Here is a 574,227-nt window from a genome sequence, read left to right on the forward strand (position 1 = left end):
AGTGATTCTCCTGCCTCAGCCTCCCAAGCAACTAAGACTACAGGCACGCGCCACCGTGCCCAGTTCATTTTTTTGTATTTTTGGTAGAGACGGGGTTTCACCATGTTGGCCAGGATGGTCTTGAACTCCTGACCTCATGATCTGCCCGCCTCAGCCTCCCAAAGTGCTGGGATTACAGGCGCGAGCCACGGCGCCTGGCTTGTCTGCTGATTTTATTCTATTTAGCTCTTCAATCCAGCTGAGAAGTGCCTTGGTCTGGAAAGAGCAGAAGGCCTCCCCCGCCCTCCTTTTTCACTTGGTCCTGCAGTGGATCCATTTCAGTTCCATACCTGTCCGCCTCAGGCCCAGCATTTTTCTCAGAGGTTTTTCATCCCTGCTCAATGTATCCTCTTTGATTCAATTCAGTTAGCAGGTCTTGGGCTCCTACAACATCTTTTGTTTGCTCTTGTTCCCCTCTTCATAGTTTACAGAGCATTTGTGTGGGTCCTCAAAAATACTACTGGAGGCTGGGTACAGTGGCTGACACCTGTAATCCCAGTACTTTGGGAGGCGGAGGTAGGCGGATCACTTGAGGTCAGGAGTTCGAGACCAGCCTGGCCAACATGGTGAAACCCCATTTCTACTAAAAATACAAAAATTAGCCAGGCATGGTGGTGAGCGTCTGTAATCCCAGCTACTAGGGAGGCTGAGGCACGAGAATTGCTTGAACCCGGGAGGCGGAGGTTGCAGTGAGCCAACAGGTGAAAAGAGAGAAAGCTGGACTTACTGCTACCAGCAGTGTTCTTTTGAAAATGAGGCCAGCTAGGCACGGTGGCTCATGCCTGTAATCCCAGCACTTTGGGAGGTCAAGGGGGGCACATCACTTGGGCTCGGGAGTTTGAGACCAGCCTGGGGAAAATGGTGAAATCCTGTCTCCACAAAAACAAAAATTAGCTGGGCATGGTGCTGTGGTCTCAACTACTCGGGAGGCTGAGGTAGGAGGATCACTTAAGCCCAGGAGGTAGAGGTTGCAGTGAGCCATGATTGCACCACTGCACTCCAGCCTGGGCGACAGAGCGAGACCCTGTCTCAAAAAAAAAAAAAAAAAAAAGAAAAAGAAAAAGAAAAAAGAAAAGAGAAGAAAAAGAACATGATGCCAAGGCCAGGCACAGTGGCTCACGCCTGTAATCCCAGCACTTTGGGAGGCCAAGGTGGGAGGATTACTTGGGACCAGGAGTTTGAGACTAGCCTGGGCAACACAGTGAGACCCTCATCTCTACAAAAAAAAAAAAAAAATTAAAAAGGAAAAAAGATAGAAAGAAAATGAGGCCATGCCCTCTCTGGCAGTAGTAGAGATGTTCTATGGTAGATACAGCAGGGGAATAAGAAACAGAAGGTGCGGGCAGGGCAGATGCTCTGCTAAGATTAGTTAACTGTTACTTCTCAGAAAAGGTGGTCTAAGGGTAAGGAAGTACTTTATAGAACATTCTGACATTTGGGGTTTAATCTGGAGGCTTGCAACATTTTATTATGTAAGGATTGCAGAAATCTTAACCCTTTATAGCACCCTCATCTGATTCCCTTAAGACCTCAGTGGGGCAGGAAGTGGGGTTAGTAATTCAAGTACATAACGTTGGGAACAGGTGTGATTTGCCCTGGGTCACACAGAACTCCCTGGAGAGCTGAAGCTGGTACCCAGAGCTTTCCTTCCTTCTTTCCATAATTTATTGAATACCCTCTATCTGGAGTGGGGTTACTGTACTGAGCATGAAAGGTAGAGTCCTTCCTTTCTGCCCTGGTGTTTCATTTTAAAGGGGTTACAGGCATACACACACAAAAAGATAGACACACAAAAAATGAATTGTGAATTGCAGTAGGTGCTATGAAATTCATCAACATAGTCCCAGACAGAAGATAACAGAGATGGGGGATGCTCTAGATAGGGCAGTCAGGGGAGCCTCCTCTTAAGAGATGCCATTTAAGCCAATCAAATGAATCCTGGGGAGGGTGCAGGTAGAGGAATCTCGCAGGACATGGAAACAGCAGGATCTCAGATCCCAAAGCAGCAGCTGGCGTTGAGACTGATTTTAGAGGTAGAACTAAGCAAGAGTGAGGGAAAGAGAAGACCCAGGGTGAGTCTCAGGTTCTGGGAGGAGCAGCTGGTTGGATGGTGGTGCGATCACACAGGTGGGAACCCTGGAAGAACAGGGAAACAGCTGAGAATCTGGAGTTGCGTGTTGACCTTGTTAAGTTGGAGAAACCTATTGGATATCCAAGGGGAGGTGTCACTGGGCAGTTGAAACTATAAGTCTGGCTCTTTGGGGAGAGGCCCAGGATGGAAATACCAATTTGGGAATTATTAGCTTGTAGTAAGTATATAAAATTGTGGGATCACCCAGGAAGAGAAGGGACACAGGACTGATTCCTGGGATGCTCCAACATTTAGAAGTCAAGGTCAAAGAGGAGGAGTCAGAAAAGGAGACTGAGAGAGAACATCCAGTGTAACAGAAGGAAAACCAAGAGAGTGTAGCATCAGTGGAACCAAACAAAGTGTGTTTCAGAAAAGGATAAGTGTGGCTGGGCGCGGTGGCTCATGCCTGTAATTCCAGCACTTTGGGAGTCCGAGGCAGGTGGATCACGAGGTCAGGAGATCGAGACCATCCTGGCTAACACGGTGAAACCCCGTCTCTACTAAAAATACAAAAAATTAGCCGGGTATGGTGGTGGGCACCTGTAGTCCCAGCTACTCGGGAGGCTGAGGCAAGAGAATGGCGTGAACCCAGGAGGCGGAGGTTGCAGTGAGCGGAGATCACGCCACTGCACTCCAGCCTGGGAGACAGAGCGAGATTCCGTCTCAGAAAAAAAAAAAAGAAAAAAAAGAAAAGGATAAGTGTTCACCCATGTCAAATGCTGCTAGGAGATCATGTGAAATAAGGACATAGACATGACCACCACATTTTTCTTTTCTTTCTTTTTTTTTTTTTTTTTTTTTTTTTTTGAGACGGAGTCTTGCTCCGTTGCCCTGGCTGGAGTGCAGTGGCACGATCTTGGCTCACTGCAACCTCCGCCTCCTGGGTTCAGGCAATTCTCCAGCCTCAGCCTCCTGAGTAGCTGGGATTACAGGCAGGCGCCACCACGCCTGGCTAATTTTTCTATTTTTAGTAGAGACAAGGTTTTACCAGCTGGCCAGGCTGGTCTCGAACACCTGACCTCGTGATCCATTGGCCTCGGCCTCCCAAAGTGCTGGGATTACAGATGTGAGCCACCGCACCTGGCCAACCACCACATTTTTCAATATGGAGGTAGTTCAAGACCTTGACAACAGGAGTTTCAATGGGCTGGTTTGGACAGAAGCCCAGGTGGAGGGAGTTGAAGAATAAATGTTGACTTCTGGATAAATGGCAGGTGGAGTGAGACCCCATCTCTAAAAACAAAAACAAAAAAAAGGGCAGATGGACCACAAATGAAAAACCAAGACGACCACTAACTCCAAGGAATACAAAAAGTTGTTCACAGATAGAAAGATCATCATAATATACTACGTGGCTTAGCTCAGAGGGCATAATTGCAATCTAACTTGTAATACTGATCTATCATGACGTCATCATATCTAGAAAATGGTGGATGAAGGGTATACGTCAGGGGAGGGGGGAGGAACTAGTGAAGGAGCTGACTCCTTTCTTTTGAAAGGATGAATGAATCAGGATCAAGAGCTGAGATGTAGGAGATAAAAGGACCAAGAAGATGTAAAAAGTAGGTTGGGAAAGGAAACCTGTAAGGGATGTGTAGAAGGGTGTGCAGTGTCTAGGGGGTCCATGTGACATATGGGGTGATGTGTTGCAAATGCAGCCAGTCAGCACAGGATAGAGACTTTTCCCAGTCAGTCGAGGTTCTGAGAAGGTAGGTCCTGGGAGAAAGGGGCCTTGGTGTGGGAGGCCAGTCTTAGAATGAAGATCCTGGTAGACAGATCTGGTCAGCACAGAGGTCCTGGCTGTCCCATGGCTTGGGCCCTTCAGTCAGTCTGGCCTCGTCCGTTTTCAGTTGTTGACTCAACCCCCTGCAGTGAAGAAGGGGTAAGGTGCTGGGCCAAGGCACCTTAGCCAGGCCTCCAGCCTCCCTCCTCAGCTAGCCTCACAACCCACGGAGTCTCAACGGGGCAATGGCCTCAGACCAAGCTTGTTTCCAGGCCATGAGTAGAATGAAAATGTCCCTCCTAGACTAATCCAGGAAGCTGCTCTCTCTGGAAAAATCTCCTAGCTCTTAACAAGAATAATGGCATTGGCCAGGCATGGTGGTTCATGCCTGTAATCCAGCACTTTGGGAGGCTGAGTGGGGTGGATCACCTGAGGCCAGCAGTTTGAGACCAGCCTGGCCAACATGGTGAAACCCCATCTCTATTAAAAATACAAAAATTAGCTGGATGGGGAGATGGGCGCCTTTAATCCCAGCTTCTCAGGAGGCTGAGGCAGAAGAATCACTTGAACCTGGGAAGCAGAGGTTGCAGTGAGCCAAGATTGCGTCACTGCACTCCAGCCTGGGCAACAAGAGCAAAACTCCATCTCAAACAAAACAAAGAATAATGGCATTACTAATGCAATACTACTGTTCATCAACTTTACAATGGTGCAGCCCTCCCTTTTTTTTTTTTTTTTTTTTTGAGACGGAGTCTCACTCTGTCGCCCAGGCTGGAGTGCAGTGGTACGATCTTGGCTCACTGCAAGCTCGGCCTCCTGGGTCCACGCCATTCTCCTGCCTCAGCTTCCCAAGTAGCTGGGACTACAGGCGCCCGCCACCACACCCGGCTATTTTTTTTTTGTATTTTTAGTAGAGACGGGGTTTCACCATGTTAGCCAGGATGGTCTCGATCTCCTGCCCTCGTGATCCGCCTGCCTCAGCCTCCCAAAGTGCTGGGATTACAGGCGTGAGCCACCGCGCCTGGCCACGTGCAGGCACTTTTCTAAAGCTACTTTTTCTTTTGAAACAGGGTCTCACTCTCACCCAAGCTGGAGTGCAGTGGCTCAGGTATGGCTCACTGCAGCCTGGGCTCAAGCAGTTCTCCCACCTCAGCCTCCTGAGTAGCTGGGACCACAGGCATGCACCACCACACCTGCCCAATTTTTAAATTATCTGTAGTGATAAGGTCTCTCTATGTTGCCCAGGCTGGTCTCCAACTCCTGGGCTCAAGTGATCCTTCTGCCTTTGCCTCTCAAAATGCTGGGATTACAGGCGTAAGCCACTGTGCCCAGCCTTAAAGGTATTTTTTTTTTTAATTTAAAATGTATTTATAGGCCGGGCGCGGCAGCTCACACCTGTAATCCCAGCACTTTGGGAGGCCAAGGCAGGAGGATCACAAGGTCAGGTTCGAGACCAGCCTGGCCAACATGGCAAAACCCCATCTTTAGTAAAAATACAAAAAAATTAGCCAGGCGCGGTGGTGGGCACCTGTAATCCCAGCTACTTGGGAGGCCAAGGCAAGAGAATCACTTGAACCCGGGAGTTGGAAGTTGCAGTGAGCTGAGATCACGCCACTGCACTCCAGTCTGAGGGACAGAATGGGACTCTGTCTCAAAAAAAAAAAAAAAAAAAATTTATTTATTTATTTAAAATTAGAGATGGGGCCGAGCACAGTGGCTCATGCCTGTAATCCCAGCACTTTGGGAGGCTGAGGCAGGCGGATCACTTGAAGCCAGGAGTTCAAGACCAGACTGGCCAATATGGTGAAACCCAGTTTCTACTAAAAATACAAAAATTAACCTGGCGTGGTGACGCGTGCCTGTAATCCCAGCTACTTGGGAGGCTAAGGCAGGAGGATCGTTTGAACCCGGGAGGTGGAGGTTGTACTGAGCCGAGATTGTGCCACTGCACTCCAGCCTGGGTTGACAGAGTGAGACTTTATCTCAAAAAAAAAAAAAAAAAAAAAAATTAGAGATGGGGTCTTACTATGTTGCCGAGACTGGTCTCGACCTCCTGTCTGGGTCTCCCAAGTAGCTGGGATTACAGGCATAAGCTGCCATGCCTGGCTCTAAAGGTTTTGTATAATAAATTATTTATTTCAGTCCTCACATTGACCCTAGGAGGTGGGTACCATGATTTTCCTTACTTCACACTGGCAGAAAGTAAGGCATAGAGAAGTCCAATGAGCGGCCCAAGCCATGAAAGCCATGAAGTTTCAAGCAACAGAGGCCAGACCCTGAGCCAGGCTATTGGGAGCCAGTGTTCCTGCAATAACAACTGCCCAGTGTTGCCTCTCAAAGGGTCCTTGCAGTCCCTGAGGGGTCGTTCCTGAAAAGGCTGATGCCATGGCCTGAGTATAAGAGGCCCCTCCTGGGTTGCTGGCCCCCTCACTGCCCTTGGTGGAGATGGGGCTGCTGTGTCCCCTGGAATTTCCTCGCAGCACCCGTGTGTACCCTGGAGAGGAGGCCAAGAGCCTGTGGGAACTGCAAGAGCTGGGGACTGCACACAGCTTGAGAAGCAGGGGGTACCCGGCCTGAGCCCCAGACCAGCGGGGCACTCTGGTGGCCCAGGGAGAGAGGCCATGTCCTCTTGAGACCTGCCACCTTGGGATTAGGAACCAAAAGTGGCTTTCTCAGGCTGGGTCCATTTAGGTATGGCTCCTCCTGCACCTTCCCCCAGGCCCAGAACCCCCGCCGCTCTCCCACCCCAGGCCTGAGAGGTACCTGCCCTGGTTGCCACATACTAAGGTCCTGGTGGGCGTAGGAATTGGGACAAACAGTTGTCAGGTTTCCTGGGGCTCCCCTCACCTTTGAACCTTACTTGGCATGCAGTTCTTTTTCCCCATAGTAGCTCCCCACACTCATGTTTCTACTCGGGAGGGGGTGACGGGTCATGTGCCAAATGTGTCCCCAAGGCCCCCAATTTCAGGGCCTGAGTCCCCATTCTCTGCTCTATGGAGGTGTGGGGGTGTCATGTCTTGCACTTTCCCCAGCAGCCTGCCACCCTCCTACCCTGTGAGAACAAGCCCCTCTCATTCTGTGTCCCTTGACTCCACGACCGCGGCTGCCTTGTTCACGAGGCAGGGATTCCCGTCTCTGGTGCAGCCCCTGTCCTCACCACTCTGGGCTTGTGCTGTTGTTGGTCCCTTATCTTGTTGTCACAGGGCTAACCCTCCCCACACACCTGGCTGTCCCCTGCCCCACAGCTCCTAGGCCAGGGCCTGTCCCTGCCCCTAACACCCAGCCCCTCGGTTCCTCTTACCCTCTTCTTGGACCCTAAGCCATTTCTGGGTAATCAGAAAGCTCAGAGACAGTCTCCAGGTGACCCCCCAGTCTGTCCCTCTCCCTGAATCCAGAGCGCTGCAGTCACAGTAGAGGCAATTGCTATCATTCTGCGGCCCATGACAACCTGGCGGCCCGTACCCCTCCCCCATGATCCCCTGCACAGACAGGCCCACGTGTGTCCCCAGATGCCTGAATCACTGCTGACGGCTGGGGACCTGGAGGCCGTGGGCTCCTGGGGAGCCACTGGGGAGGGGGTGGCGGCCGTGTCTCGCCTCCAAGGGAACACCTGCGGACATAAATAGGCAGCCAGCAGAGGCAGCAGCACAGAGCCACCAAGCAGCGCTGCATACGGGGTCCACCTGTGTGCACCAGGATGCCTGACACCATGCTGCCCGCCTGCTTCCTTGGCCTACTGGCCTTCTCCTCCGCGTGCTACTTCCAGAACTGCCCGAGGGGCGGCAAAAGGGCCATGTCCGACCTGGAGCTGAGACAGGTACTTCCCACTGTGGGCCATCTCAGGGCTGCCATAGCGGGCAGTGCTGACACCCTGGGTCAGGGGCTAGGAAAGACGGAAGTCACCGGTGGTGGTAGCCTTTAGGGGAAGTGCGGGGGAGGAAGAGGGAGGCATGGCATGGCTGGGCAGAGGAGCCAATGGGGTGGGCCAGAGGGGACCAGGTTTTGGAGGAGGCTGGGAGAGGCTGAAGGGGCTCCTGGTCACTGTCGCCATCCAGACAGGGATGCAGGGAAATGAGGGATGCTTACCCGGTGACTGGGCTTGGGGCTGGATAGGGAGAACAGGGCATCATGGCCTCCCCTGTGCCCATGGAGTTCTTGCATCTGGACTGGCTGGGGCAGCAGAGGCTCCATCCTACCTAGCATTGGAGGCTTTCCTCATCCAGCCCCAGCCTCCCAGCCACAGGCGCCCAGGCCCCCACACAGAAGATGGCCACTGGTCTGAGCGCACTTGAGTGAGGCATCCTGTGGGGAAGTTCTGCTGGGAACCTGGCCTAATTCTGTAGTGCTGGACGTTTCCTCCACTTCCAGCAGAGCTGAAGGAAATTGTGCATGCAATTCTGTCCCGGCTCAATGATGAGCCGTTGAGCAAATTAGACCACACCAGGCTCAGCTAGAAGTCTAATGCGCTATCCATTGCGCCAGAGAGCCGGCTGTTGAGCAGATGAGAGTGGCCGGGTTGGCAACCCCCGCAGCCTCTCTTCCTCCTGCTAGGCTTCTTTAGGGTCCTGAGGCACCTGGGTGTCCGTGCTCTCCTCTAAGGCTCAGGCCCCTGCCACCCACCTGATAGGTCCTAGGTGGCTGAGCAGGGGTCAGGGCTCCAGCTGAGGCCGACAAGCTTGGCGGGGGCCAGGGGCAAGGCAAGAGAGGAGGTAGGAAATGGGAGGAAGGGCCGGGGTTCCGGATGGGCAGGGCCTCTCTGCATGGTGTAGTGGGGAACCGGGTGGGCCCGGGCTCAAGCCGCAGCAGTGCGAGGAGGAAGGAGGAAGGGTCTGGAGTGGGGGAGGGTGGGGCAGCTGCAAGAGTGGCGCCCACCAGCGATGGCCCCGAGGCTAGAGGAAGGGCTCCCCATGCTGTAGTCCACGGGAGACCCGTCCCTAGCTGATGGTGAGGACGCTGAGGGCTACCACTGAGAGATCATCCAAGAAACCAAGGTGCTGAGCAGATGTGGGCGCCCCGCCCGTGACCGCGGTCGAGGCCCAGATGGCGCCCGAGCGCGCCTACAGCTGCAGCCCCGGTCTCCCGCCCGCACTCCGAGCCCCGGACCCCAGCATCCCTGCCTCGCTGGGTTCCCTTCCAACCCCCCGACTCCCGGCTCCCCTCGTCCCGCTCACCCCACTCGTCCCCGCAGTGCCTCCCCTGCGGCCCCGGGGGCAAAGGCCGCTGCTTCGGGCCCAGCATCTGCTGCGCGGACGAGCTGGGCTGCTTTGTGGGCACGGCTGAGGCGCTGCGCTGCCAGGAGGAGAACTACCTGCCGTCGCCCTGCCAGTCCGGCCAGAAGGCGTGCGGGAGCGACGGCCGCTGCGCCGCCTTCGGCGTCTGCTGCGACGACGGTGCGCGGCGGGGGCGGGCCTGGGGCTGGGGCGGGCGCAGACCGCTTGGGTGGGGGGACGCGGGCCTGCGGCGGGGTGGGGGGCGGGGGTGGGGGCGGGGGCGGGCCCGGTAGGGAGAGTGTGGGCCCCCACATCCCGAGCTGCGCCCACCCCAGGGCGCCGGTGCTCACACGTCCTCCCCGTAGAGAGCTGCATGACCGAGCCCGAGTGCCGCGAGGGCTTTCACCGCCGCGCCCGCGCCAGCGACCGGAGCAACGCCACGCAGCTGGACGGGCCGGCCGGGGCCTTGCTGCTGCGGCTGGTGCAGCTGGCCGGGGCGCCCGAGCCCTTCGAGCCCGCCCAGCCCGACGTCTACTGAGCCCCCCGCTCGCCCCACCGGCGCGCTCTTTGCGCCCGCCCCTGCAGCACGGACAATAAATCTCTGCCAATGCACGGCCTCGCGTCTGTCTCAGTCTCTGGCGGGAAGAGGGAAGGGGAGAGAGGTGGGAGCGCGGACCCCCGCCACCACGCCGACCGGCCAGTCCCCGGACCTGAGGTCGTGGGCAGATCCACCCCAGAGAAGCAGCAGGTCCCGTAGAGGAAGCGATCTGGGACCCGCAGAGGTGTCGCTAGACCGAGGGACAGGGCGAATTGGGAGGCAGGGGAGGGGGAGAGCAGGGGCCGAGAGTGGCCTTGGAGGGTGTGGGTTGGGGATCCTCCGGCAGAGGGAAAGAAGTAAAGTCAGAGAGGGGAAAGGCCTGGAGGACAAGACAGCAAGAGACCCAGAGACAGAGACAGCAGAATGTTGGAGAGAGATGCAGAGACATTGACAGTGACAGAGAGAAGAGTGAGAGAGGCAGAGGGGACAGGCCAAGGGGTGACCATTCTGTCCCCATTTTCATCCCAGGAGACTGAAACACAAACCACTCAGGGACCCACCCTGGTCCCAGGATTCCCAGTGCAATGTCTGATTCACCCAAGGCAGTGCTCGTGTGTAGTGGCAGTGGGGACATCACTGTCTGTCCAGTGCACCCACCATTAGGGCCCCTCAGCCAGAGTGGGGGACCCCTAACAGATACAGCCCACACAACCCCAAGCACACTTGGACAGAAACACAGACAAGAAAATAACTGCTAAGAACGTGTCCGCAACCCTTGACCACAACCACAGAGACCCTGAGCCCCACATTCAGAGCCACAGACACACCCAGAGAAACACAGACACAGCCGACACGAGGATGGGCAGGAGCATGTAGGTACAGGCTCAGGCAAGCAGGACTGCACTCACATTAGCTCCCGGACATGAAGACCTTCCGCCCTTTGACATGAGCCCCTTTGGCGAAAAGACGTCCAGCAGCGCTCAGCCTCTTCCTTTACATCCCGTGGGTTCTCTCACTGCCTTCTTGAACCCAAGGCCTTTCTGGTCCCATCTGCCCCTTTCTCTCCTTTGTCTCTCACTCTGCTCTCGCCTCCCTGTTCTGCCAGCTCCCGGGCCCCTCTTGCCTCTCTCCTTGGCCCCTCCACCCCTCCCCTTCTGTCCCCTCACCCCCTCTGCCACCTCCCATCCTTCTCTCTCGGCCTCCTCTTTTCTCTGCATCCTGTCCTCGGGCTTCCTTGCTCCAGGTCTTGGAGCCACAAGAGGCTGCATCTCCTTCGGGATCCTCCGCAAACTCTGAGGCCAGGAGGGAGTGCAGGAGGGGGGATGTCCACCTGGGCCCTGACCCCAATGCCCAGGCTTACAGCCAAGCCTGGTGACTCAAGCAGCCTAGCCTCAGCAGCCCTGGGCAGAGTCCAGGCACATGCCAAGGTTAGGCTCTCTTCCACACTCCCAGGGCTCCCCTTGGCTCTCACCCCTGACCTGGTTCTGGGCTCCTCTGCCAGGCAGTGCCCGGCACGACTGGGTCTAGCCAGCGGGGACAGGGACTATGCAGGCTTGGGTCACTGCCATGACCTCCTGCTCCTGTTTCATGTGGTCCACTCAGGGCCAGCCCTCATCTGGCTGGGGCTAGAGCAGGACCAAACCTAATAGGAATTTATTAACTCTTCCAGACTGGGAAGTAGGAAGAGGCAGGTGGCTTGGCTGCACTGAATCCAATCCAAAGTCTTAGTGTCTGGACTTGGGGACAGTTTCAGAATGAGGTCCAGGAACTTCCTCTTCCCAAATACAGATTCAGAGACTCCTTTCCCTCCACTCGTCTTCAAAACAATCAGGCTACTACTTCTGGGAAGGGGTAAGGAATGTCTGCTCACCCACAATTTGCCCAAATGTCCACCTCCCTGAACAGTCTTTCACTCTTTCTCCCTCTCCTTGAGTCCCCTAACCCAGCTACAGAGCCATTTAGCAGGGAGAGGTCTGCCCTTGTCTGCTCAGTCTCTACAGGGCAAACAGGCTGCGGCAAACCCACCACAAGGGTCAAAGCAGCGTCCAAGCCTCCACATCTGCTGTTTCATAAAAAATGGTAACATCGGCAGTGTCTCTTTTTATTTTTATTTATTTATTTTTTAGCATCTACATTAAGGACACAGCAGTGTCTCTTGTTAAAGAACTTCTTGGCCGGGCGCGGTGGCTCACGCCTATAATCCCTGCTCTTTGGGAGGCCGAGGCGGGCGGATCACGAGGTCAGGAGATCGAGACCATCCTGGCTAACACGGTGAAACCCCATCTCTACTAAAAATACAAAAAATTAGCCAGGCGCGGTGGCAGCCGCCTGTAGTCCCAGCTACTTGGGAGGCTGAGGCAGGAGAATGGCGTGAACCCAGGAGGCGGAGCTTGCAGTGAGCCGAGATCGTGCCACTGCACTCCAGCCTAGGCGACAGAGCGAGACTCCATCTCAAAAAAAAAAAAAAAGAACTTCTTGGCCAGGTGTGGTGGTTCACACCTGTAATTCCAGCACTTTGGGAGGCTGAGGCAGGTAGATCGGCTGAGGTCAGGAGTTCGAAACCCCGTCTCTACTAAAAATACAAAAATTAGCTGGGCATGGTGGCATGCACCTGTAGTCCCAGCTACTCGGGAGGCCGAGACGGGAGAATTGCTTTAACCTGAGAGGCAGAGGTTGCAGTGAGCTGAGATAGTGCCATATATATGTGAGTCTATTTCTGGACTCTCCAGTCTGTTCCACTGATCTATTTTTTTTTTTTTTAGACAGAGTCTCACTCTGTTGCACAGTCTGGAGTGCAGTGGCGTGATCCCAACAGCCGTGTTGTCCAGGCTGGTTTCGAACTCCTGATCTCAGGTGATCTGCCTGCCTCGGCCTCCCAAAGTGCTGGGATTACAGGCGTGAGCCACCGCACCCGGCCTAGATCTATCCTTTCTATAATATTATACTGTTTTGAATATGATAACTTTATCAGGTTGTGTGGCTTTTCCAACTTTGTTCTTTTTCAAAATTGTTTTGGCTATTCTAGTTCCTTTGTCATTCTGTATAAATTTTAGAATCAACTTAATGATTTCTACAAAAAAATCCTATTGGGAGTTTAATTAGAATTGTGTTGGATCTTTCAATCAATTTGGGGAGAACTGACATCTTTACTCTGATGAGTCTTCCAAATCAATAAACAAAATATATCTCTCCAGTTATTCAGGTCTTCTATTTCTTCCATCAGCATTTTATTAGTTCAGCATATAGAATTTGTATATATTATGTAAGATTTCTACCCAAAAGATTTCATATTTTTCACACTATTTTAAATAGTACTGTGTTTTAAAATTTAATTTCCAAGTAGTTATTGTTAGTATATAGAATTATGAATTATTATTGTTGACTTTGTATCCTGTGATCTTGCTAAATGTACTTATTAGATGTAATAACTTTTTTGAAGATTCTTTGAGATTTTCTACATAGATAGTAATTTCTTTCTTTTTTTCACTGAGGATTTTTCAACTTCTTTCCATGCCTCCCCAGTCAGTGTGATAGCCATGCTCTGCTCAGACTCCGACTTGTTGCATCATGGTCAGGACATTGTTCCCAGCAGAATCCTGGCATAATCATGGGGTTCACCTACTGAATTTCCTTCTGTATATCGTGCCTGAAAATAGTTGCTTTATATATTTTATCCAGTTTTGCAACTGCTTATGGTGGGAGGCCTAGTCAGTTACCAGTTACTCTGTGGACAGAAGCAAAAGTCCTACCTTAATATTAAAGGAGAAATGATTGACCCTTCTGCTTTCATCTTGCCTGGGTCAGACATAATGCTCAAAGAACAAGTAATAGGAGGCTGGGCGCCGTGGCTCACGCCTGTAATCCCAGCACTTTGGGAGGCCGACGCAGGTGGATCATGAGGTCAGGAGATCAAGACCATCCTGGCTAACACAGTAAAACCCTGTCTCTACTAAAAGTACAAAAAAAATTAGCCGGGCGTGGTGGCGGGCGCCTGTAGTCCCAGCTACTCGGGAGGCTGAGGCAAGAGAATGGCGTGAACCCAGGAGGCGGAGCATGCAGTGAGCCGAGATAGCGCCACTGCCCTCCAACCTGGGTGACAGAGCGAGACTCCGCCTCAACAACAACAACAACAACAAAAGAACAAGTAATAGTTTTGTGACATGAGGACAAAAGGTATACACTAAGGCTGACACAGCACGAAGGCAGAACGGGTTGGGTTGTGAAAGCACTGTGGAATGGTTATACTACTAGTCCTAAAATGCTGCTTTCTAGCCTGCAAGTTGCATGAACAAACTATTCATTCAAGGTGCTATCTGCTGGGTTTTCTGTTACTTACTATAGGTAGGTGCAAAAGTAATGGCAAAAACCTATTATGTTGCACCAACCTAACAATAAATTCAGTCCTAACTGATATAAAATTATAGCCCAGAGAAAAGTTATATAACAGTCTAATTTATGACTTAGATTCAAACATCCAAAAAATAATAATAGTAAATCAACTGCAAAAGACTAAATTGAAGAGTACATCATAAGCAAATAGGATTTCTTAATGAATGGAAAGATGGCTCAACAATGGGAAATTTGTTCATATAATTCTCAAAAGAAGATAAACACTGTCATTGCTAGGAGTTCAAAGAGTATCCAGTTACCTAATACTCTGGCTGAGAATGCTAGCTGTTCATCAAAATCTCTTCTCCCTCCCTATCATGTATCTATTGCCACAGTTACGCTGGGTAACAAACTGCTCCAAAGATGAGGTGGCTTAAACACACCAATTATTATTTCCCATCACTCTATGGGTTGTCTGAATGGTTCTGGGGAAGCCGGCTGGGTTTGGCTGGTCTTGACTGAACTTAGTCATACATCCGTTAGCAGCTGATAGCTCAGCTGAGGACTGACTCTGCTCCACGTGGTCTCTTATCCTCCTGTAGAGTAGCTAGCCTGAGCTTGTTCTTGTGGTGAGACAGAGGAGCAAGAGAACGAACAAGGCATACAAGACTTCTTGGGGTCTAGGCTCAGCTTAGATCTGCCATTCATTACTTCTGCCGTATTCCATTGGCCACAATGTGACAAACCACCACGGAGACATTTCAAAGTAGGTGGATGAGAACTGATTCAAGGAGAAGAGAAATAGACTTCTCTTGATGGGAGAAATTGCAAAGTCATATTGTGGATGTGGCTACAGGGAGAGGTGGAGAATTGCGGCAATTTTTTTACTATCTACCACAGCTTCTTTCATAGTCATGAAATTGTTGCTGGGCGCAGTAGCTTACGCCTGTAATCCCAGCATTTTGGGAGGCCGAGGTGGGAGGATCACCTGAAGTCAGAAATTCAAGACCAGCCTGGCCAACATGGAGAAACCCTGTCTCTACTAAAAATACAAAAAAATTAGCCGGGCGTGGTGTCGCGTGCCTGTCGTCCCAGCTACGTGCCTGTAGTCCCAGTTACTCGGGAGGCTGAGGCACCAGAATCGCTTGAACCCCGGAGGCAGAGGTTGCAGTGAGCCAAGATCGCGCCATTGCACTCCAGCCTGGGTGACAGAGTGAGACTCCGTCTCAAAAAAAAAAAAAAAAGAAATCGTAGCTATATTTCCCCTCCTCCTTTGCAGTAAAGTAGGCCACATGACCATGCTTTTATCACTAAAACCTGAGTAAAAGGAAAAGTGGCACTTGAAATTTTTTTTTTTCTTTGAGACAGAGTCTCACTCTTGTCGCCCAGGCTGGAGTGTAATGGCACGATCTAGTCTCACTGCAACCTCCACCTCCAGGGTTCCAGTGATTCTCCTGCCTCAGCCTCCCAAGTATCTGGGATTACAGGTGTGAGCCACTGCGCCTGGCCAGCACTTGAAATCTTAAGACAGTGGGTGCACCTCTTCCCTTCCACACTCTTTCCCTTTCCACCAGGTGGCAGCCACAGCCCTCCAGCCTGAAGCATGCAGGCAGTGACAAGGCCTAGGGGATGACATAACTATATGATGGAAGAAAACTGGGTCCTAAATGGCAGGGTGGAACAGAACCAGGAATGTTCGTGTCAGGCTGATAGAAAAGAGAGGGAAATAAATATCTATCTTCCTTAAGCCCACAATGTCTCTTTGCCATTTGAGTGTTTTCATTACAGCAGCCTCACCTTACCTTAACTAACTATAACCCTCAAATTCTGAAACAATTGAAAAATAAAACAAAAGAATATGGCTTATGGAGGCCAGAATACTACCTTTATTATTATTATTTTAGAGATGGGATCTTCTTCTGTTGCCCAGACTGGAATGCAGTGGTGTGATCTTGGCTCATTGCAATCTCTGCCTCCTGGGTTCACGCAATTCAAGCAATAATCCTCCTGAGTAGCTGGGACTACAGGTGCACACCACCACGCCCAGCTAATTTTTGTATTTTTTTAGTAGAGACAGGGTTTTGCCATGATGGCCAGGTTGGTCTTGAACTCCTGACCTTATGCGATCCATCCCCCCCCTCAGCCTCCCAAAGTGCTGGGATTACAGGCACGAACCACCTTGCCCAGCCAGCCCTCTGTGTTTTAAGGCTGCAGAAGAAAACACTGCGGGTGTTGGATCCCAGGGAAAGAATGGCCCAGTGGGTGGGTGCCTAAGGGGGTGAGGGGACCCTGAAGTCTCTCCCAAGGTGGAGAAAGCTGGGCTGACACCCCTCTGCTCTGTGTCAGAGCCAGTGGGGCGGGAGGGAATTCGAGGCACTCAGAGGAAGGAGTGGGGTCCCAGTGGGAGGCCCAGACTTCCCGAGAATGTGGCAGGTGGACAGGCAGCTTGGAAAGCACAAATCCGCAGGCTCGTGCCCATACGAGTGGAGGTGGGGGGTCCCTCAGGTGCTCCGTGGGCAGATGCTCCCCTCTCCCTCTGGGTGGTTTCTGAGGGGCCACAGAACTTTGTCCACTTTCCTCAACTACCCCTTTCTGTGTATCAAATTGTTCTGAACAATTTGAAAAGAAGTCCACGTTCTCCTCTTTGAGTCAATCTCTTGTTCCTTTGCATGACAAATCCCCCCTCCTCCTCACCCCGAGTTGTAAAGTCAAAAGAGGGGCGTCGCCTCACAGCCCCAGCAAAAACCATTCCACTGTGCCGTAGGCCACTGGGGCTTTCAAAAGCCTCACTGCGGCTGGGTGCAGTGGCTCATGTCTGTAATCCCAGCACTTTGGGAGGCCGAGGTGCCGGACCATCCACTCTAGTTGGGAGTTCGAGACCAGCCTGACCAACATGGTGAAACCCTATCTTTACTAAAAATACAAAAAAAAAAATAGCCGGTTGTGGTGGGGGGCACCTGTAATCCCAGCTACTTGGGAGGCTGAGGCAGGAGAATTGCTTGAATCTAGGAGGCAGAGATTGCAGTGAGCTGAGATTGCACCATTGCACTCCAGCACGGATGACAGAATGAGACTCCATCTCAAAAATAAACAAACAAAACTAATACAATGTAAATGTCATGTCAATTGTTGTTATACTGCATTGTTGAGGGAATAATGAGAAGACAAAAATGCTCAGTACAGAGACTATTTTTTTTCATAAATTTACAATCCCAGATTGGTTGATTCCACTGGTGTACATCTCACAGACAGAAAGGACCAACTGTTTAATTACAAACAAAAGTGAACCAATCCCATGTATACAGTTTAATGCATTTTCATAAACTGAGCACACCTGTTTCACCAGCTCCCAGGTGAAGAAACAGAATCTGGGCAGCACCCAGGAAGCCCCTGACACCCTTTCCAGCCACTGCCCACCCAAACCTCGAGGCCCATATAGCTTTTTGGCCGGTTTTGTACCACCTGTGAAGGAAATCTTAAGGTGCTCTTCAGTATATTTTTTCAGTCCTACACCTGTGGGTTCATTCTCCCTGCCCCGCCCTGTTGCTCCTGACTGTGGGGAAGCCACAGGAATGGCCTGCTCCTGTTTTCTTTGGAGTGAGAGAGTGGGCGTGGGCTTTCTGAAGTGCACTGCCCAGTGACATGGGCAGGGGGATGGGGGCGTGTTCTGGGGACTAGGCTTTTATCTGATTCCCAGGGTCTAGATGTAGGGATAGATGTGGGAAAGGAAAATTAATAAATTTCAAATCGCAAGACCCCAAAATCACTAAGTCAAAGGGGAAAGTCAAATTGGGAACTGAGTCAGGCAAAGCTGCCTCCTATTTTATTCCTTTATTAAGAAACTACAAAGAGCTACATACTTCCTTCACAATTTACCCACAGGGAAATTGCTTGTGAGCCTCATTTCACCCTGGCAATGTAAATTGATAGCTTATCTTCACAGGTGCGGGACAAAGGCCAGAACTCAAAGTCATCCCTCTGCTCACCTGAGACAAATGCATACCTGATTTCTCCTTCTGCCGTATTGTTTATGTAAAAACGCAGATTCACTGAGCCAGACTAAGGCATAAGTGACTATTCCTCTACCCCACTCTCACATGTAAATTGTGTACTCAGTGAAAGGCTGAACAAAGATTCAAAAGAAGGCAACCTTTTGTCTCTTATCTACCTAAGGCCTGGGACCCCCACAACCCCCCTTCGAGTTGTCCTGCCTTTCCAGAGCAAACCAATGTTCATCTTGCCTGTATTAATCAATGTCTCATGTCTCCCTAAAATGTATAAAACCAGGCTGGGCGCGGTGGCTCATGCCTGTAATCCCAGCACTTTGGGAGGCTGAAGCAGGCGGATCATGAAGTCAGGAGTTCGAGACCAGCCTGACCAACATGGTGAAACCCTGTCTCTACTAAAAATACAAAAATTAGCTGAGTGTGGTGGTGCGCACCTGTAATCCCAGCTACTCAGGAGGCTAAGGCAGGAGAATCACTTGAACCCGGGAGGCAGAGGTTGCAGTGAGCCAAGATCGTGCTATTGCACTCCAGCCTGGGCAACAGAGCCAGAGAGCGAGACTCCATCTCAAAAACAAAACAAAACAAAACAGAACAACAACAACAAAAAACCAGGCTTGGACACATGTCCTCAGGGGACCTCCTGAGGTGTGTCCTTAATCAGCTTTCTTTCTTTCTTTCTTTTTTTTTTTTTTTTTGAGATGGAGTTTCGCTCTTTTGCCCAGGACGGAGTGAAGTGGCATGATCTTGGTTCACTGCAACCTCTGCCCCCGCCAGGTTCAAACGATTTTTCTGCCTCAGCCTCCCAAGTAGCTGGGATTATAGGCACCTGCCACCACCCCCGGCTAATTTTTGTATTTTCAGTAGAGTCGGGGTTTCGCCATGTTGGCCAGGCTGGTCTCGAACTCCTGACCTCAGGTCATCAACCTGCCTAGGCCTCCCAAAGTGCTAGGATTACAGGCATGAGCCACTGTGCCCGGCCCTTAATCAGCTTTCTAAATTGATTGAAACCTTGGCTGGGCACAGTGGCTCACACCTATCATCCCAGCACTTTGGGAGGCTGAGGTGGGTGGATCACCTGACGTCAGGAGTTTGAGACCAGCCTGGTCTACATGGTGAAATCCCATCTCTACTGAAAATACAAAAAATTAGCAAGATGTGGTGTTGGGTGACTGTAGTCCCAGCCACTCAGGAGGCTGAGGCAGGTGAATCGCTTGAACCCGGGAGGCAGAGGTTACAGTGAGGCGAGATTGCATCATTGTACTCTAGCTTGGGCAACAAGAGCGAAACTCGGTCTCAAAAAAAAATAAATTAATTAAGTTGATTGAGACCTGTCTCAGATACTTTTGCTTCACTGATAGGAGATAGAGGTTAAGTGATTCTCCTTGTTCATGTCATTTCTGTGGCCCTGGACTCTCAAGATCCCCTGTCCGCTTGTGGGGTCCCCAGCCCTGACATGTTTTATTGCATAGGCAGGAGTAGGGCTGCTGGGTCAGACCCAGCCCTGGGGACACCAGGAACTGTCATGCTGGCATTCAAGCCCAGTCCCCGCAGCTTGGGCTCCTCTTCTGAGCGTGCCAGTGGCCTCCTGGGGGCCAGCTCCTTGGAAACATGGTGGCCCTTCAGCTGCTCCCCAGGGCCCCCTCCCCCCAGGCCCACTCTGCTCCCTCAACTTCTAAGTGTGGCTCAAACCTCCTTTCAGGGGTCAGGAAGCCATTCAGTGTGCACTGACCGCTTCCTGTGGTCATCCCGCTCAGACCCTTGTGTGTATTTGCTCCCTCATCCTCGTCTTTTTCGATTTTGAAAGATCCCCTGAAGTGCAGCCTGCTGCAGGCCTCAGCCCAGGCTGGGAGCGGGAAGCTGGGGCTGTTTCCGCGTCCTCAGAGCCTTTGTGCCCCTCCCTCTTCCAGCCCCTCCAGGATGGTGGCAGCCAGAACAGCACCCGCTCTGTCCCCTCGGGCAGCCAGGACACATCTTCCTGGGCCAGCTTTGAGCGCAACAAGCCACAGGTCCAAAGGGCGCGATCTTCCAGTCCCGCAAAGCCCCCCTCCCCGTTCCATTTCTGGCACTTAGACACGAGTCGAGGTAGAGGAGAAAAATCTGCTTTATTTTATTTTCACCATTTCTGGGGTGGCTATGGGGGAAGTGAGTGGCGCTCTTCGAAGGCGTTCGGAGCCATCAGGTTTCAGTGCTGGGAGAAGGTAGCTTCCATGTCGCAGGCAGGGTCTGCGTGGCAGCCCTCTGGAGGAAGAGGTGGGGTCAGAGGAACCCCGGCCGCGCCCCCGCCCGCCTCCCCCCGGCCCCAGCGCGCCTTGCCCTGCTCACCCGGGCTGCAGCAGAGGCCGAAGACTGCGCAGCGGCCCCCGCTCCCGCACGCCTTCTGGCCGGACTGGCAGGGCGACGGCAGGTAGTTCTCCTCCTGGCAGCGCAGCGCCTCGGCGGTGCCCACGAAGCAGCCCAGCTCTTCCACGCAGCAGATATTGGGCCCGAAGCAGCGGCCTTTGCCCCCGGGGCCGCAGGGGAGGCACTGCGGGGACGAGAGGGGTGAGCGGGGTGAGCGGGAGGAGCGGGAGCTGGGGTGGTGCGGGGGACTCACTCGGAGGACCCTGCGAGGCCGGGCGGGGTGCGCCGGGCAAGGATGCTGGGGTCCGGGGTTCGGAGTTCGGGCGGGACAGCAGGGCTGCAGGCGCGCTGGGGCGCCGTCTGGGCCTCGACCGCGGTCAAGGGCGGGGCGTCAAAATCCGCTCAGCTCCTGGGGTTCTCAGGTGAGGCAGGAGCGGGGCGCACCCCTGTGGCTGCGGGTCCCTCCCGCCCCGGAGCGCCGCGGGACCAGGGCTGGGGACTCACCTTGCGCACGTCGAGGTCCGGCGCGGCCCTCTTGCCTCCCAGGGGGCAGTTCTGGATGTAGCAGGCGGAGGTCAGCGCCAGGAGGCCGAGCAGACAGCAGGCGAGGCTGGGGCTCGCCATGGTGCGGGTGCGCTGGGTCCAGGGTCCGTGACTGGTGCGGTCTCTCCGGCCTGGCCTTTTTATGCCTGGGCATTGCGTCGGTGGAGCTCTGTTTAAGAGGTTGGTAGTATGATTGGTCACAGAGGGTCGCCGTGGGTCAGGCCGAGTGCGTACGGGCTTTCCTTTTCATTAGCAGGGCCTGGGCCGGGGTCACGGTCATCGTGTTGGCTAATGGTCTGGGCGCAGAAGGTGAGGTGCCTTGCGGAAGGGAGCAGGCCGGGGTGGCCTGGGCCACTACGGTGGGACAGGGAGAATTTGGGGTGGGGTGTGGCCCAGCCGAGGACTTTATCCAGCCTCTCAGGACCTCGAGGAGGGGGCTGGGGCAGGGAAGGTGGACACTGGGACCCCTCCAGGTGGGAGGAGGCTCTGGCAGGATCCGCCCACCCTCTTGGCCCACCACGCATATGGATCCTTGTCCCCTCTTTTAGGAACGTTTCCTCTTCCTAAACCCAAATTTCCAGAAAACCTCTTCACCCTCACCCCACAGCAACACCCACTTCCCTGCACCTGGAACTTAGATAGGAAGAGATCACATCTGTCTCTAATCTGTAACTGATATTCCACCTTTCCTTTCACTATAAATTAGGCAACAAACCCCAGCAGAATTAGCAATACCTGTGGCTTTGTCACAAATCAAAATAACAGATAACTTCCCATCACAGCTGTCACAAATGCCTCTATATACTGTTTAGATTCATTATCTCTTCAAAATTATCACAGTTATTGGGCCACCACCAGATCTTGCTATCTAATGGTTAAAGAAGCACGTTTATGACACCACCAAAATGTGTTTTGGCTGGGCGCCGTGGTTCACGCCTGCAATCCCAATACTTTGGGAGTCTGAGGTGGGCAGATCACTTGAGATCAGAAGTTCAAGACCAGCCTAGGCAACAGAGTGAGAACCCCCAACTCTACAAAAAATACAAAAATTAGCTGGGCATGTCGGTGTGCTCCTGTAGTTGCAGCTGCTTGGGAGGCTGAGGCAGGAGTACTGCTTAAGCCTGGGAATTCAAGACTGCAGTGAGCTGTGATCGTACCACTGCACTCCAGCCAGAGTGACAGAGCGAGAGCGAGACCCTGTCTCAAAAAAAAAAAAAAAGTGTTTTAACATTTTGATATCTGAATATAAATATAATTTTTTTTTTCTTGAGACGGAGTCTCACTCTGTCGCCCAGGCTGGAGTGCAATGGCAGGCGCCATCTTGGCTCACTGCAACATCCGCCTCTTGGTTTCAAGCGATTCTCCTGCCTCAGCCTCCCAAGTAGCTGGGATTACAGACATGTACCACCACGCCTGGCTAATTTGTGTATTTTTAGTAGAGACGGGGGTTTCACCATGTTGACCAGGCTGGTCTCGAACTCCTGACCTCAGGTGATCCAACCGCCTCAGCCTCCCAAAGTGCTAGGATTACAGGCTTGAGCTGCCATGCCTGGCCCTGTAATTGGTTTATTTTGTAATTCTATTTCTCTCATTTTCGACATTAAAATTTTTTTTTGGCTGGGCGTGGTGGTTGACCAACCTGGCCAACATGGTGAAACCCCATCTCTACTAAAAATACAAAAATACAAAAATTAGCTGGGTGTGAGGCAGGCACCTGTAATCACAGCTATTCAAGAGGCTGAGGCAGGAGAATCAATTGAACCCAGGAGGCGGGTTCAATTGAACCCAGGAGTTTGCAGTGAGCCAAGATCATGCCACTGCACTCCAGCCTAGGCGATAGAGTGAGACTCTGTCTCAAAAAAATAAAAAAATTTTTTTTTGCATTTTTAATATATCTCAAAAGGAAAATAATTAAAAGATGGATTACCCCAGTGGGAGAGGTATTGGTAGATATCATGAACAAGATAGGAAAGGCGCTGCTCAACTCTCCCTTTGTGAAAGCACCTGCCACCCATCTGCTGGGAGTGCCCTCTGCAGGTGGTCCTCAGGGGTAGCTCCTCTAGGGCCTGCTTCAGCTGCAGAGAGCTGCCTGGCCCAGGGTCACACCCTTCCCAGGTGGCCCGCATCCAATGACTGCTCCATTTTGGCCCAAATGCAGGATAACTCTGAAGGAGCATTTTGGCTCCAGAGCTCCCTATGGGGTCAGCTGTGGTCTGCATAGCAGTTCTCCCTCTGCCCACTCCTATTTTTGACCCCTCCCTCCCAAAGGTGTGGGTCCCCAGGGCCTTCTGTAATAAAAACCCTCATTGTGAAACCATCTCTGTCTGCTCTCTAGGGAACCCAACCGGTAGGGAACCCAACCTGAGGCAGAATGGAAGAAATGAGAAGCACTGTGAGAGGCCAGCCTCAATGGTGGCCCAGTCCCCGACCCCTGGGAGAGGAGAACGGGACAGCTCCAGACTCTCCTGCCCTCTTGTTGAGGAAGGTGAAGAGGCTGATGGGGCCAAGCAGGTCACAGAGCCCATCTGACCCTAGTCACTGGCATGAGTCACTGGCATGAGCTGTCCAGCACCCAGGAGCCGGTCAGGCTGACCTGCATTACAAATCAGCAGCCAGTCCTCTCTCACTCAGATTAGCTTATTGGCATTCTGGGCCTAGAAGGCCAATGGCCTGACCCAGCAGTGGCCCAGAGAGGTCTCTCACCTGCTCTGTGGGCACGATGACCTCACTTAAGCTAACACATGTGCATAAATTACCATAGTGTTATGTCCCCCAGATGGGCCACATCCCTTCACCTGTTCAACAACCCCTCTTCTGAAGATGCTCCGGGTCCCATTACAAATGCCTGGAAACAGCAGCAACAAAACACAAAAACCTCTGCCCTCATGGAGCTTATATTCTAGTGGAGGAAGAGAGATGTTAAACAATAAACACATTTCAGTTAGTTAGGAAACAAGTATAAACAATAAACATACTTCAGTAACAACATACATATTGCAGTAGATTAGTAAGTGCTACAGAGATAAAAGGGAGGTCTGTTGCAATTTCACCGAGGGTAGTCAGTGTAGACTTCTTTGTGAAGAAGAGAAAATAAGCCATGCAGATATCCGAGGGGACATTAGTTTTCTGTTGCTGCGTAACAAATTACCACAGGCCAGGCATGGTGGCTTATGCCTGTAATCCCAGCACTTTGGGAGGCTGAAGCGAGAGGATCACTTAAGCCCAGGAATTAAAGACCAGCCTGAGGAACATAGGGAGACCCAGGCTCTATAAAATGTTTTTAAAAAATTAGCTGGGTTTGTTGGCATGCACCTGCAGTCCCAGCTACTTGGGAGACTGAGAAAGGAAGATCCCTTGAGCCCGGGAGTTCAAGGCTGCAGTGAACTAGGATGGTGCCACTGCACTCCAGCCTGGGCGACGGAGCGTGACTCTGTCTCAAAACGAAAACAAAAACACAAAAGCTACCACAAATTTGGCAGCTTAAAACAACACTTGCTTATTACATTGGGCCAGGCATGGCTTAGCTGGGTCTTTTGCTCTGGGGCTACTATCAGGGTGTCAGCCAGGCTGCATTCCTTTCCAGAGCCCAGGCGATTGTTAGCAGAATTCATTTCCTTGCAGCTGTCAAACTCGTGGTGGCCTGCTTTTTCAAGGTCAGAAACAGAGAGAGTCTCTGTTGCTTCAAGTCTAAGCACACAGGGAGTCCTTTTCTAAGGGGCACCTGACCTGATTAGGTCAGACCCACCTGGATCACCACCCTTTTAACTCAAATTGATTAGGTGTCTTCATTACATCTGCAAAATCCCCTCACCTTTGCCATATAACGTAATATAGTCATGGTTATCACCTTTGTCATATTTTTCTAATGTTTAGAAGAAAGTTGGCTGGGCACAGTGGCTCACGCCTGTTTTTGTTTTTGTTTTGAGACTGAGTCACGCTCTGTTGCCCAGGCTGGAGTGCAGTTGGCTAGGCGTGGTGGCTCCCAGCACTTTGGGAGGCCAAGGTGGGTGGATCACTTGAGGTCAGGAGTTCGAGACCAGTCTGGCCAAAGGGTGAAACCCTGTCTCTATTTTAAAAAATGCAAACAAATTTAGCTGGGCACAGTGGTAGAAGCCTTTAGTCCCATCTACTCGGGAGGTGGAGGAACCCAGGAGGTGGAGGTTGCAGTGAGCCGAGATCACACCACTGCACTTGAGCCGAGATCACACCACTGCACTTCAGCCTGGGTGACAGAGTGAGACTCTGTCCATCTCAAAAACAAACAAAAAAAAAGTTATGGGTTCTACCCATATGAAGCCAGAAAAGATTACACAAAGGTAATCATTGTGTAATCCACAGAAAGATACCAGGGGGTGAGAATTTCAGTGATCCACTTTAGCATTCTGCCTACAATGGAGGGGCGGAAATGACAAGTGCCGAGGTCCTGAGGCAGGAATGTGCCTGGTATGTTCAAGGAGCAAGGAGGCCAGTAGTCCTGGAGCAGAGTGACTGAACTCCTGAGATCGGAAAGGTAACGTGGGACTGCACCTCACAGGGCTTGGGCTTTTCCTCCAAATGAAATGGGGGAATGAGAGGGAGTTCTGAGCCAGCTTACGATAACTTTGGATATAGTGCTGTGAAAAGACTGTGGGGAACCAGGCACAGTGGCTCACGCCTGTTATCCCCGTACTTTGGGAGGCTGAGGTGGGCAGATCATGACGTCAGGAGATCAAGGCCATCCTGGCTAACACGGTGAAACTCCGTCTCTACTAAAAATCCAAAAAAATTAGCTGGGCGTGGTGGTGGGCGCCTATAGTCCCAGCTACTCGGGAGGCTGAGGCAGGAGAATCGCTTGAACCCTGGAGGTGGAGGTTGCAGTGAGCCAAGATTGTACCACTGCACTCCAGCCTGGGCGACAGAGCGAGACTCCTTCTAAAAAAAAAAAAGACTGTGGGGAAACTAGGGAGGAGGCTATGCAGCAATCCCTGTGAGTAATGGGAGTGCAATGTGTTTGTCGAGAAGTGACCTGATTCTTGGTGCATTTTAAAGGAGATACCAACTGCCGTTTGCTGATGGATTGGATGTGAGTGGGAGAGAAAAAGAGGAGTCGAAGATGACTTCAATATTTCTGGTCCGGGCCGGGTGGGATGGCTCATGCCTGTATTCCCAGCTACTCGGGAGGCTGAGACAGGAGAATCACTTGAACCTGGGAGGTGGAGGTTGCAGTGAACTGAGATAGCACTGTTGCACTCCAGCCTGGGTGAAACAGTGACTCTGTCTCAAAAAAAAAAAAAAAAAAAAAGATTTCTGAGCCGGGAGTGGTGGCTCATGCCTGTAATCCCAGCACTTTGGGAGGCCAAGGTTGGGGGGTCACCTGAGGTCAGGAGTTTGAGACCAGCCTGGCCAACATGGCGAAACCTCGTCTCCACTAAAAAATACAAAAATTTGCCAGGCATGATGGCATATGCGTGTAGTCCCAGCTGCTAAGGAGGCTGAGGCAGGAGAATCACTTGAACCCGGGAGGCAGAGGTTGCAGTGAGCCGAGATGGTGCCACTGCACTCCAGCCTGGGTGACAGAGCGAGACTCTGTCTCGAAAACAAAAACAAAAACAAAACAAGATTTCTGGCTTGAGCAATGGGAAGGATGAAGGTGCCATCAGCTGGCATGGGAACCTGACGGTGGCACTGATTTGAGCTGGGAAGAGCAGGGGCTCAGTGCGGACCTGTCATGTTTGGGATGCCCGCTACACATCCAAGAAGAACCTGAGCAGGCATTTGGAGGTGTGTCTGGAGTTCAGGAGAGAGGTCTAGGCTGAAGCAATAGTCAGTACCAATATTTATTTATTTTATTTATTTATTGAGACAGAGTTTCGCTCTTGTTGCCCAGGCGGGAGTGCAATAGCACAATCTCGGCTCACTGCAGCCTCCGCCTCCCAGGTTCAAGCGATTCTCCTGCCTCAGCCTCCCGAGTAGCTGGGATTACAGGCATGCGCCACCATGCCCAGCTAATTTTGTATTTATAGTAGAGACAGGGTTTCTCCATGTTGGTCAGGCTGGTCTCAAACTCCCGACCTCAGGTGGTCTGCCTGCTTTGGCCTCCCAAAGTGCTGGGGTTATAGGTGTGAGCCACCGCGCCCAGCCAGTACCAATATTTAAAGGCCCCACCAGAGTGACATCACCCTGGGGCAGGACAGATGGAGAAGAGGACCAAGGATCCCACTCTAAGCAAGGTAGGGGGAAACAAGCAAGGGTCTGAGGACAGGGTTTCACGGAGGAGGAAGTGTGCGAGATGCCAAAGGACATGTAAGGGAGGGACTGAAACTTGAACTTCTTTATTGAAAAAACTCCAGTGAAGTGCAATTTACAGATCGTAATTTGTACCCACTCTAACCGTACTGTTTGGTGATTTTTGGTAAATTCAAACAGTTGTCCAGCCACTCCCACAATCCAGTTTTAGAATACTCTATCCCCATGTAAAGCTCCCCCATGCCCATTTGCCTTACTGCTGGCTCCCACCCCAGCCCCAGGAAACCACTGATAAGAGATTTGCCTTTTCTAGAAATGTCACCTAAATGGAACAATACATTACTTGATCATTTATGTCTGGCGTTCTGAGGTTCATCCAAGTTATTTTGTGTATCAGTAGTGAAACTACCAATGCAAAATTATAACTGAGACAGTGAAAGAGATCTGACCTAGCCAGTTCCATCTTGCTTTAACCTCCAAGCTGTCCTTGTTCATTCCTGGGCGTAGGCCGAACTTACTTGGGGATGAACTTAGTATATAGTTTATAGTTTAAAACAAAGGCAATAACAGCCCTTTCCCAAACCAAACCTCCTTCTTGCCTGGGGACTAGACTGCCTTGGTAGAACTAACATATTAGCCACAAGATTAGAAATTATGGTTTAGGGGTCATGCAGCTGGAGGCTACAAGATTCTGACCCTCTCCAAATTGCTCCTGGGAATAGCATCACTATTGTAAAACCTAAGATCAGTGCTTGAGATATTTTGCAGACCCTGCACTCTATGGATCAGTTAGCACCACCCAGATCAGTAAACTGGCTCATCTGATATTGCGGCCCCCACCCAGGAACTCACTCAACGCAAGAGGACAGCTGCTTCTCCACCCCAGCCAATAAACACTCCTGACTCAATGGCTGCCCCGCCACCCAGCACATTATTCTTAAAAACTCTGATTCCTGAATGCTCAGGGAGACTGCTTTGAGTAATAATGAAACTTCTGTCTCCTGCCCAGCTGGCTCTGCGTGAATTACTCTTTCTCTCTCTTTTTTTTTATTAAGTATTTATTGATGATTCTTGGGTGTTTCTCGGAGAGGGGGATATGGCAGGGTCATAGGATAATAATGGAGAGAAGGTCAGCAGATAAACACATGAACAAAGGTCTCTGGTTTTCCTAGGCAGAGGTCCTTGCGGCCTTCTGCAGTGTTTGTGTCCCTGGGTACTTGAGATTAGGGAGTGGTGATGACTCTTAAAGAGCATGCTGCCTTCAAGCATCTGTTTAACAAAGCACATCTTGCACCACCCTTAATCCATTTAACCCTGAGTTGACACAGCACATGTTTCAGAGAGCACGGGGCTGGGGGCAAGGCCATAGATTAACAGCATCCCAAGGCAGAATTTCTCCTAGTCAGAACAAAATGGAGTCTCCTATGCCCACCTCTTTCTACACAGACACAGTAACAATCTGATCTCTGTTTCTTTTCCCCACATTTCCCCCTTTTCTTTTCAACAAAACCGCCATCGTCATCATGGCCCGTTCTCGATGGTCGTTGTCTCTTCGGAGCTGTTGGGTACACCTCCCAGACAGGGCAGCCGGGCAGAGGCGCTCCTCACTTCCCAGACGGGGTGGCCAGGTAGAGGCGCTCCTCACATCCCAGACGATGGGCGGCCGGGCAGAGGCGCTCCTCACTTCCCAGACGGGGCGGCCGGGCAGAGGTGCTCCTCACTTCCTCCCAGACGGGGTGGTGGCCGGGCAGAGGCGCTCCTCACCTCCCAGACGGGACGGCCGGGCAGAGGTGCTCCTCACTTCCCAGACGGGGCGGCCGGGCAGAGGTGCTCTTCACCTCCCAGGCGATGGGCGGCCAGGCAGAGACGCTCCTCAGTTCCTAGATGGGGTGGCGGCCGGGCAGAGGCTGTGATCTTAAAACTTTGGGAGGCCAAGGCAGGCGGCTGGGAGGTGGAGGTTGTAGCGAGCCGAGATCACGCCACTGCACTCCAGCCTGGGCAACATTGAGCATTGAGTGAGCCAGACTCCGTCTGCAATCCCAGCACCTCGGGAGGCCGAGGCGGGCAGATCACTCCAGGCCAGGAGCTGGAGACCAGCCCAGCCAACACGGTGAAACCCCTTCTCCACCAAAAATACAAAAACCAGCCAGGTGTGGCGGCGCGCGCCTGCAATCCCAGGCACCCGGCAGGCCGAGGCAGGAGAATCACAGGAGCCCGAGGCAGGGAGGTTGCAGCGAGCTGAGATCACGGCAGTACAGTCCAGCTTCGGCAACAGAGGGAGACCGAAGAAAGAAGGAGAGGGAGACGGAAGAAGGAAGAAAGAAGAAAGAAGGGAGAGGGAGGGGGAGGGGGAGAGGGATTACTCTTTATTGCAATTCCCCCGTCCTGATAAATTGGCTGTCTAGGCAGTGGGTAAGGTGAACCTGTTGGGCGGTTACAGTAGTTCATTCCTGTTTGTTGTTTTTCTTTTTTTTCTTTTCACTTTGTTGCCCAGGCTGGAGTGCAGTGGTGCAATCTCAGCTCACTGCAGCCTTGACCACCCAGGCTCAAGTGATCCTCCCCTTTCAGCCTCCAGAGTAGCTGGGACTACATGTGCACACCACCACGCCTGGCTAATTTTTGTATTTTTTGTAGAGTGTCTCACTTTGTCACCCAGGCTGTAGTGCAGTGGCATGATCTCAGCTCACTGCAACCTCTGCCTCCTGGGTTCAAGTGATTCTCGTGCCTCAGCCCCCCAAAGTAGCTGTGATTACAGGTGTGAGCCACCATGCCTGGCTAATTTTTGCATTTTTTGTAGAGATGGGGGTTTCACTGTGTTGCCCAGGCCGGTCTTGAACTCCTGAGCTCAAGCAATCCACTTGCCTTGGGTTCCCAACGTGCTAGGATTACAGGCATGAGCCACTGTGCCTGGCCTCATTGTCATTTTGATTTGCATTTTTCTGATGATTAGTAATGTTGAGCAATTTTTTCATACACCTGTTGGCCATTTATATGTCTTTTTTTTTCTTATTTTATTTTATTTTTTAGAGACAGAGTCTCACTTTGTTGCCCAGGCTGGAGTACAGTGGCACGATCATAGCTCACTATAACCTCCAACTTCTAGGCTCAAGCATGCGTGTCTTCTTTTGAGATATCTATTCAGATCCTTTGCCCACTTTTTTTTTTTTTTTGAGACGGAGTCTCGCTCTGTCACTCAGGCTGGAGTGCAATGGCATGATCTTGGCTCACTGCAGCCTCTGCCTCCCAGGTTCAAGCAATTCTCCTGCCTCAGCCTCCCGAGTAGCTGGGATTACAAGTGCACACCACCACGCCTGGCTAATTTTTTGCATTTTTAGTAGAGACGGGGTTTCACCCTATTGGCCAGGCTGGTCTCAAATTCCTGACCTTATGATCCGCCCACCTCGGCCTCCCAAAGTGCTGGGATTACAGGCATGAGCCACCGCGCCCAGCCCTTTGCCCACTTTTTACTGGGATTGTTTATGTTTTTGCTGCTGAGTTGTTTGAATTCCTTGTATATTCTGAATATTAGCCCCTTGTCAGATGAATGGTTTGTAAAGATTTTCTCCTACTATACAGGTTGTTTCTGTTGATTGCTTCCTTTGCTGTGCAGAAGCTTTTTAGTTTACTGTATTCCCATTTGTCTATTTTTTTGTTGTTGTTGACTGTGCTTTTGAAGTCTTAGCCATAAAATCTTTATCTGGACCAATGTCCTAAAGTGTTTTCCCTATGTTTTCTTCTAGTAGATTTATAGTTTCAGGTCTTATGTTTGTCTTTAAGCCATTTTGAGTTGAGTTTTGTACATTGTGAGAGATAGGGGTCTAGTTTTATTCTTCTACCTATGGATATCCTGTTTTCCCAGCATCGTTTATTAAAGAGGATGTTCTTTCCCCAATGTTTGTTCATGATGCCTTTGTCAAAAATCAGTTGACTGTAAACACATGGATTTATTTCTGGATTCTCCAGTCTGTTCTACTGGTCTGTGTCTATTTTTATACCAATAACCTGCTGTTTTGATTACTATACCTTTGTAGTAAATTTTGAAGTCAGGTGGTGTGATGCCTCTAAGCTTTGTTCTTTTTGCTCATTATTGCTTTGGCTGTTAAGTATCTTTTGTGGTTCCATGCAAATTTTCAGATTGTTTTTTCTATTTCTGTGAAGAATGTCATTGGTATTTTGATAGGGATTGCACTGAATCTGTGGATTGCTTTGAGTAGTACAGTCATTTAACAGTATTCTTCCAATCCATGAGCATGGGATGCCTTTCCATTTGTTTGTATCCTTTTCAATTTTTTTTTATCAGTGTCTTATAGTTTTCATTGTAAAGGCCTTTCACTTAACTATTAGTAATTAAGTTTTGGGGGAGGGGTCAAACGTTATATGTGAATTTTCCAGTGTGCAGGGTTTTGGCATCCATAGCCTCCACATTCTTCAAGGATCAACTGTATTTTGTTGAGGATTTTTGCATCTATGTTTATCAGGTATATTGGTCTGTAGTTTTCTTTTTTTGTTGTGTGTGTCATAGTCTGGTTTTGGTGTCTGGGTAATGCTGGCCTCCTAGAATGAGTTAGAAAAAAATTCTCTTCAATTTTTAGGAATAGTTTGAGAAGAATGGGTGTTAGTTCTTTATAAATTGGTAGAATTCCGCAGTAAAGCCATCTGGTCCTGAGCTTTTCTCTGTTGAGAGACTTTTAATTATTGATTCAATGTGGTTACTCATCATTGATCTCTTCAGGTTTTCTATTTTTTTCCTGGTTCAATCTTGGTAGGTTGTTTGTGTCCAGGAATTCATAGATATCCTCTAGGGTTTCCAATTTGTTAGCATATAGTTGTTCATAATAGTTTCTAATGATCCCTTGTATTTCTGTGATATCAGTTGTATGTCTCCTTTCTCATTTCTAATTTTATTTGGGTCTTCTCTCTTTTTTTCTTGGTTAGTCCTGGTAGTGGCTTATTGATTTTTTTTTTCTTACACACCAAGCACAGGTTTATGGATTTTGTTTATATTTTTTAAAAAACAACTTTTTATTTCATTGACCCTTTCTTTCCCTTTTTTAGTCTCTATTCTATTTAGTTCTGCTCTGATCTTTATATTTCTTTCCTTTGGGTTTGGTTTATTCTTGCTTTTCTAGCTCCTTGAGGGGCATCACGAGGTTGTTTACTTGAAGTCTTCCTACTTTTTTTGATGTAGGCATTTGTTGTTATATAGTAGGCTATAAATGACTGTTCCAATAATTTTGGCTTCCAAATGATTGGACACTGAAAGCATGCAAGGCCGGTGTGGTGGCTCACACCTGTAATCCCAGCACTTTGGGAGGCGGAGGCAGGCGGATCACCTGAGGTCAGGAGTTCAAGTACAGCCTGGCCAACGTGGCGAAACCCCGTCTCTACTAAAAATACAAAAATTAGCTGGGCGTGGTGGCGGGTGCCTGTAATCCCGGAAGGCAGAGGTTGCAGTAAGACAAGATCGCACCATTGCACTCCAGCTTGGGCAACAAGAACGAAACTCCGTCTCAAAAAAAAAATAAATAAATAAATAAAAGCATGCAGGATATGAGTCACTTATAACAGTCATTTTTTCCCCAATTTTATGGAATTGCGTGGAATATTTTTTTCCATCTATTCACTTTCAGTCTACGTGTGTCTTTACAGGTGAAGTGAATTTCTGATAGGCAGCATACAATTGGGTCTTTTTTTTTTTTTGGACAGGGTGGTGGTGACAGCAATCTGTTTGGGCCAGTCCCCAGGCCCCTGGGTGGCGTGTGGTACTGGCAGCAGCAGGCTGGGTGGGCCAGTGCCTGGGCCTCTGGGAGATGCACACAGGAAGCAGTGGTAGGCAGGGTGGACCTGTCCTTGGGCTCCTGGACAGTGTGTATGTGTGGCATGCACACCAGTGGCAGTGAAGCAGGTGGATCAATCCCTAGGTCTCTGGACAGTGCACATGGACGGCAGCAGTAGGTGGGGTGAGCCCGTCCTCAGGTCCCTGGAAGGGGTGCATGTGTGCTGACAGTGCAGGTCAACCCCCAGACCCCTGGATGACATGCATGGGTACTAGCATTGACATCAGTAGGTAGGGTGGGACCCTTAGGCCCCTGGATGGTGCACATGGGTGGTGATGGTGGTGGGCTGGGCAGATTGAATCTCAGGCCCCTGGATGATGTGCACATGTGCTGGCAGCAATGGTGGTGGTGAAGGGCAGGGCAGGCCTGTTTTCAGCCCCCTAGATGGTGTGCATGGGCACTGGCAGTGGCAGACATGATGAATTGATCCCCAGGCCCTGGAAGGCAGGCTCGGGCACCAGTGGCAATGGTGGTGGGCAGGGCGAGCCTGTCCTCAGATGTCCTCTGCACCTGCAACCGATGTGTGGGCTATTTCCACACAGCCAGTGGAGTGGGAGAGAATGGTAGCCCCAACAAAGAAAAATAATTCATGACCAGTATTTTTTCAGTTTTTTTCCCCAGCTTTATTGAGGTATAATTGACAAATAAAAACAGAGTATACTCAGCCGGGCATGGTGGCCCAAGCCTGTAATCCCAGCACTTTGGGAGGCCAAGGTGGGCGGATCACTTGAGGTCAGGAGTTCAAGACTAGCCTGGCCAACATGTTGAAACCCTGTCTCCACTAAAAATATAAAAACTAGCTGGGCATGGTGGTGGGCGCCTGTAATCCCAGCTACTTGGGAGGCTGAGGCAGGAGAATCGCTTGAACCTAGGAGATGGAGGTTGCAGTGAGCCGAGATCATGTCACTGAACTCCAGCCTGGGTGACAAGAGCAAAACTCTGTCTCAAATAAACAAACAAACAAAAATCTGTATATTTTCTCACACTTGTAATCCCAGCACTTTGGGAGGCCGAGGTGGGAGGATCACGTGAGGTCAGGAGTTCGAGACTAGCCTGGCCAACATGGTGAAACCCCATCTCTACTAAAAATACAAAAATTAGCCAGGTGTGGTGGTGCACACCTGTAGTCCTAGCTACTCAGGAGGCTGAGGCAGGAGAATCGCTTGAGCCTGGGAGGTGGAGGTTGCAGTGAGCCGAGATCACCCCACTGCACTCCAGCCTGGGTGACAGAATGAGACTCCATCTCAACATAAAAAAGGAAAACAAACAAACAACAAAAAACAAAAAACAAACCCAAGGGACTTCTGATGTGAGTATCCACCGAAGCTTACCACAGGTCCACATAGCATTCTGGTTAACTGTGGACATCTTGAGTACCAGTTCTACTGGATCTACTGGATCATAAGGCCCAAAGTACAGAGTTGCCTGCCTTGCAATTGGATCTCCTAAGCTGTCCTCTCTTGCCCTAAATACCCCCAAAGCTGGCAGCACTTCTAGTCCTGATGAGCAGAACATTCAAAATGTGGCCAATGTTGACTCCAAAATTCAGAGGTTCACCATGCAACATGTCTCCTTTTTAGAGATAAAGAATGCAAGGTACAGCAACTTGTCCATCATTTTTTGTCCATCAGTGGCTCATGCCTATAATCCCAGCACTTTGGGAGGCCAAGGTGGGCAGATCACTTGAGCCCAGGAGTTTGAGACCTGCCTGGGCAACATGGTGAAACCCCGTCTCTACAAAAAAATATAAAATTAGCCAGGAGTGGTGGCGTGCACCTGTGGTCCCAGCTACTCAGGAGGCTGAGGTGGGAGGATTGCTTGAGCCTGGGAGGTCTACGCTGCAGTAAGCTGAGATTGCACCACTGTACTCCAGCCTGGGTGACAGAGCAAGACTCAGTCTCAAAAAAAAAGAAAAAGAAAAAGAAAGACAAACTGTTTTGGTATTACTATAAGAACAACACACATATTTACATAAGACCGGGCATTCATATGATAACCTTTCTACCTTCGTGGGCAAAAAATTTATGGCGTCACACTTAACTGTGTCATCTTCTCCTGGGGAAATATTTCTCCTTCACTTTTCTTGAGTAAAATTTTCATAAAGTGTACAAATCTTTTTTTTTTTCTTTCCCCAAGACAGAGTCTTGCTTGTTGCCCAGGCTGGAGTGCAGTGGTGTGATCTCGGCTCACTGCAACCGCTGCCTCCTGGGTTCCAGTGATTCTCCTGCTTCAGCCTCCCAAGTAGCTGGGATTACAGGCACGCACCGCCACACCCAGCTTTATTTTTTTTTTTGTATTTTGTTATTATTATTATAATTTTTTTGAGAAGTCTCATTCTGTCACCAGGCTGGAGTGCAGTGGCTCAATCTTGGCTCACTGCAACCTCTGCCTCCAGGGTTCAAGCGATTCTCCTGCCTCAGCCACCCCAGTAACTGGGATTACAGGTGTGTGCCACCATGCTTGGCTTATTTTTTTTTTTTTTCCTACTTTTGAGACAGAGTTTCTCCGTTGTTGCCCAGGCTGGAGTGCAATGGTGCGATCTTAGCTCACTGCAACCGCCACCTCCTGGGTTCCAGCGATTCTCTTGCTTCAGCCTCCCGAGTAGCTGGGATTACAGGCGCCTGCCACCACGCCCAGCTAATTTTTGTAGTAGAGATGGGGTTTCCCCATGTTGGCCAGGCTGGTCTTGAACTCCTGACCTCGGGTGATCTGCCTGCCTCAGCCTCCCAAAGTGCTAAGATTACATGTGTGAGCCACCGACCTTGCCTGGCCAATTTTTTTGTATTTTTAGTAGAGATGGGGTTTTGCCATGTTGGCCAGGCTGGTCTCGAACTCCTGAGCTCTAGCATTCCGCCTGCCTTGGCCTCTCAAAGTGCTGGGATTATAGGCGTGATCCACCACAACAGGCCATAAGATAGTCTATTTGAAAATAACATAATGAGTGGAGAAAAAGGAATGAAAAAGAATGAGGATCACCTACAAGATGTAGAAAACTACCTCAATAGACCAAATCTAAGAATTATTGGTGTTCAAGAGGGAGCTGAGCAAGAGCAAGGGGTAGAAGAAAACTTATTTAAAGAAGTAATAACAGGCTAGTATGGTAGCTCATGCGAGTAGTTCCAATGTTTTGGGAGGCCGAGGCAGGAGGATTGCTCAAGGCCAGGAGTTCATGACCAGCCTGGGCAACATAGTGAGACTTTGTCTCTACAAAAAATAAGATAAAAAATTTGGCAGGCATTACAGGTGGTGCACACCTGTAATCCCAGCTACTTGGGGGCTGAGGCAGGGAGGATCACTTGAGTTCAAGAGTTTACAGCTACAGTGAGCTGTTACTGTGCTACTGCACTACAGCATGGGCAAAAGAGTGAGACCTTGTCTCCATGTCTCCAAAAAAAGAATAATAACTGGAAACTTTCCCAAACTTGAGAAAGATATAAATATCCAGTTACAGGAAGGCCAAAGAACAGATTTGACCCTCTCCTCTTCCCAAAAAATACTTGAAAGTATAAAACCTATTGGTAAAATTAAGTACACAAACCTATTTAATATCCTAATATTGTAGATGTGGAATGCAATCCACTCATAACTCTAGTATGAAGCCCAAAAGACAAATCTATCAAAACAATAATAGCCATAGCAATTTGTTAAGAGATACATAATAAAAAAATATGTAAATTGGTCAGGTGCGGTGGCTCACGCCTGTAATCCCATCACTTTGGGAGGCCAAGGCGGGTGGATCAACTGAGATCAGGAGTTCGAGACTATTCTGGCCAACACGGTGAAACCCCATCTCTACTAAAAATACAAAAATTACCCAGGCCTGGTGGCGGGTGCCTGTAACCCCAGCTGCTCGGGAGGCTGAGGCGGGAGAATCGCTTGAACCCGGAAGGCAGAGGCTGCAGTGAGCCGAGATCGCGCCACTGCACTCCAGCCTGGGCAACAAGAGCGAAACTCTGTCTCAAAAAAACAAAAAACAAAAACAAACAAAAGACACACATTCTTTTCAAAAGCACATGGAGGAGAAAAAAGCACATGGAACACATTCACTAAGACACTATATTGTGGGTCGTAAAACAACATCTAATTGATAAAACAATTTCACATTCCTAATCAAAATTCCAGCAGAAATTTTTATAGATATAAACAAACTGATTCTAAAATTTATATGGAAAGATGGCTGGGCCTGGTGGCTCACACTTGGAATCCCAGCACTTTGGGAGGCTGAAGCAGGTGGATCACTTGAGGTCTTCAGTTTGAGACCAGATCAGCCTGGCTAACATGGCGAAACCCCGTCTCTACTAAAAAAAAAATACAAAAACTAGTTGGGTGTGGTGGTGGGTGCCCATAATCCCAGCTACTCCAGAGGTTGAGGCAGGAGAATCGCTTGAACCCGGGAGACAGAGGTTGCAGTGAGCTGAGATCGTGCCACTGCACTCCAGCCTGGGTGACAGAGCAAGAATCTGTCAAAAAAAAAAAAAAAACCCAAAAAATAAAAACCCAGAAAATAGCAAGTGTTGACAAGGATGTGAAGATACTGGAACCCCCCTGTGCACTGTTGGTAAGAATTTGAAATGTTGCCGCTGCCTTGGAAAAACAGTATGGTTATTCCTTAAAAATTTAAAATAAAATTATATGATCCAGAAATTCCATTTCTGTGTATATGTCCAAAAGAATTGAAAGCAGGGGCTCGAGGAGGTATTTGCACACCCATGTTTGTAGCAGCACTATTCACAGTAAGCAACAGGCAGAAGCAATAGGCAGAAGAAACCCAACTTTCATGAATGGATGAATGGATAAATGTGGCATGTACATACTATGAAATATTACTCAGCCTTAAAAAGGAAGGAGGCTGGGCGTGGTGGGTCACGCCTGTAATCTCAACACTTTGGGAGGCCACAGTGGGAGGATCATTTGAGCCTGCGAGTTTGAGACCAGCCTGGGCAACAGGGCAAGACCCAATCCCTATTTCTAAAAAAAAAAAAAAGAAGAAGAAGAGTGGTAGCTGCCAAGGACTGGGGAGGGGGGAGCAACGGAGAGTTTTTGTTTGATTTCTTGGGTAGATAATAGCACTATGCTTATGTTGAAAATGACTTTGTTCTGAAGAAATATATGCTTAAGTATTTAGAGATGAAGTGTCTTGATGTCTGCAACTTACTTTTTTTTTTTGAGACGGAGTCTCACTCTGTTGCCCAGGCTGGAGAGCAATGGTGCGATCTCGGCTCACCACAACCTCCGCCTCCCAGGTTCAAGCAATTCTCCTGCTTCAGCCTCCCAAGTGGCTGGGATTACGGGTGCGTGCCACCACACCCGGCTAATTTTTTTGTATTTTTAGTTGAGATGTGATTTTGCCATTTGGCCAGGCTGGTCTCGAACTCCTGACCTCAGGTGATCTGCCCACCTCGGCCTCCCAAAGTGCTGGGATTACAGGCATGAGCCATTGCACCTGGCCTGTTTAGTTTATTTCTTAAATAATCGAATCGGGCTGGGAACGGTGGCTCATGCCTGTAATTCCAGCACTTCGGGAGGCCGAGGCGGGTGGATCACCTGAGGTCAGGAGTTCGAGACCAGCCTGACCAAAATGGAGGAACCCCATTTCTACTAAAAATACAAAATTAGCCAGGCGTGGTGGTGCGTGCCTGTAATCCCAGCTACTGGGGAGGCTGAGGCAGGAGAATTGCTTGAACCTGGGAGGCAGAGGTTGGGGTGAGCCGAGATCGAGCCATTGCACTCCAGCCTGGGCAACAATAGCAAGACTCTGTCTCAAAAAAAAAAAAAAAAGTCAAATTCACCAATCTTATCCTTTCCATTTTTGAGGGCCCTGTCACTATCTTGATGCGTCTGCCCTCTGCTGGAAATAAGGGGAGCTGCAGGGCAGGTCTTGGTCTCCTCCACCAATTCATTCCCTGCGTGAGTGTTATTTGGCAGTTAATTCTTCTCAGTCTATGATGTGAGTTTAAGACTATTCTCTGGTTTCCCTAAAATACTAGTAATAATAATAATAGCGTGGCTGGGCGTGGTGGCTCACGCCTGTAATCCCAGCACTTTGGGAAGCCAAGGTGGGCGGATCACCTGAGGGGAGTTTGAGATCAGCTTGACCAACATGGTGAAACCCTGTCTCTACTAAAAATACAAAAATATTAGCTGGCGCATGCCTGTAATCCCAGCTACTTGGGAGGCTGAGGCAGGAGAATTGCTTGAACCCGGGAGCGGAGGTTGCAGTGAGCCGAGATTGAGCCATTGCTCTCCAGCCTGGGCAACAAGAGCGAAACTCCATCTCAAAATAAATAAATAAATAAATAAAATAATAATAATAATAACATGTAACATCTATTAAGCACAAACTGTGTTGCAGTCAGTGAGCTTAGCTTTACATCAGTTTCTCATTTAATTGCCACAATACCCTTATAGGTAGATACTAGTATTGTTTAATCCCTTTTACTTTTGAGGAAACTGAGGCACAGAGGGACTAAGAAATGTTCTCAAAGATAGGCAAATAGTAAGAGGGAGAAGCTGGGATTCAAATTCAAACCCAAGCAGGTTGCACCAGGCTTGTTACCATAAATCTATTTTTTTGATTTATTTATATGGATTTCTGGGCACAAGCAGTAAATGGGGCAACAATTTAAATACTCTCCCATCTCTCTTGGGGATTTTTTTTATAAGGTCTTATTTTATTTCTATTATAAACTCACAAAAGGGCCCAGAGAGCCCAGAAGTGTGACTCAATCAGCTCAAGTCGCCGAAGCAGCTTTTCCCCTTAACAGTAGTTAATATATTTGCAAAGATCATCCAAAAACAAACACACCCTTAAATATCACCAGGTCAGGAAGTAACTGAAATACTGAACATTTGTTAACTTTTTTTCTTTTCCTCTTTTTTTTGAAGATAGGGTCTCGCTCTGTTGCCTAGGCTGGAGTCCAGTGGTGTGATCATGGCTCACTGCAGTCTCAACCTACCAGGCACAAGCCATCCTCCCACCTCAGCCTCCCAAGTAGCTAGGACCACAGGTGTACACCACCATGCCCAGCTAATTTTTAATTTTTTTTTTTTTTTAAATACAGATGGGTTTCCCTGTGTTTCCCAGACTGGTCTCAAACTTCTGGGTTCAAGCGATTCTCCCACCTCAGCCTCCCAAATTGTTGGGATTACAGGTGTGAGCCACTGCACCTGGCCTAACATTTTTTTCTAAGGGCTAAATGTCACAGTAGTAACATATTCAGAGGGAAAAAACCCAAATGTCTCACACAAGAAAATGACAGTCCTGATAAACAATGCTAAGAGGGATGTAGAATACCTGTTTATAAACTGCTGTTTTCTTTCTTTTTTTGGGGGTGATGGAGTCTCTCTCCATTGCCCAGGCTGCAGTGCACCTCCGCCTCCCGGGTTGGAGTGATTCTCCTGCCTCAGCCTCCCGAGTAGCTGGGATTACAGGTGTGCACCACCACGCTCAGCTAATTTTTATATTTTTAGTAGAGACAGAATTTCACTATGTTGGCCAGGTTGGTCTCGAACTCCTGACCTCAAGTGATCCACCTGCTTCAGCCTCCCAAATTGCTAGGATTACAGGTGTGAGCCACTGCGCCTGGCCTGGGGAAAGATTTTTTTTTGAGACAGAGTTTTGCTCTGTCGCCCAGGCTGGCATGCAATGGCATGATCTCGGCTCACTGCAACCTCAGCCTCTTGGGTTCAAGCGATTCTCCTGCCTCAGACTCCCGAGTAGCTGGGATTACAGGCACCTGCCATCATGCCTGGCTAATTCTTGTATTTTTGTAGAGACGGGGTTTCACCATGTTGGCCAGGCCAATCTTGAACTCTTGACCTCAGGTGCTCCACCCACCTCCGCCTCCCTAAGTTCTGGGATTACAGGCATGAGCCACCGTGCCTGGCCCGGGGAAAGATTTTTAAGGCCAGATGAAGGGCAAATTCACTTTTCTCGCTTCTGGGGCATTTCTGGCAGCTGTAGTGGGCACCTGCATTCCTGCAGTTCCAACAGCAGCAGCAGCAGCAGCAGGGTGCCAGCAATAGCACCTGGGGGCACTGACTGGTAGTGCCAGAAGGCTGTGTAGTGGGCATGGTTGACGTCTGTATCTGTTTCAGATTTCCCAGCCACACAACCTCACTCCCAGACCATTTATCTCCCTCAGTAGCCAGCATTAAAAAAAAAAAAAAAAAAAGTGACCTGTAACACAACTTCCCAGAGAACTTCAACCTCACACCTGTGTTTTTACTCTCAGTGAGGGGAAATGCATTTGGGGAGGATTATTGTGACCCACAGAGCCACTGTGGAGTACTGTGTAAGACTGGAGCTTATGCAGCTCTGACTTTTTTTTTTTTTGTACTGTCGCCTGGCCTGGAGTGCAGTGGTGTGATCTGGGCTCACTGCAATGTCCACCTCCCGGGTTTAAGTGATTCTCTTGCCTCAGCCTTCCAGCTGGGATTCCAGGCGCCTGCCACCATGCCCAGCTAATTTTTTATATTTTTAGTAGAGACGCGGTTTCCCCGTGTTGGCCAGGCTGGTCTCGAACTCCTGACATGATTCACCTGCCTCCGCCTCCCAAAGTGCTGAGATTACAGGCGTGAGCCACCGCGCCTGGCCACAGCTGTGACCTTTTAATGTCACTTTCCTGAGCCCTTTTGTGGCACTATGGTGGGATTCTTCAAGTTCTTGACTTTGAGGTCCTGTAAACTGAACCATGAGGCTGACTCTGGCAGTGTTCCCTTTATAAAAACATCACATATGTTGTTTATGCACCTACCTGCGCTAAGGAAATATTCACTAAAGCACCTGACAGGGAAAATGACAGCATCATGGCTAGGCCTGCCTGTCTTAGGTTTTTGGGATTGCAATATTGCTCTTGACTTCCTATTTGGGAAAGAAAAATAATTCCAAACTTAACCCTTTCTGCCAAAGTTGCTCTTATTTCAGCAGTCAACTGGCCTTCCTTCCTAGTTGTCCATTTCAACTCCGTACTTGTCAGAGTTGGGGAAGTAACCACAGGGTAAGTGCAGGAGGTAACATTTCCCAAAGATTTCAGGGAATACTGGATAACTGTGATTGTTCCATGCGGAAAATTTGGAGTATGCTGGAAAAATATGAGGAATGACTTTAGGTGTAATGACGTCTACGGTGGTCTCCTTGATGGAACAGATTAATTGGGCAAATGCATTCTTCTCTTGTCCTACCCACCTGGACCACTATAAGCAGCTTGCCTTCACCTGGTAGCAGCACACCTTCACAATTCAGCCTGAGAGATTAACAATTCTACAGTTTTGCATAACCAGATCCTCAAGACCTACACCATCCATCCCCAGGACAGCATGCGGGGGCCACTCATTGACATCATGCTTATTCTAGACAACTGGAAGGGGCAAGAATCCCGTTTCGTGGTAAAACATCTATACTTGATTGGGTCCTTCGGGAAAAACTTGCCACTCACAAATTGCTGGTCCATCCTGTCTATCCCACAAAGCCTGGTGGACCTCCTCCCATCTTAGTGAAAGCACTTACATTTGGGTGTTCTTCTCCAAATGCATTTACCAGGTAGACCCCAAATCTACCACCCACAAGTGGAGCCTTGAACAAGACATTCTCTTGGTGGTCCAGGCTGTAGCATGATTCTGGCAACTCTGCCCCTTAAAACCCTGCAGAGCTCATTGTCTGTAGCAGATCCAAGCCCTACTAGGAACTTGAGGTAAGGATCTGAAGAGACCCTGCTGTTTTGAGCAAGGCCATGCCCATCAGGTTAACTAACGAGGGTTCTGCGGAGATCAGGCATTCTACCCTTGGGCATCATGTGACTCTGCAACCTGGACTGGTTGGGATCTGAGAGGCCACCTGTGCACCTGGCTGCACTCTATGTTCCATTAGAAGCAGGTACAGATGGCACTGGGTTTGAGTTAACTCTGAAGGTACCAGTAAGCTGCCTAGTGGTGCCTACACCAGCAAGGTGGCTGTGGGTAGAGATAAAAACGTGACACTTGGTTTCCAGGTGGTTCTGCATGACATAACAGCATCAGCAGTGAATGCTGAGTTCCAGCCCCATGCTGGACAACAGTGGAATCAGCCCAAAGACAGAGCTTCAAGGTCAGTGTGTCCTCTGTCTGAACAGACAGATGGCTTACGTCTGGATCCTGGTACAGAGGCCTTGGAAAGAATAAAACTGGAAGATGGAGACAAGGAGGTCCAGGGAGGAGTATGTTACATAAAACTGGACTTCCTAACACAGGCCTATGTGCCACATCACCAAAGGCTTCCAATGCAGGGGGCCAGATGGCCCACTCTTCACCATGATGAAGCCCGAGGCCATGGAAGACATCATCAAACCACTGCCCATGTGTGCCCATCAGGTCTCACTCCAGATGCCTCGCACCTAAAAAGCAGGGATGCCACTGTGCTCTGGCTAGAGTTGGTGCTGGGGGAGAAGAGCTATTACCGGCCTGAGGAGGGAGGCCAAGGTTCTCAGGAGTGCAGTGCTCTGAGGAGGGCTGGGTGCCAGGCACCACCTCTGCTTGCACCTTATTACCTGCTTTCTCAACTGCAATAAGAGTGGCCCATACACCCTAAAAGGTTTTCATTTCTTGGGGGTCCCTAGGCCTTCCCTGCAAGGTGGGAGTCATGGAGAGAAGCTGGAGTTCATGTGCATGGCAGCAAACGGAAGCTGCTCTGGTTGAGAAACATTCCTCCAGCGCATCCCAGACACTGCTTGAGGGCCTGCATCTGAACAGGGACTATGGATCTATATACTCTCTTCATCATCACAGGTAGTCCCGGTACCCATAGTGTTTGGTCCAAGTGCTTGCTAAGCCACACTAACCTCATAAAATCTTGGTCAACCAGGTCTCCCCTGCCAGCAGCCATCTGCTGGGTGGCCCAAGGGCAATGGCAATGCCAGGGCAAATGTAGGTCACTGAGGCCATGGGTGGAGAGACCCACTCCTAATGGTCTCCCTGCTTTTAAGTTGCACACCTGCTAATCCTAGCCTGGAATATTTAATTCTTCATGGCTTCGTTACCTGCAAGGCAAAATACAACCTCTTTGTGGAACCCAGAAGAAATGGGGTCTCCTCTTTGCCTTCTGGGTCTTGGATACACCAGACTCTGGCCAGCAAAGCACAGTATAGAGCAGAGGCAGGCCCCTGGCCAATGGTTAGCTTGTGGCTCAGGTCCTGGGTGACATCTGCTCCAGGCTAGAGTCCTAAAGCTCCAGATGAGAGATCACTACACTTTTCCTGTAAAAAGTTAAATATTTTAGGCTTTGCAATTCATATGGTCTCTGTTGCAACTACTCATCTTTGCCACTGTAGTAAAAAGAGTCAATGAATGGGTGTGGCTGTGTTCCAACAAAACTTTATTTACAAAAACAGGAAGCAGGCACGTTTGGCCCTCAGACTGTAATTTTCCCATCACTATTCTTAATGATACTCAGATGACCTGGCTGCCTGAGGGGGCTGTGGCCCTGTCTGATTCTCTGTGAGATGGAAACCACTCTAGGGTCTCCTGGTGCGCTGAGGCTGTACACACGGGCAGAACAGGGCACTGCATTTGGAAGTTTCTGACCAAGTGGTGACAGCAGAGGGCAAAACGTGAAGGCTGTGCTGGATTAAGGCTGAACCTTCCTCATAAGCAGCACCAACTGCTTTACTCCAGGTCAGGGCCAACTCTTCCGCCATGATACATACATGGTCCCTGGGCGGGCACTGTCCTTACTGGGTCCCTAGGAGTCCCTGCGTTGTGGCCTGACCACCAGCCCCTCTCTGGTGATGGCCCAGTTGTAGTTCTTCTGGGAGTCCAATGCTGCTTCCACCCGCGCCTCCAGGTTCTCTCGGGTGATGAAGTTTTTCACCTCTTCCTATCGGGAGAGAAAAGCCCAGCTGAACAGAAGCCCTGGGCACATGCCAGCCAGCCAGCCCACCCAGCCTGCTGGCCTCTCACCCCACTGAGAAAGCAGCTCCTGCTCTCCCTGGGGAAGCATGCCTGGAGCCCAGGTCCTATTTGAGAGCCCCTCTGGCCTCCCAGTGGAGTGATATCAGGTTGCTTTGCCACGTTCCTCTTTTCTCAGACACTTCAGCCATAGCCCCGAGTGCCAGCTATGAAAATCTCACGTCCTGGTAGGTGAAATCCGTCCCTCAGTGGTCCCCTCTGAATCACTCTAACTCATCCTTCCCCCCATTACTTTATTTATTTATTTATTTATTTATTTATTTTTGAGACGGAATCTCACTGTCGCCCAGGATGGAGTGCAGTGGCTCCATCTCGGCTCACTGCAACCTCTGCCTCCTGGGTTCAAGCGATTCTCATGCCTCAGCCTTCCGAGTAGCTGGGATTACTGGCGCACACCACGCCCGGCTAATTTTTGTATTTTTAGGAGAGACGGGGCTTCACCATGTTGGCCAGGCTGGACTCGAACTCCTGACCTCAAGTGATACGCCCGCTTCGGCCTCCCATAGTACTGGGATTACAGGCGTGAACCACCGCTCCCAGCCACCCTTCTATTACTTTAAATCAAGCCTCATCCATTCTCACTGCATTACTCCTAAGTGGTCTCCCTGCTTTTAAGTCGCACACCAGCTAATCCTAGCCTGAAATACTTAACCCTTCATGGCTTCATCACCTGTTATGCAAAATACAACCTCTTTGTGGAACGCAGGGTCCCTCCCACAGACCTGCTAGGTACCTGAACACTGTCCAATTACTCCGCTCACCTCCGGGTCTTTGCGCCTGACTGGCACTCTCCTCTCCAAATCCGGACCTGCCAACTCTAAGTCTCTGCACATAGCTAGAGCCCGCGTCGCGGTGCCCAGAATTCCCAGTGCCCCGCAAGCCGCGTCCCTGACTGGAGTCCCACCCTCCGGAGACGTTGCCCACCTGCAGCTGCAGCACTTCCCGCTCCTTGCGCTGCGCCCAGGCCTGCACCTCTTCGGCCTTGCGGGCCTGCTCCAACGCCTGCTGCTGCTCCTGCTCCCGCTCCTCCTGCCGCAGCCTCTCTATCCTGTGAGGGTCAAGGGGCCGAGGCTGAGCGGGGCCCGGGCTTCTCCCAGGCCGGCCAGGCCGCCCCGCCCCGCCTCCCGTCCCACGCCCCACGCACCGCAGCTCGTGCAGCCGCCTGTTCTCCGCCTGGTTCCAGGCCATCATCTCGCGGTGCTCGGTGGCGTCCTTCAGGGCCTTGCGCTCCGCCAGAACCCCAGCTCGGGCCTCGTGCACCTTCCTCCGCACCTCGGACGCGAACTCCATCCTGGGTGCAGACGCGCCAGGAATCAGCACCCTCTCCGCCCGCTCCCACCGTCACCAGCGCGCGCGGACGGCCACCTACCCCCGGCCTCACACCTGAGGGCGCGCACGGTCTGGCGGTAGTGCTGGTAACGCTCCATCAGCACGAAGAACTCCGCAGGGTCCACCGCGGGCGGCATGTTCACTCGCTCGATCTTGGATTTGGCCAGCGGGTCGTGGCGGGTCTTGCGGCCGCGCGCTGGCAGCACCAGAGGGGCCCGGGGCCTGCACGGGGTCCCCGCGCCCAGGCGGCTCAGCGCGCGTAGCATGGCCGAGTCTCCTCACTGCGGCCGCGGTGCCGGGACGCCACCGTGCCCCGGAAGCGGCGCGGGGAACTTTGGGACCTGTAGTCCTCGGGCTGTCCCTCACGCCCCGCCCGGCCGTGTGGCCTCTGGAACCGAAGCGGCGACCCTGCGGACGTCCTCACCCCGCCCCCAGGCTCTGGCCCGGCCCTCCTGCCAGGGCCCGGGGCCATCCCTTAGTTCCTCCCGCCCGCGGGGCCGGACCCGCGTCCCTCCAGCCCCCACGCAGGGAAGGGTCTCAGCGGGGAAGACAGGGAGGGGACGAAGGACAGAACTCGAGGCAACAGCTTCGGAGAACCTCACACTTTATTGGAGGACGGCGGGGCGGGGCGGGGCTCTCGGGCTGCGGTCTGCGGAGGGAGAGGTGGCGGTCATGCCTCAGGACACTGGTCTCGTGACCGCCGAGCTGCCACCTTCCTGGTCCTCTCCCCTCTCGTCCCCCCCAGTACCCACGTGGCCTCTCACAGCAGGACGCGCCCCCGGCTTCCCTAGAAGCCTGAGGATCCAGCTAGTGTGGGGATCTCCAGCTCCCTTGGGCATGCCCTCTTGTTCACCCTAAATAAGCCTGACTCAGAAACCTGAGAGCATACACACAAATCAGGCGGTAAGATTTTGCCTCATAGGAACTAACCACTTTCTTCTTCAGTTACCGTGCTCTCCTGATGCACTTTGTTTGATTTGCAAAACAGTAGCAAACCATTTCCCCACGCCTGTCTTCTGCTATGGTCTCAGGGAGCTCTGCAGTCCCTGAGATGTTCCTAGTGCACATGTCAGTCACCACCTGGTCCTCTTGGCCCTGTCGTCTGTTTGCGTGAGGTTGCATCCCTCACCTCTTTCCACTGGCCCGGGGTCTGTCCACCTCAAGACAGTCATTGGCTTGTCAGGATGCCTGTGGGACCCCATGGCCACCACTGTCTTATAGAACAATTATCTCCTTCTAGTCTACTAGTGACTTTAGTCTTTAACCTAAGTGTTTTGTAAATTGTCTAGAATCCTCCTGGGAAATAGGAAGGATAGCAGACAGCACCCTGCTGTGTGCAGTAGGGGCACTGAGAAATGGCTGGGGGTGCTGTGGCAGGGGGCATCTTAGTGGTGTTTCATTCTCCCCACCCTCCCAGCACCCAACCCTAAGCCACAATGGCCTCTGATGACCAGTGGCTGGTCTTGATGCTGGGGACCTCTCACCCCACTCACCAGCAGTGTCTGTGCCAGGTGTCGCTTCCTGTGAAGGGACCACCAGGGTGTGGTCCTGCCCTCCCAGGGCATGCTGTCTTCCAGGGGAGCCAGGGCATCACTTGGGAAGCCATGGGCAGTCTGGACTGGGCTGCCTGCTGCAGTGTCCAGGGCCCTTCCTTAGAAGGGAACTGATGCTGTCCTCTAACCTACCCCAACCTCAGGCTCCAGGAGGGTAGGGGAGCCCCCGGCCATCACTTTCTTCCTCCCGATCAGGCTGGGAGACACCCACCTGGGGGCCTAAGGGCATTCTGGGGATCCTGGGCTGAGCTGAAGGCTCGCTTTCCTCCAGGGTACTAGCCATGGGACCAGTGCTGAGCCTCTGAGGGTCCAGGGTGGGCAGTCAGCAGCAGCAGGAGCAGGAGGCCTCGCCTGGAACTGGCCATGGCTGCTCTAATGGACAGGGTACAGCATTCAAGGAGCCTTACCTCACCCCCACATCCCCCCACTTCCTCCAGGGCCACCTTGGAAAACTGGCATCTCAGGGGCAGCTTTGGTATCTCCTTATGCCTTTCCCTCTCTGCCACCGTTCCTCATCCCAAGCATACAGGGGTCCAGATCCTGGGGGATCCTGGCCCAGCAGGAGATGAGCCTTCTCCCTGAGCCTGGGGCACAGAGGCTACCTGCCTTGCCAGCTCTGAGGGCCGTCCCACTTGTCCAGGCCCATCCATCTTTCCTTCAAGGAGTTTCCAGAAGTGGAAGAAAGTTGGAGGGGAACAGAGACCTGAATTCAGGCCAATGGATGGGAGGATAGATGGATGGTCAGGGGAGTTCTCAATGTAGGGGCGTTTGGAGCACCAGTGCTAGGGAACCAGAGTGGCAGGCCTTCCGCCCTTTTCTCTGTGGCCTGCTGTATCTTTTCCATAGTAGTTGGGGATGTGGAATGGATGTGTGGTGTTGATGGGGGCAAGTGCTTCTACCCCTTATCCCTCCCATGCCAGGGGCAACAAGCACAAGACTAGATGGTAGAGCTGCTGGGGAGAGGAGAGGAAAAGGGGACTTCTCTGGCATGGTTCAGGGGTGGAGGCGCTTGGGAATGGGGAAGAGGAGCAGCACACCATACACCCAGGATGAAGCTTGGTCCAGGTGTCCTAGCCCTTAGGGAAGGCTCCCCACTCACCGAGGAAGAGCTGCGGATGAGATGCCTCCTTCAGGCAGCTGCAGGACCCTAGCCTGATGGCCCCAGGATTTATAGACCAGGCAGCTCCACCCCTAGACTCCAGTGATGTCCTCAGAGGGGAGGGGAGAAGCTCACCACCCAACCCCCTTCCCAGAGCATCCACTCCATGAACATTCACCAGGCAGCTGCTGCCCTGAGGCCACCGACACATGCTCCCTCCCCACCACCTTCCCAGGAGCCTCCAGGCCCAGGACTCTTGCTTTAGGCTGGCCTATGTCCTGGTCTCACCTTCCCACTTCCCAGGCTGCATCTTCAAGCTCCTGATCTTGAGACGTCGAAAGCCCTCACAGGCCTCCCTGACCCCCAAAAAGAATTGTGTCCTGGGCAGGGGCAATGCCTGGGGGTTCCCCAACTCCCAGCTCAGGGCTTTCCCTGGTGGACAGTGGAGGCCTAAGAGTAGGGGGCCTGGCAGGCTGTTCAGAGGTACAGGAGAGGCTGTGACCTCTCTCCCAGAGGGCTTCCGTTTCCTCACTGTGGAGTGGGCTGGGTGGGACAACTCACATTCACACACCTGGGAACCAGGGCTGGGTCACTCCAGATGGCTGGGTTTGGGTGGGGCAGTACCTACCCAGGAGTGGCTTCTCTCCTGGTGAAGAAGCGGGCCCATGAGACGGGGCCCAGCTGTTGGGCCAGTGCAGTCTCCCTAGGGCCATCAGCAGCAGGTAGAATAATTTTGTCCCTCAAGGCTCTAACCCTTCCCCAGTCATGGATTTGGACAGCTAGCCTGGGCTGCTGGAAGTGGGCTCTTGCTTCCCAGTCTGCGTCAGCAGCTCGGCTTTCCTTGGCCAGCCATCAGCCTCTGGGGGTCAGAGGCCTGTTTACAGGGTTAATAGCCAATCTCCGCACTTGGGCTGAACAGCAAATGGGAGGGCCAGGGTCAGGCTTGGCATTGTGGCGGCCAGAGTCATTTGGAGAGCTGGTGCGTCAAATCCTGTGACAAAGATGGGGGGGGGAGGCATAATGGGCATCAGTCAGCCCTAGACACCTGGACTTCAGCAGCCAAGGCAGGATGGGCACACCTGTGAATTTCCAGACTGACTTATTAGCAGGGACCTGAAATGAATGTGTGGCCCGTATGTTCAGTTAAATTGTTTTGGCTTAAATACACAGACTTTGTTAACTGGGTGATTTTTAGGAAAACATTTGCTTGTGGTTTAGTGAAAATGAATGTAAGTTCAATGTACTGGTTTAGTTCTGGTTGGGGTTTACAGAATGCTTTATTCAAAGCTGCACCAAAGCTGGTGTTCATTTAAAAGGGGGATGGGTGCCTTTATTTATTCTGTAATTTGATTCTGGTTTTTCCTGAAAAATCTAAACCAGAGCTAAGCTTCCTAGGGAAAGCTCTGCTCCCTTTTTTTTCTGGCAACATACTTAGCTTTTAAGAAACGTTTGGTCCTTTCCAGACTAGAACTCTGGAACTCTTGTATCCCTCTCATTAGAACATAGAAAGCCATCTGTTCACCACGGAGCTCCAGTCCTCAGGATATGAAGTCACTGCAGCCACGAGCTGTGCGTACTCAGGTGGGAAAGCAGAGGTTCAGAGGTGAATAAACACTCAGGTGCTGCAGGAGCACAGAGGGGCACAAACCCTGAGCAGGCGGCCTGGGGGAAGGACAGAGACGAGTGAGCTGGAGTCACGGATGCAGGGAGTGGCAGCAGAGGGGTGCAGCATAAGGAACAAAATGGAGAAGGGCCAGCAGGAACTGCTGCAGATCCATGGGGCCAGAGAACGTGGGAGGGTTAGAGGAAAGGAGGGTGGGCCCCTGGGTGTGGGCAGTTGGAGGCAGGCATCTCTGGACCACCCTGACATGCGACCAGGATGTGGGGGACTTGGGACTGGAGGAGAGCTGAGGGTCCACAGAGACAGACCCAGAATCCTGACCTCTGAGAGAGAAGACAGTGGAGGAGCAGCTAAAGGGTGAGGATAAGAGGCAGAGGACAGCCTGTGACACAAAGGGGAAGAGACCATGGTTCCCTGGCGTTTAGCACCAAGGTGACCTTGGTGCGCAGGGATGAAAAATAAATGTGTGGGAATGAAGTAAGGAAGAAGGAAAAGTGAGAGTACAGGTGTTTTCAAGTAGTCTCTCATAGAGGGAAGAACTTAGACCTGGGGTGGGAGACATGCTCTTTAATTAATTCTTTTTTTTTTTTTTTTTTTGAGATGGAGTCTCGTTGTCATCCAGGCTGGAGTGCAGTGGCGCGATCTCGGTTCACTGCAGTTTCTGCCTCCCAGGTTCCAGCGATTCTCTTGCCTCAGCCTCCCCGGTAGCTGGGATTACAGGCACATGCCACCACGCCCAGCTAATTTTTGTATTTTTAGTAGAGATGGTTTCACCATGTTGGCCAGGCTGGTCTTGAACTCCTGACCTCAGGTGATCCGTCCGCCTTGGCCTCCCAAAGTGCTAGGATTATAGGCATTAGCCACTGTGCCCAGACTATTTATTTATTTTGAGACAGGGTCTCACTCTTTGACCCAGGCTGGAGTGCAGTGGCATGATCACGGATCACTGTAGCCTCCACCTCATGGGCTCAGGTGATCCTTCCACCTCAGCCTCCCAAGTAGCTGGGACTACAGGCGTGTGCCACCATGCCCAGCTGATTTTTGTTATTTTTTGTAGAGACAGGGTCTTGTCATGTTGCCCAGGTTGGTCTCGAATCCTGGGCTCAAGTGATCCACCCGCCTTGGCCTCCCAAAGTGTGGGATTACAGGTGTGAGCCACTGCACCTGGCCTGCTCTTTATTTTTAATGAAAGAGACTTGAGTATTTGGGACAGGGAAGCAATGAAGGAAACCGCAACCCAGGAGGGACCTGCCCAAATGAAGTGACGTCTCAGTGTGGCAGGATGTAGGGCTTTGGGTATGTGGTGAGTGCAGGCTGTTACTCTTCCCCTATGGAGAAACACTCCTACCCTAAGCCCCTTGGATCACAACTGACTGGCTGTGGGAAGGGCACTGGATGAAGCAGTCACCCCTGCCTTTTCCACACGACTGTGCTGTGTGAGCTTCAGCACATTTTCCTTTTGGCCTATACTAGTTTCTGTTGGGTTTACCTCTCTTGTAGACATGCAAGCCCCGAGTAGAAAGTAAAAGAGGAGTGAAGAGGGAGGCATGAAGGGATGAGGGACACATCTACAGGCTGAACGAGACAGGGAGCAAACAGCTGAGGTCATTCCTACCTGGAGAGACTGGTTTTGCACCCAGGTGATGCCTATCCACTGGCCAAATCAGCACGACTTCAGCAGAAAACCACTCAGGCCATGGTGGCGCACCCTGCTGAAGGCCAGCCTTGGCAATGGCAGGCAGCCTGCTGGGTGGCACACAAGCGCCTGTGAACGGCCTCATCTGCACATTCACTGAGTGCTGACCAGTGCCTGCCCTCCTGCATCGACTTGGACTTGGTCACACAGAGCACTGAAGGGTAGCTTGCAAGGAGCCAGGGGCTGCTCCCCAAACTTGGCACCCCTCACCAGAAATTCCTCAGAATCTGTCTTTGCCTAATTTATCCATACTTATCGAGACTACTGAGTTTTAAGTTTACTGCCTCTTGGGAGTTCGTTAGTTCCTACAGAACTGAATGTCTCTAATGACTCACACTCACCTCCTATAAACTTACAGAGGAGGTCTGTTGCAGCCCTTGCCTCCTGCAGGCCTCCTGGGTCCCTTCTGCACATCTCCTTCCTTCCCACAAACATCCTGGATATGTGGTGCACAGACAGCTTCCCTCCTGGAGCCACTACATGTTAACTGCTTTATCTGGACTCTGAGGCCCTCTGTAATGTGGCTCCACTTCGCCTTTCCTCCTTTTCACTCATCTAAATTTCTAGCCTCCTGTGGGTCCAGTTCAAGTCCCACCTCCTCCAAGAAGCACAGTAGTGCTGATCCCTGAACATGCCTCCGTGGACCAGGCTGAGGTGCCATCTCTCACTCCAGAAGCCTCTGAGGAGCCCAGGCCTGTACTGGCTCTTCAAGAAAGGTCCTGCCTGACAGCCACAGCCACCAGTTCACTCTCCTGCTCCTGTGGTGAGCTGCTAGCTGCTCATGAGGCTGGGAGGCAGTGGACAGACCCACTCTCCCAGTGTGCCCCCAACAAAAGATCACGCTTCCCCAGCACCCCCTGTAGTTAGGCATAACTATGACCAGGTGAAAACCTACTTGTGAAGCTGATGAGTGGAATATGGGGTGGGGTATGAGTGGAAATGAAAAGTGCAGATTTGGCTTCCTGTCCTTAGAAATGAAGCTGCTGGCTCTCCATGCTCTTTCCTCAGGGTGGAATATGGACATGGCAGTGACCCAGCTTCAACCATGAGGATGAGAATAATATCCTAAGGATACTGGGTCTCTGGACAGGACAGACTGTTACGGGAGACATAAATGAACATCCAGCTTCTTTAAGAAACAAAAGTTCAACACTTTTGTCTAACATGTTACTCAAAACCAAGTTCGGATCTAAGACTCCCACCATCCTGACTTCTAGATCTGAGAAACATTCACACTGTCCCAGAAATGAGGACATGTATGAAAGAAAATGGAAGCAATTCAACACAATACATGTGGACATAAAGACTTATCCTAGATAGGGTAACACAATCCAGACAGCTTTGTAGCAAAGCACCACAGACCGGAGAGGTCTGACTGGCCTCAGCCCAAAGCTGAGCCAGCTCCAGTCTCCCCTGTGCCCCTGTCCTTAAGGAGACTCAGTGAGGACCTGGCCACCTTCCATAGGGAGGGAGGCTGGCCAGGACCACTAAACCAAAGATGTGCTGGCAATGAAAGGAGGGTCCTGGAGATCACCTAAGAACTGGAAGGGCTGTGTTTGGTGGATAGGAGGAGCTGGGGGACTGTGGCCTCTCTCAGATAACTCAGAGAGAACAGCAACAGGAGAACAGCAACATGAACAGCCGAGGAGAGCCCCAGCCTGTATGGCTGCCCCACCCCCAGACAAAGGGAGAGACATTTCCTCAGGGAGTCAAAGCTTTTATTACCTGATAGTCCCTAGTGTGGTGCCAGAGATACCGCTCTGGTCCTATTACTCCCCATGATATAGGTGGTGGGGACGGGGGAGGGGACCAGGGAGAGAGGGGAGGGATATTTACAGTGCATGGTGGTATGGGGACAACCACTTTCCTCGAGAGCTCTGAGAACTTTGTGCTTTTTTTCTTAGTTGGTGCCGAGCTACCTGGAATGGATTTTGTGTTTATCTTCTTTAGGGAAAGATGTATTAACCAAAGCACAATCCAGCCCAATTTCCCGGCTGAGGATTTCACGATATCAATCCAAACATCACACTATTTAATTCCCCAATAAAACATTGGAAAAAGGACTATCAGTGCTAACACATTTACATATAAAATTTCCACCTAATAGGTAATAGAAGCCTATGTACCAATTTCTAAAACAGTTATAAGATATATACACAATTTGGGGTATATTAACAAAACAGAATATTACAAAATATTAAAGGCAATCCTCCTGGTCCACGGACCCTTGTTACCGCTTACTTGAAGTTGGCATAATCTGAGAATGCATCAATATATTCCTGCACCACCTTGTAGCAGAACTCATACTGTTCCTGGAGAGTGAAAGGTAGGGAAAAAGCCAGGGTTACTGAAGAACACACAGTAACTGTAATTCCTAACAGACTCATTTTTTTTTGAAGATGGAAAATCAAGAGGAACTGAATGTTTTTGAACTTTCACCTGAGCTCTGATCTGCCTGCTAGAGTTCTGACAGCATTCCCCTTCCGGGCTGAATGCAGCAGACCTTCTATAAGCAGAGCTGACCAGAGCTGACCCAGGCCCCACAGAGGTCAGACAGCATGTGCTGGGCTGGGAGACAGTGCAGCTGAGCATGGCCCACGCTTACCATGGCTGCCAGGCTAGCATGCACCCTGGCTCTCAGAACCTTGTCTCCCAAACCTCCTAACATTCACTTTTCTTTACCCCCCAAACATTTCTAGCTCCATGCGATTCAGGAAAACCTCTGTGGATGTGCGGCTTATTAAAAGTCAGACCTCTTGACAGGGAGCCCAAGCCCAAAGGCAGGTACTCCTCATGGATCTTCCTTACCCAAGACCCACAGAGAAGGGCAGATGAGCCCTGTGGGGCACCCAGACACCCCTTCTAACCTGGCCCAACCTCTGGCAACAGGGGCTATGCTCCCATTGCTGCCATCCTGCCTCCCAATGTTTCCTGTGTATTTGGGGCACCTTGGGAGGGGTAGGGCAGGTCTGTGTTTAGACAGTCTTCTGACTTCCGGGTGGGCCCCTCTGAAGAGCCTCCTCCCTGAGAGAAGGGCTGCAGGTGGTGTGGTGGCAGGGACAAATATGTGGGCAGCATACCAGTGTCTGGACCATGTGTGGCCTCTGTAGCCGCAGGCTCTTGACAGTCTGGAAGACATCCAAAATCCCCTCTGCTTTCACACGCTCCAGGACGGTGCTCAGGGCACAGAAGGTCCCCGTCCTTCCTGCCCCAGCGCTGCAACAGAGCAGACACATTTACCACACCTGTGATGGCCCTCTGTGCAAGGGGGTGAGTGACAGTGGTGAGTGGCAGAAGAAAGAGGTGGGGGCAGGCAGCCGGTGCTCGCCTTTGCCCTGTGGACCCCCCAGCCTGGAGGGGTTCTGGGTCGGGAGGCAGTGTACCCTGTGCCCTTCCTGCATGGCCCCATGTGCTGTGGAGGGACTCACCTGTTGGACTGTGGGGGATGACCTTCACTCATACCCCACCAGCACGGAGCCATTGCTGTCCACCTGCACATGCTGGCCTAGGTTGTTCTGACCTGCTGTTCGCTCAGTTAGAACTAGCTCTAGTCCTGTCTTGCCCTTTTTCTGACAAACCCCACTCCCTACACTGGTGTGTATCTGCTGATTCCTTTCCGTGTCTCTCACTTTCTTCCCAAATCCAAGGAATCCAGACTCTGACCTTGACAATATCCCCCTATTCAATGTCATCAGCTGATTCACTCACCAGACACTGAGTGCCTACTCTGAGGCAGGGACTGTGGGGTTTAGCAATGTCCCCAGACAAGAAGATGTGTGGTAAGGGAAGGGAAAAGAGGAGTGGGAGTTCTAGGCAGGGTACTCAGGGAAGGCTTGGGCAAAGCCCTGTGGTTGCCTGGGAAACTGGCATCTCAGGCCCATGGCAGGAGTGTGCCCAGGGTGCTGAAGGCCATGCAGTTCATGAAGGAAGAAAGGAGAGTGGTGGGGGTGGGGCCAGAGCCAGCCCGTGGTGCACACCATCCTCTTCTGGCCCTGGCCAGGGAGCCCTCAGAACATATTGGGCCTTGTAAGCCGTTGTTAGGATTCTAAGTAAAGGAGTGCATTTTTTCTAAAATGTAATCTCCAGCAACATGCCCCATACAAAATTCAACTTTTCCCCTCAAACGAGCCTCTTTACTATCTTTCTTCTGCTGGTCACACCAACCCAGGCTCAAACCTGGGAGACACCCTTGACTCCTCTTTCACCCTCTGTTCCATAGCACAACCAGGGTCTCCACTGCCAGTCTCCCCTGCTGCTCTCCTGCCTACTATCTGAACATTAGTCCCCTAGCACTTATTGTGCCAAGTTCAAACTCCAAGGTCCTCTCTCTTAGCATCCAATCCTGTCTTGGCATCAGTCTCAACTACTATGTGCTCACCAATATCTTGCTCTTGTATGGCTTTCTTTAGTCTGACCCATGGTCATCAGCTTCCCCTGTTTGCCCCTCCTCGCCTTCTCTCTCCCACTGAGGGCAAGGGTGAGCCATACCTGCAGTGCACGGTGATGGGGTGGTTCCCTGACTGCTGCTGCTGCTTCTGCACGGCGGCGATGATGCTGATCATGCCCTTTCCGTCACTGGGGATGCCCACTTCAGGCCAGCCATGGAAGTGGAACTGCCGGATCTGCCGGCTCTTATTCTCCTTTGGAAAAAAGGGGATCAGCGAGGCAGGGGTAACCCTGCTTTTCCTATGGGCAGAGTCCACCCACCACCCATCTTACCCTGGTGTTGGTGACCAGGAGGTCTCGGACGGTGTAGCTCTCACATTCCTCCTCCTTCTTCAGTTCCACTGTAATATCTCCATAGGACACAAGTCCATCAGATGGCCAGTACTGGGCACACTTCTCCTGGAGAGACAAGTTGGAGAGGTGAGGAGCTCAGAGTACCACATGTGTAGAAGCAGCACTGCCCACGAGCAGCCTGACCCCTCTCAGTACAGCCACCTCTTACGCTGATACACTTCGTCCCCAAGGTATTGAAAACTTGCAGGATCATTATATCACATCATTCCAATTAACCTCCGATCCTCACCAGAGACCATCTAAACACGGACGGGGTCTGTAAAGAACTCTGACTACAGGCTCACAGGGTATCCAATACTTGGTGGCTGGAGGGAGAGGAGGAGGAGTGAAAATCTTTGTTCCAATTCCTTTCTTTTTCTCCCATGGGGTGTTTTCATAGTTAATGCTGCTTACATCCTCCAGACTGCTAATTCAGAAAATCAGAACCAATTCACATTCCCACACAGCCATGGGCTTCACTACCGCCCAGGCCACAGTATCCTTTCTCCCTTTTACCTTTATCTCTTTGATCTGCAAGGTACCTTCAAGTTGCTAGCACTCGCCTTTCTGTCCTTGCTAGTGAGCAGGAGGTGGTCTACTGTCTGTCTTTGCTTGCACCTGGCTCACTTCCCTCTACAGCTCCTTGTGGGAGTGGCTGCGTCTCTTTTCATCTCTGTATTCCCCACACCTTGCACAATGCCTGGCACATGGTAGGCTCTCAGTATCTGGTAAATGAATTTGTTCAATGTCTGCAGAACAAGCCAAGGCATAAATACATAAATATAACATCACACAGTTATGCTGCCCATTTCTTTAGAGAATTTGGGGGTAAGATCTGAGTTTCTTCACTACTGGCAATTGAAAAATTCTCAACCATACATATAATGTCATTGAAAGATTTGGAAAAAAATTAAGTAGAAAAAGAAATTGTGAATAGTCTCACAGTCCAAATAAAATCATGATTATTAAAGTGGTGAATCAAGAACATGCCACGGACTAGTGCTTTTCCACCCATGTTCTCTAGGAGCCCTGGGGACGCCTCAGGGATCGGTGCCCTGGGCCTCTCTTCAACCAGAACAGCCAAAAAAAAAAAAAAAAAAAAAAATTCTCATTAAGGCTCACCTCCATCAGGCATTATATTAGTTTTTATGGCACTGGTGGGTGGAATGGATTTTGCTACCACAGTGCCTTCTCAACACTGCTTTACACAGTGTCTCAGCTGGGATGAAGACTGGGCCTTTAAAACCATCAGAACCATGAGGTCCCCATGGGTGTGAGAGCCACAGTGTGTGTGTGCTGGAGGAATTGAGCATGATCTCTAAGATAGAAATACATATCACGTCTAGGGACTAGGTATCAACACTAAAAGTCTCATTTTTTTTTTCTTTTTTGAGAGAGTCTTGTTCTGTCGCCCAGGCTGGAGTGCAGTGGCATGATCTTGACTTACTGCAACCTCCGCCTCCCAGTTTCAAGTGATTCTCCCACCCCAGACTCCCAAGTAGCTGGGACTACAAGTGTGCGCCACCATGCCTAGCTAATTTTTGTATTTTTAGTAGAGACAGGGTTTCACCATGTTGGCCAGGCTGGTCTCAAACTCTTGACCTCAGGTGATCCACCTGCCTCAGCCTCCCAAAGTGGTAGGATTATACAGGCGTGAGCCACCACATCTGATCAAAAGTCTCTAAATTTTGTATACATGGGTGGATTTTCTCTCAAGATCTCTGGAAGACCAGAGGATTTTTTTTTTTTTTTGAAATGGAGTTTCGCTCTTATTGCTCACGCTGGAGTGCAATGGCGTGATCTTGGCTCACTGCAACCTCCGCCTCCCGGGTTCAAGCAATTCTCCTGCCTCAGCCTCCCCAGTAGCTGGGATTACAGGCATGCACCACCATGCCCGCTAATTTTGTATTTTTAGTAGAGACAGGGTTTCTCCATGTTGGTCAGGCTGGTCTCGAACTCCCGACCTCAGGTGATCCACCCGCCTCGGCCTCCCAAAATGCTGGGATTACAGGCGTGAGCTGCTGCACCCGGCCTCAAAGAGGATTTTTAAGACAAAGAGTGACAACGATTTATATTTTCAAAAGGACCAGCAGCTGCCATTTGAAAAACTAAAAGTGGGTTAGGATGAGAGCAGGAGGACCAGTCGCCAGGCCACTGCAGACGAGGCCGCGCATATGAGTCATGCCCACAGTCCCATGGGCAAGCAGTGAGACGAGGGCTTGTTCAGATGACAGCAGTTATGCTGGAGAAAAGTGGGGAGGCTCTGCCCGTATCAGGACTCAGTGGCAGACTGGATGTGAGGGGTGAGGAGAGGGGAGTAAGGAAGGTAACTCCCGGATTTTAGACATGAGCAACTGGGCAGAAGGTGGTACTATTTATTTAGATGGCTAAGAGTGGGGTGGACTGGTGTCGGGGGAAGGAGGAAATCAGGAGCCCACATTGGGAAGGGGGACAGGTGATTGGGCTAGAGATGCAGATTGAGGATCCCTGGCATATGGGTTGTACTTAAAGCCATAGGACTGGCTGAGATCCTGAAGGGCTAGTGTGTCAAAAGAAAACAGAGTGGGCTAGTGCCTGAGTCTAGTATACTCCAATGTTTTAGAGGAGGAGGTCACAAAGAAATAACAAAGGAGCTGCCAGGTTAGTGAGTGGGGTGATGCTATGGAAGTAAGTGTTCTGAGGAAGAGGAGGGAGGCACTGACTCTTTCAAATGCTGCTGTAAAGACAAAAAAAAAAAAAAAAAAAATCAGAAAAGAGAAATGACCTTTGGATTTGGCAAGAGGACAGTCACTGGTGATCTTGACTAAAGCAGTCCCAGTGGGGCCAAGACTGGAAGGAACAGAGCGAAGAACTTGCAGGGAGAAAGCCAACTCTTTTTTTTTTTTTGAGACGGAGTCTCACTCCATCACCAGGCTGGAATGCAATGGCGCGATCTCGGCTCACTGCAACCTCCAACTCCCTGGTTCAAACGATTCTCTTGCCTCAGCCTCCCGAGTAGCTGGGATCACAGGCATGCGCCATCACGCCCAGCTAATTTTTGTATTTTTAGTAGAGATGGGGTTTTGCCATGTTGGCCAGCATGGTCTCGATCTCCTGACCTTGTGATCCACCCACCTTGGCCTCCCAAAGTGCTGGGATTACAGGTGTGAGCCACCGCACCTGGCCAAAAGCCAACTCTTTAAAGGAGTTTTGCTGGGAAGGAGTGCAGAGAAATAGGATAGTAGGTGGAAGGGAAAGTGAGATTAGCAGATTTTTTGTTTTTAAAAGATAGGAAATGTAACATGTATAGGCTGATGAGAGTAGTGGTTAGAGAGGGGAACTGCTGATGGAGGTGGGAGAGAAGATGGTTGTAACAGCAACATCCCTGAGCAGGCAGGAGGGAATGGGGCCAAGAGCACAGCGGACAGGTGGATTGAGAGATGCAGAAACCTTTTTCCACTGTAACAAGAGAGAAGAGAGTTGGTACAGATTTGAAGAGGCTGGTTGTTTGGGGGTGGGAGGATGACAGTGTTCTTGTCTGATTTCTTGAAGAAGAATGAGGCCAGGTCACAAGCTAAGGTGTGAGTATGATGGGACAGGCAAGAGCAGATGCTGGAGGTTTCAGGAAGAAAAGAAAGAGCAATAGCATTGCTAGATGGCACCAATTACCTCTATGAGATTTGTGGTCATGAGTTCAATGTGAGAGCATTTGGCACTGTTTTGTGTTTTTGCCCAGTGGTGTTTGCTATATCAGATAGAGGCATATAACTGGGTTTTACTAGAGAGCTTGCCATGAAAGTAAGAAAGCATGAGGGAATAAGGAAAGGTAATAATGACATACCACAAAAACTCAAATCAGAAAACTCAAACGCTCAAAAACACAAAAACAGGGTAAGGAGGAAGGTGAGGACATGTTCAGGGTGACTGATGTTGAGAAAGTGGAGGCATCAATGGCTCTAAGGACTTGATGAAGACAAAAATGACTGGAATAAAAGAATATTGAGGTGGGAGGAAGGAGGCAGTAAACAGGGCGGATGCCTTGTTGAGATTCCAACGGCGGTGCAGATACAGGGCAGATCGTGACTTGACCATCGATCGGATCAGGTGGCTGAGGAAGCTGAGAAATAGAAAGATTGAGGATAGATGGATCATCCACATGGTGACTGATGCCTCCAAAAGCAGAGTCAGGAACAGGGGCTCAAGAGGACCAGTAAGCCAGGTGTTAAAGTCATCAGTGGGTGAGGGACAGAAGATGGGGAATGGGGGTTCAAGACCAGTAGAAGAAAAGCTGGGGACTGGAGTTTCATCTCAGATTTGTGTGTTCAGGTTACGGCGTCTAGATAATAGCATCTTAAAGAAGTGAAACAAGGAAGGTTTTCTGTCTTTTCTCCTACTTTGTCTTTCCACCAGACAGCATGAAGTCTCATGTCTTATTTCTCTTATGAGGTCTAAGGCTGACATGGTGATGGGGACACACAGCTTTGTGGACACTAATGCTATCATGTTTCACTATGCTTTAAAGAAGCAGGATGAGGCCTAGGGTTGGGCTGACCCAGCATGGGAGTTCCTGGCACTGCTCTGTCTGCCCAGGCTGATGATGGTCCAAGCTGCAGCTGCTGACGGAACCCAGACATCCTGGTAGACCCTTTTGATTAAAATAGAGCAGGAGGAGGCCAGGCGCAATGGCTCATGCCTGTAATCTTAGCACTCTGGGAGGCTAAAGCGGGCTGATCACTTGGGGTCAGGAGTTTGAGACCAGCATGGCCAACATGATGAAACCCTGTCTCTACTATGAAAATTAGCTGGGCATGGTAGCGCATGCCTGTAATCCCAGCTACTCGGGAGGCTGAGGTGGGAGAATCACTTGAACCCTGGAGGCGGAGGTTGCAGCGAGCTGAGATTGTGCCACTGTACTCCAGTCTGGTGGACAGAGTGAGACTCCATCTCTAAAAAAAAAAAAAAAGCAGAAGGAGATAATTAAAAATTTTTAATTCCTTCGAGATTTTAATTTATAAGTACAGAATTTATATTTTGGGATTGGATTTTTTTTCTCTGGGAACTTAATATTGTAGGTGAGGATGGTAGTGTCACTGTATAAATGTAGGCACCTTTCATTGCATCATTTAGGCTTATTGCGTTAATTACCTCTGGGAGCTACACTTGACAACATGAATGGAACAGAAAGTGAACTTGGGGGACAGTGAGGCCTTGTAAAGAACATCACTAACATCCTGTTCCAATCCACTCAGAAGCTTCTGAGGGCAAGCACTACTGTCTGCTTCACTGGCCCTAGGAAGACAGAGCATAAGCTACAGTGGAAGTTAGAGGGAGAGGCCTCACTCAACAGGTAGGAGAATTTGTGTGCGCATGACTCTTCTCCCCACTGCCACACACATGAAATGCTTCCTGCCCCACTGCCCTTTACTCTCACTAGGTCCTTTTCAAGGATGGAAGAGCCTGCATCTGACTGGACAGAGGCAGAGATGTTCACTGGGCCACATTTTATCACAGGGCAGTGGGCCAAGATGGTCCTTGTGCTCGTGGTTCCAGCTCTTCGGCCTGCTCTTTGGTCCTGCCCATCACAGATCTGGAGGGTAGGGGTGCAGAAGGGACCACAGGTAGGGCCCTGGTCTGATCTGCAGGTTCCATCACGACTGATCAGAGAGGGCAGGGAACAGGCACCTAGCTCCTGAGAACACGGTGGCTCATTTCCTAAATGGCTTTTGTTACTCAGGTGTGTGCTTCCTTGAGTGCAAAGCCAAGCACCTTAACCAAACCTCCCACCTCATCAGTATTGTTATTAATGATGACGAAGACGCTGGGCGCAGTGGCTCACGCCTGTAATCCCAGCACTTTGGGAGGCTGCATCAGGCAGATAACCTGAGGTCAGGAGTTTGAGACAAGCCTGGCCAACATGGTGAAACCCCGTGCCTACAAAAATTAGCCAGGCATGATGGTGGGTGTCTTTAATCCCAGCTACTAGGGAGGCTGTGGCAGGAGAATTGCCAGAACCTGGGAGGCAGAGGTTGCAATGAGGCCATATTGTGCCACTGCACTCCAGCCTGGGCGATAGAGTGAGACTCCGTCTCAAAAAAAAAAAAAAAAAAAAAAAAAAGACGATGAAGACCTACAAAGTATGTCTGTTGATTAGGTACATGATACAAGTCTAGGAAGAATAGCTAATGAGTTAAATGACTGATTAAAATTGAAAAAAATGCCGGGCACGGTGGTTCAAACCTGTAATCCTAGCACTTTGGGTCAACTAGGTGGGTGGATTAATTGAGCCCAGGAGTTCAATAGCAGCCTGGGTAACATGGTGAAACCCCATCTCTACAAAAAAATACAAAAACTAGCCGGGCGTGGTGGCACGTGTCTTTAGTCCTAGCTACTTGGAGGGCTATGTGGGAGGATCACTTGAACCTGGGAGGTTGAGGCTGCAGTGAGCCAAGATCGTGCCACTGCACTCCAGCCTGGGTGACAAAGTGAGACCCTCTCTCAAACAAACAAACAAAACCAAAAAAAAAAAAACCCTGATGTAATGAAACATCAGGGTGAGCAAATATGTGTAAAGCCTTGTACCAAAGTTAACACAAGTACAGATGGGGAACAACTAGTGACTTGGGACAACTAATGTAAAACATACTTTGTATTTTAAATGTTTGACTATAAATTCAATGAGTCATGAGTGGGTGCCATCCTTAATTCCTCCTCACTTCACCCTTTCTGGGACAGCACCCTCTCACCACCCGAGTCCAGGCCACCAGCATTACTGCCACAGCTTCCCCATTTCTAATGAGTCCTTCTCACTGCTGCCAGAGGGATTTTTTAAAAAACACAATGGGATGTTGTCAACGGCTCTTCAATTGCTTTAGGAAGACCAAACTCTTCACTGTGGCTTAGAAGGAATTTTCTCACCAGGCCTTGCTAGCTTCTCTCCAGGCCCATTCTCTAGATTCTCATCCCTGCTAAGTGACACTCCAGACATAATGAACCGCTCATTTGCTGCAATGTGCAACCTCAACAGAAATAATTTTTAAAAGAATAAGCATTGTCAGAACACAGACTGGGTCCCCCCATAATGTGGGGGGTGAGGGAGATATCCCTGAAATTGAATGTGCTTAGTAGAGGCTGTATGATTCTGACTCAGGAACAATATTAGGAGGTTTCCTATACTGAGAGGAAGTTGACCTAGGGGACTGCTAGGGTCCCTTTTTAGTATGAGTTTCCGGACAACTCTGCTTTTTAATAGACCTGAGGGCTTTTTTCTTTAAAAGATTTCCTTATTACTGAATATTAGACTATAAGTTTCTCGTTTGTATAATTTCTCAAATTCTACTGCTTTATTTTATGTAGTCAGCAATGAGGCAATCCCTTCTTAGGGACACTCATATTGGGTCCACCTCAGAACCTTGACCTAGTTGCCCTGCCTGGGGCATTGGGAAGGAGAGGGTGCCCCGCCTGGGGCACTGTGCAAAGGCTAGGCTATGGGGACTGTATTCAGGAGAAAGTGAAAGGATGTGAGCTGTCTGGGAATAACCTGGAGGCTCAGATCACATTGCTTTTCCAGTCTTGGGAGAAGCTAATGACTGCTTAGACACCAACTGGCTGGGCAATCCTGGAAATGCATATGTATTTATATACCTTTAAGTATGTACTTATACTACGCAAACATACTGTTTGGACCGTATAAGTCAAAGACAAGGTCCAAACACCTTCTTGCCTTCCCAATGTCCCCATTTACACACACACCTTTTCATGCTGTCTCTGTCTCTCACCACCCAGGACCTTTTGAGCTCACCTGGCCTCTCTCCTCCAGTTCTGTTAGCATCACGATAGAGCAGGATTTCCACTCCCAGATCATTCGCCAGAAGTCCTCAATTGTGTGGAGAAGAGGGCCCTGGCTGGCGATATAGGAGTCCTTCTGCCGGTAGCCCTGCACAGGCCAGGTTAATTGCAAGGGTGGGATGGTTTAATCAGAGAGGGACTAGTGGAGAAGACAGGCCACTAGAAGGGAATGGGGACTGCTTGGAGGCAAACTCAACCCATACAGAGCTCCCCTGTGGCCAAGGACGAAACCCTATCCAACAAGCTGGTTGCTTTCTATAAGAGACAGGGAAGTGGAACAGGGATTAGAGCTAGGATGAAGAGGGCAGGAATGGGAAAGATCAGAGGGAAGCCAGGTTCCTCTTGGTTGTGGTCTGCTCTGTGAACTTTTTCTTCCAGGTATTATACTGCTGCATGCCATCTGTTTTCCCCCACCTTCTGCTCTATGGAGCTGGACAGACCTAATGCACAGGGTGAGTATCAATTCACTATTTGTTGACTGATTCAAACATGATCCTCCCCAGCAGGTATGGGAGGGAGGCACTGCAAGTGCTGGCTGAATCTCCATAGGGTGTTGGGGGCTCAAGGGTCACACCCACCACTTACATCAATAAAGGATGCGTTCACATAGTCTGTATTCTCTTCGCCCCGCTTAACTGGAATGATCACTCTGTTGAATTCATCTGTAAGAAGGATAGCGGCTTATGGCTAGCCAATATCATTTGTCTTCTCCCTCTCCTTACATTGCTCCCACCTCAGGCCCTGGGCAGACAGAATCCCAGCTGGGCAAGGACATGTCTGTTCCTAGCTCATTAGGGAGAAAGCCTTTGGCTTTTACGTTCTTTTATATCCAGAAGCCACTAAGGTGCAACAAAAGGCAATGCCATGTTGTTAACTGGGTGCAACAAGAGGCAACGCCATGGTTCTTGTCTACACGCCAATCATTAACTAGTACCTGAGAAGTGGAAGGGGTGGAGGGAATTGAGGGATGGGGCAATAAGGCTTTGGAGTGGAGGGAGAGCTCTTACATGGAATGATCTGTAAAACACGGTTCTTCTTCATGTTGGCTGGAAGGTTTCCAGTTCGCATCTTGTCATTCTGGATTTTGATTGATGTTAACTTCTGAATTGGGAAGGGCAGGGGAAACATTACTGATCCCAGTAACTGAACTTGACAAGATTATGCCTGTCACTTGGCCTGCACCTCCAGGCCACTCTGGCTCCATACTGCTCTTCTCACCAGGGCCCTGACCTCTGTTCCCATATGTTCTTGTTGGAACCCCGAAGCCAAGAGACTGTTTGGGAAATGCTACCTTCCAGGCTCCTGTGGACTCTCCTGAGATTCTCCTGGCTTGGAATTTTGTGATCCTGGAGCAAGGGATTCCAGCATCGTAGGAGGGAGTGTGTCCACTCTGCAGTTCCACCCCCAGAGGCTGCCTAAGGCTCTTCAAAAAAACTTATTCAGAATTGCATCCTCCCTTCTCCTGATCGAGGCTCCTTCTTGACATTTGCTACTCTAAGTGTAGCCCATACACCAGCAGTGTTGGCTTATCTTATTAGAAATGCAGAATCTCAAGCTGGGCATGGTGGCTCATGCCTGTAATCCCAGCACTTTGGGAGACCAAGGTGGGCAATCAACTGAGGTTAGGAGTTTGAGACCCGCCTGGCCAACATGGTGAAACTCTGTCTTTACTAAAAATTAGCTGGGGGTAGTGGCACGTGCCTGTAGACCCAGCTACTTAGGAGGCTGAGACAGAAGAATCCCTTGAACCCGGGAGGCAGAGGTTGCAGTGAGCTGAGATTGCGCCATTGCACCCCAGCCCGGGTGACAAGAGTGAAACTCCATCTCAAAAAAAAAAAAAAAGACATGCAGAATCTCAAGCTTTAACTCATACCTGCTGAATCAGAACCTATATCTTTTTTTTTTTTTTTTTTTTTTGAGACAGAGTCTTGCTCTGTCACCCAGGCTGGAGTGCAGTGGCACAATCTCAGCTCACTGCAATCTCTGCCTCCTGGGTTCAAGTGATTCTCCTGCCTCAGCCTCCCAAGTAGCTGGGATTACAGGCATGTGCCACCATGCCTGGCTAATTTTTGTACTTTTAGTAGTGATGGGGTTCCACCATGTTGGCCAGGCTGGTCTTGAACTCCTGACCTCAGGTGATCTGCCTGACTTGGCCTCCCAAAGTGCTGGGATTACAGGCATGAGCCACCGTGCCTGGCAGAACCCACATCTTGACAGGATCCCAAAGAAATCTGTGCACATGCTATATCTGAGAAGAACTTCTCTAAGTGGTCCTCCCCACCCCAACCCAGAATCTCCTGCTTCTCAGAAAGCACTTTTTTTTTTTTTTGAGATGGAGTCTCGCTCTGTCGCCCAGGCTGGAGTGTAGTGGCACGATTTCGGCTCACTGCAACCTCTGCCTTCCGGGTTCAAGCAATTCTCTCACCTCAGCCTCCTGAGTAGCTGGGACTACAGGCGTGTGCCATCATGCCCGGCTACTTTTTGTATTTTTAGTAGAGACGGGGTTTCACCATATTGGCCAGGCTGGTCTCGAACTCCTGACCTCATGATCCACCTGTCTCAGCCTCCCGAAGTGCTGGGATTACAGGCGTGAGCCACTGTGCCCAGCCTGGGAAAGCACTTTTACTGATGACAGTGTGACATATGCCTTAGGTGGTGTTGAGAACCATTGTCTAGTGGCATATAGAAGCCATCAGTGATCTAAGGTCCAGAAGCCAAATCTGGCCTGCTGCCTGCTGCCTGCAAATAAAGTTTTATAAAACAGCCACACTCATTATATTTACCTATTGGTTACGGCTGCCTTTGTGTTACAAAGACAGCACTAAGTAGCTGGATAGAAACCATGTGGCCTGCAAAGCCTAAAATATTTATTATCTGGCTCTTACACAAAAAACTGCTCTTGCTGTGTATCATAATCACCTCGGAGGGCTAGGGGCCTTAAAATACTGTTGCCTGCTTCTCCCTACTCAAACACAACCAAAGTGATTCCAACGTGCAGGATGAGTCGAGAATTACTAGAGTACGAGTAAAGGACCATCTCCTTAACCACTGGCATGCCTCACAAGGGGATTCACTGTTGGCAAATGCACAGTCAGGCGTCCCATGTTCCCCAGATTACAAGGATCCTTCAGTCTGAAGGAGGTTATCCAGCTCCAACTCACCTTAAACTCCTCCTCTAATCCATTGTTGCTGGTCCCTGGGATTTTGTTGTAAATTTTCTGCAGGTGGGTTTCTAGAGAGGTCACTTCCAGTTCTGTATCTCCATAGAGATAATGCTCCAGAAGGGCTTGGTATATGAAGACATACTGCATCTGAAACATGAATGACACACAAGTTCTTGGTTACATACAACATAGCTCTCATGCCAGATCACCCGCTCCTACCCCCACTTCACTCCAGTCCATTCCTCCTTTGATCCTAGCAGGAATAAAAGGACTCCCTCTTATTATCCCAATTTAGTGAAGTGGGACTTGAAATGCAGGAGTCCCTGTGGGGGTGCTTTACTTGGGAAGAAGGGTCCAGGTCTATCTTGGGGGTGGTGGACGCCTGGAGAGAAGGACAAACTCAATTCCTGCTCATTCTGAGAGTGCAGATTTAATAGTCTGAAGGGGCTGTCAGAAACTGGAGACACCCAAAGCCCGTGATAGTCTGGTCCCTGCCTCCCTCCTGGTGCTATGCCCCAACTGCAGAGCCAACCTCACTGCTGCTCCCAGATGTGGCCGAGCTTCATCATGTCTCTGGGCACTGGCTCTTTCAGCTGCCTGTTCCCTAATCCTTGAAGTCCAGTAACCTGTCATCTGCCTTCCTGACTCTCCCAGGCATGAAACCACAACCTCCTCTGTGCTCAATTTCTTTGAATACATAATTTATAAGAGCCCTTCATCACATGAAAGGGGCTAGCCCCTCCACACCTGTGGGCGTTTCTCGTCAGATGGGACGAGAGACTGAGCAAAGAAAGAAGACACAGAGACAAAGTATAGAGAAAGAACAGCGGGCCAGGGGACCGGTGCTCAGCATACGGAGGACATGCACCAGCACTGGTCTCTGAGCTCCCTCAGTATTTATTGATCACTATCTCTACCATCTCGGTGAAGAGGATGTGGCAGGACTATAGGGTAATGGTGGGCAGAGGGTCAGCAGAAAAACATGTGAGCAAAGGACTGTGTGTCATAAATAAGTTTAAGGAAAGGTGTGCTGTGCCTTGATGTGCACGTAGGCCAGATTTATGTCTGACTTTACACAAACATCTCAGTGCAGTAAACAGCAGTATTGCCACCAGCATACCTCACCTCCAGCCATAAGGCGGTTTTCTCCTATCTCAGTAAATAGAATGTATGATCGGGTTTTACACCAAGACATTCCATTCCCAGGGACGAGCAGGAGACAGATGCCTTCCTCTTATCTTAACTGCAAAGAGGCCTTCCTCTTTCACTAATCCTCCTCAGCACAGACCCTTTATGGGTGTCGGGCTGGGGGACGGTCAGGTCTTTCCCTTCCCACGAGGCCGTATCTCAGGCTGTCTCAGTGGGGAGAAACCTTGGATGACACTCAGGCTTTCTTGGGCAGAGGTCCCTGAGGCCTTCCGCAGTGCATTGTGTCCCTGGGTGCTCGAGACTGGAGAATGGCGATGACTTTTACCAAGCATACTGCCTGCAAACACATTTTTAACAAAGCACATCCTGCACAGCCCTAAATCCATTAAACCTTGAGCCAATACAGCATATGTTTCTGCGAGCACAGGGTTGGGGCTAGGGTTACAGATTAACAGCATCTCAAGGCAGAAGAATTTTTCTTAGTACAGAACAAAATGGAGTTTCTTGTGTCTTCCTTTTTCTACATAGACACAGTAACAGTGTGATCTATCTTTCTTTCCCCCACAATCACACTCTATAGTAATCATTTACAATAACCTGTGAGACTGAGTGAATCCTCAATGTAGGCAGATGTTTTAGCCCTGGAACCCCCCACCCTCACCTGACCCACAGATCACTCACATCCGTTTGCACCATCTGGCAGCGCTGTGCCCGGATCCGGCTCACAAAGCCATACACGTCCACCTTCCGTTCTGTATGCATCATGTCCAGCATGGCATCAATGACGACAAAGGTACCTGTACGCCCTACACCTGCACTGTAGCCAGAGAGCAAGGGGTTATAGGGATGGCCGGCCTGCCTTGTGGGAGCAGATAGGGAGGGGCAACACAGGCGAGGGCTCTTCCTTCAGGGTCTAAATCCTAATTCTGAATGGGGTAGAGCTGGGACTCTCCAGGAGCCAAGAACTCCAGTACGTCCTGAATCCTGACCTCCAGCTAGAAGGGTCCAAAGGCTGCAAAAATACATGGCCAGCACTTGACCCAGTCTTTTGGCTTCATAGCAGGGTCTCCCAACTCCTAATCTTGGAGGACTGCCCTACCCTACTTCCTCGTCATATTCTCCACCCTGCACTAGAACTTGGAGTCTCTGGCTGTTGCGCTGGTGCCCCAGTAGGTCATCTACTCTGTACCAGCCTCCTCAGCCAGGGCCCTTGTGCTGTTCCCCTGCTCTGGCCATGGGGGCAAAATGTGGGGGTGGGGGGACAAGGGTCAGGCCACACTGACCTGCAGTGGACCACGATGGCCCCTGCGTACTGAGGGTTACAGGCCTTCACCTTCTTGAGGAACTTGAGCATGCCGATCGGGGTAAAAGGCACCCCAAAGTCTGGCCAGCTGGTAAAGTGGAACTGAGTGATGAGGCGCTGTGGCTTTCTGTTGCTCATGTCGCCCACCTGTGAAGTGAGGAGATCCTGTGTGTTGGCCCTGATACCCAAGGGTGGGCAGTACCAGGGGAGGGAAGGTGACAGCTGTGGTTGTCAGTGACAATGGAAAAGTAAGTGTACCCAGGGGAGTTAGTTAACCACAGACACAAGGTCTCACAACTAGTCAGTGGCAGGGTCAGAACTACAATGCAGTGCTCCCAGCTAAGTCCTCTTTTCGCAGTACCACACTGCCCCTTGGCTGAAGGTGACCTTTGCTCAGGTCTCCAGGGTTGCCTGGAGGGCCAGGGGCAGGCCCATCACATCCTTGACGTCAGGAGTCTTTGGAGTAGGAAAGGAGGAGAAAGGTGAGTCAAGCACCTAGGAGACTGCACTGCCTTCTCACGCTCCCTTTCCACAGTGCTTGGTCATATCTAAATGATCAGACTTCATCTCAACAGGTAATTTTTCACCAGTCATGAAAATACTGCTCCTTTAGCTTTGACAGACAAGTTCCCCTGAGCCCAGATCTCTGGTTTCAGAATTCATATACTGCATACTGAGCAACTTCTGACCACCCTGAGTACAGGGGGATGATCCAGCCTGTTCCCTCTTAGTGGTCAGCAGATCCAACATAAGAACTGAGAAAGGACAGAGGAGATAGTACCTGCTGGATGCAGAACTTCCGTACTGTGTAGTCCACCAGGACAGTCACATCCTCTACAGACACCCGAATATTCCCATAGGTCCAGCAGCCTTGGTCTGGCCAGTACTGGGCGCACTTGCACTGGAAAGAAAAAGACATACATTCCCTGACCTTAGACCTCCTGCCCAGGGCAGATGCAAAGGGTCTGGAAGGAAGAGCCCACAAAGCCCAGATTAAAGTCCCCCAGAGGGCCCTTTGACCTCTTCTCTATCTCAGGCAGTTGCACACTTACTTATTCAAATTTGCCCTTTTCTCAAGTTCCTTAGCCGCCATCCTATTGAGCACAGTCTCCTAAGTTATACACAGCCCTAGCCCCATACTTCTCAATGTTTCCCACCCACACTCCCTTGGTTCAGGGCGAATCTGAAGCCATCTTACCTACAAAATCTGCACTTTCACAACATTTCAGGTCATGCTCTAGGAGAAAGCCTGTTTGAACCCCTCGAACCAGCAGCCTGCTATGAGGGGGCCACCAGAGTGGACTGATGCAGACTGTAAACCTGCCATGAGAGGCCTAGAGCTTTTTCTGTTGCCTGAGCTTTGGATAGCTTCCAAGAGCAAGAGGTTTGGTTGGAGGAAACTAACCTAAAGCCCAGCCCTAGCACTGTCTTCCCATACCACTGTGGAGTTGTTGATCACGACACCCGATACCCTAGGATCAAGGTGACTCAAGGGCCATCCTTGAGAAAGACGGTAACAAATAGGTATTCCTCTCTGGGGCTCGACCCCAGGACCCAGAATTGGCTCTGGCTGTGGCCCAGTGATGGAGCTGGTTAGGCCAGGCATGCACTTGGTAGCCACAAAAGGAAAAGGCCCAGTTAGGAGGCTGCCTCCAGGATCAGGCCAAGGCCTCAAATTCCCTTTGGCTTGCAGGGTCTCAGTTCATAAAGCTCCCTCTGCTGATCCAGGATATACCAAAGGCCTCAGCAGGTGGGGCAGAAAACCAGGGAAATAAGGGACTAGAGAAACCAGGGGAAAAAAGCCCCTCTGTGGGCCGGGCGCGGTGGCTCACACCTATAATCCCAGCATTTTGGGAGGCCGAGGCGGGTGGATCACGAGGTCAGGAGATCGAGACCATCCTGCCTAACACAGTGAAACCCCGTCTCTACTAAAAAAATACAAAAAATTAGCTGGACGTGGTGACGGGCGGTACTCGGGAGGCTGAGGCAGGAGAATGGCGTGAACCCGGGAGGCGGAGCTTGCAGTGACCCGGGATGGCACCACTGCCCTTCAGCTTGGGCGACAGAGCAAGACTCCGTCTCAAAAAACAAAACAACAACAAAAAAACCCCTCTGAGGCTTTTCCTTAGCTGATGGCCCAAGTCAGTCTCTTTCAGGCTGCTCTGGAACCAGGGTGAGTTGTTTGACTACCAAATACAGGGAATGTGCTCTAGGCACACACCTGAGGTTCATATCTGGGGCTTCCAGGCCATAGCAAAGTCTGATAGACTTCAGCCTGTGTCTTTCTGGATGAACTACTGGTACAGCACCCACAAAGGGTAGACAGCCAGGCTTGAACTCAGAGCTTATATGCAGAGTGATCCCTCTGCTGTTCACACCCAATTTCTCCACTTACCTCCTTTCTCTCCTTCAGGTTGGTAACCATGACGATGGTGGCTGTGTTTTGTTCCCAGATCATCCGCCAGAAATCATTCACCGTTTCTTCTTTTGGTCCTAAAGTAGCCAACAGCAAAAATGAAGAGAATATACACCAAGAAAAAAGATGCTGGGAGGCTGGGAACATCCATTCCTGACTTTTGGAAGCTTGTGCCCAAATGTCCCCAGCTAAATATCTAACCCATGTATCCATCCACCCCGTTACTAATTGAGTATTTTCCATGTTTCTACCATGTATGTGCCAGGCACTGCACTAGGATGGGGCTGGGTGGAAGGCTGTCAAAATATAAACAGAACACGAATGATGTCTCCCAAGGATATTACAGTTGGGAATTAGAAATCATGACTGCTCACAGAATACCTACATTATGGACCTGACAGTGAGCTAAGTGCTTCATATGGCATTTACTCCTTCCTATTATGCTCTGAGGTGGGTGTCATCAGCCCCAGAAAGGTTGGATGACTTGTTCAGGCTAGAATTCAAAATTTACCTCCCATATAACCTTTTTCGGAAAGTCACTAGAAAATTCTAAACAAAAATGAGAGGCAAACAGATGAAAATAAATGAGATCCAACACAGCAGAGAGGCTAATGGAATTCCCAGGGTACTGGTCTTAGAATGATAACTCTGCCAGAGGATAGAGAGCAACCAATCCACAGTGCAACCGAAGAAAGAAGATTCTAGAAGGATCCCAAGATAAAAAAATTAAACCTCATGTATCTAAAGGTACTGACAGAAGATATATACTTCTGGTAAAGAGTTTGGGAGGAAAATCAGTGGTAGGTATATAAAAAACACAATGACTAAAAAAAAAGGGGGAAAAAACTATACAAAAAATAACATAATACTGTGTGTTTCGGCTGTGAATATTTGTAAACTCATAATAATAATAAATATTACCTTAACCCCAAATTGTGATTTGACTCTTCTGGGAGAGTAGGGAGGATACGTGGGTACACGTCTGTCTGACTGAGGGGGAGGTGCTCTGTAAGGGGATCAGATGATGTCATCTACCATAAGAAGCCAACAGATAAAAATGGTTGCCCCAGGGGCATTAGACTAAAAAAGTGAAAAGAAAAGGGAGGAGAACTGTTTTTATAAATCTTGTAGTCCCTAAAGACTCTTTTTCTTGAGACAAAGTCTCACTCTGTCACCCAGGCTGGAGTACAGCAGTGTGATCTCAGCTCACTGCAACCTCCAGCTCCCGGGTTCAAGTGATTCTTGTGCCTCAGCCTCCCAAGTAGCTGGGATCACAGGTGCGTGCCACCACTCCTGGCTAATTTTTAGTAGAAGTGGGGTTTCACTATGTTGCCCAGGCTCATCTTGAACTCCTGGGCTCAAACGATCCACCTGTCTTGGCCTCCCAAAGTGTTAGGATTACAGGCATGAGCCACCCTGCCCAGCCTCAATTACTTTTTAATGCTGCAAACATCCAGATATTTTTGCTAGGGTTCAGAGTGAAGACAGTTGTTAGAACAGCAGGCCTGGAGATGTGTGTAGAATACATAAAGGACATGGTGCTGGGTCCCTGATCTGAGAGTTCCTAGACCAACTATCTGTGAATAATGGTGAGGCTCAGGCCCATGAGCTGGGGGAGAACCAGCCTGGACCCTGTGAGGTGGCTGATCCTCTCTGGAAACTGATTCCTAATTCGAACTCTGAGCAGCCTGGCTGGAACCTAAGGTTAACTAGGCCCAAGGACAGACGGCCTCATTATGACTGTGTTTTGTGTATACAGCCTTTTCCAGTCTTTTTAATATACATATACAAAAAGACTTCTTTTAATGGATCCCTGGATACTAAGTCATCAAGATGAAGGCTGGATTACAATTCTTTACAAGATGGATTACAATTCTTTTAGGTGGTAAAAATTACAGAAAAGCTACAGCATTCTGGTTAATCCACTCAGCATTTGGGAGAAAAAACCCAAACCCATTATGTGATCATGGTTAAATCTAAAAGTAAAAAGCTGTCATTACTTTACCTTGTGCAGCAATGAATTTGTTCTTTTCTTGGTAGCCCTGGGGTGTGGGGAAGGAAAGAAAAAGAAAGAGAAAACCAAAAATGAATAGAAATGAAATTCTCCAGTCTGACTCCAACCAGTTAACAAAACCTGAAAAGGTGCAGGTACTTAACAAGGATTTCCAGTCTAGATATTCACAAGGGATTAGCTTTAGAGCTACGAATGAGAGATTACAAAACTCAAACAGTCTAGGTAGTCTTCTCAAATTGAATTATTAATAAATTCTAGAATAAGAAATCTAGGCCAGGTGTGGTAGCTCACACCTGTAATCCCAGAACTTTGGGAGGCTGAGGTGGGCAGATCATCTGAGGTTAAGAGTGCGAGAGCATGGGGCCAACATGGTGAAACCCCATCTCTACTAAAATACAAAAATTAGCTGGGCGTGGTGGTGCACTCCTGTAATTCCAGCTACTAGGGTGGCTGAGGCAAGAGAATTGCTTGAACCTGGGAGGTGGAGGTTGCACTGAGCCAAGATTGCGTCACTGCACTCCAGCCTTGGTGACAGAGCAAGACTCCATCTCCAAAAAAAAAAAAAAAAAAAAAGAAAGAAAAAAGAAAAAAGAAATCCAAATACTGACTCCTAGATTAGACCATGTTTCTGATGCTTTATCAGCAGCTAACAATGTAGATTTCAGTGTTAACAGGTTAAGAACCCACCAGGGGAAAAGCATATGTGGTAGTTCCAGGGATGAAGCTGGGTTCACTCTGGGAAAGACAACAGGTTATTTTCTCAAAGATGCTTTACCCAGGTGCAAAATCTTTCTGGGAATAGCCTGTGAGTGTGGTGAAGTAGCTCCCAGTGTTCAGCAAGAGGTTTCTCCATCACAGGCAGTAGGAGACAAGAGCAAGGGAGCCTGGGGTGCCACTTAACAGATAAGGAGCCTCAGAAAAACTAACAACTGGCCGCAGCTTTCTTTTTCAGTCTTTATTGCTCTAGTTATACATCTTTTCAACGTCATTGTTTAAATGTATGTTCAATTCAGAAGTTCTAGGTAAGAGAAAGCCACTTGATTTAAGGATTGTGAATCACCCATTTCCTTTCTCAGACAGCAACAAGGTGAGTAACAAGGGAGGCAGCTTCAGGGATGGGATACCATGTCACACCAACACCAGGGTGGCAATGTGAAGTACAAGGCTGCAAGGCAATGGCCAAATATAAGAAGGGGCCTAAATCTGAGGAGCCACTTTCTTTTTTTTTTTTTTTTTGAGACGGAGTCTTGCTCTGTCACCCAGGCTGGAGTGCAGTGGTGCGATCTTGGCTCACGGCAACCTCTCACTCCCGGGTTCAAGTGATTCTCCTGCCTCAGCTTCCCAAGGAGCTGGGATCACAAGCATGAGCCATCATGGCCGGCTAATTTTTGTATGTTTACAACAATTAGAGACAGGGTTTCACCATGTTGGCCAGGCTGCTCTCAAATTCCTGACCTCAGATGATCCGCCCACCTTGGCCTCCCAAAGTACTGGGATTACAGGTGTGAGCCACCGTGCCTGGTCTGAGGAGCCACTTTCAATTTCAGTTCAAACAAGGGCAGGGCAGGGTTGCTGCCCAACACAGAAGGAGAAAGCTTTAGGCCTCAGAGATGGATATGTTTAGCCAGCAACAAAAGACTTGTTAAAGTTTTCACTGAGAAGAGCAATTTAAGTTTCAACAAATGTTTTTATTTATTAGAGAATGGAAATGGAAATAGCCTTAATTCTGGATGTTAAATTCTGCTTATATTACTAAACTTATAACTAAAACTGAGAAGTCCTTATGAATATGTTAAGCGCATCATATTCCTGCTCCATGAGGAGGCACTGCTAAATTCTCATTGCAGCACGTGGGCCCTGAACAGCCTGAACACCTGGTTGGAAGGCCCAGCCCCAAAATGCTTCCTGCCCCATCTTACCAGGAGTGCGCCATATGCCTTCCTGAAAACATGCCTGTACAGTGATGTGGCGGCACTGCTTAACTAATACAGAGTAATGAGAATGAGGCAAAGCCATTGATCTTGTGTTCTGTTCAAGGGAAAGATGAAATGTGGCTCCCTGGCTCCTGAGATGTCTCTAGATTCTGAAAGCTGAATCTCAGTGGGCTCTAGGTGGTAGCTACATTCCTACCAGTAAAAAGAAACACGTCTAAAGATCCTATATATTCTAGGCTGGGCGCGGTGGCTCATGCCTCTAATCCCAACACTTTGGGAGGCCGAGGTGGGCAGATCACCTGAGGTAGGGAGTTTGAGGCCAGCATGACCAACATGGAGAAACCCCATCTCTACTAAAAATACAAAATTAGCAGGTGTGGTGGTGCATGCCTGTAATCTCAGCTACTCGGGAGGCTGAGGCAGGAGAATTGCTTGAACCCCAGATGCAGACGTTGCAGTGAGATCACGCCATTGCACTTCAGCCTGGGCAACAAGAGTGAAATTCCGTCTCAAAAAAAAAATAAAAAATCCTATATATTCTTAGACATCTAAAAATGAGTAAGGAAACTGGTTTCTCCTAAGGTTCTAGGCTGGAAGCCCACCTGCCAACTGTGCCACTGCCTCTGTTTCATCTCCTCCTGTGAACAGTGTTAGGTTAGCTGACCTATGTGTTTCCCAAACTACAGACCCCACTTTCCTAGGCCTTTCACCACTACTCCATGGTGCCTAGTTCCCTTCAAGATCCATGTGTGTGGTCTTAGTTCTCTATGAAAAAAGTTAAGTGATGGCCAGGGGGGTGAGAATGGAGATTAATTGTATTTAGACACTGAAGTTCTTTTTGAGGTCAGCAATGTGTTCTAAAACTAAGGGGGCAACAGCTAGAGTGTAAGGTTCTTCTTTTGAGGGGATGACAATGTTCTAAAACTGGTGATGGGCTGCATTTATCTGTGAATATACTTAAAAAAACACTGAATTATAAACTCTGGGTGAAATACATGGTATTTGAATTACACCTCAATAAAGTTGTTAGAAAATGTTCTAAGACATTTACGGTGATGGCTGCATAACTTGGTAAACTTACCAAAAAATCCCTGAATTCTCACTTAAAATGGGTGAATTTTATATATATATTATACCTCAATAATGTTAGGGGAAAAAAGGGTTTGATAAGTGTTAACTAGCAGCCCACAAAAAGGATGCAACAAACGGCCTCTGAATTTGCTTCAGCAAAGGATGCTGCCCTACACACTAAGTCCAAAGAAAATCTGTTCCTTTTTCCCACTGATCTCTAATCTGCACATAACCCTCTTCACTGCCAAACGCTTCCTGAGCCATGCTTTACTCTTCGCCTTCTCAGATACTCTCTTCTCTTGGTGTCTCCTTCCATCTCACCCATGGGCACCTGTTCAATGTGCCTGGCAGGGGCTGTGGGTCCAAGGGCTCTGTTCTTTGCCCACTCTTTTATTACTTCCAAGTCCACAGCTCTAGATATGACCAACTTGTATGCTGGATACACCTACATGGATATATCACCCTCTACTGTCTCATATATAAATCAACCACCAATTCCTGCTAAATTCTACCTCTACGTAGTTTTCACTTTGTTGCCGCTTCCTTGTCAACCCTCATCATTTGTGACCTACCTGCTATTGCAATAGCCCCCAACTGGCCCCTCCTAAATCCATGTTGTACATGATAGCCCCAGTGATCAATATGTAAATGTGGCCACACTACTCCTTGCCTTGAACACTTTTCAATGGTACCCCACGGCCTAGATAAATTCATCAAAACCCCTCAGCTGTACTGAAAACTGGCAGACACTATAAGGTGGTTCACTTAGTACCCACTCCTGCTCCCTTCTAGCTTGACTATTTACAGCTAAATTTCCCAGACTCCCTAGCAGCTCAGCAATCCACGAGACCTAGCTTCTTCCTAGCAGATGCTCCCACACAAGACTTGGGGTAGAAATGAGCAACATGAGATAACGACTGTGCTAGAAATCTGGTCTTTGGGCAAGCACGGTAGTAGAAGCATCCAGTTCTTCTGCAGCACTGTGCAGAGGTTTCACTACGACAGTCACATGCTGCATACATCTATAGCTGCTCTGCTCTTTGCTGAGCAGCATCTGAGCTTGGCTCACTGGCCCTTCCACAGGTTTTGCTAAGGTACCCAGTATCTTATAATAAACCCCTTTCTGCTTAAAAGAGTGGATGAAAAGTACACTCTATAGTCTGCAAGTAAGAACTCCAGTGGACACACTTGACATCCACTACCTTTCAAGATCAAGTCTCATCTCCCACCACTTCCCATCTTATACCTTATAACTTAAGACTGCTGTTTCTAGTCTCTGTGACTTTGCTTATGTTTCTCCTTTGCTTTGAAGTTTCTGCCCAACTTTCTTCTCCTGAACTCTGACTCACTCTTCAATAATGAGCTCTACTGGGTTAACAGGCTGGGCTGAATGTTTTTTCTCTGAACTCCACAGAACCTGGCGATACCTCCTTTGCACAGGTAGCACATTACAGGAAACAACCTAACTACCTGTGTAGTATACGAGGGATTACATCTTACCTCTGTAACCTTTAAGCCTACCCACAGTGCTTGGCACACAGCAGGTGCTCAAAAAATGTTGACTGAGTTTAATAAACTGTGAAATCCAAATCTTTAATCCCTGCTTCAAACTTATGGTTAACCACAGGTTTTTCCCTGCTTTTGTTCCTTCACTGAATTCATAAGTTCCCCCATTTAGCCCTCTTCATCTAAACTCTGCCTACTAATAACTGTCTAATAACCATCAAGGCATTATGGAATGCCCTAGTGTAAGCTCTAAATAAACATGGTCAAGGGATAAGGCTGTTTCTTTCTACTGTGCCATTACCATGAAGAGATCCCCATCTCAGCTGCTTAACAGCCTTAACATACAATTAATTTTTGTCAGTTTTCACCTTCAATGTGGGAAGGGACCAAACTGGTTACGGTGGCAGATGCTGCTGGTTACTAACTCAAATCCATTCCTCCCTTTCTTCTTTGCCATTAGAGCCACAATTTTGTTTGGACACTAACCTTTCACTGGCTTGGAAGGTGCCCATTCCCTAGGCTCAGAGGGGTAAATCATGATCATTCTCAATGTCCTAGCCAGTGATTAGAGAGGAATGTGAATATGTGATCTAACCCTGGCCTGCTGGTCCTGAGGACAGGGTGGTGGGGAGGATTCCGTGAAAAGCCTTGCTCCCTAATAGAGAGAAAAGCATAGGCAGATATGTTCCTCTTCTGTGCTGGATGCTGTGTTTATAAGGAATGCTTGGGACTGCTGCAGCCATCTTGTGACCATGAGACTGTTGACAGGGCTAAGGATAACTGAGTAGGAAGATGGAAGCACCTGGGTTTGTAAGTATGTCACTGACCCATGGAATCAGCCAACTCAAGAACTGGTCTCCATTTGCTTTCATAGTATATGAGACAAATAAATGTTCCCAGCTGGGCACGGTGGCTCACGCCTGTAATCCCAGCACTTTGGGAGGCAGAGACAGGTGGATCACTTGAGGCTCAGAGTTCAAGACCAGCCTGGCCAACATAGCGAAACACCGTCTCTACTAAAAATACAAAAAATTAGCTGGGCATGGTGGCATATGTCTGTAATCCTGGCTACTCGGGAGGCTAAGGCATGAGAATCGCTTGAGCCCGGGAGGCAGAGGTCGTAGTAAGCCAAGATCATACCAGTGTAATCCAGCCTGGGTGTCAGGGTGAGACTGTCTCTAGAAAAAAAAAATGTTCCCATCTAGACAACTTTTAGTTGAGTATTCTCTTACCCACAGCTGGACACACTAACTGATCTTGCTCTACTCTTCTGCATAACATTGAAGTCAACCTATTCCACCTAATCTCTTCATCATGATCCTCGATGTAAGTTCTAGGAATTCCTGCTGATTACTAGCCTTTCTCCATTTTCCTTATCGACTACAACAATTATTTGTCTAGTCAGGGTTCCTTTCCTTAAAACTACAAACATGTAACCATTAATGTTAAACATACATACAGGAACTTCAGCAAATTCACTCCAGTGAGAATGCCCGGACTGCCCCATTTTTGAAGTCCATCTAATAGCCTATTTTTTGGACACAACCTCCTGTTCTTTCACTTTCTCAAGATCTCCAGTTCCTCAATCCTACCACCTTAGGAATAGTTGTTTATTCCGAACAACTTCCTAACGCTTTTCTTTTCTACTGAAACTGAAGCCCTTGGCTGACTACTTGAAGCAGCCACTGACCTTCCCTTTTGTCTGAGTACCACATGTTCTCTGCATTTACCACCAATCCCAGGGTGCAGATGAAGAAAAAAAAAGAAAAAAAAAAAATCACACAACTCAGCACCCCCCACCCCCATCAATGACATCCCACTAGACATGCCCTTTGCTTTCTCTCTTTGGTATCCTTTTCTCAGGGACCTCAGAAGCTGTTCTAAACTTTTGTAGCTCTCATGTCACAGTCCCATCCCATCTGTTCAGTAGACAACCATGAGAACACAGGTGAGTTGCCTCAACTTGCTTTACCCACACCTACGAGTCGTCTCTATCCATTCTGTCCTCTCCTTTATCTTCACTCTCAGAGGAAGAAACAGCCCTTCTTATGTTCACACTAATCTCTCCATCAGTGTCCTTTTTTTTTCTTGTGGTAAAATACAACATAAAATTTATGATTTTAGCCATTTTGACTCTTTTCTTTTTTTTGAGACAGTCTCGCCCTGTCGCCCAGGCTGGAGTGCAGTGGCACCATCTCGGCTCACTGCAACCTCTGCCTCCCGGGTTCAAGCAATTCTCTGCCTCAATCTCCCAAGTAGCTGGGATTACAGGCACCTGCCACCACGCCCGGCTAATTTTTGTATTTATTTATTTATTTATTTTTTAGTAGAGATGGGGTTTCACCATCTTAGCCAGGCTGGTCTCAAACTTCTGACCTCAAGTGATCCACCCGCCTCGGCCTCCCAAAGTGCTGAGATTACAGGTGTGAGCCACCGTGCCTGGCTGATTTTAGCCATTTTAAGTGTACAGTTCTGTAGCATTAAGTATATTCACACTGTCGTGCAACCATCACCACCATCCGTCTACAGAACTTTTTCATCTTCCCCAGCTGAAACTCTGTACCCATTCCTCATTCCTCCCTCCCCCAGCAACCACTATTCTACTTTCTGGCCCTATGAATTTGACTACTCTACATATGTATATATAGCCTATATTCTATATGTAGAATCATACAATACTTGTCGTTTTGTGACTGGCTTATTTCACTTAGCATGATGTCTTTCAGGTTCATCCATGTTGTAGCATGTATTAGAATTTCCTTCTTTTTAAAGGCTGAATAACATTCCACTGTATGCATGTACCACATTTAATTTATTCACTCATCCGTCAATGGACACTTGGAGTGCTTCCACCTGGCTTTTATGACTAATGCTGCTATAAACATGCAAGCGGAAATTTTATCCAGTCTTCTCATGCATCTTGCATCAGGAGTCAGACTTGCTTTTGCCAGCTTTCTCTCTCTCTTTTTTTCTGTTCAAATTCACTCTCTCTACAGGATGCTTCCCCCAAACCTATAAAACATATTCTTAACTCTTTATGTGTTTTTTCAGGCTACTGGCAAAGACAAAACCAACCAAACAAAAACTTCTATACACTGTATGAGTGTATAGAACTCTCATACAGATTGTTCTATAAACATTCTCTAAATCATCTTTAAAAACCTCCTCTTAGTATCAGCTCTTTCCTCAGGCCTTGGTTCACATATGGCTAACCAGATAGTCATATATATATATATATATATATATACACACACATACACATACACATACATACACACACACACACACACATATATACATACACACACATATATAATATAGCTGGTGTCATGTCAGGTATTCTTGTCCTGTTCTCCCTTATTTTTACTGTTGAGGGCAAGGCCTACTTTTGTTTGTAATTAGAATCAGCTCAATAAAGGATTCACTGACTCTTACCACAAAATACATATTTAGACACAGATTTCTACATGGGAAACCTTAGGGAATGATGACAGGGTAAATATAGAAAATGATTAAAACTATTTGACTGACCTTAAAAAAAAATTCAGTCACTTAAAAAAACCAGACTTGTCAGGGAAAACATGAAATGACAAATATTTCTCCTAACACACAGCTGGGGAGGAGCCAAGAGATAGTGGCAATGATCAGGCAGGGAAGTGATGGGGAAAGCACCCGATCCTTACGTTGATGAATGAAGCATTGATGTAATCAGAATCTGGAACCCCTTCAACCGGTGTCAGGTGGACTCTAGAGTGGTCATCTAGGAAACAAACCAACAATATTTCAGTAAAATCAAAATTTATTTCTCACAGAACCTGATACAACCAGGACAGTTGAGACATCTGTGCCTATGTGCACAGACTCACGCTTGTATAAAGATGCCACTCCAACAATATAACTCCAACAGTATAACAGCAAAAAATTGGGAATACCTTAAGTATCATTAGGGGACTAGTTAAATAAATTAAGATACATCTACAATGTGGAATACTAAGTAGCTGAGAAAAAAGAAAGTTTCTTGACAGATGAACTGACAATATATACTATTAAAAGAGAGAAATGTGTACAGTATACCAATCATATTAAAAAATATGTTATGTATTATATATACACATACCCACACCCACACACATACACACATCCCCCTCCTCCAACATATGCACATAAATAAGAAGACAAGGCCGAGCATGGTGGGTCACGCCTATAATCCCAGCACTTCAGGAGGCAGAGGCGGTGCATCACTTGAGGTCAGGAGTTCCAGACCAGCCTGGCCAACATGGTGAAACTCTGTCTCTACTAAAAATACAAAATTAGCTGGGTGTGGTGGCATGTCCCGGTAGGTAGTCCCAGCTACTTGGGAGGCTGAGGCAGGAAAATGGCTTGAACCCAGGAGGTAGAGCCTGCAGTGAGCCAAGATCGTGCCACTGCACTCCAGCCTGGGTGACAGAGTGAGAAAGAAAAAAAAGACAAAAGTATCTGTAAATGCATAGTGTAGTGGTCCTAATTTTTTGGTTCCATACTTCACTTATAAAAATGTGAGCAGGCATCTCTAATATATGCTCATTTATTGATAAATTATGCACATATGCTAATGTATGATGTACTCTGAAATATAAAATTTTTAGGGTCTGGGTGTGGTGGCTCATGCACGTAATCCCAATTCTTTGGGAGGTCAAAGTGGGAGGATTGCTTGAGGCCAAGAGTTTGAGACCAGGCTGGGCAACACAGCAAGACCCTGTGTCTAAAAAATAATCAGCCAGGCATGGTAGATGCACCTGTAGTTCTAGTTACTCAGCAGGCTGTGGCAGGAGGATTACTTGAGCCCAGGAATTTGAGGATACATATCTATGATCACATCATTGCACCCCAGCTAGGGTGGCCCTGTCTCTAAAAAAATAAATGAAATAAAAAATTTAAAAGGATGAATTTTTAAAAAGCAAATATACTGGCTGGGCTCACTGGCTCATGCTTGTAATCCCAACACTTTGGGAGACCAAAACAGGATAACTGTTTGAGGCCAGGAGTTTGAGATCAGCCAAGGCAACACAGCAAGACCATCTCTACAAAAAATAAAAAAGAAAAAACATTTTCACAGGTTCTGAGGATTAGGAATTTTTTTTTTTTTGGAAAAGCAAATATAAAAATCAAGTGAGGTTCAAACATCTTCCTCTCATATCTCATTAAATTATGCATATCCCATTCTGGATACCAATGGACTAGAAAAATGTCTGTTAGCTTATGGATCAACTGATTAGCAATGGCTAACTCTGGGAAGGGTTTATACAGAGAACTCGGCATTAGAATTTCTTTCAATGAATACCACAAAAAACCATCTCTACCACCACCATCACCCCCTGCTTCCTGCCTGATCCTAGTGAAGCTGTTCTCCAGGACCTCCTAGAAACTTTAGGCCTGACACAAAAATCCTCCTGGATCATCCTAATTAATTGACTCTGAGTATGTGGGATCCATAAAGGCTCTTTCAGCCCAAAGTCTTCAACCTACTCTTATTTATTTATTTTATTTATTATTATTTATTTCACTTATTTTATTTTTTTGAGACAGGGTCTTGCCCTGTCACCCAGGCTAGAATGCAGCGACACGATCTTGGGTCACTGCAACCTCTGCCCCCCTGGGCTCAAAGGATCCTCCTACCTCAGCCTCCTGAGTAGCTGGGACGACAGACACACACCACCATGCCTGGCTAATTTTTTAAGGTTTTTGTAGAGATGAGGTCTCACTATATTGCCCAGGCTAGTTTCAAACTCCTGGGCTCAAGTGATTCTCCCACCTTGGCCTTCCAAAGTTCTGGGATTACAGGTATGAGCGACTGAGTCCTGCCATGAACGCACTCTTGTTATTCATCCTGCTGTGCCCAATTGCAAGATTCTTTCCATCTTCAGAAAATCCCTCCAGAGATGTAATTTCAGGTTACATCCCAAGAAACACTAAAGACACTCACAAGGCAAGATGTTTACATATCGATTTTTTTCCTTGTTTTCCTCCTTGGAAGCAGCCTCACAGGTGGCCTGGATAGGACATGCAGGGAGAGCCTGAAAGGTTAAGAGAAATTAGAGGAATTATTAGCAGGGATAAATATCAAACACGCAAACTGCTGCACCAAACCCCGACCTGGTAGCATGTTCTACCTTTTCCTGGGGGGAAAGACATGGGCCCAGGTGAATACCTGCAGCCTAACACAGAGAATGTCCCTCTCCCCCTAAACAGCCACAAGCTCCTTAGAGTTCAACAACACAAGAATCCTCAGGGGGCAGAATGCCCTTTCTATTATGTAAGTATAGCATGCTCTTTACATGATTACTATATGGTTAGGAGCCTGTTGTTATGATGCTGGGCCAAAATGGCCTACCCTTGTAAACTGGAATGGGGACATACCTGAAGGAATGGAACATTTATCCTCATGCTAATTACCACCACACAAAGAAGACATGCATCTCAGAGTGAACCACACAGGAAGGTTATGGATGGCCAGCTGATTTAATCTCTTTCTAGGGATGTAAGGGGGCATGGCACCCCAGCCTCTAGCATCATGTGGCAAGGAAGCAAGGACTGGTGGGTGGGTGGGAGGGCATTCATATAGATGCAGCAGTTAAGAAGCAGAAGATTTGGGTGAGGTGACATTAAATTTGCAGCAGTTTTGGAGCAAATGTAAATTAGTGCAGGGAGGTTATCACACAATGATCTGACATGAGACAGTCTGTGTTTATATGAACTTGAGCACATCTGTTAAAATTTCTAGGTCCAGTTTCCTCATCTGTAAAATTGGGGCCGGGTGCGGTGGCTCATGCCTGTAATCCCAGCACTTTGGGAGGCTGAGGCGGTGGATCACCTCAGGTCAGGAGTTTGAGACCAGCCTGGCTAACAAGGCAAAACCCTGTCTCTACTAAAAAGACAACAATTAGCTGGGCATGGTGGTGCACACCTGTAACCCCAGCTACTCAGGAGGCTGAGGCAGGAGAATTGCTTGAACCCGGGAGGCAGAGGTTGCAGTGAGCCGAGAACACGCCATTGTACTCTAGCCTAGGTGACAGAGCGAGACTCCATCTCAAAAATAAATAATAAATAAATACATAAAATTGGAACAGCAACATCTGCCACATAAGGAAATAATCTCATGTGTGGCAAAGAATAAGTATTCAAATAAATGAGTTTTATGAGAGTGGGAAGCTAAATTTTATTATTTGATCTGTCCTCCTCTTGTATGTTTCATATATTCAAAATTAAGGATGAAAAAAGGAGCTGGGTGTGGTGGCTCATGCCTGTAATCCCAGCACTTTGGGAGGTAGAGGTGGGAGGACTACTTGAGGCCAGAAATTTGAGACCAGCCTGGGCAACACAGCAAGACCTCATTTCTACATTAAAAAAAAAAAAAAAATTAGCCAGGTATGGTGGTGCATGCCTGTAGTCCCAGCTACTCAGAAGGCTGAGGTGGGAGGAACACTTCAGCCCAGGAGTTCAAGGCCATGATTACACCACTGCACTCCAGCCTGAGTGACACAGTGAAACTCTGACACTATAAAAACAAACAAGAAAGCAAAAAGGGAGGCAGTTTAAAATTCCAGCACTAATTCCGAGTAAGTGACTTGGAAATACATTTTATGAGCCTTAAAAAAACTTTTTGAAAATACTTTTTGGCCTAGCAACTTCAATTTTGAGAACATACGCTAAGGAAATAAAAATCTTTATGTCCTAATTATTTACTTCATCATTATTTAGAATGACCCAAAACTGAGAACAACCATAGTATTCAGCAGCAGAGGAACAATTCATGCATTACTTTTCATTCATTCTTTCAACAAATATATATTTTGTACCTACCAGGCACTGGGCTAGGTACAGAGCAAAGAGTGGGGAATCAAATGTAAGTGCAGTTCTCGCCCTCAAGGACAATATAAACTTGTAGGTGAAAAGCAGACATTAAACAAATGAAACAAGTACATATATAATTATATACCATGATGAATGCAATCAAAGAACAGAATGCTACTAGAGATGAATTATCAGAAAGCACCAAATCTGGATTACAGGTGGGTCTCTCTGAGGAAGGATGAGTATAGAAAATAGTATTCCAGACACAGAGAACAGCATCTGCGGTAACCCAGAGGTGGGAGAAGGCTTGGTTGTGTGAGGAACTGAAAATCAGTGCAGGTATCACGCAGAAGGTGAGGTTGATGGGAATGGCAGGAGGAAGTAGGAAGAGATGAACCTGGCAAAGTCAGGTCATCCATTTCCAGGTAGGTCCTTGAATAGGGAGTTCAAATTTTATGTTAAGTGCATGAGGAAATCATTGAAGGTTTTAAAAGTGTGATCCATTTTCCATGTTAAAGAATTACTTGTTATTATATGGAAAATAGACTAGAGAGGGGCAAGAAGAGAAGCATGGAAAAATGATGATACAAGGAAATGGATGCATTTGAGACATATTCTGGAATTAGAATTACTACATTTGGGCCAAGCGCAGTGGCTCACGCCTGTAATCCCAGCACTTTGAGAGGCCGAGGCGGGTGAATCACTTGAGGTCTGGTGTTCGAGACCAGCTGACCAACATGGTGAAACCCCATCTCTACTAAAAATACAAAAAATTAGCCGGGTATGGTGGCACATGCCTGTAACCCCAGCTACTTGGGAGGCTGAGGTAGGAGAATTGCTTGAACCCGGGAGATGGAGGTTGCAGTGAGCCAAGACTGCGCCATTGGACTCCAGCCTGGGCAGAAAGAGCAAAACTCCGTCTCAAAAAAAAAAAAAAAAAAAAAAAAAATTACTACATTTGGAGATGGAATGAAGGCAAAGTGGACTGGGAAGAGCAAGAGGCAGAAATGAAGAATGAAGGTTTCTGTCTTTGATAATAATTAAAAAAAAGATTGAATAAAGGAAATGCCAACCCAAAGGGAACCAATTTTTGTCAGATGGAAGCAAGAGTTTTTTGTTTTGTTTTTTTTTGAGACAGGGTCTCGCTCTGTCACCCAGGCTGGAGTGCAGTGGCGCCATCATAGCTCATTGCAGCCTTGAACTCCTGGGCTGGAGGTATCCTACTGCCTCAGCCTCCTGAGTAACTGGGACTACAGGCACAGCACCACCATGCCTGGCTAATTTTTTAATTTTTATTTTTGTAGAGGTGGATCTTGCTATGTTGCCCAGGCTGGGAAGCAAGAGCTTTAAGAAAGGAGCAAATATATTTACTGGAAACCAGCATGACAATGACAGGATAAATTAAAGTGAAAGACCCAAAGACAGGGAAATTAGGACCTCAAAATCCATCTGCCCTCACTTACTCAAGAGATTTCCTTTCAGATTAAAACCCTGGAGGTCCTGCATGTTATTTTACTAACAGAGGCAATTACCCCTGACCCTATGCTGTGAATACATAAAAGGAAGAAAAGTTTCCTGGGCTGGACTCTTACACACACAGTAGAGACCATTATTTTAGATCGGAATTTCTCAATTCACCCACAGTTTGCATTCTCTTCCTTCACATAGATTTCCACAGGTTTCCACCCAAGTACAGGGCAGGATGAGATGTCAGTTTTTTAAGCCCTGATGGCTAATCCAGAGGCACTACTTTTCCTGTGCATCCCTTCTCTAAAATGTAGAACAGACGTAGGGACAGCAAGACTCTTGAAAACAGTCTTCAATACGAAAATGTCAGGAATAACGAAGACTACATCTCACAGCCCTATCAGCATCCCTAGCTCCCTCAGTCATGATAAAGAAAAACTAGGTCTCCAGGTGGACTAAGGCTCCTAAAAAGAGTCAGGAAGAAACATGAGCCACTGTTTAACAAGAGAGAAGAAAGGGCTTGCCCTGGAGAACACAGCACTAGATGCAAAGGTTCAGAATGAAGAGCCTACGTCAGGGATGAAAACAAGGTGAATCCTACTCCTTTTGGTTTCTACTCTGAAAAACCTAGCTCACAGAGCTAGGAAGGAGCAGCTAGAGCAGAAGTCTATAAAATGTTAAACTCTCTAGAAACACTAGGTGGCATCGAAGACCGTTTCATCTCGTTTAAGCCTTAACTGGAACCAAGGCTAAGCACCCATTCATTTTTTAAAGACATGTCAGTTAAAAAGAAATTTTTTTCAAATTTGTTATTTATTTTTTAAAAAGTATCCATCACATAATTTAACTTAGAAGCTCTCTTTGTGCTCCTCTCCTTATATCCTCTTCCTTCCCCTCTCACTGGTAAACCTGAAGTTTTATAATTATCATTACATTCCTTTATTTGTATCTCATATTTTTTGCATCCAAAACAATGTATTATTATTGCTAGTCCAGTTTTTGAGGAAAATGGAATCGTGATTAAGTGGTGAGCTGCTTTTTTCTTTGGCTCAACATTACGTTCCTAAGATTCATCCTGGATGTTTGCTTACTTCAGCTACTTTGTGGTGCTCCATTGGAGACCGTGTTAAAATTTACTTATCCATTCTACTACTGATGAATATTTGGGTTGTTTACAGTTAAAGGTCCTGCTTTGAGACAAATTTTTGTATCTTTCTTGTGCATATGTGCAAGAATTTCAGGTACAGGTATCTTTAACCTTACCAGATAAGGCCAAATTGTTTTTCAAAGAAGTTGTACTAATTTATACTCCCACCAGCAATGTAGTGTTCCAGTTCTGTATCCTTATCAACATTTGCTACTGTCAGACTTTGTATTAACTGATTTACATTTCTCTGATTATTAATGAGGTTCATCATCTTTCCATAGCATACTGGTCAAAAGAGTTTCCTCTTCCGTGAAGTACCTAGTCAAGTGTTTTTCCCGTTGTCCTACTGGATTACTATTATTTTCAAAATGGAGTCTTGTTCTGTCACCCAGACTGGAGTGCAGTGGCGTGATCTCGGCTCACCGCAGCCTCCACCTCCTGTGTTCAAGCAGTTCTCCTTCCTCAGCCTCCCCCGTAGCTGGGATTACAGGCACCCGCCACCACATCTGGCTAATTTTTTTTGTATTTTTTGTAGAGACAGGGGTCTCACCATGTTGGCCAGGCTGGTCTCGAACTCCTGACCTTGTGATCCGCCTACCTCAGCCTCCCAAAGTGCTGGGATTACAGGCACGAACCACTGCGCCCAGCCTACTTATTTTCTCAACAATTTGTAGAAGTTCTTTATATATTCTGGATACTCTTCCTTTATTAGTTACCTGTGTTATCTTTTACCAAGGTTGTGGCCTTCCCTTTCATCTTCTTTATGGTATCATTTACGAACAGAGGTTTTGCATTTTCATGTAAATTCATCAATCTTCCCTTTTATCAACATTTTAAGTCTTAAGAAATCCTTTCCTACTGTGAGATTAGAAGTATATTTTACTACATTATGATCTCTACATTTTATCATTTTTGTCCTTTAAATTTCAGTGTCTACAGCAACTGGAATTGGTTTTTGTGTTGGGTATGTGACAAGCATTCAATTTCATTTATTCCCACAGGGTTACCAATGGTCCCAGGCACTATTTATTGTAAAGACCATCTTTTCCCCACCCAAACTGCAAGAGCATTTCTGTCATAGATAGGTTTCCACTTACACATGGATCTGCTTCTGGGCTCTTTATTTCATTCCATTGGTCGATCTGTCTATCCCAGTGCCAACACAGAACTGTCTTAATTACTAAAATTTTATAATCTCTTTATATCTGGTAAGGCAGGTCTCCTCACCTTGTTCTTCTTCTTCAGGAATGTCTTGGCTATTCTTGAATCTTTTCTCCTCCATATAAATTTTAGAATCAGCTTGTCAAGTTCCACAAAAAAACCTGTTGGGATTTTTATTGGAATTGCATTGAATCTATACATCTTGGGGGAGAATTGACATCTTTACAAAATTGAGCCTCCTAATCCATTGATCCTACCTCTTCACTAATTTAAGCTATTTTCCTTTAATGTCTTCAAACATTTTAATAATTTTCTCTAAATTGTTAAATCCATTCCTAGGTACTTTACATTTGGATGCTATTGTAATTGGCACCTTTTAAAAAGTATTATTAGGTTTTCTGTTTGTGGCCTATGTATAGAAATGCATTAAATTTTTATGCTGCTTCTGTATCTAGCAACCTTGCTAAAATAACTTATTAATTCTATAATATGTCTGATGAATCTGTGGGTTTTTCTGAAGACAATATTTGGTCTGTGAAAAATTTATATTTTGTCCCTTCCTTTGCAATCCTTATACCTTTCTTTTCTTGCCTAGATCTCCAGTACAGGTCTGAATCTCATTCACTTTTAAGTTTGAATCTCCTTTCAATACTCTCACCCAATAGTCACCAGTGCCTGAACACTAGAGTGACAGGAAATCTACTACCTTCCAAGGTAGGTCTTGGAACAGTTCTGTTTAAAATGACCCAACACCCAGACACACAATTTCTTTTGCATTTCCCTAGTACTAAGCAATGTAAAACCCAGATGTCAGCGGGCATCTTTTCTGCCCCTTGCAAAGCCCAAACTCCCAACTCTCTGGACAGTGGAATTCCAAAGCCCTTGTCACAGTTCCTGCTAATTCCCATAGGACTTTGACTCTGATTCACTTATTTTGGGACAACTCACCAATGTAGAGGCGATTTCACCCATCTCAACTCAGATGTCACACTCAGTCCCATCACTAGATGACACACACATGCCTTCGTCACCTGGCAATCTAAGAGATGTGAGGTCCTGAGGAAGGTCACATCTCACACTGCACAGATTCTGACTATTTCACTGGCTTCACCTCTTTCCCTCTTTTCTTTCTCTCCTATCCCATTCCTCTCAGGAGCTAAGCCTTTTTTTTTTTTTTTCTTTTGAGACAGAGTCTCCCTCTGGTAGCCAGAAGGCTGGAGGGCAGTGCAGTGATGACTGTAGCTCACTGTAGCTCCTGTAGCTCTATAAAGTTAGTACTATACCTCACACTGTAGCCTCCAAGTGTTGGGCTCAAATGATTCTCCCACCTCAGCCCCCTGAATAGCTAGAACTACAGGCATGTGCCATCACGCCTGGCTAATTAAAAAAAATTTTTTTGTAGAGATAAGGTCTTGCTACATTGCCTAGGCTGGTCTTAAACTCCTGGCCTCAATTTGGGAAGCACTTTGGCTTCCCAAAGTGCTGGGAGATTACAGGCATGAACAACTGCACCCAGCCAGGAGCTAACGCAATTTTATCTTTTTGTTTCTTTTTAAACCTTGATAATGCCTTAAAGACCTCAATTTTCCCTGAAAATGGGGGCTTCTGAGTGGTTTTTCAAAGTATTTCTTTTGAATAAATTCAATGATTCCTAGAAAGACAAATGCTGGTGAACAAAAAAGCTCCAGCTTGTAATTAGGATGAAAGACACAGCCTAGAACTTCTAATCAGGTGGGCATTCACGGAAATGCTGCAGTCTCCTTTTAGCCTGTCACATATCTGAAAACAGCTGTCATCTCCTATGAGTGTTGTTCCTTTAGTTATTCACCCCCATGGTCCAGTTTCTCTCCAGAACAACATCCCATTTGGTGATATCCCCTTTTTATAGAGACCTGACCACAAGACTCCTGACACAGTTCAAACTAGGCATAGCAACTTCTTTATTCTAGATGTTATATATCCATCGAAGCAAACTAAGTCCATTAGATTTATTTCCCATATTTAAAAAAATCTGCTTTAAAAGTATTATAAAAAGAATATGCTTGTTTTAAGTCAAATAATTTAGTAGAAAACAAAGTTCCCTATTATGTCTCTCCTCTCTTCCAGCCCCCTTGTAGGCAGCCACTGTTGACAATTTGTAGTCTTTCAGACTTAGAAAAAAAAAAGCATTAACATACCCAAACACACACAGATATACATATTTTTGAAAACAAAAATGAAATTATCCCACATATGTTTTCTCACATAACAATATGACTTAGAGATCTATGTGAACACATTTATTTTAATGATAGTATAGAATATCATAATGGATATAAGAAATCATCTGGCCATTCTATTTGACAGATATTTGCTTTTTTATGTTCTTTGCTATTATAAATAATGCTGTCGTAAACATCCTTGCACAAATACATATTTGTACAATGAGGGTTTTTCTGTTAAGAATCTCAGAAGCTTGGTCAGAAAACTCAAACATTTAAATACTGATTGGTACTGCCAAAATCATCCCTTCAATGCAATACCAATTTAAACTCCCCCACCTGTAAGTCTCTGCAGCCCCATACTTTTGTCCACATTTGATATAAATCTTTTTAAATGTTCAAATCTGATAGGTCTAAAATAATGGTTAGCTTTAATCTGTATTTCCTTGATTACTAGATATAGTTGATCTTCTTTTCATATCTTTTATAGACCATCTGTATTTCTTCTGTAAATTGCCAATTTCTTGACTGGATTGTTTACCTTTTACTGACAGGTTTGTATATTCTGGAACATTCTTTGTCTACCTATGGCAAATAGATTCTCCCAGTTGGCCATTTTTTATGACATCATTTGTCACAAAGATGTTTCACATTTTAATATATTTACTATCTTTCAAACTTTTCCATTCTGGCATCTAAATCTTGTAAGTAGCTTAGAAAGGCCTTCTCCATCTGATGGTTATTACAAATATTATTCTATGACAGTAGACACAAATTGGTTTGTTTGCCCTATGTGTTATTTCTCCTCTTCCCTCCCAGGGCTGACTGATCCAAGCACAGTCATACCTGACTCATACTGAGCCAATCAGATTCTCTCCCACGATTTTGAAAACTAGGAAGAAGCAGGGGCTTCCCTAGAAGGGCCCCAAAGCCATCAAGGTCGGCTCTACCTGAGACTTGGTACTCCAACTTACCTTCTGATTCTGCCAGCTCCTCCAGTGTCTTCCCAAATCAATAGTTCTGTTTGTTTTTGCTTAATTTAGTTGAGTTGACTTCTCTTGCTTTTAACTAGAGGACCTTAACTGATTTAGCAATTACTATCAGAGTGGGTTGTAGTTGAGAGACTGCTAGGGGAAACGTGGGTGATGTTACTGGGTTCAGATGGAAGGAAAGAAACTGACAACCAATTGCCAGGATGGGAAAGAGCAAGCTGCTCACAGTTCATAGCTGCACAACTACTATTTTAGTTATTGCTTGCAATTACCTGTGATGTGTTCAAGCTGGTGGTAAAGGAGTAGGGGTGTCCCAATTAAAAGGAGAGGGGAAATGTTGAAACCAAGGAGTAGGATTACTTCTGACAATATTAGAGAACAAAACAAGAAATATCCCAGCTCCAATATCAAATGCTCACCTTGAAATGAAAACCCAAGACTCAGGGCCTTTACATTACTATATATGTATTTTGCTAAATGAAATGTTAAGATTTCCAAATTTTGCTAGTTGCTGAATTTTAATGCCACAGAATTCACATCTTTCCTGGGTTGCTCATGAGAAAGATAAGGCTTTAAGTGAGACAACAGAAATGATGATAAAAGAGAGGACCCAAAGAAAGCTAATTTCCAAAAATCTCTATTATGCTCTCTACTGCATCTTGCTGTCATGATGAAAACTGCCCCACAACCCAGCCTGCACTGCTCACACATTACCAGAATGCAAGCATAACATGACCTGAGGGTAAAATGCATAAGTAAGGTAGAAAAGTAAAATGCTGGCCAGGCACAGTAGCTCATGCCTGTAATCCCAGCACTCTGGGAGACCAAGGTGGGAGGACTGCTTGAGATCAGGAGTTCAAGACCAGCCTGGGCAACACAGCAAGACCCCCGTCTCTACAGGGGGGAAGAAAAGTAAAGAGCTAATAAATACCCAGAATAAACTACAGGAATTCACTGAGCTGGATCATTACAAATGATAGGAACAATTGTTGACATAGATTTTGGAGATGTTATAACAAGGAAGGGAGAGTATGACTTTTGGTTAAAGCCAAATTTCTTTTCTTTTTTGAGATGGAGTCTTGTTCTGTCCCCCAGGCTGGAGAGCAGTGGCGCAATCTTGGCTCACTGCAACCTCTGCCTCCCAGGTTCAAGCGATTCTCCTGCCTCAGCCTCCCGAGTAGCTGGGATTACAGGCACTCACCACCACACCCGGCTAATTTTTGTATTTTTAGTAGAGACAGGGTTTCAGCATGTTGGTCAGGCTGGTCTCAAACTCCTGACCTCAAGTGATCTGCCTGCCTCAGCCTCCCAAAGTTCTGGGATTACAGGCATGAGCCATTGGGCCCAGCCTGGATAAAGCCAAATTTCTAATTATGGTATGGTCAAAAGAACTTCTGCAGGTAGTGTAACAGCTCAGGTAACTGGCCATGGTTTTAATGTTGAGCTAGGCTCGCCAGTGGAAATCTGGGATGAATGCTGGATTTAGTGAGGTGATCATGAAAAGCCAGAAAAACCTGGGCACAAAGTAGAGGAGACCAGAGTGGCATATGGACTCTAAAGGCTCAGCCTTCTACTGACGCCTTCAGTATGCCCTTGATGGGATCCACAACACATGCCTTGCTGAGGCTATACACCGGCGAGGAAAGCACTGGAATCTTTCAGAAGTGCTTTCCTGGCTGTCCTCAGCAGAGTGAGATGCTAGTGGAAGGGACTGCTTCAAAATGGGATTCTTGATCTAAGTGGGCTAGAAAGACTGTTGGAGACCATGATCAGATGTTTATGGCTGTGAATAATTCATTGTGAAGCTCCCAGTAATGGAAATGGAAAGTAGCTTTCCAGGTCAGTTTAGGCAGCCTACTAGACTACCATGCTAGAGAGAAGGCCCCCTCATCCAACTCGTAGGCCTGGGTCATTTCAGACCCAGAACTCTTCAATAACGGGGAGGCCAGGCATCTGTAAGGAGGAACCCCGCCACAGCGCATTAACACACATATATTATAAACCTCCCTCCTCATCTTTTCTTAATAATCTGCAGATATTTACCATGGTAATTGTACTAGGTAAAGGGAAATGCATCTTTTGGGGTCCGCTAGGTTCTGGCCTTGAGGTAACTAATTGCTAGGAACTCAGAATGTCGCTAAGATATGCTAGTTAGAACGGAGACTTTGCAGGCCAGCTGATGGAAGGAATTTTGGCCTGAGGTGGCTTCACATTAGGACCTATTAATCTATCTAATCTATCTTGTCTGTCAGTCTGTCTGTCTGCCTGCCTGTCTGTCTGGGCCTCCAAAAGGGAGGGAAAGAAACTAGATGCTCCCGGCTCTGTGAAGTTGGCTAGACCTCCCTCTGTGCCACCTTGATTTTCAATAACATTGGCCATTAGGTGATGCCCAAAGACACACAGATTCCCTAGCTCACTGGATAAGAACCATCACAGAAAGAGCAAATGTAAGCTCCTAGAGCAGTGATCTCTTTAGCAAAAGGCGAAGTCTCCATGTGAACCGCGGGATCTTAAGTGCTACAGAAGACTTTGCAGATTTGCAGTTACTTTTCCAGACGTACTCTACTTTCTGCAGATTAACATATAACTCCTGGTACCTAGACTACTGCTGGGGGTAAGTGTGTGTTCTTTTTAAGTTGTGTGGACTACTTGAAGCAGTTTTGCTTGCTCATGGCAAGAGCAGCCTCAGTGATAAATCATCTTGACCTTTCTGTGTTGTGATCTGGTTCATCAAGATTTTGTCTGTTTCACAGGACATTACCTTGACAACTACGCTAATGACATCAATTTGAGACATGAAGAGCAGGAAGTTATGTATCTTAGATGTACATGTTAGACATAAAAATACAGTGGCCTGCCACCTCAGCCAAATTTTCTGAAAGTCAAAGGCCTGCAGCACGTCAGGGTATCTCCTCCAACATAAAAGACAACTTGTTGCCCCTTGCCCCACCACCCCTTTCCTGCTAACAAAGAGGAGCAATGCTTGCTGGGCCATTTTGAGTTCTGGAGACAGCAGATACTTTATCCTTGCATCCAACACTGATCTCTCAATTTAATCCATCTAATCCATCTGATCAATCAATCTACCTACCTACCTACCTACCTACCTACCTACCTAGAGACAAGATCTCGCTCTGTCACACAGGCTGCAGTGCAGTGGTGCAATCACAGCTCACTGCAGCCTCAAACTCCTAGGCTCAAGCAATACCCCACCTCAGCCTCCCCAGTAGCTGGAACCATGGGTGCACACCACCATGCCCAACTAATTTTTTGAAGAGGCAGGCTTTCGCCATGTTGCCCAGGCTGGTCTTGAGCTCCTGGTCTCAAATAAATCTGCCTGCCTCATCTCCCAAAGTGCTAGGATTAAAGGCATGAGCCACTGTGCCCAGCCTCTGACCAATTTATTGAGTGATCTGAAAAGAGAAGGTGCTCCTGCTGATCCAGGCCACAGAGAAATAAGCTCTGGTAGATTGTATGGAGCTCTAAAGTGTTTGTAGTAAGGTAAACAGAAGAATCGTAATGAAAAACCCTAAAATATGGATATAAGACCATGATCCTATTGGCAAGCATGCTCCTAGCCTAGTACTGGGCTCTAGGGTAGAGACTGTAAGCCTGATCACAGACAGGTATCCAAATGACTTCAACTCCCCATCGTAAACTAGGGGTTTTTTTGTTTGTTTTGTTTTTTTGAGACGGAGTTTTGCTCTTGTCGCCCAGGCTAGAGTGCAATGGCGTGGTCTCGGCTCAATGCAACCTCTGCCTCCCGGGTTCAAGCGATTCTCCTGCCTCAACCTCCGGAGTAGCTGGGATTACAGGCATTTGCCGCCACGCCTGGCTAATTTTTGTATTTTTAGTAGAGATGGGGTTTCACCATGTTGGCCAGGCTGGTCTTGAACTTCTGACCTCAGGTGATCCGCTCAACTCAGCCTCTCAAAGTGCAGAGATTACAGGCATGAGCCACCGGGCCGGTCTTGTAAACTAGGTATTATGAGATCCAATTAGCTATAGATTTGGACATGCCCAGCAGAATCCCATTATCAGCTGGAAGTGATCTCTATAAAATGCCTACCACACAACCCACTGCCGCAATAGATACTTCTGACTTCCTATTGACATCAACAGTTAACTGAAGAAGAAAAAGTCCGGCCTGGTATATAAACTGCTTGGTGAAACATGCTGGCCCATGCTGGGCTGGAAGTAGACTGCTATGGGGTATACTACTTAAGTGATGGCTTTGAATGTGTATAAAAGAGAAATTCTCCTAGTGAAGAGAACTTCAAGCAAATTATCACACCACTTATCTCACTGGAGGTCAGGATCTAAACCAATCGCTGGGTAGTGGATAACTAGAACAAGAAAGAAAATATTTATGTTCCATGTGAATGCTCACAAGATGGCACTCATTGCTAGAAATCCAGGTGATGATGGTCAGCCGTTTCCCTCACTACCCTAGTGCTGGCCCAATGAGCTCCTGAACACGGTTGCCATGGTAGCACAGCAAATGGCTCTCACCACAATATCTATCTGAATTTACCTATCATGCCTTCAGGAATACCATCACCATCCAGGGATTTACTGAAATACCTTATCATGGAGTTTCAGGGAATATTACCTCCAAACAAATAATTCATTTCATGCTTATGTAAATTTAATGTTATGCAAAAAGAAAAGAACTAATTTGACAGAAAGAAAGTATAGTAATGGGATCACATACCCCATCACCCAGAAGCAGTTGGCATTATAGATTACAAAACAATATAATGCCTAGCACAGATCCAGCTATGGTACTGAGGCTGGAGTGCTGTCTTGTGAGATGTGGTAAATTTTTTTTTTTTTTTTGAGACGGAGTTTCACTCTTGTTGCCCAGGCTGGAGTGCAATGGAGTGATCTTGGCTCACTGCAACCTCCGCCTCCCAGGTTCAAGCAATTCTCCTGCCTCAGCCTCAGCCTTCCAAGTAGCTGGGATTACAGGCACGTGACACCACGCCTGGCTAACTTTTGTATTTTTAGTAGAGATGGGATTGCGCCATGTTAGCCAGGCTAGTCTTGAACTCCTGGCTTCAGATGCTGCCCGCCTTGGCCTCCCAAAGTGCTGGGATTACAGGTGTGAGCCACTGTGCCTGGCAGGATGTGGTAAATCTTATCAATCAGTAATGAATATTAAATGGTGCTATTTTTCCAACAGCCGCCAAAAAGGGTCCAAGCTATTCTGTTAACTCTTGCCTGGTAAATGGTCTCCCACTTCAACTCTTGCCTCTCCCTTTTATCTATTCTCTACGTTGTAGTTAATTATATTCTCAAAATGCAAATATGACATCACTCACCACTCCCCCTAAGCCCTTCTGTCATGGAGCAGATATGAATGGTGACCCACTGACCCAATAACCATTCCTCCTTTACCAGACCTCCTATTCTGTGAGGTTATCCATCCATATCCCACATGAATATCTAAAAACATTTTTTTCTTGAGACAGGGTCTGGCTCTATTGTCCAGGCTTGGGGTGCAGTGGAGTGAATCTGACTCACTGCAACCTCCACCCCCTGGGCTCAAGCGATACTCCCACCTCATCTCCCAAGTAGCTGAGACTGCAGGCATGTACCACTATGCTCAGCTAATTTTTGTATTTTGTTGTTGTTGTTGTTGTAGTAGAGATGAGGTTTCACCATGTTGCCCAGGCTGGTTTTGAACTCCTGTGCTCAAGGCAATCTGCCTGCCTCAGCCTCTCAAAGTGTGGGATTATAGGTGTGAGCCAGCATGCCTGGCTTTGACCCAGGAGTAATCTGGACTAGTCTCAGCCAACCACAGTAACCTTATTTTCTCCCTTGCTCACGAATGGTTTAAGAAGGAGCATGTGACAAGGGAAGTCTCCAGAAGCTTTTGGGAAAATTTTTCCCACTGATAAAAAAGGAGCCAGCCTATAAGGCAAAGCTGACACATGGCTTAGTGGAAAGTTGTGAAGGAAGCTGACGGTTTAGCAATGCCCCAGCTGATGTATTTACCAACTCTGGAACTGCTCCTCTGTGTCCTTAAATCCATCCCCCATTTCCTAGTCATGACATTAGGTCAATCTACTAGCACTTCTGATATTAACACCTGTAACCCCTAACTGTATTCCCCGCAACTATTCTGGTCTGCCCACGGGCTATTCTCCTTACAGAAGCCAGAGTCATTTTTTCTTTTTTTTTGAGATGGAGTCTCCCTCTGTTGCCCAGGCTGCAGTGCAGTGGCACGATCTCGGCTCACTGCAAGCTCCGCCTCCTGGGTTCTGGACATTCTCCTGCCTGAGCCTCCTGAGTAGCTGGAACTATAGGTGCCCACCACCACGCCCAGCTAATTTTTTGTATTTTTAGTAGAGACAGGGTTTCACCGTGTTAGCCAGGACGGTCTTGATCTCCTGACCTTGTGATCCGCCCGCCTTGGCCTCCCAAAGTGCTGGGATTACAGGCGTGAGCCACCGTGCCCAGCCGAGTCATTTTTTCAAGATGTAAATCTGCCTGCTCTATGGCTTGCCACTTCTCTCATGACTATCTGCAAGGTCTGTGGTCTGGCCAGACTAGTTTCACCTCTTATCCTCCTTTGAAGCTCTGCTCTTCAGCTGCACACAGCCCTGTCATGTTCTGGGTGTGCCCTCCTTCAGCACACTCACTCCTGACAATTCTCCTGCTATTTCCAGTGCCTGGAAGGCTCCCCACTCCCCTGTCCCCACCACCCTTGCCTATGATTAGGTATCAATTAAAATATCATTTATTCGAGGAAGCTCTTCTTTTGTTTTTTTGAGATGGAGTCTCGCTCTGTCGCCAGGTCAGAGTGCAGTGGCGCGACCTTGGCTCACTGCAACCTCCGCCTCTGGGGTTCAAGCGATTCTCCTGCCTCAGCCTCCTGAGTAGCTGGGACTACAGGCACATGCCACCACGCCCAGCTAATTTTTGTATTTTTAGTAGAGACAGGGTTTCACCAAGTCGGCCAGGATGGTCTTTATCTCTTGACCTCATGATCTGCCCGCCTCAGCCTCCCAAAGTGTTGGGATTATAGGTGTGAGTCACCGTGCTGGCCAGAAGCTCTTCTGATCTGGGATCAGAACTGGTAGGCTAGGATCACCAACTGGTGGTTTAAAAACATATTCTGCTTCCTTATGGGAATTATAAAAAATATGAATCTAAATACTCAGGATGAGACCTGTGCTAAGCAGTCTCCCGTGGTCGTCATTTCCCACACTGATCTATCCCATTGTCTACTTTAAACACTGACACCCCTGCTCTAGACTCAAAAAGGCAACCTCTTAATATGGATGCCTACAAATATGCACCAGTCCTTCATGTGCTGTACTGTTGTTTGAACTTACACAGTTATATTTGTTCTTGTTTGTGGGGTTTCCCTCCTGGACAGTGAGTTCCTTGAGAATAGGGATTGGATCTGTTTCTGCTCCTCATCATATCACTGGCAACTAGAATACTACCTGACAAATATTAGATGCTTGCTAAGTATTTATTAAACAAAAGAAGTAAGAGATGTGATGATGACTGAATGGATGGGTAGATTAGGGAGGTGAGGCAAATCTCACTTCATTTCCTATCCATGATCATACAGGAGTCAGATAAACTTGGTAAAACATTTCTCACCTCTTAAACATTAAAAGCCCATTTTTTACTTCATGACTCCAAAGGTCTGAAAGGTCTGACTTTAGGTCTGCCTTCTTCCCTGCTGATACACCAGCCTCAACAAAGTACTCACGTTGAATTCCTCCCTGAAGAGCTTATTGTCGTCTGCCATTCTCCGGTTAATTTCCTCTTCCAGCTTGTCCACGGGCAGGGGTGGGTACTTCCTGTTGGTGCTTGGGGATCTGGCCAGAAGTGGCACACTCTGGGGCTCTGCAGTACACAAGGGAGAAGGTCAGTCAGGTGCCCCGAGAACCTAGCCCCTCTTCTGGAGGCTAAACTGGGGGTTCTACCTCATGGACCAAGCCTGTAAGAACTAGGACTGTTTTCTTCAAAAATCTTTTTTTCCTCTTTTTATTGTCGTATTCTTTTAAAAGGATGGAGAAACTCCTAATTTCTTGATTTCCTTCCTTGTGAAGGTTCCCCATCACATTAAGGAATGCCTTACCCACATCCTCAGTGCGGCCGTTGGATAAGCGGAAAGAATTGGAATGGCTCCCAGCTTGCTTGTATTTCTTAAACCTGATGAGAAAATGATCACAGTGAAGAATGCAGCACAGAGGTGGGAGAGGCAAATCACACCTCTGTATTCCTGCTCATCAATTCAGCCTTTCTAAATCTCCTTTAAAAATAATCGGGCTTTTTTAGAGACAGGTCATGCACACCCTGAGGCAGCAGCATGCTAGGGTGACCGAGTACCTCAGGATACTTCTGTTTACCCTTGGCACACTGGAATCCAACCAGGGAACCCCAACAGTATATTCAGGCTCATGTGGCTCACTGCAGAGCACAGCCACACCAGGTAGAGAGAGGGTGAGTGGGTGGAATACAGTTGGGGGAGACAGACAATATATATCAAACAAAAATCTTGGTATTTCCTCAGTGTAGCCTGGGAGACCCAGGGAGAAGCCCAGAGCTTTGGATTGGGTGGACACAGTTCTGGCCACAAGTCTCCTGCAGAATGATAGAGACACATGACAAATTATAGGGGGCACATGATTCCCCTCTCTTTATCCCTGCAGAAGAACAGAGGGAGCACAGAACATCTTTGGTTAGGCCAAAGATAAGGCAGGGCTAAACCCAATTAGTCAGGGCAGTAGCTTTAGCAGGAAGAGAATAAATGCACCACCCTCTTCTCTCCCTTGGGTTCCCCTTCCTTGCTTCTGCTTGAGTGGTAACGTCTAGAGGACCCTGAAAGAAGGTTAGAAAGAGGGATCCTGTAACTCACAACTCACATGGCTCAGCTCAACATGCCAGGGCCAGGGGTCCCAGAAGGGTTTGGGGACAAAGCCCCAACCAGAAATAAAATAGGCTTTTGTTGAGCATTAATCTTACTGGGGCCCTTTTAGGGGTTGCTTCAACAGGGCTAGACCTAAAGATCCTGTAACACCTGTCACTAATAACAAACTGTGGTTTCTTACCTCAACCTCCAAACTACCATTCTGGGCTTTAGCTTGCACTGGAGTTGGGAGACTGGGCTTGGACAGACGGAAGAAAGAGGGAGGGCTTAGGGCTTAAGGAAGACTATGTAGAGCTTTTAAATCATTTCTAAGTAGAACTTCAATTTTAGCACCATCATGGGTCATTCCCCCTCTGTCCTATTCATTGTGTATATCCTGCTGTCTACTGGACTGTGTGGGTTCACTGGGACACTGGGATAGTGAAACAGAATCTAAGAGAACGTGAAGTGTTAGTAGGCTCACCTTAACATGTACAAAACTATGATAATAAACACGATCACTAGCAGAGAGGACAGGGCCACCATCACCGCAATAATTGGTGTCTCATCTGAAATCAAGAGAACAGAACAAGTCATTACTGTGTTGTGCAATGGAGGGCTTAAGTCAACCATTCAGGGCAACACCCTGAAGAGGAAGAGCTCATTCAGTCCTTCTGCAGATGCCAGGAAATGGAAACAGAGAAGAAAGTATGAGTGTGCACCTCCCACTGCCATGCCAGGGCTATTGAGGTGAGGTGGGGAGAGAGCATGGGGCCCAGGATGACATGCTCACCCCATCTCTAACTATCATACATTTATTTACTCTGTCTCCCTGCATTAGAATAAAAGCTGTTTAAAGGCAGACACTTTGTTTTACTCACTGCTATATCCTTTGAGCCTAAAACAGTATTTAGCACATAAAAAGTACTGGAATATTTGGAGGCATGAACACATTCAATTCTGATGGCAAACTAGGTATGCAGGGCCAACACTGTATACTCTCTCAGCTTCAATGGGCTCCATCTAGAGGAAGATGGGAGAGGAAGGGAAAAAGACAGTTTTCCTATCATAAACCCAAATGGTTTCTGGGCACAGAGAATACTGTTCCTAATTAAAACAAGGAGACAAGTAGGGCACAATGGCTCACGCCTGTAATCCTAGCATTTTAGGAGGACAAAGCGGGTGGACTGCTTGAGCCAAGGTATTCGAGACCAGCCTGGCAACAGGGTAAAACTCCATCTCTACTAAAAATTAAAAAAATAGCCGGTGTGGTGATGTGCACCTATAGTACCAGCTACTCAGGAGGCTGAGGTAGGAGGATCACTTGAGCCCAGGAGATGGAGGTTACAGTGAGCCGGGACTCTGACACTGCACTCCACCCTGGGCAACAGAGCAAGACCCTGTCTCAAAACAAACAAACAAACAAACAAGGAGACAGCTGGGTGTGGTGGCTCATGCCTATCCCAGCACTTTGGGAGGCTGAGGTAGAAGGATTGCTTGAGGCCAGGAATTCGAGACCAGCCAAATAAAAATAAAATAAAACAAGGAGACACTATTAGATCCTCAGCCACCATGTAACAAAACTGCTGGGTGCTTCTTTTTTCCTCTTTCCACACCCTGCTCCCTTAGTCACCTTTTGCCAGGACCCCAACCATGGCAACATCGGGTTTGAAGACATGGCAATCCCACCTCATTCCACAGGGCCTGGCTCCCTTTCACCCAATACCTAGCCTTGTTTCTCATGCAGCTGGACAGGCGCTGACTCATCCGCCTCCACTCTCATCCTCCACCCCATTCCATGAACTACACCATCAGAGTGGCTTGGTAACTATCTTCACCATTTTCCTACCTGCTAAAAGGGAAGACAAGTCCCTCCCATCCTGTCATGTGTGCTCTGGATTACATCCACTGCTGTCAACTCAAAGACTTGTCTTCTTGACCTCATTTACCCTGCCCCAGCCACCACCAGCCTCGTGTCTCTCTTCTCAGCTGACTTTCCGAAACAAAGTTGTCTAATTTGTCTTGTCTAATTCCTTACCTCCAGGTTCTCCTTAATCTATTTGCTCTGACTCCCACCCTCAGTGCTCTGTTTAAACTGCTCAGCCAGAACACCAACAAATGGCATATTGCCAAATCCAACAGGAACATTCCCATCCTCATCTGATTCAACCTTTTAGCAGCATTCTTTCAAATATCTGTGGGCCAGCAATTGCATGCCATTGTTTGAGACACTAGGAACAGAGAAGTGTTCAAGGAGACAAGTGATAGAAAGCTTCCATTCTGTGGGGAGGAAGGAGGACACTGTTTATAAACAAGTCAATACTTAATTTTAGACAGGGACAAGTGCTATGAGGAATAAAAAGCAGGGTGGGGAGAGAGAAAGTGACAGGTTGGGGAGCAGTGATAGAGTAGTCTGAGAAGGTCTCTCTGAGGAAGTAATATACAAGCAGAGCTCTAAATAACGTGAAGTGAACCATGCAAAGATCTGGGTGAAGAGCTTTCTAGACACAGGGAACAGCAAGCATGGTAGCTCTCAGGAGCTTGGCAGGTTCAAGAAACAGCACAAAGGCCAGTTCAATATAAGATGCCAGAGAGGTGGGCAAAAGCCAGCAGACTTAGGACTTGGGAGTCCATTTTAATGACTGTGGATTTAACTCTTGAGTGTGATGAGAAACACTATGTCATCGGAGGGCTTTGAACAGAGGAGATATATAACTGGATTTACATTCTCTTAAAAGCTAAACTGACCATAAGCAGTAGCCATGAGGTGAGAGGTTAATCTAAGAATGTAGTGTCATAGAAGCCAAGAGCAGAGTTTTTCAAGGAGGGAGCAATCAATTCAATCAAATACTGCCTACAGACTTAAGAAGGATGAGACAGAGAAGTGAAACCAGATTTGACAAGACGGTGGCTACTGGTGACCTTTCCAAGAGTATTTTCAGTTGAATATGGGTGAGAAAGCCTAAATGGAGTGAAATAAAGATAGAAAAAGGACAGTGAGACATTGGGTCCTTTCGTGGGGGACTTTTAACATTAAGGGATGCAGAGGAAAGGAGTGACAGATGGAGGGAGATATGAGGTGGACAGATGGGTTTTTTTTTGTTTTGTTTTTAGAGAGACGGAAGACATTACACGATGCTTCTTTGTTAATGGTAAGTTTCAAACACACTGTGGTATGTGGCTCTCACCTTAAAATGAGTGTTCAGACTGGCTGATCACTCCTTCCTCTCTGAAGCACTTTCCTCTCTCAGCTTTCCACAATGAAGCACTCCTCTGATTTTCCTTCTATCTCTTGTCTGCCTATCTCAGTTTCCCTCACTATCTGTTCCTCTTCCAACACCAGATCTCTACATGTGGGAATTCCTCAGGGCTCTGTCCTTGGCACTCTTCTCTATATCTAGTTAATTTGATCAGAGAGAGATGACTGTAAATATAAATGCCATGCTAGCAATTCCCACAGTTGCTTTGCTTGGTCAGACCTCTTTTCTGAGTTCCAGATTCTCAACTGCCTATTTGCCACCTCCACTTTAAATTTCATAGGCAACACAAGCTTTTTGTGTTTAAAACCTTTCCCTCACCATTCAGTAGCTAGTACTCCAACCCACCCTGTTGCTCAAGTAAGAAATGTGGAAACCCCCTTGATTTCTTCCTCACACTTACCTTCTATATCTAGCACAGCTGCAAGTAACATATTTTAGAGATATACCTAAAACTTCAAATCTGTCTGCCTTTTTTTTATTTTGCATTTTTTTTTATTGCCACCAGTGTAGTCCCAACCTCCATCCTCTCTCATCTGGATCACAGTAAGCCTCTGCCCCTGCCAATCCATTCTCCACAAAGCAGAGTGATCTCTAGGAAAGCAACTCAGGTTGTGTCCCACTCTTAGGTAAAACCCTCCAACAGTTTCTCATGCCTCAGAATGAAATCTAATCTCCTTATCCTGGACTCTAACAACCCCCTCGATTTAGCCCCTACCTGCCCTATCTCTTGTACTCTTTCCTTGCTCACTCAATTTCAGCCACTGGTGTCCTTCCATGCTTTCATTCATTCATCCTCAGGCCTTTGAACATGTTACTCCTTCTGCTTTACACAGCCTCTCTCTGTTCTTTGCCTGGTTATCTCCTACTTGTCTGGTTCTCTGTGTGTCACTTTTCCCACACAGGTCTTCTCTGACTTCCTAATACTAAATTAGGATCATAAGTCTCAGTTTCCTTATTTCTGAAATAAGTTATTCTGCATATTAAATGAGATCTTTCATGTAAAGTTGTTGGCACAGTAACTAGCACACAGTATGTACTTAATTTTAGCTGTTACGGCTGGGCATGGTGGCTCACGCCTGCAATCCCAGCACTTTGGGAGGCCGAGGTGGGCAGATCATGAGGTGAAGAATTCGAGACCAGCTTGGCCAACATGGTGAAACCCCATCTCTACTAAAAATACAAAAAAAATTAGCCAGGCGTGGTGGCACATGCCTGTAATCTCAGCTACTTAGGAGGCTGAGGCAGGAGAATTGCTTGAACCTGGGGGGCGGAGGTTGTAGTGAGCCGAGATTGTGCCACTGCACTCCAGCCTGGGCGATAGAGCAAGACTCCGTCTCAAAAAAAAAAAAAAAAAAAAATTGCATTATTTCCTATACTATTTTTGTAAGGCAAGGACCTTATTATTTTCCTTGATAATACCTCTCACACTTTATAATTACATATTTGACTTTGTTGATTAATGAATATCCCTCCTTTATAGCATAAATTCCACAAGAGCAAGGATTACATGTCTGCTTCATTCTCACTGTACACCTAAAACCTAGCACAGGGTCTCACACATAACAGGCACAAAACAAACAATGGATTACGTTGAGCCAAAGAACAAAAAAAAAATAGTAATTTATCACTAAATGTCTTTGTTAAATTCCAACTACAGAGGGCAGTATATCAGGTATTATAAGAAAATAATTAGGCACATCCCAGTACTTTGGGAGGCTGAGGCGGGTGGATCACAAGGTCAGGAGTTCAAGACCAGCCTGGCCAATATGGTGAAACCCCGTCTCTACTAAAAATACAAAATTAGCCGGGTGTGGTGGCACACCCCTGTGGTCCCAGCTACTCAGGAGGCTGAGGCAGGAGAATCGCTTGTACCCAGGAGGCAGAGGTTGCAGTGAGCCGAGATCGTGCCACCGCACTCCAGCCTGGGTGACGGAGTGAGACTCTGCCTCAAAAAAAAAAAAAAAAAAAAAAAAAAAGTAAGTAATTAGGCACATTTGGCTTAAGACACTGGGCTAAATCCATAAATTTACTTCTTCATCTTCCCCCAAAGCACACTGACATGGTAGAAGAAATATAAAAATACTAATGAATCAACAGCGTATCTGAAAGGCAGTAAACGGTGGCATATGTAGATCAGAATCTTTGAGAGATTTCTGGAAGACAAAACAGACCAGACTCGACTGTCCAAGAGATCAAACAGAGCCAAAGAACCTCCAGCTGAAAACTACGTACTAGTTCTACCAGTTTGGGCCTGGAAACACCTCAAGCTCAGAGGGAACTGGGACTGGGGTTGAAAGTGGACCTTAAGGTACCAGGATGGTACTTAAGCAAAGGCCTGCCAACCCAGCACCAGTACAACCACAGCCCAAATGACAAGCGGGGCTTCCCATCTAGACTCAGCTGGAAAAACAGCGCTCTACACAGAGTAGAGAGTTTGTCACAGAGACTGGTAAGGGCTTCTTTTTTTTACAAAATATATGCTGCATATGTATTTTCTCAACGTCACACTAATGACATTTTGGGCTATACAATTCTCTGTTATGTGGGTCTGTCATGTGCACTGTAGGACATTTAACAATATCACTAGCCTCTAATTATTAGATGTCAGTAGCAAACCCCCAATTTTGATGACCAAAAGTATCTCCAAGCATTGCTAAATGCCTTTGTGGGGGAAATAGCCCCCAGTAAGGAAGCACTGGTCTATACCCATCCCATTCTAACTGAATTCTTTTAAGGCAAATCTGAGACCTATCATTTCAAATGCAATTACTTAGGTATGTATCACCAAGAGATAAAGATTCTTAACATAAACATAATACTATTATCCAATTTAAAAAGTAACACTAATTCCTTAGTATCATCTAATATTATTCAGTTACTGCTTGAATTTCCCTGAGTGTCTCATAAATGCTTTTTTTTTGGTTTGGTTAGAATTGACACCAGAGCAGGTCTACACTGCATATGATTGTTAAGTATATTGGTTCCACAGAAGGTTTCCTGGGGCCTGCAGACAGAAAAAAACCATAGTAGTGCCCAAGCTAATTCTAGGCAACCACAAGAGAGGAAAGGAAAAAGAAAACGGCAGCTCGCCTAGAGGATAACTGCACCCTGTCCCGATTTTCCTGAGCCATCACTGAACCCCTCCCTGGTTTAGGACATATGTCCATGTTTGTCTTCTGAAGGGATGAAGGGACACCTATTGTGAGCACAGTCTAGGCCACTCAATGGTCCAGGGCACACATAGCTCAAACAGAGCAACAGTAGCCCTGGGAAATGGAGGTGACAAAAGAAACAGAATAAATCTTTTAAAATATACTGCAATTTGTGCAACACGATGCCGTATTGATTTAAAAAAATTTTTTTTCTTAAATTTTTTGTAGAGATGGGGGGAGGGAGTCTTGTTGCCCAGGCTGGTCTTGAACTCTTGGTCTCAAGTGATCTTCTTGCCTTGGCCTCCCAAAATGCTATGATTACGTGCATGAGCCACTGCTGCATTGCCCTTTTTTTTCTTTTCTCGAGACGGAGTCTCATTCCGTCACCCAGGCTGAAGTGCAGTGGCGTGATCTCAGTTCACTGCAACAGCCTCCCGGTTCAAGCAATCCTCCCACCTTAGCCTCCCTAGTAGCTGGAACTGCAGGCCTGGCTAAGTTTTATATTTTTAGTAGAGACAGGGTTTCACTATGTTGGCCAGCCTGGTCTTGAACTCCTGACCTCAGGTGATCAGCCTGCCTCAGCCGCCCAAAGTGCTGGGATTATAGGCGTGAGCCACTGTGCCCAGCCTACATTGATATTTATTAAAAGTCACTATTTAAAAAGGAGTAATCTGAGTAGTAAGAAAGAGTTCTTTAAAAACTGGCCGGGCATGGTGGCTCACGCCTGTAATCCCAGCACTTTGGGAGGCCGAGGCAGGCAGATCACCTGAGATTGGGAGTTTGAGACCAGCCTGACCAACATAGAGAAACCCCATCTCTACTAAAAATACAAAATTAGCCAGGTGTGGTGGCGCATGCCTGTAATCCCAGCTACTCTGGGGGCTGAGGCAGGAGAATCGCTTGAACCTGGGAGGCAGAGGTTGTGGTGAACCGAGATCGCGCCATTGCACACCAACTTGGGCAACAAGAGCGAAACTCTGTCTCAAAACAAAACAAACAAAAATGAAAACAAACAAAAACACCAGCATAATTAGGAGGAAAAAAATCTAGATAGAAAGGCTTAACAGGGCCGGGCATGTTCCTAGGCAACTTAGCGAGACTCTGGTAGTCTGTCTCTACCAAACAAACAAACAAACACCTGATTAGCTGGGCATGGTGGCATATGCCTATAGTCCCAGCTACCTGGGAGGCTGAGGCTGGAGGATCGCTTGAGTCCCAGAGGTCAAGGCTGCAGTGAGCTGTGATCAGGCCACTGCACTCCAGCCTGGGCGACAGAGCATGAGTCTGCCCCAGCGCTGCCTCCAAAAAAAGAAAGGCTAAATAGGAGAACTGATATAACTGAAAACCAAATTAGTTGTGTGAAAGAGCAACTGTCCTGGAAGCTCCCAGAACACAGAGCAATAAGAGATGAAAAATATGACAGCATAGAAAAGAAAGGAGCTGGATAGGTCCAGGAGATCCAATACCTGTGCAACAGGGGAGTCCAAAGAAGAAACCAGTAAGAAGGGAGAGAAATAATACAAGAAAGTTCCTGAGTTATCAGGCCAAAAGAAATAATCTAGTTTGTGGAGTAATATTGACAAAAAAATCTTTACACCTAGATGTATTCTGAAAAAATTCTTAAATTCTAGTTGAAATCAACCAACGAACCACAGGCCAGCCTTAGAAAACCATTTCCAGGGCAGGGGGTTTTAGGGTCCGACAGACCTGAAGTTCTAATTCCTACTATCCTAACTTACTAGTAGTGTGATAATCTCTTAGAATGATGTATGAAATGGAAGCATAATAGCACCCTCAACCTTTTAGAGTTAATGGGAGATCTAAAAGAGGTAACATTTGCAAAGTGTCTGACATGAAGGGAAGAGATTGGCTTTGGCATCCACAAGTTCACACACTAGCAGAGAACCTCAGTCCAGCTTCCTACGCTCAGGCAGTTCTTGCCTAGAACAGGGGTCGGCAAACTATAGCCCAAATTTAGCCCACTGCCTGTTTTTGTAAATAAAATGCTATCAGAACATGGCCATGTTCATTCATTTACATACCATCTATGGCTGCTTCTACATTACAAAGGCAGAGCTGAGTAGATGAGACAGAGACAGTATGGTTACAAACCGAAATTGTTTCAACCCCAACTTCATTCCAGCAAAGTTCTACTTTCTAGATTCAGGCCAGGGAACAAGCATGAAAATGAAAACCACTAAAATGGTGTTCCGGGACAACAGATACCTACTTGCTATAACTTCTTTCCTTGAAAACAAAGGGCCATATTAATTGAAGGGCTCACCTGTAAACAGGTGAGTGACATAAGGACTTCAGACACACACTGGTCAACTACAAACTAGTCAGTAAAGGAATAGCCATAGTCCTATAGCCCCAGTTCCTATGGCCCATTTACCTATTGCCACACTTTTTGGTACAAGTATTTATCAGCTCTCAAAGGCAAGGTTGTAATGTTGTTTTAAATGTTTCCTATTGGCTCTAAAAACAGAAATATTCATTGGATTGCCTCTAGATAACCACTGGGCTGAGCCCAATCACCGTTGTTTTGAGCCAAATTATTCAGAAACCTAAATTTCTATTGTCCATCTATCTCCCCTAAGTCCTCTGGAATATCTTTCTAAAACCAAAATCTGACTGTTACTTCCTTACTCACCATCATCTTCAGGAGATGCTCCAACTCCTGAACTCAGTGGACCACCACACCCATTCTGTTGAGGCCACCTCCGACCACTCCCCACACCTCATACGTCAACTGCACACAGATCTTCAAACACATGACTTACTCTTTCATGTCTCTTTGCTTGTGCCCTGTCTGGTGGGTCTTCATTTTCCCCATTTGCTATTTTAATTTAAACTTCCCAAAGCACATCTCTGTGCCTCCTTCCCACTCCCCAGATATAATGAGTCTTCTGAGTTCCCTCAGCACTTTGTGTGATATATCCAATGGCATGTAACTGAGTAGACTTCGGTTCCTGATGTTCACGTATTTCCTTCCTGAGATAGGGAAGCATATTCACATATATATACTTATATATAAAATATTTTTTTTCTGGACTCCTTGATGCTTAATAGGCACTGAATAAATGCCGAATGTAAAAGGTGCTTAGAGAAAGCCATCATAAACTCATAATAATAATGGCACTATGATAATCCCCACCCTTTTTTTTTTTTTTTTTTTTGAGACAAGAGTCTTACTCTGTTGCCCAGGCTAGAGTACAGTCATGAAATCTTGGCTCACTGCAACCTCCATTTCCTGGGCTCAGGTGATCCTCCCACCTCAGCGTCCCAAGTGGCTGGGACTACAGGTATGTACCACATGCCTAGTTAATTTTTGTATTTTTAGTAGAGACAAGGTTTCCCCATATTGCTCAGGCTGGTCTGGAACTCCTGGGCTCAAGTGATCCACCTGCCTCAGCCTCCCAAAGTGCCCTAACACTCTTAAAACAAGAATGTCAACTCTTTCTAGACTTAAGTAGTAGCTCAAGGACTACTTCTTTACAAATATTAAGATGCTGATTTTTTTTTTTGAGACAGAGTTTTGCTCTGTCACCCAGGCTGGAGTGCAGTCTAGAATTGCAGCCAAGAGCACGATCTTGACTCACTGCAACCTCTGCCTCCCAGGTTCAAGCAATTCTCCTGACTCAGCCTCCCGAGTAGCTGGGATTACACCACCACGCCCAGCTAATTTTTGTATTTTTAGTAGAGACGGGGTTTTACCATATTAGTCAGGCTGGTCTTGAACTCCTGACCTTGTGATCCACCCGCCTCGGCCTCCCAAAGTGCTGGGATTACAGGTGTGAGCCACTGAACCTGGCTGGAATATATTTTAAAATAATATGCATGAGAAAATAACCAGTTTCCTGGACTTCAGAAGAGGAAGAAAAGTTGCCCTCCCTCTCATTTCTTTTTGCTTTGACAATTAAAACATCAGACACTACTGTTCAAAAGCACCCCAAAGACCAGTGCATAAAAACATGTAGCCTTTAATTCATCTGCATAAGACATAACTGCTTATCAAACCCATTATAATACAAACACTTCCAAACAGCTGGCTTATTTCTCAAAAAGCATTTGGCTTAAAATTAGAATGTGATATCCAAATTTATAGCAATACTTCTAAAGATCCGCTCTGGTAAAATTGCCACTAGATTTTGGGACTTTAGAGACTGCTGAGAATACCTATGCCTTTTCAGTTTCCTGTTTGGAATTACACAAAATTATTTTTTGACTTAAGAAAGGAGATTTATTACATTAATAGACTTTACATATGTCACAATTAGCAATAATCTAGGTAATTATGGTAATTTTGTTTTTTTAATCACAACACGGAAACTACTTAAATATTGGGTAGGTAAAATAGGTATGATATCTGGGGCAAGAAAAGGCTGAATATTATGAAAATATATACTAAATAGAGGAAGGAGTCAACAGATCTTATGTTTCATCTTGAAGCCTACCACTTTGACTTTTGATTTTATTGTAAGGCTGGTTAAAAGAGCAGTTTTAGGGAGCAAGTAAATATCTATCACAATAAAATCTATTTAAGTCTACATTTGATAAAATCTGGCAAGTGAATCTGAACAGCAAAGACACTGTATTAATCCAATGTTTAGTTCCCAAGTTTAGGAAAGTGAGAGCTGGAAAAGTGAGGGAAATCTGTACACAGTATGGTAACACCTCACTATTCCTTACCAAATGCAATGGCAGATGGACATAACATAAAGAATCAGAGTACCCACTTTTCTGACTCAAATGCTCCCTCTTAGTGGGACTTCATATGACTCCAAGTGTTCCATTACTTAATTACACAGGGAAAATTGTGTATGGTTAAATAACAGGATCAGAAAAAAACTCAAGTCTGATTTGATAAAATAGAAAATTATAAAAACACTGCTTCAAACAGTAACATTTTAAAAACTCAAATGTAATAATCACTTCTTAGAATGTTAGATGATCTCTTTCTCTCTCATGCTCTTTGATAGCAGCCTTACTGTCATTCTAGGCAAAATGTGCCACACTTCTGCAGACAAGTACCCATGTCCCCCTACTCTCTAGTGACCAGGGACTCAGCAGTCCAGACACAACATCTCAGGCCATAGAGACTTTACATTTAAGGGTTGAAAATCCATAAAATCCATATAAAGCCACAAAGGGTTGACATTTTATAGACTAGGGGAAAAACAACACAAAGAATATTTAAAGGGAACTGTGGCCTAGAAATCAGAAGTAACTCACAGTATAGAAATTATGACCTAATATCACCAAAAAGTAATGTTAACAAGGTGACATGTCAAAATAAGATATATTTTGTTACTTGTTAAAATACATCATAGCTGTTAGAATCCATAGTCTATATTTAAAAACATACTGAATACAGTACTTGTTTCTATTGCTCTTCTCCATGAGATTAACATGGAAATAACTTAAGGGAAAGTAAACAAACAACACAGCCACAGATGCACACGGTTACCACAGACTGTGAGCAGAGGAAATAGATGAATACTGTACACTGTGTAAAAGGAACAACAGATATAAGGTGAGCAGCTCACCTCTTCTGTCCTTCGAGTCAGAATTACCTGTGTAATAAGTAAAAAATAGAAACATTCATTCAGGTTAAAGAAACACATTACAATTCAATTTAGAGTACAACAAAACAAGCTCCAGGATTAGGAATGCTTTCCTCCATGAGGCATCCTCCAACAACTGGGAAACAAGACTGCCCAGATTCACTAAACTTTGGACAGTGGTCTGGCCTTCTCCCTGGGTACACAAAGAATGCAGCATCAATATTCATAAAAAGTACGAGAATGCAAAGAGAACACATGTTATTAGAGGACTTTATGTCTTTTGCTCCATTAAAATTCAAGAGGACAAAATTAAGTAAGGATACAAAAGACCAAAATGATAAGTAATAAAATCTAATTGGTACATAACAAACTCTACACACTAACAGAGAAAATCTTCTTTTCAAAGGCGAGTGAAATATCCACAGCCCTTATAAATCCCAACAGTAAAAGAATACAATATTCTTTTGTCCCAATGCAATAAAATTAGAAATTGACAAAGTAAGAAAACATGTGAAAATAAAAATCAAAACCAAAATGAGGCCAGGTGCAGTGGATCACCTGAGGTCAGGAGCTCGAGACCAGCCTGGCCAACATGGTAAAACCCCTTCTCTACTAAAAATACAAAACAAATTAGCTGGGCGTGGTGGCGGGTGCCTATAATCCCAGATACTTGGGAGGCTGAGGCACGAGAATCACTTGAACCCAGGAGGGGGAGGTTACAGTGAGCCGAGATCATGCCACTGCACTCCAGCCTAGATGACAGAGCGAGACTCTATTTCAAAGAAAAAAAAAAAATCAAAACAAAAATGGGCCGGGCATAGTGGCTCACATCTTTAACCCCAGCACTTTGGGAGGCTGAGGCATAAGAATTGCTTAAACCTGGGAGGTAGAGGTTGCAGTGACCCGAGATCACACCACTGTACTCCAGAAGGGGGGCAGAGTGAGACTCCATCTCAAAAATCAAACAGACGGCCGGGCGCGGTGGCTCACGCCTGTAATCCCAGCACTTTGGGAGGCCGAAGTGGGCAGATCACAAGGTCAGGAGAATGAGACCATCCTGGGTAACACGTGAAACCCCGTCTCTAATAAAAATAAAAAAAAAAATAGCCGGGCGTGATGGTGTGCACCTGTAGTCCCAGCTACTTGGGAGGCTGAGGCAGGAGAATGGCGTGAACCCAGGAGGCAGAGCTTGCGGTGAGCAGAGATCACGCCACTGCACTCCAGCCTGGGCAACAGAGCGAGACCCCATCTCAAAAAAAAAAAAAAAAAAAAATCAAACAGACAAACAAAAAACCCCAAATGGAAAAATACCTTAAAAATAACAATGATGAGAAGTTTTGTGACAGAACCTGCCAACTCTCCTCCCCTCAGATCAGTCTCTTTCTCTTCTTGCCTTGATACAGAACCTTTGTTTTTTAGCTGAGCACCAAGCTCTCCTGCCAGACTATATTTGAGACTCCTTTGTGCTAGGTGTGGTCATGTGATGAATTCTAGCCAATGGGATGTGAGCTACAGCAATGTGAGTAACTTCCAGGTCACATCTTTTGGAAGAGAAATGGCCCCTATTCCCTTTGTTCTTCCTTCGCAGTGGTTGGAACTAGAACCCAATGGTGAGAACTATCTCTAACCAAACAGATAAGGGCAATATTGTTAGGATGGCAGGGCCACAAGAGGAAAGGAATTTGGTCCCTACTGAGATGAAGGCCCTGCCTACCTCTGGAATGTAACTGGGGAGAGAAAGACACTTCGGTCTTATTTAAGTCACTGAATTTTGGTATCTTTGTCAGAGCAGCTTATAGTGCATCCTAATACAACTACCTATAGAAACACCTATGGGATGTGGCTAAAGCTGTGCTTGTGCAAAATTCACAGCACTAAATATGTTAATTAACTGGAAAGAATGAAATTAAAGCACACTCAATTCAAGAAGATAGAAAAAGCACAAAATAAATCTAAAGAAGGTAGAAAGTAAAAATCAATGAAATAGAAAATGTAAACATAAAAGGACTATAAATGCACAATAGCAAGTTCTTTGGAAGAAAAAAGGCAATAAACCTATGAAATAAATGGTTATTCAGCCTAAACAAAAAAAAAAGGAGACATAAAATAAACAAAATTTAAAAATTAATAGCTCTGTAGGCTATTATAATAAATAATCACAAGGGAGAACTTTTCCTCATTCAAATACATTTGAAAACATGAATGAAATGGCCAGATGTGGTGGCTCACACCTGTAATCCTAGCACTTTGGGAGGCTAAGACAGGAGGATCGCGTGAGCCCAGGAGTTCAAGACCAGCCTGGGCAACATGGCGAAACCCCATCTCTACAAAAAAATATAAAAAATTAGCTGGGCATGGTGGAACACACCTGTAATCCCAGCTACTTGGGAGGCTGAGGTGAGAGGATCACCTGAGCCCAGGAGGTGCAGGCCGCAATGAGCCAAGATCATGCCACTGCACTCCAGCACTGGGCAACAGTGAGAGCCTGACTTAAAAAAAAAAAAAAGCATATTTTTTAGTGTAAACTTTCAAATCCTTTCCATGTAGCAAAACAAAACACTAAAAACTAAAACTTATCAAAAAGAATACACACACAAAGGAAAAACATAGATCAATCTCATTTAGAGATAATTTGAGAATATCTAGACAGAGAAAATTCTAAATGAAAAAAAAAAGAAATAATATCAAACAGACTGCAACAGCTTGTTACAGGAATGATACAATATATTTGGGTGGCCTTGGCTCATGCCTATAATCCCAGTGCTCTGGGAGGCTAAGGCTGAGGACTGCTTGAGGCCAGGAGTTCATGACCAGTCTGGGCAACACAGTGAGTCCCTATTTCTGAGAAAATTTAAAAATTAGCTGGGCGTGGTGACATGCGCCTATAGTCCTTAGCTACTCAGAAGTCTGAGGTGGGGTTTGCTTAAGTGCGGGAGTTCAAGGTTACAGTGAGCCATGATCGTGCCACTGTACTTCAGCCTGGATGACTCAAAGGAAAAGACTTAAAGCAAAGCAAAGGTCAACAGAAAAAGAAAAATTAAGAAGATTAAAGAATTAATTCAGAGCAAGACCCTGTCTCTAAAAAATGAATAAATAAAAACTGGCAGGGCGTGGTGGCTCACACCTATAATCCCAGCACTTTGGGAGGCTGAGGCAGGATCACAGGGTTAGGAGTTCGAGATCAGGTTGACCAACATGGTGAAACTCCATCTCTACTAAAATACAAAAAATTAGCCGGGCATGGTGGTGCGTGCCTGTAGTCCCAGCTACTCAGGAGGCTGAGGCAGGGAAATCACTTGAACCTGCAAGGTGGAGGCTGCAGTGAGCTGAGATGGCGCCACTGCACTCCAGCCTGGCGACAGACTCCATCTCAAAATAAACAAACCAACCTAGGAATAGAATCCACCATAGAAACAGACCAAAACAGAAAAAAAATCATTCAGCTCTTTCTCATTGATCCTGAACAGGCAACTGGCAAAATTTAACGCCCATTCCTAACATAAACGCTCATTAAATCCTGAACACAATAAAATATGTTTATCTCAACTCAAGAGTCAATACCATGTATAATGAAAAACTGCTGAAAGTGTCCTCGTTAGTGTCAGATACAAGAGAATGCTGTCTGCATTTACCAGCTGCTTAACTTTGTTCTGGAGGTATTCATCAATGCAATTAAACAGAAGAAAAACAAAGTTCTAAAAATTTGGAAGATATATGCAGATGAGATGACTTGAAGCCATAATAATTAATGAAGAAAATTACTTCCAACACTAAGAGAGTTTAAGGTGGCCAGTACAAAATGTCTCTACAAAAATCAGTAGCCTTCATATCCCCAACAGCAGCCAGTTAGAAGATCTGATGGAAGAAAATGCGCCATTTATAATAATAAAAACAGAAGATTTAAAAAAAACAAAGACTTCAGAAAATGGAATATATTGCATTCTTGGATAGTTAGACTCAACATCTTTAAGATGCCACTTTCTCTGTTAATCTATGTATTTAACATGATCAATACAAACTTTTTTTCCTGCTAGACAAGTTGATTCTAATGTTTATAATAAGAATTGCTAACAAAATTCTGAAAAATAAAATTAACAAGGAATGACTCATTTTACCAGATATTAAATACTTTACAAAGTTACAATTATTGAGACAGTGGGGCTTTGCACATGGACAGAGAAAAAGATTAATAGAAAATAAAATGAATGTTCCCAAATACTCATATACATATGAAGAGGTAAATAAATATCTGAATTCAATATATAAGATAGGTGGCATTTCAAATCAATGAGGAAAAATAAATTATTAAGGGGTATTGGGACAAATTAGATATTTGGGGAAAAACAGATCCATAGCTCACTCTGCATCAGAATAAATTCGAGACAGACCTAAGTGCGTGTATACACACACACACACACACACACACACAACCATAGAAGTCCAGAAGAAAATTATTTTTATAATCTTGGAGTAAGGAAAGCCTTCCTAGATATGACCCAATTCCTAGAAAACTTAAAATAAACTGAGAAATATTTAAATTAAAAAAATTAAAAATAGCTAATGATATCTTCTGCAATGCAGAAAATCTAGATGACCACCTAGGGAACAATATTTGCAGTTTTACCATAGGCAAAGGACTCATTTCCCAAACGTACAAAGAACATCTACAGATGAGTCAGGAAAACCTTGACACCCTAATAAAAATGGGTAAAGAATATCAACAGAGAATGCTCAGAAAAATAAATGATCTTTTAAATTACACAAAATTGCTCAATCTCAGCAAAATGCAAATTAAATTTACACTGAGATGTTATTTTTCACCTGTCAGATTGGCAGAGATCCCCAAGTTTAATAATTCACCACACTGAAGAGAGTTTAGAAAAACAGGCACTTCGACATATTGTTAATAGGAATAGACTTCCTAGCAGAGGTAAATGTGGCAATATCCATAAATTTATAAATGCACAGTTAAAATAATTCATCCTACTAATATTCTCATATGTGTCTGAAATGACAAACTGTATTGTTTATAAGAGTACTCTGAAAACAATCTTAATGTCCACTGATAGGGGAAACTGGATAAATATATTAAGGTATATCCTTCAATACAGCAGTTCTTTACTAAAACAAAGAACAAGTATGATAGGGTAACTGAAAAAGCAATATGTAGAAATCAACTCGGCATATTTATTATTTATATTATAAATGGAAAAAATGAATATATATGCTTTTTTAAAAGGAGTTTATTATTTATTCATTTATTCATTCATTCATTTATTTATTTATTTTGAGACGGAGTCTTGCTCTGTTGCCCAGGCTGGAGTGCAGTGGCGCAATCTCGGCTCACTGCAAGCTCCACCTCCCGGGTTCACGCCATTCTCCTGCCTCAGCCTCCCGAGTAGCTGGGACTACAAGCACCTGCCACCACCCCTAGCTAATTTTTTTTGTATTTTTTAGTACAGACGGGGTTTCACCGTGTTAGCCAGGATGGTCTCGATCTCCTGACCTCGTGATCTGCCCGCCTTGGCCTCCCAAAGTGCTGGGATTATAGGCGTAAGCCGCCGCGCCCGGCCTATTTATTTATTTTTAAAAGGTATCCTAGGCTGGGCGCAGCGGCTCACGCCTGTAATACCAGCACTTTGGGAGGCCGAGGCAGGTGGATCATGAGGTCAGGAGTTCGAGACCAGCATGGCCAACATGGTGAAACCTGTCTCTACTAAAAATACAAAAAACAGCTGGGTGTGGTGGTGGGCATCTGTAATCCCAGCTACTCAGGAGGCTGAGGCAGGAGAATTGTTTGAACCCTGAAGGCAGAGTTTGCAGTATGCCGAGACTGCGCCGTTGCACTCCAGCCTGGGCGACAGGGTGAGACTGTCTCAAAGAAAAAAAAAAAGGTATTCTACATTTTTACTTGTCACTGAATTTTTTTTTTTTTTTTTTTTTTGAGATAGAGTCTCGAGTCTCACTCTGTTTCCCAGGCTATAGTGCAGGGACTTGACTCACTGCAACCTCCACCTCCCAGGTTCAAGCAATTCTCATGTCTCAGCCTCCCAAGTAGCTGGGATTACAAGTATATGCCAACACGTTTGACTAATTTTTTTATTTTTAGTAGGTAGACAGAGGGTTTTGCCATGTTGGCTAGGCTGGTCTTGAGCTCCTGGCTTCAAGTGATCCACCCACCTTGGCCTCCCAAAGTGCTGGGATTACAGGAGTGAGCCACCGCACCTGGCCTATTTATTTTTGAGATGAGGTCTCCCTCTGTTGCCCAGACTGGAGTACGGTGGTGCGATCACGGCTCACTGCAGACTCAACTGCCAGGCCTCAAGTAATCCTCCTGCCTCAGCCCTGAGTAGCTGGGACCACAGGCATGAGTCATTAGGCCCTGCTGATTTCTAAATCATTTGTAGAGATGAGGTTTTGCTACGATGCTTAGGCTGGTCTCAAACTCCTGGGCTTAAGCGATCCTCCTGCTTCAGCCTCCAAAAGTGCTGGAATTACAGGTGTAAGCCACTGTGCCTAGCTGGCCTTTATTTTTAAAAGGAGAAAAAGACTCAAAGCAAAGATCAACAGAAAGCAAAAATGTTAAAGATTAAAGAATTAATTCAGGATACATCCAATATCCAAATAATAAGAATTTGAGAAGAGAACAAAAAAAAGGAAGAGAGGGAGAAGGTTTCAAAGAAATGAGAGAAAATTTTCAGAAATGCAAGCTCAAGGCTCTAAAGGGCCTATTAAGCATCCATAATAATGAACGAAAGACCCACATCAAGATACATCTCTGTGAAATTTCAGGATACCAATGATAAAGAGAAGATCCTAGAAAGCATACAAATAATTAGGAATTAAGATAGCAGTAAAATCCTCCAAACCTGGTAAGCAGGTGTCAGTTAGGGCAGTACTTTAAAAATTCCGGGGGAAAAATATTCTTCAAATTCTACGCACAGCCCTAAAGATATTTTTAGACATGTAAGATCTGATACAATTTGCCTCCCATGGACCCCTTCTCAGGAATCTACCGAATGATGAGAGAAGACAAAAAGGAAGACAATGTGGAAGTCAGGAAGCAGCAGCAAGGGGAATTCCCAGAATGACAGAGAAGGGAAATCTCAGGTTGATATATCTGTGTAGTAGCCCTAGAGATCAACAAGCCTAGACTGGAATAAGACAATGGAGGGCTCAGGAGGAATTTCTAGAGGTAAAAAAGAAATAGATTATCTAACAGATTTCACTTTGTAGAAAGCTGTTTTGAGAGGCTCTGGAGAGCATGGTAAGAATTGAGTAGCAATAACTTTTTTGAGTCATGGTCTTGCTTTGTCACCCAGGCTGGAGTGCACTGGTATGAACACAGCTCACTGCAGCCTCAACCTCCTGGGCTTAAGCAATCCTCTCATCTCAGCCTCCTGAGTAGCAGGGACTACAAGCACATGCACCCATGACCAGCTAATTTTTGTATTTTTTGTAGAGATGGGGTTTCACCATGTTCCCCAGGCTGGTCTCAAACTCTTGAGCTCAAGTGATCTGTCCACCTTGGCCTCCCAAAGTGCTGAGACTACAGGTGTTAGCCAGTGTGCCTGGCCTGACTAAATAGAAAACTAAATAAACAAAAAATAAGGCAAGTATTAAATCCAGAAAAAAAACTGTACAAGAAAGAAAAACAATCCATTTATACCTATAGCTCAGCAATGAATATTTCATAATTACAATAATATACATCAAATACTGATTTAATAAAAAATTGTAACTGTTACAGGAGGACTGGTAAATGGTGGTGATAAGTGGGATGTGGGGTTTAAGACTATGAAATTCCCATGTGCGATAATGGTTTCTTGAATAAACGCCACTAGAGAAACATAGTCTCAGTCTCCTATGATATGAAATGTGTTAAATGTGCAATAACTAGATTCTTAGCTGTGGCACAATTTGGACCTAAGTCAGTTTATGGAAAACTAAGTTCCCTACAAGCAGAGTGGAAAGACCGCAAAAGTGAGAAATAGGCCTAACTTGTCAGCCTTGAAATCTAAAGCAAATCATTTAACCTCTATATACAGTCTGAAATTAAGCATCTGTTAAAAGGAGATGATTATCCATGGTCATGTCACAGAGCTGTTAAATGAAAGACAGCACACAATAGAACATGGGCTGTTCAGTCAGTCAGGCCTGTGTTACAGTCTCCACCTTTTCCATTCACTCATTCAGTTTGTACAAGTTATTCTGCCTTTCTCCCTAAGCAATGGCTACAACCCAACATTTTATGTTGTTACTAAAATTTCAAAAAATTGTATGTAACATTAAAAGAATAAACATGGAACTGGATCATCCATTAAAATAAAACAAAACAAACAACTAGTGGTGGCCTGCTAAAGTGATTTCATGAATTGTGTCATGAACTGTACATTGAAAAACATTCCACAGATTACGGTTTCATCATTGTAAAATACTTTCACCTATAAAACATAAAATAGAACTTACCTCATAGGATTATTCTAGAAAACTCTTAGTACGATGCCTAGCACACAGTAATAACTATGACAAAACTACATTAACTCTAAAGCGGGATGCCATCTGCATTAAAGGTACCTTCATATATTTTACTGGTAACTATCAGAGCAATAATCACAACAATACTAACAGCTCACACTTAAAAATAGTGCTTACCATGTGTAGGCATCTTTATAAGTGCTTTACCCGTATTAACTTGTTTAATGCTAATATCTCCTCTATGAGGTAAGAACTACTACTATCACTCATTCTTGTTTCACAGACAAACAAACTGAGGTAGAGAGATAAAGTAAGCCAGCTATGCCATAAACATAGCTGGTTTATGGAAGAGCTGGGATTCAAACTCAGTGCGGCACTGAAGACTGTGCTCTTAACTGCAAATGCTGTCTTGTCTTTATGGTAGAAAATATGGGGAAAAGCTGGCAGGTGAAGGGTCTGAGTTATAAGGCACAGTAAAAGATATCATCTGTAGTAACAAATGAGAATCAACTGAGCAAACAGTTCCTGAATGTTCCACATGAATGAGATGTGATTCTGCTTAGGGGCACTCACCATCTAACTGGGAAGAAATCAGAACCAAAGGGCTCGGGAACACAGAAGAGGAAAGAGTGATTTTTGCTAGAAAAGGGATGACAGTTACATAGCAATCAGGTAATGATTATTTCCTTTACTCCTCACAGAAGCCCTTTGAGGGTATCTCTAATCCTCTTTTACAGACAAGGTACCTAAGGTTCAAAGAGGTCAGAAACTTGTCTTACCTGCCCTGGTCTCAGATCCATGTCTCTGATTTTATCCTTGGGACTACTGCTTCAACCTGAGGCCCTGAACAACTGGCACTGCAATGTAACCATTTCCCAGAGCCTAATGCCACCCCTGGCCACTGGCCTCCCACTCCATATCTAACTGTCATGGACATCAATATCCATTCTCCTTTCCATGGTCTCCATGGATCCCTCCCTTTCCAAACCTAATCTTATTACTCATTCTCTGTATCTTTTCATCTTCGGTCTCTTGCATCGTCAATAAGCTCCTCTATTTCTCTTGTCTTTTTAAGCCTTCTTCTCTACCTTTAAACACATTTAAGTCCTCTCAATCTAACCAGGATCCCACCTAGCAGAATGATATTCTCCAGAATCTTTCTTCTTTCCTCTTCACTCATGCTAACCCAAAAATTCCACATACAGGTTTCATTACTTCACTTGAGCAATTTTACTTATTTGAAGAAATTTTAAGGCTAGAAAACACAAACAAGATAAAAGGATGACTAAACTCAAAAGAGCAAAAGAACAAACAGAATCATTTCTAGTACCTGAAGGAGGGAAAGTTTCTGGAGTGGTTGCTGCGGTGCTGGAATTCCCCTCCCAGGGTTCTGTTCTGGCATCCGTGAACTGGTTATCTGGATCTGGAAGCCACGTTCCATTTGGTGAAATTGTAATGCCTATAGAATTGGTGCTTGCTGTTCTTGTGGTCCCATTGTCAGAGTCTGAAGAATTGACAGTGGTTAAATAGGTGGGTCCCAGAGTTACATTTGGGCTGAATGTTGGTGCCACAGAAAGAGAAGTTAGTGAAGAAGTTGGATTTGAAGTTTTGGCCTCTTCTTTAACTGGTTCTGCCGTTGATGAGTTAATTAATCTTGTAATTCCTACAGAAGGTGCAACTACAAACACCAAAAAACAAGGAAATATCACATGAAGAATGTGAGGCTAAAAAGTTGTGAGACACAAAGCAGCAAGCCTTAATAAACTCTCAAACATATGGAGACCAAGCAAAGACCAATCCCCCCACTCCCAACACCCACCCACCCCCTATGTTTTTATCTAATGCTGGACCTTTCCTACCTCCTCCAAAGGACTACGGTTTAAGGGAGAAAGACACAAGATTCTTCACTTAGTTCCTCAGAAACCATATATAGAGTTGTAAATGTCAACAGTTTATTTTACTTTTCAGGAAAGAACACATAATCTCTTTGATTTATTTAAAGCAGTTATATGTATGAAAAACAATGCTGAGCATTCAATACAATGCCAAGATTTCTGAAGACACCTATTTTACCATCACTTTGAATAAAATTTTTATATTCCTTTCTTCAAACAGCATCTCGGTTTTCAAATTTGGCTCATTAAATGTGAAAGCAAAATTTCGTTTCAAATAGCAGCCTTATCAAATGACAATTTACCTGTGGTAGCATTGTTGGCACTGACATGTATCAGACCACTGCCAAGCAGAACAAGAATGAACCAGGAATCCATGCTTATCTGGAAAATAGGGAGTCATGTTAGATGAGGTCCTATATTATCATGACTATGTCTGAGCTGGTCACCAGAAGAGTATTCTGGATTTCCAAGCTAATAAAATGTGTGCCTAAACCAATGATCTTTTGGGAGCCTGATATGTATGCTTCCTCAGATATCCAATAACTAATTGAGTCTTTATAAAGACTGACTATCCCTTATCTAAAATGGTTGAGGACTAGCAGTGTTTCAGATTTTTTTTTTTTTTTTTAAGAGTTAGGGTCTTGCTCTGTTGCCCAGGATGGAGACAGTGGTATGATCATAGCTCAGGGCAGCCTCTACCTCCTGGACTCAAGTGATCCTTCTGTCTCAGCCTCCTGAGTAGCTGGGACTATAGGCATGTACTACCATGCCTGGCTAATTTTTAAAATTTTCTGTAGAGACGGCGTCTCACTCTGTTGTCTAGGCTGCTCTCAAACTCTTGAGTTCAACTGATCCTCTTGCTTCAACCTCCCAAAGTCCTATGATTACAGGTGTGAGCCCCCACACCTAGTCCCTAATCCAAATTTTGAAATCCAAAATGTCCCAGTGAGTATTTTTTTGAGCATCATGTCTGTGCTCAAAAAGTTTCAAATTTTGGAGCATTTCAGATTTTGGGATTAGAGATATCCAACCTGTAAAAATAAAAATAAGTCTTAATAGGACTCCTTTATTTTTTTTTGAGATGGAGTCTTGCACTGTCGCCCAGGCTGGAGTGCAATGGTGTGATCTTGGCTCACCAGAACCTCCGCCTCCCGGGTTCAAGCAATTCTCCTGCCTCAGCCTCCCGAGTAGCTGAGATTAAAGGCATGTGCCACCATGCCTGGCAAATTTTTTTGTATTTTTAGTAGAGATGGGATTTCTCCATGTTGGTCATGCTGGTCTCAAACTCCTGACCTCAGGTGACCTCCCCGCCTCAGCCTCCCAAAGTGCTGGGATTACAGGCGTGAGTCATCACATCTGGACCAAAAAACTTTTTTAAAAAAGTCACCTGTGCTAGACTACAGCTTTGTGGGTGAGAGCTAGCGAGCAGTCCCTTTTAAAGCTCCCAAGTTGATTGCTAGGTGCAGCTTTACAGTTTTCAGAGTGAGAAGTATGGAAAAGGTAGGCTGATTGCACTGATGTACTGCTGCCCTTCAAGGAACACATTATATAGCTGTTCTCAACCTTTATTCCACCTCAAACCATGTAAGATAGTAGCATGTTGCCACCAGTAATAGTGGTTTGTTCATCCATTCAGATTTTTATGCCCTATACTGAGCTAGTGCTAGAGAAACAACTGGGGAGCAATACACTCATGAGCCCCATCTTCACAGGACTCACAGTCTAAAGTGTTCAATGTGGTAGTGACTCTCCAAGGGAAGAAGGACACACATCCTTAAGGGACACACGAAAATCTCAGGGGTAGAGGGGAAGAGAGGGAGATGTAGGTGGTTCATATATACTCCAGGAGTTTGCCCCTGGTACCAGCAGCCGTGCCTAGCAGGGAAATGGGTTCAGCAGTGGCCTTCAGGTGCATCCACATAAGATTTTGACAATTTCCCCATTCTTCCTAGGCTGTGATCATCAAACCAGTGATATACTGTTAGATTTTCATAAAACTTACATTTTATAACTCTGTCTGGATAGTGAATTAACATGGATCTCTGGCAGAACCCAGCTCAATTACTACCTGCGCCTAATCCAAAATTGGAAACTCATACAATTTCCTTCACAAGGGTCAAAAAACAAGTGGAAGGCTGACTATTATATATGTATATGTATACATGTCTATTCTTGATAAATCAACAGAAAATAGTTTTGGGAGAAATAACTACATATTTGAGGGGAGGGAGTTAGACCACCACCTCATTCCTTATACCAAAATAAATTCCACATACGTTTAAAAATTAAATGCTTGAAAAACACATTTTAAAAGAAAATAAATGAATATGTGAGCTCAGGATGAGGAAAAACTTTCTAAGCATAAAAGGCATGTAAGAAATCATAAAGGTAGAAGTGGAATATCTGACAGAAAAAACAAAAGCTCCTAAACATAAAGAAGCCCATTATAAACAATGTTTATGGACAGGAAGACTCAATATTGTCAAGATGTCAGTTTTTCCCAAATAAGCCTATAGATTCAATGCAATCTCAATCATAATCTCAGCAAGTTATTTTGTGAATATAAAAATGCTGACTCTAAAGTTTACATGGAGAGACATTAAGATTCTGAAGGGGCAACTCAATATTAAAGAAGAGTCAAAGATTAATGCTATTGGACTTCAAGACTTACTTTAAAGCTTTGGTAATTAAGACTGTGGTATTAGCAAAAGAAAAGACAAACAGATCAATGGAATGGAACAGAGATCATAAACAGACCCACATGAATATAGTCAACTGACAAAGGAGCAAAGGCAATAAAATGGAGCAAGATAGTCTTTTCAACAAATGATACTGGAACGGGACAGCTACATATAGAAAAATTAAGCCATATCAGACCTTATATCTTTCACAAAAATTTAACTAAAAATGAATCATAGACCTAAATATCAATCATAAGACTATAAAATGCCAAGAAGATAACAGGAGAAAATCTAGATGACTTTGGGTATGGCGAGAACTTTTTAGATATAACATCAAAGGCATGATCCATGAGAACATAATTGATAGTCTGGACTTCATTAAAATATAAAATGTCTACTCTGTGAAAGACAATGCCAAGAGAATGAGAGGATAAGCCACAGACTAGGAGAAAATATTTGCAAAAGATAGATCTGGCAAAGGACAGAGAATTCTTACCACAGACTAGGAGAAAATATTTGCAAAAGATAGATCTGGCAAAGGACAGAGAATTCTTAAACTCAACAAGAAAACTAACAACTAAATGAAAAATGGGCAAAAGACCTGAACAGACACCTCACCGAAGAAGATAAACAGTATGGCAAATAAGCATCTGAAAAGACATAGAACATCATTAGGTAATTGCAAATTAAAACGGGATACCACTACACATCTTCTATGAAAATGGATTTTGGTTTTAAAATCCAAAACATTTGACAATACTACATGTTTGTAAGAATATGGAGCAGTAGGAACTCTCATTCACTGCTGGTGGGAATGCAAAATGGTACATCCACTTTGGAAGGCAGCTTGGTAGTCTCTCAAAAAAATAAATATGCTCTTACCATATGATCCAGCAATTGTGCTCCTTGGTATTTAACCAAATGAGATGAAAACTTATGCCACTAAAAAAAACCCTACACATGGATGTTTATAGCAACTTTATTTATAATTGCCACAACTGGGAGCAATCAAAATATCCTTCAGCAGGCGAATGGATAAATAAGTGATGGCACATCCAGACAATGAAATATTACTCACTGCTAAAAAGAAATAAGCTAAAAACATGAAAATACATAGAAGAAACTTAAACATATATTACTAAGTGACAGAAGTCAATGTGAAAAACCATGGAGACAGTAAAAGATCACTGGTTTAAAAAAAAAAAGAAAATAAAAAAGGCCAGGTGCGATGACTCATGCCTGTAATCCCAACACCTTGAGAGGCCAAGGCAGGCAAATTGCTTGAGCTCAGGAGTTCAAGACCAGCCTGGGCAACACAGCAAGACCATATTTCTATAAAAAATACAAAAATTAGCTGGGCATGGTGGTGTGTGTGTGTAGTCTTCGCTATTTAGGAGGCTGAGGTGGGAGGACCACTTGAGCCTGGGAGGTCGACGCTTCAGTGAGGAGTGATCAACACTGCACTCAGGCCTGGGTGACAGAGCAAGACCTTGTTTTAAAAAAAAAAAGGTCGGGTGCAGTGGCTCATGCCTGTAATCCCAGCTTTGGGAGGCTGAGGCGGGCGGATCACGAGGTCAGGAGATCGAGACCATCCTGGCTAACATGGTGAAACCCCGTCTCTACTAAAAATACAAAAAATTAGCCGGATGCGGTGGCGGGCACCTGTAGTCCCAGTTACTCGGGAGGCTGAGGCAGGAGAATGGCATGAACCCGGGAGGTGGAGCTCGCAGTGACCCAAGATGGCACCACTGTACTCCGGCCTGGGGGACAGAGCGAGGCTCCATCTCAAAAAAAAAAAAAAAAAAATCAGTGGTTGTGCAGTTAGGAAAAGGGAGAGAGGAGTAAGCAGGTGGAGCAGAGGACTGTCAGGGCAGTCAAACTCTTCTGTATGATACTACAATGGTAGACACATGTCATTATACATTTGTCCAAATCTACAGAATGTACAACACCAAAGTTTGGGTGATAATGAGGAGTCAATGTTGGTCCATCAATTGCAACAAAGGTACCACAGTGGTGTAGGATGTGGATAATGAGGAGGCTGTGCAGGTGTTGGGGACAGCCAACACCTATATTTTCTTTCTTTCTTTTTTTAGGATGGAGTCTCACTCTGTTGCCCAGGCTGGAGTGCAGGGGCATGATTGTGGCTCACTGCAACCTCCACCTCCCAGGTTTAAGAGATTCTTCTGCCTCAGCCTCCTGAGTAGGTACAGTTACAGGTGTGCACCACCAGACCCAGCTAATTTGTGTATTGTTAGTAGACATGGGGTTTCATCATATTGGCCAGGCTGGTCTTAAAACTCCTGACCTTGTGATCCGCCCATCTTGGCCTCCCAAAGTGCTGGGATTACAGGTGTGAGCCACCGCGCCTGGCAGGAACTCTCTATACTTTTTGATCAATTTTGCTGTGAACCTGAAACTCTTTAAAACATAAAGTCTATTTTAATTTTTATTTTTTCTTATTTCTCTAAGAAAAAAAGTCTATTTTAAAAAAGAAAATGAACTCTCATAAATAATTGAAACAAGAACTCATAACAATACTGAAAACATAAGAGTCCAATTTTGAAAAATCTGAAGGACCTAAACAGATAATTTACAGACGAGAAAAACAAACAGCTAATAAAATACACAAAAAAGTGTTGACTGTCCCCACTAATCAAATGAATATAATGAGGTTACATTTTTATTTTCCAAATCAGAAGAGCTCAATCATATGAAATATCCAGTGGTCAAATACTGGTGGGAATAACAATTAGCCTACAATAAAAATTCCTTTCCAGAAAGGTAATACAAGAACAAGGGAAAAGAACAAATGCATGGTGATGGAAGCTGTGGAGAAAATTGGTATGCGTACACTAGGGAGGAAAAGACACATCAGAAGTTAAGAAGATCCACGTCACTAATAGGTACTATATCCATAGACCACGACCAGGAAAATCACAGTGAAAACCTCATCCTTCCCCGAGAAAGACTTTGAGGCAAACTCCTGTGACTTCCCGACCCCCCATATACAACGCATTTGCAACAACACTATCCTTACTTCTCTCTCTGGTTTCCAAATTTCTACTCCAAGCATCTCAGAGCTCCATTTCAGGAAGTAGGGTTGAGGTCCTCCTCACTCCTCAAGAATGCCATATGCAAAGCATTTCTCCTGGAGCCTGCTCTAACAGTCCCTGTTCTTTTTTTTTTTTTGATAGAGTCTCGCTCTGTTGCCCAGGCTGGAGTGCAGTGGTGTGATCTAGGCTCACTGCCACCTCTGCCTCCTGGGTTCAAGCAATTCTCCTGCCTCAGCCTCCCAAGCAGCTGGGATTACAGGCGTGTGCCACCATGCCTGACTAATTTTTGTATTTCTTTTTTTTTTTTTTCCAGTAGAGATGGGGTTTTACCATGTTGGCCAGGCTGGTCTTGAACTCCTGACCTCAAGTAATCCAACCGCCTTGGCCTCCCAAAATGCTAGGATTATAGGTGTGAGCCACTGTACCCGGCTTAACAGTCCCTGTTCTTGAAAGCTTTTTGCCCTGTGCTTTCCTATCACTGAAGACACTGTAAGTGGCTCAGTTTCCTTCCGGTCCCCCAGGCCTGCTATTCTCCTGGATGACTTCAGTATCCTCATGGATGACAACCAAAATCCACATCTAGGCCAGCCTCTCAGTTCCTTGACTTCCTTCACTCCAACAACCCTGTATCTCTACTACACTTGGGCCACTCAACGACAATGGCTGTACTCAGATTCTGTCATCACCCAGAAAAGCCCCCATACTGAATAAATCTTGCCTTCTCACTCTTCAACCACACTTTCTATCCTTGTAGTTCTCTCTGTTATGTCTACTACACCTGTTCTCTGACCTCATCCAGGCCTTCAGTCTCTTGAACCCCTCTCTAATTCTTTTCAATATCTCTGCTCTATCTTTATTTCCTTCTCTGCCAAATCAAGAAAACTTGGTATCAGTTCAATCATTCTTTTGTCCTAACTTCCTTTGCTACACTGTTCTTCTTTTACACCAACATGGAAAGAAAAATCCCAAACTGTCAGCCCTATACTTGGACTGCCAGATGCTGCTTTAAATAAAAAAAAAAAAATCAAACAACTCATAAGGGTTGTATCACTACAAATCACTATTTCCGCTTCAATGGAACCCTAAGCACTTTCTGCAGTCTTTCTGTCTTTCCTTAGCTCTCTCCAATTCTCCATAGCAGTGCCTTCAAACCTCCTCTCCCCTCTAACCATCTCCTCCCACACATTTGGCTGTTGGCCTTGCCTACACTTCCAAGAAAATAAAAGCCATTGGACTGGACACCCTTAACTCCCCAGTCACTATATCCAGAAATTTTCCCTTTCCCTGAAATTCCATCCAGGAATCTCAGTCCTTTAGGAACCCTGCATTTTTTTCTACCACCATCTCTAGCTTTAACCCCTCCCTTTCATACCAGTTTTTAACACAATTAAGTTTTCAAAGAAGATGAAAAATTTCTTTGCATCTACATCAATCCTTCAGCTATCATTGTCTCTACTCTGCTTCATGGCCAAATCTCTAGAAAGGGTTGTCTCCATGGCAATCTGGCTTCTTGTTCCACCATTCCACTAAAACAGCCGCTTCCAGTCTAAAAGAAAAATGGGTAAATGATATGAAACATAACTCACAAAAAACCATACAGTTCTCTTAAATGTATGAAAAGATGCTCAACCTCACTGATGATCAGAGAAATCAATGCTGAGATACAGTCTTTTTTTTTTTTTTTTGAGACGGAGTCTCGCTCTGTCACCCAGGCTTGAGTGTTGTGGCGTGATCTTGGCTCACTGCAAGCTCCGCCTCTCGGGTTCACACCATTCTCCTGCCTCAGCCTTCCGAGTAGCTGGGACTACAGGTGCCCGCCACCATGCCTGGATAGTTTTTTGTATTTTTAGTAGAGACAGGGTTTCATTGTGTTAGCCAGGATGTTCTCGGTCTCCTGACCCCGTGATCCGCCCGCCTCGGCCTCCCAAAGTGCTGGGATTACACGCGTGAGCCACTGTGCCTGGCTGAGATACCATTTTTTAATCTATCACACTGGCAAACATAAAAAACTCTGACAATGCTGCATTGGCAAGAGTTTGAGTAAACAGGTACTCTCATATAATCTATAAATATTCATCAGAATTACAAATGCACAACCCCTCTGACACAATTCCACTTCTGGAAACTTATTCCACAGATACATATCCATACTTTCAAAGTGACCCATGTACAAGGTTATTCAATGTAGCATTGTTTTCAAGAGAAGAAGACTGGAAATACCCTTAACGTCTATCAATGGGGGAGAGACACATGATTAAATAAATTATGGCTGATTTATTTATTTATTTTTATTTACTGAGACAAGGTCTTGCTCTCTCACTCTGGTTGGAGTGGAGTGGGACAATCATTGAACTTGGAAGGATAAAGAGTAATTGGCCAAGACAAAGGGTCAGACATAGTCTTTCAAACTGAGATGACTTGGAAGCTTAAAAAAGCCTGTCTGGTCCTGGGAACAAGAAAGACCTAGGTAAGGACATCACGGGGGGCTTCAGTAAATATCTGTTAAATGAATGTAAAAATGGCAGACATGAAAGACTAGGGTGGGTGAGGAAAGGGTGGGGCGGGGAAATGCACACAATGAGGCTGGAGGAGGCAGCGATCATATCATGAAGGGGCCTGTACATCACAGTGAAAGTTTTAACTTACCACTGAACACACTGAAGAACTACCAAAGGTTTTATCACAGCAAGGTTAAATGGAACAATTTAGATTTTAGAAACAATGACTGATGGCAGAGTGAAGGATCAACTGGTGGGGTTTGAAGTAAGGAGGGTCACTGACTGAAGCTTTCAGAAGTAATCTAGCCAATAAACCAGATGGATCTCACAGCAGGGCAGGAGTGTCTAAAGGAGACTGAGAAGAGGATTTATAGGGGTAGAATCAAAGGCTAATGAGATGTTGGAGGTAAGCAAGGCCCAGATGTCTAACTTCAGTGAACTGCAATGCTATATAAGCTGGAGGATGACCAGTTTTGGGGAATGTGGTGGGGAAAGTGATGAGGTTAGTTTGAACATGGAGAATGTGTGGTATTAGAGTACATGTTGTATCTGTGGGGGGTGGGGGAAAAAGGACAGAATGGCAGACAGGCAATGACAGAGCAGCTGCCCTGGAAGTCAGGCAGAAAGCCAAAAAAGGGAAGAAGACAGCTCTAAGAGTGACAAAAGCAGCAATGAGCTAGCCAGGCAGCAGACATCTGAGAAACACAGTAGGCAGGAGTAGGTGGGTGCTGATGAGTAGAAAACTGATACATACCACCAGGGGAGGGTGGAGTAGGAACAGCACTCTGAAGAGTTGCCAGTGAGAGAAATCAGCTTGAAAAACTGGCAAGCTTCTGAAGAAGTCCTAGAACACCAGATATCAACTTTCATTATATGTCTTCTCTTGAGAAAGGCAATGTGATAGAGAAGTCCAATACAAAAGAAGAGACCTTCCCCAACATTAGTGAAACTAAGGCACTGGAGAGCAGCTCACTTGCATAGACAACATTATATAGAGAATGAAACTAGACTACTAAGGCTGTGAAATAGATTCTTAAGTTCTACTGCTTCTACGTTCCACCTAAAACAAGATTCAGTTGGGGACCTTGAAAGAGATGAGTATGGAGGCAAGAGAGTCAGTCAGATTACTACAATAAACAAACACACAAAATAGAATTTGGTATAGGTTTATATTGCAGATTAACACAAACAACAATATGAAAATTTATTTGTTCTGCTTAAAGCACAACTTGGAACAAACTACTTGATACATGAAACCAAAGTATAGTACAGATTATCTGCATAAAGTAAAAAATAAAAACAAACCAGTGACAATTATTGAAAAAGAACAAAAAAAGCGGAGAAATCTATCTACTCAGTGTTCAGGCTTACTATATAGCTACCATATTTAAGACAGTATTAGCAGAGGAATAGACACATAGATCAATGGCGTAAAATATAGAACCAGTAACAGACTCACATAAATATGCCCAAATAAAAGTTTGCAAAAGCAATTCAATGGACAGCCTTTTCATCAAATGGTACTCAGAGAACTGTATATCTACATGTGAAACAATAACGCTGGACCCTTCCCTTATACCACATGCAAAAATTAACTAAAAATGGGTCGAAAACCTAAATTTAAGTCCTAAAACTATAAAACTCAGAAAGAAACAGAGGGCAAAGCTTCATGACTCTGGATTTGGCAACAATTTCTTGGATATAACACCAAAAGCACAAGCAACAAAACAAAACACAGATTAAGTAGGACCTCATCAATATTAAAAACTTCTGTGAATCAAGGATACTATAACAGAATGAAAAAGCAATCCATGGATGGGAAAAAATGTGTGCCAATCACATATCCAATAAGGAACCGAAATGCAGAATATACAAAGAGCACCTACAACTCAACAACAACAAAAACAACCTAATTTTTAAAATGGGCAAAGGGGCCAGGTATAGTGGCTCATGCCTGTAATCCCAGCACTTTGGGAGGCCAAGGTGGGAGAATGACTTGAGCTCAGACATTCAAGAACAGCCTGGCCAACACAGTGAGACCTCATCTCTACAAAATACATTTAAAAGTTAGCTGGGGGCCAGGTGTGGTGGCACACGCCTGTAATCCCAGCACTTTCAGAGGTCGAGGTGGGTGGATCATCTGAGGTCAGGAGTTCGAGTCCAGCCTGGCCAACATGGTGAAACCCCAACTCTACTAAAAATACAAAAAATTAGCCAGGCGTGGTGGCGGGCGCCTGTAACCCAGCTACTCAGGAGGCCGAGGCAGGAGAATCGCTTGAACCCAGGAAGAGGAGGTTACAGTGAGCCAAGATCATACCATTGCACTCCAGCTTGGGCAACAAGAGCAAAACTCTGTCTCAAAAAAAAAAAGAAAAGTTAGCCGGGTATGGTGGCATGTGCCTCTAGACCTAGCTACATGGAAGGCTGAGGCAGGAGGATTGCTTGGGTCCAGGAGTTTGAGGTTACAGTGAGATATGACTGGCGCCACTGCACTACAGCTTGGGAGACAGCTTGTCTCTAAAAAAAAAAAAAAAATAGTAAAAAAAAAAAAAAAAAACAAAACAACCCTGGCCGTGCATGGTGGCTCACCCCTGTAATCCCAACACTTTGGGAGGCCGAGGTGGATGGATCGTGGACCACCCTGGCCAACACAGTGAAACCCCATCTCTACTAAAAATACAAAAACTAGCTGTAAAAATACAAAAATGCACCTGTAGTCCCAGCTACTTAGGAGTCTGAGGCAGAAGTGCCTGAACCCAGGAGACGGAGGTTGCAGTGAGCCGAGATCATGCCACTACACTCCAGTCAGGGTGACACAGCAAGATTCTTTCTCAAAACAAAACAAAACACAACAAAAAAACCAAAAAAAAACCCAAAAAAACCCAAAAAACCTATTTCATACCCATTAGGATGGCTATTGTTTAAAAATAAAAAATGGCCGGGTGTAGTGGCTCACGCCTGTAATCCCAGCACTTTGGGAGGCTGAGGCGGGTGAATCACAAGGTCCGGAGATCGAGACCATCCTGATTAACATGGTGAAACCCCACCTCTACTAAAAATACAAAAAATTAGCCAGGCGTGGTAACGCGCGCCTGTACTCCCAGCTACTCGGGAGGCTGAGGCAGAAGAATCGCTTGAACCTGGCAGGCAGAGGTTGCAGTGAGCCGAGATCACGCCACTACACTTTAGCCTGGGTGACAGAGTGAGATTCTGCCTCAAAAAAAATAAATAAATAAAATAAAAAACCCCAAAATAAAAAAAATCCAGAAAACAACAAGGGCTGGCGAGAATGTTAACAAATTGGAAACCTGAACACTGCTGGTTGGAATGTAAATGGTACCACTACTATAGAAATCAGTATGGCAATTCCTCAAAAAACTAAATACAGTATTAACATATGACCCAGCAATTCTACTTTTGGGAACATACTCAAAAGAACTGAAAGCAGGAACTCGAACAGATATTTATACACCAACATTCATAGCAGCATTATTCACAATAGCCAAAAGGAGGAAGCAACTTAAGTGTCCATCAACAGATGAATGGATAAAATGTGGTATATACATACGATGGAATGTTAGTCTTAAAAAGGAAGGAAATTCTGACACATGCTACCACATGGATGAAACTTGAGACATTATACTAATAAGCCAATCACAAAATGAAAATATTGTATGACTCCACTTATATGAAGTACTTAGAGCAGTCAAACTCATAGAGAAGGAAAACAGAATGATGGTTGCCAGGGGCTGGAGTAAGGGGGAATGAGAAGTTAGTGTTTAAATGGGTACAGAATTTCAGTTAGGGAGGATGAAAAAGTTCCAGAGATGGATGGCGGTGATGGTTGCACAACAATGTGACTATGCTTAATACCACAAAACTGTATACTGAAAAAGAGTTAAAATGTTAAATTTTGTATTACGTGTATATTTAACTACAATTTTTTTTTAAAAGACAGGAGAATAAAAAGGCAAATCACAGGCTGGGAGAAAATTTTGCAAAAAATATATCTGACAAAGGATTGGTATCCAGATATATAAAGAACTCTCAAAGCTCAACAGTAAGAAAATAAGTATTTCCACAAAATAATGGGCAAAATATTTGAACAGATATTTTTATCAAAGAAGATATATGGAAGGGAAATAAGCACATGAAAGATGCTGCAAACTATTAGGAAAATAAAAAGTAAAACATAAAATACCAGTATATGCCTATTAAAGTGACTAAAATTAAAAGATCAGCTATACCATGTGCTGTCAAGGACATGGAGAAATCAGTACCCTCAGACATTGTTGTTGCAAACATAAAATGGTACAACCACTTTGGAGTATCATTTGACAGTTTATTTATTTATTTATTTATTTTTTTTTGAGATGGAGTCTCGCTCTGTCACCAGGCTGGAGTGCCGTGGTGCGATCTCGGCTCACCGCAACCTCTGCCTCCTGGGTTCAAGAGATTCCCTGCCTCGGTCTCCTGAGTAGCTGGGATTACAGGCACGCACCACCATGCCCAGCTAATTTTTGTACTTTTAGTAGAGAGGGGGTTTCACCATGATGGCCAGGACGGTCTCAATCTCTTGACCTCGTGATCCGCCTGCCTCGGCCTCCCAAAGTGCTGGGATTATAGGCGTGAGCCACTGCGCCCGGCCTTAAAACAGATTTTATTGTTATTCAAGTATGATGAGGCCAACAGATCAGGAGATGATTGCCGCTGACAAGATAGTTACTCGAAGTTCCGAAGAGGAAGGTGCACACCATGCCATGCAGGGGCCACATGAGGAAGCACTAGGGTCAGTAAGGAGGTCAATGGAATGGGATGAAAACATGAAAACATGGGCAAGAGCCTTTATGTGGTTTCAGTGGAAGGAATGGGCAAGGCAGGGTAAGCATGTTTAGGACTGGCTAGTTTGAATAATTTCAGTGAGTTTTGCAGCATAGGGATGTCCCGAGTTTCCTGGTATCTGATCTTGAAATGAACAGGGCAGGTGGATTGTAGCAGAGAGGTGTCAAAGTCCTATGAGAGCCACATAAAGGAGGCAGCTAGATCATGAGTGAGTTATTCACTGTCTCTAGGAATTGGCTAGCCCTGACAAAGGATCAGAAACACATAGTTGCTGGGCGCAGTGGCTCCTGCCTGTAATCCCAGTACTTTGGGAGGCTGAGGTGGGTGGATCACGAGGTCAGGAGATCGAGACCATCCTGGCTAACATGGTGAAACCCCGTCTCTACTAAAAATACAAAAATTAGCCGGGCGTGGTGGTGCGCGCGCCAGGAGTCCCAGCTACTTGGGAGGCAGAGGTAGGAGAATGGTGTGAACCCGGGAGGCGCAGCTGGCAGTAAGCCGAGATCGCCCCACTGCACTTTAGCCTGGGTGACACAGCGAGACTCCGTCTAAAAAAAAAAGAAAGAAAGAAAGAAACAAATACATGGTTAATACTATACTACATGATTTCACTTGTATAAAACTCTAGAAAATACAATCTAATCTACAGTGGCAGAAAACAGACTAATGGTTGCTTAGGGATGAGGGAGTAGGCAGGGGCAAGAGGCAGTGATTATAAAAGACACAAGAAAACTTTGGGGAGAGATTATATGTTCACACTCTTGTTGTGGTGATATTTCCCTGCTATATACATGGATCAAAACGTAATAAATTTTACACTTTAAATGTGTACAGGTTATTGTTACATCAATTATAAAGTTGTTTAAGAATTATAGGAATAATCAATGAAAAGAAATACAATGAAAAGAATTTCATTTTATTGTATAATAAAAATGAAACAAAGCCAAAAGTAGTTATTTGATAAATTAACAAACAGGTAAAAAGAGAAGACACAAGTTAATTTTCTTTTTTGAGATGGAGTCTCGCTCTGTCGCCCAGGCTGGAGTGCAGTGGTGCGATCTTGGCTCACTGCAATCTCCACCTCCTGGGTTCACACCATTCTCCTGCCTCAGCCTTCTGAGTAGCTGGGACTACAGATGCCTGCCACCACGCCCGGCTAATTTTTTTTTTTTTTTGTATTTTTAGTAGAGACGGGGTTTCACCATGATGGCCAGGATGGTCTCAATCTCTTGACCTCGTGATCCGCTTGCCTCGGCCTCCCAAAGTGCTGGGATTACAGGTGTGAGCCACGACGCCCGGCCCACAAATTAATATTATAAATCAAAAGTGGAAACAATTACAGAAGTAGCAGATAAAAAACAGATTATCTACAATTATAGGCAAATAAAACTAAGAGAAATGAACGAATCTCTAGGAAAATAAAAAACTAGGCCAGGAAGAACAAAAGACCTGAATATTCTTACAATTAAAGAGGTTGACCACAAGTTCAAATTTGTCCCACATAAAAAACACTGGACTCAGATGGTATTATAGGTGAGAAAACAAGAGTGACTAGTTCCCAGCTCATTCTAAGGAGAGAGCAAAACTAGGCACCAAAACTGTACAGAAACATTACAAGAAAGAAAATCACAGGCTCACTTTTACACAATAATATATATTCAAAAATCGTAACAAAGTATCAACAAATTGAATCTAGCATATAAAAAAGATAAATCATGATCCAGTTGAGTTTATCCAAGATATACAAGGATATTTTAACATAAAATCTATAAATATAATTCACCCATATTAAAAAAGTTCATACAACCATTTCAATTGATGTAGAAAATGCACTAGATAGAAACATATGAATTCAAGATTTTAAAAAATCCTCTTAAATAGAAGAAACCTTCCTTAACCTGATAAAAGTTACTATTTAAAAAAAAAAAAATACGCAATTATCTTCGACAGAGAGAAACGGAAAGCATTCCTTTGAAAATCAGAAATAAAGTAATCTACTATCACTTCTATTCAGTATTGTATGAAAAGTCTGCCTTCGCAACAAGAAAAGAAATTTGGCCAGGCACAGTGGCTCATGCCACTGTAATGGCACTTTGGGAGGCTGAGATGGGAGGATTGCTTGAGCCTAGGAGTTCAAGACCAGGCTGGACAACATAGCAAAACCTTGTCTCTACAAAAAATTTTAAAAAGAAAAAGAAATTAAAATTATAACAATTAGAAAGGAGACTAATACTTGCAGAAAATCTGATTGTTTACATAGAAAACCTACGAGAATTTAGGCCAAGCATGGTGACAAAGCGAGAAAACATCTGAAAATTAAAAAAAAAAAAAAAAAAAAAAAGAAAATCTACAAGAATCCATAGGAGGTAAGTTATTGGAAATAACGGTAACTTTGTCAAGGTGACTAGATAGATAATTTTTATACCCTAGCAAAAATAGCCACTGATTTGCACTCAAGAAAGGGTCTATTAGGTTAGCAAGAACTAATCATGTGTAAATACTGATAAGGAATCAGATGGGAAGGAAGGGAAGGTACATAAGAAAGGCAAAAGTGGGAGAAGTTGTAGAAAAGTGAGGGAACTGAAATCTGACATTTTAAAGATTTCCCCATGAAGTATGCAGCAAGATCAAAGGCTAAGAGAGAAGGGGGAAATAGTGGGATATGGTTTTTTATTTTATTTTTATTTACTTTTTTTTGAGACGGAGTCTCGCTCTGTCGCCCAGGCTGGAGTGCAGTGGTGCGATCTCGGCTCACTGCAAGCTCCACCTCCCAGGTTCATGCCATTCTCCTGCCTCAGCCTCCCCAGCAGCTGGGACTACAGGTGCACGCCACCACGCCCGGCCACCACGCCCGGCTAATTTTTTTCTATTTTTAGTAGAGACAGGTTAGCCAGGATGGTCTTGATCTCCTGACCTTGTGATCCACCCACCTTGGCCTCCCAAAGTGCTGGGATTACAGGCGTGAGCCACCGTGCCTGGTGGTTTTTTAAAGTATTAAGAATAATACTGGTGCTATAGAAAATGGCGGGAAGTGCTGACACCAGGCAGCCCAGCAGTCCTGAGGGCCCGGGTGAGATAAGATCCATTTTTCCAGGATTCTTTTCTGAAAAAATGCTCTAAGCACTAATGGTATGGCAAACATACAGAATTAAGGTTTTGCTAGATGAATGTAATGAAACTATAAGCAACGAGGTTGAGTACTGGGAAGAGAATGGATGAACTGCTGAACCACAGAGTCTAGCATTGACAGGAAAGTAAGGTAGATACTAGAGACATTAGAGAAAATAAAAAACTTAAGTGGCTAAAACCCCAAAAGTTGAGAATATTTTATAGTGGCAATAACATAGTAGGTAAACTGGAAGGCTCCAAGAAGCTAATTTCACCAGAATTTTTTGGAGCCTATTGTAGTTGATGGGCTATAGTCCTTGAAAAATCAACACATATGACTAATTTTAAATACAGTTCCCTTGACATGTATGGGTCTCAGTAAAACGCAAATCCTTTACTATGCACCCCCACCCCAGATTATGCCATAAGCAGCTTGCTAAGTAGCCCTTCAGAATTCCATGTTTCCTTTCTTCCTCTATTCCTGTAGAAAAAACTTAAAAAACTATTTCAGTACTTACTAGCTTCTTTTAAAAAGTTAATTATGCTCTTTGAACATGTGTCCTAGAAAAAAAGAAATAAAAAACAGTTAATTAGGAGTATCTAGGTTATGTGAAGCATTCATCAACCTCCTATTGACAGAAATTATCTATAGGCAAATTTTATATATAAGTAACTTTAACATGAACACTTCTTAAACTTTGGCCTCATAATTTCACAAAAATTAGGCTGCAAGTCACCGTATTTATCAGATACTGGCAGACACTAACTTCTGCAGCTATGACACTAAGCAATACTGAAATCTCTTATCTTTCCAGGGGGGTTGTTCATGTATTCAGTGTTTGCAAAGAGTTCCTGCTGAGCTAAACACAGTCCACTGTGCACTCTACGAAAGAGTCCATGAGACAAGCATGGGGGAGGGTAGGAAGTTTAATACTTTCACAATGCCTGTGGAGAGGCTGGCAGTGATGAAAGCCTAGAAAACTCATGAAAGGACCTTTTATGAGCAGAGTGAATGTAGAGCACAAAAGCAAAGTCAGATGACCCACTTAAAGCTTTGCCTTTACTGATGAGAATTCATTCTCATTCCAGATTAGTCTCTCTCTAGAAAAAGCAAACCTTATATAAGAGTCGGAAAATTAAGATACAGGAAGTATAATTCTACTAAATTCCAATTTTTCCTTCTCAAATATCAGCCTAAGTCCTAAGGTCTGTGGCCAAAGACAGAAAATACAAGGCTCTGAGAAATATGCTATTTACCTTGGTGTAACAATCTCTGACTGTTGGGCTTTGAGGAAATTTAAGCTCTACAATCCATAGATCAGACCAGAAGTTTAGGGTAGTAATACTATGAGAGGAAATAGTTTCTTAATCTGTTTCTGGAACTTATATAAAGCAAATAAACGGTAAACCTGATTTGTAAGGTAATGACAGTCCAAGTTCCTTCAAAGCAGAGAACCACTTATTTGCTTATTCACTCAACTAAGTTCCTTGTCTTGTGCCAGGCTAGAGAGAGAAAAAGCAGCTCCTGTCCTCAAGGAGCTCACATCTCAGGCATCTTCTCACCCCCCTTTCTCATGTTAACCAAAACATTTCAGGTTCATCAATGAAACTCTTCATCCAGGAGGCAGATAAAATGGCTTCTCTTCATTTTGATTCATTTGCTTTATTTTATTATTATTATTATTATTATTATTATTATTATTATTATTTTGAGAAGGAGTCTCGCTCTGTTGCCCAGGCTGGAGTGCAGTGGCGTGATCTCGGCTCACTGCAACCTCTGCCTCCCAGGTTCAAGCGATTCCCCTGCCTCAGCCTCCCAAGTAGCTGGGATTACAGGCATGCGCCACCACACCCGGCTAATTTTTGTAATTTTAGTCGAGATGGGGTTTCACCATGTTGGTCAGGCTGGTGTCAAGCTCCTGACCTTGTGATCTGCCTGCCTCAGCCTCCCAAAGTGCTGGGATTATAGGCGTGAGACACCACACCCAGCCTACTCTTTCTTTTAAACAGAGAAATAAGATGGAATATTCTTATCCCATCTTTTCTTCTGTAATTAGAAAAGGAATACGAAGAAACTCATGTGCTCTCTTCCTTACTTCCCATCCCAATTCCATGTTTGCTCTCTTTTTCCTCTCTCCTTCTGTTTTATTGTGAATGAAGAATTAGGTAACTAGTCCAAAACTACAGAGCTAGACCTGGAGCCTAGATTCACTGGTAGCCAAATCACTAATTTTTCTGAAGGTAAATCGGAGAAAAATGGGGGTTGGGGGGAAAGCTCATTAATATAGTTCTAAGTCAATCTCAACTCCCCACTGCACAACCTCCCCTCCCTCCTCCCACATACTTTTTTGGTTGTCATCTAGTCTTCACACTGGTAACTGCTTCTGCCTGGCAGTTTCTGTTCTAAGCCCTCTTAGTTTTTGGCTTAAACAAAACCTGTCTCTGCTAATTATGGTAGACCCATTCTTATCCCCTGTGTAGTCCAAATATTCACAACCATAGCAGCCTACTCATTGCTTTCACAAAACTTAATATATTAATTTATTACTTACTTAGCTATATAAATATCTATATCTATCTTAAAGATATATATATCTTTAAGATAAGCTATATATATATATATATATATAGAGAGAGAGAGAGAGAGAGAGAGAGATGGAGTCTCACTCTGTCACCCAGGCTGGATTACAGTGGCACAATCTCAGCTCACTGCAACCTCTACCTCCCGGGCTCAAGTGACTGTCATGCCTCAGCCTCTCGAGTAGCTGGGATTACAGGCACCTGCCACCACATCTGGCTAATTTTTGTATTTTCAGAAGAGACAGGGTTTCACCATGTTGGCAAGGCTGGCCTCAAACTCCTGACCTCAAGTGATCCACCTGCCTTGGCTTCATAAAGTGCTGGGATTACAGGTGTGAGCCACTGTACCCGGCCTATAATAAATAAATAAATATATATTTATTTACACACACACACACACGTCAATTATAATCAAGCTCCGTGCTCCGTACAGACCAAAGAGAGGTCTGCTCTGCTCACAAGACCTACCCAACATCTAGCAAAGTACTCCACACATAATGGGTATATTAGGTAGTGAACTGAAGTTGACCACCCCTGTAGGGACTACAGCCCTGCTTAAAAGCAAATCAATCCCTGAAACTGAATTAAAATGATTGAAGACTCCTAGGCAAAGCTAGAAACAAACGTAAATCCTCTCTTGAAAAATATATCATAGGTCTCAGGTCATTTCTATAAATAATTTTAAAACTACTGTGTCTAGTCCATAAAAAGGCAACATGAGAATCAGTAAGAAACAGACAATAAGAAGAGTCCTGTAGCATTAAGAATTTTAGTCAAGAATGGTATAAAAATGTAATAGCAGATCTGAAAAAAGATCTTAATGGATAAATTTAAGAACAGGTAAAATATAGCTGAAGAGAGAATTAGTGAGCTGGTAAATAGGTCAAAAGGAAGTATCTAGAATGAAGCAGAGAGAAGCAAAAAGATTTATTAAAAAAAAAAACAAAGAGAAGGTAAGAGGTATAAAGGATACAATGAAATGATCTAACCTACATGTAATTTCAGTTTCAGAAAAGCGGAAAGGGAGAAATGGAACAGAAGAAATATTTGAAGAACAGACGAAGGCTGAAAATTCTCCAAAACTGAGGGAAAACATCAAACCACAGATCCAAGAAGCCCTAAAACCCCCCAAACAGATAAATAAAAAGGAAATCTGTGTCTAGATACACAATAGTGAAATTTCTGAAAACCAAATAATTATTTAAAAACAATTTTTTTAAGCACTCGAAAGGAAAAAAGACACTGTGGTAGACTGTTTGCAAAGATGGCTACATAAAATCCCATCCTTGTACACATGCCTTTTACAGTGAGACACTGCCACTCCTATCAACAGGTGAAGTTTATTTCTCCATTCCTTTAATTTGAGCTGGCCCTGTGACTTGCTTAAACCAATAAAATGCAGAAGTAATGGTGTGTCTTCCAAGTTGATACCTCAAGAGAACTTGCAGCTGTCATTTGGCTCTATGGGAACACTGCTGTCATAATGTGAGAAGCTTTGGCTCACTTCCTTACATTAAGAGAGAGGCCCAATCAACAAGTGACACCAACTGCCAGACATGTGCTTGAGACAATCTCAGTCCCAGATGAACCATTAGATGATTACAGTTGCATGAATGACTTTAATCAAGACCAGCAGAGGGGCCGGGCGTGGTGGCTCACGCCTGTAATCCCAGCACTTTGGGAGGCCGAGGCAGGTGGATCATCTGAGGTGAGGAGTTCGAGACCAGCCTGGCCAACATGGTGAAACCCTATATCTACTAAAAATAAAAAAATTAGCCAGGCGGTAGTGGTGTGCGTCTGTAATCCCAGCTACTCAGAAGGTTGAGACAGGACAATTGCTTGAACCTGGGAGGTGGAGGTTACAGTGAGCCGAGATCGTGCCACTGCACTCCAGCCTGGGTGGCAGAGTGAGGCACTGTCTCAAAAAAAAAAAAAAAAAAAAAAGACCAGTAGAGGAACCAAACAGCTACCCAGCACTGATTGATATTCACAGAACTGTGAGCCAATTTTAGATGGTTGTTGCTTTAAAATATTAAATTTGGGGATGTTTTGCTAGGCAGCAATAGAAAACGGATACAAAAATATTTTTGTCAAAGAAAACAATTAGATTAACAGCTGATCATAATACTTAAGTATTAACTTTTTCTTAAACTTCAGAATTTAAGTTGCAGGATATCAAGAAGAGTAAACATCAACCAAATAATCTGCATCCTCTTCTAGAGAAAGGAATAGTGTGTTTTTGGCTACATGCAAGATAGTTCTTTCATGCTAAGCAAAAGTATGACTTTGTTACTGTCTTTATTTGGAGATTAATAATGGTTTAAGGAGATGTGTATGGGTGCCAAGTTGACAAAGGGTAGACTTGTGATTGTTAATTTGGTTGGGCCACACCACAGTGTCCAGATATTTGGTTAAAGGTTATTCTGGATATTTCTGTGAGGGGTTTTTTTGGATGAGATTTACATTTAAATCAATGGACTCTGAGTACAGAAGGTTGCCCTCTATAATGTAGGTGGGCTTCATCCATACAACTGAAGGTCTGAATAGCACAAAAGGCTGACCTCCCCCACGCAAGAGGGAATTCTCCAGCAGACTACCCTTGAACTTGAACTGCAGTTCCTTCCTGGGTCTCCAGCCTGCTAGCCTCCCCCACTGTGAATCAATCCCTTAAAATAAATCTACATAATATGTATGTAATATATGACTAATATTTAATATAATAAGCATATATTTAATATAATTTCAGTACTACCCCCTTATCTGGGGGGTGTGGGGGGATATGTTCCAAGACTCCCAGTAGATGCCTGAAACCACAGATGGTACTGAACGCTATGTAAACTGTATTTCATTCCTATACATACATACCTATGGTAAAATTTAATTTAGAAATTAGGCACAGTAAGACATTAACAGCAACAACTAATAATAAAATAGAACAACTGTAACAATATGCCACCACTACTCTTGCACTTTGGGCCATTATTAAGTAAAATAAGCGTTACTTGAACACAAGAACTGCAGTATTGCTACAGTTGATCTTATAACCCAGATGGCTAAGTGACTAACGGGTGGATAGTGCCTAGAGCATGGATACATCAGACAAAGGGATGATTCACATCCCGGGCTGGATGGAGCAGGATAGGAGCAAGGTTTCCTCATGCTACTTAGAATGGTACATGAAATTTATGAATTGTTTATCACTGAATTTTCCGTTTAATATTTTCAGACTGTAGTTAGCCATGGGTAATTGAAACTGCAGATAATAATACCTAGGAATCCAACTTACAAGGGATGTGAAGGACCTCTTCAAGGAGAACTACAAACCACTGCTCAACGAAATAAAAGAGGATACAAACAAATGGAAGAACATTCCATGCTCATGGGTAGAAGAATCAATATCACGAAAATGGCCATACTGCCCAAGGTAATTTACAGATTCAATGCCATCCCCATCAAGCTACCAATGACTTTCTTCACAGAATTGGAAAAAACTACTTTAAAGTTCATATGGAACCAAAAAAGAGCCCGCATTGCCAAGTCAATCCTAAGCCAAAAGAACAAAGCTGGAGGCATCACACTACCTGACTTCAAACTATACTACAAGGCTACAGTAACCAAAACAGCATGGTACTGGTACCAAAATAGAGATATAGATCAATGGAACAGAACAGAGCCCTCAGAAAGAACGCCACATATCTACAACTATCTGATCTTTGACAAACCTGAGAAAAACAAGCAATGGGGAAAGGATTCCCTATTTAATAAATGGTGCTGGGAAAACTGGCTAGCCATATGTAGAAAGCTGAAACTGGATCCCTTCCTTACACCTTATACAAAAATTCATTCAAGATGGATTAAAGACTTAAACGTTAGACCTAAAACCATAAAAACCCTAGAAGAAAACCTAGGCATTACCATTCAGGACATAGGCATGGGCAAGGACTTCATGTCTAAAACACCAAAAGCAATGGCAACAAAAGCCAAAATTGACAAATGGGATCTAATTAAACTAAAGAGCTTCTGCACAGCAAAAGAAACTACCATCAGAGTGAACAGGCAACCTACAAAATGGGAGAAAATTTTCACAACCTACTCATCTGACAAAGGTCTAATATCCAGAATCTACAATGAACTCAAACAAATTTACAAGAAAAAAACAAACAACCCCATCAAAAAGTGGGCGAAGGACATGAACAGACACTTCTCAAAAGAAGACATTTATGCAGCCAAAAAACACGTGAAAAAATGCTCACCATCACTGGCCATCAGAGAAATGCAAATCAAAACCACAATGAGATACCATCTCTCACCAGTTAGAATGGCAATCATTAAAAAGTCAGGAAACAACAGGTGCTGGAGAGTATGTGGAGAAATAGGAACACTTTTACACTGTTGGTGGGACTGTAAACTAGTTCAACCACTGTGGAAGTCAGTGTGGTGATTTCTCAGGGATCTAGAACTAGAAATTCCATTTGACCCAGCCATCCCATTACTGGGTATATACCCAAAGGACTATAAATCATGCTGCTATAAAGACACAGGCACACGCATGTTTACTGTGGCATTATTCACAATAGCAAAGACTTGGAACCAACCCAAATGTCCAACAATGATAGACTGGATTAAGAAAATGTGGCACATATACACCATGGAATACTATGCAGCCATAAAAAATGATGAGTTCATGTCCTTTGTAGGGACACGGATGAAATTGGAAATCATCATTCTCAGTAAACTATTGCAAGAACAAAAAACCAAACACCGCATATTCTCACTCATAGGTGGGAACTGAACAATGAGAACACATGGACACAGGAAGGGGATCATCACACTCTGGGGATGTTGTGGGGTGGGGGGAGGGATAGCATTGGGAGATATACCTAATGCTAGAAGACGAGTTAGTGGGTGCAGCACACCAGCATGGCTCATGTATACATATGTAACTAACCTGCACATTGTGTACATGTACCCTAAAACCTAAAGTATAATAATAATAAATAAATAAATTAATTAAAAAAACCTTAAAAAGGAAAAAAAAGAATGAAACTACAGATAAGAATATGTATATAATATAAAATATATTTTAAAATAATTTTTATTATTAAAAATATTTTTAAATAATATAAAATATAATTTAATATAAAATATATAAAATATTATATAAATATAAAAACATATATATATATATAAAATAAGCCAGGCACATGCCTGCAGTCTCAGCGACTTGGAAGGCTGAGACAGGAGTACTGCTTAAGCCCAAGTGATCGAGGCTGCAATGGGCTATGATCACACCACTATATTCCAGTATGAATGATAAGGCAAGATCCCGTCTTGAAAAAATAAATAAAAATTAAATAAATAAATAAAGAAAGAAAGAACACCTACCACCTATTGAATCTGTTCCTTGGAGAACCCTAACTAATACAGACAGAAGCCAGAAGACAAAAAATGAATATTTTCAAAGGATAAAAAAATTTTGCCACCAAAAATATTATTATATTAAAATATTAAAATATTAATATACATTATAAAATTATCTTTTAAGAACCTAAAGGTAAAAAAAAAAATTTTTTTTGTTTTGTTTTTGAGATGAGTCTCACTCTGTTGCCCAGGCTGGAGTGCAGTGGCATGACCTTGGCTCACTGCAACCTCTCTCTCCTGGGTTCAAGCAATTCTCCTGCCTCAGCCTCCTGGGTAGCTGGGATTACAGGTGCCCACCACCATGCCTGGCTAATTTTTGTATATTTAGTAGAGACAGTGTTTCGCTATGCTGGCCAGACTGGTCTTGAACTCCTGACCTCAAGTGACCCACCGACCTCCGCCTCCCAAAGTGTTGGGATTATAGGTATCAGCTACCACGCCCGGCCCCTAAAGGCAAGATTTTAAAATCTTCAGACCAAGAAAACTCAAGACAATTCATTAGCAGCAAAACAATACTAAGAACTTATTAAGGTATGTTCTTCAAGCAGAAAGTAAATAATCTCAATAAGGTTAAAAAAGCAGTGACAAAAAATGGAAATGGTAATATGTAGATAGATCTAAATGAATGGTGACCATATAAAAACAATAATAATGTCTTATGGGTTTTAAAACACATATGATTAGAATACACAAATTATATATATATAAGGAACTGATAAAAGCAGTTAAAAGTGTTCCAAGATCTTTGTATTGTCTAAGAACAAATGTACTAATATATCAATTACATTAATGTGATACATGTAGGCTATGTGTTGTAATCTGTAGGGTAGCCACTAAAAGAACAGGGTCTATAACTTGGCAAGAGAGAAAAAAGCTAGGATAGTAAAAAAGTCTATCAATCCAAAAAGCAAGAAAAAAGAGAAAAAGGAACATGCTGGCATATTATTATAAGTATTGTATTTTATTATTAGTTATTGTTAATTTTTTACTGTGCCTAATTTATAAATTAAGCTTTATCACAGCTATGTATGTATAGGGAAATATATATCTGTGGTTTCAGGCATCCACTGGGGGTCTTGGAATATAATGCTTCCCCCAGATAAGAAGGTACTACTGCAATTGTATGTCATATGAAGTATAAATTAATTCTACTAGGTAGTAGCCACATTATATATTAATTATATTAAATATATATCATATAGATTTATTTTAAGGAATTGACTCATAGTAGAAGAGGCTGGCAGGCTGGAGATTCAGGGAGGAGTTGCAATTCAAGTGCAAAGGCAGACTGCCAGAGAATTCCCTCTTGCTTGGGGGAGGTCAGCCTTTTGTTCTATTCAAATCTTTGAGGAAAATAGAAAGCAAAGAATATATTAACTATATTAAACAAACTAAATGCTCCAATTAAAATACAAAAATTATAAAGCCTAATAATAAAAGCCCTCAATTATATGCTGTTTAAAAGAGACATTTTTAAGCTTAAGGATATAGAAAAGTTGAAAATAAAAGAATGGAATAAAATAAGCCATGAAAATACTAGTATAACACTGATGTCAAAATCTGACAAAGCACACAAAAAAGAAAATAACTTTAACTGCAAAATCTTAAAATCCTAGCAAAGAAAAAGCAGCATATGTTATAATTATACCACAACCTGATCAAGTAAGGCTTACTTCAAAAATTTAACCATGGTCCATTATTGGGAAACATATTAATAAAAATCCTCACAAAAATAATTCAAAATATAAAAAGCCATATGATAAGCCTGATGAATGCTGGTTTACAGAACTGGTTTTCTTTAAAAAGGCAATCACTGGGGAAATAACCCACTTACTCAGTATTTACTATGTGCTAGGCCCTGTTCCTTCTACTAGAAATAGTGAACGAATTCTAACAGAATCCCTATCTTCATGAAGCTTACAGTCTAGTAGCAGAAAACTGACATTAAACAAATCACCTCACAGACAAATACGAGAAGTGATGGAAAAGAGAATTATAGGACTCTAAGAGCCTACAGAAGAAGAAAATTTGACCTAGTCAGGGAGCTCAGCCAAGGCCTCCCTAAGGCACTGATTCCTGAGCTAACAAGAAGATGAACAGGAATCAGGGAGGCAATAAGGAGGGCAGGGAACTCCATGCCAGTCAGTAACCTCAGAAAGGGTAGGAGCAGGGTCTGAAAGAAGCCACTGTGTCTGAAGTATAAAGAGTAAGGGGGAGCAGGTGCCAGGAAGCTGGAGATGTATACAGGGTAGGGCCACACAAGGGTGATTTTTCTTTGTCCCATAAGCATTAAGAAGCCTCTGAAGAACAGAAGCATGACAGTGACCTCCCTGCCCTGCATTTTGGAATGAACACTTCATTTAGCCGGGTGTAGAGAATATAGCACTGGATGTGGACAGTCCAGTTAGAAGTTACTGGTGGAGACACAAAAGTGTTACAAGTAAGGAGATATTCAGGAAGTAAACTGCACGGAGTGTGATAATAGATTTACTCTTGGGGTGACAGGGAGTGCTGAATGCTACTCCTCTTTGGTTTCTGATTTACCTAACAGATGCCATCCAGTAAGTCAGATAACAGAGGAAAAGAGACAAGGCGCAGTGGCTCATGCCTGTAATCCCAGCACTTTGGGAGGCCAAGGAGGGCGGATCACGTGAGGTCAGGAGTTCAAGACCAGCCTGGCCAACATGGTGAAACCCCATCTCTACTAAAAATACAAAGATTAGCCTGGCATGGTTGCAGGCACCTGTAATCCCAGCTACTAGGGAGGCTGAGGCAGGAGAACTGTTTGAACCCAGGAGGCAGAGGTTGCAGTGAGCTGAGATCGTGCCACTGCACTCTAGCCTGGGTGACAGAGCGAGACTCTGTCTCAAAAAAACAAAGAAACAAAAAAACAAAAAAACAGAAGAAAAGAACCAGTTTTGTGAGAGAAATATCTCACAAATACCTAGAAACCAGAAACAAAAGAAACTTTCACCCGAGAAAATTATCTATCTTGAAATATCAGTATCACTAAAGCAGGACAAGAAAGGGACGATGGTTTCACTTCTAGGATTTACAAATCATCTGGAAAAAGGGCTGGCAATTAAGTTTCTGCTTCAACTACTCAACTCTGCTGTCGTACCATGAAGGCAGCCATAGACAATATATAAACAAATGAACATGGCATATTCTAATAAAACGCTGAAATTTGAATTTCATATAATTTCTTTTTTCTCTCTCTCTCTTTTTCTGTCTGAGACAGGAGGATCCCATGAGCCTGGGAGGTCAAGGCTGAAGTGAGCTGTGTTTAAACCAATGCACTCCAGCTTGGGTGACAAAGTGAGACCTGTCTCCAAAAAAAAGGAAAACCTATTCTGAGCTTCTCTGCCATACCAAAATAAGCAGTGAGCTGGATATGGGAAACAGCTTATAGTTTGCCAATCCCTATTCTAAAAGTAGATAATGGGATAAGAAAACAGCTAGGTATGGGGGTATATGCCTGTAGTCCCAGATACTTGGAAGGCTGAGGAAGGAGGATTGCCTGAGCACAGGAGTTCAAGTCCAGCCTAGGTGATACAGCGAGACCCGGTCTCTTTTTAAAAAAAAAAAAAAAGAAAAAAAGAAAACAAAACATAATTATTGGGGGAAAACCCCTTAACTGTTATTTGTAAGACTATGTACATAGGTTAAAAAAAACTACTGGAACTAAAGTTCATAATTTAAAATTGCAGCAGGGATTTACAGTTCAGGAAAAGATGGAGTAAGCATATTCCACCCTATTCCTCCCACTGATTTTTTTTTGTTGTTTTTTTGAGACGGAGTTTTGCTCTTGTTGCCCAGGCTGGAGCGCAGTGGCGCGATTTCGGCTCACTGCAACCTCCACCTCCTGGGTTCAAACGATTCTCCTATCTCAGCCTCCCAAGTAACTGGGATTACAGGCATTCTCCACCACGCCCGGCTAATTTTTTTTGTATTTTTAGTAGAGACGGGGTTTCACCATGTTGGCCAGGCTGGTCTCCAACTCCTCACCTCAGGTGATCCGCTTGCCTTGGCCTCCCAAAGTGCTGGGATTACAGGAGTGAGCCACCGCGCCCAGCCCTTCCCACCGATTATAACAGAACATTCTAGATGAAATTCATGACACAAGTGACAGAAAAATTCTGAAAAGCAGAAAAAAGAAGGTAGATTGGCAAGGGACCAGGGGACATGAGGACTGACCCAACAGGAAGCTCCCTACTTTTTTGTTTGGTTTGGTTTGACTTCTAATATGTCCTAGCCCAAGCTCTGAAGCCACAATCTGAAAGATCCAGTAAGCACAGACAAGAAAGTGCCAAGAAAAGCCTGCCCTCTCTAGGTAAAGAACTGGGAAAGGGGCAGCTCAGCAGACAAAAACATTTTGACCAGGCAAACTAAAAGGGGAGGAGGTACCCCTCCTTTTCCTCACCAGACACTGTGGCCCAGAAATTGTGAACAGCATTCTGCCTTCCAACACAACTCTGCCATAATGAGGTGGAACGCCTTTTCCCTCTTCTCCATGTTACAGCTGCAGAGAATGTGGGTGAAGTCATCTTTCTCTATCCTGGAATAACCAGATGGAGTCCTAATCCCAGCAAAACTACAGAATTGGGAAAGGATTATGGAGAGGAGAGAGCTAGAGAAATGAATTCTCTGAATCTGTGTATGAAATCCTAAAAGTGCCTCTGAGCAACCCATCTGTAAAAATGACCAGAAACAACACAGCAAAAGGCATAAGAACTGAACACTGCTCTGGAATAACACCTAAATTTCAGACTGGCCTCTTGGTAGCACAGACCAGAAGAGTAAAACAAGACTGAAAACTGAACCGCAGTCAACAAAAGTGGGCCAGGGTATGTGTTCTAAACCTAAACAGGTTGACTGTTAAATATAAAAATTTAAACAGGAACCAGAATCTCATAGCACAATATTCCAACTGCCAGGATGCAATCCAAAATTACTCATTATACCAGGAACATGAAAATCTCAACTTGAATGAAAAAAGGCAATCAACAGATGACAATACCAAGATAATATAGATTTTTGAATTATTTGAAAAGAATTTAAAACAGCGCTCATGAAACTGCTCAAACAAGACATTATAAACACTCAGCATATAGAAGACATAAGGAGTACCAAATGGAATTTTTAAAAGTAAAATTTCTGAAATTAAAAAGACCCACTGGATGGGCTCAACAGCAAAAGAGAAATGATAAAGGAAACAATTAGTAAACTTAAATGAATGGAAATCATCCAATCTGTACAAGAAAGAAAGTAGATTGAAAAGAAATGAACACAGTTTCAAAGTCCTGTGGGATAATAACAAAGATCTAACATTCATGCTATCAGGGTCCCAAGAGTAAGAGAATGAATGGAGAAATGAAAAAAAAAAAATTTAAGAAATAATGGCTAAAAACTGTCTACTGGGTGCAGTGGCTCACACCTGTAATCCCAGCACTTTGGGAGGCCGAGGCAGGGGGATCACCTGAGGTCAGGAGCTCGACACCAGCTTGGCCAACATGGTGAAACCCCATCTCTACTAAAAATACAAAAAATGAGTTGGGTGTGGTGGCAGGTGCCTGTAATCCCAGCTACTTGGGTGGCTGACGCAGGAGAATTGCTTGAATCCAGGAGGCGGAGGTTGTAGTGAACCGAGATCGAGCCACTGCACTCCAGCCTGGGCGACACAGCAAGACTCCGTCTCAAAAAAAGAAAAAAACAAAAACAAAATCAACTATCTATCTATCTATCTGTTTTAGAGGTGGGGTCTCACTATGTTGTCCAAGCTGGTCTCAAACTCCTGGGCTCATGAAATCCTCTTACCTTGGCCACTCAAAGTGCTGGGATTATGGGCATGAGCCATCACACTTGGCCTCAAATTTAGATATAAACTTGCAGAATCAAACTTCTAAAAACTAAAGAAAAGTCCTGAAATCAATTCGAGAGAAACAACATATCACTTATAGGAGAACAACAATTTGAAAGACAACAGATTTTTCATCAGGAACCATGGAAACCACAAGGATGGATACAATATTTTTCAAATGCTGAAAGAAAATAACTATCAAGCTAAAATTCTATAGACAGTGAAAATATCCTTCAGAAATAAAAATGAAATAAAAATACTGGCAGATGAACAAAACTAAAAATGTGTCACCAACAGATCAGCTTTGAAAAGAATGGCTAAAGAAACTCTATCAGAAAGGAAGTAAATGATAACAGAAGAAAACCTCAAATAGAAGTAAAGAAAAAGCAATGGAAAGGGTGTGTGTGTGTGTGTCTATATATGCATATATCCATATATATGTTATGCATATATGTATGTTTATTCATATACATACACACATACATACACCAATTAAGCAATTCTTCTCTTGAGTTTTAAAGATTATGTTTGATGGTTGAAAGTAAAAATTATAGCAGTCCCTGATGTGGTTCTCCTTGTATGTAGAGGTAATATTTAAGACAACTGTACCATAAAGAAGGAAGGTGTGCCAGGCACAATGGCTCATGCCTGTAATCCCAGCACTTTGGGAGGCCGAGGCTGGCAGATCACGAGGTCAGGAGATCGAGACCATCCTGGCCAACATGGTGAAACCTCATCTCTACTAAAAATACAAAAATTAGCTGGGTGTGGTGGCATGCGCCTGTAGTCCCAGCTACTTAGAGGGGCTGAGGCAGGAGAATGGCTTGAACCCAGGAGGTAGAGATTGCAATGAGCTGAGATCACGCCACTGCACTCCAACTTGGTGACAGAGTGAGACTCCGTCTCAAAAAAAAAAAAAAAAGAAGAAGAAAGGTAGAAGGAACTAAAAGGTTCCTTCTACTAAAACTAACCACATTCTACTTAAGGTGGTAAAAAGTTGATATTAATAGACTGTAATAAGTTATCTACATATATATTCCTGGAGCAATCACACAAAAAACTTTATAAAGAGATATACTCAAAATGAAATACTAAAAAATGTTCAAGGAACCCATTGTAAAACAGGAAAGGGGAAACAGAAGAACAAAAATAATGAACGAAACAAAAATGGCAAATTTAAATCCAAAGTATCAATAATTACATTAAATATAAATGGTTTATACATACCAACTAAAAGAAATTAGTAGAACTGATTCTTTTAAAAAAGAACTCAACTAGACCAGGTGTAATGGTTTATGCTTGTAATCCCAGCACTTTGGGAGGCCAAGGTAGGTGGATCACTTCAGCCCAAGAATTCGAGACCAGCCTGGGCAACATGGCAAAACCCTGTCTCTACCAAAAAAACCCCAAACAAAACAAAAATTAGCCAGGCGTGATGGCATGCATCTGTAATCCCAGCTACTCAGGAGGCTGAGGTGGAGGGCTGATGGAGCCTAGGAGGTTGAGGCTGCAGTGAGCCATGATTGCACCATGGCACTCCAGCTTGGGTGACAAAAGTGAGACCCTGTCTCAAAAAAAAAAGACCTAGGCCAGGCATGGTGGCTCATGCCTAGAATACCAACACTTTGGGAGGCCCAGGCAGGCATATTGCTTGAGCCCAGGAGTTCAAGACCAGCCTGGGCAACATAGCAAGACCCTGTCTCTATTAAAAAAAAGAAAAGAAAAAAAAAACCCAACTATATGCTATCTATAAGAAACTTACTTCAAATATAGTTATGTGCCACTCAGTAAGGACACATTCTGAGATATGCACCATTATACAATAAGATGAGAAGGTAAATAAGTACAGCCATTATGGAAAACATGTATGGAGGTTCCTCAAAAAACTAAAAATAAGGCTGGGTGCAGGGGCTCATGGCTGTAATGTCAGCACTTTGGGAGGCCAAGACAGGAAGACTGCCTGAAGCCAGGAGTTTGAGACCAGACTGGTCAATATTGTGAGACCCTGTCTCTACAAATGATTTTTTTTTTTTTAAGATGGATTTTCACTCTTGTCGCCCAGGCTGGAGTGCAATGGCGAGATCTTGGCTTACTGCAACCTCTGCCTCCCAGGCTCAAGTGATTCTCCTGCCTCAGCCTCCCAAGTAGCTGGGATCATAGGCATGCGCAGCCACGCCCGGCTAATTTTTTTGTATTTTTAGTAGAGACGGGGTTTCACCATGGCAGTCAGGCTAGTGTCAAACTCCTGACTTCAGGTGATCCACCTGCCTAGGCCCTCAAATTGCTGGGATTACAGGTGTGAGCCACCACACCTGGACTCTACCAACAATTTTTAAGAATTAGCTGACTATAGTGACATGTGCCTGTAGTAGCGAAGCTGAAGTAGATCACTTGAGCCTACAGTGAGTTATGATTGCAGAACTGTTCTACAGCCTTGGTGACAGAGCGAGACCCTGTCTCTAAACAAACAAAATTAAAAAACAAAAACAAATTTAAATAGAACTACTATATGATTCAGTAATTCCCCCACTGGATATATATCTAAAGGATATAATTAATATGGGTATGTTGAAGAGATATCTGTACTACTATGTTCATTGCAGCATTATTCACAATAGCTAAGATATGAAATCAACCTAAGTGTTTTCATTCATTGATGGATGAATGGAGAAGGAAAATGTGGCATACATACACAATGGAACACTATTCAGCCTTAAAAAAAAGAATAAATTCTGTCGTTTGTGATAACATGGATAAACCTGGAGGACATTATGTTAAACGAAATAAGCCAGACATAGAAAGACAAATATCACATGATCTCACTTACACGTGGAATGTAAAAAGTTGAATTCATAGAAATAGAGAGTAAAACGGTGGTTACTAGAGGTTGGTGGGTAGGGGAATTGGGGAAATACTGAACAAAGGACACAAAATTCAGTTACAAGGAATAAGTTCAAGAGATCTATTGTACATCATGGTGACTACAGTTAATAACAATATATTGTATGTATTTTTAAAAAGGATATTAATGTGTTATTTTTATTGAACAAAGTAGCATTACAGAACAGGTAATTTCAGGGGCCGGGGACAGTGGCTCACCACTCTAATCCCAGCACTTTGGGAGGCTGAGGCAAGCAGATCACCTGAGGTCAGGAGTTTGAGATCAGCCTGACCAACATGGCGAAACACCATCTCGACTAAAAATACAAAAATTAGCTGGGTGTGGTGGTGGGCGCCTGAAATCCCAACAACTCGGGAGGCTGAGGCAGGAGAATTGCTTGAACCCGGGAGGCGGAGGTTGTAGTGAGCTGAGACTGTGCCGTTGGGGTCTAGACTGGGCAAAAAAGTGAGACTCCATCTCAAAAAAAAAAAAAAAAAGGTGATTTCAAAGGCACGTAGCTCTTTCATCACAGCCTTAAGGGGCAACATCTGATCACTAAAAACAGGCTGCTGTGTTCCAGTTTTCTCTAATATTTGGCATTAAACTGAATACATATGCTCTGATTTGGAAATAATCAGTCTGTAAAGATTTAATAGATTTGAGATTTGCATATTTTAAATGTATTTCTTGTGACTAAAATGAAATGAAACCTTTTAATTTTTTTTTTTGAGATGGAGTCTTGCTCAGCTGCCCAGGCTGGAGTGCAATGGTGCGATCTCGGCTCACTGCAACCACCATCTCCCAGGTTCAAGCGATTCTCCTGTCTGAGCCTCCCGAGTAGTTAGGATTACAGGCACCCACCATCATGCCCGGCTCATTTTTGTATTTTAGTAGAGACAGCGTTTCACCATGTTGGCCAGGCTGGTCTTGAACTCCTAACCTCAGGTGATCCACCTGCCTCGGCCTCCCAAACTGCTAGGATTACAGGTGTGAGCCACCGCGCCCGGCCTATTTATTTATTTGAGACAGGGTCTCACTCTGTCACCCACGCTGGAGTGCAGTGGAGCAATCTTGGCTCACTGCAACCTCCGCCTCCTGGGATCAAGCGATCTTCCCACCTCAGCCTCCCCAGTAACTGGGACTATAGGCTGGAGTGCAGTGGTGTGATTTCAGCTCACTGCAACCTCCACCTCCTAGGTTCAAGCGATTCTCCTGCTTCAGCCTCCTGAGTAGCTGGGACTACAGGCGCCCGCCACCATGCTCAGCTAATTTTTGTATTTTTAGTAGATGAGGGGTTTCAGCATGTTGGCCAGGCTGGTCTCAAACTCCTGACCTCAAGTGATCCACCGCATCCAGTCTCTATAACACTCTTGAAATGACAAAATTACAGTGATGGAGAATAGATCAGTGGTTGCCAAGGTTTAGGGTTGGGGAGAGGTCTAACTGTTTTAAAGGAATAGCATAAGGGATTTTTCCTTGTGGTGATGGAACAGTTCTATATCCTGATTGTGGTTATGGTTACACAAATTTACACATCTGATAAGACTTTACAGTAGTATACACATACATATATACATAAATGTAAAAACTGGTAAAAATCCAAACAAGGTCTATTGTTAGCTAACAGTATTATACCAATATCAACTTCCTGGTTTTGAAAATGTATTATGGTTATATAAAAGGTTATAACAGACCGGGCACAGTGGCTCATGCCTGTAACCCCAGCACTTTGGGATGCCAAGGTGGGTGGATCACCCGAGGTCAGGAGTTTGAGACTGGCCTGGCCAACATGTTGAAACCCCATCTCTACTAAAAATGCAAAAATTAGCCGGGCATGGTGGTGGGCGCCTGTAATCCCAGCTACTCAGGAGACTGAGGCAGGAGAATCGCTTGAACCCTGGAGGTGGAGGTTGCAGTGAGCCAACATCATGCCACTGCACTTCAGCCTGGATGACAGAGCAAGACTTTGTCTGGGGGGGGTGGGGGGAGTAAAAGGTTATAATTCAGCCAGGCACAGTGGCTCGCACCTGTAATACCAGCACTTTGGGAGGCCAAGGCAGGCAGATCACAAGGTCAGGAGATTGAGACCATCCTGGCCAACATGGTGAAACCCTGTCTCTACCAAAAATACAAAAATTAGCTGGGTGTGGTGGCGTGTGCCTATAATTCCAGCTACTCGGGAGGCTGAGACAGGAGAATCGCTCAAATCACGGAGTCAGAGGTTGCAGTGTGCCGAGATGGCGCCACTGCACTCCAGCCTGGTGACAGAGCGAGACTCCATCTCAAAAAAAAAAAAAAGGTTATAACTGAAAGCCCTTGGGTGAAGTATACCTGGGAACCTGTACTATTGCAGCTTTTTCAGTCTTAAATTATTAAAAAATAAAATGTTTTTTAAAAAAGTTCACATATACAAATAGGTGAGTGTAGTCTAGGCATTATTTAAAACAAATAATGAACAAGTATTTGCACTATGAGATTATATTAATACAATAATATGTGGCAATGGTACAGATACAGATTTATAAACAAGGAAGTCTGTATACATAAGTATTGGGAATATGATAAAAAATACCCGGTGGCTCATGCCTTGTAATCCTAGTACTTTGGGAGGCCAAAGTGGGCAGGTCGCTTGAGCCCAGGAGTTCGAGACCAGGCTCAGCAACATGGTGAAATATAGTCTCTACAAAAAAATACAAAAATTAGCTGGGTGTAGTGGCACTTCTGTAGTCCCAGCTACTTGAGAGGCTGAGGTGGGACAATTACCTGAGCCTGGGGAGATAGATGCCACAGTGAGCCATGATTGTGCCACTGTACTCCAGCCTGGACAAAATCATTTAGGAATCTGTAGAAAATTTTAATAGATTATTTAGTAAACAGTACTAGAAACTGCTGAACTATTCAGCAAAAATTAAATTAGGTCTCTATTTCATGCAATATTCCAAAATGGTTTAAAGTTTTAAGTATATAAATAACAATAAATAATACAATGGAATGTAAATAAGTACCAATAAACTATAAAACAATTTGAAGAAAACATTTGAAAATATTTGTCAGTTTTCAGGGTGAGGTAGCCTTCCTAAATATTAAAAATAAATATTTAATAGTTTCTAATACTTAAGATATTTAAACTCTTACGTGTCAACAAAACATCATAAACTGAAAATAAATCAAAATAAGAAACCTGAAAGAAAATGTTTAAATTAAAAAAACTAGAAAAGGCTGGCCATGGTGGCTGCATCTGTAATCCCAACACTTTGGGAGGCTGAGGGGGGCAAATCACTTGAGGTCAGGAGTTTTGAGACCACACTAGCCAACATGGTGAAACCCCACCTCTACTGAAATTATAAAAATTAGCTGGGCGTGGTGGCGTGCGCCTGTAATCCCAGCTACTTGGGAGGCTGAGACACAAGAATCATTTGACCCCAGGAGGCGGAGGTTGCAGTGAGCAGAGATGGCGCCACTGCATTACAGCCTGGGTAACAGAGTGATGATCTGTCTCAAAAAAACAAAAACAAAAACCAACCAATCAACCAACCAACCAACAAACCAAAAAAACCCCAAAAAACAAACTAGAAAAAACACTTGCAAAATGTTACAGGCAAAAGGTTAAATAACCTTATTAAATGAGGTATTTACAAATTAGTAAGTACAAACACAACCATGGAAGGACGGATAAAAGCTATGAATAGGCAATTCATAAAAAGTAAAATAATAATGATAACTGAAAAAATTCCTCTTTGCTAACAAAGAAAAGCAAATTAAAAGCAACATGGTACTTTTCTTACCTCTCAAATAGGCATGTATTTATAAAAGTGACAAAATTTAAATGTTCATAAGCTACTGGGAAAAGAACCTCGAAGTGTACTGCTATAATTGTAATCTCTCTGACATTTATCTAATCTACTGATTTGGGACTTAGTCTATAATGCCATGTGCCATTTGCTAAACTTGCTTTTTACATATATGATCTATCTCCCCAATAAAACCAGAAACCTCAGGATAGTAGTTTTTACTTTTTCCAACATTAAAATAAAAACCAACATGTAGGAGGCATCCAATATTGTTTTTAATGATGTTAGTGAAAATTATAAAACCTCTGAATCAGAGAAGAGTGAATAAAAGTACACCCCCAGCCTACAACTCCCTAATCTACAGAAAGTGTCATCCTGATTCCTGGATTATCCTTACCATCTGGTTCCACCATTCCTATCTCAGGCTGCCAACTACTGCTTAGGAGTATCACACTCCTCAGTGCTGTGCAGAAAACATATCCTTCCTTTGTCAGTTTCCTATGTCAGTTTCTAGCACAGTAGCCCAAGCTCCCTCTGAGCAGATGGCTGACAAGAGGACATGACCTCTCTTTCCTCTATAGAGCCTCTATTCTCCCTTTTCAGACTAGAGGAAGAGATTCCCTCATCCTTTTTAAGGCTACTGCCCATGTTCTTGATCCCATTTGAGATCTTTCCCCTAAAATTATGCATTTCCTTCTGGTACTTTCCATTTTTCCATCCCTAGCCCTCATACACCTTTGTTTACAAATAGATACAGATGTCCTAAACAGATTTTTAGAGCTCTAACTCTATGAGCTTCTCTTTTCCTCATTACTACTAAACCTGTGTAAGATGTACTTGGCTTTCACTTCCTCACTTTCCACCTCTCCTTAACGACCTCATTATGATCTTAATTCCTTCATTCTCCCTTAACAACCTCATTATGTTCTTAAATCCTTCGTTCTCAAATCTACAAATAACCTCCTGATTAAATCTAATTCCTGCCCTCAGTTTTCATTCTCCTTGACTTGCATTTGACATGTTATGGTTAACTCATTTCTCAAAAGCTTCTCTGTTTCCTGGTTCTCTTGACACAACGACTACTCAATTTTAGCTTTTCTTCTATCATTCACATATCAAAATTTTATTTGGGTCCTATTAAGGACCAGGCATTGGATTAAATGTTAAGGGATGCAAGGAAGAAAAAAGACAAAGTTCTTATTCTCAAGTTGATGTGTTCATTTTCCAAGTCAGTCAGTCAGTCAGTCATTCAACAGACTTCCACTGAAAAGCCGGGCACTGTGCTAGATGATGCCTTTAAAAAGCCACGACCATTGGTGCATGCCTGTAGTCCCAGCAACTCAGGAGGCCTGAGGGAGGAGGTTCGTTTGAGGCTTGATCATGCCATGGCACTCATGCCTGGGTAATAGAGTGAGACCTAGTCTCTTAACACACACACACACACACACACACACACACGCTAAGACCCGTCCCTGCCTTCACTGAGTTCATGGCAAAGGAAGTAAGTAAGCAATGCCACATTTGTTCCAGGTGTCATGACAGAGAAGTCAAATCCATTTGTTTCAGGGGCTAGGGAATGAGGGTCTACAGTATTGGCTTCCTGATCTTCTGTTCTTCTCTCCATATCCTTTCTCCCACATAAAGGCTCAAATTAAAACCAAGGGTTTTGATTATCACCTCCATTATCTCACTTCTGAACATACATCACCATTCTCCAAGTGCCTGCTGACTGTCTATCACCTTACACTGTAAACCAAATTAATTACCTTCCCTTTAAACCCAATTTATTCTCTAGACATCCTTATTTCTGTTAAGGATTCCACCACTGTCTCAGACTCTCCGGTGCCAGTTTACATACTACTTTTTCAAAATGTCTCTTTTCCCAGGTTCTCTCTGGTCTCGCTACTTGCATAACCATCAACCCATTTCATGCCTCTATCACCTCACACCCAGTGTTATATCCAAGCTAGGCTAAATCATCTGACTCACAGGGAGAGAGAGGGAGCTTTTAAAAAACAGTCCTGGGTCTCCAGTCTGAAGATTTGGGTTGGGGATATCTTGAGTGGGAGCCCCAGAATCCTGGTTTTCCATAACACTGATCTGGTCCAGGCCTTCTACTGACTCCCAGTGCGGCTAACATCTCTCCAACCCCATCCCCCAGGAGGCTTCCTAAAGTGTTAGATTCATCCTGCTCAAAGTTTTCAATGGTTTCCCACTGAATAAACAATAGATTTGAAAATATCTGGACTGATATATAGGAAATGCTTCACAGTTTGGCCCCTGTTATGGGTTGAACTATGCCTCCCCAAAAAAGATATGAAGTCCTAATCCCCAGTACCATAGGATGTGACCTTATTTGGAAATAGGGTCGTTGAAGATGTAGTTAAATAAAGATGAGGTCATTCTGGAGTACTGTGGGCCCCTAATCCAATATGACTGGTGTCCTTATAAGAAGATAATCATGTGAAAACAGACACAGGGAAAATGCCAAGTGAAGACAGAGGATTTGAGTGATCATTTACAATCCAAATAACACATGGGGCTCTTGGAAGCTAAGGAGAGATGCATGGAACAGATTCCCCCCAAGAAGGAACCAACACTGCCAACACCTTGACTTTGGGCCTCCAGAACTGCCAGACAATATATTTCTGCTGTCTTTAGCCACTGAGTTTATGGTACTTTGTTAGGGCAGCACCAGGAAATTAATATGGGTCCCTAAACTACATTTGCAACCTCATCTTTCACTGTTGAACTCACTCTCTGTTAAAGTCAAACTGGTGTAAAATTCTTACACTACTGAGCTTTTCTTTCATAAGCACTCTACTTCTGGAATCCTTTTTTCACCTACCACAAAATCGTACCATATGTTACTGGCCAGCTCGTATTTTACTTTGTTTCGATGCTTCCCATCCATCCTGCTCTTCTCAGTAATGGCACTACATGCACAATACAACGAAATGCACAATAATTTACCAAATGCTGCAATGCACCAAGCCTTCTTAAATGTCTATATTCTTTTGGTAGGGCTGCCATAAAAGTATCACAGACTCGGTGGGTTCAACAACAGAAATTTATTTTCTCACAGCTCTACAGCCTAGAAGTCCAAGATGAAAGTGTCAGCAAGTTTGGTTTCCTATGAGACCTCTCTCCTTGGCTTGCACATGGCCACCATCTTACTGTATCCTCACCTGGTCATTCCTCTGTGTATTTGTTTCTAATGTCTGCGTGTACAAATTTCCTTTTCTTACAAGGACACCAGTCACATCAAATTAGAGCCCACCCTAAAGACCTCTTTTAATCAACTACTTAAAATTTTTTTTTCCTTTCTTTGAGACAGGGTCTTGTTCTGTTACTCAGGCTGGAGTGCAGTGGTGCAAACATGGCTCACCGCAGCCTCGAGCTCCTGGGCTCAAGCAATCCTCCCACTTCAGGCTCTGGAATAGCTGGGACCACAGGCACGTACTACCATGCCTGGGTAATTTGTACATTTTTTGTAGAGATGGGATCTCCCCATGTTTCCCAGGCTGGTCTCGAACTCCTGAGCTCAAGCAATCCTCCTGCCTCAGCCACCCAAAGTACTAAGATTACAAACATGAGCTACCATGCCCGGTCTTTAAAGACCATCTCCAAGAACATTTTATGGTCATTTTCTTAAATATCAGTACATAAAATCCTACCACACTCTCATTAATGACTACACAGTGTTCAAAAGAAGGGATGGGACATACATCAAGCAAATAAAAAGGAATGTGTGAACACACAACAGAGGCTAAATAAAACTGAAGAAATACAAAGAACAAAAGAGTATTACAGGGCCAATGCTGTGGTCAACTATTAACGTTCATACAGGAAAAGAAAGTGGGGAGAAGGCTAGTTTAAGAAACAATAAAAGAAAAAACAGCAGGCCAGGTGTGGTAGCTCACACCTGTAATCCCAGCACTTTGGGAGGCTGAGGCAGGTGGATCGCTTGAGCCTAGGAGTTCAAGACCAGCCTGGCAACATGGTGAAACCCTGTCTCTACTAAAAAATACAAAAATTAGCCAGGCGTGGTGGCATACTCCTGTAGTCCCCAGAGGCAGAAGGATCACTTGAGCTCAGGAGTTTGAGACCAGCCAGGGCAACATAGTGAGACCCTGTCACTACTAAAAATAAAAAAAATTAGCTGGGTGTAGTAGCGCATGCCTATAGTTCCAGCTACTTGGGAAGCTGAGGTGGGAGGATTGCTTGAATCTGGGAGCTCGAGGCTGCAGTGAGCTGTGATGGCACCACTGAACTCCAGTCTGGGCTACAGGGTGAGACCCTGTCTCGAAAAAAAAAAAAAAAAAAAAAAGAGGAAAAAAGATTAGGAGATAAAGTTATGACAATCTCAAGGAAAACAACCAAAAGCAAAGAGTTTTTAAAAAGGACAGAACAGATAAAAACATTATATGAACAACCCAGGAAGCTCAATATCAGAAAGCTGCTGACAGAAAAGAACCAAAAAACGGAGAGCTATGAGTCTGCAGATCTAATAAGGGGCCCACCAAGTACACCTCTATGGAATTCCAGACTATATAGAACATAAAAGCTTTCAGAAAAGAAGAAAAATTAATTTCCTATATGAAACTTTCTATTTCTCATGAACAACAAGGGATGTCAGAAGAAATGGAGCAATGACTTCAAAGTTTTGAGGAAAAATAATAGGCAACCTAGAATTCTATAGTCAACCAAACCATCACTCCAACATGAGGGTCTTAAAAACAGACACCAGAGGCTGGGTGCAGTGGCTCATGCCTGTAATCCCAGCACTTTGGCAGGCCAAGGAGGGCGGATCAGCTAACACAGTGAAACTCCATCTCTACTAAAAATACAAAAAATTAGCCAGGCGTGGTGACAGGCGCCTGTAGTCCCAGCTACTCAGGAGGCTGAGGCAGGAGAATGGCATGAACCTGGGAGGCAAAGCTTGCAGTGAGCCGAGATCGCACCACTGTACTCCAGCCCGGGCAACGGAGCGAGACTCCGTCTCTAAAACAAACAAACAACAACAACAAAAACAGATACCAGAAAGAGTCAAAATTTATCTGCCAGGTACCTTTTCTCTCAGTAAGTGACTTCAGAATGAACTCTAGTAAGACAGATAGATAGACTGATTGATTGATTGAGACGGAGTCTCACTCTGTTGCCTAGGCTGGAGTGCAATGGTATGATCTCGGCTCACTGCAACCTCCACCACCCGGGTTCAAGCAATTCTCCTGCCTCAGCCTCCCGACTAGCTGGGATTACAGGCACCCACCACCACGCCTGGCTAATTTTTCTATTTTTAGTAGAGACAGGGTTTTGCCGTGTTGGCCAGGCTGGTCTTGAACTCCTGGCCTCAAGTGATCCACCTGCCTCCGCCTCCCAAAGTGCTGGGGTTACAGGCATGAGCCACCGTACCCCCTAGCCTCTAGTAAGATTTAAAAAACAAATACTAAGAAAGACTGATATCCAAGATCAGTGGACCCAACCTCCCCCGCACCTCCCTCAAAGAAAAACCAGTAAGGAAAATACCAATATGACTGTGTAGACAGCCTAAAAAACAGTGCAAACTGGTCTTGGACTGGAGTGTATGACTAGCCTAAATTTGGGCCACAGTGTATGGTCTGAACTAGCCTTGACAGGCTAGAGTGTATGATTGAGATCTTGGGGAAAAGTGAAAACTATAATAACAGGCAAATAGACAAGAAAATTAGAAACTCCAGGGAGAAAATTTTATGAGAAAGTTACGGTTCAAATATAAAATATAAAGACATGATTGGAAGCAACTGATAGTTTCAGAAAGAGAATTCACTTTTTCTTCATTTTCTCGTTTGAATAGCCCAGGGTCTATGACACTGAACCTACAGAGAAAGAAATAAAAACCCAGAAAATGCTGCTTGGCCTGACAGTGAACAATATTTACTTAGCTATAATAACATAAATATTAAGCGGGCACAGGGCTCACGACTGTAATCCCAGCACTTTGGGTGGCCAAAGAGGGTGATCACGAGGTCAGGAGTTCAAGGGCAGCCTGGCCAACATGGTGAAACCCTGTCTCTACTAAAAATACAAAAATTAGCCAGGCGTGGTGGCATATGCCTGTAATCCCAGCACTTTGGGAGGCCGAGGCGGGCGGATCACTTGAGGCCAGAAGTTTGAGACCAGCTTGGCCAACAAGGCGAAAACCCGGCTCTACTAAAAATACAAAAATTAGCCAGGCATGGTGGTGGGTGCCTGTAATCCCAGCTACTTGGGAGGCTGAGGCGGGAAAATCACTTCAGCCTGGGAGGCAGAGGTTGCAGTGAGCCAAGATCACACCACTGTACTCCAGCCTGAGCGACGGACCAAGACTCTGTCTCAAAAAAATAAAAATTAAAAAAAAAAAAAAAAAAGGAAAAGAAAAAAGGAAAGGAAGAAAGAAGGAAAGAGTGCTGAAAATTAACCTAAAAAAAGGAGGTTGAAGAGTACCTCCAAAAGTTAGAAATGTAATCACTTTATGGGTTTAATTGTTTTTTTGTTTTGTTTTGTTTTTGAGACAGAGACTTGCTCTGTCACCCACACTGAATCGTGTCCCCTAAAAGATGTTAAAATCATAACCCCCTACTCAGTTCCTGTGAATGTGAACTTATTTAGAAAGAGGATTTTTGCAGATGATCAAGTTGAGATGAGCTCATTAGGGTGGTCCCTAATCCAATGACTAGCGCACTTATTTTGAAAAAGGAAATTTGGACACAAGACACAGATCTGCATAGAGGGAAGACAATCTGAAGATACACAGAGAATGCCATCTACAATGTAAGAGATGCCTGAGGCTACCAGAAGCTAGAAGAAAATCATAGAACAGATTCTCCCTCACAGCCCACAAGACTTCTAGCCTCCAAAACTCTGAGACAATAAATTTCTATTGTTTAAGCCACCCAATTTGTGGAGTTTTGTTACAGAAGTCTGAGGAAACTAATAAACAGCAGCAGAACAGGAAATAATACAAATATTAAATGGGGGGATAGTGTAAGGTAAATTCCCATTTTTTCACACTGGAGAGGCAAAGAATTATGTTGTCTTTTTTATTAATAAAAGAATTAAGAAACAGCATATACATATAATTTAGAATTATAGAGGTCACCAAAAAGCAGAATGTAAAGAAATTGAAGCCCTTGTGCATTGCTGGTGGGAATATAAAATGATGCAGTACTGTGAAAAACAGCATGGTGATTCCTCAAAAAATTAAACATGGAGTTACCATATGATCCAGTAATTTTACTTCTAAGAATATACTCAAAAGAACTAAAAGCAGGGACTCAAACAGATATTCGTACATCCATGAGTTTTTGTTTTTGTTTTTGTTTTTTCAATTGAGACAGCCTCACTCTGTCACCCAGGCTGGAGTGCAGTAGCACCATCTGGGCTCACCGCAACCTCCACCTCCTAGGTTCAAGCGATTCTCCTGCCTCAGCCTCCCAAGTAGCTGGGAATTACAGGCATGCAGCACCATGCCTGGCTAATTTTTGCATTTTTGGTAGAAATGGGGTTTTGCCATGTTGTCCAAGCTGGTCTTGAACTCCTGACCTCAAGTGATCCACCTGCCTCAGCCTCCCAAAGTGCTGGGATTACAGGCGTGAGCCACCACACTCAGCCTACACCCATGTTCATAGCACCATTAGTCACAACAGCCAAAAGGTGGAAGCAGCCCAAGTGTCCATCAGTGAATGAATGGATACACATAAACTGGTATAAACATACAAGAGAATATTATTCAACCATAAAATGGAAATTCTGATATATGCTACAACATGGATGACTTGAAAACAAGGTCATCCTATGTGAAATAAACAAGATACCTTTGTGAAATAAACCTATGTGAAATAAACCAGATGTCAAATGACAAATATGATTCCACTTATACGAGGTAACTATTATAGTCAAATTCATAGAGACAGAAGGTAGAATGGTTGCCAGCAGCTGGGGGAGGAGGAAATGGGGAGTTAGTGTTTAATGGATATGGAGTTTCAGTTTGGGGAGATGAAAAAGTTCTGGAGATGGATGGTGGTGATGGCTGCACAACAGGAATGTACTTAATGCCAATGAATTGTATACTTTAAAAGTAGTTAAAATGATAAATTTAATGTTATATATATTTTACCATGAGAAAAGTATGTATATGAACACATTAAGATGTAAAACCTTTTCAGGCCGTGCGCAGTGGCTCATGCCTGTAATCCCAGCACTTTGGGAGGCAGAGGCAGGTGGATCATGAGGTTGGGCAATCGAGACCATCCCCGGCCAACATGGTGAAACTCCGTCTCTATTAAAAATACAAAAATTAGCTGGGCGTGGTGGCGCGTGCCTGTAATCCCAGCAACTTGGGAAGCTGAGGCAGAATTGCTTGAACCCAGGAAGCGGAGGTTGCAGTGAGCCGAGATCACGCCACTGCACTCCAGCCTGGTGACATAGCAAGACTCCGTCTCAAAAAACAAAACAAAACACCTTTTCGGTGCTGCAGAGGCTCTCTCACACCTCTTTCCAGTCACAACCTCCCACCTCCTGTCAGAGGAAGTAGGGATCTGACCTTTATCATTGTAGTTTAGTTTTACTCGGTAATTCTGCTACATCTACTTTTTCTTGTCCATGTGGTTTCTTTCACTCAACCTTTTATCTACGAGATTCATCCATGTTGTTGTGTCTACTGGTAGTTTGTTCCTTTCTATTACTGAATAAAATTCCATGTTATCAATAGTGTATGTCGATTTTTTTTTTTTTTTTGAGACACAGTCTTGCCCTGTTGCCCAGACTGGATGGAGTGCAGGGGCGTGATCTCACCTCACTGCAACTTCTGCCTCCTGGCTTCAAGCCATTCTCCTGTCTTAGCCTCCTGAGTAGCTGGGATTACAGGCGTGAGCCACCACACTCAGCTAATTTTTGTAATTTTAGTAAAGATGGGGTTTCACCATGTTGACCAGGGTGGTCAACTGATCTGCCCGCCTTAGCCTCCCAAGTGCTTAGATTACAGGTGTAAGCCACCACACCCGACCATATATCACAATTTATTTATCTATTCTCCTGTTTTTGGACACCTGATTAGGTTCCAGTTTTTCTGGCTATAATACATAAAGCTGCAGTGAACATTTGTATGTGCACTTTCGTGTAGACATATATTTTTCATTTCTCAAAGGTGGACACCTAGCATTGAAATTCCTGGGTTACTAGATACGTGTATGTTTTGCAGATATTGCCAAAGAGTATTCTAAAACTATAGAGTTGGTTTACATTCCCACTTAAAAAACTTGGAGATCATCTGTGCTCTACTCAAGAAGCTTTAATTCAATGCTGACAGGGCATTAACTTTGGTCTTTTTATTTTTATTTTTTTGAGACAGAGTTTCATTCTTTGGTGCCCAGAATGGAATGCAGTGTGCGATCTGAGCTCACTGCAACCTCTGTCTCCTGGGTTCAAGGGATCCTCCTGCTTCGGCCTCCCGAGTAGTTGGGATTACAGGCACATGCCACCACATCTGGCTAATTTTTGTATTTTTGGTAGAGATGGGGTTTCACCATGTTGGCCAGGCTGGTCTTGAACTCCTGACCTCAACTGATCTGCCCGCCTCGGCCTCCCAAAGTGCTGGGATTACAGGCGTGATCCACCATGCCCAGCCTGACTTTGGTCTTTTTTTTTTTTTTAAAAAAAAAGCTCTTTAAGTGATTCTGATTCATAATCAGGTTAAGAAGTATCTTAAAGGATAATTACAATGTTGGTAATCATAAAAAAAAAAGCTACTCTTACAGCTTAGAAACGAAATGAAGCAGGAAAGAATGTGATGTTAGCTTTATTTAAGGACACTACTTGACTGGCAAAAGCCTCCTCATGGTTCTGGTTTTATTTCTCTTACCTTAGTTATTTGAACTGCATCATCCATTACCACTCAGTGGAATTCCATAAATACCTTTGTTTTTTTTTAGTTGTGTCACCTGCAACAAAAGGAAAAATACCTTTAGAAATATACAACATCCCTGAGCAGATTGTTCTAGCTTAGGAATTCAAGCCCAGCCTAGGCAACATGCAAAATCCCATCTCCACAAAAAGTAGCCAGGCAGGGTGGCACATGCCTATAATCCCAGCTACTTGGCAGGCTGAGGTGGGAGGACTCCTTGAGCCCAGGAGGTGGGGTTTCTAGTGAGCTGAGATTGTGCCACTGCACTCCAGCCTGGGAACAGAGTGAGACCCAGTCTCAAAAGAAAATAGCCAGGCGAGGTGGCTCACGCCTATAATCCCAGCACTTTGGGAGGCCGAGGTGGGTGGATCACTTGAGGTCAGGAGTTTGATACCAGCCTAGCCAACATGCTGAAACCCTGCATCTACTAAAAATAAAAAATTAGCTGGGCATGATGGCGCGCATCTGTAATCTCAGCTGTTCAGGAGGCTGAGGCAGGAGAATTGCTTGAATCCGGGAGGCGGAGGCTGCAGTGAGCCCAGATCACACCACTGCACTCCAGCTCAGGCAACAAAGTCAGACTCCATCTCAAAAAGAAAAATAAGGCCAGGTGCGGTGGCTCACGTCTATAATCCCAGCACTTTGGGAGGCCGAGGCAGGCGGATCACCTGAGAAGTCAGGAGTTCGAGACCAGCCTGGCCAACATGGTGAAACCCCGTCTCTATCAAAAATACAAAAATTAGCCAGGCACGGTGGTGGGTGTCTGTAATCCCAGTTACTTGGGAGGCTGAGGCAGGAGAATCACTTGAACCCAGGAGGGGGAGGTTGCAGTGAGCCGAGATTGTGCCAGTGTACTCCAGCCTGGGCAAGAGTGAGACTCCATCTCAATCAATCAATCAATAAAACAGCCCTATTTAAACATTATGGATTGTTTTGGAGAGTGGAGTATATCCTAACAAGATGTTTCACAGAGGTGTGCTTAAAATTCCAGGAGCCACAGAACAAAGCTCCCTCTTAAATAGTTCAGATTTCTGAATAGCTCATAGGTCTTTCCAGTAAGGGTAGTATGAACACTCCTCCCTGTCCCACAACTTGGACTATGCCACCACAGGGTTGTTTATATACCATTAGGCCCTTCCCTAGGGAACATATGGCAGTGTCTAAAGATAGTTTTGACTGTCACAACTAATAGCAGGGAGGCTGGGCTACTGGCATCTAGGGGACAGAGGCCTAGGATGCTGCTAAGCATCTTACAAATCACAGGACAACCCCCTATCACAAAGTATCCAGTCCCAAATGTCAACAATGCCAAGGCTGAAAACCTCTACATTGATCAAAGATCTATCTCTAGTCAATGACTGTGCAAAGTGGTAGTACAAGAGCCTAGCCATTTCTACCTCTTGTGGTATTCCTCTATCAGGCAATCTGGGTGGGCAGAGACTTTGTCAGGTGTGCACTGCAGTCTGATGGCTCCCTATACCCAAACATGTTCCCTTCCCCTTTTCTTCACAAGCATTACTCCTCAAATAAGCCCTTTGCCCCTCCAACCCCATCTGTGTCTGCTTCCTGTAGAATCCAGCTGGCACATAAACTAACATTCACACTGAATGGAGTGCGCATTCACATTGATGGAGAAACAAGAATCACTGGCGGGGGGGGGGGGGGGGGGGGGGGGGGGGCAAGAGTCCCAATAAATAAACCAAAATGTTAAAAATTCTAAACTTCTGTACTATCCAAGTATTCCGTAACAACCATCTATTATTTATACATAATAAAGAAAATATTAAAGTAAGACTTTATACTAGATTTTGCTCGTGAAGACATGTTCTAATGGCAGGCTAAATTGGTATACTTTGTATATACAGTGTACCCAAATTCAAGGACGGGTGAACAACTGTTGGTGTTCTTCCAAAAAAAAAAAAAAAAAAAAAAAAAAAAGCACATTCCCAGGTACTAAGGAAATAAAAGATCAGACAATGGGCTTCACAGACATCTCATAAGCTCAGCTTCCTCATTTGTTAAATCAAAGTTGTACTATTAATAGTTTAAACTAAAAACTTTTAGAAGAGACTACAGAGCCCATTCAGTTTGCCCTCCTGCTTTCAGAGATGAGCCCAATGTCCCAGACAGAATGACAGTAACCGGGCAAGCAAAGCACAGTTGTTGGCCTTGCTTCTCAATGCCTGGGTCCATTTCTCTTTCCAGGTACAATGTAATGCACCTAAATGAAGAAAGCACATTAAGCAAACAGTTCCAAAAAGGTTACAATATTAAGATTATTCCAAGAACTATTCAAAATCTAGCCCTTCACTCCATCATGAAAACTGAATGGTGGCATCCGATACTGCCATTCCAGGTTTTCTTTCTGAGTACTCACTCCCTCAGCACATAAATAGGCTCAAGGCTTTAACATCTTAAAAAAACCTCTCTAGAACAAACTACATTCCCAATGCCTCCCCATCCCAGCCATCACTTTCCCCCGTTTCCTCCCTGTCAATATTCTCAATAGTTCATACTCTCCCACCTCAAACCAGGGGCCTTTGACATACACCCTCACCTGGCCTCTACAGAAACTGCTCTTGATTCATCAGTCAACGATGATCTCAAATTACAGGATCTGACCATCCTAAAATTCCCATCATCACTCCCTCAGAATTTCCTCTCCTCAGCAGAAGTACCTAGAACTATCCCTTAAATGTTGGTGTTCCCGGTGTCCCATATTCCAATCTTCTCACTCTGTACCAGTGGCTGCACATTAGAGTTGCTGGGGGAGCTTTCAAAAAATCCTGGTGCCCAAGTCCAGCTCAGGTGCATCATAATCTTGGGAAAGAGGGAGTTGGGGTTGGGTTCCTGGAAATGTCTGTCTGGTTTTGTTTGGTTTTAAGCACTACAGGTGATTCCAAGGTGCAGACAGGGCTAAAAATCGCACTCCTCCATCCAGTCTTCTTGATCTCCTCCTTTCTTCCCACATCCATTTCCAGCCTCAAGCTCTTTCCAAACTCCAAACCTATAAATTCCCTTGCCTTCTAGACCTGCATATTCACAAGCACCTCTGATTCAAATAATCAACACTCACAGAAATGTTATCTTCTCCTATATCTGTTCTTCCTCAATTGCTTGTTTCAATGGATAAAAATTACCACCTACTCATTGAGTTAGCAAACTTTTTCTGTAAAGAGCTACACAGTAAATGTTTGGCTCTGCAGGCCAAACAGCCTTTGTCACAATTACTCATCTCTGCTGTTGTGACAAAAAAGCAGTCATAGATATGTAGTTTCAGCATAGCTATATTCTAATAAAACCTTATTTATGAACATGTAAATGTTAATTTTACATAATTTCCACATGTTACAAAATAGTATTCTTCTTCCGATTTTTTTCCAACCACTCAAAGACGTTAAGAAACATTCGTAGTTTGTGGGCTATGCAAAAACTGGCATTGGGTTGTAGTTTGCCAACCCAGGTGTCTACCCCCTTGCCAAGCTAGAAATCCTAGTTGTCCCAATTACTTTCTTTCCCTTAGCCCTAGAGTCAATCATTAACTCTGTTGCAAACTACTTTAACTGTTTATGGCCTCCCCCAACTGAGAGTAAGATCCCTGAGAGTGAGTGGAGGTTGCAGTGAACTATGATTTTGCTACTGCACTCCAGCCTGGGTGGCAGGGCGAGATCCTGTCTCTAAAAGACAAAAATAAAAAGATCCTTGAGGGTAAGGACTGTGTCTTAATAATATCCACAGAGCCTAGCAAAGTGTCCAGAACACACGGTAGGCAATCTTCCTTTAAGTCTTTCCCTTAGTTCAAAACACACAGAAATTCCACCACCATGAAAGGCCATTATATATCCTATTAATTTGAATCTTTCTTTATTCTAAGGCATCAGTTTCTTTTTAGTTTAACTTATTGCTGAACTTGATAGTAAGGTTTAAAGGGAGGAAAAAACCCAGCAAATTTTAAAATGCATTAAATAAAGGCTCAGGCAGACATGGCCCATATTTCTTATTAAGCACAAGTAGTAATGATCATTGCTATTCGATTCTTTTATAACTGCTTAATTTCTGTTTTCTGGGTACTTTTTCTGCTTGGAAATTTGAGACAATCAACTTGGCCAAATCTTGGAAGATGTCAGTAAAATGGATGATTACCAATTACAGATAATCAACACATCAAAAAGCAGCAGCTCAATAAGGATCAGAATAAAAACAAGTATTATATATTAACGTACTTGCTATGTGTCAGACACTGTATCAAACTGTACAATGTACATTATTTAAGGTTACCTTCAAAACAGCACAGGAAATAGATACTTCGTTTTGAAGATACTACCAATGAAGAAACTATGGTACAGAGTAGTTATTAATAAATAACTTGTCCACAAACAACTGGTACATGGCAAGACTGAAACTCAAACCCAGGTGTACATGACTCCAAAATCTGCTCTTACCCACTAGCTAAACAAAGCCTATAATTCATGTATGTCAACAATCACATGAGGAAAAGAGCTTTATCCAAAAGGAGCTGAATGGAAGGTTTTAAAGCCCTGTTTGAAATGTATAACTGTCATATATTCCTAAGTATGGTACAATGTACACAGCCAGTGAGGCTTTCCAATCATGGTCTAACTAAATGAATAAAACAAATGGGAAGAGCCAATTTGTGGATATGGCAGACCCTCCTACCACAAAGATGGGAAATAAAACCTTGTCCACAAATCAAACAGAGTCCACAAATCAAACAATATTACCATCCCCTACTGTTAACAGAGCCATTCATAGGAAGTCCCATGCTTACTACGGCAACCACTGGTCTTGCTGCTCACCATGTTTCTGCCTTTTTGCTTCCTCAGGAAGCAGACAGGAAAATCGCTCTCCTGATCTATTTTGTAAAGAGAAGCTATCATTTAAAAATAGAGTTTTATAAGTGAATATGTAGCCGGGCACAATGGCATGTGCCTGTAGTCCCCAGCTACTCCAGAGGCTAAGGCAGGATCACTTGAGCCCAATAGTCAGAGTTCAGCCTGGTCACCCTCTCGTTTTAAAAAAAAAGAAAGAAAAGAGAATATGTACAAAACAATTAATACTTTGCCTGACACCCAATATTTCTGTATACTAAACTCCATCTTTAAAAAACACTGTCTTTTTTTTTTTTTTGAGACAGAGTCTCACTCTATCGCCCAGGCTGGAGTGCAGTGGTGCAATCACGGCTCACTGCAACCTCTGCCACCTGGGTTCAAGTGAGTCTCTTCTTCAGCCTCCAGAGTAGCTGGGATTACAGGCGCCTGCCACTCTGCCCAGCTAATTTTTGTATTTTTCGTAGAGACAGGGTTTCACAATCTTGGCCAGGCTTGTCTTGAACTCCTGACCTCGAGATCCACCCGCCTCGGTCTCCCAAAGTGCTGGGATTACACTGCGCCCTGAAGTCTTACTTTTTTTTTTTTTTTGAGATAGGTCTCACTATGTTGCCCAGGTTGGTCTAATTCCCAGGCTCAAGCAATCCTCCCACTTCAGCCTCCGGAGTAGCTGGGATTACAGACATGTGCCACTACACCCAGCTCTATCTTTTTCTAATCTAGTAACACAGCAATCTAGAAAATTATTAAAACTCTCCAGCTACCAAAATTTAGAAATGTTGGATAAATGCAAACATCCTTTGAAAAGCTTAGCTAAGTTCTTAAGAGAGCAGGGAAAACTACCAGTGGCAAGAAAGCAAAAAGTGAACCAAAGCTAAGGCTGGAAGTGTGAGCTGACCTCTGTATTGGGCCCAGGAGCATTTGTTAAGACTTTTGAATAACAAGGGAGGAAAGGAGACAGGAAATAGGAGAAGGGTAGGAAGGGCTCCAGAGAAACAATCTCTCATGAAACTGTGGCTCTCTTAAGGTCCAAAGTCTCAATGAAAATAGATCAGAGAAAATCTACCTCCAAGAACAAGGAGACCCTAAATAAATGGAAAGACATCTTATGTCTTTTTTTTTTTTTTTTTTTCCAGAAATAAAAAAGCTTTCATGTCTGTAATCCCAGCACTTTGGGACGCCAAGGCCGGCGGATCACTTGGGGGTCAGGAGTTCGAGACCAGCCTGGCCAACATGCTGAAACCCCATCTCTACTAAAAATACAAAATTTAGTTGGGCGTGATGGTGTGTGCCTGTAATCCCAGCTACTCGGGAGGCTGAGGCAGGAGAACTGCTTGAACCTGGGAGATGGAGGTTGCAGTGAGCCAAGATCGTGCCACTGCACTCCAGCCTGGGCAACAGAGCAAGACTCTGTCTCAAAAAAAAAAAAAAAAAAAAAAAAGAAATTAAAAAGCTGATCCTAAAATTTATATGGAATTGCAAAGGACTCCGAATGGCCAAAACAATCTTGAAAAGGAAGAACAAAGTTGGAGAACTCATACTTCCTGATTTCAAAACTTATTGCAAAACACCGGTAACCAAAGCTGTATGGTAATGGTATAAGGAGTGATATACAGATCAATGGAATCGTTTTAAATGAATCCAGAAATAAATCCACAAATCTATAGTCAACTGATTTTTATTATTCTATTTTTTAGAGACAGTGTCTCACTCTGTCACTCAGGCTGGAGTGCAGTGGCACAATCAGAGCTCACTGCAGCCTTCAACTCCTGAGCTCAAGCCATCTTCCTGCCTCACCCTCCCAGAAGCACACACTACCACGGCCAGCTGGTGATGAAATACTGGCCTCAAGTAATCTTTTCATCCAGGCCTTCCAAAGCTCTTGGATTATAAGCACGAGCCACCATGCCCTATGGTCAACTAATTTTTGGGAAGAGTGCTAAGACAACATTCAATGGGGAAAGAACAGGCTCTTCAACAAATAGCACTGGGACAACTGGATATTCACATGCAAAAGAATGAATCCTTACCTCATACCATATATAAAAATTAACTTGCGACTGAAAGTGGTGGCTCACGCCTGTAATCCCAGCACTTTGGGAGGCCAAGCTGGGCATGGATTACTTGAGCCCAGGAGTTTAAGACCAGCCTAGGCAATAATAGTGAAACCCTGTCTCTAGAAAAAATACAAAAATTAGCCAGGCACGGTGGCACAAGCCTGTGATCCCAGCTACTTGGGAGGCTGAGGTGGGAGGACAGCTTGAGCCCAGGAGGTCAAGGCTGCAGTGAGCCAAGACTGTTCTACTGCACTCCAGCCTGCAGCACAGAGCAAGACCCTGTCTCAAAAAACAAAACAAAAAAAATCAAAGTGGATTAAAAACTTAAAAAGCTACAATTATAAAATTATTATTATTATTTTTTTTGAAAACATAGTTTCACTCTGTGGCCCAGGCTGGAGTGCAGTGATGCAATCTCGGCTCACTGCAACCTCTGCCTCCATGGTTCAAGTAATTTTCCTGCCTCAACTTCCCGAGTAGCTGAACAGGCACACGCCATAGGCTAATTTTTTGTATTTGAGTAGAGATGGGCACCATCTTGCCGAGGCTGATCTTGAAATCCTGAGCTCAGGAAATCCGCCTGTCTCAGCCCCTCAAAGTGCTAGGATTACAGGCATGAGCCACTGTGCTTGGTCTAAAACTATAAAATTCTTAGAAGAAAACATAGGTAAATCTTCATGACACTGAATTTGAAAATGGATTCTTAGATATGACACTAAAAATCATAAGCAACAACAAAACTGACAAATTGGAATTCGTCAAAATTTTGAAAGACAACCTATGGGATGCAAGAAACTATATGTTAATCAGATATCATGTATTTGATAAGGGTCTAGTTATCAGAATAAAGAACTCTTACAATTCAGTAACAAAAAAGACACCTCCCCCCAATTTAAAAATAGGCAAAGAATCTAAAGAGACATTTCTCCAAAGAATATATACTAATGGCCAACAAGCACATGAAAAGATTTTCAAAAGAGAGCCAAACGGTGGAAATAACCTAAATGCCCATTACTGGATGAATAGATAAACAAAATGTGGTATTATACATACAATGAACTATTATTCAGCCTTAGAAAAGAAGGAACCTGGTACAGTGGCCCACACCTCTAATCTCAGCTACTTGGGAGGCTGAGGTGGGAGGATTACTTGAGCCTAGTGAAAGTTTGAGGCTACAGCATGCTATGATGGCCTATGTGAATAGCCACTGCATTCCAGCCTGCAACACAGTGAGACCTCCAACTCTTTAAAAAAAAAAAAAAAAAAAGAAGAAGAATGAAGTACTGATACATGTTATAAACATGGATGGAACTTGAAAACATATGCTAAGTAAAAGAAGTCAAAATGCAAAATATGTGGCACTAAGTAAACTGCAAAAGGGACAACTATTTATAGTATGAGGACTCAAAGAAGAAGGCAGTAGACTGCCTTGCTTGGCCTCACCTAGGAATACACGTTACCCAATAGCGACTCAAATGTTTCACCCTTCTGTACATGTTCATGAATGACCATAAAGATGCTATGAGCACGGATTTTGGGGTTACACATAAATTTTAGCAAGTAGGTGAATTTGCAAATTAAAAAAATCTGTGAATAATGAGCATCAACTGTACTTTTTTCGTCTCCAAATAATTCAGTCTAAAAACCATTAGGTGGGGCTGAGCAAGGTTAGCATGCACATGATCTGATAAGGAAAGCAAAGACTGGGCACATTCAAGGGAATTGATTAATTAAGTAAATATTAATATATTAAGAATAACTGGGGCCCAGTTTCTCTGTCAGAGAAGGGAGTTACAAATACAAAAAGGAAGAAAAATAAAATGAACTCTGAGGTGTTGAGGTACTAGGTACCAGTGTGAACTCACAGTACACACAAACACACACACACACACACACACAGAGCAAGAAATAAAAAAATGAGTGTATGTGTGTGGATGTATGTTTGTGTATGTATATACATGCATATATGCTCTAGCTCTGTCTGCTGAGAAAGTCTAGGAGCAGTGACACCTCAGTGGAACAATGACATCTACTGTCCAGACCTGACCTCTAAGTACATTCTCCAATAAAGGGAATCAGGGTATCTTGGTGAAATGATTCCAGAGGTAGGGCAGGAAAAGTATAAGAAGGGCTTTGATCATATCTGGTCCCAGAAAGAGGAAAGTGATCTAAGAATGATAGGACAATGTCAAAAGGATACAGAAGCCAGCTTGACAGGGTTTCCACTGACCAAATCTGGGACAAACTCAGCATCAAAGTACCAAAGTACACTAATAGATAACTTATTGAATAAAATATGAATCCATAAGTCCATATTGATATGTTAAATAAACGGGAAGAAAACAGTTTTTCCTTTCAATGAAATGTCAATGAATGGATGTAGAAAGGATGATGAAATTAGAAAATCATCATTTGGCAGCCATCATACCAATAATCCAGCAAAAAAATTTCAATGGGTGCTAAAACTAGAAGGTGAAAGTTTGATGAGGAATGGGATACTTACATTGTCTCAAAGTACCTCCTCCTCCTCCTCCTCCTCATAAAATACTGATTATAAAGGAAAAAACAGTTAAATGTATGGTAGAGAAAACTGGCAGACACAATCTTAATCAAGTAATCAAGGTTAACATCATGAGAAATGGGACACATGGAAATTATGTAGTACCTGGATGGATAAAATAAGAACACAGCACAATTTATATGGCAATTCTGATAAAATGCATAATCTGAATCTAAAGATGAAGAAACATCAGGTCCATGTTAATGACTTCCTCAAAATAATTAGCCTGTAATCTTCAAAAGTGTCAAGGTGATCAAGTCAAAGACAGACATGACAACTAAATGCAATGTGTGATTTTAAACTGGATCCTTCACCTTTTGGGGATAACTAGAATAACTCAAATGGGGCCTGAAGATAAGCTGGTAGTACTGTACTGGTATTAAACTCCAGATTTATTTTATTTTATTTTTGGAAACAGGGTCTCACTCTGTCACCCAGGCTGGAGTGCAGTGACACGATCTCAGCTCACTGCAACCTCTGCCTCCTAGGTTCAAGTGATTCTTGTGCCTCAGCCTCCTGAGTAGCTGGGATTACAGGTGCGTACCACCAAGCTGGGCTCTTTTTTTTTGTATTTTTAGTGGAGACAGGTTTTCATCATGTTGGCCAAGCTGGTCTCAAACTCCTGACCTCAAATGATCTGCCCACCTCAGTATCCTAAAGTGCTGGGATTACAGGCATGAGCCACCGTGCCTGGCCAAACTCCAGATTTAACGGTCATTAAAGTATCTGGGGCTGATGGGGCTCACTCTCTAATGGTTAAGGGAGCAAAAAGACTCTGTAACTATTCTTGCAATTTTTCTGTACATGTATTTATTTCAAAATAAAGAACAAAATGCAAATACAATAAAAAAGTACACACTAATGTCCCAGTATTATAAAAATCTAATTCTTCCTTAGTAAAATTTCTGGGTAGTCAAAGTACCCCATTACCCCTACTTATTTTTACTAGCTTTTCTAATGAAAGTGTATCTCATTTTCACAGCACTCTGCAATAGAACTTTTGTGATGTTGGAAATGTTCTAAATATGTGCTGTCCAACACAGCAGCACACATGGCTAATGGCTATTATTTTGGACAGTGTAGGTCTAGAGAATAGCAGTTTGGCCACGAAAAATTAAAGAGCTTTTTCATAAAACATTAGGGTTTTTTGTTGTTGTCTGTTTTTGAGACAGGGTCTCACTCTGTCACCCAGGCTGGAGTGCAGTGGTGCGATCTCGGCTCACTTCAACCTCCACCACCTGGGCTTAAGTGATCCTCCTGCCTCAGCCTGCAAAAGAGCTGGGACTACGGGCGTGAGCCACCATGCCCAGCTAATTTTTGTATTTTTTGTAGAGACGGGGTTTCACCATGTTGCCCAGGCTGGTCTTGAACTCCTGAGCTCAAGCAATCCACTTGCCTCGGCCTCCCAAAGTGCTAGGATAATTAATAGGCGTGAGCCACCGTGCCGGGCCAAACATTAGTTTTAATACCAAATAGATTTTAACACAAATTAAGTTACTTCAGTTTTTCTATACTTCTGTATATTTTCAAAATTTGTTTTTTGAGATAGGGTCTTACTCTGTCACCCAGGCCGGAGTGCAATGGTGTGATCTCGGCTCACTGTAGCCTCAACTTCCCAGGCTCAAGTGATTCTCTCACTTCAGCCTCCTGGGTAGCTGGCAATACAGACATGTGCCTCTACACCCTGCTAATTAATTTTGGTATTTTTTGTGGAGATGGGGTTTCACCAGGTTGCCCAGGCTGGTCTCGAACTCCTGGGCTCAAGAGATCTGCCCACCATGACCTCCCAAAGTGCTGGGATTATAGGCCTGAGTCCCCATGCCCGGCCTTCTAATTTCTTAATCAAATCTGAATACCTACCTATTAGAAGCAACCATCTATCTTTAGTTTGAGAGCAGTCTTTTTTTTTCACTGGCTTCCGTTTTAGTATACGATTTCCACTGATTGATATCCATGTCTTCTCTACTTCTTGAAATACGCCTTCCTAAAATCTAGGGGGCATGTACATATCTACCCATACTTCTATCCTGCTCTTACATAGTTAGATCCCATAGTCACTTTCTCTCATATTTACTATTTATATTTTACTTTTATTCCCTCTCAGAGCTGCTACAGTGTATTTAATTGGTGCTACAAATTTATTTCCAGCCATGCTCAGCATAATATCCTCCTGATCAGATCAGACTATTTCAGGGCAACCACATTATTCCTTTTCCACATGAAATAAACCTATTTATTATATAATCATTCCAATATTTTTAGCCAAGAACTAAAAGTCAAAGACTAGTTTAATGACATCATCGACATAGACTAGCAGAGAAGAATGACGGCATGCTTCACGTATATCATCAAAACAGGAATTTCAAATTCTACAACTCTTGATTTGAATACAAAGGATTCTCATCTCTTATCATTCACGTTAGTAACTTCAGTGAATGCAGTATCAGTGTGACTCACCCACCAGGTTCTGTTACTGTTCACTCAGAACAAGAAAAAAATTGGTTTGTATACAACAGGCCCATGAAGTTTAACACCTATGCCAAACATCATTAGAAACACTTAACAGAACTAGGAAAATCTGGAATCCTACCAAAAGCAGAACTATTTTAAAGAAGAGTTTGATCTAGAAGATTTATCCACCCCTTGCTTCTATTACTAAATATTTAAAACAACAAAAATAAAAATAAAAGCAACTAAAAATTCCTAACATCAAAATTATTTATAAGATAGCCAGGCAAAGTGGCTCATGCCTGTAATACCAACATTTTGGGAAGCCGAGACAGGAGGACTGTTTGACCCCAGGAGATTGAGACCAGCCTGGGCAACACAGTGAGACCACATCCCTACCAAAAAAAAAAAAAAAGTTAAAATAAAAAATAGGCTGGGCACGGTGGCTCACACCTGTGATCCCAGCACTTTGGGAGGCCGAGGCGGGTGGATCATGAGGTCAGGAGATCGAGATCATCCTGGCTAACACAGTGAAACCCCGTCTCTACTAAAAATACAAAAAAATAGCCGGACGTGGTGGTGGGTGCCTGTAGTCCCAGCTACTCGGGAGGCTGAGGCAGAAGAATGGCGTGAACCCGGGAGGCGGAGCTTGCAGTGAGCCGAGATCGTGCCACTGCGCTCCAGCCTGGGTGACAGAGCGAGACTCCATCTCAAAAAAAAATAAAATAAATAAAATTAAAAAAAAAAAAATAAATAAAAATTAGCTGGGCATGATAGCACACGCCTGTAGTCCCAGCCACTCCATTCCAGCCTGGGTGACAGAGCAAGATCCAGTCTTTAAAAAAAAAAAAAAAAAAAAGTATATATATAAATTATATATAATATATACGTTACTTATATGTTTTGTATATTAATTATATATAAAATATATATTATATATAATATATAAAATATATAATACATATATTATATATAATAATGCATACCCTCCAGCGTGCCTTACTTATAATATATTATATATTTTATATTTAATATATTAATATTAATATATATTAAATATATATTAATATTTATATAATTATATAATATATAATATATAATTATATATTTAATTATATAATATAATTATATAATTAATTATATAATATATAATTATATTATAATATATAATTAAATATATAATATATAATTAAATATATTTTATATATACAATATGTTTATATATATTATATAATTAATATATATTATATTAATATAAATAATATACAATGTATATAATTATATATAACATATATTTATATATAACATATATAAAATCTATAAAAATATATAATTATAATATATATAATTACACATATTATATGTGATATATAACATATAACATATAATATATTATATATAACATAACATATATTATATATAACGTAACATATTATATAACATATCATATATATAACATATAACATATAATATATATAAAATATAACATAATATATATTATATAAAATATAACATAATATATATTATATAAAATATAACATATTATATATTATATATAAAAATGTCATATATTGTTATATTTATATTATGTTATATTAATATAATATATATGTTATATTATATATTATATTAATATAATATATAATATAATTAATATATTATATATTATATTACATATATTATGTAATATAATATACATTATATAATCTATATATTATATAGATTATATAATCTATATACTATATAGATTATATAATCTATATACTATATTATATAGATTATATAATCTATATATAAATTACATAATATATAATATATATTACATAATATATAATTTATATATCAGTGAAATGGAAAAATTATATGAAATTCAAACTTCTGCATCCATAAATAATAAAGAATGTAGCTGCACTCATTCATTTACTATTGTCTGTGGCTGGCTTCAGACAACCTTCTGTAGTATTCGTTTGTTCTGTTTTTTTTGTTTTGTTTTTTTTTTTTTTGAGATGGAGTCTCACTCTCATCCAGGCTGGAGTGCAGTGGCATGATCTTGGCTCACTACAACCTCCGCCCCCTGGGTTGAAGCAATTCTCCTGCCTCAGCCTCCCGAGTAGCTGGGATTATAGGTGTGAGCCACCACGCCAGCTAATTTTTGTATTTTTAGTAGAGACGTAGTTTCACCATGTTGGCCCGGCTGGTCTCAAACTCCTGACCTCAGCCTCAGCCTCCCAAAGTGCTGGGATTTACAAGCATGAGCCACCGCACCAGGCCTGTTTTGTTTTGTTTTGTTTTTTGAGACAGGCTTTCACTCCATCACTCAGGCTAGAGTGCAGTGGTGCAATCACAGCTAACTGCAACCTCGACCTCCTAGACTCAAGGGATCTTCCCTCTCAATCTTTTGAAGGTTAAACAATGTACATCATACAGTCTGACACAGTGCCTTGCACATAACTACTTAATAAATGGTACTTATATGTTATTATTCTGATCCTTGTTGAACTGCTTTTTGATGTGTTCTGGTTATCCATAATTGGTAATCAGCCACTGTACTGACTGGCAGAGTGGAGTGGCTTATATAGCTTTCCACTGCTGCTCAGTATACCACAAATCACAGTGACAAAGTTATAACTCAACAGCATGTTTGGTGCCACACATGCATATTGTCATACTGTGACATTTTATTTTTTATTAATGCATAACTGTTATCAGTAACTAAAAGTCGTTATTATTTTGACGTTATTAGTACATAACTACCATTAGTTATTAGTGCGTAACCATCATGTCAAAACAAAAACAAATGCACTTTGAATGTCATGTTTTTTATTTTTTTTAATTTTATATTTTTTAAAAACTAGAGATGGACTCTCACTATGTTGCCAAGGCTGGTCTTGAACTCCTGGGCTCAAGCAATCCTCCCACCCTGGCCTCCAAAAGTGCCGGGATTACAAGTGTGAGCCACCACACCCAGCCTGAATGTCATGCTTTTAAGGCACAGTGGAGGGTATGCATTATTTTATCAAGACAAGATAGGAAAGCATTTTGTTTATTATGCAATGACTCTACAGTCATCCCTTGGTATCTGTGGATCAACTGTGGATACCAAAATCTATGCATACTCAAGTCCCACAGCGGCCCAGAGGACACAAAAATTTCACTGTTCTGTATCTGGGGGTTTCCTCAAATAACATATTTTTGATTCACGTTTGGTTGCATATGTATAAACTGCTGATTGTATTTATTGAAAAAAAATTCTCATATAATTGGACCTGTGCAGTTTGAAACTGCGTTGTTCAAGGAGTCAACTGTCTCTCTGTGCTAAAAGAATTCAAAATACATCAATATTACCAAACTAAGGACTGATCACAGTATTTCCGATTCATAGGAAAGCAATGGTCAGAAAAATTTGAAAATTTAAAGTGGAATATTTCATTACAGCAAGGAGAGAACGTAAGGAATAGAAAGAAAGTTTCTAAAGGAGGGAAGTTTCTAAGTAGCTCATTTGTTAGCAAAGCAAGAAAAGTAATATTCTAGTGATAAGTTAATTAAATCATGAAGAAGCTAAAGAAATGTATCCAGAGAAAATAAACTTGTTTAAGAGTATTAATTAGCCTTTCTCTAGGCTTTCTCCAGACAGGCAACAAAATTTTTTTTTTAATTTAATATAAGATAATTTAAAAAGAAAAAAAAGACTATTAGCCTTTCAACAAAACCATTTGCTCTAAAAGTTGAAAATATTAGGAGCAAGATCAATAATCTGTTTAAAAAAAAAAAAACAAGGCAATTGAGGTTAAGTAGATTTCCATCTCTTTTGATGAGTTTGATAGATGTTACAACATTGTTCAGATGTTTATTGAAGGAGTCAGTGCCAAGTTTAAAACAACTGAAGAATTAGCTTCTACGAATAGTCTGTGTTGAACAACTACAAACAAGAAGTTGAAAAAGTACTAATTCCATATAACCTAAAGTGGAATCTCAGATATGTTATCATTGATAATGGTAAAAATATGTGTGAAGCAGAAAAAGGCTTAGTTGGGTAACTTATAAAACTTGTGAAGATGTAAGGTGGTTATTCATGTTTTTTATCAACAGGTATTCTATGAAAAATATCTGAATTTATCATGAATTATTAAACCAACCATGTTAATGGTGAATTTCATTCACTGCCATGGGCTTAACGATTGTCAGAAACAGAAGCTGAATAACCTGACTTGCCCAGGCACATAGCAGTTTGATGGCTGAGCTGTACTAAAGTTTTATCATGCTTTTTTTTTTCTTTTCAGCTTGGAGCTGAGATTGAAATTTTTCACAACAATAAGACTGCTTTCAGACACTATGATCAAACAATAAATGGCTTTGAGAATTAGCTTTTGCTAATTTTATAATAGTAAATTCAACTTAAAATTACAGGACAGAACAGCACTTATATATGAAACTTAAACTGTTGTTATTTAGACAACTAACTTTTGAATCATAAGCAACGTTGAGCTGCTTTATACACTTTACATGCTATCAAAAGTTAAAACAAGTGAGATCTCCATTCCCAAACAAATTTGCAGTGGATGTAGTTTCTTAGCTCAAACTACATTTCCAGAATAATTTTTAGGACCTTAATGTACAAGGAAATTTCTATATTTCAATTATCTATTTAACAGTGCAATTGTGGAGCTTCTGTCTAACTTTCCATTGGAAGTAATTAAGCAGCAATGAATAATATACTAAAAGGTAAATGTTATAAGAAAAACCTAATTCCATAAATGCTTCCTGAGTTATTAATATGCTCAATTAAAATCATATGTTTATGGGCTGGTATCAATTATTTGACATGTATGTGTGAAGACGTGTCAAAGATGAAATATGTAAAACCTCATTACAGATCTGCATTAATAGATAAATACTTGCAATCAATTTTGATGATTATTTATTGAATAGGAAGCACTAACTCTGAACTCCAATTAAGCAAAATGTTATCACTCCAAAAAGAACTGCATTCTTCTTATTAGCATACCTGTATTTCAAAAAATTGTTTATTATTTTGAATTTAATCAATAAGAAATTTCTCAAAATTTGTTTTCTCTCTTGTTATATCAAAACCTACATATTACCCTTGATTCTACTTCAGCCTGCAAAATCTAAAATATTTACTATCTGGCCCTTTGTAGGAGGATCAGATAAATTACTTCTTTGGAGAAAGGTTTTCTTCAGCTGAAGCATATAAAAGCTTGTCCTCTATCTCCTTCTGGGATTGGTAAAAACTTACCTAACACAAATAGGACTCAGGGCTGACTGGTTACATGAAAAAGTACAGTATATCAGGTAATTTTAAAAATGTAACTGAAATATTTGATTTTTACTCAAAACAAATACATGTCACCTGCCAATATTATGGTAAAAAACCAAGGCCTCTTCTTTAAGTACATTTCTACTAATTAATGTTTCAAATGTTCTCTCTTGCATATTCATTACAAATATATCATATCCATAACCCATCATATCCATAATCCACATTTGTGATTTCAAATTTCAGTATTTTTAAATGGAACAAGAATCTAGGCAACTGTAAGACAACTGAGTATAGAGTGTTTAAGAATTTTACGAGGTCAGGTGTGGCGGCTCACACCTGTAATACCAGCACTTTGGGAGGCCGAGGCGGGTGGATCACCTGAGGTCTGGAGTTCGAGACCAGCCTGACCAACATGGAGAAACTATGTCTCTACTAAAAATACAAAAAGGTAGCCAGGTGTGGTGGCGCATGCCTGTAATCCCAGCTATTCGGCAGACTCAGACAGGAGAATCACTTGAACCCAGGAGGCAGAGGTTGCGGTGAGCTGAGACCGCGCCATTGCACTCCAGCCTGGGAAACAAGAGCAAAAAAAAAAAAAAAAAAAAAAGAATTTTATGATTTCCACCCCCCAATCTTTCAAAATATTCACGCCCACAATAGGACAGTAATTTGGTGAAAAGGGGAAAAAGGGATTTGTATTTATCCAATTTGTTCAAGATCTACAACTTAATTTTCCTAAAAACAACTACTTTTTGCAGTCATATTTCATTAGTTTATATAATGTTTAATTAAATTATAAAATTACAGTAATAAATGTAACTGGCATAAGCAGATTTGGAACAAACATATTGACCCCTGGAAGGGTCTCAACTAGTGAGAGCCGAAAGCAAGATGTGCTAGAGAGCAGCCAACCAGCCATGAGCGTTCAACTTTTCTTAGGAAACATTCAGTATATTCTAGAGGAAGAATAGAGTGTGGTTATTTCTGTAATTTGATTATATATACTCTATTATCAGCGGTCCCCAATCTTTTTGGCACCCAGGGACCAGTTTTGTGGAAGACAATTTTTCCACGAAATGGAGGGGTGGAGGATATGGTTTCAGATTTTGGGATGAAGCTGCAACACCTCAGATCATCAGGCATTAGATTCTCATAAGGAGTGCACAACCTAGATCCCTGGAGTGCACAGTTCGCAGTAGGGTTTGTGCTCCTATGAAAATCTAATGCTGCCGCTGATCTGACAGGAGGCAGAGCTCAGGTGTAATGTTCCCCGGCCTAAAGCTCACATCCTGCTGTGTGGCCCAGTTCCTAACAGGATGGTCTGTGGCCTGGAGGTTGGGTATCCCTGTTCTATATAATTTGGTGATTATTTGAATATAGTCTAAATTAGAAATCTTTACTTATTTTTCCCCAAACAGCCCACTGTTACAGGATCATTCTTAGTAATTGATCATTTTCTCCCTGATTTTTGAATGCCACTTTCAACATATTCCTTTTTTCTTTCTTTTTTCATTTCACTCCTTCCTACACACTGACACTTTCATATTCTAAATTCCTATATATATTCAGGTCTGTTTCTGGGCTTTCTATTTTTCTCTAATTACTTGTCTATTCTTTTTTTTTTTTTTTTTTTGAGACGCAGTCTTGCTCTCTAGCCAGACTAGAATGCAGTGGTGTGATCTCAGCTCACTGCAACTCTGCCTCCTGGGTTCAAGTGATTCTCCCACCTCAGCCTCCCGAGTAGCTGGGACCACAGGCGCGCGCCACCATGCCTGGCTAATTTTTTGTATTTTAGTAGAGATGGGGTTTCACCATGTTGGCCAGGATGGTCTCAATCTCCTGACCTCATGATCCGCCCACCTCGGCCTCCCAAAGTGCTGGGATTACAGGCATGAGCCACCGCACCTGGCCAGTATTTTATATCTTTAAAAAAATCCTTCAGTAAAGCTTCATAGTTTTCTTCAAATTAGTCTTGCCTATTTCTCATTAATTTGCATTCTCTCTTCTCTATTTCTGTATCATTTAAAAATTTAAAAAATTCTGCTAGTGTAGCACTTAACATGAATTTAATTTTGTAAGAATACATAGACTGGGTGCCATGGCTCACAACTGTAATCCCAGCACTTTATAAGGCCAAAGCAAGATCACTTGAGCCCAGGAGTTCAAGACCAGCCAGAGCATCATAGAGAGACCCTATCTCCACACACACAAAAAAAATAAAAATTGGCTGGGCATGGTGGCATGCGTCTGTGGTCCTAGCTACTCAAGAGAGACTGAGGCGGGAGGACTGCTGGAGCCCAGGAGATTGAAGTTGCAGTGAGCCATGATTGCGCCACTGCCTGCCAACCTGGGTGGGTAAAAGATCCAGTCTCAAAAAAAAAAAGTTATGGAAACCCACCAAGCAAATCCTTAAAAGGGATAGAAAAACAGATGGCTTATTCATCTGGAGTAGGGAGGAGCTTCCTAAATCTGCCATCTCTTATGAACCTAAAACAAACATGCCTTCCTTCCTTTAAAAGTATTTCACAAATAAGTTCCGTATAAACCTTCTCTGAATTTATTTATTTTTCAGCCTTTACAATCCCATCAGTAATTCTTTCTTTTTTTTAAGTTGGGGTCTGACTCTATTGCCCAAGCTGGAGTGTAGTGGCATTATCATGGCTCACCGCAGCCTCAAATTCCTGGGCTCAAGCAATCCTCCTGCTTCAGCCTCCTCAGTAGCGAGGGCTACAGGCATGTAACCACCACGCCCAACTAATTCGTGAATTTTTTTGCAGAGTCAGAGTCTTGCTATGTTGCTCAGGCTGGTCTTGAACTCCTAGCCTTAAGCAATCCCCCGCCTTAGCCTCCCAAAGCACTATGATTACAGGCATCAGCCACTACACCCAGCCAATAATTCTATTTCTTATATATAAATGGAATAGCCAACATTTGCTAAGTGTTCCCTATAAGCTAGGCACATTACACAACTTTGCTCATTTACTCCACATCACAACCCCATGAAGTAGACATTATTTACAGGTTGAGAATCCCTTATCCAAAATGCTTGGAACCAGACGTGGTTTGGATTTCAGGTTTTTTAAGATGTTGGAATATTTGCATTACACTTACTTACCAACTGAGCATTCTTAACCCAAAAATCCGAAATCCAAATGCTCCATGGAATAAGCATTTCCTTTGAGCAGTCACGTAGGCATTCAAAAAGTTTCAGATTTTGGAGCATTTCAGATTTCAGATTAGGAACACTCAAACTGCACTATCTCCCATTTTGCAGATGAAGAAACTGAGGCACAGAGAGGTTAAGTAACTGGTACAAGGTTACATACCCAAAAAATAGCAGAGATGGGATTTGAACCCAGGCAGCCCAGCTTCAAAATCCACAAAATATTATGAAGTCATAATATTTCATATTTTCATTTCATTAGTGGGTTGGCTTTAATGGGCCAGTTGAAAACCTTCATTGTGCTCATTATAAAGCTCAGCACATCTACAATTCAACATTTTGAACTCTTAAAAACAAAAAACCCTCAAATTAGTAAAATTCTCAAATTAAAATCTAATCTTCAATATTCTAAAAAAGAAACAAACCAATTGTTCTATATTTTATAGGTCCTTCTGTTTAAATTAGACACAAACCTTGGGTTAAATCACTGCAGTTTTGTTTAGTAACCTGTGAATACTTAACTGAATCATTTAAATCTATTCAACAATGTTCCCAAGCCTCCTCTAGGATGACCTGGAATCATTTGGCATCAATCTTCCCAATATGTATTATTAAAGAATCTCATGCTTTTAAAAGAAAGAATCAGACCAGTGCTGGCAGCTGCCAAGAATGAGTTTACTGCCTGGTTTCCATGACTGCATCAATCTGGGACCAGCATAAGAGAGAAGACATATCCCTGGAAACCAACTCTTTGCTCCCCTCAATTAAGAAAGGGAGTAGGAAAAAAAGAAAGAAAGCAAGCTTCAGAATAATTTGATTTGTGTTGAATGTGCCCATTGCACATGATAACCATGGGTGAAAGTTGTGCAATCAAAATTGTGGTAAAGTTATGAGGTGCTTAGTGTTTACCAAGAATATCTTATGATCTGTATAAAATATTTTGGTTTCAATCTTTAAAAAAATCACAATTGGCCAGGCACAGTGGCTCACACCTGTAATCCCTGCACTTTGGGAGGCCGAGGAAAGTGCATCACCTGAGGTCAGGAGCTCGAGACCAGCCTGACCAACATGGTGAAACTCCATCTCTACTAAAAATACAAAATTAGCTGGTGTGGTAATGCTCACCTGTAGTGAGTCCCAGGTTCTCAGGAGGCTGAGGCAGGAGAATCACTTGAACCTGGGAGGCAGAGGTTGCAGTGAGCTAAGACTGCGCCACTGCACTCTAGCCTGGGTGACAGAGCGAGACTCTGTATCTAAAAAAAAAAAATCACAGTAAAAGCTACAGCAACAAGGACTTTGTGAATAAAATATCTAAATGGGAATGATATTTACTGCTACTCAGTATCTTTACTGTTCAATTGCATGCTAACACCTGAATTCTCCACATACATCCTGTATGCTCTAGAAGTACTCTTTGTTTTAGGTATTGTATATTGTAAAATTTCAAAACGGAAGATTTTTCCAAATTAGGGAGCAGAGTCAATATACTTACAATAATACATATACTTATAACGTAAGTAACAGGTTCATTCATCTCAGCTACATTTCTAAGGCAAGAACTTACAATAAAGTACAAATGAGTTTTAACAACATATATTAAATACAATCTCCCAGGTTTTCTTAAACCAGGAGTCATACTACTCCTCCTTCCCTGGAGCTATAAATATACTTCCTGCCATCAATAGCAATGGCTGAAGCAACCTCTCTGTTCAAAGGAACTAAAAATACATTATTGTACATATCCTCCCTTCAGCTACCCACCCACCATTACAAGAGGAACTGACAGAGGGAAATGTAAAAGCTGTGTAAAGTTCAGCTGAGAGCAGTGCAGACTGTAATTTTCCTCAAGAAAAAAAAAAAAAAAGGCTGGGCGTGGTGGCTCGTGCCTGTAATCCCAGCAATTTGGGAGGCCGAAGAAGGTGGATCACAAGGTCAGGAGTTCGAGACCAGTCTGGCCAAGATGGTGAAACCCTGTCTCTACCAAAAATACAAAAATTAGCGGGGTGCGGTGTTGCGCGCCTATAATCCCAGCTACTCTGGAGGCTGAGGCAGGAGAATCACTTGAACTGGGAGGCAGAGGTTGCAGTGAGCCGAGATCGCGCCACTGCACTCTAGCCTGGGCAACAGAGCAAGACTCCACCTCAAAAAAAACCAAAACAAAAAACAAAATTAGGCTAGCTCCAACTGAATGATGTCTAGGGAGGTAACAATCAACTATTTCAGGGTCAGGGTAAATTTTTAAAATTTTGGAGAAGCTGTTAATTTTTTTTTTTTTTTTTTTTTTGAGATGGAGTTTCGCCCTTGTTGCTCCGGCTGGAGTGCAATGGCTCGATCTCGGGTCACTGCAACCTATGCCTCCTGAGTTCAAGCAATTCTCCTGCCTCAGCCTCCAAAGTAGCTGGGATTACAGGCACCTGACACCACGCCCAGCTAATTTTTTGTATTTTTAGTAGAGATGGGGTTTCACCATGTTGGTCAGGCTGGTCTCGAACTCCTGACTTCAGGTGATCCACCCGCCCCGGCCTCCCAAAGTGCTCGGATTACAGGCATGAGCCACCGCACCCACCTGAGAAGCTTTTCTTGATCACAGGTTATATTTTGTATTTCATTAAACTGCTATTTGAGGACTGGCATTATTTAATTAAACCACAGCAACAGAAAATTATGAATATCAAAACCACGCAAACTGAGTACTACCTATATGTAACAATGGCTCATGGAACTTGAAGGAGTGATCAGCCAGCTCATTCAGTGGGGCTGGGGGCAAGAAAATGGCCTACATAGTCAGGAGATTGTCACCAACAGGAAGGTAAGACAATGAGAGAGCCGAGCACAGTGGCACGTGCCTGTATGGTGGCCAGACACTCAGGAGTCTGAGGCGAGAGGATGGCTTGAGGCAACAGTAAGCTATAATCGTGTCACTGGGCTACCGCCTGGGTGACAGGGCAAGACCCCATCTAAAGAATTAATGAATGAATGAAAAAAAAAAAAGGAGAGGCAGATTTTTCATTTTGTTTTGTTTTTTTGAGATGGAGTCTCACTCTGTCGCCCAGGCTAGAGTGCAGTGGCGCTATCTCAGCTCACTGCAACCCCCACCTCCCGGGTTCAAACGATTCACCTGCCTCAGCCTCCTGAGTAGCTGAGATTACAGGCGACCACCACTACAACACCTGGCTAACTTTTGTACTTTTAGTAGAGATGCGGTTTCATCATGTTGGCCAGGCTGGTCTCGAGCAACTGACCTTAAGTGATCTACCTGCCTTGGCCTCCCAAAGTGCTGAGATTACAGGCAAGAGCCACTGTACCTGGCCTCAGATTTTTCAATGTCAGAAAAGGGAAACACTAGAAGAAACCCTATTGTGTTGGACTAGAATTAAGAGTATTGGAATGAAATCATGGCTTTAATTATTTATAGGGAGATATAGATGTACATATAGACGTACACATGCATACATATCTATATAATCATTCTTGATATTCTGTAATTGATGATTTGGCATCTTGAAAGGATGGGCCAAATTAATGACCAAAGTTGTTTACATTCATACCATCTCTGTGTTTTTGAGGCTGCATAAAAATCATATTACAAACCGTCCAACCACAAATCTCAACATTTGTGTTTCTCTTTCTGCTCAATAGGGGATGTCCCACCTAACAACTTTCTAGCACTTTAACAACAAAAAAACTCACCCATCCTTTCCTCTGGTTCCTTCTGCCTCCTGACCCACCCTGGTGCTTCCCCATGTGGTCCTGCATAGTATGGTGCGCCTGCTGTTTCAGAAGAACTGTGAGTAACACATTTTCAATAATATTGGCCTCTCTGTGTCATTCATACCCATAAATTAAATTCCAGTATATTTTATTTATTTGTTTATTTTTTTAAGTCAGGGTCTCACTCTAACTCTAGCTAGGACTATAGGTGCGTGTCACCACGCCCGGCTACTTTTTGTATTTTTTGGTAGAGATGGGGTTTCACCGTGTTGGCCAAGCTGGTCTCGAACTCCTGATCTCAAGTGATCTGCCAGCCTTGCCTGCCTCCGCCTACCAAAGTGCTGGGATTACTCGGTACATTTTAAAACAATATCCTAGTTCTCTCCTCACATAGAGCCTAAAAGGAAGAACACCCCAGTAGAAAGAACATATCTAGTAGTGCACACATTTTATTTTCTAAGTACATTCACTAATAAAAGGAACCAGGGTTCCCTGATAAAATTATGGATTCCACTACTGAGATAACGAAAGTAAAGATGAGCCCAGAAATATATATATTTTTTTTTTTGAGATGGAGTCTCGCCCTGTCATCCAGGCTGGAGTGCAGTGGCGCAATCTCAGCTCACTGCAACCTCCACCTCCCAGGTTCAAGCAATTCTCCTGCCTCAGCCTCCCTAGTAGCTGGGACTACAGGCGTGTGCCACTACGCCCGGCTAATTTTTGTATTTTTAGTAGAGACAAGGTTTCACTATGTTGGCCAGGCTGGTCTCGAACTCCAGACCTCAGGTGACCCACCAGCCTCGGCCTCCCAGGGTGCTAGGATTACAGGCGTGAGCCACCTCGCCCAGCCCACAGAAAATCTTATAATTCCAAAAAGTAAGAAAAAAAGTGATCAAAGAATGATGGGGACATGGCCAGGCGTGGTGGCTCATGCCTGTAATCTCAGCACTTTGGGAGGCCAAGGCAGGCGGATCACCTGAGGTCAGGAGCTCGAGACCAGCCTGACCAACATGGTGAAATCCTGTCTCTACTAAAAACAGAAAAATTGCCAGGTGCGGTGGCTCACGCCTGTAATCCCAGTGCTTTGGGAGGCCAAGGTGGGCGGATCACAAGGTCAGGAGATCGAGACCATCCGGCTAACACAGTGAAACCCCATCTCTACTAAAAATACAAAAAAATTAGCCGGGCATGGTGGCGCATGCCTGGAAGCTGAGACAGGAGAATGGCGTGAACCCGAGAGGAGGAGCTTGCAGTGAGCCGAGATCACGCCACTGCACTCCAGCCTGGGCAACGGAGTGAGACTCTGTCTCAAAAAATAAAAAAAATAAAAACAAAAGTAGAAAAATTAGCCAGGTGTGGTGGCAGGTGCCTATAATCCCAGCTACTTGGGTGGCTGAGGCAGGAGGATCGCTTGAACCCGGGAGGTGGAGGTTGCAGTGAACAAAGACCATGCCATTGTACTCCAGCCTGGGCAACAAGAGCAAAACTCCATCTCAAAAAAAAAAAGAATGATGAGGACATGGAAAAAGGACACAGGAGCCAGCTTGAAAGGGGTCCCACTGGCCAAATTTGGGACAATTTGAATATCAAAAAATACATGAAAAAGGAACAAAATAAGAATCAATGAGGCTGTGCTCATATGTTTAAAAGATTTTAAACAAACAAACAAAAACAAAAACCAGAGAGAGAAAGCTTTTCCTTAGAGTGAAATGGCAAGTGATTGGCTGTGCACAGTGGCTCAAGCCTGTGATCCCAGCACTTTGGGATGCTGAGGTAGGCAGATCATCTGAGGTCAAGAGTTCAAGACCAGCCTAGCCAACATGGTGAAACCCCATCTCAACTAAAAATACAAAAATTAGTAGGGCATGATGGCAGGTGCCTGTAACCCCAGCTACTCGGGAGGGTGAGGTGGCAGAATCACTTGAACCTGGGAGGCAGAGGTTGCAGTGAGACGAGATTGCGCCATTGCACTCCAGCCTGGGCGACAAAGCGAGACTCCGTCTAAAAAAAAAAAAAGAAATGCCAAGTGATGAATTCAGAAGAAATAATAAAATTTTTTCAATTTACCATCTAGCAACCACTATAATAACTGATTCAGGCACAAATCACCAATGGATGGTAAAACTAGCAAGCAAAAATTTGATGAGAAATAAGCTATTTATATAGTCTCAAAGCATCACCCCACAAAATGCATTATTACTTACTAACCAGTAAATATGAAATACCTCTAAACTAATTTTACAACAACTTGCCAGCCAATATCTTAATCAAGTGGTAAAATTAAGCATAACCAGTAATTGGACAAATTGACATGAACCTCTTGATATGATGCAGTGAGAAGAACACAATATCGTGTCTTTGGTATTCCTGCCACAAATGCATAACCTAAATCTATTCATAAGGAAACATCAGACTAACCCAAATTGTGGGACTTGCTACAAAATAATTCTCTACTCTTCAAAAATATCAGGATCACTAAGGAAAGACTGAGGAACTATTCCAGATTAAAAGAGATTGAACAGACATGACAACTAAACGCAAGGCATAATCCTGAATGGTCCCTGAATCAGAAATAAATGAAGGGGAAAGGGAAGAAGTTTTTCTGCTTTTGTTTTCTTGAGGGAATTTTGTTGGTTTCTGTTGTTTTGTTTTTGCTATAAAAGACACAATTGGAAGATCAGTGAAATTTGAGTAGGGTCTGTGAATTAGATAGCAGTATTATATCAATATTTATTTCCTGATTTTATAGGAAAGTATCCTTGTTTTCAGGAAACACGCCCTGATTTATGGGTAATACAGCATTATGTTTGCAACTTATTTCTCAAATGATTCAGAAAAATTACACAGATAGATGGGTAAAGTGAGAAAGAGAAGACGCAATTGTACAACATTAACAACCCGTGGAATCTGGGTAAACTAGGCCAAACAGCCAATAAATACCAACAATTTCCAAAGGACTGAAAGTGCATGTAGCCCATATTCTTTGTGTGTGTGTTTGTTTTGTTTTTTTTGTTTTCGAGATGGAGTCTCCCTCTGTTGCCCAGACTGGATTGCAGTGGCACTATCTCGGCTCACTGCAACCTCCACCTCCCGGGTTCAAGCGATTCTCCTGCCTCAGCCTCCCTAGTAGCTGGGATTACAGGCACCCACCACCATGCCCGGCTAAATTTTTTTTTGTATTTTTAGTAGAGACAGGGTTTCACCATGTTGGCCAGGCTGGTCTTCAACTGATGACCTCAAGTGATCCCCCTGCCTCAGCCTCCCAAAGTGCTGGGATTACAGGTGTGAGCCACCGTGCCCAGCCTATAGACCATATTCTTTAACCACAATGTATATAATCTATAAATCCATTACGAAAAGATAACTAGAAAAAAACCTATTTGAAAATAAAAGAGACACTTATAAATACATATGGGTCAAAGAAAAAAACAGAATGAAAATCAGAAAATAGTCTGATCTGTTATTGAAAAAACAACTGAACCAAAATATCAGTAATTTGACTCCATCAACATATAACATAAAAAAGACATTGTACATCATGATCAAGTTGTGCTGAAAATTAAAAATTGGTTAATAAGCCGGGTGCGGTAGCTCACACCTGTAATTCCAGCACTTTGGAAGGCCAAGGCAGGTGGATCACTTGAGGCAGGAGTTCAAGAACAGCCTGGCCAAGATGGGGAAACCCCATCTCCACTAAAACTTCAAAAATTAGCCAGACTAATTACAGGTGTTTGGTGGTGCACACCTGTAATCCCAGCTACTTGGGAGGCTGAGGCACGAGAACTGCTTGAACCCAGGAGGCTAAGTTTGCAGTGAGCCAGGATCGTGCCATTGCACTCCAGCCTGGGTGACAGAGCAAGACTCTGTCTCAAAAAAATAAAAATAAATAAAATACAGTTATCAACACTACAGTTGTTATGACAATCTTAAAATGAGGAAAATCAATCCCTAGTCTGGAAGAGTTCAGGAGCCTTTAGCAATTACATGATATTTCAGCTGGGTCTAAAAGAATATGTAGTAGGCTGGGAATGGTGGCTCACACCTGTAATTCCAGCACTTATGCACTTTGGGAGGCTGAGGTGGGTGGATCACTTGATGTCAGGAGTTCGAGACCAGCCTGGCCAATATGGTGAAGCCCTGTCTCTACCAAAAATACAAAAATTAGCTGGGTGTGGTGGCGCATGCCTGTAGTCCCAGCTACTCAGGAGGCTGAGGCACGAGAATCACTTGAACCTGGGAGGCAGAGGTTGCAGTGAGCCAAGATTATACCACTGCACTCCAGCCTGCTGACAGATCAAGACTCTGTCTAAAATAAATAAATAAATAAATAAATAAATAAAAAGTAATAGTATAGTTATTTAGGCTTTTGTTTAATGAATTCAGTTTCAAAGAGAAAGACAAACTACTTTTTTTTTGGGGGGTGACGGAGTCTCGCTCTGTTGCCCAGGCTCGAGTGCAGTGACGTGATCTCTGCTCACTGCAAGCTCCGCCTCCTGGGTTCACCCCATTCTCCTGCCTCAGCCTCCTGAGAAGGTGGGACTACAGGCGCCCGTCACCACACCCGGCCAATTTATTTGTATTTTTAGTAGAGATGGGGTTTCACTGTGTTAGCCGGGATGGGGTCTTGATTTCCTGACCTCGTGATCCACCCGCCTCAGCCTCCCAAAGTGCTGGGATTACAGGCGTGAGCCACCAGGCCCGGCCCTCAAACTAAATCTTATACGTACAATCTTTGACAGTCCTTTCACAGTTAAAGTGAAGATCACAAACTGGTAGCACAGTGGGCTAAAAAAAAAAAAAAAATTGGCCAGCACAGTGGCTCATGCCTATAATTCTAACACCTTGGGAGGCCAAGGCTGGAAGATCACTTGAGCCCATGAGTTCAAGACCAGCTCAAGCAACACAGCAAGACTCCATCTCTAAAAAAAACACAAAAAAAACTGAAGTTGAACTCATTTAGACAGGCCTTGGAAACTCCAGTGTGGCACAGGACCCAACAGATTTACTTCTCTCATTCACACTGACTACATAGCCTTAAAAAACATATTTGAGTTTGGAACCCCTGACTCACTTAATGCCAAAAATAAGCAGGATTATGGGGGAGGAGAAGAGAAGGAAGAGGCATTTTCAAAACCTGCTGAGTTTTGAGGGCATTATAGAGGCTGAAAGTTTCTGGTTTTAATGTATTCTCCAGTTTTAAAATCAGAAAAGAAAATCTACAAAACTGGAAGACAAACACTGAACCAAACATTTCTGTATCAATAAACCTCATATAAAATTATTCTGCTGTTTGATTATATAATTATTATGTTCTATGGCAACCTACTGATGAAATACGGGAATACCAAAAATAATTAACTACTTTTCTCCATGTCATTATCTCCACCATATTAAAAAAAATTTCTTGAAAAAGATGCTATTGTTATTTTAATTACTCACATGAGACTGTTTCAAATTCTTAATTTTAGTTCTAGTAGAATGCTTATATATTTAATATGTGGTATAAATATTAATTATATAGTATAGTCTACTATATATATATCAAAATCTTTTGTAGGCAATATATCTGCAAGAAATAAGACACATCTAGAATAGACACACATAATCTTCAAAAGCAGTGTATACCATGCTTTTACATACTCTTTGGTCATTGGGTTAGAAGGTCATGTGCCAAGAAGGAAATGGTTCTGGGCTATCCTTCAAAAGGCAGAGTGAAAGATTTCCCAAGTAACATGAAGATTTTCATGAGCCATGGATAAGCAACAATAAACAACCATCTGACAATAAAAACAGATCCATATACCATTTTGGGAATGAAAATATAGCTAAGGATTAAATGTGATTAAATATATGATATATATGATATACCATATATACATGATGTATCATATAGATACATAATACATTAAGTACAGCTAAGATTAAATATTTCTAATCTAAACTGTCATCTAAATGTAAGAAATCTCCAGCTCTCTTAAATGTCCAGTTGATGTGCATAACTCCATCTGCCAGCCATGCTATCTGGCTGCTCTAAGGGACACATGGTATTCTTGCTGGAGTCATGTAGTTGATTATACTTTATACTCAGGTCATGTCGTCTCATTTAAAGGGAATACCAGTTCACTCTACAAAGCTATCAACTGTAATCTGTAAGCGTAAGATCTTTAGTATGGTTCTATTGGAGTAAATCTCTCATTCCTACTACAAACCAGGCACTGCATTAGCAGCTGGAGATATAAAACTGCCAAACAAACAAGTCCCATAAATCCCTGCCCTCAAAGAGCACCCAGTTTAATTGAGAAACAAACTAATACAACTTTGACATTCAAAGAAATGTTCACGAAAACCAAACTTTTCAAGTACCGTTGGATACTATTATGATTTATTATACAGAACACAATTAAGACAGAATTGACAGTGAGATTCCTTCAAATCCTGATAAATGTATAAAAACAGAATTAATGCTGGCTTCCTTCTGAATACCATTTTACACACAGAAAGTCTTAATCCCTTCAGGAGAGCTGTGGCCTACCTAAAGCAGAAAATAAAGACAGAATTAGATGCTAAGTGAGGCTTGGCTCACTGAACAGCTAAACCGAACTTAGTCCTGCTGCCACTAAACTCAACTGGGTAAATAAAGATGCTCCTTGCCCTACAATGGGGCTATATTCCAATATACCCACCATAAACTGAAAATATCGTTTAAGTAGGAAATGCATTTAATACACTTCACCTACCGAATGCCAGTTAGCCTAGCCTACCTTAAATGTGTTCAGAACACTTACATTAGCATACAGTTGGGCAGAATCACCTGGCAACACAGTACACCATGGAGTATAGTCATTTACCCTCCTGATCACGTGGCTGACTGGGAGGTGTGGGTCAATGCTTCTGCCCAGCACAGTGAGAAATTGTCACACTGTATATCACTAGCCTGGGAAAAGATCAAATTTCAAAATTGGAACTACAATTTCTACTGAATATGTATATCACACCAGCTTTCCCACCATCATAGTATAAAAATAACAAGTTGAACCATCATAAATCAGGGACCATCTATAATGTGAATCCATGCTTCAGTAAATTACATACAGTTGGCCCTCTCTTTTTTTTTTTTTTTGAGACTGAGTCTCATTCTGTTGCCCAGGCTGGAGTGCTGTGGCAGGATCTTGGCTCACTGCAACCTCCCGGGTTCAAGCAATTGTCCTGCCTCAGCCTCCAGAGTAGCTAGGATTACAGGCACCTGCCACCATGCCTGGCTAATTTTTGTATTTTTAGTAGAGACACGGTTTCACCATATTGGCCAGGCTGGTCTCAAGCTCCTGACCTCAGGCAATCCGCCCACCCCAGCCTCCCAAAGTGCTGGAATTACTGGTGTGAGCCACCGTGCCCAGCCCAGTTGACCCTCTCTATCTGTGGGTTGCATATCCACAGATCAAAAAAATAAATAAATAAAACCATAAAATAAGAAACAAATTTAAAAATACAGTATAACAGCTACTTACATAGTATTTGCATTGTTTTAGCCATATAGGTAATCTGGAGATTATTTAGGGCCTATAAAGTACACAGGAGGATGTGCATAGGTTACATGCAAATATGCCATTTTATGTAAGGCACCTGAGTATCCCCGGATTTTGATCTCCATGGGGGATCCTGGAATCAATCACCTGAAGATACTAAGAGACAACTGCATTACTATACCTTTTGGACAATCAGGATTCTTCTGAGACTATAAATGTTTAATCTACACATGCCAATGTGTGAATTATCATATGATATAAGTGTATGAATTATCATACAATAAGTAACTTGACAGATATAAGCATAGAATCTATACTGGGTCAGACTTGTAGTAGTCAGTAAGGAAACGCTGACTGGAGGAGCTGATTTCTATCTGATAAATTATAATGTCAAGTAAGAAGGAGGGAGGTGGGCAGTCCAACCAAAGACAGAGAGCAAGAAAGAGCACAGCACCACCAAGGATCAAGCGGTTGTGGGCTCAGAGAAGATAAGGCTACCAACATTAAGAGGAGTTGGATCATGAGGGCCTGCTCTGTTAAGGAGTTTGGATTTTATTCACAGAATCTTAAGTTGGGAAGTTAAAGAGATCATTTTTGGCAGCCATCTAATCAATGAGTTGGAATAAGAAACTAATAATGAGTAGACAACAAGGGAACCTGCAGCAGCCATCTAGGTGGGAAGCAGCCTGAATTAAGGGATAGGAGAAATGGTGGAAAATAGGCAAATTTGAGAAATGTTACAGATGTAAAACAGATAGGAACAGATTACCAACCAGATGAACAACATCCAAGTTTCCAGTTTGGGTCACTGTGTTGTGCCATTCATCAAGATAGAGATTATAAAAATAACACACTGAAAAGGAAGATGAGTCACTTCTGAGACTGTTGTAGGTACCTGGGAGATAGCCCAATGGAGACCAGTAGGCTGTTGGCTGTCATCCAGATGGGTTCTGAGGACAAAGTTTCTCCTAATTAGCAAGGAAGCTGAAACCATGGACATGTGCTTCCAGGAAGAACGTGTAGAATCAATACAAGAAGGCCAGAGATGGAATCTTTGGTAACTCAAACAAGGAGTGGTCAAAGAAGAGGGGCCTAGGGAACTGAGGAGTGGCCACAAAGATAGAAAGAGGAAAACCAGGAGAATGTGTCACATAACTCACGGAAAGATAGTTCAGGGAATAAAGACTGTAAAGTTGATCACATTTGCTCAGCGTTTTTCTCTCTTCCCTCTCCCATCCTTTTCACACTCTCCCCTGTTAAAATCAGACAGGTAAAAAGTTATTCTGTGATAATTCAAATAATGCTACACTGTGCCCCAAATCAACTACTAGGGAGGGAAGACAGAGAATCAAGATCATTATATTTTCTAACATTTATTAAAGATTTACTATGTGCTAAGAACTGTGCTAAGCATTTACCACACTCTATCTAATGCTTAAAACAAACAAATACATAGAGTACTACAGCTGAACCCATTTACTAGGTGACAAAAGTGAGTCTCAGAAGAGCTAAGTATTTTGCCCAAGTTCACAAAAAGCATGGCACGCATGGAATATGAACCCTAGTCCATCCAACACCCAAAATTAAAATAACTGTAGGGCCTGACAAGGAATATATAAAAGAAACACAAAATCCAATTTGACCAGGAAAAAAAAATTGATTGAATGGTTATTTTTGAAGAAAAGGCCAGGCATGGTGGCTTATGCCTATAATCCCAGCACTTGGGCAGGCTGAGGCGTGAGGACTGTTTGAGTCCAGGAATTTGAGATCATCCTAGGCTCTTAGTGAGGCCTCATCTCTACAAAAAAAAAAAAAAAAAAAAAAAATCAAAAAATTAGCTGGGCATGATGATGTACACCTGTGGTCCCAGCTACTTACTCAGGAGGCTGAGACAGGAGGATTGCTTGAGCCCAGGAGGTCAAGGCTGCAGTGAGCCGTGATTGCACCACTGCACACCAGCATGGACAACCTACCAAGACTCTGTCTCAAAAAAAGGTATGGGGGGGTTGCAAAACAAACTCTGAACATGGATTCCCCCTTTGATGTCACATTCAGGACTCTTAACATAAGGAAGGGCACAGCATCTCTTGAGTAGAATTATCCTGGAAACACAGAGCCCTTAGTTCCCTTTCCCAGTCTCAAATCTCTGACCAATAATAACTGTATCATGATTCTGTATTTTTAATCTGATAACCATGGCTTTCTGAGATGATAAAACTGTCCTCCTTAATTGGGTAAGTGGCATCACAACCCCAGAAAGAAAAGACATGAGCAATAAAATGAGGTATGGTATATCAAACTCATGGTACTACTAGTACTTTTGCGTTAAGTTTAGGATATGTGTTTTTTAAATGTTGGTAATTCAGATTCAGCTAATGAAAAGAATTGGAAGTCTTAACCGAAACCTGTTTTACTACATTTACAAATTTAATTTCTTAGTATCACAGACTGCCCAAGAGCTTAAGAAGATTCTGTTTAAGGTGGTAACTCTGACCTGTCAAGGACTGACTGTGCCTGACAGACTGACTGTGTAAATGTATTTTAAACATCTAAGGAAATTTAATTCACTAAGTAAGGGGCCTGGAGCAATTAAATCTGTTAAACTTATATTAACTTAATTGACAAGTAGGTGAAAATTACTGTTCTTATTTCTATACAAAATGCCTACGCTTACAAGTACAATAACAAGACTAAAAGAAAACTGGGTTTTAAATTTACCACTTTAATACATATTAATTTAAAGCCCAAATAATTTTAAAATAGTCCTTCTGTACACAAAAGCCCTTTTCCCACATCAAAAAACTTGACACATATAACTGAGCTGCTCTATTAACCACTACTTGCTCAACAAAAGCCCTCTTCAAAGTAGAACCTTTGAAAACTTACCAAGTACAACTGGATAAGTATGGATGGTTTAAGTAATCTCTCCCACTAACATTGGGGAAACTGAATTGAGCTCCACTTAAGATCCCACCCAAAGGTAAGAACATCTCATCTCAATCTGCTATAACATTCACCCCTTTTGATAAACATATAACTCTCCTGTCTTCCCTTATTGTTACTTGAAATACCAAACTTAAGTAACTTACATTTTATGGGCATGTAGTATTTCAGGATGGTTTCACAAGTATTGCTCATAGTACTTGTGGATGCCTATGGAAAGGGAAAGCTGGAAGGCAGGGGGAGAGAAAACTACCTTTTACTATATATACTATATATACTTTTAGAACTATTAACATGCACACATATTATTCAAATATATACATAATTTTAAATTAAGCAAAATTTTGAGACAAACACTAACAAACCTTTTTTTTTTTTTAAATGCTTTTTCTTTTTGAGACAGGGGTCTCACTCTGTTGCCCAGGCTGGAGTGCTGTGGTATGTTCACTGCAGCCTTGACCTCCTGGGCTTAAGCAATCCTCCCACCTCAGCCTCCCAAGTAGCTAGGACTATGGGTGCATGCCATTACACCTGGCTAGCTTTTATTCTTCTGTAGAAGCAGGGTCTCACTATGTTGCCCAGGCTGGTCTCAAACTCCTGGGCTCAAGTGATCCTCCTATGTTGGCCTCCGAAAGTGCTAGGATTACAGGCGTGAGCCACCACACCTAGCCTGAAAATGCATTTTCAAACTTACGTCTTCCCCACCATGTCAGTCATATTGGGAATCACTGATTTAGGGGTTCACAACTGCTGCTGATGGCACTACTGCTCACTGGGCATGAAATACAGGAAGAAAAGGGGTTTTCTTTGTCTTCCACCAGCTGGTGGCAAGAACTTAGCCCAGGTATAGTCTCCTTGAGGTTCTTCTATTTCTCATCTGTGTTTGAGGGCTTTGAGGGACCATTCTAGCTAACACCCCAAACTGGGGAGAGAGAAATACTGGCTGGAAATCACTGTGAAATCTGTCCCTGTTAACAAAGTGGGCAGGCCCAAGAGGTAAGAGGCACTGGAAGGCAGTGATCTCACAGACAGCGTGAGCAGAGGCACTGAGTCAGGGACATTCACATCACTGGGGACATGGGGACTAGGAGAGCAGAAGTATCCCCGTAAAAGCTTGGGCCTCCAGTTCCTTTTAGACAGTAAAAGTCCTGGAACTATCCCACACTGCTCTGGTAACAGTGCTGCTAACATTATCAAAAGAAGACATTCTCTTTATTAATGGTAGTATCAATGCATTTACAATATTGTAATAAGCCACTTGTCAACCAATATTTGAAAACTAGTTGCTTGTTAAGCTATTTGTCAATCAATATTTAAGAACTACTTGCACAATTCACAGGGGCCAGGTTTCAACTTCTTCCCACACACAAAAGCTCAGTTCATTAACTAGCAATCATCTCTTCCAAAAAGCCAGAAATCTAGAACCCTAATGCCTCTACTGCTTAAATCATACTTGTCCATGCATCTCCATCCCTATCACCACTCCTCCCACCCTAAGCCAATCCAGAGCACCATCATCACTGGCCACATTTGCTCTAATAAACACCAAATAAGTCTCTGTACCCTGCCCAGTCCATTCTCCACAAACAAACCTTTTACTGCACATCCACCAATAAATAAGTGACAAACCTTTTGACTGCACATCCACCAATAAGTAAGAGTATACATCCCCAACACATGTTCATTTATAAACAGAACGCAGGTACTAATACCTATAAATACTACAAAACATTTCAAATGAAATAAATAATGATCACAATAATAGTACTCCCATCAATTAAAATAGTAACATAAAACCCATCTTAAAAATATTTTAGTGTGATCCATATGATTAAATATTTCTCATTATGTTTGAAAAATCTCATTTTAATATTTTATGATAGAGCAATTTAAAAGTCTGATTCCAAGTCAATCCTTGGTTTTAACGCTATTATAACCAAAAAGAAACATGAATCCAAAGGAAGAAGCACTATGACTGTGTTTACTAAATTGTGATAATCATTTTTTCACCCCCATTATACAAATATTTCCTTTTAAATATGGCTAGCAAATATCCATCTTCTGTGATATACTTTTGAAAATTAATCAAAGATACTACATTTGTTTATTTCTTTTTCTTTTTTTTCTTTTCCTTTTTTTTTTTTGAGACAGAGTTTCACTCTTGTTGCCCAGGCTGGAGTACAATGGTGCGATCTCGGCTCAGGGCAACCTCCACCTCCCGGGTTAAAGCAATTCTCCTGCCTCAGCCTCCCGAATAGCTGGGATTACAGGTATGCACCACCATGCCCAGCTAATTTTGTATTTTTTTTTTTTTTCGTAGAGACGGGGTTTCTCCATGTTGGTCAGGCTAGTCTTGAACTCCCAACCTCAGGTGATCCGCCCACCTCGGCCTCCCAAAGTGCTGGGATTACTGGTGTGAGTCACCGTGCCCGGCCACATTTTTCTATTTCTAACAAATGGACTTGAAATTCACTAAAACTCTTCCCTTACAGTGGTTTCTCTTTTAATTTTTTACTATGGGAATTCTCAAACATATACAACAGTAGAGAAAATACTATAATAAACTCTTATATACCTATTATCCAGCTTCAATAATTATCAACGTATGGCAATTCTTGTCTTGTCTGTAATCCTCCAAACATGCTGAATTATTTTAAAGCAAATTCCAGATATCAACATCATTTCATCCAAAATACTTCAGTACTTATCTGTAAGAGAAAGGAGTCTTTCTTTTTAATGTAACCATACTACTATAATAATACCTTTAAAAAATTAAAATTGTTTAAAAATCATCTAATATACAAGTGGTTTTCAAATTTAAATTACTCCCAATGGGCTCATAAGTAACTTTTTACAGTTGGTTTGCATGAAACAGGATCCAAACAAGATCTATACTTATGTTCAATTAATATGTTTCAAGTCTTTTTTATTTTTTCCAAGACAGAGTCTTGCTCTGTTGCCCACGGTGGAGTGCGGTGGCATGATCTCACTGCAACCTCCGCCTCCCGGGTTCAAGCAATTCTCCTGCCTCAGCCTCCCGAGTAGCTGGGATTATAGGTGCGCGCCACCATGTCCGGCTAATTTTTGTATTTTTAGTAGAGACGGTGTTTCACCATGTTGGTCAGGCTGTTCTTGAACTCCTGACCTCATGATCCGCCCACCTCGGCCTCCCAAAGTGCTGGGATTACAGGCGTGGGCCACCATGCCCAGCCTCAAGTCTTTTTTAATCTGTAGCAGTTCGTCTACTTTTTTTTTCTTGCCATTCATTTGAAGTAAATGGGTTCATTTGTCCTATAATATTCTTCACATTCTAAATTTGCCAATTGTATCCTATAAACCGGTAATCAGATCTACACTAATCAGAGGAAGGTTTGACTCTGTTTGTTGGGGCAAGCAAGACTACTTCATGAATGATATGTTCTTCCCAGTATCACATAGAAAGAATATAAGATTTGGTTGTCCCAATTTTAGAGATGTTATGATTGATCAGAAGATTGTCAGACTGATCCCTTTATTATAAAGTTCCCTAATGGTTTTAACAGCCACTGGTGATCAATGCCTAGATTCTTTATTTCATTAGATCATCTGGAAATGTTTTTAGAAACACATTTGGAGATTTTTATCAGGTTACAAAATTGTTTCTAAGTTTTTCATGTGTAAAATTATGAGAATTTTATAGATGCAACAAAATCACAGTGAGATCATGAGTCATTAAGGAAATGCAAATTAAAACATAATGCAATACCACTTTACACCTACTAGGATGGCTACAGTTAAAACAAACAATAACAAGTGTTGACAAGGATATGGAGAAACTGATACACTCATACGCTGTTGCTGGGATTGTAAAAAGGTGCAGGCTTTCTTTTTGTTCCTCAACAAAGTTAGTGGTTCCTCAAACCGGGTGCAGTGGCTTGCGCCTGTAATCCCAGCACTTTGGGAGGCCGAGGCGGGCAGATCACGAGGTCGAGACCATCCTGGCTAACACTGTGAAATCCCGTCTCTACTAAAAATACAAAAAATTAGCCGGACGTGGTGGCGGGAGCCTGTAGTCCCAGCTACTAGGGAGGCTGAGGCAGGAGAATGGCGTGAACCCGGGAGGCGGAGCTTGCAGTGAGCCAAAATCGTGCCACTGCACTCCAGCCTGGGCGAGAGAGCGAGACTCCGTCTCAAAAAAAACAAAACAAAACAAAACAAAAAAACATAGTTACCATTTGACTCAGCAATTCCACTCCTAGATCTATCCAAAAGGGTATGTCCACGCAAAAACCTGAACACACAACCCACAGATGGGAAAAAATATTTACAAATCGTATATCTGATATGGGACTTATAACTAAAAATATATAAGTAACTCAATAATAAAAAGAGCATTAACTAAATTTTAAAATGAGCCAAGTATCTGAATAGACACTTCCCCAAAGAACATACACGAACGGCCAACAGCACATGAAAAGATGCACATCACAAATCATCATGGAAATGCAAATAATAACCACAATGAGATACAACTTCACACCCACTAAGATGGCTATAATCAAAAAGAGAGTAACAAATGTTGGCAAAGATGGGAGACACTGGGACCCCTAAGCATTGCTGGGAGAAACTGGACCCCTATTGAATTGCTGCTGGAACCCTTGTGAGTTGCTACTGGGAATGGGTAGTCACTTTAGAAAACAGTTTGACAGCCCCTCAAAGTTAGTCACCATTTAACCCAGCAATCCTACTCCTAGGTGTATATATATATATCCAAGAGAAATTAAAACCTATGACCACAAAAATTTATACATGAATATTCATAGCAGCATTATTCATAAAGCCAAAAAGTAGAAACAAATAAATGTCCATTAATTGATGAACCAGTTAGCCAAATGTCGTATATCAATATAATGGAATATTATTCAGCCATAAGAAGGAATGAAGTACTGATACATGGTACTTCATGAAGTACTGATACATGGTACTGATACATGGTACTTCTGAACCCCAGAAACATTATGCTAAGTAAAAGAAGCCAGCTACAAAAGGTCACATATTGTATGATTTCATTTATATGAAATGTCCAGAATAAGCAAATCCAAAGAAACAGGAAGATTAGTAGTTGCCAGGAACTAGAGGGAGGAGAGAATGAGAAGTGAGGCTAACAGGTGCAGGGTCTCTTGTTGGGGTGATGAAATGTTCTTAAACTAGACAGTGGCAAAAGCTGCACAACTCAATGCATACACTAAAAACCACAGAACTATACACTTTAAAAGGGAGAATTTTATAATATGTAAGTTATAGCTTATAATGATTACGTGTAAAAAAAATTACAACGAGGAAAATGCTCTACCATTGCACATTTCTTTCTAAGAAAAGTAGTTCCTTTCTCATTCACTATTTAAATAATACTTTTACTTGAAGAGACAGATTAAGATATTATTTTTTCAAATGATATTTGCTAGGTTCAGGTTGAGTATTCCTTATCTGAAATGCTTGGGACCAGAAGTGTTTCAGATTTCAGGTATTTTTCAGATTTTGTAATATTTGCATTATTCCTACCGGTTGCAAAATTAGCTGGGCATGGTGGTGCATGCCTGTAGTCCCAGCTACTCAGGAGGCTGAGGTGGGAGGATCACCCAGGCCCAGGAGGTCAAGGCTGCAATGAGCCATGATCATGCCACTGCACTCCAGCCTGGGCTACATACAGAGTGAGAACCTGTCTCAAAAAAAAAAAAAAAAAGTTTTGGATTTGGGAGCCTTTTGGATTTCATATTAGGATTACTCAAACTGTAGCCTCTTATCATAACAAAAAGTTGGCATTTTTTTAAAAAAAGAAAAATGCAAAACTCATCAACAACTCTACCACAAGATAATTAACAAATAAGAGGACTCAACAGCCTGCCCATAGAGAAGTAATGAATGAATTTCATTCTCCTGTTCAGTCAAAGCAGCTGTTCCATTAATTTACATTCACTCTATTATTCCATATAGTAATGTTCTTATGAAGGCAATCATTTACTATTAAGAATATGTCTTCTCCAGTACAACTTTCCTCTAGTCACTCACAAAAGAAGTGGTCCTTATTCTTGGATGTAACTATTAAAAGGTAATCTAGGCCTGGCACAGTTGGCACGGTGGCTCATGCCTGTAATCCTAGCACTTTGGGAGGTCTTTTGGCAGGTGGATTGCTTGAGCCAGGAGTTCGAGGCCAGCCTGGGCAACATAGTGAGACCTCATCTCTCCTAAAAATAAAAAATAAAAAAAATAGGTATGGTGGTGCATGCCTGTGGTCCCGGCTACTTGGGAGGCTGAGTTAGGATGATCACTTGAGACTGGGAGGTCAATGCTGCAGTGAACCATGATGGTGCCACTGCACTCCAGCCTGGGTGACAGAACAAAACTGTCTCAAAAAAAAAAAAAAAAAAGGAAAGAAAAGAAAAAAAAGAGAATCTAGCAATACTGAGACATGCTAGAAGCTTCTGTACTTTTATAACCGTATACCAAACTTCCCACACTGCAAAATTTGTTCTAATATTGTTTGTTCACATATTCAGCAATGTTTTCTATACATCTTCCAATGGTATTTTGATTTCCTGACAAAATTATTTTCTATGTAGTACATCAGTCTGTTTTTTGTTTAAGTGGGCCTTTTGCGGGTGGGGCAGGAAGAATCTGCCAAGGGTACGTGTTTTTTTGTCTTTTTTTTTTTTCCCCCTGAAACAGTCTCGCTCTGTCTCCCAGGCTGGAGTACAGTGGCGCAACCTCAGCTCACTGCAATCTCCGCCTCCCAGGTTCAAGTGATTCTGCTGCCTCAGCCTCCCGGGTAGCTGGGACTACAGGCGTGCCCACCATACCTGGCTAATTTCTGTGTTTTTAGTAGAGACAGGGTTTTGCCATGTTGGCCAGGCTGGTTTCAAACTCCTGACCTCAGGTAATCCGTCCACCTCAGCCTCCCAAAGTGCTGGGATTACATGCATGAGACACTGCACCCAGCCCCGTTTTGTCTTTTACAATAACAATAAACTTAAAAACTGGCCAGGCATGGTGGTTCACATGTGTAGTCCCAGAGCTTTGGAAGGCCAAGGTGGGAAGATCACTTGAGCCCAGGAGTTCAACGCTGCAGTGAGCTATCATTGTGCCACTGTACTCCAGCCTGGGCAACAGAGTGAGACCCTGTCTCTTAAAAACAAAAAACCCTCAAAATATAAATTTTAATCATTGAAGTTAGCAAAATTTTGTAAAGCATCTGATGGAATATCCTTTATCTTTAAACATCACTGCAAAAAAAATGTAGAGGTTCTCTTTATGTTCCAAATTTTTGGTTTTCAAATGTCTTCATAGTGGTGGACAGCCTCATATTTTATTATTTAATATCTCAAGGTTTTACATACTTTTTTTTTTGGAGACAAGAGTCTTGCTCTGTCACCCAGGCTTGAGTGCAGTGGTGAGATCTCGGCTCACTGCAAACTCCGCCTCCTGGGCTCAGATGATTCTCCTGCCTCAGCCTCCTGAGTAGCTGAGATTACCCAGAGGCACACACCACCACCCCCGGCGAATTCTTGTATTTTTAGTAGAGATGGGGTTTCACTATGTTGGCCAGGATGGTCTCGATCTCTTGACCTTGTGATCCACCCACCTTGGCTTCCCAAAGTGCTGGGATTACAGGTGTGAGTCACTACGCGGTCCTCCTTTTTTTTTTTTTTTTTGAGACACAGAGTCTCCCTCTGTCCCCCAGGCTGGAGTACAGTGGTGCAATCACGGCTCAACGCAGCCTTGAACTCCTGGGTTCAAGCAATCCTCTGCCTCAGCCTCCCAAGTAAGTGGGACTACAGGCATGTGACACCACACGGCTAATTTTTTATTTTTGGTAGAGATGGGGTCTCGCTGTGTTGCCCAGGTTTGTCTTGAGCTCCTGGCCGCCTGCACCTCAGGCTCCCAAAACAGTGGGATTATGGGTGTGAGCCACCGTGCAGCTGAGTTCTACATATGATTAAAAGGAATCTTAAAGCAAGATTCCTATTAATGTCAGAGCATGAAAGTCCATGTTTCTTATAAATTTCCTGATACTTTCCAATTTAGTAAGAGCTGACTTATTTGAATAGCTCACCAAGCATTCATCACAGGAGTTGGACTAGTGTCAGCTCTGACATCTTGTTTGCTTGTGCTTGTATTATTAGTATTTTCTTCAATCACTGGTTTCTCTGCATGTCCATTTTGTAAAGGCTAGTTCAATGAAAACTGGTTAATATAAACTGTTAACAACATGTTGCAATACATGGAGAACAAATGTATAAATATGTCTCTGCTCACTGCAGAATTCAGTCTTTTCCTTCAGGACACCCAAAGTTCTACAGTTAACACATTAACTGTTTGACCTATAGACCCAAGAAGATGCCAGAGACAATTCCTAAATTAAATGTTTTATCTTATCTTTTAGATAAAAACTATAAAAAGTTCTAAATTTTCTTCCAGTTCCCCTGGATCGTCTTATCTACCTCAATTTGAAAACTACTGCTCTGGACTACAGCCACAGCGAACTTTTTAACAATTGCAAATCAGATCAGTTCACTCTCCTGCTTAAAAATCCTTCAAAGATTTAGCTCTGCCTTCAGGATAGAATCCAAAATCCTTGCATGCCATACAGGGCCCTCAACTCTGCCCCTTGCCATTCTCTAGTCTCAACACTGCCCTTAGTCTCCAGTTCTCAAGCCTGGCTACACATTAGAATCACCTGGGGAGTTAAAATATATACACAGGTATGCATCACTTAACAATGGGAATACATTCTGAGGATGAGTCCTGATGTGATTTCGTAATTCTGCAAACATCATAAAGGGTACTTACACAAAATGAGATGGTACAGCTTGCTACATATCTAGACTATATTGTATAGCCTACTGCTCCTAGGCTACAAACCTGTAGAGCATGTTACTGTACTGAATACTGTAAGTAACTAACACAATAAGTATTTGTGTATTTAAACATATCTAAAAATAGAAAAGGTATAGTAAAATTATGGATTATAATCTTATGGGACCACTGTTGTATATGCAGTCTCTGCTTGATGGAAACATCGTTATACTGTGCATGACTGTATACACATTCTCAGGCCCCAACTGAGACCAATTAAATCAAAATGCCTGTGGGTGGGGCATTTGCAACCCTGATTTTTCTAAGTTCCCCAGGTGAATCTAAAGTGCAGCCTAGGCAGAGAATTACTCTGTCACTGCAAGCCACCTGCCCCTTCCTGCTCACCATGGTCAGCCAGTTTTAGGTGCTCACCAAGCTCTCAATTAGGCCTTGCTACGCCAAGTGTGATCCACCCACCAGCAGCACCTGCCTCACCCAGGAGCAGGTTAGTAACACAGAATCCCAAGTCCCACCCCAGACCTACTGATTCAGGACTTGGCATTTTAACAAGATTCCCAGATGGTTCATGAGCACATTCAAGTTAGCAAAGCGCTGCCCTGAGCTACCAAATCCCTTCTCAGCTCAGGGCCTTCATAAATGTTTAACTGCAAATGTTGTTTAGCTGCTGAACTTCTCTGGAACTCCCAAGACACCCTATTCTTCCCCTTTCATCACATCTATAATTACCATAGGTGATTTTAATGTCTGTCTACTGCACTAACCTAAAAGTGTCATGAGGACAGACATCACATCCATGTTACTCTGGAGTGTCCCCAGCTTCCGGCACAATGCCTGGTATTCCCAACTGAACAGCATCTAGTCTTATATTTCATACTGCTATGATCCTATTCTAAACATCCACAATATTTCAATCTCATCAACCAAATCTTTCTTCAACCACAAGTTGGCTTTAGTTACATAAATCTTGGAGATAATCTATATCACAGCACTGTACTTCTTTCAAAAAATCTAAATTAGCTACTGGTCTCTTTTTCCAAAGCAATGTAAATTAAACCTAATTCAAGGTATCATTACATTTCTTTGTAATAGCACTAGATGGGTTGTCAAGAAATGGCCCCATAAATTGCTGATAGTGTTGGAAACTAGTTCAACCTTTCCAGATTGTAATTAGGCACTGAAACTGTATCCTCTGACTTGGTGAGCCCAGGTTGGGAGTAAGAGTCCAAGGAAATAATCCAAAAGAAGTATTTGAACAAGGGGTATAAAAGTACCATTTATAATAGCAAAAAGGTAAAAAAAAAAAAAAAAAAAAAAAGAAAAGAATAAAAAGGATTGCACCAACTACAGCTGTTGGCTGAGAGTGGTGGCTCACATCTGTAATCCCAGCACTTTGGGAGGCCAAGGCGGGTGGATCACTTGAGTCCAGGAGTTCAAGACCAGCCTGGGCAACATGAAAATGTCTCTACAAAAAATAAAAAAATTAGCTGGTTGTGGTGGCACAGACCTGTGCAGTCCCAGCTGTTCGGGTGGCTGAGATGGGAAGATCATTTAGCCCAGGAGGTCAAGGCTGCAGTGAGCTGTGATCATGCCACTGCACTCCAGCCAGGGTGGCAGAGTGAGACCCTGTTTCAAAAAACAAATAAAAAAAACTACAGCTGTCGATGCATGGAATACTATATTGTGATTTTTTTTTTTTTTTTTGAGACCGAGTCTCGCTCTGTTGCCAGGCTGGAGTACAGTGGCAAGATCTTGGCTCACTGCAACCTCCGCCTCCTGGGTTCAAGTGATTCTCATGCCTTAGCCTCCCGAGTAGCTGGGATTACATGCACGTGCCACCACACCCAGCTAATTTTTGTATTTTTAGTAGAAATGGAGTTTCATTCACCATGTTGGCCAGGATGGTCTTGATCTCTTGACCTCATGATCCACCCGCCTTGGCCTCCCAAAGTGCTGGGATTACAGGTGTGAGCCACAGCACCCAGCCTGTGATTTTAAATGAACAAATACTTAAATAAGTAAACATAAAATATTTTATGCTATTCAAGAATTCAAAAATCATATTCTATATGTACTGACTGCTACTGAAAAATTATGTCTTGTACACTGACACAAATGGATGTGAATTTAGAGTAAAATAAATACAGTTTTACATTTAATGGATTCTCTTTTCCATAGAGAATACATTAAAATAAATTTTAATGTTGGGCTATTTTTGGGCCTGCTGATCAGTTTTATTAAGTTAGTGTTATATTATTCCTATCTTTGTTGTACTCAGACTCACTTAAAAACCATTTCTTCACCGGGCACGGTGGCTCATGCCTGTAATCCCAGCACTTTGGGAGGCCAAGACTGGCGGATCACGTGAGGTCAGGAGTTCGAGACCAGCCTTACCAACATGGAGAAACCCCGTCTTTACTAAAAATACAAAATTAGCCAGGTATGGTGACACATGCCTGTAATCCCAGCTACTCGGGAGACTGAGGCAGGAGAATCGCTTGAACCCGGGAGGCGAAAGTTGCGTGAGCCAAGATAGCGCCACTGCATTCCAGCCTGGGCAACAAGAGCAAAACTCCATCTCAAAAAACAAACAAACAAAAAACATTTCTTCAGCTTTGTCATTTGGAAACATTTATTACTGCACTGGAAGTAAAATGACAAGATTCTATATTTGGTCAGTTTCCCTCTCATAACTCAAACTTCACCTGCATCTCATTTTTTTCCATGTGAAAATGGAGAAAAATAATGCAATAATGTTTACAAACTGACACTGAGCACCTCCAATGAAAGGTGCTGGCAAATACAAACATGAGGGGTGCAAAAATACAAAACAAAAAACCCACCACCACCCGCACTGATCATCTTGCACAAGTTACTTTTATCCTTCTGAGCCTCAACATCTCCCTCTGTAAATTCAAAGAAACTGGCTAGAATCGCATAGGGTGGGGGAGGATTTGTGGAGGAAAAGTAGGCATATAATAGCTGAAAAAGCATTGTAGTTGATCCTCCTGAATTCTCTGAAGATCATCTATCCAGCTATACACTTTGGGGGAGAGGATAAATTGGTACAACCCCCCAAAAAGGGGTGGCAGTTTGGCTCCATGTCTGCAAATCAAAAACGCAGACATATCCCTTGACCCAGTAATTCCACTTCTAAAAGCATATTGTTCAGATAACTTTGCAAATGAGCACATAACACAGTATGTACAAGGACATTCATTGCTGTAACAGAAGAACCTGGAAACAAATATTTAATCCAAAGATGTTACAGTACAGCCATACAACTAAATAAGTAAAAGAATGTCAACAGAAAGAACAAATAACTCTCTATATATGTTGATAATAGAATGATTTTCTAAATACGTTAAGTAAAAAAACCCAGTAAGCTGTGAGTGGTACGTCCCATGGTGGGAGGAGTATGAATAAGCAGGCACATATTTATAAAGGAACAGTGTCTATGGAAGGCCATATAAACTGAAAACTTCAGCCATCTCTGGGGAGGAGGTTAGGGAGACAGGAGACTTGGGGCCAGGGTAGGAGGGACATTTTTCTCTATATACTCTTTTGTATTGCTAGAACTTTTGAATTTTTCTCTCATCTGCATTAATTATCTTTTCCCAAAATTGAGCAGGATTCTCTCTACACCTTCCTATGGGTCTAAGAGGCTGTGATTCTACCTCTGTCAGACCCAACCAGTGCCTCCTATATTGCAGGGGCATCTGCATTGGCCCTATACTGCCCCCAAATCTTTCCAAAACTCTTTCAGCCCAAGTCCCTGACCTCCTTTAAATCCTCTAGTAGCTCTCCATTGTCCTTACCTGATCCAGCTATGATTAACCTCTTCCCTCCTCCCCAAGGACAGTGGATTCCTTCCACCACCAAGTTTGCTTGTGCTGCTCCCTCTTGCCTATGTGTGCAGTCCACCACGCACAAACTCCTATGCATCCTTCATGATCCGAAAGCCCCCCATCCCAGGAAAGCTTTCCCAAATCACCCAGGCAGGGGATGCTCCCTACACAGCCTGGCAGAGGCTCTGCAAATACACCGCCAAAATTCAAATCTTGACTATTCCCTCATTTGCCCACTGTTTGGCCTCAGTTTCCAACCCTGTAGAGCAGGAATAAGCCCTTTTATGACTGTTGAAAAGACTGAGGGAATTCATGGAAAACATTACATAGCTTGTCACAAGGCAAATAAAAAATAGCTATTATTACAATCTTATAGCACCTGTGATGTATTTATATCCACCTGTCCTACATTAGACTCTGAGTTCCTCAAAGGTAAGGACTGACTTCTTCACTTTTGTATCCCAAGCAATTCACCTGGCAAAGGGAAGGCACATGAATGTACTTAAGCCAGAGGGGTGGTTTTTCTGGTTCTGTATTTCACCCAGATGTTAAGTGGCTAAACAGAGAACAGGCCCCGGGACCCCACCATGCCTTACAATGCACGGTATCAGCCAGGCCACTTTGAGCAGGCAGAGGTGAAAAGAGACTGAAGGGCTTTTAGTCTTTCAGAGACAGTTTTTTGGAGGCCAGTGGGATATGGGACCTACCAGTTCGCACCTGCTGACTGCTTATGGGGGCTGGGTGGGATGGACATGGGGAAGTGGGGAATCAGAAATACTAAAAGTCTTGGGTATGTACTCCAAGCAGGCCTTCAAAACACGAAAAAATCTCTTGGGAAGTGGATACCGGGAAACAAACAGAGCCTAGGCATAAGAGAGAAGAGATTGGAAAGAATCTACAAGACAACTTGGAGGAAGAATTCTCCCACCATGGGAGATAGAAAGGTGGGCAAGACACAGCTCCTGCCCGCAAGAAGCTTCTCAAATGAGAAGAACTTTAAAAGAAAAAGTGGAGCTTGGCAGGTACAGGTGGGAAAGAAAGAGGATCACATAAAACAAAAACATCCCAACATGTGAGGGGGCAGTCAAGCAGCCCTGAATACTAGCCAGCAAGCGGGATGAGGGGAAGGAGAACTGAAGGATTAGATTAGGCTAAAAGTAAAGGAGTAAACTGAGGCAAGATTGTCAAGGGCTTTGTATGACTTGATAAGGCATTTTAGGCTTCATTCATCCCATGGGAAAAAGAAAAGCGAGGGAGTTTTTAAGTAAACAAGTGACAGCATCAGATCTGTGTTTCTGAAAGGAGTGGCCAGGCAGGAAGATGTTCGCCCTTTCCTAGTCAGTCCTCCTCTCGCCCACCATCTTCTGTTTCTCAGGCTGCCTGCACAGCTAGCAGGTGGCAAACGAAGCCATCTCCAGGGTGATGTGACTGGTTCTAGAGCCGGAATCCCTCTCCTGAGCAAAGGCTTCTGATGGCGTTCACCCTGCAGAGGGTGGATTTGCACATTCTTCTTTTCCTGTCTTACAAATATCATCAGTGATCTCAAAAATAAAAACGAAACCCTCAAGACAGGACTCAGCTCTGCTATTTTTTTTTAATCTTCAGGAGATATAATTAGTAACTAATTTCTTCCAAAAAATTTTTTTATTTACCGAAAGTAAAAAGGGAGGGGACCTGCGTTCTCAATTGGCCTATTCTGAATTCTGGGCAGCTCTCAGCCCTTATTTCCCTTCTTAAACAGCCTCAACAGTTGGGAGAGGGCGGCAAGGAGAGGGGCCTGGGAGACGGGCCGGGGGACCGAGGGAGGTGGACTTGAAGGGAAAGAAAAGTTGGTCACTGCAAAAGCAAATTTTCTCATGCCAAGAGTTTTCCTCTTTCCTCCCATTAAATGGACCTGAGCAAATTCTGTTCTCGCCGTTCTAAGTTTCTTCTCTGAGAATGAACTCTGGCAGTGCCCTGGCCTGGTCCCAGGAGGACGCACGCAAAGTTCCTGGGCAGTCGCGAGGGGTCGGCGCCCGGGCCGGCACGTTTCCGGGGACCCCCTCCCCGCGACGGACCCGCAAGGATGCACAATCAAACTGCAGGCGCCCGCAGGCTTCTACCCGGAAAAGAGGACTTCGGGCTTCGGGCTTCGGGCTTCGGGCTTCGGGCTCCGGGCTCCGGGCTCTAGCCCGGGACCCCTCCCACCGCCCCCGGGAGCCGCCCCCCCTTCCGGAGCCCACCCGGGCGCAGCGGCCGCGAACACTCACAGAGTCGGGCGTTGGGCGGGACCGCTGGGGACGAGGACAGCGGCTCCGCCTCGGCTCCGCGGCGGCGTTTCGGGCCGCCACTCGCCCTCAGGGCCGCCGCCCGGCCCGCGGCTCCGAGCCCCGCGGCGGCGGCGGCGGCGGCCTCGCCTCCATGGCGAGGGGAAGCGGCTGAGGGGCGACTGGGCGGGTGGCGGTGATGGCGGCAGCGGCCGGGGTCCGAGCGCGATCGCGCGCGCGCGCGTCTCTGTCAGCGCCGCACTCGCCGCAGCCTCGCTCCCGACCCGGCCTTGGCTGTAAGGCGCGTGTTCATTGGCTGTTCAGAGACAGGCGCTGGTTGGCCGACAGCGAACGGGCGTCTCCGGCCCGCGCGGGCCCCGCCCTTGCGCTCCGCTGGGTGCTCAGTCGCCCGCTGGGGCGCAGAACCCGGTCGCACGGTCTCCGGGTAGCTCCAGAGGGGGTCGCCCCGGGGCTGCCCAATCCTTCGGGAAGCTGGACCCCAGAAAGACCGGCTGCGAGTGCACCAGTGCCTTCAGCCATTCTACAGTCACAGGCCTCATAACTTGGGCCTTCTTCCCAGTTTACAGATAAGGAAACCGAGGCCAGGCACAAACTACACCAATGTCTAGCCACCAGGGCGGCCTGGAACTCGAGAGCCATCTTCCTAACCCTCTCCAAACGTGATACTGTGGGTCTTTTTTTCCCTCCCCTAATTGCTGCAAGAACGACGGATCTCACTGGGGAGGGAGAGGAACCCGCCAAGTCCCTAGAACGGGTCTGGCTCCGTGGGTGTCGTCTTACATCAAGTCAGCCCACGCCGTCTCCACCCGAGCTCCAGGGTAATCTCCCCCGCTTTCCAGATGCGCATGCTGGGGCCCAGCTCGCCACCGAGCTGAGTAGAAGCACAACACATGGTGCTCTGCGATGGGGGTGCCTTTTGCGATAGGCCTGGCGGGGGAGGGGAGGCTCAAAACGCAGAGAGGAGCCAGAGTGCGCCCTCCCCCGGCCGGGGTTGGGGCGCGTACCCCCTTCCTGGCGCTCCCGGCACGGCGTCTGGTGCGTGACACCCGCGAAGCAATCGCTCAGTGCATCCAGTGGCAGCAGGTTCCTACAAGGATCCCCCCGGGTGCTGCAGGATCTGAGCGTCTGCGGCTGAAAGCCGATTACGCAGTCGTGATAGGTGGTGGCAAATGCGACATTTCGCCGGATTGTGATCCCCAGTAGGGACCCCTGGACATTCCGAGACCCGCGCAGGGCTAGCGGCTAGGCGTCTGCAGGCAAAAGACAGATTGCACAGTAGCGCACAAACCGAGCTTGCGGGTAGGGGACGCTTTATCCCAAACCCAGAGTCTGCAGTTCCCGGGGTAGATGGCGGCGAGTCTCTTCTCCAGACCAGGCGAGCCCTGAGTCCCGCTCACGCACCCCAGGCCAGAAGGAGTCCCACATTCGGGGAGCCCCCGGGGAAGGGTTTGTGACTGGCGGCAACTCTTCATGGCAGGGAACACTGCGACGCAAAAGGGGCTTACATCAGCAGCCCCTACCATCTCCAGTCCTACAATCTCCGGTCCCCACCACTGCCTTCTGTTGGGGCGCCAGTTTAGGACTCTGTGCCCCACTCCTCCGTATTGTAGAATAAGTCCATGCTAACCAGAGCCAGGGCCTGGGAATATGGGTGGGGCGGGCCTCAGGCCGTCCCCTCCCCAGCAGGGAAGTCTCTCCTTGAGTGGGAGTTGTGACTCTCTCTCCCTCTCAGCAGGGCCAGCCTAGAGGTGTGGGTGAAATGGCCGAACCCGACAGCTCTGATCAATAGACACTCCAGGCCAAAGGCCCAGAGTCCACACGCCTACTCTCCTAAGGGTCAGACCCCAGTGAGGGTGGATCCTTCCCCACGCCCAACATTCACATACCCCGTTAAGTCCAAACACAATCTATCCCCCGACACAGAATGGAAAAGTGAAAAGCGGGAAGTCAAAGTGTGAAAACCCCTAACAAGTAATGACTGCAAACGCAGGAGGTACCTCAGTAGCTAGGATAGCAGCCCTATGCTCTAGAACCAAACCCTACCAGCTTACTTTTGCCTTATATCTAATTTACACTATTATTTCTTAATGTTTTTGTTGATTAGTTTTTTTTACTTGTAGTTTATTTGTATTACCCTAGAAGGGGTTGACATGCTACTTACATTTTTAATATAATTGAAATAGTGATTGCAGTAAGTGTTCATCTTTGAGATTATCTGAAGGACCCCTTTTGGATATGACCACACTTGGAAAAATTGTTGTTGGGCGTGGTAGTCAAAGAGCCCGGGGTTTCCAGCCCCACCATGTGCTGGGTGACCTGAGCCTCCCTCTGCAACTCTTCCTGGAACTTCCCAGGGCTTTATTGAGAATTAGGCATGTTCAGCTTGGCAAGTAACCCATTCTCAGGAAATGAAAGTTCTTTCTCTCCCCATGAGACAGCTGCACTACGGTCAAAGCATTTGCGGGGTGTGCACAGGGGTGACAGAACTACAGACCAAGGAGAACTACAGACCCTGGAGACCCTGGGAAGGAGGGTTCAGCTCAGCAACCACACAGATGCTGTTTCCATTGGAAGAAGACAGAGCCCCCTCCTCAGCTGTCTGCCTGTAGAGACCTGCCCAGCCCTCCATCCTAGTTGGCTCCCGGAGTGTCCTGAGCTCCCTCGCCCATCATCATCACAGAGTAAAGGGTTATCCTGGGAGAGAAGAGAACTGAGGAAGGGAGAGGAGGCAGTTTCCTGTGCCCAAGCCTATCCAAATGAGGGACTGCAGAGCCCTCCTACTCCTAGTCCTGCATTAGTCCCAACCCACAGGAGCACATACCTACAGGTAGGCATTTCTCAGCCACCCCACAGGTGCCCCAACAGTCACAGGGTTTATAAGCAAAGGAGAGGACCAGGAGAGCTGGAAGATGGGGGGAAAGGACTCCTGTTTCTTTAGGCAAGTCATTTCCCCTCTCGGGGCCTCCTTTCCCCTTCTAGTAAACGGAACAATGAGTCATTCTCGCAACAAATACTTATTGAGTGCAGACCATGTGCTGGACACAGCAGGGAATAAGACAGAAGAGGACAGAAGAGGCCTCTGCTCTCAGGAGCTTACATTCTGGATAGGAACACAGACAATAAACAAATGAACAAGAAAATTTCCTAAATGCTGAAATGAAAATAAAGCAAGGCAATAAGACAGAAAGGTGAAGTAAATGAGAGCCAAGTCCCTTTGCAGGCCACTGTTCAACCCCAAGAGTTTTTTTTGTTTGTTTGTTTTTTTTGAGATGGAGTTTTTGCTCTTGTTGCCCAGACTGGAGTGCAATGGTGCGATCTCGGCTCACTGCAATCTCCACCTCCCGGGTTCAAGCGATTCTCCTGCCTCAGCCTCCCGAGTAGCTGGGATTACAGGCATGCGCCACCACGCCTGGCTAATTTTGTATTTTTAGTAGAGACAGGGTTTCACCATGTTGGCCAGGCTGGTCTTGAACTCCTGACCTCAGGCAATCTACCTGCCTCAGCCTTCCAAAATGCTGGGATTACAGGGGTGAGCCACCGCACCTGGCCAAGCCCAAGAGTCTTTCATTGGAACTTTGTATCTAAGAGACTGGACATACAGCCCCTTACCCTGAGAAGGTGAGCTGTAGGAGCCTTTGCTCTGATTTTTTTTTTTTTTTAAAGACGGAGTTTCGCTCGTTGCCCAGGCTGGAGTGCAATGGCGCCATCTCAGCTCACTGCAACCTCCACCTCCTGGGTTCAAGCAATCAAGCGATTCTCCTGCCTCAGCCTCCCAAGTAGCTGGGATTACAGGACCCGCCACCACCCCCAGCTAATTTTTTTTGTATTTTTACTAGAAACAGGGTTTCACCATGTTGGCCAGGCTGGTCTCAAACTCCTGACCCCAGGTGATCCACCCACCGAAGCCTCTAAAAGTGCTGGAATTACAGGCATGAGCCACTGCGCCCAGCCTTTGCCCTGATTCTCCCTGCACTGGCTACTACTGATACAACGAGAAGAAATGTTTCCAGATTCTTTGCCTCCAGCTACACGGTCCTAGTCCTAGCCCCAAACACTGGACGAAACTTGGCCCTGCCCACCCCTATAGGCATAGGCCTGCTGTACAAACTGCTCAGGGCAGAAGGCATCTCACACTAATTTCAACTGAGTAAGCAAGGATTTGAAAAAAGAAAATCCCAGTTCTAGTTTTTAAATGTCACAATTTATAGGCTTATACATCTGCCAAAACTCAGAAAATTACATTTAAGATCTGTGGATTGCATTATATGTAGATTTTGCCTGAAAAGAAAAAAAAATTGCAAACCAAAAATGAACTCTAGTTACTGAAATGCATTCTGAAGTATTTAGGGGGAAGTGTACTGATGTCTGCAACTTACTTTGAAATATATGAAAAATACGATGGATTGACATAGAGGAATGGATAGATAAACAGATGTGTGATATAGTAAGATGCTAATGGTAGAATCCAGGTGGTAGTTACATAAATGTTCAGTAAAATTATTTCTACCTGGCTGTATGTTTGAAAGTTTTTATAATAAAATGGGGAGGTGGGGGGCAAATCAGTGATTAACTTTACAAAAAAGTATACAAAACTGCCTTTTTAAAGCAACTCTCCCCATAGACAATTCCAATGCTTCTCTACATGCACACACACCTTTTATAAAGTTGAAATCACTGTTGATATGCATTTGTCATCACTGTTAAAAGTTATTTCTCACATATTTCTAAAACTTCATGTGTACAGTGTTTGTTTACATAGCCTATGAGTAAATATACTGTATGTTACTTTGGAGATGTGGGTTTTGTATTGTGTACATTCTAAAAGCACTGGTCAAGCCTCCCTTTCCAGAGAGGAAAACTGGGTTGTTTGGTAGCAATCCTTTTTCATTGAGAACTCGAAAAGCTGGGAAAACATTTTTTAAAGGCATCAAAGAGCCACCAGGGCAGTGAGGAATTGGGCCAAGACTGGGGACAAAAAAAAAAAAAAGCCCAGAATGATGAGCCCAGCATTGGGGATTATTTCCTTTCCTCTTGTCTGCTGATTCCAAAAGGGAAAGCTGACGGGCTGTGCCAGATTGTGATTCCAAAACCTAGCCACAGTATTTCCAGAACCTTGCTACTCCCTATCAGGAGGTGGAGTCCAGGCCAGGTTCCGTGGTTCACGCTGTAACCCCAGTACTTTGAGAGGCTGAGGAGGAGGACTGCTTGAGCTCCGGAGTTTAAAACCAGCCTGGGCAACATAAGGAGACCCCTGAGACCCCATCTCTACCACGCAAAAAAAAAAAAAAAAAAAAAAAAAAGAGGTGGAGTCTATTTCCCCTTGAAATTAGTGGGGTGGGCCTGTATTACTGCTGTGACGAACACTCTAGCAGATGTGACACCATGTAACTTCCAAATCTAGGTTAAGAAGGCAGTCCAGATTCTACCTGGCTCCCTCTTGGGATGCTTGCCCTTGGGACCCAGCCACCATGTTGCAGGTGTTCTGGCAGACCACCCCAGCTAAGATCCCAGTTAAGAACCAGCGTCACTCACCAAGCATGTGAGTTAGCGAGCTTTCACATGATTTCAGCCCCTAGCTGTCAACCTTTTAGTCTTCCAGCTGATGCCTCAGACACTACGAAACAGACACAAACCATCCCTGTTATAACCTGTCCAAATTCTTGACCCACATAATAAATGGTGAGCATGATACTTATTTTACCATTTGACTTTTATCTCCTTGAAGGACTTTCACAAACTTTCATTTGCAAGTCAGGTAGGAAAAGCAAAAAAAGAATTACCTTCTCAGGCCCTGAGTCCCTCACTCTCTTTCTAAAAGCATGGTCGGCCCTAGGGGTGTTAAATAGGGAGAGGCCTGAAGCTCCAGTGAGGCCTGCACTCCCTCTGGCTGTGGTTTCCTCCTTGTAGACAAAGTGGGGGCAACAAAGGAAAAGGCAATGCCCTCAGTGTTGGGTGGGGCCCTGGGCATGAAGCCAAGGTGCACTGGAGTGCAAATGGAAGGCTAGATAGGGAGAGCAGAGGGCCCCGTGGGTACTCCTACTGATTGTGGGTCTGGTGTTCATAGTTCTTTTTTGGCAGAATTGAAATCTTCCATCCTCCTTTTCTATTTGGCCCAGAGACAACTTGGAATTGCTCACCACAGTTCAGTGGGCAAGAGTTCCAAAGGCCACTACCCCCTGACCCCTATGGCCTGCAGGCCACACACCTCTCATTAGTCCTCCAATCGCCACTGCAGTGCAAATTGGGGCTTTGCCTCAGGCTCCCTTCTCACAGAGGGCCTGATTCCAGTTCCAGCTTGCACTTGGCCCGGGGTTTCAAATCCCTGTTTTGCCACATATTTGTTATTATCAAACTCCCTGGTCCTCAATCTCCTTTCTGTAAATTGGGGTGATGTTACCTCACAGGGCTGTCATGAGGAATAAATGAAGTACAAGCGGCAAAAGTGTTTAGCATGGTTCTTGCGTGTTTACACGCACACACACAGAATGCTTTACAGTATGTTCTTGGTGAGCTGGTGCTTAAGTTTTGTGCCATCTCTCCCTATAATCTTCCTAGGAGCTGTGAGCTAGAGAAAGCTTTCCTTGGTAACTGTGGAGAGGACACGTTACTTGCAAGTATGGCTGGAGAAGCCCCCACCTCCAGTCCCAACACAATGGAACACATGGAGTTTTGCTGTGGTGTCTGGAGGATCCTGTCTTGAGCTTGCCTTTGCTTAGGCTGGACTGTGTAAGACAAGCACTCTAAAGCGTTCCAACTTTATTTAAAACCAGACAGCCCTGCTACCACGCCCCTCCTCCTCAGCATTGCCCTAGGGGAGGAGCTGGATGAACTATGGCCCTTCTGCCAAGCCCAGGTGCTAGGGGAGGAACCCCTTGCTCGAGATGTACAGGGTGGACTCCTCATTTCTTCTGGGCTTGTGCCCTGGCCCGTTGAATCTTGTCAGCTGTGGCCCCATCTGTGGCTCCCGTGCAGTGGGACAATACGAGGCTCAGCTCAGCCTCATTCCGGTGTTCGATGGCCACATCTGCAGCCTGAGCCACATCGCTGTGGTTTGAGCAAGAGAGGAGGCGGTGTTGGGGCTGCTCAAGGGCACAAACCCCGCCTCTCACCAGCCCACAGCTCAGCCACCCAGCACCCACAGGCCCTCAATTGACGCACCCAACAAGAAGCAAAGCCTTGACCTTCTGCTCGGGACCCACGCGGGAAGCATACTTCTTGGCTTCATATTTGTTGTGTTGTTTCATGCAGATCTCCACAAAAGGCTTGGAGGAGAGGAACCGGGTGGAGGGAGAAGGTAACGCACTGCCCTCCTGTCCTCTCTCTTATGAGCAGAGGCGCAATGGATACATCGTCCATATATATTCTATATGTATACACCCGTCAGTACATATAATCCCCCAGCCCCCATGCACAGACAGTTGTGATCTCAACATTCTTAGGGCAGAAACCACCTAAACCAAAGCTCTGTCAGAGCCTTGAGACCAATTATTTCCACGCTTCTGCTCTACCACCCACCGTTACCCCTTGCAACAGGCGTTCCTGCCACCAGCCCTCACATTTCCTGTGTTCTCTTGTGATTGACACTCTCAAACCTGCCCTATACACCTCTGAACTACCCACCACAGAAAATAGCCCTCAGTATCTCCACTGCCTCCCATATGCACCCTCCCTGTCCCCCCTCCACCCGCCTCAAACAAGACTTTCCCTCCAGCACATAGCACCCCCTGTGGCCCTCCCTGGGGGAAAGCAGCTCATTCTCCCTCCCCGTAACATCGGCAGGCAAACTTGGACCCATCCTCCAGTGCACCCAACACAGCGGATGGTGCCTGCCCACAAATGTGTATACAGGAAGCACTTGCTAACTACGCGGGGAGCTGAACAGGAGCATGAACGGGCCATCCTATCTGTCTCCCTGCCTAGCCCTCTCTCCCGAAGACTACCTTCACTGGAAGTGAGCTGGAGGGAGGACCCTGCCTCACCAGGTAGCCAATGGGTGATTTCTTGCTCTTGGAAAACTTCTCTAGCTCTTCCCAGTCTTCCAAATCTGCCAGGGCAGTCAGCTTCAGCCACCAGAGCCTGCAGGAAAGCTGGGCTTGGAGGTGTTGCAGGAGAGGCAGGTGGTCTTGGGACCCATATGCAGCCTGGGCTCTCACCTACCTCTTGTCAGGGATGCGGAAGTCACGTGCCAGCTGCTCTGCACGCTTGTTGTGACTGCCAAGAATGAGGGTGGTAACTGTGTCATGTAGAGACAGGTCTAGGAACTGGCCCCCCAGCTCGTCTTCTAGGCGCCGCTGCAGCCGTAGGAGCCGCATTTGATCCTCTGTAGCCTGGGGACCCGGATAATGAGGCATGATGGGGATGAGGGACCAGGAGGGAAGACCAGGAGAGGAGGAGGCTCTTGGAAAAAGGTGGGCCAAACCTTGGCTGCAAACTCATTCTTGGCCTTGTAGAAGGCATCGGCGGCTGTCTGCAGAGCTGCTACTCGCCCCTCAATACGCTACAAAGACAAGAAGGAAGGCCTGAACTCACAGCACGTAGGACCCTCGCCCTCCTCACCCAGGTTACAGTCTTCTCTCCCATCCCTGTGCCCAAGGTTGCCAGGGTCAGCCTTGCCTGCTAGGTGCACCACTCTGATGTCCTACAGGGATGGCTAGCTCCTCTGACACTAACCCCCATCCTGGCCTCACGTCAGAGTCTCTCTCACAGTGAGGACCAGATGGAGTGTGCACCCAACACGAAGGCCTAGATTCCTGAAGGAACCGGACCAACAGCCCCAGCCCACATGCCCCACATGCCCCATGGATCTCAGACCTCTTCTGCAGCATAACTGGCTCGGATGTGGAAGCTGCCCAATTCCTGGTGATTGTCATCCTGATTGTAAAGGTCCTTCAGCGTCTCTAGCTCCTGATGCTTACAGAACTGGGGCCACAGGCAGGCAATCAGTCAGCAAGGCCAACTCAAGTGCTCAGAAGATTACACCACAACCCTGCCCACTACACACACCTGTCGGTACAAACTCAGGGCCATGGGCTGATTCCGAAGGGTCATGAAAAAATCTCCTCGGTTCAGCTCGTTCTTCAGGTGCAGCAACACCGTGAACACTGCAGGAGAATAAGGTGGAGTGGGAACTCCAGCCAGGCTCCCACTTAGCCCAGGGGTCCCCCAGCCTTGCCCTCACCCAGGTCAGTGTCCCCGCTCTCGATGGCCTTGCTTAGTGCCAGTTTGCTCCTCTTCATCTTTAGAAGAAGGGGTACCTGCTCCCCTGAGCGTGGCTCATACTCCAGCAGCTGTGAGGTGAGAAGGCAGGCACAGAGAGAAGGAGCTGGCATGGGGGCCCTGAACAACCACATCAGAGTGTCTGTGGAGGGCTGGGCACCCACACCTTGATGGCCAGCTCCGTGCGGCCACAACCATAGGCTCGTGCAGCAATGTCGGAGTAAGAGACACCAGGCGTGTCCCCCAGCTTCTGGTTAATGGCTCGAGCCACATCCTCATCTGAGACATCCTTCTGTTGCACCTGCAAGGGATGCGGGGTGTCACAAACATCTGGATGCCATTCCTCACTCTCCACTCCTGTAAGCCCTGAGGACCCACCCCTTCAGTTCCCTTCCTCCCTCCCTCCCTTCCTTCTTCTTTCTCTCTCTCTTTCCCTCCTTCTCTGCCCCCCTTCTTTCTTTTTTGAGACAGAGTCTTGCTCTGTCGCCCAGGCTGGAGTGCAGCAGTGCAATCTCAGCTCACTGCAACCTCTGCCTCCCAGGTGAAAGCGATTCTCCTGCCTCAGCCTCCCGGGTAGCTGGGATTACAGGCATGCACCACCATGCCCGGCTAATTTTGTATTTTTAGTAGAGACGGGGTTTCACCACGTTAGCCAGGCTTGTCTCGAACACCTGACCTCAGATGATCCGCCCGCCTCGGCTTCCCAAAGCGCTGGGATTACAGGCATGAGCCACCGTGCCCAGCCCAGTTCTACACTTTCTATTTCCTCCACCTCACCAGGGCCTGGAATCCCCTAAATGCCCTTGGACCCCATCCCACATCCTTGCCTTGTAGCAGGCCCAGTGGGCCAGGATCCTGCTGACGCCCTGTACTTCAGGAAGGCGCAAGTACTCGCATATCTGGATGGCCAGGGGGTAAAGTCTCCGCAACACAAGCCTGGTAGACCCGGTGGGTAAAGGATACAAGGAGTGAGGTAGAGGAGAAAGAGACCAGAGTGGCATCAGCCTGCACATCAGGCCTCCCACATCCTAGATAGGTCAGGAGCAGTGACCATAAGACCCCACCCAAGGCTGTAATGCCCACCCCCGCTGACAGCCCCCTCACTGCACCCTTGGGCTTACCCTACCTGTCCAGCAGCACCTGGATGGTGAGCTGCTTGTATCTGTATTTTCCTCGGTTAAGGATCCAGTTGGAGAATAAGCCCCGCTTGCCAGGTACCTGCAGACTGCATCTCCAGCCCCTTCCCCTGCCACCCCTGGCTGTACGGTACCCTTCTGGCATGCACAGGGATACTGGCTATAGGTGAGTGGGATCCCGATGTGATAGTCTCGAACAGCATTGAGCACACGCAGGTCCTGACACATGTGCACGAAGCTGTCGGGTGGAAATCTGTCCAGGAAACACTTTCCGAAGGAGGCGGCCTGAGAAGAGCCAGAGGGCGATAGGAGAGAGCTTCCCTGTTGCCCATCCCACCCCCTCCCAGCCCCGCCCTCCCCAGCCCAGCCATCCAGGCCAACCCTGAGCAGACTCTTCTGCATGTCTGGCTGGTGCTCATGTCCTGCAGCCTCAATGCACTGCTGCACGGCCTGGGTCAGCTGGCCCAGCTCCTGGATCTCCCGCAGGTACTCATCCGCCTTCTGGCTCTCTTTCTGGTGGGGAGCAGTCCAGAGCCAGGGCATCATGACAGAGAACACTCCCACATCTGGCCCCTAACCATTCTGGGTTGTGGTTCAAATAAGCTGGGTTGGAGGAGCTGCACAGGCTGGAGCCCCAACTCCCTCAGCCCACTCAATCCACCTGAGGTGCCCACAGACATCATCCCGTATCAGCCCACAGCTGCCTTTGGGGGGCCTTGAGAACTCCTCCCAATAGTAACCCAGAGTGGGTGGGGATAGTGGGGATGTTCTGCCTGTCCCTATCACACCACATGGAGGACACAGTGTCTCTTCAGTTTACCTGAGCCAGCCCTCCCCAGCCCAGACCAGTGTCCTGCCTGGACCTCTCTCTTGACAGGTGTCACCTGGCTATGCTCACACATGCCCACGCAGGGGCAGGGGCAGGGGCAGGAGGAACCATCCTGGGACTGGGAGAGAAGCCCAGGGCTTTACCTCATACTCCTTCTGAGCCTCCAGGAGCAGCGCCCCGGGGGCCATTGAGGCAATTTTGAAGATCTCCTCGCTGGCCGCTGGGGAAGGGAGTTGGTGAGTGAGGGAGAAAGGCAGGGAAACCCTTAGCCCTGCCTCAACACCCTATTCCTGCTCTGTGGCACTGGCCCAGGACAGCTGGGGTGCCGAGGAGTTCCCACCTTGGGTTATGTGGTGCCCTTGTGAAGGCCTCACCTGGAACCTCATGCAGGAACTCGTGGGTGCTGCGGGAGAAGATGCGGACCCCATCGAGCTCAGGCACCAGGTAGGAGTCCTCATCCAGCACAAACCTGAGCTTGGTTAAGGCTCCTAAGAGCACCTACAGATGGGACGGGGCAGGTGAACCCTCCCCTCCCCTCCCTCCACATACAGGCAGCCCTCCAAGGATATTGGATGCTCTCGGGTGCATCGCCCACCACCATCAGCCGCCTTTCCCAGGCCACCACCACGGCCCTCTCCTTGCTACGAGGACGGCTGCACCTGTGAGCAGCATATACACACCGGCTAGACACTGTCCCATGGCCATGTCTCCCACATGGCTGCTCACAATCCTTTGTCTCGGGACAGCCTGTATACACTTGCATCACTGACTGTACACTGACCTCTCCACTTCCCTCTTATCCCTGAGCCCTCAGCTCGAGGCAATTGTGGCCCACAGAGGACAATGGTTTCCTTCAAGTGTGCAATGGCAGAGAAGGTAAGATCCAAACTCCACTAGGCTTGGCCAGTAGACATGACGAATCAAGGAATTGCTTGTCCCAGGAAGCAAGCTATGTCTCACCCACACCCCCAGCAATAACACCCCCATCCTCACCAGACCATCTGCTTTGGAGGTGCCCGGATGTTGCAGGTGAACTCACATAGCTTCTCCTGAAATGGTGTGGGCAATGTCATGGCCCTGTCCCAGCAGTCACCATTCTAGTCGAAAAGCCCCCCCGCATCTCCAAAAGATCTTGTACCCAGGACAAGGCACAGTACCCCTGTGTTGCCCCAGGATCACACCTTGAGTGATGCTGTCCCCATCCAGATGTAGCCTGTGTCTGTGAAGAGTGCCAGGTGTCGGTAGGTAAAGGAGACAGCCATCTGTAGGAAGCTGCTTACTCCTGGGGCCAGGCCAGGGGGTGTCTGAGGCAGAGCCAGGGTAGGGGTGGGACAGATACATACTGACTTTTCAGAGCCTTCCTATTGCCTAACCCAGCCCCTCCACTTCATTCCCACTCAGGGCCCTTACCACTGCGGAGCAGGCTGCATGGTCCAAGAGGTAAAGGTCGGGCCCCACAGCCAGAAGAATGTGTGCCACTCGGTCCTGGCACAGCGCAGTCCAGCAGGAGGGTGCACTTTGCAGACCTATGGCCAGGGAAAAGGACAGTGTTAGGATGACCAAGGCCCACAGTTTCTGTTTCTATGGGTCTCTAGCCACAGCTTCTGTTTTTATGGGTCTCACAGGCTAGAGGCACATCTGTGGGTACTGCTTGGCTATCTCAGTGGTATCAGGGCTTACCTGGCACCTCTGGCATCCGGCGGAGTTTGAGGTCACCCACATTGGCACTGAGGGTGAAGCGGTGGGCCCCTGTGAGGATGGCCACTCCGGAACCAAACTCAGTGTGAAAGATCCGGGCATCCAGAACCCGGTTCTGGAGCACTTCCTGAGGAAAGGGGGCCATGGGTTAAGGGAGCTACAGGGTCATAAACTCTACCCCGCTTCCCCAGCCCTCTGTGACCCCTACATTGCCCATGCTGAAGTGTCTCCGGAAGTCACCATGAAGCCCATAAACCAGTACAGCACCATCTTCCTGCACACAGAGCAGCTCCTCCTCAGCTGACCAGCCCAGGGACACCACGGGTCCACTCTTCCACTGCAGGGGAGAGAGGTTCCTGAGGCTGTCCTCAGGTGAGGAAACCCTGTCCAGCCCTGAGCCCCAGGAACCGTCAGAAGTGCTCACCAGCAGGCTGGCCAGAGGCATGCCGGAAGCAGAGTATATATCAAGCACTGGCCTCACACTGGCAGCTTTCTCCTTCCGCCAGGGGTTCCTCAGCAGTGCTGCAGTTTGAGAAGAGACCTTCTGTCCTAGCTCCCTAGGCCCACCCCATGTGAAGCAGGCCTCACATCCTGGCTCCCCAGGTCCACCCCATGTGAAGCAGGCCCACAAAAACCAGAAGTGAAAGCATCTCAGCAGGGTGAGTGAGGGCTGGCAACAAGAACCTGACAGCAAGGCCCCAGGAATCAAGGACCTTGAGTTCATCCCAGAGTCCCAGAGCAGGTGGTGGTGGAGGGGCAACATACCAATGGGGCCCCCATAGGGTGCAGCAGCCACCAGGCAATCCCTGAGTTCCTCCTTCAGGTCCCAGTCCATGCTGTACAGCTCATATTTCCTGCCCACACAGAGATGAGCAGAAATTAGCCTCATTACCTTGCATCCGGATGGAGTGAACCCCAGAGGAATTCCTAAAGCCTCCATTTGTCTTCTACAAGGCCATAGAGGAAGTCTCCACCCACTACCCCCAGAGGCAGGGAGGAGGGTGATGACCAGAAAGTTGGGTGAACTGACCACATGCATGCCTAGGGACAGCAGGCGAGGGAGCAGAGGGTGTTGGCAGGGAAGGATGTGGTTCTTGGGGCAAGTGTCCAAGTATGGCAGGAGCTCTTGAGCCAAGCAGGCTGTGTGGCCTACACCCAAGGCACAAACTGAGATAGAACTAAAGTGCAGTGGCTGGCTCAGGCCAGCTTTAGCAGGAAAAGAGACTCTCAGAAAAGGTCTCTCAGAGAAGAAAGCCTTTCTTCTATTTCTAGTCCTTCTTTTTTGAGAGAGGGTCTCACTGTGTTGCCCAGGCTGAGGTGCTCTTTGCAGCTTCAACCTCCCAAGCTCAAGTGATCTTCCCATCTCAGCGTTCTGGGTAGCTGGAACTTCAGGGTGCACTACCACACCTGGCTAATTTTTCTATTTTTTGTAGAGATGGAGTCTCCCCATGTTGCCCAGGCTGGTCTCAAACTCCTGGGCTCAAGCAATCCTCCTACCCTGGCCTCCAAAGTGCTGGTATTACAGATGTGAGCTGCAGTGCCTGGCCTATTTCTGGTTCTTAATGAATCAGGGTGTGGGCTTTATACCCAGGGGTTCAGCTCTATGCTTATTGACAATGAACTTAGTTTTAGAGGTACTGAGTTAGCAGTGCCTGAAAGAAATCCAAGAGGAGCTTTTCAGTGAGATGGTGCTGGGAGGAGTCCTGGATTGGGCATGTTAATCTGCCAATGCTTGGCTTATGGCAGGCAACCAAATCACAAATCACAACCAGGCATGAGACGATTGCAATGTGAAATGCTCATGGATCACCGAGTGTGTGCTGCATGGGAAGTCGGAGTAGGGAGCTTGAAGTATGTCATCATACCTCAAGAGCGGGGGAAAAGGGGTGGCAAAAGGGACTAAGAAGAAGTGGGCACTATTCCAGGACGCTAAGAGAAGACAGTGTTTAAGAAGGGCATTTCAGCCAGTATCATTTCAGGGACCTTCTCATTAATGATCAGGAATATGCCCATCATTACCTACTATTTGACATCCTTGTTGTGGTTCTAGCCAACATAATTTAAGAAAAAAAAATAAAGAGATGTTTATATTTTGACGAAGGAGCAGAGTTGTTTCTATTTGCAAATAATGTGATTGTCTACTTAGAAAATCCAAAGTAAGGGGTGAGGTGGCTCATGCCTGTAATCTGAGCACTTTAGGGGGCCGAAGCAGGCAGACTGCTTGAGCTCAGCAGACCGAGACCGGCCTGGGCAACATGGATAAACCTTGTCTTTACAAAAAATACAAAAATTAGCTGCATGTGATGGCACATGCCTGTAGTTACAAATAGCATGCCAGCTACTTGGGGGGCTGAGGCAAGAGGATCGCTTGAACCTGGGAGTTTGAGGCTGCAGTGAGCCAAGACAGCATCACTGCACTTCAGCCTGGGTGACAAAGTGAGACCCTGTCTCAAAAAAAACAAAACAAAACAAAACAAAAAACCCCAAAGTAGTCTAGCGAACAATGAATCTGAGACTCTCACAGAGGGCATAGGGTGATCAACAAAAATCAATCTATTTTCTATACCAAGAAATTTTCTTACCATAGCAAGAATCGATTGGAAATACAACTTTTCGAGGTGAGGTGGGCAGATCACTTGAGGTCAGGAGTATGAGATCAGCCTAGCCAACATGGTGAAACCCTGTCTCTACTAAAAATACAAACATTAGCCAGGTGTGGTGGCAGGCACCTGTAATCCCAGCTACTCGGGAGGCTGAGGCAGGAGAATTGCTTGAGCCCAGGAGGTAGAAGTTGCAGTGAGCCAGGATCATGCCACTGCACTCCAGCTTGGGGAGCAAGAGCAAAACTCTATCTCAACAAATAAATAAATAAACAAATAAATAAAATAAAAATAAAAATGCAAAAATTAGCTAGGCGTGGTTGTGGGTGCCTGTAATCCCAGCTACTCAGAGGCTAAGGCAGGAGAATCACTTGAACCCAGGAGGCAGAGGTTGCAATGAGCCGAGATTGTGCCACAGCACTCCAGCTGCCTGGGCGACAGAGTGAGACTCCATCTCAAAAAAAAAAAAAAGAAAGAAATACAACTTTTAAGAGATCCTAATAATTATGGCAATAAAACTATAAGATATCAAATAATACATCTAATGAAAATTTTCCAAAATCAAATATTTTCCAAGGATATAGAAAACATGGAGCAATATCCAAAATGATCTATAAATGTACAGGAATTCCAATAAACACCTTCCGCCAATTATCCGGCCAGTGGAGGGGTAATGCACAAACTGATTCTGAAGTTCAAATGGGGGGCTGGGCGCAGTGGCTCACGCCTATAATTCCAGCACTTTCGGAGGCCGAGGTGGGAAGATCACCTGAGGTCAGGAGTTCGAGACCAGCATGGCCAACATGGTGAAACCCCATCTCTACTAAAAATACAAAATTAGCTGGGCATGGTGGCGCATGCCTGTAATCCCAGCTAGTCAGGAGGCTGAGGCATGCGAATCGCTTGAACCTGGGAGGGAGGGGTTGCAGTGAGCCAAAACTGTGCCACTGCACTCCAGCTTGGGCGACTGAGGGAGACTCTGTTTCCAAAAAAAAAAAAGAAAAAGAAAAAAAGTTCATATAGGGGGAAAAGATCATCTGAAAGAGGAAATACCACAAAATATTTAAGAACATTTTGAAAATATGAGAACAGATGTATACCAGATATCACACACTATATAAAATTAATTAAAACTATTATTTTGGCACAGGAATGTGCAGACAGATCAATGGAAGAGGATGGAGTCTAGGAAAAGATCTCAGAATTGAGCAAATAATAAAGATAGCATTTCAAATTGGTGCAAATTGATACTTGAAACGAGACTATGGGCCATATAGGGAGAACCACAATAAATGCTATTTCATTATTTTACTTCTGTGTTAATATACAGAAAAATGCTCAAGAGACTTCCATACTAAACCAGACACAGTGATTACCTTTGGAGAGGGTGGTAGATGGGGTAGACACCTGCAGAGCTGTCCACTTTTATACTACAAGCATACATCATTTTGTTGCACTTTATTGCACTTTGCAGTTACTGCATTTTTACAAATTGAAGGTTTGTGGCAACACTGAGTCAAGCAAATCTATCAGCGTCATTTTTCCAACCACATGTGCTCACTTCATGTCTCTGTGTCACAATTTGGTAATTCTCGCAATATTCCAAACTTTTTCATTATTATTATATCTGATATGGTGATCTGTGATCAGTGATGTTACTACTATAATTGTTTTGGGGTGCCACAAACTGCACCCATACATGATGGTGAGCTTAACGGATAAATGTTGTATGTGTTCTGACTGCTCCACCAACGAGCCATTCCCTGATCGTCTCTCCCTCACTCTTCAGGTCTTCCTATTCCCTGAGACACACAGTGTGGAAATTAGGCTAATTAAAAACGCTCTAACTGTTCAAGTGAAAGAAGAATGGCAAATCTCTCACTTTAAATCAAAAGCTAGAAACGATTAACTTTAGTGAGGAAGGCATGTTGAAAGCCAAGACAGGCCAAAAGCTAGGCCTCGTGTGCCAGTTAGCCAAGTTGTGAATGCAAAGGAAAAGTTCTTGAAGGAAATTAAAAGTGCTACTCCAGTGAATACAGGAATGATAAGAAAACAAAGTAGCCTTTTCGCTGGTAAGGAGAAAGTTTTAGTGAACTATGTATAAGATCACAACATTCCCTTAAGCCAAAGCCTAATCCAGAGCAAGGCCCTAACTCTTAAATTCTATAAAGGCTGAGACAGGTGAGGAAGCTGCAGAAGTTTGAAATTAGCAGAGGTTTGTTCATGAGGTTTAAGGGAAAAAACCATCTCTGTAATATAAAAGCACAAGGTAAAGCAGCAAGTCCTGACAAAGAACCTGCAGCAAGTTATCCAGAAGATCTAGCGAAGATCATTGACAAAGGTGGCTGGCTAAACAACATATTTTCAATGTAGACAAAACCGTCTTATATTGGAAGAAGATGCCATCTAGACCTTTCATAGCTAGAAAGAAGTCAACACCTGGCTTCAAAGCGTGTAAGGACAGGGCTGACACTCTTGTTGGGGCCTAATGCAGCTAGTGACTTTAAGTTGAGAACAATGCTCATTTACCATTCTGAAAATCCTAGGACCCTTAAGAATTATGCTAAATCTACTCTATCTGTGCTCTAGAAACGGGATAACAAAGCCTAGATGACAGCACATTGTTTACAGCATGGTTTACTAAATGTTTTAAGCCCAACTGTTGAGACCCACTGCTCAAAAAAAAAAAACAAGATTCCTTTAAAAACATTACTGCTCATTGGCCAGGCGCAGTGGCTCATGCCTGTAATCCCAGCACTTTGGAAGGCCGAGGCAGGCACTTCACAAGGTCAGGAGTTGAGACCAGCCTGGCCAATATGGTGAAACCCCATCTGTACTAAAAATACAAATATTAGCCGGGCATGGTGGCGTGCGCATGTGGTCCCAGCTACTCGGGAGGCTGAGGCAGAGGAGTCACTTGAACCCAAGTGGCGGAGGTTGCAGTGAGCCAAGATTGCACCACTGCACTCCAGCCTGGGTGACAGAGCAAGATTCCATCTCAAAAAAAAAAAAAAAAAAAAAAAATTACTGCTCATTGACAACATTATCTGGTCCCCCAAAAACTCTGATGGAGATGTACAAGGAGATTAATGTTGTCTTTATGCCTTCTAACACAACATCCATTGTGCAGTTCATGGATCAAGGAAAGAGTGATTTCAATTTTCTTTTTTCTTTTTTTTTGAGATGGAGTCTCACTCTGTTGCCCAGGCTGGAGTGCAATGGTGCAATCTCAGCTCAATGCAACCTCCACCTCCCGGGTTCAAGCAATTATCCTGCCTCGGCCTCCTGAGTAGCTGGGACTACAGGCATGCACCAGCATGCCCAGCTAATTTTTCTATTTCTTTAGTAGAGACAGGGTTTCACCATGTTGGCCAGGCTGGTCTCGAACTCCTGACCTCAAGTGATTCGCCTGCGTCGGCCTCCCAAGGTGTTGGGATTACAGATGTGAGCCACCACGCCAGGCCTCAATTTTCAAGTCTTATATAAGAAATACATTTTTTTCTTTCTCGTTTTTTTTTGTTTTGTTTTTAGAAAGACACTGTCTTGCTCTGTTGCCCAGGATGGAGTGCAGTGATGTGATCATGGCTCACGGTAGCCTTGAAGCCTCAAACTCCTGGACTCAAGTGAGCCTCCAGCCTCAGCCTCCTGAGTAGCTGGGACTACTGGCGCATGCTAGTGCGCCTGGCTAAAAAATTGTGTGTGTGTGTGTGTGTGTGTGTGTGTGTGTGTGTGTGTGTGTGTGTGTGTGCGCAGAGACGGGGACTCACTCTGTCGCCAGGCTGGTCTTGAAATCCTGGTGTGTGTGTGTGTGTGTGTGTGTGTGTGCAGAGACGGGGACTCACTCTGTCGCCAGGCTGGTCTTGAAATCCTGGCCTCAAGTGATTCTTACACCTTGGCCTCCCAAAGTGCTGCAGGTGTGCACGACCGTGCTTGGCCTAGAAATACATTTTATAAGGCTATAGCTGCCATAGCTAGTAATTTCTCTGATGGATCTGGACAAAGTAAATTGAAAGCCTGGAAAGGTTTTCAGTGGTGCAATCTCAGCTGGAAAGGAGTCACCATTCTAGATGCCGTTAAGAACACTTCTGATTCATGGCTGGACACGGTGGCTCACACCTGTAATCCCAGCATCTTGGGAGGCTGAGGGAGGCAGATCACCTGAGGTCAGGAGTTCAAGACCAGCCTGGCCAACACGGTGAAACCCTGTCTCTACTAAAAATATAAAAATTAGCCAGGTGTGGTGGCGGGTGCCTGTAATCCCAGCTAATCAGGAAGCTGAGGCAGGAGAATCGCTTGAACCCGGGAGACGGAGGTTGCAGTGAGCCGAGATCATGCCACTGCACTCCAGCCTGGGCGACAGAATGAGACTTCGTCCCAAAAAATGAAAAAATAAAAATAAAATACACTTATGATTCATGAGAGGAGGTCAAAATATCAACATTAACAGGAGTTTGGAAGAAGTTGATTCCAATCCTCATGGATGACTTCAGTAGAAGAAGTCTCTGCAGATGCAGTGGAAATAGCAAGAGAATAAGAATTAGAAGTGAGGCCTAAAGATGTGACTGAATTGCTTCAATCTCAGCACTTGAACAAATAAGGATTTGCTTCTTATGGATGAGCAAAGAAAGTGAGTTTTTTTGTTGTTGTTGTTTGTTTGTTTTGAGACAGAGTCTTGCTCTGTCACCCAGGCTGGAGTGCAGTGGCATGATCTCAGCTCACTGCAACGTCTGCCTCCCAGGTTCAAGCAATTCTCCTGCCTAGGCTTCCTGTAGCTGGGATTACAGGCACCCAGCACCATACCCAGCTAATTTTGTATTTTTAGTAGAAACAGGGTTTCACCATGTTGGCCAGGCTGGTTTTGAACTCCTGGCCTCAAGTGCTCCACCCACCTTGGCCTCCTAAAGTGCTGGGACTATAGGTGTGAGCCACCATGCCCAGCTGAAAGTGGTTTCTTGAGATGGCATCTACTATTGTGAACACTGTTGAAATGACAACAAAGGATTCATATTACATATACTTAGTTAATAAAGCATCGGCGTGGTTTGAAAGGATTAACTCCAATTTTGGAAGTTCTACTGTGGATAAAATGCTATCAGACAGCATTGCATGCTACCGAGAAATCTTTCATGAAAGGAAGAGCCCACTGATGTGGCAACTTCATTGTTGTTTTAAGAAATTATGATAGGCACCCTAACCTTCAGCAACCACAACTCAGGTTAGTTAGTAGTCATCACCATTGAGGCAAGACCCTCCACCAGCAAAAATACTACACATTGCTTAAGACTCTGATAATCACTAGCATATTTTAGCAATAAAGTATTTTTAAGTTACGTACATTTGTTTAGACATAATGCTATTGCACACCTAATATACTACAGTATACTGTAAACATAAAACTTTTATATGGACTGGGAAACCAAAAAAATTCATGTGATGTGTTTTGTAATATTCATTTTTTTGTTGTAGTCTGGAACTGAACCCGTAATATCTCCAAAGTATGTCTGTATATACTTTGGCATTATTTGAATTTACAACCCATATGCATTTCTTTTGACATTCTATAACTAAAATCATTGGGTGAAAAAACATCTGATAGGAAAATAGATATTCATACAAATCTAGCATGCCAGTTATCAACGCATTGCCTCTCAGCTCCAAATTCACCCTTTAACCCATGTTCTGTGGTAATGGTCAGCATTCCTTTAAACATTTCTCCTTTATAGTGAGCATGTTAAGCTTTCTCAGCAGAGGGCGCTGGAAGGACACTGCACTAGGAAGGGGCCCTCCTGTGCTTCCAGTGTTGGTGGTCAGCCAGCAGTCAGGGTGTGAGAATATCTAGTACTGCTCCGCCCCAGCCACGCATCCACAAAGCATGGTCCCTCAGCAACATCGCAGCACTTTCCAGATCACCTTCTCAAGCTGTCTCGACAGACGCTGCACTCCAGGCTTCCTGCCCACACCAGGTCCCCACTTCCTCTCTATACCAAGATGCCTGGCCACTGGCTGCATTCTGCCTGTGCACTAGTGTTTCCAACGTCCTCTGCACACCTGTACGCCCAGCCATAGGTTTTTTGAGACAGAGTCTCGCTCTGTCGCCCAGGCTGGAGTACAGTGGCACAATCTCGGCTCCTGCAAGCTCCACCTCCCGAGTTCACACCATTCTCCTACCTCAGCCTCCCGAGTACCTGAGACTACAGGAGCCTGCCATCACGCCCAGCTAATTATTTTTGTATTTTTAGTAGAGACGGGGTTTCACCGTGTTAGCCAGGATGGTCTCGATCTCCTGACCTTGTGATCCGCCCGCCTCGGCTTCCCAAAGTGTTGGGATTACAGGCGTGAGCCACCACACCCAGCCTGGTTTTTTTTTTTTTTTTTTTTTTTTTTTTTGGAGATGGAGTTTTGCTCTTGTTGCCCAGGCTGGAGTGCAATGGTGCAATACCGGCTCACCGCAACCTCTGCCTCCCAGGTTCAAGCAATTCTCCTGCCTCAGCCTCCCAAGTAGCTGGGATTACAGGCATGCACCACCATGCCCAGCTAATTTTGTAGTTTTAGTAGAGATGGGATTTCACCACATTGGCCAGGCTGGTCTCAAACTGGTATTGTTAGTAGAGACGGGGTTTCTCCATGTTGGTCAGGCTGATCTCGAACCCCCAACCTCAGGTGATCCGCCCACCTCTGCCTCCCAAAATGCTAGGATTACAGGCGTGAGCCACCATGCCTGGCCTAGCCTGCCATATTGACACTGTGTGTTGCAGGCCTCCTGCCTGCACCAGCACTCCCATTCACACCGCACACCCAACACCCCAGGCTAAGAGTTGCAGCTTGCCTACGTCTTCATATCCCTTGTGGCCCCAGAGGGTTGCTTCTTGCTTGTCTGGTATTATAGACCAGCTCTAACCTGGGCAAACCAACTTCTCTGCCATCCAGTGGGCTGCAACTGTATTTTTCCAATGAGGTCTGAACCCTAGCCTGAAGACTGGCTCCCTCTTCCAAGTCTGTCATTCCTTGGGTACTGTTCCTTGGCCCCTGGCTATCAAATTTTTTCTTATATCTCATACTCTCTTTTTTTTTTTTTTTGAGACAGTCTTACTCTATCGCCCGGCTACAGTGCAGTGGTGCAATTGGCTCACTGTAGCCATGACCTCCCAGGGCTCAGGTGACTCTCCCACCTCAGCCTCCTGAGTAGCTGGGACTACAGGTGCGCACCACCATGCCCAGCTAATTTTTTGTGTAGAGATGGGGTTTCACCATGTTGCCCAGGCTGGTCTCAAACTCCTGGGCTTGTGTGATCTGCCTGCTATGGCCTCCCAAAGTATTGGGATTACAGGCGTGAGCCACCATGTCCAGCCACATCATATACTCCTTTATCACAGTTAAATAATTTTTTTTCTTTTTCTTTTTCTTTTCTTTGGAGATGGCGTCTTGCTCTGTTGCCAGGCTGGAGTGCAGTGGCAAAATCTCGGCTCACTGCAACCTCCACCTCCCAGGTTCAAGCGATTCTCCTGCCTCAGCCTCCCAAGTAGCTGGGACTACAGGTGCACACCACCACACCCAGATAATTTTTGTATTTTTATCGGAGATGGGGTTTCACCATGTTGGCCAGATAGTCTCAATTTCTCGACCTCATGATCTGCTCGCCTCGGCCTCTCAAAGTGCTGGGATTACAGGCATGAGCCACTGCATCCGGCCTTTTTGTTTTGTTTTGTTTTTTGAGACAGAGTTTCGCTCTTGTTGCCCAGGCTGGAGTGCAGTGGCACGATCTGGGCTCACTGCAACCTCTGCCTCCAAGGTTCAAGGAATTCTCCTGCCTCATCCTCCCAAGTAGCTGGGGGTTATAGGTGCCTGCCACCACGCCTGGCTAATTTTTTGTATTTTTATTAGAGATGGGGTTTCGCCATGTTGGCCAGGCTGGTCTCGAACTCCTGACCCCAGCTGACCCACCAGCATTGGTATCCCCAAGTGTTGGGATTACAGGCATGAGCTACCGCACCAGTCCAATAATTCTTTATATTAAACTTCCCATGTTAAGTCTTCTGACTTGACCCAGACTGGTACAGACTTGGTATAGAAGGAATAGTCCCAGAAGATAGACCCCCTAAAGATGGGATTTCGGAACTGGCTTGGTGTTGAGCTCTTTGTCAATGGAAAACTGATGCTATAACCCATTGTATGCACTTGCATCACAGTTCATCAAGCCTGCAGTTTACTGTGGTGAAATGGTAACTGAAACATGTGCTTAGGAGTGACTTCTATATTTGCCAGTGTGGCAGTAATGATGACTTTATAGATGGTGGCATGGGATGGATTGTTTTGAGTGCACTTGAACATTTTCAAAGAGAAAGTGATCTCAGGTTTGTTAACATTCAGCTTGAGTCATGTTCTGAGAAGCAGAAGGCTTCTCTAACAGCTCCCCCCCCCACCTGCCGCAACAACAACAAAAAATCTTATTTCAGCCGGGTGCAGTAGCTCACATCTGTAATCTCAGCGTTTTGGGAGGCAGAGGCGGGCAGATCACCTAAGGTCAGGAGTTCAAGACCAGCCTGGCCAATATGGAGAAACCTGTCTCTACTAAAAATACAAAATTAGCTGGTGGTGGCGCATGCCTGTAATCCTAGCTACTCAGGAGGCTGACACAAAAGAATCGCTTGAACCCAGGAGGCAGAGGTTGCAGTGAGCCAAAATCGTGCCATTGCACTCCAGTCTGGGCAACAAGAGCAAAACTCCGCCTCAAAAAAAAAAAAAAAAGAAACTTATTCCTTGTAGCCACATAGCTGCTATTGCTGAAAATCAAACACAAATTTGTGTGAGTTGTTGAATTACAACAGTTGAATTCCCCCAACACACCATTTCTCATGTGAAAATTAGGGTACTGATAGGAAACAATGAGATCCTGAAACTTGGAAGAGGGATATCTGGTTAGATCCACATGAAACTGACAATCTTGAACTCCCAGGTCATTCTGAGCTTCCCTTACCAGAGGGAAGCCTTCTTGTCTCCAAGCAGACTAGCTTTTCCTTGAAACCCCTGCTAACCTAACTTGGGGTAGCTGTCTTAGAAGCCTCCCAAATCCACGTAATGCTGCCAATAGCAAAGACAATACATGACCCCAATATGGCACCATTCCCGGAGGAACCAGCCTACAAGTTGATTATATTGGGTCTCTTCCATTTCAGAGACGGCAATGACTTATCCCCACTGGAACAGATACATATTCTGAATGTGGATTTGCCTTTCCTGTCTGCAATGTGTTTTCCAGCACCCACCATTTGTGGATTTACAGAATGCTCTATCCAGCACTGTGGCATCTGCAAAGCACTGCAGCTAATCAAGGACCTCATTTCATAGCAAAGAAAGGTAGCAGTGGGCTCACGGCCATAGGATCAATTGGCCTTACCCTATACCCCATCACTCACAAGTGGCTGACCTAAATTTACTGACAACTTGGTTTTAGCACCAATTGCAAGACAATGTCCTTAAAAGGGTGGGGTTCTTTCTTATAGGATGCAGCCTATGCTTTTAATCAGAGATGATTATATGGTGTTATCTCCTCCATTTGGGGCCTAGATTCAAGAGGTGGAAGTGGGAGTGGCTCCGCTCACTATTACACCTGATAACAACCTTACAAAAATGTTGCTTCAGACAGGCATGGTGGCTCACACTTGTAATCCCAGCACTTTGAGAGGCTGAGGTGGGTGGATCACCTGAGCCCAAGAGGTCGAGGCTGCAGTGAACCAAGACTGCACCACTGCACTCCAGCCTGAGTGACAGAGTGAGACTTTGTCTCTAAAAAATTAAAATTAAAAACTAAAAATAAATAGAAGTAGAGCCCTTGTGGTGAGTGAATGCAGGCTGACTCCATATAATAGGGTTGTGGGACCCCAGTTGGGTTTGGTGCCTGTGGATGTGTAGCAGTCCCAACCTGCCTGCTATGTGAACCTCATGGCAGTGCTCATCAGCCTGGGTACATGTACAGAGGTGGTGAGAGGCTGGTGCACTGGAAGGCAGTTCTGCACCGTGCAGGGGTAACCAAAGGACAAAGGATCAAGGTTGCTAGGGAAAGGGCAAGAAAAAAACTGAAGCAACTGACTGTGGCTGTACTCTAAGGTGGGCAGAGAGGGAAACATCTACAAAAGGGGGTTCTGCATGTAAACACCAAGAGAACAGAGGGCTCCACGAATGAGGATCCTGAGGAGGCTGAAGGATGGGTATATCATGGGGAGGTATTAGAGTATCAGTGCAGACAGGAGCTTATGTTAAGAGAGGGGGCGGGGCCGGGCGTGGTGGCTCACGCCTGTAATCCCACCACTTTGGGAGGCCGAGACAGGCGGATCATGAGGTCAGGAGATAAAGACCATCCTCGCCAACATGGTGAAACCTCGTCTCTACTAAAAATACAAAAATTAGCTGGGTGTGGTGGCACATGCCTGTAATCCCAGCTACTTGGGAGGCTGAGGCAGAAGATTTGCTTGAACCCGGAAGGCGGAGGTTGCAGTGAGCCGAGATCATGCCATTGCACTCCAGCCTGGCGACAGAGCAAGAGTCGGTCTTAAAAAAAAAAAAAAAATAGAGGGGGCAGTTTGAATTTAGCATTTCAGAGGTAGAGCAGTTCTGGATGAGCACAAGGGTGGGATGGGATCCAGGGAGAGGGTGGGTGAGATGGATAAAATCACTTGAGTAGAGGTCATAGAACCATGAAGCCAGGTGGCCACTTAAGTCTCCCTGGAAGGTGGCAAGAGCTGGGATGCCTAGGAGGCTGTGGGCTAAAACAACAATCAGGGAGCAATGCAGTTGGTCAAGGATGTCAGCAGCGACACAACACCGACCAGCTGGGAAGGAGACACAATGGACCCCCTAAAGGGGTACAAAAGTAAAGGTCAGGGAGTGAAAAGCAATAACGTATGGACCACCTCCTGAAGCCTTAGAGGTAAAGTGGGCTTCTAGAGGACAGTGAGGTGACTCAAACTGTGCCTGGAGGGTAGCACAGGGTATGGATGGGCAGAGTGAAGGGCAGCTTCTCAGAAAAGCCTAAGGGTGAGGACTCTGTGAAGAGAGGCCACACTCTTAGTGAGGAAGGCCAGCCCCATCTTTCTGCTCCACTCCTAGGTCCCAGAAGTGGAAATCTCAGCAGCAGTAAATGGACCTTGGAATTGAATACCAGGAAACTGTTAAACCTAAGGATGTAGTTAGGTGCTGGTAGCCTCAATTCCAGTCCCCTGGTGGAAATAGTGAGGAAATTCCTGTGGCAGGGCAGCTGAACTGCTGGAGAAGCATGGTCTACTGGGGTGTGAGAAGACCCTTGAGTGAAAATAGATGATCTCCAGCCTGTCCAAGCTAAGATATCAGACCATTAGGGAGGAAGATGCATGTTAGGTATAACCTGGTTGCCTTGGGGTATAATCCAGTAATTCCCAAATCCCAGGCCCTAAAGAGAGTTCCCTGTCACTCCTGCAATCCCTTGTTTCCAGCCTGTCTCAAAAACATATACTACTAAAGAACTCCTGAGCATTGTTGCTGGGAATGTAAAACGGTACATCAGCTGCTATGGAAAAAAGTAAACATAGAATTACCATATGATCCAGCAATTCCACTTCTGGATATATACCCAAAATAATTAAAAGCGGAGTACAGAGGCCAGGTGCAGTGGCTTATGCCTGTAATCCCAGCACTTTGGGAGGCCGAGGCAGGCAGATCACCTGAGGTCAGGAGTTCGAGACCAGCCTGGCCAACATGGTGAAACCCCATTTTTACTAAAAATACAAAAATTAGCCAGGTGCAGTGGTGGGCGCCTGTAATCCCAGCTACTTAGGAGGCTGAGGCAGAAGAATCACTTGACCCCGGGAGGCAGACGTTGCAGTGAGCTGAGATCGCACCATTGCACTCCAGCCTGGGTGACAGAGCGAGACTCCATCTCAAAAAAAAAAAAAAAAAAAAGCGGAGTACAGAAAATATTGAATAGATATTTGTAGACCCACATTCACAGCAGATTATTCACAATAGCCAAGGGCTACCAGCAACCCAAGTGTCCACGGAAAGATGAAATGGATAAGCAAAATGTGGTATATGCATACAATGGAGTATTATTCAGCCTCGAAAAGGAAGAAAATTCTGACACATGCTATAACATGGATAAACCTTGAAGATATTATGCTAAGTGAAATAAGCCAGTCACAGGAAGATAAGTGCTGTATGACTCCACTTACATAAGGAGTCTCGAGTAGTCAAAATACCGAGACAGAAAATAGAATGGTGGTTGCCATGGGCTGGAGGGAGGAAGAAATGGGGAGTTGTTTGAGGGTATAGAATTTCAGTTTTGCACGATGAAAAAGTTCTGGAGACTGGTTGCACAACAACGTGAATATACTTAACACTACTAAAGGGTACACTCAAAAATGGTTAAGAGAGTAAATTTTATATCATGTATATTTAACCACAATTTTTTAAAATGTTCATTTTTTTTTCAGCCTCCCAAGTAGCTGGGATTACATGTGCGTGCCAGTACACACAGCTGATTTTTTTGAAAAAAAAGTTCATGTTTATATATCAAAAAAACAAAATGAAACAAAAATATAACTACTTAAATAGTTGCTCTTCCTTCTAAAAATAATTTCAGGAGTATATAATGTATCTTAACTCGCCTTTTCTTTTACCATAAGATGCTTCTTAGTACTTGAAACTCAATGTATTTAGAACCAAGCTCACCTCCTTCCCTGCCAAATTCACGCTTCCTGTCTCATGATTTTATTTAAGCCCCAAATCCAAGTCATCCTTGATTCCTTTCTCTCCTTCCTCCCCACCAAGTGCAATCATTACGAATTTCTTCCACTTTACCTCTAAATCTCTGAGACTGGCCCCTTCTCTCTACCTCCACCATCACCACCCCCAGTACTGGCCATCCTCAACTTTTTCCTGTTCTGTTCCATCAGGCTCCTAACCATCTCCCTTGCTTCCATTTTGCTTGTTCCTTCCAACTTTTCCCCAGCATTACCTACAAAAGGAACTTAAAAACACACACACACACACACACACACACACACACCCCTTGCAAATCCAATTACATCAACCTTTTGTTAAGATCCTTTAATTGAGGCTTCCCATCCTTCTTCAGGTAACGGTGGTCTACACGTCCCTACAGGGTGTGACCCCTACACGAAGGGCATCAACTTCATCCATGTCCTCTTCTTGTTGCCTACAGCACTCCAGCCACACTGGCTCTCTTTAGGTCACTGTGCATGCCTCAGTCCTTCCTGCCTCAAGACTTTTGTGTATATGCTCTTCTCCACCTCCATCCCACTTCCTGCACCTAAATCTACTCATGCCCTGGATAGGGTATTATTACTTCTTTCAGAGTGTCTTCTCTACCTTTGACTCCCAGAGTCTGTAACATGTTCTCTTAGGTTATTTGCTCCTATACCTCTCTTTATAGTGATTATGATCAAACAAATACTGAGTGATTATCAGCTGTCTCACCTGCTGGCTGTAAGCTCTATGATGGCAGGCAGAACCCTTCCACATCTGTTTTATCATAGTGGCTCAGCCTGCCAAAGGGATGGGACAAATCAATTAATTAGATTAGCCCAAGTTGCATTTTTAGGATTAAAAAAATGGCTTAACTTCTGGAGTCCCATAAGAACTGGTCACCGTTTCTCCTCCTTGCCTTCCCAAATTGAGTGGGTTCTCCAGAATACTCTTCCCAATGCAAAAGAATCCTATCAGGCAGATAGGACTTGAAATGCAATGTCTGCCACCTGTTTTATCATTCATTCACTGACTCAGACATGTATCAAGTCCTGCCTATGCATAAAGCTATGCACACATGTGAACAAAACTAAGTACCTGCTCTCAAAGCATTTCCTTTCTGGTGGAAAAGGTGAAACATGCTCTTATATTTTCCTGGTAACCTGCCCACCCCCAAAATCCTATTTTTTAACAGAGGTTTAGAACCTGTTTGGGTTCAAAGCCTGACTCCACTACTCAATAGCTGTGTAACCTGGTCACTAGTTGTATAACCTGGCCTCTCTGTGCCTTGGCCTCCTCATGAGTAAGATGATACCTACCTCATGGGATTGTAAGGCTTAAGCAAGTTAAAACACACAAAGTACTTAGTATGTTTAGTACATAAGAAAGGCTCAATAGCTGTTAGCAACTTAAAACATAAATATCCTCCCCAGCAAGCCTTAGACCCCTAATCCTTTCTGGCAGTACAGCACAGGTAAGAGTAGGTTAATCATTCAGGTTGTATCTGTGGCATGCACCCAACACATACATTCTTTTAAAACCTTATTAACATGTCAACAAAGCAAAGACTACATCTGATAAATAAGAGCTCTGTGGTAATGAGGTCAATGTCTGCAGTACTCTTTGATTTAATAAGCCTGGGTAGGCAACAGGTATCTTCAAAATAATACAAGTAAAGTTGATATTTTAAAAGTGAATGTTGTGTCAACTAGCTGGTGTGTAAATACTAAATGACATGGCTACCTTTGTCAGCTGAAATCCCTTCTCCACAGAAACAAGCGGAAATCATTTTCTACTGAATTTATGGATTTTTAAAGAAGTTTTTGCAATTTTTTCATATTGCACAGGCATATTTCTTTTCTTTTTTTTTTTTCCCCGAGATGGAGTCTTGCTCTGTTGCCCAGGCTGGAGTACAGTGGTGCGATCTTGGCTCACTGCAACCTCCGCCTCCCAGGTTCAAGCAATTCTCCTGCCTCAGCTTCCCGAGTAGCTGGGATTATAGGCGCGTGCCACCACGCCCGGCAAATTTTTGTATTTCTAGTAGAGACGGGGTTTCATCATGTTGGCCAGGCTCATCTCAAACTCTTGACCTCGTGATCTGCCTGCCTCGGCCTCCCAAAGTGCTGGGATTACAGGCATGAGCCACCACACTCGGCCAATTGCACAGGCATATTTCTAAGAGACAATTATAAATAAACAACAAATGCAACAGGTCTTTAAAAACTGCCACAGGGCAGTTGTCCATCTAGGAAGTATATCACATTAGGTACCAAAAATTACATTTAAAAGTTTTAATACGTCAATGAGAATGGTATATAGTTTCATTAGCACAAACAAATGTCTTCTATTTAAGTAAAGACCCCCATGCAATGTCTTTGTGATCTTTACTTGCAATCCATAACATATATATATTTTGAGACAGAGTCTCACTCTGTTGCCTGGACTAGAATGCAATGATGCTATCTCAGCTCACTGCAACCTCCGCCTCCCGGGTTCAAGCGATTCTCCTGCCTCAGCCTCCCAAGTAGCTGGGATTACAAGCACCTGCCATTATGCCCGGCTAATTTTTGTAGAGACAGGGTTTGACCATGTTGGTTAGGCTGGTCTCAAACTCCTGGCCTCAGGCGATTCTCCCACCTCGGCCTCCCAAAGTGCTGGGATTACAGGCATGAGCCACTGCGCCTGGCTTAAAATAATATTTTTAATTTTTCAGAGGGAGTATGCTATGTTGCCCAGGCTGGAGTGCAGTGGCTATTCATAGGTTCTATCACCAGTCCCTACACCCTCAAACTTCTGGGCTCCAGTGATCCTCCTAACTCAGCCTTTCCAGTAGCTGGGACTATAGGTACATGCCACAAAGCTCGGCCCAGTAAAATATTTTTAAAAAACTTTAACGGGCAATTATTACATAGCAAGCACTGTTCTAAATATGCACTGGTGATAAAGAGAAGCAAGAAACATGCTTTTAGCCGGGCTCGGTGGCTCACGCCTGTAATCCTAGTACTTTGAGAGGCCAAGGTGGATAGATTGCTTAAGGTCAGAAGTTCAAGACTAGCCTGGCCACCATGGTGAAACCCCACCTCTAGCGAAAAATACAAAAATTAGCCGAGCGTGGTGACGGGGGCTTGCAGTCTCAGCCACTCGGGAGGCTGAGGCAGGAGAATCCCTTGAACCCGGGAGGCGGAGGTTGCAGTGAGCCGAGTGCCCCTGCACTCCAGCCTGGGCAACAGAGGAAGCCACTGTCAAAAAAAAAAAAAAAATGCTTTCAGCCCTGAAGGAGCCTGGTTTAGCAGAAGAAACCTATACAAATGTCGCCTAAATATACAAATAGGCCATACTTAACAGACCCTAGCACTGGGCCCAGTGAGGCCCACAGGATTCTATTGGGGGAGAATCAGGCACAGTTCCAGAAAGAACTCTTGAACTAAGTCCTGAAGGATGCGCAAAATTCTTCAGTGAGATAGAGAGAAATGGCAGTATCCACAAAAACTGCAGACTGGTTAGGGCCTCGTAATTCTGCGCAGCTGGAACGCAAGATTTGGGTAGGAGAGCGGTAGATGAGGTTGGAGAGACAAACGGGCTGCCTTATAGACGCCTTATAGTTCCACGAGAAGTTCGTAGTTTTAAGGAAGCTATGGGAAAATCCTAATCTGGGTAACGATGTAACGGGTTTACACTTCAGAAAGATCCGTGGTTTAGGACTCTACAACTCCCATGGGCGGGCTGCCCTAACCCAGGGGTTCCCACTTCCGCTGTTCCGGGATTCACGGACGACTCGCCCCCTTTTCCCAGCCTTGGTCAGCACTGTTACCCCGCCCGCCGTGCGATCCCGCCCCCCTCGGAGCGCCCCTGTGGTCCGACTTCAGCAGCACTTTCCGGCAGGAGACTGGGCACTCCCTGTCACCCGCGAGCTGCCTCCCTCAGCGAGATCTGAGCATCTTTCCAGAGGCTAACAGACCTGGGCTTCGGGGTGACCACTGTGCTTTCCTCAGTTTCCTTTTCTGGAGCAGGGGAAGGCCCGGCTCCTTGCCCAAAGGCGGCTGTGCGCTAAGTGGCAGACGCTCGGGGAGAGCCGGCGCGGGGCGGACCCCAGCGCCAGTAGTGACGGGGGCAAGCGCCGCCGGGAGACTCCAGCCGGCGGGAGAGCAGGGTAAGCCAGGCCGTGGGCGGGAGGGCGGGGCAGCTCACCGGTAAAAGGCAGAGTCCCCGAGTGGGTTCCAGTTCGCCGTGTAGCAGTCCATGGCTGGTGCAGACGGCAGCTGGGAAGCACCGAGGGGACACCCACCTAGAGCGGGCTCCAGGCCGGTACTTCCGCTTCCGCCCGTCCGGATCACGTGGCGAGGCCGCCGCCGCGGCCATCACCACTGTGGGCAGCCTCACTTGGCCGCCGCCGCCGCGACCCCGGCCCGTACCTGGGCTTCGCGCCCGCCAAGTGGGCCCAGCCCTGGCTCCTGCGCCCTGTGGCGGCCACCTCCATCGCCTTGCTTTCCCTTCGGGCACTGGGGGTCGCTCAGGGCGGGACATGGGTGAACGGAAGTGGAAGCTGTGAGCGTCGCAGCCCGAGGCGCCGAGGCCTGAGGCGCCGTCGGGGCCACCGCGACGCTCGCATGGAGAGCGCTGGGCGCTGGGCTGTGCACCGACGGCTAACCGGGACCCACGGTCTCTGCGGGGCGGGAGCTTTGCAGAACCGACTGGCCGACTGGGGCGCGGGAACATGAGGCTTGGCCAGGAGCCCGCTGCGGGCCAGGCGCGCGGTGCGCAGGCATACCCGGGTCGCGGGTGAACACCGCGGATCCCCGGGACTTGGTAATTGGCGCGAGCGGGTGCGCGCATGCGCGGGACGGCGGCGGGCACGTGGTGAGGCGCAGGGTGGCGCCGCGCGGGAAGCTCCCCAGTGCCCTGGAGGCCTGCTGACTGGACGACCCCATGCCTCTGGTACCAAGTGTGACCAAGGCTGGCGCCACCATGGCTCTGCCGCCATCACCTCCTCCCTTTAGCATTGAGCAGCCCCGGAGGGGCTAGCCCTGAGGCTGACCTGCCCTGAGTCCCCACCATCGCGCTGCTTAGTGGCCTCTCCCTGCAGCCTGTCGTTGCTGGTGGCGGCATGGTCTTCTGTCTGTCGAGCGAGGAGCCGCGCCGCCCGCTGCGAAGCGACATGGTCCACTTCCAGGCCTCGGAAGTCCAGCAGCTGCTACACAACAAGTTCGTGGTCATCTTGGGGGACTCCAGTGAGTGCCTCTTCTAGGGTGACGCTTCCAGTCCCACACCTTGCAGCCCGTTCAGTGTGTCTGGACCATTTGTTTCCATCTCACGTCTCTTGTCTGTCTTCTGGTCTGTTCTCGTCCAGTAGGTTTTCTCTTTTTATGTCCCACACATCTTCCACGGGTGTCCTGACAAGTGTAATAACCTGTGCACTTTTTAGCCCATCCTTGCTCAGCATTTCTCGCCCTGACAGCTCCCCATAATTTCCATCACGAAAGCGTTGCATTGTGTAGTGTGTCTCCTGGGTGACTTGGCCGACTTAATTTCTGCCAGGTGATCTTGGGTCACTGTATACTGCTGGCCGGGAGGCACACAGAACAGAGGCAATGCCAGGACTTTTTAACTTCATCTTTTCTTCTGCGTCTAAGTCAACCACAGAGCTGGTGTCGGGCACCTCAGCCCTGGGAAAATGGGGTCCTGAACTTGGAAGGAGCTGGGGCAGGCTGAGGTCTGGGATCTCTGTCTCCTCCCAGTTCAGAGGGCTGTGTACAAGGACCTGGTGCTCTTGCTCCAGAAAGACTCACTGCTCACAGCTGCCCAGCTGAAAGCCAAGGTGAGGGAAGCTTGGTGGCCATGTCAGTGGTGGGTGGGCACAGACCCTGGCCTGGCAGGGTTCTCCTCCCTGGCATGGGTCTGACCAGTAGGGTGGGGGGGGTGGGTAGGGGGAGCTGAGCTTTGAACAGGACCAGCTGGTGGCTGGGGGCCAGCTGGGCGAGCTGCACAACGGGACACAGTACCGTGAGGTCCGCCAGTTCTGCTCGGGCTCTGGCCACCACCTTGTGCGCTTCTACTTCCTCACTCGTGTTTACTCCGAGTACCTTGAGGATGTTCTGGAAGAGCTGACATATGGACCTGCCCCGGACCTGGTGATCATCAACTCCTGCCTCTGGGATCTCTCCAGGTTGGGGCGAGGGAAAGGGAAATACCGGTTGGGGCTGGAAGTATGGCTGAGGCAGTCCACCTTTGTGCTTTTGCCCACCCTGTGTGTTACCCAACAGATATGGTCGCTGCTCAATGGAGAGCTACCGGGAGAACCTGGAGCGGGTGTTTGTGCGCATGGACCAAGTATTGCCAGACTCCTGCCTGCTGGTGTGGAACATGGCGATGCCCCTCGGGGAGCGTATCACTGGGGGTTTCCTCCTGCCAGAGGCAAGTGACTGAGGCCCATCAGGACAAGAGATGGGACAGCAGACTGGTAGATAGGACACCCTGCTTTCCAACCCTGCTGCATTCTGTGGCTCTTAGAGGCTGCACTTTCTCACTCAGCTCCAGCCCCTGGCAGGCTCCCTGCGGCGGGATGTGGTTGAAGGGAACTTCTACAGTGCTACGCTGGCCGGTGACCACTGCTTCGATGTCCTAGACCTCCACTTTCACTTCCGGCATGCAGTACAGCACCGTCATCGGGATGGTGTCCACTGGGACCAACATGCGCACCGCCACCTCTCACACCTGCTTCTGAGCCATGTGGCTGACGCCTGGGGCGTGGAGCTGCCCAAGCGTGGCTATCCCCCTGGTGAGCCCTACCATGAGTGGGGGGTAGTGATGCACTGGGGCCCTCAGAGGACAGGGCTCAGAAACAGAATGGGACACAGCCACTCAAGGGAAGTAGAGGTCCCTTGAAGGACTCCTGTGGCTTCTGCATGCACCTTCCTCAACCCCTGAGGAGGGTTAGATCATCGGAGCAATATTCTTGTCCAAGTTCCAGTTTTCTACAGTCTGGCTGTGTAGTCATTTCTGTGTGCTTGAAGGAGCTTGTACAAGTATTGACCACATAAGACAGCATGTTGCAAGAGTCCTACCCAACAGATTAACAGGAAAGAAATGGGGCATGGGTGTGAGGAGTGGAAAGACAGGAAGGGCCATCCAGGCAGTGTGGCAGAAGCAAAGAAGCCCACAGCTTGGGGGTGGGGGTACAGTCAACTGGCAGGGTGTGGAACAGGGATGTTGCATCGGGAAGGCCAGCCTTATGGACTTGGGCTCAATGGACAGTGTTCCATAGGCTTCTTAGTTCAGCCTCAGAGTCCCACTGTGACTGGTGCAGCTTGGTGTAGCTCTCCTCTGGCCCCGTCTCTGGGCCATTGGTGGAGGCTTCTGAGGGCCTCACTCCCCCTTGTTTTGAGGCACTGCTCCCCATCACATCTCAACTGTAACACTCTGCTGCAGAACCTCTGTTTCCATGTCAACGCCCTAGTCCCTGCATGCACACAAAGAGGGCACCGTGGCTGATTGTCTCCATGGCTGCTTCTCCCCTGCATCATGTCCTTAAAGGGCAAGTTTCCTGCTGCACTTGTTGACGACTCACCCCTTTCAGCCCCAGTGTCTAGCACAATTTCCCTGTACCCAGTATCAACAGAATTGTATTTATTGAATGGGAGGCACAAGTCATGTTAGAAGGCCGATTATGGCGGCACAAGTGGATGTGGGGGCACAGAGAGTCCAGGAATATCGTAGAGACAGACCTGTAACACTTGGTAGCCAGGAGTTGGAGCATCAGGGAGGTGAATTCAGATTTTGGTTAAACATCCCCATTTTCTTGTTTAGATGTAATAATTGATCCCCAGCAAATGATGGGATGCTCTGAAGGTTGTAAGGCTAGTTTTGATGGCTTAGGCCTTTGAAATCCAATTTGGAGCTACAGAAGTTAGGGCCATGAAAAGGCAGAGTTGATTTGGGGTGGAAGGATGAGTTGGTGAGTTTGGTCACAGCAGATTTATTTGAGGTACTTTGGAAATACAGAGTAGATTTGCAGTCATTGGTACCCAGCAGAGAGATTAAAACTGAGGGCACAGTGGGAACTGTGAGGGAGACAGAAAGGTGCTCACGCTTTGGATTGGCAGGAAAGAGGGACTATGGTGGAAACAAAAGGAGATGAGGGCAGGGGCACTTTTAGGAAGGATTGAGGCTACTGGCAGTGTCACGTGACTTGAGAAGAAGGGAATTTGTTAGCAGGTGGTTACATTTAGCAGGAAAAGTGTTGAGAGCATGGGTTTGGATTAAAGGAGGGAGTGAGCAATTGAGGAGGAAGTGGAAATTGGGCAAAACATTCCTTTTGGAAGTTTGGATGGTAAAAGGAAGTTGTTGGGGAAGGGAATAACAGGATCTTTATGTTTGGCTTATTTACTGGTCTATGGGGAGGAGGTGGGAGAGGAAAAAGCTAGATACAAGACCTGGGCAAACAAAGAAGGCTCTGGAGGGAAGTGTGAGGTTAGAACAAAGGTAGGTCTGAGAGGTAAGAGAGAAGGAACACACCTTGGGCTTGGCCTGAAATGAGAGGGAATGAGGAAAACTGGGTAGAGGGCAAGGGTGCTCCAGCCTGGTGGCTCTGCTCTCCAAGAGGAAAGAATAGAGCTTTAGAAGTGTGGACGGCCAGAGTTCAGGGCAGCCTGGCTCCCAAGCCTACCTAAAACAACCATCCCATTCCTAGACCCGTGGATTGAGGACTGGGCAGAGATGAATCATCCATTCCAGGGAAGCCATAGGCAGACCCCAGACTTCGGGGAGCACCTGGCCTTGCTCCCACCCCCACCTTCTTCTTTGCCTCCTCCCATGCCTTTTCCCTACCCGCTTCCTCAGCCCTCGCCACCTCCCCTCTTCCCACCCCTGCCCCAGGATACCCCTTTTTTCCCAGGCCAGCCTTTCCCACCCCATGAATTCTTCAACTATAATCCAGTGGAGGACTTCTCGATGCCATCCCACTTAGGTAGGTGCTTCTGCAGCTCCCCTACCCTCTTGTACCTCCCCCTACCCAGCCTCCTATGCCTAGGTAAGCTGAGAGGAGTTGGGTAGCTCCTTGTGCCCCTAGCACTGGGTTTGGTCACAGCAGTCCCTGAATCTTAAACATCATCTGTAGGTTCATTAATCAGCTCACTGGTTGTCACTGTTTCACTGTCTGAAGGTAGGGGAAGGGCTATCCCTTTTTTGTAGATAGGGAAGCAGAGAAGCTCACCTGGAGGACAAGAGTTGCTTGAAGGCAGAGCTGCACTCACTCTGGCCAGAAGCCCACTCTTGTAATGGCTGGTTCTTTTGTAGGATGTGGCCCTGGAGTGAACTTTGTGCCTGGCCCTCTGCCACCTCCAATCCCTGGCCCTAATCCCCATGGTCAGCACTGGGGCCCAGTGGTCCACCGGGGGATGCCACGCTATGTTCCTAACAGCCCCTACCATGTGCGGAGAATGGGGGGGCCCTGCAGGCAGCGGCTCAGACACTCAGAGAGACTGATCCACACATACAAACTGGACAGACGGCCTCCTGCCCATTCGGGGACATGGCCTGGGTAGACTGGATCTTGGGCTGGGACTGGATGTGCCAATGGCCCTGCAGGGCCTGCCTGGCACCTCAGGTACTGGGCTAGGGTGTCTGCTATGCCTGGTATTGTTCTTGTCCATTGCTGTCACCAATAAAGGCATGGAAGAACAGAGTGACAAATTCCTGTGTGAAGTGGGTATCCCAAACCATGATCTTGAGAGTGGGGGAGGTTGCCTCTGGGCTTTGTCCAACATGGGGCCTTTGACCCCACACTATTTAGAAATCATTGAATGTGCCTTCCTGTCTCATACTTATTTCTACCCTCACCAGAACATGTGTATTTAACAGAGATCCTGGAGGGGTCCCCTATTGTCAGCACCTCGGGGAAGAATCAAGGGCTAAGTGGAAATTGTTAATATTTTGTATGGAATTTTGGATCTGGCTAGTTCTTACCTATACCTCCCAGTCTCATGCATTCATGTGTATATTCGTTATTCATCTCTCTCTAAAGATACGAAGACGCATAACCTTATCTTGCATAATTCTTGGCACATAGTGGACACACAGTAAGTGGTTGGAATGAAACTAGAAGCTCCCAAACCCAAGTGGGAGATGTATTCGAAACTTCTTTTTTTTTTTTTTGAGATGGAGTCTCACTCAGGCTGGAGTTCACTCACTGCAACCTCTGTCTCCCGGGTTCAAGCAGTTCTCCTGCCTCAGCCTCCCAAGTATCTGTGACTACAGGCGCACACCACCACACCTAGCTAATTTTTGTATTTTTAGTAGAGATGAGATTTCACCATGTTGGCCAGGATAAGCTCGATCTCTTGACCTCATGATCCGCCCACCTTGGTCTCCCAAAGCGCTGGGATTACAGGTATGAGCCACCGTGCCCGGCCTCTATTCAAAACTTCTAACTTGATTGATGAGATGTGCAATGGAAGGAAAGAGAACACAGACCAACCTCTTTGGTGCTGGTGGTGAGACAAAAAAGGAGCTGAGGGAGACAAAATCCAAGGTGGGTGCCAGGATAGGGGTGGTGGTAGAGACACTGTTTTAAGCTCCATGCAGAAGTTAAAAGCAGGGAGGTACAGGATTTCAGCTTTAACAGGTAGTCTTGATCCTAGGTTCATGACCCTACAAAGAACGTCAGTAGTGGAGTGTGAGCTAAAATGTGGGGTGGTGTGAGGGATGGAGCATGGCAGTGGACTGGTAAGTGATGTGAGGGCAGAAATATAAGGTAACATGAAGACCCCGTAAATAATTTTGAAGTAGAATGGATAGAAGAGAAGGATGCAGAATTCTTGTATTAACTTTCCATACTTATTAATGAAATTTTACCTTGTTAAAGGACATAACATCTCACACAAAAGGAGATGGAAATAGCAGACCAGAAAGGTGTTGATCCTTGCTAGCCATCTACTAGACTAAATGCAAATGAAGGGAAGCTAATGAATCAACACACTGGTGCTGGAAACTGACACAGACAATGTGACTTAATAAAACCCTTTAGAGGAACCAAATGAGACAGTGTACAAAAGCATCAGCACAGTTCCTGAAACTTTCAAGTTCAGCTTTCTCTGGTATGAACAAAAAGGAGAAGGGACATACAAAAATGAAAGAAAGCTTCTTGTTAGATAAGATTTTTAATCATTATTTGCAACATTTGATTTTTTAAATTTATTTTTTTACTTTTTTTAAAAATATAAAAACAAGGTCTTTATATGTTGCCCAGACTGGCCTTGAACTCCTAACCTCAAGCAATTCTCCCACCTTGCCTTCCCAAAGTGCTGGGACACATGTGAGCCACTGTGCTCAGCCCCCAAATTGATTTTTTTCTTTTCTTTAACAAAAACCCATCCTCGGAGCAGCCGTCTTCAGCTGTATCCAGTTTGCCCAATCCCTTTTTCTCACTGCCTTTCCTTCTCAAAACGCTTTTTTCTCTCTTCAGACACCTTTGTGCCTCTGATTCTGGGGCTTCCTGGTATTGCTGGAGAAAACTGTACACCTGGATTGATTTGCAGGAAAAAGTAATTTGAGTGACGCAGCCTCAGTGTTTTCCATCCTGTTTTCCAGGAATCCTGTCACCTTCCCTACTGAGCCAAGCCAAGGCTTTTTCACTTGCTTCAAATCCCATCCCAGTTCTGGAGCTTTCACGCTAAGAAACCTGGAGACTCCTCAAATGTGCTCAATATCCCCTTCATTCTACTGCCATACATATATATATATATTTTATATATACATATAATGTATATTATATGTATATATAAAATATATACATATAAATATAATTTATAAATATAATAGAAATACATTATATACATTATGTTTATATAAATATAATATATAAAAATATATATACACACACACACACACACACACACGCATAGAGAGAGAGACAAGGTATCTATTGTCCAGGCTGGAGTGCAGTGGTGCCATCACAGCTCACTGCAACTTCCGCCTCCCGGCTCAAGTGATCTCCCACCTCAGCCTCCCAAATAGTTGGGACTACAGGCACACACCACCATGACCAGCTTATTGATTGAATGATTGATTGGTAGAGATGGGGCTTCACCATGTTGCCCAGGCTGGTTACGAACTCCTTGGCTTAAGTGATCTGCCTGCCTCAGCCTCCGAAAGTGCTAGGATTATAGGTGTGAGCCACCATGCTTGGTCCTACCTCCGTATTTTTAATTTCCAACCCATTTTGCTATGTGGCTGGCATGGCCCATGGTGAGGTTTCATAACCTTTACTGCAATGTCCCAACACCTCTGTCCTTAAAACTTTGTTACATTGCTTTAAAATTTATGGAAATAGCTTAATCCTGTTAAACTTGAAATTTATCATAAGAATAGAATAAAGGGGCTGGGCGTGGTGGCTCATGCCCGTAATCCCAGCACTTTGGGAGGCCGAGGTGGGCAGATCATGAGGTCAGGAGTTCGAGACCATCCTGGCTAACACATGAAACCCCGTCTCTACTAAAAATACAAAAAATTAGCCGGGTGTGGTGGCGGGCTCCTGTAGTCCCAGCTATTCAGGAGGCTAAGGCAGGAGAATGGCGTGAACCCGGGAGGCGGAGCTTGCAGTGAGCCGAGAGCACGCTACTGCACTCCAGCCTGGGCAACAGAGTGAGACTCCGTCTCAAAAAAAAAAAAAAAAAAAGAATAAAATAAAGGAGGTAAATGTTTCTCAGTTTGTTGTCATATAAGCATATGGTACAAAAAGCTTAAAAATTTGGCTCCTCTATTGTAGATTTTATTCAGTCCCGACTGGGAAGCAAGAAACTTACAAATAACCTTATATGAGTCATCACTTACATGAGTCATCACTTACATTTAAATCATTTCCCTTTTTCTCCTTTTTTTTTTTTTGAGATGTGAAAATAATGGAAATCTTAAGTTGTCCTGGTATGTAGGCCCACTATTTGCTAGTTAAGAAAGAGTGAACTCAAACTTCATTGTCTCAAAAACCATTCATGTTTGACCATAGACAGATGATTTAAGAAGACAATCTTACATTGACTTCCTCTCATTCATGGAATTGGTTTTAAAGAATGGACTCTGTATCCATTCATTTGCCATACCAAGATATTCCTGAAAGGAGTAAAAGATGCATGAGCACTTCAGTTGTGATGTCAGCACTTATTTTCCAGGAAAAAAAAAAAATTCTCTTTAAGAAAAGTAAAACTTCAGCCAGGGACAGTGGCTCACACCTGTAATCTCAGCACTTTGGGAGGCCGAGGCAGGCAGATCACCCAAGGTCAGGAGTTCGCGACCAGCCCGACCAACATGGTGAAACCCCATCTCTACTAAAGATACAAAAATTAGCCGGGTATGATGGTGCATACCTGTAATCCCAAGCTACTCGGGAGGCTGAGGTAGAAGAACTGCTTGAGCCAGGAGGCAGAGGTTGCAGTGAGCCAATATCATGGTGCTACACTCCAGCCTGGGCAACAAGAGTGAAACTCTGTCTCAGAAAAAAAAAAAAAAAAAAAAAAAAAAGGCCAGGCGTGGTGGTGCATGCCTGTAATCCCAGCTACTTGGAAGGCTGAGGTGGGGGAATCACATGAGCCCGGGAGGCAGAGGTTGCAGTGAGCTGAGACCACGCCACTGCACTGCACTCCAGCCTGGACAACAAGAGCGAAACTCCGTCTCAAAAGAAAACAAAACAAAACAAAACCAAGAACAACAAAAAAAATTAGCCAGGCGTGGTGGCACATGTCTGTAATCGTAGCTACTCGGGGGGCTGAGGCAAGAGAACTGCTTGAATCTGGGAGAAAGAGGTTGCAGTGAGCCGAGATCATGCCACTGCACCCCAGCCTGGGCAACAGAGCAAGACTCCATCTCAAAAAAAAAGAAAAGTAAAACTTGACCAGGCGCAGTGGCTCACACCTGTAATCCCAGCACTTTGGGAGCCTGAGGCAGGTGGATCACTTGAGGTCAGGAGTTTGAGACCATCCTGGCCAACATGATGAAACCCTGTCTCTACTAAAAATACAAAAATTAGCCGGGTGTGGTGGCACACACCTGTAATCCCAGCTACTTGGGAGGCTGAGGCAGGAGAATCACTTGAGCCCGTATGACGGAGGCTGCAGTGAGCCAAGATCACGCCCCTGCACTCCAGTCTGGGTGATAAGAGTGAAACTCCATCTCAAAGTAATAATAAGAATAATAATAAAATTGGAAGTTTCCCAGCAAAAGTAGATAACTTGCCTTCTGTTGCATTATCCAGTTCCCTGCCTACGTTCTGTGTTCAGTACAGTATTGAAGTACATATAAACAGGTACATCAGTGAAAGATAAACTCTGATTGCAAGGAAATGAGCCTATTCTTTTCAAAAAAAAAAACTGCTTGGGCCAGGCACGGTGGCTCATGCCTGTAATCCCAGCACTTTGGGAGGCTGAGGCGGGCGGATCATGGGGTCAGGAGATCGAGACCATCCTGGTTAACGCAGTGAAACCCCGTCTCTAGTAAAAAATACAAAAAATTAGCTGAGTGTGGTGGTGGGCACCTGTAATAGTCCCAGCTACTCGGGAGGCTGAGGCAGAATGCGGTGAACCCAGGAGGCGGAGCTTGCAGTGAGCCAAGATCGCACCACTGCACTCCAGCCTGGGTGACAGAGCGAGACTCCTCTCAAAAAACAAAACAAAACAAAGCAAAACCTGCTCAGCCAGATGTGGTGGCTGACACCTGTAAACTCAGCGCTTTGGAAGGCTGAAGTGGGCGGATCACTTGAAGGCAGAAATTTGAGACCAGTCTGGGCAACAAAGTGATACCCTCTCCCCACCTTCGACTCTACAAAAAATAAAAAATTCTCTAGATGTAGTGGTGGATGCCTATAGTCCCAGCTACATGGGAGGCTGAAACAGGAGGATCACTTAGGAGGATCACTTGAGCCCAGAAGTTTGAGGCTGTGGTGACCCATGATTCCACCACTGCACTCCAGCCTGGGTGACAAAATGAGACCCTGTCTCTAAAAAACAAAACGAAAACCTTTTTTACTGAAGTGGGGTTGACATGTAATAGACTTCACATACAAGTAGATATATATATATATACATCTATGAAATCATCACAATTAAGATAATGAAATTTATTCTTCTACCTCTTTATAATTCCTCCCTCTCATTCCTCCCCATAGCTTCCTCACATCCCCCTGCTCCTGTCCCCAAGCAATCATGGGTACTTATTGCTTTCTGTTACTATAGATCAGTTTGTATTTTCTAGAATTTTATATGGATGGAATCTTTCAATAGGTACTTTTTTCTTTATTATTATTATTATTATTATTATTATTATTATTATTATTTTACTTAAAGTTCCAGGATACAAGTGCAGAACATACAGTCTTGTTACATAGGTATACGTGCACCATGGTGGTTTGCTATACCTATCAACTGGTCATCTAGGTATTGAGCCCTGCACGCATTAGCTATTTGTCCTAATGCTCTCCTTCCCCTCGCCACCCACCCCCTGACTGGCCCTGGTGTGTGTTGTTTGCCTCCTGGTGTCCATGTGTTCTCATTGTTCAACTCCTACTTATGGATACTCTTTTTTTTCATCTGGCATCTTTCACTCATCCTAATGAATGGGATTAATGGAACAATTGGAAATTCATCCATGTTGTATCAACAATTTATTCCTTTTTATAGCTGACTAGTATTCAGTTGTAATGATATACCAACATTTCTCCATTCACCTATTGATGGACATTTGAGTTATTTTCAGCTTTTGACTATTATAAGTAAAGCTTCTATGAACATTTATATACAAGTCTTTGTATGGACATATGTTTTCATTGTTACCTAAGAATGAAATGGCTAGATTATATGGTAGGTATATGTTTAACATTTTAAGAAACTGCCAAACAATTTTTCAAAGTGGTTGTACAATTTTAGATTCCCGCCAACAATGAGAGTTGCAATTCCTCCACATCCTTGCCAGCACTTGATATGATCAGTCTTTTTAATATTAGCCATTCCAATAGATGGGTAGTGGTATCTCCATTATGGTTTTAGTTCACATTTTTCTAGTGACCAATTATGTTGAACATCTTTTCATGTGCTTATTTTTCATCTATATATCTTCTTCTGTTAAGTATGTTTTCACATTTTTCTCTCTCTTTCCCTCTATCCTCCTTTTTACATATTGGACTTTGAGAGTTATTTATTCTGGATACAAGTATTTTATCAGATATTATCTGAAAATACTTTCTTCCAGTCTGTGGCTTGTCTTCTTTTTTTCTTAACAGTGTCTTTTCAAGAACAGAAGTTTTTAATTTTGATAAAGTACAGTTAATCAAGTTTTTCTTTTATGGATTGTGCTTTTGGTGTCATATCTAAGAAATCTTTTCCTAATCTAAGGTTACAACTATTTGTTTTCTGTGTTTTCTCTTAGAAGGGTTATAGTTTTTGTTTTTACATTTAGGTCTATGATCAAATTTGAGTTAATTTTTGTTTATGGTGTGAAGTATAAATTGAAATTCATTTTTATATGAATATGCAATGGTTCAGCACCATTGGTTGAAGACTTCTTTCTCCGCTAAATTACCTTTGCACTTGCATTGAGACTCCCTTGTTCATATATGTGTGGATCTAATTCTGGACTCTACTGTGTTCCACTGGTCTGTCTGTCTTTATACCAATATCACACTCTTTTGATTGTACCTTTATGAAATCTTGACATTGGGAAGTGTTAGTCCTTCAACTTGGTTCTTTTTTTTTTTGAGACAGAGTTTTGCTCTTGTCTCCCAGGCTAGAGTGCAATGGTGCGATCTCGGCCCACTGCAACCTCTGCCTCCTGGGTTCAAGCGATTCTCCTGCCTCAGCCTCCCGAGTAGCTAGGATTACAGGCACACACCACTACACCTAGCTAATTTTTGTATTTTTAGTAGAGACAGGGTTTCACCATGTTGGCCAGGCTGATCTTGGACTCCTGACCTCTTCCAAGGTGATGTGCCCACCTCAGCCTCCCAAAGTGCTAGGATTATAGGCGTGAGCCACTGTGCCCGGCCTCAACTTTGTTCTTTATCAAAGTTATTTTGGCTATTCTGGGTCCTTTACATTTCCATATGAGTTTTAAAATCAGCTTGTTAATTCCTATAAAAATGCTGCTGGGATTTTGATTGTGATTGTATTGAATATATAGATAAATTGGGGGAAATTGACATCTTAACAATATGTCTGACCCATATCTGACCCCATGCACAAAGTATATCTCTCCACTTATTTAGGTCTTTAATTTTTCTCAGAAGTATTTTGTAGTTTTCAGTGTACAGGTCTTTCACATATTTTGTCAGATTTACCCCTAAGTGCTTCATATTTTTCTATTCTTGGAAGTAGTCATTTTAAAATTTTTTCTATTCTGATTGTTCATTGCAAGTACAGAGAAATACAGTTGATTTTTGTATATTGACCTTATATCACAATCATGACCGTGTACACGTGTTAACTACCTTGTTAAATTCACTTCGTTCTAGTAACTTTTTTATAGATTTCTTTGGATTTTCTACATAGATGATTCTTTTGTCTACCAATAAAGACAGTTTTACTTACTGCTTTCCAATCTGTATGCCTTTTATTTATATTTCTTGTGTTATTGCAGTGGCTAGGACATTTAGTACAACATTGAATAGAAGTAGTGAGAGTGGACATTCTTGTTTCTGATCTTAGGTGGAAAGTATTCCGTTTTTCCACCATGAAGTAGCTGATACTACTACCATGATACTAGCTGCAAGTTTTTCATGGATGCCTTCTGTCAGGTTGAGAATATTCCCTTTTATTCCTAGTTTGCTGAGAGCTTTTATCAGGAATAGATGTTGTATTTTGTCAAATGCCTTTTCTGCATTTATTGAAATGATCATATGGGGTTTGTTTTTTTTTTTTTTTTTGATAGTTTGGTGGATTACATTAGTTGTGTTTTGGATGTTAAACCAAACTTGCATTCCTGGTTTTTAAAAGGAAAGAGGTTGTACAGTTTGAAGATGATATAGTATTTCCTCTTCCTGTAAGAAATCACCCAAGCAAGTGAAAATGAGAAACAGAAATGCAAATATCATGTCTGATGAGACCTTGGAGAGCAGAAACTCCAAACAAATTAGGTGGACAGGTTGCAAAAAAGCAGTGGAAATTGATATAAATTGATATAACAACTTTGGAGATGATTGGACAACATTTACTAAAATTGAACATTTGCATACTTTATGACCCAACAATTCTGGTGCAAAAGAAATGAGTGACTCTGTCCACTGAAAGACTTAAAAATATTCGTAGATGTTTTATTGATAGCCAAAACCTGGAAACAACCCAAATGTTCGTCAACAAGAGAACGGATAAATTATTGTATTTTCGTAAAATGGAATAGTACACACTAATAAAAAAAAAAGAAAAAAAGAACTAACTGGCCAGCCACCATGGCTCACACCTGTAACCCAAGCACTTTGGGAAGCCGAGGCAGATGGATTGCTTGAGTCCAGGGGTTTGAGACCAGCCTGGGCAACATGGCAAAGCTCTGTCTCTACAATAACAACAAAAAAAAATACAAAAAGTTAGCTGGGCATGGTGATGGGTGCCTGTAGTCCCAGCTACTTGGGAGACTGAGGCTGGAGAATCGCTTGAATTCAGGAGGCAGAGGTTGCAGCGACCTGAGATCATGCCACTGCACTCCAGCCTGGGCGACAGAGAGAGACTCCATCTCAAACAAAACAAAACAACCATAAAACCAGTTTAATAAAAGAAACAAAAATGTAATTCACTGAATAAACAGAATACAGTAGAATAGTTCTCATAATAGATATAGAAAAAGCAATTTTATAATTCAACATCCATTCTTGACCAAAATTGTTAGTAAACTAGGTCTTGAAAGGAATTTCTTTAACTGAATAAAAGTTAACTACCAGAAGTCTACAACAATGTACATAATTCTTAATGGTGGAAACTTAGAAGCAAGCAGTTCATTTTAAATCAATATCAAGTCAAAGATATCTGTGAACAGCAGTTCAATTTGCCATTGTCCGGGAATCCCAGCTTGCACAGTAAGATGAGGGGCACACAGGAAGAGGCCCTAACCTGATAACATCTGTCTTTTAGATTGATGTGGTCTGTCGGTTTAGAGAGGTTCATAACTTTCATACATGTTACAAATATTTTGCAAGGATACAATATCACATATTAATTTTAAAAACTGGTATTTTGGGGGTAAGACATTTGAAGATGCAACCTGGAAAATATGATAGAACCAACAGATGTTAAATCAAGTTCTTTTAAGATGGAAAATATTTTCAAGGTAGGGAATTGTCACTGCACAGTAACCCCAAGTCTTTCAGCAAGCCCCAAAACCTGTGAAATTAACCAGTGTTCACAGCTGTGCTTGCTTTAAAAAATGGAGGCTGGAAGCCAGTAACCACAAACAAGCCACAAGATGAGAATGAAGCTCAGCAGTGCTACCCTGACCTGAATCCTCACCTCATTACCACATTGAAATCTCCGCCTGGGGTGTTGGGGGATTGGGGGCGGAGATGCACTTTGCCGGGGCACATACAGTGCTGGAGTGAAGGAGAGACTGCACACACTCCAGTTCTCCCTGGAAAGCCCCATCTTTCCAGGAATCACCGCCCCCAGTCTCTGCCTACTGCCCTAAGACATCTTACACATCCCCCTTCGCCCTACTCCCACCCCCCGCTCCAAGAAGGTGCTTTGAGCACAGGCTCCCCTTCTCCATTCCTTGATCAATGATAACGTTTCTGCTCTGCTTAACCGAACCTGGTCTCAATCTATTGGCATGAACGGCACCAAGCAGGGAAGAAACCCCACTGGGATCAAAGACCCCCTTGAGGGTCGGTAACAGAATCAGTACAAAGGATGCAAGTATGAGCTCCAGAATATAGATGAAAATGCTCAGCAGAAGAAAACAAAAACAAACAAACAAAAAAACTTGTCCAAAGGTGGCTGCATCCAGACCCTGTCAGATACTCACAAATGACAGCTCTTTACCTCAGGGGCATTGGATAATATCAGGCTCAGGCTGTTCCAGGAGTCGGAGTCCCAGCTCAGTCGGCTATATCGGGCTGTTCCTTCTCCAGGGTTCTCAGGAACTCTGCCGTCGATGCCTCGGGGTCTCTAGTGAGGGGAAGTGGCGGCAGGCCAGCGATTTGGGGCAAGGGGTGAGAGTCAACGAACCGCCACTGTGATGACAGTGGCCTTGAGATCCCTCTCCTTACCCTCCCGCCCCTCCCCGAGTGCTGGTGTCTTAGCCTGTGGGACACCCCTCCCCCCGCTCCCTCCTCCCACCCCAGCCAAGCCGGCCCCTTCGTTGCCAGAGCCAGAGGGCTCTCCTTTCGCGCCGTCGGTCTCCAGTCCGCGTGCGGCGAGTCCGGGGACATCGACGCTTCAGGGCAGCCAGCACATTCCCCGTGTGGATGCCCACGGCCTCCCAACAGGGCCGGGCTTGGGATTTCCCTCCCAGCTTCAGACCCTGGCCTGCCCCCCTCCGCCCGAGGGTCATCGCTCCGGCCTCGACGCCCTCCAGCTGTCGCCCTCGCCCCGCTCCGCGCGCCTGGGCCTGAGGGAGAGCAGTGCCCTCGGCGCTCCGCAGCCGGCGGCCGGCCTCCGGTGTCCTCGCAGGGTTCCCACAGCAGGGGATCCCCCACCACGCCTTCCCCCGCCTCAGAGTAGCTGCTGTCTGACCAGGCGCTCCTGTCGCCTCAATGCGTCCCACCCGACGTGGCCCCTTCCCTCCCGACGCGTCTGTGACCACTGCTTCAATGACCTTGTCCCTGCCCCCGCCTTGGTCTAGCGCGGGCTGCACAGGCGTCCTCCCCCTCCCTGACGACCCTGTCACCTCCCTCGTTCCTTGTGGCCGGCTGCCCCTCCCCCCACCCCCAGCCTCACTCAGCCTCTCCTAGCCTCCCCCTTTCTCTGCACCCACGAGTCTAAAGGATAGCGCCCCCCTCGCGGTTTCCCGCAGCTGGCCCTTGGAGGTTCCTGGGTGTCGCACGGCTTCCTCCTTTCGGGGACCCCTCTCCTTTCCTGAGTGGCCACTGACGCTCCATCTCTTGAAGGGGTACTTCTCAGCAGCTTGCGCCCCCTGACGCCGCCTTCCCTGTTCCTAGGGGCGGAGGGAAGCCCTACCCCAAGTATCCCCCAGCACATGTGTGCACCGCTGTAGATCCCCTCTCTCCTTAGATGCAAGGTCCCTCTCGCTGACACCGCCTCCGCTCAGGTTCCTTATGCTCTCCTTGACTTTATTTTTCCGGCCAGGCCGGAAGTTGTTGCTGGATCCCCGGCCCACAGTCCAATCCCATGAGAGCAACCTGCGGGGTGCGGTGGGGGAGGGCCGGCAAAGACATCCACCCAGCAGCCCAGGTCACACACAGGCCGATAGGAAGGCTCGCCCTTCTTGGCCCAAACCGAATGGCTTAGAACTCCATCATTTCACCATGCCCGTTCTCCCCAGGCTTGCATTTTTAAGCCTTTTAACTCTAAATGGACGACTTTTTCTACTTTTAAAGGAATTTCAGGAATTACATTGATAGTATCACGTTTCGCCTCTGCAAGCTCTCTAGCTTTATTGCCTGTTATCTCTATACCCTACTCCCACTTGCCTGCCCCTAGAGTTGTCCATTCCATTCTGTTTATCTTTCGTTTTTATGTGTTCTTGCCAAAAAGTGTCTTGTTTTGCTGACATGCTTTTAAATTTGTGTAAGAGGAATTATATTCTCATTCCATTTCTTTTTCAATGCTAAGATTTTAAGATTGGTTCATGTACCTTCTGCCCCTTCTAATTACTGCCCCTTGGGCCCATCTGCCTTGTTTTACCCTTCCCTTTACCTATCCTGCTCCCACTAGTAACAGTGCAATAGGCATTCTCATAATACCCCCTTATGCTTCGCTTCTCAAACAGGGTGCAATGTATCACCTGGGAATCTTGTTAAAATGCAGTCTCTTGGCCAGGCACAGTGGCTTATGCCTATAATCCCAGCACTTTGGGAGGCTGTGGTGGGCAGATCACCTGAGGTCAGGGATTCAAGACCAGCCTGGCCAACATGGTGAAACCCCGTCTCTACTAAAAATACAAAAATTAGTCGGACTTGGTGGCAGGTGCCTGTAATCCCAGCTACTCAGGAGGCTGAGGCAGGAGAATTGCTTGAACCTGGGAGGTGGAGCACAGTGAGCCGAGATTGCACCACTGCACTCCAGCCTGGACAACAGAGCAAGACTCTGTCTCAAAAAAAAAAAAAAAAAAAAAAAAAAAAATGCAGGCTCTGATTCAGCCGGTCTGGAGCAGGGCCTGAGACTGTATTTCCAACCGCTTCCAGGTGATACCTATGTTGCTGATTCTGGGACTACATTTTGAGGAGCAAGGCCCTTACGGACCTCTGTGAAAATTCATTCTGGGGTTCTGGGTCCTAGGGTATATGTAGATCTAATTTGATGAGTATTGCCCATCTGCTCTCTAGTCTGGCTGCACCTCCTTACCCCATACCAGCTGGGCAGGAGGGTAAAAGGTGTATAGTCTGTGGGGAAAGGAAGAAGGTCTTCTCCTTGCTGCTGCCCACATCCCATCCACTAGTGCATCTGGTCAGGGCCCCAAACTCCTCTCTCCCTTCATTGGAATGGACCCAAGGCTCCAGAGCAACGTCCCTGGCTAGCAATGCATGGCCAAGTCAGTGATGGATCTAGGCCGGGCAGCCTGGTCTCTGCCTTCACCACATGGGATCCTGAATCCTCAGCCCACCAGACATCTAGATTGGTTTGACTCATGACCTCCCTAGGCCTGGGCTTTAGCTCTGATAGGAGCTCTTGAGAAGCCTTGGGGTCTTCAGTTAGCTAGGTTGTTTGTGTTTCCTTTGCCCCCTTCACCTTCCCTTGAGTAGCCTGGTAGGACTCAGATGGCCTGGCCTTGCCACTGGCAAATGGCTATCCTGGGCCTGACTTCTCATCTCTAAAATGGGATGGTCACAGCATAGCTATAATTTGTGGTGCTAGGAGCGGTCCCAGGTCCTTCACTCACATGCCAGAGCCCTAAGACAGGGGTTCTTGCCTTAGTTTTACCCATGAGGAAAGTGAAGTTGAGGAAGGTTTAGCAATTTCCACTAAGGGCATGGAGCTAGTAAGTGAGAGTACTGAGATTCAAGCCCAGCCTCAGCTCATACACCAAAACCCATCTAACCATGAGACCATGTCAGCCCCATGTCCTACCTTGCTCTCACTACCAGGCCATAATGCAGGGAGAAATAGAAAGAAACAGAAAGGAAGGACTGGACCTTGGGTTTTGGCACTGATGCTGAAGGCATCTAATCAGTGGCATGGAGGATTGCAAAACTCTAAGGCAAAAATGAACCAGGGTTCTAGGGGTTAGCCCCAAGGCCCTGAGTATTTATGGGGCAAAAGAGGGGGACCTTGGGTCTGGGGCTTCAAGAGCAAGGAGTGTAGGGTTATATATAAGGCAGGGATCAGAACTGGGCAGGAGTTGGGGATGGCCAGGGATTGGGTGGGGGTCAGGTGTGGATAAAATTATCTGTCATGTACCTTACTTGGTAATAAGCGATCACTCAATGTTTTGTTGGAGGGGCCAGCGAGTGAACGAATGGCCAGCATTCAGGGCATCAAAGGATTGCCCTTTCCAAAGCCCTTCTGGTGCCTGAGCGGCTTGCTGGGTCAGTTTTGGAAACCCTGGGGCTGTGCTTTCCCCACTCACACAGCTGTGCAAGCATCTCCTGGCACCCAGCCCCAGGCCCAAGCATTTCACAATAAAAATAGTTCAACATCTGCACATTTTGAGATTTCATGGCACATGACCTTTTACATCTTGTCCACACTTAACCAACCTCTTGTTTACCATTTTAGGGCCAAAATTCTATCCAGGACAGAGAGTTGATCTGAAAGCCCAGAGAAGCTTCCTGTTCCTTCAACAGTCTTTGGGGTCAAAAGAGCTTAGGCGCCTACAGAATGTTCTTAGAGCTCAAAGCAACATCTTACAGGTTTTTGGCTTCTACAAAATGCTTCACAAATAGATATTGTCTTTGACTCACAACAACCCCATGACAGAAGTGGCCCACGTAACACTGAGGCTCAAATGAATTAATTGGCCAAGGCCACACATTGTGTAAGTGGGTGAAATGGGACTTCTTGATCATTTTTTCCATAACAGACCTTGGGATTCTTAGAGAGTGAGTAGGTGCTGTCTGACCCCAGTTGGCCCATTTCTCAGACTTGGGGATGCGGACTGAGGCAGGAAGTAGGAAGTCTAGGGAGGAGGATGCGTGCGGTGCAAGGTTTGGAGAGCGAGTGAGTTGAGGTCTCCTGGGGCTTCTGGCCAGCCTTCTCCCTGATAGATTTTTGTCACTGCGACCCTCTCTAGAGTCTGTGGTTCTCCTGGAAGTGGAAAGAGGGGATTGGTGGGAGGAATGGCAAGGCCAGTGGTACTCAGGTAGAAGTTCTCAGTGAGTCTGAAGCTGAGACAGCTGAGTGGCTATGAGAAAAAGATGCTGTCAGTTGCCAAGGGGGCCTCACGGGTATCATCACATCCATATGGGCGCTATCAGTGGCTTGGTCAAGCTCTGCCCCTGGCTAAGCAATTTTCACCAATGGCTAAGCCATCTGTCTTGCCCCCTCTTCTCAAAGCCCCCAGCCCCTCACACCAGGAACCTGCAGCATTGACTTGAGGAAGGAGTCCGGGGTCAGCCCAGTCTACCTGTTAGGGACTGGGGGTCTGGGGCCTGCCAAGGCAGGGGGCCCTGATCCCATTGCCCTCCCTCTCCCCATGGGGTCTCAAGGCCCTAGGCCAGGGCTCAACAGACACAAGCAGTGGGATGGGGTTGCCCTTCTATTGATCCAAATCCTGAGTGTAGCCTGGGTGAGTCATGGAGGTGAGGAGGCCCACGAGGCTCAGCAGTGTGGAGAAGAGCAGCAGGAAGGAGGCCGTGAAGAGGAGGGCAGGCAGAGCACTGAGCACCAGCAGCACGAGAGCCGGTAGCAGGTGGCGCCACACCGCAGCCACGACGGGCCACAAGGAGCTCAGCAGGTAGGAGCCAGTGGTGAAGAGTGCATGGCACAACATCAATGCCAGCAGCAGGTAGAGTATCCCCTCCAGACCCCACAGCAGGCGCTGCAGCGGTTGCCGCCAGTTCGAGGTGCTCCACCACTGGATCCAGCTTGGGGGCACGTGGCTCACCCACCAGCGCACCCAGCCGTGCCTTGTGACCCAGGCTGACCAGGGCACTGCCTGCTGTGGCCCCTCGCCAGCCCCGATGGTATCTGTCTCCACTCGCGGCTGCTGCATCATGTCTGGTGCACCTGGGGAGAGGGCCAGGGCCTTGGAGATGCGTGGGACCTCGGGGGGGGCAGAGACGGGGTGCAGGGGTCAGGAGGGCACCAGTGTGGGTGGGATGGGGCTACAGAATTAGGGTCTGGGACTTACCTCTGGGCAGTTACCTAAGTCATGTTGCTTCCTGCAGCGCCCAGGACGGCCTGGCAGGCAGATCCAAGTCCCCACTCTCATCTACCCCCACCCTCCCCAGAGGAGCCCCTTTGTGACCCGGGCTGGGGTGGGGTCCAGCCAAGAGAGGAGTCACTGTAGGATGTGAGGCCCACCCAAGTCCCTCTGCAGGGACCCTCCTGCAGAAGGACCCTCCAGGGTCCCTGCAGAAGGACCCTCCAGGCTGGCAGGGGAGCCTCGGAGCCCCACAGATGTAGTTTCTCATGCTTTCTCATGGGAAGCCCTCCCTGGATCCCTGTCCCTTCCCTGCTTTCCCTGCTGGCTGATATCCACCCCTTTCCAAACTGCTGTCTCGCAAGTCTTTCTGTCTGGACCTTCATTCTCTAGAGCCACAGAGGAGGCCAGAGTGGCTGCCCCCAACCCACAGGCTCTGAGATGGCTGCCACATTCTTCCTCGGGCTCCTGGCTAGTATCCTACCTTCTCTTGCTGCCCCAAGACTCAGATCCAGGTATCTGATACCTATATTATGGGACTGAAGGTCCTGTGAGGTTCAGGTTGGGAAGAAAGGGGGATCATCCCACCTGCCCAGCCAGCAAGGAGAAAAGGGGGCCTGAGGAAGCAGGGTGGCCATTGTATATTTGAAGGACACTGAGTTGTGGGGAGGGGCTCTCAGGCCCAAGGATGGAGGCAGAAAGCCAGGCCAAGCAGGGTCCAGGGCATGCCACAGGCTGTCAGGAGCGGGCCCAGCCCCATGAGCAGCAGCAGCAGCGCGTCCTGGAGGCTAAGTTGTCCTGAGACTGTACCCATTTGCAGGAGTAGAGCCTCCTGCTGTCCAGGACCCTCACCGGCCCCCTGACTCTGGCCCCTGGTGAGAAGTTTGCGCTGTGGCAGAGTGCGACCTGCGGGCCTGTGGAGAGAGAGGGTGGCGACTGGGCTTAGGGAAGTTGTCCACTGGCCTGCCCGCCTACAATGCCCACCCGCCAGGCTGCTGCCCACTTACCTATGGAGCAGGTCAAAGGCGAGGAAGCTGACCAGAAGCAGCAGCAGGGCTGGGCCAGTCGTGGAAAAGACTGCCCGGATTGTCAGTCCTAGTGCCCCCAGCCATAGGACACTGTCCAGGAGCTGGGCCCAGCTAGGGCCCCAGGGGGATACATGTGGACGCACTGGACTACCTGACCCCTCTCCAGCACCCAGGCCCCTTGGAGGAACTGGGAACAGATCCTCAAGGGCTTCGGTTCTGGGTAAGCAGAGCCGGGACATGGAGGGAGGTGGAGGTGACAGGAAGACCTAGCGCTGAAAAGGATTATAAGGGTGAGAGTGGGGGAAGGGGTAGGGCCCTGGCAGACACAACAGTGAGCTCAGAGTGGGGAATTAGGCTCCTGCAGAGTCTCCCCCTCCCCCATACCCACCCACCAAACCCTCCTCCTCTCCTCCCACTTTGGTCAGCATTCTGGGAATGGGCACCTGGGGCATTGTGACCTGTTGCCAGGTGGGGCCGTGGGGTAGGGAGGGGGCTGCTGCTGCTGCTGCTCTGGCCTCATAAGCAGCTGGTGGCCTAGGTGGTGCTTAGCTGGGAAGTCAGGGATTTCTGAGAACTAAGACTCATCCTCTTGCCTTTGCTGATTCTCTTCCCTAGGGCCCTCCCTTGGGGATCTGAGTTGTCAGGAAGGCATTCTAACCCCATTACTACTTGGGCATCTGTCCAAGGGAGAGAGGTCTGCTTTCTTCTTCCTGTGAGTTTGCAGAGCTGCAGGTCCAGGGCCAAGTCATTCAATATCTCTGTCCCCAGCTGTCTTCCCTGTGGGTCCTTCTGGGGGATTTTTCAGGCTTGAAGTTCCAGATTGCAGAGATGGGCTCTGCCAGGAGACTGCCTGAGGCTTCTGGGGCTGGGCTTCCGCATAACCTGCTAAATGGGGGTGAGAGAGGAGGGGGCTGTTCAGGTATTCTAAGCACTATAGTTTATAGGGGGTATTATGCATACTGGGGTTCCAGTAATGAGGTAGAGGACATGAACTTAAGAGGACTGTGACCTAGTAACCCCCATATGAGAGGTTAAGGTTACAGTCTAAGAATGGAGTTAAGGAAAATGAACATATAATGAAGGGGTTAGTCACTTGGATTATCAGTGTATCAGATTACACTGATAATCTATAAATGGGTGTTGGCCATAGGGGTCCAGCACATCTCAGTTTAGTGACTTGAGAGGCAAGAGCGGAAATGTGTCATAATTAAGAGAACTTAATCTTTGCCCACATATCATACTTTGAAGGAAAACTGGTAGGGGTGGCAAAAGGGGAGACAGTGGCCATACAGCCCCTAGGAGAGGAGGAGACAGAACAAGAATCAGGCTGCATATCCACCTCCAGCAGGCCTTGCCCAGAGACGAGGGTCACCAGTCTTAACGACCATGCACTGATTGCCCTTGCTCTGGCTGTTCTTGCTTATCCAGCAGCTGGGTTTTAGGAGTAGATTTGTCCATAATGGGATAGGGTATAACAGAAGATCCCAGAATTTTTTTTTTTGGCATTAAGTTCCAATTGTGTTTGTAAAGGAGCATTAAGGTTTAAGATTGCCAATTCCCTGAGCCTGATCAACCCTGGATGCATCCACACAATTGCATTCCTGGACATACAGCCCTGGGGAGCATGTCCTGATGAGTCCACCAAGATGAGGCTACTCCATATTGCAGGGCATGGGGGGATCGGACAGACTAAAGCTCCTTAAAGATTTACTATGCACCAGGTGCTCTGTATGCATGTATAGGAGAGTTCTGTCTGTGATTTTCTCAGAGTTTATTTTTTATTCAACAATCATTTATTTAAGTGCTTCCTATGTGCCAGGCACTGCGCCAGATGGTGAGTGTATTAGGCCATTCTTGCGTTGCTATGAAGAAATACCTGAGACTGGGTAATTTATAAGAAAAGAGGCTTAATTGGCTTGCAGTTTTGCAGGCTGTACAGGAAGTAGAGTACCAGCATCTGCTTTTGGGGAGGCCTCAGGAAACTTCCAATCATGGCAGAAGGCAAAGGGTGAGGAGCAAGGGAGAGAGTGGTGGTTGGGGGAGTTGCCACACACTTAAACAACCGGATCTTGAGAGAACTCACTCACTATTTCAAGGACAGCACCAAGCCATGAAGTATCCACCCCCATGACCCAAACACCTCCCATCAGGCCCTACCTCCAACATTGGGATTTGAGATTTCAACATGAGATTTGGACAAATATTCAGACTATATCAATGGGTCATAATTTCTATAAGTAGAGCCTGAGATGGGGATACTTGTACACATGGTTTATTGAGGGAGTGCTCTGAGGAGGAAAACTTTTTTTTTTTTTTTTTTGAGACAGAGTTTCACTCTTGTTGCCCAGGCTGGAGTGCAATGGCGCCATCTCGGCTCACTGCAACCTCCACCTCCCGGGTTTAAGCGATTCTCCGGCTTCAGCCTCCCAAGTAACTGGGATTACAGGCGCCCACCACCACACCTGGCTAATTTTTGTATTTTTAGTAGAGACAGGGTTTCACCATGTCAGCCGGGCTGGTCTCAAACTCCTGACCTCAGGTGATCTGCCCGCCTCGGCCTCCCAAAGTACTGGGATTACAGGCGTGAGCTACCCTGCCTGACCAGAAGGGGAAGATTTTTAAAAATCAAGAGACTCTTCAGAATTGAAGGACATAATTCTCTAGACCACAAGTTTCCACCAATTCACAGCCCAACACATGAAAAAGGGCTAGGTAACATCAAGGCATATAATGAAATTCACATTAGCAGGGATAAAAAGACACTCCTAAGAGCTTTCACCAAATAAAAACATCACATACATTGGATCTGAAGCAAGAGTGGTATCATACTTCTAAACACCAATACTGGTAGCTAGAAGACAATAAATGCCCTCAAAATGATTTCCAATATAGAAATTTATATGTCTAAATGATTATTAATTGGGAGGGTAGAATAATGACATTTCAATCATACAAGGTCTCAAAAATTTGACCTTGCATATACCCTTTCTTAGAAAGCTACTGGAGGATGTGCTTTGGCAAAACAAGGAATTAAACTAAGAAAGAGAGCAATATGGCATTCAATAAATGAGATTAAACACAGAAAAGGGACGATGAGAAAGGCCTGGGATGTCAACTATACCCCCTGGGTAAAGAAAGTAACCAACCCAGCCTGAAACCAGAAGATGTTCTCCAGGAGCGATGTCTCCAGAGGAAAATGAAATCAACTGATTATTAGCTATGTTTGGCTATACTGAGTAAATGTTCAGTTATATTGGAAGCTTTGGGATTGAATTAATGATTGATGCCTAGAAAACTAAGCAAATGATAAAAACAAAGTAATTACTAACTCCAGGTAGCACAAAAGTTAAACATAATATTTACATAGTCATAACAAAAGCACTGAATATTGATTCCAAATGGCAATTTAGCTTTACTGAAAATGGAAGGAGGGAGTATATGTTTGTGTATCTGGATGTGTGTATTGAGGGGAGGGTGGTAGAAAAACTAACTCCTTAATTTCACAGCAGAAATCCACAGATAACAACTACATATAGAAAAATCAAGAAATGCACAGCGACTCACACCTGTAATCCCAGAACTCTGGGAGGCTGAGGTGGGCAGATCACTTGAGGCCAGGAGCTCAAGACCAGCCTGGCCAACATGGTAAAAACCCATCTCTACTAAAAATACAAAAATTAACTGAGCATGGTGGCAGGCACCTGTAATCCCAGCTACTTGAGTGGCTGAGGCACAAGGATCGCTTGAACCTGGGAGGCAGAGGTTACAGTGAGCTGAGATCTTACCACTGCACTCCAGCCTGGACAACAGAGCAATAAATTGTCTTTAAAAAAAAAAAAAAGAGAAGAAGAAGAAGAAAAAAGAAAAAAGAAAAAAAGGAAATAGCAAGAAATCTAAGCATAGAGATAAATAAAAGAGAAATAACAAAAAGAACTAAAAGTGCTTGGCTTGGGGAAGGTGTAGAGCAGAGTCTTCCATTACAAGCCTAAATGTGATTTACCTTTAAAACTATATTGTAGCCTGGACCTCTATGGAAAGCTGTATGAAGATTTATCAGATAACTAAGCATAGATCTACATTCAATTCAGCAATCTCACTACTGGATATCTACCTAAAGGAAAATAAGTTATTATATCAAAAAGACACCTGCATACATAGTTTATTGCAGCACAGTTCACAATTGCAAAGATATGGAACCAATCTAAGTGCCCATCAACTGATGAGTGAATAGAGGGAATGTGGTGTGTGTGTGTGTACAAACACACACACACACACACACCATGGAATACTACTCAGCCATAAAAAGAGTGAAATAATGTCTTTTGGATGGAACTGGAGGTCATTATTCTAAGTGAAGTAACTAAGAAATGGAAAGCCAAATACCATATGTTCTCACTTATAAATGGAAGCTGGCCGGGCATGGTGGCTCATGCCTGTAATCCCAGCACTTTGGGAGGCCGAGGTGGGTAGATCATGAGGTCAGGAGATCGAGACAATCCTGGCTAACACGGTGAAACCCATCTCTACTAAAAACACAAAAAATTAGCCGGGCGTGGTGGCGGGCTCCTGTAGTCCCAGCTACTCAGGAGGCTGAGGCAGGAGAATGGCATGAACCCAGGAGGCGGAGCTTGCAGTGAGCCGAGATCGTACCACTGCACTCCAGCCTGGGCGACAGAGCGAGACTCCGTCTCAAAATAAATAAATAAATAAATAAATAAATAAATGGAAGCTAAGCTGTGGGTATGCAAAGGCATACAGAATGGTATAATGGACAATGGAGACTCAGAAGGAGGAGGGTAAGTGGGGGGTGACAGATAAAAAACTACATGTTGCATACAATGTACACTACTCGGGTGATGGGTGCTCTAAAATTTCAAACTTCACCACTATACAATTCTCCCCCGTAACCAAAAACCGCTTGTACCTCTAAAGCAATTGAAATAAAAATAAAAACTATGTTGTAGCCTGGATGACATAGCGAAAACTTGTCTCTTAAAAAAAAAAATATGTGGCTGGGCGCAGTGGCTCACACCTGTAATCCCAGCACTTTGGGAGGCCCTAGGTGGGCAGATCACAAGATCAGGAGATTAAGACCATCCTGGCTAACACAGTGAAACCCCATCTCTACTAAAAATACAAAAAATTAGCCGGGTGTGGTGGCACATGCCTGTAATCCCAGCTACTTGGGAGGCTGAGGCAGGAGAATCGCTTGAACCCGGAGGCGGAGGTTGCAGTGAGCCGAGATCACGCCACAGCACTCCAGCCTGGTGACAGAGGGAGACTTTGTCTCAAAAAAAAAAAAAAAATGTAGAAATTAGCTGAGCGTGGTGACACGTCCCAGATACTTGGGAGGCTGAGGTGGGAGGATCGCTTGAATCCAGGAGTTCGAGACTGCAGTGAGCTGTGATCACACTACTGCACTCCAGCCTAGGCTGTGGGAAAGAGAGTTTCTGGGGTGCCAGTTGAGTTAGTCTTCCCTGTGTGAGACACCCATGGGAAGCCATGGGCGGCCTCTGAGGAGAAAAGTCTCCTTATTGCCTTCATGTCTTTATGCCCGAGAGCAGAACCCCTCAGCGGCATTCCACAGGTTGCTCAGGCAGATAACACTCCCTTGAAGCAGTGGAGTGTAATCAAACATCTTGGCTCCTCCTGAAACCCACTCCCACCCGTTTCAGTCCCGATAAGTTAAAGATTTGTTTTGTTTTTGTTTGAGAAGGAGTCTTGCTCTGTCGCCCAGGCTGGAGCGCAGTGGTGTGATCTCGGCTCATTGCAAGCTCAGCCTCCTGGGTTCACGCCATCCTCCTGCCTCAGCCTCCCGAGTAGCTGGGACTACAGGCGCCGGCCACCATGCCCGGCTAAGTTTTTGTATTTTTAGTAGAGACGGGGTTTCACCGTGTTAGCCAGAATGGTCTCGATCTCCTAACTTCGTGATCCGCCCGTGTTAGCCTCCCAAAGTGCTGGGATTACAGGCGTGAGCCACCGCGTCCGGCCAGTTAAAGATCTTAAGTAGTTTAGATACTCGCCTTTGCTCAAGGAAATTCACAGAAACAGCCACTGCTATACATCTTATCGAATGACTCTTGAGTTCTCCTTCACTGATTAATCCTTTTCCTCATCCCTTCCTCCTCCTCCCGTCTGCCCTAAGAACAAAGAGCTTGTAAACCAGTAAACTGGGCGGAGCCTGAGAGCTCTGGGCCCTGAGCAAGCCTCCGAAGCTCCGGTCCCCTGGACCCGCCTTTTAAACGCTTATTCTGTCTCTTTCTAACTCCTTTGTTTCCCCGGGACTCGGGGTAACCGCTAGGTAGTATGGGGCTGTTTTCCCCAACATAGGCAACAGAGCAGGACAGTGTCTCTAAAAAAACAAAACCAAAACTATATTTTGTACTATTTTGATAAAAATGACTTAGTTACAAAGAACAAATCAACAGATAGTCATGCTGTGGAGATCAGGAGTATTCCTTCCCAGGGTAAATGAAAGACCAATTCCCTAATGTTATGTGGATATACGCTTGTGGCTTAAGATAAAATTACCAGTGACAGCATCAAATACCAGGATAAAACTCAGTCTTTAACACGCATATGCATCTCCTGGGGTTGAATCCTCTGGAGGTCTTGTTAAAATGCAGATTCTGAGGCCAAGGCGGGCGGATCACAAGGTCAGGAGTTCGAGACCAGCCTGGCCAATATGGTGAAACCCCGTCTCCACTAAAAACACAAAATTAGCCGGGTGTGGTGGCGGATGCCTGTAGTCCCAGCTACTCAGGAGACTGAGGCAGGATAATTGCTTGAACCCGGGAGGTGGCAGTTTAGTGAGCCAAGATCTGGCCACTACACTCCAGGCTGGGAGACAGAGAGAAACTCTGTCTCAAAAAAAAAAAAAAAAAAAAATGCAGATTCTGATTCAATAGGTCTGGGGCAGAGGTGTTTTTTTTTTTTTTTTTTTTTTTTTTTTTTTTTTTTTTTTTTTTGGACAGAGTTTAGCTCTTTCACATAGGCTGGAGTGCGTGGCACCATCCCAGCTCACTGCAACCTCCGCTTCTTGGGTTCAAGCCATCCTCCTGCCTCAGCCTCCTGAATAGCTGGGATTACAGGTGTGCACCACCACACCCAGCTAAGTTTTGTATTTGTAGTAGAGACGGGGTTTCACCGTGTTGGCCAGGTAAGTTTTGTATTTGTATTTGGTCTCGAATTCCTGACCTCAGGTGATCCACCTGCCTCGGCCTCCCAAAGTGCTGGGATTACAGGTGTGAGCCACCGCACCCGGCCTGTTCTGCATTTCTAACAAGTTCCCAGGGGATGCCACTGCTGCTGGTCTTCAACCACACTTTGTGGAGCAAGGCTCTCAAAGACCTTGATGTATGTAGGAGAGAAAGCTGGGATAGAAAGTGATGAGGGGAGAACAGGTGAGTGGGGAGATGCTCCCCTTTGCTCCCCTTTGCATCCTGGTCCCATGTGAGGCTCCATCAATGCTCACCTACATCACAGGGAGAGCACCTAGCAGGAAATGAGTTCTGCTTTAGCATCCAGGCACAGGAGATTAGAGGCACAGGCAGGCAGTAGATTCTACTTCATTATTTGTGCAGCTGGACACAGTTTCCTTTCTTTTCCTTGATACTGTTTTATTCCATCCAAGTATGTAGGAGTAAGAGGGCTGTGTTATGCTGTTTTCCCCACCTTTAATTCATCTGATCAATCTAGGAGCCCCCAAGACCCTATATTATCTCACTTTATCATCACAGCAAACCTGGGAGAAGGATACGGTTCCTATTTTACAGATGAGGACACTAAGTCTCAGGGAGGTGAAACTACTGCCCAAGGATAGCCAAACAAAATACACGTCAGAAGTGGGACGTGAAACGAAACCTGTATGTCACCAGAGTCACCTATCCTCTCCCCCTCCAACCACCTAACCACACCGGGGAGTTGGCAGGAGATTCCTAGCCCACCCCTTACATTAAAATCCCTTTTAGGCAGGTGCCACTATGCAGTCCTTCTCAATTGCACCTAGTGAGAACACGAAAGATCTTCTACCTGGCTCCTGGTAGATGAGATCTGGCTATACAGGTACCTGGGTGCAAACCTGCCCCTCTGCCCCTGGAGCTATCACCTCCAGATCCTGCTGCTTGTATCTTTGCAGCCCCAGGTAGCCAGTGGCAAGGGCCAGGGGTGGCAGCAGGGCTGGGAGTGGAGAAGAGTGTGAGAAGGTGATGCAGGGCTCAGGAGACACAGCAGGGAACCAAGGGGTCGTAAGGGTTTCAATAGGGCAGAGGGGCAGGGAGTGCAGAGTGGTGGGAAGGGAGATGGGAGCTGGGTGCAGGAGACATAAGAGGTGGAGCATCCTGGCCACACACGGTGGCTCACACCTGTTATCCCAGCACTTTGGCAGGCCGAGGTGGGCGGATCATGAGGTCAGGAGATCGAGACCATCCTGGCTAACACGGTGAAACCCCGTCTATACTAAAAACACAAAAAATTAGCCAGGCGTGGTGGTGGGCACCTGTAGTCCCAGCTTCTCGGGAGGCTGAGGCAGGAGAATGGCGTGAACCCAGGAGGCGGAGCTTGCAGTGAGCCGAGATCCCACCACTGCATTCCAGCCTGGGTGACAGAGTGAAACTCGTCTCAAAAAAAAAAAAAAAAAAAAAAAAAAGAGGTGGAGCATCCTGCAGCCCTGGCCCCTAAAAGATTGGTGGGAGAGTGCCAGCTGCTCCACCCTAGTCACTTTGGGAACTGGTCTTTCAGTTTATGGCCTGCCATGTCCTCTCCTGTAAATCCTGGCACTGTTGGGGAGGTCCTTTCAGCCCTGCTTTGTCCCCTCTAACCTTGAATATATTATGCACACACTTTATGAGAGCTGACTAGGGACCAGGTGCTGTTCTAGGCTCTGAGGTGCAGCTGTAGACATTTGGGTACAAAGTTCTTCTGGCAGGGTACTTACCTCCTGCTGGGTGGGGGTGGGGGAACTTGAACAGCCAACACATAAGTAAAGCAAGATCATCTCAGTGTTGAGTGCCTTGAAGACAATAATTTAAACGGGTGGGAGGATAGAGTGTGTAAAGTGAAAAAGTTTGCTTTAGTCAGGGTAGTCAGGGAAAGCCTTTGGGAGCAGGTGATATTGAAAGGAAATCTGACGGAGAAGGCAAATTCCATGCACAAATTAAAAGGCCAGAAGGCTAGTTGGGCTGTTGCGTGGGAGGAGCAGCTAGAATGCAGGAGTGACTGGGGGGATGGCAGCCAGGGGATAGGGAGGCAGATGGAATGGGAAAGGCGTGGGCAGGAAGAACTTGGTCCTGAAGACCTTGCAGGTGAACCCACTGGGGGCTTAAGCCTGGAGGAACTTGACACAATTTGCCTACTGCGTGGGGAACGGCTTGGAGGGGGTGTGGGCTTCAGGAGGCTGAGATGTCCTGTTTCTTGTGCCGCCTCCTTCCTTCCCAACCCCCGAGAAACATGGATGGGTGTGGGGACCAGAAACTTGGAGGTGGCCAGATTGGGCTTTGGCGGGACGCTTAGCAGCCCTCGGGACCTGTTCAGACTGCGGCCTCCCACCTTCGGGAAGCATCGGCGCTGCCCATCTGCCCCGGCCTGGCGTCCAGGGAGTCCCGGCTGTGCAGCGCTTCCCTTGAATGTCTCTCTGTCCTCCCATCCAGGGCCTGGGACCCGGCAGCGCCGTCGAGGCAGGGCGCTCCGAGGCGGGACCCGGTTGCACGTGGGCCCTGTGGGGTCACTCCCTTTCGGGGGTCCTCTAGCTCTTTACCCTGCGCGCGTGGGGCAGACCAGATGCCTCGAGGAGCTCCAGGACCGGTGCCTATGAGGTAGTCCCTGCCGGTGGTGGGCCTCAGTCCCAGACTGCGGCGCGCTATTTCTTTCTGGGGTTCGTGTGAGCGTGGGCCGCCAGAATGGTGCCGACAAGCTGATTTTGGGTGATTCAAATCATTTATATAGATAGTGGCCCCGCAAAAAACATTTGCGCAGGGTCCCGCTTACGCCAGAGGATTGCGGGCCACTTCTGGGCATCGCTTCTCGTGGGGATGGGAGCATCTCCCTGGAGAGCCCTTTGCAAAGGCCAAGCGCTGGCCAAAGGCACACCGCTGGACGCGTTTCCTTCCTTCTGGAGAGATGACCAGGAATGCAGGATCCAAAGGGGTCTTGGAGGGAGGACGAGAAGGGCATCTCCGGATCTGGGCAGACCCAGGGCTGCCGGCTCCCCGAGGAGAATACGGGTCAGGGGCGAGGAGCTGGAGGGGAGGTCAGGGCGCGCGTCAAGCCTTGGCTCCTCCACCCCAGCCCCAGCCCGCGGGCTATCGCTCAGGCTTCTCTTTCAGGGTTATGTAACCCCAGGACGGGACGTGGCAGCCGGGTGAGTGAGCGAAGGAGTAGGGGAGGGAAGGGAAAGGAGAGGAGGGGCGGGGCCGGGGTTGGTGATGGTGGTGGTGGGAAGCGCCGCCGTGCCGCCTCTTCTTGGGCTCCTTGGGTTGTCTTTCTGGAGGATTCCGGGACCAGCCCTCTCCCCAGGCTCCAGGTCCCTCCCTAGCCCCCCGCCGCCTCATTTTCCCTTCACTCTTTTTCCCCTTCTGTCCCACCCGCCCTGCCAGGGGGCCTCTGGCTCTGGATAGCTTTTCCTCTCCGGTTGTAGTTTCCTTCCCAAAGTTCTCAGCTTTGCTACTTCGCCCAAGTCAGCCGCACTGAGCCTCAGCTTACCAGTTTGTAAAATGAAGTTCGATTCAGCGGCCACGTGTAAAACTCCTGGCATAGTGCACGGTACAAAGTAGATGTCTGCTGCGGGCTAAGGGCCTCGAGGAGCTAAGTGAAATGCTGTGTGCCAGGTAGGGTGTCAGAGCCCCGGGGGCTGCAGCCACGAATGGTTAGCTCCCGGGTGGTAAAAGAATTTATCGATAGCAGTATAGGTTTGAAAAGTTTTATTAGATAGAAAGAACTCCACAGCAGAGCACAGCCGGGCTCTTCAGCAAGAGAGGCCTGAGCTCACTTGCAGGGAACTGAAGGGTAATTTTGACCACATTAGTTATGTAGGCCATAGTAAATGATTACATTTGTAGACATTTTGGTACCTTGATGACAGCAAAGGTTGCACAATGGGTTCCAACATGCGTGCATTCTGGAGATGTATTGAAATTCTAGGGAAAGAAGCCTAGTACCAGATGTGGCTTTAAATAATAGGAAAGTATAATTCTGAGTTCCTCAGATAAGGGGCTTTGCCTCCTGATGGTCTGCTTGACGGCCACCAGGTGATCCTTGCTCTCCTCATTTTCCCCCGGTTAATATTTTGTGCAAATCTTTGACCCTTTGTATTTCTCCATGCTCATGTCTACTTGTCTGTTAGGATCCCAAGAAAGGGAAAATGGCACAGTGAAGAGGGGTGTCCAGTCTGTCTGGCTACTTCCTGCTGAAAAGGGGCGTTGAAAGGATTAGTTGCATTTTTCCCTTTCTTGCTTTCTGTCATGAAGAGAATGAAGGGTCATGAAAAACTTGTTCATGGAGGGAAGACCAGATTCCATCAAGAGGCCCCGTGAAAATAGAAGTTGCTGTTGCAGGCTGGTATTGGGATTGCATTGTCATCTGTAAGTGGAATCATTGTAAGCTGGAAGATATAAGCATTAAAAGGCAGGAATTACAGGCATGCACCTCCATGCCCACAGATTTTTGTGTTTTTAGTAGAGACAGGGTCTCACCATGTTGGCCAGGCTGGTCTCCAACTCCTGACCTCAGGTGATCCGCCCGCCTCACCTTGGTCTCCCAAAGTACTAGGATTACAGGTGTGAGCCACCACGCCTGGCCCCTGGGGTTTCAATTTGTGTATTTATGCATGGCCTCCACCAATCTAGCTTGGAAAAGGGCAGGGCTTTCAGATAGTTTCATACATACAAAATTATTATTTCTTTTTATTTTATTTTATTTGAGATGGAGTTTCGCTCTTGTTGCCCAGGCTGGAGTGCAGTGGCACAATCTCAACTCACCACAACTTCCGCCTCCCAGGTTCAAACGATTCTCCTGCCTCAGCCTCCGGAGTAACTGGGATTACAGGCATGCACCACCACGCCCAGCTAATTTTGTATTTTTAGTAGAGACGGGGTTTCTACAAAAACACCCCGTTGGCTAGGCTGGTCTCAAACTCCTGACCTCAGGTGACCCACTCACCTCAGCCTCCCAAAGTGCTGGGATTACAGGTGTGAGCCACCACGCCCAGCTATTATTTCCTATAATTTAGAAAAATTAACAGGTTTTATTATATATTTTTCATTCCTTCCAACGGAGAAGTTACCATATGATCCTGTCTGCCCCTACCTCTGTTTGGGCCAGAATTGGTGGCCTGGTATTGCCAATAGGTTCTATGCTGGGGACAGCTTCTGCCCAGCTCTGTTATTAGGATTCGGAGCATGAGCTTCAACTGCCCATGCTAAAGACCACATGTGTGATTTTTTTGTGTGTGGGAACAGCAGGTAGTTAATACCACAAATACATCTTGCCAGGTTAAATCAAAGGCAACAGTTAAAGTCTGAAATTCTTGAATGAACTTAGAGGGATCCTGACTAAATGAACCCAACTTGGATTGAATTTGCAAAAGATCAGACATGATCAGAAAAGGGATATGAACTCGGCTTGTTCCCAAATCTTCATTAGCCACCTTGGGGAGAGGCAAAATATTTTGGGGATTTTTCTGAGGACTCTGTACTACTAGCATGTGTGACTCCCCTGAGAGTATGTGAAGGGGAGAAAGTATTTGGGTGTGTGGGTGGGAGATTGACTAGGGAATGGAGCAGATGGAGAGGGTGTAGGTGAAGAGTGAGCAGGTTGAGGAGGGTGTAATAGGCAAAAGGAAGGATCATCTAAGACATCAGAATTGGGGAGGGAGGAAGTTCCTCGGAAGCATACATGACAATTTGTCTGTAATTTTGGGTTTGGGTTTGGGGATAAAGCAAAAAAGACCTGAACATATGGGACTTCCGAATCCTTTCCAAGGTTCCAGCAAAAAATCAGTTAAGTTGTAAAATAACATTGCAATCCCAGTTTCATTAATTGGCCAAATTGTTTGATTAGGGAGTTTGTATTGAACCCAAGCAATATTACAAAAAAAGTATATGCTTTTTAAAATTTTATTTATTTTTTATTTTTATTTTTTGAGACAGAGTCTTGCTTTGTCGCCCAGGCTGGAGTGCTGTGGCGCCATCTTGGCTCACTGCAACCTCTGCCTCCTAGGTTCAAGTGAGTCTCTTGCTTCGGCCTCTGGAGTAGCTGGAATTACAGGCGCGCATCACCACGCCCAGCTAACTTTCGTAATTTTTTTTTTTTTTTTTTTGAGACTTTGTTTCACCCTTTCGCCCAGACTGGAGTGAAGTGGCGCCATCTTGGCCCACTGCAACCTCGGTCCCCGGGTTCAAGCGATTCTCCCACCTCAGCCTCCCTAGTAGCTGGGATTATATGTGCCCGCCACATATAATTAGCCCGCTGGCTAATTTTTTTTTTTTTTTTTTTTTGTATTTTTAGTAGAGACAGGGTTTCGCCATGTTGGCCAGGCTGATCTCGAACTCCTGACCTCAGGTGATCCACCCACCTCGGCCTCCCAAAGTGCTAGGATTACAGGTGTGAGTCACTGTGCCTGGCCAATTTTTGTATTTTCAGTAGAGTCGGGGTCTTTAACTCCGGACCTCAGGTGCTCTGCCTGCCTTGGCCTCCCAGAGTGCTGGGGTTACAGGTATAAGCCATTGTGCTCAGCCTTATATACTTATTTTTAAGAGTTTGTGGGTCTAAATGAGACCAATGGGACCATTTTTAAGGGGGCAATCCAAGGGCGAGTTGGATGGAACTGAATGAATTGAACCGAAGTTGGGTTTAGACAAGGAACTACAAGATCCCTGAGGCATCCCTGTGTAGAACTGAGATCCACCGCTTCCAGGACAAGGCTTATGGAGTGTTAAAATGAAAGCGCCCTGCCACTCTGATGGGCAATAGCTCTTTTGTCTTGGCCTTGGGGTAATACTGGGGGATGGCGCTTGGCCAGAAACTGCCAGTTGCCAACGAGAACTCAAGCTGGTTCACTGGCAGTCCGAAAACAGAAAAGAGCCCTGGCCAGTCCCTCACCCCTAAGGGCAAGGACAGCCAGGTATCCCTTCTCTAGGGCTTCAGGATCCCACAAAAGAGCTGCCTCCACCGGGACCGTCAGTTCCCCAAAGAGTAAAGAACCAGACCGTAGAAGGAAGCAGAGAGAAAAAGGAAGAAGGAAATCCCAGTGAAGTCCCCGTGTGGGCCACCAAGATGCCAGGCGAGGTGTTAGAGCTCCGGAACCGGGAAGTGGTTGGCGCCCGGGTGGTAAAAGAACTTATTAACAACAGTATAGGTCTGAAAAGGAAAGTTTTATTAGATGGAAAGGACGCTGCAGCAGAGCGCAGTAGGCGCTTCAGCAAGAGAGGACTGAGCTCCCTGCGGGGAACTCCAGGGTAATTTGGACCACATTCGTCACTTAGGTCATGGTAAATGGTTACATTTGTCGATATTTTGGTGCCTTGATGTCAGCAAAGTTTGCACAATGGGTCTTAACGTGCACGCATTCCGGAAATGTACAGAAATTCTAGTTACTTATAAATTCTTGGGAAGGAAGCTTGGTACCAGATGTGGCTTTAGACAATAGGGAAGTGTCATTCTGAATTCCTCAGATAAGGGGCTTTGCCTCCTGTTGGTCGACTTGATGGCCACCAGGTGATCTTTGGTCTCTTCAGTGTGGCTTTGTAGACTATAAAGGCGCAGCTCGCCAGTGAGGCGGGTTAGCCCAAGACGGTGGAGAGGAAGGGCAGAGTCGGCGGTCCCGAGACCTGGGGCGGCCCCTTGGAGGTCAGTCCCGCTCGCTCCTCCCGGCCCTCTCCTCCTCTCCGAGGTCCGAGGCGGGCAGCGGGCTGTGGGCGGGCAGGAGGCTGCGGAGGGGCGGGGGGCAGGAAGGGGCGGGGGGCTCGGCGCACTCGGCAGGAAGAGACCGACCCACCACCCGCCGCAGCCCGCGCGCCCTTGGCACTGAATCCCCGCCATGTGGGGGCTCCTGCTCGCCCTGGCCGCCTTCGCGCCGGCCGTCGGCCCGGCTCTGGGGGCGCCCAGGAACTCGGTGCTGGGCCTCGCGCAGCCGGGGACCACCAAGGTCCCAGGCTCGATCCCGGCCCCGCATAGCAGCCCGGCACAGCCGCCGGCGGAGACAGCTAACGGTGAGTTCCCCGACCGACGGTCCGCTCCCCCGCAAGCCGACTGCCCGGCTCCCCCGCCCCGGGGGGGCGACCCCTCCCTATCACACGCGGGCACACGCACACTCACACCCACGCACACTCACACTCATGCACACTCACCCCACACGCACACTCGCACTCACGCGCACACACGCGCGCGCACTCACACACATTCACACACGCACACTTGCACTCACACGCGCGCGCATTCACACTCATGCACATTCACACACGCACACTCACGCGCACGCGCACACACACTCACAGTGCACACACACTCACAGTGCACACACACTCTCTCACACTCACAGTGCACACACACATATACACACTCACACTCCCTCAACTCCCTACTGGGAGCAATGGCTGCTGACTCGGCAGCCCCGGTTCCCTGCCAGACCTAGTCAGCAGTCCCAGGACAGGCGCCAGTGGGATGCTGCCTCTTCCAAGCCCCAAACCTTCCCTTTTCACCAAAGACGAAACATGCCAGAACTGGCAAGAGGGGAGACAGAGGGGCAAAAGCTCTCAAGGTGCAGAGCAAGACTGCGTAGGAGAGAGTTTGAAGGCGAGGGCTGGAGAGAAAGAACAAAAGGAAAGAAGGGAGAGCCCCTCGCTGAGGCTGCCGGGAGGATGGGGCAGAGCGGGAGAGGAAGGCAGCCTGACCTCCCAGCTTTCCAGATGTGGAATAGGAGAGGAAGAGCACAAGCGGATGGCACTCAGGGGCTTCTAGAGGAGGCAAGTGGAAGAGGGTCTTGAAGGGTGATGTCCCCGAGTCAGGAGAGTCTGGAGAGAGAGAGAGAGGGCTGCCAAGAAGGAAGCGGCGGGCAAAGGCACAGGGGCACCAGATGCGGAAATGGGCAGCCTGTTCTGGAGGCGGCTGTGGAGCTTCGATGGGTACCCCCAGCACCTGCCCTCTGCAGAGCCTTGTGCTGAAGGGCGGGCGGGCGGGCGGGCAGGCGGGCAGGCCCAGCCCTGAAAGCCTCGACATCCAAGCAGACATGGATTCCAGGACAGGCCATCTGAGCCCAGAGGGCAGACACAACAATGGAAGTGGCACAGGGGTTTTGGGGCATGATGCTGAGTCTGGAGCTAAGAAAGCCTCCTTGGAAAGGCTTCTGGGCTGAGATGCAAAGGAAGAATGGGAATTAAGTGAAAAAATCAGAGGCAAGGGGTAGCATTACAGGGGAGGGTATAGCTAGTGCAGAGGCCTGGAGGTAAAGTGCCAGACTCAGCTCTTTGGAGCAACCAAACAGTTTCTAGAGGCTGGGTGCAGCTCTCCATTGGATTAGAGGTTCAGAGGGGAGGCTGGCCAAGCATGTAGTCACATCAGGGAGGAGAAGGAGGAGCCAAGGAAGTGGCTGGAGAGGCAGGTTGGGGTCAGATTGCAGGCCTTTGATGTCCTGCGAAGGCTGTTAGATCCTGGCGGTGTGGACTGCTGTGGGCTCGCATGTCTTCTTGGGCTGGCAGACTTTTCCATCTGGGGTTTCACCATTCTTCCTTTCCCCCATGCTGTGCCTCTCGGACCCCAAGGGACCTCAGCACAGCATGTCCGGATCCGAGTCATCAAGAAGAAAAAGGTCATTATGAAGAAGCGGAAGAAGCTAACTCGCCCCACCCCCCTGGTGACTGCCAGGCCCCTTGTGACCCCCACTCCAGCAGCCACCCTCAACCCCGCTGAGAAACAAGAAACAGGTACTTCCTCTCCAGGGGCCCAGCCCAGACTTGCAGCCCCTGGGGCACTTTACCAACACAGTTCTTGGCCTCATGGGCACCGGCATGCCCCTTGCTTGCCTAGCACAGGAGCAAGCTTAGGCTCAGCTTCCCACCTGCCCTGACTACCCTCCCTCTGGTCCTGTCTCACTGCTCTATGCCCGCCCCAGGCTGTCCTCCTTTGGGTCTGGAGTCCCTGCGAGTTTCAGATAGCCGGCTTGAGGCATCCAGCAGCCAGTCCTTTGGTCTTGGACCACACCGAGGACGGCTCAACATTCAGGTCAGTAATCCTGGCTCACAGCCATGGTCTCAGGGTAGGGAAGGCAGCCCCTGGGAGCTTCTCTCCTGCCTCCTCTCTGTCCTGGCCTGCCCCACTCTGTCCACCTGGGCCTGACCACCATGTCCTGTGTCTGCAGTCAGGCCTGGAGGACGGCGATCTATATGATGGAGCCTGGTGTGCTGAGGAGCAGGACACTGATCCGTGGTTTCAGGTGGATGCTGGGCACCCCACCCGCTTCTCGGGTGTTATCACACAGGGCAGAAACTCTGTCTGGAGGTGAGGCAGACTAACCCTAGGTCAGGAGGTCACAGAAGGACTAGGGTGGGACTCCTGGGGGCACTGATGATCTGTCTTCACCTCTCCTGCCAGGTATGACTGGGTCACATCATACAAGGTCCAGTTCAGCAATGACAGTCGGACCTGGTGGGGAAGTAGGAAGCACAGCAGTGGGATGGACGCAGTGAGTGGTCCCACTGTGGCTGGGCCCTCCATGCTGGGAGTTGGGCACCCAGTCCAGGCTAGGCTGAGGCTCCTCTGAGGACAAGGAATAGATGCCAGCTTAGACTTCCCAGGGGGGTGGGGCTTGTTGTCAGGAGGGTGGCACACGGCAGGCACCATTGGGAGCCAGCTGCTTTGGGACATGCCCACATCCTCCCCAGATAATGCCACCATAGGGTGGGTGCTGCTTCACAGTACAGCTTGCTCCTGGCATGCCCCTTCTAGCCCGGGGCCTCTGGTCCACATCGCTTCTTGCCTCCTCGTGGTTCTGACTTCCGCGTCTCATGGACCTCTTTTTACACCAGGCTACAATGTGGAGTCCTGGCCAGCTCTAGGATTGGCTTCCCCTGAGTCATGTGGCCAAACTGGTCTAAAGAACTGTGTCCAACCCAGAGAGCAAGGCTGCCTGGGGCTGCCCGTTGGCAGGGGCTGTGGGCCGGGGTCTGTGTTTGATGCACAGTACAGGTCTCTAGCTGAGCCCACTAGGGTGGGGAGACAGTGAGCTTGGAGGCCTGAGCTCCTTCCCTGGGTCCTGGGCCAGGCTTCTGGGGTTTGAGCAGCCACAACAGAGAACTTGCTGCCCCCAGGTATTTCCTGCCAATTCAGACCCAGAAACTCCAGTGCTGAACCTCCTGCCAGAGCCCCAGGTGGCCCGCTTTATTCGCCTGCTGCCCCAGACCTGGCTCCAGGGAGGTGCGCCTTGCCTCCGGGCAGAGATCCTGGCCTGCCCAGTCTCAGGTGGGCAGTCAGGCCAGGGCTGGTTGGGCAGGGCCTGGATGCAGGGTGCATCCTTCACTGTGGACATACCCTTTACTATAAACTCAACCTCCACCAGACCCCAATGACCTATTCCTTGAGGCCCCTGCGTCGGGATCCTCTGACCCTCTAGACTTTCGGCATCACAATTACAAGGCCATGAGGAAGGTCAGATATAATCCCTATGACCCAGGAAGGAGGGCCACCCATCTCAGGTCCCCTCCCCACCGGGGCACAACCTGCTGTGACTGCGCTTGTATGCCCCTGCCGCCTCCTGATGTCTCAGCCTTCTCTCCTGTGGACCCCTAAGCTCCATCCCACTTTCCCTTATTATGGCGCCACCCCCAGCCTGCCCCTTCCTCCCGGCTCTGCTGCCGCTCCCTTCCTGTACCATGATGGGATGCCCCCTCTGTGTGGGCCATCGCTGACTTTTTAAGTCTTTCCATGGCACATGTGATCTGCCCCTGGGTGGACCCCTCCTATGCCTCATGCCATGCTACACTCTGCCCGCCAGCTGATGAAGCAGGTACAAGAGCAATGCCCCAACATCACCCGCATCTACAGCATTGGGAAGAGCTACCATGGCCTGAAGCTGTATGTGATGGAAATGTCGGACCAGCCTGGGGAGCATGAGCTGGGTACTGGCAAGGGGAGTGGGGAGAGGTAGGCACAGGGCAGGGCCCCAGGCATGAGCCCGCTGCAAGCCCCCATGTGTCCCCAGGGGAGCCTGAGGTGCGCTATGTGGCTGGCATGCATGGGAATGAGGCCCTGGGGCGGGAGTTGCTTCTGCTCCTGATGCAGTTCCTGTGCCATGAGTTCCTGCGAGGGAACCCACGGGTGACCCGGCTGCTCACTGAGATGCGCATTCATCTGCTGCCCTCCATGAACCCTGATGGCTATGAGATCGCCTACCACCGGGTAGGCCACCCAGCATGAGGGCCACTCTGTCCTTCTGCCCTGGTGGCTGGACCTGCTCGACTTGAACAAGACCCTTGCCTGGCAGGGTTCAGAGCTGGTGGGCTGGGCTGAGGGCCGCTGGAACAACCAGAGCATCGACCTTAACCATAATTTTGCTGACCTCAACACACCACTGTGGGAAGCACAGGATGATGGGAAGGTGCCCCACATCGTCCCCAACCATCACCTGCCATTGCCCACTTACTACACCCTGCCCAATGCCACCGTGAGTATTCTGAAGGTGGCAACGGAGGGCTGTGGGGGGCGGACCTTGTCTCTGTCTCCTGCCCCTCCTGACCTGCCCCATCCAGGTGGCTCCTGAAACGCGGGCAGTAATCAAGTGGATGAAGCGGATCCCCTTTGTGCTAAGTGCCAACCTCCACGGGGGTGAGCTCGTGGTGTCCTACCCATTCGACATGACTCGCACCCCGTGGGCTGCTCGCGAGCTCACGCCCACACCAGACGATGCTGTGTTTCGCTGGCTCAGCACTGTCTATGCTGGCAGTAATCTGGCCATGCAGGACACCAGCCGCCGACCCTGCCACAGCCAGGACTTCTCCGTGCACGGCAACATCATCAACGGGGCTGACTGGCACACAGTCCCCGGGAGTATGTGCCTGAGGGTGGAGTTAGCCCTGGCCCCGTAACTCCTGCCCTGATAAGACAGCCTGCGGTTGCGTACAGTGCTGGCATCTGTTCCCACCCTGAAGTGTCCCTCAGAGAAGGGAGGGTAGCGGGAGGATGGGACTGCATCCTGCCTGCTTAGGCACCAGTGTCTGTGGTACCCTTAGGCATGAATGACTTCAGCTACCTACACACCAACTGCTTTGAGATCACTGTGGAACTGTCCTGTGACAAGTTCCCTCATGAGAATGAATTGCCCCAGGAGTGGGAGAACAACAAAGACGCCCTCCTCACCTACCTGGAGCAGGTCAGATCTGCGTCCCGGCCCTCAGCCTGCCTGAATCACTCCTGCTGTCCATTTAGGCTACAGCTCCTACCAGGGGTTCTTCTAAGGTTCAGCTGAGCATTCAGACTCACAAGATGCCATGGGCCATGCTTGGTATCAGATTGTCTTGGAAGCACACAGGACAGGAAGTGCAGTTTGCTGGCAGCGTGGCATCGTGTTAGAGCCGGTGAGAGGAGCCTCCACTGCAGTCTAGTTGGTGGTCCATGGCGCTGCCCCAGAGCTATCCTCAGGAGACTCACGTGAGGCAGGTGCAGGAGCTGTCCTGGCATAGAAGCTTCATGTTCCATGGAGCTCATAACCCTTGTAATGGCTCCATAAGCAGAGCTTCCGAAGGGTCTACCAAAGACAAGCCCAATAACCTGGGAAAGCTCAAGGATAGATAAGCCTTCCTACCAGGTATTTATCGTTTTCTTAGTCCAGATGTGATTTATCAATCAATATTTCTTTTTAGTTTTTCCAGAAGTAGTGTCACCTAGGAACACAGTAGACCTACCACTTTGATCAGATTTGCAGGGCAACAGAGCCAGCAAGTTACCTAAACGGCACGTTATCCTGCAGAAGGGTTCTGATAACCTCTTCCCACACAGGTGCGCATGGGCATTGCAGGAGTGGTGCGGGACAAGGACACGGAGCTTGGGATTGCTGATGCTGTCATTGCCGTGGATGGGATTAACCATGACGTGACCACGGGTGTGTTTGACGGGGAGGGCAAGGGAAGGGGCTGGAGGGCTGGAGGCTCAGGAAGAAGCAGAGGATCATTGATTGGGTCCTGATCGTGCCCTTCACTCTCCTCAGCGTGGGGCGGGGATTATTGGCGTCTGCTGACCCCAGGGGACTACATGGTGACTGCCAGTGCCGAGGGCTACCATTCAGTGACACGGAACTGTCGGGTCACCTTTGAAGAGGGCCCCTTCCCCTGCAATTTTGTGCTCACCAAGACTCCCAAACAGAGACTGCGCGAGCTGCTGGCAGCTGGGGCCAAGGTGCCCCCGGACCTTCGCAGGCGCCTGGAGCGGCTAAGGGGACAGAAGGATTGATACGGGCGGTTTAAGAGCCCTAGGGCAGGCTGGACCTGTCAAGACGGGAAGGGGAAAAGTAGAGAGGGAGGGACAAAGTGAGGAAAAGGTGCTCATTAAAGCTACCGGGCACCTTAGCTCATCTTCGTGTTGTCTCTGTGCCCCAGGTCCTCCCCCTGGGGCGGGCCTCAGCCTCCCCCTCAGTTGCTATTCTGCACACTTGCACACTCTCATCAGTTGGCTTCTGGACACATTTTGTGAAAAGAGGATCCCACCTGGGCTCTTCTTGAACCAAGGGCCTGGCAGAGCAACTCATTTCTGCTGATCAGCTTCTGCTACAGGTACCATTACACCGCTGCCAGGCATTCTGTAAGCGCCTGCTTATTGCCAGGCGTGCAAGGAATCAGGATCAGCAGTGCCTGCACTCAAACTCCTGGGGCTCCTAGTCAAGGGAAAGGACAGTTCAGTACATTGTGAGGCATGCTAGGGTGGAGGCCAGGTGCCGTGAGAGTGCAGGGGAGCTGCACACGTGAAATACAGCACTGCACATCAACAGGACTGGGGCAGTCAAGGATGCAATAGAGGTAGTGGCTCTAGAAGTTCAGACGGGAGGTGGGCAGGGTGTGGAGTATGGACAGGGATGGCTCCAAGGAGGAGGGTCAGCCAAAGGTGGGTCAGCTGAGAACATTTGAATTTGCTTCAGCCATTCTCAGAGTATTGGTAACTGATAGGCTTTGCTGAGTTTCTGTCAGACTGAAGGGGAAGTTGTGTATCAGTCTGTGTCTTGCCAGGTAAACAACCCATTCTAGGCATTTAAAGTGGAGGGAAATTTAATGCTGGAAATTGGATAGGAAGGTGTTGGAAGAGCTGGATGAGGCCGGGTGTGGTGGCTCACGCCTGTAATCTCAGCACTTTGGGAGGCTGAGGTGGGAGGATTGCTTGAGCTCAGGAGTTTGAGACCAGCCTGGATAACATAGCAAGACCCCGCCTCTACAAAAATAAGAAGAAACATAGCCAGGTGTAGTGGCGCATGGCTGAGGGAGGCAGAGGTGGGAGGATCGCTGGAGCCTGGGAGGTGGAGGCTGCAGAGGCAGCAGTGAGCCATGATGGCGCCACTGTACTCCAACCTGGATGGCCATAACAAAAATAAACAAAAAAGAGCTGGATGAAGAAAAGGAAGGGAATTTTACCCAGAAATCAGGATAGCACCCTTGGTCTGGTGCTTATAACCTGTATTTGCTGATGGTGCTGGAGGCTCGTAATCACTTGTGACTACTTGCAACCACAAGCAATCACCTGCCATGGCTAGAGCCAGAAACAGGATCGTTTCTCATTTCCTCCCACTTTCTAGTGCCTGATCTATGAAGGCCACTGGCAAAATCTAACAGTAACTCAGCTGGCAAGGAAGCCTACAAAATGTAGTCTCCCAACCCCCTTGTCATTCAGAGTAGAGCTTCCAAGGACAGGAATGGGGCAAATACTAATAGGCAAAATCTGGCATAAAGACACCATGCAGACTTTTGCCATGTAAGTTCTGCCTACTACTTGGCTCTTGCACTGTTTCTTGAGATGTCTCTGTGTCTCCCACACATCGTCAATATCCATTAATCACCATGAAGGATCTAGTGCCAAATTTCCCTGCACCTTTTTTCCTCACCTCCACTTATATAGCGTCATTTTTCAAAAACAGATTTTTAATTCATTGAAGCTTATCGTATATAATGCAAAGTGCATGTAAGTTCACAGCCATATAAATGTACACAGACAGAGCACACTCAGGCACCCATAACCCAGGTTTAAAAAACCCCAATACTACCAGCACTCCAAAATTCTCCCTTTGTGTACCCTTCCAGTCAATACCCCTGTCTGTCAAGGGTAACCACTATCCTCACATCTAACATCATAGTTTAACTTTGCCTGCTTTTTTGTCTAGGATTTCTTGTTATTGTACTCTTGAGTTTGTTCTACGGTTTCTTGGATTCTATTTTGGTTTCATTGGATATAAGAGTTCTTAGGTGTAGATGATAGAATCCACTCTAAATAGCACTCTGAATAAGCAGAAAGGGATTGATTAAAGGGTCTTAGGAAGCTCACACACTCTCCAGGAGGGCTGGAAACCGGACTTGGATGCTCCATAACCAGAAACGTTACAGTCAGTGTCAACAAAGGCAAGAGGGAATCCCCAACCATGTATGTCATGGGAATATTCCTAGAGAAATAATCACTTTCACCATTGCTTTATATTTGGCAACTAAGATACTGGGGACTAGATGCCAGAACATTTCATATTTGTACCAAAGAAACCATACAGCTCCACTACCATGACTGCCAGAAAATCTGATCTCCCCGAATGTGGTTGCCACCTCCTTTTGCCCATTCTTAGCTCCAAGTTTAGGGCCAGTGCATCTGTTTGACAGGACTTAGGTTACAGGAGGAATGCCAGATAGAAAAGAAGCTGGGATATTTAGCTTTTAGCTTTCCAGCCTTTACGTTATAGGAAGTCAAGCCAAAGAGAGGTTAAAATGAAGTTAAATGGGCCAGTCTCTCTCTATATACCTACCTACCTTCTTTCCTTCCTTCCTTCCTTCTTTCTTTTTCTTTTTCCGAGAGAGTCTAGCTCTGTCATCCAGGCTGGAGTGCACTGGTGCAATCTCAGCTCACTGCAACCTCCGCCTCCCAGGTTCGAGCAATTCTCCTGTCTCAGCCTCCAGAGTAGCTGGGATTACAGGCGTGTGCCACCACGCCCAGCTAGTTTTTGTATTTTTAGTGGATACAGGGTTTCACCATGTTGGCCAGGCTAAACTCCTGACCTCAGGTGATCGGTTCCCCAAAGTGCTGGGATTACAGGCGTGAGCCACCGTGCCTAGCTGGTCAGCCTATATTATCTGAAATATTGTAGAATATCCATGAGTAGGATCACAGTATTGTACAACTTTAGGGAATACTGTTTGTAAAATGAACAGAGAATTTTGTATCGGTCAGTCCGTTACATGTGACACATAATTTTTTAAATGAACTGAGAATTTTACATCAGTAAACTTATTACTCAATTGTCATACAAATAATTTTTTAAGTATGATAAGCATCACATCAAAAATCAAGGAAATGAGGCAGCAGTAAAAAATAGGAGATCTAGACCTACAAAGATTTAATAAATTTGAATCACCAGTTACAGATTATAAAATAACTATGTTCACATTGTGTAAAATAAAAGTCATACAAGATGCCTCCTCAGATTAGAGGAAGAAAAAAAAATTTAAAATGAGCTATTTGGGTCAGGTACTGTGGCTTGCGCCTGTAATTTCAGCACTTTGGGAGGTTGAGGCAGGCAGATCACCTGAGGTCAGGAGTTCGAGACCAGCCTGGCTAACATGGTGAAGCCCTTTCTCTACTAAAAATACAAAAATTAGCCAGGTATGGTGGCAGTTGCCTGTAATCCAAGCTACTCAGGAGGCTGAGGCAGGAGAATTGCTTGAACCCTGGAGGTGGAGTTTGCAGTCAGCCTGGGCGACAGAGTGAGACTCCCGTCTCAAAAAATATATATCTATATTTATATCTATATATCTATATCTATATAACCTAGCAGTTTCTACAAATAAAAATACAACAACCTAAACTAAAAACTGAATGGGTGTGTATAATAGCGGGTTAGACAGTTAAAGAGAGAATTAATGAACTAGAAGTTAGGTCAGAAGACAATATCCTTTCTGAGGAAAGGACAGAGAGAGATAGAGGAAAATGTGGAAAGAGATAGAAAATATTGAAGAGATGTTAAAAGACATGGAAGAAAAACTGGCAAGTGAAGAGAGGAAGAATGGTGAGAGACAGCCTTTTTTTTTTTTTTTTTGAGACAGGGCCTCACTCTCATCCAGAGTGCAGTCATCAAAGCTCACTGCAGCCTCGACCTCCTGGACTCAAGCGATCCTCCCACCTCACCCTCCTGAGTAGCTGGGTCTGCAGGCATGCAACACCATGCCCAGCTAAGTTTTGTATTTTTTTGTAGAGACGGGGTCTCCCTATGTTGTACAGGCTGGTCTCAAACTCCTGGGTTCAAGTGGTCCTCCTGCCTCTGCCTCTCAAAGTGTTGAGATTATGGGCATTAGCCACCACCAAAGTCAAGAGCAATTTTTTATTCTTTATTTTTGAGATGGGGTCTCGCTCTGTCACATAGGATGGAGTGCAGTGGCGTGATCACTGCCCATTGCATGCAGCCTCAACCTCCTGGACTCAAGCGATCCTTCCACCTCAGCCTCCCAAGTAGTTGGGACTGCAGGCATGTACCACCATGCCCAGCTAATTTTTTTGCATTTTTTGTAGAGACAGGGTTTTGCCATGTTTCCCAGGCTAGTCTTGAAATCCTGAGTTCAAGGGATCCTCTCACCTCGGCCTCCCAAAGTGCTGGGGTTACAGGCGTGAGCCACTGTGCCCAGTCCAAGAGCAACTTTTGAAGAGATGCTAACAGAATTTTTCAGAACTGATGAAAGACACCAATTCACAAGTACACGAATCCTGACAAACCCCAAGAAGAATAAATAACCCAATATAATAATGGGCAAAAGATGTGAACATGCGTTTCACAAAAGAAACAGTTCAGCATGACTGAACTGGCATGTGAGCTCCCCAAGTGATGTCCAAGCTCTGGATTCTCCTCATTTACAGCTAAGACATTTCCATGGCCAGAAATCTCCATCTGTTGTTGCTAGTTTTACAGGTGCCCCCAGCCCTCGCTAGCCTTCATAAATATGTAGTGTCATGAAAAAGGGTCCACTCTCCTGGAACTCTTTCAACAGTGAGTTTAGCCCTGCCTGACCTAAGCAAGCTTCCTTTTGGATAAAGGGAATTTGGGGCATCATATACATTTTTTTCAACTCTTTGCCTGGAAGTTTCCTCCAGTAAACCCTTACCTGTGTCAGTACCACATGTCATTAGAGGTATTTGCTCTTGCATTCCATTTGACATGTGTGGTATGAGAAGATGGAGAACACCTCAGCATAATCTAGTAACAATAAAGACACACATGCCCAATTCTTAGATATATAATATATACAGCAGAGAAACTCTTGTACATATATAAAAGATACATGTACATGAATGCTCATAGCAGTTTTGTTTGAAATAGATCCAAATTGGAACAAATCCAAATGTCCACTAAAAATAGAATGAAGAGGCCAGGTGTGGTGGCTCACACCTTTAATCCCAGCACTTCAGGAAGCTGAGGTGGGTGGATTGCTTGAGCTCAGGAGTTCAAGACCAGTGTGGGGAACATGGAAAAATGCTATCTCTACAAAAAATACAAATATTAGCCAGGCATGAAGGCACCTACTTGTGGTCCTAGCTACGTGGGAGGAAGAGCTGGGAGGATCACAAGCCCAGCAGGAGGTTGAGGCTGCAGTGAGCAGTGATCACACCACTGCACTCCAGCCTGGGCGACAGAGTCAGACCCTGTCTCAAAAAAAAAAAAAAAAAAAAAAAAGAAAAGAAGAAAAAAAAAGGGAGAAAAGAATGAAGAATAAAATATGGTACATTTGTGCAACTGAATTATACAAGAATGAAAATAAGTAAACTAGTACACACAACATAGATGATTCTTGCAAAACAATTCTGAGTAAATAAACAAAATACAAAAGGAAAAGAATTATATTTTTTAGTGATGCATGAATGATAAAAAGATAAAGAACAGCTGGGCACAGTGGCTCACATCTGTAATCCCAGCAGGGAGGGAAGCCAAGGCAAGAAGATTACGTGAGCGCAAGAGTTCAAGACCAGCCTGCGCAACACAGCGAGACCTGGTCTCTAAAAAACAAAATTCAAAAATTAGCTGCTCATGGTGGTGTGTGCCTGTGGTTCAAGCTAGTTGAGGGTATGAGGCAGGAGGATCGCTTGTACCCAGGAGGTTGAAGCTGTAGTGAGCAGGAATTGCACCACTGCATCCCAGCCTGGCCAACAGAGTGAGATCCTGTCTCAAAAACAAAGAAACAAACAAAAAAAGATAAAAAAGAGCAAGGACATGATGATGATAAAATTTAGAATTGTGATTGATTCTATGGGGGAGCAGTGAGGCAACATTCAGGGAGAAGAACATAGGGAGCTTCTGGAATGCTCACAATATGCTTTTTCCCTTACCTGGGTGAGAGTACATGGGTGTTCACTTAAAAATATATGTTCACGCTGGGTGTGGTGTCTCACGCCTGTAATACCACCACTTTGGGATGCCGAAGTGAGCAGATCACCTGAGGTCAGGAGTTCGAGACCAACCTAACCAACATGGAGAAACCCCGTCTCTACTAAAAATACAAAAAAAAAATAGCTAGGCTTGGTGGTGGGTGCCTGTAATACCAGCTACTTGGGAGGCTGAGGTACGAGGTTGAACCCGGGAGGCAGAGGTTGCCGTGAGCCGAGATCACGCCATTGCACTCCAGCCTGGGCAACAAGAACAAAACTCCACCTCAAAAAAATAAAAATATATATTCAGCGTTGAGTGAACATACTATGTATTTTTTAAAATTATCAATTTTCGGCCGGGCACGGTGGCTCACACCTGTAATCCCAGCACTTGGGGAGGCCAAGGCAGGCGGATCACAAGGTCAGGAGATTGAAACCATTCTGGCCAACATGGTGAAACCCCGTCTCTACTAAAAATACAAAAATTAGCCAGGTGTGGTGGCATGTGCCTGTAGTCCCAGCTACTCGGGAGGCTGAGGCAGAAGAATTGCTTGAACCCGGGAGGTGGAGGTTGCAGTGAGCTGCCATCATGCCACTGCACTCCAGCCTGGGTGACAGAGCGAGACTCCATCTAAAAAAGAAAAAATTATCAATTTTCATTTATTGGCATTTAAAAAATTTGCGTATGATAAAATTCACCTTTTTGATGCACAGTTCTATGAGTCACATGCATAGATTCTTGTATCGACTACCACCGCCCTCATAGAAACAGACACCAAAGGGCCGGGCACCATGGCTCATGCCTGTAATCCCAGCACTTTGGGAGGCCGAGGCGGGTGGATCATGAGGTCAGGAGATCGAGACCATCCTGGCTAACACGGTGAAACCCCGTCTCTACTAAAAATACAAAAAATTAGCCGGGCATGGTAGCAGGCGCCTGCAGTCCCAGCTACTCGGGAAGCTGAGGCAGGAGAATGGCAAGAACCCTGGTGGAGGAGAAAGGAGTGGGAGGAAATATCCAAAAGAAAGAAAAAGACTGTCAGCTAAGAATTCTAAATCCAGCAAAACATCCTTCACAAATGAAGTAAAGACCGGGCGTGGTGGCTCACCCCTGTAATCCCAGCACTTTGGGAAGTTGAGGTGGGCGGATCACTTGAAATCAGGAGTTCGAAACCAGCCTAGCCAACGTGGTGAAAACCCGTCTCTACTAAAAATACAAAAATTATCTGGGTGTGGTCATGCATGTCTGTAATCCCAGCTACTCAGGAGGCTGAGGCACAAGAATCGCTTGAACCTGGGAGGCGGAGGTTGTGGTGAGCTGATAGGGTGCCACTGCACTCCAGCCTGGGTGACAAAGTAAGACCCTGTCTGAAAATATATACATAAAGAAAAAAAGAAAGAAAAAAAAAGGAATGAAGTACAAATACATACTACAACATGGATAAACCTTGAGAACATTATGTTAAGTAGAAGATGCCAGATGCCAGAGACAAAGGCCATATAGTGTATGAGTCCATTTGTATGAAACATCCAGATTAGGCAAAACTATAGAGACAGAAAACAGCAGATTAGTGGTTGCTTAGGGCTGGGCATAATTGAGGAAGAGGGATGATAGCTAAAGAGAACAGTTTTTATTTTTATTTTCATTTTTTTAAGAGACAGTCCTGCTCTGTCACCCAGGCTGGAGTACAGTGGCATGATCATAGCTTACTGTGGCCTTGAACTCCTGGGCTCCTCCTGCCTCAGCCTCCTGAGTAGCTGGGACTAGGTGGAGTCTTGCTATGTTGTTCAGGCTGCTTGCAAACTTCTGGCCTCAAGTGATAGTCCTGCTTTGGTCTCCCAAAATGTTCCTGCTTTGGTCTCCCAAAATGTTTGGATTGCAAGTGTGAGCCACTGCACCTGGCCTTTTTAATTTTTTATTTTAGGTGATAAAAATGTTTTAAAATGGACTGTGCTGATGGTAATACATACCTATGAATATATTTTTAAAAGTTGAATTGTAAACATTAAATGGATGAATTGTATGGTTGTGAATTTTATCTCAAAACAGTTTTCAAAAAAATCTGCATTGATGAGTGTACAGTGTTTAAAAATGTAATTTGTATTACAATAAGAGCACAAAGGGGAGGGGAGAAATGGAACTAAATGGGAGAAAATTGAAATTAAGTTATGTTGGTATTAATTGAAATTAATTTGGCATTAATCCAACCTAGAAGTTAAAAGTTAAGATGTTATTGTAATCCCCAGCACACCCACCAAGAAAACAATTCAAAAAATATATGGGAAAGGAAGAACAGGGGAATTAAAACGATACTGTGGAAAATATTTATGTAACACAGAAGAGGGCAGCAATGGAAGAAGAAGAATAAAAGAAGACAGAAAACAAATAGCAAAATGGCAGATGTAAATCTTACCTCATCAGTTTAAATGTAAGTGGGTTAAACCCTCGGCCGGGCATGGTGGCTCACACCTGTAATACCAGCATTTTGGGAGGCCAAGGCAGGTGAATCATGAGGTCAAGAGATTGAGACTATCCTGGCCAACATGGTGAAACCCCATCTCTACTAAAAATACAAAAATTAGCTGGGCATGGTGGCGCGCACCTGTAGTCCCAGCTACTTGGGAGTCTGAGGCAGGAGAATAGCTTGAACCTGGGAGGCAGAGGTTGCAGTGAGCTGAGATGGCACCACTGTACTCCATCCAGCCTGGCAGCAGAGCAAGACTCCGTCTCAAAAACAAACAAACAAACAAACAACAAACCCTCTAATTATACAGCAGAGACTGACATAATGGATTAAAAAATATGACTCAACTATGTGTTGGCCAGGCACGGTGGCTCACACCTGTAATCCTAGCACTTTGGGAGGCCAAGGCGGCCAGATCACTTGAGCTCAGGAGTTCGAGATCCGCATGGGCAACATGGTGAAACTCCGTCTCTACTAAAGATACAAAAATTAACTGGGCATGGTGGCGCATGCCAGTAGTCCCAGCTACTTGGGGGACTGAGGCAGGAGGATCGCTGGAACCCAGGAGGTCGAGGCTGCAGTGAGCTGAGATCATGCCACTGCACTCAAGCCTGGGGGACAAAGTGAGATTCTGTCTAAAAAAAAAAGAAAAAGAAAGAGAAAAAACCTATTTGTTGTTTTCACCAGACATGCTTCAGATTCGAAGACACAAATAGGTTGAAGGTGGGATGGAAAAAAAACTATGCAAACAGTAACCAAAAGAGAGCCGAAGTGGCTATAGTTTTGCCCTTCCCAGAGTGTGATGTAAGTGGAATCATAAAGTATGTAACCTATTGAGTCTAGGTTCTTTCACTTAGCATAATGCATTGCAGAGTCATCCATGTTGTGGTGTGTATCAATCATTTGTCCCTTTTATCTCTGAGCAGTATCCCATCTTGTGGATCTATTTACCCACTGAAGGACTTTTAGGTTGTTTTGACCATTATGAATAATGCTGCTGTGAACATGTACAGGTTTTTGTGTGAATATACTTTTCATTCTTTAGGATAAATACCTAGAGGTGGGATTGCTGGGTCATGTGATAAGTGTATGTGTAACTTATAAGATACTGTTCCTGAGTGACTGTATTATTTTGAATTCCCACAAGCAATTATGAGAGTTCTTGTTGCTCTGTATTCTCATCATCATTAGGTATTAATAGTATTTTTAATTTTAGTTATCATAATAGGCATGCAATGATTTCTCATTTTGGTTTTAATTTGCATTTCCCTTAATGACTAATTATGCTAAATGTCTTTTCATGTGCTTATTTGCCATTCATATATATTCTTTGATGTAATGTCTTTACATCTTTTTCCCACTGTTTAAATTATTATTATTTTTTGAGATGGAGTTTTGCTGTTGTTGCCCAGGCTGGAGTGCAATGGCACAATCTTGGCTCACTGCAACCTCCGCCTGCCAGGTTCAAGTGATTCTCCTGCCTCAGCCTCCCGAGTAGCTGGGATTACAGGCATGCACCACCATGCCCGGCTAATTTTGTATTTTTAGTAGAGATGGGGTTTCTCCATGTTGGTCAGGCTGATCTCGAACTCCCAACCTCAGGTGATCTGCCCACCTCGGCCTCCCAAAGTGCTGGGATTACAGGCATGAGCCACTGCACCTGGACTTTTTTTTTTTTTTTTTTTTTGAGACAGAGTCTCTGTTGCCCAGGCTGGAGTGCAGTGGTATGATCTCGGCTCACTGCAACCTCCCCCTCCCAGGTTCAAGAGATCCTCCCACCTCAGCCTCCCGAATAGCTGGGACTACAGGTGCGCACCACTACGCCCGGCTAATTTTTATATTTTTTGGTAGAGACGGGATTTCACCATGTTGGCCAGGCTGGTCTCGAACTCCTGACCTCAAGTGATTGGCCTGCCTCAGCCTCCCAAAGTGCTGGGATTACACAGGTGAGCCACCATGCCTGGCCAACTTTTTATTTTGAAATAAGTATACGTTCACAGGAAGTTGTCCACATAGTACAAAGAGATCCATGCACTTTTGACTGTTCCCCCAGTGGTGACATATAGCTGTAGTACAATATCGTATGGCCCTAATCGTCTTCCTCCCAAATTCATATGTTGTAGTCCTAACCCCAAGTTCCTCAGAATGTATGCGGTGATAGGGTCTTTCAAGACATAATTAAGGTCAAATGAGGTCAAACAGATGGTCCCTCCAATATGACTGGTGTCCTTATAAGAAGAGGAGGTTGGGTGCATTGGCTCATGCCTGTAATCCCAGCACTTTGGGAGGCTGAAGTGGGAGGATTGCTTGAACCACTGCACTGTAGCCTGGGTGACAAAGACAGGCCCTGTTTCAAAAAAAAAAAAAGGAGATTAGGACACAGATACACACAGAGGGAAGACCACGTGAGGACATAGAGGGAAGACATCCATCTACAAGCCAAGAAGAGAGGCTTCAGGAGGAATGAAATATGCTGATCTTGGACTTCCAGACTCCAATACTGTGAGGAAATAATTTTTTTTCCCCCAAGACAGACTCTTGCTCTGTCACCCAGAGTGGAGTACAGTGGTACAATTTTGGCTCACTGAAACCTCCGCCTCCCGGGTCCAAGCAATTCTCCTGCCTCAGCCTCCCAAGTAGCTGGAATTACAGGCGCCTGCTACCACGCCTGGCTAATTTTTATGTTTTTAGTAGAGACAGGGTTTCAGCATGTTGGCCAGGCTAGTCTCCAACTCCTGACCTCAGGCGATCCACCCTCCTTGGCCTCCCAAAGCGCTGGGATTACAGGCGTGAGCCACCGCACCTGGCAGAGAAAATAATTTTGTTGGTTTAAGCTACCCAGTCTGTGGTACTTGGTGTGGCAGCCCTAGCAAACTAATACAAACATCCAAATGAGAAAACTGACATTGGTACATTACAGTCAACTCGATTACAGACCTCGTTTAGTTTTTGGCATTAAAAAACCCCCCAAAACCCTGTATCCATTTGTGTGTGTATGGTGTGTGTGTGTGTGTGTGTGTTGTGTTTGGTTTTGTGCAGTTTTATCCTGTGTATATATTTGTGTAACCACCACCACAATCAAGATATAGAACTGCTCCCTCACCACCAAAGAACTCCCTTATGTTACTTTTTTGTATTTGTGTCCCCTGCCTCCCCCATCTCCATTTCTTTCCCTTGATTACTCCTAATTTGTTCTCTCATTTCTATAGTTTTGTCATTTAGAGAATGTTATAGGAATGGAATAATACAGCATGTAACCTTTTGAGATGGACTTTTTTTTCACTAAGCATAATGCCCTTGACGTTCATCAAGGTTGTTGCATGCCTCGATAGTTCATATCCTTTTATTGCAGAGTGATATTGCTTTATATGGATGTTCCAGAGCTTGTTCAACCATTCACTCATTAAAGGACATTTGAGTTGTTTCCAGTATTTTGCTATTATAAATAGGGCTAATAGAAACATTCAAGAACAGATTTTTGTATGCACATAAGTTTTCATTTTTCTGGGATAAATGCCCAAGGGTGTGATTGCTGGATCGTATAGTAAGTGTATGTGAGTGTCTGTACCATTTACATTCCCATCAGGAATGTACGAGAGAGCCAGCTTCTCTGCATACTTGTCACCATTTGGTGTTACCATGACTTGTTATTTTAGCTGTTCATTATGCACCTATTTTAGCTGTTCTAATAGGTGTATAGTGAAATAGTGTGGCTTTAATTTGCATTTCCCCAATGGCTAAGGATGTTGGACGTCTTTTCACGTGCTTATTTGTCTCCTACATCTCCTCTTTGGAAAAATATCTGTTTATATCTTTTGCTCATTTTGTAATTGGATTGTTTTTATTTTTTTTAAACTGCAGAGTTTTTCTTTTTAAACTGCCCATTTAAAAAAATTGCATTGTTTCTTTTCTTATTTTTAAGTTTTGAGAGTTAGATACAAGTGCTTTGTCTGATACATGATTTGTAAATATTTTCTCCCCATCTGTGGCTTGTCTTTTCATTCTCTCTCTCACTCTCTTAAGGAAAAAAAAGAGACTTGTTTTATTTGAGTGACTGGTCTACGTAATTGCTGAGGCCACTGAGTACAGACAAGGAGGGTGGGGGCGCTCCTTTTCTTTGTCTCTTCCTCCTTGGACAGAGCCCTGATGAACCTTCTTGGACCGCAGGTGAATATATTTGTATGCTTCCTTGGTCTTAGACCTCAACTTGTGGATGTGTCCCATAAGAATCCGTGTATTTTTGTACATGTTCTCTTTCACCTTCAGGTATAGGCTGTGATACATGTGGTGGCCAGTCTTCTTAGATTCCCAGTATCTTCTGACCAGCTGATGCAGAATTCGCATCCTCCCCATCCAGGGTAACTTCTTTGGCACTCAAGCATTGACAGTATCCTTTCATTTACTTATGCCCATATTCCTGCCCTCCTGGCAGGTCAAGGTGTTTTTCCTGCATGAAGCCCAGGAAAGGACAGTCAGGGGCTTGGGATCATCAGCCCATCTTTGATCAACTTTCGAATCTGCTGGCAGGTGTTGGCATTGGCGATTTCGTTGGTCTTGTAAGGGTCCAGCCAGACCATCTTTTTGCCACAGTGGAGAATCTTAGTGGCAAGTCTCTTCTGAAGCTTGGACATACAGCTGCTGCTGCAGTGACAAAAGGAAAGAATTTTTTATTCTCTTAATAGTGTTTTTTGCAGAGCAGAAATTTTAAATTTCAAGAAAGTGAAATTTATCCTTTTTTCCTCTTATAGATGGTGTTTTTTGTGTCCTATCTGAAAGCTCTTTGACTAACCAAAGATCATGAATATTTTCTCCTAAGTCTAAGAGTTTTATAGTTTTACATATTAATTTACATTTATCATATATTTGAGTTAATTTATATATATATATGAAATGTAAATCTAGGGTTTTTTTTGCATGTGGAAGTCCAGTTGTTCCAGCATCTTTTGTTGAAACGGCTGTTCTTTCTTCATTGAATTGTCTTTACATCTTTGTCAAAAAACAGCTGACCATATTTATGTGGGTCTATTTCTAGAATTTTTAGTTTATTGCATTGGTATTTGTCTTTTTGCCAACATCACAGTGCCTTGACTATGGTAGCTTTATGATACATCTTAGAACCGGGTAGTGTGCACATGCAAAAGAATGCAGCCGGATCCTTCTGTTGCACCATATCCAAAAATTAACTCCCAATGGATCAAACCCTGCATTGAAGAGCTAACACCATAAAATTCCTAGGAGAAAAAAACAGTGAAAAATCTTCATGACATTGAATCTGTCAATCATTTCTTGCATATGTCACCGAAGTACAGTCAACAAGAGAAAAAAACAGATAAGGTGAACTTCATCAAAATTAAAAACTTCTGTGCATTAAAGAAGAGAATGAAACGACAGCCCACAGAATGGCAGAAAATATTTGCAGAAACTTAAACGTCCAGAATATGTAAAGAACTTCTACAACTCAACATCAAAAACAAAACAAAACAAAACAAGACAAAACAAACAAAAAACCTCATTCAAAAATGGACAAGGAACTTTTTTTTTTTTTTTTTTTTTGAGACGGAGTCTTGCTCTGTCACCCAGGCTGGAGAGCGGTGGCGCGATCTTGGCTCACTGCAAGCTCCGCCTTCTCGGTTCACGCCTTTCTCCTGCCTCAGCCCTGGGACTACAGGCACCCACCACCACGCCCAGCTAATTTTTTTTGCATTTTTAGTAGAGACGGGGTTTCACCGTGTTAGCCAGGGTGGTCTTGATTTCCTGACCTCGTGATCCGCCCGCCTCGGCCTCCCAGAGTGCTGGGATTACAGGCGTGAGCCACCGCGCCCAGCCTGAGCAAGGAACTTTAATAAACATTTCTTCAAAGAAGATACACGAATGGCCAGTAAGCACATGAGAAAATGCTCAACATCATTAGTCATTAGGGAAATACAAATTGAAACGAGATACCACTTTACACCCTAAATTAGAATAGCTAATATCAATAAAATTAACAATAAAAAGTGTTGGTGGGCTGGGCACGGCGGCTCATGCCTGTAATTTCAGCACTTTGGGAGGCCCAGCCAGGTGGATTACTTGAGGTCAGGAGTTTGAGACCAGCCTGGCCGACATGGTGAAGCACCGTCTCTACCAAAACTATAAAAATTAGCCGGGCGTGGTGGCGCGTGCCTGTAGCCTCAGCTACTCAGGAGGCTGAAGCATGAGAATTACTTGAACCCAGGAGGCAGAGGTTGCAGTTAGCTGAGATGGCACCACTGCACTCCAGCCTGGGTAACAGAGCGAGACTGTCTCAAAACAAAACAAAACAAACAAACTAACAAAAAGATGTTGGTGATGATGTGGAGAAATCAAAACCTTTGTGCATTGCTAGAATGTAAAACATTGCATCTGTGGTGGAAAACAGTTCAGTGATTCCTCAAAAAGCTAAACACAGAATTACAATATGACCCAGCAATTTCACTTCTCAATATTCTTCCAAAGAATTGAAAGCAGTGACTCAAAGAGATACTCGTACACCAAATGTTCATAACAGCATTATTCACAATATCCAAAAGGTGAAAACAACCCACGTGTTCAAACGGATGAATGAATACACAAAATGTGGTATACACATAAAATAGAATATTACTCAGGCATAAAAAGGAATAAAATTCTGATACAAGCAGCTACAACAAGGATGAACTTTGCGAATATTATGCTAAGAGAAATAAGCCGGATACAAAAGGACAAATATATGATTCCGCTTATATGAGGTAACTGGAATAGGCAAATTCATAGACACAGAAAGTAGAATAGAGGTTACCAGGGACTTGGGGGAGGGAGTGAGGAGTTAATGTCCAGTGGGTACAGGGTTTCTGTTTGGAATGATGTACAAGTTCTGGAAATAGATAGTAATGCTGGCTACACAACACTGTGAATGTATTTAATGCCACTGAATTTGAATTATACACTTAAAAATGACTGAGAGCTGGGTGTGGTGGCACAAGCCTGTGTTCTCGGCTACTCAGGAGGCTGAGCTAGGAGGATCACTCTAGCCCAGGAGTTCGAATCTAGCCTTGGCAACATAGTGAGACTCCACCTCTTAAAAAAAAAAAAGTTAAATGGTAAATTTCATCTTATCCATACTTTACCATAATAAAACAATCTGGGAGGCCGGGTCCAATGCCTTACGCCTGTAATCCCAGCACTTTGGGAGGCTGAGGCAGGTGGATCACCTGAGGTCAGAAGTTCAAGACCAGCCTGGCCAACACGGCGAAACCCCGTCTCTCCTAAAAATACAAAATTAGCTGGCGTGGTGGCACGCGCTTGTAATCCCAGCTACTCAGGAGGCTGAGGCAGGAGAATCGCTTGAGCCTGGGAGGTGGAGATTGTGGTGAGCTGGGATCGTGCCACTGTATTCCAACCTGGGCCACAGAGCAAGACTCTGTCTCAAAACAAAAACAAAAACAAAAACAAAAACAACAATAACAAAACTATACTGTACTTTCCAATCCTTGAACACTGTGTTTATTTGCTTATTAGGTCTTCTTCTATCTCTTTCATTGGCGTTTTGTAGTTTCCAGCATACAGATCCTGCACATCTTATGTTAGATTTATATTGAAGTATTTCATTTTTCGAGCTCTTATCAATGGTATTTTTATGGGCTGAATTATGTCACCCCCATTCATATGCTGAAGTCCTAACCCCCAGTACTTCAGATTGTGACTGTATTTGGAGACAGAACCTTAAAGAAGTAATTAAGTTCACATGGGTGGGCCCTAATCCAGTATGACTAGTGTCACTTTAAGAAGAGAGAGAGGCTGGCGCGGTGGCTCATACCTGTAATCCCAGCACTTTGGGAGGCCAAGGTGGGCGGAGCCGTTGAGGTCAGGAGTTTGAGACCAGCCTGGCTAACATGGCGAAACCCCATCTTTACTAAAAATACAAAAATTAGCTGGGGGTGGTGGCGTGAGTCTGTAATTCCAGCTACTCAGGAGGCTGAGGCAGGAGAATCGCTTGAACCCGGGAGGTGGAGGTTTCAGTGAGCCGAGATTGCACCACTGCATTCCAGCCTGGGTGACAGAGCGAGACTGTCTCAAAAAAAAAAAAGGAGAGGAGAGAGACACCAGAGTTTTCTCTGTCCACCATGTGAAGACGTAGGGAGAAGGTAGGCACCTGTAGGGCCAGGAGAGAGGCTTTAAGAGAAACCAAATCAGCTGATACTTCGATCTTTGACCTCCACCCTCTAGAACGGTGAGAAAATAAATCTCTGTCATTTTAGCCACTTGGTCTGTGGTACTTTTTAATGTCAGTCCTAGCAAACAAATGCAGGTGTTATTTATTAAATTTCATTTTTAATTGTTCCTTGCTAATATATTGAAATGTAGTTGGTTTTTGTATGTTGATCTCAAATCTTGTGATCTTGATAAACTTGAATATTAGTTAGAAGCTTTATTTTTTTTTTTGACAGCTGTCTCGCTCTATTGCCCAGGCTGTATGCTGCAGTGGTGCAATCCAGCTTACTGCAGTTTCAGACCCCTGGGCTCAAGTGATCCTCCTGCCTCAGCTTCCCAAGTAGCTGGGACCACAGGCACACACCACTATGTCTGGCCATTTTAAACATTTTTTTGTAGAGATGGCGTCTCCCTGTGTTGCTCAGGCTGGTCTCGAACTTCTGGCCTCAAGTTCTTCTCCTGTCTTGGCCCCCCAAAGTGCTGGGATTACACGTGTGAGGCACCATGCTTGGCCGTGGAGCTGTTTTTTCCAAACATATATATACATATATATTCCTTAGGATTTTATGCACAGATGATTATATCATTTGTGAGTGGGAATAATTTTATTTTTTCCTTTCAATATTAAGACTTTTGTTTATTTTTCTTGCCTTATCACACTTGCTAGGGCTTCTAGTACTATATTGAATGAAAGTTAAGAAACAATGGCTGAAAACTGCTCAAATTTTGTGAAAGCCATATATTTTCAGATCAAAGAAGCACAAACAAAAGTGGTAAGACAGGGCATCCTTGCCTAGTTCCTGATTCAGTTTAGGGTTAGCTGTTAGGTTTTCATAGATGCCCTTTATCACGTTGTGGAGGTTTTCTTCTCATCCTAGCTGGCTGAGAATTTTTATAGTAGATGTTAGGTTTGTCAAATGCTTTTTCTGCATCTTTTGAGGTGACCGTATATTTTTTCTCTTTTAGTTTGTTATGGTGGTGGATTTTATATTAGAGTTCCATCCCAATTAGAAAAGAAGATCAGAAACAGTCCTCATTCACATAAATATTAACTCAGTGTTTTGCCCTAGGGCTATGTTAATTTTCCTGGTCTGTATCATAATATAGTTTGAAGGTCTCTGTACTATCCATATGTCATGCAGACACTGCAGTGACCCTTTATGTTACTGACGTCATGCAGGCTGGCAGGATGAGCACAACATGGCTAGCACACTGGAGGCCTTGGTGAGACACATGCAATCCAGATGGTACGAGATAAACCCTGGGAAGGTTCAGGGACCTGCCATTTTGGTCAAGTTTTACGGGGTCTGTTGGCCAAGGGCATGCCAGGATATCTCCTCCAAAGTTAGAGACTAATTGTTGTATTTTGTATCCCCTGCCACAAAGAAGGAAGCACAGCACTTGGTGGCCTCTGGATTCTGGAAACAACACATTTCTCACCTAGGAATACTGCTTCAGCTAATACATCAGGTGACACGAAGGCTGTCAGCTTTGGGGGAGGGGCAAGTGCTCCTGTATCTTTATCTTAATTATTGTTGTTAAGGAATAAATATTAACATAACACTTTTTGGGGGGGGTCTTGAGGAAGAGACACCTTTTTCTAATTTGTACAGACATCATATGTACTATGCTTGACATGAAACCTATTTAATTTCCATGGAGAGGAAGACAAAGGTGGTTTCAGCCTCTGCGAGAAAGTCCCAAGCTCAATGCCCCCATGTTTGTGAAGCAGTATGGAGGAAATAAAGAGCACAGGCTTGGCCGGATGTGGTGGCTCACGCCTGTGCTCTCAGCATTTTGGGAGGCCAAGGTGGGTGGATCACCTGAGGTTCGGAGTTCGAAACCAGCCTGGCCAAGATAGTAAAACCCCGTCTCTACTAAAAATACAAAAATTAGTTGGGCATGGTGGCACATGTATGTAATCACTTGAACCTGGGAGGCAGAGGTTGCAGTGAGCCGAGATCGTGCCACTGCACTCCAGCTTGGAAGACAGAGTGGGACCCTGTCTCAGAAAAAAACAAAACAAAACAAAACAAAACAAATCAAAGCACAGGTTCAAAATTTAATTTAAAACTATCACTTACTAAAATCTGCATGTGAGAAGAATCGGGGGAGTACACTCAATATAGTGACCCAACCCCTAAGACAACTTAGAACTTTAAGTTACAAATGTTCTTTTAATTACAGCTTTATTAGAAACACAGCTATATGAAATATAGACACCTCTGATGGCTTGCTTGTATTAGGTTACTAATACAAGCTTCAAAAGGTGTTTCAGGGCTGGGCGCGGCGGCTCATGTCTGTAATCCCAAACTTTGGGAGGCCAAGGAGGGAGGATCGCTTGAGGCCAGGAATTCAAGATCAGCTTGGGCAGCATAGCGAGACCCCATCTCTACAAAAAATTAAAAAATTAGCTGGGTGTGACGGCAGGTGCCTATGGTCCCAGCTACTAAGGAGGCTGAGCAGGAGGGTTGTTGGAGCCCAGGGGTTCAAGGTTATAGTAAGTTATTTTCGTGCCACTACACTCCAGCCTGGGAGACAGAGTGAGAATGTGTCTTAAAAAAAAAAAAAAAACAGAAAACAGAGGCCAGGCAGGGTGGCTCAGGCCTGTAGTCCCAGCACTTTGGGAGGCCGAGGTGAGCAGATCACGAGATCAAGAGATCGAGACCATCCTGGCCAACATGGTGAAACCCCGTCTCTACTAAAAATACAAAAATTAGCTGGGCCTGGTGGCACGTGCCTGCATTTCCAGCTACTCGGGAGGCTGAGCAGGAGAATTGCTTGAACCCGGGAGGCAGAGGTTGCGGTGAGCTGAGATCGCGCCATTGCACTCCAGCCTGGTGATAGAGCGAGACTCTGTCTCAAAACAAAAACAAAAAAACAAAATAGAACAACCCCCCCCCCCCAAAAAAAAGAAAACAGTGTTTCAGTGGCTGAAGACCCTTATGACATGAGTGATAAGTGGCAAATTTTCAGCTACTATTTCTTCGAGTATTTTTCTTCTTTTCTTTTCTTTCTTTTTCTTTTTCTTTTCTTTTTTTTTTTTTTGAGATAGGGTCTCACTGTATTGCCCAGGCTGGAGTACAGCAGTGCAATCTCAGCTCACTGCAACCTCTGCCTCCCACACTCAAGCCATCCTCCCACCTTAGCCTCCTGAGTAGCTGGGACTAAGATATATGCCACCACATGTGGCTAATTTTTGTACTTTTTGTAGAGGCAAGATTTCACCATGTTGCCCAGGCTGGTCTCGAACTCCTGAGCTCACACAATCCTCCTGCCTCAGTCTCCCAAAGTGCTGGGATTATAGGCATGAGCCACCACACCCAGCCCTGCTCTCCTTCCGGAACTCCAGTGACACTAATGTTAGCTCTTTCGTTATAGCTCCACAGTCTCTAGCGGTTCTCTTTATCTTTTTTTTTTTTTTTTTTTTTTTCCAGTTTCTCTTCTCTCTTTACAGATTTGGCCATTTCTATTATTCTGTCATTGAGTTTATGGATTTTTTCCTTTGTACCTTCCATTTTGTTGTTGAGCCCATCCACTGAATTTTAAAATTTTAGTGATTCTGTTTTTTCAGTTCCAGTGTTTCCATTTGGCTCTTGTTATCATCTACTTTTTCAGAGACTTTCTATTTCTTTGCTGAGGCAATTTTTTCATTTGTTTTAAGCATATTCTTAATTGTTTGTTGAAGTATCTTGATCATGACTGCTTTAATATCTTCATCAGTTAATTCTAGCATCTTGGTGTTACATCCAATAGATGGCCTTTCTTTATTTGGTTTGAGATCTTGCTGGTTCCTGGCATGACAAGTGATTTTTGGTTGAAACTTGGCCTTTTTTCTTTTTTTTTTGAGATGGAGTTTCGCTCTTGTTGCCCAGGCTGGAGTGCAATGGCGCCATCTCGGCTCACCACAACCTCCACCTCCCGGGTTCAAGTGATTCTTCTGCCTCTGCCTCCCAAGTAGCTGGGATTACAGGCATGAGTCACCACGCCCAGCTATTTTTGTATTTTTAGTAGAGACGGGGTTTCTCCATGTTGGTCAGGCTGGTCTCGAACTCCCAACCTCAGGTGATCCACCCACCTCGGCCTCCCAAAGTGCTGGGATTACAGGCACGAGTCACTGCGCCCGGCCTGAAACTTGGACCTTTTTGTATTGTGTTATCAGACTCTGGATCTTATTTAAACTTTATGTTTTAGCCGGGCGTGGTGGTGCATGCCTGTAGTCCCAGCTACTTGGGAGGCTGAGCAGAGAGGATTGTTGAGCCCAGGAGTTCAAGGCTGCAGCGAGTTGTGATCATGCCACTGCACTCCAGCTTGGATGACAGAGCAAGACCCTGTCTCTTTAAAAATAAAATTGAAAAATATGAATAAATAAATATAAACTTTATGTTTTAGCTGACTTTTTTCTGACACCAATCTGTCTGGCAGGGCAAGGCAGGGTGGTGAGGAGTGGGGTCGTGTCTTCCCTGCCAGGTGGGAGTAAAAAATGACCTCTATCGACACCTGTAGGGGGCAGGTGCTCCTTTTTACTGATGGGCAAAGGTGGGAAGTCTGACTCCAGCTGTGATCTCCACTGACACCACAGCTGCAGGGCGAAGAGGCAGGGTATGTGGTCTAATAAATTGCTCTGGGCCATGGCGAAAATCCTGACTCTCCACAAGGCTTCCTGTGACACATCTCAGCAGGAAGCGGGAGAGGCGTCTCTTTACTGGGTAGTACAGGCTGGAAATCCAGGTTCTTCACGTGGTTCCCAGCGTGGTGGTGGTGCTGCTAGTGAGACCGTGGAGCATGGAGGAGGCCCCTTTGCTGGCTGACACAGATGGACGGCTCAACTCTTTGCCCGGTCTTCACTGGCACTGCTCTGGTGGTGGTCGTTGGGGAACCTCACTGTAGCCTTGGGAGGGTGGAATTTAGGCTCCCCACTGCGCCTTTGCTGTGCGGATGTAGGTGGGGTCTCAGTTTATTCTGCGGGGCTTGGCTGAAATAAAGTGGTTTTTGTGTCTCGGTTTCAGCCTTACTAAGTTGCTGTTCACTTGGTCCTTTGGCTAGAGAAGCAGGTTTTTATTGGGGCTTCTTTTTTATTTTTTGGCACGCCTTGGCATTGCTGGGTTGCCAGTTTCTTAAGTTCCAAATCTAGGATATGTGGAACAGAAAGAAAACCCAGGGGACTCTCTGCCATGTCTTTCCTGGGGTGCAGAGGCCTCTAGATAATCTGCCTCTTTTTCTCCACCATTCAGAATCCTTTTTTCCCCCCAGAATCTCTTTATGCTTGTTTTATATATAATGTCCAGGGTTTTATTTTTCATTTTTATTTATTTATTTTTTTTAAGCAACAAGGTCTCACTGTTGCTCAGGCTGGAGTGCAGTGGTGCTACTATAACCTCAAACTCTTGGCCTCAAGCAATCCTCCAGCCTCAGTCCCCTGAGTAGCTGGGACTACAGGCGTGCACTGCTGGGACTACAGGCGTGCACTACTGCGCCTGGCTAATTTTTCTTTTGTAGAGTCAGGTGGTCTCACTATGTTGCACTGGCTGGTCTCGAACTCCTGGCTTCAAGTGATCCTCCTACTTGGGCCTCCCAAAGTGTTGGGATTACAGGCGTGAGCTGTTCAGGGTTTTAAATTATACTTAGCAGAAGAAATGGCAAAACTACATCATTCCATCTTCTGGGAAGTCTCTACTTGTTTTGTTTGTTTTTTGGAGCATGAGGTGCTTTTCACACGTTTTCTTTTCTCTTCAACTCCCTCCACCTCCTGTCATATTTCCTGTGGGCTGCCTCTTTCTGGGGCTCACCCTCCCAGAGGACACTGCTGTCCTTCTTCTCTGGGCACTGCATCGAGTCCCTTGGACTTCCCTTCGCCCCTTTGTTCTAATTTCTGTGAGCTTCCCCTACTTAGTCAGTAGTGTCCCTATTGCCTAAGGGAAACTAGTGTTGCTGCCGGGCATTGCAGAGGGAGGAACAGAGCAGACTCAGAGTTTTTGTTTTGTTTGGGAAACAGACTCCTTTTTTTTTGTTTTTGTTTGTGTTTTTTTTGTTGTTGTTTTTTTTGGAGACGGAGTCTTGCTCTGTCACCCAGGCTGGAGTGCAGTGGCGTGATCTCGACTCACCGCAACCTCCGCCTACCGGGTTCAAGCAGTTCTCCTGCCTCAGCCTCCCAAGTAGCTGGGATTACAGGCACCCACCACCACGCCCGGCTAATAGTTTTGTATTTTTAGTGGAGATGGGGTTTCACCATGTTAGCCAGGCTGGTTTCCAACTCCTGACCTCAAGTGATCGGCCCGCCTCGGCCTCCCAAAGTGATGGGATTACAAGCATGAGTCACCGCACCTGGCCTGGAAACAGACTCTTGAGTATGAAAAGGGAAGGCCAAGGGGAAGCAGGAGCAGATGCCAAGGTGATATCTTGGAAAGAGACTAGAGCAACAGCAAGACTGCCAGCCCTCACCCTACCTTAGGGACTGGCTCAGCGTCGCTGATCTGGGAGGTAGAAGAGAAAGGAAATGGGGTTCAACCTGGGTAGGGGGTAGATGGGAGGACAGGCAGAAGAGCGAGTCAGCTTTTGGAGACATCCAAGGCAATGACGGGAGTCCTGAGCCAGCAGAGCTGACGTGGACAGCACCCATGGCCCTCCCAAGCAGTGACTATGATTGAGTCAACTGCGTGCTTGCTGTGTGTGTCCACCTCTGCTGCACAGCTCTGTTGAGCATCACCTGATCTCCCTGAGTGGATTCCTGCCCTTTGTTTGTCAATGGCCCAGGACATTCCCTATAAGCCCTACTTGAAACAGAAGGGGAGTCCTTGCCACCCAAGAAGTAGGGCTGGTATAAAGACGGGTGTTGCTCCTGGTCTTGGATTTACTAGGTAGAGGGGTGCAGTGGAGGCTCTTAGAGTTCCACCAGATCCTTACCAGCCAGTGTGCTCATCCCCAACTGGGGTGAGTGTTGGCTGCTGACAGCTCACAGCTGCCCCCTTCTCCCAAGTATTGTCCTTGGCCAAATGGGAGCTGCTTTGCCTAGGAGGTTTCACTCTCCACTCCCCTCTGGCGCCTCTAGCCAGTGGCTGACAGGCTCAGGGATATTAGAGGCATCTCCTTGTCAGGGCAGGGTCCAACTGAGGTGCCCTTCATGCTTAGGCTCCGCGTGGGACTGTGCTAGCCTCCTGCAGAGACTGTCTCCTGCAGAGTGCTAGTCTCCTGCAGAGACTTGCCCAGCTCTTTCCCCTGCCCTGTTCTGCTTGCTTCTCTCCTTTTTGTCCAGAGAGCCCTTTTGTGTGCACCCAAGTCCCCATTTCAGGCTCTGCATCCAGGGAACCCCACCTAAAATAATGGGCTGATGGTATGGACTGAACAAATTGTGGATCTGGCTGGACACGGTGGCTCACATCTGTAATCTCGGCACTTTGGGAGGCAGAGGCAGGAGGATTGCTTGAGGGCAGGAGTTCAAGACTATCCAGGGCAACATAGTGAGACCCCTGTCTCTATAAAAAATAGAAAAATTAGCCGGGTGTGGTGGCACATGCCTGTAGTCCCAGCTACTCAGGAGGCTGAGGTAGGATTGCTTGAGCTCAGGAGGTTGAGGCTGCAATGAGCTGAGACAGTGCCACTGTACTCCAACCTGGGTGACAGAACAAGACCCTGTCTCCAAAAAAAAAAAAAAAAAAAAAAAATTAAACTGTGGCTCTAACAGCAATGTAGCCCCATCCCACCGGGCTGTGTTAAGGGAAGAAGAGGTCTTGCCAGAGCTCTTTCTCCTCCCCTGGCAGCTCCTGCTTTATGCCCACACCCACACAGGCATACACTCCTCCCCGCACCCCCTCCCCACCATGCCTTCTCCTGCACAGCCGCTTCCCAGAGGAAGTGGGTTGAGGAATTCTGTCAGCCTTCACACTTGATGATAGTCTTTTTCACTTTCAGTTGAGACTGAAAGAGAGACTGCCCCGTCCTCCCTCAACAAAGGACAGAGAGATGCCCAGAAGTCTCTCGGTACCTGCTCCTGGCCCCACCTGACTCTGTAGGGCTCTGTGTTGTGGAACCTGCGGGGGCACCACGGACAGACCTGCCATGTTTGGGCCTGCTCAACCACTCGACCACATTCCACCGGCAGCCACAGTTTGTCTTGGCAAGGTCAGCCTCCAGGCCCAGCTCCAGGAGGGCCCTGGGGAGCAGCCCAGACAAACCAGCTTTCACCACAGAAGCCAGCGCTGGCTGGGCTTGAGGCACTGCCAGCCTGAGAGTGGCTGGAGCCTCCCCCACCCACCTAAAGGTGAACTCAGTTCTGGGTGAGCAGGTGGGTGCGTGGAGGGGGCAGGCTCCTACATGGGTGGAACCCCCAGAGAGGCAGCAGGGGCAGGAGCCAAGCCAGAGGGTTTTTCTGCCCTACACGAATCAGCCCTTCAGGAACTGGACTCATGGGATGACTGCCTAGAGCTGCGGCAGCATAGCCTGAGCCTTCTCCTCACACCCTGCCAGATGAGGGTGCATCGGGGCAGCGCTCGCTCCCAGGCTGGCAGGGGAGGGGCAGGAGAGGCTTTAGAGAATGAAGATGCTGGGATGCTGAGCCCCAGGGAACAGCAAATCTGCTACTGGATGGCCAGCTTTCCTTCCCCCGTAAACACTTGGCGCCTTCTCTCTCAAGGAATAAGATACTCAAAAAGGAATGTATACAAACAAAACAGTCTTGTTGCTGTTCCTGCCCTGCTAGGCAGCCTCTCCTGCATCTTTAGAGTCATGAATTCTCTTCCGTTCTGTCTCCAGTGGGGGTCTCTGAGACCCTCCTACCCATTCTGCTTGGCAGTCTCTGCAGCTCCGAACCCAGGACCTCCCACCCTCCTGAGGCTGCCACTCTGTGACCCCCTGCCAAGGTGAGGCAAGGAGGGGACCTTTGAGTATCTTCACCTTTGGAAGTGAGTGGTCAGGGGCTCCTGAATAGAGGACGCACGAGGACTGTTCTGGATTTCCAACAGAGGGGACCCAGAGCTAAGGAGCCCAGCTGGGTTCGAATCTTAATGGTTAGAATAGAATGGTAAAAGATGGGTTAGAATCAAAGTAGAATGACTTAGTGAGAGATTAATTTGTGTTTGTTCTTGTGTTTTTCCCTCCACTGCTCCCAGAAGGTAGCCAAAGCCAGCGTAGCAGTGTGAGGTACCCAGGTGGTCTGCAGAAAGCCTAGCTCCTCCAGGAGAAGCAGGGAAGGGCGAGGGCCAGTGAGTGCCTTCTTAGAGAGTAGTGCAGAGAGAGAAAGAGAAAATGGGCTCTGTGTTAATAATTGGTATACCCTGTATAAAGAATAAGGCCAGGCATGGTGGCTCATGCCTGTAATCCCAGCACTTTCGGAGGCCAAGGAGAGCAGATCACTTGAGGTCAGGAGTTCCAGACCAGCCTGGACAACATGGTGAAAGCTCATCTGTACTAAAAATACAAAAATTAGCCAGGCGTGGTGGTGTGCGCCTGTAATCCCAGCTACTCAGGAGGCTGAGGCAAGAGAATCGCTTGAACCAGGGAGGGGAGGTTGCAGTGAGCCGAGATCGTGCCATTGCACTCAAAAAAAAAAAAAAAAAAAAAGAATATATGGCCATTTACAATTAAACATATAATTAGCTAATGCAGTGGCTTAAAATTAGACATGTAATTAATGTAATTCAGCACATTAATGAAATAATGGAGAAAGTAATTTGATTACTTAATACATGTAGAAAATATTTCATAAATTTTGGCGTCTATTTATAATTTTTAAACATTTTTAGAAAATTAGGAATAGAAGGGTATCTATAAACCAAACACGATGCTTAATGATGAAATATTAAAAGTTTGCCCTCCAGAATCAGGAGCAAAACAAAGATGTCCACTCTCACTGCTTCTATTCAACATTGTATTGGAGGTTGCAGTCAGTGCACTTAAGCAAGAAAAATAAGTAAAAATAAAAAAGTAAGGACTGTAAGTGAAGAAATGAAACTGTCCTTTTTTTGCAGATGACATAACTATGTCGCTAAGAAAATTCAAGATAATCTAAGGATAAAGTGGCTAAGCAAGATTGCTGGATACAAGGTAATTATACAAAAATCCATTGTTTCTATATATTCACAACAAATAAATAAAACTAAGAAAATGATACTATTTATAATACCACAAAATAATCAAATAGAAATAAAAAAATAGGTGCAAAACTTTCATACAGAAGTCTATAAAACATTATTAAGAGAAGTTTTAAAATATCTAAATAAATGGAGGGACATACAATATTCATAGATTGAAACACACAATATTTTAAAGACATCAATTCTCCATTAATTAGTTTGTAAATTTAATGTAATCCCAATGAAAATCCAGCAGTTTTTTTTTTTTTTTTTTTTTTTGGGAGATGGAGTCTCGCTCTGTTGCCCAGGCTATAGTGCAGTGGTGTGATCTTGGCTCACTGCAACCTCTACCTCTAGGGTTCAAGAAATTCTCCTGCCTCAGCCTCCTGAGTAGCTGGGACTACAGGCGCATGCCACCATGCCTGGCTAATTTTTTGCATTTTAGTAGAGATGGGGTTTCACTGTGTTGCCCAGGCTGGTCTCGAACTCCTGAGCTCAGGCAATCTGCCCGCAAGTTTAAAAAACAGAAATTAATAAACTGATTATAAAATTTGTATTGAAATGAAAAGGACAACATGTAGCTGACATAATTGTGAAGAACTAAGTCGAACAGGCCGGGTGTGATGGTTCAAGCCTGTAATACAAGCACTTTGGGAGGCTAAGGCAGGAGGATCACTTCAGGCCAAGAAGTTCAAGACCAGCCTGGGTAACATAGTGAGGCCCTATCTCTATAAAAAATTAAAAATAAAAATAAAAAAATTTGAAAGGAAGAATTAAATTGGATGACTTGCCATACTACATAGCAAAACATACCATAAATCTAAAGTTATTAAGATAATGTGGCATTGGTATAAGGATAGATAAAAAGACGAATGGATCAGAATAGAGAATCCAGGACAGACACATACATATATGAACATTTGATTTACAACAAAGATTTCAGTTCAATGAAGTAGGGGGAAATATACTCATTTCAGTAAATGGTGCTGGGCCAATTGGCTATCCATATGAAAAAAAATTAAATTTGATCTCTAGCTTACACTGTACACAAAAATAAATTTTAGTTGGATTGTGGACCTAGATATAAAAGCCAAAAACAAAAAAAATTCTAAAATATCTTCTTGACTTTGGTGTAAGTGAAGATTTTAAAATTTATTTTATTTTAATTTCATTTAATTAATCAATTAATTTTTTTGAGATGGGGTCTCATTCTGTTGCCCAGGCTGTGGCATGATCTCAGCATACTGCAACCTCTGCCTCCTGGGTTCAAGTGATTCTCTTGTCTCAGCCTCCTGAGTAGCTGGGACTACAGGCATGCGCCACCATGCCCGACTAATTTTTGTATTTTTAGTAGAGACGGGGTAGACGGGGTTTCATTATGTTGACCAGGCTGGTCTTGAACTCCTGACCTCAGGTGATCCGCCCACCTTGGCCTCCCAGAGTGCTAGGATTACAGGCGTGAGCCACCGCACCTGGCAGAAGATTTGTTTAAAAGCACGCAAAAGGGGAGGGGAAGCGTGAAGCAAAATAATAAATAAATTAAAAGCATACGAGAAACACTAATCATAAAGAAAAGATTAATAAATTAGACTACATTCAATTAAGACATTCTGGTTATCAAAAATCTAATGGCCAGGTGTGTGGCTCACAACTATAATCCCAGCACTTTGGGAGGCTGAGGCAGGTGGATTATTTGAGCCCAGGAGTTTGAGACCAACCTGGGCAACATGGAGAAACTTGTCTCTACAAAACACACACCCAAAAATTAGCCTAGTGTGGTGGTATGTGCCTATGGTCTCAGCGCCTCTGGGGGCTGAAGCGGGAGGATCACTTGAGCCAGGAGGCTGGGGCTGCAGTGAGCTGTGATTGTGCCACTGCACTCTAGCCTGGGTGACAGAGCGAAACCCTCACACACACACACACACACACACACACCTCTTAATAAGAGTGAAGAGAAGGGGAGCATGGGAGAAGTGATAAGAGGATCCTAGGTCCATATTTGTGGTTGATGCCTCACCCACATCAGAACTCTCACGTTGAAGGTCTTCTTGTGAACAGCCAACTTCTAGGCTGGTGGCTCCAAGGAGGTGGCCCATTCCATTCCATCACCCAGTGGGTGTTGTTACTACCACTGAGGTGGCAGAGGAGGGAGGTGTGGACAGGGCGGGGAAGGCGGCTGGCCCAGGATAAGCAGTTAAGAGCTTTGGGGAATCACTAACTGTGAAGACCTAGTCTTTCCTCGGGTAGAAAGACACTGTGAACTGTGAACTTTTTCCTATTTGGAAAAGTTCTCCTAGAGAAGTGAAAAGAGACTTTAGGGCCCATTTGAACCATTTCAAATATGTCCAGTGCTTGCTTCATTCCAAAGTTGGTCACATGGGTAGAGAAACAGACCTTGGATATCACTCTGGCAAAAAGCTTCTAGTCTATCTTCAAGGGCATAAAGATTTATTGCTTTAGGTTTCACAGTTCCATCCACAATCCACCTGGAATTGATTTTTGTGTATGGTGTGAGGTAGAGGTCAAATGTAATTTTTGCATATGACTATCCAATTAACCCAAAACCATTTTCTTTTTTGAGAGATGGGGGTCTCACTTGTTGCCCAGGCTGGCCTCAAACCCCTGGGCTCAAGCAATCCTCCTGCCTCAGCCTCCCAAGTAGCTGCCTGGGCTCTAACATCATATTTTTAAAAGACCATCCTTTCCACACTGCACAGCAGTTTCCATTTCTCTAGGGGATTTTTCTTTTTGGAAGAAGTTGAAAGGCTCTGCCAATATGGGCAGGGGGCAGGGAGAATGATATTTTGCAGAATAGTCAGCAGAGGGCTGGTCAAAACTGCTGCCTGGCTTCTCTTGAGCCAGTAACACCTGTCTATAGCAGGTCCTGTCTGAGCCAAAATGTAGTCCCAGAAGCTCTCTGGTCCCCAGGGTCAGATGCAAAGTGTAGCAGCCTGGTTCTGCTGGGAAAAATGTGTAAGAGGAAAGCAGAGGACTTACTGGAGATGCACTCTGTCTGAAGGGTGAGCAGCCAAGGGTCTGATGCCCTTTCTATTCCCACCCCCATTAGAAGCCTGGGAGTGGGCTGATGCTGAGAGGGACCCCTTTGTCACCTGGCATCTTGGTACTTCAACAAGAAATAGCCTGGGCAGTTTCTGTCACCTGGTCCCAGGTAGAGGTGGGATGTGCAGATATAGGAAAAATCCATGCCTACTCCAAACTTAAAGTAGAAAAAACCATCTTCCCCTGGATGACTGCCAGGGACCACCTCCAGGTATGTGCCCCACCCACATCCCCTCATCTGTACCTCCTCTGTGCACACCTGTCTGATTCCAACTGTCAGCTCCTGCTTCTCTTTGTCTGAGTGTTTTCTCTAGCTACTGGGACTGTTTTACCACCTGTGGGGAAGACTGGAGGTGCCAGAAAGCTAGTGCTGCCCTCCCACTCCATCTAGAAGCCCTAACCACTGACTGATGAGAATTAGTGTATAAGTACCCCAGCTGCCTCGCTCCTCAGGTGCGAAATTCCTGGGGTATGGATTTTATAGCCTCCCAGAGCTCCCAGCTGAGATTAAGCTTCAGAAAAACCCACAGTAGTAGTGTGCTCAGTAGCACTCTGTAGTGGGCTTCCTTCTTTCTGCTGCCTCCCCTCCCTGCTCCCCTGACTGGTGCCTTCTGGGATTGTTGCCCAAATAAACCATCTGGACCCACCTCCTGTTCCAAGGTCTGCTGCTGGGGGAACCGAAACGAAGACAACTTCCGTTCCAGGCGAATGATCCCACCCTGACCAATATTCACATAGGAATTGGAGCTAAGGTTAGGATTTTCATCACTGGCCTGGGATATCCAGGCTCTGTAGGGATGAATGCCAATGAGCCAATCAATTCTACTTGTGTGCAAGGCCTCAGGACTGAGCTAAACTAAGACCTGGTCATTTGATAGCATTTATTGGGTAGTGGGTCTCCACTACAGATTTATGTAAGCTCAAGGCCAAGTTTCTGCCACTTGGCTTAATGTCATCCTCAGACTGAGGATTGCTGGTGCTATTGAGAATGGAACCTCTTTGACTACAGGATGTGGAAAGTCCAGAAAGGTGTTCCACTTGCAAGGCCCAGAAGATGCCCCATTTGCTTTGCAGAAGGTGCCGCAGACCCAGACACAGGCCCAGGTTTGCTGGTGGGCCGGTCTTGTACTGACTCATGGTCAGCAGTTTGATTTGCTCCTCACTGATTATAGACTACAAGAAGGACTGGTATGATATTGACTTGGCTAATAGTTTTCATCTCAAATAACAACTCTGATCAGTAGCTTCGTTGAAAATGATTGTCATCATGGTGGTTTTGTGGCATAGCAGAGGCTCTTGGTGCCCTGTCCACATCATCTCAGATTACTGTCCCAGAATTTGCTGACAATATTCTACAACAAAGCCTAACTGGTGATTTTTCCTCCGTGTAGGTGGGAGGGGCAGGCCAGAAGCACTAAAGGGTTAATTTCCTGGAAGCAGCCCTCAGCTCACAGATGGAAAACAAAAATATTGTATTAGTTTGCTTGGGCTACCATAACAAAATACCATGGACTGGGTGGCTTAAACCACAGAATTTTGTTTTCTTACAGTCCTACAGGCTGCAAGTCGCAGGCCAAGGTGCCAGTTGATTTGATTCCTGGTGAGGGCTGTCTTCCTGGTTTGCAGACGGCTACCTTCTCTGTGTCCTTACCTGACAGAGAGAGCCCACTCTGGTGTCTCTTCCTCTTCTTATAAGAGCACAAATTCTATTGGATCAAGACTCTACTATGATGACCTTGTCCAACCTTAATCACCTCCTTAAAGGCTCCATCCTCAATACAGTCACGTGGGAGGTTAATGCTTCAACATATGGATTTTAGGGAGGCACAATCCAGGCCATTGCAAACATGGTAATTGGTTAGCTATGTCTGCTGTGGATGAAGAAAAAGGACAGTGTGGACTCAAATGGTGGCTTGAGCAGTGTTGTGGGATTATTAGGGACAGACGTCATGTCTCATTTATATCCACCATGGCACCTCACCCATCCTGGGAACCAGAGTGTGACCACTATCCAATTATCACCTGTGTCCAGTGCAGATTAGAACTTTGCAGGGCCTCAGCTGGGAGGGCCCTGGGCAATGGGGGCTTCTCAGAGCCAAATAAAGCAGGGCGTGGGCAGGCAGTCTTTGGTGCTCTGAGCGGGAGGCCACGCAAGCACTGAGAATGGGACAGGATGACCAGAAGGCAGCATGAGCTCTTGCCCTGTGTCCAGGAGAGATGAGTCCCAGGTGCTGGCCAAGAACACCAGAGAAAGAAGTAGAGGCCTCTGAAAGACAGGACCAGCCCATCTGCCCTGGCAAGTGTGCCTGTCCAGAAGGCTGCATTTGCAGGTCATGGACGCATGGGTTGAAAGGGCCGGGGTGTCCAGAGGCCAGAGCCCAGGAACAGGGCCAGGAAGAGAAAGAGGAAAGCCTGAGGCCTGGGGCTAGACACGGGGCTCACTGGATCGTGGGTCAAAAAAGTGGCTTTCAGGGTCAGACAGCCAGACCATCATCCAGGGGACATATCTCAGGGGGACAACTGGGACTCATCCTAGAGGGGTGGGTGGTAGAGTGAATGGGCATAGGAATCTTGCCTCCTTACCCTCCTTCCACCCAAACTCTGAGGCAGGCGAGCCATAAGGTGCCTAGGCCTGGGGGTGAGGGCAGTGGGATGGGATTGGGGTGTGGCTCAGATAAACAGCCCTGGGAGCTACAAGCTGCCTCACCCAGCCCCGGCGTGGCCCTGCAGCCTCTGTGTTGGATTGGATCTAATTTCTGAGCCTCTGTACATCTGGGTCATATTTGGTTTGGTCTGTCCTGGTTCTCAGCAATGTCCTGACAACCACCACTTTGATCTTGACTAGAGAGCTGGGCAGCTGAGTCCTCAGAGGCCCTATTATGCTCCCAGGCAGAGCTCAGGCCTGCTAGCCTGCTCCCCCTCCCCTAACAGTCCCCAAGAACAGACGTGGGGCAGGGAATACTTGCTTAGTCGAACTCTGGGGCTGTTTAAAAAGCCCAAGGTGCAAGAGGGCTCCCTGGGGGCAGGGTTTGGAGCTGCCCCTAGAGCTGCTAAACTGCTGCTAAGAAAAGCAAACTCACACCAAGGAGGCAGGTGAGAGGCCGGGCGGGCACCACCTGCATCTGGTTTATTGTTCTGTTTTCTCCAAACTTAGCAGAGCAGAATGTGAGACCACCTGGGGGGCGGCCGGGCCCACTGCATGGGGCCAGCCAGAGTCATTGTGAGTGTGTGGGGCCAGAGTCCATGAGACATCCACTGGGGGAAGACCCCAAATACAGGAGGCCTGGCACCCCCTCTTCTGCCTCCTCCATGCCCAAAGCCCCCACAGGGAGGCATGATGCGGCAAGCATGAGAGTGCAGGTCTCAAAGGAAGTGGGGGCAGCTGCGGGACCAAGCAGCTGTTGGAAGCTCCACGGGAGCCCGGGCAGGCCTCCCGACGCTGCGGGGCGCCACCCTTTCGCTGCAGAGAAGTTGGGATGCTGGGCCAGTTGAGATGGGTCAGATGCAAACAGGACCTTTCCAGGTCACTTCTCCCTGAGCTGTCCTCTTTCCCACGGTCCCCATCCCATGCTCCCCTCACTTGACGTCCCTGGTCTGCACAAGATCCATCTCTTTCAGAGGAACCAAGACCCAGACAGTGAGGCCCAGAATCCCAGCACCTCCCTGGGACGCTGTCCTGCCAAGAGCATCTGCACAGTGCTGGGGCTTCTGACCACCCCAAGACAGGGAGGCGAGAGAAGCCTGTGGGGCTGCTAGCGGGGAGGCTTGAGCATGGGGTGAAGGCCTCTCCCCGTTCAGCTCACGGGTTGAGGTCTGCCCATGGCCCTGGCCCTGCATCTGTCTGTGCCACCATCCAGGGTGTGGCTGTGAATCCCAGAGGGACCTCCAGTCGGGGCTCCATGGGAACAGCTGCAGACCTGGTGGGGCGAGAGAGGGAGAGAAAAAGGTCGGGGAGGAAGGCTGGCTGCCAGGGGACAGGAAGCCACTTCCCTCTACCTGGTCAGCTTGGGTTACTGGGGTGGGCTATGTACCTCAGAAAGCTGTCTAGATGGGCCCCGGGGAGGAACACTTGGACCCCAGCTCCCCATCCCTGTGGGGCTGCTAGGCGGGAGGCTTGAGCACGGGATGAAGGCCTTCAGAGAGCAAGCACATCTCAGGGCCAGGAGGGGTGGGGGAGGCCAGACCCAGCCAGAGACCTACCGTAATTAGGAGTATGCCAGGCCCTGAAGCCCCCGGGCTGGAGAGTGGAACTTGTCAGAATCCTCAAAAGACTGGTCTGCGGTAGTCAAGGAAAAAGGAGCCATAAGCCATGTGCCACCTGGGGAGCCACCTGCCTGTCACTCTCTGGGCTGGAGACAGCAGGCAGGGGATATAGCACTTTCCGAAGGCAGTCAGCCATCCCTAGCCCTGGCCCGTGGCAGCACTGCAGATCGGGGTGAGGGGTGCCTCTCAGATGCTCAGGGGATACAGCCCACGCCCTTGCTCCCTACCTCCCTCAAGAGAGAGACGACCCCAGGCTCCTTCTCCCAGGGTGGCCTCCTTCAGAGGGCCCATCTGCTTCCTCAAGCACATGGCCATGTACCAGGGCAGAAAAGGAAAGAGGCCAGCCTCCAGGAGTACTGATTGACATACCCACAGCAGCATCTTGTCTGCCTCCCACACCTACGAAATTCATCACTCCACCACTCCCCACCCCTGCCTGACGCCCTCCCATGGTTCTCTTTGCTGGCAGGAGAAATTGGTGACCCTCTGTTCTCTCCATCCCTCACATTCTAAGCTCCAGACACACCTAAGAAAAATTATCCAAAACTTGGAAATAAGGCAAAAAAAGTGACTGTGTATCCTTTCAAAGTCACCCTAGAGCATTATCAAATAAGCCCACCTTAAGAGTCATCTTATTCTGGGGCATGTGACGTCTTTTGACTTCACGCTACTGGCTAGGGCCCAGGCTTTGCTCAGTTGGATGGATGTTCACTTGGAGGAGGCTGAGAAATGGCAGATGACTTCTCATTGGTAGAAAAGACAGTCCCCAGAGGAAGGTTACAAGTTTATTGCTCTGTAGAAGCAGTTTGCAGCCAGCAATCTTATTTCAGCCCTCCTTGTTTTACTGGCTTCAGTCTCTCACTGTCTCCTTTAAGCCGCTCTGTCATCCTGTTAGCTCCCTCACTGATGAGTTAAATAAATCTTTGGCATATATTTGTATGTTATTTATTTATTTATTTACTAAGACAGAGTCTTGCTCTGTTGTCCAGGCTAGACAGACTGGAGTGCAATGGCGCAATCTCAGCTCACTGCAGCCTTGACCTCCCAGGCTCAAGTGATTCTCCCACCTCAGCCTCCCAAGTAGCTGGGACTACAGGCACGCACCACCACACCCAGCTCATTTTTGTATTTCTTTTAGAGACGAGGTTTTGCCATGTTGCCCAGACTGGTCTTGAACTCCTGATCTCAAGCGATCTGCCCACCTCGGCCTGCCAAAGTGCTAGGATTACACACATGTGAGCCTCTGCACTTGGCCATGTTATGTTCTTAATGTTTTGAATGTGGGCTCCAAATCTCTGCCTTCCCATCTACATACCTTCAGCCTAAGGTCTACTCTATCTAGGGCATTCCTCCCCCACTAAGAACCCCTGCCTTCTTCTTCAAACCCTGCTTGGGCAAGTCCTTCCCTGAAGATGGGCTACCCTCTGGATGGGTCACAAAGCAGCCCCCTTGCCCTCCCGCCCTCCCTGGCACAAAAGTCTGTTATTATTTGAGTCACCATCACAGGCCTGCCTGAACTGTGCAGAGGGGGTTCCCTGGTGGGAAGGGGCTCCATTCTGTGTGCAGGGCAGGGCATCAGCACAGTTCTCAGAAGTTTCTGGGCTGCACCTAGTTGCTCTGACTGCCCCCAGGGCAGCCGATTCTGCGGGACGCTGCGGACATGTTATCGTCCTCAGTTGTTCTCCCAGGCCCTGAGCTTTCCCACCCTCTTTCCAGTGTCCCTGGACTCTCGTACAGGGACCCTGGAGCACAGAGGCTCCGTAGAGCATTGTCCATAGCCCCCTCCCCTGCCTCAGCCTGGAGGCTGCCCCACCTGCCCCTGCCTTGGATTTGGAGATGGCTCTGGGGCCCAAGCCACTGGCCTTGCTCTTGTGACAGGCATCCCAGCCTGATCAGCCCCCACATGAGGCTAAGGAAACCATAAGGGTGTCTCTTCCTGCATCTCAAGGTCATTCCCCAGGAACTAATCTCAAGATGCTGTTAGAAAAATACAATTTTGTGCTCAAATAAATTTGCATCTCCTGTTTCCTAGAAGGTTCATAATGTACCCTGGCACATGAAAGGCTCTGACAAATTCTTCAGTAGCCACTTACGTAATTTCAACACTGATTCTTTCCTAATGCTCTATTGCTCTGACCCATTATTGTCTTGGGGAATACTCAACAGGATGTGCTCTAACCCAACCTCTTCCAGATCAGTGCCCCACAAACCGCACTGCAGCGTTCTGTGTGGGTGTGAACAGTGCCCTTCTGACTCATATATTCATTCAATAATTCGACTATTGATTAAGCACCTGCTGTGTGCCAGACTGAGTCCTAGGGGATCCCGTGGAAGCATCCCTTAGCCAGATAAGAAAACACCTGTAAGCCTCTTAGGGAAGACACTGGCCCCGGCCCCCACCATCCCCATCAACAAAGACTTGTTCTGCCCCACCCACATCCTGTTGCCTCCTCCTTTTCCACAGCCAGTCCCTTCCTCTGTCCTCCCAGTGAGTTTCCAGTCACCACGTGGATAGGAAAGGCTCTGCTGGTTCAAAGGTTCTGCTGCACGTGGGTAAAGTGAGAGAACAGCCATTTCATGAATGGGATGTGGGAAGATGACTTGGTCTCAAGTCCTAATCTGTAAAATGCGGGGAGGGAAGCTGGGCTAAGCCTCTTCTAAGGTCAGTCCCCTTCCATCGTCAGCGACCCAGTCCCTCACAGTGGTGTGTGCTACCCTCTGGTGGACACAGGGAGGCACAGGTACAGGCGTGCAGCCCACCAGCTCCGAGGGTCTTTGCTCTGGGCTCAGCTGGATGGGGATGGAGTGTTGGGGTAGTTTCTAGACCTCATCAACTGTGATTTGAGTCTCTTCCCCTTGGCCAAGTGGTCAACTGAGAGCATCCGGAATGGTGACCATCCCAGGCTGGGAGGCCAGGGGAAAGGGGGCCAGAGGGACCTCCCTGGACCCTAGCAGAGCTCCCTGCTCTCCGTCCTCCAAGAAGAGCTGGTTAGCCAGCATGAGGCACTGGTGAGATGCGGACGGAGCAGGCCCCTCTAGCCCAGCTGCTCCACAAGGGCCCTTCCTTCCTGCCACAGTGAGGCAGGGTGGATCACTCACCTGGAAGCCCCTCTCCGTGGGCTCTGGGGCAGGCCTGGGGTGGGGAGCTCGGGGGGCGCAGCACGGGGGCGAAGGCGCTCCTCTGTTTGACGGCGGAGATCATGTTGACAGGCGAGAAGGAGAAGACGCTGGTTGTGGGGGCAGCGGCCGGGAGGGACATGGAGGAGGCAGCCGCCAGCGGGGGGCTAGAGGGCATGACTCCGGGGCGGGGCGGGGAGGGGCAGGCGCAGCAGGGAAGGTGGTGGGAGACACAACAGGGAGACAGCACCAGAGTGAGCAGCTTGGCTGGGGCCCCACGTGGGCTGCTGACCCAGGTACCAGGCTCAGACGTTACTGGGAGCTGTGAGGGTGCTGGGCCAGCCCTGACCTCTCAAGGGTTCTGGAGATCTTTTCTCGGGGCTGGGGATGGCAGGGCCAGACCAGGTAAAGACAAAAGCAAAACCAGAACATTCAAAAAAACCAAACAGTGGGAGGTACCCCCCAAAAATGAGATGAGCAACAGCTGGACTACTTCAGGATTTCTGCTGAAAACCCCTGGGATTCTGAGATGCTAGGAAACAATTATGAGCCTTGCTTGGGGTGCCAAGGCTAGAGTCATAGTTCAGGGGTCACAGAAGAGCTGGAACAAGTAGTCAGGGATGAAGTTTGGGGGAACGCACAGGCTCCTGTTATAAGCTTCTCTGCCGAACATCACAAACAGCACTCCAACTTCCTCCTCGAATATGCTCTCCTTGCCAGTGTTCCCCATGCTCCTCTGTCCCTCTCCCACTTCCCCCTGCACCCTGGGGCACTTTGTTTCCTTACAGCTTAATGCAGGTCCTTGTCATCTCCTACCTGGGCCCCGCGGGGTCTCCTGAATCTCCCACTTCCAGCTGGTCAATTTTAAAGCAAAGTGCAGGGATCTACATCCTCAGATCCTCCTGTTCTCAAACTCCCTAGCCACCAGGCTGGGGCTTGCCCTCCTGGGAATGGCAAGGGAGCCTCTTGCACACAGGCTTTGCCTGCCCCCTCTTCCTGCAGCCTCCTCTCCTGGGGGCTCAGGCCCGGGGCATCACTGGATTCCATCTTTCTACATCCTCATCTGAACCCAATTCCCTGCCTCTCTCCTGTAAAGACTGGTAAGGCTGTGATTTGAGTATTGTCCAGGCAGCAGTCAGTGGGGTGGGTGGGGCTTCCTGGAAGAAAGCAATAGCCTGAGAAGGCTTCCTTTGGCATCAGAGGACCCTCCTACCTCCCTTGATACAATAATGCCTTCAACTGCTCCTCTTCCAAATGCCCTCAGCCTCATCTCCTTTAAGACAACAGTTACTGCCAGCTGGAGAGGCCCCCAGAGCCTGATGAAGGGCTTGAGACCAATGCCAGAAAATGTACTGTAGCTCTCAATGCCCAGGGCTCACAGCCACATTTTGTACCTTGGACAGGTAGTGTGGGGAGTTGTGAGTCATTCCAGGGTTGCTGGTGGCTGAAGCAGAAAAACAAAGAGAGACCCAAGCAAACAGTCCCTGAGCCTCTGGCTGGGGCAGTTCTGATGTCATTCCAGGAATGTTCTGGCAAACTCAATGAGAATGACACCCCTTGGAGTTGGGCCACAAAGCACCCTGAACGTGGGGAGTGGAAGGGTACCTGGGTAAGCCTTGGTCAAGACAATATCATGAAATGGGACCAACCCTCCCTCAAGTCCAGTGTGTCTCCAGCTGATGCTGGGTTTAAGCAGCTCTAGAATTCTTGATCTTCTTGCTGAATCGGAAGACCCCAGGTGGGCTGGGTTCTGCACACTGGGGCAGTGTGTTCCTCTACTGTTGACTACAGCGTATGTGCGGGAAGGAACTGATGTTCCAGACCCCACTAGTGTTGGCCCAAGGGGAAAGCTTCAAAACCAAGGGGGTGCCCACAGAGAGGTTGTGAGGGTACTGCCCCAGAACTGAAGGGAAGGAGGAGCAGTCAATCCTGGCCTGAGCAAAGAGCCAGGAGAGGCAGGGGCCTTGGGAGGGACACCAGAGGGCCAGGGCCTGTGTGGACTCTGGCTTATGGGGTCTTGGGTCCCAGAAGTTGAGCCCAGGCCAGAGGAGAGGGCCAGGCTCAAGCCTTCAGCCAGAAAGCAGGCAGGACACACGCCCTGCAAGGAAAGCCAGGCTGGTGGACAGACAGTGTAGTCTCGGCAATGGCAAATATGGGACAGGGAGAGGGGAGGGCACTACGGGCAAAGCCATGACCAGTTCCTTCTGGGACAGCCTTCACCACCTCTCCAGCTCTGCAGAGTCGCCTGGGACTTCAGGGACAATCTCTCTTATGATTGATAGGGAGGCTTCTTGCAGGTGACAGGAGTGGGGGGATCCCCCAAGCCCTGGGCTTTGCATACAGTGGGCGCTTTATAAATGCCTACTGAATAGCTAAGCTAAAAAGAGCTGTGAACATGCTGATCTGGAACTTGATGATGGAAGAGTCTTGAGGGCAGTGTAAAATGACAAGGCATCAAAGCCGTTCGGAATGTCACTCACTCATGACACGCAGACATTGCCTGTCCACCCAGCTCAGAGCTCCCCACTCTAAGAAGCCAGATGGGACGTGGTCAGCGCCCACAGTCAGGGCTGGGACTCCGAAATCATACACTGATCCTTTAGGCACAGTGGCACATTCAGATCCGAGATCAACCTTAAGTGGGGGGTGGAATTGACCCTATTTGACTGCGAGGAAACAAGTTCAAATAAGTAACTTGCTGAATGCCCGGCAGCTCCTGATTTGGACACTGAAATTCAAATTCTGTCTGATCACACAGAACTCGCTCGCTCTGCCGGACGACATCGCGAGGACCACATCCTCCCCACGCCCACCTGGCCTCTGGAGTCCTGGGAGCCGGGGGCGACTGGAAGCCGGCTTCCCTCGAGCCCTGAGTTGCCTTAGGCTTCCGGCAGGCGGCGCCAGCCTCCTCCCCAAGTCCCGGCGCGAGATGGGAAGGGGGCGGTGTCCCAAGTTTCAGATGGACGCCCGCCACCCATTAAAACCCACTTCAGGGGGACTGGAGGCCTAGAAGCGATGTGCATAACGGATGGGCAAAGAAGGCTAAAGGTGCACGAAGTACTCTGGCCCCAGGACCCCGGGATGTGCAGCCTAGGGGTGGGGTTGAGGTCCTGCGGCAGGGGAGGTCCCAGGCAGGGACGGTGGGCCTGCCCCCAAGGGCAGAGCCAGGGTCGACTCTCACGGCGCCGGCGCCCCAACCTCTCCGGGATGGGCGGGGGCGGGGCTGAGTCCCGTTCCGCTCCCCGGCCCCAGACCTTCCCTCGCGGGCGGGGGACACTCACTGGCGAAGGGCGAGGTGGCGGTGGAGCCATTGAGGAAGCTGGGGGACCCAGGCACGCCGAGGCCGGCCACGCCCGGCGCGCCGTAGCCGCCCAGGCCAGCTCCGAGGCCGCTGCCGTAACCGCTCTGCTGCGAGCCGGGGCTGGGCGCGAACCCGCGGGGGGACGCGCTGCTGCAGCTGCGCGCGTAGCCTGCGAGAGAGAGGAGGCCGTCAGGGGGCGGTGCCGGCCAGGGAGGGGCGGTGGCGGGGCCCGAGGACGGCGGGGAGGCGTGGCTCACGCACCCGGCTCGGGCCCCGGGGTGGCGTCCCCGACGGCGATGGCCAGCGGGCTGCTGAAGGCGTTGATGCCCACGACGGCGGGGTGTGGGTGGCTCGGGGCCAGGGGTCCGAGCGGCCCGGGTGCGCGGGGGGTGCTGTACAGAGCCTCGGCCACGTCCGCCGCGCGCTTCAGGAGGAGCTCCTGCGAAGACAAGAGCTGGGCACGGCCGGGGCAGCCGAGGGCGCAGCGTGATGGGGAGCCCCGGTCCCGGCGGCGCTGGGAGGGCGGAGGCGCCATACCTGGTTACTGCCGGGCACTCCGTACAGGGCTTCTGCCAAGTCGGCCGCCCGCTTCAGCAGCACTTCCTGGGGACAGGGGGAGAGACAGCGGGACGGAGGGGCAGCCCCTGGGGGCGACGAAGGGGCCCTCGGGAGCCCCTTCTCACCCCCTTGCCCACAGGACACCCTCGGCCCCGCCCCACCCTTCTGAGTACCTTGGGCAGCCTCTCGGGGTCTCCGGGGTGTCTGGGAATGACTTTCTGTAGCCTCTGGAATCCGTAGTCAATGGTGGGCTCGTTCAGAGCTGGGGAAGGGGGCGGCGTTTGGAGGATGTCTCCCCCGCAGCTCCCAACTCCCAGGGTGAGACGCAGGGCGCCAAAAGCAGGCCAGCGCCCAGTCCAGGAGCCTCGCTGCAGCCCCCTCCACCAGGCCCAGCCCAAGTCCCCCGGAAAACTCCAGGCACGCCCGGCAGCGAGGTTCAGGGAAGTTTCATTTCCTTCGTTTGTTTATTCAACAAATATTTACTGAGCCAGGCTCTGTCCTCGGCCCTAGGCGCTTGGCATGAACACATATGCACCCATTTGTGATTAGAAAAAAGGGAAACCGTATACACATGTTATATAGTCCTAAAGGCAGGACTCGATGGAGAGTTTTCTCTTTTCATCTGGTCAAATCAGGAGTTTATTATAAAAAAGAAAAAACTTAACAATCTCCATTTATCACGGCTCAAGTGGACTCTCTGCAGCATCCGAGGGCTAGAGGTTTGCATGCACCCCAGGGAAGCAACTGGAGAAGTGGGTGGCTTGGGCTGGGGCGGGAGGATGGAAGTAGAGAAGATCCGGCCAGCGGCCAGATTCTACATTGCATCTCCACGTGTGTTGTGTTCACTGCTTACCCTGGCGTTGTGCAAGGGGTGTGTGTGTATGCGCGTCTGACCCAGCTCCCCACGCCCTTCTCCTCCTCCTTCCCCTTTTCCTGATCCCCGCACCGCCCTTTTCAGATAGCCTGGCCCCGACCTAATCCACCAGTCTCAAAGCCCTACCTTCACCTCTAATTCTGACTTAGTGAATTTCCTTTAGTTTCCTGGCATAGAGAAAGCACTCACTTCTGGGGCTCGGTCCTTGTCATTCCTTCTGCAACCGCCCTTCCTTCCCCAGGTCAACCTCCCCACTCAGCCCTCGGGTTTCGCTTAGTCGGGCTCAGCAGACACTCCCTACCAAAGGTTTTCGTTGATTGTCAGCCCCTTGACCGTGTGACCCCACACACCCCATGCGGTTCTCTGCTCAGCCTTTCCGTGTTAGACTGGAGCTTCGGGGAGGGTAAGTAGGGTGACTACCGAGTGTCCCTCGAAGGGCTCGATGACCATCGGTGCGGGGGGCGGCGCGATGGTGGGGACTGCGGTGGGGTGGAGAGGAGAAGTGGGTGGCTTAGCTGGGGCGGGGCGGGAGGATGGAAATGGAGAAGACTCGGCCAGCGGCCAAATAGAGCCAGGCTGGGGGGTTCTACACTGCCTCTCCACGTGTTCACTGCTCGCCCTGGCGTCGTGCAAGGGGTGTGTATGTACGCACGTGTGTGTACGTGTACATGCAGAGTGAGGCCTGGGGTAGCGTGGGGGAACCAAGAGACCCAGAGAAGATTCGGGGAGCAGCGACCCCATTGGCATCTTTGAAATAAACATCCCTTTGGAGAGGCTCTAAACCCTGGAGAGTCTGCGGGCGGGAGACACAATGTTCAGGAGGTGAGATGGCAGAGGGAGTAAGAATGTTGGTTGTGGGAGGAACTTTGCCCCGGGGAAGGGACTAAGGAGCCAGAGGCCAGGGAGGGAAACACACAGAGCCAGGGAAAGATGGTCCTGCGAGCAGAGCGATCACAAGCACAGGTGGTTGAAGGGACCCGGAGCCGCCTAGGGGGCGTGGCCACAGCGTAGAGCTCGGCTAACTCCTAACACCAAGAACGGAGATCAGTGCGCGGGGTGGGGCTCCCTCCGCGCACCTTAGACCTCCCCTCCCCGGCCCGACTCCTTACCTGTGTAGACAAAGCGGCCGGGGGATCCCTTGCAAAACTGCTTGGACTTGTAGGAGAGGGTCACCTCCACCACCCCGGGGATGTGCCGCGGGGGCGTCTGCACCCGGATGGCGTGGGGCGTGATGAGCTGCGAGGGGAGAGGGGAGGCCTGCAGGTCCCGCACCGGCGAGGGGAGGGCCCAGCCCCTAGGCCCAGAGGGAGACTGGCGGGGTTGGCCCACCTCGCTCCACACGAGCACGTTTCCGAACACGACCTGCAACCCGTCGAAGAAGTTGTCGCCGATGACAATGACGGTGGCTCCGCCCGTGGTCCAGCCCTCCCCGGGGCTGATGGCCTTGATGCAGGGGGTGGCAGCTGGGAGGCAGGAGAGGACCCAGGTCAGGGGACAGCGCTGAGGTGGGGCCTGGGGGCTGGCTGGGCCCGCGGCGGCCGGGGCTGGGCCGGGGGTCCTGACCTTCGGAGGGGTCCAGGCGGCGCGCCCTGCGGCCATGCTTGGAGTTGTTGTGCACAAACATGTTGTCGGACACGGCCAGCACGTGTCCGTCCACGCTCACCGTCGTGGACACCACCACCTGCGGGGAGAGCCGAGGCCAGCCTGGCTGGGGCCCTCGGGGGCTCCCGGGAGGGGAATGTGGTGGGGAACCAGCACCTTGAGGCTGGTGGCTGGATGCTGGAATTTAGGGTCACTGGTGGGAGGAGGAGGGCTTCAATCCTGCAGTGTCTGAGCTGGTGGAAGGGGGCCACCTGGATCAGGTGATACCCCCAGAAGAACTGACTCCCCAGGCGCTACAAAAATAAAGACCGCTGAAAAAGCTGGCTCCTTAGGCAAAGAATGGCTACTGTCTTTGCATACACAGAATGCTGGGCTGTATCCACGGGCCTCCAAGCCAGGAATGGGGTCTTAGGCAAGTGGAGGTGGGCAGCATCAGCCGGAGAACCCAGCAGCAGGAGCCCCTGCCCTATTCTGGGGAGAAAACTGGGGCTGCCTTCTTCCCCCGCCCTGCACTGGGAGGGGTGTGCAGCTTGGGGATGTGCTAAGGGCAGCTGCTCTCCGCTTCACGCTATGCAAATTGCCTGGGTCGTTAATCATGTAAAAATGTCACAATTAGCATCTTCTTAAGTGGGACTCTAATGAAGCCTCCCTTGGCAGCCAGCACAAGTTGAGAAGGAGCTGCCCCACCCCCAGCAGGCACCAACCAGGCTGGGGAGGCACAGGGCTGGGCAGAGATCTGCCTTGGAGGCCTTTCCCAGGGTGGTAGGGTCACAGCCTTCCCTTCCCCCTCCCCTCCCCTCCATCAGGAAAGGGTGGGGTTGCAAGGGGAAACCCTCTCTCCAGACCCACCTGGAAGCGGCGCATGTCTCTGGGATTCCCTGCATTCTTCAGGCAGTTCTGGTTGCATTTGAGGAAGAACTTGAGGAAGAACCTGAAACAGTGTAGTCGGTGGGCTCAAGGGTCTGGGGGTTCTGGAAACAGATGAAGATCCAACTGCTCCCTGCCATGCCCCCTCCCCGCAGGATGATTCCCCTCTGCCTGCTCCCACTCAGGCACACATCCCATATTCCCATCATGGCCTCCATATACCAGGGTGCCTGATACACACCAAACAGACCCATCACAATGACAACTTCGCTACACAACCATACACACCGTGTACTGATCACACAGTGCTTATTTATGCCACAAAGTGTATATTTAGCACTCCCACATAGTATATATTCACCATGAAGAGTAAGTCCATTATATACACTACATATACCTATTACTCATTATACCAAACACACTGTATACCCATCACACATACAATATATGCTCCGTATGTGGTGTGTATGCACACTTACCCAATGTAATGTTATCACACTGTGTATATGTCACAGTATATGCTCGTCACCCATATAGTACATCTGTTACACAACACATCCCTCCCCAGAGTGTACCCATCACCCACACAATGTACAGTCCTCAGACACAACACATTCTTTGTAGACACTGTTTATGCCTTGTATACTATTACTCACAAAATACAGCCATCACACACACTCGGGGCATAACCTTCACACAAGCATAAACAACATGTACTCCACATATAGCCTGCACTCATCACATACATATGGCATACTAATCAGACACAGAGCCTGTACCCATCATGCACGGTGTATGCCCGCCCTACACAGTATATGCACAGAGAAATAGGAAATACACAGAACAAATACATTAATACACATTTTGTGTTGTAAATGATTACCCAAAATATAGTTATTGCAAATACTGTAAAGCCATCCCATATAGCAGATGCCCCCAGCAAATTCACCTCCCACATGGCATATCCTCCTCCCACACATTTTATATCCATTATACACGTAGGAAAAGCTTAATCATACAGAGCACATAGCCACCATATACACATGGTGTATCTGTCAGACATGTGGTACAGAGACACCATGAATGTCTTCTTTTTTACATAAGAGTTATTGGGAAAAAAACACATATGCGCTGATGAGGCTGCTTTTTAGACAAACACGTGAGCACTTGGCACTTGGTCCTTCTCTCCTTCCTGGCAGTTGGCTGGGAGGGTGGGTCCTTGGTCCTGGCACCTACCAGTAAGGTAGCCATGGACAATATTCTGGCTGTTGTACTCTTTTTTTTTCCTGTTTTTGTTTTGTTTTTTGTTTTGAGACAGAGTCTTGCTCTGTTGCCCAGGCTCGCCATGTCTCACTGCAACCTCCACCTCCCGGGTTCAAGCAGTTGTCCTTGCCTCAGCCCTCAGCTTCCTGAGTAGCTGGGATTACAGGGGCCTGCCACCATGCCCGGCTAATTTTTGTAGTTTTAGTAGAGACGGTGTTTTGCCATGTTGGCCAGGCTGGTCTCGATTCCTGACCTCAGGTGATTCACCCACCTCGGCCTCCCAAAGTGTTGGGATTACAGGTGTGAGCCACTGCACCCGGCCCTGTTTAACTCAGTAAACTTGGAATATGATCAGTGTCTGCCTTATGCCTTATAGCACTCTGTGAGCATCTGGGAAGATGCCCTTTACAAACTGTAGAGCGCAGGGCTAATGTCTGCAGTAGGTCCTGATATGTGGCACAGCCTCCTAGGCCACTGTATGAGTTTCTCCAGTCAGTCAGCTTCCTCATTTTACCTACACCCAATTGGGAGATATTTTTACCATACTATTTACTAAAGCAAATACAAGAGTCCCAAACCTGGGGTGGAACTTTAACTACTGTATAGTTACTCATGTACTACTTATATACCCCAAATCTGAATGTTCATTTAATTCACCAGAGTTGCCTCCAAAGTCTGCAAACATTAAATTCCTGTTCAGAGGAAGATTTGTTACAGGTCCTGAAAGCCTAGTCCCCAAACAGGAGGTCACCAAGTGCTGGGAGGAGTAAGCACCAGCCCTGGAACTGAGGTGTCCCCAGCGGGCAGCCCCTCCTTGGGAGCTGGTGGTAGTCACCTCCCTAGAGATACCTCTCCCTGGGGTCCTGCCTCTGTCTACATTCTCAGCACTTGTCATGTTCCCCCACAGTGGGCACCCCCTATATTTCCCAAATGGTGCACCTCTACAGTGTAGATAATCCATTTACCCCTACAGGATACCCTGCAGTGCAGACAGCTGTTATGACCCCAAACAGTAGTCACCAATGTGTAGATGCCATATATACCCCTATAGGTCACCCCAAGGTGCAGACACCTCCAGTGCTCCTGAGAGGTACACCTGCACAGTGGACGCACTCCATTTCTCTCTTGTTAGTTACTATAGTAATCACTCCCTACACCCCTTATGACACCCCATGGTGTAAACACACTACACCCACATGTGCGACATGTTCCTCATCCATGCCCCACATTCACATGTGACAGAGTATAGACTCCCTACTCACACACACAGGCAGACCAGTTCATTTAAATTAAGTACTCGTGTGCTTGGTCCTTTGGCAGGTGCTAGATGGAGGGAAAAACACCAGGATGGGGCACGGTCTCTGTCCTAAAGGGATTGAAGGCTCACCTTTAGATACCACTGAAGATGTGACAAGCATAGGACTGCACCAAAAGATGACACATGTGCCCACTGCACCCCACTCCACTCAAACCTACAGATCAAGAGGAAGCGTCCTTGGGAAGGGGCCAAGATAGGGGCTCCGGCCAGGCCCGGACTCTCTGCGTGACCTGGGGTAGGTAAATCCTTCCACACACATGAAGGGAGAGTAGCGATTGAAGGCTGCCATGACACCTTCTAGTCCTGCCTCTGGGACATCCTTTACTTCTGCCCTCCCCAAGGCTGTGGTTTCCTGCTCCCTCGCTGGCCCTTCCCCAAGCCTTTGCTCAGCAGGTCTTCCCACTGTCCCTTTCCAGTACAGGTTTCATTTGTCCTTTGGGTCCACACCAATTCTCACGCCCTGTACAGCCACCATTTTCTGGCCACTCTAGGTTTCAAGGACCACCCCTCCCTGAGAGCCCTAGGGCCCTGCCAGCACCTCTGTCTATGGGGACACCTCAGTGTTTGAGCCTGGCTAGCATTACCTGCAGAGTGTGGGTGAGTAAAAGCAGCCGCACAAGGCCATGGCCTGCAGTGGGGGCTGAGGGTCAGTCCCCTTCTCCCTTCCCTTTGGGCCTGTCTTCAGAGCTAGCACATAGTCGAAGCCATCCATGGTGTGGCTGAAACCTCACTCCCTTCCAGCTGGTAGTCCATGAGGCTGCTCCCAGTCAGACAGCCTGCACCACCCCTCAAGACCAGCAGCATCAGCGTCACCTGAGACCTTGCTACAAATGTAGAATCTCAGCCCACACCTCAGACCTGCTGAGTCAGAATCACATCTCTGCGTTCATACACCCTCCAGGTGATGCTGGTGCACCATGAAGTTTGAGAACTACTGCACTGGAGCTGTGCTACCCATTACTATAGCCACCAGCCCCACGTGGCATGAACCCTTGCAGTGTGGCTAGTCCGAACTTCAGATGTGCTGTAAGTGTAAAATACACATCAGATTTCCAAGACTTAGAAAAAAAGAATATAAAATAATTCATCAGTAATCTTTTATGTTGATTTCATGTGGGAATGCTCATCTTTTAGATATATTGGGTTAAATAAAATGTATTATGATAATTAGTTGTATCAGTTTCTTGTGGCTACTGGAAAATTTAACATTACATATGTGACTTTAGGCCCCGCTCGGTGGCTCATGCCTGTAATCCCAGCATTTTGGGAGGCTGAGGTGGGCGGATCGCTTGAGGCCAGGAGTTTGAGAGTGGCCTGGCCAATGCTGTGAAACTCCATCTCTACTAAAAATATAGAAATTAGCTGGGCGAGGTGGTACATGCCTGTAGTCCCAGCTACTCGGGAGGCTGAGGCACGAGAATTGCTTGAACGGGGGAGGTGGAGGTTGCAGTGAGCCAAGGTTGAGCCACTACACTCCAGCCTGGGTGACAGAGTGAGACCCTGTCTCAAAAAAAAAAGAAAAAAGAAAAGAAAAAAGCATATTTACATATGTGGCTTGCTTGCATTATATTAATATTGGACAATGCTTCACTGGAGTGTATGTCTCTAGGGGAAAGTGACTCACATTTACTATTGATTGATTGGAGCACAGACTATAAAGTTAAGTGCTAATTTGTAGAAAACTGATAAGATACAAATGATATTTGTCAGTGGGAGCTAAAAATTTTGATGACCTGATACAAAAATTAGCCAGGCGTGGTGGCAGGCACCTGTAATCCCAGCTACTCGGGAGGCTGAGGCAGGAGAATCACATGAACCCGGGAGGCGGAGGTTGCAGTGAGCTGAGATTACGCCATTGCACTCCAGCCTGGGGCACAAGAGTGAGACTTCGTCTCAAAAAAAAAAAAAAAATAAATAAATAAATAAATAGATAAATAAATAAAAACTTTGATGACCTGGAGGTAGAGCATGGAAAGACAGATAATAGAGACTGGGAAGGGTGAGTTGGGGGGCGGGGAGTGAAGAGAAGTGGGTTATAGGGTACAAACAGCAAGACAGAAGGAATAAACTTGATGTTTGATAGCACAGTAGGGTGACTATACTTAGCCAAAATGTATTGTACCTGCATGATGGACACCCTAAATATCCGGATTGGATCACCACACATTGTATACTTTCACTTGTACCCTGCGAATTTATACTCCCCTCCCCCAAATTCATATGACTTGGAAACAAATGATATTTGTCAGGAGAAGTAAATAATTTCTGTTTGGTGGAGAAATTAGCCCTAAAGATGATAAAATTGTCCTATGGACATTAACTAGCTTTGTATCTAATTTGGCAATCTTATTCCAGTATTTTTCACACAATCCCTTGCCTCTCCCTCCCTCCCCCAACCCCTTTCCATATACGCATGCACACTCACACACTCACACATGTATCAGTTTCTCTTCGTCTTCTTTGAATCAGCTTTGTCATCTCATTGGTTCCCTCATCAATAAGTTATAGAAAACTTCGACACATGCTCAGTAGCAATTTGTATGAGAATCATGCTTTTGACATTTTGAAGACTGTGCTTTGGCAAAGGTGACCGGCCCCCAAAGGCTCCCGCCTTCCAAGGCTGGACCTGGAATTAGAGGACTTCTGTTGGGGTCTAGAACCAGGAGCAGTGCCCGGGCTCTCCCCTGGACCTAGAGTGACTGCTGACCCTCTGGGTGCCGCTGCCTGGTCCTCTCCTTCCTCACCAGGGGGAGACAGACACACCGTGGAGGCTGGAAGGGCGAACGTGAGGACAACCCAAGAGACTTCTCCCTTGGCTGACGCCCAGGGGGTGACACTTTATTCCACCTGAGCAGTCACTGGAGGATGAGAATGGAGTCAGGGAAGAAGAAGGACGGGCAGCAGGTCCTTCAAGCCATGTCTGCACAGAGGCCAGATGCGGGGGCTGGGGACTGGGGGAGAGTGAGAGACCCGGTGGGCAGGGGGGCTGGAGGGAGACACATACGCACGTGGAACACACGTGGACATGGGAACTGCAGGCAGGTGCTCCCCTTGAAAGAAGAGAGCCTGGGAAGGGGCTGGGTAAGTGAGGACAAGGTTCTGGGCCTGGGACACCCTGTAGGGACTTGAGGCAGGAAGGGATGTGCACTTTGCTGAGGGGCTTGAAGCTCTGCTTGTCACCATGGAACCACTCCCAACCTCTAAAGCTCAGATGAGCCTGGGGGTGTTCTCTGAGCAGCCCTCACCACTCCTGGCCCTATGGGGCTGAAAAGGAGTCTAGGAAAGCCCCTTTTTCCTGACCAGGATGGGGGGCAGGGGGCAGGGAGTGGGGGGAGTAAAGTGAGCCCAAGTCCACAGCCCTCTCTGACCTGAGGATCCCTGTGGAGGGTGACCACTGCAGGACCAGTGCCCAGTGCCATCCCACTGTGGCCATGAGGCTCTCGGAGGGCATGGCTTCCTAATCCAGACCCCACAGAAAAGGGAGTAAGGGAAAGGCCAAGTCCCAGAAGCTTCCATTAGGCTTACTGGAAGAAAACACCATAAACACAAGCATGACTTACAAATAAAATGCATTAGGGAGGTAACTATGCAAAAACAAAACAAACAAACAACAAGAAAAGAAAAACAGGGAACCAGGTCTAACCCATCACGCACTTAGCAGCTTAGCAACCGCCCAGAACACTGCTGAGTTTGTCACTTTGGCATTATCTTGCTGAATCCCCCAGGTGGTGTCGGTCTGCAACCATTCCCACTTTACGGATGAGAAAACCAAGGCTAAGCTATTGACTGTGACTTGACAAAGTCACAGTCAATGCCAAAGTCAGGATATGAACACGGGTCTTTATGAACCACTGATGCTGACAAGAGTCCTAGAAGTCCTAAGTGGGGCTCTCAGAGTCCGACCCAGGCTGGTACTGCAGCGGCAAGCCCGCCTTCAAAAGCAGCTCTGAGAGGCAGGCTGTGTGGAGACCACGATAGCATGTTGTGGGGATTTCCTCGAGGTTACAAATTCAACAGGGTTGTAGAGGGCACACTCAGGTCCTCTTGCTCCTAGTTTTGGGCTTTTGGCTGTTTTGACTGCTGCTATCAGTCAAGAAGATCTTCAGTATTAAAAAACAATGGAACCGATAGTTAAAAATTGTTCTAGCTCATTGGGGCTATATGGGCTTCATTATTCCATTCTGCCTATATTCCACATTCTCAATAAAAACTTTAATGAAAGACCAGAAGAAGGGCTGTGAATAGTGGTCATCCAACTAATGAAATATCTAAAGGATGGTAGTTATGCATCACGACTCTGATGCCTGTGACTTAAAGGAAAGCTCAGAGTAGTTCACCCACACAGCCACCTTACTACATCCTGAACTTAGTTTAGCCTTCGTAATCATGTCTATAAATGCTTTTTATTCCTCCCCATAAAAACAGCTCAAGGCGAAATGAAAAGAACGTCTTGTCCATGGAGTATTTCCTACCAAAGAAGCAAATTCTGGGTTGAGTATGGCTGAAGTACAAACATTTAACTTATACGCTACTTCTCAGGGGTGGCACCATTGCATAAACTCCCCAAGCACAGTGCTTTACTCAAAAGAGACATTCAGTAGAGAAGGCAAGTGTGAAGGCAATTGATGTGAGTTCACTGTTAAACTCTAGGTTTTCAGGGGGTAGAAGGCAGAGTGGGATGGAGCTGCTTTTTTTTTTTTTTCTTCTTTTTTTGAGTCAAAGTCTCGCTCTGTCGCCCAGACTGGAGTGCAGTGGTGTGATCTTGGCTCACTGCAGCCTTGACCTCCCAGGCTTAAGTGATCCTCTCACCTCAGCCTCCTGAGCAGCTGGGACTACGGGTCACACTACCATACTCAGCTAAATTTGTTTATTTTTTGTAGAGACGGAGGTCTCAGTATGTTGCCCAGGCTGGTCTCAAACTCCTGGGCTCAGGCGATCCTTCTGACTCAGCCTCTCAAAATGCTGAGATTACAGGCATGAACCACCATGCCTGGCCTGGAGCTTCTTTTGGAAGACAACGTCCGGGAACTTTACAGTGAGTTGATGCCTGCCTGATTCCCTCATGCCCCCGCTGCAGTGTAGACTGTCAAATGGCTCACAGCTGCCCCAAGGTAATCTGACAATTACCCTCAGCCAAGAGCATATACTCCCCACCAGTGGCCCACAGCCAATGACAGATTGACATTACAAGGAGGACCAACTTTCTAGCCATTCACACTCCAGACCGCCGCATGGGATAGGCTGACGCTAGACTCCGACCGAGACCACCTCCTTGTTCAGCTCCCTCTATACTCATTCCTTTTCTCCTGAGAGCTCTCCTTCGATAAACCTCTTTCACAAGAATCCTCATCTCAGGCTCTGCTTCCAGGAATCCCACCCTAAGAAAACTTAGGTCACAGAGCTAAGGCTTTTCACCAGCTTTTTCCTCCCTGCATCCCCTCCCCACAAGATACTTAGGGCTGAAATTATGTTCTCACTTCCAAAGAGAAAGCTGTCAGTAACTCAAAGAGCTGGAAGGAGAGCCCGAGTGCATTTTCCACTACAGGACTGTCAGGGGCAAGGAAGAACGTGTCTAGATTACAGTGCTCCCTAAGGGAACTTTTTCCAGAATGATATGCACTAGCCATACATGGCTACTGAGCATTTGAAATGTGGCTAGCGCGACTGAGGAACTGAATTTTATTTCATTTTAATTAACATAAATCTATTTTTTTTTTTTGAAACGGAGTCTCACGCTGTTGCCCAGGCTGGAGTGCAGTGGCGTGATCTCAGCTCACTGCAACCTCTACCTCCTGGGTTCAAGCGATTCTCCTGTCTCAGCCTCCTGAGTAGCCAGGATTAAAGGCGACTGCCACCACACCCAGCTAATTTTTGTATTTTTAGTAGAGACACGGTTTCACCATATTGGTCAGGCTGGTCACAAACTCCTGACATCAGGTGATCCACCTGCCTTGGCCTCCCAACGTGCTGGAATTACAGGCATGGGCCACTGCGCCGGCCATTTTAATTAACATAAATCTAAATAGTCACATGTGGCTCGAGACTACCATATTGGACAGTGGAGATCTAGAAAGAAGGCGTGCAGTGAATGGATATACGAGCTGGGGCAGGATGTTCCAAACAACAGTGTGTCCTGTGAAGGCCTTGGGAAAGACAGCAGATTAAGAGTGAAGGGTAGATTCAATTGGATATGTGTTTCCAAGCCCAAAGTTGGCACTGCAGCCTGAGATGGGGAAATAAAGGGATAGGGATCCTCTGCTAATTTTTATCCTGAAAGATTTGTCTTGGACTCCCATGAGCCTCAGAAGAAACTGAAGCAGTTTCTGGCTCTCCAGCGTGTTCATTGTCTGCCTCTCTCTACCCTCAGCTCAGGGACAGAAGAGGACACAGATGGCTGGGCCATTCATCCCCTCATTCATTCCATACACTCACTTAAAAAGATTTATTAAATATCTTCTATGTGTTAGGCACTGGGACATTGTACAAAATCTTAAGGAAATTACAACCCAACAGGAAAGAGAAACTCAGGAAGACAGAGTGGTGGGTACGGCAGGAGGATGTGCCAAGTGTAATCTGCAGTAGCCACTTATTTTGCCTAGGGGAGGCGGAATGCTTCCTAGAGCTCCAACTTGGTCTTGGGTGTTGGGTCTTGAAGGATCTCGCTGAGAAGTAGGAGGCAGGGCCCTCCATGCAAAGGGACTAACAGCTCCACCACGGGGCAGACGGCTCACTCGACCAGTGGTGCCTGACAAGACTGAGGAGGGCAGCGTGGCTTGGGGCCTGGGGTTGCTACCAAATCATGTGAGACTTGGATCCTCTGGGTGATGGGGAGGCTGCAGGGGATGTCTCCCTTCAGGCAGAAACAGGCACCAAAGGGCCTAGGCTAGAGAAGGGAAGGGAAATGAGGAGCTTACTGTAATAGTTCAGGCCCATGTGGGGTTGGCCCAGGCTGCTTCCTGGTCTTAGCCTGCGGTAGAAGCCAAGACAGACTGTCCCCAGGGCCATAGCCACCTGCCAGGCCTGGACCTGGCCTCCCCACCATGATCCCCACCCGGGTAGAGGTGGCTGCAGTGCAGATGGGCTGGGGGACTATAAATAGCCAGGGCGCATACATTAGCATGCCAATGCACCCGCACCCCATCCTCTATGCTAATGGCCCACCATGCGCCTGAACACCTTCTGTTCCCCTGCATGCATTTGCATGCACAATTAGCATAATCTTGTATAATTAATGAACAGCGTCAATTTTAGCTCCTAAGTAATTTGATTAACATGTTGATAGGGCACTTACTAGGCTCTCCAAACCTCAGGGCTGGGCATGGGGCCTGAGGAGAAGGGGAGGGGGTATGGAGAGACTGCTAAGGGGCCCCCAGCTGCCCACCAGGAGTGGCAGTGGCCATACTTCCCCCAAACCAGGCCTGAGGGGTGAGGAGGAAGGGTGGAGTGGCCGCTAATCAGAGGCCTCTGGGCATGCCACATGCAGCGGCAGGAAGGGGCTGGTGCATGGTCACCATGGTGTGTGCCTGTGTGGACACAGATGTACACACACACCCACACAAATCCCCTCAAGCCTGGGGAGTCTTCTGTGAATGCAGGCTATCAGAGTCCACAGGAGGAACAGAAGAGGAGACAGAGAAAAAGGAGGGAGGAAGGGGAATGGGGCATGGACGGCAGCAGAAGCCACAGAGCTGGAAGGGGTGCTTGTGAGTCAGAAAGAGATTTAAAGGAGAAGGTGGGAGTCTGAAGGAAAGAAGTGGTGGGTTCCTCTGGCCTTGGGCAGAGGTGGTGGTGGAGGTGAGCCCCGGGCTCCAAGACCAGAGACCTCGGCACCTCTTATCTATGAATCAGGTGAGAGGTGGGTAGGGGGTGTTAGCAAGGCCTGGCATCTTCTACAATTCACCAAGCACCCAGGGCAGACAGAACACACAGAAGATCAAGTGGGTGTCTCCCCCTTCCTATTCAGAGAAAGACCCATCCCCAGCCTGGGATGTCTACCCCTGACTGTGGGCTGTGCCTCTGGAGGCAGGACGTTCCTCCTTGGTTCCCACTGAACTTTCTTTTTTTCTTTTTTTTTTGAAATGGAGTCTCGCTCTGTTGCCCAGGCTGGAGTGCAATGGCGTGATCTCAGCTCACTGCAACCTCTGCCTCATGGGTTCAAGTGATTCTCCTGCCTCAGCCTCCTGAGTAGCTGGGACTACAGATGCCATTTTTTTTTTCGCATTTTTAGTAGAGACGGGGTTTCACCATGTTGGCTAGGCTGGCCTCAAACTCCTGACCTCAAGTGAGCCGCCCACCTCGGCCTCCCAAAGTGCTGGGATTACAGGCATGAGCCACCGTGTCCGGCCTGAACTTTCTTGCTGCTGTCCAGGCTCAGCTGCACTTACTCTGAGATGATCGGTAAGGGTGGGGTGGCAGCAGGGTAAGAAATGACTCTGAGGCAGTCACTGTGCTGGCACTGCATGAATACATCCTACTAACTCCACAGCATCCTCTCCTTCCCAGAATCACAGGAGGCTCATTGGTCAGCTCTATTTTACACATTAGGGAACTGAAGCTGCGGGAGGTGAGAACTTGCTCCAAGTTACATAGCCAGACATCCCAGGTTGGCTTGAGTCCCCAACCCTCAATAACTCTCCACTTTGTGGAGAAAGCTTATATTCAAGTTGCAGGCGGTTCACTCACTGGCCGCCTCCACTCCACCTATTATGGTTCCTAGGCTGCCTCATGCCTGCGGTCCCCCTCTTCCCCCAATTTCTTTTCTTTTTTTGAGACGGAGTTTCCCTCCTGTTGCCCAGGCTGGAGTGCAGTGGTGCGATCTCGGCTCACTGCAAGCTCCGCCTCCCGGGTTCACACCATTCTCCTGCCTCAGCCTCCCGAGTAGCTGGGACTATAGGTGCCCACCACCACGCCCGGCTAATTTTTTTGTATTTTTAGTAGAGACGGGGTTTCACCGTGTTAGTCAGGATGGTCTCGATCTCCTGACCTTGTGATCTGCCCGCCTTGGCCTCCCTAAGTGCTGGGATTACAAGCGTGAGCCACCGTGCCCAGCCCTCTTCCCTCAATTTTCTATGGAGGCACTGTCCAAATCTCTGCGTCTGTCTCAGCATGGGGGCCAGTCTGGCCCTAAGCTTGGCTTTGGCTGCCCAGAGGTCTCCTCATAAGTCCTTCCTCTTCATTAGAGGTCCTTTGGAGACCCTTGTCCTTATGACTGGCATCTCAGCCTATATGACCCTCAGAGCACATGAGCGAATCTCTCTTGAACCCCCTCTGCTTCTCCCTCTCTCAAATGCTCTCAGCTCTGAAAAGAATGGTGGGGGTTGGGGGGAATGCAGAAGGAAGTGCAGTGCATTCAGGTCGCAAGAGGGAAGACCTTAGTCTCACCTCAGCACTGACCCAGCAGGGAGGTTCCGGAACCTCAAGGGGGATTGCCAGAATGGATCTGGACAGAAGTCTGTGCTTGCAGCATGAGTGTGGGAGATCCTGCTGGAAAGGGTGGAAGGAGATGGATGACACTGGGCTAGTTTTGTGGCTGTAGAGGAAAACAGAGAATGTTGCATTGACCAGTGGATTAGGAAGGGGGCTGATTCTTTTGCAGTTCCCACAGCCCCTTTCATCTAATTGCACTTATAATGTGCCTGATTTAGGGTCTAAACTTGCCCCCAATAGAGTAGACCAGAGCTTACCTTTGCCAGGTGGCTCAGACCTAAACTATTCCAACAGCGTCACTGAACAACACCCACCAGGCAGCAGGCACAATTACATGCCAGGGAGTATCCATAGCCCCCAGCTCCTATCTATCCCCAGGAGCCAGAGAAGAGCTATGAGCCTCCCATGGGGGGGGATCTTTCCCCACCCCTACCACAGGGTCATCCTGGCCAATCAAGCAAATATTTAAAATCTTAGAGCTGTGATGTCAGATACAGTAACCATGTGTTATTTCTTAAATTTGATTTAAATTAAACACAATTAAATATTCAATTCCTCAGTCACGGTAGCTACATTTCGAGTGCCCAATAAATATGTGTGGCTATTGGCTACCATATTGGTTGGTACAGAACATTTCCATCATTGCAGAAAGTACTATTGGATAGTGTGGTCTTCAAGCCTTACATTGTTCTCTATTTCTTCTTATCATTATGTAATTATAGATAATCTCTACTGACCTTTCTTCAAGTACACAAATTTTTTTCAAAATTATAAAATGTTGTTTACATAATTATATTTGTCTCCTCAATTGCTCTGTAAGCTTTCAGAGGGCAGGGATCATTGTTTAAGCCTCTCTTCTCCCAAGCATCCTTCATAGTCCCAGCCCCACAACAGGTGCTAATTGATTCATGATGGAATTCAAGAGTCAAAAATTACTGTGACTGGATGAATGCTGGACTAAAGCCCCCAAGTCACTTTTAACTTGTGCCCAGGTAAGAAATAACAATTATAGGGACAGGACTTTGGGGATTGCTAAGTAAAGACCTCTGAAAATCCGTTCTTCCATAAAGAAACAAGAACACTGGCAAAAAACATGGTCAAAATCAACTTTCTCAGAACTCTGAAAATTAACAAAACGTGTGCAAGAACTCAAGGAACATTAAGGCAAGAAAAATGGCTGAGTTATAATAAGAACAGAAAGCTTTGTGGTGTTTTAATTTGCCCTATTCCCATCCCCTACTCCCCAGCCCTGTTGAAGACCAGCTACCTTGCAACCACTATTGTAGTTGTGAAAACTAGCAAGCTAGCAACCATAGGAAGGGGTAGAGTGGGTTTGGAGCCTCTCAACAAGCTATATTCCCAGTCAGTTTTCACTCTTTAACCTTTCTAGCAACTCCCTGACAGCTTTATTTGCAGAACTTGTTATTTGACCTGATTCAGAACTTACTTAGTGGGACAGACACTATCTTCAGGGTGTTTGTTGAAAACAACCAGTGGCAATTGCTTAACATTGCAGCTACATGAGGCAGCAATACAAGTTGGGGGCAAATAAAAGTTTGGCCATAATATTTTAAAGGAAAAAGTGGGGAATAAGATGTTCACAGGGGGCTCTGAAAAGCTCTGACATATTCCTGGAGATCTAGAAAGCTATGCATATGTGCAGGGAGAGGCACATGACTTAAAAGGGCGTGGAAAGCCCCTGGTCTCTTACCTCTGGTTTATCCCAAGGCCCTGAGCAAGCAGGAAGTGAAGGTCAAGGCAGAGTTATAAATTGCTGGAGCACTGAAGGCATGTCCTAACACACATACAGAGCCTTTTGGCAAAGGGTTGAACACTTATTGACATTCAAGGCATTTAAAGAAATGCCTGTCCAATCATAGCCTGATAACTAAGCCAAGAGCAGAAACTTCAGTGATCATACATGACAGGAAATACAGACTTTATATAATTAGTCCAAGAAAGTCACTAAACAAACAAACAGCAATAGCAATAAGAACAAAATTGGGAGGGAGGATCTGATTTCCAGAGTACAACATTATATGATTAAAATGTCCAGTTTTCTACAAACAATTATGAGACATGCAAAGTACAGGAAAGTAAGACCCATACATTGTAACAAAGCAGTCAATAGGAACTATCCCTGAGGAAGCCCAGAGGTTAGACTTTTTAGACAAATACTTTATTAATTTATTTATTTTTGGAACAGGGTCTTGCTCTGTTGCCCAGGCTGAAGTGCAGTGGTGTGATCATGGCTCACTGAAGCCTTGACCTCCCAGGTTCAAGTGATCCTCCTACCTTAGTTCCCAAGTAGCTGGGACTACAGGTATGAGCCACCATGCCCAGATAATTTTTGTAGGTTTTTGTAGAGACAGGGTTTCACCATGTTGCCCAGGCTGGTCTCAAACTCCTAGGCTCAAGCAATCTGCCCATCTCTGCCTCCCAAAATGCTGGGATTATAGGAGTGAGCCATTGCACCTGGCATAGACAAAGACTTTAAATGAGCAATTATAAATATGTTCATAGAACTAAAGGAAACTATGTCTAAAAAATTCAAGAAAAGTAAGAGAATGAAGTCACACCAAAAAAATCAATAAAGGATTTCAAATTATATTTTTAAAACCCATGAAATTCTGAAGTAGAAAAGAACAATAAGTAAAATTTAAAAATACCTGGAACAAGCTTCTCTAACCTGCGACCTGCGGGGCACATGCAGCCTAGGTTGGCTTTGAATTCAAATTTGTAAACTTTCTTATTATGAGATGTTTTTGCTTTTTTTTTTTTCTCATCAGCTATTACTGGTGTTAATGACTTTTATGTGTGGCTCAAGACAAGTCTTCTTCCAATATGGCCCACGGAAGCCAAAAGATTGGACACCCCTGACCTAGAGGAACTCAACAACATATCTCATTTGGTGGAAGGAAAAAAAATCAGCATACTTGAATATAGGCCAGTTGAGATTATCTAGCTTAGGAACAGAAAGAAAAAAGAATGAAGAAAAATAAGAGACCTGTGGGAGCCATCAAGCATAGCAGTATATGCATAATGGGAATCTGAGAAGGAGAGTAGAGACGGAACAGGACAGAAAAATGTTCAAGAAAATGCCCCTAAATTTCCTAAATGTGCTCAGTAATGAAAAACATTATTGAGCATATCTTAAGAAGCTCAATAAACTCCAAGTAGTATGAACACAAAGTGTATGATCTATACAAAGACACATCATACTCAAACTTTTGAAAGCCAAAGAAAAAGAAAGGATCTGAGAAGCAACGAGAGAGAGAGAAGTAACTCGTCATGTATAAGGAATCCTTAGTAAGATCACCACATAACTTCTGAAACCATGAAGGTCAGAAGGCAGTGAGATGACATATTGTGTTAAAAGAAAACAACTATCAACCAAAAAATTGCATGTCCAGCAAAACTATCAACTTCTAAAATGATCAACTTCAAAAATGAAGGAGAAATTCAGACATTTTTAGATAAACAAAAACTGAGAGGATTCATCACTAACAGGTTTGTCCTACAAGAAATACTAAAGGGAGTCCTTCAGTCTGAAATGAAAAAAGACAAGACAGTAATATGAATTAACATGAACAGATAAAGAGCACTGGTAAAAGTCATTACATAGATAAACATAAAAGACAGTATAAATGTATTTTTGTTTGTAATGATTTTGTTTTCCTATCTAATTTAAAAGACAACTGCACATTTGTGGGGGTAGGGGATATATGGGAACTCTTTATAATTCCCTGTCTCAAAAAAAAAAAAAAAAAAGAAAAAGAAAAAAAAAAGAAAAGAAAAAGAAAACACAAAGCACAATGGGAGACATAAATCCTGTTTCATCAGCAATTACATTAAATATAAATGGATGAAATGCTTCATTAAAAGGAAGAGATTGGCAGAATGGATTAAAAAAGAAAACTACAACACAATCCAACTATATGCTGTCTACGTGAGACATACTTTAAATTCAAACATACAAAAGGTTTTGAAAATAAAGGGATGGAAAAAGAGATAACATGTGAACCCTAACTGAAAGACAGCTGGAGTGGCTATACTAATTTATGAATAGACATTAAGATAAAAATTATGAGAGACAAAGGAGGACATGTTATAATGATAAAAGTGTATCGTCAGAAATAACAATTATAAGCATATGTATCTAATAACAGTCCGGGTGTGGTGGCTCATGCCCATAACCCCCACACGTTGGGAGGCTGAGGCAGGCAGATTGCTTGAATCCAGGAGCTCAAGACCAGCCCAGGCAACATGGTGAAACCCCGTCTCAACTAAAAATACAAAAAATTAACTGGGTGTGGTGGCGTGTACCTGTAGTCCCAGCTACTCAGGGGGCTGAGGTGGCAGAATCAGCTGAGCTTGGGAGGTTGAGGCTGTAGTGAGCCATAAGGCTGTAGTGAGTTGAGACTGCATCACTGCACTCTAGCCTGGTCAACCGGAGTGAGACCCTGTCTTAAAGAAAAAAAAAACAAACAAAAAAGCATATGTATCTAATAACAGCTCCAAAATGTATGAAGCAAAAACTAACAGAATTGAAGGAACAAACAATAATAACTGATAACTTCAATACCCTACTTGCAAGAATGTATAGAACTATTAGGTTTGACTGGGGCCCAACCTAGCATGCAACTGGTAAAGAAACTCACATTCTGTGTGTTGAAGCTCTACATACTCAATGTGAAGTGACAAGTGAAAGGTGAGGTACTCCTGGTTTTAGCTCTGTTCCTAAGAATTCACATTCACATCCCAGAAGCACAAGGCCCATCAAGTCACAGGCAGATGGAGGCCTGGGTTCCGTGCCAGTTCCCTGTTCTAAAAGGAATACCATAGATTACAGGGGCTTGCTTAAGAGGGAGAGGCATCTGGTACCCATGGACAGAGAAAAACTTGGTTTGTTCATAGGAAGAAGGACAGTAGAAGTGGCCAGACAGAAGATGTCTGTGGCAGAGAATGCTGGCTGTCCCCGTTATCTAGCTTCCTTCCTTCCTTTTCATGATGGAACCCTCTGAGTCTTACCTAGGTTTAGGGATGCCCATTTAGACCCTACCTTTCCCAGCCTCCCTTGCAGCAGGGTGTGGCTAATGGCATGAGCAGAGGTAAGGTGGGACCTTTAGGTTATGTCTTTATAAGTAAGCTGCATGCCCCATTTCTTCTATCCCCTTTTGGTATCTCTGAGCCTGTTTGGGCTATACAGATGAGGGTATCACCTCAGGGGAGAGGTGAGGAAAAGACTGCTTGGTCCTGGATGACTTTATGGAGAAGAGCCACCCTGGACTGATGCCCTGGACTGTTTTGAGAGAACTAAACAAATATTTAAGCCACCACATTTGGGGATTCTTTGTTACAGTAGATTATGCTAACTTATAGTGTCATCAAACAGCAAAGCTGGGCCAGGCACAGTGGCTCATGCCTGTAATCCCAGCACTTTGGGAGGCTGAGGCGGGCGGATCACGAGGTCACGAGATTGAGACCAGCCTGACCAACATGGTGAAACCCCGTCTCTACTAAAAATACACAAATTAGTTGAGCATGGTGGCGCGCACCTGTAATCCCAGCTACTCGGGAGGCTAAGGCAGAAGAATTGCTTGAACCCTGAAGGTGGAGGTTGCAGTGAGCCGAGATTGCGCCACTGCACTCCAGCCTGGTGATGGAGCGAGACTCCGTCTAAAACAAACAAACAAACACAAACAAACAAACAAAAAAACCAGCAAGGCTGGTAGGAGGGAAATGAGATGGGCTTTATGATTGGAGCACTGACTGACAGGATGGTATATAAGAAGTTTGGTGGAGGAGAAAGAGAATGCTTTCTACCAGCAGAGCTGCTGCACAGCCGACAGGCCCCTGTGCGTCCTGTTCTTGCAGAGGGTGGACAGGCCAGCTTCACATGCCTAAAGGGAACAATGCTTCGTGTATGTGTGCTCATGAGTCTCTCCAGCAGTTAAGGGGACAGCAGAGTCCACAGAGCTTGTTTTGAGTGATGTGGTGGCTTAAGGATTACTTGTGTAGGGGATGTCATTGTTGCCTCACCCCACTCCCCTTCACTGGGGGTAGTGAGTTGAATGGTGGCCCCCCAAAAGTTATGTCTATGCCCCAGAACCTGTGAAACTGACTTTATTTGGAAAAAGGGACTTTGCAGCATCTGGAGACGAAATCAACTTGGATTATCTGAGTGGGCCCTAAATTTAGTGATGAGGTCCTTATAACAATAGGACAGAGGGAGATTAGACAGAAGAGGAAGAGGCACTGTGAAGATGAAGGCAAGGATTGGAGTGATGCAGCCACAGGGACTGCCAACAGAATCCAGAAGCTAAGAGAGGCAAGGGAAGATTCACCCCTAGGGCCTTTGGAGGGAGCACGGACCTACCAACACCTTGATTTTGGACTTGGCCTCCAGAATGGGGAGATAATTAACATCTGTTTTCAACTACCAAGTTTGCAGTAATTTGTTAGGACAGCCCTAGGAAACTAATACACTAAGCAAGTGCATTCATCCCCCAGCTGCAAAGTGCCCTCAGCCACAGGGCACCTGGAAATGCCAGGGGTGGTTTTTCCCTCACCATAGGGCTGGCCGGCAGCCTCTGACTGACTTGCTCTCAAAGAGCTGCCAAAGACTGTGTCCTTGCCACAGAGTGGGATCCACACTCCAGAGCTTCCAGTGGCTCTGAGGCTGGAGGTTGGACTCCAGTTCAATGCACATCCTTACTCAGCTCTGCCCCCTGCCTCCTCCTGCTTCCTTCACTCCCTGTGAGGGAGGAACTTGAAAGAGAACCCCCATCTCAGGCTCTGCTTCTAGAGGGTAACAATCTCTATAGATAGTAACAACCTCTATTTACTACTCTTTGTGTAATAGGATGTGAAAATGGACTCTTTTTGTCTTGGTTTCAGCTGAGGTCTCAAAGTTAAGAACGACAATGTAGCTGCTGGACCACCTATGCTACACGGTCATAGACTGTCCTTGAGCTCATCATCTCTCTCTAGGGTGAAAAATAGGAACTGTAGTAGGTGGCGCTCTCAAGATGCTGTAGCTCCCCCCATCTCAATGGGGAGGGAGTGTGGGGTGTGTCTGTCTCACTTTGGCCTAGTGGGGGAGCTTCAAAAGGACTGCTTGCAGAAGTTGACAAGCATCCACTAGAATTCAAAGAGCAGACAGATCCATACTAAATTCATGCTTATGAAGTTTAACAGCAAGAGTCTGCGGAAAGGCAAGCTCATCCTGAGTAGCTAAGCGGGGCCAGACATTGTTGGGGGTGGCTTTAAGAACCGGATGCTGTTTCAGAGCTGATTAGGGCAAGGACCATGCCTGTTTTTCATCAGCCAGATTTGGGTTCTTTGAGCGTGGCTGGCTGTGAACTGTTGCGAAAATGCACTCAATAGGAATTGGCGAAGGCTTTCAGTCAGGAGTTCTTAACCTTTTTTTTTTTTGGTGCCATGGACCCATTGAATCCATTCTCAGCATATTGTTTTCATATGTACAAAATAAATTCATAGAATTATAAATAAACCAATTATATTGAAAGTTATCAAAAACATTTTAAAATAGTAATATAGTTATATTCACACTTTATTAATTTATTAAGTAATAAGATCTAGCAGCTGTTCTAACAACTATAGTAATCTTGAAGTGGCAGTGAGTATAATGGGATTTCCAAATATCTGCAACAGCTCTACTATGATATGGCAATTAACCGTTCTAGTGACAAAATTACACAGAGTGTTAATACTATGGTGATCTGTTGCCCATTCCCACCATCGAAGGAATGCTAAAGATCAGCTAAAGGTTTCCAGGACTGGAAACTGTGTAAAAAAAAAAATGGAATTTTCCCATCCAAGTTCCCAGAACTCTACCTATGGACCCACAGGCATTCTTGTAGACCTTAGGTTAGGAATCCTGCTGTGGATAAAGAATCAGGTCTAGAAGCTGAGGGGATCATAAAAGGCCATCAGAGGGTCCTGGGTGGGGGATCTGAGAGATCTACAAAAGCTCAGAAAGAAAGCCAGGGTTATTCACCATTTCCAGAGGCACAAATGACAGATTGCCACTGTGCCACCTAGGAACACCTTGTCCCTTCAACCCCCCCTGAATCCCTTTTCCCTTCAGCCACCTCAACCATGGAGGTGACTGTAGACGACAGGTAATAAGTAGGGGTGAAGATGAATGGAGAAAGGGAGAAGACCCTTCTACCAAACCCATCCTCACCACTAAACCCAAGGCAGGACCAAGCCAGGAAGACAAGATGCCTTAGAATCAGACAATCTCTGGAGTTCGTTACACTCCTCTGGACATTTTCTTACCTAAGTGATCAGAGGATTTTTATTTCATGAGAGTGATGGAAAAAAAGATGAAGGAATAGTCCATCATTTCATCCAGGGACGGAGAGAAATGATCCCACCAAGCAGGTTTATAGGGCAGTTGTTAGAAATGGTAAAGCTGCTTTTGTTTGCACCCTTCTTAGTGCAACTTATGCAATAAATGAATTACATTTCAAAGCACTTTAAAGACTTGGCATCATAAATATTCCATTTCCCCCAGGTTAATCTGAGTTAAATATGATTTCAATAAAAGTGACACAATTAATAGGGTGAAAAGGCAACCTGTAGAATGGAGAAAATATTTGCAAATCATATATCTGAGGAGGGGTTACTATCTAGAATATACAAGGAACTCCTAAAACTCAACACTCAGAAAACCCCCAAATAACCCAATTTAAAAATAGGCAACGGATCTCAATGAACATTTCTCCAAAGAGCATGTACAAATGGTCAAGAAGCATATGAAAAGATGTTCAACATCATTAGAGAAATGCAAATCAAAATTATAATCAAATATTACCTCACACACATTAGGATGACTACTATAAAAAAGATGACAAGTGTTGGCAAGGATGTAGGGAAATTGGAACCTTTGTTGGTGGGATTTTTAAATGGTGCAACCTTTTAAATAGAAAACAGTATGGTGGTTCTTCAAAAAATTAGAAATAGAACTACCATTGATTAAGCAATTCCACTTCTAGGTATACAGTTGACCCTTGAAAAACACAGGTTTGAACTGTGTGGGTACACTTATATGTGGATTTATTTTAACCAAATGCAGATTAAAAAATACAGTATTCAAAGGATGAAAAACCTGCTTATCAGAGGGATGACTTTTCATCTATGCAGTTCTGCAGGGACAACTGTGGCACTTGAGTATTCACAGCTTTTGGTACATGTGTGGGCAGCATGGGAAACCTGGCCAATCCCTGCATATACTGAGGGATGACTGTATATCCAAAAAAATTGAAAGGAGTAAGATCTCAGAGAGGTATTTGCACACCCATGTTCATAGCCAAGAGACAGAAGCAACTGAAGGGTTCATTGATGGATAAATGTAGTATATACATACAATGCGATGTATATATATAATAAAATATGTATACATGTTATAAACATATAATATATAATAAAAGGTGGTATATACATATAATGGAATATTATTAAGCCTTAAAAAGGAAGGCAATCCTGTCACATGTTACATGAATGAACCTTGAGGACAGTATGCCAAGTAAAATAAGCCAGTCACAAAAAGATAAATGCTATGTGAGTCCACTTATGTGAGGAGTCTAAAGTAGTCAAATTCATAGAAACAGAGAGTAGGATGGCAGCTACCATGGGCTGGGGGGAGAGGGAGATGGGGAGCTGCTTAATAAATATAGAGTTTTGGGTTTGCAAGATGAAAAAGTTCTGGAGATCTGTTGCACAACAATTTGAATATAACACTACCGAACCATACTCTCATGAATGTGAAGATGGAAAATTTTATGTTATGTGTTTTTTACCACAACCTAAAAAAATGACACCAAGAAGTTATGTTTTGGTGATCTAGATAATCTAATTGTAAAGTTTGTATAACAAATAATCAAGAATAGTTGGGAAAATTCTAAAATATAAGAGTAATGGGGGAAAAGGACTAGATCTACCAGTTATTAAAACACATTTTAAATCCTCAAAAATTGAAACAGCATCATATTTCTTTTCTTTTCTTTTTTTTTTTTTTTTGAGACAGGGTGTTTCTTTCTCACCTAGTCTAGAGTGTAGTGGTACAATCATAGCTCACGGTAACCTTGAACTCCTGGGTTCGAGTGATCCTCCAACTCAGCCTCTTGAGAAGCTGAGGCTACAGGAGTACACCATCACCCCTGGCTAATTAAAAAATTTTTTTGTAGAGACATGGTCTCACTATGTTGCCCTGGCTGTTCTCAAACTCCTGACTTCAAGTCAGGATTCTCCTGCCTCAGCCTCTCAAGTAGCTGGTACTACACCTCACCTCCTGCCTTGCCCTCCCAAAGTGCTGGGATTATAAGCATGAGCCACTTTGCCTGGCCACAGCATCATATCTCCCCATGAAAAACAGATGGAATAATAAAATTGAATGAAAAGTCCAGAAAAACATGCAGTTACATTTAGGAATTTGGAATATGATGTGATTGATATTTCCAATTGATGGAAGAAAGATGAATCCATCTTTAAATAAATGCTCTTGGGGCAACTGGCAGCCATAAGAAAAAAATACATGTACAGCCTTATTTTCTACCTTTCACCAGTGTAAATTCTGAATGAATGAGTTCTTCTTCTAGGATAACAGCAGACTACATATCTTGAGGTCCCCCCGTCAATAGAACTAGATACCAGCTTTCATAAAAACGGTAAGGGAAATTGCCAAAGATATTAAAAAACAAAAATAAGTGAGTTGAAATCTAATTGGGAGCCATAAGCTATGAGCTAACACAAATACACAAATATCAGGACTGTACTTGTGGCAAATGCCAATATAAACACTGGGATGGAGAATAGGAACCACCTGAGAGGAGGGCCCTGAATCCTCTGAGGAACCTAGAAAAGTCTGAGGTTGGTAGCACCCCTTGTTCCAGGCAGAATCAAACAAAATTCTTCTGGGGGAAAGCATACCCGGTTTGGGGCCAGATTTGGTTCAACCAAATATAAACTAAAATAACCACCACCACATCAATAACAAAAAGACCAAACACAGAAACAGGCCACCATGAGTAACAGCAGAAATAATGGACAACAGATTTAAAGCCCCAAGGACTTTAGATATTGAAATTACCAAATACAGAATGTAAAATAACTACAAAACGCTTAAAGAAATAAAAATCAACTTAGAAAATATGAGCAAGCAAGAAGAGACCACGCAAAATAACTAGACATATTGAAAAAGATCTAAATAAAACTTTCAGAAATAAAAAATAGAATCACTGAAATAAAAAACTCATGGGATAAATTAAAAATCAGATACAGCTAAAGAAATAATTAATGACTTGAAAGATGAATGAAAAACAATTACCCAGAATGCAATATGAAGAGAAAAATAGGTGGGAAATATAAAATTGTTTAGGATACATGGAGGATCAAATAAAAAGATCTAAATTGGAGTGTTCTTTGGAGTGCCAGAAGAGAAAAGAGAGAAAGCGAATGAGATGTAACATTAGGAGAGACGAAGGCTAAGAAATTTGCAGACGTGGTAAAAGATGTATATCCATAGATATAAATAAGCCAACACATTCTAAGCAGAATTTTTAAAAATCCACACCTAGACATACCAGAGTGAAACTGAAGAACTTTAAAGACAAAAAGAAGCTCTCATATACTGCCAGAGAGAAGAGTGAGTTTATCTACAAAAGAATGACAATTATGCTGAACTTTTTCTTTTCTGAGAAAGGATCTCACTCTGTTGCCCAGGCTGGAATGCAGTGGTGCCATCATAGCTCACTGTAATCCCCAACTCCTGGGCTCAGATGATCCTCCTGTCTCAGCCACTCAAGTAGCTGGTACTACAGGCATGCACCACAACAACTGGCTAATTTTTTTATTTTTGTAGAGATGGGTTCTCACTATGCTGCACAGGCTGGTCTCAAACTCCTGGGCTCAGGTGATCCTTGCACCTCATCATCCCAAAGTGTTGGGATTAAAGGCATAAGCCATCGTGCCTGGCATGCTGGACTTTTCAATAACAAAAATGGAAATATATTCAAAGTACTAAGTAAAAAATAACTGTCAACGTGGAATTGTGTTCCCAGAACAACCATCTTTCAAGAAACAGAGTCATACAAAGACAAAAGTGAGAACACAATTTACTACCAGCCAATCTTTTCAAGGAACTTCTAAAAGATGTACTTTAGAAAGAAAGAAAATGACCCTCCAAAAAGTTGCAAAATGCAAGAAGGAAAAGGTGAGCAGAAAATTTGGCAGAGCTAAAAAAAATTATTCATATATAATAAAAAAGAATAACAATGAGATGCAGCTGTAAAAATAGGACAGGTGTGACAGAATGGCCTAAGATCAGTAGTGTGCTGGTTAACGTTTAACAACCATTTCCAAATTTTCAGGGTGCAAAACTCTGATTTATAGTGCTGTTGATTTCCATGGTTATATGTTCCCAGCATGGTTGATTTCGAACTGCCAATGGGTGTCACTGAATATAAAACTGAGAAGAGATGCTAACAATCAGCTCTTGTGAGCCAGTATAAACCAGCTCCAACATATCACTGCTAAAAATTGTAATATTAGTCAGGAAAGGAATTATGACTTTCTTAAGAATATGTAGTAAATTTCAAGGGCAATAACTCAAAGAATAGAATTGAAGTGAATACATTTCCAAACCATTAAAGAAGAGAAAATGAGATAAGAAACACACACATCAAACGAAATACTTAATTTTTTAAATGACAAGAAATGAAAACAAAGAAACATAGAAGTGGAACAAATAGAAAGCACAAAGCAATATGGTAGAAAATGGTTAAAATATATTGTACATATTAAATATATAAAATTTTTATGTCACCTATACTCCAATAAAATTGAAAAAATATAATCTCAATAAAGTAAATGAACTAAACTTGCCAGTTAAAAAATAGACTAGATTTAAAAAATCCAGCAACGTGCTATTAAAAGAGAAACATCTGGCCGGGCGCGGTGGCTCAAGCCTGTAATCCCAGCACTTTGGGAGGCCGAGGCGGGCGGATCACGAGGTCAGGAGATCGAGACCATCCTGGCTAACAAGGTGAAACCCTGTCTCTATTAAAAATACAAAAAATTAGCCAGGCTTGGTGGTGGGCGCCTGTAGTCCCAGCTACTCGGGAGGCTGAGGCAGGAGAATGGCGTGAACCCGGGAGGCGGAGCTTGCAGTGAGCCGAGATCACACCACTGCACTACAGCCTGGGTGACAAAGCGAGACTCCATCTCAAAGAAAAAAAATAAAAATAAAAGAGAAACATCTAAACATAAGGACACATAATGGTTGAAAATAAATGCAGAGTAAAAAGTATCTGAGGCAAACATCACCAAAAGTGTGTTGAGGGAGCCTGTAAATAATATCAGATAAAACAGACTTTGAAGCAAAAGTATTATTAGAAATAAAGTATCAATAAATACTGATAAAAGGTTCAATTCAGAAGGAAGTTATAAAGTTTTTAAAAACCTGTCCACAATTTATCGAATAGTCAATAATATATATGTGTCAAAAATTGATGGAACAACAGGGATAAGCTGAAAACGCATGTGGGAGATTATAACCAATAGATCAAGCAGACAATTATAAGATAGATCTGAACAACACAATCTTGATTTAATGGACATGTGTAATATAGTAGATCCAATAAGACACACGATTAGGTTAGAAATTAGTGACAAAAGATAAGTAGAAAAATACCACACATTTGGAAATTAAGAAACACACTTCTGCTCTAGCCGAGATGGAGTAACAGAGACCACATTTACCTGCATCCTGAAAACAAAACAAAACAAACCAGACGAAATAAAGAAAACATTTTTCAAGACAATAGATCTTACACCATGAAGGACCATGACCCCCAAGAGATGAGAAATAAACAGGCTAAGCCTTATAAACATCCCAGCATAATACTCTGAGAGTTTCCAGGCTGTGGCACAGGGAGAAGGAACTAAGGCACTTCCCAGCAGACTCCCAGAGTTGAGGAGATAGAGCTCAGGGTCCAGGGAGACCAAGGTAGCTAGACTTCTTGGAGAGGAGACAGCTGCATACAAAGAGTATCCTAGAGATTTGCGGAGGAACCTCCTTGAACATTTAGTAGAGTACTGATAAAAGCATGCATGTGAGAAAACTATTTGAAGCCAAGTAAAGAATCACTCAAAACGAATAAAGGAAGCATGACTTGGTGCTCACATAAGGATGAAAATAGTGCTTGTTTCTACCAACTAGACTGAAAAAAAACCTCGTAATTCATAGGACATTGGGTAGAGTAGTCAGGAAGGTCTTACTTCAGTAGTGAGGAATAATTAGCCCCAGACTGAGTACTGCTGTGGACCATCTAAGAAATCATAAAAGCAAGGCTCAATGAGGACAGTGGCACATACCTGTAGTCCTGGTTACTTCAGGAGGCTGAGGTGGGAGGACTGCTTGAGCCCAGGATTTCAAGTCCAACCTGGACAACATAGTGAGACTCCCATCTCAAAAAAGAAAAAACAAAAACAAAAACAAGACCAAGGCTCAAAAAGACAAAACTGGTTCCAAGTAATTTAACTACATCCCAGAACAAACCTCAAGATTTGCAGAAATACAAAAATATCTACCACCCAAAAAGAAAAAGTTCACAATATCTGACATCCAATTACACATTACCAGGCATGCCAAGATGCTTAAAAAAAGATCTGTAAGGAAGAGAATAATCAGTCAATTGAAACTGACTCAGAACAGACACAGATGTTAGAATCAGCAGAAAAATAGAAGAGTTATTATAACTGTGTTTTATATGTTCAGAAAGTTAGAGACATGGGGCCAGGTGCAGTGGCTCACACCTGTAATTCCAGCACTTTGGCAGGCTGAGGCAGGCGGGTCACCTGAGGTCAGGATTTTGAGACCAGCCTGGCCAACATGGTGAAACCCCGTCTCTACTAAAAATACGAAAATTAGCTGGGCGTGGTGGCACTTGCCTGTAAACCCAGCTACTCGGGAGGCTGAGGCAGGAGAATCACTTGAACCCAGGAGGTGGAAGTTGCAGTGAGCCGAGATCATGCCACTGCACTCCAGCCTGGGTGACAGAGCGAGACTCCATCTAAAAAAAAAGAAACTTAGAGACATGGAAGATATAAAAAAGATACAAATCAAATCAAACTTGTAGAGATTAAAAACTACAATGTCTGAGATTTTTAAAATTGCATGGAATGGGATTAATGGCAGATGAAAACTGGCAGAAAAAAAGATTAGTGAACTTGAAGGCATAATAGTTAAAACTATTCAAAACGAACACAGAGGAAAAAAAATCCAAAAAAAAAAAAAAAAAAAAGAAGAGAATCAGTGAGCTGCACAAAAACTTCAAGAAGTTCCAATATGTGAGTAATTGGAGTCCCCAAAGAAGATGGGCAGAAAAAAATAACTGAATAAATCATGGTCAAAAACTTTCCAAATTGAATGAAAACTGTAAACTCCCAGATACAAAAAGATCAATGTACCCTAAGCACAAGAAACATGAAGAAAACTCCATCAATGTACATCATAATCAAGTTGCTCAAAATGAATTATAAGAATATCTTTTTTTTTTTTTTTTTTGAGACGGAGTCTCGCACAGTCACCCAGGCTGGAGTGCAGTGGCGCTATCTTGGCTCACTGCAAGCTCCGCCTCCCGGGTTCACGCCATTCTCCTGCCTCAGCCTCCCGAGTAGCTGGGACTACAGGCGCCTGCCACCACGCCCAGCTAATTTTTTGTATTTTTAGTAGAGACGGGGTTTCACTGTGTTAGCCAGGACCGTCTCGATCTCCTGACCTCGTGATCCGCCCGCCTCGGCCTCCCAAAGTGCTGGGATTACAGGCGTGAGCCACCGCGCTCGGCCAAGAATGTCTTAAAAGCAGCTAGAAATGAAAGACATGTTATGTGCAGAGGAACAAAGATAAGGATAAACATCAGATTTCTTATCAGAAACGCAGGAGAGAAGACAGTGGAGCAACATCTTAAAAACCAATAAAAAAGAAACCCAACTATCACCTATAATTCTATACCCAGCAAAATAGCTTTCACAAACAATACAAGAAATATTTAAGGATGCCCTTCAGGCCTAAAAAAATTGGTACCAGATGGAAATCTGGATCAACAGAAAGGAAATGGTAACTACATGGATAAATAGATAAAATATTTTAAATATTATTTAAATCTTATTAAAAGCAATTGACAAAGCAAAATAATAACAATGTATTGTGGATTTTATAACACGTAAAAATAAAGTCTCTGACAGTAATAGCATACAATACAAGAAGTGGTATAATTGAAGGTAGATTGCAATAGGTTTAGGATATATACAGTAAGTTCTAAATAAACAATTGAAATAACAAAATATAGAGTTTTGCTAAGAATCCAACACAGGAGACAAAAATAAGATAATCTGAAAAAACCCAAGTCATCTAAAGAAAGGGGGAAAAAAACAAAGCAAAAGATAAAGAAAAGAAGAATGGGCCGGGGGCGGTGGCTCACGCCTGCAATCCCAGCACTTTGGGAGGCCAAGGCAGGGGGATCATGAGGTCAGGAGTTGGAGACCAGCCTGGCCAACATAGTGAAACCCCGTCTTTACCAAAAATACAAAAATTCAGCTGGGCGTGATAGTGGGTGCCTGTAATCCCAGCTACTTGGGAGGCTGAGGCAGGAAAATTGCTTGAACCTGGGAGGCGGAGGTTGCAGTGAGCTAGTGTGACTATATATTATCAAAGTAGATTTTGTGAATTTTATGATAAAGAAGTCAATTAAACAAGAAGACATAATAATTCTAGACATCCATGTACCTAACAATAAATTTTCAAATTATATGAAGGAAAATTGATAGAACCTCAAGGAGAAATAGACAAATGTACAATAATGGTCCGTGATTTTAATACCCTTCTTTCAATAATAGAATAAATAGGAAGAAAATCAGCTAAAACAACACTTGAACAATATTATCAATTAACTTGACCTGTTTGATATTTATAGAACATTTCACCCAATAACAACAGAATAATGGGATTAATTATTAATGGGATTAAGAATTAATAATGGGATTAATTCTTCACAAGCGCAGACAAAATATTTACCAATGTGGGCCATATTCTATGCCATAAAGCAAGTTTCAATAAATTCAAAAGGATTCAAGTCACACAAAGTACATGTTGTCTGACAAACAATGCAATTAAATTAGAAATTAATAATGAAGGGCTGTGCATGGTGACTCACGCCTTTAATCCCAGTACTTTGGGAGGCTGAGGTGGGCAGATTGCTTGAGCCCTGTAGTTCGAGACCAGCATGGAAAGCATGGTGAGACCTCATCTCTACAAAAAAAACAAAAGGCCAGGCATGGTGGTTCATGCCTGTAATCCCAGCACTTTGGGAGGCCAAGGCCTGGATTACTTGAGGTTGGGAGTTTGAGACCAGCCTGGCCAATATGGTGAAACCCCGTCTCTACCAAAAATACAAAAATTAGCTGGGCGTGGTGGTGGGCACTTTTAGTCCCAGCTACTCAGGAGGCTGAGGCAGGAGAATAGCTTGAGCCTGGGAGGCGGAGGTTGCAGTGAGCCGAGATTGCGCCACTGCACTCCACCCTGGGCGATAGAGCAAGACTCCGTCTCAAAACAAACAAACAAACAAATACAAAAAAAATACAAAAATTAGCTGGGTATGGTGGCACGCACCTGTAGTCCCAGCTACTTAGGAGGCTGAGGCAGAGGGAGCGCTTGAGCCCAGGAGGTTGAGGCTGCAGTGAGCCATCATAATGCCATTGCACTCCAGCCTGGGTGACAGAGCAAGACTCAGTCTCAAAATAAATAAGTAAATAAAATAAATTAATAATAAAAAGATCTAGGAGAATCCCCCCAAGTTTTTGGAAATTAAGTAACACATGGGTCAAAAAAGACCTCAAAAGGGAAATTTGAAAGCATTCTAAACTGAATAAAAATGAAAACATATCAGAATTTTGGGTATCCTCCTAAAGCAGTACTTGAGGAGAAATGTATGTCTCTAAAAGTCTACTTTAAGACAAAAATGAAAGATTTTAAGCCAATAACTTGGCTTCCACCTTAAGACACCAGAAGGAGAAGGAATTAACCAAAAGTAAGCAGAAGAAAGGAAATAAATACCAAAGTGGAAATCAACGAAACAAAAAACAGAAAAATGATAGAGAAAATCAATGAAACCAAAAGCTGGTTTGTTTAGAAGATCAATAAAATGGATAAACCTGTAGCCAGACTGATGAGGAAAAAGAGAAGACACAATTTGCCAGTATCAGGAATGAGAGAGGTGACATCACTATAGGTTCTAGAAATACTAAATGGATGATAAGAGAATATTATAAACATTTTATGCCAACAGATTCAACAGTTCATAAGAAATTAACAAATTCTTTGAAAGACATAAATTACCAAACCTCACTCAGAAAGAAATGAATAACCTTCTATATCTATTAGAGAAATTGAGAGTACAGTTAAAATCCTTCCAACAAAGAAAACTCCAGCCCCAGATGGCTTTATGGTGAATTCCACCAAACACTTAAAGAAGAAATTATACTGATTCCACACAAGCTCTTCAAAAAAATTTGAAGAGAAGGAAATGCTTCCCAATCAATTCAAATGAGGCCAGCATTACCCCAATCCCAAAACCAAAGAAATTACAAGAAAACTACAGAAAAATATCCATTATGAACATAGATGCAAAAATTCTAAACAAAATGTAAAGTAGAATCGAACAGTATATTTAAAAAGATAATACATCCTTATTAAGTGGGGTTTATCTGGGAAATGTAGAACTGGCTTAACATTAACCAGCCAGGTGTGGTGGCTCATGCCTGTAATCCCAGCACTTTGGGAGGTTGAGGTGGGTGGATCACAAGGTCAGGAGTTTGAGACCAGACTGACCAACATGGTGAAACTCCGTCTCTACTAAAAATACAAAAATTAGCCAGGCGTGGTGGCACGCGTCTGTAATCCCAGCTACTCAGGAGGCTGAGGCAGGAGAATCACTTGAACCCAGGAGGCAGAGGTTGCAGTGAGCTGCAATCATGCCACTGCACTCCAGCCTGAGTGACAGAGCAAGACCCTGTCTCAAAAAAAAAAAAAAAAAAAGAATGCCCACTACCACTACTTATATTCAAAGCTGTAACTGAGGTCCTAGCCAGTGCAATAAAGCAAGAAAAAGAAATAAAATATATAAGGACTGGATAGATAAAACAAAACAGTATTTGTTTGTATAAGATGGCTGTCTACATAAAAAAATAAAAACAAGGCAAATCTAAAGACAAAGATCAATGCAAAAATAATTGCATTTCTTTATAATATAAACAAAGAATTAGAAAACATAAAAAAAGATGCCATTTACAATAGCAACAAAATACAAATAGTACCTGGAAACAAGCTACCCATACAACTAAATAGCTCATTTCTTCATCTCTTCAGTATTTCCTGTAACTCCACTTTCTCAATTTGGCCTAATTGACCACCTCATTTAAAACTGTACATTACCACAATCCCAATTTGTTTTATTTTTCTCTATTTTTTCATTTATTACCTTCTAAAGACTTATAATAATTATTTATTCCCCATCCCTATATATTCTGTCTCCAGGAGAACAGGTTTTTTTTGCCTTTTTTGTTTACTCTTGTATTCCTAAAGCCTAGAACCTGGTAAGTGTACTATTTACCTACTGCCTGGTACATAGTAGATGCTCAATAAATATTTATTGAATAAATGAATTAGTGAAAATAATGAGTATTTGTGGCCTTTATTGAAAAAATTATAAAACCATATTGAAAAGCATTAAAGAAGATCTACAAAAATGGTGAGATAAGCCATATTCATAGATCAGAAGACTCAGCAGCATAAAGACAAATTCTTCTTCAAATTGACATATAGGTTCATTGTAATATTACTTAAAACTCTAAGAGGAGTGTGGTGTTTACATGGAAACACAAAAGTCCAAAATATCCAATATTCAACTGAAGAATGTTCAGGGAAGGTGGGAGACTTGCCCTATACACTTGTCCTTGCATTGGTATTATAAAGATATAGTGATTTTAAAAAGTGATGATTACATAGGAGCTATCAAATAGATCAAAGGAATAAAATAGAGAGTCTAGGAACAGACCCACAAATAGCAGAAAACTTGTTATAGGACATAGCTGGTACTACAACTCAGTGGGAAAGGATGAGCTATTTAATAAATGGTATTGGAATAATTGGTAGTTCCTAAGTAAAAAATAATTACGTTGATTCCTTAATTCACACCATACCCCTAATTAGTTCCATAGGGATGACAAACTTAAATGTGAAAGGGAAAACTGTGAAACCTTTGGAAGAAAATATAGAAGAATATCTTCATGACTTCAGCCGAGAAAAAGAACTTTTTTTTTTTTGAGATGGAGTTTCACTCTTGTTGCCCAGGCTGGAGTGCAATGGCACAATTTCGGCTCACCACAACCTGCGCCTCCTGAGTTCAAGCGATTCTCCTGCCTCAGCCTCCTGAGTAGCTGTGATTACAGGCATGCACCACCACACCCGGCTGATTGTTTGTATTTTTAGTAGAGACGGGGTTTCTCTGTGTTGGTCAGCCTAGTCTCGAACTCCCGACCTCAGGTGATCCGCCCCGCCTCGGCCTCCCAAGGTGCTGGGATTACAGGCACGAGCTACCGCACCTGGCAAGAATTTTTTTTTTTTTTTTTTTTTTTTTTTTTTTTTGAGACAGGGTCTTACTCTGTTCCCCAGCTGGAGTGCAGTGATGGGATTATGGCTCACTGCACCCTCAATCTTCCAGGCTCAAGCAATCCTCCCACCTCAACCTCTGAGTAACTGGGACTACAGGCATGAGCTATCGTGCCTGGCAAGATTTTTAAAGTAAAATACAGAGTAAGGCCGGGTGCGGTGGCTCATGCCTGTAACCCCAGCACTTTGGGAGGCTGAGGTGGGTGGATCACCTGAGGTCAGGAGTTCCAGACCAGCCTGGCCAACATGGTGAAACCCCATGTCTACAAAAAAAATACAAAAATAGGCCAGGTGTCAGCTAATCAGGAGGCTGAGGCAGGAGAATCGCTTAAACCCAGGAGGCGGAGGTTGCAGTGAGCTGAGATCGTGCCACTGCGCTCCTCCAGCCAGAGTGAGACTGTGTCTCAAAAAAAAAAAAAAAAAAAAGATATTTGTGGCTAGGCACAGTGGCTCATACCTGTAATCCCAGCACTTTGGGAGGCCAAGGCAGGAGGATTGCTTGAGCCCAGGAGTTCAAGACCAGCCTGGGCAACATAGTGAGACACTGTCTCTACCAAATATTTTTAAAAATTAGACAGGTGCAGTGGCATACACCTGTACTCCTAGCTCCTTGGGAGGCTGAGATGGGAGGGTTGCTTGAGCCCAGGAGTTGGAGGAGTTAGAGGGTGCAGTGAGCTATAATTGTGCTGCTGCACTCCAGCCTGGGCAACAGAGTGAGATTCTGTCAAAAAAAGAAATTAAAAAAAACTTGCAATGTACTACTCTGAGAAAGGATCAGTATCTAGGATTTATGAAGAATCACTAAGGCAGGCCAGGCACAATGGCTCAAGCCTGTAATCCCAGCACTTTGAGAGGCCAAGGCAGGAGTATCGCTTGAGCTGAGGAGATTGAGACCAGCCTGGACAACACAGTGAGATCTTGTCTCTAAAAAAAAAATAAATAAATAAACCAGGCATTTGGCACACATCCCTAGTCCCAGCTACTCAGGAGGCTGAGGTGGGAGGATTGCTTGAGCCCAGGAGTAGAGGCTGCAGTGAACCATAATCATATCATTGCTCTCCAGTCTGGATGACAGAATGAGACCCTGTCTCAAAAAACAAACAAACAAACAAAAACCCAGGTGCAGTATCTCACACCTGTAATCTCAGCACTTTGGGATGCCAAGGCAGGCAGACCACTTGAGGTCAGGAGTTCGAGACCAGCCTGGCCAACATGGCGAAATCCCATCTCTGCTAAAAATACAAAAATTAACAGGGTGTGATGGCGCACGCCTGTAATCCCAGCTACTCTGAAGGCTGAGGCACAAGAATCACTTGAACCAGGGAGGCTGAGGTTGCAGTGAGCCGAGATTGCACCACTGCACTCCAGCCTGGGTGACGGAATGCAACTGTGTCTCAAAAATAAATAAATAAATAAATAAATAAATAAATAAATAAGCAAACACATTAAAAGATGTTCAACTTCAATAGTAATCTGGAAAATGCAAATTGAGACCATGACAAAATTCCCTGTACACCCACTAGATTGGCAAACGATAAGAAGTGTGACATTACTAAGTGTTGGTGAGGATGTGGAGCAACAGAAACTCAGTATTGTGGGTGGGAGTGTTACTTAGTCAAACCACCTTGGAAAACAGTTGACATTAACTTGTTAAGATGATCATGTGCCTATCCCATGACCTGACAATTCCTGACCTAGTTTATATCCTAAACAAACTCTTGTACTTACTCAAATTAAGAGACACAAACAAGAATGCTCATAGCAGCTTTGCTTATAATAGCAAAAACTAAATACGACAAACTACAGCTAAACACAGCAAGACAGATACATCTTAGAAATATGCTGAATTTACAAAGAGCATTGCAGAAGGTTGCCGCAACATGATATCATTTTTTTTTATAAAGTTAAACTACACCTACACACTTTTTTTAGGATTCTGCAATCTGTGATGAATTTTTTTTTTAACAGCAAGGTCATGATAAACACAAAACTTGGTTTACCTGTAGGAGAGGGTTAGGCAGTGGTATGAGACTGGGGGCAGCTGGCTTCAGTGGTATTTCTCATGTTCTAATTTTAAGTTTGTTGGTAGGTTCACAGGTGTACATTGGTTATTATACCTTATAATTTTTATTTTATTTTTCTTTTGCATATATCATATAGGATATAATAACAAAATATTTTTCAAATGAATCAAACATTTAAATGTAAACAATGAAACCATCTAAATACTGGAAGCAACCACAGGATACATTTAAAATAATATTGGAGTGATAAAGGCCTTTCTAAATATAATGAAAACCCAGAGTATGTAAAAGATTTAGAAACTGGGCAAATTTCACCATAGGCAAAGTTAAATGACTTGAAAAAATATGGACAACTCATCACAAAGAGATAATTTCACTAATACACACTCCTACAAATCAGTTCTTTAAAAAGTCAATAATTTACATACAAATAAGCACATGGTGGGGTGTTGTGGCTCATGCCTGTAATCCCAGCACTTTGGGAGGCCAAGGCAGAAGAATTGCTGGAGCCCAGGAGTTCGGGACCAGCCTGGGTAACATGGCAAAACCCCATCTGTACAAAAAATACACAAGTTAGCTGGGCTTGTTGGCGCGAGCCTATGGTCCCAGCTACTTCAGAGGCTAAGGTGAGTGGATGGCTTGAGCCCAGGAGGTCGAGCTGCAGTGAGCTATGATTGCGCCACTGCACTCCAGCCTGGGCAACAGAGCAAGACCCTGTCAAAAAAGAAGAAAGAAAGAAAAGAAAGAAAGAGAGAGAAAGAAAGAAAGAGAAAGAGAGAAGGAAGGAAGGAAGGATGGAAGGAAAGAAGGAAGGAAGGAAGGAAGGAAGGAGAAAAGAAAAATAAGCACAGGATATGAACAGACAGTTCACAGTAAAGGAAACACAAATAGCCTTTAAATAGCCCTGGTGGGCTCAACCTCACTCAGAGTAAGAGAAACGGAAATCACTGGGATACTGCTGTTTGCTTACATGATGGAGAAATATGAGAAAAAATAGTTATGGTAACCACTGCTTGTTGCTGCCATTTATCTTCCCCAAGATCACTTACCTTCACTCCATGAAGCTTTACTCCTGGATCATTATATACACCCTTGAACATTTGTCCCTGTCATAATTCTTGGTTATTTCAATGTCAGTATAGACAGATAATTATTCCAATGCACTCTCTTCTCCATTCTGTGAGCATCTTTTCTCCAATGATCTTGTCTCCACCTTCCCTGGCCACGCATTACCAATTCAACCCTTAATCACATCTGCAGGCAACCCATTCTCCATCCACCTAACATCCAGGTCAACCCCTGTCTCATATCTCAACTCCAACAATTCTTTGGCCCCATCAGAATCCATGTCCACACTCTCATCATACTCCTCTCTTTACCCAGCTTAAATCCTTCCATTTTTAAAAAATAAATATCCCCTTGCACATACATTTCACTCTCTGGCCCTCTCATGTTTCCTTCTACTCAACTGACAAACCCCTAACTCTGGTTTTATGCAACCACTCACCTGTTCTGCACCTGCACCTGTGCAGCTCAACATGGCTGGAGAAAGTTATCACCAAATTTATGATCATAAACGTCCAGGATACCCTCAGTGCCACTTGTCAATCACATGACATTCATCCCCCTGGTTCACTCACTCTCTTGGATAACTATATCACGCCCTCTAGTGTCTCCCTCTCTATCCTTATCTTCAACTGTTGACTTTGGTTCTCAGTTCACAGAGAAAACAAAGCAATCAGAAGACAACATCCAAGGTCCCACTTGGATATAGCCATTTATCCACTTCTGTGTCTATGTCTCTGTCTTCCCTGCTTTTCCATGGATGAACTGTCTATGCTCCCAGCTAAAACGAGCCTCTCTACCTGTGCACTAGGTCCCATCCCTTTTGCCACCTGAAGGATATTGCTTCAGCAATTCTCCCCTCTCTCTTGCATCCTCATTTTTCCCTTCCCTCCTGGCTGTTTCTCATCAGCATATGAGCAAGCTATATTTTTTCTTGGCCCTACACAGTGCTCCAGACATCATCTGATTCCTTTGATCTCTTTAGAGCAAAACTCAAAGGAGTCCCTCTACTCATTGTCTCCAATCTCTCTCCTCCTGTTCTCTCTCAGACACAATCCTATCAGGCTTCTGCCTCTCCTCTCCACTGAAATGGCTCCTGTGACAGTCACCAGTATCCTCCTCATTGCTAAATCTAATGGTCAGTCCCTAGTCTTTGTTATCATATCCATGAGCAGCACCGGACACAGATGCCTCCTTCTTGGAACATTTTCTTATCTTGGCTCCAGGACATGACACTCCCCTGACTTCCCTCTTACCTCACTGGTCACTTCTCATTCTCTTTTGCAGGTTCCACATCTCCATGACCTCTAAATACTAGATACCCCAGGATTCAGTTCTTAGGCCTCTTCTGTTTGCTATCAACACTCATCCCCTCAATGATTTCATTCATTCAAATTTACATCTGCAGCCTGAACCTTTCTCTTGAGTCCCATCCTCATGTTTTCAGTGGCTTTTTCAGCTACTCACTTGGATGTTTAGTGAGCATCATAAACACAACATGCTCAAACCAAACTCCAGATCTTTCTCCTCCAAAACCTGCTCTTCCCCAAATCACTCCCTTCTCAGGAAACTCCATCCTTCTAAGTTGATCAGGTCAGAAACCTTGGAGACATCTTTGAATCTTCGACTCTCTCTCTCTCTCCTTCCATAACAAATCCTGTCAGTCCTGCCTATGAAATGAAATGTACACAGAATGCAGCCGCTTCTTACAAACTCCCCTATAGCAACCCTAGTCTCAGCTTCCACCATCCTTCACTTGGGCTATTGTACTGGCTTCCTAACTCATCTCCCTGCCTCGCACAGGTCATTGTCAACATGGCAGCTAGAGCGATCTTGCTAAAATATAAGGCAGGTCTTATGGCTCCCATGTCATGCCAAAGCCCTTACGATGACCCACAAGTGTGGCCTACATGCAGCCTATAAGACCCTGCATGGTCATGCCTTCCTCTGCCCCTTTCATTATTCCTGACATCATTTCCTCCTACTACCTTCCTTGCTCCAGCCACGTGGGCCTCCTTGTTGTCCCTTAAACACAGCAGGCACACTCTTGCCGAGAACATTCTTCCCCCAGATACATAAATACATCGCTCACTCTCTTACTTCCTTGAGGTCTTGGCTCAAATGTCATCTTTTCAGTGAGACCTTAAATACCCTAAAGCTTCCAACCTCCCTTCCTAGGCACTCCCAGATCTTCCTCAATGGCTTTATTTTTCTTAGCTGTTATCACCATCTAACATGCTATGCATTTTTTTCATTTAGTTTGTTAATGTCTATTTCCCCTACCAGATTGTAAGCCCGTGAACACAAGGCTTTTTGTCTGTTTTGGTCATTGCTTAATCCACAGCATATAGAAAAGATCTTGGCACAGAGTAGATGCTCAAGAATTGTTGATTGAACAAATAAACAAAAATACTTAATTGGCCAGAGTGTAAGGAATAGGCATTCTCAAAATTGCTGGTTTCAATGCTGTTGGTATAACCCCTACAGAGGTCGAATTGGCAGTAACTATCAAAACTACAAATGCACATATTCTTTGTCCCAGCAATTCTACTTAGTAATAGCCTTCATATAAATTTACACAAGTGTGAAATGACACATGGACAAAGTAATTCACGGCAGCATTTTTAAATCCCTGAAAAGGGATGAAAACAACAAAAATGTCCAGCAATAGCCGACTATTTAAATAAATTATGGCATACCCATAGAATGAAATATTTTGCATGGCAAAAAAGAATAAGGAGACTTCTTGTGTCCTGACGTAAACTCCCAGATCTAAATTTTTCAAGGAAAAAGAAAGGTGCTGAAAGTTGTGCTTCCTGCCACCACTTTAATTTTAATTAAATTAAATTATTATTATTATTATTATTTTAGACAGGGTCTCACCCTGTTGCCCAGACTGGAGTGCAGTGGCACAATCACAGCTCACTGCAGTCTAGACCTCCTGGGCTCAGGTGAGCCTCCCACCTCGGCCTCCTGAGTAGCTGGGACCACAGATGTACACCACCATGCCCAGCTAATTTTTGTGTGTGTATTTTTTGTTGAGACGGGATTTTACCCTGTTGGCCAGGCTGGTCTCAAACTCACAGGCTCAAGCAATCCCCCTGCCTCAGCCTTCCAAAGTGTTGGGATTACAGGCATGGGCCACGGCACCCAGCCACTGTCACCATTTTTATAAAAACAAAAGGAAAGGGTACAAAAAGAACATATAATTATTTTGTTATATATGCACAGAGTGTCTCAGGAAGGATACAATAGAAACTGCTAAGAGTGGTAGCTTATTTGGTGGGGAATGGATGGGTGGGAGACAGAGATGGGAGACAGTTTGCTGCAAACCCTTTTAAACTTCTTGAATTTTTGCACCTATGAATGCTTTTTCTATTAAAAGGAGAATAAGATATGGTTTATGTTCCTATATGAAATATCTAAAATATATTGTTACTAAAAAAATAACATGTACAGTATGCTCTACATAGGGGTGGAGGAAGACTTACTTTTCATTATTTACTGTTTTGTACCATTTGAATTTCGCACCTTATTTATTATGCATTTCCTCTTCAAAAAGAAGTAGGCCAGGCACAGTGGCTCATGTTTGTAATCCCAGCACTTTGGAAAGTCGAGGTGGGTGGATTGCTTGAGCCCAGGAGTTCAAGACCAGCCTGGGCAATATGGCAAAACCTGGTCTCTACAAAAAATTAGCCAGGTGTGGAGGCGTGTGCTTGTAGTCCCAATTACCTGGGAGGCTGAGGTGGGAGGATCACTGGAACCTCGGAGATTGAGGCTGCAGTGAGCCATGACCACACCACTGCACTTTAGTCTGGGCGACAAAACAAAACAAACACACAAAAAAGAAAATAAAGAAATAGAAATCATGGTGTGCAAATGCACTTGCACATGCATCACCTCGACAATTCTATGACCGCAACTTGCCAGCTCTTTCCCCACTTTTCCAGTGAAGGAAACCAACATTCAGAGAAGTCAAATCAGACAGCACAGGGATGAACCAGGAACCTGAACCTGGCTTTTGCTGACATGACCACACCGGCCACTCCACCTGGGCAGTTCCTGAGTGCTGGTTCCTCCCCTCCCTTCCCACCCCCCTCTCAACCTCCCTGCCCTCCCTGGCTCCTTCTCTCAGGGAGTCGGGGAAAGCAGCTCCAGAAAGTTGGCCACCTGGGGCCTCACTCGGGCCATGGCTGGAGGCTCCCTGGTGCCTGGCAGTTTCCCTCTCTGCTCAGAGCCACCCAACCTGGTGCCCCAGGGGGCTGCTCCGCTCCTCCCTTGAGCCTTGGTGCTCTGCGGTTGAAAACAGCCGCCCCTCCCCCACTCTCCTCTGAGCTTCCAGGCCCCCTCCCTGAGCCTGTACCTGTCAATGATGACGGGGTCTGAGGGCGTCTCATTCCGGTTGCCACAGCTCTTCCGGTCACAGCACCGGCTGAAGGAAAGATGAGGAAGGAGGGAAGGCGGAAGCCAAGGAAGGAGGGGGCCATGACAGTGTGTGAGTTGTGGGGGGCGCCCTGAGCTGAGGGTGCTGATGTCCTGTCTCTGGGTGTGGAATCCCTGGGTGGGAGGGGCTGACTCCCAGGCCCTTGTGGGAGAAAGGCTGTGGGCTCCTCCACAGGGACCCTGAGAGCCTAGCCTGGGGATGAGGCTGGCCAGAGACCCCTGCCCCAAAGGCACCTCGTTCCTGGAGGACCCAGGAAAGGGCAGGCTGCAGGTCACCTACAGGGTCTCTCTCTATGGAAGCACAGTCTACGCAGAGACAGGAGCTCAAACGGTGAGCTCATGAATGACCACAAAGTGAATCTTTTTTTCTTTTTTTTGAGACAGAGTCTCATTCTGTCGCTCAGGCTGGAGTACAGTGATGTGATCTTGGCTCACTGCAACCTCTGCTTCCTGAGTTCAGGCAATTCTTGTGCCTCAGCCTCCCAACATAGCTGGGATTACAGGTGTGCACCACCACGCCTGGCTAATTTTTGTAATTTTGGTAGAGATGGGGTTTCACCATGTTGGCCAGGCTGCTTTTGAACTCCTGGCCTCAAGTGATCCGCTCGCCTCGGCTTCCCAAAGTGCTGGGATTACAGGCGTGAGCCATTGTGCCTGGCCAATGGATGGCCACAAAGTGAATCTGCCCGTGAAAGCAGCATCCACACCAAGAAGTGCTGCGTGGCCAGCAGCCCAGATGCCGGTCATGTCTCTTCCTTGTCACTCCCCTTTCCAAGGGTAGCCACAGTTCCAACCACAGATTTATTTATTTGAAATTTATTTTACTTTATTTATTTTTTTAGAGACAGGGTCTGGATCTGTCACCCAGGCTAGAATGCAGTGGTGCAATCATAGCTCATTGCAGCCTTGAACTCCTGGGCTCATGCGATCCTCCTGCCTCAGCCTTCCAAGTAGCTGGGATTACAGGCACCTGGCTACCAACCACAGATTTCAGAACCCTGTTCTCTTTTCCGTGCATCAGGAACTGCCTCCGAGGACCCTGTATGACTGGCATCTCCTGGGGAGACCTTACTAGAAATGCCAAGCTCTGGGATAATGGGGAAAAGGGAGCCAAGGGCTGTGCATCCCCTCACTCCCACCCTGCCCCGCCAGAGAGCTGCCCTAGGATTCAAAATTTCCTCAAAGATTAGCTTCTGAGCTAATCCCAGAGGCCTTCCCAGGCCCTGTTCCCGCAACCCCAGCAGCCCTCCCCTGAGCTTTATTAGCTAAGCTTCCCAGTGGCGGCAGGAGGCCTCTCTTACAAAAACACTCAGAGAAGCCACATAAACAGGCCAGGCTAATGGGGCCTCAAGGACCCTCTCCTCAGCCAGTGCTGTGCCCAGGGGCCTCACCCCTCCCTTCATCACCTGCCACCAGGCTTCTCCAGGGAGCAGCAGCAGAGAGCAGCCAGGGGCAAGGGCAGCGAGGGGGCAGGGCCTGGGTGGAGTCCTCGGCAACGCCTTGGCAGAGGGTCGAGGTGTGAGTGACATGGCCATCTCACCTGCACATGATCTCATGGGTGAGCAGCACTCGGCACATTTCGGGGTTCTTGTCCTGCCCCTCATAGATGATGGCCTGGGGAGAGGGAGGTGCACAGGCTGGAGGGGAAGGAGGCCCCTCCAAAGTGCAGGTGGCAGCACAGACAGACCTGGCATCTCCCAAGCCTAGGCCCAGGGAGACCCTGCCCCAGGGAAGAGCACACCCTCTGCCTCGCTCTGGGCTGCCCAGGCGGAGGATAACCCCTCCTCCCAAACCAGACCACCACCGGCTGGCAAGAATGGTATGAAGTCTGCAGATTCTGTCTGTCTGTAGGTGGCTCTTTCCAGAGCTGGCTCTGCTTGGGGCAGGGGGTTCCTCAGGGTGCCAGGACAAAGGTCAGGTGGCTGGTGGGGTAGACATACTCCTGTGCCCACCCAGCACCAGGCCCCTCCCCTCCCCCAGCATCCTCCTGTGTACATCCGCCATGTCCTGGCAGACCTCTGCTTCTGTTGAGTGTTGTCCTTCTCAGCTATCCCTGCCAGTCCAGTTAGCTCCGAGGGCTGCACAGCTGCCTCTTCCCGCTAGATACCTATCGCCTCTTCCCCCATACCATCCCCAGCCCAGGCTTGGTCTTCCCCTGGGACTGCTGCATCACCTCCTCACCAGTCTTCCAGCCTCCCTCTGCCCAGAAGCAAGAAGTGAGCTTCCTAACTGCAAATCTGCCTTCCCAGTTTATAACCCTCTGTGCCTTCCCCCATTTGTGGGATCCCTCTTTCTGTGGACTTTCTCGAACCCCTTCCACACCCATCCCCTTGACAGTTCCACTCGGCACTGCCTGGCCTGCCTCCCCCAGCCCAGTGGCCATGGGTATTCTAGAAACAAACCATTCTTCCCTCTGCCCTGGGATTGGGTGGAGGCTGCCAAAAGACCCTGCCTGTGTAGGAAGCCCAGATCTCCAGCTTGCATTCCTAGCCCACTAATCTGGCCCATTTGAGACTCAGCCCCCTCCTTGCCAGCATGCACAGCTTCTCTGAAAAGCCCTGAGATTTGGGGCCCTGTGTTGGCAGAATCCATCAGGGCCTGTTCAGGTTTCAGTTTCCTCCAGCTCCTTATGCTGGCCTCTGAGCCTCCTTCCCATAACCGTCACATCACCAAGGTGCTGAGGGTCTGCAGTGGAAATTCCCAGGGCTGCGCCCACATCCCCTTTACTGGAAACATGCACCTTCCCATGGCTGTGGCTGATGTCGGCTGCAGAGGGCTTTCTCCTGAGAACTGCTCTCAGTGGATAGGAACTGCCTGGTCTGAAAATGTCTGGGAGGTTACACGCTACCCTTAGGAGTGGTTCCCGGCCAAAGACTAATTGATACGGGGTACAAAATCCTGGTACTTGCTTCGATGGGGGACACGTCTGGTGCCATCCCTTCTCCAGAGCTCCCTGTGCAGTTTTCTGTCCAGCTTGCCTCCCTCCCCTGCTCCTAGGAGCCCCTCCCATCTCCCCAAATAAACTACCTGCACCTGAGTTCCCATCTAAGGCTGGGCTGCTAGGAAACATGACCCAAGCCAGGGTTTTGTACAAATATTGTCTTTTCTAGAACAGAGGGCAAGAGCCACACACCCTCCGGCATAGGTTGGGGCAGGAACTGGGGGAGCTAGGCTGATGGGGACTGAGGGCATAGGGAGATGAGGGCAGGAACAAGGAGGCTCACTCAGACCAGGGGGAGGCAGGGTCCGGGAAGACAGTGGGATAGACCTCAGCACCCCCTGCGCTGACTCACCTGCTTGGACATGGAGTCGATGAGACGCACGTAGAGGTCTTGCTCCGTCCGAAGTCCTAGGATGGGAAGATGGAGAGGGCTTGCTGCCGGGGGAGCATGTGCAGCCTCAACGACCAGACCACATCACACCCTCCCCAGCCCTGGCATGTGGGGCATTAGGTGTCGCATGATGCTGCAGTGTCCAGACTTCAGGGGCAGGGCTGGGTAAGGCAGGGGCCTCCACTCACCATTGTTATACACCAGCCGGAGGCGGTAATGGATCCCATTGTTAGTCTTTTCCGCCCCGGGCTCCTGCAGGGACAAGATGGGAGGATGATGGGGTGCTCAGGGATCCTTCAGCCTCCCTCACCCACCCCTTCTCCTAACCCCAACTTCTTTCCCACCCTTCCAGCCACTCAGCCAGCATCCATCCATTCATCTGCCCCAGTGTGTGTGTTTGTGTGTGTGTGTGTGTGTGTGTGTGTGTGTGTGTGGTTGGGGGTTCCCTCCCGGGGCCAGTCCCAGCCAAGCCCACGAGCCTCTCACTCGGTCCTTTTCCACGAAGTCGATGAAGGCTGTGCGCTCCACCTCCACGGGCTGCCCCTGCCGGTCGTACATGGCCAGCACGAAGTGGAAGAAGTTGGATTTCCTGAGGTTGGAGGGAGGCTGCTTCTCAAAATGTGCTCGTGCCAGACCCACGCCACTGTGGGAGGAAAAGAGCTGGAAAACCACTGGAAAGCCCCCCAGTGAGAAAGACTCCAGCGCCTCGGGCCAGGCAGGCACGCTGGCCAGGACATGGCTCCAAGATGCCAAGAGTTTGGGCAAAAAATCCAACTAGACAGGCCCTTTCCAGCCTGACCAGGGCCATCTCACTTCCAGATAGAGGTCTCTCAGCACTGAGGGCACCCCAGCCTGCCCCCTGGAAAACAAGAGGCACAGTGGTGACTGCAAAGGAGGAGGCCCTGTCAGTCTCCCTCCCAGGCTTTTCCCTGGGCAGCACATTTTGCAAGGCCAGTCTCAAAAATCAAAAGTATGAACCAATCCGTCTTTCTGACCAGAGGCTCTTGTGACTGCCCTTTAGGGCTTCAAGGAGACCTGGGGGGCCCTAGAACAAATATCCCACTAAACCCCAGCCCAGGCTGAGGCTGTCATGAGCCTGTGGTGTTGCCTGGGGAATGACGATGTCCATCAGACCCTTGGAGGCATCAACCTGGCTCAGGACCACTAGTCTGCCTGGCCTGGGCCCTGGCTGAAGGTGGGGAGCACCCCCAAAGTGTAGAGGAACCTGTCTCCAGGCTTTGGGAGAGACAACCACAGGCTCCCTTGGGCAGGAGGAACTTCTCTTCTGGCCTTGCTAAGGGATCTCTCCTGGCTCATCAGAAATCATGCCCAGAAGCAAGGCCAGAGTGAGAGCAGGAGGAAGGCATTCCCTCTTCCCCAAATAACCCCTGCATCCCAATGATACACCAAGCACTGGACACATGGCAACAACTGGGGCTGGGAGCAAATGCCTGGAAGAGGGGATAGAGAGAGAGGTATAACATCAGACAAAGGGGCAGGTGCCCCCCGAAAGATGTCCATGCAAAAAAACTCGAGAAGCAAAGGAAGAAAATATTAATTCTTTTTATGGGAGATGAAGGGAAGGCTTCATGGAATGGTGGCTTTTCCCTAAGTCCTTGAGGAATAAACAGGAGCTCAACAGATGAACAAGGAAAAGGGCAGAATAAACAGCACAAGGAATGGCTGGATGTGTAGAGGCTGCTGCTGTACCGCAAGTGTCAAACAGTGAAGTGAAAGGAGGAAAGTTTGTACTGGAAGTTCGTGCCAGATCATGGAAGGACACAGACACCAGGGGAAGGGGTTAGATTCTCTTCTCTGAGCCACAGCCTTCCAAAGTGTGTTCCTTAGATCTCTCATGGCTCCAGAGCCTCCCTTGAGAAAAGGGTGCTGTGGCCACAGACATGGGTGTATTTGGGGGGCCCTAGGACACCCTCCAGGAATGTACCCTGCTTGAGTTGGCTAGGGCTGGTGCTCTGCATGTGTGGGAGCCAGCCTACAAGATGGTTCCCAGTGAGCCCCACCGCCTGGGATTCATGCCCTTAGTTAGCCCCATCTTGTATTGTGTTGGGATTGGCTTGTGAGGTCAATAGACTATGGCAGGAGTAATAGCATACAACTTCCAAGGTTAGACCATAAAAGCACTGCAGCTTCTGACTTGTTCCCTCTTTTGGATTAGTGATTCAGGGGGAAGCCAGCTGCCATGTCTTGATGACACTCAAGTAGCCCTATGGAGAGGTCCACAGGGAGAAGAACTGAGGCCTCCTGCCGACAGCCAGCCCTGACTTGCCAGCATGAGCGACCTTGGAAGCAGATCCACCCGCCTCAGTCAATCCTTCAGACGACTGCGGCCCCAGCTCTCATCTTGCTGCAGCCTCATGAGAGGCCCTGATCCAGAACCACCAGGCTAGTCTGCTCCCTTATTTCTGACCTCAGAAATTGTGTGAGATAATAAATGTTTGTTGTTTTAAGTTGCTAAGTTTTGGAGTCAGTTTTTTTTTAGATACAAATTTGAAGACTTGGGCTCAAGACCTGCCCCGCCTTTTTTTCTTCAAGGCAGGATCTCACTCTGTCACGCAGGCTGGAGTGCAGGCTGCAATCACAGCTCACTGCAGCTTCGACCTACTGGCTCAAATGATCCCGCTCCCTCAGTCCTCCAAGTAGGTGTGACTACAGGTGCATGCCTCCACACTCGGCTAAATGATCCTTCTGCCTTGGCCTCCCAAAGTGCTGTGATTACAGGCATGAGCCACCATGCCAAACCTGGAATAATTTTTTTTAAGACAGGGTTTTGCTCTGTCATCCGGGCTGGAGTGCAGTGGCATGATCACAGCTCACTGCAACCTTGAATTCCTAGACTTAAGCGATCCTCCTGCCTCAGCCTCCCAAAGAGCTGGGATTACAGGTGTGAGCCACCATACTCAGCTTGGAGTAACTTTTTTTCTTTTTTTAAAGACAGGGTCTTGCTCTGTTGTCCAGGCTGGAGTGCAGTGGTGTGATCTCAGCTCACTGTAGCCTCCACCTCTGGGACTCAAGCAATCCTCCCACCTCAGCCTCCTGACTAGCTGAGACTACAGGCATGCACCACCATGCCTGGATAATTTTGTTTACTTTTTGTAGAGATGAGGCTGGACTTGAACTTCTGGGCTCCAGCTTTCTCCCATCTTGGCCTCCCAAAGTGCTGGAATTACAGGTGCCAACCACTACGCCTGGCCAACTAACACACCCTGCTTGCCTGACTATGGAGCACTTTTGTTGAGGGTCATGGTTTGGGAAACATGACTAAAGCCACTAGAAAGTTTTGAAGCCACGCAGGGCTTAAAGATGCTATGGGGGAAAGGAGGGTGCAGTGTAGGGGACAAGTGAGAGGCTGCTGCAGGGATGCAGGGGAGCGGTGAGGATGGGGAACTGCCTTGAGGACCACTTAGGTCAGCTTGTCCAGGTGCCCATCATGAGCATGCTCCTGTGACAATGGCTGCCACAGTCACCACTAATTACTATTTTTCTTCATATAACTTTACATCAATTTATTCTTTTACTTGGCTTCAGGCTAAGCCATAACATCTGGGATGTCATGGGCATGAGGGACTTGCTATTGTTTTACACATACAAATTATAATAAATAGTAAAATGGAAAATGTTTCCTCCTCTTGAAAGCTTGCCCCAGAGCCTCCCTCAGTAGTCCACATGAAATGCTGACTTAGGAGACAGAAGCCGTAAGTCTTCTTGTCCCTGATCAAGATGAGGGGAGGGGACCTCCAATATCTTTTTTTTTTTTTTTTTTGAGACAGGATCTTGCTCTGTCACCCAGGCTGGAGTGCGATGGCACAATTATAGCTCACTGCAGCCTCAACCTCCTAGGCTCACATGATCCTCCCACCTCAGCCTTCTGAGTAGCTGGGACTACAGGCATGAGCCACCATGCCCAGCTAATTAATTTTGGAGAGATGGGGTCTCACTATGTTATCCAGGCTGATCTTGAACTCCTGGGCTCAAGCGATCCTCCTGCCTTGGCCTCCCAAAGTGCTGGGATTATAGTCTTGAGCCACTGTGCCTCAACACCTTTCTTCACCTTTCTTTCTGACCACAGATTCTTTTTAGAGATGCTCCTTTCCCTAGGGAATTCACTGTCCCTCCATCCTTCCCTGCTCCCTCCACCCCCTCACCCTCAGGCTGCAGTCCTTTCAAGTTGAGGCCTTGATCGCCCCTCACCCGCTCCCCAGCCAGCAAGAGGCAGGGAAGCCCTAAGAGGGCTTTCGATCACAGCAGGGCCCTGATTACTGTTGATGAATATGCTAATGAGGCCTCAACCCTGAGCTCCTCCCTCCTGCTCCCAGGACCAGCTTAACTTGAACTCCACCACCGGGGATGGGTTCCAGGACCACCTAGTGGGAGAGAAAGCCAGAGGAGATGGGTTTGTGAAGCACTCCCAGGTCCCTGTGGCTTTTATCCTGTCATCTAGCCCAGCGAAGGGGCCTGGAAGGCTCTCAGGCAGCGGGGAGGGAGGCTGTAGAGAGAAAAGGAAGCCTTGCCAGAGGAGTGGTGGGTGCGGAGAAATAATGGAATCTCCCAGACCACTGGACATGCCCTTTCTACACAGACACCCTGCAAGTGCTCAGGCCAAATTCCAGACTGGTGCAGCATAAATCAAAGACGCTGGCCTGAGCTTCCTGTCCCACCCAAATATCAGCCATTCCTGGGCCCTGGCTGCCCCCCCAGCTCCTGCCACGCTGCTGAGGACCTGACCTGGGAAGTATGGCATAAGCCCCAAGCCAAGCTTCCTTCCCAGGGCTCAGCATCCCTGCAGGAGGGGATTACACAGGAGCAAGGGCACAGGGACCTGGGGAGGGGGAAGACAGCAGGTTCCCCTGGGGTCTCTGGGCCAGCGTCTCCTGCCAGCTGGAGACATGGAGGGGCTGCCCTGCTTTGTGTGCCTGTGCCCTGCCCCATAGCAGGTTTAGGCTCAGTCCATTGCCCCCAGGCAGCCCAGAGCGAAATCCTGCCCTTCTCCAGCATGGCTCAGTGGGTCTGAGGCACACTCATCCTCCCAGGGTCACACCCACCCGTGGAGCAGCACTGGTTAGTTTACAGCTGCAGGACAAGATCCGTGCCATGGACAACAACAGGGCAGTGTTAATGACAGCCCCAGACCCTTCCAACCAGAGGACTGCAGAGTGGGCAAGAGCCCTGCAGCGCATATGGGGCTGCCCCTTGCCTGGGAATGTCTCCAGCTCACCCTGTTCATAGCCCTGCCAGGCCTGGAGAAGCTCAAGGCAAGACGAGCAAAAGATACTTCCTATGAACAAGAGATGGAGAAGGACACGAGGAACAGCATGTTGTGGGGAATAGGACTCAAGAGCGACAGAGGCAGGTGTGGACGGTGCCTCCTTCTCCTGATTGACCCCAACGTGCAGGAGGTGACCAATCAACACTCGTAGAACGGAAATACAAGTTCCAAAGAGAGAGGGCTGGGGAAGCGGAAGGGGAGATTTCTTATTCCTTGGGGGTAGCTGATGCTCTTGTAATGAGAAAACAAACCCAGACTAAAGAACAGAAAGAAAGAAACATAGAGACTCAAACAGCTCAGGAGGTGCTGAGTGGTCTGAGGGCTCCTGATGGGCACATCCTGGGTGCAGATGCGTGGGGACACAGGTGGGAGGTGGGGACCACTGTCTGCTCTCAGACTGGCTTAGAGACAGAGAGATGTGGACCAAGGCCAATGTCTTTGATCTCATGGTGCTGCTCCAAAGTGGCGCTGCCTAAGACAAACATTGGGGTGTGGAGAGAAACTGCAAGTATGTCTTTTGATATGTATCCTTAATCTAAAAGAAAGAAAGGGGGAGAGAAGGGGGAATAGAGCCTCTGAAGCCCGGAGAGGCAAGTATTTTATTTGGGTTCCCCTAGAAGCAGACCTAGGCACAAGGATTCAAATACCAACAGTGTATCTGGGCAGTGATTCAGAAACACTGGGGGTTGGAGGTGAGACAAAGATGAGAAAGCAGCCTATAGAGGGTGCATTTTCAAGTCTCCACTGTGGGCACCTGGAGCTCCATCCCATGGGGAACTCTGGAAACAGCATGGAATGTGTGCCTCAGCATTATCCCACCAGAGGGATGGGTGAGGGAGCTGGGGTATTTATCCACCAACTCCAGTCAGTGACTGGTGGAGGGCTTCTATGGCTGTTACTTCTCAGGTACTTCTGAGCTGAGCAGAGCAGGTTCTGGTAGCCTGAGCAAGTCCTCAAGCAAAGGGAAGCAGCTAACAGCAGGAGAGGCAGACCCTTGACCAAGGGTCCTGAGGGGATGTGGGTGGGTACCAACTGCCAGCCATTCAGAGTCCTGGGGTACGATGGATGCCAGCAAAGCTACAGCCCCAAGGGCCTGAGTGCAGCTTGGCAGGTATCAGTTTATGACAAATACAAGTAAGAACTGCCTCACCTGGCACATGTACTGCTGGCGCCCATAATTCAGAAACAACTTATTCACTTAGCATCATTAGTGAACAAACCATGCCACATAAGCGCCTTTTCCAGAGAAATGCAGCTGAGTGACAAAATCAGCCACATCAACCACTTTTGCAAGACTGCAAAATGAATTATACATTTCCTTGCTTTCTTAAAAAGATTGTTTCAAGCACAATGTTCAAAACACTTTCTTCTCAACTCCAGAGTGTCCTGAGGCAGTGGGACATTTGCCTCTGTACTAAAGAACCCAGATTTGGGAAGAGAATATGCTCACTTTTGTATTTCCACTGTGCCCCACTCACCTCCTTCCCATCTTTCGTTCTTAAATAGACTGAAAATTAAAGGAGACTGTTTGAGACACCAAAAAAGATTTACGTTGCACAGATGCATTTTGGTCAGAGTCAACATGCTTTGTAGTGAGCATGGGTGTGCATGGACTTCCTGAGCACTGTTAGGAATCCAGGTTCAAGCCAACACCAAGGGCAACTTGACCTTCACAGCCTAGGTCATTCAGGTGGACTGTGCTCCAGAGTGTATGTGGATGCCTGTGGGGAGATGCCAGAAGCTGCAGAGGTGTCTGACTGCTATTGCTGGGGCTGCCCAGCAGGTCCCGGGAGATGCTCCTTTGCAAGGCTGAGCAGGACACCAGGGCCCTTTTCACAGCAGCTGCTTTCCCCTGCCACAGCATAACTATCTGGTACAGACAAAGCCCCCCTCACAGTCTCTGTTCTCTCTTCCCCAGGCCACTCACGGCTCTTCACATCCTTGACTACATGCTTGTTGTAAACGTGAGCAATTTAACCACAGCCAGCTCAAATCCCACAGAGGACAAGTGACCGAGGCCGGAGCCTTGGCCTCCTCTCAGAGGCACCCCCAGGTGTCTTGCCTTCCCTTCTCCCCACCAAATCCTAACTCTTGGCTGCCTTGGTAACTCAAGGTTTTGAGCCGTGCCTTGCCCTGGTCCTAATTTGTCTTTGAGTCTGGGATGCTGGGGCTACAGGGGACAAGCCCTACTTTCATCAGTAATGGGGGGAGGCTCTTTGTTGACACCCCTCACCCCAGGAAGTGGAAGGAGCAAAAACTCCTGCATCTCATCCCTTTTTGCAGATTTCCCCAAAGTCTCTCTTTGCTAAGTCCAGCTCTTCTTAGCCCCATCCTGACAGGGCTCCATCAGTCCCTTTCCTCTACATCCCCACTTCCTCCAAGCATCCGGTTGGCCCCTGCTTTCCCCTGCAAGCATCCTCTGGACCCAGGGACTGCTATGATGATCAAGGCGGGCCTGGCCTTCCTGCCCCAGACAAGATCTATTGGCCTGGCCCTGCCCAGCCCCTGACATGCCAACCCCTGGCCATGGTGCAGACTGGGGAAGATAAAAGCAGCAGCCCAGTGGAAGATTAAAGCAGCAGCTCAGTGGGGCACACCCACCTCAACAATGCTTGCACAGGGAGGACCTGGTGGCTGCAGGCAGCTGCCCAGAGCCTGTGTCCAGATGGTCCTGCTGGAGATGAGGTTTGGGTCTGGGGAGGGTCCCTATCCCCTCTTCCCACTGCCCCAGCAGCTGCCCTGCTCACCTGCCCCAGGAAATTGGCACAGTGACCAAAGTCCCTGAAGGCTGGGGAAAGGGAAGGGGAAGGATCTCACAGGCCTGCTCTCCCCCTCTTCTTTTGGCCCTCAATTCTACCCAAAGACTCCCCACTCCACTGCTCTCTGCCCACCCTCTCGCCACCCACCCACAGGCCTGCCTGCCAGGTCCCAGGCTGAGAATCGGCTATGAATTATTAAAGCAAACAAAAGCATTTCCTAGCAGGGATGCTAGCCTGCAGCTGCTTACAGGAAAGGCAGCCCCAGCTGGCCTCCCTCTCCAGGGCCCTGCTAGTGTGCAGGGACCAGCTCCAGTGGGAGGGCTGGCCTGGGTCCTCCAGGGGTCTCCTCCAGGGGGAGGTCTGGCCTGGGCCCCCCAGAGGTCTCCCCAGACTGGGAAGCACATCAGAAGGAGAAGAGAGCTACTTCTGTGCTGAGTGTGCCAGCAGGAGGACTTGAGTCTTCAGGGAAGTCAGGGGAAGATGGGCTGGGGCTGGGCAAATGGATCTCAGAGATAAAGTCCTGTCGGCTCAGGGCAGGGGCAGGGGTCCTTGTGCAGACTTCCCTGGTAGGAAGAGGGCAGCCCTCTCCACCAGCCTTCCCATCCCCATTGCCTCCAGTTTAAGGGTTTGCAGCCCCTCTGCTCTCCCTACCCCCCCCTTTTTTTTCTTTTTTCTTTTCTTTTTTTTTTTTTGAGACAGAGTCTCGCTCTGTTGCCCAGGCTGGAGTGCAGTGGCGCGATCTCGGCTCACTGCAAGCTCTGCCTCCCAGATTCACACCATTCTCCTGCCTCAGCCTCCCGAGTAGCTGGGACTACAGGCGCCCGCCACCATGCCCAGCTAATTTTTTTGTATTTTTAGTAGAGATGGGGTTTCACTGTGTTAGCCAGGATGGTCTCGATCTCCTGACCTCGTGATCTGCGCGCCTCGGCCTCCCAAAGTGCTGGGATTACAGGCGTGAGCCATTGCACCTGGCCCTCCCTACCCCTCTTTTGCTCAGAACTTCCTTCCTGTTGGCAGAGCCTCCCTCACTGATCTTAGCTGGCCTTCTGAGCCTTTTCCTCCCCACCCACCTTCTGTAAAATCTTGGCATTGTTGTAAAAGTCAAGCTGTAGAACTGGGCAGGAGAAGCTGCTCCAGCAGCTGATTCCTGGGTCAGGTAGAACCTGGAGTCTTCCAAAGTCAAGAAGGGAACCCAACATAAGGGGACTTGGGAGCCCTCTGAGAAACACTACTGCTTCCTCCGGCAGATGGTCATCACCCCCATCCCCCATGGACTGCCTGAGCCTGCCCTGGGTGCTGTGGACACAAGGATGAATGGACCGCTACCCTTGCCTTAGGGGAAGGCCCCAGCTGGCGGGGCAAGGAGGACTGGGACAGGCAGAGAACAGCAGATGCTGGCCTATGGTAAGCATTCATAGGCAGCACTAAAGCCACTCCCCTGGGCAGGGTGGGAGGGCACAGAAAGAGCAGGTGCTGGGGTCGGTGGGTGTGGGAGGAAGTCCTGAGGCTGGTGAGACTTAATCCAGGGGATGTTCGGGTGCTGAGGGCAGAGGGACTGTTTCAATAGACCATAGCACTTACTGGAGGCACAGCTAATTCTCCAAGTATCCACTGCCTGCCAAGTATCATGCAGAGGAGGCTGGGGAGGAAGGCTGGAGTCAGACCATGATAGGCCTTGAATGTTGGAGATATCCATGAGGAAGCAGTGGGGCTTGGGGGTTGGTCACTTTATTTTATTTTATTTTATTTATTTACTTATTTATTTTTGAGGCACAGTTTCACTCTGCCACCCAGGCTGGAGTACAGTGGTGCGATCTTGGCTCACTGAAGCCTCTGCCTCCCGGGCTCAAGCAATCCTCCCACCTCAGCCTCCCAAGTAGCTGGGACTACAAGCATGCTTCACCACGCCTGGCTAATTTTTGTATTATTAGTAGAGATAGGGTTTCACCATGTTGGCTAGGCTGGTCTCGAACTCCTGGTCTCAAGTGAAACGCCCACGTCGGCCTCCCAAAGTGCTGGAATTACAGGTGTGAGCCACCGCGCCCAGCCTGGTCACTTTATTTGTAATCGGAGAGAGACATGATCAGAAAAAAGTACTTTGGAAATACTGCTTTGGTCCCCAATGCAGGGAAGATGGTTTTACGGGAGTGGTGAATGGCTGGGGCTAGGCACAGGGCCAGGAGGCTGAGGTGGTAACCAGGGTGCAGTTAATCTTCAAGCCAGGGAGGAAGTGGGTGGAGGGCCAGGGGGTTTCATTGCTAAAAGTGGTGGCTGAGGGCACTGAGATTGGGACTAGGACACGGAAAAGAACCTTTCTAAGCCGTGACAATCAGGCAACTGTGGGGTGAGGCTGAGGAAGGTGTCAAAGCTAACTCTCGGATCCCGGGGAGTGGGAAAGCACTTCCGTGAAAGTTTCTGAGAGATGAGAGGGAGAGAAACCAGGCCGCGATGAAGGCGGAGGCAGCGCAAGGGGGAGGAATTTTCATTGTTGCTGTTTTGGGATGAGAAGACCTGCGCAGAGGACTGACTGAGGAACAAGATACAACTGTAGTGATGACAGACAACACGTGGAAGATTGGGGAGGAAGGATGAAGCAGCTCCCTCTGGGACAGGGAGGAAAGTCAGCCGAACAACAAAGCGAGTGGGGGCTCCTAGTCTATGTCCTGAGACAGAGAAGTCTCCAAACTTGGGGCTTAGCAGACCGAGCCTGAAGAAAGCCTGTTCACATTGCGGAAGCCCTCTGTATCCCAGGAATGTGGCCCTCACAATGTGGGGACTCAGACTGGACACCCCAAGCCCACTCAGCCCCACTATGCGCAGACACCACTGCCGTGGCCCATGCTCTGGGGGAAGCCTTATCCCCACACTTCTTGAACCCCACGCAGTCTCCAAGGGCACTGCCTCCTTCACGTCTGCTTCCCCTTCATCAGACCTGCCTCTGGGTAAGCACAGAGGGAAAGGCTGCAGAGAAATGGAACCTTAACTCCCAGAGGCCCCCGTCAGCACTCCTCACCCACTCTTACAAAGAGCTCTCGCCACACAGCAGGTGGTGGGGACAAAGAGGGGGCCATGTTAAGAAACTGGCCTTCTCAAGTTGAAAAAAAAAAAAAGCCAGAACTAACAGAAGAATAGGCAGGAGATGGAATTGTAAGCACAGCACAGGAAAACACAAGTTAATGAGAAGAAAAATAGGAAGGAAATACACTAAAATGTTGACAGTAGTTGTATTAGAGAGGAGGGACTAAATTTTTTATTTTCCAAATTTTCTAGAATATAGCTATATCCCTTGTAAAAGTTTTGGAAATTAATTCATCCACAAGACCCTTTCTCTTCCGGAAGAGATCAGCTCCAGAGCCCCCCAGCGTTCCCTCCTGACAGCCAGGAAAGGACCGGCGTGCAGAAACGGCTTCAGTTTGCGCATGAAGCGCGGTGTGTGTCTGTTACACGGTGAGGTTGAGGCGTCCTCCGGGGTGTGAATGTGGGCTCCTGTGTGAGGCCCGGTCTGCCCTAAGCCCCCCATTCAGAATCCCTTCGGGCTGCTGCAACAGCTCAGACTTCTGGGAAGCCCAGTGCCCACCCTGTCCCAGCTGTCAGCAGAGTTGGCACCTCCCTAATCCTAACCACAGTGACTCCCCATAGGATATCTAAATGCCTCCCTCCATGGTCACAGCTGAAGGTGCAAAAAGCACCTTCAGGTGCTTTGGGGGCAGGTCAATAAACTTTTAAAGTTCGCCTTCAAATCCTGGAGTCAATCCCCTACTGAGGTTCCCAGACCCTGCAAAGGAGTCAGAGGAGACCGGCGCGGGTGCTGGGTTCCCAGGGGCTCTCTGCCTTCCAAAGGTCCTACCAGAAAAACACCTGAGGGAAAGGCAGGGGACCTGCCCAGTTCCCAGGCCAATCAGTCCAGCCAGGCCGACTGCCCACCTCATCTCTTCGCCACTGTCCAGCCCCCAGCCTCTTCTCTGGCTCTGCACACCCCCATCCTCCAACTCTGAGGGGCGTGGGAAAGGAAAAAGGGGGCTGGGTTTCGTGCCTTTCCTGACAGAGAGCTGCGGAATTGGACAAGGAGAGTCACTGGGACTGCCCAGGAAGGAGGGGCTGGACGTTCCTAGACGGCCGGTGGCTGTGGGTCATGGCTCGGAGCTCTGCCTCTTCTCTCAGAGCCATAGACAGCCCGGCTGGGGTGGCGTTCACCGCCGCACCCGCGAGCGGCCGTCAGAAATCTACTGGGGCGGCCCAGAGTGGAGGCAGAAGCCCCGCCCCAGCCCGCCCCACATCCTCAGGAGGCAGCACAGGCACTCCGGACGGGTGGGCGGGGGAGCTCGCCGGGACCGTCCAGAGTTAGGGCTCCTTCCGCCCCTGGCTCCAGCAGCTCCAGCAAGCTGAGCTGAGGCGGCGTGGAGCCGTCCAACCCGAGCGCACCGGGTCCGGTCCGAGCGCTTACCTCTGCGCCGCGGTGCTGGCGTCCAGGATGCCTGCGCCCTGCATCCAGGAGCGCACTGAGCCCAGGCCGGCGGGCAGCAGCGGCTCCTCCTTCAGGTTCAGCCCGCTGCGGGGCAGAGCGTCCTGCGCAGGGAACATGAGGGCGCGCGGTGAGTGAGCGCCCCCGCCGCCCCGGATCCGGTCCCGCGGAGGCTGCGGGCGTCTAGCTCAGCCCGACCCGACGGCACCAGGCGCCTCCAGCGGCGCAGCGCCGAGTCCGGGCGGCTCAGTGCGCGCTCGCCTCTTGGGCGCTCCCTCGGAGAAAGCGGGTCCGCGGGCGCCGGCGCTGTCCCCTCCCCTCCTGGGGCGCGGGGCGGGGAGATGGAGGGATTCCCCCGCGGCCTGAGCGCTGGCGGGCGGACTGCGAGCGGGGCGGGGAGGGCGGGGAGCGCGGGGAGCGGAGCCCGCACCCGGTCCGCGCGGAGGCGCCCCAGAGGCGCGCTCTGGCGGCTGCCCGGGGCCGCGGTCGTCGGAGGGGGGGCCCAAGCGCCCCGGGAGCTGCCTCGGGCAAGGCGGGGGCGCGGGGCTGCCCGCCCTTTCCCCCTCGCCGCCCCCACCTCCCGCCCGCCCGCGGCGCCAGCGCGGGGCGCTGATTACCATCCGGGAGGCGGAGGCTGCGGGCGCGGAGCTCGGCGGCGGCGGCGACAGTGGCGGCAGCGGCGGCAGGAGCAGCAGCAGCCGCGCGTCCCGGAGAAAGGCTGGGGCCGCGCCGGGCCAGCAGACGCCGCCGCCGCCGCCGGCGCCCCGCGTGCCCCGGCGTCCTGGCCCTGCCGTAGCCCCGGGCGGCAGCACCTGGAGCAGCAGCAGCAGCAGCCCGGCCGACTCCCCCCGGGGCCCGGTTCCCGCGCCGCCCCGCCGCGGCCGCCGCCGCCCGCCGCTCCCCGGGGCCTGGCCTCGGGCCCGGGCCATCCCGCCGCCGCCGCCGCCGCTCCCGGGGGAGCGGTAGCCAAAGGGAGGGAGCGCGGGCGGGAGGAGGGATGTCGGGAGCGGGCGGGCCCAGGGGACGGGGGCCCGGGGGAGGCGGGGGCGGGGCGGCGCGGCCGGCCGAGGGGCGGCCAGGGACGTGACATCATCGGGGGAGGAGCGGCCGGGCCCGGGCCGCGGCGGCGGGGCGGACCCTGGCGAGTCGGTCGCCCGGGCTGGGGGCCGCGGCCTGGTCGAGGCCGCGGGAGGGAACGGAAGAGCCCGGCGGGGGCCGCGGAAACCCTCGCAGGGAGGATCTGGGGCCGCGCGGCGAGGGAGCCCGGCCCGAGCGGGAGGTGCGCGCCTCACTGCGCTCGGGAACCTCCGCGGCCTCCCCGTCGCCGCCGGACGAAGCCCTGGCGTCTTCGCGGCCTCATCTCCCTCCCCCGGCACCCGCCGTACTTTCCGCGCCCGACGCCTTGTGCCTGGACTTGCTGCTCATTTTGACGCCTCCGAGCTTTCGCTCTTGACGTTTTTCTCCCGCGTGACTGTACTCCCGCATTTCCCCGGCGACCCTGACCTCACTTTAACCCCAGCTAAGGACTGAAACGTCTCTGCCTTAGGCTGGGGCCCCAGACAAGCTGGGCGAGTTCCCTGCATCCAACCATCCCTATTCCTGATGCTGGGTTACCTAAGCCTAAAGCATTTTCAGTTTCCATCTGTGCCTTTCGGGAACCTCCTGATTTCTGATTGCAAGTTTGACAGGTAGGCTCAGAGCCCAGCTCACCTCCTGTTTCTCCCCAGCCGCGTCCCCTCTCAGATCCCATTCCTTTTTTTTATTAGTTCCTGGCACAGAAGTCGTCTGGCCCTTGACTGTGGGGCAGAGACATTTCTGCCCCTCTCCCCACGTTGTCCTGGCCAGGCTTTGAGCAAGCCCAGAATGAGTCCAGCACTTTCCTGCAGAACAGCATGGGGGCCACCTGCCCTGCCTGCCATGTTCACGCTCAGACACCCCTGCAATAACACCTTCCTGCTCCAACTCACTCCCATCCTCTTTTGGGGGGCCTCCAAGTGTGAGTTAGTGTTCTGTCACACATTGGCCCAGATGACGCGTCCTGGGGGCACTGCAGGTTCTCCTAGCATCACAGAGGCCCTCTCACCTCCTTTCCTGGTCTCTTTAATACCCCTTCTCTCTATGCCTCTCCCCATCACCCACGGGGGGCTGCCATTCCCACCAGGACTCCTTCAGGTCTCAGCTTTTACCCTAGGTGGGATTATCAAACATGGGTCTCTCCTTAAGACAATTCTTAAGCCAGTCTCTTTCTCCACTCCTGATCTGCCTCTCTAAATCTTGCTTCTCACAGTGTGGTCCCTGGACCAGCAGCATTGACATCACCTGGGAGCTGGTGAGGAATGCAGACTCTTAAGCCCTGCCAGGACCTGCTGAATCAGAACCTGCAATTTACCAAGACCTGTACAGACATTATATGTGAGAAGCCCCCCAGAGCTGTTCCACACTTGCTCCACTCCTTTCCCCAACATTCAGACCCACCTCTGGCTCTCTCATTTCCAGCAGACACCCTTCCTCTTACCCAGTGGAGAGTACTCAGGGAATCTTGGCAGAACCCTGCTGGCACCATCAGCGGTGCATGCTCCTCCTCATCGCTGTCTTTTCACCCATTCTCTTCTCCTGGTCTTCCACTGTGGAGATGGATGTGGAACCTTTTTGCTTAGTCCTGTCTTCTGCCTTTCCTGAGGTTACCCCACCGATCTCCTATTTGTGTCTCAATATGTTCTTTTCTCTGCTCAGATCTCCCCATTCTTAAAAGAACTGTCCCCTCCTCCTCGCCTCCTTCTTCAATTTCTGCCCCTCCTGTGTCTGAGAACGTTCACAGGAACGCTCTGCCAAGGATGCCTGACTGGCCCCCAGCAAGCCACTCCTGGAGCCCTTGTGGGCTGGCTCCCTTCCAGCCCTGCCTTCCTGCTTCTGCTCTCAGACTCCATGGTCTCTCTTGGGCTTCAGGCCCTGGGACCTCCTGGCAGCAGTGGGCTACCCCACACCCAACCCCACACAAACATGGGAAACCACCCTGATGACCAGATATACATATACATATATATATGTGTGTATGTATTTACACACACCTGAGAAATATATATATATCTGGTGTATATATATTTACACACACCTGGGAAACCGCCCTGATGACCAGAGCACACTGTCTTTCTCCTCTGCCCTCTGAGCACCTCAGGCTGCTGTGCCTGGCGCTCTTCTTCTGTTCTCTCTCACAGAACTCACGTTTCTCCACAGTCTCAGAGAACATCTTTGAGGAAATGGTCTCCCCATATGGGACTCTCGCTTCTGTCAGTCCTGAACATCAGTGGGTGAGGACAGGGCTGGGCTTGGTCCTCAGAGAGGAGAGGAGCACCTGCCTCCAGGGAGGGTCCCTATCCCAAGAGGCTCTGTCCCTATGCCGGGATGGGGCTTCTTGGTCTCCACAGGTTCACTCTCCACCAGCCAGCTCTTCTTCCTGACTCCCCTGTGTCTGTGCTGGGCACCTCCTCCTGCTGCCCACCAGGCTTGGAGTTTGGGAATCATCTCCAATACTTTTCTCTCCCTGTCCTGCAGCTACCTGTTTGTTTGGTCTTAAGGGGTCTCCCTTCCCTTTCCTCCCTACCCCAGTGCCCATAGAGAATATCTAACAGAAAAATGTACTTTTCCTCCACTGGACTCCACTCTGGCTTGGAGCAGATATGGAATTCCCAGTTCTGCCCACAGCCTCCTCCCTTAGCTCCCGTCCCCAGCTGCTCACCCCCAAACACCCCCACCCTCCTGCCACAGTTTTAAAAAGTGTTGCTTGGATTGGGCCATCCCCTGCTTAGAAACTTAAATGTCTTTTGTGGCTTCTCAAGTAGACATTTAGGCCCGTAGTTTGGGAACATTCTAGGCCCTTTGATGCCCTATCCAATTTCTCTTGCTGGCCAGCCTTACCTCCACTCCCTTGCTGTGTGAGTTTCTTGCTTACCCAGGATGGGAGATCACACCATTTCCCAAACCCAGCTCCCTCTCTCCAAGCTCCAGCCTTCATGCTGGCTGGCCCTTCCCTCCGGAATGCCCTCACTTTGCAGCATTCCTTTTTGTGATGGTTGAAGTGCTTTGGTTGGAGTGCTTTTCATTCTGGAAGTTTGTCCCCAAGGTAGATTGGGGGATAGGTGCTCAGAATTAACCTGCGGCAGAAGGTGGAATCAGTCAGCCCAGGAAAGTGGCACTGAGTTAAGGCTCAGTCATAAGCTGGGGCAGACTCCCAACTTGCGTGGGTTTCTGTTCTATCCTAACCACATGGAACAGAAAACCAGCCAGGATGGTGTTTGAGGCTTCCCAGAGCCTGCAGCCCCAGAGAAGGGCTCCTGGGTTAGAGCTGCTGAACCAAGGGGTGATGAAGGGAGGAAGGTCAATGAGCAGTTCTGGGGCAGCACTTGGGGGTCGGAGGTGAGTGTCTCTGCTTTAGATCCAGGTGAAAGTCTGTTGTTTCTTGGAACCCTCTGTGTGCTTTTATTTTGCATTAGTTATCTTATTTTTTAAGCTTTTATTTATTTATTTTTTTAGAGTCAGGGTCTCACTCTGTCACCCAGGCTGGAGTGCAGTCGTGCAATCATAGCTCACTGCATCCTCAAACTCCTGGGCTCAAGTCCTCCCTCCTTAGCCTCTCAAGTAGCTGGGATTGCAGGTGTGCACCACCATGCCTGGCTAATATAATTTTTTTTTTTCAGACAGAGGTCTTGCTATGTTGCCCAGGCTGGTCTCGAACTCTTGGCCTCAAGTGATCCTCATGCCTTGGCCTCCTAAAGTGCTGGGATTATAGGTGTGAGCCACTGTGCCGGCCGTGCATTATTTATCTTAGTTCCTTTGTATATTTTCCCGTTCCAACTGCTGCATCTTCTCCATGAGAAAGGAATTTGGTGGGTGGGGTGGGGCGAAGTGCTGCAACTGTGGCCGCAGAGAGCTACAGGGGTGGTGATCACAGAGGAAGCTTGGTGCACGCCTGCAGAGAATGCCACTCTTTTCTGGCAGGGGCTCACCACAAACCCTTAGGCCAGAGCCTCGGGTCTCATTCTGCCCTTTCATTGTGCTCATGTCCACGAGAAGGGCTTTTTTGTGAGTGGCCAGTGCTAGAGAGTGAGCAGATAATGAAACCCAGGTGGCGCCCTTATGAGCTCACAGTCAGGTGGCAGGAGACTCATGAATGCTCAGTGTCACTCTGGAGTGACCTGGGCTGTTACAGAAGCGGAGCAAGTCCTGGGACAAGCACAGAAAAAGGGCCTGAGCCTGAAGGTGAGGAGGGGCCTGGGAGCAGCTTGTGTAAGGACTAGCAGAGCGGAATGAGTGGGTTTGCTGCACTTGCTTCAAGGTGGAGGTTTTAGCACCTAGCACCGGGAGGGTCATGTTGGTGCCTAACATGCCATGCTAAGGAGTTTGGACATTTTTTCTTTAGGTCTAGTCATAAAACAATGTTTTTTTTTTACATCAGCAGAACTCCCCCACGCCTCCGCCGCCTTAAGCGGGTGCAAACCATATAAAACAGATAGGAAGTGGTGAGTTAGGCTGAGGCGCGCTTGGCCACGCTGTGTGTTGGGCCATAGCGCCCCCTGGAGGCCCCAGAATGTGATGCCGCCACTTGGATCCACTTCCTGTCAAGTCCCCGATGGTAATTAAAATTAAAGGAGGAATACAAAAACTAAAGCGCGCATTAATTATGGCAATTCTCATAGTTCCATGAAGAAATCCAGAATGACAAGGGCCATCCAAGAAGGTGGTCTGGTAGGTATGCGCCAGCTCTGGGCCTTCCTCGCTGTTGATTCCTGAGGCTTCTTCAATTGCTTCAAGAAAACCCCACACCACAAGTATTAGTCTTGCGTTAGGATCCATCCCATCCCACATCTAGGCTGAGTTATTCAATCTTGAATAATAAAACAATAGGAGCCATCGTGGTGGACTCTTTGGCAGGAGAGTCGAGCTCCTATCCCCAGGCTCTGGGATCACTGGTCCTGGTTGTTCACACACCTGCCAATCACAAACAACTTCAAAGACAGCCGGTCTCAATGCCCATTGAGGAAGAGGAAGGGAACCATTTTCCTAGTGCAGCAAGCTATGCCCACTCCCTGCTATTTTGCAGAGCACGGCTGTCCCCTGCAGTCTCGAACCTAAAACTGCAGCAGCATCCAACACTATCCCTGATGGCTGCCCCTTAGCTACTCATAGGCAATGGCAACAATTTTGAAATATTATATATACACACATATATATATTTTTATCGGTGGGGCAAGATCAAATTCATTTTCAAATTGCTGGGGAGGGCCAGGCGCGGTGGCTCACGCCTGTAACCCCAGCACTTTGGGAGGCCAAGGCGGGCGGATCATTTGAGGCCAGGAGATGGAGACCAGCCCAGCCAACATGGCAAAAACCCGCCTCTACTGAAAAAAACAAACAAAATGAAACAAAAACAATACAAAGAAAACAAAAATTATCCGGGTACAGTGGCATGTGCCTGTAGTCCCAGCAACGCGAGAGGCAGGGGCTCAGAACTACTATAGAGTACTTGAAATAAATAAGTAAAAGCTCAGCGCAGTTAAATTCCAAGTACATTGGGAGCAAACCTGAGTTCAGGTTACTTGGTTTAAATCAATGTCTCGCCACTGACGTAAATTGAACTTCAGTACTATGGCTACATTGTCTTCATTCTCAGTTGACCCAACATCCGGTTGGCAGTAGGTGCGTTTATTCTAGATCACGTTTGAGTTTCTTTTTTTTTTTTTTTTTTTTGAGATGGAGTCTTGCTCCCGTCGCGCAGGCTGGAGTGCAGTGGCACGATCTAGGCTCACTGCAACCTCCACCTCCCGGGTTCAAGCAATTCTCCTTCCTCAGCCTCCCGAGTAGCTGGGATTATAGGAGTGCGCCACCACGCCTGGCTAATTTTTGTATTTTTAGTAGAGACGTGGTTTCGCCATGTTGGCCATGCTGGTCCTGACCTTCTGACCTCAGGCGATCCACCCACCTTGGCCTCCCAAAGTGCTGGTATTACAGGCATGAGCCACCGTGCCTGCCTTGAGTTTCCTAAAATGCTGAACTTAAGTCAGAATCCCATCTCTGCCATTCACTGGATTTGTAAACTTACACTGAACCTCAGTTTCCCATCAAATGAGAATGATAGCACACAGTTGTGAAGGTGAAATAAAATTAAACACGAGGAAAACAATTTTACAAACTTTTGAACACTATACCTGTGTAAGTTTGCTATTCTGGGCGTTCAGCACTTTGGGTTTTCTTGTGGAAGTAGGAAAGATATATAACTGTCTTTGTTGGAGACATTAAGCAGCTTATTTCATTTTCCAAATAGATACTAGGGACAAATATTTATACTTAAACGATTACATTAAAAACAAAAAAGCAAGAGCATAATATTAAAAAAAAAAAAAAGCATGAGAAGTGCTTGAACCCAGGAGGAAGAGGCTGTTGCAGTGAGCCGATCGTGCCACTGCACTCCAGCCTGGGCAACAGAATGAGACTGTCTCAAAAAACAAAAACAAAAACCCAAATTGCTGGGGAGGTAGGAGGAGGGTTGGGGAGTGGGGGTCAAGAAGAAAGGAAACTATTATCCTTGAGGTAGAGCAGGGTGGGGTAGAGGTAGGGGGTGAGGGGAATATAGGGTAGGCAGGAGGGAGCTATTTTTCCCCTTGTCCCGGGTGAAGTGGGGAGAGGACTTGGCAGAGGCTGATTCTCCATGATGCTTAATCTTCAGGCTGTCATCTACACCGGCCCCTTCCAAGGACCCTCGAATGTTCCTTGTGACAGGTTTACATGGTTACATATAATTGTGTATTCATAATTTTGTATTCTTCTTAAGGAGTTACTCCTCCAATTGTATAAGCTTCAGGCCTCCCAAAATCTAGATCTTCTGGTGGGACCTGGAGTTGGGTAGGAACAGTTCAGTTAAGAGATAATAAAGACCTAAACTAAAACAAGTTCAGTGGGGAGGGATGAGTTTCTTAATAGAAAAGTGCTATCATTTACTGGCCCGTAGCTCTTACAGATGAGGATGTTTGATTCTTTTCTTCTTTTCTGTATCCATAGTGCTGTGAATAGTCCTTGGAGGATAAATATTTGTGGATGAATACTTGTCTGGGAGGTAGAGGTCAGAAACTCATGATTGATTGGCTATGTAGGGTCCCACAGGGTGCCCCAAAGAGATGAGCCCCCAGCTGGGCGCGGTAGCTCATGCCTGTAATCCCAGCACTTTGAGAGGCCAAGGCAGGTGGATCACCTGAGGTCAGCCTGGCCAACATGGTGAAACCCCGTTTCTACTAAAAATACAAAAAATTAGCTGGGTGTGGTGGCACGCACCTGTAGTTCCAGCTACTCAGGAGGCTGAGGCAGGAGAATTGCTTGAACCTGGGAGGTGAAAGTTGCAGTGAGCCCATATTGCGCGACTGCGCTATAGCCTGGGCGACAGAGCGAGACTCTGTCTTAAAAAATAAAAATAAAAAGAGCCCCCCACACCTATCCCTTGTCACCTATCCCTACTCTGCTGTGTCACCCAGGCCTATTCCTGGTGTTGAGGAGAGAGGTCTTAAGCTCTCTCTTTCCTTAGCCTTCAATGGCTGCTTGGCCTGGGGGAGCGAGGTCCTTGGAATGTGCCATGTGGTGGAAAGAACACCGGACTTGGGGTCTGGAGACCTGAACTCAGTAGGCAAGTTACTGACTTATTCTCAGCTGCAGTTACTTCATGGATAAGCCTGAGGTGCTGATGGCCAAGTTAACCGTAAGTGATTAACAGCTTCCTCTTTTTTTTTTTATATTATACTTTAAGTTCTAGGGTACATGTGCACAACGTGCAGGTTTGTTACATATGTATACATGTGCCATGCTGGTGTGCTGCACCCATTAACTTGTCATTTACATTAGGTATATCTCCTAATGCTATCCCTCCCCCCTCCCCCCACCCCACAACAGGCCCCGGGGTGTGATGTTCCCCTTCCTGTGTCCAAGTGTTCTCATTGTTCAATTCCCACCTAGGAGTGAGAACATGCGGTGTTTGGTTTTTTGTCCTTGCGATAGTTTGCTGAGAATGATGGTTTCCAGCTTCATCCATGTCCCTACAAAGGACATGAACTCATCATTTTTTATGGCTGCATAGGATTCCATAGTGTATATGTGCCACATTTTCTTAATCCAGTCTATCGTTGTTGGACATTTGGGTTGGTTCCAAGTCTTCGCTATTGTGAATAGTGCCGCAATAAACATACCTGTGCATATGTCTTTATAGCAGCATGATTTATAGTCCTTTGGGTATATACCCAGTAATGGGATGGCTGGGTCAAATGGTATTTCTAGTTCTAGATCCCTGAGGAATCGCCACACTGACTTCCACAATGGTTGAACTAGTTTACAGTCCCACCAACCAGTGTAAACGTGTTCCTATTTCTCCGCATCCTCTCCAGCCCCTGTTGTTTCCTGACTTTTTAATGATTGCCATTCTAACTGGTGTGAGATGGTATCTCATTGTAGTTTTGATTTGCATTTCTCCGATGACCAGTGATGATGAGCATTTTTTCATGTGTCTGTTGGCTGCATAAATGTCTTCTTTTGAGAAGTGTCTATTCATATCCTTCGCCCACTTGTTGATGGGGTTGTTTGTTTTTTTCTTGTAAATTCGTTTGAGTTCTTTGTAGATTCTGGATATTAGCCCTTTGTCAGATGAGTAGATTGCAAAAATTTTCTCCCATTCTGTAGGTTGCCTGTTCACTCTGATGGTAGTTTCTTTTGCTGTGCAGAAGCTCTTTAGTTTAATTAGATCCCATTTGTCAATTTTGGCTTTTGTTGCCATTGCTTTTGTTGTTTTAGACATGAAGTCCTTGCCCATGCCTATGTCCTGAATGGTATTGCCTAGGTTTTCTTCTAGGGTTTTTATGGTTTTAGGTCTAACATTTAAGTCTTTAATCCATTTTGAATTAATTTTTGTATAAGGTGTAAGGAAGGGTTCCAGTTTCAGCTTTCTACATATGGCTAGCCAGTTTTCCCAGCACCATTTATTAAATAGGGAATCCTTTCCCCGTTTCTTGTTTTTGTCAGGTTTGTCAAAGATCAGATAGTTGTAGATGTGTGGCATTATTTCTGAGGGCTCTGTTCTGTTCCATTGGTCTATATCTCTGTTTTGGTACCAAATCAATAAACGTAATCCAGCATATAAACAGAACCAACGACAAAACCACATGATTATCTCAATAGATGCAGAAAAGGCCTTTGACAAAATTCAACAGCCCTTCAGGCTAAAAACTCTCAATAAATTAGGTATTGATGGGACGGATCTCAAAATAATAAGAGCTATTTATGACAAACCCACAGCCAATATCATACTGAATGGACAAAAACTGGAAGCATTCCCTTTGAAAACTGGCACAAAACAGGGATGCCCTCTTTCACCACTCCTATTCAACATAGTGTTGGAAGTTCTGGCCAGGGCAATCAGGCAGGAGAAGGAAATAAAGGGTATTCAATTAGGAAAAGAAGTCAAATTGTCCCTGTTTGCAGATGACATGATTGTATATCTAGAAAACCCCATCGTCTCAGCCCCAAATCTCCTTAAGCTGATAAGCAACTTCAGCAAAGTCTCAGGATACAAAATCAATGTGCAAAAATCACAAGCATTCTTATACACCAATAAGAGACAAACAGAGCCAAATCATGAGTGAACTCCCATTCACTACTGCTTCAAAGAGAATAAAATACCTAAGAATCCAACTTACAAGGGATGTGAAGGACCTCTTCAAGGAGAACTACAAACCACTGCTCAAAGAAATAAAAGAGGATACAAACAAATGGAAGAACATTCCATGCTCATGGATAGGAAGAATCAATATTGTGAAAATGGCCATACTGCCCAAGGTAATTTATAGATTCAATGCCATCCCCATCAAGTTACCAATGACTTTCTTCACAGAATTGGAAAAAACTACTTTAAGGTTCATATGGAACCAAAAAAAGAGCCTGCATTGCCAAGTCAATCCTAAGCCAAGAGAACAAAGCTGGAGGCATCACGCTACCTGACTTCAAACTATACTACAAGGCTACAGTAACCAAAACAGCATGGTACTGGTAACAGCTTCCTCTTAAAACATAAACTTGCTTTGTAGCATTTGCTGAATTTGTGGTGACTACACATTCCTACCATGGCTGATTTCAAACTACTAATGTGATATCACTGAACATGTTAGGAGAGACACACCATAGCCTCTTCAGAGCCTGAGCAATCCGATTCCAGCACACTCCTGTGTGGGTCTCAAGGACTAGGGTCTTACTTTATTTGAACAAAATGTTGGATGATGGACTCCCATATTCTGTGCCAAGCTGTATATGGGAAATTCTTTCTTCTTCTCCTTCTCCTTCTCCCTCTCCTTCTTTCTTTCTTGTTTCTTCCTGTTTTTTTCAAATGCAGAGTCTCACTCTGTTTGCCCAGACTGGAGTGCAGTGGCTCGATTTTGGCTCACTGCAGCCTGGACCTCTGGGCTCAAGTGATCCTCCTGCCTCAGCCTCCTGAGTAGCTTGGACTACAGGGGTGTACCATCACACCTGGCTGATTTTCTAAAAAAATTTTTTGTAGGCCAGGAGTGGTGGCTCATGCCTGTAATACCAGCACTTTGGGAGGCTGAATCAGGTGGATCACCTGAGGTGAGGAGTTCAAGACCAGCCTGGCCAACATGGTGAAACCCCATCTTTAAAAATACAAAAAAAATTACCTGGGGTGGTGGCAGGCACCTGTAATCTCAGCTACTTGGGAGGCCGAGGCAGGAGAATCACTTGAACCTGGGAGGCGGAGGTTTTAGTAAACCAAGATCGCATAATTCCGCTCCAGCCTAGGCAACAAGAGTGAAACTCCATCTCGAAAAAAAAAAAACAGTTTTTTTTTGTAGTGACGGGGTCTTGCCAAGTTGCCCAAGTTGGTTTCGAGCTCGTGGGCTCAAATGATCCCCCTGCCCTGGCCTCCCAAAGTGCTCAGATTACAGGCATGAGCCACTGCAGCCAGCCCAGCTGTTCTTTTTGCTGGTAAGATCATTTTATGTGGGCAAGATGTATATGGATGATCACTCGGCCCAATGTCCGTCTTTGTTTTTAGTTAAAAAATTATTTGCCTTTTTAAAATTATGACATAAATGACAGCAAAGTACCCAGATATTACATGCGCACGTTGGTAAATTTTTACACACATATACACCCATATAACCAATCATTCAGATTAAGATACAGGGCATTTTCAACATCCCCAAATCCTCTCTGGTGCCTACTCCCAGTGAACACTTGCCGCTCAAGAGGTAACCCCCTCCTGATTCCTTGCAACATAAACTAGTTTTTCTCATTCTTGAAGTTCATGTAAATGACATCATGCATTATGTAGTTTTTAAATATCTGGCTTTCACTCATCATTACCTGTGAGATTTATCCACATTGTTGTGTATAAGAGTATAATTCATTTGTTTTCATTCCTAGGTAGTATTCCTAGCACAAACTTTCAATAGTTTTAACTTTTTTTTTTTTTCAGACGGAGTCTCGCTCTGTCGCCCAGGCTGGAGTGCAGTGGCATGATCTCGGCTCACTGCAAGCTCTGCCTCCCGGGTTCACGCCAGTCTCCTGTCTCAGCCTCCCGAGTAACTGGGACTACAGGCGCCCACCACCACGCCCGGCTAATTTTTGTATTTTTAGGAGACACGGGGTTTCACCATGTTAGCCAGGATGGTCTCGATCTCCTGACCTTGTGATCTGCCCGCCTCGGCCTCCCAAAGTGCTGGGATTACAGGCGTGAGCCACTGCACCCGGCTAGTTTTAACTTATTAAAACTTTTTTATGCTTCTCATGCCTGCTTTTGTCTCTCAACTCTGAAACTGTGGATCCCACTGGCCACATACTCAGTCCCATAATGCTCTGTTTCTCCTTGGCCCTGACCTATCCTCCATCACTTCACCTCCAACATCTGCCATGCCCTTCAGAATCACATCTGTAAGGCAGTGGCTTACAGATGCAACCACTTCTGGAGGCCAAGGCAGGCAAATCGCTTGAGCTCAGGAGTTTTAGACCAGCCTGGCCAACATGGTGAAACTCTGTTGCTGCAAGAAATTAGCCAGGCCTGGTGATACATGCCTGCAGTCCCAGCTACTCGGGAGGTTGAGGTCAAAAAAAAAAAAAAAAAAGAATCCCCTCTGCAAAATTAACCAACTTCCTCATATTTTCAACATTTCTTTTAAAACTTTCTCTCACCACCAGCCTTAACTGAAACCTGAATGATACCTGTTATGGAATGAACGCTTGTCTCCCTTAAATGCATATGTTGAAATCCTAACCCCCTAATTAACTATATTTGGAGATAAAGGCTATGAGGAGGCCGGGCGTGGTGGCTCACGCCTATGATCCCAACACTTTGGGAGGCCGAGGCAGGCAGATCACGAGGTCAGGAGATTGAGACCATCCTGGCTAACACGGTGAAACCCTGTCTCTACTATAAATACAAAAAATTAGCCGGGCGTGGTGGCGGGCACCTGTAGTCCCAGCTACTTAGGAGGCTGAGGCAGGAGAATCGCTTGAACCTGGGAGGCAGAGGTTGCAGTGAGCCGAGATCACACCACTGCACTACAGCCTGGTGACAGAGTGAGACTGTCTCAAAAAAAAAAAAAAAAAAAAAAAAAAAAAGCTATGAGGAGGTGATAAAGGCCGAAATGATAAAGGTCATAAGGGTGGATCCCTATCCGATAGGGCTAGTGCCCTTATGTGAAGAGGAAGGGACACTAAAACTCTCAATCTCCACTATGTGAGGACACAACGAGAAAGTGACCATGTGCAAGCCAGGAACACAGCCCTCACCAGGCACCAAATCAACTGGTACCTTGATCTTCGACTTCCCAGTCTCCAGAACTCTGAGAAAATAAATTTCTGTTGTTGAAGCCACCCAGTCTATGGCGTTTTGTTATGGTAACCTGAACCAACTAAGACAACATCCAAGGATGCCTTTTTGCCTAAGGCATTCTCTAGCAGTTACTGTTTATTCTCTTTCACTTTGTTACATATAAATATCTGAGATTTTATTTTGCCCTCCTTTCAAGATAAGTTAACTTGTTACTGTTTCATGAAATGCTGGCAGAAGACAGGAGATTCCTGGATTAGAGACAAAGCAAAGCATATTAACACAGCATAGCAAGTAGCAAAAGCATCCTGTTTGCATCAGCTCCCCTTGTTGCCTAAGCTCCACAAGGAAAATGGGAAGGAGCCTTATGGATTCTGTGCGTGCACTGGGTTTGTGTCCCACATGAGGAACATTGAGCCTGGGGAACCCCCTCTTTCATAGACAGCAGTAAGCAAGTCTGCTCTTTGTCCTGGAGAGAGATATTACCTCATTCCTCAAGGTGGCTTACTGCAATGCACGACCCTGAGAAACAGCCCAGGGAAAGAGGGGTCAGGGCCTTGTAGTCTTGGCATACTCAGTAAAAATGTGCTGGGACGTTCAGGGCCTCTGACAGCTTTCCTCTCCCAATAATTGACCTTACACATTCTTGGCCAAAGTGGAATATTCCCATGAGTATACCACTCCATCTGTCACTCCAATCAATCTGATCACCCTAGACTGGGACCACATTTGCTCAATTTGTCTCATACAGAATTTACTACCAATAGAACCTCAAGCAAGATGAGGCCAACCTACAGTATTGGCTTCAACAATGCCACCTGGGGTCTCAGACTCAGTCACCTGTGAATAAGTCTCAAGGGGATCAGTAGGCCTTAGTAGGCCAAGATACAGTCTAAGGCCAAGTCATTATCCATTACAACCTGCATAAGTGAGTTGTAGACTAATCTACTGGTCCTCAATGTCATCGCCAGTAATTATATGAAGTGATAGATGGGCCAAAAGCAACCCTCATCCCTAATGGAGAGACATTATATGGCCCACATACAAACATACACCTAAAAGATTACGTGTAACTTGAATTCAGAATTTGTTGTTGATTCTGATTTGGATTATCATTACACTGGTTTGATTTAGCCATATGGATGGTGTCACCTAATGGTTGCATCCTCAGACACCATACATGAACCAAATCCACTTGGGTGACAGGAAAAGTGCCTGTGTTTGTACCAATCAGACTGAAACAAGGTTGTGCTGGATGGTGTGTTTGTGCATGTATGGGGTAAGGGGAGGTTCCATATTTGGGAGCTGCCACTGATGGCTGGCAAAGGCCATAACTGAATAGTCAGGACTGGCCACCTCCTTATGAATTCCCGTTTACATAGCATGCGGGCGGCATGATAAATCCAGAAAGGATAAGACCGTCAGCTGCAGCTGCTGCTCAACTCAGATGAACGAGATGATGGTTTTTCTAGGTTTCAATGCTGGATCTAGGGGACAAAGAGCACACTGATCATTCTCCACTGTTTGCACCTGCTGGCATCTAAGGTGTCTTCTCACAGGCTTCCTGGCCATGAAGGCAGCATATCTCATTCCGGTAGCCATAACTTCATCGTTTCTCTGATCTTTCCCTACTCATACCCACACCTTTTGTTTGCGAGGGCGAGGGGTGAGTGAGACAAGGACATTTTTACAAAATTTACAGACATCCATTGTATCTCGCACCTTGGCCTATGTGAGCCAGTGTGAGAGAACTTGGCAAGGAATCTACTCAACTAATGTACTCAATTTGGCAAGCAATTGTATTCAATGAGTAGTACACTGATCTGGGATCAGGTTAATCTGTCAAGAGAATCCAAGTGGCTAAACCAGAATTAGAAATAAGTTTGAATCCCATAAGTCCCCTTTTGCCGGGCTGACACCTGGAGGGTGCACCAAGCAGGCTGGTGTGGGGTTGCTGTTGGGTTGAGGGTGGGGGAGGAAAGAAAAAAGAAGCAGCATGCTCCCAACTTTTCAGAATAGATCTATATAACCCTCCACCTGTTTTCATCCTGATCAGTACCCAGGAAGTGGCTGAAAGGAGATGATCTTTGGAGATAGCTACATTCAGTGATCACACTGTCTCGCTGAAGTATGTGACCCAGGAGTTGATGGAGAAGCTTTGGAGGAGGCCATTCCAGTGCTCAGTAATACCAGATACTAGCAGATGGTAGGAAGCCTGGTATGTCCATTGAATACTTTGACTACTGGCCCATTGTTGGGTGGCTTTTGCAATAAAAGGTGCATCACCGTCAGACTGTAGGTGGTCTGAGAATCCAAAAACTTGACATGACTTAGTTTCAGGGGCCAAAATAGTGTGACTGGCGCCACAGACTCTATTCAGACTAGAACAGACAAGAACAGCAACATTGTAACCTGAAAACGTTCTGACAGAGGTGAAGCACCAATGACACAGCCTGGAGAGGGGGGCAGCTATCTGATATATGGACAATCATCCAGGAGCAACTGGGGGCAATACTCTGTGTGCAATGTGGCCTCCTTCCCTGCAGGACAAATGGCTCAAATTTTGGGAGGCATCACAGCTCTGGTATGTAGTGGTGTCTTCTGCATCAGAAACACATAGTTGTTTTGTTGTTGTTGTTTGAGACAGAGTCTCACTGTGCAGTGATGCGATCTTGGCTCACTGCAACTTCTGCCCCCCAGGTTCAAGCAAATCTCCTGCCTCAGCCTCCCAAGTAGGTGGGATTACAGGCGCCTGCCACCACACCTGGCTACATTTTGTATTTTTAGTAGAGACGGGGTTTCACCATGTTGGCCGCGCTAGTCTCAAACTCCTGACCTCAAGTGATCTGCCTATCTTGGCCTCCCAAAGTACTAGGATTACAGGTGTGAGTCACTGCGCCTGGCCTGAAACATAGTTTTTGACTTTGTGTTCAGTCCACGATGGTGAATGTGTTGTTATGTCTTGTTTGATGACGGATCTATGTGGTGATGGTGGTGGTATGGGCAGTGAAGTCTGGATCCATAGCTTGACTACAGTTTGTCTCATTAGAGAAGGGCCCTTACCATGGGCATCTCTGTGAGTAACTTGGGCGTCTGATTGGCAGCTGAAATTATTTTCACAATATGCAGCTGCAATAGGGAATGTCTTTAATCTGCCAGTCTTGTAGGCAAGATAGCTAGGCCATTGGCAACCACACAAAAGGCAGTAAAAATGTAGAAGGGCTCATCACGGGGAGTATTGGCCAGAACTATCAGCACTCCCTTGAGCTCTATCCATTGAGTGGAGCAGTCATGCTTGCTTTTTTTTAAATTATTATTTATTATTATTTTTAAAAATTTGAGATGGAGTCTCACTCTGTTGCCTAGACTGGAGTGCAATGGCGCAATCTCGGCTCACTGCAACCTCCGCCTCCTGAGTTTAAGAAATTCTCTTGTCCCAGCCTCCCAAGTAGCTGGGATTACAGATGCATGCCACCACGCCCGGCTAATTTTTGTATTTTTAGCAGAGATGGGGTTTCACCACGTTGGCCAGGCTGATCTGGAACTCCTGACCTCAAGTGATCCACCTGCCTCAGCCTCCCAAAGTGCTGGGATTACAGGCATGAGCCACCATGCCCAGCCCATGCCTGTTTTTGGTTCTGCATAGCTGGTGCTGAGGTTGAACGTGGACACTATAAGGTGTCAGCCTAGCCAAACCATCAGTGTACCAGGCCAGGTGCCTAGGGAACCCTCTGTGACTTGAGGGCCCCATTGAGCCAGCAGCTTTGCTTCAAGTGGTGAAGTTAGGAAAAGATTTCCCCTGAAGGGATTTTTGCTGCCACTTTTTCATGTAAAACCCAGCTAATATTAGGACCAGGCCAGCTGTGTTCCTGAATACAGTATTTCCGTTGGACTAATGATGCCTTTTGTGCCCCTCCCTTAATAGCCACCAAATCCAAGTTGACCCATCCCAAAATGGGAGTGTCAGTTTGGAGAGTCACAGGACCTTTTTGGGTCAGTAACAAGTTAGTGGGTACCTTTTTAAAAAGGGGATGGGTGCCTGGCGTGGTGTTTCATGCCTGTAATCCCAGCACTTTGAGAGGCCAAGGAGGGCAGGTTGCTTGAGGTCAGGAGTTCAAGCTCAGCCTGGCCAACATGGTGAAACCATGTCTCTACTTAAAAAAAAACCAAACAAGCAAAAATTAGCCAGGTGTGGTTGCGCATGCCTGTAGTCCCAGTTACGCGGGAAGCTGAGGCAGGAGAATAGCTTGAACCTGGGAGGTAGAGGTTGCAGTGAGCTGAGATCATGCCACTGCACTCCAGCCTGGCAGCCGGGGAGACAGAGCAAGACTCTGTCACGATAAGATACCATATGATACCATACAATACGATACGATACGGATGGGGCCGGATGTGGTGGCTCAGGCCTGTAGTCCCAGGGCTTTGGGATTACGAAAGGAGGATCACTTGAAGCCAGGAGTTCAAGACCAGCCTTGGCAACAAAGCAAGATCTCATCTCTACAAAAATGTATTTTTAAAATTAGCTGGCATGGTACATGGTGACAGGCACCAAGCTACTCAGGAGGCTGAGTGGGGGAGGATTGCTTGAGCCCAGGAGTTCCAGGCTGCAATGAGCTGTGATTGTGCCACTGCATTCCAGCCTGGGCAACAGAGAGAGACTGTCTCAAACAAAAAAGGGGGATGGGGGCGGGATGGGGCCAGGTGTGGTGGGATGGAAGGATCACCTGAGGCCAAGGAGTTTAAGACCAGCCTGAGAGACCATGTCTATAAAAAATTTTGTAAAATTAGCCGGGCATGGTAGCTCACAATTGTTGTCCCAGCTACTCAGGACAGTGAGGTGAGAGGATGGCTTGAGCCCAGGAATTCGAGACTGCAGGGGGCTCTGATGGGGTCACTGCACTCTAGCCTGGGTAACAGATCAGCAACTGCTCTCTAAACAATTTTTTTTTGACTGAGTCTTGCTGTCACCCAGGCTGGAATGCAGTGACATGATCTCAGCTCACTGCAACCTCCGCCTCCTGGGCTCAAGCAATTCTCCTGTCTCAGCCTCCGGAGTAGCTAAGACTACAGGCGCATGCCATCATGCCCGGCTAATTTTTGTATTTTTAGTAGAGACAGGGTTTCACCATATTGGTCAGGCTGGTCTTGAACTCCTGACCTCAGGTGAGCCACCCACCTCGGGCTCCCAGTGAGCCACCACGCCTGGCCTCTAAACAATTTTTTTTAAGTGATGTGCTTGGTGAGTGTGTCAGGCAGGTGGTGCTATTGTGCTTGAAAACAGCTTCTGAGTAATCTGGCCGCCTTTGAGACTAATTTTCAGATTTCCCTTTTCCCTCTTGATTTTTTTTTTTTTTTTTTTTTTTTCAGATAGAGTCTTGCTCTGTCGCCCAGGCTGGAATGCAGTGGCACGATCTCAGCTCACTACAACCTCTGCCTCCTGGGTTCAAACGATTCTTCTACCTCAGCCTCCTGAGTAGCTGGGATCACAGGCGCCCGCCACCATGCCTAGCTAGTTTTTGTATTTTTAGTAGAGACCGGGTTTCACCATGTTGGCCAGCCTGGTCTCAAACACCTGACCTCGTGATCCGCCAGCCTCAGCCTCCCAAAGTGCTGGGATTACGGGCGTGAGCTACTGCACCTGGCCTCCCTCTTGAAAGTCTAAACTGTTTCTCCTGGACCATCTAAGAGGGCTCAGGAACCACCTTTCCACATGCGGCAGTCTCTGAAAGGGTGAATCCCATCTGACACTTATGGGCATTGGCAGTACAAGCTGGTATGAGCATCAATACCAGTAATACATTTGCAGTGAAAATCACTGAATTGGCCCAAGGGCCCCACATGGAGGGTTACTTAATTTGCCTTCTCCACTGCAAACTTTGCTCAAAGCCTATCAGTTGAACTTGGGGGATTTTTTACCTTATGGGAAAACAAACCAAGGTGTTTAGTGTGTGCACATCAGGAGCTAAAGCGACAGCTGCCAGCAGCTCAGGCTAGCTCACAGGGTGCAGCTAGGAGGCTTTTATTTCTCCTTGGCCCCTGGCTTCAGGGTTGGCATTGCTGCTGCTTCCTCTATGTAGCTCCAGTGTCCATCCAGAGAGTTCCCAAGCCCCGAGGCCCCTTTCATTTTGTCCCCAGTCCACACTGCAGTCCTGGGGTGGTGCCTTCAGCCATCTCTGCACCCATCCACGGGACTAGGTAAGATGGTGAATTGGGCACTTGGGCCCAACAGAGATATACAAGTTTTGAGGACTTTGCCTCTGTGAAGTTCCCCAGCATACTCAGCTTTTTCATTAAAACAGCTGAGCCAGACACGGTGGCTCACTCCTATAATCCCAGCACTTTGGGAGGCCAAGGCAAGTGGATCGCTTGAGCCCAGGAGTTCTAGACCAGCCTGAGCAACATGGAGAAACCCCGGCTCTACAAAAAATACAAAAAATAAGCCAGGAGTGGTGGTGTGCACCTGTGGTTTCAGCTATTAGCGAGGCTGAAGTGGCATGATCACCTGAGCTCAAGAGGTCGAGGCTGCAATAAGCCGTGATCGTGCCACTGCCCTCCAGCCTGGGTGACAGAGCAAGACCCTGTCTCAATAAATAAATTAGTAAATTAAATAAAAGCAGCCAAAGGTGGAGTGGAGCGGGAATAGAGGGATTGGGGAACACAAGGGAGAGAGCCAGCCTGTGCCAGTGAGCAAGGCTTCCAGTGGCCACCTGTGGGGCTTAGCCAAATACCTTGTAGTGTTTTGGGGTCACCGTGAAGCTCTGTATCAAACATGATGGCTGATACCATGTATTTCAGCTTTGGGGATTCTTTGACTCAGCAGCCACATCCATGTTGCCTTTTGGGTGCGGCTGTGGGGCTTGCTGCCCCCTTGTCATAACATCCCTTCCTCCTCCTGAGCAAGAAACAAAGCACCGTTTGAGTGGCTTGTTTCAACCCTACCTCTCGCTGCTTAACCTCATTAAGGTAGGACAGTGTGAGCTCCTTATCCTATCCACCCTCCACCTGCGACCCACCATTTGGGTGAGAGGATCCACTAACATATGCCAAGGAGTCTTTTCATATCCCCTAATCTGGTCCATAAGGTCCTTATCCTTCCTCTTCTAGAAAGTCATGTTTATCAGCATCCTGTCCTCATTGCCAAAACTGTCAGGGCCTGGCATTTGAATTTTCCCTGCTGATGTGTGAATAATTCGCCTCTTACTGTTTCACGCATGCTGGCAAAGATGAGACTCCTGGGTCAGAGACAAAGGACTTTATTACGGCACAGCAAGCAGCCTAGGCGGCATGTTTATATTAACTTCCTTGTCCCCCTGTCCCCTTGTCCTCCAGGAGGGCAATGTGGAGGGCCCTGGTAGATGCTGTGGGTTTGTGTGGCATCTAGGGGAACACTGAGCTTGGGGAACCCACCCCTTTCACAGCAGGGAATAAGCAAGCCTGCTCTTTAGGGAGATAGTTCCTCATTCCTCAAGGTTGCTCCCTGCAAACACAAGCAATAATATACTTTAAGAATAAATACGGACTGGACGTGATGGCTCATGCCTGTAATCCTAGCATGATTGGGAGGCTGAGGTGGGTGGATCACTTGAGGTCAGGAGTTCAAGACCAGCCTGGCCAACATGGTGAAACCTCGTCTCTACTAAAAATACAAAAATTAGCCAGGTGTGGTGGCGCATGCCCGTAATCCCAGCTACTTGGGAGGCTGAGGCAGGAGAACTGCTTGAACCTGGGAGGCAGAGGTTGCAGTGAGCTGAGATCGTGCCACTGCACTCCAGCCTGGGCGACAGAGACTCTGTCTCAAAAGAAAAAAAAAAAGCAGAAATGCATAATATGATGTCTCGTAGTAACTGGTATAATTGAGAAAATAAAGCTGGGTCAAGGTGATAGGTATCAGCAGTTTCACTTGGCTTGACCTAATATATTTGTGGGAATTTGGTATTTGACAAAGGTAGAATTACTTATGTGGAAGAAAAAATAATGAATGATACTGGGCAATTAGCTTTGGAAAAATCATAAAGTTAGGTCTTTATCATTTATCTTTTGTAAAACTAAACTTCAGATAAACTAATCACTGAAACAACATAAATACACCACACTAGGAGAGCATTAGAAAAAATATTGGAGGATATGCTTATCATCTTGAGGTAGTTGAGGTCTTGTGAAACAATTTAGAGCCTAGAAGGAAAGGATCAGCACACTTCTGTTTCACATGGGAGGTAAGCAGAAATGGTGTGTGCAACTTCTGGGAAGTGCCAGTAAAGGTCTGTGGGCCTCTGCTCTTCTATTTCTCTGTCCTTCTTCCTGCCATTGGAATGCTGGAGCTGGAATAACCATCTTGGATCTTGAATGACCTTGGGAATGAAGGCCATGGGAGGTGGGCCTGCAAGATCATGAGTCTGTGCCTTGACACCATGCAGGCCCTTCCAGCCCTGGACCATTGATCACTGATTTTTTTTTTTTTTTTAATTTTTGTAGAGGTAGAGGGTTCATTATGTTGCCCAGGTTGGTCTCGACCTCCTGGCTTTCTCTTGCTTCAGCCTCCCAAAGTTCTGAGATTACAAAAATGAGCCACTGCACTCAGCCTGCTGAACTTTTATGTGAGCAATAAATAAACTCCTCTCTTGTTTAGGCTTGGTATGTTGTATGTTGTCACTTGCAACTGAATATAATCCTAACTTATACACCTGCCTGGCCCTAGATGAAGGATCATGATTGGTGGAACCCAGTGGTTCTCAACTCTGGTCAGTTTTTAGAGTCATCCATGGAGCTTTTCAAAACAGCAGTGAATAGGCCCCATCCCAGACCAATTATATCAAAACCTCTGGAGGTGAAGCCCAGATAGGTATTTTTTAGAGCTCCCAGGTGATTGTAATGTGCAGCTAGGATGTGAAGTATTCGTTTAAGCCAATCAGGGAAATCTATTCCTCTCTTTCCTAGACTTCCTTGCAGTAGGAGCGGTCATGGATTTGGTTCTGGCCTGTGAGTCCTAAGAAATCTTCTGTGAATGTTTTTACATTTCTGATAAGAAGAAGTGGTTGTGCCTGGGACTGTTATTTCTTCTTTTCCATCTCTGAATGCAGAAGTGATGTCCAGAGCAACAGCAGTCATATTGTGACTATGAAGCACCAAGGATGAGGACATCGGGCCACACACTAAGGCTGGCAGAGCAGAAGGGAAGACAACCTGGATCCCTGGGGCATCACCAAGCAGCTAAACCAGTCTCAGTAACTCCTTACCTTCAGAGGTGAGGGGGAAAAAACAACCCATATTTGTTTAATGAGTTTTCTGTTTATTGCAGCAGAACATATTCATAACTGAAACATGCACATGGTACAGGTGCTTTGTGGGCTCTTTGTGACATTCATCGTGTGTACAAAGAAAGATGTACAGTCAACTTGTCCAACCCATGGCCCAGGACAGCTTTGAATGCAGCCCAACATGAATTCCTAAAACTTTTGTAAAATACACGAGCTTTTTTTCCTTTTTTTTTTTTAGTTCATCGACTACCATTAGTGTTAGTGTATTTTATGTGTGGCCCGAGACAATTCTTCTTCCAATGTGGGCCCAGGGAAGCTGAAAGATTGGACACCCTGATATAAAGATATATACACAGCAATGTTGCTGATAATGGCCCAAACTAGAAACCACACCATCATCAATTTAAGAAAGGCTCAGGCTGGGCTCAGTGGCTCATGCCTGTAATTCCAGCACTTTGGGAGTTCGAGGCGGGCGGATCACGAGGTCAGGAGATCGAGACTATCCTGGCTAATACGGTGAAACCCTGTCTCTACTAAAAATACAAAAAAATTAGCTGGGCGTGGTGGCGGGCGACTGTAGTCCCAGCTACTCCGGAGGCTGAGGCAGGAGAATGGTGTGAACCCAGGAGGTGGAGCTTGCACTCAGCCGAGATCGCCCACTGCTCTTCAGCCTGGGCAACAGAGCGACTCCGTCTCAAAAAAAAAAAAAAAAAAAAAGAGACTTTTAAGTATATAAAATAAATAGAATTACAAGACAAATATGATTAAGACAAGCCTGGGCAACATAGCAAGACCTCATGTCTACAAAATATTTAAAAATTAGCTAGGCATGGTGGCGCATGCCTAACAGTCCCAGCTACTTGGGAGGCTGAGGTGGGAGGATCACCTGAGCCCAGGAGTTTGAGGTTACAGTGAGCCGTGATCACACCCTAGCCTGGGGAACAGACTGAAGCCATCTTTCTAAAAAGAGAAAAGGAATAAAAGCTACCTTGTAACATACTACTATGTTTGCTGCTTTATTAATTCATTAAATAACACAATCTAGCATTGGGTCAAATAATGTAAAAATAGGGATTAAAGTAAGTGATATTTTAAGATATCTACTACAACTAAAATATGGTATGAAAATATCTATACTTTTTATGATTGACAAAGTCAAGAGTACTACAGGTAGCACTGTAATCTGTGACCTGCATTCATAATGAAAGGAAATGCTGAACTTCAGTTAGAGGTTAGTGAGAATAAAGATGTGATTTTTGGTTTTTCCCCATCCAAGTTCACAGTGCTGATTCCTATTCATGGACACCTAGGGGGTTCTGTAGACCCCAAGTTAGGACTCCTGTGCTGGAGGATTTGCAGGCCTGGGAAGCAGACATTCAAGTCACTCAGCTTCACACTGAACACTCAAGTATAGGCAGCTTAGCCATCATTATGGCCTCTTGTGCTAAGCAGAGGAGACTCCACAACAGTTAGAAGAGAAGATGGTATAACCTCCCTCCCATCCCCCAGGAGATTGGTTAAGAAACTTTTCAAAGGTCCTGACGGGATTTCGCCATTATCAGGCAGTATTGGTCAAAGATGCCCGCATGGGGACTTGAAGGCCAGGAGAGCTTGCTGAGTTCATGGGGAGAACACAGTGGCCTTCAGACAATAATGTTCTCATCTCCTTGGCCTGTGTCCACTGGTAACCTCTATCAGTTCCTTTCACCCTGGTGATGGCCACTTAGTGTTTTGTCAGTTAGCAGATATTTTTTGAGTGTTACATGGGGAACACGTCTGTGCAGAATTTAGGGATGGAAATGATGCAGTCACCCTCAAGAAAATTAGATTATTATCAGAGATTGGATTAAGATGGTACATCTCTCTTCTTTCTTATCCTAAATTTCCTGATGTAACAGAAAATGTAGTTTTTTAAAAAGAGTAAATCTGGCGGGGTGCGGTGGCTCATGCCTGTAATCCCAGCACTTTGGGAGGCTGAGGTGGGCAGATCACCTGAGGTCAGGAGTTCAAGACCAGCCTGGCCAACATGGTGAAACCCTGTCTCTAATAAAAATACAAAAATTAGCCGGGTGTGGTGGCGAGTGCCTGTAATCCCAGCTACCAGGGAGGCGGAGGCAGGAAAATCGCTTGAACCCGGGAGGTAGAGGTTGTAAATCTTCCATTTTTTTCTTAGTCAGAAGGAGAAATATTTGGAGAAGAAAAATGGTGACGGATATTAATAGTGATGTGGAAGCTGGGACTAGGGAGTCTATGGGAGCAAGACGGTGGTGCTCTCTGGTTTTGGTTGGTTTCATGGGATATATGAATGGAAATAGAGGAGTGTGTTATACTAATATTATATTAGCTATAATAACAGCTCTATATTTACCCAGTACTTTTCGTTTGTTCAAAACTCTTACACATTATCTAGTTTAATCTTCTCATCCTACTACTATATAGGAGAATGTCTCACCTAAAGGATTGCAGAGGAGGCACAAAGCCTATGCTTGTTCCCCAAGATTAGAACCACTGGGAATGCCTTTGCCTTGCCAGCTTTTTGGCTGGTTGAGGTATATACGAAGGAGGAACTTATCACAGAGAACCTAGCTAGTGGTTTTTAAATTTCAGTGTGTATTAACGGGGAGCCTGTTAGAGATATATTTTCTGGGCCCCCACCACTGAGATTTGGATTCAGCAAATGAAGTATGACTCACAAGCCTGCATTTTTAACAAGAGCTCTGGTCCATCCGGATAGGTGATCCAAAACCATACTTCTAGAAGAGTGGGTGAGGCAAATCTTCCTGTACCAGTTTGTCTTTAGGTGTGTCAATTGTACACACCTAAAGTCGTGACTGGAGGCCGGGCTTGGTGGCTCACGCCTGTAATCCCAGCACTTTGGGAGGCCGAGGCGGGCGGATCACGAGGTCAGGAGATCGAGACCACGGTGAAACCCCGTCTCTACTAAAAATACAAAAAAAAAAAAAAAAAAAAAAAAAATTAGCCAGGTGTGATGGCGGGCGCCTGTAGTCCCAGCTACCCGGGAGGCTGAGGCAGGAGAATGGCATGAACCCGGGAGGCGGAGCTTGCAGTGAGCCGAGATCGCACCACTGCAGTGCAGCCTGGGCGACAGAGCGAGACTCTGTCTCAAAAAAAAAAAAAAAAAAAAAAAATCGTGACTGGAATTGTTTTGAGACAGGTCTCGCCCTGTTTCCCAGGCTGGAGTGCAGTGGTGCCATCACGGCTCACTACAGCTTCCACCTCCCGGGCTTAAGTGATCCTCCCACCTCAGCCTCCTAAGTAGCTGGGACTACAGGTGCGTCACCACGCCTGGCTAATTTTTAAATTTTTTGTAGAGTCGAGGTCTCCCTATGTTGTCCAGGCTCTTTTTATTTTTTATGATTGTTACTTTAAGGATCAGCCTGAAATTCCCTTTAGTCACTTACACGCTTGAACTCATTTCTGGCACTAGTTATGGGCCTGTCCTGGGGAGTTCAAGTCCGGGACACACTATTAGGGAAATAACTGTCAGAGCAAAGAACAAGACCCTGTAAGAAAAAACTACGAGGCGACGGGTAATACAGAGGTCCTGGGCACTCTCGGAGACTGGCGGAGAAACCCGACACACACCTCCCATGTCTGTACTGTATTCCTCGAGAGCCTGACATACAGGTATTCAGTGAGTACTGGTTAAAAGAATAACAAACGCATTGACACAAAAATTTTAACAGCTTCCCAAGGATTTTCTTTCAATCTCTTGTTAAGCTCAGGTCCTCGTCTGATAAACATGACGCTACATTTTTCCCCCTAATGTTATTTTGAAGTTTCGACTAGATTAAATATGGCGACTGAAAACAAAGCAAGAGACAAAGTGCTTGCGCATCCCATGACCTCCCCACCGGCAAGAAAGAGGAGAAACAAGAGTGAGCAAGCAATGCTGGTTGGCGCAGAGAGAGAAATACCAGGAACTCAGTACAGGCCGGAAGTCGGGGTACGGGGCCGCGCCAGCTTCAGGCGTCACTTCCCACGCGACTTCCTGCGGGAAACATGGCGGCAGTGAGCGGAGTCCGCTGGCTGACCCGAGTGAGGCCCCGGGACATGTCGGGCAGGGGCGGGCGAGGGAGCGGAGAGTTTGTCCTAGGGTTTCCTAAATAGGGCAAAGTCAACTGTAGTGTTCGGGGTCTGGATGTCTCAAATCTGACCTTACAGGCTTGTGTGTCCCTGTTGCAGGCGCTGGTCTCCGCCGGGAACCCTGGGGCATGGAGAGGTCTGAGTACCTCGGCCGCGGCGCACGCTGCATCGCGGAGCCAGGTATGCACGAATCTGGCTGGGTTCTCTCTCACGACCCTGTCCCTTCCTCGCTGCTCCCTCCCCTGGCTTTTCCCCACCCCTCCCGGGTCTCCCCACTTCCCTACTCCCAGGATCCGCGCTCCCACCCCAGCTATATCTTTACTTCTCCCCTCTTCCCCCAATTCAGGCCGAGGACGTGAGGGTGGAGGGCTCCTTTCCCGTGACCATGCTTCCGGGAGACGGTGTGGGGCCTGAGCTGATGCACGCCGTCAAGGAGGTGTTCAAGGTGAGTGGCCTCGGGGATCAGACAGTAGAGGACAGTAGTGTGTTGGAAAGGACTTGGCCTTGACTGTGATGTTTTGGGAACCTGTCTCTGAAGGCTGCCGCTGTCCCAGTGGAGTTCCAGGAGCACCACCTGAGTGAGGTGCAGAATATGGCATCTGAGGAGAAGCTGGAGCAGGTGCTGAGTTCCATGAAGGAGAACAAAGTGGCCATCATTGGTATGTGTGCCCTCTTGCCACTTGTCCATGTGCCATTTAAAATCAAATGACCAAATGTTTATTAAGCCCTTCTCCCCACATGGTATGCAATTATATTAACTCCAGGGCAACCACCACTGGTATTTTGACATTTGTTCCTTCCCATTGGGAGCCCAGGAATTGAGAAATCATGTCAGCTATCTATGCAGAAAAGTTCCAGGGGTTCTGAGTCTGTCCTGAGGCTACATCAACTGTCATCAAATCTTATTCATTGCATTTCTGGAATACCACTTTTAGCTGCCCCTTTTCTTTTTTTTTTTTCCTTTCCTTCCTTCCTCTTTCTTTCGTCTCGCTCTGTCGCCGAGGCTGGAGTGCAGTGGCGCGATCTCAGTTCACTGCAACCTCCCCCTCCCTGGTTCAAGCAATTCTCCTGCCTCAGCCTCCTGAGTAGCTAGGACTACAGGTGTGCACCACCACACCCAGCTAATTTGTGTGTTTGTTTTGTTTTAAGACAGAGTCTCGCTTTGTCGCCCAGGCTGGAGTGCAATGTTGCCATCTCAGCTCACTGCAACCTCCGCCTCCCGGGTTCAAGTGATTATCCTGCCTCAGCCTCCTGAGTAGCTGGCTGGTATTACAGGAGCATGCCACCATGCCTGGCTAATTTTTGTATTTTTAGTAGAGATGGGGTTTCACTATGTTTGTCAGGCTGGTCTTGAACTCCTGACCTTGTGATCTGCCCGTCTTGGCCTCCCACAGTGCTGGGATTACAAGCGTGAGCCACTGTGCCCAGGCTAATTTTTGTATTTTTAGTAGAGACAGGGTCTTACCATGTTGGCCAGGCTGGTCTCGAACTCTTGACCTCAAGTGATCCACCCACCTCTACATCCCAAAGTGCTGCGATTATAGGCATGAGCCACCGTGCCTAGCTGCCCCTTTTCTTTTGTCTTCTGTGCTTTAATCTCCTCATTTGATTTTTTTGGCTTCTAGTTCTGCCCTTATAGTTCATCTTCCATATCTCTTTTCTTGGAAAGAACAGCCTGATTTTCCAGGCCCAGCCTTACCATAGGAAAGTCAGTACTTTATAAGTTGGCCCTTAACTTTTCTGCCTTGGTTCCACAACTCTTGTTCTGTGCTTCAATCACACTAGATTGTGTGTTAGATTCCAGATATGTACTACCTGACTTATACTGTTCCCTCTACCCAGAACGTTCTTTCTTTGATGCTACCTGTTAGAGTCCTTCTCACTTATTCACTGTATTAGTTTCCCATAGTTGCCATAACACACTACCATGAACCTGGTGACTTATCATAACAGAAATGTGTTCTCTCACAGTGCTGGAGGCTACCACTGTGTTGATGTTAAGGTTGATGATAAGGTTGTGTTGATGTTGAGGTTAAGGTGTTGGCAGGGCCCTGCTCCCTCTGAAGGTTTAGGGGAGAAACCTTTCTTGCCTCTTCTGGTGGCTTCTGCTGTTTTTTGACGTGTAGATGCATGACTCCAATATCTGTCTGTGGTTTTCTTCCCTCTCTGTCTCGGTATCATTTTTCTCCTTAAATATTTAGCCCTGGATGGGACGATTTTTTCTCAAGATCCTTAATTACATCTGCAAAGCCTCTTTTCCCAAATAAGGTCACATATATAGGTTCTGGGGCTCAGGGCATGGACAGTCATCTTGGGGATCACTGTTCAGCCCATTGTGCTCACATAACTTAAGGCATGGCTGAAGTGCCAGCTCTTCTGTGCTATATCCTGATATTACTGGAGAGGATTTCCTCTTTGTGTTGCTATGCAAGTTTCCCATGGTATTTATCATGTCTTTCATATTTTCTGTCTTTCCCAGTGTACCATTTGCTTTTTGAGGGCAGGAGTTGTATGATTTTAGTTGTTATCCTTATTGCCTGACATATAATTGATATTCATCAGTAGGTGTTGGGTTAAAAAATGTCAAATAAGGAGAAGGCACAGAAACATCTAAAAAGATCACAGATCTGCTAGCATTGTTTTTCAACTTGTTGTTAAACCCAGGCTCTTTTTTGATAAATAGAAAAAATCTGTTCTCCGTTTTGAAGTTTCAACATAAATTAAATATGTTGACTAAAAATAAAGCATTAAGGCCGGGGCAGGTGGATCACTTGAGGTCAGGAGTTTGAGACCAGCCTGGCCAACATGGTGAGACCCCGCCTCTACTAAAAATACAAAAAATTAGCCAGGTGTGGTGGCACATGCCTGTAATCCCAGCTACTGGGGAGGCTGAGGCAGGAGAATTGCTTGAACCTGGGAGGCGGAGGTTGCAGTGAGCCCAGATCGTGCCACTGCACTCCAGCCTGGGCGACAGAGTGAGACCCTGTCTCACACACACACACACACACACGCACACACACAAGGTGCAATAGATGAAATGTTTCTGGCTTTAACTACATTATTCTCCTTTGTCCCTTGCCCCCAGAGACAATTTAAAAGTTACTGATTTGGGAGTGGGAGATGGGAGTCTGGGTTACATTATGTTCCTAAGGGGGTTAGACACTGGTCTGAGTTCCCTTGGGCTTGGCCTGTGGCTGATACTCCTTTTCCCACTTTGTTTTCACAGGAAAGATTCATACCCCGATGGAGTATAAGGGGGAGCTAGCCTCCTATGATATGCGGCTGAGGTAGGTGGTCTGGGTGGAGTGAATGGTTGAGAGGTGCCAGGGCACCAGGAGCAGAGCTGATGGCCCTGCCCACCCTCAGGCGTAAGTTGGACTTATTTGCCAACGTAGTCCATGTGAAGTCACTTCCTGGGTATATGACTCGGCACAACAATCTAGACCTGGTGATCATTCGAGAGCAGACAGAAGGGGAGTACAGCTCTCTGGAACATGAGGTGAGGCCCCAGAAACTGGGGGAGGGCAAGGATGAAGATGGGAGAGAGATGGAGCTCCTTGTTTCCCTTCCCAGTGTCACCTAGCTGCTGCTCTCTTCTTACCCAGAGTGCAAGGGGTGTGATTGAGTGTTTGAAGATTGTCACACGAGCCAAGTCTCAGCGGATTGCAAAGTTCGCCTTTGACTATGCCACCAAGAAGGGGCGGAGCAAGGTCATTGCTGTCCACAAGGCCAACATCATGTGAGGGACATGGCTTTGTGTAGGATGGGTTCCTGGGAAGGTAGCCCCTGTACTTTCTTGGCTGATTCTGTCCCCTTTGGCCCATGGACAGGAAACTTGGGGATGGGTTGTTCCTGCAGTGCTGTGAGGAAGTTGCTGAACTGTACCCCAAAATCAAATTTGAGACAATGATCATAGACAACTGCTGCATGCAGGTGAGGCCTCCCCACATCTCCACTCATGGGGCGGCGGAGGAGGGTGGGGAGTGGAATTTACTTCATGTCTACATCTCACACTCTAGCTGGTGCAGAATCCTTACCAGTTTGATGTGCTTGTGATGCCCAATCTCTATGGGAATATTATTGACAATCTGGCTGCTGGCCTGGTTGGGGGAGCTGGTGTGGTCCCTGGTGAGAGCTATAGTGCAGAATACGCAGTCTTTGAGACGGTGAGTGAGGCTGCTTTCTCCCTCGGCCCTTCCTCTGATCTCAAGTCCTCCATTCCTCTCCCATCCCAATATCTCCACTTCCTAAGTGATCTTGGCCTGTTCTTCCCCCCACGCTGCCCACCATGCCTCTTTTCAGTGACCCTGGCCTGAGCTCCCACTCCCATAATGTCCTTTTCCAGCCTAAGCCTCTGCGTACCCCTCCTGCCTGCTCCCAGTGTGTAGCCTGCCCCTCTCTCCACAGGGTGCCCGGCACCCATTTGCCCAGGCAGTGGGCAGGAATATAGCCAATCCCACGGCCATGCTGCTATCGGCTTCCAACATGCTGCGGCATCTTAAGTAGGTCATGGGAGGCTGTGGGCAGAGGTTGGGTGTTGTGAGGAGGAGCCAGGTGGGGAAATTAGTGGGAGGTGTCTTGGGGGAGTCACAGTTTCTTCCTGTCCATATCCACAGTCTTGAGTATCACTCCAGCATGATTGCAGATGCGGTGAAGAAGGTGATCAAAGTTGGCAAGGTGAGTTGAGAAAAGTAGTGCTGGCTTCAGGATTTAGAGTAGTTCTGGTGTCAGCACCTCGGCACTACTCTCTGGGGAACCTGAATGGGGGTCTCCTTTCCCCCCAGGTCCCCAGAACATCTGCTCCCTGACATCCCTGCATCCCTCTCAGGGCTGTTCTTCACCTCCCTTCTCTTGGCTGTTTCATCCTCTTGATCTCTTTTGCCTCTTAGATCCCATCTGCTGTTCCCTCTTTCCTACTCCATCCACTGCCTTTTTCATGGGCCATCTGAATGCGGAACTTGCAGCTCTCCTTGGGGGTGGAACAGCAAGGGATACAGGCAGGCTGAAGCATCAGCTTCACCTTCACGCCCCATCTCTTTTCCGTTGCGATTCTTTCCTTCCACCTGGTCTTGTCTCTATTTCTTCCAAGGAAGGTAGCCACATCCTGCCTCTGATCTGCATTTCCCATCATCTTTGCCTGCTCAGTAGCCACATCCTGCCTCTGATCTGCATTTCCCATCATCTTTGCCTGCTCAGCCTCCTGTCCTGCCCTGGCTGCAGCACAGCTAATAGTGGCTTAAGAGGAGTGGCAGGTCCATGTGCTTCCCATCCTGGCTCCTCCTTCCATTCCTGTGCATTGCCTCTTTTTTCTGGCTGTCACGCATTCTTGGATTCCATTTCCTCGATCACATTGCCCTACCTCCCTTCATGGGCTCTCTTTTCTCCCTCCCCACGGCTGTTGCCGGTGGTGGCTGTAGGTGCGGACTCGAGACATGGGCGGCTACAGCACCACAACCGACTTCATCAAGTCTGTCATCGGTCACCTGCACCCCCATGGGAGCTAGAGCCCTTTATTTCTTCCAACCTTGGAAGGACCACACTCCCCATACCCTTCAGTGCAGTGCACCAGGGAAGAGACCTTGTGCCTCTAGGCAGTAGACCATGGTCACCTTGCTGGGTAGAGCCTAGGTTGTCCTTGGGCCGGCTTCCTTAGGGTACAGACTGTTGGGTGGTGATGGGGATTGTTAGGATGGAGCCCAGGCTACATGGATGATGATGATTCTCCCCACAGGTTCGAACCTCTGACATGGGTGGCTATGCTACTTGCCATGACTTCACTGAGGCTGTCATTGCTGCCTTGCCCCACCCATAGGCCCTGTCCATATCCATGTAAGGTGTTCAATAAAGAACATGAACCAACTTTTGTGAATTTGTTTTTATTGGGGAACACGGCACAGGGTGGGAAATGTCACCTTGGGCTATGGTATGCCCCACCTCCCAGAGAATGTCCATTTGCATTCTAATCTTCCTGGGATGCTTTATGGAACTTTTTCTTCTTCTTGGAGCTGCTCTTGCCAGCCGCCTCTTCAGGCCCACTGCTGACCGGCTCCTCTTTGGAGAATTTCCTCTTTTTCTTGGAGCCACTTCTGTGGCCTGCCTCTTCAGGGTCATTAACTGTTTCCTCCTTGGGTGAAGACTTCTTTTTCTTGGGAATACTGGTGCTGCCAGCGGTCTCTTCAGGATCGCTACTCATCAACTCCTCCTTGGAAAAAGATTTCTTTTTCTTGGGTTTGGAAAAAGAGATAGATGGGTCTTCCATTCCATTCTCCTGAGGAACCTCCTGGGGCTTTTGCTTTTTCTTCTTTTTGGGTTTTTCACTCGTCTCCTAAAGGGAAGGACAGGGGAACAGGCTGTGAGAACAGTGCTCATTACATCTTCAGCAATTAAGTAGCCAAGGCAGGGGAACCTGTGTAGTTAACATTGCCCAGTGTTTCTGGGATAGTTTAATTGTGTGGGTATAACTTTAGAAATCCACCCCAAAGGCCGTCCCAAATTAGAAGGAAAACATGTAATGAGAAATTACCTCAGCCCATTGAAAAAAAAAACCTTAAGAAACACCCACTATGTTGGTCGCAACAGAACCATCATGCCAAGTTCCAGGCAGGGCCCTGAAACACTGTTTAAGAAACTGGGTGCTAAATGAAAATCTCAGGGATAACGTAGCTTAGCACATTGGGGACCTCCCTGCCCCCATCCCCACTGTGAAACACTACCACCTCCGGACACACGTCTGATAATAAGCAGAGCAGGAATTTACACTACCCCAGGTTGAGGACTCCTGGGAGGCAGCCGAGGACAGAACACACATGCCCAGGGAATGGGTGTGAGCTACAACCAGCTCTCTGGGCTCTTGAGCAAGTTCAGCACCTATCTCCTTCCTATAGAATCAAGAGGTAGTTTTAGATGTTTCAGGTCCTTGTTTCAGTCCAAGAGCCTGGACTCAAGACCACAGCTTATGCAGCACATCCTTTGTTCTGCTGTTGAAAATCCTACAACCTAGGATCTCTGCCGGAGCCGTGCTGCCTACTGACCTCACACTCCTCTGGAGTACTACTGCTGTTTTCTGAAGATGCAAGGGCAAGTGCAGCCAGCCGTTTCTTTTCCTTCTTTAAGCGTTTCTTCTCCTGTTTCTCCAGCTTCCTAGTAATCTCAGCAGCCGCTTCCTCTGCCTGGTCAAAGAAAAGTGCTAAAAGGGCCTGAAGACCTCTGGTGCTCTGAGGACTCCTTTCTGGCTTTATTGGATCAGGCTCATTAAATCAGTTTTTTTGCCTCCATTCTACAAGGTCAGGCTCAGACAGTTCATCACCTCCAACAGCTAGCTATGCCACTCCACACCCAGCAAAGCCCAACTGACCTGAACCATTGCTTCCTTCATGACATCCAGATTCTTTCGTGGTATCTCTCCAGTCTCATAGAAGGACAGTCGCTCTTCAACTTGTTCTCGAAGCTTCTCGCCAAATACACTCGTGGGCACCTCTGGATGTGTGTGTGGGTGACAAAGCCTGTCAGCCCAAAGAGACAAACTACTCCAACCCTGTGTTCCCTCTACCCTCAGCTTCACTCAGACCCATAGTCTCAACACTCACTAGGTGAACTGCTGTTGACGAAAAATATTGCCATCATTGTGGAAGCTATGGTTGCAAGCCTCCCCACCCATCCACCCAGCCACCCAGCCCCTTCTCACACCTGCCAGCACCCCCCACCCATACCAGAGAAGCAATCGATTCGTGAGGCAATACTGCATTTGTTTGCCAGGTATCGGGAGATGCGGCCTTTGTTCTTGGCAGCTGCTCGGCCAATGAAGGTGGAGTGGAAAATGAGTCCATATTTTGGAGTGTTACCCCTTGTCTTCAGGGCTCTGAGAGAATATTCAGTGGAGAGTTTAAGATCAGAAATTTCAACCCCATTAGCCAAGGCAGCTCAGCTCCTCCCCTCCTCTCACCCCGAAGTCCTGAGTGAGCCTCAGGCCAGATTGGATCTCTACCCCAATGCATGCCAACCCATAGCTCCCAGAGGCAGAGGGAAGGCATCCAATGTCGCTGACCTGGAGACTTGGTCCCTTTGCTGGGCCCTGGGAATCACTCAGACACCAGGACTGGCCATCACCCCCATAGCAGAGGCCTGTATAGGTCAGGGAGCCCTGGTCAGCCATCACCGTGATCCCCCAACAAGCAGTGGGCACCAGAAGTGGCACCTGATTGTGGGCAGGTGCCCTCACTGGTACCTGAACAGGGCCTTTTCAGCCCCAAGGATCTGCACTGTGGATGCTGGATACTTGGCCAGGTTGGTGAGGCTGCCAGCATGTGCGATGAGACGTGCACCTACCTGGAGAGAGAGTCAAGGAAACAGTCAGAGAAATAAACTGCTAACCTGCCAGTTGCATGACAGCCCTGCTCCCCACCAAGCACAACTAGGGAAGACATGGTGGGTCACGAAATACAGTGCAGGTACACATGGCAACAGTCCTTATTCTCCCATTTTTGTATCCCCTGTGACGCACCGCTTCCCCAATTAGGGCTGACAGGCTGGGGGCTACTTGGCTCATCTTGGAGCGCAGGTAAGTGTGTAGGCTCTGGCGGTATTCAGATAAAGACACCACACGACTGGAGAAGCTCTCGATGTTTATCAAGTCAATGGCAGATATGTCCATGCCTAGGAAAAACCAAGTGTGAATGCAAGACGCCAGATATTTAGAGCCCCATACCTTATGCAGGCTGCCAGGCTCTGCACTGACCCATGGAGGACCGTGAGGCATCCAGAATAGCCTTAGCCTTGGCCCCATCCATTGTTAGCTCCTCCAGCTTCTCCAGCTTGTCCTCATTCAGTTCCCTTCGGTTTCCAATAAACTGGGCGAGACGGCAGTATGTGGCATTGTCGTTGATGATCTTCACCAGCTCCGGAAAGTGATACCCGTACCACTCCCTGCAAAGAGCCACAGTCACTCCCTGGCCCAGCTGCTTCATCAAAAACCACAGAGCTACAGCCTTGCCCTCTCCACACCTACTCTGCCTGGAGGAAAAGGGACAAAGATCCAAATCTTCCTCAATTCTGTGTTCCCCCATTCACAATACAGACCAGGCACAGGGCCTGAGCTGAGGTGTATATGGGGTAGGTTTACTCTACCTCCTCTTTCTATACAGTCAGTGTAAGAACACAGCCTGTGGTAAGCACCAGGAGGCCTAGACCCAGCCCCAGCCCACATGGTTCTACCCACAGGATGGTCAGTCCTCATCAAGACTCAAAATTAACTAAACTACAGACCAAAGGCTCCAGTATTACGGGTGGCCCCTGCACTTTACCTGACACGCATAGAGAAGGTATTGATGTCCTTATCCAGCTGGTCCAGGAGGCTAATGGACTGGATGATCATATTGTCCACACGGTTCACATTAAACTTAACTTTGGCACGGGAATAGCTGTGTCCCAGCCCCAGCTGTGCTTTACAAGCTGACAGATCGGTCAGACCCTTCACCAGATTGTGGAAGTGCAGACGAACTCCTAAGAAGAGGGCAAGACGGTGAGCAACAAGGGGCTCTGAGCTAGCTCCCGCACCCATGGGCACCGGCCAAGCCCGAGGCCTTCCCAGAAGTCACAACAAACACCCAAGTTCCCAGAACCTCCTCCCCCAAAATGTCCAGGATAACAGGAATATAACAGATGATGGTCTCACCTCGCAGGATCTCAGCTATGACGCCTCCAGTCTGGCAGTTGTACCCTAACTCCTCCTGTATCGCGGCACCAATCTTGGGATCCCCAACTCCCAAGAGTACTTTCTTCTTTTTGGACGGCAGGTGCGTCTCCAAGAGCAGGCGGAGGTCCTCATGAACAACCCCTCAGGGGAAAGAACACAGTTCCCACTAACAGGCTGAAGGATGATCAACTCTAACATCCCCTCAGCTGACTACCCTGGTCCCACAGAGCATGCTGGGATGGCATGCCTAGATCCCTCCCCATCAGGCATTGCTCAGAGACATGGAGACATCAGTGACTGCACTCAGCGGATTGACAGATTTGATTCGCAAGTCATCACTGCAAAGCCTGGCCCAGCCATGGGAACAATTGCATTCAGGTCTGATAGCACAAGTGTGCAATAAATAATAGCTTGTTAACACACCCTCGAGTATTTAGTAGAATTTGCCTTCTGGAACCCAACCTTTTTTTCTCAGCCTGTGTTTATCCAACTGCCCTTTCCAATCAAACAGAAAGCAGAGAACCAGACACTTGATTGTGTTTAGGCAAAAACTCGGGCACAAGTAGCTGTTAAGCCAACCCCCTTTAAGAAACCCCCCCGTTGTCGAGCCGGGCACGGTCGCTAGTGCCTGTAATCTCAGCAACTTGGGAGGCCGAGGCGGGCGGATCACGAGGTCAGGAGATCGAGACTAGCCTTGGCCAACATGGTGAAACCCCGTCTCTACCAAAAATACAAAATTAGCCGGGCATGGTGGCTGGCACAGGCCTGTAATCCCAGTTACTCGGGAGGCTGAGGCAGGAGAATCGCCTGAACCAGAGAGGCAGAGGTTGCAGTGAGCCCAGATCTTGCCACTGCACTCCAGCCTGGGGGACAGACTCCATCTCAAAAAAAATAAAAATAAAAAATAATTTGCCACTACAGTGCCCACAAGGAAACGTAACACACATCCCACATCGTCTGCTTTAAACAGTTTGGTCTAGCACAGTTCCCAGACCTTGAGCTCTGTGAAGACAATTATTTCAAATTACACATTGTATGTCTCAAATACTGCCTCACACCTATCAGACTCAGAGCCAGCCAAGGACGGCAAATACTATCACAAGCTGCCCGAGAGGATATCGAAAGGAACCACATCTCTCTGTGATGCTTGGCGGTGGCCGACTTACCTTCAGACACGGCGTTGGCATTTTCCAAGGCAACCTGGGATGACGCAAAGGGACAAAAGGCCACCAGACGAACGATGTTGTGGAATTTGCCCAGGTTGAGCACGGACTCCTCCACCTGGGGGGAGAAAGAGGCTGAGCGGTTTCCTTCCCTCCCTCCTGCCTCTGCGGCGCAGTAAAGCAGCGGTTGTCAGCCTTGGAAGCTCTTAAAATATGCTGATACCTGGGCCCCACATCCCAGCTTCTGCTTTAATCGTTCGGGGACGGAGTCCGGGAGGCTTATTTCTAATTGCTAGAGCGACTCTACCCATGAATCAAGGTAAAGACCCCCGGATCTAGAGCTTTCCAGGCCTGCCCCCCCGCCCCGAACCGCTCGGCCGGCCACGTGGGAGCGCGCGGTGCATGCTGGGACCTGCGCGATGAGGGTCTGCGGGGCCGCCAAAGGAGCCCACGGATCTCACCCACCTGCGGCTGCAGCAGACTGATCTCCTCCACTTCCTTCAGCGCCAGCAGCGCGTAGCCGACAGCATGCTCAAACAGCACGTGCAACAGCACCTGGAACGGGAGCCGGGGCGCGAGCGTCAACGCAACCTCAGCGTCTGCCGGAACCCGCTCCCAGGGCAGGCGCAGGCCCAGGCCCAGGCCCGGGCTCTGTCTGCGGCCCCAACCCAGGTCGAAACCCCCACCGTCGCGTCGCCCGCGCCCCACAACCACTTCTCACCATGGCGCCCGCTCCCGGGTTCGGCTCGCAATGCGGCTAGCGCGCTCCGGCGCGCGGAACCAGGCTCCAGAGGCCACGCCCCCGCCCCGCCGACCAATCGGAGACCGGGGACGACACCATCTCCGGCCTTTGGAGGGGCCGCCCGGGGTGGTATCGCCCGGAGCGCGGGCTGGGTGGCGCCGAGCGCGGGCGAGCAGGCCTTTTCTGGCCTATGCAGCTGCGCGGGCGGGCGCGGTTGCCGTGGACGCGCGGCCCCCGGTCGGGCATTGCAGGCGGCGAAACGACTTGGGAAGGCCCTTTCGGGCTGATAGTCCGGTTCCTGATGTTCTTGTCATATAAGTTACGGGCAGCAGAGCTGGGTGAAGTCGGGGCGGGAGGTCCGCATGGGGCGCGGCGTCCATCCCAGACCGAGACCGCTGCCTAGCCGGCTTCCCGCTTCGTCCGTGGCCTCAGACCCTGCGCCCCACGTCCCCGGGACCCAGCCGTTCCCGTCCCCTACTCGGGGACGAGCCTCCTCGGCGCCGGGTGGGCGGTGCATCCTTTCCTCCCACCCGTTACGGGAGCGGTGCCTGGCGCGCTCTGGCGCAGACCCTGCTGCGAACGTAGCTCGCGCAGTTTTCTTCGTACTACTAATTTTATTTGTTATTTTTTTAAATGACGGTGGCAGGCAGTGACGTGCGAAAGAAAGACGCTCCAGCGTCTTCCTAGGCCAGTTTCTTGTTGCTGTGCTGCACGGGACCCAGCTCCTTTTGCTGGGCCACGTGTTGCTCCTCCTTTTGAGCGGCCCTGAATTCTGGGCGCTGGTGATCGCTGAGTGAATCGGAGCTGCTTCCCTATCCTTGAGGGCGTCTTTTGGGCACTCAGGCGACTCTTTAGAAATGAGTTTTGCTTTAATAATTAATATTAACGTTATAAATCCAAAACCTAGTTATACTTAAGTAGCGTATCCCCTGGTATATTTTAAAGAGTCATTCGAAGGGGATTTTTAAAAATGCTGTATAGCTATAAACTGCATTTATACATTTAATTGTTATTTTGTTAAGCGATTGGGTTACTTGACAAAATCCAAGTACATAGTTCACTCACAAATCTAATATGTCAAACCTAAGAAATATGGTTGGTAAATCTTACTCTCATAATTTCAATATGGTTTACAGATGTGGTTGAATTCTGTTACGCATGTCGACTTACTAGTCAGAATCGTTATTCCATTTAATATTTTAAAATGGAATTGCCAAGTTAATCCATACATTAGCATGTTAAATTATTTTAACCGTCATGAATACATCAAATTAGACGATTCCAAAATGTAATGGAAAATACTAATGCTAAGACTTCAATTTACTTCATTATTTCTGCCCTTAATCCTGAATCTTCCTGGAGTTACAGGTGCTTATCCACTAAACCAGGGGTTTTCAAGCAAGAAGTCAGAGTGCATTAATGGACAGCATTTAAAAAAATAGGATTGGGTGGGCTATAATCCAGCACTTTAGGAGGCCGAGGCAGGCGGATCACTTAAGATCAGGAGTTCGAGACCAGCCTGGCCAACATGGTGAAACCCTGTCTCTACCAAAAAATAATTAGCTGGACGTGGTGGAGCACGCCTGTAATCCCAGATACTCGGGAGGCTGAGGAAGGAGAATCGCTTGAACCCGGGAGGCAGAGGCTGCAGTTAGCCGAGATCGCGCGGCTGCACTCCAGCCTGGGCAACAGAGCAAGGCTCTGTCAAAAAAAAAAAAGAAAAAGGATTAAAGCGAATAGAAATAAGAGTGTGTTGCATAGAGTAAGGTGCTGTTCATTGTAAAACTTTTGTCTCAGCTCTACATACATATATAGAAATATGTACACAAATATTTTTCATATATACATATATATGTAACTATATAAACACATTTTTGTGTGTTAAGTCAGAATATAAAAAACTTGAGGGTCAATCAATGAGCCAAAAGGTAACCAGTGGTACTCTGGAAAAATTTGGGTCCTCTGGTTACAAAGGAGCTGTCATGAAGTAGTTTGCTGACTTAGAGAGATGGCTGAAGAAAAGTGCTTCTGCTGGTGAGATAACCAATGCTTGTGATCAGATATGGATGTGGTATGAACACTAAAAGGTTTCCTTCGGTTTTCTCATCTCCATCCCTTCAATAAAATATCTCACCCTGATACTTGTAATCTGACTCCAGTGGGATAACACAGGATTCCTGTTATCCTTGACACTGTTATCCAGTTATCCAGTGGGCATCTCTGCAACCTGTGGTGGAGTAGACCATCTTTGCCTTCCCCTTGGACTGTTTGCTGGGTGCACTGCTCCTGTCTAAACTCAGGTCTTCACCACCAAAGTAGACTTTTTACAAAACCTTTGGTTCCCCCTTCAAGGCACTTTCTACTGCCAGAATGATCTTTCTAAGGCAGAATATCCAATCAGGTGCTATTTGTGGGTGCTCACAGGGTCATGAAATATCACCTATGGTAGTTAGTTTCCAAAAATGGCCAAGATAGATGTGTGGGTGAAGCCATCCTGTGTGTCCCAGCCCCTGTCACCATCTGAGTGCAGCCATGTAAGGCCCCCAAACAAGACCAGCAGAACCACCATCTGCATCTTGTCTACCCTGATTGTGACAAATAGTACATTGTGGTTTTCAGCCACTAAATGTAAGGGTGATTTGTTAAGCAGCAGTAAATTTGAATCGGTCAGCTCACCTGGGTTCAAGCCCCAGCTCTGCCAGTACTTACAATGTGATCTTAATCACTGAATCTTCCTGAGCTTTCATTTCCTGTGCAGAATGAAGGTTGGGGTTTCATTCATCCCTTTAACAAGCATTTATTGAAGATCTCCTGTGGGCCAGGTGTGACAATGGTGTGGTACCTGGCATGTAGTGGGAGCTCAAAAAATATTAGTGGTCTTTCATCTTGCTCTTTTGTCTTTTAATCAATAAATAGCACAACAAAATGTTATATCACCTATTTTCAGTTGAGTCTCAGTTCTCTGCAGTTATCACCTTGCATAGAAGCTACTGAAACCTCATGTTTTTTCTTTTTTTGGGACAGGGTCTCCTGTAGCCCAGGCTGGAATGCAGTGGCATGATCTTTGCTCATTGCAGCCTTGATTTCCTGGACTCAAGTGATCATCCTGCCTCAGCCTCCCAAGTAGCTGGGACTACAGGTGTACACCCCCGTGCCTGACTAATTTTTTTGTAGAGATAGGGTTTTGCCATGTTGCCCAGGCTGATCTCAAACTCCTGGGCTTGAGCTATCCTGCCCTCCTCGGCCTCCCCAAATGCTGGGATTATAGGTGTGAGCCACCACGCCCGGCCTGTACATCTCATTTTTTTTTTTTTTTTAAATATGGAGTCTCGCTTTGACCCCCAGGCTGGAGTGCAGTGGCGCAATCTCGGCTCACTGCAAGCTCCGCCTCCCAGGTTCACGTCATTCTCCTGCCTTATCCTCCCAAGTAGCTGGGACTACAGGCGCCCGCCACCATGCCCAGCTAATTTTTTTTGTATTTTTAGTAGCAGGGTTTCACCATGTTAGCCAGGATGGTCTCGATCTCCTAACCTTGTGATCCACCCGCCTTGGCCTCCCAAAGTGCTGGGATTACAGGTGTGAGCCACCACATCCGGCCACATCTCATTTTTTAACACACCCACTTACCCTGATTCATTTCTAATACTTCACCCATTAACTGACAGAGGTAGACACATAATCTCCAAACACAGTTTAGCTTCACACAGTAAAACAGTTACATAATTCTGTTTTGCAACTTCTAGTGGCAGTAGATGGACCCTACTGTCACTCTGATTAAATGTTCTTGGAAGTTGGAAAATTCGCTCAGTGTGTAAATTTGCCAATTTTTGATATCTCAGTCTTTTCTGCAATCGTCAGTACAACAGTCTTGTTAAGAGTTGTCTTTCTTCTTTGGCGCTTTTCAAAATGGCAAAAGTGGTCCCGATCCAGACCCCAAGAGAGTATTCTTGGATCTCGGGCAAGAAAGAATTCAGGGCGAGTCCATAGAGTAAAGAGAAAGCAAGTTTATTAAGAAAGTAGAGGAATAAAAAAATGGCTACTCCATAGACAGAGAGCAGCCCCGAGGGCTGCTGGTTGCCCATATTTATGGTTATTTCTTGATGATATGCTAAACAAGGGGTGGATTATTCACGCCTCCCCTTTTTAGACCACATAGGGTAACTTCCTGATGTTGCCATGGCATTTGTAAACTTTTACGGGGCTGACAGGAGTGTATCAGTAAGGACGACCAGAGGTCTCTCTCATTGCTGTCTTGGTTTTGTTGGGTTTGGCCGGTTTCTTTACTGCAACCTGTTTTATCAGCGAGGTCTTTATGACCTGTATCTTGTGCTGACCTCCTGTCTCTTCCTGTGACTTAGAATGCCTTAACTGTCTGGGAATGCAGCCCAGTAGGTCTCAGCCTCATTTTACCCAGCCCCTATTCAAGATGGAGTTGCTCTGGTTCAAACGCCTGTGATAATGAGCACATTCTCATAGCCTAGATGGAGGGAAAAGGGGGCGATGTCTCAGGTCTTTGTGCTCAGGCTCTAGTGCTGTGTCTTGGGAGCCATTAATCTCTGCTGTAACATGGCTGCTTTCGGGCTGGCCCCTTAGGCCTGTGACTCTGTCCTCTGAGATATGCTGCCCAGCCAGTTGCTCAAAATATCTGCAAGTCTCTAGTGGTTCCATGCTGTTTGGCATCCGTGGATTCTCTCACTGAGGCATGCATGACCTTTGAGATTACCTGCCTGCCACATAATGGGGACTAGACTCATTACCAGCGGGGACTTGATCCTAGCTCTTGCCTCACCAATGCTGTGCTGGGTTTCCTGTGCTGTACTGACCACCACATTGGGTCGAGTGTGGGACCTGTATTTTTTTTTCTTTTTTTCTTTTTTTTTTGAGACAGAGTCTCGCTCTGTCGCCCAGGCTGGAGTGCAATGGCGCCATCCTGGCTCACTACAACCTCCGCCTCCTGGGTTCAAGTGATTCTCCTGCCTCAGCCTCCCAAGTAGTTGGGATTACAGGCCTCTACCACCACGACCGGCTAATTTTTGTATTTTTAGTAGAGACGGGGTTTCGCCATGTTGGCCAGGCTGGTTTCAAACTCCTGACCTTAGGTGATCCGCTCGCCTTGGCCTCCCACAGTGCTGGGATTACAGGCATGAGCCACTGTGCTTGGCTGGACCTCTATTTTTTAAATTTTTATTTTACTTTTATTTTATTTTATTTTTGAGTCACCCAGGCTGGAGTGCAGTGGTGTGATACCGGTTCACTGCAACTTCTGCCTTCTGAGTTCAAGTGATTCTCCTGCCTCAGCCTCCCAAGTAGCTGGAATTACAGGTATGTGCTACCACCCCCAGCTAATTTTTTTTTTTTTTTTTTTTTTTTTTTGAGATGAGTTTTCCTCTTGTTGCCCAGGCTGGAGTGCAATGGTGCAATCTTGGCTCACTGCAACCACCGCCTCCCAGGTTCAAGTGATTCTTCTGCCGCAGGCTCCCGAGTAGCTGGGATTACAGGCATACACCACCACGCCCGGCTAATTTTGTATTTTTAGTAGAGGTGGGGTTTCTCCATGTTGGTCAGGCTGGTCTTGAACTGCCAACCTCAAGTGATCCACCTGCCTCGGCCTCCCAAAGTGCTACGATTACAGGTGTGAGCCACTGTGCCCAGGCTAATTTTTGTATTTTTAGTAGAAACGGGGTTTCACCATGTTGACCAGGCTGGTCTCGAACTCCTGACCTCAAGTGATCTACCCGCTGTGGCCTCCCAAAGTGTTGGGATTACAGGCGTGAGCCACTGTGCCCAGTCAAGTGTGGGACCTCTATAGCAGGGGCCAGCAAACTGTCAGCCATGGGCTGTGGCTTATTTGGTAGGGCCAATAGCAAAGAACGATTTTTACATTTTTAAAGGGTTGTTTGAAAAAAAAAAAAAGCCAGGCGCACTGGCTTACGCCTGTAATCCCAGGACTTTGGGAGGGTGAGGTGGGCAGATCACAAGCTCAGGAGCTCGAGACCAGCCTGACCAACATGGTGAAACCCTGTCTCTACTAAAAATACAAAAATCAGCCAGGCATGGTAGTGCATGCCTGTAATCCCAGCCACTCAGGAGGCTGAGGCAGGAGAATCACTTGAACCCGGGAGGCGGAGGTTGCAGTGAGCTGAGATCACGCCACTGCACTCCAGCCTGGTGACAAGAGCGAGACTATCTAAAAAAAAAAAAAAAAAAAAAAGACGCAGAGACTAGAAAATCCAAAAGACTATTGGGTACAAATACAAAGAATTTGACCCTTTACAGAAAAAGATTGCTGGTCTGGGTTCTTGAGGCATGGGGCTTCATCTGTGCCATGCTCAGGGGAGCTGGAAGACAGGAAGAAACAGACATGGTACTTGTAGAAGTGAGAAACCCACTGAAATTAAAAAGAAATGCAAATAACTCAGTAGCAAATTAGGCACAGCCGAAGAGAGTTTAGTGAACTGGAAGAGAGAGCCAAATAATTTATCTAGAATGCAACACGGAGAGATTAAGGTCTCACTCTGTCACCCAGGTTGGAGTGCAGTGGAGGCAGGATAGCTCACTACAGCCTCTAACTCCTGGGCTTGAGCAATCCTCCCATGTCAGACTCCCCAAAGTGCTGGGACTGCAGGCGTGAGCCAGGTATCTTTTTAAATGCTGGGGATAGAGTAGTAAAAGTTCTGCCAAGTTCCTGCCATTATGGAGTTTACGTTCTGGTGGCTTCAGAAAGTCAAATCAGTATGTAGTGCATCAGGAGTCCATAGTGTAGGGAAGGTTGTATGGTCTCAAAGAAGCCCTCAGTGAAGAGGGGACATTTGAGCAGAGATCTTAAGGAGCAAGGGAGGAGCTTAAGGCGCAAGGGTGGAGAGCTGGGAAAGTGAAGAGAACAATGGTAAAATGGTTGAGTATCTCTAATCTGAAAATCTGACATCCGAAATGCTCTAAAATCTGAAACTTTTTTTTTTTTTTGACATGGAGTCTTGCTCTGTCACCCAGGCTGGAGTGCAGTGGTACCATTTTGGCTCACTGCAACCTCCACCTCCCGGGTTCAAGTAATTTGCCTGTCTCAGCCTCCCGAGTAGCTGGGATTACAGGCTCCCATCACCACGCCTGGCTAATTTTTTTTTTGTTTTTAGTAGAGATGGGGTTTCACCATATTGGTCAGGCTGGTCTCGAACTCCTGACCTCAGGTGATCCACTTGCTTTGGCTTCCCAAAGTGCTGGGATTACAGGTGTGAGCCACCGCACCTGACCCTAAAATCTGAAACTTTTTGAGGGCTGACATGATGCTCAAAGGAAATATTTATTGGAACTTCTCAGATTTTGGATTTTCTTTATTTTTTTTTAATTTATTTTTTTGAAACAGGGTCTCACTCTGTCACCCAGGCTGGAGTGCAGTGGTGCGATCACAGCTCACTGCAGCCTCGACCTCCTGGGCTCAAGCGATCCTCCCACTTCAGCCTCCTGAGTAGCTGGAACTACAGATGTGCACCACCATGCCTGGCTAATTTTTTCTGTAGAGACAGGGTTTTGCCATGTTGTCCCGCCTGGTCTTGAACTATTGAGCTCAAGTGATTTGCCTGCCTTGGTCTCCCAAAATGCTGGGATTGCAGATGTGAGCCACCACTCCTGGTTTATGTTTTAAAAATTTCTTATTTTTAATTTTTGTGGGTACATAGTAAATGTATATATTTATGGAGTACATGAGATATTTTGATACCAGCATGCAATTTGTAATAATCATGTCAGGGTAAATGAGGTATCTGTCACCTCAAGCATCTATCCTTTGTGTTACAGACATTCCAATTATACTCTATTAGTTATTTTAAATTGTACAATTAAATTATTGTTGACTGTAGTCACCCTGTTGTGCTATCTAGATCTTATTCATCTAACTATATTTTTGGACCAATTAACTATCCCCACTTTCCCCACTGCACTACCCTTCCTAGCCTCTGATAACCATCATTCTACTCTCTGTCTCCATCAGTTCAATTGTTTTAATTTTAGCTCCCACAAATAAGTAAGAACATGTGAAGTTAGTTTTTCTGTGCCTGGCTTATTTCACTTAATGACCTCCAGTTCCATCCTTGTCTTTGCAAACGACAGGATCTTATTTCTTTATTTTTATTTTTTGAGATGGAGTCTCACTCTGTTGCCCAGGCTGGAGTGCAGTGGTGTGATCTCGGCTCCTTGAAGCCTCCCGGGTTGAAGTGATTCTTCTGCCTCATCCGCCTGGGTAGCTGGGATTACAGGTGGGCACCACCACACCTGGCTAATTTTTGTATTTTCAGTAGAGACAGAATTTCACCATATTGGCCAGGCTGGTCTCAAACTCCTGACCTCATGATCCCCCCACCTTGGCCTCCCAAAGTGCTGGGATTACAGGTGTGAGCCACCACACCCGGCCAACAGGATTTTTTTTTTTTTTTTTTTAGACGGAGTTTCACTCTTGTCACCCAGGCTGGAGTACAATGGTGTGATCTTGGCTCACTGCAACCTCCGCCTACTGGGTTCAAGTGATTCTCCTGCCTCAGCCTCTGGAGTAGCTGGGATTACAGGTGTGTGCCACCACGCCCAGCTAATTTTTGTATTATTAGTAGAGACGGGGTTTTACCATGTTGGCCAGGCTGGTCTCGAACTCCTGACCTCAGGTGATCCGCCTGCCTTGGCCTCTCAAAGTATCGGGATTACAGGTGGGAGCCACTGTACCCGGCCAGGATCTTATTTTTTATGGCTGAATAGTACTCCATTGTGTGTACATACCACATTTTCTTTTCTTTTCTTTTTTTTTTTTTTTTTTGAGATGGAGTCTCGCTCTGTTGCCTAGGCTGGAGTGCAGTGGCGTGATCTCGGCTCACTGCAAGCTCCGCTTCCTGGGTTCAGCCTCCCGAGTAGCTGGGATTACAGGCGTCTGGCACCACACCCGACTAATTTTTGTATTTTTATTTTATTTTATTATTATTATTATTAATTATTATTATTATTATCATTATTTTTGAGATGGAGTCTTGCCCTGTCACCCAGGCTGGAGTGCAGTGGTGGGATCTCAGCTCACTGCAAGCGCCGCCTCCCGGATTCATGCCATTCTCCTGCCTCAGCCTCCCAAATAGCTGGGACTATAGGCGCCCGCCACCACATACGGCTAATTCTTTGTATTTTTAGTAGAGATGGGGCTTCTCCGTGTTAGCCAGGATGGTTTTGATCTCCTGACTTCATGATCTGCCCACCTCTGCCTCCCAAAGTGCTGGGATTACAGGCGTGAGCCACCACGCCCAGCTAATTTTTGTGTTTTTAGTAGAGACGGAGTTTCACCATGTTGGCCAGGCTGGTCTCAAACTCCTGATCTCGTGATCTGCCCACCTCAGCCTCCCAAAGTGCTGGGATTACAGGTGTGAGCCACCGCTCTTGGCTGATTTTTGTATTTTTAGTAGAGACAGGGTTCACCATGTTGGCCAACCTGGTCTCAAACTCCTGATCTCAGGTGATCTGCCTGCCTTGGCCTCCTAAAGTGATGGGATTACAGGCATAAGCCACCACGCCCGGCCTGTATATCTTATTTTGAGAAATGTCTATTCAGATCTTTTGCCTATTTTTAAATTGGATTATTATGTTTTTTCCTTAAAGAGTTGTTTGAGCTCCTTATATGTTCTAGATTTTGGATTTTTGAATTAGGGATGCTCAACCTGGTAAGTATTATGCAAATATTCTAAAATCTGAAAAAGAATTTGAAATCCAAAAGACTTCTGGTTGCAAGCATTTTAGATAAGGGGTACTCAACCTGTACTAACCCGTGACCTCTGACTTCAGAGACTTTGCAATCCTGGGAGACTGAATATAATCAGGTGCTAAGATACAGTTGTATGCAAACTGACCGGAAGACAATCTGGCCCAGTGTTCCTGAGGTAGACTTCATGGCAAGAAGGGATTTAAGTATTCATAGAAGAGTGTGTAGGTCATTTAGAGATGGAGGAAAGAAAGAGAGTGGAAGCAAAAGCCAGAAACAAGAGAAGAACCTGCTAGAGGTGTAAAATGCAAACTGATCAGTAGTTGGACAAAAGACTGAAGGATCTAGAATGTAAGAAACCTTGAATGAAAGTCAGGATGAGTGGTTGGGGTCTGATGAGACTCTTGCTTTTTCCATTAAGCAGTGTTTGGAGATTAATTTGGAGGTGATATGCAGGACAAATTGCTCACAGAGCTCCCACTGAGCAAATGTCCTGCGGGGACAGCAGGTCTGAGTGGGAGCCATGAGTTTCCCAGATGTGCTCCAGGTTCCACATTAAAGCCAGGTGGCAGGTGGGGCCTATTTCTTTTTCTCTGTCCATAAGACTGTTCGCCCGTTGGGAAGAACCGTATACTATATCATCTGACCTTTTTCATTTAGCCCAGCCTATGGCTAACTGTGTCATTTTGGTGTACATTAGCCCAAGGTTTTTACTCTGGCAACATTAATGGGGACCTATGGAAGTGGAATGTGCTATTTAAATAAATTTCAGTGCCAGGCCATGCACGGTGGCTCACGCCTGTAATCCCAACACTTTGGGAGGCCGAGGTGGGTGGATCACTTGAGGTTAGGAGTTCGAGACCAGCCTAGCCAACATGGTGAAACCTCATCTGTACTAAAAATACTAAAATTAGCCGGGCGTGATGGTGGGCGCCTGTAATCCCAGCTACTCGGGAGGCTGAGGCAGGAGAATCACTTGAACCTGGGAGTCGGAGGCTGCAGTGAGCCGAGATCGCTCCACTGCACTCCAGCCTAGGTGACAGCGAGATTCCATCTCAAAAATAAAATTAAATAAATAAATAAATAAATTTATTTATTTATTCAGTGCCTTGGGAGAGCTTCAGGAAAGGAAATTGCATGAAACTACCACAAGAGGGCGGCACTTTATACTCCTTTTGTGAGTGAGAACATTCTCATAAAATTTAAAAGGCTTTCTAGCAATTCCTGGGCTCTTTTCTCAAAAGTGGAAAGAAACCCTACAATATTCTTTGGCAGTGAGTTACATGTATATGCAACATTTCTTTATAAAGACACGGAAGAATGAAAAGCACGTTGGGAAGGTGGTTTAGCCCAGCATTCCTTGTCTTTTTTGGCAGTGATGACCTGGCAGCTTCTGAAGCCTGGTGGTTGATTAGGATTATAGAGCACAAGATGCTGTTGTGTTTATCCCCTGAGCCCAAGGATGTTAGATCTTATCCATGCCTGTGATGATATCTGTTATTTATTGAGTACTTAGCATAATGCTTGGCACGTTACAGTCTTACTTCCATCAACTTGTTGAATCTTCACAGACAAATTTGGAGGTTGGTTTTATATGGCCCATTTTCCAGACACGGTTCAGTGATAGAGTTATCTGTATGCTCTGTATACCTCATCTACCCTAACTATGACCTTGGGCCTTTCTTCATGTTTTTCAAACTAATACTACATTGAAAGATAAAGTATCTGGCACAACACCGCAGACAGTTGTCTTTAATAGCAATCCTCACACTCTATAAACAAACCTGCTTAGAATATTTGATGGCACTCACACACCTGGTGATTTTGCCATTGAAAATTATACTTCAGTTTTTATTCCCTAGGAATCAAAAGGGATAAAGTTCCTATCTTAGTTTTGTTTATTTTTGTTTTTGAGACAGGGTCCCTCACTCTGTCACCCAGGCTGTAGTGCAGTGGTGTGGTCTCGCTTCACTGCAACCTCTGCCTCCTGGGCTCAAGCGATCTTTTCCATCTCAGCCTTCCGAGTAGTTGGAACTACAGGCATGCACTGGCTAATTTTTGTGTTTTTTGTAGAAATGGGGTATCACCATTTTGCCCAGGCTGATCTCGAACTCCTGGGCTCAAGCGATCCACCTGCCTCAGCCTCCAAAATGCTAGGATTACAGGCATGAGCCACCATGCCTGGCCCCTATCCTTAGTTTTAAAGGCATCTCTTGGAAACAGCTTATAGGATTTTAAAATCTCCATCAGATAGTCTTTGCCTTCTATCTACAAGTTTAGTCCATTTGCATTTGCATTTGCATTTATTTGATTCCTGATATATTTTGGCTTATTTCTTTCATCTTATGTGCTTTATATTTTATTTGTTGTGCTATTTTTGTTTATTTGCCTTTTTCTTCCTGTTTTGGAGGCACTATCAACCTAATGCCACTTTTTTTTTTTTTTTTTTTTTTTTTTCTGAGATGGGGTTTTGCTCTTGTTGCCCAGGCTGGAGTGCAATGGCACAATCTCGGCTCACCACAACCTCTGCCTCCCGGGTTCAAGCGATTCTCCTGCCTCAGCCTCTCGAGTAGCTGGGATTACAGGCATGAGACACCACACCCAGCTGATTTTTGAATTTTTGGTAGAGACGGGGTTTCACCATGTTGGACAGGATGGTCTCGACCTCTTGACCTTGTGATCCACCCGTCTTGGCCTTCCAAAGTGCTGGGATTACAGGTGTGAGCCATTGCGCCTGGCCTGAAAGTCTTGAAAAAAAATAAATTAAAATTTTCATATGAGTTTTTTGGAACATACAGATACAGTTGACCCTTGAACAACATGGGTTTGAACTTCACAGATCCACTTATATGTTATTTTCTTCCATCTCTGCCACCCCTAAGCCAGCAAGACCAACCCCTTTTCTTCCTCCTCCTCCTCCTCAGTCTACTCAGCATGAAGATGACAAGGATGAAGGCTTACGATGATCCACTTTTGCTTAATGAATATTAAATATATTTTCTCCTCTTCGTGATCTTCTTAATAACATTTTTTCCTAGCTAGCTTATTCTATTGCAAGAATACAGTATTAATACATGTAACATATAAAATATGTGTTAACTGACTTTATGTTATCAGTAAAACTTCCATTCAACAGCAGGCTATCATTAATTAACTTCTGGGGGAGTCAGCACTCCTAGCCCCAGTGTTGTTCAAGGGTCAACTGTAGCATATGAATTTAGAGCCTCTGTGTGAGAGCTGCCTTGTGGCTAGAACTTCTCAATGGAGACTTTTTCTCCTCTACTTTCTGCCAAGGTCAAGAGACGTACATGTCTTTTTCTGCATGGCAGGTTTATTTTTTATTGTCCGTTATTGAGCATGAGGAACTTGGTGCTCCAGCTTTGGGTGGGTCTCTACCCATCCACTTCAGAGCACATCTGAAGTGACTTTACTGATCTGAGGGTTACCAGCATAGTGAGTGCTATTGGTAACCTGCCCAGATCACCTTACTGGCTGGTGCATCAGCCCCTCCCTCTAGTTTCTGTGAGTGTGCAAATCAGTGGGAGACCAGGTATCCCCTTTGATCTTCTTCACCTAAAGTGTCTTCCTACTTATGTGATTCTGTATACTATGGAGCTCTTAGGAAATAGAAATGGAAGTTGAGGTTATTAGAAGTGAAAGGATCAGCCTATAAAAATAGCTTCCAACAGATAAAATCCAGTATCTGCTCCATTTCTCTCCAGTTAGGAATGCGTAGCCAAACTAGGGTAATATCAGCAGGACACCAGTTATATTTCTCTGGATAAATGGTTAATTTTCTTCTTTCTTTTTTTTCTTTTCTTTTCAGACGGAGTCTCGCTCTGTCACCCAAGCTGGAGTACAGTGGTACAATCTCCGCTAACTGCAACCTCCGCCTCCCGGGTTCAAGCAATTCTCCTGCCTCAACCTCCCAAGTAGCTGGGATTACAGAAGTGCATGACTACACCTGGTTAATTTTTGTATTTTTAGTAGAGATGAGGTTTCACCATGTTGGCCAGGCTGGTCTCAAACTTCTGACCTCAAGTGATCCATCCACCTTGGCCTCCCAAAGTGCTGGGATTACAGGCATGAGCCGCCATGCCTGGCCAGAGTTTTCTTGATAGAGGTCTTGTAATTATTTGAATTAGAAAATTTTCTGTTAAAATATGTCCACAAATTCTTTGGTAACCCTCTCTTCAAGAAGTGAAGCCTAATTCCCTTCCCTTCCAGTGTGAGCTAGTGTTAGTGACTCAGTTCCAATGAGTAAAAGTGGTGGAACTGATAGTGTGACTTCTGAGACTAGGTCATAATAGGCATTGTGGCCTCCTCGTTGCTCTCCCTCTCAGATCACTTGCTCTGGGGGAAACCAGCAGCCATGTTGTGAGGACACCCAAGCAGCTCTATGGAGAGGCCTACATGGAGAGTAACCAAGGTCCCCTATCAATAGCCAGCAAGGAACAAAAGCCTCCTGCCAATAGTCATGTGTGAGCCATGTTGAGAGCAGATCTTTCAGTCCCAGTCAGACCTTCCAATAATTGCAGCCCTAGCTGAGAATTTGACTGAAATATCCAGAACCACATCTGCCTAGTTAAGCCACTCCCAAATTTATAACCCACAGAACAGAAACTACATACAATAATACGTAATTGTTTATTGTTTTAGGCTGTTATGTTTTGGGAATAATTTGTTATGCAGCATTAGATGACACATACATTCCATCACATAAAATTACACTTCATCAGATCAGGATGGTTTGTTTGTGTTTGTGGTGGGTATTTATGTGTATTAGTAACCAGTGGAGGCCTGACAGTAATCACCAGGGGACCAATGGCTCAGGCAGGCAGAGTGTTCCCTGCCTCAGGGCCTGGCATTCTTATGCAGAAGGCCAGGTGTTGGTGTGGTGGCCATCTTTGGGCCTTCTGGTCCTGATTGGTTGGGTTACAGTGCCAGAATCCCTGTATTGAGGTTTCAGGTAGGTTAGCTTGGGGGAAGGCATATGACACACAGGCAGTTTTGGATTTGGGGCTTGGACCTGGGTTCCATGGAAATCAGGCATTGCAACATCTTCGTTAGCCTTGCCAGGAGAGATTGGTGTGAAATAATTTATCCTGTTTCTCCTGGTCACATGTCCCTATTATTCCACTGCAGTTTGTATATGTGAAGTTTTGGTGCTGGATTGAGAAGGGAAAGGATTTGGGAGGGAAGTTAGAAATTATTTTAATTGTACAGCTTATGAAATTGCTGTAAAAGTCTTCATCTCTCTACCAGGGCTTTGCCTGACTTTCTGGGTCTGGGGGATTCTCCTGAGAACCCCTGGGGACCTGGTTGTGTGGTAGCTGTAACAGTTGATGAGTTGATGAGGTTAAGGTGGCTGACTCTCTTTAGAACACTCAGAGGCATGGGTGAGAGGGTCCCTTGATCCTGAGGCCACACTGCTTACCTGGGTCTGGGAGCACAGAGTGGAGGAAAGGAAGGAGCTGTCTGCAAGATAGCTGGGCTGTTGCAGAGTCCTGGACTGCGACTCCCACCCTACCAAGGCTCTGCCCTTGCCATCAAGGCCTTCTTAATGGTCTGGCCCTCGGCTTCTTCCCACTAAGAAATATTCTGCATAGAACCATGATATGACACTAAGTGAACGTAGAATCCCCAGAGACAACGCTCTGCATTATACCTTTTGCAAAATTCTTCAAAGAAACCATCTTCAAGGTCTCTTGTACAATAATTATGTTATCAAATTCCTTTTAGAATTTGGTGCATGAAAAAGATTTTTCTGCCCTGGGTAAGGCAGGTTTCCTTCCAAGATAAGAGGCACTGGGCAACTCACTTGCTGCTGTGATTCACTGTTTTCACTCCCTGTTTTGTGCTCCATGGTGTAAGCTTCCCTTGGGCTGGGTACTGGGGTATCACCAGTCTTCCCACCAATCCCCACTCTCCATGACTGATCTTTGGTCCATTTACCTTTATTTTCATTCACTTTCATTTACTTTCATTCATTTATTTATTTGTAGAGACAAGGGTCTTGCTATATTGCTCAGGCTCATCTTAAACTCCTGGCCTCCCACTTCAGCCTCTAAAAGTGTTGAGATTACAGGTGTGAGCTACCACTCCTGGCCAGACTTCTTGTTGTTGTTGTTAAGACAGTGTCTCACTCTGTTGCCCAGACTGGAGTGCAGTGACATGATCTTAGCTAACTGCAACCTCTGCCTCCTGGGCTCAAGTGATCCTTCTGCCTCAGCCTCCCAAGTAGCTGGGATTACAGGTGCATACCACCATGCCTGGCTAATTTTTTTGTAGAGATGGGGTTTCGCCACATTGCCCAGGCTGGTCTTGAACTCCTGGGCTCAAGTGATCCTCCCACCTTGGTCTCCCAAAGTGCTGGGACTACAGGTGTGAGCCACTGTGCCTGGCCTGGACCTTTCATTTAAACCAGCTCACTTCCTCTGGATTGAGAAATGTAGGCCCTTCTGCATCCACCTCCTGGTTAGGGAAGCTGGCAGAAACCTGTGTCCTAAACTGTGTCCCATGGAAAAAGGCTACGAGGGTGGTCATGGCCCTTCCCCAACTCCCAAAATCGGGAGGCAAGGTCGACCGCTGTGAGCGTGGGGTTCAGAGCTGTCTGAACCAAGATATTTGGGAGGGCAGTTAGAGCAGAGATGGCTCCACCTTCCCTAAAGGACAGGTGAAGCCACTGTCTTCCTCCTTTGGTAGTTGACAAGGGCCTGAAGGAATCAAAGTTCATGCATTCCAAGAGAGGAGAGAGAGCATGTATGTGAGAGGAAAGAGGGGAGAGAACCTTGGTTTGGTATGTGTGAAACTGGGGTACTTGAGGATCAGCCCTAGAGTCGAGGCTGCCTGGAGTCCTAGCCGTCAGCGGGGAGGTCTCTGAGCACTCTTCCCAGAGGCTGACCTCCATGGATGAGTCTGAGATGGGGCGTGGCCAGAATCTGGTCTGATTCCAGGGGGCCGAGATATAGGAAGGTGTCCAGAGGCAGGCAGTGTGGTCCTGCTGGCAGAATTGGAGGTCCTAGGGCCCTGCGCCTTCTTGTCCATGGCCTGGCTTTTGCTGGCAGAGGGAGGAGTGGTCTCTGGAAAATGAACCAAGACAAGAAAGAGGAAGTGGGAGATTTTGTACAGGTTGAATTGGAGCTCTCTGGAGCCACCCTGCGGTGTAGGTTTTAGTCCTATTTGGTGATGTGAGAGCTGTCGGATTGCACTCAGCTGTCTCAGGGTCACCTTGGCCTGGCTTTTGCATAAACACATCTGTTGGAGGAGTATGGTCTTCTGGCTAGAGAACTTGATTTTGAACCTGGCCTTAGGCTAGACTCTCTGATCCTGGGTTTTCTAGAGTACAAAATTGGGACAAGAATAACAGCAGCCTCGCAGGGTGACTGCTGGGGTCAAATGTGATGATGGAAGGGAAGGGGCTGTGGGAATTGTTTGGAATCAGATCTACTTTCCAATCCTTCATTAACTTGTTTCCTTCCCCTCCTCTAACTCCAAGTTAGGGACAATGACTGCTCTTTACTAAACCCAGGCCCTCTTGTTCTGGGACACAGAAATGGGCTCTGGTTCCCTTGTGGATGAGTGTGGCCTGTGCTGGAGTTCCAGGCTTTGATGGGACCACATCCAGGTGTGTCCCCTAAGCTCTTCCCCTTGCGCTAGCTTGATGCAGGCAGAGTCCCAAGATGGAAGGAGCCAGGGTCCCCATATCAGCACTTGTGGCTGTCAGGTGAAAACACCCAGTTTGGACTTTGTGTTGAGTGAGAAGTGAACTTTTATGGTGTCTGAGCCACTAGCCATTTTGGGCCTCTTTGTTGCAGCAGCTAGTATCATTTTATTATAGCTAATATTTAATAATAGAAAATGAATAAAAATTCCAGTTACTAAGAAATTGGAATGCTTGTATAAAAAAAAAGTTCAGGCTGGGTGCAGTGGCTCATGCCTGTAATCCCAGCACTTTGGGAGGCCATTTGAGGCAGATCACTTGAGGCTGATCATTTGAGGTTAGGAGTTTGAGACCAGTCTGGCCAACATGGTGAAATCCCGTCTCTACTAAAAATACAAAAATTAGCCAGGCATGATGGCAGGTGCCTGTAATACCAGCCACTCGGAAGGCTGAGCAGGAGAATCGCTTGAACCTGGGAGGCAGAGGTTGCAGTGATCAGAGATCGCGCCACTGCACTGCAGCCTGGGCGACAGAGTGTGACTCTGTCTCAAAAAAATAAAGTTCAAATTCCTAAACTGTCAGTCATTCCTCATGCATCTCATTCACTTCTTACATCCAAGGCTAAAGTGTCTGCATGCAGACACTGTTTAATTTTATAACAGAGATGATCTTTGGAAAATGGGATCATCTCAGAGATGGTCTCTTTCAACTTGACCTTTCCTCACTCCTAATTTGAGGTGGTCTATGATCACTCCCCTTTGAAGCCCCAGGATATTTTCACTTGATCTTAGCCAAAAGGCCGAGGAGCAAAAGCCCCAAGATACTTTCTTGGGAACTTTTTATGTGGCCTTTTCTCACTCTATTATTCTAGATATTCCAGTGCTTCTCTTTTCAGAGAATATAAACTATAGCACACATTGCTTAAGGATGCGGATACATTCTGAGAAATGCATCATTAGGTGATTTTGTTGTTGTGTGACCATCATAGAATGTACTTACCCAAACCTAGATGGCATGGCCTCTTATACACATAGGCTATATGTTTAGCCTATTGCTTCTAGAATATAAACCTGCACAACACTTACTGTACTGAATACTTTAAACAGTTGGAACATAATGGTAAACATTTGTGTATCTAAACAAAGAAAAGGTAGAGTATATGAAAGATGACAAATGGTAAACCTGTCTAGGGCAGTGACCATGAATGGAGCTTGCAAGACTGGAAGTTGCTCTGGGTGAGTCAGTGAGTGGGTGATGAGTGAATGTGAAAGCCTAGGACACCACTGTCACTACTGCAGGCTTTATAAACACTGTGCACTTAGGTTACACTCAATTTACAAACATTTTTTCTTGGCCGGGCGCAGTGGCTCAGGCCTGTAATCCCAGCACTTTGGGAGGCTGACGCGGGCGGATCACGAGGTCAGGAGTTCAAGAACAGCCTGGCCAACATGGTGAAACCCTGTCTCTACTAAAAGTACAAAAAATTAGCCAGGCATGGTGGTGGGCACCTGTAATCCCAGCTACTTGGGAGGCTGAGGCAGGAGAATCACTTGAACCCTGGAGGTGGAGGCTGCAGTGAGCCAACATCACGCCACTGCATTCCAGCCTGGGTGACAGAGTGAGACTGTCTCAAAAAAAAATTTTTTTTTCTTTCTTCAGTAATAAACCTTAGCTTATTGTAACTTTTGTACTTTATCTCTTTTATAATAACAGTTGGCTTAAAACACAAATACACTGACCACCTGTACAAAAATATTTTTTCTTTATATCCTTATTTGATAAGCTTTTTCTGTTTTTAAATTAAGAATTTTTTTTCTTTTTACTTTTTAAATTTTTCTTGTTAAAAACTAAGATGCAACACACACATTAGCTGAGGTCTACAAAGGGTTGGGATTATCAATATCACTGTCTTCCACCTCCACATCTTGTCCCACTGGAAGGTCTTCAGGGGCAATTTACACATGGAGCTGTCATCTCCTATGATAACAACACCTTCTTCTGGAATAGCTCCTGAAGGACCTGCCTGAGGCTGTTTTACAGTTAACTATTTTTTATGTAAGTAGAAGGAATCTACTCTAAAATAATAGTAAAAAGTGTAGTGTAGTAAACACGTAAGCCAGTAACATAATTATTATCATTATCAAGTATTCTGTGCCATATATAATTGTATGTGCTAGACATTTTTTTTTTTTTTTTTTGAGACGGAGTCTTGCTCTGTTGCCCAGGCTGGAGTGCAGTGGTGCGATCTCGGCTCACTGCAAGCTCCGCCTCCCGGGTTCACACCATTCTCCTGCCTCAGCCTCATGAGCAGCTGGGACTACAGGCGTCCGCCACCATGCCCAGCTAATTTTTTGTATTTTTAGTAGAGATGGGGTTTCACCATGTCAGCCAGGATGGTCTCGATCTCCTGACCTCGTGATCTGCCTGCCTCGGCCTCCCAAAGTGCTGGGATTGCGGGCGTGAGCCACCGCGCCCGGCCTAGACTTTTATATAACTGGCAGCTTAGCAGGCTTGTTTACACCAGCTCACAACAAAGACATGAGTAATGTGTTTTGCTACAATGTTGACAGTTACATCACTTGGCAATAGGAATTTTTCAGCTCCATTATAATCTTATGGGGCCACCGTTGTAGATGCGATCCATGGTTGATCCAAATGTTATTAAGGGGTGCATGATGGCACTACTGCCAGCTGGTATTCATTGGCTCATTCTCTGTGCCAGGAATTCTGGTAGACACTTTACATGCATGATTTCATCTCATCTTCACCATCCCATGAGGCAGGTGCTATGATTGACCCCTATATTCACCTGCCCAACTTCATAAGCTAATAATTGTTAGGATTCTGATTTCAATCCCAGAACAGTCTGATTTCACATTGTTTCATAGGCTCTTTACACCTTTCCATGTGGCCTTGTAAAACATAATCATTATGACAAAGAGCTTACCTTCCTTGGTGAGTTGGAGCTGGATGGCATTTTTGGAGCTGCTTTTAGGTGTGTCCTCTGAATCTCTGGCTGTGGCTTTGCCTTTTACAGATTTGTGGCTCTTCTCAACTTCACGGAGCTGCAGGAAATAATGAACTGTTGGTCCGGGCCCAGGAAATGGGTGTTTGAGGCTCAGAGGTGTTGAGAGTGATTTTTTTTTCTTTTTTTTTGAGTTGGAGTCTCACTCTGTTGCCCAGGCTGGAGTGCAGCGGCGTGAACTCGGCTCACTGCAATCTCTGCCTCCTGGGTTCAAGCGATTCTCCTGCCCTCAGCATCTCAAGTAGCTGGGATTACAGGTGTGTGCCACCACACCTGGCTAATTTTTGTGTTTTTAGTAGAGACGGGTTCACCATGTTAGCCCAGCTGGTCTTCAACTCCTGACTTAAGGTGATTCACTGGCCTCGGCCTCACAAAATGCTGGGATTACAGGTGTGAGCCACCATGCCTGGCCTGTTTTCAGTTCTTGGTGGCTACCTTAAACTGCCTGTTACTGGTCCTCACAACTGATTGGAGAGGGCAGCCTGAGGCTCTCAGATTCACACAGCGATTGAAGGAACATGTGGCCAGAGGACAGCGATCTTTCCAATCCTCTATTTCAGTGGTTTTCTGTACCTGGGCAGGAGCCCAGTGAGATTAACAGAAGAAGGGGCTGGGCACGGTGGCTCACGCCAATAATCTTAGCACTTTGGGAGGCCGAGGCAGGCGGATCATGAGGTCAAGATATGGAGACCATCCTGGCTCACGTGGTAAAACCCCATCTCTACTAAAAATACAAAAATTAGCTGGGTGTGGTGGTGCACGCCTGTAGTTCCAGCTACTTGGGAGGCTGAGGCAGGAGAATCACTTGAACCTGGGAGGTGGAGGTTGCAGTGAGCTGAGATCATGCCACTGCACTCCAGCCTGGTGAGAGAGCGAGACTCCATTTTAAAAAACAAAACAAAACAAAAACCAGAAGAAGGTGTGGATGGGGGAACCAGTAGCAAGACAGATGAAATTCACTCCAGAAGAGGGACAGAGAAAGCAAGGACAGGTCTTAGGGAGGGTTAGGGTCTGAATTTTAGGGTGTGTGTGTGTGTGTGTGTGTGTGTCAGTAGACAGCAGTCAGAAGTAGGGTGTCAGCTGGGATGTTGAGAGAGGCTTCCCATGTGTGAAGGGGACTCAGGAGATCTTTTAGGCTAAAGGGCACAAGAAATATGTCATTTTGACAACATTTCTTTTAGTATTTAAATATTCACTTTAAGCTGTAGGAATTATTGTGGATACTGGCTTTTTCTGTATGAGCATTGGCTGATCTCACTGAATTTCTCCTGTTCTTTAGCAACCCCTTGAAATTTAAGTCATTATTGTCACAAATCACCAAATAGCCTCAATAATATAAATGCATGCTGTTGAATCTCACAAGGCTACTTCCTATAATACAGATATTTTGGGATTTGGCTTAGAAGAAAGCCATTTAGGTAACACAGCTGGGCTCACACAGCAAATTAGCAAAAACCAAAAACATGATCTCTTTTTACCCTCCAGGATGAAACTCCCAACAGACTCACCACTTGGATTTTCTTCCTCAGCTGGGCATTAGCTCGGGAAAGGCTTTTGGAAACTGAGTTCAGGTAGTAAATGGCCAAGCTGCAAGAGAAAAGCATGCCTCCTATGGTCCTGTGATCTTGGCAGATGATAGGAGCTGGGTGCCTTTCTTGGGGAATTAAGGCAGGATTCCTGGAATAGTTACTGAGGCTTTGGTGGGTGTCCTACCATCTTCTTTTCTCAATATGGAGAAGGTCCTGGATGCCCCTGCATCCCCTCTATTTTATTATGTGTGGGCATAACTACATAGCTCTAGCTCTGAGAGTGCTCAGTAAAGGTTGTCGGGAGGAATCATTCCTCTTCTGGGAAATCTGAGGTGGTCAGAGGGTGGCAGGGTTTACTGACTGCAGAAGAAGCTGGTCATGTTTCCTGGGCACCTGCCCTGTGCCAAGCTCTGTGCCATGTGCACAATCCACCCCCACCCCACCCCATCTCATTGGCTTTGATGAAAATACCATGAAGCAGAGAGTAGACTTCTATGTTTAAAGACCTGGGTCCTGGGACTCAGTGAGGTTAAATAATTTGCCAAGGTCATCCCACCCATTAGTACTTGCAGCCCACATTGGAAACCAATACTTTTTCTATAATTTTCAAGTCCTGAGAGGGGAGGGGTGGAGGTGTTAAGAGACCTGTTCTAAGTTTGCCTAAGAAGCACAATTGCAGATGCTCTGAAGCCTCCTGCTCAGAGTGCCCTAGCATGTCTGGCCCTGACCTTATGGGTTTTAGAGTCCAGCCCCCATTGGCTCACTGGGTGACCGGGTGCCCTTTGAGGCTGCAGCCAGGCTTTCTTTTCACAGGACCTAAGGTCTGGGGTTATGACCTGGACTGTACTACACAGGACACACAAAAGCCAGACTGCCACCTGGAGTGGATGCTTTGCCAGCCTATTATCTGCTAGCTTTTTATGTCCATCCTTATTAGTAGCTTTTCTCCATGTCTTTCAAGCCTCAGCTGCTCCAGCTTTGGTCTCCAGAACTTTCCTCCTCAGGGCTCGGCCATCCATAGCTGCCTCAATAGAGCCTGTGAGCCCTCTCCAGCCAGAGAAGAGGAGCCCCATGGCCCTTGGGGCAGAGTGTAGGTCAGAGGCTGTCAAGTGAACCTTCTGAAGCAAGGATTCAGAGATTCAGAGAACTATGGGTGAGGGGAGGAGAGAATAAAGGACAGGTGAAGAGACCAATTTGTGTTATGTAAGGCTGTTACTCTGGGCCAGGCCTTGCCATTTACCTAATTAGCCCATTTTTTTTAAGGGAGGAATCAGAGGTCAGAGGTCAGAGAGGTGACTTGTCTGGCTCAAGATCACATACTCAGTAAATGGTGGATAAAATGCTCATGGGTGGCTATGTACCTCCCAAGGTTGTTTCAAAATTTAGCATTTCTCCTTGGTGCCTTCAGGGTCATGTTTGGTGTCTGGGTTTCAGAATTTGCCCAGGAGGGCACAGGGCAATCCAGGTTGTCATTATCATGTCATCCCTGTCATGCCAGCAACAGAGGAAATTTGAAATCAAGGATATAAAACAACATGCAAGTGTTTGCTGTTGGCAATGACAGAATTCAGGGCACAGAGCAGATCTTCAAGAATGGGTGTTACATGAATAGATGAACAAATGAAAGGATTCTACATTCACTCTGGCCCCCTTAGGGTCCTGGAATCTCTGTGAGTCTATGTTCATTTCCAGTAAACTACCAGAGAGGGTGCTGAAGGAGAGGCACCATTGCAGAGTGTGGAGCTCCAGTTCCCTTCCAGGCTGGCAGCCTTTGAGCAGCAGGCAGGAAACTGACCACAGGGTTGGGGCAGGCTGGCTTCATCAGACTATCCTGTAGCTGAAGAGAGCCCTGATGATGAGCAGCCATTTCTTGAAATACTTTTTGGGAATTTCAAACCATAAACAGACAGAGACAAAGAGATATATCTAAGGAACAACAAAGATGATAGTCAAAGAGGGAAGGTTTTAACAAGGTCTTTAAGCCCATCCAAGGCTAAAGTTCAATTCAGATGTCAGCAAAATTGGCAAAGACTTCTGAAAATCCTCTCTTCCTTAAAAGCAGTGAGAATGCCAGCAAAAATTGTCAAAATCAAATTTTTTCAGAACTCAAAATTAACCAAAGGTTTGCAGCAAATCTAGAGAGTGCCTTTTCAAGGAAAACAGCTAAATCTCAGTAAGAACAGTGAGTTTTGCAGCATCTAAGTTGCCTTATATCCCCTCCCCTACCCAGTTCTGTAGTAGGTTTGAAAACCAACAGCACCAAATTTTGGTGAAAATCAGTAGCCTGGCAGTCACTGAAGGAGGTAGAATGGATTTGGAGCACCTTAAAATCCTCATACCCAGAGAATTGTCATTATTTGATTTATCCAGTGATTGATACTACTCACAAGGCTATCTTTATTTGACCTGGCTCAGAGCCCAATCAGTGTGTACAACTTTTTCTCTGAGATTGGCAAAAGCAATCAGAGGCAATTGTTGAACATCATGGCTGTGTGAAGTGTTGCATAACAGTTGGGGCAAACAATAGGCTAACCAAAAAGCTTAAAAGGAGAACTGGGGAATGAGATGTCCAATGGGGGCTTTAAAACACTTTGAAATATTCCTGGGAATCTAGAGAACTGTGTGCATGATGTGTAAGGCTCTGTGCCTGTCCAGGGCTGTTTATATGTCCAAGAAAGACTTGAGAAGGCCCTGAGCTCTCACCTCTGGCAACCTTGAGTCTCTGAACAAGCAGTCAGTGACAGCTAAGGTACAGTTGTAAACTGCCTGGTTGAATGTTGAAGGCATACCCCAATACATACACAGAGCCTCTTGGGAAATACTGGGAGTCTTACTGGTTCCAGACATGTAAGAAAATCTCTGTCCAGTCAGTAGGTGACTACTAAGCTAACTGAGCACAGACTTCAGTGGCCACACACAACAAAGAAAACAGACTTTACAAAATTAATTCAGAAAAGTTACTAAACAAGAATAACAGCAACAATTGTAACAACAGCAACAACAACAAACCCATGGAAGGGAGGCAAACCTGATTTCCATGGCTGCCATATAATACTATTTAAGATATCCAGTTTTCAACAAAAGCTAGTAAGACATGGCTGGGTGCAGTGGCTCACGCCTGTAATCCCAGCACTTTGGGAGGCCGAGGCGGGTGAATCACAAAGTCAGGAGCTCGAGAACAGCCTGGCCAACATGGTGAAACCCCGTTTCTACTAAAAATTCAAAAAATTAGCTGGGCGTAGTGGCAGGTGCCTGTAATCCCAGCTACTCGGGAGGCTGGGACAGGAGAATTGCTTGAGCCTGGGAGGCGGAGGTTGCAGTGAGCCGAGATCTCGCCACTGCCTTCCAGCCTGGGCAACAGAGTGAGACTCTGTAAAAAACAAAAACAAAAACAAAAAAACCCAAAAAACCTAGTAAGACATTCAAAGAAAAAAGAAAGCCTGGACCATACACAGGGGGAAAAGTAGTCAATAGAAACCATTCCTGAGGAAACCTTGATGCTGTATTTAAGAGACAAAGACTTTAAATCAGTTATGTTAAATATGATCAAATAATATGATCAAAGAACTATACAAAACCATTTCTAAAGAACTGAAAGTATTAAAATGATGTCTTACCAAATAAAGAATATTAGCAAAAAGAAATAAATAAAATAACCAAATAGAAATTCTGGAGTTGAAATCTACAATAACTGAAATAATAAATTTCCTGGAGGTGCTCAACACATCTGAGATGACAGAAGAAAGAACCAGCCTGGCCAACATAGTGAAACCCATCTCTACTAAAAATACAAAAATTAGCCAGATGTGGTGACACATGCCGGTAATCCCAGCTACTCGACAGGCTGAGGCAGGAGAATCGCTGGAACCTGGGAGGTGGAGGCTGCAGTGAGCCGAGATCATGCCACTGCACTCTAGCCTGGGTGACAGAGTGAGACACCGTCTTGGAAAAAAAAAAAAAAAAAAAAAAAAAAGAATCAATGAACTTGAAAATAGATCAATTGAGATTATCCAGTCTGAGGAACAGAAAGAAAAAAGAATGAGGCAAAATAATACAGCCTATGGGACAACATCAAATGTATCAACACATGCCTAATGGGAATCTGAGGAGGAGAGGAAAGACAGAAGGGGTCAGAAAGAATATTTGAATAAATAATGGCTATTTTAAATCAGATTTCATCCCCAAATATGATGAAAAAATATTAATTTACACAGGAAGCTCAATAAATTCCATGCAGGATAAACTCAAAGAGATCTATTCCTAGACATTTCATAGCAAATTGAAAAAAACCGCCATAGTCAAAGAGAGAATCCAGAAAGAGAGAAACAAATAATCATATACAAGAAAGCCTCAGAAAGATTAACAGTCAATTGTCTTTTCATATAAACCATGGAGGCCAAATGGCAGTGGGATGACATATTTGAAAGACTGAAAGAGAAAGACTATCAACCAAAAATTCTAAATCCAGCAAAACTGTTCTTCAAGAATGAAGGAGAAATTAAGTCATTCCCAGATAAAAACCAAGAGAAGTAATCACTAGCAGACCTAGTCTGTAAGAAATGCTAGAGGGAGCTCTTTAGGTTAAAATGAAAGGACACTAGACAGTAACTTGAATCTACATGAAGAAATAAAGAGCACTAGTAAAGGTAACTACATGGGTTAATATAAAAGCTAGTATCAATATAGTCTTTGTAGCTCTTTTTTTCTCCTGTCTTATTTAGTTGGCATAAAATGTATAAAGATGTAATTTGTATGGCAGAAACAACCTGAAGGAGAGAGGAGGGAATGGAGTTGTATAGGGACAAGGTTTTTGTATACTATTATAATTAAGTTGGTATTAATTCAAAATAGTTTGTTATAAGATATTAATTGTAATCTCCAGGGCAATCACTAAGATAATAACTAAAACAAAATATAGTAAGAGAAATGACAAGGGAACTAAAATTATGACTAAAATATTTAACCCAAAAGAAGGCAGTAATAGAGGAATAAAATAACAAAAATACATAAGACATATAGAAAACAGCAGACATAAATGCTAACTTATTGGTAATTAAATGTAAATGAATCAAACACTCCATATAAAAAGCACAGATTGACAGAATGGATAAACACTATGCTTCAGCTGTATGCTGTTCCAAAGAAGCACACTATATTTTATTTCATTTATTTATTTAGAGAGAAGTTCTCACTCTGTCACCCAGGCTGGAATGCAGTGGCACAAACATGGTTCACTGCAGCCTCAACCTTTTAGGTTCAAGCAATCCTCCACCTTGGTCACCTCACAAGTAGCTGGAACTACAGGCATGTGCCATCACACTCAGTTAATTTTTAAAGTTTTTGTAGAGATGGGTCTTGCCATGTTGCCCAGGCTGGTATCAAACTCCTGGGCTCAGGCAATCTTCCTGCCTCAGCCTCCCAAAGTGCTGGTATTACCAGCATGAGCCACCACACCCAGCCTAAAAAGGTACACTTCAGATTTTTAAGGTAAAAGTAGATTGAAAGTAAAAGGATGGGAAACATATTAAGACAAAAATTGTTAGAGACAAATAGGATTATTTTGTAATTGTAAAATGGTCATTTCATCAAGAAAATGTAATAAGTAAAAACATATATGCACCTAACAACACAGCATTAAAACATATGAAGCAAAAACAGAATTTAAGGGAGAGATAATGAACAATCCAATAATAATAGTTGGAAATTCAATGTTTTACTTTTAGTAATAGAAACAATTAGAAGGTCAACAAGAAAATAGTAGACTTGAACAACTCTAAAAGTTCTATCCAATGCAATCAACTCCTTTTCCTGAGCCTTGAATTTATCAAGGCTCAGGTTCAAGATTTATTGTCTTCTACAATCCTAATCCCTTCTTCTTCTAAATATTTTTTGGACTTATTATTTGCATTATTTTTAAGTCTTACTGATTAGGTGTTTTAAATTCAGTCTCAAAGCATATTTGAAAGTGGTACCTTATTGTCTGCATTAGGGGTCAGCAAACTTTTTCTGCAGAGGGCCAGGCAATAAATATTTTAGTCTTTCTAGACAATACATTCCTTATCACAACAAGTAAATTCTGACTTTTTCTGTGAAAAACAGTCATAGATAAATAAGTGAATGAGCATGAATGTGTTCCAATAAAACTTTATTTAACAAAATCAAGTGTGATCTGGATTTAGCTTGTGGACTACAATTTGATGACCCCTGGTCTACACCATAGGAAAAAGATTCTGGCTTAGATAGCCATTATACAGGCTGTTTGCTGCACAAAAGGCACCTGACTAAGGGGGTGACTGTTGGCTGAAATCTATCCATATTCTGTTTGTCAAATGTGTCCCTTGGCATGGGCCTACCTCTGTCTGAAGGAGTGGGCACCTTTAAAAAATTTGCACAAGGTACTATATGGGCTAGTGGTGGCCCTAAATTCACCACCACCTTTTGAGGTCACTTTTTTTTTTTTTTTTTTTTACATCTGTAAGAAATCAATAATTAGAAAAGTTACTCCACTTTCCTAATTATTGATTTCTTATACCTATGTTACAATGACTTACATTCCCTGGTTGTTTTCTTCCTTATTTCATGAACGTACTTATTTCAACCCTCCAAAAAAGCAGCACTGTGCTTAACTGAAAACATTAAAAACACTCCCCACCCTGTAAATGCAGGAAAAATACAAAAATATATTTTATCACCAAATATTAATTAACTTGTTTTTCCCATGGAAGGTACTAATTAATCCTACAGAGAAAAAAAGAGATCTAAGAATTAAATAAAATATAACATTTTCATTGTTTACAAATGAGAAAATAACCTGGAAGATTCAAGAACTTTGGTTGAGTAAATATGATAAACAATACACTCATAGGGTGACTGTATTAGCCTGTTTTCTTTTTTTTTGAGATGGAGTCTCACTCTGTCGCCCAGGCTGGAGGGCAGTGGCGTGATCTCGGCTCACTGCAAGCTCCGCCTCCCAGGTTCACGCCATTCTCCTGCCTCAGCCTCCCTGAGTAGCTGGGACTACAGGTGCCCGCCACCACGCCCGGCTAATTTTTTGTATTTTTAGTAGAGATGGGTTTCACAATGTTAGCCAGGATGGTCTCAATCTCCTGACCTCGTAATCCGCCTGCCTCGGCCTCCCAAAGTGCTGGGATTACAGGCGTGAGCCACCGTGCCCGGCCTTATTGGCCTGTTTTCATACTGCTATAAAGAACTACCCAAGACTGGGTAATTTATAAAGGAAAGAGATTTAATTGACTCACAGTTCAGCACGGCTGGGGAGGCCTCAGGAAACTTACAGGTGGAAGGTGAAGGGGAAGCAAGGCACCTTCTTCACAAAGTGGTGGGAAGGAGAAGTGCCAAGCAAAGTGGGAAGAGCCCCTTATAAAACCATCAGATCTTGTGAGAACTCACTCACTATCACAAGAACAGCACGGGGGGAACGGCCTCCATGAACCAATTACCTCCACCTGGTCCCTCCCTTGAAATGTGGGGATTATGGGGATTACAATTCAAGATGAAATGTGGATGGGGACACAAAACCTAACTATATCAGTGACTGAATACAAAATTTATATATAGAAAATAAATAACATTTACATAGAAAAACAAAAACTAGTTAGAAAGTATGATGAAAGAGCTATCCTAATTTAGTATAACAAAAAGATGAAATGCAGAGGAATACATTTAATAAGAAATGTGCATGAAATTTATGAAGAAAACAAAAATATTATTGAGAGACATAAATGAACAAATGATAAGGAATACAGTATTCTTGGATTGGAAAACTTAACAACATAGGTGTGCCAATTCTTTCTGATTTTTTTTTTTTTGAGACAGAGTCTCGCTCTTTTGCCCAGGCTGGAGTGCAGTGGCGTGCTCTTGGCTCACTGCAACCTCTGCCTCCTGGGTTGAAGTGATTCTCCTGCCTCAGTCTCTCAAGTAGCTGGGATTACAGGCACACACCACCACAGCTGGCTTATTTTTGTATTTTTAGTAGAGACGGGGTTTCACCATGCTGGCCAGGCTGGTCTCAAACTCCTGACCTCAGGTGATCTGCCCACCTCGGCCTCCCAAAGTGCTGGGATTACAGGTGTGAGCCACCATGCTCGGCCTTCTTTCTGAATTCTAACAAAAATGATCACAGATTATTTTTGTTGTTGTTTTGGTGCTAGGCAACCTGCCTCTGAGGAAAATCAAATAAAGAAAGAAAAGACTTCTTTTTCTGGTCTTGACTGAGGGACTTGTATTGGTCCAGCTCTCCAGAGAAAAACAACTGTAAATGCTGAGCAAAATTTACAAAACTGTAGTTTAAGACATGGGAGAGTGACAGGCAGACTAAAGGGACTTGATGCTTGACAGAAGGGAAGCATGTGAGGTGAGCTCCACATTCCTCCCAGGTTTCTTCCTGAGAGTATTTTCCAATTTGTGATCCAGAAGCAGAGTCCAAGCAGAAAGTGGAAATCTTACAATGTGGAGAAGATGCAGATCAGAGTTAATTACTGCCACAGTCTTTGGGACTTGAGGGGCAGAATCCCAGAAAAGAACAAATTGCAGATAAATAAGCCAAACTCTGTGTACAAATTTCCCTCAAATAATTGACCAATTCTTCAATTGCTTCAGGAAGCCCAGAAGAAAATGACACCAGGGAGGCTGAAGAGCAGAGCAGAGATTTCACAGTGGCTGTAGCAGTACTACTGGAGAAAGAGAGTAAGCAAAGACTGCAGAATTGGGAAAAGAGAGAATGGGTTTCAAGCCCTGCCAAGGTGGAGGGTGGTGGAGGCCGAAAGAATGAGGGTGGTGATTAACTCAGTATACCACTGGAGGCTATATGAGTAAACAGCAAACTGTTCTCATGAATGCAGGATGTTGGCAAGCTGACAACTATGTCGGCACCCAGAAGGAATGCTGAGGGCAGTCACGCCCTAGGCACAGTGTTTCTTGTGATCAGGCACATCTGAGGCCTGTTAGCAATGATGTGAACCCGTGATCAATCAAGCAGCTGATCAATTGTTACCCCCTCCTCCCTGCTCTTTCTACCCAATAAGTACGAATGGCTGTAGAAGCTCAGGACTACAGAAGCTCAGGGCTGCCTTTGCTCACTAGAAGCAAGGAGTCCCCTGACCCCTTCTTTAAAACAAATCTTTTTTTCTTTGTCTTCATTTCTGTGTTCGTCCTCCTTCATTCAGTCCCGTAGTAACTGTCACAGGAGGGAATTGGTAAACACTGTAGGCTTTCAGTTGAGACCCCTAAAAGGCTGTGCTCAATAGTAAGGATCACATTGTAGGAGTAAGGTCAGTGTCTTGGAAATAGGGCAAAACTGAAATAAATCAGCCCTGAGAAAGCCCAAAGCTAGCAATGGCAAACTATTTTCCAAAGATGGCCACAATACTATGATTCCCATCTTACATGTGCTTCTAGAATCTTTTCATTGCCTTATCAAGAGATGAGTCTATATTTCTTTCTCTTGAACCTGGGTATCCCTTTGTGATTGCTTCAATAGAGTATGGCAGGAGTAAGTAAAGATGCCATGTATATCCACTGCATTCTCTTGGGATGCTTGCTTCCGAAACTCAGCCACCATACTATGAGGAAGCCCAAGCAACTTGTGGGAAGGAAGTGAGGCCTCTAGTCCACAGCCCTTGTTGAGTTCCCAGCTGACAGCCAGTGCCAGCTGGCCAGTCATGTGAGTGACCATCTTGAAAGTGGACCTTCCAGCCTCCAGCTGAGCTGACCCAGATGATGTTGAGTAGAGAGGAAAAGAACGATTCCTGCTGAGTCCTACCCAAATTGCAGATTCATTAATAAAATATTATTTTTCAGTTTTGGGGGTTGTTTCTTATGTAATAATAGATAGCTAAAACATCAAGCCTTGACAGGATTAAGTGATCTCCTAGTATTCCATTTGCCTTTCAGGAAAAAAACCCATCCCTGTGGGGAAAGATAACATTATTCACAGCCTCTATAATTTTTCATCCACATGTCTGAAATCTAGTAAAAATTACATGCCATGATAAAAGTAGGGCTGATGATAAACAAGAGGAAAACAAGTGACAACAAAAATACACCCAGGTGGTTCAGATATTGGAATATCAGACTGGGATTTTAAAAATAATTATAACCATTATGTTCAAGAAAACAGAAAGCTGGAGAATTTCACCAGAGAGTTGGAATTTATAAATAACAGTCAAAAGGAAATACAACCACTTTGAAGAGCAATTCTGTAAGATCTAAAAAGGTTGAAGAAACACATGCTGATGACCCACAATTCTACATCTAGATGTCTACCTTAGAGCAACTCTCAGAATTGTGCAAGGAGATAGATACAAAATGTTGGCTGGAGCACAGTTGGCAATAGCTGAAAAGTGGAAACAGCCTAACTATCCCTATGCAGAGGAATGGATAAACTGTGGCTTATTCATGAGATGGAACGTAGTAGAGCCTTCAAACATGTGCTCATGTATCCGCATGGATAAATCCCCCAACATAATGTTGGTTGAGGAAAGGCACGTAATGTGAGTCATTCATGAAAAGGTTTAAAACTCCGGAAACAGTAGTATACACACATGTGATTAAAAAGTACAAAATATGCATGGAAATAATTAAATCTAGTCTGCATAATAGTTACCTTTGGGGAGGGAGGAAGAAAGAAGGATTGGGTGGGGCTTGAAGTGCATCTGTAATGTTTTATTTCTGTTATGAAGAAAGATAAACCTGAAGTAAATATTGCAAAATGTTAACATCTGTTGAATCTTGTGATAGTGTACATGGTTGTCTGTACTCATTTGTATGCTGGGAATATTTCATAATTTTTAAAAAAGCATGCCAAAATAAGTTTTTTTTAAATAAAGAAAAAATGCTAACATTTTTACTAGCACATTTTTTGATGGCAACAATTCCAATCCAAGACTCTGGCTTCCTGCCTTTCTTCCCTAGTTCTTTCCTTGAGCATTTACTGTTTGCCTGCTATGCTCTAGGCATTAGGCTGGCACCGGGGATACAGAGATTTTCACACTTGTTCTCTAATGGTTGTTGAGGGGGACAGTGATGAAGGAACCAGCTTGTTCCAGTGCATAAGCTGCTCAATCGAGTAGTGCTGTGGGCCCAGCCAGGATCAGGCCGAATCACCGTTCAGCTTCCTGAGAGGATCAGAGCCCACAGGTCTTTGATATTTCTAGTGAGCATTTTAGTGGGAGTTGTTGCAGATACTGTAAGGGCTCACCCAAATTTTCAGTGTGCTCCAAAAGACTTGCACTTGCTGGTGCCCTCATCTCTGTTACCAGAAGCTTCCCTTCCATCTTGGGCCCCTCACTCACACCCCTTGAAGCCATTTTACCCATGAATGACGCTGGGAGCTGGTCTATAAATGCCTCGGATCCTTTGCCCTTAGGGAGGGATGAGTCTGAGGCACACTGCCTCCCAGAATTCTCACAGTGATAACCATGCATTTTCCTTTCCCTTCCTTTCCTCAAGTCCTCACCCCCTCCCCAATAAAATACTTGCACTTGAATCCTCATCATGGAGTCTGCTTCTGGGGAGTGCAGACTAAGAAGGCAAGATGAAAAGGACCCGCCAAAGAAGTCTCAAATTCAAGGAGAGGTTTCTGTGGGGTGGAGCCATGGGTCCTGGCTAACTTACAACATCAGCAGGATGGCTGGGATGATCAGGCCTGGGTTGGCGAGGAAAGCAAAGATCTTGCCCAGGAAGGTTGGGAAATCGTTTTCAATGGTCTCCTGGAGGACATCATACATTCTGTTTTTCCCACTGGAAAAAGGAGAGGACATATTATAACATGCTGCCAAGTGCCTGTGGCATTCGCAACTGTGTTCATGCCCCCCCACCCAGGTCCAGGGCTGCTGCTTGCCACCGCTTTCCTGGAAGAACCAGAGCTCTGCTCCAAATGAACTCAAGTAAAAAATTCCCCTTGAGGGGCTGCCATTCTGGCTAGGGTGACAGCTGGGTCAGCACACGGTTCACCAGCTTTCTATCCTAAGTAACCTACAACCTCTTAGCCTTCACTGGTCTTTTGTGTCTGACACCTTCCTCAGCCAGAAAAAAATGGTTTTTCTCATGTATTCTAACTAGAGAAATTGTCTGTGTTTGTAGCTACCAGACCAACATGGAGCTTCCTTTGGGCCTGGGAAACAGTTCTGCAGAAGCTGATGTGCTGGACAACTTGAGTGGCTCTCAGAAATACCTAGAATTAACCTTCAGATTTTAAGTCTAGGAGATATTTGATCACCTAGGACAGGCTCCTGGACAGTTCACAACTGTAATTTTTATTTTCTTCACATACCTAAGAACCATTATGCAGATTTACTTCTACAAATGCTGGCCCAGAGACTCCTGGATGCTGCCGGCTCTTGGTTGGTAATTTTGGTGCCAAGAGGTGGAATATGGGGTTTGAAATTCCTGGTTTAAATCCTTGCTCCTCGATTTATCACTTGTGAGACACGTGGACAATTATTCTCTCTCTCTTGTCTTTTTTTTTTTTTTTTAGATGGAGTCTTACTCTGTCACCCAGGCTGGAGTGCAGTGGTGCAATTTCAGCTCACTGCAACCTCTACCCCCGGGTTCAAGCAATTCTCCTGCCTCAGACTCTCAAGTAACTGGGATTACAGGTGAGTGCCACCAAGCCCACCTAATTTTTTGTATTTTTAGTAGAGATGATGTTTCACCATGTTGGCCAGGCTGCTCTTGAACTTCTGACCTCAAATGGTCCACCCACCTCAGCCTCCCAAAGTGCTGGGATTACAGGCATGAACCACTGTGCCCGGCCTGACAATTATTCTTTCTGCTTGTATTCATATCATGCCCTGGTTCTCCCCACGAAAGCTGTGCTGTCTGATGTGGCTATTAAAAATAAAAATTAAGATGAAGTCAAATTTGAAATTCAATTTCTTAGTTACACATTTCAAGTGCTCAGTAGTCATATGATTAGTAGCTGCTATGTTAGAAATGCAGATATGTAATGTTTTCATCATTATAGTAAGTTCTATTGGATGTTCAATATCTGCAGAAGTTCAATACCTTTGGGCAAGATATTGAAAATTTCTCTGCCCCAGTTGCCTCATCTGTATAATGTAGTATAATACTACTATAGTATAATATGGTATTTTAAGTATAATAATTGTATTTATCTCAGAAGATTGTTTAGAGGATATAGATGAGAATTGATATAAAACATTGAGTATGGTGCTGTTAAGTTATGAGTGCCCTTCAAAATTTTGCAGCTAAACATTTTCTGTGTAAAGTATAGATGAGGAGTTGACCGACAATGGCTCACAGAAAAATTCAGCTTGTTACCTGTTTTCTTTTTCTTTTTTTCTTTTCTTTTCTTTTTTTTTTTTTTTTTTGAGACAGAGTCTCTCTCTGTCGTCCAGGCTGGAGTGCAGTGGTGCAATCTCGGCTCACTGCAACCTCTGCCTCTGGGTTTCAAGCAATTCTCTGTCTCAGCCTCCAGAGTTTACACACAATGCCTGGTGGATTACAGGCAGGCACCACTACGCCCAGCTAATTTTTGTATTTTTAGTAGAGACGGGGTTTCGCCATGTTGGCCAGGCTGGTCTTGAACTCCTGACCTCAGGTGATCCACCTGCTTCGGCCTCCCAAAGTACTGGGATTACAGGTGTGAGCCACTGTGCCTAGTCTGTCACCTGTTTTCATATGGTCTGTGAGCTAAGAATCATTTTTACATTTTTAAGTAGTTGAAAGCAAGTCAAAACAGGAGTACTATTTTGTGACATGTAAAAATTGAAGTATAAAATTAAAATTTTAGTGTCTGTAAATAAAGTATTATTGGAACACAGCCATGCTCACTCATTTTTTTGTGCTATAATGACAGGGAAGAGCAGTTGTGTCAGAGACCATTTGTGGCCATCTCATTGCTTACAACTGTTGCCCAGCACACCACAAATTGCAATGATGCAGTTATAACATGATGGCATTTCAAGTGCCAGGCACATCACTGTATCACAATGTTTAATTTATTATTATTATTATTTTTATTTCCAGTGCATACCCACCATGTACAAATGAGAAAAGTTAAGTTTACATGTTAGGCTTTTATGTGACAGTTGAATGTAGATTATTTTGTCATTGAATTAGATGGTGTATCAGATTCCAGTGCCTGCTGTTTGTCACGCTGGTGGCTTAAAACAATACAAATTTAATATCTTACAGTTCTGGAGGCCAGAAGTCTGAAAGGGATTCACTGGGTTGAAACTAACCTGGGGCAAGCATAGGATAACAGTTATAAACATTCCAATACCAAAAAGGAGAAAATGGAAGGAAGAAAGAATCACCAACCTCAAGCAATTTTGAAATCCAATCAGCCAAGCTCCATTAGGGGTTTTTTTTTTTATTATTTATTTTTTGAGACAGAGTCTTGCTCTGTTGCCCAGTGTGGAGTGCAGTGGCATGATTTCGGCTCACTGCAACCTCTGCCTCCCGGGTTCAAGTGATTCTCCTGCCTCAGCCTTGTGAGTAGCTGGAATTACAGGCACTTGCCACCACGCCTGGCTAGTTTTTGTATTTTTAGTAGAGATGGGGTTTCTCCATGTTCAAAACCAACAGCATAGAATCTTTAAATCTCTGCCTGCTTCTATGGTCACATCACCTTCTATTTTTCTGTAGTCAAATCTCCTTCTCCTTCCTTTTTTTTTTTTCGTTGTTGTTGAGATGGAGTCTCACCCTGTTGCCCAGTCTGGAGTGTAGTGGCATGATCTTGGCTCACTGCAACCTCCACCTCCCGGGTTCAAGCAATTCTCCTGCCTCAGCCTCCCGAGTAGCTGGGATTACAGCTGGGATTACGCACCACCACACCTGGCTAATTTTTTCTATCTTTAGTAGAGATGGGGTTTCACCATGTTGGCCAGGCTGGTCTCGAACTCCTGACCTCGTGATCTGCCGGCCTTGGCCTCCCAAAGTGGTGGGATTACAGGCGTGAGCCACTGCACCTGGCCTCCCTCCTTCTTATAAGAACACTTGTGACTTAGGGCCCACCTGGCTAATCCATGATGATATCCCCATCTCAAGATTCTAGAGACTAGAAAATGAGTTATTTACTCTCAAAAATAAAATGGTGGGACAGGCATAGGATAAGAGTTGTAAACACTCCATTACCAAAAGGGAGAAAATGGAAGGAAGAAAGGAATCACCAGTTTCAAGCAATTTTGAAATCCAATCAGCCAAGCTCCATTAAATTTTAAAGTCCTGAGAATAATCCTCTGGGCTCCAGACTCTGCCCTACTGTGCCCATAGCTTTGCCCTCTGGGTTCACAGTTCTGCCCATGGAAGAATACTTCCTTCTTCTTGAAGGATAGCACATGTTTCAGCTGAGTAAATTTTATCAGTCTGTTTCCTGCCACAGAATTCTGGGAGGCCAATGATCTGCCTTTATTTTGTCTTCCTTCTGTTTCTTTCAGTCCAAGTTGGTAATGTTTCTGCTGATATAATATTCTCAAAAACCTTGTGAGTTTTTCATGTATGTCATGAGAATTTACTCTGTTAAACAAGAGAGTCCCACATGATCTTTTCTGGATAATCCTATTTCTATTCCTGACTTCTGATGTGATGGTTGAGGCGATGCATTAGTCACATGATTAGTCAGAGTTTTCTGTGTGAATGATATTCAGATTTTTTGATCCTTCAGAAACACTAGTAAAATGTTATCCAGACTCACTCTTGGCTTTCTTTTTACAGCACATTCTCATGACAGTGAATCTAGTTTTAGCATATTTTGCAATCTAGATAAGGCTGAGAATTTCCAGGATCATCAAATCCTGGTACTTTCTTGTTTATCAGTTACTTACTCAACATACCTTTTTCCTTGCACATTTTCTATAAGCAGCATGAAGAAACCAGGCTGTACCTTCAATACTTTGCTTGGGAATCTCTTCAGCTAAATACCCAAGTTCTGTTCTTCTCTTCTCCTTTCTTTTTTCTTTTTTGAAGCAGAGCCTTGCTATGTTGCCCAGGCTGGAGTGCAATGGTGCAATCATGGCTTATTGCAACTTCCACCTCCTGGGATCAAGCAATCCTCCCACCTCAGCCTCCCAAGTAGCTGGGACTACAGGCATGTACCACCATGCCTGGCTAGCCAAGTTCCTTTCTTATAAGTTCAGCTTTCCATACAACTGTAGGAGATGGTTCTTATCATAGTATAATTGTCCCTGTTGACCTCCCACCCAGTGACAGATGGGAAGCTGAGAAAAGAGGTGCTGGCATTTGCACCCAGGGCCCAGCCCTCCAAACTCTGCTTAGGAAGAAGCCAACAGAGGCTTCTTCCATTCAGTTCTCCTTTCAGCCTGGCATCTCAGGCCATCTGCACTTTAGCACATTCCTTCTGTTCTAGACTGATCCCCTCCTTCTGTGTGAACACTGTTTTCCAGATCACTCCCTGCTGGAACACTCCTGCTAACATCCCTGGGCTCCAACCATCACAGGCCTTTATCTAGTTAAGTCCTTTATGAACTAAGAAGGACCAGATCAGCATTTCTCAAAGTGTGTTTGTGCGGGACATGAGTGACTTTATTTTACATGCTAATCTGCCTTGTAACTTCTAACTAACCCTGAGTCTGAGAGTGCCTCCCACATGTCTAGCAGATGTATTACTCTATGTAGGAACCCTTGTTCACTGTAAGTTTCCTCCAAAACAACCCTTGATGCTGCTGCAGAAATCACAGGCTGTGATGTTCAGAGCCACCTACACATTCCTTCCAGAGCACGCATACTTTCCCCAAGATATAAGCCCTGGGCCTGGGGGATTGAGGTGTGGAGATCTACCTGTCTCACAGCTGCTTGTGACCATCCTTCTGTCTGTAAGTTACCCCTAATAAATCACCCAAAGCCGACAAACTGCATTTGTCTCCTTCCTCCTTTGGATTCTAGGCTCTTTGGGCATTTAGCGGCTGTTTTGCATATACGACCCTTTTACGGAACAGTGTTTCTCCTCATTGGTAGACAGGGTTGGGACTAGAGTGAGGCGGGTGAGGCCCTGAGTGCACAATTTAAGGAAGTAATGTCCTCAGGGTTGCTCATGTGCAGTGTAGGGCGTCACTCACCTGCCTCACCCTATTTCCAGCCCTGGATGAGTGATCCATGCAGAAAGGGTTCTGTGGTCAACAAGGATGGAGACACTAGCTTACAGGTGTTACCTCATTGCATGATTCTTCAAAGCCTTTAAGAAAGGAGTGTGCATCGAGCATTTCTAAGTGAGATAATGGCAGACAGAAGGGGCAGTATGTCCCAAACTGCTTTAACCACAGAACCTCTCTTTATGGAGTTGGCAGAGGGCTTTGTTTTCAGAAGGTCATGCATTTGGAAAGAGAACAGTAGATGCACTTTATCTTTTGATCTACCTCCTTACATAACTATTTGTCCTTTTGTACAATATCCAGTCTCCTAACTAGCTTGACTTATATCTTGAACCCCCAGGCCAATGCTCTAGAGAACAGAGAGCTCAGTTGAGGTCTGTCAAGAGTCCACTGCAGCTGCTTCACATTTAAATGGCACATGTAAGTGTATGGTAATTCATCCTCAGAATATCCACCATTACTTATTCTATGGTAAAGTAATCCCAGGTAGTAAGTTATCCATGTGTTAAAAGGATAGAACTGTGCTGTCGAATATGGTAGCCATTAGCCATGTGTGGTTATTTTAATTGAAATTAAGAATGAAATCCTGTCGTTTGCAGCAACATGGATGGAACAGGAAGTCATTATGTTAAGTGAAATAAGCCAGGCACAAAAAGACAAATATTGCATTTTCTTACTCACATGTGGGGGCTAAAAAAGTGGATCTCATGGAGGTAGAGAGTAGAATGAGGTGATCAGAGGTTGGGAAGGATATAGAGGAGCGGGGATGAAGTACGGTTGGTTAACTTGTACAAGTATACAGTTAGATAGAGGGAAGAAGTCCCAGTGTTCCATAGCACAGCAGGGAGATGACAGTTAACAATAATTTATTGTATAATTTCAAAGTTCCCAACACAAAGAAAAGATAAATGTTTAGGCCAGGCATGGTGGCTCATGCCTGTAATCCTAACCTTTGGGAGGCCGAGGCAAGTGGATTGTTTGAGGCCAGGAGTTCGAGACAAGCCTGGGCAACATGGTAAAACCCCGTCTCTACTAAAAATACAAAAACTAGTTGGGCATTGTGGTGTGTGCCTGTAGTCCCAGCTACTCGGGAGGCAGAGGCACGAGAATCGCTTGAACCCAGGAGGCAGAGGTTGCAGTAAGCTGAGATGGCACCACTGCACTCCAGCCTGGGCAACAGAGTGAGACGCTGTCTAAAAAAAATAAAAAATAATAAAAAAAAATGTTTGATGTGATGGATATCCCAGTTACCCTGATTTGATCATTATACCTTGTATACATGTATCCAAATATCACATGTACCTCCAAATATGTATAACTATCAATTAAAAATTAATAAACAAATGAGAAAAATACACAAGAAATTAATTTTCTCAGTTCCTCATTTCAAGCACTCAACAGCCCCAGGTGGCTGGCTGGTGGCTACTGAAATGAACAGCACAGACACAAAATAACAGAACATTTCCATCCTGGCAGAAAACCCTCTTAAATGGCATCGGTGATTCACCCACAGTTCCATGGCCTTTTACAGACTGCCATGAAACCAGAACTGGAATTCTGGGCCAAGGCCCTCTGAGCAGACTGCCTCCGGAGGGGAGGTGCTCCTGCGCAACTGAGACTCTGCACCTGAACGGCCCGCAGTCAAAGGAGGGTGGGAGGGACATGATGGTGTAGGCCACCGGCAGGAGGCTGAGGAAGAGCACCAGCAGCAGGAGGCCCATGTAGAAGTTGTTGGATCGGGAGGCTTTGAACACGCGTTCATGGGGTACGTTGCTGCTCATCACCGCCCAGCACTGGAAGTACATGGAGGTCAGCAGGCGCAGCACATTAATGCCCACCAGGCCTGGGGCATAGAAGGAGCCCATCCTGGAATGGCAGAAACCAAACACCTGGTTGGCTGGATAGCAGGGAAGGTGAGGGAACGGTGATAGAAGGAAATGGGACAGATGGGTTAGGGACATGAAGCCGAGCTGCTTTCCTGGCAAGTCCCCAGGTAAGGGGCCTCCCATTTAACCAGAATATTGATCATCAAGCCAGAACCATGTAGTCCTCAGGAGAGGGAGGCACTCCGAGCATTCCTGGCTTAAGCTCTGGCCAAGATTTTACCACTGACTCGCCCCCAGGCATCTAGCAAATTATACGGTCTCCTGCTTGTTTCTCCTCGGTTTCCATAAAACAGCATTGCTGCTCAGAAGAGTATTTGAAGTCTTTCAATTAAGAGAATTGGACGGTGGCTTACAGCGAGCCCTTGGCACCTTGAAAGTCTTTGGCTGAAGTTATGTACCTCCTTGAACTCCCTTCTCAGAAGAGGGAGTTCTGTAGTTCATTCACCTTCCACCTTCTCTTCCTTCTTTTCTCCCTCCCTCCTTCTTTATTTTCCTTTCCTCCTCTTTTCTTTACTCCTTCCTTTTCCCTTTCCTTTGTCTTTCTTCCTTCTTCCCTTTTTCTTCCCTCTTCTCCCTCTCTCCTGCCTTCCTTCCTTTTCCTTTTCTCCCCCACCACCCCTCTCCCTTTCTCTCTACTTCCATGGTAGCACATGGGTGGGCCAAAAACTGTCCTGCTTCTCATCTAGTCCTGCTCTTGATTTTTCATGTGAAAGAGGGGAGTTCAGAGAGGCAAGATGACTTATCCAGCTTCTTCCAACTAGTTAAGTTGCAAAGTCTGGGATTCCAGTTTTTTGACTCCTTGGATGAGGTGATCACCAGATGAAATGGATAACTCACCAGATCATTCCTTGGTTGAAGATCAAACCCAGCACATTTCCACTAATATCAAACTCAGCATATGAAGGCTGGAGAGGGAGGGAGGGAGAGAGAGAGAGAAAAAAAAAAAAACACGTTTGGTGAATTCAGCCAAACCCTACTATGAATCAACTGGCCAAGCCAAGGCCGTTCCATCCCAAAGAGCCTGCTCTGGTAACTAGAGAAGAACCTTAGATTTAGCGTTCTATTTCTTTAATATGTTTTCAACTTTGAAAGAAAAAATTTGACATTCTCAAAGCTGAAACTTTAAAAACGCCTATTTCAGTAAACAAAAAAGTGAGAGTTTATCTTTCAGGACTTGCAGGCTGACAGTGTGTTCTTGGGAAGACCCTTGCCTCTAAGAGAACATTTTATCAATGTTTTAATGAGAAACATACCTTGAAATTATAATCAAGGAGAAATCTAATAAATAATGAAATGCAAATAATTAAATGAGGAGTCAAAAGAAAAGAAAGCTTAAAAACAAACAAAAACCAAATCATCCTTCCAACTCTTCTTTCTCCTTTTCTTCCTCCAGTCTGAGAGCAGTTCATGCAAAGGAAAGTGCCCATCTTGGTTCATATTTTCAGCCTAACTGATTTTCAGTTTTCATGATTTGTCCAATATTTAAAAGAACATAAAATCTGTGAACACTGAGGATATGGGGGTCCTCATGAAGCATGCTAAAGCCCACATCCCAATTTGTCTTCCAGAAATGGAGATAAAAGGGAAGTGAGAACACAAGAAGGAGAGATGAGAAGTTAGGAAAGAGACAAAGGAAGGTCCAGCATGCATGGATGGAAGAAGGAAACATGCATACGCTAAATCCATGGGGTGAAGTCTTGGATATTTATTTATTGAGACGGAGTCTCGCTCTGTCACCCAGGCTGGAGTGCAGTGGCACAATCTCGGCTCACTGCAACCTCTGCCTCCTGGTTCAAGTGATTCTCCTGCCTCAGCCTCCCGAGTAGCTGGGATTACAGGTGCGCAACACCATGCCCAGCTAATTCTTGTATTTTTAGTAGAGATGGGTTTTCACCATGCTGGCCAGGATGGTCTTGAATTCCTGACCTCAAGTGATCCACCCACCTCAGCCTCCCAAAGTGCTGGGACTACAGATGTGAGCCACCGCACCCGGACCCAAAATTTAAATTTTAATATTTTAAAATGTTAAAAAAAAACACATATCTACTGGGTTTCATGTCCTGCTTAGACAAATCTTCCTCACTCCAAGATTCTAAGTTTGTACATGCTTTCTTTTAGAAATTTATATTTTCATTTTTTTTATGTTTAAGACTTTGATGCACCTACAATTAATCTAGGTGAAATGAATGAGGGATATAGTCCCCCACATTTGTATATAATTTATATATATTTTAATATAGTCCTTTCCCCCTCAGTGTGTTTGAAAGTCTCCCTTTGTCATAAACTAAAGGCCCATATAGATAGTATCTATTTCTGGACTTTCTATTCTGTTCCATTGACATGTTGGTCTATTTTCTAGTACCAGTTTTAGTTATTATAGCTTTATCATATGTTTTAGTATTATGGTAAGTCTAGTTCCTTTTATTCTTCTTTTTATTTTTTCTTTATATATTTTTTAAGACAGGGCCTCACTCTGTTGCCCAGGCTGGAATGCAGTGGTGTGATCAAGGGATCAAGGGATCCTCCTGCCTTAGCCTTCCGAGTAGCTGGGATTACAGGCATGTACCACCACACCCAGCTAATTTTTTATTTTTTGTAGAGATGGGGTCTTGCTAAATTGCCCAGGCTGGTCTTGAACCCCTGGACTCGAGCAATTCTCCTAATTTGGCCTCCCAAAGTGCTAGGATTACAGGTGTGAGCCACCATACCTGGCCTTATTCTTCTTTTTAAATATTTTTTCTGGATATTCTCACATGCTTTTTTTTTTTGAGACGGAGTCTTGCTCTGTCACCCAGGCTGGAGTGCAGTGGTGCGATCTCGGCTCACTGCAAGCTCCGCCTCCCTGGTTCACACCATTCTCCTGCCTCAGGCTCCCCAGTAGCTGGGACTACAGGCATCCACCACTGCGCCCAGCTAATTTTTTGTATTTTTAGTAGAGACGGGCTTTTACTGTGTTAGCCAAGATGGTCTCAATCTCCTGACCTCATGATCCGCCCGCTTTGGCCTCCCAAAGTGCTGGGATTACAGGCATTAGCCACCGTGCCCGGCCTCACGTGCTTATTTTTCAAATGAACTTTAGTATTATTTGGAAATTGTGGTGATCTTACAAACAAATTTAAGAACAATGACCTCTTAGTAATATTGTGTCTTTCTATCAAAGATGTCATCCTCTTTGAACACAAAGTTCTTTCATCTTTGTTCTCAGACAAGATTATGAAGCTTTCCTGGCTGCCGAGGAGCTCAGTAGACTTGTTTAAAACTGAGACTGGTGACTGAAAGAAAAAAAAATGTGACAGAAACCTGTACTGGGGCCCTTACCTGGGCCAGGCTTGGATGAGGGCTACATAGGTCAACATCCTACGGAGCCTCTCACCAGGAGCTCAGGTAAGAGGTAGGTACCTTACATGCACACCAGTGACTGCAGGCTGGGCCAGTCAGGTGTTGCGGGAGAGACATGTACAGCACAGGTGCCTGAGCCAGAGGTTCTGCCAGAGCATAGAAGGCCACTACAGAGAAGTGACACACATTTACGAGGTAGGTGAGGAAGAGGGCTATAAGGGGAATACAAGCCAAAGGAGGTTTCTCAAAGCATCATCCAGAAGACAGGACCAATGGTTATTGTGTTCTTGGTGTGTTCCAGAACTTCCTGAAATATTTGCCTCCACTGTCAGATTTCAGTCCCCCTAATGAGAGTTGAGGCTGCTCAGGTGCCTATCAACCATCGGCTCAGTACTGGAGTGTGTGGTCCACTTTCCCCTAGGCCAAATGCCTCCATTTCCTAGAATAGAAGGTCACATTGTTCATTTCATTGGGAAAAAGCAGTTTCCCCTACGAAGGCAAATAGGACCCTTAAAGGAAATACAAATTAAACAATTTACTACTCCACAGAGCAGAGACCGTCATTAAGCCTCCAAAGAAGTGAAATGTCCAAGAATGCATCTGGCTATAAGTATCAAAGAGGATGGCTGAAATTTCTTTGTGCAGAATGTCCATGAAGTGGTGACCTACAAATCCAGCCTCCAAGTCCCAGCACCAGCAGTAGTTCATGAACCGCACAAAACAAGCCCGTAGGAAGTCCACCAGCAGGATGGTGATGTACGTTACCAGCATGTCAGACACCGTCAGCCTCATGAATTCCTGCAGAGGAACACAGGAAGAGGGGGTGGTTGGAGACCTTGCCCATTTCTCCCACTCTTCCTGAGAGTTTGTTAAAAGTCTAATAAACTCTCCCCCACCCACCTGACTTTGTCTCTGTGACCCTCTGATTCTTTGTGTGTGAAGAGAGGCGACCCCTGGCTCTGGAAAATGCTTAATTTAGGTCCCAGCTCCACATTACCAATTGTATGGCTTTGGAATAATCTCTGAACCTCTTGAAGCTGATATTGATATCAATCTCAAAAGCCTATTGTGAAACTTAGTAATTATGTATGCAAATGCGAATTGCCTGTTAAATTGGCTATGCCCAATGCATCGTAGTCATCATCACTAGGACCCGAAGGCCTTGCTTCCCTACTTATTCTGAAGTGCCAGCTGCCCCCACTAAGACTAAATGTGACCGTCGGTCACTGGAGACAATGCCTAGCTTTTTTCACCTCCTGCTAGTCAGATTTTTCTTTTTCTTTTCTTTCTTTTTTTTTGATATATAGAGAAAATAAAACAGGTTTTGCACAGAGGCACATAGAAGAAGGACAAAAACTGAAGGACAAAGCTTTCTCTGCATTTGTAGAATAGACATAATTTACTATTTTTTTGGAAAAATTGAAAATATCTACCAGACACCATCGCAACCTTTGAGACACCAAAGAGATTTGGAGTTCCCAGGTGGCACAGGACCAGCTTTGGTCATTTTATTTCCTCCAAGATGATTATGAAATGTTTGCTGGATGAACAGCTGGTAAGTTTTCAGGGTTATTCCTCAAATGGAAACATCAAGGAGGGAATAACAAAGAACTGAGAACAGGGGTCACCTTTTCAGAGAGCGTAACTACTCACAATGCCCACAGCTGTCTCCCAGCAAGAACCCCGGGGCACATCTGCAGGGTGCAGTGGTGGTCGGGGGACACTCTCATTCCAACCAGAAGAGTTGTAATAGTTAAACAGAGTCCAGTGAGTGATGTTCTTTATTGTCTCTTCATTAGCAAGCTAGAACAGAAGATGGAGGTATGGGGTAGGAAGGAGCCAGGGATGGTCCAACCGTTTCCATAAGAACAGTGAAAGCTAGCAAATGCCACAACCCTACCATCTAGCTTCTGCTCTCCCCTGGACAGAGTCCTTCTGAAATTCCCTTCTCAGGCTTTCAATATGTACTGGAGAGGCTGTAGTCCTTGGCTCTTTCCCATGAAGTTGTCTTCTACTTTAAGTCAGCATTCATCCGTCTGTCTGTCCATCCATCCACTTGTCTGTTCATCCATCCATCCATCCATCCATCCATCCGTCCATCCATCCATCCATCCAAGCATTCAGCCATCCATTCACGCATCTATCCAGTCATTCATTATTCTCTTGAAAATAATTTATTCAGGGCTTCTTCTGTGCATATAAAGTAGTGGCGAAACAGGAGTGACCAAGAGAGATGGAGCTTCACTCAGAAAGATTAGAGTCTAGTAAATGACAGAGATGAACTGGCAATTACAGGACAGACTGATACGAGCTGTGGGAAATTCTCTCTGGGAGGAGCATCCACATCACACAATGGGGGCCACAAAAGACTTCCTGGAGGCAGTGACAGCTGGGCCAAAACCTCAAGGAGGATTAGTCAACTAATCAAACATGAGGAGAGGGGTGGAGAGAGAGGCAGGAGAGAATTTTGCCCTGTGGCAGAAATGTGAGGCTCAGGAGGGTAGAGCAGTCTCCTGGGTAGGAGGGAAGCCAGAGATGAGGGGAGAGGAGAGGTTAGGGCCAGATTCAGTCACTTCCATGCTTAGAACAGTTTTCTGTTAGCATCAGGAAAAAGTTCCTACAGCTCAATAATAAGGAGGGAAGGGGTGGAGAAGAGGTGCATCAACATCATCGGGCCCTCCCTTGCTCTAATTTTTTCACTCTTCTGCTCCACTCCACTGTTCAGCCATCATCCAGTTCCCTGTTGACCCAGCTGTTCCCTCTGCCTTTTCCAATGGCTGCTAAGGTCCTCAGGGTGGGATCTGGAGCTCCTCCTGTGCGCTGCCATGCTGCCCTGGGCTTGCCCCCACTGAAGCACATCCCACAGCATGCTGTAATGAAGTTTGTCTCCCAGCCCAGACTGTGAACACACTTGGGACAAGACTGTGTCTTCCTGTCTGCTCTAGCCCAGGGCCTGCCATTGTGGGTGCTCCATAATTGTGTGGTGAGCATTGATGAACAGTTAAGTCATGACATAGCACCTTAGAGGACAATTACTTGGCTGTTAATCATTTATGGCAGCTCTGAAACAGTGTGGAAAAGGCTGAAGATAAAATATTAAGGTATCAAATGACACGTATATGATGTGAAAAAAGACAACCAGAGAAAAAGATAGTAAAAAACTATAGGAAAAGGTTAACAATGGTCATCTTTGGGTCATAGATTCTGAGGAGTTTTTTTTTAATTTAATTTTTCTTAATTTACATTTATTCAATTAATATGAATTATAATAATGAAATTATTATATTAAAAAAGAAAATACTATGGGCACCAGGAATTGCAGTGGGGTGGAGGGTGTTGTGGTTTTTACCTTGAGGTGGACATCATCCATCAGGGCCAAGAGAAACGTGTAGAGGTTCCCCAGGAAGAGTGCAAAAATGCGTCCCAGCTGCCACTTCAGTCCAGTGCGTGGGTGGTAATTCTCCAGGGCAGCGATGGTTTCAAACAGAGGAGGACAAAACATTCCAAGCAGGGACATCACGATCTCTACCTGAGGAATCAGGAAAGCCTAGGTTGTGTCATCAACATTATACTTGTTTTGCCGCCATCCCTGCACTCCCATGGCCATCCATCTCCACTTCTCTGCTGCCCCCTCTGCTGCCCCTGGAGATGCCCTGGGGTCTATACCGCTTGCTGTGTGACCCTGGCAAAGCCATCAACATGCCCTGAGCACTTGGCCTGTGCTTGCATACCATAACTGCTGTGTGACCAGATGCTATAATGGTTGTTGTTACTAGTATTGATGAAAATAGCACTTTTTGGCCAGGCGCAGTGGCTCATGCCTGTAATCCCAGCACTTTGGGAGGCCGAGGCAGGCAGATCACGAGGTCAGAGATAGCCAGGAAATCCTGGCTAACATGGTGAAACCCCGTCTCTACTAAAAATACAAAAAATTAGCTGGGTTTGGGGGCACACATCTGTAATCCCAGCTACTCGGGAGGCTGAGGCAAGAGAATTGCTTGAACCCAGGAGGCGGAGGTTACAGTAAGGCGAGGTCGCACCACTGCACTCCAGCCTGGGTGACAGAGCAAGACTCCATCTCAAAAAAACAAAAACAAACAAAAAACAACTGCTCACCCAGTGGAAAGTGAATCCCTGAACTGTTGACCAAATTGCAAGTTGGTCAACTCTTCTTGGCTGGTCCTGACTCTCCCACTCTCTCACACCGACCCTTGGCTTGGTTTCTCATCATCTCCATACCTGTCCATGTAGTTCTCACCTGGAGAGCCATCACTGCTCCATATCTACCACTGCCCTTCATTATATGTTTGTGTAATGTTCAGCCTAATTCCTGCCTTTGCCACAAAATTCCACTGCCTCTTCAGCTCTCATGGACAATTCCATCTGTAACCCAAAACATCTTATTTGATCACGGTATTCCTGCCTCCTGTTGTTTGTGCTTTGGTTTATTCTTGTCGAGCCTGCATCTTAAGGAAACTGCAATCCCCTTAAGGGTAGAATTCATCTTGGGCATCTTTTGAGTCCTTCTCACAGCTTAGTGACCCAGTGAAGGCTTTGTGGAAGGGACGTTTTTCCCTTCTTACTCTATTCCTCAGTTCTCCCATCCTACAGAGGGGCCCCCACAGTCCCTGCCTTTACCGTGTCTTAAACCCATTCTGACCAGGTCAGGAGCTACATTGGGGCCTCTAATCCACTATTTGGAGTGTCTGAGTTGATGTCCAGCTGCACTGATCCAGAGTGGGTTAGAGGTAAGCTTAGGCAATCAGGAATGAGGCCCCAAAGACAGACTTAGAGCCAGACAGGTACTGGGTCCTAATCCTGACTCCACTGCTAATAAGCGGTGTGTCTTAAACTTTCTGTTCCTCAGATATTTATGCGAAAACTAGGACTAAGGATGCCTACCCTGCCATAGCGCTATGAGGCATAAATAATGGGCATAGAGGTCTATTGCAGGTCTTCAGTTAATAGTTTTCTCCTTTGTCTTTCCTCCATCTCTCATTTATTAAGCACTTACTATGTGTGAGTCACTGTGCCAAATTCTAAAGATGCAACAAAGAATAAAAAGTCACACACACTTTGCCCACAAGAACTTAAAGTAGATGTAAATAATTCCATAATAAGTTAATCATTACAAAGGTAAAAATGCTGCAAAGGGTAAATACTGTAAGTATATAATAGAAATAAGGATATAACACTTAAACTCATACCTGAAATTATTCAAGAGAGATGAGAGTGTGTGAGAGAAGGCATCTCAGCAGAACAGAGGCCAATGTTGCTGCAGTTTAGTGAAGATGGGAAAAGTAAGAGTGACTAAAGGTATAATTGGGGGCTAGGTGCAGTGGGTCATGCCTGTAATCCCAGCACTTTGGGAGGCTGAGGCAGGTGGATCACCTGGGTTCAGGAGTTTGAGACCAGCCTGGCCAACATGGCAAAACCTCAACTCTACTAAAAATACAAAAATTAGCCAGGTGTGGTGGTGCGTGCCTGTAGTCCCAGCTACTTGGGAGACTGAGGCAAGATAATCACTTGAACCCAGGAGGTGGAGGTTGCAGTGAACTGAAATCATGCCACTGCACTCCAGCCTGGATGACAGAGCAAGACTTCATCTCAAATAATAATAATAATAAATAAAAATAAAGGTACAACTGGGAAGGTAAGTCAGGGAAAGCCATTTAGGACTTTATCCTAAGAGAAAATGATAGTTTTCATTGTGAATGCATTTTCATACTAAAAATAATAACTTGGAGTTCTGGGAAGGTAATGATAGCCACAACATGATTTTTGAATCTCTCTGAATCCCCACGTAAAACTGGACAAAGCAATTAAATAATAAAATAAAAAACACATAGACAACAAAGCTAGGTGTCCTAATGAATCCTTAAATACAAATGGCTAAAATACAATACAAATTACCAACAGCCACAAGTTCTTACAGAGTTCATGTCTGGATGAGAGAAGGTCAAGAGAAACAGTGGGATATCCAATGAATATGAGAACAGGAGGATGTCAAAATGGCTAATAGGTACCCAATGAAAAGCATAGCGGAACAATCTGAGAACAGCAGCAGACACTGTGAGGAACTCTGCTCAGTCCAATCATAGGTGAGTGTAAGGCCATTCTTGGTTAATCTGGAGATGAGCTAAAACAGCCTGGGCCTCTTGAACTTTTGAAATTGATCAGTCAAGCTCCCTAACAGGACAGGGCACAACATGAAGGAGACTATTCTGAGAACAGAATTGAAATTGAGCAGACAGGAGGAATATAGAGAAAGGAATGGGAAGGTCTAGATAAAAAGTAGAAAAGGGATGAGAGGCAGGAGCTCTCATCCAGCAAGCCACCGTATATTTTGAAGACTTCATAAAAACACTGGAAGAGAGAGCTCCATTAAATTAGGAAAGTTACCCTGAACCATGCCTCACTAAAACTTCAGCAAAACTAACTTTATATAAAAATGAACAGTGGAACAGTTTTTTCTAGGTCAAATCCCATACAAAGTTATTTCAAGGAAAAGAGAACAAGAAATAGGTTAAACTTTCAGATAATGAAAACGCACCAAAAAGTAAGTTGTATAAAACAGTTAAAAAATTATAATGAGTATTCAAAAACAGAAAACTGAAAGATGTTAAGAAAATATAGGTCATAAAACAATATAAATAACAATTAGAAAAGCCCAGAAAAAGGGTGACAGAATACTGCCAAAAAAAAAAAAAAAAAGAAATTAAGGGAAAACTATATTAAAATTGAGGAATACCTAAGAGAATCACAATTGAAAAACATAATGATAATGACAAGAAAAAGATAAAAAGGGGGAGAGTTTTAAAAATAAAAAATATATGAAGAAAGAAGTTAATAGGATTCAGGAGAAAACAAGATGTATTGAAGAGAGACAAAGAAAATTCAACACAGGTATAATAGGAGGTCCTGAAGAAAACCCAAAGAAGGGAACAGAACAAATTAAAAAAAAACTATAATTCAATAAATCTTCCCTTAAATGAAAAACAAGATTTGAATCTGCCTAACATTTTTAAAAACTTTGTGGTCTGGTATGGTGGCTCACACTTCTAATCCCAGCACTTTGGGAGGCTGTGGCGGGCAGATCACTTGAGGTCAGGAGTTCGAGACCAGCCTGGCCAACAGGGTGAAACCCTGTCTCTACTAAAAATACAAAAATTAGCCGGGCATGGTGATGCATCCCTGTAATCCCAGCTACTCAGGAGGCTGAGGCAGGAGAATTGTTTGAACCCAGGAGGTGGAGGTTGCAGTGAGCCAAGATCATGCCAATGCACTCCAGCCTGGGTGGCAGAGCAAGACTTCATCTCAAAAATAAATAAATAAATAAATAAATAAATACACTGTGTACCTGAGAATATCAAGAATGACCAATACCAAGATGTATTCTTAAGTGAAGTTAATGGACTTTAAAGAAAAATGAAAATAAATCTTGGCATGTAGGTAAAAAGAGCAAGTCTGTCATTTTGCCTTATTTTCTTGTATACCAGGTAACCTTTGACTTTTTTCTGGTCATTGACCTTTAATAATTATTCATGGAGTTCTTTGAGGCCTAGATATGTACATGCTGAATTAGAGAGGCTCTAAGCTTGGTTCTGCCAGATACCTGGTACACTACCATTTACAACGCTTCAAATCAAAGTCAAGGTCTGAGAGCCCCAGGTACAAGTCTGCTCAGTGGAAGGTCCGAGGCCACAGGCTCTGGGGACAGCACCATTTCCTTCTCTTTTCCACTTCCAGCCTAAACAGCAAGCTGCCCTCTTACTAGTTACTGGAGGTGAGAGGAGGGTTAGATCAGGTTCACCCATACCTTGAATGCCTTAACTCCTGGGAGAGGGGTGGTGAGGTCTATTTAGGGAGATTTTCCCCTCCTCCTAATATGGAAAAGTCCTGGTTTGGAAACTTTGTCTCTTTGGACTTTATGGACTGAATCGTGTCTCCTCCTCCCGCTCCCACAAATTTGTATCTTGAAGCCTTAACTCTCAATGTGACTATTTGGAAATGGGGCCTTTAAGGAGGTAATTAAGGTTAAGTGAGGTCACAAGGGTGGGACCTAATCCAATAAGACTGGTGTTCTTATAAGAAGAGGAAAAGATACCAGAGATCTCTCTCTCTGTCTCCATGCACATGCACAGAAGAAAGGTCACAGAAGGACACAGGGAGAAGACAGCCACCTGCAAGCCTCAGGGGAAAGCAAACCTGCCAACTCCTTGATCTCGGACTTCCAGCCTCCAGAACGGTGAGCAAATACATTTCTGTTGTTCAAGCTACTCAGTCTGTGGTACTTTGTTGTGGCAGCCTATATGTTTTTCCTTCTATACTCTCAACACTTTACTTCCAGGACACGTCTGACACCAAATGTGTCAGACACATTTGACACTTCTGACACCAATTTTTTTCCCATACCAACCAATTTTCTGATACCAGCTGGGTAGCATAAAATTCAATTCAATTAAGACACTAACCAGAGTGAGCACAGACTCCACAGGTGAAGGGCTCAGTCCCACAAGGCTGCCCCCACTTTGGATGCCAATCACAAGTATTAGGTCGCCAGGTTACTGGCAACTTCTGTTCGATTTGGCTATAAAGCAGAGATTCTCACAACCCCCTTCTTGGGTTTGGTCATTTGCTAGAGTGAGCAAATCATTCAGGAAAACAATTTAATTACTAGATTATCTGTTTATTTCAAAGGATATAACTCAGGAATGGCCAGGTGGAAGAGATGCTTAGGATAAGGTATGGGCGAGGTGCTTGGAACTTCCAGGCCCGCTGGGCTTGCCACACTCCACGTGTTCAGCAACCCATGAGCTCTTCAAACACTGCCCTTTGGGTTTTTATGGAGGCGTCATTATGTAGTCACGATTGATTAAATCACTGGCCATTGGTGATCAACTCAACCTCAGCCCCTCTCCCCTCCCTGGAGGTGACGGGATACGGCTGAAAGTTCCAATTTTCTAATCACTGGCTGGTTCCCCTGGCAGCCAGCCCACATGCAGAGGTTATCCAGGAGCTTCCAGCCACCAGTCATCTTACTGGCATACAAAAAAAAACACTGATCACTTTAGAGATTCCAAGGGTTTTAGGGGCTGTGTGCCAGAAACTGGGAGCAGACCAATATATAATAAGAAATATATAATAATATCGCAGCCCTAGCAAACTCATATATCATAATTTGTGATCCTAATGTCTCAAAATAGAGTCACTCATGTCAAAAAGCGTTAAGCCCATAGTGAAGTTGTTCCGCCCTCTCTCAAAGTGATAAGCATGTATATAATGGACTGAGGTGATAAGCGAACACCTGCTGCTGCCTGGTATTTCCTGAAATTAACTGATAGAGAATGAAATGTTGGCTGAGATAAAGAGAACAGACCCATCTGGGAGGATCATAAAAGCAGCCAGGACCTGGCCTTGTTCAAAAAGCCTTCGGAGACTCTGCCCATGGGAACTCTGGAACCTTCTCTCGATTTTGGCAGCAGCTGCTAGAAGCTCTGCAAGAGAGAAACAGCAATGCCTGCTTCTGCTGGCCAGCGCCTGAATGACTTCTGGACCCACTCGGCTCATCTGTTGATGTGTTGGTCTCTGGAGCCATCGCTGTGGTTTGTTACCTCCCTTTTATTACTGCCTGTGTGTTGAATATTGGTGGAGTGACTGATTGGGTATGAAGGCCTCAAAATAAATTGGGAATTCGAGAACTGCTAATTGGCTATTGTGAAACTTCCCACCTTAGGACAGAGTCAGCACATCAAGGCTGCAGGAACCTAATTAACACAACACAGGCTAAGACACTGGCCCTAGTGGGATGGAACTAGAATAGGAACAAGTGTTTGAAAAGTCAGCATTTGCCTTCAGAGCATAAGAGACTTGGCACTGATACTCCCCTTATATTTCTGGTCACAGGCTTTCACTTAAAATTGGTCTTGGGGGTCTCTCACTGTGTTTTCAGATCCTCAGTGTTTTCAAGGTATGCTTCTTCTTTAAACAAGCATTTTTAGTGCTTTTAATTAGTTACTTGATCCAAATAACCTAGGCCACCATTAGCAGAAACCACTGGCCCCATTCTTTTATTTTAAACCTTTCTGTGTCCCGATGTTTTAGATGAGTTAATTATAAATAGCACATAGCTTTAACAGTTTTTGATCTAATTATTATTGTCTTCAAACTGTAGCATCAAATCCATTTACATCTATTAGAATCACTGATATATTTAGATTTAAATCTGATTTTGTGCTTTATATTTGTCCTCCTATCAATTCCATATTTCCTTTTATATATCCTTTCTTGCTTTGTTGGGGGAAGATAGGCTGTCTTCTTTTTTAAATTGCAGTTTGAATGCAAGATAAACTCTTTCTTATTATTAATTTATTTAGCTCATGATTCTGTGGGGCAGCATTTTTTTTTTAAACTGGGCTTAACTGGGTGGTTCTTTTGTTGGCCTTACCTGCTGATGGCTGATGGCTCCATTCAAATATCTGGTGGTTTACTGGCTATTGGCCAGGATGGGGAGAAAACTGGACCACGTGTCTCATCATTCAGGAGGCTAGCCAGAGATTATTCACATGATGAAGGTCTCAGGGTTCCCAAAAGCAATAAAAGAGCAAGTCTCAATACACAAGCACTTTTCAAATCTCTGCATGTTTCATGGTTGCTATTGTTCCATTGGCTAAACCAAGTCACATGACCAAGCTAAGGTGGATTCAAAAGATGGGGAACACAGATTCCACCTCTTCATGAATGTTCAAAGGAAAGCAAAGGGATGTACATACAAGGATAGAAAGAATTTGTAGCCATTTTCACAAACGACCACAGATGTCAAATTCCCAAAAGAGGTTTATGGATTTTGTGTTATCACAATGAAACCTTAATGTGTTTTATTGTGGAGCTTGATGAGAAAACTCACTCTATCAGATATTAAGACATAGTGTAAATGCATAGTATATCAGTTTGTTATTTGTGCAGGAATAGACAAATAGGAATAGAAAAGAGAGCCCAGGATCATACCCATGCCTTAATAAACACTTGATTTACGATATATGGCACTGCAAAGCTGTGAGGAAAGGATCACCTCATTAGTAATTGGTGTTGCACAGGTGGCTATCCAGTTGCTAATCCAGTTTTTCTAGTTGTAAAAGCCAGTTCCCAAAACCTAATAACAGGTGACTTTTTGTTCAGGTATTCATGCTATTTGACTGGAAAGGGATGTAATTTCACTTATTAAAACAAGCCTATAATCCAGACTGTCAATAAGTCAAATGAATGGCATAGGAACCAGAGATTTCAGTATTTGCCGTCAACCTTCACTTCATCAGCGATGTTTTCCTTACCTCATTCCTTTCATACCAGCTAACATTCTGCATTTTGGAGAATTGCTGGGATCGCTTAACCACAAAGTAAATGAGGTACCCACTTCCACACAAACAGCAGATGATGAGAAAGTTGGCCAGGACGCGAAGAAATCTTGTCAGATGGATATTTTCTTCTTTGTTACTCTCTTGTTCATCCACTATTGATTCCTTAATATGTGAAAATGAGATGTGCATAAATGTCGGGCCAGAAATGCTAGAACCATGGCTGTTGGGTCCCTGAAAATAGTACTTTCTATATTTTCAGAAATGAAATAATACAGAGGAGATGATGTAATGCTCTGTGCCCTATGGAGAATTATTTTCTTTAGAAAAATATGGTTGTTATTGCTATTCTAGTATGTATAAGAAAACTTAGACTTCTTAAATAGTCCCCATGTGTCAGATGTGGTACTTTCCATGCATTTTCCTCTTTTTTTCTTTTTTGAGACAGAGTTTTGCTCTTGTTGCCCAGGCTGGAGGGCAACGGTGCAGTCTCGGCTCACCGCCTCCTGAGTTCAAGTGATTTTCCTGCCTCAGCCTCCCAAGTAGCTGGGATTACAGGCATGCGCCACCATGCCTGGCTAATTTTATATTTTTAGTAGAGACGGGGTTTCTCCATGTTGATCAGGCTGGTCTCGATCTCCTGACCTCAGGTGATCCGCCCGTCTCCGCCTCCTAAAGTGCTGGGATTACAGGCATGAACCAATGTGCCCGGCCGCATTGTCCCTCTTAATCCCAGCAACAAACCAGTAGAATAGTTATTGTTATTACCCACATTGTAGACCCTAAGGCCCGGAGAGATTTCAGTAACTGATTGGGATTGTGTTAAGTCTATAGGTCAAATAGACTCCAACTGAATCTTAAAATATTGAGTCTTCTAATCGAGGGTTGGCAAACTCATTCTATAAAAAGCTAGATAGTATTTTTGGTTTGCTGGTCATATGGCCTCTCTCACAAACACTCAACTATGCCATTGTGGCATGAAAGCAACTATAGACAAGATGTAAATAAGTTGGAATGCCTTTGTTTCGTAAAACTTTATTTGTAAAAGTAGGCAGCAGGCTGGATTTGGCCTGTGGGCCATAGTTTGCCAGCCTCTGTTCTAATCCATCAGCATAGCATATCTCTCCATTTACTTAGGGTTTCTTAATTTCTTTCAGCAATATTTTATACTTTTGGTGTAATGGTCTTGTACATTATTTTGGTTAAATTTATATCTAGGAATTTTATGGGTTTTTTGGATACTATTATCAATAGAATTTAAACTTTTTTTTCTTTTTCTTTTTTCTTTTCTTTTTTTTTTTTTTTTTGAGACAGGGTCTCACTGTGTCACCTAGGGTGGAGTGCAGTGGCATGATCTCAGCTCACTGCAACCTCTGCCTCCCAGGTTCAAGTGATTCTCCTGCCTCAGCCTCCCAAGTAGCTGGGATTACAGGCGCCCACCACCACACCAGGCTAATTTTTGTATCTTTAGTAGAGACGGGGTTTCCCCATGTTGTCTAGGCTGTTCTTGAACTCCTGGCCTCAGGTGATCCTCCTGTCTCAGTCTCCCAAAGTGCTGGGATTACAGGCATGAGCCATCGTGCCCGGCCTTAAACTTAATTTCTAATTGTTTTCTGTTAGTATATAAAAGTTGATTTTTGATTATTAACCTTGTGCCCCAGACATAGAGAGTAAGTGGTAGAACCAGGATGAAAAATGAGCTCTACCAGACCCAAAAGTCTTAATTCACAGAATTTTCACATCTATTCTGTTATACAAGTATATTATGTCTCTTTCAATAGACTCACAAAAGAAGTCATTCTACTTCTCACATGTTCAAAGTGTTTCAAAGACATTGATCTTCTTTGTCCCTCTCTCATAGTCCTGGAGGAAAAGTCAAAGCTCCCAATCACTTCTACCCTGGCTTTGGTTGGAAGTGGATGTAAGCCCCCCATTGCTGTAAGAAGGAGAAGGAGAAGGAGAAGGAGAGGAGGCAGAGTCAGGTCCCTGCTCCATGCACTGCAAAGCCCACTGGGCTCTAGGGCTGGGAAACCCATGCTGTGAGTTGCTGAGCTCAAGCCCTTTTCCTAGTGGGTGTCCCTGCCATCTGCAGGCATCAGTCAGTGGACAGCAGGAAGGAATTCGAGAGAGGAGAGGGACAAAGAAAAGAGAACCAAGCACAGTTGCAGTGTAAATGTGAGCTTCGCTGGGTCCTGGGGGAAAGAAAGCTTGACTGATCAGACAGGAGAAATATTGAGCCATAAAGAACTTGGAATGGGAACTGGGTGCAGTGGCTCATACCTGTAATCCCAGTGCTTTGGGAGGCCAGGGAGGGAGGATTGGCTTGAGGCCAGGAATTTGAGACCAGTCTGCGCAATATAGTGAGAGACCCCGTCTCTACAAAAAATAGAAAAATTTAACTGGGCACGGCACTCCTGCCAGAGTCAGACCTTGTCTCCAAAAAAAATTTTTTTTTTAAATTAAAGGAAAAAAGGAAGAACTTGGAATGGTTTTTACAATCACGGGGGCAAAGTATAATGTGCAGTGCTTCAGCATTACAGCTTTGGCCTTCATTCATTTGCTTCCCAGCTGGATGGTTATTTTATATGAGCTATAGTTCTGTAGGCCTCCTCAAACCTCTCTTGTAAAGAAATTATTTGTGTGTGGATTGAAAGAAACATAGGGTTGATTTCATCTTTTTTTAAACATTATCCCATTCATTCATTCATTCATTCATTCATTCATTTGGAGCCAGAGTCTCACTCTGTCACTCAGGCTGGAATACAGTGGTGCGATCTTGGCTCATTGCAACTTCTGTCTTTTGGATTCAAAAGGTTCTCCTGCCTTAGCCTCCCAAGTAGCTGGGATTGGCAGGTGGATCATTTGAGGTCAGGAGTTCGAGATCAGCCTGGTCAAAATGGTGAAACCCCATCTCTACTAAAAATACTTTTTTTTTTTTAATATGCAAACCCAACCGCTCCATTATACATATGCTTCAACTGCAACTTAGAACCTTAAAATAGTCCTTTACTTATCATGCACCCTCAGAAGGGTTTTTCTGCTTTGTTGTGCTTTTTTTTTGGACATGTACACATAGGAAACTTTCTGGCTCTTTTATTATCTCATGGAACTGTGTTTTGTTTTGTTTTAAGAACACCCCATGCCTGTTTTTATACCAGTCACATAAATAAACAACACCCAGTTTCACTGGAAAATGATGGAAACTTTGTCAGCAATACTTCATATAAAAAAAAATCTCTTGTTTAGAAAATAAATCGTGATTTCAGAGACATGGGCCAGGCATGGTGGCTTACGCTTGTAATCTCAGCATTTTGGGAGGCCGAGGTGGGCAGATCACTTGAGGTCAGGAGTTTGAGACTGGCCTGGCCAACGTGGTGAAACCATGTCTCTACTAAAAATACAAAAAAATTAGCTGGGCATGGTGGTGTGCACCCGTAATCCCAGCTACTCAAGAGGCTGAAGCAGGAGAATCACTTGAACCCGGGAGCCAGAGGTTGCAGTGAGCCAAGATTTTGCCATTACACTCCAGCCTGGGTGACAGAGAGACACTCTGTCTCAATAAATAAATAAATAAATAAATAAATAAATAAATAAATAAAGTGGAGGCAAGGTCTGTGAAGGAACCCTCTCAGTCAGAATCCTACACACGTGCAGAGGTTTGCCCATCTCAGCCCTCATGGGACTGATCTGCACAGACCATATTGCTAGCCTTCCAACACCAAGCTTTCACTCTGTCTCGCTTTCTCTCTCTTTGTTATTTTCCAACTACCAAGTTCAAATTCTTTTTTTTTTTCATTTCACTAGCTTTCTGGGGAACAGGTGGTGTTTGTTACATGAATAAGTTCTTCAGTGGTGATTTCTGAGATTTTGGCGCAGCCATCAGGGTTGATTTCTTTATTCCCACACCCCCAAACCAGGATTCTCAACTCTTTCTGGATATTCTAATCACTTGGGGAGCTTATGAAAAACCAATGTCAGGACCCCACTCCAGGCCAGTTATATCAGAGTCTCTGTTATTGGATCCCAGGAGATCTTTTAAACTCCTTGGGTGATTCTAGTATGCAGAAAAGGTTGAGAAATGCTTTCCCCAAATGAGTCCTTCCACTTATTCCAGCAGAAAGGTGTTTCATGTAGAAACAGGCAGCACCAGGTCTCAGCATCCAGGATACTCTGTCATATTAAGAAACAGACAGGCTGGGTGTGGTGGCTCATGTCTGTAATCCCAGCACTTTGGGAGGTGCAGGAGGGCAGATCACTTGAGGTCAGGAGTTCAAGACCAGCCTGGCCAACATGGTGAAACCCCATCACTACTAAAAATAAAAATAAAAAAATTAGCTGAGCATAGTGGCAGGCACCTGTAGTCCCAGCTACTCGGGAGGCTGAGGCAGGAGGATCGCTTGGGCCCAGGAGGCAGAGGTTGTAGTGTGCTAGCACACCACTGCACTCCAGCCTGGGCAATGGGAGAGAGACGCTGTCTCAAAAAAAAAAAAAAAAAAAAAAAGAAAAGAAAAGAAACAGACAATGGGTACCAGCCACGAACATTCTTGCTTAGGGGCTTGAAAACTGGGCTCACATTTCTGGGAAGGCTCTTGCCACAAATTATTTGAGGACCTTATTTTCTATGTCCCAGCTGGGAGAAGTCTCTCAATGACCAGAGGGGCCTAGAGTTCTCCTGGAAGTGGGAACTGCCCTGGGGTGACTACCTTGAAGCTGGTGGTGATGGAAGCATATTTGTTGTCGGCTGTCTCTGAATTTCCAATCAGATAGTCCCAGCTGGTGAACATCTTGAAGCTGAATGTGAAGTTGTCACTCTCCCCTTCGCCTGTGCTTCCCTGGGTATTGCTGGCCATCCTGTAGGGCACACAGCACTGTTGTGACGTCTGCCTTCTTTCTGCTGTGTCACCTCCAGGGAACCTTGGCCTAGCCAGTCTTGGACACAGGTAACAGATAAACAGGTAGCTGACATTCAGTGACAAAACAAGCCAGGCAGGGACTTGAGCCAAGACAGCTTTGAGGATAGCCAGGGCACCTTTCCTCCCCAATTCAGAGTCCCCTGCAAGCACACATGGTATCAATGAGGTAATAAAAAGCCTGCAGGAGACAGGACATGTGACCATGTTTTCTTCCCTACACCCGGTTTCCTGTGGCTTGACTCATCTGCAAATGCAGTTTGAGAACTCTATACGGGGAGTCTATTCTCAAACAGGAACATCCCCTTCTAAGTCATCTATTTTCTTGGATAGAACACACACACACACACACATATATATATATATATTTTTTGATATGGAATGCAAAACACACTGAGGTGGCTGGTGCTACTTTGTTGTGCTACTTTTTTTTTTTGGTAACAGAGTCTCACTCTGTCATCCAGGTTGGAGTGCAGTGGCCTGATCTTGGCTCACTGCAGCCTCCACCTCCCGGGTTCAAGCAATTCTCCTGTCTCAGCCTCCCAAGTAGCTGGGATTACAAACACCTGCCAGGACGCCTGGCTAATTTTTTGTATTTTTGGTAGAGACGGGGTTTTGCCATGTTGGCCAGGCTGGTCTCGAACTCCTGACCTCAGGTGATCTGCCTGCCTCGGCCTCCCAAAGTGCTGGGATTACAGCTGTGAGCCACCACACCCGGCCCGGTACTACTTTTAATTGCAAAGCCATCAATTACTTTTGCACCATCCTAATACAATCAGGTCATATATCCTTTTCTTAAGCAAGTTTGGCTTGAAAGCACCTTGGACCTTCCTATTTCATCCTACCTGTCTTCAACCTATGCTCCCTAGAGTCTGACCCTGTGGGAATCAGAGAATTCCAAGCAGGGGTGCTATAAGATACTATGAGGGGTTTGTCATCTTCCCTAACATCTTGGCTTTCTGGATTTGCTGTTCCACTGGGCTTAGTTAGCTTTTTTGGTTTGTCACGAAAACTTTCCATATTTCTATACTTATCTGGGATGAGAGCAGGGAAAAAGTAACAACATGAGGGCTAAGAATAAAAACAAGCCTGTCTCCTTGTTCTTTTCCTTTTGCCTGATAGTGCTGTGCAGTCAGAGATCACCCAGTGGTCACTGTCGAGTGCTGGGCAGGGTCTTGGGAACAGCAGCATTTCTGCCTGAGACCGTGTGATAGAAAACCAAGCCCTGCGTCTCCAATGCCCTTTCAGGGGCTGTATCCAGACTTCACTCTATCCAGTGCTTCACTCCTCTCCTGGAGACACAGCCGCCCACACTCTTCTGGGAGAAGTGACCCCTCATGTCTGTGCTGAAGGGAGAGTGGGCCCGGGTGGATAGGTTTGTGTAGGAGACAGTGCCTTCCACCCCGCAACCCCCAGCCACAGCTGATGGGGTCCCCTGATTCTGAAGAAGGCAATCAATCCATGGGCTGGGTCAAGTTTTCAGAGAATATGAATTAAGAGTTACAGACATATGAAAAGGCCACTTCTGACCACAGGGACAAGTAGAGTTCGGGCCAGAGAGGCCACCATGGTTAATCGCTGCCACATACATTTATTTAGTATAAGTTTATTTGGTTGTATCTTTCTATATGCCAGCCTTGGTTCTAACACACAAGCTAGAGTTTGGAGGAGCAGAAGAGTTTTTTGGAGGAAGCTGAGCTCTGGAGAAAGCAAAAACAGGCCTGACAAACCTCCAGCCCTACCTTACCAGGTACTATGCTCCCTCTCAAGCCACACTGGCCTTTTGGCAGTTTGGGGAAAACACTAGGCTATTTGCTGCCTCAGGGCCTTTGCACGTGCTCTTCTTTTGTCTAAAATGCTGCTCCCCAGAATTTCAGCATGGCTGGTGTTCTCAGCCTCATCCAAAGGGGTTTCAATCCTATTTCCCAGAACATCCCACATGGACTGGTTCATGTCTTTCATACCACAAATTATAACGTGCCTCTGCTTTCTGTGTTCATTTCCTGTTTTCTCTCCGCATGCCCCACCAGAAGGGAGGCAGGCGTAGAGTGGCCAGGGGAGTGAGCTGTGGCTGTAAAGTCAAAGCCTGTGGATGAGACGGTCATACTTACGATCGAATGATAATCATCAGGCTGTAGCCGAACACGCTGACCCCCACCATAAAGTAAGCCATAGGCAGCCGGTACCTCAGCCACCCGATGGTCCTCTGGTTGTTGTAGTAGCCGTAGAAGAGTGCAGAGTACTTGATATAGCCCTGGGGGACAGCAAAGCCAAATGCTCTGGGTTGGTAAGCTCAGAGCTGGTGGTCACCAGACATGTCTATTCTACCAGGGATTTCTTTCTCAGAGTCTTAACCGAATTTAAGGGGTGGAAGGAAGAGTTCCAGATGTTCTTGTTCTTCCCTTCACCTCCTCCAGTGGCTCCAGAGCCCCTCCATGTCTCCCCTTCTTTCTCTTCTTCATTCCCTCTATTTCCTCATTATATAGAGTGCATGGGGACATGGGAGGGAGAGGAGAGTGTTGTTAACATTTGGGATAAAATTAGGGATAGGGGGTTGGGCACTGTGGCTCATGCCTGTAATCCCAGCACTTTGGGAGGCTGAAGTGGGCAGATCACTTGAGGCCAGGAGTTGAAGACCAACCTGGCTAATGTGGTGAAACCTCGTCTCTACTAAAAATACAAAAATTTGCCAGGTGTGATAGCAGGCACCTGTAATCTCAGCTACTTGGGAGGCTGAGGCAGGAGAATCGCTTGAACCTGGGAGGTGGAGGTTGCAGTGAGCAGAGATCATGCCCCCCACTCCAGCGTGGGCAGCAGAGGGAGACTCTGTCTCAAAAAAAAAAAAAAAAAGGAATCCTTAGTAACAGTATGGTTGGGTGGGAACCCCTGTTCCAAATAACTTTCTGAAGGGTCTCCAATCTGACTTTGAGAGTGAAGGATGGCAGCAGCAATGACTTGCTGTGGGAGGCACTACAACTATGCCTCCCAGCCTCAGCAAGCCCTTGGAGCTGCAGACTAAGCCTCCAGAGGCATGGGGGGTGTGAAGCTCACAAAGGATGGAAGAGTGCTGCAGGCAGAGAGTCATAAGCAAAGGCAGAGAGGCAATGACAGTGTGTGATGCATGCAGGGACTTCCCCAAAGCTCGGTGGCATTGGGGCACTAAAGTGTGAGGTATTACATGGACATGGGACTGGAGAGGTAGGGAGCAGCCAGGTCATGAACAGTTCCTTTGTAAACCCAATTAAGAACACTGGCTTTTATTCCACTGGGAATGAGAATCAATGAAAATTTGAGGTAGGGGAGTGACAGGGTTAGATCTGCATTTTATAAAGATCACTCCAGCAACAAAGGGAATGGAAATCTTAGGAGCCAAGCCAAGGCAGGGAGGAGAGGTAGATGATTCTGACAGTAGTCCCGGTAAAGGGAGGACATTATTCAAAGTGAAGGTAAAAGAGATGGAAAAAAGCATTTTGCCTAATGATGGGATCCTATTTGATTAAAGCACTGGTTTTTCAATAATCAAGTCCACTGTTTCACACTTACACATGCAATCTTTAGGCCTTACAATCACAAGTGGAAGTTCATTGGTACATTGGCAATAGCACCTTGAAATCTCGAAGGATGAAAACTCCATGGCTTTTTCTTATTCAGTCCAGATATTCACTGATTTTCTTCCTCCTTAGATATTCATTGACTTCCATTCCCAAATGGAATAAAAGCCAAGGTTCTTAATTGGTGATATGGTTTGGCTCTGTGTCCCCATCCAAATCTCATCTTGAATTGTAATCCCCAGGTGTTGAGGGAGGGACCTGGTGGGAGGTGAATGGATCATGGGGACGGTTTCCCCCATGCTGTTCTCATGATAGGGAGGGAGTTCTGGTGAGATCTGGTTGTTCTGTTAAGTTTCTGGCATTTCCCCTGTGCTCTCTCTCTTCTGCTGCCATGTAAGAAGTGCCTTGCTTCCCCTTTGCCTTTTACCATGATTGCAAGTTTCTTGAGGCCTCCCCAGTCATGTGGAACTGTGAACCAATTAAACCCCTTTATTTATAAATGACACAGTCTCAGGTAGTAGTGTGAACATGATCTAATACAATTGGGTTTACAAAAGATTTAAGAAATATTTAGTAGGTAGGCTCAGATTTAGTGGTTGGTTGGATGGCAGTGGGGGGTGGTTGGTGAGGAAGTGGGAGAAGCGTGGGACGATTTTCAGGCTTCAGACATGGATGATTGGATGAATGGTGATTCCAATAAAGGAGTTGGGAAAAAGAGATGTGGGTTTTGTCTGGATAGGTGTTGCATTTGAAGAGCAAGTAGGACGTTCAGTTGAAGATGTCATGTGAAACTTGGGGGAAGCCTGGAGTGGAGATAGATCTGGGGTCTTAATGTGGGAATGAGGAAAGAAAACCATACTGTGAGATCACCTTACAGAGAACTGGCAGACAGAGAGGCACAGTGGCCGCATGGGGGGCCCACATCTGTCAGAGTGTGGCTGGAGAGAGCAGTGCCTGAAGGAGACCCGGGAGGACTGTGCAGAGACATGGTTTGCAAGCTCACTTAGCTTAGTGCTGGGATCCTATTTTATTAAAGCAATGGTTTTTCAATAATTAAACGCACTATTTCATACTTATCCATGCAATCTTTAGGCTTTATAATCACAAATGGAAGTTCATTGGCATGTTGACAATAGTACCTCAAAATCCCAAAGGACAGAAAAATCCATGGCCTTTTCTTCCTCAGCCCGAGGCACTGTCTTTCTGGGAATACTCCCATAGGGCATGCCCATCAGTACCTTGTGCAGAAACACAATGACACAAGTATGAGTGGAGGAAATACAAACACACAGAGACATTCATATACTGGGGTAAATGCTTTCCTTCTCAGAGCGGAATACACCTATTTTCTTCTTTCTTTACGTATTTATTAATTTAATTCATTTTTTATTTTTTGAGATGGAGTTTCACTCTTGTCACCCAGGCTGGAGTGCAATGGCACAGTCTCAGCTCACTGCAACCTCCGCCTCCCCAGTTCAAGTGATTCTCCTGCTTCAGTCTCCCGAGTAGCTGGGATTACAGGTGCCTGCCAACATGCCCGGCTAAGTTTTGTATTTTTAGTAGAGACAGGGTTTCACCATGTTGGCCAGGCTGGTCTTGAACCCCTGACCTCAGGTGATCCACCCACCTTGACCTCCCAAAGTGCTGGGATTACAGGCGTGAACCACTGAGCCCGGCCCTATTTTCTTCTTTAAATAACATTGATCGCTTTCCTGATTTTAAGAATAACACACACTTATTGTAAAAAATGTGAAAAAGTACAGAAGAGCGTTTCTTTTCTTTTCCTTTCCTTTTCTTCTCTTTTCCCTTTTCTTTTCTTTCTTTTTTGAGACAGGTTCTCACTGCATCACCTAGGCTGGAGTGCAATGGCTCCATCTCGGCTCTTTGCAACAACTTCTGCCTCCCTGGCTCAAGTGATCCTCCCACAGCCTCCTGAGTAGCGGGAACTACAGGTGTGTACCCCCACGCCCAGCTAATTTTTTGTATTTTTAGTAGAGACAAGGTTTTGCCATGTTGCCCAGGCTGGTCTCAAACTCTTGGGCTCAAGTGATCCTAACACCTTGGCCTCCCAAAGTGCTGGGATTACAGGCATGAGCCACCGTGCCCAGCCAGAAGAGCATTTTAAAAATTACCTATTAGCGCCAAAACCCAAAGATAATGACTGTTAGATATTTATATATTTTCTTTCAGTTATTTCTGAGTTCTATATATATTTTAGTCTAGTTATTTAGTCTAATATTATTTTGTGACCAATTTCCTACATCATAAGGTATTTTCCCAAATAAAATGACTTCAAAAATATCTAATAAAAATATGTACAAGAAACTTACTTAACAAATCCCCTGTTGTTGGACATGAAAGTATTTCTAATTCTATACATGTATATAATTCTGTTATTAATACCCTTATACATATGCCCTTATTCATATCCTTAATTATAAAAAAAATCAGAAATGGGTTAGATTTATATATTGATTTAGGAAAGATTGACTTTTTAATGAGATTAAATTTTTCCTTCCAAGAATATATCCTTCCATTTATTGTCTTATTTTTGTCCAGTAATTCTTTATAGTGTTCCTCATAGAAATATTCTGATTTATTAAATGTATTACTAGTTATTTTATAAATTTATTGCATTGTCAAAATTTTAAATTCTATTTTTAAGTAGACATTAAATATACTGAAAATCACTGCCGTTTGTCTTTAAAATGACTCTAGTCATCTCAATATACTTGTTTATTAGATTCTAGTAGTTTTTCATAAAATCATTGGAGTTTTTGGGGGGTTTACAATCATATCACCTGCAAACTAAAATAACTTTGTATTTTTTTTGTACAAAGTGTATAAGATGTTAATTTTCCTGACATTGCATTAGGTGGTAGAAATTAATATTGAAAAGTAGTAGGGATAGGGATATATCATGTTTCTTTTGATTTTTGTAACACAGGCTTTAGTATTTTTCACCATTTAATATAAAATTACTTTGTTTCTTAATTTATATATTCTTCATTTTTAGGTAATTTCCTTTTATTTCTTTTTGTTTCTTTGTTTTAAATTTATTTTCTTATTGGGGAATATGTTATACATAAAATAGTATATGTATAACATATATGTATAGTTGATCATAATAAAAAGGAAATTAACTACTATATATCCACTAGCTAGTTTAAGAAACAGAAAATCTCCGGGCCTTTATAGTACCCTGGATAAGCCCCTCCTGAATTATATCCCTCTTGCATCCTAAGATGCAACCAAGATATAGTACATTTTATGATAACAATTCCCTTGTTTTTCCTTATATTTTACTCATTTATTGTTTAGTTTTGCCTGTTTAGTTTTGCTTTAGTTTTGCCTGTTAAATGGAATCATGCATCAGTATTCTCCTATGAATTGTTTTTTTCATACAACATTACACTTTTGAGATTCATTGATATTGACATTTGTAACTACAGTTCTCTAATTTTCACTGTTATGTAATATTGCATTGTATGGACATACTATAATGTATTTACACAGTCTACTTTTCATAGACATTTGGATTGTTTCCAGATTTACTATTAAAAACAATACTTCCGGCCATGCACGGTGGCTCACGCCTGTAATCCCAGCACTTTGGGAAGCCGAGGTGGGCAGATCACGAGGTCAGAAGATCAAGACCATCCTGGCTAACACGGTGGAACCCTGTGTCTACTAAAAATACAAAAAATTAGCCGGGCATGGTGGCGGGCGCCTGTAGTCCCAGCTACTCGGGAGGCTGAGGCAGGAGAATGGTGTGAACCTGGGAGGCGGAGCTTGCAGTGAGCCGAGATTGAGCCACTGCACTCCAGCCTGGGAGACAAAGGGAGACTCCGTCTCAAAAACAAATTAACAAACAAACAAACAATACTGCCAGCAAAAGCAGGGGAAGTTGCTTTGGACAAACTCTTTCACTGAGAGCAACTAGACAAGTGGACAATCAAGACTTGTGCTGCCAAGATACAGGAGATAAAGAAATTCTGAAGAAGTGATTGTGCATTGCTGTTCCCCATGAGTTATTCGCTGATTTCAATCACAGCAGCTAAAAGATAAAGAAAGTATGCAGCAACTTTGGAATAGTCAAAGGGCTGAAGAATGAAATGAAAGTGAAATTTAAGGACAAATAGGTTTGGGAGGTTGAGGCAGGTGGATCGCTTGAGCTCAGGAGTTCAAGACCAGCCTGGGCAACATGGAAAAACCCCATCTCCACACACACACACACACACACACACAAATACACATGCAAAGGCACACACATATATGTAGTCCCAGAAGGAGGGAGAAGATGGAATGGCATAGAAACAGTATTTAAAGGGATTATGGCAGAGAATTTTCCCAATGTGACAAAAGACAGTTTAAGATTTAGTAAGTGCTACAGATCCAAAGCCGGATATCTACTGCTTTGGGTTTCTATTGCTGTGTAACAAACTACCACAAAGATGGCCTAAAGCAACACCATTTATTAGCTCACAGTTCTGTAGGTCAGCAGTCTAGCATGGTGTGGCCAGATTCTCTGCTCAAGGTCTCACCAGACTGAAATCAAAGAGTCAGCAGGGGCTAAGGGTCTCATCTGGGGTCTGGAGTCCTCTTCCAAGCTCACTTATTGTTGGCAGAATTCATTTCCTTGTGCTTGTAGGACTGAGGTCCCTGTTTCCTTGCTGGGTGGCAGATGGTGGCCACGCTCAGCCTCTCAAGGGCTCCCACATTCCTCATTACGTGGTTCCCTCCGTCTTTAAGCCAGCAGTGGTGTGTTCAATCCTTCCCACGTTTTGAATATCTGTGACTTCTGCAACCAGCCAGAGAAAACTCTTGGCTTTTAAAGAGCTCATGTGATTAAATTAGGCTCACTCAAATAACCTTGGAGTGATAACTCATTCCTAGGTTCTGTCCATACTCAAAGGGGAGGGGATTATATAAGACTGAGGGTCATTTAGGGTCATTCTTAGAATTCTGCCTACCACATATACAAAATCAACAAATCAACAATGACAACAAAAACTTCACTTAGGGAACTGGGGAGATTGGGAGATGTTGGTCAAAGGATACAAAATTTCAGTTAGATAGGAAGTATAAATTCAAGAGATCTATTGTACAACATGGTGACTATAGTTAATATATTGTATACTGGAAAATTGCTGTGAGAATAGATTTTAAGTGTTCTCACCAAAAATAAATGATAAGTATAGGTATACGAGGTGATGCATATGTTAATTAGCTTGATTTAACCGTTCCACAATATATATACATTCCAAGACAGCATTTTGTACAACATAAATATATGCAATTTATATTTGTCAATTAAAAGAAGTAAATTTTAAAAAATTCACCTAAACCTACCACAGAAAAATTTACGCAAATTCTTCAAGAGAATAATAAAAAAAGAAACATTCCCAAATCACTTTAGGAGGTCTAATATTGATCCCCAAATATAAGAACATTATAAGAAGGATATCTAGAGTCCAGTATCTCAAAAATAGATGCAAAAATTCTGGATAAAATATTCACAAATCAAAATCAGATATATAAAAAAGATAATACATAATAACCTAGTTGGGTTTATTCCAAGAATGCAATCTGGTTTAACATTTGAAAATAAATCAATATAATTCACCACATAACAATCTTAAATTTGTATGTACCCAATAACATGGCATTAACATATATAAAACAAAAATAATAATTACAATGAGAAGAAGACAATGGCAGAAGATTTAATTGATCTCACTCAGCAATTGATCATGCTACTCTAAAATTAGTAAGATTATAGATAATTTGTAGAATACAAGTAATATTTTGAAGCATGCAAATAATATAAAAATTTAGGAAAATTAACCATATTCTAAGCAAATAAAGCAAGTCCCAAGTGATGAAAAAGTATCAGTTTCATACAAAATATACACTATGATCATTATAAAATTATACTAAAAACCAGTAAAAAATGCCACCAATCTTTCTATAAAGTCTTGAAAATATATTCATAAATAACTTGTGGATTACAAGGAAATTAGAAAATACCTAAAAATAAATAATGGCAATGTATATCAAAGTATATGGAATGCAACTAAAATGGTATTGAGAGGAAAATTTACAAATGGGTGTTGTGTTATTGATGTCATTTGAATGTTTGTCCCTTCCAAATCTCATGTTGAAATGTGATTCCCAGTGTTGGAGGTGGGGCCTGGTGGGACATATTGGATCACGAGGGCAGATTCTTCATAAATGGCTTAGCACCATCCCCTTGGTGATAAGTGAGTTCTCACTCAGTTAGTTCACGTGGGATATGGTTGTTTAAAAGTCTAGGACCTCCTCCAGTCATTCTCTTGCTCCTGCTCTCGCCAAGTGATGTGCTGGTTCCCCTTCACCTTCCATCATGATATAAGTTTCCTGAGGCCCTTAATAGAAGCAGATGCTGGCACTTTACTTTCTGTACAGCCTGCAAAACCATGAGCCAATTAAACCTCTATTCTTTATAAATTACCCAGCCTCAGGTATTTCTTCATAGCAACACAAGAACAGCCTACTACAGTTGTAGACTTGCTATGGGCCAATAACTCCCTTGTGCCTCCCAGTTTTCTCCTGTTTGAACACAGGCATGTCTATAGCATTTATCTTATGCCTGTCCCACCATTTTCTGTTTGTTGTGTTGGTGCAGATAACATCGTTTTAGTCTCACGGTAAAGAGAACTGCACTCAAGGAGTTGTATTTAAAGAGCTACTCCCATGGAGCCTCATCTGCACCTGAACTACTGATTTAGAGTGAGAGTTTGGAATCTGAGCTGATGCTGTGCCAGAATGAGATTTTTAGAGGCCTTGAGGAGGGGTGAGTGTATTCTGCATGTGGAAGGGATGTGAATCACTGAGGACCAGAGGGTTCAATGTGGTAGGCAGCCTGTGAGGTGGCTCACATGATCCCTGCCTCTGGTATTTATTATTGTGTACCATAATACCCTCCCACTGAGTGTGGGCTTGATTTAGTGACTCATTACTAAGGAATAAAATATGGCAGAAGTGATGGAATGTCATTTCTGAGATTAGGTTACAAAAAACGGTGGCTTCTATGTGGGAAGCTTCTTTTTGCTCTATTTCCTTCTTGGATTCTCTCCTTCTGGGAGAAGAGAGCTGCCACCTTATGAGCGTGCCTATGGAAAAACTCCTGTAGTAAGAAACTGATGTCTCTAGCCAATAGCCACTGAGTACCTGAACCCTGGGAACAGCCACATAAGTAAGGTTGAAAGCAGATTTTCTGAGGCCTACCAGAAGCCACGTGAGTAAGCTTGAAATCGCATCTTCTGAGATCTGCCAATAGCCATGTGAGTGAGCTTGGAAGCAGATCTTCTTCAGTTCAGCCTCAAGATAACTGTAGCCTTGGTCAAAACCTAGATTGTAGCCTGTGGGAGACCCCAAGCCAGAACCACTTCTGGATTCCTGACCCACAGAAATAATAATAAATGATTGTTGTATTCAGCAAAAAAATAGGGAGTAACTTGTTACCCAGCAATAGATAATGAATACAAACCCCAAGAAACTAGAAGGAAAGAAATGAAACATATAAGAGTAGAAATTAGTAATATAAAAATAAAGATATCTAAGAAAAAGACCTGAATGTGAATGTTTTATAGTAGAGTTATTCATAATAGTTTCCAAATAGAAACAACTGAAATGTCCATGAGCTGGTGAATGGATAACAAACTATGATATACTCATATGGTGGAATATTACAATCCCATTATAATTTTCAATTCCATTTCAGCAATAAAGGGACAAATGATTGATCAAACTATGTGAATGAATTTCAAAGACATTGTACCAACTGAAAGAGGTTAGACACAAAAAAACTGCATTCTACATATTTCTGTTTATATGATATTCTGAAAAGGGCAAAACTTTGGGAACAGAAATCAGAAATCAATCATTGGTTGTCAAGGGCTGGGAGCTGGGAGAGGAGATTGCTTGCAATGTGGGTACTAGAGAAATTTAGGGGGTGATGAAAATGTTCTATATTTCAGTTGTGTGGTGGTTACCTGATCACACATTTGTCAAAAGTCATTGAATTGTATACCTAAAAGGAGTAAATTTTACTTTATGCAAATTGTGCCCCCAAAAGACTCAATTAAAAAAAAAAGACATTTCAGAGAGAATCAGCAAAGCCAAAAGTTTTTTCTTGAACAAAATAACTAAAAAAGACAAACCTTTGCTGTAAATGGGACAAAAAAATTATACTGTAATGCAAAAGGGGATACACCTTTAGATACACTGTGATTTTAGAAAATAAGAAATGACTGTATTTAAGTCAATAAATTTTAAAATGTAAGTTGAAATGGAAAGTTCAGGATAGTGAGGGTTATGTAGGTAATAAAATTGGGGAAAATTAATTAGAGGACTTCAGTGTATATGTAATATTTTATTTTTTAGGCATGGTGATGAGCAAGTAGGCTCATTCATTATATCTTTTCATATGTCTGAAATAATTTAGTAGTTACTTTTAAGGGGAAGTATCATATGAGGTTTACAGACTGAATGCTTCCTATGTAAACCTATGTAAACCTAGAGCACAGCTTCCTTAAAGACCTTATAATGTACATTAGCAGTTTTCAACCCTAGCTGCATATTAGAATCACCTGGGGAGCTGCATTAGTCATCTACTGCTATATAACAAATTACCCTAAAATGTAGAAGCTTAAAAAAACACACAATTATTATCTCACTGTTTCTGTGACTAGCATTTTGGGTATGGCTTAGCTGGGTCCTTCGCTTCCAGGATCTTTCACAAGGCTGCAACCAAAATTTCTGCTTTGGTCTCATTTGAAGGTTTGACTGGGGAAGAATCTGCCTTAAAATGTGCTTATGTGAGGCCGGGCGTGGTGGCTCACGCCTGTAATCCCAGCACTTTGGGAGGCTAAGACGGGTGGATCATGAGGTCAGGAGTTCAAGACCAGCCTGGCCAAGATGCTGAAATCCCGTCTCTATTAAAAATACAAAAACATGCCTGTAATCCCAGCTATTCAGGAGGCTGAGGTAGGAGAATTGCTTGAACCTGGGTGGCAGAGGTTGCAGTGAGCTGAGATCATGCCACTGCACTTCAGCCTGGGTGACAGAGCAAGACTCTGTCTCAAAAAAAAAAAAAAAAAAAAAAAAAAAGTGCTTATGTGGTTGTTGCTGGGTTGTTGGACTAAGGGCCTCAGTTCCTTGCTGGCCATTGTCCAAAGGCTACACTCAGTTCCTTGCCAGGTGGGCATCTCCAATCTGTCAGACTGCTTCATTAAAGCACCCAAACCAAGAGGGGAATCAGCAGAGAATTCTGCCAGCAAGATGGAAATCACTATCTTTCATAACCTAACCATTCTATATTCTATTTGTTAAAAGCAAGTCTCTAGGTCTAGCCTATACTCAAAGGAAGGGGTTACATAAGGGCATGAATACCAGGAGAGAAGGATCATTGGAGGTTATCATAGAAGTCTGCTTTCCACAGAAGATTTTAAAACAGAGATAACAAGACCATACCCTCAGAGAGTCAAATTTATTTGATTGGGGGTGAGCCTAAGATCTGGTGTTTCTTAAAGTCCCCCAGGTGATTTTCACATGCAGCCAGTGTTGGAAGAGAAGTACATAAACTTGTCATCCAGTGGGGCCTTGCAAGCCAGCTCCTGCAGCATAACTGAGGGTTCCTCAGGGATCACGTAGACATCCTGGGTTGTGCAGGCAATGGCAATTAAAGAGAAACAAGGCTCATTCTTACATTCAGAGCTGTTTAATTTCATAAAATGGTATTGAGAGTTTGTGGCAAAAGGGAAATGAATATAAGGAGAAGTTTTGTTAAAGTTGCGTTCAAGGCCAGGCATGGTGGCTCATGCCTGTAATCCCAACACTTTGGGAGGCTGAGGCGAGCAGATTGCTTAAGGTCAGGAGTTTGAGACCAGCCTGGCCAACATGGCGAAACCCCATCTCTACTAAAAATACAAAAACTAGCTGGGTCTGGTGGTGTGTGCCTGTACTCTCAGCTACTTGGGAGGCTGAGGCACGAGAATTGCTGGAACCCAGGAGGTGGAGGCTGCAGTGAGCCAAGACTGTGCCACTGCACTCCAGCCCAGGAGATAGAATGAGGCTCTGTCTCTCTCTCTCTCTCTCTCTCTCTCTCTCTCTCTATCTCTCTCTCTCTCTCTCTCTCTCTATATATATATATATATAAATAATTTTTTAAAAAAGTCATGTTTGAGCACTTCTACTATTCTTATCCCTGGACCCTCTGGTTCACTATGCTTCATTTTAAAACATCCATGGGTCTTGGGGATATCTCTGAACCTTAGCTTATGCTGAAAACCCTTGAGCCCTGAAGTTCTCTGTGTCTTCGACCAACAGGACACTTCCTTTAGATATGCAATGAATTTGAACATGTCTGATTCCCATATGGCCAATTTCCCATCATCCTAAATAAGAAGGCATCTTGAGACACCCCACACCCTAATTGCTGTTATCCAACCTGTCATCAAGACTTGTCCATGCACTTCACTCTGATTCCTCTCTTTTAATCCATTCCCATTGATATTATCCGGATCTACCACTGACCTACTGCAACAGGCTCCTACCTGGTCTAAGCCTCTTCCCTTCTCCCCTATTTCCCTTCTTCCCTTCTCCTTCTTCCCAAGCCAAGGCTCCTCTTTCCAGCAAGGCATCTCTCTCTCTCTCTCTCTTACTCTCAACCCACTCCATATGGTTTTCCCAATCACCTGCCAATCAAATCAAGGTGCTCTAGCACGAATGGTTCAGATCCTGACTGCTTCATTGGAATGCACCAATCATTAAGTTTTTATTGTTTAAAATAAATGTTCTCTCATAAAAATATTTATAAACTTATACGAATTATACCAAATTTAATGTTCTCTTTTAAAAAGCAACTGAGTGTCCTTAAAATTGCTCAACTTCCCCCCAAAACTGCCTTTTATGGACCACTGCATAGCAAAATTTCAGAGATGTCTCATAGGCCTGTGGCATTCAAATGTGCTCTCTTCTCATGGAATAAAAAGCTTCCAAGAAGAAAGCCAAGAGCTTGGTGAAGGTAAATTTCCCCATTGACTACCGAGGAAAACATTTCATATTTACCTGACTATGGAGGAGATAAATGAGACTTCCTATTAGCTTTTGACAATATTTTCCCCCTGGGGAGAACCAGACTTGGTGTAAGAGTGTTTGTGTGCGCTTGACAGTGAAGTTTAAAATGCTAACTTCTGGGTCAGAGAGTGATATTGGCATAAGAATATATGTAGGGCTCAGTGGACTCAGAACCCTTGATTTCTAGGTGTGTATATGAAAGAGTACAAAGGCTAGTTAATGACATATTTGTAAGCACACGTTTTGGGTAATACAGAAAAGAATTCAACAATTTTATGAATAATGTAACACTCCTTTGCTACCAAAGGCTATTATAATGCATGGTCAACCTCCTCCAATAAATCTGATTTAATTCACATTATGTGAAAGGTTTTTAATGTCCTGAAAGTGGCTGTGCAGAAAAGTTAAGCATGTAACTGCAGATAGAATTGACTCCAATATGCTCACAGAACCATTTAAAACAAAATAGGAGTCAGTAAGTCATCAAAGAACCAATTAATACACCTGTGAGGAAGAAAATACTAAATGCAGACATACTGTTCCTCTGAAAGCTATTGAAGTAGACCCACTTGTGTACCCAGCACTGGCACCAAGTATTTCAGTCAGGACTGTAGCAATTGTAGCAATTGCTGTGCTCAGTGCTTAGTGAGCCACAGGCTCCTTGGAAAAGACCCTAGGCCATCATTCTGGGGACCTGGAATCCAATTCACAATGAACTTATTGTGTGACTTTGCACAAATTGCTTATTACCCCTTTTTTGTTTCTCAATTAATCATCTGTAGATAAGAATCTATTTATGTCCATAATAAGATTATATCTGGGGCCAGGTGTGGTGGGTTGTGCCTGTAATCCCAACACTTAGGAAGGCTGAGGTGGGAGGGCTACTTGAGCCCAGGAGTTCAAGGCTGCACTGAACCATGATCACATCACTGCCCTCCAACCTGGGCAACAGAGTGAGACCCTGTTTCTAAAAAAACCTTCCTTAAAAGATTATATATGGGAGAATAGTGAGGAGTGATAGTCAAATCCAAGTTTTTTTGGTGATAAATAATGACATAATATATTCTATCCCTCTCTTTTTTTTGAGGGTAAAAGAAAAAAACTCACTGAAACATTAATTCTCCACTGATCTTAAGGTAAAATGAGAAGTAGAAAAATGTAAGATTCACCTATTAATTAAGGAACAAAGTATTTTGGTTCCATTCTTTGTACTTAACTATCTGGGTAATTGATGTGAGTACATTAGGTCGTAGATTGGTGCAAAAGTAATTGTAGTTTTTGTCATTACTTTTAATTTTATAAATTTACTTGTCATGGCAGTAATTTATAAATTACTTTTAATGGCGCAAAAAATTGAAATTACTTTTAATGCAAAACAATTACTTTTGCACCAGCCTAGTAGCATTTTAAATGAATGACTGATTCTTTGTAAAACAGGAAGTATTTGGTTGATAATTGATGATGGTGGTCATAAGCCTTAACTCTATCCAAAGATTTAGGAATTTCTTTTCTTACCTCTGGGATTATGACTAGACCAAATATTAAGCCAAAAAGGACGAGGTTAACTCCATACATCCATCGGAGAAAGATGAAATACGATGCCACTGAAGAACCAAAGTGACCTAGAGAGAGAAAAGACGGTGGGTATGAGTGCTGCAGAAGGAAAAAATGGACACTATTGAGCACTTTATGTGTGTGGTGGATTCAATTTTCACATCAGTCTGTTGAATGACACCTGGATCTCCCTTCTTTTCCTGGATAAATAACCTGAGGCTCTTTGGGGTTAACTAACTTGCCTAAGTGCCCACAGTCAGAAAGTGAAGAAGCAGAATTTAAATCTTGGTCTGGGATGGGTGCGGTAGCTCATGTCTGTAATTCCAGCACTTTGGGAGGCTAAGGTGGGTGGATCACTTGAAGTCAGGAGTTCGAGACCAGCCTGGCCAACATGGTGAAACCCTGTCTCTATTAAATATACAAAAAAATTAGCCAGATGTGGTGGCCCAGACCTGTAATCCTAGCTACTCAGGAGGTTGAGACAGAAGAATCGCTTGAACCTGGGAGGTGAAGGTTGCAGTGAGCCAAGATCACACCACTGCACTCCAGCCTGGGCAAAAGAGCGAGACTCTGTCTCAAAAATAAAAATAAATAAATAAATAAATAAATAAATAAATAAAAAATAAATCTTGGCCTGACAAGTTCAAAACCCATTCTTTTTTCCTAATACAACTGAACCAATGAAAGAATCTATTCAGAGGGCCAAGGAAACAATCCAAGCTCTTGGGAAACGCCTTAGGAAACCAATTAAAAAAACAGTGACACCACCATACTCACTTTCAATGTCCTTGATCTTCATTTCCCAGGGGATACATTGAGTCTTGAAATTATCAAAGTCTCTCTTAAATTTGACCCATTTCTGAAATAAAAGAGGTAAAACTCTCAGTTCCTTAACATGTCAACCTGGAGCACAAAGCGGCATGATGAGAGGCACGAGGAGGCCGACAGGTCAGCATGAGTCAGCATGGGTGAGGCTGCTGTCTTGTAGTCCCCAGCTCCTGCTGTCCTTGAGCCCAGGCTGCCAGAGGCAGGTGTTCAAACCTTTACTTCCCCAACATCAGGCTTGGAGTGAGAGACAAGTGAGGGCCACCCCTTACTGTGCTGATAAAATTTCTGGTTTGGACAGTTTATAGATAAAGTGAGAAATTCTCTGTGCGATTTCTGGTTTGGAGGGTCCGATTGAGTTAGCAACCTCTGATATGACTTTCTTCAACTTAAAACAAAAATTCAAAGGTAAAAGGAACTCTGGCTACTCTCAGACCCACGTCTGGCAGACAGCCAAGTGCCTCTCTCTGATAGGAACTGTCGCAAAATTGCAAGGGTGGTGCAACTGATAAGGAGATCTCAACCCATAGCTGAACATTCTTCTCCTGGGGAAACAACAGCCTCGCTTTTCTGAAAAGAGTCAGAAAGGCATGTTGCCCCCTCCTGTGATCTGTTCCCAGCAAGATACCCAGATTAGGTACCAAACAGAAACCTGATCAGCCGTCTTTCTATGGCTGGGTGTTGTTTTGTCAACTCTCCAAGGGGCTGCTCTCCACCAACCCCACACTCTGGAAACAAATCCATTTGGAATAAAACAAATACTCATAGAAAGCTGAGGTAGAAATACTCAGAGAAAGCATAAGAGGTAGTAGACAGCAGATCCTAAGATCAGTTCCCATTATTATTATTATTGTTATTTTGAATGGAGTCTCAGTCCGTTGCCCAGGCTGGAGTGCAGTAGCGCAATCTTGGTTCACTGCAACCTCCACCTCCCGGGTTCAAGCTATTCTCCTGCCTCAGCCTCCTGAGTATTTGGGATTACAAGCACGCACCACCACGCCTGGCTAATTTTTGTATTTTTAGTAGAGATGGGTTTCACCATATTGGCCCGGCAGGCCTTGAACTCTTGATCTCAAGTGATCTGCCCGCCTCGACCTCCCAAAGTGTTGGGATTACAAGCTTAAGCCACTGTGCCTGGCCCAGTTCCTATTATTAAAAGGTCTCCTCAGAACTTGTTCATGGAGGACATGAGATTTTCCCCTGTGAAGTCACTAAAGTCCGCACCTGTGAAAAGAAGGGGCAAAAAATAAAGTCAGCAGAAGATGAAAGGGAAAGGTTTCTCTTTTCAGACATGGTCTCACTCTGCTGCCCAGGCCGAGTGCAGGTGGCACAAACATGGCTCACTACAGCCTTGACCTCCTGGGCTCAAGTGATCTTCCTGCTTCAGCCTCTTGAGTAGCCACCACATTCGGCTAATTTTTTTTTAATTTTTTGTAGAGACAGGGTCTCACCATGCGGCCCAGGCTGGTTTCAAACTCCTGGGCTCAAGTGATCCTCCTGCCTTCAGCCTCCCAAAGTGTTAGGATTTCAGGTGTGAGCCACCGCATCCATCAAAACGGGAAAAATTTTGTGAAGGAATCAGAAAGGCTTCCAGACCTGGTTTTCCAGATATAGTTTTGACCATCTCCTGATTGAATGATTGTATAAAGAAGGGAACCAGCTGTCAGAAGAGGGAGATGGTCCCAGATTCAAAAGAGAGGAGAAGCCCATCAGCAGGCTGGTTGATAACAGTGGCAAAGATAGGAGGGATATGGTGATTGGCAGAAAACAGATACTGGGCAGCCCAGTCTCATTGCTTCATCTGCCCTCTCTAGCTCTGAGACTGTGTTCAAAAATACTCTTTGGGCAGGGCGTGGTGGCTCATGCCTGTAATCCCAGCTTTTTGGGAGGCTGAGGTGGGTGGATCACTTGAGGTCATGAGTTCGAAACCAGCCTGGCTAACATAGTGAAACCCTGTCTCTACTACAAATAAATACAGGCTGGGGGCGGTGGCTCACGCCTGTAATCTCAGCACTTTGGGAGGCCGAGGCAGGTGGATCACCTGAGGGCAGGAGTTCAAGACCAGCCTGGCCAACATGGTCAAACGCTGTCTCTACTAAAAATACAATACTTAGCTGGGCATGGTGGCAGGCACCTGTAATCTCAGCTATTCAGGAGGCTGAGGCAGGGGAGTCACTTGACCCAGGAGGCGGAGGTTGCAGTGAGGCAAGATCGCACCACTGCACTCCAGCCTGGGCGACAGAGCGAGACTCCATCTCAAAAAAAAAAACAAAAAACAAAAAACAAGAAAAACCCCCAAACCCAAAAATACCCTTTGACTGTTTGGCTTCCTAGGTAGGTCTGCCTATAAAGAGAGCATTTGCCTTGAGTATTTTGGTTTCTATGGCAGTGACTTTCACTGCAAATTCACAGATAGGAATTGGGATGATGGTTTAGCTTCTCATATAACTAACTAAGCTATGGAAAATAAAAGGCATGGCTGCTGTGGACTTCAAATTTTCCGTCTTGCATCACTTATTTCTTCTTGTAAGTTAATAATCCAGCATCTGGTTTCATGTAGCAGTCTCATAGGCTTTATTAATGCAAGTCCTCCCTCGAGAGATGGATCCCCTGTCAGGGTGCTGATAAAATCAGTATAAAATATAGGCTTGCAAGACTGAGGACCAGCAGGGGTAATGAACATTGCCAAGTGAGGTCCCTGGAGGCACAGCCTGCTGGTCGGTTCCTTGGCAACCACCTGACAGCCCCTCAAGGCTGTGGATATCTCAGACTGAAAAGTGAGGCCCCGGAACTGGAGCAGAGGCAGAGAGAGGCCTGGGAGATGCTCTGGCACGGATTCTCTTATCCTTCATTGGTTGACAGAGTCAGACAACTGGACTGGGGCATGGGCAGAAGATTCCAAGTCCCTTTCTCAGGGCTGTGTGAGGTGGTTGCTGCTGGTCCCAGGATGGGTTGTTAGTTGTCATGCTGTCTTGCCCTCCAGCTATATATAGGAAAAAAGTTTCAAGTCATGGTGGAGCAAGACACAGGCAAGCTACCTGTCCTGTCAATAAAATCAGGATCTGGGTGACTAAAATGAAAACAACCAGTGAGGCCTGGGAAATATTATTGCAGAACAGGGAAAAAGGGACACCATTCTTTGATATTTGTGGAAAACATTTCCTCCAAGATACATACATAAATTCTAGAAAGCAGTTCAGCATTCCTAATAGGATGCATGAAATATGACTTCTAAAGTAAAGGATATCAATTTGAAAAGAATATAGATGAGATATGGAAGGATTACAAGGAAGCTAAGAGCTTAGTAATTGAATGAAAAAAACATTAGACAAAATAAAGACTATAATTGACACAGAGGAAAATGGATTCCATGATATTGAGAATAAACCTGATAAATTTCTGAGATTGCAAAGAGAAAGAAGCAAAGAGCTAAAAATAACGTGGAAAAGTAAATATGGAAGATGGGGGTGGGGGGAGGCAATCCTTTTCCTAAGGCAGAAGCTAGAACTATGTGAACAGAAACATGGTTGAACAGAATCATTTATCAAAGATGTATTTGTCTAGAGACCTGCTGTACAACACAATGTTTACACTTAACAACACGGTATTGTGTACTTAATTAGTTAAAAAGCTAAATCTCAAGTGTTCTTACTGCAATAAAAAAGCAGTGAATACAAATTAAAGAAAGAATAATAACCTTTTTTTAACCCGATAGATTAGCACAAAGTTAAAAAGACGGTAACATTCATAACTAGTGAAGATAAGCCATTCTCCGACTTTGTTCCTTTGAGTATGAGTTGCTATAGATTGGGGAAAATAGTTTGAAAAATGTGTAGTAAAAGTTAAAGTTAAAATATGCACACTTTTGAACTAGCAGTACTATTTGAGGGACTGTCTTGTTGTAATTTTAAAAAACACATGGATCCAAGATAAATGTATAAAGATATTTGTTGAAGCATTGTTTGTCACAGTAAAAATCTAGAAAAAATATACTTGAACAGCACATTTTTCATTGGAAAAAATAAGATGTGAGTGTGCAGTTGGTAAGTGGTAAATAGTCTCTAGACAAAATTAATAAAATGACCTATAGAGAGTTGTCTGGCAAGTATAACTGCAAAATGAGAAAAAATAATATTAGGAATAAGAAAGATTGAGGCCGGGCATTGTGGCTTACTCCTGTAATCCCAGCACTTTGGGAGGCTGAGGCAGGAGGATCACCTGAGGTCAGGAGTTTGAGACCAGCCTGGCCAACATGGTGAAACATCGCATCTACTAAAAATACAAAAATTAGCTGGGTATGGTGGCACATGCCCATAATCCCAGCTACTTGGGAGGCTGAGACAGGAGAATCGCTTGAACCTGGGAGGCAGAGGTTGTAGTGAGCCGAGATCATGCCGCTGCACTCTAGCCTGGGCGACAGAGAAAAAAAAAAAAACAAAAAAAATGAATGAGAAAGATTCAAACACAACAGATATAAAAAGTAATTACAAATTTATGGGGCTACCATATGTGACTTTCTGTTAACACATATGAAAATGTTAATGAAATGATCAAGTTTCAGGAAGAATATGAATTATTGAAATGGTCTGAAGAAAAAGTTAAAACTTGAGTACATCAATAAACTGAATACTTGAAAAAAATTTCAAGGTATTCTATAAAAATGGCTGTCGATCTCTACTACTGTAAGGTTATCATCTTTAAAATTAACAAAAAGTGTATTATCATGCTCCCAAAACTCATTTACAGCATAAAGAGGAGGTAATGCTATTCATTTACAATTATAAAGCAAGTGCAGTCCTAATGTTAAAATCTGCCAAGATACTGCACATGCATACACTTGTGTACAAACACACACAAATTCAGATCAATCTTATGAAAATGTATGTAAAAATCATAAATAAAATATCAGAAAATCAAATGTGTCTGTGGAGTTAAAAGTAATGTACCATGACTGAGGTTATCTCAGAAATAAAAAACAATTAATAACATAAAGGAAAAGGTGTTTAATAAAACCTAATTATCTATTTCCAGTGAAATGGAAGTCTTACTAAACAATAACTAGACAATTTTTTTTATGGTGACAAAGAAAATCTATTTCAAGCCAACAACTCCCATCAGTTTAGTGTGAAAGTCATTAGAGTCATTCTCTTTAAAGTGATGCAAAGACAAGGAGAGCTATGATCACCATTATCAATTGATGCTGTTCTAGGATTGCTAGTCCACATTTTAGGATTGGAATGAGATGTCACATTTAGGAGAACCCAACAAAAACATCTTTATGAACATAATCAGATGAAAAAGATGAGAATTAATAAGAGAGAGGCTGGGCGCGGTGGCTCACGCCTGTAATCTCAGCACTTTGGGAGGCCAAGGCGGGCGGATCATGAGGTCAGGAGATTGAGACCACCCTGGCTAACACGGTGAAACCCCGTCTCTACTAAAACTACAAAAAAATTAGCCGGGTGTGGTGGCAGGCGCCTGTAGTCCCAGCTACTCGGGAGGCTGAGGCAGGAGAATGGCGTGAACCCGGGAGGCGGAGCTTGCAGTGAGCCGAGATCGCGCCACTGCACTCCAGCCTGGGCGACAGAGCGAGACTCCGTCTCAAAAAATAAAAATAAAAAATAAAAAAAAGAATTAATAAGAGAGTACCATAAGAGAACCAGATATAAAATTAGCACACAAATTTGTAGCTTTCTTACATACTACCAATAACTAGTTATTAAATAATTGAAAAATGATCGCATTTACAAAAGCAACTAGGCTACTAAATGTGCAGAAATAAAACATGGAAAAGATCTATAGGGAGAAAATGACAAACTTTGCTTAAGGATATAATATAGCTTGAGAAATGTATGGTATCCTAGATGTGACGACTAAATATTGTATAGATAAGGAAGTCCCAAATTAAATACAGGATTAAAAGAAATTCCAACCAAAATCTCAATACACTATGGTGGAACTTGGCAAAGGGATTTTTTTTAATGCATGTAGAAACATAGGCAAGACAGCCAAGACATTTAAAAAAAAAAAAACCAAAGTTTTATCAGGGTGTGGTGAGGTGCACCTGTAGTCGTAGCTACTCAGGAGGCTGAGGCTGAGGCTGGAGGATCTCTTGAGCCCAGGAGTTCAAGGCTGCAGTGAGCTCTTGAGCCAAGGAGTTCAAGGCTGCCACTAAGGCAGGAGTGGTGACGCTGCACTCCAGCCTTAGTGGCAGAGTTAGACTCTGTTTCTAAAAACAAACAAACAAAAAACCAAAGGTAAAAAGGGGAACCTAGAACTACCAGGCATTTGATGTCATTGAGGTAATGACATCAAATGATTGTTCAGAATAAAAGCCCTGAAACAGGCTCTGTCCAAGAATTAAGTGAATGAGAATGGTAGTTTTTCAAATCAGTGGGTAAAGGAAGGATACTTCAGTAAGTCTCACATTAAATATCCAACATGAAACATTACCCTAACTTAAATCAGATGCCCAGGTTATGATACAACTCAACAAAACAGAGCTGCCCCCATCCCTCTGGGGACATCATTGTTTATCATCCATGTGACCCTGATCACACCACAGCCCTTCTGGGTCTCCACCAACTCAACCTGTCCTGATCTGGGTTTGGAAAATAAAATCTCAGTGGTTTTAACATCATTAGTTCTCTAAGTGTATTCACTGGACAGAAGACAAGTCTCAAATGTATTGAAGCCCTCACAGTAAGTATGGAGAAATTGGCAGGATACGATTGGTTTCCATGCCTAGATGGATCAGAATGGTCAGGTGGCCCTCACACCCAGGATTCTGGGGGCAGCTGGACACAAATGGTGAAGCTGGGCAGGTGCCTAAGTTGGTCTCCAGATTCCAAAGCTGAGCAAGCCCTCCCAACAGATTTACTGCCTCCACCCCACACACCTTGGCCATCAGCATCTTGTAGGCATACAGTCGCTTGCCTTTCCCCTTTCCCAAGGCACCTTCATACTTCTCCACAAATTCCTGGGCCTCCCTGCTTAGAAAAAAAAAAAAAAAAAAAAGCAGGAATTCAGTTAACACCTAACCAGAGGAAATCTGAACTATGAAGACTCAAACACATGTGTGAAGGCTTATGTCTCTGTATACCCCTGGTTAAAATATAAATTCCATGAAGGCAGGACATTCTGTCTGTTTTATCCACTGAAGTTTCCCAAATGCTGAGAAGAGTGCTTGGTACATAACAGGCATGGTAGGCAGAGCTGTGGCCCCTGTGACCTTCTTCTGCTGGTGTTCCACCCACGAATATGATATGTTACATGGCAAAAAGGACTTTGAAAATGTAATTAAGAGTACTGATTTTATTTTATTTATTTATTTATTTTTAGAGATAGGGTCTCGCTGTGTTGCTCAGGCTGCTCTTGAACCCCTGAGCTCAAGCAGTCACCTGCCTCGGCCTCCCAAAGTGCTGGGATTACAGGTGTGAACCACCATGCCCAGCCAAGATTATTGATTTTAAAATAAGGAGATTATTCTGGGTCATCTGCATGGCCCCAGTGTAATAAAATAATATGAGCCCTTAAAAACAGAAGAGAAGTTTCTTAAGAAATCTCCAAATTACTTTCCACGATGGCTGAACTAATTTACATTCCCACCAACAATGTATAAGTGTTTTTTTTTGTTTTTTTTTTTTCCGCACCCTCACCAGCATCTGTTATGTTTTGACTTTTTAATAATAGCCATTCTGACTGGTGGAAGATGGTGTGTCATTGTGGTTTTGAATTGCATTTTTCTGATGATTAGTGATGATGAGAATTTTCTCATATGTTTGTTGGAGGCTTGTATGTCTTCTTTTGAGAAGTGTTTGTTCATATTCTTTGTCCACTTTTTAATGGAGTTATTTGTTTTTTGCTTGTTGAATTGTGTAAGTTCTTTACAGATTTTGGATATTAGACTTTTGTCAGATGCATAATTTGAGAATATTTTCTCCATTCTGTAGGTTGTCTATTTACTCTGTTGATAGTTTCTTTTGTTGTGCAGCAGCTTTTTAGTTTGATTGGGTTTCATGTGTCAATTTTTGTTTTTGTTGCAGTTGCTTTTGAGGACTTAGTCATAAATTCTTTCCCAAGGCCAATATCCAGAATGATATTTCCTGGGTTTTCTTCTAGGATTTTAATAATTTTAGGTCTTACATTTAAGTATTTAATCCATCTTGTGCTGATTTTTGTGTATGGTGAGAGGCGGGGGTCCAGTTTCACTCTTCTGCATATGTCTAGCCAGTTATCCCAGGACCATTTATTGAATAGGGAGTCCTTCCCCATTGCTTGTTTTTGTTGATTTTATTGAAGATCAGATGGTTGTAGGTGGGCAGCTTTATTTATGCATTCTCTATTCGGTTCCATTGGTCTATGTGTCTGTTTTTGTACCAGTACTGTACTGTTTTCGTTACTGTAGCCTCATAGTATAGTTTGAAGTTGAGTAATGTGATGCCTCTGGCTTTGTTCTTTTTGTTTAGGATTGCTTTGGCTGTTTGGGCTCATTTTTGGTTCCTATGAATTTTAGAATAATTTTTTTCTATTTCTGCGAAAAATGACATTGGTAGTTTGGTAGAAATTGCATTGAATCTGTAGATTGCTTTCAGTAGTATGGGTATTTTAATGATATTGATTCTTCCAATCCATGAGCATGGAATTTTTTTTGGTATTACCTATGATTTCTTTAGTCATTGTATTGTAGTTCTCCTTGTAGAGATCTTTCACCTCCTTGGTTAGATGAATTCCAAGGTATTTTATTTTATTTTATTTTTGTGGCTATTGTAAATGGGATTGTATTATTGATTTGGTTCTCTGCTTGAATGTTACTAGATCAAGAAATGCTCTTGATTTTTGTACATTTGTACATTGATTTTGTATCTTGAAACTTTGCTGAAGTCGTTTATCAATTCCAAGAGCCTTTTGGCAGAGTCTTTAGGGTTTTCTAGGTAGAGAATCATATAGTCAGCAAAGAGAGATACTTTGACTTCTTCTCCTACTTTTATTTCCTTCTTTCCTGCCTTTCATTTGTCTCCTCTTGCCTGATTGCTCTGATTAAGACTTCCAGTACTATGTTGAATAGGAGAAGTGAGAATGGGCATTCTTGTCTTGTTCCAGTTCTTAAGGGAAATTCTTCCAGTTTTTGCCCATTCAGTATGAATTTCACTATGAGTTTCTCATAGATAACTTTTATTATTTTGAGGTATGTTCCTTCAATGCCTAGTTTGTTGGAGGCTTTTATCGTGAAGGGATATTAGATTTTATCAAATGTGAAGCAGGAAAATTCTTGACTCTCTGTGTCTGGGGCCCCTCTGGAGGGGCTACATACAAAGCATAAGAAGGAAATGAATTCAGCCAACAATCAGTGAGCTCAGAAGAGAAACTTAGCCCTGGATGAGAACTGCAGCCCTACTGATACCATAATTTTGGTGTGATGAGACCCTGAACAGAGAATCCAGCCATGCCATGCTGGACTTCTGACCTACAGAACTGTGCGCTAATTAACGAGTGGTATTTTAAATCCTTAACCTGTGGTAATTTGTTGCAATAGCAATATAAAATTAATACAGATGTTCCTTGATGTACAAGGGGTTATTTTCCAATAAACTTATTGTAAGTTGAAAACATCATAAGTTGAAAATGTACTTAATACCCCAAAAAGGCCATTAAGTAAAAAATTGTAACTTGAACCATCATAAGCCCATATGCTCCTCAACTTATGATGGAGTATATCCAATAAGCCCACTGTAAAGTTGAAAAATTATAAGTTGAACCATTGTAAGTCAGGCATCATTAGATAGGTATTTGTGGAACGCATGGATGTTGAATGAGTGAGTCAATGAGCATCCTGTTAAAGTTGGATGAGAAACAAATGAATCAATTTGTCTATTAAATATTCTGCAGTGGTTGCTGGACCTGGTGAGGACAGCCTTTGAGAACAGGTTGATAAATCTTCAGGAACTTGGCCAGCCAGTTGTGAAACTCAAAGTAGCTTTGAGTTGGCCGTGGTGGGAATATTTAGACCATGGAAATCAGCAAATACCATGACCAGGGCTCCTCCTCCTGTCCCACATCTCAGAGAGCTAGTTTATCAGCAACCACTCCATAAACCCAATCATGTGAGTGAAGAATGAAGTCCGTCTTAGGGCAGATGGAAGAAGGTGTTGTGGAGCTGTGTGTTTGGCTGCTATTGCTACAGTCACCACTGCTCTTACAAAACGCCTGCCCCACTGTTCTTGCTGCCTCCAAGGTACAAGTGTGGACAGTTGATACATGTGAAGTTGCATTCTAACCTTGAGGCTAGCTTTATTGAGATGTCTCAATGTCTCAATGCTAGTGAGGCTGCCTGCCCGACTCCTAAACTCAGAGTCAAGAACTGGGCTGTATGTCCTCCTCAATGGGATCTTCTCCCTGTTCCCCCTCTTGGCAGGAGATGTCCTGCCAGTGACTTAGCAGTGAACACCAATACCACTGCAACAACAAAGAATGGTTTCACAATATTCATATTTTTGTCTTCTTCCTGTATTTTACAAGTGGGCAAATACTCAAAAGCACTTGGAGTTCTATGAGCTTAAATGTGCCAGGTTTTAAGATTTAGCAGCTTCAGATAACAATTCTCAAAAGTAGGGGCAGCTCTTGCACCTGAGCCATTGAGCCCAGCAGCAAATGCTTCTCTTCTCTCTGTTCAGCCTCTGTGTCCAGACATCCAGCAAACCCCCAAGAGAACAGGGGACCCTACCAAAGGCTAGTTGCAAACTATGAAGACCAGTCACTGTGAAGAGTCCACCTGGTTTATGAATTTCAATGGGCACAGCAAACATTTTTTGAACTCTGTGAAGATATATAAATAATAACAACTATCATTTTTACAATAAATTTCTCTTAACAAGTTATCTGCAATCTAAGATAACATGTTCTTCCTTATGAGAGATAGCATTTGACTTATGGAAACACTGGCTCCTGCCCTGCACCTCCCAGTTGTTGTAAATTCTACATCTGTAAGGTGCTGTTGCCCCCTTTTTGTTAGCAGAATCCTTTTCAAATGGGAACCCTGCAAGCCCACCTCTCCTTTTCTTCAAACCAAATGGTGGGTAGTAAATGAAGTGAAAAGGCAAAAGAAGAGGGATCCTTTGCTCTGGGGGAAGCTTCTAGGGGGCCTGGATCTCAAGGTGACTTTGGTCAGGTTTGTTAACCCCTTAGGCTCCCCCAACACTCAAAAGGGAAGGAAGTTATTGAAGAAAGGGCTTTTTTTTTTTTTTTTTTTTAGACGGAGTCTCACTCTGTTGCCCAGGCTGGAGTGCAGTGGTGTGATCTCAGTTCACTGCAACCTCCATTTCCTGGGTTCAAGCAATTCTCTGCCTCAGCCTCCTGAGTAGCTGGGATTCCAGGCACCCGCCACCATGCCTGGCTAATTTTTGTGTTTTTAGTAGAAACGGGGTTTCACCGTCTTGGCCAGGCTGGTCTTGAACTCCTGACCTCATGATCCACCCACCTTGGCCTCCCAAAGTGCTGGGATTAAAGGTATGAGCCACCGCGCCCGGCCAAGAGAAGGAAGTTATCGCCACACCACAGAGATCACATCAGAATCCCCTTGCATTTGCCTCTAGGGAGAACCTCATTGTAGTGAAAGTGCCCAAATCACAGTTTGAAAAACACGTAATGGTGGCCAGTGATGACTGCTGGAAGGGAAAGAGGTATATTGTGTGACTTTTAGTACCAGAGAGACCCAGGTGGGATACTGTGCCTCTTAGAATGGCAATTTTCATCTAAAACTGGGGATAATGTTCTGAGAATTGAATGTGTGTACGAATGCATACAATGTATGCACAGTTATTTCACTTATCAGGCAGTCACCCTTTCTCCTTTTGAGGAAACAGTAGCTCCTAGAGTGGGCAGGTAGTAAGGTTCTTTTTGAACCCAGGAGGCTAAAGTGAGGAATCCTCTGCTCTGCCAGGTGCCTGGCCTAGGAGCTTGGCAACATGGCCTTCCACAATGGGTACACTTTGAAGTTGATCCAAGACATCTACCAGAAATGGCATCTCCAAAAATTTCTCCCTGGAGAAGGAGATCAGATTCAAAATCACACATAATTTTGAGATGCAGAGGTAAAAATAGACATGGGGTGGCCTGCATTCGATGACATCCTTACAGAACTGTGCTCCCCATGCAGAATGTAAGGAGAATGTATCAGCCTGGTTGAAACCTGGAAGATACCTGGTTGGAGGTGGGGAACATAGGTGGCCAAAAGGAGGTGGCCAGACGTTGGAGGTAGCCAGAGGCTGAAGATGGTCTTCTTTTGTCCTGAAGCAATTGCCATTTTTAGTTGTGGAGACAAGGACCAAATAGATGCTGAGTTCACTGTAAGTGGACATTCCCTCCCTGCCTCTGAGGGGCAGAGTTCCTGGGGCTGGCAGGATAGGAAGAAGCTAAGGCCTGAGAATCCAAGGAGACCTATGCCTCTCTCACTGGAGTGTGTCTCCCCAGCAAATAGTGGGTCTCCTCCCCCTGGGCCTCCCTCCTGTCTCTTCCTAGCTTCTTCCCTTCCCCAAGGCTCCTTATCCTGGACTCAGGTTTAAGGCTCTCCAGCTTCTAGGTCTCTGACCAAGCTGGTGCCTCTGCCTAGATCTGTGCTTTCTGCCACCTCTCCTTGCTAATTCCTACACACCTTGTAAGACTCGGGCCAAGTGCCTCCTCAAGGGCCAATGGCAAATCCCCATTGCCCCTCCCCACAAGCAGTCTGATTGATTTACTGCCCCTCCCATCCCAAGGCACTGTCCCCTCTCTTGACTCGATGCTCTTGATTTCGGAGCTGTGTCTTCTTCATCATTTACTATTAATTCCTTTTTACATATAGCCAGTCTTTGGGTATGTTTGTTGTATAGCTTTTTAGTAGTTGCTCTAGGTGTTATACTTATTTATTATATTATCATATAGTCTACTTAGCCTTCAAAGTCTACTGGTGCTGATATTTTACTAGTTAGAGTGAAGTGTAGAAACTTTGCTTCTCCTTATATCCTTTTACCCTCCCCATTGATAATGTAATTGTCTTAAACATTTCCTCTACATTTATTGAGAACTACTTTATATGGTGTTATAATTTTTGCTTCAACTGTCAAATATATTTTTAAAAACTCAAGGGGACATTTTCCAATTTTTTTTCTACCATGTTCTTTCTTCCTTCCTAATGTTCTAAAATTCCCCTTTTTTTAAAAAAATCATATTCTTTCTTTCTGTTTAGAGAACTTCTTGTTGTCATTCTTATAGGGTAAGTCTGGTGACAAATTCTCTTAGTTTTCCTTCATCTGAGAATCTCTTGATTTCTCCTTTATTCTTAAAAGATATCTTCACTGTAAATATAGAATTCTGGGCTGACAATTCTTTTCATTCAGCACTTGAAAATTGTTATGCCACTTTATTCTGTCCTTCATGGTTTCTGATGATAAATTTCTTGTCATTATAATTGTGTTTTTTTCCCTGTAGGTAATGTTTTCTTTCTGTCTGACTGCCTGCAAGTTTTTAGAAGTTTGACTATGATGTGTCTTGGAATGAATTTCTTTGCTTTGGGTTTCTCCTGTTTGGGATTTGTTTTGCTTCTTGAATCTGTAAGTTTTGCCAAATCTGAGACAGTTTTAGCCATAATTTCTTTGAATACTTTTTCAGTCTCACTCTTTTTCTCCTCTTTTTCTGGAATTCCAACGATACTAATGTTATGTCTTTTATTATAGTCCCACACATCCTTGAAGTTCTGTGCATTTTTTTCCAGGCTATTTTCTCTCTATTGTTTAGACTGGGTAATTTCTCTTGTTCTATCTCCAAGTTCACTGAGTTTTTACTCTGTTCTCTTCATTCTGTTGTTGAGCCCACTCACTGAGTTTTAAAAATCTCAGTTATTGTATTTTTTTACTTCTAAAATTTCCAGTTTTCCCTCTTTATATCTTCTATTTTTTTCTGAGACTTTCTGTTTTTTTCATTTGTTTCATGTGTTCACAATTGCTCATTGAAGCATTTTTATGATGGTTGCTTTAAAACCTTTGTCGGGCAAGGTGTGGCTCATGTCTGTGATCCCAGTGTCTTGTGAGGCTGAGGTGGGAGGATTGCTTGAGCCCAAGAGTTCGAGACCAGCCTGAGCAATATAGTGAGACCCTGTCTCTACAAAAATAAAAAATAAAAATAAATAAAATAAAACCTTTGTCAGACAATTCTAACATCTCTGTCATCTTGGTGTTAATACCTGTTGATCATCTTTTATCATTTAGTTTGAGGCTTTCCTGGTTCTTGGTATGGCAATTGATTTTTAATTGAAACCTGGACTTTTGGATATTATAAGAATCTAGATATTATTTAAATCTTATGTTTTACCAGGCCTCCTCTGACATTGCTATGGTAGTTGAAGGTGATGTTGCCTGGTTACTTCCAGGTGGGGGTGAAAGCCCAGGTTCTTCATTTGGCCTCCTTTGACACCTGAGGCTGAGGAGAAGCTTCTTGTTACTGCTGAGCAGGGATGGGGTTCAGGCTTCTCACCAGGCCTCCACTCAAACCTGGTTACTTCCAGGTCGTGGTGAGAGTCTAGACTCCCCACATGGTCCTCACCGAAACCATGGGGAAAAGGAGGGCTCATTACTACCTGCTGGGGATGAAAATTCCTGCTTCCCACTCAGCCTTCTCTGACACACCCTGGTTAGGGGTATTGGGGCACCTTGCTTTGGCCTGGCAAAGGTGGGTATCCAGGCTTCCCCACTTGCCTTTGCTGCCAGGGTTGGCAGTGGGGGCTGTTGTTTTGTCTGTGGTATTTGGCTGGAGAACAGTTATTGTCCAAAAGTTTTCTGTCTGGCCAGTCTGTTTCTTTCCTGGTCCTTTGGCTAGAAATAGCAGATTTTTCTTGGGGCATTTTTTTTTTGGGCTGCATCCATTGGAGTTTTGGGGTTGCCAGCTTTTCCAATAGCCAGTCTGGGATATAGAAGGTAAAAAAGAAAATCCAAGGAACTCCATGCCCTGGTCATCCCTTTGGTCCTGAGGTTCTTAGCCAGTTTGCCTTCTTCTTTCTACCTTTTCAAATCTTCTTATATTTGCTTTAAATATAGCATTCAGGGTTTTCATTGTACTTAGTGGGAAGAATAGGGAAAAGCGTCTCTACTCCATCTACCTAGAAGCAGAAGTCCTCTAATCACTCTGAAGAAAGAAAGCAGTTTGGGTAGTTTTCTAAGACATCAGGCTTTGGACAAAGCTGAGAGACAGACCTGATTAATTCTATGATTAAAGCAAATATCCCCGATTCATGGGCACTAGAAGCTGTTATGCCAACTTCACATCCTACCGTGTATCATTATTGATAATGTCCACATGCTTCTCTGATTCATCTTTGTTGCCCAACCTCATCTCTCAGAGCTCAGCATAGTGTCAGGCATAAAAGATGTTCAAGCTTTAATAATAACAGTAATCGCCATTTATTAATTGCATATTATATGCTGGGCACTTAATAAAAATACTTTGAAATTGTTTGAACAACGCTGTGAGGTAGATGTTATTATTCCCATTTTACAAGTGAGAATTATTAGGCTCAGAAAGGTTAAGGGAAGGAAGAGACCCTGAGAGGGATTGGGTAGCCAACCAAAGTCTCCAGATGTGGCAGAGGTGTGAATTCAGGTTTGCCCCAACTCACTGCTGTTGCTTTTTATGTCCAGCCAGCCTTTTGTTTTCATATTTTTTTTGGAGACAGAGTCTCACTTTGTCACCAAGGCTGGAGTGCAGTGACATGATCTCGGCTCACTGCAACCTCCACTTCCTGGTTTAAAAAATTCTCCTGCCTCAGCCACCAAGCAGCTGGGATTACAGGCACACACCACTACGCCTGGCTACCTTGTATTTTTAGTAGAGATGAGGTTCCACCATGTTGGCCAGGCTGGTTTTGAACTCTTGCCCTCAAGTGATCTGCCTGCCTCAGCCTCCCAAAGTGCTGGGATTACAGGCGTGAGCCAGCACGCCCGGCCACAAGAAAGCACAGATCTTCTAGGCAGAGGCACCATCTTGGGTGGAGACTAGAAGCTGGAGAGCCTTAAACCTGAGTCCAGGATAAGGAGCCTTGGGGAAGGGAAGAAGCTAGGAAGAGACAGGAGGAGGCCCAGGGGAAGGAGACCCACTATTTGCTGGGGAGACCCACTCCAGTGAGAGAGGCATAGGTCTCCTTGGCTTCTCAGGCCTTAGCTTCTTCCTATCCTGCCAGCCCCAGGAACTCTGTCCCTCAGAGGCAGGGAGGAGATGTCAGATTTCTCCTCTGGCAGCTGAGGAGCCCTCAGGAATTGTCACGGTCCCTGAGACTTCCAGCCAGCTGGAGATCTCATTTCCATAGGCATCAAGGCTGCACTTTTTCCACTGTTAATAAAAGATGTGTTCTGGTGACACCTGAGTGAGAGTGAGGTTGTATTAGAGTGACAGATGGCTGTTCTGTCCTGCTGGCAGGAGAAGGAGCCCGGCTTGGAGGGAGCAGGGAGAAAGGATTCAAAAACAGGAGGCTGAGGGCCGGGTGCGGTGGCTCATGCCTGTAATGTCAGCCCTTTGGGAGGCCGAGGCGGGCAGATCATGAGGTCAGGAGATTGAGACCATCCTGGCTAACACGGTGAAACCCCGTCTATACTAAAAATACAAAAAATTAGCTGGGCATGGTGGTGGGCGCCTGTAGTCTCAGCTACTCGGCAGGCTGAGGCAGGAGGATCGCTTGAACCTGGGAGGTGGAGGTTGCAGTGAGCCGAGATTGTGCCACTGCACTCCATCCTGGGCGACAGAGCGATACTCCATCTCAAAAAAAAAAAAAAAAAGAGGAGGCTGAGAAGGAAGACAGCCCAGAGCTGAGTCTAGCTTCCACACTGTCACCACTCACCACATGGGACTATTTAAATTTTTAAAATTAATTTGTTATTTTATTATTTAATTGACAAATGGGCCAGGTGTGGTGGCCCATGCCTGTAATCACAATACTTGGGGAAGCTGAGGTGGGAGGATCGCTTGAGTCCAGGAGTTCGAGATCAGCCTGGGCAGCATAGCGAGACCCTGTATCCACAAAAAAATTTAAAAATTAGCCAGGTATGATGGCATATGCCTGTAGTCCCAGCTACTGGAGATGCTGTGGCAGGCGGATCACTTGAGCCCAGGAATTCAAGGCCACAGTGAGTTAACACGGTGGACTGGACTCCAGCGTGGGTGACAGAGCAAGACTCTGTCTCTTAAACATAAATTGTATATATTTATGGTGTATATGATGTTTTGATATATATATACATTATGAATTGTTAAATCGAACTAATTAACATATGCATTATCTCCCATACTTGTTTCTTGTATGTGGTGAGAACACTTATAATCTATTCTTAGCAATTTTCAGGTGTCTAATATATTGTTATTAATTATAGTCACTATGCTATATATAAATTTAAGTTTAAATAAAAGCTAAAACAAAAAAATCAGTTTTTCAGTTACACTAATCTGTTTTAAGCACTCAGTAACCACATGTGGTAGTGGCTGTGTGTTACACAGTGCAGATTTAGGCTGATTTCCGTCATTGCAGAAAGCTCTGGTGCTCAGCAGCACTGGCCTAAAGCAGAGGCCTGGAGGCACTACCAGGAGGTGTTTCTTCTTGCAGCCATATAGGAGATGACATAATAATTTGCAGGGCCATGGGGTAAGCTCTGTTTTCCTTGTCAGGGTCTGCCCAGTGTTGGTGCAGCTAGATCTTTACTGTGCCTCCTGGGGTAAATAGTGCCAAAACATGGCTGCCAAAGTGCTCTGCTTAATAAAGGGTGAGGAGTTTGACTTGAGCAATGAGGAAACTCAGGTATGAGAGGAGCCAGGGAGCATGGGCTTCCTACAGAGGAAACGGGGGGAGTATCACCCCCAATGCTGTGGCAAAGAAACAGAGGGACCTTGGGGAAAACGGTCATGTTGGATAGGAACTTTTTAGCAGAAACTCAAAAAGTATGTAATATGACTACCACTCTTATTTCTTTTCTTTTCTATTTTTTTTTTTTTTTTTGAGACAGTCTCCAGGCTGGAGTTCAGTGGCATGATCTCGGCTCACTACAACCTCTGTCTCCTGGGTTCAAGCGATTCTCCTGCCTCAGCCTCCCGAGTAACTGGGACTACAGGTGCCCACGACCACGCCCGGCTAATTTTTGTCTTTTTAGTAGAGATGGGGTTTCACCATGTTGTCCAGGCTGGTCTCAAACTCCTGACCTCAAGTGATCCACCCGCCTTGGCCTCCCAAAGTGCTGGGATTACAGGTGTGAGTCTACTGTTATTTTAAAACTGCAGCAAAGACCCCAGAATCATCAAATGCTCCGTGCATCAGCCTTTTGCATGGAAACCAAAGAAGTGGGTGAGTAGAAAACAGGAGTCGAGTGGCATGGGCAGGAGGCCTGTTGCTATTCACAGAGTGATATTCATGCTGCATGGGGGCCAGCTTGGCCTTGTGCCAGGCAATGGGGATGTGACAGTGGCTCAGACAGACCGTCTCCCGCTCACCATGCAAATCACGCAAGCGAGAGTGTGTACACATGGAGAGACACTGGGTGCTCCAGGAACATGACAGAGAGCTGCTCTTGAGGAGGAGGGGCTCTGGAAAGCTTCCGGGAGAAGGCATGTCTCTGTTGGGCTGTGAGGGAGGCACGGAAGCCACAAGATGAGGTGCGGCATGGGATAAAAGGGGCAGCCAGGCAGGGGAAGGCATGGACATAGGTGGGGAGTCCTCTGAGTCTTCCGTGGCTCCCCCTCCAGGCCCTGTGGTGCTGGCAAACAGCAGGGCTGCCTTGGCTCTCATGGGGCTCCCTGAGCGCTGTACTCCTCGCTGGAGCATCCCCCTTCACATCAAGCCGCTTTGGGGTAATGTGGAGGGAGGGGCTCCCATTCCCATCAGAAGGAGCTGTGGACATCGGAAGGCCCTGGTTGGTCCGCAGCCTGCTTACCTGAGCTCTGTCAGCTTCTTTGCCATGGGCCAGGGCTTGCTCCGCATGGTGGCAATGAGCTGCTTTTTTTCTTCCACCCGCTCCAGGATCCGGGCCAATTTCTCCTCAGACAGGGACTCCCCACCAGAGGCACTGGAGGCCAAGGAGGATGATCTGGAGGCAGAGCCAGGGCAGAGGCAGAGGGGAGTTGGAAAGGAGGTGGTGTCCTCAGGTGCTGCGGAATGAGGAGGAGCCCACAGGCAAGATGGCACTCCTGCCCCCTGCTCAGAAGCCATCAGTGACTCCCATTGCCTGGCAGCGGAGGCCAAAAGTCTGTCCTGTAGCCCAGGGCCCCGGAGGGCTGCCTCCCCATCCTCCATTTCTCTGAGTCCTCCCACAAACCACACGCCAGCTCAGTGCTCCCCAACAGAAATAGGACACAAGCCGCTTACTGCAATGCAAATTTTTCTAGTAGCCACCCTGAAGTGGTAAAAAGCAATGGATTAAAGCAATTTTAATAATACAGTTTATTTAATCAAATATATTAAAAACTGGAATTTAACCTGTAATCAATATAAAATTATTAGAGATATTTCAGTCCTTTAAAAAATACTGTCTTCAAAGGTCGGTATTCATTTTGTACTCATACTGCAAGGCTATTCAGATGTTAAACTTTCATCAGGTATATTTAATTTGTATTTATATTTCATAAGTTTATAGGTGGAAAAAGTAGATTTGCCCAAATTGTTTTAGACATACTTAAAAGATTCCCAATAACTGAATCAAGTAGCAAAATATGGTTTTCCTTTGATATTTGTATCTGCATTGACAACAGTAGTTTGTCTTTTTGTAGAAGAACTGTTTTGGCTTCAAAGTCAAATCAAATCAGTTTCAAAACTACATCCGTCCAAATTAAGTAAATTCACCAACTCGTATGTCAACTCAGTGGTATTAACACTGAGTCACAGTTAAATGAGAAATTCAGTTGCTCAGTCACACTGGCCACATTTCAAGTGCTCAGCAGCCACATGCAGCTAGTGGCTGTCGTATTGGACAGCAGGGCTGTGGAGAATTTCCAGCTGGGGACCTCTCCATCTCCCAGATAATACTATGTGCTCAATTGTGACAAAATCCAAGTGTCTGTGTGTGCTCCTTACAGCCTCCAGCCTATTCTGACTCCTTTAGTGATAAAAAATAGTGACTCTAAGCTGAGTGAGACAGTGCCCAATCGGGTTAAAGGAAAGGACTAAGGAAGGGTTATGGCTGGGCAGCCTGAGCGTGTTTCATAAATGGCAGTATCAGGGTGTGGGCTTGGGTTACTGCAGGTTTTAGAGACAGGTTTGCAGCAGCCTCAGGGTGTTTTAGCTTCTGATTAACTCCTGGGGAGCAAAGGAGAAGTTTTAGGATGCCGTTGAAGGTTGAAAAGCCTAGAACATGGAGTTTTTTTTTGTTTTTTTTTTGCCGTACTTCATGCACACCCAATCGATGATATCTGCCTTTGAGCCTCTGCGTAGGGTATTCCCACAGTTTAGGGTGTTGGACATTCAGTCATTGCTTATTTAGATTCCACCTGTTGTGCAAAGCCTCACTGGGATGTTCACCTTCTCCATGGAGGAACCCTGATGGCCCAGCACCCCAGGAATTCAGTGCTCCATCAAGTCCTGTCTTGCATGCATATTGCTTTCTGCCTTGTCTTAGGATTACCAATGCCTATGTGTTATCTCCTCTGCCACACTGTCAGTATCTAGGCAACAGGAACCAAATGTTTTCATCTCTCTAATGCTCTCGTATGGCCCTCAGCTGAAAATGACGTAAATGAGTCTGTGGCCCATTGGGATGGTACAGGCTCACTCTAAAGTTCAGGGCACCCAGAGCCCATTAACGGTGCATTCACGTTATTTTTAAATGGCCAAGGGCACGATGCACCCTTTACCTCTTTAGTTCATGTCTGGGAGCAACCAGACAGTAGACAAAGGCTCTAACCAAGCCAGGATGGTTGGCATGGCAACAGGAAAAAATCAGTGGCCTTGTTTAAGAGCCTCTCTGTAAAGGTGGAGAGGAAGATGGAGCACCCAACTGAGGCTGTGGGCAAAAAGGATTTGCTACAAACCACCGGGAAGGAACATCAACTCTTCACCATAATCCTAATTTTCCCAACTGTTGCAAAAGCCTTCCTATTCCTATCACAAGGAATTCTTAAAACAATATGAGCAACGAATAAGGCATCTATTATCCTCAATGATTGAAAAAGGGAGGCAAAGAGAGAGACACCTATTAAAATTGATAGCAAAAACACGAACCCCAAATCTTCACTTTCTGATGCCATAAGCTGGCCCTGTCCACTAACCCACACGTGCTAGTTGGTGCTAATGGTAATGGAACAAAGGAGGCAAAACAAATAAAACCTCCAAGCTCCAGAATTTCAGAGCTGGTAGCATCCTTGAAGGTCTCCTAGACCAGTGCCACATTTCCAGAATAGGAAACTGGCCCAGATCCGGAAGACGGAAAGAGGTGTGCTTAAGCCCTCGGATGGTTCCTGAATCTAATTTTGTTCATGTCTCTCAGCTCCTCCTCTTCAAGAGCTGGGGTGAGTCACCAGCTGAAATTCAGGGGACGCGGGATCTTGTCCCACCCTGCTGCCCTGTCACCTCATCACCCGCGCTCCGCTTCACCAGTGTGCCGTGAGACGCTGGGGTGGAGAGCCCGTGGCCACTCCACCTGCGAGGACCCGCGATCTTCACCCCGGTTCTGGGATAAAGAACCCATCGCAGAGTGGGGCAGTGGTAAGGGCTGGGAGACACGGAAGCCAGAGCGAGGGCACGGGCTGCCTCTCACTAGGGAGGGGGACATCAGTCCCTCATGGGGGAAGGAGAAGGGCCGCGAAGGAGCGGGAGCACGCGGAGCGAACGCCCAGAATCAGAGCCCCAACACACCTGGGTTTCTTCTGCCGCTTCGACTTCTCCTCCTTCCTCGGAATCTCCTTTTCCTTCTTTGGGGCTGCTGTGTGCTCCTTGAAGGAAGCCCTCTCGTCCCGCTTTCTCCTCCCCTCGCAGGTCCTCTCTGCCTTGCTCCGCTCCTGTTCCCCCAGCTCTTCTCTGTGTCTCCTGCGCCCTGTTTGCTTCCGCCGGGGAGACCCCGGGCTTGGGCTGCCCCCGGCGCGCTCCTTCTGGCTTCGCTGAGCTCCGCGCCTGCCTGGGGTCCCCTCGGCTTTGAGAGTCTGCTTGCTTGAGGATCTCCTTCCCAGCCTGTCACCTGCAGGGGCAGGAAAATGGACAGTTCTGGTTCCAACGGCCTCAGCCCCAGGAAAATGTCCCTGGCCGTGAGAAATCAAACGTCCAAGATGATTCCGAGAGCTTTTGGGCTCTGCGGGGCTCAGAACAGGACACCCCAAAATATGGCACCTTGGCATATTGAGTATTTTAAGCTGAAGGAAACTAAGAAAACCGCAGAAGCAGCAAGGTCACTCTCTGGCCTTCTCCCTCCCGTCTCCCTTGAAGACCTCCTGTGACAGGTGTCTTGCCCTATACCCAAGGAAAAGAAAGTCACATAGAGAGGCCAAGAGGAATCTGAACAAACAGGCTTTGCTACTTCCCCCTGGTTGATTACCACCACATCATACCCTTTTGTCCTCCAATCATAATTCTGCACAACTGTCCATAAAAATACAGTTTTCCCTGTATATTTGGGTCTTCATTTCTGTAGGCTCTTGTGTTCCTTAAAACTTACATTAAATAAAATTGGATGCTTCTATCTTGTTAATCTGTCTTTTGTTATTGGGGTCTCATCCACAAACCTTGCAATGGCTAAGGAAAAAAATCTCTTCTCCCTCTAGGTCCAAAGGCCTCCTATTCTGAAAGCTTCTGGTCTGGGTGAGAATGACTGCCTTGGTGGGGGCACACTTTCATCAGTTTTACCTCCAGGAGCCCTATCAAATTTTCACTGTGACGTCAGGAGTTGGAGACCACACTGGCCAACATGGTAAAACCCCATCTCTACTAAAAATACAAAAATTAGCTGGGCATGGTGGTGCGTGCCTATAATCCCAGCTACTTGGGTGGCTGAGGCAAGAGAATCGCTTGAACCTGGGAGGTGGAGGATGTAGTGAGCTGAGATCATGCCACTGCACTCTGGCCTGGGTGACAGAGCGAGACTCTGTCTTTAAAAAAAGAAAAAAAAATTAGCTTTGTGAGGTGGTGCATGCCTATGGGGATTGAAGGAAAATTCCCTGATGCTTCCAGGAGGAAAAACAACCATTTTGAAATATGCCCAGCGCATTCTGATCTTAACAAAGGTCTGCTCCTAAGGGAAACTATGTTTGCCAGAGTGAGCCTAGCTGACTGGAGTTTGACTAGAGCATAACTGACCTGGGGAAAGGAAAGTACCCACCTCTAGTCCCTTCAGGCTTTCCTGTCTCACCTGAGGTGGGGAAGGAAGCTGAGAAGCACTTGAGAAGGTCACAGCCCAGGGGCACAGGCTCACTAAAAGACTGAGATATAATTGTAGAACTATAGAACATTTTTTCTCCCCTCACACCTTACCACCACATCAATAGGACCCCTGTATAATGTCAGGGGATTCTAACAGAAAGAACTTCAAGGCTCAGATTCTATTTAAGAAGGAGTTTTGAGGGAAACCCTAAATGAATAGAGAAAACAGTAGCAAGTGCTTTAGGAGAGACTGAATCATCTGACACCTACGACTACAGCAAACAGTAAACATAGCCTAACTCCTATCCTGTTAAACATAACACTTCACATTAATGGCGTATTCAGTGAAGTTCCTTTTTTCTAGCACATCATCCTCAGCTTCAACAAAAAATTTACAAGGCATACTAGAAGCAAAAGACATAATTTGAAGAGACAGAGCAAGCATCAGAACCAGACTCAGCTATGACAGAGATTTTGGAGTGATTAGACTGGGAATTTTAAATAACTGATTAGGCCGGGTGCAGTGGCTCATGCCTGTAATCCTCGCACTTTGGGAGGCTGAGGCAGGTGGATCATCTTAGGTCAGTAGTTGGAGACCAGCCTGGCCAACGTGGTGAAACCCCATCTGTACTAAAAATACAAAAATTAGCTGGGCGTGTTGGTGCACGTCTGTAATTCCAGCTACTTGGAAGGCTAAGGCAAGAGAATCGCTTGAACCCGGGAGGTGGAGGTTGCAGTGAGCTGAGATCGTGCCACTGCACTCCAGCCTAAGCAACAAGAGCAAGACTCCATCTGAAAAAAACAAAATGAAATAAAAATAACTGATTAATATGTTAACAGATCTAATGGAAAAAATGGACAACATGCAAGAACAGATGAGTAATGTAATCAAAGAGATTGAAACTCTAAGAAACAACAAAAAAGAAATGGTAAAAACCAAAAACACTGTAATAGAAGTAAAGAACACCTTTGATGGGCTTGTTAGTAGACTGGTCACAGTCAAGGAAAGAGTCAGTGGGTGGAGGATATGTCAATAGAAACTTCCTAAACTGAAAGCAAAAAGAAAAGAAATTTCAGAGATGGAACAAAATATCCCCAAACTTTGGGACAATTTAGAAAGGAGTAACATATGTGTAATGGGAATGCCAGAAAGCAAAGAGAGAAAGGAACAGAAGAAATATTTGAATTAATAATTGCTAAGAATTTTCTAATATTAATGACAAACACCAAACCACACATCTAGAAAGCCCAGAGAACATCAAGCAGGATAAATGCCAAAAATCTCCACCTAGGCATATCGTGTTCACACTGCAGAAAACCAAAGACAAAGATAAAATCTTGAAAAAAGCTGGAGGAAAAAACTCACCTTACCTATTGGTACAAAGATAAGAATTACACTAGATTTCTCTCCAGAAACTGTGCAAGTAAGAGAGTAGAGTGGTATATTTAAAGTGTTGAAGGAAAAAAAAAAAAGGACAGAATTCTGTATCCATCAAAATTATCCTTCAGAAGTGAGGAAGACAGACTTTCTCAGACAAACAAAAATGGAGATAATTTGTTGTCAATAGACGTGCCTTGCAAAAAAAGTTTTATTTTATTTTCATTTAGAAACAGGGACTCTGTTGCCTAGGCTGGAATGCAGTGGTGCCATCATAGCTCACTATAACCTTGAGCTGCTGGGCTCAAGTGATCCTCCTGCCTCAGCCTCCCAGCTAATTAAAAAACAATTTTTTTTTAGAGATGGAGTATCACTATCTTGCCCAGGCTGATCTCAAACTCCTGGCCTCAAGAGATTCTCCTGCCTTAGCCTACCAAAGTGCTGGGATTACAGGCATGAGCCATCCTGTCCAGCCCCTCAAAATGTTAAAGGAGGTTCTTCAGAGAGAAGGAAAACGACATAGGTCAGAAACTTGGATTTACATAAAGGAAAAGCATTCAAGAAGGAATAAATAAAGAAAAAATAGGCCAAACCTGGTGGCTCACACCTGTAATCCCAGTACTTTGGGAGGCTGAGGCGAGTGGATCATGAAGTCAGGAGTTCGAGACCAGCCTGGCCAACATGATGAAACCCCGTCTCTATTAAAAATACAAAAGTTAGCCAGGCATGATGGCACGTGCCTGTAATCCCAGCTACTGGGGAGGCTGAGGCAGGAGAATCACTTGAACCCAGGAGGTGGAGGTTGCAATGAGACGAGATCGCACCACTGCACTCCAGCCTGGGTGACAGAGCAAGCCTCCGTCTCAAAAAATAAATAAATAAATAAATAAAACAAAATAAAATCCTTCTTTTTAAATTCCTAACTGACCTAAAAGGTAAGGGTTTATTTAGGATAATAATAGCAACAATATGTTGGATAATCATAGCTTATGGATAAGCTAAATGAATTACAGCAATGTCAAAGTGATGGGAGGGAGACATTGGGAATACCCTTTTATAAAGTACCTGCGCTACCCATGAAGAGGTATAGTGTTATTTAAAAGTGGACTTGAATTAGTTAGAAATGCAAATTCTAGAACAAACCTTTTTTAAAAAGTAAAAGGAAGCAAAATTAATATGATAAAGTAGATAAACTGGAATCATATTAAATGCTCAATCAAAACCACAAAAGGCAGAAAAAGAGTGGAAGATAAAAATAGGAACAAAGAACAAGGACATCAAAGAGAAAACAGCAACAAATATGGTAAACATTAACCCAACTGTATCAATAATCATTTTATGTGTAAATAATCTCAGTACACCAACTAAAGAAAGAGATTGTCAGAGAATGGATCAAAAACCAAGACCCAAGTATATGCTGTCTATAAGAATCCCACTTTAAATATAAACACACTTATAGATTAAAAGTAAAGGGCAGAGAAAGATAACCGTGTTAACCCTGATTATATTTTTAAAAAAGCTGGAGTAATTGTATTAATTTCAGACAAAGTAGATTTCAGAGCAAGTAAAATTATCAGGGATAAAGAAGGGCAAGATCAGGTGTGGTGGCTCATGCCTGTAATCCCAGCACTTTGGGAAGCAGAGGCAGACAGATCGCTTGAGCCCAGGAGTTTAAGACCGAAAAATAAAAGATAAAAAGAAGGGGCATTACAAAAGGGTCAATTCTCCAAGAAGATATAACAATACTTAAAGTGTATGCACCTAACAACAGAATGCCAAAATACATGAGGCAAAAACATAATAGAACTGCAGGGAGAAAGGCCGGGCTCAGTGGCTCACGCCTGTAATCCCAGCACTTTGGGAGGCTGAGGTGGGTGGATCACCTGAGGTCAGGTGTTCGAGACCAGCCTGGCCAACATGGTGAAACCCCATCTCTACTAAAAATACAAAAATTAGCTGGGCATCGTGGTGCATGCCTGTAATCTCAGCTACTTTGGAGGCTGAGGCAGGAGAATGGCTTGAACCCGGGAGGGGGAGGTTGTAGTGAGGAGAGATGGCACCATTGCACTCCAGCCTGGGTGACAGAGTGAGACTCCATCTCAAAAAACAAAACAAAAACAAAAACAAACTGCAAGGAGAAATAGACCGATTCACTACTATAGTTGGAGACTTTAATATTCGTCTATCAACCATTGACAGAGCCAGCAGGCAGAAAATAGTAAGGACATAGTTGAACTGAATAGCACTATTAATCAATTGGATTAAATTAACATGCATAGAACATATCATCCAACAACAACAGATCCTTCTCAAGCTCATATGGAACACTCACCAAAATAGACCATATGCTGGACCATAAAACACACCTTAACAAATTTAAGACAATAGATATCATACAATATACTCTCTCAGATCACAATGGAATTAGACTAGAAATCTCTAACAGAAAGATAGCTGGAAAATACCAAAATATTTGGAGATAAAACAGCACACTTCTAAATAACACATAGGTTAAAGAAGCCTCAAGAGAATGAAAAAATATTTTGGACTACATTTAAATGAAAATACAACTGATCAAAATTTATGGGATGCAGCAAAAGCAGTGCTTAGAAAGAAACTCGTAGCATTGAATGTATCTATTAGAAAAGAAGATCTAAAATCAATAAGCCAAGCTTCTACTGTAGAAAACTAAAAAGGAACAAATTAAATCCAAAGTAAGCAGAATAAAAGGAATAATAAAAATTAGAGCAGAAATCAATGAAATTGAACACAAGAAAATGATGGAGAGAAGCATGAAATCATAGAACGGTTCTTTGAAAAGATTAATAATATTGATGACCCTCTAGCCAGGCTAACCAAGAACAAAGGTGAGAAAATGTACATTATTTATCGATTTATTTTTGAGACAGGGTGTTGCTCTGTTGCCCAGGCTGGAGACATAAATTATTAATATCAGAAATAAAAGAGGGATCATCACCATTTATCTCAACGACATTAAAAAGATAATAAAGGAGGCTGGGCACGTTGGCTCATGCTGCAATCCCAGCACTTTGGGAGGCTGAGGCGGATGGATCACCTGAGGTCAGGAGTTCGAGACCAGCCTGGCCAACATGGTGAAACCCTATCTCCACTAAAAATACAAAAAAATTAGCCAGATATGGTGGTGGGTGCCTATAATCCCAGCTACTCGGGAGGCTGAGCCAGGAGAATCACTTGAACCCAGGAGGCGGAGGTTGCAGTGAGCTGAGATGATGCCATTGTACTCCAGCCTGGGCAACAAGAGCAAAGCTCTGTCTCAAAAAACAAAACAAAACAAAAGGATAATAAAGGAGTATTGCAGACAACTTGATGCCTATAAATTTGCTGGCCCAGATGAACTCGACAAATTCCTGGAAAAACACAATCTACCAAAACTCACACAAAGCGAAATAGGTAATCTGAATAGGCCTATATTTATTAAATAAATAGTTTCGGCAATTAATAACCTTTTAAATAGAAAACACCAGGCCTGGATGATTTCACTGGTGATTTTATCAAATGTTTAAAGAAGAAATAATACAATTTCTTTAGCATTTCTTCCAGAAAATAAAAGCAGACGGAACACTTCCTAACTCATTTCATGACGCCAGCATTACTCTAGTACAAAAATCAGACAAAAACGTCACACAAAACAGACCTGTAACTCTTATAAACATAGATACAAAAATCCTTAATAAAATAGAAAATTGAATTTAAGAACATATAAAAAGAGTTGTATACCAAGGCCGAGTGGGATTTAGTCCAGGTATGCAAGACTGGCTCAACATTAGAAAATCAATTGATGTAATCCATCTTATCAACAGCTAATGAAAAACAATCACAGGATCATATCAATAGATGCAGAGAAAACATTAAAAAAATACAACACCAATTCATGATTAAAAAAAGTTCTCAGCAAACTAGAAATAGAGGGGATAATTCCTCAACCTGATGAAGAATTGCTACAAAACCCCTACAACTAACATCATACTTAATGGTAAGAAACTAGATGCTTTTGCCTCAAGACTGGGAACAAGACAAGGGTGTCTCCTGTCACCTATTCAGCACTGTGTTGGAAGTCCTAGATAATGCAGTAAGACAATAAAAGGATATTAACAGTAGACTAAATGGGAACAAAGAAATAAAACTGTCTTTGTTCACAGATAGTATAATTGTCTATGTAGAAAATCTCAAAGAATTGACAAAAACAAAACAAAATAAACCACAAGAACCTCCTAGAAAACAATAAGCCATTTTGTAACAAGGATGCAGGATACAAGGTTAATATGCAAAAGTAATTGCTCCTATAAGCCAGCAATGAAAAATTGAAATTTAAAATTAAAATCACAACACCATTTATATTAGAACTAAAAAAATGAAATACTTGGCAGGGCACGGTGGCTCATGCCTGTAATCCCAGCACTTTGGGAGGCCAAGGCAGGTGGATCAGTTGAGGTCTGGAGTTCCAGACCAGCCTGGCCAACATGGTGAAACCCTGTCTCTACTAAAAATACAAAAATTAGCTGGGCGTGGTGGCACGAGTCTGTATTCCCAGCTACGTCAGAGGCTGAAGTGGGAAGATCCCTTGAACTCGTGAGGCGGACATTGCAGTGAGCCGAGATTGTGCCACTGCACTCCAGCATGGGTGACAGAACTCTGTTTCAAAAACAAACAAACAAATAAACAAAACTTATGTATAAATCTAACAAAATATGTGTAAGAGCTATATGAAGAAGACTACAAAATTCTGATGAAAGAACTCAAAGAACTCAAAGACTTAAATAAATGAATGTTCCTTGGAACGAACACGGAACATTCAACATTATTAAAATGTCAATTCTTCCCAGCTTTCTCTATAGAGTTAATGCGATCTCAATCAAAATCCCAGCAAATTATTCTGTGGATATTGATAAACTGATTCTATAGTGTTTGTTTGTTTGTTTAGAGACAGGGTCTCATTCTGTTGCTCAGGCTGGAGTGCAATGGCACGAATATAGCTCACTGCAGCCTCGAACTCCTGGTCTCAAGCATTCCTCCCACCTCAGCCTCCCAAGTAGCAGGGACTACAGGCGCACACTAACCATGGCCAGCTAATTTTATAATTTTTTTTTGTAGAGTCTCTGTATTGCCTGAGTTGTTCTCAAAGCCCTGGGATCAAACAATCTTCCCAGTTTGGCTTCCTAAAGTGCTGGGATTATAGGTGTGAGGTACTGCACCTGGCCCTGATTCTAAAGTTTATATGGAAAGGCAAAAGACCCAGAATATCCAGCACAATCCACATCAAGACTATAAAGCTCTACTTCATACACATCAACACTATAAAAGTACAGTAATCAAGACGGTGTGATACTGGTGAAAGAGAATTAGATCAATGGGACGGAATAGAGAGCTCAGAAATAGACCCACACAAATATAGCCAACCTTTGACAATGGAGAAAGGATACTTTTTTCAACAAATTGTGCTGGAACAACTGGGCACCCATAGGCCAATACCAAAAATCTAGATACAGACCTTATGCCTTTCACAAAAATTAACTCCAAATGGATCATAAACCTAAATGTAAAACACAAAGCTATAAAACTGTAAAAGATAACAAAGGAGAAAATTGAAATGACCTTCGATTTAGCAATGACTTTTAAAATACCACACCATAAATGAAAACAAAAATAAAAACAAAGAATAAAATACAATACCAAAAGCATGATCCATTAAAGAAAAAAATTGATGTTTTACTTCATTAAAACTAAAAACTTCCACTCTGCAAAAGACACTGTTAAGAGAATTAAAAAAAAAGCCACAAACTAGGAGAAAATATTTGCAAAACATGTATCTGAAAAAGGACTTGTATCCAAAATACACACATTAAAACTCAAGAATAAGAAAACAAACAATTAAAAAATGGAGAAAAGATCTGAGCAGACATCTCATCAAAGAAAGTATACAGATGGTAAATAGGCATATGAAAAGATGCTCAACATGGTATGTCATTAGGGAACTGTGAATTAAAACACCAATGAAATACTATATTACATGCTTATTGGCAACACAAAATGCTATAAAAAATGTAGAACAACAGGAACTCTCATTTATTGCTAGTGAGGATGCAAAATGGTACAACTACTTTGGAAAACAGTGTGGCAGTTTCTTACAAAACTAAACATAGATTGACCATAAAATCCAGCATTTGCACTCCTAGGTGTTAACCCAACTGAGTTGAAAATTTATGTCCCAAAACAAAAGGCTGCACACAAATATTTACAGCCACCTTATTCATAATTATCAAAACTTGGAAGCAACTAAGATGTCCTTCAATAGGTGAATGCATAAACAAACTGTGGTAATAAATACAATGGAATATTACTCAGTGGTGAAATGAACTTTCAAGCGATGAAAAGACATGAGGGAAACTTAAATGCATATTTCTAAGTGAAAGAAGGCAATATGAAAAGGTTATATGCTGTATGATTGTAACTATACAGCATTCTGGAGAAAGAGAACACTCTAGAGACAGCGGAAAAAATGATCAGTGGTTGCTGAGGGTTCAGTGGGAGGGAGAGAGGGTTGAATAGGTGGGCCACAGGACATTTTGGGGGCAAATTATTCTGTGTCATACTGTGATGATGGATACATGATATATTATGCATCTGTCAAAACCTATGGAATGTATAAAGAGTGACCTCTAGTGTAAAATATGCACTTTAGTTAATAATGTATCCGTATTGGCCCATCAGTTGTAACAAATGCAGCACACCCAATGCGACATGCTAGGAGAAACATTGGGTGAGGGGAGGAAAGAAGGTCGTACATGGAAACTCTATGTAATTTTTTTTTTATTTTAATTTTTATTGTTTTGAGACAGGGTCTTGTTCTGTCGCCCAGGCTGGAGTGCAGTGGCACAATCTCAGCACACTACAGCCTCTGCCTCCCACACTCAAGTGATCCTCCCGCCTCAGCCTCCTGAGTAGCTGGAACTATAGGCATGCGCCACTGCATGGAGCTAATTTTGTTTTTCTTTTTTGAGACAGAATCTGGCTCTGTTGCCCAGGCTGGAGTGCAGTGGTGTGATCTCGGCTCACTACATCCTCTGCCTCCAGGGTTCAAGTGATTCTCTTGCCTCAGCCACCTGAGTAGCTGGGATTATAGGTGCGCACCACCATACCCAACTAATTTTTGTATTTTTAGTAGAGACGGGGTTTTACCATGTTGGCCAGGCTGGTCTCCAACTCCTGACCTCAGGTGACCCGCCCACCTCGTCCTCCCAAAGTGCTGGAATTACAGGTGTCAGCCACCACACGTGGCCAAAACTCTATGTAATTTCTGCAAAATTTTTCTCTAATCCTAAAACTGCTCTAAAAAATGAAGTCTATTTTTTAAAAATGAAATGATTGCTGAATGAGATGCTCTGAGGAAACTCTCAAGAAGAAGTTTTTCTGAAGATAAAGGAGTTGCAAACTGCAGAAGGATAGGAAAAATATTTTTCCTATTTGGCTGGAGTGCAGTGGCGTGCTCTCAGCTCACTGCAACATCTGCCCCCCGAATTCAAGGGACTCTTCTGCCTCAGCCTCTCGAGTAGCTGGGATTACAGGCATGCGCCACCATGCCTGGCTAATTTTTGTATTTTCAGTAGAGACAGGGTTTCACCGTGTTGGCCAGGCTGGTCTCAAACTCCTGACCTCAACTGATCCGCCCGCCTTGGCCTCCCAAAGTGCTGGGATTACAGACGTGAGCAACCATGCCCAGTTGGAAAAATATTTTTTTAAAAAGTCAAAAAATCATCAACAACAACAATGACAACAAAATAAAAGAGCTCATTTAATTGGCTGAATTAAGATATTAAGTGCTTAGGCCGGGCACGGTGGCTCATGCCTATAATCCCAGCACTTTGGGAGGCCGAGGAGGGAGAATAATTTGAACCTAGGAATTCAGGACCATCCTGGGCAACATAGCGAGATCCTGGCTGTACAAAAAAACTAAAAATTTAGCCAGGATACTGGTAAATGCCGATAGTACTAGCTACTTGGGAGGCTGAGATAGCGGGATTACCCAAGTGAGCTGTGATGGCACCAGGGCACTCCAGCCTGGGTAACAGAGCAAGACCCTGTTTCTAAACAAATACAAAACTAAAAAACCAAAAAACACAAATAAATTTTTAGAATCCCAGAAATTAGGTAAAAATTTGGCAAATGAACTAATTTATTATGTTTAATTTCATAAAAACAGCTATGCCTTCTTTGGTTTTTCAACATTAAGTGAAAGCCTAGCTTACATTTTTATTCTACTTGAGTATGTTGTTTCTAGACTTATATAGGTTCCTTGATCAAATATATTAGCATTACTTCTATTTGATGCTGAAGGTTATGAAATACCTAAATTCGTGCTTAACTAAAATTATTCATTACTCTGAACACTTTTGTGAACAGTAATTATATTTTGTAGTATGCCAGCTTGGAAATTAATTTCCAAGATTTTCAGGTATTATAAAGCCTTGAACTGGTATTGAGTTTATGGATATTGATTAGATGCCTAACTAATTTCTTTCTTTTTTTTTTTTGAGATGGAATTTCACTCTTGTTTCCCAGGCTGGAGTGCAATGGTGCTGTCTTGGCTCACTGCAACCTCCGCCTCCTGGGTTCAAGCAATTCTCCTGCCTCAGCCTCCCGAGTAGCTGGGATTACAGGCATGCTCCACCACACCCAGCTAATTTTCTATTTTTAGTAGAGATGGGGTTTCTCCATGTTGGTCAGCCTCGTCTCGAACCCCTGATCTCGGGTGATCTGCCTGCCTTGGCCTCCCAAAGTGCTGGGATTACAGGCATGAGCCACCACACCTGGCCACTAATTTCTAAGTAAGAAAGGATTCTGAAACATTGATTACTAAACATAATTTTAAGTTTATTTACTTTTGCTTTTTTTAAAAAAATATGCCACAGAGAAGTTATATGTTTGGGCCTGTTAACACCCATGTTCATATCTGCCCTTTTGAGAAGTTGTATACAAGATGTGTGTGTTTGTCGAAAGTCGTGTTGTGTACATTCAGGAGCTCTGCTAGTCTAAAATACTGATGTGTGACAGTTGACAATTATCCATCCTCCCAGTTTGTTCTGTGAAACAGAAGATCCTTTAGTTAAAAGTTATAATTAAATGATACTCTATTATGATCAATCTTGATAGAGAGGTACAACTTTGTTTGCAAAGTAATAAAACGTGTTAAGAAAAAAAGAATAGTTTTGTCCTAAAGTAAAATGCCTAGTTGTTCCAGAATAGTAAAGAGAACAGTGAAGGACAAAACCTGAATGGAAATAGAAAATAGCAGAAAGTTTGCAGAAAAGAAATTTTATTTAAGATAATAAAGGTTCTTCACTTATGAAATAGTTAAGGCTCTTAGTGGATGATCACCTTACCTTCTAAGCTTGTTTTTAAATATTTTAAATGTTTTATTGCCACTTTGAAATGAGTAGCCAAATGTTATTCCTGTGTTCAACTCTCCAGACAATTTTGTTTGTTTCTAAGATTGACTCTCAAATGAAGTTAAATACCTTTCAGAATACCTTTTTACCTAAGACTACCTTTGAGATTTCCCAGAGGGCCCCTAGAAGGCCACGGAGACTTGTTCTTTCACCTTTTTTAAAATACAGGTGCCAGAAACAATTAGGATTATTTGATATATTGTTGTTAGGGTTTTGGGGGAAGCTTGTCAAATCAGAAGAGATGTTTAGCCTTCTCTAGGTTAACCTGTGTAGGTAAAATGTTCAAACATTTCAGCAATTATGTGTTCTATATCCAGAGATTTGTTAATTCCTCCATTGTCTATGGTCTGTTTCCTTTTGTTAGAGTCCTGGTGGTGCTCTGCCTGATGTTAGACAACAGTAGAATTATCAGTTATAATTCAGTTATCATTTAAAATGTTTATTTGGACACAATGTTTCCTCTTTAATTTGAATCTAGCCTCCTTCAGGCCAGTGCTTTTCTATTGAAGATGCACATCAGATGTATCTATGGACTTTTATTGAAATATAGATGTTTAGGACCTATTCCATACTTACTTACTGAATCTTTTTATTTGATATTCTTCATATAGTCTTGATATATTTTTCTTATATGTTTGATATTTTCTTGGTATGTCATGTACATTATGTTTTTAGATAATTATATGTTATACTTCAAGATTTTTTCTCTGTAAAAATTATGGTTATCCATCTTTATAAATTAGATATGGTGTACATTATCTATTAAAACATGCTTAATCATTACAGATATTTTGACCAAAGCTTTTAGAATGCCTTCATTGTTTGTTTTGCATGCTATGGAAGCATCCAAATTTTCCTGTCAGTTTCATTGTCACGAAATGTTTCAGTAATATTACTTTTCAGTAATAAGTTACCCTCAACCAGTTTAAGTCTGTGTCACCTACAGATACTATTTGTTTTGCCCCCAAAGCTTCCTTAAACCCTCCAGAGTTTTTGTCTTCAACAAAGAACTATTTTAGAACCCCAGTTGGAAGGCCTCTTAGGTAACGACTAACATGCTGGTGAAACTCTAAGAGTTGATCATGTCCTTCAACTCAAGAGACATACACCATCCTAAAATTACTAGAAAACCATTCCTATTGGTGACCTCAAGCTAAAGATTCTTAGGAGACCTCCCAAAGCAGACAGCCTCAGATGTAGACAGCTTATGCCCAAGATTTACAGCTTATGCCCAAGATCTACAGTTTATGCCCAACTCTGCAGATTACTACTCTATAATCGATATTCCTCTGTTTCCTATTCTTTTACCTGCCTCCTATCCTCTCCCTGACTTAAGGCTACTTTAGTTATGTAACTTATAAGACTTCTATTTTTAATATTTCTGTTTACATCCTTAATCACTCCTTGGTATGACTGTAGTACCCAGCTACAATTAACCCATGAACTGTCTAGAGTGCACATTTTTCTTCAGGAGCCACCCAGTTTCATTTGGTTCCAGTTCCTTTTAAGAAATCAGTTGGTTTCCTGGGTAACTGGACTAAACCATTGGATGACTTTTTAGATGGCATCTCCACAATAGGTCAGGTGGGGAGAAATCCAAAACCTTCTTCATGTCCTAGAAGGGCCCTGCCTCCATGAAACACTACCTGGGGACCTTTTGTGAGAGCTAGTCTTTGTGATCAGACTTTCACTGACATAATTATAAGTGGATTGGGGAACAAGTGGTATATTTTTGGAGACTGTCTACTTTCAAAGATCTTACAAGTAAGACATTAATGTTATTTTTCCTCTCTTTCTTTCTTTCTTTTCTTTCTCTCTTTCTTTCTTTTTCTTTCTTTCTTTCTTTTTCTTTCTTTCTTCTTCTTCCTCTTCTTCTTGTTCTTCTTCTTCTTCTTGTTCTTGTTCTTGTTCTTCTTGTTCTTCTTCTTCTTCCTTCTTCGTCTTCTTCTTCTCCTTCCTCGTCTTTTTCTTCCTCGTCTTCTTCTTCCTTCTTCTTTCTTCTTCCTTCTTCTTTCTTCTTCTTCTTTTGTTTGCTTTAGATCTACTTAGTGATCTCAAAACTACACAATTAACTGCCTGACACCAAACTATTCATGATGAATGGTACCAACAGTTTACAGCATTATTTGACAATCCCATAGGAGTATTCTGGCGAAAACCAGATGACTGAATGGCCCCCAGTGACAGATACTGGATAAGGAACAGAAGCCTCCTGACTATTATTCACAAACTAGACAGGAACTTGTTACGTTTGTAAACTAATACCTACTCTCAGAATTGTCTATGATATCATCTATTAATTTGTTCTCTAGGAAAATGAGATCAGTAGATAGTTTCATTGAAGAAGGAGAAAAATTGGGCCCTGGTTTGAGAACTGAAATCCTAAGTACCCTAGGGGTATTCTAGATTTCTTTCTTCTCCCCTCAAGACACTTCTTTTCATACTTTATGTATGTATGCATGCCTTTATGTATGTATGTATTTATTTATTTTTGAGACAGAATCTTGCTCTACCACCCAGAGTGAAGTGTAGTGGAGTCATCATAACTCGTTGTAGCCTCAAGCTCCTGAGCTCAAGTGATCCTCCCATATCAGCCTCCTGTGTAGTTAGAACTACAGGTGTGTGACACCATGCATGTCTAATTAAATTTTTTTTTTTTTTTGGTAGAGACAGGGGTCTCATTATATTGCCCAGGCTGCTGTTGAACTCCTGGCCTCAAGTGATCCTCCTGCCTCTGCCTCTTGAATAGCTAGGACTACAAGTATGCGCCACCATGCTTGGCTAATTTTTAAATTTTTTTATAGAGATGGAGTCTTGCAGTGTTGCCCAGACTGGCCTTGAACTCCTGGCCTCATGTGATCTTCCCACCTTGGCCTCCCAAAGTGCTGGGATTACAGGTGTGAACCACTGCACCCAGCCTTCGTTTCATAATTTACAAGAGATCTGAATAGTAGGGTAAATGTAGCATGCTGTGGTTGAGAGAATAGCAGATGATTTAGACAATGCCGGTAAGGCCATAAAACTCATTTGTCAAGAGGTTTATGAGATTGGGTGGGTGGTGGTCCACAACAGAGCTGCCTTAGATAGGATATTGATCTCCCAAGGCGCGGGGAATGTGTGCTGTTTTAGTGGAAGAATGCTGTACTTACATTCCTGCAGACCTCTCTGAAATCTTTGATATTACTAAAAAGATCTAGGAAGTAAACAAAGAAATCAGAAATTGGGTAATTTGATGAGTAACCTCATATTTGGTTACGTGGACTCCAGATTCGGGATGAGATCTACTTTCTTGTTTAGTCGGGGCACTCTTAGATCCTGGCTGAGAAGTAGATTATACAAACTCTGATGACAATCCTTCTGTTAGTATTTGTCTGTGTGCCAGCATTCAGATGTGGGATCTCCAGAGTTTTAAATGCTGCTGCACTGCTGCCATCATTCAAATCATCCAGCAAGGGTTATCCACTAAAAAGAACTGGAAAATCTGGCTGGGTGCGTTGGCTCATGCCTGTAATCCCAGCACTTTGGGAAGCCAAGGCAGGCAGATCACTGGAGGTCAGGAGTTCGAGACCAGCCTAGCCAACATGGTGAAACCCCGTCTCTACTAAAAATACAAAAAAAAAAAAAAAAAAAAAAAATCAGCTGGGAATGGTGGCAAGTGCCTGTAGTTCCAGCTACTTGGGAGGCTGAGGCATGAGAATGGCTTGAACCCAGGAGGTGGAGGTTACAATGAGCCGAGATCATGCCACTGCACTTCAGCCTGGGTGACAGAGCGAGACTCTGTCTCAAAAAAAAAAAAAAAAAAATCTGACATGCAGGTTGAAACAGCTGCCAGCAGAAACTGGATGTGAAACAACTGTTAACAGACAATGGACATGAAATGATGACCCCTCAAATACTGGTGAATATCTAGATTGACATACTGATGGCTTTTCCTTCAGCTTGGGCTGAAGAATGACCACAAGGAGAAATTGAGAACTTAAACCATCTTCCCTCATACTGAGTCTGGACACAGAGAGCACAGCTATACCTTAGTGTCTGTACTAAGATGACTTTGTGCTACACCTCTGTTTCATGAGCATGTCTTTATCATTCTAGGCATCTCCTACCCAGGCAAATGTTGATTGTTCATTACAGGATTTTCCCAAAGACCTGTCAATTCTTCAATTTGGGCTCTAAGATTCTTTGAATGCCTCACCTCAAAATCCTGGCCATGCTGTTTATTGTGGACTGTTATGTTGTGATTCTTACCCAAACTCATTCCAGCTCTCACTTTGAAAGACCTGCCTTCAATCAAATTTCCAATTCTCAATAAGTTCTGGCCTTACCTTCCCCTCTGTAAGATACTGCCAAAGCTTTGCCTGCTATAAGCAATAAATCAGCTTTGTCTTAACAGGTTGTGGGGTGTTAGGGAGCCAGCTTTGGACAATAACTTAGATAAATGTATTTTGTTTTTATTTTATTTTATTTTTGAGACAGAGTCTCACTCTGTCACCCAGGCTGGAGTGCAGTGGTGAGATCTCGGCTCACTGCAGCCTCTACCTCCCAGGTTCAAGCAGTTCTCCTGCCTCAGCCTCCTGAGTAGCTGGGATTACAGGTGTGTGCCACCTTGCCTGGCTAATTTTTGTATTTTTAGTAGAGACAGGGTTTCACCACGTTGGCCAGGCTGGTCTCAAACTCCTGACCTCAAGTGATTCACCCGCCTTGGCCTCCCAAAGTGCTGGGATTGCAGGTGTGTGCCACCACGCCTGGCCTTGTACTTTGTTTTTAAAAAGAAAAATACAAACCACTAAATACTAAGTATATTACTAAATGTAATATACTAAGTATAAAATACTAAAAATACAAAAATTAGCCAGGCGTGGTAGTGCTCGCCTGTAGTCCCAGCTACTCGGGAGGCTGAGACAGGAGAATTGCTTGAACCCGGGAGGTGGAGGTTGCAGTAAGCTAAGATGTGCCACTGACTCTAGCCTGTGCGACAGAGCGAGACTCTGTCAGAAAAAAAAAAAAAAAAAAAAAAAAAGAAGAAGAAGAAGAAATAAATGGTGGATTGAAGAGAAAAGACTGTAAAAATACAGAAAGGGAAAAGTAGTGATAAATTATGGTTGGGATGGTTGAAAATGCTTCACAAAGAACTGATGTTTATGAAGGAGACTAGAAGATACCATCCCAAAATATGCCACTTCAGCGTAAAGATTATTTCAAGCTGAAGGCAATTAGATATATGCGGCTCCCCTCCCCTTTTGGACTAAAATCAGGCTGTATATTTCCTTTTGGAAGGGGTCTCCCTCTCCTATACTTGGAAGATAACTACTCCAGAGACAACTCTTAGCACCTGAGAACACTCTTACCTGCTTAACAAACCTTACCGAATAACATTTATTTACCACACGTTTCCTAGTCACCTTCCATAACTTACCCAGAAGCCCCAAAACGCTTTTCCTTTGTCAAGCCTCTTCTCCACACTCTATCACCCTTTAAGATGATATATACCTCTAAGATGGTATATAAGCCCCAAATTCTAACCACTTCTTTGAGTCATCTTTGTGAACTTTCATTTGCACATATGTAATTCAATCCTTTTTCCCCCTCTTCTTGATCTGTCTTTTGTCAGTTTGATTCACACAGCCTGTAGTCACTGAACCTCGGAAGGTAGAGGAAAAAATTCTCCTCTCCAACACTTACTCTGAATCTTTTTTTTTTCTAATAAGGAAAATTGTTAATCAAACATGAGACTAATGGAAAGAACTTACATATCAATATGGGGGAGGACACAAAGACTGTTAAGCAAAACTTATGAACAGGTAAGTTACTAATGGGGAAATGCAACTAGGAAACAGGGGAAAATGCAGTTTTACTAGTTATCAAAGAAAATTTAAAATAAGTCAATTATGAGATTTCAAGTCTTGTTTATAGTATTAGGTTTTTAAAATTTTCCATCCAGTACTAATGAGACTTGTTAAAATGTGTATTTATTACTGGTAGCAATATAAATTGTAATGCAGCTCTTTATGCAGTTTGGCAATATGTAACAAGAGCTTTAAAACACTTTCTTTTTTCTTTTCTTTTTTTTTTTTTTTTTTTTGGTTTTGAGACAGAATCTTGCTCTATCGCCCAGGCTGGAGGGCAGTGGTGTGATCTCGGCTCACTGCAACCTCAACCTTCTGGATTCAAGAGATTCTTGTGCCTCAGCCTCCCGAGTAGCTGGGATTACAGGTGTGCACCACCACACCTGGCTAATTATTGTATTTTTAGCAGAGAAGGGGTTTCACCATGTTGGCCAGGCTGGTCTCAAACTCCTGACCTTAAGTGATCTGTCCACCTCGGCCTCCCAAAGTGCTGAGATTACAGGCATGAGCCACCACGCCCAGCCTAAAAATACTTTCTGATCTATTAATTCCACCTGTAGGAGTCAATCCAAGCCTAAGAATCTTCAATGCAACATTATTTCTATTATAAAAATGAGAAATAACCTAAATATTCAGTAACAGAATAATGCTTAATTAACCTGTGATTTATCTACTATGTGGAACATTTTACAGCTCAATTAAAAATAATTACGATGAAGTCTTTAATACATACTTAGGGGCTACTCTGAATCTTGAAGGATGAATAGGAGTTTGCCAAGAGAAGAAGTGGGTAGAGAAATGGAGGGGATGATTGTGGTAGCAAGTTAGGAGGATTCCAGGCAGAGGAAACAGGGGATTGAGGGGCCCCAGCAGAAATGCCAGGGAGTCTGGGGCATAGGTGACAAACGCAGAGCTGCGTCCCGGGTGTGTTCTGGTGTGGGAGGCAGGAGGAGAGGGGTACATGCCCACGGGGAGCTGGGTTGAAATCTGGAGGGTAAGGGTGTGATAATGGAGCATGTTTGTGGGGGCAAGGTCTGCATCGAAGGGTCATACTAGCAACATGGAAGAAGGTGATGTGGGGAGGGTGACACTGCTCTGCAGCTTCTAGCGCAGCTGCTAGAAGGAAGGTCTTGTGAGCATATTGGCTGTGATTGCTTCACTTATTTTAAAGGTAAAAAGAGGCACCAAACATGGGTCTGAAGCTATCATTAATAATCTCCATGTCTTTTTTTTTTTTTTTTTTTTTTTTTGGTGAGAGTCCCTCTCTGCCGCCCAGGCTGGAGTGCAACAGCGCCATCTAGGCTCACTGCAACCTCCGCCTCCCAGGTTCAAGTAATTCACCTCTGCCTCCCGAGTAGCTAGGACTACAGGCATGCACCACCAAGCCTGGCTAATTTTTGTATTTTTAGTAGAGACAGGCTTTCACCATATTGACCAGGCTAGTCTTGAACTCCTGACCTCAAGTGATCTGCCCACCTCGGCCTCCCAAAGTGCTGGGATTACAGTCATGAGCCACTGGGCCCAGCCATCTCCATGTCTTTGAGGCTCGGTTTTAAATGCTGAGGTTATAGCCAGGACTGATGAGATAACTGGCATAGGTGCACTGAAAAGTCTTGCGGCCAGGTGCGGAGACTCACACCTGTAATCCCAGCACTTTGGGAGGCTGAGGCGGGTGGATCATGAGGTAGGAGTTTGAGACCAGCCTGGCCAAGATGGTGAAACCCCGTCTCTACTAAAAATACAAAAATTAGCTGGGTGGGGTGGCGTGTGCCTGTAATCCCAGCTACTTGGGAGGCTGAGGCAGGAGAATCACTTGAACTCGGGAGGCGGAGGTTGCAGTGAGCTGAGATCACATCATTGCACTCCAGCCTGGGCAACAGGGCAAGACTCCATCTCAAAAAGAAAAGAAAAGAAAAGAAAAGAAAAGTCTTGTGTGCTATTTGCGGGAGTGAGCCAAGAGAACCTGTCCTGTATTTATCATAGAGCAGGTTTCCTTAGCCCACTCCTGTCCCAACCTCTTTCTTCTTCTCACTCCCTATGGAAAAATAGTCTTTGATAAGACAACGTAAAGAAAGACTATTTTTGCATGATTTATCCAAGGTAGGAAGCTAGTCAGTGTTAGCCAGTGAGGGATGATTTGTCTTACAAATGCTCCTGCACAATACTCTGGAAGGCAGTAGCCCCCTGTTGGAAAAGGGATGGAGCAAAACAAATATTATCACAGCCATGATCCCTAAGAGAGCTCTAGGACTGAGTCCAGCGCTCAGAAAGGGCAGAGAAGCAGAGATCAAGGCAAGGGATCACGGAGAGGAGTTCCCTGGGCTCCCATAAAGATCAGCTCTATGTTGCTTGAAAGGACTGAATAGGAACGTCATTGTTTGCATCCTCTTCTGAGCTCTCCCTGTGTCCTCAGTCAGCTAATACAACGGTTTTCATTGTGGTAATGAACTGTACCAAGCATACTTCCCAGCACTGTAGATATAATTTGGTGTTACAATTTTTTTTTCTGAGCTGTAATTCCTGCTGTAATTTAGTTCTCCAACTGAACGAAATTCATATGGAATGTGGAAAACAAGCCAGAATTTGCCCTTCAATTTTCCCCAGACCTCTTCTACACAGAAAATAAGCTGGTTTTTTCTCTTTCATAATCAGTTTTCAACAGACTCCACGTAATGCATAATTTAGGAGCTGGAAAGGCAGCTGTCTTGCTAGGAAGGCCTCCAAGCCCAGCACATGCTCTCCTAAACGTAACAGGCCTTCTCCTTTGTAGCACCTGACTCGGTCAGAGAATTCACAGTGCAAAACACAGGCCGAGGAGAGGCTGCGGCTGCCCCCAGTCCCGTGATCTCAACAATTCAGTGCATTTACCAAACGATACAGAAGGAGGGAGAGTTCTCATCCTTCTTTTCAATGAACACAGTAACAAACTGTAGCTATTCTGAGAAAAGAACATTGTATTCTTAAACTTTTATTCCCTCCTGGTAGAGTATAAACTGAAGGATGAGGATATCAGGTCCTGTCGCAGGTGACTCCAGAGGAGATTTAAAATGGAAACCTTCATGGCGCTGGGTTTCAGTTAATTTAATATATTCCCAATGTTTAACTTTACTGCACTCCTTCACCACTTAGATCTGTGAAGTGAAAATTCTGACCAATTTCCTGTGTTCTATGGGAAAGGGAAAATGGCAGAGGCGACGTGGAATATTTCAGTAGGAAAGGGTTTGTGTTTTAGGCAAAATGGTCTTCCATTTCAGTCCTACTCAAGGACTACTGCTCACAGGGGAGTCCCGCACAGCACAGCCCTGAAGCGGAGGCAGAGGGAGGCCAGGCTGGGCGTGGCACGGACGGCATCTGGATGACAATGAGGGGAGTGGAGTGTGGAGAACCAGCCCGAGCATCCTACAGGCAGTGGTCACCACAGGAGCACCGCGGCCTGACCCCTGGGAGGAAGTTTTCTCATCTGGCCATCCTGGGGCATAGAACTTTCTCACATTTGCTCCTACACCTTTGGATTGAGATAAAGAGTGGATGAGGCAGGCAGGTGGGGTAGGAAGAAGGGACAGTGGCTGAGGCAAGTTCTGGGATGGGGGCCAGGAAGGGCTGTTGAGATGCCAGGCTGCATCCCCTGCCAGCCTCTGCCCAGCTCCTCTGTGCCTCCTGCTCCTGGGTCTCTCCGCTTGTAACACAGCTGCCTCGCTGAGGCTCAGGCTCCCGACAACCAGGCAGCAGCGGGTCACAGGAGTGGAAACGGCAGATGAAGTGGCTCCTGGGGTCAGCTCCCCATTGATGGTGTACAGAGTCGGGCCAGGACAGGGCCCTCCCTCCCAGAATGCGGGAGGAAGGAGATCTCTTCCAACCCCCCAGAACCCCATCGCTCCCCAAGATTCTGGTTTCTTGCCTACTAGTGTGGGGTGCAGGAGCCAGCCCTGCTTGGGATGTGAAGGGGGAGAAAACAGCATCGCATCCGTAATATTTTGTGACATGAAGATGCCCAGCCTGTGAGTGTGGCTTCTGCCCCTCTCCTCTGAACCCTCAGTCTCAACCAAGGGGTTTCTCTCCCGCCTATGGTTTCCTTGGCCTCTCCCGCTTCTCCTGGACAAGTTGGCTCCCTCACTGGCTCACGGGAGAGCTGTGGTCACATTCCCAGTGGGAAGGTGATGGAGCACCCATTATGCCTACTACTTTTTGGAGGTTAAGAGTGTTCCCCCTGGAGTCCGGGGGCCTGGATGTGAGTCTGGCCACACCACCCACCAGAAACCTGCACCGAGCTTCCCTGCCCTCTGTCTGGTGAATGTTGACTGCTTCCCAAGGCTCAGCTCAGAGTGTCACTAACCCTGGGAGTCTCCCCTGACACCGAGGGCTGAGCAGCACCTTCTCTGAGTGGTACTCTGCCCCCTCCCATGTTAAACACCTTGCCTCCCAGGAAGCCTCCATGAATGAGAGGGAAGGAGATGAAGGAGAATGTTGGATGGGTGGCTGGACTGTTGGGCTGCGCAGAGGACACCCAGGCACTGCAGGCTCCCCAAAGACCTACCACCCCATCTCACCTGTGCGTGGAGAGCCGCTCCTCGCCCGCCCTTTCACTCTGCCTTGTGCTGCAAGAGACAGGATTGCTGACAAATGGCTGACCTCTGGTGAGTCCCCCTCCCTGCAGACCCCCGGTCACTGTGGGACCCCTCAGCTGATTTGTGGCTGCCTCAAACTGGGACCCAGCTCCAATGATTTTACTCAGCAAATTATAGAGTCCCCTGCCTGTGACATTTCTCTGATACTGTCAGTCATGAGGTCAGAACATCCCCCACCTCCTGCCCTGGACAGAGACAGAGACAGATAGAAATCTGCTGAGGGGCTTGCTTGGAACAGGCAACCCTAACCGAGACAACAGGAGGCTGAGAGGTCCCGGCAGACTCTGAGGAGCATGCAGCGGCCGGGACAGTCTCCGGTGCTGGCCTGAACACAGGCGCTGTGCACAGGTTGTCTTGAATCCTGCTAGTAGCCCTGCAAGGAGATGATGACCACCCACATCTCATGCACGAGGACGGGAGAGGTTGAATAACCAGCCAAGGTCGCTCAGCGCTCAGGGGGCAGGCCCTGGACTCAAACCCAGCTCCTCCCTATGCCTCTTAAGACCACATGTGCTTCCCCCATCCCCTGCTGCTGCCCAGGAACCCCATGGGTGGGCCCCACAGGATCAGGACATGGACTCACCTTCCTCTTTCAGGTCATTTACCTGGTGGCTCATGGTCAGCAGCGCCGCCGGGGTCCCGCACAGGCTCACGCAGAGTGCTCCTGTATGCACGCCTTCAGCCTGGGCTGCTTTCCTGCCCTTATGGTGGCTGGCCTCCCCTCCTAGACCTGACAGCAGCCAGGGCTTCTTGGTTTGAGATTGAATGTGGAGGTGGGTGAAGTTTGGGGGAGACAGACGGGTGAAGGAAGGCGGCGAGTTCCCAGCCCATCAATCCGGCCACACACTCCTCTTCTCAGGTTTCCCTGCAAAGAGGCAGCGTGGCCTCACGTTTCAGGCATCACTTATACATGAGGGGCCCTGGAGGGGCCAGGAGCTGCAGGATTATCTCCCGGCAATGATGCTGCTGGCACTCCAGCCAGAGGAGGTGTGAGGAGCATCCCAGGCCCTCTCCCACTATCTTGAGTCCCTGATTGGTACAAAGTGCCAGGGAAATTCTACGATGTTTGTTTAAGTTATTACTTGGGCTTCTGTTTAAAATGCAGATTCTGGCGTGTGGTGGTTCACATCTGTAATCTCAGCACTTAGGGAGGCAGAGGCAGGAGGATTGCTTGAGCCCAAGAGCTCAAGACTAGCCTGAGCAACATAGCGAGACCCCATCTCCACAAAAAGAAAAATAATAATAATAAATTGTTAAAAATAAAATGCATATTTCCAGGAGTGGCACTGGGCATTGGAATCAGTCAGTCTGTGCCAGGCCCTGGGAGCCTGCACTGTGGATCCTGCTGCAGGCGTCCTGAGCCCACACAGATGAATGTTCCCGCTCAGCCCCTGCCCCCTCCCTCAGCAGCTTTTCCTCCCTCGCTTCAGGGAGGCACAGATTTGGCTGCTTTAAAACCATCACTAAAGTGTCAGAGGGACCCTCTGGAAGGCAGTCATAAGGTCTCAGAGTGTGGAGTTCTTAATCTGGAGTCCCTGGAACCCCCAGAGCTGTGGATAGAATTCTGTGAGTTTGTGAATAGTGATGGAGAAAATACTACACTTTCATTTTTCCTAGCCTTAACTGTGATTTAGCATTTCCCTCAATCATGAATGTAAGCAAAGACATGTGATTTTTGACTCAGCAAAAGTCACAGATATTTTATTCCCCGATTAAACCACTGGGGATGTCTCAAAATATCTTACATGTTATCACAACTTCAAAATTATGATAGTTAGAGACCTGCCATGAAATCTTGTTATTTAATTAGGAAGCATATATTGTCATTATATGAAAGATATTTAAAGTGATTTTGATGCCTATTTCAGGATCATTGGTCTCCTTTGTAATCCTAGTGTTTTATTTTACGGATTTAAAGTCTGTGTTCTGAAAAGTGGTCTGTGGCTGGGCGTGGTGGTTCACGCCTGTAATCCCAGAACTTTGGGAGGCCAAGGCAGGCGGATCACCTAGGGTTGGGAGTTCTGGACCAGTCTGGCCAACATGGTGAAACCCCATCTCTACTAAAAATGCAAAAATTAGCCGGGCATGGTGGGATGTGTCTGTAGTCCCAGCTACTCAGGAGGCTGAGGCAGAATTGCTTGACCCAGGAGGTGGAGGTTGCAGTGAGCTGAGATTGCACCAGTGCACTCCCTGGGTGATAGAGTGAGACTCTGTCTCAAAAATAAAAATAAATAAATAAAAATGAAAAGGGGTCTACAGACCTTACCAGGATGCCAAAGGATTCTATGACACAACAGAATCAAGAGCCTGCCCCAGAGCAAGTCTCCCGTGGGTGTCAAGGATAGACCTAGCCTCTCATCATGCCCATGCACTTTCTCAGGGGTCAGGAGTAGGAGTGCCTGTCCTCATGCAACCTTGGTGAGGGAAGGGGCAAAGGAGCTACCTCTAAAATGCACGTGCAATAGTTCATCTCAAGCTTTTAAACTTTTCTCTTTGTCCCTCACCTTGGTCTCTGACCCAACTGGTTCCTGCAGGGCCTCCCCAGTCCCCGGGACATGAGGGCAGTGGGAGGATCTCAGTTGCGCTCTTTGGCATCCATACTGCAGGACTGCAGCAGCGAATCTCTCTCCCCACCAGGGTCATCCCAGTGCAGGACCCCCATCCATGTGAGAAGCAGCATGGGCAGCTGTGCAGCCACAGGACAGCCTGGCCCAGAGGACTGGTGAGTAAGGTTTCTGCTGGGGGTGCCCCAAGCCCTCTCCCCTGATGAGTGAGGACCCCCAGCAGCCCTTTGCCCTGCTCTTGTTGTTCTCTGTTGCCAGAGGAAGAAGGCTTTCTACAACACCTTCATCTCCGGAGAGAAATTCTCTCCAGATAGGACTATCAAATTCCCTTGCACCTGACTGTCCACACTGTCGATAACTCCACTTTTCTCCTCACAGATAAAAATGAGCACCCACTAGGGTCAGAGTCAGTTCTTGGCTCTGGGGATTCATCAGCAAATGAAACAGAGACCCTTGTCCTCAGGGGCCGATGTGTTTTTGCTGGGTTTAGCCCTTGGTGTCTGAAGGAGTGATCTAGGAATTGGCAGATTTCTTCTCTTTCATGACAAATCCTGCTTTCCACAATTATTTCTATGGAATTCAAAAATCCAAGTTTGGAAGTCAAATGCTGAACATAGAGTATTTTGCTTTTTTCTTTGCATGCCACTTAGATCAATTCCAATGCTTCCTGAGATAAATACACATTCAGGCAAGAGGGAGCAGGTCTCACATCAGAGCATGTGAGAAAGAAAACGACAGTGATGTCTTAAAACTATTATCCTCGCGGCATGTGTGTTACGCACTGCTCTGTGCTAGGTCCTGCCCGGGGCACTCTTGCCCCAATCTCTCTATTTCTCACAACAGCCCAGTGAGACAGTGTTGTCACTCCCATGTGCCAGATGGAGAAAATGAAAAAACGCAGAGCCCTTGTGTCTCCTGGGCAGGTCTGTGACAAGAGATCAGTTGAGTCTGGGTCTGGAAGTTGGGATATATGGCTTTGACTTGGGCTGACCATTAAATCCCCAAGTGCCTTCTTGTGAAGGCCACTTCTGGGCTGTGGTTTCCTTGTTGTTCAGGGTGAGACTCTGTAGTGGATACTGCCAGTGATCTGCCCAGATTCCCTCTCAGAGCAAGTGCACGCATCCCCCAGGGCTAAGGCACATAGCAGACCCCTTCTATGGAGGAGAGTTGCCCTTGGTCCAGCAGGGGCTACTGAACCCTGAGGTAATCCCATCACCATCCCTGGGTTAGCCTACAGCCACGGATGGATGAACAAGGAGGTATGACAGCCCAGCCTCTGTCAAAAATGGGAACAACTTATTGATGTCATTCGCATCCCAGAGCTTCCTGTGAGATGAGCCAGAAGCTGGACTCCAGTGGGGTCTTTGCTCATCCCCTTCCCCTGCCCTGTCCTGCTTCTTGCCTCTTCTCCTGAGAGCACCCTCCACCCCCGCCTGCCCGATCTCAGGCTCTGCTGTTAGGGAACTAGGCCTAATGTTGCCTTTTCTAGAAAGGCAGCTGCTCGTCCTCCTGCATAGGCTGGGGCGGGAACTGAGGGAGCTAGGCTGGTGGGGATGAAGGGCATGGGGAGGTGGGAGCAGGGATGCTGATGCTCACTTAGACCAAGGGGGAGACAAGGTCCAAGAGGAGGGTGGGACAGGCCTGAGTACCCCTAGGCTGGCCCATCTAGGGCTTGGACATAGAATCCAAGGTGTATCTCTGAACCAAATGCAAGGATTCTATAACATGTCTGTCCTTCTAGCCTCCAATGACTATTAGGATTCTACTGCCTTTTCCCCAGTCTTCACTTACCCACCCCCGAGGGTTAATATTAAAAGCAGCAGAGCGACCTACATAGTTTGCAGGGCCCAGTGGAAAATGAAAATGTGGGGTCCCTTGTCCAAAAAGCAAGAAAAACAAACAGTTAAAGATACTAAAATATAAAGCCTTTCTCTTTCTATTTAATGTCATTCTGAGAAAACTCAAAATTTTAAATTATTTGCATGCATCCCACTGTTCATCTGTATATTGAGCAATACCAGGTTTCAGTGCAAGTATAAGAGTACTTGACTCCTATGTGGAATCACTGAAATGACGCAATTTGTATTTTGTAGCTTGTACACGTGCGGGATTTCAGGCTTATCAGGACTGTAGAAATGCTGCACAAAGCTAACTCAACGGTTTTACTTCACGTCTTGATATGTGCATATTCTACCAGTGTTTCCTGCCTTTGGCTTACTGATGAGTGAAAAAGAACTGGGAAAAAAAAAAAAGGAATTATGGGTTGCTCTATCTTTTGCTTTTCTTCTGGGTCATTATTGTCAGCCTACGTGGTTGGCTAATCCAGGGAAGTAACTTGAATGAAAAAGAATAGGATAGGGTCCCTTAGTTGTCATGCTTCTTAGAACACCACTGCCTTCTTTTAGTGTTTGAAGCAAGTTCTGGATTAAATGGGAAGTGTAGCCTCTCTGGGCTGGAAGCATTCCTACATATTTAACCACAGATATTACACCCCTGCCTTGTACTGGCTTTGAGTCTTGCTAAACTCCCATGCGTCGTGGGCCCACTGGAATTATGTGCTCAAGGGGCATCATATATGGGACATGCAAATAGGGCGGCATATGTTCCTATCTCCTCTGCTCATGTACACACCCCATTGTCCCGTCAGACTTCCCCTCCTGCTCCTTCTCCTTCTCTCCTCCTCCTCCTCCTCATTCTTCCTTCTTCCTTCTTTCTTCTTCACAGGCTCAGGCTAGAATGCAATGGCATGAACATGGTTCACAGCAGCCTCAACATCGTGGACTCAAATGATCCTCCTGCTTCAGCCTCCCAAGCAGCTGGGGCCACAAACAAGCACCACTATGCCCAGCTAATTTTTTTTTGGTTGTTGTTTTTTTGAAACAGAGTTTTGCTCTGTCACCCAGACTGGAGTGCAGTGGCGTGATCCTGGCTCACTGCAACCTCTGCCTCCCAGGTTCAAGCAATTCTCTTGCCTCAGCCTCCTAAGTGGCTAGGATTACAGGCGTGTGCCACCATGCCTGGCTAATTTTGTATTTTTAATAGAGATGGGGTTTCACCATGTTGATCAGGCTGGTCTCAAACTCCTGACCTCAAGTGATCCATCCACCTTGGCCTCCCAAAGTGATGGGATTACAGGTGTGAGCCACCAAGCCCAGCCTTAATTTTTAATTTTTTAAAATTATTTTTTATTTTTGAGATAGAGTCTCACTCTGTCACCCAGGCTGGAATTCAGTGGCATGATCTTGGCTCACTGCAACCTCTGCCTCCCAGGTTCAAGCAATTCTCCTGCCTCAGCCTCCCAGGTACCTGGGATTACAGGCATGTGCTACCACACCTGGCTAATTTTTGTATTTTTAGTAGAGACGGGGTTTCACCACGTTGGCCAGGCTAGTCTCAAACTCCTGGCCTCTAATGATCTGCCCACCTCGGCTTCCCAAAGTGACGTGATTACAGGCGTGAGCCACCAGACCTGGACCAATTAAATTTTTTTTTTTTAGAGATGGGTCTCACCATGTTACCCAGGCTGATCGTGAACTCTTTAGCTTATGCAGTACTCCTGCCTCAGCCTCCCAAAGTGTTGAGATGACAGGTGTGAACCACCATGTCCAGCCCAAAAGAAAAATTCTTAAGAATTTCACTATAGGCTGGGCGCAGTGGCTCATGCCTGTCATCCCAGCACTTTGGGAGGCTGAGGCAGGTGGATCACTAGAGGTCAAGAGTTCAAGACCAGCCTGGCCAAGATGGTGAAACCCCATCTGTACTAAAAATACAAAAATTAGCCGGGTGGATGTGCCTGTAATCCTAACTACTTGGGAGGCTGAGGCAGGAGAATCCCTTGAACCCGGGAGGTGGAGGTTGCAGTAAGCCAAGATCATGCCATTGCACTCCAGCCTGGGCGACAGAGCGAAACTCCATCTCAAAATAAAAAAGAATTTCACTATGGTGTCAGCACAGTATTAGACCAAGTACAGGGCGCTTCTGAGTGTGGAGCCATGAGCAGCCACGCGCAGGCTGCACACTCAGGAAGCCCACCCTTCAAGACAGCCACAGCTGAGAGTTACCTGTCACTGCCTTTCTGCCAGACACTTGCCAACCCCTTTAAATGACTTATTGAATCATCACAACAACCATTTGAGGCAGATTGTCTTATTATCTTTCTTTACAGATGAAAAAATGGAGGCTTAGATGTGATGTGTCCCAGCAGTCCCTGGAGACAGGATTCAGCCCTGTTGACTGTTCTTACTCCAGAGCCCAGGCTTTTATTCCCTACACTCTTCTGACCTCTTGGGAAAAACCTGGACCACACCATATCCTCCTTTCCAAAGGTCCCTGTGTTTGCCTCCTACCTGGGCACTGGGCTGCTGGCCCTGCCCTTCAGTTACTCTCCTGCATGGCAGCCAAGGCAGCCCCCAGAGCAGAGGTCTGACTTCATCTCCCCTCTACTTAAAACCCTTGGCTGGGACTCCATGGCCTAGGAGTAAAACCCAGACTCTCTAATGTGCCATCCAAGGCCCTGGAGAGCTCCAACGCCCTCCAGCCCCCTCTGCCTCTCACTTTCAGTGCAGCTATTCCTACCCGCTAATGTGACTTGCTCTTATTCGAGGTACTAGAACTTCTCTTTGTCTTTGCTCCCACTATCCCCTCTGCCTGAGGCACAACTATGAAGACTGCTGACTTCAGGACATGTGGCAGACCCCTGGGCACACTGCCCACCCAGCATTTTACAGTATAACTTGGAATGATGTTTCCTAGCAGAGCTATAACCCTAACAAACTGCCAGGTGGGGTCTGGTGTCTGAGCAGAGCATTCCAGCCTCTGGGAAAATTCCCTCTCTGCTCTGCCCTTGGGTTTTGCCTCATCAAGGTTTGCCTTTTCTTCATGGTGGTCTTGACATGCCCGTAACTGGAAACCTCTCGATTTCACACATTTGCAACTTTTAAAGGAAAAGTGGCACAAAAATGTGTTTTTAACTTTTTGTGAAATACTCCTTTTCTTTTTCTTCATTCTTCTTAACGCAATACTTTATCTAATACTATTTGAGTAACATTTATTGGACATTCAACTCAAACATTATTCTGAAAAGTAATAATATCAGAGTGTTGTGCCCTAATGTTATCAGGATAGTGAATGTCCCTATTGCTAGAGCTGAGGAGGGTGAACTCTGTACTAATTCTCGTTCATGGATATGGCTTGCTCAGAGAAAATAAAACCCCAGGACCCAATACGACAACAACAAAAATCACATGTGCAATCTCCACCAAAAGTCACAGGGCGTTCAAATCCAGGGGTGCTTTTGTCCCCAAAGCCTTTATTTGGGGAAGCTTCTTGGGCCATCTTGTTAATTTATCTCTCCAATTAGAAGTATATACATATATATATAATTAGCTGTGGGTATCTGCTTACAAAACATCCAGTGTTGCTCACAGAATGTTGTAAACCGGCACAGTGGAAAGGATCCAGTTACGCCAGCTAATACCCTAGCTGGATAACATGAGCTGGCGCTATCTCAAGGATGCTGCCCTCCACATACGAACCCACACCAATGAGCTCGGTGCTGGGGTAGTTTGTGGCACAGGGTGGGAGACAGGCCATAGGGATCTGGACGGTAGCAGTGTGTCCCTGAAAGCTTTGGGTTGTGTAATATGAACAGTGCTTCTAAGTTTGTTTGGTCAGAGTCTTGGTTCCTTGACCTTTCTTGATCAGCACTGAAGGTGGGGCAGAAGGGTCCTGTTCTCGAGAAACTGCTGACGTTGTCTCTGCCATCTCAGATTCTTAGGCAGGAAGTTGGACCCATCCAGGTATCTGGGACCTAACGGCGCCCCCCATTACTCCAAGGGCAGGGGAGGATTACTGCGAGATATAAGCCAGACAGACTGAGAGGCACCGTCTACACAACCCACAAGGAGAACTGCAGCCAGCTGGTGACTATGGGTCATAGTTTTTTTATTCGTCCGCTTCTCCCCCACCACCCCAGGAGGGAGAGTCAGGGAAAGAAAGTAGGGAGCCTAGATCAGGGGCTCTGTTACTTCTGCCAATATGGGATAAGGACAACTGGAATGCTCCTCAAAGCAAAAGTGTTAAACAAATAAAGTCAACCCCCATTTTTAGGTGTCAGCTGAAACCAGACATCCCATTTTTAGGTGTCAGCTGAAATCAGATGGGTGACAAGCCCCTCTTCACCCCACACTACCATAAGCAAGTTATTGAAGCTTTCTCTGCCTCCGTTTTTTCATCTGATGGGTGGAGGTAATTCTGCTACAACTCCTGCAAGAGCCCTTTGGGGACTGAGTGAGATAATATGACCATAACCAGAACACCCCAAAGCCCTGAAGAGTTAGGAGAGCGCTCTGTGGGATTCCTGCTCACCATTACTTTACTCCCAGCCTCAGTGCCTAGGCCTGCAGTGCGTCTGGGCCCCACTTTTGCCAGGGCATGAATAAGCCTGCCCCTTTCTTCTGCTCCACAATGCACCTGCTGCAAATTTCCTTACTTCACTGCCTCATGAAGGTATGGCCACGTGGTGGTAGAGATGTGGCCCTTGCCTTGTCAGCTGCTCCACCTCCAGCCTCTTTTGTTTTCTCTCTATCGTATTGGGCTCTAGGGCTTCCTCTCTATTCCACAGAGCAGCATTAAGCCAGGCTATGATGTGCGATCGCTCATCACAACCCTTTGGAGATAACCTGGTGTTGTGGTAGCAGAGCCCAGGACAGCAAAGTCCCCAGCAGAGACAACTTAATTGCTTTAAGTTTCTCAGCCACTTTTGCCATAGGAAATACCTCCCTAACCCTTCTCCTTGGATGTTTTGAATTCTACCTACTATTTGTTTCTAGAGCTCACTCCTCCTAGCAAGATTCAGCTCATCTGATATCCTGGAATGTCAGCGTATTCATGCATACAGTTTGCAGTGGAGAAGACCTCCACTGAGCTGGAGAGTCCCCCTTTTTTAAGATTGCTTGGGAACCAGCAGTCCTGTGGTTGGACCACTGCTCAGTGAGCTTTGACCTTGGCAAAGGGAGTGGGAATGGATGCAGGGAGACTTCAACTTTGAGATGCATGTGTCAGAGACAACATTGGTCTCCCTGTCACTTGGGCAAACTCTTTTAAGTCATCACTCTTCTGATCTTTGTCTTACTGTTTGGGGGCATTTGGCTATCTGCTCATATTTCATTGTGAGATGCTGAAAAGCTATGTGGAAGCATTCTGCATGTGGGCAGGCTTTGCTGATGGTGGGCCTCACTTTAGGACAGTGTTTCTCAATCTCAGCATTAGTGACATTTTGGACCAGTTAATTCTTCGTTGTGTGAGAGCTGTCTTTTGAGTTGTAAGATGTTCAGCAGCATCCTTGGCCTCTGTGTGATAGATATCTGTAACACCCATCTGCCGCCAGGTGAGACAACTCACAGCATCTTCAGGCACTGTTAAATGTACCAGGAGAAGGCAGGGCAGGGGTGCGGGGTGTCCCTCAAGTTTGAGACCCACTGCTGTAGGGTGATGAGGCAGGGATAAGAGATTCCCACTCCCAGTGTTTATGGGCCTTTTCTTCTGGGCAGGGCAGAATTCCCAGAGAAAAATCTTCCCATTTTCCCAGAGAACACACCTTGGCTGCCAGTGTTTGGGGAGCTGAGGAAGAGAAGGTGGCTCAGAGTCCTGCTCTTCAGGAGGCGAATTTTCACCTGGTTCTCTTGTTTTCACATGGGTTCTCATCTTGCCCTTGGCTGTGTCTAAGACCCCTCAGCCCAGTGCTTTCCACCATGCCAGCATCTTAAAGAGCCAATGTTGAATCTGCAGAAGTGGGAAAACCTGAGGTCTAACTAGTCTTTTTTGTTTAAGAACAGCTTCATGGAGTTATAATGACCATACTACAAAATTTACCCTTTTAAAGTGAACAATCTACCCTTTAAAGTGAACAATTCTGTGTTTTTTAGTATATTCACACATCCGTCTCTGGTTTTCACAGGTGACTGTTTCATTAAGTTTTTCTAATTTGGTGCTGACTGTGATTATAGCTTACATTTTCCTTTTTGGTAATGTCAGAGGCATTTGAACCAGAGTAACTGGTTGAATAGGGGCTGGGTAAAATAAGGCTGAAAACTATTGGGTTTTATTTCCAGGAGGTTAGGCATTCTAAGTCACAGGATGAGATAGGAGGTAGGCACAAGGTACTAGCCCAGAGCCGTGGCTCACACCTGTAATGTCAGCACTTTGGGAGGCCGAGGTGGGTGGATCACCTGAGATCAGGAGTTCGAGACCAGCCTGGCCAACGTGGTGAAACCCTGTCTCTACTAAAAATACAAAAATTAACCAGGTGTGGAGGTGTGCACCTATAGCCCCACCTACTCGGGAGGCTGAGGCATGAGAATCGCTTGAACTCGGGAGGCGGAGGTTGCAGTGGGACAAGATCGCGCCACTGCACTCCAGCCTGGTTGACAGCTCTGTCTCAAAAAAAAAAAAAAAAAAAAAAGAATGAAAAAAAGAAAAGAACGAACAAACAAAAAGACCAAACACCTTGCTGATAAAACAGCATGCCATAAAGAAGCCTGCCCAAAACCACCAAAACCAAGATGGTTAGGAAAGTGACCTGGGGTCATCCTCACTGCTCATTATATGCTAATTATAATATTTTAGCATGCTGAAGAAGTGTTTTTTTTTTTTTTTTTTTTTTTTTTTTTTTTTTTTTTTTTTTTTTAGCACCACGACAGTTTACAAATGCCATGGTAATGTCCAGAAGTTACCCTGTATGGTCTAAAAAGGGGGAAGAACCTTCAGTTCCGGGAACTGCCCACCCCTTTCCCGGAAAACTCCCGAATAATCCACCCCTTGTTTGGCATATAGTCAGGAAGTAACTATAATCAGCTGAGCAGCCCACGCCGCTGCTCTGCCTATGGAGTAGCCATTATTTATTCCTTTGCTTTCTTAATAAACTTGCTTTCACTTTACTCTATGGAATCGCCCGGAATTTTTCCCAAGGTCCAAGAACTCTCTCTTGGGATCTGGATCGGGACCCCTTTCTGGTTAATGTTCTCAGCCACGTGTGCGCAAGTCCCTCCAAGGCCAGAAGCACGGAGAATGGCTCACGGTTTGGGGCTTCATCGCCCCTGCGGTCCCCGAACCCTTTCCCCCGACCCCCCCAGAGGTCTCGGGGCTGTGCCGAGGGACAGGGGCTCCGGATGCCAGATGCTCTCCATCCTCACGTCCCTATGGAAGCTTGGAAAAGTCAGGTCTCTGAGGACACTGAAGCTAAAAATGGGGACTTCGCTTTTGGGCGGCAAGCGGGGAGTCAGCCTTCGCGGGGTGGCGGGTGGGGAGGGAACGGGGACTCGGCGGCTGGCAGCCTGGGTCGGCACTACTGCGACAAATCGGGACTCGGGACTCGTTCCCCTAAGCGCGAGGTGGGGGCTTAGCCTCTGGTAGGGCGGGTGGGGATTCGGCCGCCGGCGGCGTAGACCGTCACTTTGTCTTGGAGTGGAAGGCCGGGTTAGACCTAGGATCAAAAATGCTGAATTCCTTTACTGGGGTGAAAACTGCGGGATCCGCCTCTGGAGGAAACAGCTGAGCTGAGCCCCTTGGGGACAGACGCGGACTAAGCCTCAGGAGCAGGAAGCCGGGAAGCGGGGATTCCATTCGACTCCGGAGAGGGGGACTCCGCTTTCGAATGGAGAGCCGGGACCTTGGCCTCTGGGCCCCGCGGAAGATCGGGAGCCAGCGGGCGCGGTGGCTCACGCCTGTCATCCCAGCACTTTGGGAGGGGGAGTTCGAGACCAGCCTGGGTGACAGAGCGAGACCCTCGCTCAAAATAAAAATAATAAGAGGGAAAGGCCAAGGCAGGGAGGGCGGGCCTGTTGCAGCGCCGGGGCTGGGGTCCGGGCTTCGGGTCGTCCCTGCACCTGGCTTCCTTCCTGAAAGGCCTCCAGACCCTCTGCGAAGGCCCCTTGGGCTCCCCCAGCGGGGCCCGCAGCCCTCGCCCGCGCCGAACCTGAAGAATTGGGCCCGGAAGCTTGCGCGTCTCGGTCCTGGCGGTTCGGCCGGGCGCCCCCTGTTGGCCAAGTTGGGACTTGGCATTGCGGCAAAACCTGCGATTCGCCGCAAGGGCAGGCAGTGCGGGGACAGTCTGGAACCAGAACGCGAAACCCAGCCTCACGGTAGGAAGTGGAGACTTAGTGGACACTAGCAGGTATGTGTGAAAGCAACGTCAAAATCACACGTTCTCTGCTAGGGTAAGCATTTGTTGTGAGTTAGAGCGACTTGAGATGAATTTAAGCAGTATAATTTACCTGTCTCTCTCTGAGACAGGGTCTCCCTTTGTCCCCCAGGCTGGAGTGCAGTGGTATGATCATGCCTCACTGCAGCCTCGACCTCCCCAGCTCAAGCAGATCCTAAGCCTCCCAAGTAGCTAGGAGCACAGGTGTGTGCTACCATGCCCAGCTAATTTTATTTTGTAGAGAGACAGGGTCTTACTATGTTGCCCAGTCTAGTCTCGAACTCCTGAGCTCAAGGGATCCTCCTGCCTAGGCCTCCCAAAGTGCTGGGATTATGGGAGTGGGCCACCCCGGCTATCCTAAGCAGTATTTTAAAAGAGGCTCAGAATCACACTTCGATTTTTTTTTTTTTTTGAGATAGGGTCTCTGTCACCCAGGCTGGAGTGCAGTGGCACGATCTCAGCTCACTGCAACTGTTACTGGAAAGGTGTCCCATCCAGAGTCCAAGAGAGGATTCTTGGATCGTGTGTAAGAAAGAAAGAATTCCTAGCCGGGTGTGGTGGCGGGCGCCTGTAATCCCAGCTACTGGGGAGGCTGAGGCAGGAGAATCACGTGAACCCAGGACGCAGAGGTTGCAGTGAGCCGAGATCGCACCAGTGCATCCTAGCCTGGGCCACAGTGCGAGATTGTGTATCAAAAAAAAAAAAAAAAAAAAGTACACATAGCTATGGAGTGGGGTTTAGCTGGAAAAGGTGACCTTGCAACTTCAAGTCAATTTCTGGCTCCTCAAACAGTAGGCTGGCAGTAAGGCAGGGAAGTTGTTTTCCGATTTTTCGCTGAGAAGATTGTGAATATTTCCATATGGGTTTTCTATTATTAATGTTACTCTGATTCTTTGTTTTAAAATAAAAATTCTGAATTAAAAAAAAAAAGGAAGGAATTCCCTGTGAGTCCATAAAGTGAAGGTAAGTGTATTAAAAGAAAAAGGAATAAAAGAATGGCCACTCCATAGGCATAGCAGTGGCATGGGCTGCTGGACTGACTATACTTATAGTTATTTCTTGATTGTATGCTAAACAAGGTGTGGATTATTGATGAGTTTTCTGGAAAAGGGGTGGGCAATTCTCGGAACTGAGGGTTCCTCCCCTTTTTAGACCATATAGGGTAACTTCCTGACATTGCCATGGCATCTGTAAACTGTCATGGCGCTGGTGGGAGCATCTTTCAGCATGCTAATGAATTATAATTAGTGTATCATAAGCAGTGAGGACGACCAGAGGTCATTTTCATCACCATTTTGGTTTTGGCCAGCTTCTTTACCACATCGTTTTATCAGCAAGGTCTTTGTGTCCTGTATCTTGTGCTGACCTCCAATCTCATCCTATGACTTAGAATGCCAAACCTCCTGGGAATACAGCCTAGTAGGTCTCAGCCTTATTTTACCCAGCCCCTATTCAAGATGGAGTTGCTCTGGATCAAATGCCACTGCCACAACCTCTGCCTCCCATGCTCAAGCGATCCTCCCACCTCAGCCTCCCAAGTAGCTGGGTCTACAGGCACAAGCTACTACACCTGGCTAATTTTTTTGTGTCTTTTGTAGAGACAGGGTTTTGCCATGTTGCCCAGGCTGATCTCAAGCTCCTGAGCTCAAGCTATCCACCTGCCTCGGCCTCCCAAAGTATTAGGATTACAGGCGTGAGCCACCATGACTGACCTCACACTTTGATCTTAAAAGTAACTTCCTATTATGAGTCGGAGTAAATATAAATGTAATTAAGCAGCTTATGTTAAAATTGAAACTGAGCTAGATTGACTTATTGTGAACTACAGCACGTTAGCTCAGAAACACAGACGAACAAACTGCTCAGAAAGACTCATCTCCAACTAAGTAATCTTTTTGTAAGTTTGAACAAATGAAGTAGGTTAAATAAAAACAGGTCGCATCATGTCTAAGGTAACTCCAAAGTACCTTATTATGTTGAAACAAAAATGTATGTTTACAAACAAGTAGAGTGTTTGCAAACAAGCTAAGAATCAGACATTCCCCTCTAAGGAAACTTCTAATGGTGAGAAAGTAAATAAAATGAGTTAGAACCAATTTAGATAAATCTAAGCAGTATTAAGGAATATGTCCTTAACCTAACTTGATATG

General features: G+C 45.7%; 13 protein-coding genes, 5 non-coding genes and 2 pseudogenes across 37 annotated transcripts; 4 read left to right on the top strand and 16 right to left on the bottom strand.

Moving 5' to 3' along the window:
• Positions 1-7,214: 7,214 nt before the first annotated feature.
• Positions 7,215-9,715, top strand: AVP (arginine vasopressin). Its single transcript, XM_002830097.5, has 3 exons — positions 7,215-7,710; positions 9,082-9,283; positions 9,469-9,715. The coding sequence occupies exons 1-3, from the start codon at positions 7,591-7,593 to the stop codon at positions 9,639-9,641; spliced, it is 495 nt and encodes a 164-aa protein (XP_002830143.2). The 5' UTR covers positions 7,215-7,590; the 3' UTR covers positions 9,642-9,715.
• A 10,345-nt stretch (positions 9,716-20,060) lies between these two features.
• OXT (oxytocin/neurophysin I prepropeptide) lies at positions 20,061-20,977 on the bottom strand. Its single transcript, XM_002830099.3, has 3 exons — positions 20,822-20,977; positions 20,300-20,501; positions 20,061-20,215 (listed from the first exon to the last, which is right to left on the bottom strand). Exons 1-3 carry the CDS (start codon positions 20,939-20,941, stop codon positions 20,160-20,162), a joined length of 378 nt encoding a protein of 125 aa, XP_002830145.2. The 5' UTR covers positions 20,942-20,977; the 3' UTR covers positions 20,061-20,159.
• A 23,275-nt stretch (positions 20,978-44,252) lies between these two features.
• On the bottom strand, positions 44,253-46,737 carry MRPS26 (mitochondrial ribosomal protein S26). The gene is made up of 4 exons (XM_002830100.5): positions 46,246-46,737; positions 46,007-46,153; positions 45,787-45,910; positions 44,253-44,770 (listed from the first exon to the last, which is right to left on the bottom strand). Exons 1-4 carry the CDS (start codon positions 46,455-46,457, stop codon positions 44,636-44,638), a joined length of 618 nt encoding a protein of 205 aa, XP_002830146.2. The 5' UTR covers positions 46,458-46,737; the 3' UTR covers positions 44,253-44,635.
• Positions 46,738-46,779: 42 nt separating this feature from the next.
• On the bottom strand, positions 46,780-48,116 carry GNRH2P (gonadotropin releasing hormone 2 pseudogene; annotated as a pseudogene). Its single transcript, NR_160964.1, has 3 exons — positions 47,956-48,116; positions 47,685-47,821; positions 46,780-46,840 (listed from the first exon to the last, which is right to left on the bottom strand). The product of NR_160964.1 is annotated as a gonadotropin releasing hormone 2 pseudogene (transcript).
• Positions 48,117-53,856: 5,740 nt separating this feature from the next.
• PTPRA (protein tyrosine phosphatase receptor type A) lies at positions 53,857-221,576 on the bottom strand. Of its 5 annotated transcripts, none has more exons than XM_054542097.2 (23): positions 171,944-172,022; positions 142,049-142,091; positions 125,648-125,726; positions 124,781-125,128; positions 114,955-114,981; positions 103,478-103,562; positions 102,223-102,296; positions 101,851-101,987; positions 85,283-85,373; positions 83,004-83,080; positions 74,801-74,837; positions 72,775-72,872; positions 71,161-71,280; positions 70,360-70,526; positions 69,758-69,893; positions 67,925-68,074; positions 65,771-65,864; positions 65,349-65,425; positions 64,717-64,851; positions 56,880-57,005; positions 56,649-56,800; positions 55,241-55,376; positions 53,857-54,472 (listed from the first exon to the last, which is right to left on the bottom strand). In XM_054542097.2, the coding sequence occupies exons 3-23, from the start codon at positions 125,718-125,720 to the stop codon at positions 54,398-54,400; spliced, it is 2,415 nt and encodes an 804-aa protein (XP_054398072.1). In that variant the 5' UTR covers positions 125,721-125,726; positions 142,049-142,091; positions 171,944-172,022; the 3' UTR covers positions 53,857-54,397. The 5 variants fall into 5 exon arrangements, with proteins under 5 accessions (XP_054398072.1, XP_054398073.1, XP_054398074.1 ...); XM_054542098.2 differs by lacking the exon at positions 171,944-172,022 and adding an exon at positions 161,036-161,065; XM_054542099.2 differs by lacking the exons at positions 142,049-142,091; positions 171,944-172,022 and adding an exon at positions 221,466-221,576.
• On the bottom strand, positions 170,228-254,006 carry VPS16 (VPS16 core subunit of CORVET and HOPS complexes). The gene is made up of 28 exons (XM_009233421.3): positions 253,886-254,006; positions 235,128-235,216; positions 234,787-234,884; positions 234,571-234,699; positions 234,345-234,489; positions 234,075-234,190; positions 233,846-233,968; positions 233,658-233,713; positions 233,234-233,323; positions 233,039-233,133; positions 232,808-232,884; positions 232,217-232,348; positions 231,993-232,120; positions 231,826-231,861; positions 231,527-231,635; positions 230,866-231,000; positions 230,662-230,770; positions 230,487-230,584; positions 230,295-230,402; positions 229,903-229,980; positions 229,641-229,810; positions 229,463-229,559; positions 228,642-228,745; positions 227,016-228,527; positions 209,094-209,226; positions 206,665-206,744; positions 171,944-172,022; positions 170,228-170,362 (listed from the first exon to the last, which is right to left on the bottom strand). Exons 1-24 carry the CDS (start codon positions 253,936-253,938, stop codon positions 228,383-228,385), a joined length of 2,520 nt encoding a protein of 839 aa, XP_009231696.1. The 5' UTR covers positions 253,939-254,006; the 3' UTR covers positions 170,228-170,362; positions 171,944-172,022; positions 206,665-206,744; positions 209,094-209,226; positions 227,016-228,382.
• Positions 253,478-259,384, top strand: PCED1A (PC-esterase domain containing 1A). Of its 4 annotated transcripts, none has more exons than XM_009233418.3 (8): positions 253,478-253,847; positions 254,781-254,925; positions 255,433-255,512; positions 255,622-255,860; positions 255,958-256,108; positions 256,226-256,472; positions 258,384-258,659; positions 258,989-259,384. In XM_009233418.3, the coding sequence occupies exons 2-8, from the start codon at positions 254,802-254,804 to the stop codon at positions 259,234-259,236; spliced, it is 1,365 nt and encodes a 454-aa protein (XP_009231693.1). In that variant the 5' UTR covers positions 253,478-253,847; positions 254,781-254,801; the 3' UTR covers positions 259,237-259,384. The 4 variants fall into 4 exon arrangements, with proteins under 4 accessions (XP_009231693.1, XP_002830153.1, XP_002830152.1 ...); XM_002830107.3 differs by having other exon boundaries at positions 253,556-253,847; positions 255,775-255,860; XM_002830106.5 differs by lacking the exon at positions 253,478-253,847 and adding an exon at positions 254,370-254,503.
• Positions 259,385-274,515: 15,131 nt separating this feature from the next.
• Positions 274,516-275,273, bottom strand: TMEM239 (transmembrane protein 239). Of its 2 annotated transcripts, none has more exons than XM_002830109.5 (2): positions 275,123-275,273; positions 274,516-274,998 (listed from the first exon to the last, which is right to left on the bottom strand). In XM_002830109.5, exon 2 carries the CDS (start codon positions 274,985-274,987, stop codon positions 274,529-274,531), a length of 459 nt encoding a protein of 152 aa, XP_002830155.1. In that variant the 5' UTR covers positions 274,988-274,998; positions 275,123-275,273; the 3' UTR covers positions 274,516-274,528. The 2 variants fall into 2 exon arrangements, with proteins under 2 accessions (XP_002830155.1, XP_002830154.1); XM_002830108.3 differs by having other exon boundaries at positions 274,516-275,035; positions 275,123-275,242.
• A 483-nt stretch (positions 275,274-275,756) lies between these two features.
• C21H20orf141 (chromosome 21 C20orf141 homolog) lies at positions 275,757-276,643 on the bottom strand. Its single transcript, XM_002830110.4, has 2 exons — positions 276,142-276,643; positions 275,757-276,048 (listed from the first exon to the last, which is right to left on the bottom strand). The coding sequence occupies exons 1-2, from the start codon at positions 276,399-276,401 to the stop codon at positions 275,811-275,813; spliced, it is 498 nt and encodes a 165-aa protein (XP_002830156.2). The 5' UTR covers positions 276,402-276,643; the 3' UTR covers positions 275,757-275,810.
• A 14,474-nt stretch (positions 276,644-291,117) lies between these two features.
• Positions 291,118-299,408, top strand: CPXM1 (carboxypeptidase X, M14 family member 1). Its single transcript, XM_002830111.5, has 14 exons — positions 291,118-291,365; positions 292,914-293,075; positions 293,264-293,373; positions 293,510-293,649; positions 293,743-293,833; positions 294,459-294,609; positions 294,707-294,795; positions 295,142-295,265; positions 295,349-295,545; positions 295,631-295,810; positions 295,896-296,193; positions 296,376-296,515; positions 297,142-297,244; positions 297,350-299,408. Exons 1-14 carry the CDS (start codon positions 291,194-291,196, stop codon positions 297,589-297,591), a joined length of 2,199 nt encoding a protein of 732 aa, XP_002830157.1. The 5' UTR covers positions 291,118-291,193; the 3' UTR covers positions 297,592-299,408.
• An 8,783-nt stretch (positions 299,409-308,191) lies between these two features.
• Positions 308,192-310,828, bottom strand: LOC112130317 (large ribosomal subunit protein eL19-like; annotated as a pseudogene).
• Positions 310,829-331,281: 20,453 nt separating this feature from the next.
• Positions 331,282-399,260, bottom strand: EBF4 (EBF family member 4). Of its 4 annotated transcripts, none has more exons than XR_008517090.2 (18): positions 398,863-399,258; positions 398,228-398,349; positions 386,227-386,383; positions 385,929-385,992; positions 385,702-385,757; positions 383,949-384,022; positions 382,329-382,397; positions 342,097-342,178; positions 341,209-341,326; positions 340,975-341,108; positions 340,755-340,881; positions 338,945-339,033; positions 338,751-338,816; positions 338,475-338,652; positions 338,194-338,382; positions 334,895-334,976; positions 331,733-331,808; positions 331,282-331,449 (listed from the first exon to the last, which is right to left on the bottom strand). XR_008517090.2 is itself a non-coding variant. In XM_024239143.3 (18 exons), exons 1-17 carry the CDS (start codon positions 399,172-399,174, stop codon positions 331,738-331,740), a joined length of 2,106 nt encoding a protein of 701 aa, XP_024094911.2. In that variant the 5' UTR covers positions 399,175-399,257; the 3' UTR covers positions 331,282-331,449; positions 331,733-331,737. The 4 variants fall into 4 exon arrangements, 3 of the variants coding, with proteins under 3 accessions (XP_024094911.2, XP_063576671.1, XP_024094912.1); XM_024239143.3 differs by having other exon boundaries at positions 334,895-335,092; positions 398,863-399,257; XM_063720601.1 differs by lacking the exon at positions 382,329-382,397 and having other exon boundaries at positions 334,895-335,092; positions 398,863-399,260.
• A 4,163-nt stretch (positions 399,261-403,423) lies between these two features.
• On the top strand, positions 403,424-431,332 carry IDH3B (isocitrate dehydrogenase (NAD(+)) 3 non-catalytic subunit beta). Of its 6 annotated transcripts, none has more exons than XM_054541417.1 (16): positions 403,450-403,501; positions 406,815-406,985; positions 414,169-414,330; positions 421,190-421,353; positions 425,167-425,425; positions 425,573-425,653; positions 425,820-425,918; positions 426,012-426,132; positions 428,700-428,760; positions 428,840-428,972; positions 429,079-429,212; positions 429,304-429,406; positions 429,493-429,639; positions 429,881-429,975; positions 430,090-430,150; positions 431,205-431,332. In XM_054541417.1, exons 5-16 carry the CDS (start codon positions 425,390-425,392, stop codon positions 431,283-431,285), a joined length of 1,152 nt encoding a protein of 383 aa, XP_054397392.1. In that variant the 5' UTR covers positions 403,450-403,501; positions 406,815-406,985; positions 414,169-414,330; positions 421,190-421,353; positions 425,167-425,389; the 3' UTR covers positions 431,286-431,332. The 6 variants fall into 6 exon arrangements, with proteins under 6 accessions (XP_054397394.1, XP_054397393.1, XP_054397392.1 ...); XM_024238469.2 differs by having other exon boundaries at positions 403,455-403,501; positions 430,891-431,332; XM_054541419.1 differs by lacking the exons at positions 406,815-406,985; positions 414,169-414,330 and adding an exon at positions 421,047-421,088 and having other exon boundaries at positions 403,424-403,501.
• Position 431,333: 1 nt separating this feature from the next.
• On the bottom strand, positions 431,334-437,177 carry NOP56 (NOP56 ribonucleoprotein). Of its 3 annotated transcripts, XR_008516791.1 has the most exons (13): positions 437,049-437,177; positions 436,793-436,882; positions 436,331-436,445; positions 435,144-435,305; positions 434,773-434,971; positions 434,208-434,395; positions 433,974-434,125; positions 433,698-433,798; positions 433,183-433,331; positions 432,828-432,949; positions 432,505-432,642; positions 432,236-432,351; positions 431,721-431,798 (listed from the first exon to the last, which is right to left on the bottom strand). XR_008516791.1 is itself a non-coding variant. In XM_063720429.1 (12 exons), the coding sequence occupies exons 1-12, from the start codon at positions 437,049-437,051 to the stop codon at positions 432,334-432,336; spliced, it is 1,437 nt and encodes a 478-aa protein (XP_063576499.1). In that variant the 5' UTR covers positions 437,052-437,177; the 3' UTR covers positions 431,334-432,333.
• Positions 432,713-432,784, bottom strand: LOC112130399 (small nucleolar RNA SNORD57). Its single transcript, XR_002912671.1, has one exon. It is a non-coding gene; the product is annotated as a small nucleolar RNA SNORD57 (small nucleolar RNA).
• On the bottom strand, positions 433,031-433,101 carry LOC112130400 (small nucleolar RNA SNORD56). The gene has a single exon (XR_002912672.1). It is a non-coding gene; the product is annotated as a small nucleolar RNA SNORD56 (small nucleolar RNA).
• LOC112130411 (small nucleolar RNA SNORD86) lies at positions 433,550-433,635 on the bottom strand. Its single transcript, XR_002912683.1, has one exon. It is a non-coding gene; the product is annotated as a small nucleolar RNA SNORD86 (small nucleolar RNA).
• LOC112130403 (small nucleolar RNA SNORA51) lies at positions 434,522-434,653 on the bottom strand. The gene has a single exon (XR_002912675.1). It is a non-coding gene; the product is annotated as a small nucleolar RNA SNORA51 (small nucleolar RNA).
• On the bottom strand, positions 435,434-435,508 carry LOC112130412 (small nucleolar RNA SNORD110). Its single transcript, XR_002912684.1, has one exon. It is a non-coding gene; the product is annotated as a small nucleolar RNA SNORD110 (small nucleolar RNA).
• A 16,477-nt stretch (positions 437,178-453,654) lies between the features above and the next one.
• On the bottom strand, positions 453,655-536,963 carry TMC2 (transmembrane channel like 2). Its single transcript, XM_024238970.3, has 18 exons — positions 536,488-536,963; positions 533,576-533,728; positions 521,539-521,629; positions 514,593-514,674; positions 513,777-513,883; positions 502,280-502,378; positions 499,701-499,843; positions 497,383-497,530; positions 492,656-492,844; positions 484,675-484,854; positions 482,979-483,128; positions 481,995-482,123; positions 478,824-478,891; positions 477,727-477,966; positions 470,642-470,767; positions 458,987-459,065; positions 457,401-457,518; positions 453,655-453,872 (listed from the first exon to the last, which is right to left on the bottom strand). The coding sequence occupies exons 1-18, from the start codon at positions 536,961-536,963 to the stop codon at positions 453,655-453,657; spliced, it is 2,796 nt and encodes a 931-aa protein (XP_024094738.2).
• Positions 536,964-574,227: the final 37,264 nt, after the last annotated feature.

The sequence above is a fragment of the Pongo abelii genome, chromosome 21 (genome assembly GCF_028885655.2).
Source record: "Pongo abelii isolate AG06213 chromosome 21, NHGRI_mPonAbe1-v2.0_pri, whole genome shotgun sequence".
Taxonomy (NCBI): Eukaryota; Metazoa; Chordata; class Mammalia; order Primates; family Hominidae; genus Pongo; species Pongo abelii.

Bases quoted from the DNA above. Each gene is read 5' to 3' on its own strand.
- NOP56 (XM_063720429.1), bottom strand. The intron at 435,306-436,330 runs GTAAGTCGGCCA...CTTTCCCCTGAG, and splicing joins TGCCAACGCCGTGTCTGAAG to GGGTTGTTCATGAGGACCTC. The intron at 432,643-432,827 runs GTCAGTTGGGCT...TTCTTTGACCAG, and splicing joins TGAAGGAAGCAATGGTTCAG to GCAGAGGAAGCGGCTGCTGA.
- MRPS26 (XM_002830100.5), bottom strand. From the start codon at position 46,457: ATGCTACGCGCGCTGAGCCGCCTGGGCGCGGGGACCCCGTGCAGGCCC. The intron at 46,154-46,245 runs GTGTGAGGCCGG...GTCTGCACCCAG, and splicing joins CAGACCGTGCGCGCCCTCAG to GATGGAGTTCGCGTCCGAGG. The intron at 45,911-46,006 runs GTGCGTGGGGCG...TGACCCTCACAG, and splicing joins AGGCGGCTGCACGAGCTGCG to GATAGAGAGGCTGCGGCAGG.
- EBF4 (XM_024239143.3), bottom strand. From the start codon at position 399,174: ATGGCCCGGGCCCGAGGCCAGGCCCCGGGGAGCGGCGGGCGGCGGCGG. The intron at 385,993-386,226 runs GTGAGAGGCTCG...TTGTCCCTGCAG, and splicing joins ACTTCGTGGAAAAGGACCGA to GAGCCCGGGGCGGAAAAGAC. The intron at 338,653-338,750 runs GTATGGCGCCTC...TTGTCTTCGCAG, and splicing joins GAGTGCCCGGCAGTAACCAG to GAGCTCCTCCTGAAGCGCGC.
- IDH3B (XM_024238469.2), top strand. From the start codon at position 425,390: ATGGCGGCAGTGAGCGGAGTCCGCTGGCTGACCCGA. The intron at 425,919-426,011 runs GTGAGTGGCCTC...CTGTCTCTGAAG, and splicing joins CCGTCAAGGAGGTGTTCAAG to GCTGCCGCTGTCCCAGTGGA. The intron at 429,407-429,492 runs GTGAGGCCTCCC...CTCACACTCTAG, and splicing joins TAGACAACTGCTGCATGCAG to CTGGTGCAGAATCCTTACCA.
- AVP (XM_002830097.5), top strand. From the start codon at position 7,591: ATGCCTGACACCATGCTGCCCGCCTGCTTCCTTGGCCTACTGGCCTTC. The intron at 7,711-9,081 runs GTACTTCCCACT...TCGTCCCCGCAG, and splicing joins CCGACCTGGAGCTGAGACAG to TGCCTCCCCTGCGGCCCCGG. The intron at 9,284-9,468 runs GTGCGCGGCGGG...TCCTCCCCGTAG, and splicing joins CGGCGTCTGCTGCGACGACG to AGAGCTGCATGACCGAGCCC.
- OXT (XM_002830099.3), bottom strand. From the start codon at position 20,941: ATGGCGAGCCCCAGCCTCGCCTGCTGTCTGCTCGGCCTCCTGGCGCTG. The intron at 20,502-20,821 runs GTGAGTCCCCAG...TCGTCCCCGCAG, and splicing joins CGGACCTCGACGTGCGCAAG to TGCCTCCCCTGCGGCCCCGG. The intron at 20,216-20,299 runs GTGAGCAGGGCA...CTCTTCCTCCAG, and splicing joins CGGCCTCTGCTGCAGCCCGG to AGGGCTGCCACGCAGACCCT.
- PCED1A (XM_009233418.3), top strand. From the start codon at position 254,802: ATGGTCTTCTGTCTGTCGAGCGAGGAGCCGCGCCGCCCGCTGCGAAGC. The intron at 255,861-255,957 runs GTTGGGGCGAGG...GTTACCCAACAG, and splicing joins TGCCTCTGGGATCTCTCCAG to ATATGGTCGCTGCTCAATGG. The intron at 256,473-258,383 runs GTGAGCCCTACC...TCCCATTCCTAG, and splicing joins CAAGCGTGGCTATCCCCCTG to ACCCGTGGATTGAGGACTGG.
- C21H20orf141 (XM_002830110.4), bottom strand. From the start codon at position 276,401: ATGTCCCGGCTCTGCTTACCCAGAACCGAAGCCCTTGAGGATCTGTTC. The intron at 276,049-276,141 runs GTAAGTGGGCAG...CTCTCTCCACAG, and splicing joins GCCTTTGACCTGCTCCATAG to GCCCGCAGGTCGCACTCTGC.
- TMEM239 (XM_002830108.3), bottom strand. From the start codon at position 275,203: ATGAGAGTGGGGACTTGGATCTGCCTGCCAGGCCGTCCTGGGCGCTGC. The intron at 275,036-275,122 runs GTAAGTCCCAGA...GCCCCCCCCGAG, and splicing joins ACTTAGGTAACTGCCCAGAG to GTCCCACGCATCTCCAAGGC.
- TMC2 (XM_024238970.3), bottom strand. From the start codon at position 536,963: ATGCCAAGGTGCCATATTTTGGGGTGTCCTGTTCTGAGCCCCGCAGAG. The intron at 533,729-536,487 runs GTGTGTTGGGGC...CTCTGCCTCCAG, and splicing joins AAGCGGCAGAAGAAACCCAG to ATCATCCTCCTTGGCCTCCA. The intron at 513,884-514,592 runs GTGAGTATGGTG...TTCTCTCTCTAG, and splicing joins GAAGATCAAGGACATTGAAA to GTCACTTTGGTTCTTCAGTG.
- PTPRA (XM_063720600.1), bottom strand. From the start codon at position 171,970: ATGGATGATGCAGTTCAAATAACTAAG. The intron at 65,426-65,770 runs GTAAGAGCTCTC...TCCTTCTTACAG, and splicing joins TGTTTTACAGATCATTCCAT to ATGAATTCAACAGAGTGATC. The intron at 64,852-65,348 runs GTAAGTGGTGGG...TGGCCTGTGCAG, and splicing joins TGAACGCATCCTTTATTGAT to GGCTACCGGCAGAAGGACTC.
- VPS16 (XM_009233421.3), bottom strand. From the start codon at position 253,938: ATGGACTGCTACACGGCGAACTGGAACCCACTCGGGGACTCTGCCTTT. The intron at 233,969-234,074 runs GTAAGGGCCCTG...GCTCTGCCTCAG, and splicing joins ATGCAGCCTGCTCCGCAGTG to ACACCCCCTGGCCTGGCCCC. The intron at 232,121-232,216 runs GTTGGCCTGGAT...GGCTCTTCTCAG, and splicing joins TGCAGAAGAGTCTGCTCAGG to GCCGCCTCCTTCGGAAAGTG.
- CPXM1 (XM_002830111.5), top strand. From the start codon at position 291,194: ATGTGGGGGCTCCTGCTCGCCCTGGCCGCCTTCGCGCCGGCCGTCGGC. The intron at 293,076-293,263 runs GTACTTCCTCTC...TGCCCGCCCCAG, and splicing joins CGCTGAGAAACAAGAAACAG to GCTGTCCTCCTTTGGGTCTG. The intron at 293,374-293,509 runs GTCAGTAATCCT...CTGTGTCTGCAG, and splicing joins GAGGACGGCTCAACATTCAG to TCAGGCCTGGAGGACGGCGA.